The sequence below is a fragment of the Cupressus sempervirens genome, chromosome 5 (assembly GCF_028749045.1).
Source record: "Cupressus sempervirens isolate cs-2001-9-10 chromosome 5, ASM2874904v1, whole genome shotgun sequence".
NCBI lineage: Eukaryota > Viridiplantae > Streptophyta > Pinopsida > Cupressales > Cupressaceae > Cupressus > Cupressus sempervirens.
The window spans coordinates 528,798,477-529,375,192 of NC_143122.1; the positions used below are offsets into that span (position 1 = coordinate 528,798,477).

Here is a 576,716-nt window from a genome sequence, read left to right on the forward strand (position 1 = left end):
TGAATTAAGGATTAGAAAGCTACATTTTGTAATTTTTTAGCAGGTTTCTGTTTCAACAAAGTTCTCATTTTTAGCAGGTTTTCATTTTTGGAAAGTTCTATTTTTAGCAAGTTTCCATTTTTGGAAAGTTTCCATTTTTAATATGTTTCCATTTTTTGGAAAGTTTATGTTTTAACAAGTTTCTATTTTTGGAAAGTTTTCAATTTTAATAGGTTTTCATTTTTGAAAAGTTTGCAGTTTTAGCAAGTTTCCATTTTTGGAAATTTTTTGTTTTTAGCAAGTTTCCATTTTTAGAAATTCCCATTTTTAATAGTTTTCTATTTTTTGAAAGTTTCCATTTTTAATAGGTTTCCATTTTTGGAAAGATCTCATTTTTAGCAAGTTTTCATTTTTGGAAAGTTTCTATTGTAGTAGGTTTAATTTTTTGAAAGTTTCAATTTTTAGCAAGTATCCATTTTTGGTAACTTTCCATTTTTAGCAAGTTTCTATTTCAAGAAAATTTCCATATGTAACAAGTTTCTATTTCGAGAAAAATTTCATTTTTAGTAAGTTTTCATTTCAAGAAAGTTTTTCCAAAGATTAATAAATATAAAATTATTTTGGTAATAATTGATAATTATTATTATTAATAATTTCAATAAGTATTTTTTAATTTTTTAATTTACTTATTTAAAAATTTGATTTATTACTTTATTATTTAAATATAATTTTATTTTTTTAATTTAATTATCTAAAAATTTGATTTATTACTTTATTATTTAAATATAATTTTAAAGTAAATTAAAAATCAAAAAATAATTGGGAGAATTAATGTTTTTTTAATAAGCTAGGATGTGTTTATATGGTTTAGATATATGAAAATGATTTGTAATACTAGGAAAATTTTATTATCCAAAAACCATAGTAATTATCATACTTTGAAAAGACGAAAATTGGAACCCTAGTTACATACTAAATCTTGTGTTCTTTTTTAAAAACCATAGTGAAAATTGACCTTTATGACTTCAAACCTAAACAAACTATGAAAACAATTGTTAAAACATCTGATGAGATGTGTGTTGTATTTCATGTTGGGGTTCGGGTTTGACTTGACCAATCAGGTTGTTTACCAGAGGCTCGGGGGTTTTTGTTCTGTGAGGATGTTTTGTATATGATCTTCTATACTTGACCATGGTAATGTATCACGTGTTTCTATGATGAGTTATGATCAGCTTTTATTTGTGATTTCTAGTTGCTTGTATAGAACTAAGGTGATAATTGTGACTTTCTTTCTATAACTTTTGATTTTTCGATCGGTAATCTTTTGGTGCTTTCCAGTTGCTTGTATAGGACTGATGCAATTATTATGCTTTATCTTTTGGTGCTTTCCATTTTCTTGAATAAGACTGAGGTAAAAACTGTGATTTTATGAGTTATACTTTTATGAGCCTAGGATAGGTATCTATGTGTACATTGGGAAGTGGCTTGCAATAGAGGCCAAAGCCCAAAGTGGTTGCCTAGGTAACCCATTGAAAGTTGTTTTAATAAATGATAAAATTTCATTAAATGGTTTAAAATAAATTAAAAAGAGTTAGTGTGTGTTCCTTGCTCATATCTTAAGTGCTAGTACATGCTAGGATAGGAGTAGAGAGGATGTTTGGTTGCGACCTTACTTCATTGGTATGCCTTGTTTATATGATAGGATACTGGTGTCGCATAAAGACATTAGGGGGGCAAAGACTAGAGAGGCTGCCAGGATAACCTTAGAGTTGGCTCATGCAATGACACTTGCCCACTTACATAGTAGATTTCCTACATGTCTTTATTGCCTCTGGGATCAGATGATACTTGTGTATTGGTACCCTTTGAGATAGTTTTCTTTCAAGTGTTTTCTTGGCCTAGATGTTGGTTATGACTTGTGGTTTAATATCTATATGGGACTTCAGTTTATCTCCTCAGTGTAGTGTGAGTGGGCCATTTAGGTTCCATAAGGTTGGGTGGTAGTGCATTTTTCTTATAATTGGGATCCAACCATTGGATACCATTGTTGGATGTACCTGTGTAGTTATACCTTTCTTTCTAATCTTGTATTTCTATTGGATGATTATATTTTGTTGTATTGTACTTGATTATCAAAGATCTTATGAGATGATGTTTCTATTTATGATGTATATTCTTTGAGTTTTTCATACCCTATGATTTTTACAATGAATGATTATGCATTCTAGTTATGCCACATGGCATCATTTGTAATTGTATATTATTTAATTGGATTCGTACTTGTGGTTATTCTATGATGTAGATTTTGGTTATGTGTTAGATTTAATATTAATAAAACTTTTACATGTGATTCAACATCATCAGACCCTTAGGAGATGTAATTTATTTATGATGGTTGTATTTATGTGAGTTATTGCTTCCGATATTTTATCTCTTATTATTATTTTTTCTGCTATTTTATCTCTTGTTATTATTACTTCCTCTATATTATATCTATTGTTTATTATCTTTAAAAAATATGTATTTGGAAAACTTAATGAAACTTTAGGTTAATTTCTTTTGGGTTCCCTAGTGGGGCGTTATAATAGATCCTTTTAGTGTAGATACTCGGGTGAGAATAAACAAGGTAAAAAAATGTTGTGATTCAAGGAGATCTTGAGGGTTCACCAAGTGGACCTGAGGTTGGAGAAAATTTGAGGGTGAGATGAACTTTGTGTAATCAGGGAATTGATAAGGAACCTATCTTGAGGAGAAGACTTTTCAAGACCAGATGTAAGATGGCTAGAAAATTTTGCAAAATGATTATTGATAGTGGAAGTTCAAAAAATTTAGCATCAGAGGAGTTGGTTACAAAGTTGTAATTGTAGAGGTTGAGACATCGTAAACCCTATCATGTTTCATGGATCAAGGATGAACATAAGCTCTCAGTAAGTGAACAATGTGGTGAAATTGAAGATTGGAAATGACTTTGATGAAGTTTTGTGTGATGTTATGATGGATATCCTATGGCAATATTGTGGATATCCTATGCATGATGGAAGATTGAATCAGTATACTCTTTGGGTGAATGGAAAAATGCAAGTATTTTTGCCTTTGATTTAAAGTCTAGATGAGGTTAATTGTACTATTGTTTGAATTTGTGTAGTTAATGGGAAACAATTTAAAAGAGCATTGAAGAAGAACCAAGTGTATTTTGTTGTAATCCCTAAGGGACTGAGTTGTGGTGTTAGCAATTGACTGATAGCAAATAGCAATGAATGAGTGAGAGAAGCTAATGGAGAGCAAGCAATAGAAAAAACTTACAATGTTAATCAAGTGCCAACAAAAATATAAAGGTTTTTGAATGAGTAAAAGGAGATTATTGTTGAAGATATTATTGATGGTTTACCACCAGTAAGGAGTATAAGTCATTGTATGGACCTAATTCTTGAAGCTAGTTCACCAAACAAAGCACCATATAAATTGACACCTAGAAAAAATGAAGAGCTTAACAAAAAAGTGCAAGAGTTATTGCAAAAAGTTTTGATCAGAGAAAGTTTGATTCTAAGTGTTGTACATGTTGTAGATCTAAGAAGAATGGAGAATGGAGGCTATGTATTGATTCTAGAGCTATTAACAAGATAATAGTTAAATATAGGTTTCCTATGTCGAGGATGGATGATATAATGGATTGTTCAAGAGTGGAGCAAAGTATTTCACCAAGATTAAATATTTAGAGTGATTATCATTGGATCAAAATTGAAGAAGGTGATGAATGGAAGGCTTATTCTAGACAAAAAAGATGGTTTGTATGAATGGTTGGTTATGTATTTTGGTTTAACTGATGTACCTAGTACTTTCATGAGATTTATGAATGAAGTTCTCAAGTGATTCTTGGGTAAGGTTATGATTTTTTATTTAGATGATATTTTTATGTTTAGTAAGACTAAGGAAGAACATCTTGAGCATGTTAAACAAGTATTACAGAGATTGAAAGAGGAAAAGTTATTAATTAATATGAAAAAATATTCCTTTGTGCAAGAGGAGATTATGTATTTGGGATTTTTGATTTTAGTTGATAGTTTGAAAATGGATCCTCAGAAAGTGGTTAAAGCAATTTTGGAATGGCCTATGCCTGAGAATGTGGGTGAGGTAAGATCATTTCATGATTTGGCTAGTTTCTACTGAAATTTCATAAATCATGTCAGTTATGTTTGTAATATTATGATTGAAACAATGAGAGGAGATAAAAAGGATTTTAAGTGGACACATGGGGCTGATAAGAGTTTTCAGACTTTGTAAAAAAAGGTTACTAAGTTACCTATATTGGTTTTGCCTAATTTCAATAAGGTATTTCAAGTGGAATGTGATACAAGTGGCAATGCAATAGGAGATGTGTTGAGTCAAGAAGGTAAACCTATTGATTTCTTTAGTGAGGATTTGAATGATGCTAAAAGGAAGTATTTTGTTTATGATCAAGATTTTATGCTATTGGTCAAGCCTTGAAGAAGTGGAAACATTATTTGATTCCTAAGGAATTTGTGTTATATACTAATCATAAAGCTTTATAGTATTTGGGAAGTCAACATAAGTTGAATCAGAGACATATGAAGTGGGTTGAGTACTTGCAAAGTTTCACATTTGTGATCAAGCATAAAAGGGGAGTTACTAAGTTAATGATGCATTGAGAATACAATGTTCTTTGTTAACCGAGATGAACGTTGAAGTTCTTGGTTTTGATGAAATAAGGGAATTGTATGATACCAACCCTAGTGTGGAGAGAGTGTAGAGCACCAAACCTATCAGATCAAATGAGTACATTTGATGAGTACTTCATTCAAGAATGTATGTTTTGATTATGTAAAAAGAGGTTTTAAAGAACCTGAAACCTTATAAAAAGTATTAGATAGAAATACCTAAAGAGCCCACAAGGAATTGTGCATCAGTGCGGAAACTACAAAACAAACTAAGAAAGAATCCTTAAAACAACAGACAAGAAAGAATAGCAAAAAGCCAACAAAAATATGGCACCCAGACAACTACAAGGTCTTTATTATATCAGTGGCCTGCTTAGCAAGGATATTCATGTTCATTGCAAAGGTCTTCAGCTCTTCAACATCTTTGTCTTTTACCACCTTTTTCTTCTTAGAGTTAGCTCTGGTGTGTTTATTGGGGCCCTAATCCTTAGTCATATCCCTAGAACCATGAATACTCCCTTGATCCAGATTGGCTAGTAGAGAATTGATGGTGTCCATAATAGTCTTTAATATGGAACAATTGTAGTCAACCAATTTTTTAACAACCTTTTCCATGTTGTCAACTTTGCTACCCATAGCATCCATCTTTTTCTGCATATCCTTAATCAATTATTCATTAGCCCTATTCTTCATTTCTAGAGGTGGAACTCTCTTCATTAAATTTTTTACTTCTTCGGCATTAGCAATAACCTCTGAGAGAGTGTCTAGATGTTGACCAAGAGTCCTCTCCCCTCTAGTAGTCTTGCTAAGATATTCAAAATCCCTCCTGATATCCTGCATCTTCTCCTTCATGGTGGAAATATTTGTTTCCATCACCCTTGAATTACCCAAGGTCTCCTTCATAAACCCATGTTCCTCATAGTCCTTACTCCAGTTAAGGCAATCCACATCTATATCCATGGTATTTCTCTCACTATACACTTCCTTGATGCTAATGTCATCTTGCTTCCCTTGAATTTGACTTTTCTTACCCCTCCACATTCTTTGAATAAGAGTCTCATCATCAAAGAGAATGTTTAAGGCTCTTTTAGTCTTCTTCCTCTTAGTTTTAGTATCAATGTTTGTTTTAACTTTGAAGTTCTTCCCTATAATCTTCTCAGAATCCATGTCCTTCTCATAATTTACATCCTTCCCCTTACTTTTCTTAGCAGATGAGCTCCTAGGTGAGAGGTTTTTCCTTTTCTTGTCAATAATCACCACCTCATCATCCTTTGTTTCATCCTCGTAACCCTCATCCTAATCACTCTCTTCAGTATCACACTCTAGGTTTTTTTTACTAAAATGGAGCCTATCCACTTTTTTGGCTTTAAGGGTATTCATGATCAGCACCATTAAATCCTCATGGCAAGCATGATCCCCATCAGGGTTATTCTAAATAGCCAAAATGGTCTTATCCAAAGACTGTCGCAATTAAAAGAGGAAACTAATTCTAATACTATGCCTAAAATGATTGACTAGCATAAAATGGTGCCCAACAATCTTGGTGAAATGGCCATCAAGGGTAAGATATTCAATCACAACAAACATCACAAACTACCAAGGTCTAGAAATAGAGTGTGGATTAAAATAAGAATTCCCAATTTTCACTAACCTTTTTCTCTCCTTGGTCATCTCTATAAACTCATTGACAACTCAATCAAACATCTTCCTATCCATGTTGAAATTAATCTCATCCAGCTCAAGACTCGTGGCTTCCGCTATAATTTCCTTCGTTACTTCTATTGTCTAGTTTCCCACCAAGATACTACTATCCTTCCAAGTCTTGTTAAATTGATGGGTAATGGTTGGGTTACTACCCTTTAAATTCTCCATGAAGCCCATAAAATGCCCCTATTCGAGGATATCCCAAATGTCAAACTTCTTATTCCATTCCTTATAACTCGCAGGCTCAACCCTCTTTCTCTTACCGCCCATCTTCAAACTGCAGCAAATCCTAACAATCTTAAAAATCATAGGCAAAATGGAAGACTTTGTTTCAAAAAAATTGTAGAGAAAAATATTATGCCAAAAAACCGACAATTTGTGTGGTAATGAATGAGTTGTCTTATCAACTATAATCATTAACCACAAATCCTTCTTCCTATGCACCTCATTATTATTTCTTAATGCCTTTTTCATAATTGTTAAAACTCTTTTGCAAACTTCTAATTTTTTGTACTCTATCAACGAAAGGCTATCAGTAGGGATGTTATCTCCATAATTCCATATCAACTTAGTATGGCTTTTACATGCCACATTCACAACCCAGGCAGCCACAACATTAGTTTCTCTATAATTATGCATGATGACACAATCCACGAAGGAATTAATCAAGTAGATTGCTTTGCAAATAATATTATGGATGGTCCAAGAATGGTTATTAATATTATTAAGACAATTAATAATATTAAGGGAATCCCCTTCTAACCAATTTGTTTCCAAGTTCATGCTTTTTGCAAAAACTAGGTAGTAGTGAGCCACACTAGCTTATGCAACATGGTTGGATTGATCCCCAATAGGATTAGCCATAACCCCCATACTAGCTCCTTTGCCATTTTTGATAATGATACCACAGCCAAAAATCCCTAGGTTGCCCTTCGAAGCCCCATCAAAGTTAATCTTGAACCATCCCTAAGGTAGACAATCCCACCTAGCCAAATTTCTAAGGTCACTAACACATTGAGAGAGTCTAATCCCCTTCCAAGTTCCAATTTTGAATCACATTAGCTTCCCAAACATCTAGAGGCTCTTGATCTTTCCTCATTATCCTAATATTCTCAATCAACAAATGTTTAATCTTATGAAATAACTGATTGGAAGAAGTCTCCTTACCCTTGAAAATCCTATCATTTTGTTCCTTCCAAACACCCCAATAAACATACGGAAGGATGAAGTCCCATTAATTATAGAGAAAAGTAGTACAAGAAGGAATCTTCCAAGCTAAGAATAACTCTTAGATACTAAGGGGAAAGACCCACTGCACTTGCAAAAATATACAAATCATCTCCCATAACATTCTTGTATAAGGGAAATGAATGGTCAAATGATCTATTGGCTCTTCCTCTTCCTTACAAAGGTGACACCTGGTAACAAGACACATACCTTTTGATGAAGGACGACTCTAATACCACTGATGAAGGGCCACACCACCCTTACCAACTCACAACCAAGAATGCAACAATATAAAGACCAAGAAAATAAAATGCTTCCCAAAGAACTCTTTTATTATACTTGAAAATCCAATATCAATTACAATAACATTTTTGCAAGATCTCTCAAGATCCAATCCAAACCCAAGCTAGTCTAGATCCACACTCTGGTAGAAACCTCTAAGATCTCAACTTGTGCTCACAAGCCACCAAGCAACCTCCTTGTTTCTAAACCGCAGCCACTAGCTCTTCTCCAACCTTATCCAAGATCCAAGTGTAAACTGCCTCACATTCGACGCTCTGTTTACACTCACAACTCCACCATAATCCTGCTGTAAACTGCCTCACATTCGGCGCTTTTTGCATAGACTCAGGAAAACTCACTCTTCACTTCCTCCTTCTCTTTCACACCTTGAAGTCTTCACACCTTCCAACTTTCACACATTCAAGTTTTTCCTTCCAAAGCTTTCACCTTTCCAAGCTTCACCTTCCACAGCTTCTACTTCCCAAGCTACTCCTTCTCGAGCTTCTCCTTCTTGAGCTTCTACTCCTCGAGCTTCTCCTTCTCAAGCTTTTCCTTCTCAAGCTTCCACTTCTCAAGCTTGATTAGAAATGCTCATATGCCTTGCTTAAATAGGAACTTACCACCCAATGCATGACTTATCCACAACTTTCTAGAATTCCACCTACACAATATCCACAACCTTCTACAACTTCCATAACCTTCTACAATATCCACAACTTTCTACAATATTCATAACTTTCTATAATTCTACCCACACCTCGATAAATGGAATGACAACCATTTATTTTTTATTTTTTTCTATTATGCCACCTATGCACCTTGAAAATAGAAATACCCTTTTCCTTTCTTTTCTCCTTTTTTTCCCCTTTTTATTTTTTTAAAATTTCTCCTCTAATTTTCGTCACTTTCTCTCTCCTCCATATTTTTTTTTTAAAATTTTTTTTACAGTTTTTTTTTTCAATAATTTTCCCATGCAAGATGCTCCTGCATCAGACTCCCCTGGTAGCTAGAAAAGTGTGTCCCACACTTTGACACCAAAAAAGAAAGATCTACCACCATCTTCATCTTCACCAAAGGTTTCCACCTCAACGGGGACAAGAAAACCACCATGCAAATCTTCCACATCTACATTACTCTATCAAACACCAGAATCTCAACCATCCAATTAACATGCTCATTCCCAGGAACAAACTGAACATAATGCTTCAACAGAAAACTCTCATCCACATCAGCAACTAGTGAATTCATACCCATAGCAACAAACCCCACATCAACAGCCACATGTAGATCTCCATCAACACATGCCAAACTCTCTACACCAACAACCTCATTGCTCACAACAAGATGCTTTGCAAGATACAAGTCACCACCAACTACTGGATCATCCACGTCCGAGTGCTCCACAATCTCCATGTCAGACTTAACCATTTGATCATGAAAACCAACCTCTGTCCCAACATCAACAAGGTTAGGAATATCTTTAGAAACAACCTCTATTTGCTCTATAGGTTCTGCATCAGACTCCACAAACTAATCAGCAAAACCATCCTCTTCCACCTTGACCTTCTTAGCTTGATCAGCCAATCTAGCATCCAACCGAGAAATCATCTTAGAAAAATTCCTCTCCACTATATCATGGATTTTCACAATCATCTTAGGGTCCAATCCTCTCGAATCCATCTTCCAAGATCTTCGTAAACCCTCTGCAACAAATCATTCCCACGATCCTTGTGACAACCAAATTGTTTGCAAGTCAGATCGCAACCTGCCACCTTGCACAAATAATCAGGAACCACGTCACAAGTCTAAGACAATGAATTTTCAATCCACAAGCTCTCTACGATCATGCCTCAACAAGATCAAACTTTCATCTTTGCATCCATCGATCAAACTGCATGTCCTCCCAAGGTCCTGGTGCAAACTACCTCAGCTGCGGCAATCTGTTTACATGCTCAAGAACTCACTCTAATAAACTTCACCCAACCAAGGTCCTGCTACAAACTGCCTCACACTTCGACGATCTGCTTGTACACTCAGGAACTCCTGCTCTGATAAACTTCACCCAACCAAAGTCCTGGTACAAACTGCCTCACACTTCGGCGATCTGCTTGTACACTCAGGAACTCCTGCTCTGATACCACTTGATGAAGGATGACTCTAATACCACTGATGAAGGGCCACACCACCCTTACCAACTCACAACCAAGAATGCAACAATATAAAGACCAAGAAAATAAAATGCTTCCCAAAGAACTCTTTTATTATACTTGAAAATCCAATATCAATTACAATAACATTTTTGCAAGATCTCTCAAGATCCAATCCAAACCCAAGCTAGTCCAGATCCACACTCTGGTAGAAACCTCTAAGATCCCAACTTGTGTTCGCAAGCCACCAAGCAACCTCCTTGTTTCTAAACCGCAGCCACTAGCTCTTCTCCAACCTTATCCAAGATCCAAGTGTAAACTGCCTCACATTCGACGCTCTGTTTACACTCACAACTCCACCATAATCCTGTTGTAAACTGCCTCACATTCGGTGCTTTGTCCATAGACTCAGGAAAACTCACTCTTCACTTCCTCCTTCTCTTTCACACCTTGAAGTCTTCACACCTTCCAACTTTCACACATTCAAGCTTTTCCTTCCAAAGCTTTCTCCTTTCCAAGCTTCACCTTCCACAGCTTCTACTTCCCAAGCTACTCCTTCTCGAGCTTCTCCTTCTCGAGCTTCTACTCCTTGAGCTTCTCCTTCTCGAGCTTTTCCTTCTCAAGCTTCCACTTCTCAAGCTTGATTAGAAATGCTCATATGCCTTGCTTAAATAGGCACTTACCACCCAATGCATGACTTATCCACAACCTTCTAAAATTCCACCTACACAATATCCACAACCTTCTACAACTTCCATAACCTTCTACAATATCCACAACTTTCTACAATATTCATAACTTTCTAGAATTCTACCCACACCTCGATAAATGGAATGACAACCATTTATTTTTTATTTTTTTCTATTATGCCACCTATGCACCTCGAAAATAGAAATACCCTTTTCCTTTCTTTTCTCCTTTTTTTCCCCTTTTTATTTTTTTTTTAATTTCTCCTCTAATTTTTGTCACTTTCTCTCTCCTCCAGATTTTTTTTTTTTTAATTTTTTTTACAGTTTTTTTTTTTTCAATAATTTTCCCATGCAAGATGCTCCTGCATCAGACTCCCCCGATAGCTAGAAAAGTGTGTCCCACACTTTGACACCAAAAAAGAAAGATCTACCACCATCTTCATCTTCACCAAAGGTTTCCACCTCAATGGGGACAAGAAAACCACCATGCAAATCTTCCACATCTGCATTACTCTATCAAACACCAGAATCTCAACCATCCAATTAACATGCTCATTCCCAGGAACAAACTGAACATAATGCTTCAACAGAAAACTCTCATCCACATCAGCAACTAGTGAATTCATACCCATAGCAACAAACCCCACATCAACAGCCGCATGTAGATCTCCATCAACACATGCCAAACTCTCTACACCAGCAACCTCATTGCTCACAACAAGATGCTTTGCAAGATACAAGTCACCACCAACTATTGGATCATCCACGTCCGAGTGCTCCACAATCTCCATGTCAGACTTAACCATTTGATCATGAAAACCAACCTCTGTCCCAACATCAACAAGGTTAGGAATATCTTCAACAACAACCTCTATTTGCTCTACAGGTTCTGCATTAGACTCCACAAACTAATCAACAAAACCATCCTCTTCCACCTTGACCTTCTTAGCTTGATCAGCCAATCTAGCATCCAACCGAGAAATCATCTTAGAAAAATTCCTCTCCACTATATCATGGATTTTCACAATCATCTTAGGGTCCAATCCTCTCGAATCCATCTTCCAAGATCTTCGTAAACCCTCTGCAACAAATCATTCCCACGCTCCTTGTGACAACCAAATTGTTTGCAAGTCAGATCGCAACCTACCACCTTGCACAAACAATCAGGAACCACGTCACAAGTTTGAGACAATGAATTTGCAATCCACAAGCTCTCTATGATCATGCCTCAACAAGATCAAACTTTCATCTTTTCATCCATCGATCAAACTGCATGTCCTCCCAAGGTCCTGGTGCAAACTACCTCAGCTGCGGCGATCTGTTTACATGCTCAAGAACTTACTCTAATAAACTTCACCCAACCAAGGTCCTGGTACAAACTGCCTCACACGTCGACGATCGGCTTGTACACTCAAGAACTCCTGCTCTGATAAACTTCACCCAACCAAAGTCCTGGTACAAACTGCCTTACACTTCGGCGATCTGCTTGTACACTCAGGAACTCCTGCTCTGATACCACTTGATGAAGTATGACTCTAATGCCACTGATGAAGGGCCACACCACCCTTACCAACTCACAACCAAGAATGCAACAATATAAAGACCAAGAAAATAAAATGCTTCCCAAAGAACTCTTTTATTATACTTGAAAATCCAATATCAATTACAATAACATTTTTGCAAGATCTCTCAAGATCCAATCCAAATCCAAGCTAGTCCAGATCCACACTCTGGTAGAAACCTCTGAGATCTCAACTTGTTCTCACAAGCCACCAAGCAACCTCCTTGTTTCTAAACCGTAGCCACTAGCTCTTCTCCAACCTTATCCAAGATCCAAGTGTAAACTGCCTCACATTCGACGTTCTGTTTACACTCACAACTCCACCATAATCCTGCTGTAAACTGCCTCACATTCGGCGCTTTGTCCATAGACTCAGGAAAACTCACTCGTCACTTCCTCCTTCTCTTTCACACCTTGAAGTCTTCACACCTTCCAACTTTCACACATTCAAGCTTTTCCTTCCAAAGCTTTCACCTTTCCAAGCTTCACCTTCCATAGCTTCTACTTCCCAAGCTACTCCTTCTCGAGCTTCTCCTTCTCGAGCTTCTACTCCTCGAGCTTCTCCTTCTCAAGCTTTTCCTTCTCAAGCTTGATTAGAAATGCTCATATGCCTTGCTTAAATAGGCACTTACCACCCAATGCATGACTTATCCACAACCTTCTAGAATTCCACCTACACAATATCCACAACCTTCTACAACTTCCATAACCTTCTACAATATCCACAACTTTCTACAATATTCATAACTTTCTAGAATTCTACCCACACCTCGATAAATGGAATGACAACCATTTATTTTTTATTTTTTTCTATTATGCCACCTATGCACCTCGAAAATAGAAATACCCTTTTCCTTTCTTTTCTCCTTTTTTTCCCCTTTTTATTTTTTTTTAATTTTCTCCTCTAATTTTCGTCACTTTCTCTCCTCCAGATTTTTTTTTTAAAAATTTTTTTTTACAGTTTTCTTTTTTCAATAATTTTCCCATGCAAGATGCTCCTGCATCACCTTTCTTCATTAAATTATCAGTAGTAAGAATTTTACTCTACAATAAATTCCAAAAAAATATTTTAACTTTGGGAGTCAAGCCTTTGAACCAAGCTTTAGCCTAGAAAGGTGCATGATAATCTACAAAAGAATTTCCATATAGAGAAGAAACAGAAAAATTTCCATTTGGATTGTATTTCCAAATTAAAGAATCCTCTTCTTGGATTAAAAATACAACATTCAACAAATATTTAAGGTCATTAAGAGTCTCATCTACCCTAGAAAGGTTTACCCATTTATCTTCATGTAATGCCCCGCTCAGAGATCCTTGAAAACAAGGACGAAATAAAATTCATAATTTATTTATTTTAACACAAGTGTAATTGCACATGTCAACAACCTACATGGATCACAATGATTGCAACAAAAGATTGAAACACCATCCTGACAACCAACGAATCTCCAAATGCCACTACTGACCAAAAGACCAAAAATGAAAGAAACAAAATTGAATTCGAGTCGAACACATCTCGAATTCCAAATGTGATACCATAGGGTTGAATAACATTAAAAAGGGTATCCAAATCACCCCTTAGAAAGTTAGGACTAGACCAAAAAGTTCCCACTGCCTACCCACATAGGTTTTTACAAAACCCAAGCGATACTTTAATACAGCATTGAAAAGTATCACGTGACATTCCTAAAGAAGGAGGACAATACTTCTCTTGAAGGTGTACAATACTTTAAGGGTATCGTACGAAATTTCTTACAAGGAGGTGTGATACTGGAAGGTATCGCATGATATCTCTCCAAGAGGCATGCGATAGAATCAAGGAACGCACGATACAATTTCTACGAGCGTATGATACAATATTGTATCACACCATGCTGATAAATGGTCACCTGGGATACTTAAGAAACACTTAAGGAGGAAAATAGATAATAAAACCTTCACATCAGAGAGTACCAAATCCACTTTTGGAGACAAGAACACTCAAACTGAATATGAAATATGGAAAGAACAATATCTAACCATCTAACAAATAAGAGTAAAAGCACGAAAAGGAAACATCACAGTAACTAAAATAACATCAAAATAACTGAATTAATATCAAAATGAACAATGCAATCAAACTAAGTACGCAATTCCTCCCAACCATCGATGGCATCATAAGATCATCGTGGGCCCTAGCCATCCCCCGTGCATAACATCCCAAGCAACTGATCAAATCGTTGGTACTGTCATGATAGGGACATCACTACTAAAACATGCTAATAACAAAAGCATAAGGAAATCTAACATACTAGTAGTAAAGTAGAAGATAATCCTACAAAGTAGATAACATCACCTACAACATGCTAATCATCATAATACAAAATGTGATAAACTAACATCATCTAAACATGATAAACAACATCCCAATGAAAGCATAAATCACAAGAAGCATACTTTGGAACCCAAAGTACCAAGTGAACACATCTAGCAACAATCACACTAGAACAATAGACCATCTTTGTACACCATTCCCTAGCAGTGGTGAAGGTAGCTACGCCTCTCAACCACGTGGCACCCATTGGTCTGCACCCATCGTGATGATGGAGATAATGATCCAACCATAAACACACACAAAACAAACATTCATGGCCAACACACACACCAAGTAGTATGATGACTGAATCCAAGATAAAGATAATGCATAAATTGTAGGTCCTAGTCAAACATCTCAATGGGCTGCTATTTAGGGACTAACATCATGGAGAGTTGCTTGGCATCAAAAATCCCAAGCTCAGACTTGTGCAAATTCAATATCCCTCAACAGAAAGGCCCTAGCACCCCAAATATTTTATTATCTTAAGTTTATTACCACCCAGTATTTTATTTAATTATCACTTAATTAAAGCTTCCTTTGCCAACCCTCTGGGCACAATGATCACTAGGCTGCAAGGTAGAAGCCCCCTCCATATGCTACCCTACCCTACCCTTGCTCATCCAATGATGAGTGTCTGTAGGCATGCAAATTCCCAACCCATCCTAAATGATTACAACTTCTAAAAATACCACAGAAGATCGAGCCCCACAGGTCACCTGACAAATGTACTCGTGTGTGGCACACCACCATCCCAAAGATCAACACAAGGAGTGGATGAGAACACAAACAGAAAGCCAATCAGTCGAAAACATAATTGGGATGACAGATGCTACATGCATCCCAATGCAACATAAAGTGCAAAAGTGGTCAAATGGATATCCAAAGGGATGTCCACAACCCACCTTGTGCCAAGAAAACTCAAGAAAATAGGGTGGCATGCAAAATGAGGCAAAAACTCCAAATTTTGGAAAAAAAATTGAAATTATAACCCATTTGGCCTTTGGGTGCAAAAACCCTAAAAATTCAAAAATAATTAAAATCGGACACCATATGGGAAAATGGCCAACATAATGGCTCAAAAACCCAAACCCCCATTTCAAAAATAGGAAAAATGTTCATACCCAACGAACTAGGCAGAACCAGCAAATAGAAACAAAGGGGAATACCAGTTCTCTTCCTCCTAACATACTACTACAAGAAACGAAAGTTGAAATGGAGCGAAAATAATAAAATGAGAAAGACCTGACAAAAAAAGGGGCAAAAAATGAAACTCGTGCAGTAAAATAAATCATCTACCAAATCTACTGAAAATGATGGCAAAGCATAAGCTCCCCAAGCCAAATCCAATGAGACCAACCTCGTGAAGATCCCACACTCACAACTCCCAGAATGAACAAAACGAGAATCCTTCAAAAGAGGATTTCTAAAATAACTCTCAAATTTTCCAATTCCAAAAAGTGAGAAGTGACTAATGAATTCACTTTTCCAATACTTATTCATTTTTGAGTGAATAGTCAATTATGGAAATTAGGCAACTAGAGTAGTTAAACTCCAAATTAACCCAAATGAAAATAGGTTATTATTTGTAACAGAAATTTACCTAAGGCAAAGTTGCCAAAAATTAAATTCGAAAAGATTTAAAACACAAAAATCCAAAATTACAAAAAAATCACATAACATTTTCGCGATAATGCAAACTTCTAAATGCACAAACATGCTCACTGGTCTAGTCACGTAATGCAGATGAGTTCTGATTTACTAATCACCGAAAGGTTTTGATTTAAAACAACTAAATAAGAATATGCTGACCATACAAAGACAACACTGGCAAAATATGAATAACGGAATCACTAACTCCATGTGCCACTACTAGGGATATAATTATTGCACACTAAAATACACAATCAAGTGCAATTGCATATTATATCATAGTCAAAGCAACATGTATTGAAAATACTTATTTAATCCATTTACATCACTCACATTCGCAAAAAGCGTAAAAATACACGAATGAAGTAAATAACCATGGCATAAAATTCATCTCATAACATAACCAACAAATATGTCCAAATAAACCATATAACCAGATATCATCATAGATCTACTATCATCTGAAAAATAGCATCAACATGCAAATATGATAAACTAAACAGCATAGCAGTAATGCATCTATGATACCAAATCCAAGTATAACATCTGAACCTTGGGTCATCATAAGATACAAAAATAAGAGTATCAAGTATCTCTCAAATCAAAAATAGACAAGGTACAGACTGCAAACACAAGAGGTACTACACTTCAATCCAATAATCAGCAACAAAGGTCCTAAACATAATCTTGCATTGTTCCATATACCCATTCCAATTCTGGTCAGAGCACAAAGCATGATCCAAAATCCAAATATCTTCCCAAAAATGAATAGTCTTGTCATTTCCAACCTTCCATCTTACCCCTTTATTAATAATAGTCTTATATTTTTGAGCTTGCTTCCAAACCATAGAGCCCCCTTGAGTATCCTCACTGCCTAGGAAAATATTAAAGCCATGATTCTCCCTATTATATTTATCATTCCATATATCTTTCCATTCTCCATCTTTCTTATGAAATCTCCAAATAAGCTTGGCAAGTAAAAAAACATGCATGCTAATAATGTTTCTAAGACCCAAACCTCCTTTTTGATAGGCATAGAAACCTTATCCCAAGCTATCAAAGTTAATATTTTCTTCTTTTCCATACCAGACCATAAGAACTTTTTCTGTACTTTTTCAATAGGCCAAAGCATACTTCCTAGGAATCTTAAAAGACACTAAGAGCATATAATGGCATGTTATGTAAAGTAGATTTGAGAACCATGACCTTACCATCCTAGCTAACAAGAGAACCTTTCCAACCAGCTAACTTTGAGTGGAATTTTTCAATCAAAGAGCTCCAAAAGTAATCAAGTGGGTCCAGACAAAGAGGTAACCCAAGATAAGATCCTGGAAGGTTTCCAATCTCACACCCCATAATGTTTTTTATTTTGTTTTACATATTCTCATTAACATTAATGAAATAGATTGAGCTTTTAGTCTAATTAATACTTTTTTCTAGTAGCTTGCCCATAATCCTCAAGAGCCTTTTTTATATTTCTTACATTTTTTACAGACGCTTCTCCCATCACAATGGAATCATCTACAAATTGTTGATGTGAGCAAGTCAATTTCTTAGAAGAAGGTCTTAAACCCACAAAACCCCCTTTTTGGACCATTTTTTCCACAAATCTATCTAAACACTCAGCCATGAGGATGAAGAGAATTGGTGATAGTGGATCTCCTTATCTAAGACCATGAGAATCCTGAAAGAAAGGAGTTGGAGATCCATTAACCAAAATAGAGAATGTGGCAGAGGAAACGAACATAGTAACCAAATCCAAAAAGCTATTACTGAACCCAAAAGCTTTCAACCACACTTCAAAAAATCCCAGTCCACCCTATCATAAGCCTTGGATAAGTCCAACTTAAAAAGGAACCCTTCTTTCTTGTATTTGGTGAGGGAGTGAATAGTTTCATGCACTAAAATAATAGAATCCAAAATCTGTTATCTCGAAATTAGACTAGGAAAAAAGACAAAATCCTGAGAGTCCAAACTTTAGAAATGATCTTATAAAATGAGTTACAGAGACTTATAGGTCAAAATTGGTCCATGTTGTAAGACCTCATCTTTTTGGGGATCAAAGTGGAAAAGTGTCATTTAGCTCTTTAAGAAGTTTTCTAGATCCAAAGAATTATTTAACTCCATTAAACACATCCTCTTGAATGATATATCATTAAGTATGAAAAAAGAGGAAGGGTAAACCATCCAGACCAGGAGCCTTGTCTCCCTCAAAAGAAAAAATAGCATTAGTAATTTCATCATTGGAAGGGATGGCCATGAGGTTTTTATTCTAGATATTAGAAATGTAGTTAGGAACACAATTGAGAAACTCTTGTTATTTTTGCCTTATCCAGATTCTGCTCTCTCTCCAATAACCCAATAAAAAAATTCATAGCTTCTCTTTTGATAACCTCATCCTCATATGTAACAACACTTAGTCTGGAGATTTTATTCACCATTCTAGGTTTCAAAGTGGTCATATGGAAAAATTTAGTGTTCTTATCACCCTCTTTGGTATACACTTTTCTAGACTGATGTCTCCACTACATCTCTTCCTTGGTAATAATATCATACAGGTCCACCAATTTCAAGTCTTCCTCCTCCCAAGTCACATTATCATAACCCTTTGACTGAATGCTATCCTGAATCTCTTTTAGCTCCACCAAAATCCTGCTCTTATTATCAAAGATATTCCATCTTTTAATATTATCTTTAACATTTTTCAGCTTTGTAGAAACTTTAAACATCATTTTTCCCTCAACATGAATCCCCCACCATTCCTTATTAAGGTTTTCTAGTCTAGGATGTAAAGTCCACATCTTCTCAAAGTGGAAAGAATAGTTCTTTTTAATTGCTACCAAATTAGCCAGAAGAAAAATAGGATAATAGTAAGAACTCATTATCACATGTGCAGTTAGGGAACATTTATACCTTTGAAACCAATCATTACTAATAAGAGCTCTATCAATTTTATCTTGGATAAGGTCCTTACCCAACCTTCTATTGGTCCAATTGAAGTCCACTTCTTCTAAATCCATATCATGTAGTAAATGAGAATTAATAAACTCCATCAAGTCCATCATGTTGTCCAAATTGGTTTGGTTTCCCCCCTTCTCATTTTCTTTCAATGGGGTATTAAAATCCCCCAAAACAATCCATTCCTCCTCCACAAAATTCTTTCTTTGATTAGAAGGTTCAATCCAAAGATCTTTTCTACCCCATCTAGTATTAGGCGCATAAACATTAGTTTGCACCCAAGAAGTGTCATCCTTAGCATTAGAGAATCTAATATTAATCATATTCCTATTCTATGAAACAAGTTCCCCATGAATGTTATAATCATTCCAAAGAACACCCATGACCCCGAAGGCCCCATTAGCATCACCCTCTAAAATCTTACCATTTTTAAACAAAAATAGATTTTCTACTTTATCTTTAGGCATCTTCGTTTCCTGTAGTAGAGCAATATCAAGTTTATTCTCTCTAATCATTTTCCTAACCATATCTTGCTTATGAGGATTATTCAGTTCTCTGATATTCCATGAAATAATCCTCATTTCTTATGGAAGGATTTTGATTCTAAGCTAATCCTTTGACTACCATCTGTTATACTTTTTTTGGTCTCCAACAATCTCTTCTATTGGTTAGTTAGTCTCTCTAATGGGTTAGGGATTTGACTAACATCCCCAATTTTGAACCCCTTCCTAGTAGAGGTAAGGGATATTGCCCCACCTTTGTTACACCTTATGTCCCCTACATTGTTAAACTTTTCAAATGGAGTGAGGGAGTGAGAAGCATCCCCTAACTTGTAGCTCCTTATTTTTTTGCTTATCAAAGGATTTTCTTTATTCTTTTTAAAGTTGATCTCCTCCTTTTTCTTAGCTCTAATTTTCTTTTTAGACCCCACACCTATCTAGTATGCTCCAATACTTTCTTCCTCATCCATCAATTATTTTGAGATATTATCTTCATTCTCCCACTTGGGTGGGCTAACTTTCAAAGGTCCTTCCCTATGAGGAGAAAATTTTTTGTCCATGGTTCTTGGTCCTAGGATAACACAATCATGTGCCTCTTGATACTTTTTATCCTTACCAATGGAAATAGTCTTGCTACAATCCCTCGATTTTTCAACTTCTAGGATCTCCTTAGCCTCCATCACTTGTAATATTCTAATCTTATCATCCTCATATAGGATGCCCTCAATCTCTAGGTTGTTAATGGACAAAGTGGCCTCCTTTTTTAGAGACACCTTCTCAATCCCTTTCTCTAGCATCACCTTCTCAACATTTGTCTGAGCACAGACAATATCCTCTTTCATCCCCTTCCTAGCTCGTTGTTGTACCACAACCTTAGCATTCGTAGAGCATTTTTGGGCCCATTCTTTTTTGAATATTTTTGGGACACTAACCTTAGTTGGACATTTCTTCACCCAATGGCTTGATTTTTTACAATGGAAACAAGAAAAAAGAATGGTTTTGTATTCAAACTATTGCTGCCAAATACCCAATTTAGACTCGAGAGTAGTATCTTCTGGTATATCCACCCCTTGAGTGACCCCCATGAAAATTCTAGCATAAGTTAACCTCCTTCTTTAGACTATCACTGGGTCAATGGATAAGATTTCCCCAAAGGTATTAGAAATTACTCTAAAAACATCTTCAACCCAAAACTCCAAAGGCAAATTGGGAAGTTTGATCCAAACAGGGGCTTGAACCAATGATTCATCCTAGGGCTTGAGGTTTGGGGACCATTTTTGTATTATCATTATATGCTTCCCTCTAACCTACAGTCCATTGCATAAAATTTGTCTTCTATCTTCATCACAAGAGAAACAAAATAATAAGCATCCTTTTGACATTGCAGCAATATCAACGTGTCCCTTCAAAGCCCATTTCCTTTTAACAAAGGCTCTAACAATCTTAATATTCAATCTGGCTCCCAAGAACCTCCCCACAAGGGTATGATCCATTTTAGCAATATTAAAATCTATGATTTGGTCTAAGATTTATAGAATGAACGAACCTTGCTCAGAAATAGAAACATTCCTAATTGAAGGAAGGGAAGACTTACCTGCTGACTTGATCCCAAACAAACTAGTCCACTTTCTAGTAAGAAAATAGGTAGCAACCACAAACTTGGGTACCCCCTAGGTCCCGAGGTGTGACATCTCCATTGGCTTCCTTCCTAGGCTAACCTGCCTCCAACGTGATCTCCCCTTGACCTCCTAGTCTAGATGGGCCCAAATGGACTACCACCTTTCCCGCTCACCCCTCCTAAATCATCCACTCTAGCCATGTTTAAAAAAATAGACTAAACAAAAATTTTGTGCATTGGACCTATTGAAGAAGGTATGTTGTTCAAAGGAATTTAGTTATGTATACCAAGAAGTTCTATTATAGTTAATTTGATTAAGGAAAATCATTCTAGTAGTTTGGTTGGATATTTTAGAATTGATAAGACATTGAGTTTGCTTAAGGATAAGTATTATTGGCAATCGATGTATAAGGATGTCTAGAATTTTGTAAGGAGTTGTGGAATTTTTCAAGGTGCAAAAGGAATAAGTTAAAATACTAGATTGTATACACCTATTTTTGTTTTTGAGAAATATTAGAGCAACATCAGTATGGATTTTTTTCTTGGATTACCTATGACAACAAGAGGGTATGATTCCATTTTTTTTGTTGTGGATTAATTTTCATGAATGGCACATTTCATACCATGTAAGAAGACATCAAATGTTGTGCATGTTGTTGAGATTTTCTTTAAAGAGATTGTTTTTGTATAAAAAAGCAACCAAAATAAGGGGGTCATCCCTTATAATAGACTAACTAGCCAACAACTAGAAGATTACCACTAAAAAAAATTACCCCCTATTACTACTAATCCAAGCAAAAAAAACACCTCAAAGATCATTATAAAAAATTTTACCAAGCAACTTACTACTATTGTCTGAAATATTGTTTCTTAAACTAAAAAAGTTTATAAACAAAGGCAGAAATTCCTTAAAACAAACTAAGTTCAATAACCACCAAACTATTAAACACAAAAAACCAAGGGGAGCGATCCCTAATTAGGATTCTTCTCATCCTTCTCTTTAAGGAGGATGTTGGCTCAGTCCTCTGTTAGGAGATCAAATAGCATTCTGGAGCCTTCATGTGTCAAGTCCCCCTCCTGATTATCCTTCAGCAAGTACAAAGTAGTGGTCATCGTCTAGGTCACCTTGATGGTGAAATTGTTAATGTCATATTGGTTTCAATACACTTAAGTCATTTACAAGATAGAACTTAGTTCATGTTGAACAACTAATGCATGTCGAGCATAAGTTGTCAAATAGTATTTTTCGAGTGAGATATACAGCATGTGTCGAGTAACGAGTAAGTGTCAAGTCACTCAAGTGTTGAGAAGACAGTTGATGCTAAGTGATTCATATGTTGAGTGATCAATGGATGTTGAGTCATTCAGAGGCTAAGTTATAGTATAGAAGATATAATGGATCTCAAGCATTAGAGACTTCAAGTGTTGAGTAAAATAGTTTTGGACATAGTTGTTTGTAATGGCACAAATTTCTATGTAAACCATTTTTGAGTCAACTTAAGGATTATTTTTTTATTCTAAATGATAAGAACAAATATATATGAAGGATCCCTATTCAGTACATGTAACCAATTAGTTAACGGGATGGTTTAAGTAGTAAAAAGGGTGAATCACAATCATCAATTCATACCTAACCCTAAGTTGCCTAGGTCTTCTTAAGGAAGGAAAAGCCTAAATGTTATAGTGTGTGGAGAGAGAAGTGTGAATATGCAAAAAAATAATTCATGGTGGCTAAGGAGTTGTGAATTGAGTTATACATTATAGAATTAGTTAGAGGAGAATAGAGGAAAGAATTAGAGGACAGAAGTGACACATCGGATCAGAGAGGATCAAATACACATCAAGAAAGAGGTGATCTATTATCAAGTAGCAGAGTCTTAATTGTAGGATCATTATTGAGATATTCTAATATGTGAATCAGTTAAATCTCTTAACAGAGTATTCCTAACAAGCTATTGTAAATCCTTTATTAGGGTACTTACTTCATTGTAAGTTTTAAGTCCTTTAACAGGCACACTTCTAACAGGGTGTTGAAATCCTTTAATAGGGTAAGATCTAACCATCTTGTAAGCCTTTAATAGGGAAGACCTTTCACAGGGTGGATCATAGTTTATGATCAAACATTATAACCTTCATTGGATACACTTTACAATTGCAGTAGCAAAGATTTGTGGGTGTCATCCCCACCCCAGTTTTACCTTCTCAATGGAGGGTTTCTAGGTAACCAAATATCTTGTGTCATATATGTGTTGAATGTTTTTTTTTTTCATTCTATGGATGAATATATTTAGCTAGCTATTTTAGTTTACATGCAAGTTGTGAGATGGATGTATGGTAAATGATTTTATAATTTAATTTTTGAAGGATTGTTTCATCCCACCCCCCCACCCCCCTTCAAATTTTACTCTCCCTATTGTATTTCCAACAATTGATATCAAAGCCCATTTATCTAGAAGGGAAAGATTTGCAGCTTTGAGGAAAGATCATGAAGATGGAAGTCTACAAGTTGGGAAATACTATTAAGAATCAGAAGATTAAAATCCAGTTTGTCCTACATCAGCTGAATGAAGCAAGAGAGGAGTTGAAGAACTCATTAAAGAGAAGGAAAGAGATAGCTATTGAAGATAATAACACACATTACCAAGAGATTAACACTACTGAATTGTTTGTAGATGGAAACTCAAGTGAATTTGATGCAGCAGTTGCAAATCTGATGGAAAAGAATGGTGCCCTAACTGAAGAGGTTAGAAATATTAAGATAGAACAGAAGTCCAATAAATACTACTATGTGAGGTGACTGAGCAAGAAAAAAAAAGTTGAGGAAGACAAAGTCACGATTGAAGATGATAAAAGGATACTGACCATTAGACTAGAAGAGAAGATATCAAAGGTGAATAGGATTGCTCACGTGCAATTGGAAACATTGAATCAAATGGTGATTTCCAATCATGAATTGAATGGAAAGGATATTGAGATCACAACACTAAAGTTACAGAATGAACAACTAAGAAATGATTTGAAAATAGAAAAAGAATTTTTTGAAAGTTTCAACAGACCTAGTGAATCTATTAAGTATTTTGAGTAATTGATGAGATCTCCTAGATCGAATAGTGATACTACTAGATTGGATTACATTAGCACTGAAGAAGGATAATCATCCAAAAGTGGTGAACAAAGAAGCAACAAAGGTAAGAACTACAAACCTACTTGTCATAATTGTGGAAAGATAGGTCATACAACAAATGTTTGTAGGAGCAACAATGCAAATCAGAACCCTAAGAAGAAATTCATGGGTAACTATCATAAGTGCAATAATCAAGGACATCAGGCACATGAGTGCAAGACCAAGACATTAAGCACACAAAGATTTTAAGGTTACTACTACAACTATAAGAAGTACAGACATAGAGCATATGAGTGCAAATCAAATCCTAACGGGTCATTAAACAAGAAAGCCAAGGTAAACCATACTAATAGATCCTACAATTGGGATTACAATACAAGGCATAGTTGTCACTATTGTAAAAAGTATGGACATGTTGTTGAAAATTGCATTAAAACACATTTCAGAAGTGACTACAATAGATGGTTGAGTCAAACTACATGTTTTAGTTTTTTGGAGACTGGTCACATTAGCAAAAACTATCCAACAAGGTCAAAAGCACCTGGCAGTGAATTCAATAAAGGAAAAGGAAAGGTTGATGTTGAAGAATTCAAAGTGTAGATGAACAATACATGGAAGAAAAAGGAAGCTTGCAGCACATCAAGTTCAGATGGGATCACTTCATCCAATGGATCAAGTGATCATAGCACCCCCAACTAGGCAATCAAGAGGTGTATGTGGGACTAATATTTCAAAGTTCAATTATACATCAATTACAAGGATTTTTTGTGTAAAAATTTATATATGCATGAAATAAGATGCAAAGTATTGGTTAGGACTTAGAAGAAATCTATAAGTTTTAATGTTATTGTCAAGCATGAAAAGTTTCACTATTGCTATTGATTGAAAGTGTAGTTGTTGCCAAGCTATCAAAGGTGATAGTGTTGGTTAAGCTCACTATGGTTGCTGAGAATGGTAGAAATTACATGGAAGATGAGTGATTCAAAATTGCTATTGGAGCTGAACTTACAGTTGTGTAAGCACTGAACATTTTTTGTGAAGTTTCAATGGCTATATGGTCATTATTGACTCATTTACAATCATTCAAGTGTTTCCATACTAGATACAACTACTACTTCACACCAAACATAATATTTTTCAAGGTATTTATCATGTGTCAAGAGATTTTTTTTAATTTATGTAAACCCTAGATAGTTGTTCTGGTGCCTAGCTCTTCTGGTGTTGTGGTTAAGGTAAGGAAGTTTTAAATATTCAATTGATTAGAAATAAAATTAAACAACCACATTTATTGGGAAATTCCTGACATTTCATATAAAGGAGACCTGTCTAGTGTGTTATCTATGATAATATCATAAGTTTTAAATCATACAAGATATAAGGTGTTGCTACACTTGCAAGGTAGCAAGTATAGGAGACTTGGAAATTAGAGACTTATATGGAAAATTGTGTGAAAACAAAGTACTAAGAGAGAAAAATAGAATTGTGGAGAGAAAAGGGTTAACCCATGCCCTAGATTTTCCTAACATATTCAAGACAAAGTGGATAAACATAGTTCTTAACAAAATATATGACAACTTTGTATGGTTAGAAGACAGCCCTATAAAGATTACAAAGGGAATAATTCAAAGGGTAACAAGGTATCCTACCCTAGATAGAAAAATGACTATGAGGAGTGATGCAAAAGAGGCAGTTGAAAGAATATAGGGGCAGTGCAAAACAAGAGAGGGATGACCATAGGCACAATCACTAATCCCCTAATTGCATTTGTAGTTATAGTCATTGCACATAAATTCTTATAGTGTACCATGTATAGCTGTAGATTTAGGCTACAAGTTAGTAAAGAAGAACCATTCTTATGATTTTGTCAAGTTACAACTCCAATAGTTTTAGATTATAGTAAAAATAGGTTTTGAAGGGACCACAAAACCCTTTTACATCCTAACATGCTAACCAAAAGGAAAGAGCCCATAAACCTACTAAAAAGTAGCATCAAAATCAGGTTTTACAAGGACCTGAAACCACTAATAAAGTCTAGATAAAAAACCCAGGTTTTACAAGGACTTGGAAGTGACAAAATATATTAAAAAAACTAAAATCTAGAAACCAAGACCAAACACAGGAACCAGAAGAACCAGCCAGCAAACAGGACCTGGATAGGAACCCGACCAAAAAAGAAGACCCAAAAAACTATTGCAATTACATAATCAGCTTCACAGCCTCCTTACCAATCTTAGCCATATCTTGGATGGAGTTAGCATCCGAACAAGCAGCATCAATCAAAGCTTTTTTCCTTGAACTCTATCTTGTCCTCTTGCTTGGGCCCTTCGAAGATATGGTTCCTTCATTAACTCTTTTACCCAAAGTTGTCGCAGCTGCACAGATGCTTGAGGTAACTTGCTCCATTTTTGTTCCACTTTCCCTGATGAGCAGTCCAAGATTTTGCTCGTAGTCCTTTAGTTTTTTTGGGATATCTCCCATTTGCACCTCCATGTGTTGAATAATAGCTCGATCAGCCTCCTGGTTATGTTGCAATGTATCCACTTTCTTCTTCAACCCCATTATTTGATTATATAACCAGGAATCGACCCGAAGGAAAGAGTCAACTTTTTGTTTAGAAAAGTGGAGGAAGGAAAGAATGGTTTCCCTCTCTAAGGAGTCACCTGCATCATCAACAATGGTGTGTGGAACAGGGCCATCTTTATCAATATGAATCCCCCCGTCCAACGGTTCCATCTCACCAAGCTCCTCTTGAGTATGGTGGCTCTGTCCCACCTTATCATGTCCCTCAGTCTTCTTCAAAGGAGTGGAAGCTTTCCCCATGTTTTCGTCCTCACTCAAAATGGCTAAATCATAATTTTTTTTCTCTTTATCAGCTCCCCTAGACTCGAGATGAGTGTCCTCATTTTTAGACTTGCTCTGTTCTGAATTCACCTCCATAGTATATTCTTCTCTCCCCTCCTCATTATCATCTTTCGAATTCGGGTAACCATCCAGGTTAGAGCTAAACTCCCCAACATCCATCCCCTCCTCTTCCTCAAGGGCATCCTTATCATAGCCATTAGTGCTCTCCACCTCAGCGTCCTCTTCCTCAATATGTCTTCGAGAACTGGAGGGTTTTAGTTACAACTCCAATAGTTATCAGAAAACTTGGGAACCATAAGAAAGACAAAAAGTGCATAATGTAAATTTGGTTCAATACTTGTTTGCATATTTTTCTATGTGCAGAACACTTTTCCCTCATTTGGAAAAGTTTCTTGGAAGACCAAAAGGTCTATTGTAGTGCATATTGGAGAATACATAGAGAAACTTGGAGATAATTTTGAGACTATAATGACAACTTATTTTGAATACTTTAAGAAGTCAATGAAACAAAGATAGAGGATACCAGTATCACTAGTAGAGAAATATTTCAATGATTTTTATTTTCTAGTTGATGTTGATTTCACATATGTTTAAATTTTTGTTCCAAGGATGAGATGGCTCAGGCCATTGCCTTATGAAATTAATGTGGATGAGGCATCTATAGCCATCATTGCTTTAGTGGTAGAGGAAGTAGATAAGAATGCTACTACATTTGGAAATTTTGATGAAGCCAAGTCTAAAATCGCAATGGACTTGAAGATAGCTTCTGTGATGAGGAAGAAGAATAAGATTGTGAAAAACCTCAAGGAACAATTTGGTGAAGAGGTAAAAGGAGATGAAGAAGAAGAGGATAATGAAGATAATTAAGTTACACCTACCCAAGAACCACTTGCTCTCACACAAGGTCAAGGTGAGGACCAAGGAGAAGAAGAAGTAGAATTTGATGAAGGTGTTAAGGGAGAAGAACTCAATGAAGCACCTATTGCTACAAAAAAGAAGAAGAGAAAAGAAAAGAAGCCAGTAACAAGAAAACCAAAGCAAGTTGTGAAACCTTCACAAAAAAAGCCTACAATTCCTGTCACCAAGGCTAGCACAAGATCTACTGCTAAGAAGTCTCAAGAAGTTTAGAAGCCTAAAGGCAAGAGAGCTAGTATAGCTACTAAGGAAGATGAACCTGAGCAAAGATAAAGGAGGAAATATATTGTTCCAACTGAATCAAATGAGGAGAGGACCAAATCAAATGACAATAGCCAATTCAAAGTGGTAATTCATAGTCCCTCTTCTAATTTGGATAACTTGTGCGATAATATCAAGAACAATGTTGATTTATTAGGGTTCACACATGTTAAATTTGATAAACTTGGGAAGATAGAAATGAATAAAGTAGAATAATTTGTGTATGCCATGATGGAAACTTTTAAGAAAACTCCAATTGAGATTGCCAACTCTTTACCCAAAAGTCTATTTGACAGAGTTGAGCAAAGGTGGCCATATAGTCCCTCAACTTGAAGGAATATTAGAGAGACTACTCTAGTAAGAGTGATGCCAAAATTGGACAAGTTTTCCATGACAAAGGCCATTAATAAGTATAAGGGGATATTTTCTCCTAAGTATAGAGCCTTTAACATTTTAAGAACATTGAAGATATTGTCAAAAAGATCACGCAGCTATGGAAAGTGATATATGGGGTAGCAACACTTGAGTCAAACAAATGGACACCTATGGAAGTAGGTGAACACAAGGCAGAACAAGAGAAATTTGAGGTAACTAAAGATGAATTTGTAAGGGAAGGGCATAAGGAAGGCAATGTAAAAGAAGTAGATACAGAGGCTATAGCTGAGCAAGAGAAACAACAAGATTAGAATGTACCAAAGGTACATATGTTGAGTGCTAGTCCACCTCATATAAATAAAGAAGATCAAAAAATAGAAATAGTAAAGATCAAGAATATTTTTGACAGCTCCACTTAGAACATCAATCCCATAACAGAGGAGGATATGAAGAAGATATTGGTTGATTCCACCACCAAGGAAAAACTATGTAGCCATTCTGTATGGGTGAGTGTGGATGAGATTGAGAAGGAGGAATTGGCATCCACATGGGAGAAAACTCAAGAATTATCTACTATGCTCCCCCCCCCCCCCCCCCCCCCACCACCCCTCAATCTATAGAAGTGCAACCTACCATGCCTATGGTAGTATATCAAAGGAAGGACACATTGTCCTTACATGCTAGCAAATTGGTGCAAAATGTTTTTTTACATGTAGTTTTAATAGATGAGAAAGATGGGACACCAGTGCAAATAGGTCAAGAAGCCAGTCTTGCACCTACAACACAAGAAAAGGGTGATGAAGAGGTCACAGAAAAGGAGAAGGATAGGACTGAAGATTTAATCTCAACTATGAAACTAGGAGATGTGATAGTAATTCAGACACTAGTTACCCTATTAGATACTACTACTCCCATTCCTAGTCAAGCACTTCATAGGCCAAGTATAGAAGCTACACCCTTGCAGTCATCAAGGCCTAGTCCTAACACATCTAAGGTTGATGAGGTCACATCTTATGGTGATGTCAACTTAGATGAGGTGATTAAACTGCTAAAGTTTGATTTTGCATCAATCATCATAGAGAAAATGGGCATATTGCAGGATGCTTTAGCCTAAAAAAACACCAAGAACTACTCAGAAGGGAGCATAGGAAAAAACAAACACTTCATAACATCAAGGACATATTTCTTGATGCATTCAACCTACCTACACCTGATGAAGCCAAGCCAATCATTGAGAATTTGGAAAATATTGTCGAGAAGATCAATGATGAAGACCAAGACACAAATGTCAAATTGTTAGAATGTTCTAAGAAGAAGTTTCATGTCAAGGTCACTAAAAAGATATCAAGTGTCATTGCACTTAGTTAGGTTGAGTTAGAAACCAAAATTGATGGTGTGAAGAAGTGTTGGAGAACATTTTCTCTCTTTACACCAACTTGTGTGATGTACCCCTTTTCACACAAGAAGTGCAAAGACACATTGACAACCTAGAGGGATATTTGAAGTCAACAGGTAAAATCCTTCAACAATCTCTTGGTCAAAGTCAGTCTCATTTTAGACATTTTTTGTCCCCACAAGGTCAATTAGCAACATTGCAAGCTCAAGATGCCAACATCTGGGCTACACTAATCAGTATCTAGTCCACTTTGACCCCTCACATGGAGGTGTTACACAAGGAACTAGCCTTTGCAGAAACATTGATGAAGAAAGATCCCCATCTTTCTGCTCATGAAGGCCTAGTTAACCTTGTTTCTGAGATAGCTATTCAAATCAAATCTCTAGAGGTAGTGTGTGACAACTGGGATGCAACACTAAAGCTCATAATGAAGGTCCATAAATCATTTTTGCACAAACACACTATTCATGTACCACCCATGGCGTAAGTGTCAAAAAGGGAGAGAATGAGATAAAAGGGGAGAATGCATAAATTTTGGGGGAGACCAAACAAAGGGGGAATAAATATAGAGAAATAGAGCTAGCATAGTAATATTGAAAATCTACTCAATAGAACTATTCAGATTTAGAAAAGAACAATCAACTTAGGGGGAGTTATAGAATTTTGAGGTATGACTGATAAGTCACAAGTTTTGTGAAATTTTGAAGTTTTGAGATTTTGAATGTAAGATGAATATAGAATATATATTATTTTATTTATGCTCATAAGTTAAGGATATTCATGCATGACCAAGTACTTTTGCCACTCATGTCAAAGGGGGAGATTGTTAATCTCATATTGGTTTTGACATATGAGTGACAATACACTTAAGTCATTTATAAGATAGAACTTAGTTCATGCCAAAAAAGTAATGTATGTCGAGCATAAGTTTTCAGATAGTATATGCCAAGTGAGATATACAATATGTTTCAAGTAACTAGTAAGTGCCAAGTCACTCAATTTTTGAGCAGAGAGTTGATGTTGAGTCATTCAAATGCTGAGTGATCAATGGATGTCAAGTCATTGAGAGGCTAAGTTATAGCATTGAAGATATAGTGGATGTCGAGCATCAAAGACTTCAAATGTTGAGTAAAAAAAGTTTGGACATAGTTGTTTGTAATGGCACAAACTTCTATCTAAACCATTTTTTAGCAAACTTAAAGATTTTTTTGTGATTCTAAATGATAAGAATGAATCTATATGGAGTATCCCTATGCATTACATGCAACCAATCAGTTAAAGGGATGGTTTAAGTGGAAAAATGGGTGAATCACAATCCTTGATTCATACCTAACCCTAAGTCACTTAGGTATTAATACTTAAGGAAGGGAAACCCTAAACATTGTAGTGTATGGAGAGAGAAGTTTTCATATGCAAATAGAGTATTAATGGTGGCTAAGGAGTTATGAATTGAGTTATACATTGTAGAATCAATTAGAGGAGAACCAAGGAAAGGAATTAGAGGATAGAAGTGACACATCTAATCAGAGAGGATCAAGTACACATTTGGAAAGAGGTGATATGTTATCTAGGAGCAAAGTGCTAACCACAAGATCATTTTTGAGACATTCTAACAGGTGAATTAGTTAAATCTCTTAACAGAGTAGTCCTAAAAAGTTGTTGTAAATCTTTTAACAAGGTTCTTACATCATTGTAAGTTTTAAGTCCTTTAATTAGGCACACTTCTAACAAGGTGTTGAAATCCTTTAACAGGGTAAGTTCTAACAATCTTATAAGCCTTTAATAGGGAAGACCTTTCATAGGGTAGATCATAGTTTATGATCAAACATTGTAACCTTCATTGGATACAATTTACAACTACAGTAGTGAAGATTTTTGGGTTTCATCCCCACCCCAATTTTACCTTCTCATTGGAGGGTTTCTAGGTAACCAAATATCTTTTTCCATACATGTATTGAATGTTATTTGCTTTCATTCTATGGATGAATATGTTTAGCTAGCTATTTCAATTTACATGCAAATTGAGAGATGGATGTGTGGTGAATGATTTTATGGTTAAATTTTTGAAGGACTGATTCACCTCCTCTAGATTTTACTTTCCCTATTGTATTTCCTACAGAAATTTTCCAAAAAAATTAATCTTTCCTCCAAGGCATGCACTCTCTCCCTCAGCTCTTTGTCAGCCAACTTAAAAGTCTCCTCGGAGACCTCCTACTTTCCACTTAGATTAGCATCCACCATGTCCTTGTCAATTTCCTACAAAACTAGGGAGCTAGAGATAATTTTATCTTTAGGTTTTACCCTAGTAGGTGAAGGAACCATCATAGGGGAGGGGGCTCTTTCCATCATATCAAGGAATTGGTCATGTGTGAGGTCTACACACCCCATAGCAATTGAAGCTGAGACATGGGTCATCTCTTTGCTTCCCTTGGTCACACCACCCGAGCTGGACATTAAAGAGTATGAGACCTCCACCTCTTTCTCCTCCTCATTCCCCAAGACATAGTTCAAAGTCTTTTGTTTTATACTTTGTTTGGGGTGGGAAATCTCCTCAAAATCAAAATCCTCCTCCTCCTGTGAGGCAATGGACCTCAACTTCCTTTTAGCATTAGTTTTCAAAATTCTTCCAGATCTTCACCTTCCACCTCTCACCTCATCCTTCGAGTCCTCCAACTCCTCCTTCTCTTTCTCTATTTTCAATTTTTTACCAAGGGGAAATCTTCCTTTCCTCAAGAGACCCACTTGGTGAAGGTTGGGGGTGTTGGAAATAATCAAGACTAGCTAGGTTACTAAGAGGGGAGGGTGAATCAGTAACCTCAAAACTTTTAACAGTTCCAGCACTTAATCAGGATAATCCATTCACCATTAATTGATCTAATCTATTGCATGCATGAGAAACTAAAAGATAAACATTCATAGCACATGAATACAATATTTGGTGACTCGAAAACCTTCCAAATAGAAAGTAAAACTGGGTAGGGATGATACCCACAAAACTTCAGTACTGTAGTATAAAGTTGGCCTATTAAGGCTTACAATGATCACTTCTAATGATCTTCCCTATTAAGAGCAATTAGGATTGCTAGGTCCACCTTGTTAGAGGTTTTACAAACATACAATGAAGTATGCACTCTATTAAAAAATTTAGAGAAAAGACTATTAAGTCTACCCTATTAAAGGATTTGAATCTGATTCACCTGTTAGGATGAAATAGTAGAACTGACTTACAACTTGATTGCTGATTAGATCTTTGAAATGCTAATCACCTCTTGTGATAAATGTAACTTGACTACACCTTATAGACCTTTTTGAATACTCTGCTCTACTATTGATTTGCATTCACTCTTCTCAAAACATTATTTATCATCTTTTTTTAAGAATGATACAATACATTACATGTATACCATCCCAATTCTCATATTTACAAGGTCGGCCAAAACATAAGTTAACACAAATACAACTGAGTCAGCCCAAATGTAGAAACTCGGGTTCTAAAAGCTAACTTGGTGACCTTATCATACTTGGCATCTACTACATTACTTAGTATTGTCATGCATTTGGTCGAAGTAGAGGCTCAGTCCACACTAATCACTCAAAGTAGCTTCAAATTCAGTGAATATTGGAGACTCAGTAGATATAGTATAAGTCGTTAAGAACTTAATACTATTTTTACCTTGCTTGCACTCAGTAAACATTGCTCATCCCATCACTCAGTAGATACTAGTTTCATATCACAGTAACTGATGACTCGGTAAATACTGCAAAGCTCGATAACCACTATCTACTCAGTTTAAATTGTTGCACTGTTGAACTCACTTGGTAACCATTGGAATGCTTGATATGAACTATGAAACTTGGTAACCACTAAATTTCTTGGCAAACACTAGAGACTAAGTGATGAAATTGATAACCATATAGAATTATGAATAAGTTTTATCACTAATGACAAACATAACTTAATGCCAACAATCTCCCCCTTTGGCATTAGTGAAAAAAACACTTATTAGCCAAAAATATATGTATAGTGACATGCTGATTTTTTTATTTTCCAAAATTTGTCTTTGTAATTCTATTGTATATACATTTGCACATATCTCCCCCATACAGTATAATGCATAGTATCATACTATATATACAAGTCTCTCTTTATTATTATTTTTTGTACATATGTCTCTCCACAAATATCTTTTTCTCTCCCCCTTTTTGATAATAATGCCAAACATTTATTCACACCATACAATTCTAGACCTAACTGCCTGAATATATACCCTATCATAGTTAACTGTGAAACAAACATCGTCCTTATAGTCTTCAACTAGTTTAGGTTGAATTTAAAACCTATTATTCATTTTCTCCTTGAAAACTTCAAAATAGTTATCCATAATACTATCAAAATTCTCACCCATTTCCATAATAAACTCATTGATTTGATTCAAAATTGGAGTATCCTTTCTCCATAACACTAACCCTTTGCATGGGAAAAACTTTTGTACATAAAAGAACAAAAAAGTTAACAAAGAACCAAATTTACATGAATTATTCTTTGGTGTCCTGATACTTTCCATGTTCTTGTTAAGCTATTTTGACATCAAATCTGCCAAATCATACTCCAAATTCTTCTTCATAACTTTGTGAGCTAAGTCCACAGCCTCACATGGCACATTATTCAATTTGTTGGAGCTATATATCTTGTGCACAATGATATGAATACCAAACCTATGTTCCACATTAGATACATTGCTGATCTTTAGTCCTCTGCCATCCCACTTAACTAGGGTTTTCTTTTGTAGCTCATCCTGACCTAGGGTTTTGGTAACCTTAACCTTGTTGAGCATAGGGAGACCCATTATTCTGTGAATCATCTTCTTTGTTATCAAGAAGGGTTGTTCTAACCACAACTGACCATTGTGCACTCGGCTCAAAATATACCTAATCCACTTAATTTGGAAATTTCTTGGCAGGTGCGGAATGTGGGTCAAGCATTTCTCCTCTAAATGTTCATGCTGGGGTTTGAGGGTTCCATCCACACATAGTTCACCTAGGGCACTGCCCATTTCTAGGGTTCTAATTTCTTCTACAACACATTTGAAATGAGTATGAATATCATTTATGAGAAGTAAATTTGGCAGAATTTGAGACTGAGCTCCATTAGGGTTGAGTAATTCTGCAATTGTTGGCACTAGCTTGAAGTTTAGAGCCTTCCATTCAACACTATGCACCAACATCTCAGAACCTCTCTTTTTCTTGTTGTTGCTGGTGGTGGATGACATGATTTCTCAATAGACTAATAAAATCTCCTTTGAAAATTTCACTGCAAACTACGCTCGAGATCACCTAGATGCTCTATAAATCACTCTGCTCTAGATAAATTGAATTTGCGATGAAAATGAAGTCAAAATTCTGCCCTTTTGATGAAAAATTCTCCATTAATGCTCGATATGATGAGAGCCATAATGACATAGTGCTTGATAGGCTGTCATCCACTATTTGTCCAGATAACTCAGTAGAACCTTGTAACTCGGTGGCCAAACAAAACTTGTTGCTCTTGACCTCAGTTGGTATGATCTAGCCTCACTTGGTGAATACTAATGCTAAACTTTTTGTGATCCATCTGTATCTACAATATTGATTTGGATCTTTCCTTTCTTTCATTGGAATTTCTTAAGATGTGGCTTGAAGATATAGTTCTAGTTCTTCCTTAAGAACTTAATTGGAAATGGTGGAGTCACCCATTTCTTGAGTGACATGACCATCATTTAAACTGGTTTGCTTGGTAGATTTTGGAATCCACTACTATCTCATCTGCTTCCTAATGTTATCAGCTTTGGCTTTGTTTTCATCTTCAAATCTAACTATATTCATACAATTCTTAGCTATATGACCAAGCTCAGTACATGTATAACATCTCATTGTTGTATCCTTCTTTCTCAAATGATGCCTTGCATAGTTTATGCCAATCTGTCCATATTCTCCACAATAATGACATCTACACCAAGTATTGCAGTCCTAACCAAATATTACCTTTACAAATTGTTTAGCTGGATTGAATGGTTTAGATCTGAATTCAGATTCCTTGTGACCTTGTTTCTTACATTTGTGACATTTGCCTTCAAACTTCGGTTTCTCCTTGCATTCATTAGCTTTATGACCATGTTGACTACAATTGTAGTATTTTCCATTGAATTTTTTCTTTCCATTGCTCCAACATTTATTTGATGTATGAGCTATCTTACCATAGTGATTGCAAGTAAGCCTTTGATTCCTTTGAGTGCCTTGTTTGGAAGATTCACCTTCTTCTATGTATCCAAGTCTTGCTTTACCCTTTTGCCTATAAAGATTCTGCTCACTTTGTTGATTCAATTGATCCATGCCTGCTTGGGATTTCATTATTCTTTCATTCAGTTGCTTCTCTAAATTTAGATCAACTTTCAATCTTTCATTGATTTGTCTTTCAGTGCTTAAGTCATTTCTTAACCTTTCCTTTTCAGATCTCAGACTCATGATTTCCTCATTTGCATTGGAGAGCTGATTTATAAGACTTTCTTGCTAAAAGGATTGATTTTGAGTTTCATTATTCCTTGCCTCCAAGTCTTCACTTGCCTTATTCCTTTGTTCCAAGATTTCACATAATCTTATTGACTAAATTTCTTGTTCTCTTTTCAATTTTCTTACCTCTTCTTGCAAGCAGCCATTCTTTTCTAAGAGTTCTTTGATTGCCTCATTTGCTTCATCTGAATTGCTTGAAGGGAAAAAGTCTTCAATGTTTTTTTCAACATACTGGTGGTCATTAATCTATTTTGCAAGTTCCTTCCTTCTTTTCAAGGATTGGGAAAGATGCTATTTTTCTTCCTTGAGTTGAGCTATGGCCATCTCCAGATCTAGCTTCTCATTGTCAATAGCTTTGTCAAGTTTGAATATCTCCATTGTCCTTGATCTTTGCTCAAGCTATCAAACTTTATCTTGAGAACCACAATGCTCTGATACCAATTGTTGTAAATAATCAAGACTAGCTAGGTTACTGAGAGGGGAGGGGTGAATCAGTAACCTCAAAAATTTTAATAGATCTAGCACTTAATCAACATAATACATTCACCATTAATTGATCTAATCTATTGCATGCATGAGAAACTAAAATATAAACATTCATAGCACATGAACACAATATTTGGTGACCCAAAAACCTTCCAAATAGAAAGTAAAACTAGGGTGGGGATGATACCCACAAAACTTCAATACTACAGTATAAAGTTAGCATGTTAACACTTATAATGATCACTTCTAATGATATGCCCTATTAGGAGCAATTAGGACTGCTAGGTCCACATTGTTAGAGGTTTTACAAACATACAATGAAGTATGCACTATGTTAAAAGATTTAGAGAAAAGAATGTTAAGTCTACCCTATTAAAGGATTTGAATCTAATTCACCTGTTAGGATGAAATAGTAGATCTAACTTACAACTTGATTGTTGATTAGATCATTAAAATGTTGATCACCTCTTGTGATAAATGTAACTTGACTACACCTTATAGACCTTGCCGAATACTCTGCTATGTTGTTGATTTGCATTCACTCTTCTCAAAACATTACTTGTCATCTTTTTTAAGAATGATACAATACATTACATATATACCATCCCAATTCTCATATTTAAAAGGTCAGCCAAAACATATGTTAACACAAATTCAATTGAGTTGGCCCACATGTAGAAACTCGTGTTCTGAAAGCTGACTTGGTGACCTTTTGATACTTGGTATCCATTGCATTACTTGGCATCATCATGCATTCGGTAGAAGTAGAGGCTCAATCCATACTAATCACTCAAAGTAGCTTTGAGCTTGGTGAACACTGGAGACTCAATAGATATAGTGTAACTTGGTAAGAACTAAATACTATGTTTACCTTGCTTTCACTTAGTAAACACTACTCATCCCATGACTCGATAGATACTAGCTTCATATCACAGTAACTAATGACTTGATAAATACTGTGAAGCTCGGTAACCACTATGTGCTCAGTCTAAACCGGTGCACTGCTAAACTCACTTGGTAACCATTGGAATGCTCAGTATGAACTATGAAACCTAGTAACCACTAAATTGTTCAGAAACTACTAGAGACTAGGTGATGAACTCGGTAACCATACAAAATTATCAATAAGTGTTGTCACTAATGACAAACATAACTTAATGCCAATAGGGGGGTAGGGGCTCTAGGGTCAATAAGTCTTACTAGGATATGGTGGGGATGGGGGTTATGGAGAGCTAAGATATCAACCTCCACAATTCTAGGGGGTAATAGAGCTAGGTAGAATTGGTAAAGAAGAAACATCAACCCCTAATGGAAGATAGTATAATTAACCCCTTTTCATCTTCTCCTTAACATCAAAAACTATATCCACTAATTCATGTAATAGGAAGAATGGAATAGAAATATAATCATGATGACAGAAGTGATTAAGGAGAGAAAAATGATAATAGTAATAAACACCATACCTCCCTTCAAGGGTTAAATATTTCATCAATACCAAGCAAACTTCATTCCAACACTTTAGAAGTTTCTCATGTGAAAACCCTCCGCAATGGTGAATGGGTTCTTCGCCCTCTAGAAAGAAGTGATTTAAGCTAGCTTTATTAGCAACCCTAGTCACCTTCTACCACCTTCTCCCTTTCATTGCCAGGCCGATTGCCAAGGATATAATTTTCCTCATAAATCTGGAATGTGACACCATTTACAGTAACCTTCCTCTCCTCCCAAGAGTTAACAAATTGTTGAGAACATCTCTCATCAAAGTCATTCAGTGCCTCCATTAATGAGACCAATCCACCCTCTTTAAGCATGTTCCAAATTAGGGGTTTATAGGCACTATCCTCAATCATCATAGGCTCAATACATAGAAGATCTCCCTCCATATATGCAACCTTCACTAGAATTCTCTCTTCTTTCAAAACTCTTTACCATAGGTAAATATTAAAAATTCAATCACACTTATGTGAAAAAATGTTTTGTACTAAGTACTAATAAAGGCCTTTACTATCATGAATGCCCATGTCACATCTTCACTTAGTTATCATGTGCCAACTATTGTTAACTCAAATCCATTCTTTTCCATCATTCCCAAGAAATTAAAACCTTTTAAAATTTGAATTTTTACTTAGCACCAGGAATGAAGATATACACACGAAAGTCATAAAAAATACACCCATATCATTATTTGATATACTTTCCCTTTCGAACCATGTGAATTTATTATTATAAGTACATGTTTCATCATTCCTTTCCATATATTCATAGTGAGTCAACCCCATTTGTCCACTCATCACGAAGTTTTCATTAAGATACAAAAAATATCTCCAATTGTACTTAATCATAGGATAATATCCTTTCACTAAAAGTCTTAACGAATTTGGTAACACTCTAAAATCTCTCCAGCAATGTAGGTCATGCACTCTCAAACCTAACATCACAATCTCATCTACCACCCCATTACCCTCCCAAAAATATGCTTCATCTCAAATCTTTTCAGGATGAGTAATAAATGCCTTATATCTTCTATTACCCTTTTGATCGCCCATCCCTCTTTCATGTTTCCTTTCATTGTTTCTATAATAATTTTTGAATCACCTTCAATCTCCACATTCTCCCATCCCACATTGATAACCAATTTCAAGCCGCAAAAGAGCGCCATGGCTTTTGCAACATTATTTGAGATTTTCCCTAGATTACTAGCATAGGCTAGAAGCATTCTTCCCTTACTGTCTCTAACCATACCCCCTCCAGTCAAACCCTCCTTTCTCGCAACACCATCAAAATTAAGTTTAACCTAGTTCTCCTTAGGGGTCTCCATCTTGTTATTTTTCTAGCAAGTTACTTGGAATTGTAAACCTCCATGAATCCTTCTTCAAGATTTCAATTCCTTGCAATCTTTGTTTAGTCATATTGAGAGGAATCATTAGTTTCCTCCACTTGCAATTTTTCATATTCTATACTATCAACTTGAATATAATATATGTAACAATCTTCTCAGTTCTCTCTTCATTTTTGAAAGCCCTATTGTTTCTCTCCTTCCAAATGCCTCAATAGACATGGGGGGAATCACTTTCCACATTTGGATAAGGAGGGGACGGAGGAATGGGCATTTCCAATTCTCAAAAAATTGATCTATCCCCTTATTGAACACCCAAACCATTTCCAATTTTAGTAACAACCTACCCCATATGTTAATAGCATAGCTATAATCAAAGAATAGATGGGGGATATTCTATTCCTCACTTTTACAAAGGTCACATCTATTAGGTAATTGGAATCCCCTTTTCCTTAAGTTATCAATGGTAAGGATCTTCCCATGCATGGAGACCCACCAGAAAATATTGACCTTTGGGATTAGATGGCTAAGTCAGATTCTCCTCCCACATTTAGGCTCCATATCTTTCTAAAAAATTATCCTATAGGCAAAACCGGTGGAAAAATCCCCAGACATGGTCACCTTCAAATAAAGGTGCCATTCTAAGCCACCCCCAAGATTCAGTAACTTTTGAGGAGCTCTTCTAGTTCCTCCACCAAAACTCCACCATCTAGGTGACCCTTTTGCAATTGTGTCTTTTTCCAACTCCTACCACATCCAAAAAAATTCCTCAACATAATTCCTGCCTATAAGTGGAGGTAGTCACTAAGACTATCATACTTCATTTGGACCAGGGGTTTCCTAACTAGCAAAGTATCCTCCCAAAAATTAACTTTATTACCATCTCCCACCAGCTGCCTCACTCATTCCCTAAGTAAAATTATGTTCTTTGATATGTTACCCCAAATTATGGATCTTGTAGGAAGGTCATTTCTCCAAATCTAGTGAATAAAATTCAAATTTCTCAAATACTTATCTTTTAAGATCTTACACCAGTTAGCCTCATCCTTCATCAATTTCCAACAAACCTTAGTAAGAAGAGCATTGTTCAAGTTAAAGATCTTTCCAATACCTAAACCTCCTCTATGTTTTGGTCTACACATAGTATCCCAACTCACCAGACTTGGTTTGTTCTTCTCTCCACCCCCTAGCCAAAGGAAGTTTCTTTGGATTTTCTCCAGTTTCACCACCATAACTAAAGTGACTTTGAACAAGGAAAGGAAGTAGACTAGGATCCCTTGAAGGGATGAAATCAAAAGTTGTAGCTTACCTACACTACTCAAGGTTTTATCTTTCCACCCAATAAACTTCTTTTGCATCTTTTCCAAAATGGTATTCCAAAAGTGATTGCTTACCTCTTTGACAGTCAAAGGAATCCTAAGGTATGTATCAAGGAGGGAGGAAATATTGTAACCCAAGATATTTATCATCGTCCTTGAGATATTTGGCTTAGTGTTGAAGAAGATAACCTTACTTTTATCCAAATTAATTTGTGTCTCGTGTTAACTGCATATATCTCCAAGGCATGTTTCCAAGCTTTTCCTCCCACCACTAAAGAGTCCCTACTTGGGAAAGTACCATCCACAAACTATTGTATTAGTTTTGTCAATAGTGAGGTAGCAGGTTTACTGCCTTTGATATTCACTCCTTCCACCTTTCTCAAGAATTATCTTCCTAGACTTCCACAACCATGATGAACAGATAAGGTGAAATAGGGTCCCCTTGTCTTAGACCTCTTTCCCCACTAAAGTTTTCCCAAGGCAAACCATTCACCAACACCAAGTAATTTACAGTATCAACCATCGATCTAATCAATTTTATAACTCCCTGACTAAAACCAATTTTTAATGTGACTTCATATAGGAAACTCCAATTAATCTTGTCATACGCTTTGGAAATATCTAAGTTTAAAGCCATACCTGGATTATCACTCTTCTCCATAGAATGTAGCACCTCATGAGTAGTTATAGTAGCATCAAGTATCTAACAGCCTGGGACAAACCTATTCTGATTTTTTCCACTAAATCTATGTAGTAGAGACTTTAGGTGATTCGCCATTATCTTATTGAAGATCTTATAAGTGGTGTTACATAGGCTAATAGGTTTGAAATTAGAAAGAGCACTTGGGTCCTTAATTTTCAGGACCAGAACTATGAACATTTTATTAAGTTACTTGAGTAACTTCCTAGTCTAGAAGAAATTACAAGAAACTCTAATCAGATCAACCTTTATAATCTCCTAGAAGTGTTGAAAGAAGGTTTGGGGGGAACCATTAGGGCCCCAGGACTTGTAAGATTTCATAGAGAAAATAACTCTGTGAACTTCCTCCTTAGTGACCAACTATGTAAGCTCCTCATTATCCTCCATAGAGATCACATTGGGCATGGAGTCAATCAACCATTTCTTGTCCTCCCTACTAAAGGCCCTATGCTCCTCCTTATAAGAATTTTTGAAGTAATTGCTAGCCCAACTTTCAATCTCTTCCATTTTTGTTAACTTTATATTATTATCATCCATCACATCATCAATAGTGTTTCTTGTTTTATGGATGGAGGCTAAACTATGGGAAAAAAATTGTATTTATATCACCTAACTTTAGCCATAAAACTCTTGATATTTTCTTCCAAAAAGTTTCCTCTCTGATCATTGTGTCCTTCCACACCCTCCTACAGTTTTCTTCTTCCAGAATCATGTCTTTTGAAGCCAAGCTCTCCCCCATCAACTTTTGGAGCTCCTCTAGCTTCCCTTCCACCTCCTTGTCTATCTTAAAGATATCTCCAATGTACCTTGGTTACCATGGTCAAACATTCCTTCTCACATTATCAAGTTTGGTAAAGAGCTTGAACATTACAGTTCCTTCAACTCTTATACCTCACTGCTCCTCCACTCGAGAACAAAAGTATGGATGAGATTGCCACATTATTTCATATCTAAAAGGTCTTGAGACCTCCTACAACACCTCTTTCCAATTAAAAATGATAGGGGCATGATCCAAGACTATCCTAGGTAATCCCGTGAGAGTAGAAGAGGTTAGCCCATCCCAGCGAGCTAGGACAAGGAGTCTATCCAATTTGACTTGAATAAGGTCAATCCCCTTCTTATTATTCAACCAAGTAAAATTGACACCATGCATCTCCATATCCATCAAGCCATTTTTGTTTATGAACAAAGCCAAATACTTCATATTATCAATAAAATCTACTGCTCCTCCAGCCTTCTCAGAGGGATATAGTGGGGAATAAAAATCACCCATGTAGAAACTGTTCCTAGAATAGGATAGGAAATTAGAAAATTTCTCCTAGAGTCAACCTCTTCCTTGCCTTGAGTTTGGGGCATACATATTAATAACATTCCAGGTCTTGTCATCTTTCTTATGCTCTCTAATAAGGTAATTTTTAGAAGAATGTATGAAATTCCCTCTACCAACACTAGGGTTCCAAAAGGTAGCCACACCTCCTGACGCTCCTTTGCTTCACTATAACACAAATTGGCCCCTGACAAAATATAACTCGCAATACTTTCTAGGTTAGCCATGGTCATTTTAACTTCCTAAATCAGAAGGATATCAATCCTTCTATTAGATAGTTGTTGCTTAAGTGCAAACTGCTTCTAAGGGTTGTTCAACCCCGTCATATTCTAGGATAGAATAATCATTTTCTACCCTTGTTCATAGCTTCCAAGGTAGGTTTCCTTCCACTAGCCACCTTCCTTGTCATATGTTTCATTCTTCTATTTTGTTTCCTTGATTTCCCCACATCTAGCTTCAACTCATTTCCCCCTTCAAGTTTCTTTGAAACTTTGCATTAGCATGAAAGATAATGCTATGGGGGAGAATTATAGAACATTTTTATGATGTATTTATAATTGTGTTTGTCATTGATGATAGCATAGTAATAAGTTTGTAAAAGACTGACAGAGTAGGAGACTGTAATTTCTCTATTGAGGAAATTATATTACTTATCTGCTTATGCATAATTACCAACACATACTACATTGTGTATTTGCTACATGGGCAAGTGTGCAGAACCTGAATTGACAGTGTACAAAAGATATGATTGATTTATAAAGAATTGTATAGAAACAGAGTGTCAGGAAAGCAGTTCCTATTGCATGATTGCTATAGCCCATTAAAATTATAGTGAAGGGTTGTGTAGTGAGATAGAGATAGTTTACTGACTGTTGATGATGTTAGAGAGTGTGCATGTATGGAAGTTGCACGTGTGAAAGTTTGTGTATAACTATGAGCCAATGGCATTAATTAAATGTGTATTTAATTAATTAACATATGATAATGAAGTATGAGTCTCACTCAAGGATTTATTAATTAAGTGTGGTATAAAGGAAAGATGTTTTTTATATCTTAGAAATATAGAAGCAAAGAAGACTTACAAATTACTAAGTAGTAGAGAAAAGTGACATACTAATATGTATAAGTTATCTTTAAAAGTTACTATTACTAATCACAAAGTTCCAAATTTAATTGCATGATCTAAAGGTGAAGAAGTCCGATGTACAGGATAGAGGAAGAAGTAAAAGCCTATTACACATCTATTATTCTGAGAGTAATAGTACCGAGGTCAATTGGATAGTGGGTTCATTGATTTAATCCTGAAGCTATTTGGACAGTGGGTTCAATTGCTTTCCATAACTCCTAACAAGGTTGGCACAACTTCTAACAGGGTTGGAATTTCCTAATAGGGATTCAAAGTCTCCTAATAGGGACTCTTTGTACTAAATGTTGTAATAGACTCCTAATAGGGTCAATCCTCTAATAAGGAATATTCATATTAGTACATCATTTTGTGGGCATCATTCCCACCAAGGTTTCCCCTATGATCAAGGGTTTCCCTAGTCAACATATCTGGTGTAATTGTATACAAGCATCTCTTTATGGTTATTACATTAGTTGATTGATAAAGATTGTTTAAAAAGGGTAATTGTTTTAATTATAATATAACTAATTCACCCCCCCCCCCCCCCCCCCCTCTCAGTTATATTGGTGGACTATTATTTCTAACAATTGGTATCAGAAACTAAAGTCCTTGAAGAAAAAGTCTAACAACTTTGGGAGATCCACGGCGAACATGTTTAGAAAAGAAAGTTCAAGATTTGATGACACAAATTACGATAATTGGAAGGATAAAATGAATACTCATCTTTTTTGCATGGGTCAAAGATATTGGCTAGTAACCAAGGCATCTAAAAACATTGCAGAAGAAGACAATCTTGAAAGTTGTACTGAGGAATAAAGAGAAGTATTCATGTGCAACATAGGGGCAATAGAAGCAATATTGTCAGCTCTACCTGAAAGTGAGTATAGCTAGGTAAAACAACTCAAAACATCTCATGAAATTTGGAAAACCTTAGAAGTTAACTATGAGGGTGATACACATGCAAAAAAAGTTAGATTACAAAATCTATATTTCGCATTCCAAGATGCTAAAATGATAGAAGATGAATCTATAAGAAGCTATATTGGTAGAATATATGAGATTGTTGCAGGAATCACATCTCTTGGTGGAAAGAAATTTGATGATGAAGTAATACGGAAGATCTTGAAAAGTCTAACACCACCTTTCAAGATAATAACATAGATGATTTGGGTAATGTTACCTTGTACCACTAATTTCACCAAATAAACATTGCTTGGTAGATTGGAAGTTGAAGAATTCGATCTGAAACAATCTAGAGAGTTAAAAAAAAGTTGAGATAACATTTATTGCATTTAACATTCAACCTGTTCTAGCAGGGAACACAAAAGTGCAAGGAGACATTGCTAGCAGCAACAAGTCTATTGAGGAAAAGATCTAGGAAGGAGTGGCTCTTCTTGTGGAAAGAGAACAAGATGGTAATAATATCTTTAAATGTTAGACATGTAATGAATATGGTCATTATGCATCTAAGTGTCCCAAAAGAGAAAGAAAGTATAAGGGAAGATTTAAATCTAGAAGACCTAGAAGTTATTTATATGCTAATGAAGAAGAAGAGGAAAAAGAATATGAACAAAACAAAAGTGAAGATGAATTAGGATTCATAGCTATAAAGGAAGATGATCTTGACAGAGAAATCAGAGAAGAAAGCATGCCAATCTCACAATTTTAAAGGAAAGATTGAATTATTGATAGTGGTTGTTCACATCACATGACTGGTGATATGAGAAAATTTGTCAAATTTAGAAGCCATGATGGAGGAATTGTCATAGTAGGGAACAATGCAGCCTGCCACATTACAGGGATTGGATCTATCACACTAGATGGTAAAAAAAATACTGATGATGTTTATTTTGTTGATGGATTGAAACATAACTTGTTAAGTGTTGGACAGCTCACCAATTGCAATTTGGTAATGACACATGTATTATCAAGAACAAGGAAGGAAAACTACTTAGTACTGGCACAAGAACTAGAGGTAATGTATTTAAGCTGAACATACTCAAGGAAGAAAGTCTTGCATCCAACAAAAGAAAATTTGAAACACAATTTATAAAAATTATTGGTGAGTTATCAGATTTGTGTAAAGAACATAATATTGAATTTATAGATCTAAAATCCTTTTGCTACATACAAGGAAATAGCAACATAAGGAAAGACACATCTAGAACAAAAGGTGATACAAAGATAAAAGAAGGTATTGATTTGTTTACAAGGAAAGAAACTAAAGGTATGGAGTTCCTTGTCTGTTGGACATGTAAAGAGTTTAGTCATTTTTCAAGTAAATGTCCTAAGAGATTGAGAAAGTGAGAAAGAGTTTTCTTTTCAATAAAGATGAAGAATTCCTAAGTGATTGTGATAAAATTAGAAAAATAAAGCAGTAGAAGAGACAACTCTAGAGGCTAACCATGAAGATATGAAAGTCATCATTATCAATGACTTGCTGGAATAATGTGCAAACTGAAGAAGTAAGAGAATAATAGAGCACAGTACTTGAAATAAGAATTGAAGCAGCAACTCCTACCCCAAATAAGAATGTAATGAGAAATCATCCTATTGATCACATAATAGGAAGTAAAGAAAAAAGAGTAATGACAAGAAGTAGAATCAATGAAGAACTATGCCTAATATCTCAAGTAGAACCAAAAAGTGCAGATGAAGCAATCAAGGATGATACATTGGATGAAGTCAATGGAAGAAGAACTTCAATAGATAATAAAAAATGACACATGGGAATTGGTTCCTAGACCCAAGGACAAAAATGTGATTGGTACAAAATGGGTATTCAGAAATAAAATGAATGAAAAAGGAGAACTAATATGAAACAAAGCAAGGCTAGTATGCAAAGGCTACTCTTAGCAAGAAGGAATTGACTATGAGGAAACATATGCACTTGTAGCAAGAATGGAAGCAGTTAGAATGTTCCTGGCATATGTAGCAAATAAAAATTTCAAAGTATATCAAATGGATGTTAAGTCAACATTCTTGAATGGAGAACTTGAAGAAGAAGTCTACATTGAGTAGCTAGAAGGATTCCCTTTAACAAAAGAGAAATATATGGTTTGCAAATTAAAGAAATCCTTGTATGGATTTAAAAAAGCACCTAGAACCTAGTGTGCAAGGTTAGATAAATACTTAGCAAAGCTTGGATTTGCTAAAGGAATAGTAGATAGTAACTTGCACTTGAAAGAAATAGAAGATGGTTTGCTGATAATTATTGTATTTGTTGATGATATCATTTTTGGAGAAAATGATGAACCCAGTAACAAATTCTTAGAAGATATGAAGAATGAGTTTGAGATGAGCATCATAGGGGAAATGAAATTTTTCTTAGGATTGCAATTGTTCAAGGCAAAGAAGGAATCTTTATTTCTTAGACAAAGTAATTTAAAAAATTTGATGAAAAGATTTGGTCTAGAAAACCGTAAACCTGTTGGAACCCCTATTGTAATAGGTCACAAGTTATCAAGCAAGAATGTAACACCTACTATTGAACAAAAGAAGTACAGATCTACGATTGGAGGATTGTAGTATCTAACTCATAGTAGACCTAATATAGCAAATATGGTTGGAATTGTGACAAGATTTTAGGCTAATCCTAAAGAATATCACTATGTAGCAGTAAAAAGGGTATTTAGATATCTAAAGGGACATTTGATTATGGAATTTGATATGAAAGAAGTAATTAATTTACTCTTTGCACTTATACTGATGTTGATTGGGCTAGAGATAGGGATGATAGAAAAAGCACCAGTGGAGGAGCATTCTTTCTTGGTGGAAGATTGGTGCCTTGGCTTAGCAAGAAGCAAGATTGCACCTCACAAAGTACTGCAGAGGCAGAATATGTTGTAGCAGTGAACAATTGTAATCAAGCCATATAGATGAACCAGATGATGAAGGATATTGGAATTACATTAAAAGAACTTGTTATCATTTACTATGATAATACAAGCACAGTTAACATGTCTAAGAATCATGTTTTGCATTCTAAGACTAAGCACATCTCTATAAAGAATCATGTGTTGAAAGAGAAAGTTACAGAGAAAGAAATTAGATTGGAGTACATTAACACTAAGGAATAGATTATAGACATTTTCATAAAGGCCTTACCAAAGGATACATTTGAGTACCTAAGAGGTATGCTTGGGGTTATGCCCCTACCTATTTGAGAATAAAAGATACAAAAGTGCATCAGTCCAGGGTACATAGCATCATTATTAGATTGGACTAAATGTTGATGCTTCCTCAATGGGGGAGTTTCTGTAGTGAACAGAGTTAGCAAAGGACTCTTGATAATTGGTAATTAGTATACAATAGTGTCTTTAGACACTTGAGTTTTTTATGGATTTATATACGAAATTGTAAAGCAACAGACCAGCTTGTGTTCGTGTTGATTAGATGTTCAAGAAAATTGAACCATTTGTGTACTATCTTTGACATTTATGTCAATGGGGGAGAAGTACGGCATGAAAAACATTGTAATATGGGGGAGAAGTGTTGCAATTAAGGATTTACATGAAGCAAGATTTGATTGGTAAAGAGGATTTGAAAAGACTTTTTGGTATTCTTGGAACTAGATGTTTTTCATCTATGTTTCCATCAATGCCAAAGGGGGAGATTGTTAGCATGAATGTTGATGCTATGGGGGAGCATTGTAGAGCATTGTTATGATGTATTTATAACTGTATTCTTGATTGATGACAACATAGTAATAAGTTTGTAAAAGACTGACAGAGCAGCAAACTATTATTTATATATTATTACTTATATGCTTATGTGCAATTACCAGTACATACTACATAGTTTATTTGTTACATGGGCAAGTGTGCAGAACCTAAATTGACAGTGTATGGAAGATATGATTGATTTATAGAGAACCGTATAGAAAAAGAGTATCAAGAAATCAGTTCATATTGCATGATTGCTATAGCTCATTACAATTGTAGTGAAGGGTTATGCAGTGAAATGGACATAGTTTATTGAGTGTTGATGATGTTAGCGAGTGCACATGTGTGGAAGTTGCATGTGCGAAAGATTGTGTATAACTATGAGCCAACATCATTATTAAATGTGTATTTAATTAATTAATGTATAATAATGAAGTATGAGGCTGACTCAAGAATTTATTAATTAAGTGTGGTATAAAGGAAAGATGTTTTTTATATTTTAGAAATATGGAAGCGAAGAAGACTTACGAATTACCAAGCAACAAAGCAGAGTGACATACTAATGCATGTAAGTGACCTTGAGGGTTACTATTAATGATCATAGAGTTCCAAATCTGATTGCATGATCTAAAGGTGAAGAAGTATGATGTACTAGATAGAGGAAGAAGTAAAAGCCTATTACACATATATTATTCTAAACGGAATAGTACTAAGGTCAATTGGATAGTGGGTTCATTTGATCTGATCCTAAAGTTGTTTGGATAGTGGGTTCAGCTGCCTTTCACAACTCCTAATAGGGTTGGCAAAACTTCTAACAAGGTTGGAATCTCCTAATAGGGATTCAAAGTCTCCTAACAAGGATTCTTTGTACTAAATGTTGTAATAGACTCCTAACAGGGTCCATCCTCTAAAAAGGAATATTCATATTAGTACATCACTTTGTGGGCATCATTCCCACTGGGATTTTCCCTCTGATCAAGGGTTTCCCTAGTCAATATATTTCGTGTAATTGTGTATGAGCATCTCTTTATGGTTATTACATTGGTTAATTGATCAAGATTGTTTAAAGAGAACAATTGTTTTAATCGTCATATAACTAATTCACCTCCCTCCTCCCCTTAGTTATATTGGTGAACTATTATTTCTAACACTCTAGTCTTCCTTTTTAGATTTTTCCATTTCCCCTCCTCTTCCCCAATCAAGAAAGTAGAGGTAATGGGTTTTTCCATCAGCTTGGTAGTTGGGGGAACATTTTCACACCAGCTAAGCACACAAGCCACCTCTTTTTCTTTCAAGTATTTTCCCTTATCTTCTAAAATCTCTTTACATTTATCCTCCAATCCCCCACACACCTCCTCAATCACCATATTTCTCAAGGTGGTTCTTATAATATCATCAATAGCTTGTAGAAAGGGGAAAGGATCTCTGCCATCAATATCAACAATCTCACCTTCCTCCACCATTCCTGAAGACCTTTCTAGCTCTAGAATCTTCTCTGAGACCTTAGTTGGTTCTATCGCTCTAATATTTTCCCCATTAGAGGGCACCACAACAACCTCTTTAAGCCCCTCTAGAGGTGTTTCTTTCTTAATACCTTTCCTCCCATCTCTACCTCCTCCTTCTCCTTTGGTACATCCTCTATTTTCTTATCCCTCACTTTTTCTCATCTCCCTTCCTAGAAGGCATGTTATTCTTTTTATAGTCAACAAACAAATGTCCAAACATTGAAAAACTCTGGCAAAAAGACCTTGCATTCTCATAGATAATGGGTTGCACCTTCTTCCCCCACTTAAAGCTTAGCACAATGGACTCAGGTAGTGTAGCACCAATCACTACATTCACACTAAACCTCACAAAAACTAGTCTAGATTTCTGAAGGGTAACTATGGTCATTGCCACAAAGTGTCTAAAGGAATTTTCTATCGACTTCATGATCATTTCATCTAAAAAATCTAGAGGAAGTCTTGGGAGTTTGATCGAGACAAGAGCCAGCCTATTCAATTTCTTTTTTGGGTCCAAAGCAGGGTGTCATTTAGCCATTGTTAGACTATGCTTTCCACAGTACCAAGACCCAGCAAGAACCATTGTCATATCTTACGCCACCATAAATTTGAAGTAGAAGAGCCCCCAGACATCACTAAAATAACCACACACCCTTTCACCTTTCACTTCTAACTTACCCACTTCCTAACCATCTAAATCGATGGGTGGAAGGCCACAAAACCTTCCAACCAGGCACAGTTTCAAGTTGGCAGACACATTGTCGACCAAACTATCCAGAATAACAATTTCTAACCCCTCCTCTCCACTGATCACCATAAGGGCTTCTAGGGGAACATGATTCATCTTCTCTCCTTGAACTATGTCCTTCCAACCTTGAGTCACTATAGGGCTCATGAATTTCTCCTAGCAATCCACTAGAAGCATAGTAGACTCCATAGGGTCCTCACTAGAAGGACACTCAGGATCCACTCCACCTTGGAAACTCCTAGTTGAGGTTAGAACAAGTTGTAGATCTAGGAAAATCCCTAGGATCTGGCCTATCTCTTAAGGGCCAACCTCGCCGATGAAAATTCAAACACTAGGAGAATGGGAAAATGTGAAAAAATTTACAAAGAGAAAATTTAATGCAAACAATATTATAATTCAAAGAGATTGTTAGATTGCATGGATTAAAAAAAACTATTATTTCTAACAGAGATGGTAATTTTGTTGGTTATTTTTGGAGGACTTTAAGGAAGAAGATGGATATAAGCCAAGTAATTAGAATATGGTATTAGCACAAGTTAAGCTTCCATATAATAATTTTGCAAATAGGAGTATAGGAATAACACCTTTTGATATTGTTACTAGAATGTAACCTAAATGAGTACTAGATTGAGGAATGTTGTTGGTTAAGAGAAGAGAAGTGTTGAAGGGAAAGAATTTTTTGATTTTAAAAAGTCTTTTCATGAGGAAGTGAAGTTGAGATTGGAACAAAGTAATCAGAAGAGTAAGGATAACGTTGATAAGTCTAGGAGACATCATATTTTTGAAGTTGGTGATGAGGTGATGGTTCATTTGAAGAAAGGCAAATTTCCTATTGGAACATATAGTAAGTTGAAAATGAAGAAGTTTGGACCTTGTAAGATCTTGAGGAAGTTTGAAAGGGGCAATGCTTATGAAGTTGAGTTACCTAATGACATGGATATATCTCCTATATTCAATGTTGCTAATTTGTATAAGTATCATGAGTCAGATAATGAAGTTGTTGTACCTGATGATTATCCCAAGAAGTATATTAAAGAGGTTGAATAGATATTAGACCAAATATTTGGAAAAGGACATGAAGAGGAAATGATTACTATGAATATTTGGTGAAGTGGAAATATAGACCAGTTGAAGATGCTACATGGATTTCATGTTATGAGTTGGATTTAGATTAGGTTACGATATCTCAATTATTGAGGACAACCCTTTCTTTCAACCCTGATTGTCTAATGTAGGAGCATCCTCAGTTGTCTCAGTATCTTGCTCATCTTTGTTCATTCTGCTTATTGGAGCCAAGTGCTAGTTGTTTCCAAGTTCTTGTTGCTACTAAGTTATTCAGTATTGGTTGAGTTACTATAGTTTGTGAGTTACTATAGCTTTCGAGTTACTATAGATGTTGAGGCCCAATTACTATTAAGTGCTAGTTACTGCCAAGCTATCCAGTGTTGGATGAGTATTCCTTCATGTGCTGAGTGAGCCTAATATTTATTGATTCTCGATTCCTCCTTTGACCAAGTTTATCTATGATTGGTTCTTAGTTTGAGCCAACTTATGAAATTAATTTGGATCATAAATTTAATGTTTGGATCTCATCTTGAGATGTGTGTAGACTATTTTAAGGTTGACATTTCTATTATGTAATGATCTAGAATCTTTTTTAAGTTGTTTTGGAAAGCATAAATAAGGGTGTTTAGGTTTAGGTGAGGCAAAACTTAGAGAATTGAGAGAAAATGTTCCTGGAATAGCAATCTTGAAGCTAGATTGTGAATTTTGAAGTTGTATATTGTTGGTAGTAACCTAGAAGGCCTTACAGCTGGGCATGTATGAAAATAATTTGATGAATCAATAAATAACTTTTGAATTTCCCTCTCTCCTTGGTGTTGTTCTCTGTATTGTTTTCTTCCATTTTGTTATTCAGCAAGGTGATTGGATAGTTAGGTGTGCCTCTAGCCCTAGCTTTTCCTTCCTTCCTTGCGTCACCTTTTAATTTGGTCATTTCTTTAAGTTGTACATTGTTGTCACTTAACAAAATATAAATGGAAGTACCACCTTCCTCATAATTAACACTTCCTTCTCATAGTTATTCAATGTTATCCAGACTTGTCTTTGGTTATTTTGATAGTTCCTCTATTTCAAAAAATGTGATCTTCATCTTGCCTTTTAGATCTTATATCTATTCATTTGTATCTTATAATTCTTCTTCCAATCTCTTTTGATACCTTTAACCTTCCATTGTCCCAAATCTACTCTCAAAATTTTAAACTTTCCCACTAGAGAATCAATGAACTCTAATACCAATTTTTGGAACGATTCAGGTACTAGGGATGAATTAGTACTACAATCTAATCTACCAATTAAACCTTATATCCTTCAAACCTTAAAAAATATAATCATAAATCATTAACTTGTTGTACTAAAAATGTAGTCTACATATTGTTGAAGATAAAGTTAAAAACATCCACATATTACATAAACACACATAACTCATAACACCAAATTTTGGTCTAGCAAAAAACCCTTAGCTAGATGGAAAAACTGTGGTGGGGATGATATCCATTGTTCACCCAAAAATGGTCATCTAGACTATGAACCCCTTTTCAAGTATTTTTTCTTAATTTTTTTATTATTTATCTTTGATCAAATCATCAATTTCTCTATTTATTTGATTATAAACTATGGTTTGACCACCTTATCCTAAGTCTTTTACTTAGTTGAAATAAATTTCTCCCTTTAATTAAATAAAATCCCCAAATCGCACTTATTCTATTTGTGCACATAAAAACTATTTTTCTTATTTTAAAAAATAAAATAAAAGGCTTTTTGTCTCACATGAGGGGCACACTTTTCTATGTGAGAGGAATCTTTATTTTCAAATATCTTTAATCCTCCTCCGCACATATTTTGTCTCTAAAATTCAACTTTTGATCTTGCTTAGGTAATATCCTTGTGCACATGGATCACTCAAGATGCATCATCCACCCTTGATTATGCCTCTTTTGCCTCTTAATCTCAACCGCCCATTTTAGTTTAAAAAGAAGTTCTCTCCTCATTCTCTCAAGCTTACACTCTCATGATAACATTATGTTGCAAGTTTTTTTGGTGACTTTTGAGCTTTGAAGGACTTTAATAATTCTTTCACTTGCACTCTCATACTTTTATTCTTGTACTTGCACCATGTCATTCTTAGCTTTGTCTTTCTTTTATGCTCTAGATTACCTCACATATCCTAATTAGAAAGATTTTTAATACACTCAGTCCTCTTAACTTATCTTTCATCATGCATTTCATTTAGCTTAGATCTTTTATGAAAATTACATCCATTATTAATTATTGGATACTACCATCCTTTCTTTTGTCTTTGAATCTTTCATTATATGGTGCACCTTGTAAGGGTTTTCATAAGCTAAGTTCATTTGACAACCACCATCTCATAGATCTTGCATGTCATAGATAGGAAGCAATAAGATGCTTCTTGATATTCTCTTCATCATGGGTATTCTTGAGAATAATGGTTTATAGTAGTGTACCATATTTTTGGCATACACCCATAACTTACCACTGCAATAAAAAGATTGCCTTGTTAGGAGCTACAATATTATCATCCACTAAGTGAATCACCTTGCTAAGGATGACTTATGCCCTGTTAAAAGCATCTGCAATCCTATTATAGACTACTCTCTTACGAATTTCATCCCACCAATACCATGTTCACCTTGTTAGAGGATTTAAAATAGTTGAGTAAAGAATCTTCAACCCTATTAAGTACTATCAAGTTAGGGATTTCACAAAATTCTTGTTAACTTTTTAGAAATAAATCAACAAGGGTATGAGGTCTATAATTTCTTTCTCCAAAAGCTTGTTTCATCCTTTAATCTCTCCTTCAATTTAGTAAGTTTTTCATCTTTGTGATCGTTTCTTGATTCAACACTTAGTTCATCCACTCTTTTTCAACTTTTCAGCTACTTTTAATAACTGTACTTAATCTTTATTCATTTTGAATTTTCCTTTTGCCTTGCATGCCCTGATTAGGATTTCCTTGGCTTCCTCTTGAATCTTTCTAGATCTTAAACTTTGTATAATATATTTTTACTTTTTTCACTTCATTGTGATCTTCTTTGTCATTCCCAACTTAAACATCATTATTTCTCTCTATTAAACCTTCTTTAAATCCATTGCTTAAATCTTTTCACCAATCTATAAACCATTTCCTTTGATTCCTTGATCTATGTAGCACATTTTATCTTTTGTCTAGAGTCAATTTATCTCACTCCTTTTTTATTACACATTTGATTTATCAAAACTATTATTTCATTTATCTATTCATTCCATTTATTTTTTACCAATATTATCGCTTTTCCTTTATACGTATAATGCTTGTCTATTTATAGTTTGCTGATAGAGTTATATCGATTGCCTTTATTAATAGTGCATAGTGTGTCTATTTACTTTAGATCACCAATTGTGTATATCTATTTACATGTTGTCTTAACCTATTTACCTATTGGTCTATCTTCCCAATAGTGATATTTACCTTCTTAACAATTTTCCAACAATGACAAACATGTTCCAAATCCTTCATCAACAACCAATAAACTATTTATTTCATTCAATATAAAGAATTTTTTTAGCTACATTAATATCCTTGCAGACACTAAAAAAGAAACAAAACACATGTTAAAAAGTAATTCAAAGCAAGATGTAATCACATACCAATATAAAATAAGGTCATGTGCAACATTTAGAGGACACTAAAATTTGGTACATAAAAATATGTCAATAGTTATCTAAGATGGTAAGGTGAGATCTATGTCTATTAGGGATTGGAGAGGATAACTTTGTGTCTTTGTGTAGTGCAAGATCATGGAATGAATTGATAAGAGGAGGTCAACAAGTTGTCCATATGAGTATGGGATATATTAAAATAATTTGAAGTTCATGAATTAAGAAGGGAGTATGAAAGATACTTTTAGGAACAAAGATATTAAAACCACTACGAAAATTATGAATCAAGATTATTGACAAGGAAAAGCTTAAAGCTTGAAATAGAAATACTAAAAATGAGTATAAAACTCATTATGAGTGGATGAAGAAAACCTAAGGATAACATAGTCTATTTATGATACATGGGAAAAATGAGCACTTTTCTAAGGTGTCACAAGTAGTCATTGTAACCCTTCACTCAGGAACCCAAGAGAGATAAACCTAACATGTTAAAAAAATTACTAAACTTTTTTTTTAATTTAAACAATATAAAGATAATAATGTGGAAGAAATATACACATTCACATCAAGTACACATGACTAATTACAAATACATTTTCAATTTCTCAGGGGTTCCTTCACGATGAGTTACGTTAAGAAGTTTATATTAATTAGTTAAGTCTCAAATACAATGTTCATGATCATAAGGAAATTATAGATACATCATCTCATAAGAAAATGCATAAGTACAACTAATACAATGAAAGTACATCCAATGAATAACATCCATTGCACAAAGCGCAAGGTATATGAAAAATAGATATAAGTACATCGACTGCAAGATACATTATAATGCATAAATACATCAATTGAATAGAGGTCTCCAAGATAGAAATAAGTATGATAAAGTATGACCACGTTATTGAACATCCAACAGTTGACAATCTGAGGAGGGACCAAATGGTAAGATGACACTACCTCCTGACCACGTGGTCACCTAGTCAAGCTTTCACTCCCGTTGTGTAGGGAAGATAATGAATGATCTACAAATGGCTGATCAATTATAAAACATTCCTAGGAAAGGAATCCTAAAAGACAAAACTACCTCAAGAGTAACACATACTACTTAAGAAGAAAAAGATAATCCAAATATAATGAGTACTCAATCTAATACCAACTCTGCAATCAAATTAACATACATATACCAAGTATAAATCGAAAGCCAAAATAATGATAAAAGTTAACAAAATATATCCATCACAAGTCAAAATACACATACACAAGTATAGCCACCATGAATCATTAATCACCATCGATGAAAGTAATCAACAGTGTTAAATACATCCAACAATAAGTACACCACAATAGGTACATCACCAATAACAACAACACCAGAGCCAAATACAAAATCTTCAAAGGAGACTAAGGCTACATACTAGGGAGTTTCATCATATGGTCAAACTAACCGAGTTACCCTAGACTGGTCTCTCATTTGACTTTGGACCCTCAATCATTGAGTTACCCTAGACTAGTTACTCTGAACCCCAGACCCTCAATGTGACACATGTGGAACCAGAATTACCCTCTCAATACAATGAGGTAAACTAGTCATATTGTCATCCCATTCCCATCCTTAGTCTATGCAAGAACTCAAGGCATGGGTGAGGCAATATCTCTAACTTATCTTTTTAGCACACTTCCCAAAATATTAATTACTAGATTGCCACTTAATACATAACTTACAATAGGTTACCCTAGCATTGACCACTTTGGGTCTCAGGCCCCTACTGCAAGCCACTCCCAAAGACATGAACCCAAACAACCTCCTAAGAATATAATCAGATTTGTGTCCCATAATGATCAAACTCAATTCCTTAACAATCAATCCAAAAGATAAGTTGGTTCACCCAACTCAAGTAAACATAAATGCATCACGTAGAAAACTTCATAAATGCAACTTTTAATTAAAATTCAAGATCATCAAATATCTAGAATAAATAGACATCATAAATGAAATCACGAAAGGAAAAATCCTATGGTGTACATCTTAGTTGGTTAGCTAACCACTCACAGAAGAAAGAACCATCATGAAAAGAATAAAATATGACTACAAGTAAACACAAGAGAAAACACAAATATCCAAGTCACATAGTCAAAAGGATCAAAATAAAACATTTATTTTTGCGAGGTCAGTTGACCATAAAGGTGTGACTTATGCATCGTGTATTTACATGTTCTCAAAATCACTTAATGTCTCTAGGGCTAAATATCCAGTGTCAATTATAGGACAAAATCTAATAAAATTCTTACATTAGTATGTTTAAATATTCAAAAACCCTATATGAATTTTAATAATAATTAGATATAATTATCTCGAGAATAATATCCTACAAAACATGTTTAAATCTAAGCATAGCCTACACTAAAGTTAATATAACTATCTTTAACATTTAATGACCAAATCTCTTTAAATAAATTGCCACTATTCATTATTGCCAAACTATTTTTATAAACTAAATAGATAAGAAAACATATTTAAAAATTTGAACTCTAAATTAATCTTGAAAATATTCATTTTTTAATTTTAAATGAAATATAATTTAAAACAAATTATAAATTAAGTAAAATTAAAAAAATACAAATCCCCAAAATAGGGTCATACCATAACAGTACGTTGCCAAAGGGTAGTAATGCACTGCCATAAGCAGTCACATACTGCCCAAGGCAAGTCATGTGTTGTCCTTTTGGACAGTCATGTAGAGGGGGTATAACTCATCCTCCTTTAATATATAATTTTAAATTATTTATAAATAAAAAATAAAAATAATTTCTATATTAAAATTATTTTTATTTTTATTTTTTTAACTATTTATAGGTATAGGCCTGGAGGAATTTTTCCAACAAACCTTTTTTTCTTTTTTAAACAAATATGAAGATATTTAAATCAATTTGTAAAATTCAATCTAAATAAAATTCCAATCAAACCCTAGCCTCAAAATTCATTTTCTCTCTAACATTTTCTTCTGTACAAATGATTAAGAATCTAATTTCATTCATACAAATTTGAGAAATATAACCAAAAAGACAAACATGATTCAAGCACCCAATCAAACATGAAGCAAATAAATCTTTTCAAATGAAATGTTCAATCTCGGGTTTTCAAACCCTACCTCACATTGATGTTAACAATTTGGTAGCTAAGTAAAATTTTTCCTACAACCAAATACTTTGAGCCACCAATATTCCCTTCTTTTCGAAACCCCAAAGTTGCTCTCCAAAACTTGTGTGTGCAATAATGACCCAAAAACCCTCTAGCATAGTATTTTAATTCCCTTTTAGGGTTTCTATCTCCACAAGCTCTAAAATTATAATTATTTTATTTAATTCTCTTTTTTATAATTTTTATTTCTCCACTTTATTATTTAAAGAAAATCCATAAAAAGGCATTTATTTATTATTTAATTTATAAAGATAACGTAAGTGCATTATTAAAAGGTCACTAAATTTTAAATCTTAATTAAATAAATAATAATGCTACAAAATAATTAAAGTTTAGTATTTAATATTTAATTTTTAATTTTTAAATCCTTTTAATGTAGTTTTCTAAATTAGGACTTTAAAATAAGGATAAAAGCACAAACCTATACCAGCCTTTTATTAAGGAAAAGGCTAACACAAATATAACTATTCGCCTTCAATTACGTAAAACTGTTATTATTATTTAGAATTTGAAAATAAAGTAAACTAATGAAATGTGTAGAAATGGATGAAGTTTAGGATTATAATTTTTAATAATTATTTGGAATAAGAATTGATATATTTTTCTCATTTTTATAGATTATTTTTTAGTTGCTAAAAAATGTTGAAAATTAGGGGTCTAGATCCCACCACAAAATCGTATGAAAATAAACTTATTTCCCTTTGATCTCAAACTATGTTATAGATAACATATAGCTAGAACAATAAAAAAATTGGCATTAGACCTATATTTTCTCTTTTATAATGATTCAAATTTCAACTCACTTGAAATTGATAGTTTTCATTTCCCACCACATTTTTCAAACTAAATCTATTCTAACCAAAAGAAAAATTATACATCCTAAAAGAGGAATCTCTCCTCTAAAACATCAGATAATTTTTAATTTTTTTAATATGATTTAATTTTTTCTTTATTCAAATCGACATCTTTTTGAGTGTTAAAATATGTGCTTGTAAAAAAAAATTTAATTAGAATATATTATATCTAACTAAAACACTATAAAGTATGTATGAGAATATTCTTGACATTGAGATCTATAAAATGGTGTTTGCATGTTATTAAAAAGATATCATAAAAAATAGTAAGAGTTATTGAAATGTAGTTTTCTGAAATAATTTTATGTCTTTAGTAATTGGATACAAACTATTATAAAACATGCATTTGATAGACATTTCCAATTGGAAAAGTGTGAGATCGTATATAACTTAGCTAGAATGAATTTATCTAGATCATATGTTTGAGAAAAAATATCTTTTACATAGAAATACTCAAATTTAGTCATTCTGATAAGTCAACCTAAAAGGTGACACAACTTTGTGCTTTTACATTTAAATCTTTCAATTTAACTGAATATCCATATAATTCTAGTAATTCCAATAATGAAAATTTGTCTTATTTTAACATTTTTCCATTTTTAAATTAAATAACATTTAATGATTCAATACCAATGATCAATCCAAGAATTATACATAAGTATTCTATCAAGAAAATCACAAAGTCAAATCATATGAAATGTATAAGGAAAATCCACCACAAGCAAAACCAAACCACATACGCACAAAAGACTTGTGGGTTTAAAAGGGGTAGATAGTTAGTTACGAGTCCCCCTTGCAGGACATGTATTTAGGTTGTGGTTGTGACTAGACTTGATCATTATCTTCCTATTCTCACTATTTGAGTATTGTAATAGGGCACGCTCATCCTAGAAATTCATAGAAGTCGATGCCCAGTATCTGCATCAAGCATAAAAGATGCACATGTACATGTACATAAATATATCTCAACTAAACAAGCAATGGAAGAGATTGTTATGTCACATAAATCTTGACTAGTAGGTGACTATGACTGCCTCCCTTAACCACATCAGACATGTTAGACAAAAAAGTAAAATAGACATGTACACCATACACATGCAAGTATGGGGTAAGTACCATAATAAATCATGACTCAACTTATCAAATGCTCAAATATAATAATGCATCTCTACAATTACAAACATAATCATCATTAAAGACATCTCAACTAACATTTTTATGAAAGCAACCATGTTTACTAACTAGGAATCATCAAAGCATCATTAAAACATAAGTAGCCATAATCATTAATAACACGTGAAATATAATCATCTAAATAATCATCAGTGATAAATCGGTAATCCAAGCTATGAAATAATATCATATTACTATAAATAAAACATCTCTAAAACTAGCCAATGCATGAAATAGGCCTAAAAGAGTTTGGCAATCAAAACAGAAAAGCAAACTACAGTTGGGTATTACATTCACCCCCAATAAACTTAGGCTTACTCCTGGAAGCCCACTACAAGGACAAAAAACTCCAAAATAAAACTGAATGTGTGGGTTCTCTTGGACCATTCCCCACTATAGGAGGATGAGACCTTGTTGCAAGCATCCTTTGAGATCTTCTCACATCCCCAACTATAGGCTATGAAGTTGTAGGCCTTGGACTCCAGAACTAAGATGCACGCTTGTGACAATTTGTCACTTTATGAACACATTTCCCAAAAGAGTAGAAATCTTGATCAAATCCTCCCCAAGCTCCTAGTGCACATGAGAAATAAAAACTACTAACACTAGCATCTTGATTGTAACCCTGAGAAGCTTGATCTGATCTATTGCCCATACTACGCTACTAGTTGTGACAATTCCCTGACTATAAACTACCACTACTACCTGTTGTGGTCTCACGATGCACACCCCATTTTGAGTCAAAAAATGGGGACCCACTAGTTTCAAAATTCTCTATGAGGCATCTAGTCCAAAACCTTAGTCATTTTGGACTCTCCCCTAGGTCTAGGTCAAACCTCATTCTCTAATTGGGCAGTGTCAAGCAATTGAAGAAGCAAAAATCAAGATGCTGGACTTTATTGTGCTCAAAGTGCACACAAGCACACTTCACCCACTCTGGGGATGCACACATGAGCACCCTCAAAGTTGCACACCTTCAGAGGTGTGCACCTGTGGAGGTGCATTCAAGGCTTCACCCCGAAGCCTATATAACACTCAGCCCCCTCCTCTTTCTCTCACTTCTCTCACATCCTCCCTACAACTGCACCTTCACACTACTAAGACTTTTGCAACTAAGGTTCTCTACATCTCCACCATACACACCTAAGGTAAAAGACACCCCAATGAGGTGCATATGTGTGCACCAAAACACAAACAAAAAAATGAAGGCCCCCTTCTCAGCATCATGCGATGATGTGCATGTGCATAGTTGTGCACATGTGCACCTGGCCAAGGTGCACAAGTGTGCACTTAACCATTTAAAAGGGAAACAAAGTGCATACTAGTGCACCCTGCTCACATGTGTAGGTGCACTAGGTGTGCTAATGCACAAAATTGGCTATTTGGGGAGGATTCCCTATTTTTGTAGTTCTAACTTTTTTTTAACTAATTTTTTTCAATCGAGATCCTAATTGAGTCTCAATTTTGTCTTTTGACATCAGTAGACTAATTTTTGCCTATTTTGTGTAGATAAAATGACATCATCATCATCTTCCATGGATGAGAAATTGGAACCCAAACCCATTGCATTTAAATACCAAGGAGCACCCAAGAAATATAGATTCCAGGATAGGCATGCAAAGGTTCGAGATACAAAGCTCGATCACATTGACTAGAACACATTTTTGACAATATTCAACAAACCAAAGAAAAGATCACCAATGGTATCATCTTACATCCAAAGTGGGTTGGTGAATGCTACACCACACCCTACATCAATTCAATCCTCTGAACTAATCATGACACTAGTAGAACACTACGTGATAGAGCAAAATGTCATAATGAGTGTCACAAGAGAGATAGTCTTAGACCTCTGACCTTGCAACATAGAGAGATTGTTCCATCTTTCGAGGGTATACCAATACCTCCAAATACCCTATGATGGAGTAAATAGGTGGTATAGGGAAAATGAGAAAGAGGCAAAGGGTTTAGTTCATGAATTACTAAATCGCCCTTGTGTGTTTTTGAATAGTCTAAGGATACAAGAGTATGCTCTTGCCCTTATTAGTCCAATTAGAAATCCCAACCCTAAAAGCTTTACTAAGTCTTGTGAGTCTCTTTAGATGGCCTACCGCTAAGTAAAAAGTTCTCACGAGAATGGCCCAAGTGGGAAAAAGCAAACTTGTCTAATCTAACCCACAATAATTAATGAATTATTTGTCTAAATGGGTTAAGGTTATTCCTCTTCATCCTACTATGAATGACATTATCTACGATTTTATTCTTTAAAATATCATTTTTGATTTTGTATTCCTTTAACAATCATTTATGTTAATTGTCAAACATAACCATCAAATAAGGTTATTAAGTAAATTATTATAAATATTTTAAATAAACATTTTGAGGATTGGCATGTACAGTTAACTTATGCATTAAGGGCCTATAGAACAAGTGTGTACACTTTAACTAGAACTTCCCTTTATAATTTGATCCACAATGCCAATGTTATTATGCCTTTAAAGTTGGAAATTCTCTCTCTATGAATTTTCTTTAATAGTATAATTAATGGCGATACTTTTAGTTAAAATTATTTACAACCACTTGAGATGTTAGATGAACAATCAATAAAACACATTAAAGCATATCATAAATATCTCCAAAATAAGTAAAAATAAATAAAGTGATTGAATGTTCCTTCTTGGCTGAAGATATGACTCTCTAAGATAATCAACATAATGTCAATGCTCTACTTGGGGAAAAGGGAAAGTTTTGTCCTAATTAGCTTGGTCATTACATTATCATATAAGAGTATGTTGTAAGAGAAAACCAAACAGATTATGCTATAGGAACTAACATGGTTAATTATGCTACAGGAATAAACAAGGATGAAAGAATACTTCAAAATTATGCTATAGGAATACATAACAAGAAGATGCTATAGGAAGTACATAAACTATGGAGAAAGTTTATGTCATGTTCTAAGTGTGTTATAAATTTTGATGTTTTTGATAAAGTCCTACGATGTTGTAGCATAAATGGAGTAGTGATTTGATAGTATAGCCACTAAGGACAAAGTTGATTTTATTTTAAGCTGAGTCAATTGTATTTAAGTGTGTTTTGTGTGTGTTTGAATAATTAAGCCAACTAGGAAATCTATAGCTACAAGAACATTCAAACAACTAGAAAGTTGGCAGTAGATTCTGATGCCTAATTCCTCATGATTCAAAAATAGTTTTCTTTCCTTGATTTTGGGTTGATGTTTCATCTCCCAATTTGAGAAATGAGAAAGTATTGAAAAGGTAGATTGTGTTACAAGCTAGAATTGTCATTGCACCAAAAGATTGACTTGTCAATGCCATATACAACCACTAGACTTATAGAAAATAGGAGGCAATTAAGCCATGTCATGAATCTTGAAGTGGAATATTGGTAGTTAGTCCAACAATCCCCCCACCCCAGCATTACCTGAGGAGATTCAAACCTATGACCAAGCTCTAATACCACTTGTTACAAGCTAGAGTTGTCATTGCACCAAAAGATCGACCTGTCAATGCCCGATACAACCACTAGACTTATAGAACACAGGATGCAATTAAGCCATGTCATGAATCTCAAAGGGGAATGTTGGGAGTTAGTCCAATAGATTGTGTAATCAAAAAAATAATTTGGATACAGCAGAAGGAATACAAAGAGTTAGAGCTTTTCTGATTTTGTAAGTCTGCAATTTTGATGTGTGTGTTGTTTTTTCCTTATCTTTCATTTCTAAATCAATATTCTGAATTTTAAGAACATATTGATGATCTAAAGGCTAAAGTCCATTGAGTTCTGAATTCAAATTTATAACTTTTGGGTTTGGTAATTTATTACATAAAATTAGGTTTTTGAGTTGTTGAATGTAAAGACCTTCTATTTTGAGGGTCACATCTGTAGATGGGAGTCTTTTAGATTCTCTGCAATCTATTTCTAGGATTATGGAAGATTTATGTATCGTATATTTTTATTTTCTTCTATTTTTACTATTCTAGTTATTCTTGCTTGTACCTATGCAAAATGCAACTTGTGAATTCGATGAATATCCTCATGTATTCACCAATGTGTTGAAAATCACATAGTTGATATGTGATAAAGGGAAGATTTGGTTTGTATTCCAATTATATGTATCTTGAGTATTTCATGGTCAGCAGTCGGTTTGTGCTCGAATTTTAAATCTTGCATGCAGTATGGTAATATAAGTTGAAAACAAATCAATATTGTTTGATGATCATGTTATAGTCAGTGTGGGTCCTCAGTTTCACATTTAGAGGGTGACTAAACTATTTATATATTTAAATTACATTGTAGAAGAGTCGTGTCGATCTTTATTAAGTTGGTGTAGGAAACCAAATGTTGCTATAGGAGGTCAAACAAGTTCCTAAAGCATGTTAGTCTATTAATTGCTATTAAGAGAGTCAATTAGATAACAATTTGAGGTAAGTTAATAATTGATCATGAAGGTGTATGAACCCCTTGATGCATACTTAGTTGAATGATTCATTTCCTCCTAAGTTTAAGGTGAGGCTCTACATCATTTTTGGTATCAAAGCAAGAGTCCTCAGATTGTATGAAGTTATATGTTATATGTACCTTATCAAGAGTCCTTATGAGGGTTAAGCAAGATGGTGATTAATGTAGAGTTAGCTAAAAAGGTTGAGAAGCAAGAAGAGCTCTATCAAAAAGAGAATAGAGAAGTGAAGGGGATGTTGGCAAAATTAGAAAATAAGTTGGAACACATGAAAAATGTAGTTGAGAAGAAAGAAATGAAAGAAGAAGAGGAAGAAGAAGTCCCAAATGATGACGAGTATGAGTTATTTAAAACATAGAAGCCATTCATTAAAGCTTTGAAGGCTCTAGGAGGCAAATTAATTAAGTTACCTATATTTATAGGAAAAATGGATATTGAATTAGTTTTTGAATGGATTAAAGCTTTAGAGAATTACTTTGAATGTGAGAAGATTTCAAAATTACAGCAAGTCAAGTTGGGTAAGTCTAGGATGAAAGGAGCAACCCTTACATGGTGGAATTTTCTACAAGAAGAAAGAGTAGAGGAAGACAAGAAGAAGATTTTTTTATGGAAGAAGATGGTGTCTATGGTGAAAGAGACTTCTCTCCCTGAAAATTATGAAGTATAGTTACACCAAAAGAGATAGAATCTCAAACAAAGAGAGATGGATATCTGCATTTATACAAAGGAATTCCAAAAATTGATTCTAAGATCAAAATTGGCAAGTATCAAGGTAGCAAGATACCTAAATGCTCTAAGAATGAACATACAAGAGGATTGCAGTTGTTGAGTCCCAACACAGTAGCTAAGTGTTACCGACTATCTTTGAAAGTGGAGGAGAAAACTAAAAGAAGACAAGAGAATAGCAACAGAAGTAGAGGAAGACATTCATTCAAAGGAAGAGGCACATTTAGAGGAAGAAGGTCAAATTTTCAATCACAACTAGAGACAAAAAATGAAGTAACTAGGTTTGATAATTTCAAAGGTAGAAGACGAAATTTTAGAGGAAGATCACCAAGAAGAATGAATAGAACAATATGATGTTATAAATGTAACCAAGAAGATCACATGGCACATAAATGTCTAGCAAAGGCAAGCTCTGGTACTCATGGAGAAAGGAGAATACACCTTGCACAAGAAGTTGATTCACAAAATGATTTAGACACTTATGGTTATCCAAAGAGGGGAGAAGCCCTTATAATGAGAAGAATACTTCTAAAGATGCCTATAAAAGAAGAACCACCATAGAGGAAATCTATTTTTAGAACTACTTGCAAGTCTAGAGGATAAATTTGCAAGGTATTGGTAGACTTTGGTTCCACAAAAAAAATTGTAGCTCTTAAAATGGTGGAGAAGTTAAAATTACCAAGAACACCTCATTTGAATCCTTATAAAGTGTCTTGGTTGAATAAAGGACAACAAAATATATTGAAAGAACAAGCTTGGGTTGAATTTCATATTGGAGCATACAAAGAGAAATTTTTATTTGATATTGTTAATATGGATGGATGTCACTTAATTTTTGGTAGCCCATGGCTATACAATCTCAAGGAACAACATGATGGAGTAAAGAACACATACACCATTACAAAGATTGGAAAGGTGATTGAATGAATACCTCTAACTGACCCAAGTCAAGAAGAAGGAAAAGATACAAAAGCTAAGGTCATGGTAATGGGTAAGAAAGAATTACTGAAGGAAGTTAAAGGAAAGAAGTGTCCACTCTTGCATTGATTCCAGTATTCAAAGATAAATTACAAAAGGATGCTAAAAATTAGATTGAGAAAGAAAAATCAGAAATGAAAAGTTCAAACTTGAAGGTGGAAGTGGTAGAAAAGAGGACACAAAAGGTAGTGGAAGAAGTTAAACCAATTTTGGAAAAATATAAAAAAATCATAACTAATAAAATGTCAAGAAGTCTCCCACCTATGTGAGAAATCAGTCATTGCATTGATCTCATACTAGATTGAACATTACCAACAAGGTTGCATACAAGCTAACACCACAACATAATGAAGAAATGGTAAGAAAAATTGAAGAATTACTTCAAGCTACTTTGATTGGAAAGAGTCTAAGTCCATGTGTAGTACCTATAGTCCTAGAACCTAAGAAAGAGGAGACAAGGAGACTTTGCATAGATTTGAGAGCACTCAACAAAATCACCATAAGGTGTACATTTGCAATGATTAGGATAGAAGATTTACTTGATTGTTTGGGTAAAGAAAGATACTTTTTAAAAATTGAATTAAAAAGTGGATACTATCAAATAAGGATTAGGCCAAGAGATGAATGGAAAATAATGTTCAAAACAAATGAAGGATTATATGAATGAAAGGTAATGCCATTTGGATTGTCTAATGCTCCTAGTACATTTATGAGACTCATGAATGAAGTTCTCAAAGATTTTATAGGAAAGTTCTTAATAGTATATCTAAATGACATTTTAGTTTTCAACAACACAAAAAAGGAGCATTTGAAACATTTAGATTTGGTGTTAATGTGGCTACAAGAAGAAAAGCTTATGATTAATTTGGAGAAATGAAGTTTCATACAAGAGTTGATGTACATAAGATTTGTAATCTCAAAAGGAAAACTCAAGATGGATCAAGATAAGGTAATGTGATTCTTTCATGGCCAATTCCTAAGACTATTGCAGTAGTTAGAAGTTTTCATGGTTTACCCACTTTCTACATAAGCTTTATTTGTGCACCAATTTTGAATACTATAAAAGGAGTGACATAAATGTAAATTTGTCTAGACAACAGAAACTAGTGAAGCCTTTGAACTTCTTAAGAAGAAAGTAGCTCAACAACCAATCCTCACATTTTTTGATCTTAGTAACATTTTTCAAATAGAATGTGATGCAAGAAACATAGCAATCAGAAGTGTACTTAGTCAAGATGACAGACCTATAGACTTCTTTAGTGAGAAACTCAATGAAGCTAAATAGAAATATTCTTCATATGATTTGGAAATGTATGCCCTTTTCCAATCCCTTAAGAAATGGAGACATTGTTTTATGCCCAAAGAACTCATTGTATACACAAATAACTAGGCCCTTAGTTTCATAACCAATCAAGAGAAACTAAATCATAGACATATGGAATGGATGGAGACATTACAAGCTTTTAATTTTTTCTATAAAGCATAAAAAGGGAGTTACAAATTAAGTTGTTGATGCTTTATGTAGAAGAACTTTGAGTACATCAAAAATTTAGTTGGAAACTACTAGAGTTTCAAATTTGAAAGATATGTATGATAATGATGTTGATTTCAAAGAGATTTACCAAGCATGTACTAATATGGATGATAGGTACAATCATGAGTATGCAAATTTTATGATTCAAGACGGGTTACTATTCAAAGGAGGACAAATTTCCATACCAAAATGCTTAAAGAGAGATAACATTATACAAGAGAAACATAGTGGAGCATTATCCAGTCACTTTGGAGTAGATAAGACTTTAGAGTTGGTTCATAGACATCACTTTTGGGCAAAATTATAGAAAGATGTGAGAAAATTTGTGGAAGAATGCAACATTTGTTAGAAAAGCATAGGAAAAAGTACTAACACTAGATTATATCAGTCCCAACCCATTCCTTCAAGACCATGGGAAAGTATTAGTATGGATTTTGTTATGGGATTATCAAGAACTCAAAAGGGGTATGATAGTGTTTTTTTTTGTTGCAGACAAATTTAGTAAAAGTCACATTTCCTACCATGCAAATCTACCAAAGATGCTTCATACATAGCAGATCTATTCTTCAAAGAGACAGCTCAAACTCATGGATTACCATTAAATATTGTATCAGATAGAGATGGCAGATTTGTAGGTCATTTTTGGAGGACCCTTTGAAAAAAAACTTGGCACAAACTTATCTTTCTCATTTGCATATCATCCACAAACTAATAGTCAAACAAAAGTTGTTAACAGATCTTTAGGAAACTTGCTAAGATGTCTTACAAAACAACATGGAGAAAAATGGGATTCTATACTTGCTCAAGTTGAATTCCCATACAATGACACAGTGAATAGAAGTACAAGAAAATCTCCATTTTAGATTGTGTATAGTACACACCCAAGATGAATTCTTGAGCTTAGAGAACTTCCAAACACTTTTCCTAGTAGTTCACATGGTGAAGAATTTGTTGAAGCTATTAAAGAGGTCAAAGATCAAGTCAATTTATAGCTATAGAATTCAAATCAGAAATACAAAGAATTTTCTAATCAATAAAGAAGAGAAGTATAGTACAAGGTTGCAGTGTGGGCATATTTGAAGAAATAAAGATTACCTCAAACCAAGTAAACTAAATTATTACCTAAGAAGGTTTGTTCTTGTCGAATCTTAGAAAAGTATGGACACAATGGATACAAAATTCAGTTACCTCTAGAAATCGGCATTACACCCATATTTAATGTTTGTGATCTTATACCATACAAAAATTCATAAACACAACCAGAATATGAAGATTCAATAACAACAAATTTGCAGCAAGTACCCAAACTAGCACCACCTCAGCTAGAGAAGATACTAGATAAAAAAATAAAGAAGACTTGAAGGAGACAATACACTCAGTATTTAGTCAAATGGAAGAATAGACCAACAATAGAAGCTATTTTGATGGATGAGAAACAAATCAACAAACATGGTTCATCACTATAACACCTCATCTCAAGTGGACTTGAGATTCATTCTATAAGGTAGTATTTAATCGTTGACAATCGATTTGTGCTCGAGTTTTAAATCTCACATATAGTATGGTGATATAAGTTAGAACCAAATCAATATTGTTTGATGTTCATGTTGTGGTCAGGGTGGGTCCTCAGTTTCACATTTGGGGGGGTGATTGAACTATTTACGTATTTCAATTACATTGCAAAAGAGTTAGGTCAATCTCTATTAAGTCGGTGTAGGAAACTAAATGTTGCTATAGGAGGTCAAAGAAGTTCCTACCGCATGACAGTCTATTAGTTGGTATTAAGAGAGTCAGTTAGATAAAAATTTGAGGTAAGTTAATAATTGATCCTGAAGGTGTATGAACCCCTTGATGCATACTTAGTTGAGTGATTCATTTCCTCCTAAGTTTTCCAAGGTGAGGCTCTGCTCAATGTACACCTTGGGTGTATATATAATAGTTAAAATTGATCCATTTATGGATCCTATAAATTCTATCTACCTACATTGATATTATGCTTAGCATATTTTCTACTTTCTCTTCATTTCTCTCTTGTATTCTCTTGTGCTTGTATTTTCTTGTATACTTGAGTATAGCATACTGTAATGTCCCCTTTTTAGCATTTATAGCATGATGTTGTTGTTAGCCTATTTCCCCATGGTCCCATAGGCTAACTAGGATATTAAAGGGGCTTAGAGGCCATTTGGCCTAGATAGTTTCAGTTGCAAGTCTTTCTGTGGGGTTTTGAGGCAACTTTGGGCATACTTACTATTTATAGTAAGTCATCTTGGATATGGTCGGACATCTAGTGGCAGCGGTATGTCAATGGTAATTGTTTAAAATCAGCAAGAAGACTTGTTTATCATTGATAAGATTTGTTATGCATTGATAAAGCTATTTTATAAAGTTAAATTTAAATATTTAACTTTATTAATGCATAGACTATAGTTTGTGGGAAATATTTAAATTGAAAGAGTCCCCTTTATTTTATAACACATTGGAGACATAAGTTACATATAGGAAGTGATGTTTTATCCCACATTAAGAAAATGAAGGATTGAGCTCTTGTGAGAACACTATAAAAGAAAGGGAAGAGTTCTTTTTAGTATGCTTGGAAATATCAAAGAACTTGAGAAATTTTCTGAAGATTATGTCTCAATAGTTTGAAGGACGAAATCCCTTCAAGCTATAAATTTTGATGCCATTGAAAGATATGGTCTTGAGATTCAATAGGGTAGCAGTCTGAAAAAGCAGATACGAAAAAGCGAAACCGAAAAAGCAGGCTAAAAAAGCAGTCCGAAAAAGTGAAATCGAAAAAGCAGGCCGAAAAAGCAGTTCGAAAAAGAAAAGTAGAAGGGGCAACATTGAAGAAAATTATTACAGTCATCTACAACCAGGTTCCTTTATTAGTATTGCTTTTTTTAGGTGTTATAAGTTTCAGCTGTAAGTGTGCGTTATACCAACATTATCATTTTGTAATCCATGTAAATGCCAAAAGTCTTGGCCATATTTCATTAGCATTGTATTAGAAATTTCATTGCAAATTAAGAAGATAATAGTTGATGGTGTCATTTAAGCAATTCAATATCATTATTTATCAGCTAGTTAGTTTGCATACCAACTATTTGTAAAAATGCCAATTGGTTGTAGGTGTTCATTTCTCATGCTTAGATCATATATATGCAATGAATATTGTCAAAATTAGTAGCACACTCATGTTAGGCCCTTGTGTAAGTCCATTTGGAGTCTTCTAGCACAAGATTCTCATTGATGCAAATTGAAAAAAGAGTCATTTAAAGCCAGCTGAAATACTATATTAGTCATACGTCCCTTACATGTGAATTGTTTGACAAAATTCTTTGAGCCATCAATCAGCATTTTTGAGAGTAGATTTGAGGAGGGTTATTACACATACTCACATATTTTTCTTCATTCTTTACTATATATATATATATATATATATATATATATATATATATAATCTTTTCAACATTTAAGAGGAGTTATACATTTGTTCCCTATATAGAAAAATAAATCTCAAATATGCATATCAATTAAATTCTCTTCCACTGGGTGTTGACTCCTTGATCTCTCAAGTATTTAATGAGAGATAGATGGTGTATGTGATGTCATAGAGTGTGAATGGATTCTTGATGAGGTTATCTATGATCATCTCTCTATCATACCCCATAGAAGTTGTAGCTCCTTATCTACCTTTGTTAACCATCTCTCAATTTTATCCCAATTCTCTCTTCGTATCTCCATCCCTTGGGTGATAGATGAGAAAACACCCCTATGTCTTCTAGGATTTTTCTATCCCTCATGCATATGCTATGAGGTCATTAGTACCCTTGATGCTATCATAATTTCCCTAAGGGAATCAATCATAATTAATCTATATTCCTCAATGTCATATGTATTATATATCATCATATATCATACATCATATATATATATACCTTTAAATAATCTTAACATTTTCTATTTTTATTCCTGTTCATGTTTGGATCTCCCTCTTTTATCTAGGATTGGTAGGACTAGATAACATGGGCTTCAAAACCTAGGATGATGTTGGGGGCATGGACTAGCTTGATTCTCTCCACTTTTAGTGCCTCATGGGTCTCAATAGTGGTGGTTTTGTTATGAGGCCTCAATAGTAATGGTCACATGGTGATATTATCCATTCTTGGTGGGATCCTTCTTTATTGTGTCATCCATTTCTAGTACCTCATCCCCTCTACTTTGCATCTTCTCATCCTTTATCACCTCTTTTTTAGTGGTATATCATTATCTTCTCCATCATCACCACTAGATCCTTTATTATCATCATCATTGTTATTCTTATCCTCTAGTACTCCACAATATGCTCTATAAAAGGGAATCAGATCCCTAGTGGGGTAGTCTACTAGGAATACGAGTCCATCTCCCTAGATGTTCATGTATTTGAGGTACATCTACATCCTCTATTTTTGGTGGGAACTAAATATCTTAGCCTCCCTCTCTATATACCAGCTTTATATCATCTATTGTGGGTTGTGGCATAGTCATGGGTCTCTTTGTATACTTCTAATGATGAGATTACAGAGGCACCAATGGGGGAACACCTTAATCGAGACCAAAATGCTAAATAATTCTCTCTTAGTAGTAAGGAAACACTTTGTACCTTTTCATACCTTATGAGCCTATCTAGTACCTTTGTGTCACCTTCATGTACCTTCTCAATCTTCTTAGTCAAAAACTCATTGTATTGCTTCTTTATCTCCTCCAATTCAACAACCTTTTTCTTTGAATTCATCTGTTAGATCTAAATCCAAGAAATTGATATCAGTTTTAATTTTAGGCAAGTGATGGGCATATTTATCAAGGACCTATTTGATACAACTAATGATATCATTATATAAATAGAGCTTTCATTCAGTGGAATACAACTATGAGAATTTGATTTCAGTAGGGCTTTCTACTATTTTCTCAATTTCTAACACTATGTGCTTCAATTCCAACATATTTTCAAGATTCCTAGCTAGAACATACCAACTACTTAGTTCTTCTCTTGTCATTTTCAACTCATGGATTAGATATTTCCTTTTACTAATAACACTTATGTCTAGACTCTTGAGGAACTTAGATGTGTCACTATGTGTTCCCACATATGTTTTATTCATTGACCTAAGGCCTATATTTTATTAATTCCATCCTTGAATTTATCAAGGATTTTTGTGTCGTAACGAATTTGTGTAGAAGTAGAGGCTTCTCATCTGATACAACTTATGACATAGAAAACTACAAACACTTTATAGGGTTGAATGTTTTCTAAGTACTCTTATAAATCCTAGTTATTCTTATTTAATTCATGTCCCTTTTTATTTAGAGCTTGGACAAGGAAATTGGCATGGCAGACGTTATTATCCAAATTGGTAGGTACCATAGGTCCCATGTCAACATGTAAGACATTGTAGTCAACCTTTGTGATAGCATCCATATTTGTACCTCTAATGGGATTAGCTATATCTAGGACATCTTTTCCTATGGGCATCAATAACCATCTTGGAAATACTTCTAGCCCTTGTAGTCTTATTTAAACTCTATAAGAGTAGGGTGATAATGATGATGCATGCTCCCCTTAATACCACAAACACACAACATAAATAGAGAAATGAGAAAATTTTCACAAGAATAGGAAATGGGATTCTTATTATCTCCACAAATATGGAATTATAGATTTTTAAAAATATAATATGCAAAGCCACATGGGTACTTTCTTTACAATATTCTTCAAGACAGAGCCACAAACTACCACCCAAAATTGCCCCAAACATCCTATCATATAGACAATTTTCCAACACCAAGGAAGGTTCTAGACATTTAGCCCTAACCCCTAACTGACTCCCAAATAATTATTATTTTCATAAGGTTGGCCCAAATTCAAATTATGAATTATACACATCAACTAAAAACAAATTATGAATTGTACTTTTAGGTAGCTCAACTTTGGGAGGCCATATGTTTTGCATACAAGCTCTAATTTTTAACTATAACTACTTTTCAAAACCATCAGCTCCTTTTCTATAGTGATTAATTGAGTAAGTATCCATTAGTCAAGGTTTGACCTTGTTTCAAATCCATTTAGACCTTTAAACTTGAGCTCAATATAGATCCAAGAATTAGTGAATACATCCATGTTCTTAATATCATATACCGAAGGACAAGAATTCATTAAAATCATTTCCAAATATCTACATAATAAATTCAACAACAACAAAAAAATTGAATGTATTACTTTTTATCAAGTCTCTCGTACTAACAACATGCTTTCTTTCTATTTCAATAATTTTTAGTCCAATTTCAAGGTTGATTACTAAATAGAGGTTTGACCAATGTAAACTATTTTCTATAATTATTTTAATATTTTTTTATCCTAGTGTAGATGATAGGTGGAAGAGGTGCAAAAATAATGGCAAAAAACTCAGATAGAGAGTTATAATAAATAAACACTATAGATGATCTCAATTGTAATAAGGAAAGTTAGGCTAACTCTTACTCTCTAAATTTCTTCGATACCTCAAATGAACCTCAAACCTACTTCTGTAAATTGTAGTCCTATTCATTGGTAAAATATAGTATTAGCTCTTAGAAATATTTCTAAAATCGATGTTATTGCTTAGATTTGTTTTACATGCTTACCTAATTTTTCACTCCATACTTTCATTTATCACTTTAAAAAAAACTTGTCAATATAATATTGAAGGAAACTCTACATCATCACTCAAGTCCCCTTGAACCTAATGTATTAGACTTCCTTCCAATATATGATTTAATACAGCTATAATCTTCTTAGTTTGATCATATATCTTAGTGATTGCCTCTTTTATACCTATTTTCTTTTATTACACTTTCCAATACTATCCCAACATACTTGCCTAATGTGCCTACCTACACTTCACCTATCAGTACTACATCTATTCAAAATATCAACCCTTCACATGATAGCCTTGTAGGATTTCCTAATCCTAACATACCTTATCCTATGAGTGTTTCCAAACATTTCCCAACCATAATCTATACCTAGTTACAATGATTTCCCATTATCATTTTGTACAAAGTGTTTTTTCATTTGAATAATAACTTTTTTCCACAACCCAATCCAAATACAACAACTTTACTTATAGCATTTCTATCCCATTATCCCATGATCTAATTTATGTCATTATCTCTTAACACATAAAAATTACCTTGATTAGAGTCTCTTGACTGATATTAATATAATTTAAACTTTGTGTTTTGAATTATCCAATGATGATAGATTTATGGCTAAACTATTGGGTGGGATATTTAAAAATTCCTTACAATAGTTTTTTTCTTTGCCTTATTTTCCTTTTGACTCATTTAAAAAAAATTCTAATGATTTCATTCAACAATTTTAGAATAATATTGGTCATAAATCTTATTTAACCAAATCATTTCATTATCAACAAGGTCTTACATAAAAAGAAATTGACTTTATTGGAAAATTCAAACATTTTCCATACTCAAATTTCTTATCTTCTATCTAATATGGATGTGAAAAGAATTTTGATTTCTAATTTACAAAAAACAATTAGACATATGTTATTATTGTATGAGTTTCCTTATTTCACACAATTGTGTGTATTTGTTCATGATTATTAGCTTCAAATGAGCCTACTTGAGTCATCCATTCCAATGGATTTTGTTGATAAGAAGGATGTCCCTTAACAATCAATCTAAAAGTTTCAAAAGTTCATCAAAACTTTCATCAATATCAATCATTATTTCAGCAATGTTGATGTGTAAGTAGTAGCTACAGCATGAGGTGTCAATCTATTGTCATCTATTTTCAAATTATCTAATAATTTTATATTTCTTTTTGAATACTTGCATAATTTTATGTTGAATTGATTAGTGATGATATTTTCAAACTTCTATCAAACCTATTGTTCCTTCAAAACTAGTGCAAACTTCTAATGATCACAAATTCTTTTCACAATACCACTAACAACCATGACATGATACTTATAAATCTCATCATATAAGTGTATTATCAAATGCCTCATATTTTATACCTATTTATTAATGGTTTGAATGACAAAGGAATAAAATACATTTCATCCCCTACCCAAAACTTACAAATCTATATCAGTCCTTTACCTTCTCATTTTACCAACACCATTGACCAAACTGATTCATTCCCTTCTTCTTCCACCAAACATTTTATGTCATTCACCCTATCCACATAGAGGTTTATGCTATATGTAGTGTAAAAAAATGTGTTTTTAACCTCATTAAGAAATCAAAACTTTCACCTAAATCCAAACCCAATCCTAAAGCAAAAAAATGTATTATATATGATCCTAAGGAGACTATTTGTTGAGAATGAAAAATTCACCAACCTCAAGATTGATTAAAGTTTGTATATATACCTCCTCTCCTCTACAAGTATGTTTTTAAGCTAGGGGAAAACACAAACTAAATGATATGGAGAAATTTAAAGACAACTAGGCGTGAAATGCAAGAAAAATTAAATAACCATAATTAATAGATAGTAATATTATAGCTATTGGAATTGGAAAATTAAATTATATTAGTTAATTAACTAACTCTATGAGATCACTTCCTAAGTTGCACACATATTTTGAGGATGATAGAGCAAGTACGAGCCACAAAATGGTGTATGTATCTCTTGTACTGACAAAGTGTGCATGCAAAAATAGAAATCTAGAAAGTTAGTAGAAATTGAAAAAATAAAGTTCTAAGAGAATATGAAAGGTATGACTAGGCCATTAAAATAATGAGGGACTAAAGTTAGGATAAAGGAATGGTGTAAAAAAAAAAGGAAATTTGTCAATATTAACAAGCTACCTTTCTTCTCCTTCTAATACACCTGTAGAAACAAGGAAAAAGGAAAATGGTTGAGCACATAAGAAGACCTACCTTAGTTCTAGATCCCTTCTTTAGTGTTTCCATCTCCGTAATATCTAGGTAGATAAATTTTTAGCTAAAAATTTATTTTAAAAGATCAACAAATCAAATGGTAGTACTTCAATATATTGAAGATGAAGAATTGTATACTACCAAAATACAAAGGAAACTGAATGAAAGACTTCCCTTTAATGTTATGAAGCTAAGGATTGATAAAATGAAGGAATGAATGCAAATAAGAGCACCAATACAATGAATAATATGAAAACATAATAAGAAAGTATTGTGGATAAATTATAAAGTGGAAAATATAAATTTAAGATCAACTAAGTGTATAAACATTATGAAGAAGAGAAACAAACACTTGAAAATGGGATTATAATGCCCAAATTTGAATTTCGATATCAATGGAAAATGGAATTGGGCTTTAAATTACAAGGGCAATAGTTTTTGTGCATTTTTTTTAATGAGAACATGTCATGAAAACATCTTCATGGCATTGTAAGAATTTGGTATAGCTATGATACCATGAAGAATTTTCCCTAGGGAAAAATGAAGCCAAGATCAAGAAGCACAAGACTAGCACAATATGGATCAAATAATGTATGATCAAAATAATGATATGAGAATGAATATCTAATTATCTTTGGATATCAGACCATTCAATGATAGACAAATTGATGTACAAGTATACTAGGAGTGCTTTTATATAAAGGCCTCTAGAATGACTAGGAATCAGCAATATGATAAGCCTCATAACTAAGCACATGTCCATCAAGAGTGGATTATCCTCCATTGAGCACAGAAGTTAGTGCGATGATGAGAGGATAAGCCTACATATGTGTGTCATGTAAAATTATGTTTTAGACGCCATGTGCTTAATTAAGAGTGCAAATAACTATGTTGTCTACATGACAACTCAATTAATTATGCAAACTCCAGTGTTGTAGACACCATGTGCTAAATTAGAGTTGCTAACTGTTGTGTTGTCAACATGAAAACTCATATGAGTACGCATACTCCTAGGTGTCTAACCTAATAAATAATAATATAATGCATTTATCCTAAGTAAACTTAAGTAAAGTGTAAATAATAATTATTTACACTAACAAGAATGCACACATCCTAGGTTGTCTGAGCCATGTAGTCAATATTCTAAGCAGTTAGTGATGAGGACAACTAAATGTACACAAAGGATGATGTAGAAATTTGTATTTTAGCCTAAGGTAAGGGTGTGACATAGTGGACTATCTCTCACAAAAGTAGACTTAAAGATGAAAAAATTAAAAACAAAATCAAGAAAGACTTGTTATGTAGAGACAATATGATAATAAAATAAGACAATCAAATTAAAAAAATGACCCCCTTAGAATAGACCATATTACTTAAATAGAGGTGTGAAATATTCTAAGAGATATTGATAGTGTAGCATGTCAACATATGAGATTTTTATATGGAATGTCCCTTTGTGTTGGGTGATACATAATTTCCATAAATCTAAAGAAAGACAGGTGGACCTATTGAATTACCATAAGAACCAAGAAGAGTTTCATACAAACTCCAGAGGAATAATTCATTGTGACCAACTATTTATCAAGCTATTAGAATAACACTTGAAGGAAAAGAAAAATAAAATATTAGGCTCAACATGGAAGGGAAGTCTAAATGCCCCAACACTTTGCATTGTCCTCATATATTATAATTTGTGTTATGAAAAATAAAAGAATACGACAATACGCAAAAGAATAAAGTAACAATAGAATACAAATACTAGATAATGCATGCAAACATGTTATAATATAAAGATGTAGAAGTGAGTACTGCCTTCATCATCCACCAAAAAAACACTATCCTCCCAATATTGATCACATAGGGAGGGAGATTGATATTTTAGTAGCATGAGCACAATGGCATCCCCAAGTTCCCCATAGAGAGTTAGAGCCAAGAACGAGGCAACCTTAACATTCTTGTGTAGGAGCTCCACTAAGACGAGTGAGAGGAATTAGATGAAGATCATTGTCAACACGAGAATTACATCAATAGATTCAAACAATAAATTTCTATAGCCTAATAATCACCAAAATGTAGGTTAAAATATAGAATACACCCCACTAACCTCTACAAAAGGATCCGATATGAACTCATAATAAACTAGAGCTTGCTCCAATATAAGGACCAAAATAAAAAGAGGATTTGTTAGAGCAATCTTACAATGGAAAATATCCAATATAGAGCCCTACTTGAACTTCCTTGTGAAGGATGTATGTAAAACCCTCTCATTGACTATAAAAACATTAAGGACAACAGAAATTATAGGGTGATGATTAGGGAATTTAACTAACAATGGTTGGGTGCACACCACTATGGTAGATACCACAATGTGCAAAATATTCATGGGAACCAAAAATGGTGGGATAAGTAGGAAGAGAGGATATAATAGATGACTCCTCCAATGGACAGATGAATACTTCGACAATCTTGGCATAAGGACCAATGGTCACTCTTTGTACAAGGGGAAGTGAGATGAAGGAGGTCGCAAGGTGAAAGGTAGGAGAAATTGAGATGTGAGTTGGAGAAAAACTAGGATTGGATACAACAATAAAAATATTAGAAGATGTATGTTCTCCCTTTTTTATGACCTTATATGCCAAGCCCCTCTCTCAACAATTATTTTTATCTATATTCTCGCAAATAAAGCTAATTTTGATGCATATGTAGGCCAAGTAAAGAAGCTTATAAAAGTATAGTGATATCCTTTTCCATAGGAGTTATTATTTATGCCATTTGTGGTATAGAAGAGGGCTCCATTAATGGTGAAGAAGGTGTTAATATCCATTAACTCTTTTATGGGTGTTGTTAATCTTTTTTCCCTTTGGGGGTATGTGCATAAAGATGGGGGACCAAAAAGTTGTGACTTTTGGCTTTTCCCATCCAACTAATATTGTACACGCATGCACACACAATAGTGTATGCACATTATTTAAAAACCCAAATAAAAATGATAAACTTGTATTTCTTTCCTCATTTTCACTTCAACAATATGGTTTAGAGCTTTAATTTCCCTCCATAACCATATGTGCACATTTTCTTGCCAATTTCATCACTAAATCAAGCCCAAAATGTGTCCAAAATATTGAACCGATGGAAGAGATAATAATTCTTAGTTCTTTGATTGTTGAAATTTAAGTTACTTGTAAGTTTTCCATTGAAATTTTTTTTTCAATTTATTTAATATTTCATTACATTTTTTAGCTTGTATTTTTTTATTGCTAAGAAGGAATATTGTGGAAGTAAATAACCCTCCATAAAACCCTCCCCAAAATGCTCGACAAATACCTCAGAATGAATAGAATGAACCCCAACCACCTCCACCAATCCAAAGACCTCCTCCTAGTGCATTAAAGAATTTTTTCAATGAAATTATAATGCAGAAAATCAAATTAGAGTCATTGGTTTGGAGGCTTAAAAATTTGGTTCAAATGAATCCTAAAGGGGCACAACTTGCACAATCTCTTGAATCAATTTTGATACACATAGGCTCAAATAGTGGGCAACTTAATATATGGCATAGTAAGGGATAATTTAAAAAATTATTCCAATAAGTTGTCATATGAAGATGTTAAAAATAAAAAGATCACAAAAGATGAAATATGCAAATTATTTTTAAAACTAAGGGAAAATGGGACACATAGAACTATATCCAAAAGGTCCCCTATTCATTGGTGGATTAATGATGTCATAAAAAACAACTTTTGGCATATATGTTGGATGATATTTGATGCCACTCCATTTAACCATCATGAGGTTCCCATATTTCTTTAGGAAACTCTATTGCAATTTTATCCTTGAGGATGTCCTAAATCATTTCGATATGCTAGAGTCGTAGGGTTGAGGTGGTGGGTCATCATTTGATAGGCAGGAGGCATGTCATGACCCTAACATGTATAGGGTGCTTGATGGCTAGCCAAAGGTTGATCGTTTTAGTGTTCCTTTCATTGTGAAGAAACATGTAGAGGTGGACAACTTAGGAAGGATTAGTGCTCATACTCAAAATCCCATTCACTAAGTCACTCCTTTACTTGAAAGTGAGCATAGTCAATCTAGATGGGCCCATGTACCATTCATGTGGATCTTAGTGTTCATTTAGCACTATCATTGGAGATGAGGATAAGAATGTTGGCATGATGAGCAGTTATTATCTCAAGGCAACATTTGTCATTGATTCATAGGTAAATATATATAATGATATTAAACTAATTTGATCACATTTAATATATAAATGAATGAATATTAAATTAGCATCTATTGATTATGTTCAAAATCTAGGGCCAGGTTGTTGGTGGTACTGGTAATGATCCCCTAACCCCATTTTACTCTATGTAGATGACTCCACAAGTATGTATAGAATAAATGTTTTGAATTAATACATTTGATTGTTATGTTATTATATGAATGGTTGCCTCATGGGATATTATGCATGTGCATTAGTTCTCCATTGGACCATCAACATTCACATTAGACAATGAAAGTGGGCATCATACCATTTATGTAGAGGTACTTCTATTCGCATGTTGATTTATTTTATTTAATGTATTATGTTTATTTTAAGAAACAAATGAAGAATTAAAAGAGTTGGATTATTGTGATCAATATCCAAAGTCAAATTAGTCATGGAGGTGTTCACATGGTGTTACATGGATTTGTGACGACATCATTGTCTTAACATGTATATATGTATAATGTGTCATAATTGATATGCCAATAATAGTTACATTCTTAGATGAATGGTTTTCTAATAAATTTACATACATCTACATTAGGCTAATGTTGCATCTTCAACATTAACACCACACAGTGAATGAAACGGTGACACATTCACAATGGTACTATAATTTATTAATTGATGATGTTGTAAAATATTACATGTATTCAATAAAGTGTTTAATTGGGAAACTAAGATATTGAGAGGTGGGGTGAATCAGGATCTACAAAACTTTATCCTTTAAAACAGCTTTATTGTATTCACCATATTGACCATCTCATATCTAGCTTATGCATAACATAACTTGGAAAATCAAATGCTGAAATAAATCTAACTATGCATCACATCCATGAAATGTAAACACATAACACAAAATATTTTGGTAACCTAGAAACACTTCAAGTTGAAGGTAAAATTGGGGTGGGGATAACACCCACAAATCTTCACAACTGTAGTAACAAAGTTAACCTATTAGGACAATAATTTGATCATTTATGATGATCTACCCTATGAGGGGTCTACTCAGTTAAAAACTTTAAAACTATTAGGTCTTACAGATTTTACACTTACAATGAAGTAAGGAATCTGTTAAGAGATTTACAAAGGTTTGTTAAAACCACTTTGTTAACAGATTTACCCTGATTCAGTCTATCAAAACTAATTTTGTACCTGATCCTTCAGTCTACACTTACAATTATTAATAATGGATCTTCAAAGTCCTTCCAATCTCTAATTTGATATTGGATATAGCTTTTCTTAGTCCTTCATTAGGTCGCTAACTTTGCTCTTAACAACTTTTGCATGCAACATCCAAAACTTAACTCCTTCGCACAATTCACACTCTCTTATGCAATAACTCACTCTGTATATTAAAAATGGGGTTTGGATCTACCTATTTAAATACATTTGTAGAGTCTTCTAGACGCTTCCATTTTTGCCTCTTCATCTGATCGGTTGTTCATCCCTCATAGGGATCGATGATTCATGTTAGAACGTGTAACAACCTATATAAAAAACTCTACAATTATTACATGTCATGTCCATGTTGGTTTAAAATAGTTTACCTCAAAGTTTGTATCATTCTAGACTTTTATGTTCTCTTTGTGTTACTTGGCACACACTGTCTCTAATGCTCGGTCATAACTATTCTCCCTATTGTTGCTCTGCCTTAACTGTACTTGGCTCCTTCTATATAACTCAACATCTATGTACTCTCTATAGTTGGCATTTACTATACTCAACTTATACTAAAATAACTTAATGACCAAAGACTTTCTTAGATCCTATAGATCTTGGATTGTACATGATTATACACAAGGCTTTACATGAATTGGCATTTATAGAGTAACTCGATCATAGTGATGATCGACTAAATCTTCCTTATATATGACTAAGTGTTTAACACTAAAAGATAGTCTTCAAGTATAGATTGTTTTTATCTTTAGTTCTATCAAATCCAATCTTCACAAAATAATTATGCAACCTATCATATCATTCTCTAGGGGCTTATTTCAAACCATATAAAGCCTTGTGCAGTTTACAATAAATTTTCTTGATCTGCCTCACAATAGATGTATAATAATCATGCCTAAGGCCATACCTAGGAATAGTATATTCAATCTAACCACTATTTTCACCACCATGAGGTGCATTTAATTTTCAACCTAGGGATATATACTTGAAATGGTCAGCACGATATGTGCACTAGGTTTCTTAATGAGCCATTATGCTTATGTTGCAGGAAAGTAAAATGCAAGGAAAGAACCTACACTAGTGCTGCAAGAAACTAACACACTTAACTCTTCACTAAAATGAATACTAGAAATATAATTAAATACTAACTTATATTCCAACTCAATTCATCTACTATAATTGTTCTTACAAATGTTGCAAGAACACTCACAAACTATGATGCTACAGGAAGAAACTTATAACTTCTACCTACAATACTATAAATACTGAAAACAAATCTACACTACTCTAATCTAATCCACCTCCCAAGTGGGCCCCCTTGGTTGGCTTCTTCTAATCTACTAACATAGAATGTAAACCAAGAGCTATTTCATTATATTCCAAAAATTGCTTACATGAGAATGATATATAAAATTGTAAAAACAACTCACTGCAAGAGTCAACAGTTTCTTTTCATAAACTTTCTTCTAACCCCCTAACACTATTGATCTGATCCCTATAAATAGAGAATCGACACTTATTCTAAAATAGGAAAGCAAAAAAATTGACTACAAATATGCCAGAGAAAAAGAAGGAAAGATAACAATTCACAGTACGAGTAATAAAGTCTAGACAACCAATTTGACACAATAGTAAATGTAGAGAAAATATAGCAATTCTTCATAGCTCCTCCTTGGTAGCGGTTGTGTCTCTTGGTACCATTATGACTTCTTCCACCATGGTTGAACCTTAACATTTTCTCTTTAAATGTTGTCGACCATCTTCAACTTCCTTTGCTAACAAGTTAGTTATAATGTAGAGATATTTGCAAATAAGCACAATCAAAATAAATCCAAATATTAGAACACACATTCTGATGGTTATATGAAATACTACATTATATATATAATATTGACAAAATATGACATACTATCTACCCATAGGTTAATGGTTCTATTATGGACTTTAATCATCAATTTAGGTAAACATAAGTTCACAAATGTCTTGGTGGTATTAAAACAGAGTATTAAAATTATCATAAAATAGAGGCAATAATTAGCCTCATCAATTCTTTTTGGTAGGGTCAACAAATCCTTCTAGTTGTTTAATGTAAAATTCTTCTTCCAATATTTCATTCCAAAATGTAGATTTGACATCCATTTTGTACACTTTAAATCCTTTATAAGAATAATATGCAAGTAGTGTTCTAACTCCTTCTAGTCTTCAAACTAGGGAAAAATTTTCTACATAGTTAATTCCTTCTTCTTGTCCATACCATTTGCATACTAGTCTAGCCTTGTTCCTAGTGACTTCACCTTTTTTCATTCAACTTGTTTCTAAATACCCACTTTGTTCCAATAACATTTTTTTCCTTTGGTTTAATTATTAATGTCCAGGTTTTTTTTTTCCGTCTCTATCTACTTAGCTTCTCTATCTAGATTCTTTGTTACCAATGATTTGCTCAGGTGCATGGTGTCTTCTCACATACTTTTATAGTACAAGTTCTTTCCATCTCTCTTCTTGTATAGGTTCATCTTAAAAGATTATTTCAAGGTTATTTTTTATCTCTGCTTTAGGTTCTTCTTGCTCGGCATTGTCTTCCTAATGTTTGGTATCTTTTGCATGTAACTTGGCATCATTTTGTTGTTGCTGAGCACCAGCAATCTACTGCTTGGCACCTTGTCATTGCAATTCAACATTCAACTTTAAAACATTGCATGCATATAGAAATAACATGTAAAGCAAATGCATCTACATAAACACTTGACACCATATATGATTACCAAGAAACCCTCTAATGAGAAGGTAAAACTGGGGTGAGGATGACACCCACAATTCTTCACTACCGTAGTAATAAAGTTCACCTATTAAGGTATATGTTTTGACCATTCTCATAATCTGCCCTATGAAATGCCTACCCTATTAAAGGCTTACAAAGGATTGTTAGATCCTACCCTATTAAAGGATTTTAACACCCTATTAGAAGTGTGCCTGGCTAAAGGACTTTAGAACACTCACGTGGAATGTCACCATGTTAAAGGCTTTATACAATGGTTGTTAAACCAACCTTAAGTCCATAGGATTTTATTCTGTTGTAACAATTGTTAGAGAGTACAATAGAATGTTTGATCTGATACACTTACAATCTAATATTATTGATTTCATATCCTAATTCAGTTCATCTTGATCCTCTATGATCTGATATGAAAATGTTGTAACCTTGATCCTTTGTTTTGCTAATTGATTTTGCAATTTTGTCCTTCTTCTAAGTCACCTTCAACTTGATCAATTCACCCCTTTCACTTCCTTTAAATATTTGCTATCATTACCTCCTCAAGTGCATTCTCTCTTACACTCTATTAATTATGGGGCTTCATCTCCCTTTAAAAAACTTTGGTGGCTTAGGTTTAGGTATGAATCTACGATTGAGATTCATTCAACTTTCCTACTCAATTCCTTCCATTTTTTTGATTGGTTGCATGTTGATTACATATGGAATCAAATAGATTTGATGTTATCTTTAAAGCTTCAAGATCTATCTATATGTCGGCTCAAAAATGGTCTACATGGTTGTTTGTGCCATCACAAACAACTAGATCAATTATGTGTTACTCGACATTTAATAGTATTGATGCTCGGTACATACTAAAATTTTGTCTAGCTTGGCACTTAAACTTGCTTGACATCTATTGTTCACTTGGCACTTGAAACTTTCTCAACTCTATCTATCTACTTGGCACTTACTATTTACTCGGCACATGAGTGACTCAGCACTCATTGCAGTTAGGCATCTATATTATACTCAGCATGAACTTAGAAAATTTCTTAAGTATGTTGTCACTCAATTGTCAAAACCAATATGAGATCAACAATCTCCCCCTTTGACATGAGTGGAAAAAACACTTAACTATACATGATTAATCTAATCTCTTCAAGTATAATATACATTATGTTTGGTATATATACAAAACTTCAAAATTTGTTCAAAATTTTGTAAAGAACTATATACCTCAAAATTTTATAACTCCCCCTGAGTTAATGTGACTTTTCTGTATCCAAAATCTCTCTAAGTAGAGTGATTTGCCTCTATTGATACTCCTTATCTTTATTCTAAATTCTAATACTCTTTATTTGATGTGTCCTGTTATGCCCTATTTCCTGTTGTTTGCTCTCCCCTTTTCTGTTCTCTGTTTGTTTTGTAACTCCCCCTTTCACATGTCTCCCCTTGCATATATCTCCCCTTTGATATTTTATCTCCCCCTTTTTGACACTGATGTCAAAGGGTTTATAAAGAGTGTGTATTTATCCAAGAAGTTCTTGTTTACTTCCATTATAATCTTGAGAGCAGCATCCCAATTGTCTATTGCAACATCTAGGTACTTGATTTGGATTACTGTCTCAGTTGCAAGGCGAACTAAGCCATCTACTGTTGAAAGATTAGGATCTTTCTTTAATACATTTTTTGCATAGGCTAGTTCCTTTTGTATAATCTCCATGTGAGGGGTTAGAGAGGCTTGAATTTGAATTGATTTGGCTCTATTATTAGCCTCTTCTACTATTAGTACAACTAGTTCCTTCTGTGTGTGAAGCATTGTGTAAAAGTGCTTCTCACTTTGAGCTAGATCTTTTGGCAATTGCATGCGTGATACTTTCAGATTTCTTTCCAAGCTCATTATTCTTTGGCCGGTGTCTTGTGTAAAGAGTGTGGGGTCACACAATTTAGTGTACAGTGAGAATATATTCTCGAGTACCTTCTTCACTTTTTCTATCTTAGTATCCAACTCTACTTGTGACAGTGTTATCCCACCAGATATTTTCTCATTCACCTTTCCTTGAAACTTTTTCTCAGACCATTCCATGAGTTTTACATTTGTCTCTTGGTCTTCATTGGTCACCTATTCAATAATTTCTGATAGTTGTTCCAATATTGACTTAGTTTCATTAGGTGCCTGCAAGTTGAATGCATCTAGAAAGTTGTATTTTATCTCGATTAGTGCTTGCCTTTGCTTGTACTCTTTTTTGAGTATCTCTTGGTTTTTCTTTCTTTCCTACGCCTCTTGCATCTCATTGATCTAGTCTATAATCATGGTTGCATAGTCATACTTTGGAATGACTATTTCTTCATCTAATGTAGGGTCTATATAGTGAAGTACCTTGACAACCTTTGTGGAGCTCAAGCTTGGTGCTGAAATTTGGAGTGGCATTGCTTCAGTGCTCGACTTTTGAGGCATTCTTGTAGGAATCCCAGTAGTTGGTAGATTTACTAAAGTTTGAATTGCTTCTTGCTCCTTTTCCTTTGGAATCTCCTTCTCCTTCTCTATTCTTCCTTGATCAATCACTATTATTTGTGGTGCACCTTGTACTTGTGCAATAGGAATAGATACTTTCACCTGTCCTATTTGTTCCGTTGTTGGCTCCTTGGCAGTTTTAGCAACTTTAACTATGGTATCAACCTTAGCTGATGTATCTTGAGGTGCTTGCTCTTGAGGTTGTCCATTTGTAGCTATAGGGATGGTAGGGGATGTTTCTTGTGTGGCCACCTTGTCCCTAGTTAGGTTAACTACTACTTTTTGCAACTCATCTACACTGACCAATATTGGGTTGTCACACAACTTTGCTTGTAAGGTTGATTGGGCAAGGATCTACTTTAGATCCTCTGTAGTGAGTGGATTGATGTTCTAAATTGTGTTATCAAGAACATCCTTCACTTTGACTATTTCTACAAGTGTGTTGCTATCATGTGGAGGGCTTGATGGTGGCAATTGTGTGTGTCTTGCACACTCTGATTTGTTTGTTACTCTTCAATAGTTGTCATATTATCTTCTTTTTGTGTTCCCTCCTCCACTATGTTATCTGACTTTTCCTTCTTAGCTTCTCCTTCCTTATCATTGTCTTCCTTTTCTCCATTATTTCTTCCCTTGAAGGGATCTTCTTCTCCTTCCTTAACAATGGTTAGGCCATATATTAGCTTCCACATTTGAGTGGACTTCTTGACAACTCTTCATTCTTATTTTGAAAAATGCTAAAGGCTCTATATTTAGGTGCAAATTTGCTACTATGTTTTTTATTTTCCTTTGTTATTTGACCTTTAGACAAGTTTTTCATCACTTATGTCAATGTAGATTCCCTTATTTCCTTTTTCCATGTTTAGACTATAATGCCATTTATTCTCAATAGTGGAATATAAATCCTTAGGCATAGTAGTGTCAAACTCAAGTGGGGTATTCTTGAATTTTTCCATCGTGGCATACACTAACTCCTCAATTTTATTTTGATCTTCCCTACTTAATTTATTGAAATAAAAAAAATTCAAGCCAATCAAGTCTGCATTATCCCTAATATTTTCACAAATCTTATCAATATTGCACTTGGGTGCATGACTTACCACTCTAAACTGGTTGTTGTCATCTGATTCGGTCCTTTCTTCATCAGATTCATGTGGTGCAATATATTTCCTTCTTATCTTCTTTTGCACTTGACCTAGTTGCTCAGTAGCCTTCTTCTTCTCTTTCATTTGCTCTTTTTCCTTCTGAGTAGTGGCCCTTGTAGTTGCTCTTGTGGTTGGGGCAATAGGCTTGGTTGGGCTTGGCTTTGTAGCCTTTTTGCCCTTGTGCTGAGTTGCAAGTTGTTTCTGAGCTTTTCTCTTCTTGGGCTCTGGCTTAGTTGGTGCCTCCTTGGCTTGTTCCTCCTCAACACCTTCTTCTTCTTCAGCATCTTCTCCTATGCCTTGTGTCAAGGCAAGTGGCTCCTGACCCTATTCTCCTTCTTCATCATCATCTTCATCATCTTCCTCACCTTCAACTCCTCCAAATTTTTCTTTAAGGTTCTTAACCATTTTATCCTTTTTCTTTAGAGTTGAGGCAGTTTTCAACTCCATTTCCACCTTAGACTTCACAACATCAAAAGTGACAAAAGGTTTTGTTGCTTTGTCAATTTCTTCTACCAGCAATGTTGTGATGGATTTTGATGCATCATCAATGTTAATTTCATATCCTAATGGCCTGAGCCATCTAACTCTTAGTACTACAACCTGGATAAATGTGTAGTCAATATCTACTAGGAAGCAAAGGTCATTGTAATACCTTTCCACTAGGGAAACTAGGATTCTCAACCTTTGTTTCATGGTTTTCTTCCAACCTACCTTACCAAAAGAAGGAAACTCATTCTGAACATAGAAAAATATACATATCAAAATTGAACCAAATTTGCATTGAGCACCTTTGATCTCCTTATTGCTCCTAGGTTCTCCATGATTTGTTGCAACTATAGCTCAACCAAATCATAAGCGTGATCTTTCTTCACAATCTTGTACCCTACATCGACTACAATGCATGGTACACTATTTAGTTGGCTTGACTAATAAAATTTGTGGGATATGACCCTCACAAAAAATTCTAGAAGCAATTCTTTGATGGTTTCAATGGTCATGCCCCTTTTGTTCCATTTAGCCCCTGTATTCTTCTCAATAGCTTCCTTTGAGTCACTTCTTAGGGTTTTTAGGCCATTCTAGGGTTGGAAACCCTGTAACCCTGTGTATGATTATTTTTGACAACTTGATGGATCCTCCTTCTAACCATAAACATCCATCATGGATTCTTCTTAACACAATTCTTATCCATTCAGTCTTGAAGATGGTGGGAAAATCTAGGGCATGGGTTAAACCCTTCCTCTCAATGATTTGAAATTCTTCCTTTAACACTTCGTTCTCACACAATTTTCCATATGTCTATCAAATTTCCATATCTCCTATTACTCCACCCTTGCAGTTATAACACTTTCTGACATCTTGGACCATTACGACTTTAGGTGGAATAATGGATAGCACACGAGTAGGGTCATTTTTATATGCAACTTCTGAATTGGCCTAAAATATGGTTGCTTGACCTCATTACTAACCAACTAAACTTCAAAGGGTTCCTTGTGCTTGGGATTTATAGAACTAGAGGCCATTTCTACAAACTAGGGTTTAAACTTTAAAACAATGTAGCTCGGCACTTGAGAAATACCTTAGATTGATGAAATGGTGCTTTATGCAAAAGCTTCAATCTCTAGTTGCCAGTCGCTTCTATTCTCTACTTTCTTTTTCTCTATGTTCATAATGATGAATAATGATCCAAAAATTGACCTTATACCCTTCAATGCATAGCATTTAATGCTTAGTGCATATACAACTGTACACTTGACTTCTATGCAATTCTAGTTTACTCAGCTTTCATTGATTTTTCATCACTTGGCATTCACTAGAGTTACACTTATTCGGATTCAATAGGAATTTTCCTTTTACTCAGCAACCACTACTAACTTAGCTTCAACTATCTTTGGCAGACAACTCGACACACACTGAAATTCTACTTGGCAATTGAAGTGAACTTCTCACACTTTGGTAGTAAGATGAAAAACTTTGAAGATTTAACCTTGCATCTTTATTCATGCTAATTTGTCCTTTTTAACCTATCTTCGAATTGATGTATGATGAAACATTTAAATATCAATCCCACATACCTCTTCTTGCTTAGTTTGATGAAATGTGACCACTAAATCCTTCAAATGAAGTGATCCCTTCATTTGATGTGTTGCATCAATCTTTCTTCTTCCATGTCTTATTCATCTCTCTCCTGATGTGCTCAACATCTACCATGCCTTTTCCTTTGTTAGACTCTGAGTTAGGTGCCTTTGTCCTTGTTGGGCAATGCTTGCTGATACAACCAATCTTCAAACAACTAAAACACGTAGTTTGACTTAACCATCAGTTGTAGCTTCCATTAAAATGTGTTCTTATACAATTCTCAGGGATATGCCCATAATCTTGACAATAATGATAGCTATGTCTTATATTGTTGTCCCAATTGTAGGAATTCTCATTATTTCTTCCCTTGTTTAATGACCATGTGGACTTGGATCTGCATTCAAAGGCTTTGTGACCAAAATTTTGACAATTGTAGCAGTGTCCTCAAATATTTGTGCATGTATGACCCTTGTTCTACATTCATGTGCCTAATGACCTTGTTTGTTGCACTTGTAACAATATGTCATATTCTTTGGCTTGGCATTTTGACTAACATTCTTGTTCCTGCAAACATTAGTTGTATGTCCTTTCTTTCCACAGTGATGACAAGTGGGTTTGGAATTATTACTTTTGTCATTCCTTTGTTTAGCATTCTTGGATGATTCTCCAGCTTCAATGCTTGTGTAGCCCAATCCTAATGTGTCTTTATTGGATCTAAGGGATTTCAGTAGTTGCTCAAAGTACTTAATGGCTTCATTTGTCTTGTTGAAACTTTTTATAAACTCCTTCTTTCTTTTTAGGTCATTCTGCAACTACTCATTCTGTAACTTCAATGTAGTTACCTCAATGTCTTTGACATTCAACTCGTGATGGGCATTCATCATTTGACTTATGGTGTCCAACTGCATGTTTGAGATCTTGAATAGCTCTACTAATTTTTCTTCCAATCTATTTGACAAGAGTCTTTTGTCTTCTTCAATCATGGCCTTATCTTCTATAACTTTCTTTTTTTGCTTAGTCACCTCACAGATTGTGATTCTTGCTCCAACACAAGATTTTTTATCTCTTCACCTTGTGCTCTGTTCTTGTCCATGAGATCTACAATTGCTACATCAAATTCACAAGAGTAACCATCTGCAAATAACTTTGTGGTGTCAATCTCCTTGTATTGAGTGTCATTTTATGCTATGGCAATCTCTTTCCTTCTCTTTAGCGAATTGCTTAAGGCATCTCTAGCTTCATCCAGTTGTTGTAGTAAGAGGTGTATCTCAATCTCCTAATTCTCAATGGTCTTTCCCAACTTGTGGACATCATCTCAAGATCTTTTATGCAAGTTGTAAGGCTTCTCTTGATGAGAACTTTGCTCTGATACCAATTATTGGAAATACAAATGGGAATTGTATACTTCTGGGGGGGGGGTGAATCAGAAGTACTAAACTCTAACCAATAAAAATTTCAACTTTAAAACATAGCATGCATATAGAAATAACGTGTAAAGCAAATACATCCACATAAATACTTGACACCAAATATGATTACCCAGAAACCCTCCAATGAGAAGATAAAACTAGGGTGAGGATGACACCCACAATTCTTCACTACTGCAGTAATAAAGTTCACTTATTAAGGTTACATGTTTTGACCATTCTCATGGTCTACCCTATTAAAGGCTTACAAAGGATTGTTAGATCCTACCCTATTAAAGGATTTTAACACCCTATTAGAAGTGTTCTTGGCTAAAGGACTTTAAAACACTCACTTGGAATGTCACCCTGTTAAAGGCTTTATATAATGGCTATTAAACCAACCTAAGTCCATAGGATTTCATTCTGATGTAACAATTGTTAGAGAGTAAAATAGAATGTTTGATCTTATACACTCACAATCTAATATTTCTAATTTTAGATCCTAATTTAGTTCATCTTGATCCTCTCTAATCTAATATGAAAATAACATAAGCTTGATCCTCTGTTTTGCTAACTAATTTTGCAATTTGTTCCTTCTTCTAAGTCACCTTCAACTTGATCATTCACCCTTTTCACTTTCTTTAAATCTTTGCTAGCATTACCTCCTCACATGCATTCTCTCTTACACTGTATTAATTATGAGGCTTCATCTCCCTTTAAAAAGACTTTGGTGACTTAGGGTTAGGTATGAATCTATGATTGAGATTCATTCAATTTTCTCGCTCAATTCCTTCCATTTTTCTGATTGGTTTCATGTTGATTACATAGGGAATCAAATAGATTTGATCTTATTTTTAAAGCTTCAAGATCTATCTATATGTTGGCTCAAAAATAGTCTACATGGTTGTTTGTGCCATCACAAACAACTAGATCAATTCTATGTTACTTGGCACTTAATAATACCGATGCTTGATACATACTAAAATTTTGTCTAGCTCTGTACTTAAACTTTCTCGGCATCTATTGTTCACTTGGTACTTGAAACTGGCTTGGCTCTATCTATCTGCTCGTTAATTACTATTTACTCGGCACATGAGTGACTCGACACTCATTGTAACTTGGCATCTATATTATACTCACCATAAACTTAGAAAATTTCTTAAGTGCGTTGTCACTCAATTGTCAAAACCAATATGAGATCAACAATTGATTTGTAGCTTTGTTCTCTTTCTCAGGTAGGGTGCAAGGAGCATCTTCATTCACATATATGAAGTTTTTGTAGTCTTTAGGCTTTGTCTTGCATGCAACTTCATTCTTTTCTCCATATTCATCAACTTTCACATTTGCACTTTCCACGACTTTGTTAGTGTTAGAGTTCAAACACTTATAAGATTTTCTCTTAGTGGAATGTCCTAGGAATATGCCTTCATCATATTTAGCATCAAGTTTTCCATTTCTATTACCCTTTAGTATATAATGTTTGCTTCCAAATAATTTAAAATACTTTACATTAGGTGCATATCCATATGATAATTTAAAGGGTGTAACATTTATACCTTTCTTGACTTGCACTCTATTTAAAGTATAAATTGTTCAACTTATAGCTTCTCTCTAGTATATATGTGATACATTCTTCTCCATCATCAATGTTCTAGCGCAAGCCATAATTTATCTATTTCTCCTTTTAGCTATTCCATTTTAGGGAGGGTTCTAGGTGCTGACATCTGCCTTTTGATTCCTCTATCATTGCAAAATATATTGAATTTATTAGAGATGAATTATCCACCTCTATAAGATCTCAAGCACTTAAGACTCTTACTTGTTTCCTTTTTAACTCTGGCCAAATACCACTTAAACAACTGGAAAGCATCAAAATTTTCTTTAAGAAACATCGACATCATCATCCTAGAATAGTCATTAACAAATAGAAAGAAATATTTGTCTCCATGATAGATTTGCACTCCAATAGGTTCACAAAGGTCAATATGAACCAATTCCAAAATATCATTGGATGAGTATGTCTTTCTCTTGAAACTAGACTTTGTAATTTATCCCAAATGACATTGTTTACACATAGCATTATCATGTTTCTTGAATTTTGGAAAACCTCTTACTCTTTTTATCTTACTAATGCTTACTAAATTGTCAAATTCACATGACATAAACTCTTATATCATAACCATATGTTTTCATATTGTGTAACCAAACATGTCTCATCAAATAAATCTAAATAAAACAAGTTACATTTGTTTGATCACCACTTCCAATCAATAGCCAGTAGCATCAAATATCTTAGCCTTCTTGTGATGGAATTCAACCCTATATCTTGATTTTTTCAATTGTGAAACACTCAACAAGTTATAGTTAAGTCCTTCAACCCAATAAATATTATCACACTTGATCTTATCAATCAAATGTATTGATCTTTCACCTTATACAAGACATGATGCATCATTACAAAACTTAACACTACTACCCTTGTATGGTTCCATGGTTTCAAATTTACTTTTATTGCCAGTCATGTGATGTGAACAACTATTATCAATTACCCATCTATCACCTTTACTAACATATGAGATTAAGGTAGCTTTTTCATCCTTGTCAGAATCTTCTTTCATAGCAACATATACAACTTCTTCATCATTTAATTAAATTCATTATTAGTTTCTTTTTAGAAATACAACATGATTTCTTACCTTTATCTTTGTTGTCCTTGTTTCTCCTATTGTTTCAGCCATCTCTTATGCCTTTGTACTTTCTTTCCTTTCTTTCATCCTTGTCTTCTGTATTAAGATATCTTGCAACAATATGACCAACTTTGTTACATGAAAAAAATATTATAGGAAGTTTTCCTTTATGTTTTCTACTACCTCTTAGAAGTCTTCTAGCTATTAGTTCTTCAAGCTCATAATTAATTTTATCATCATAAAAATCACTATCACTTTTCACACATTTTCCTTTCTTGCTAAGAACTATTTGTGATTTAAAAGCATATTCAACAATAGTAGGGGTGAAATTATCAAAATTTGACATTTCAAAAGTAGTAAGCCTGCCAATCACACCTTCTAAAGTCAGATTATTACCAGAAGTACATCTCAATTCTTGTTTTGCAAAAACCCTAGTAGCATAAATAGGAAGTAGAGTTCTCAACGCCTTGCAAATCACAGTATCATCGTCAATATTTACATTTCCTCCTCTTATGATATTAACAACCTCTTTGCAATACTAGACAATATTCTCTACTTCCATCATTCTTATTTCATCAAACTTACCTCACAAACTTTTTGATTTTTCCCTCAAGTCACTTTTGTAATCTTTTATGCCATCAAACTCAACGTAGCTTACGGATGATGCAATCTCTAGCATAGCTTGGTTGTGTTCTTGCTTATCTTTTAACTGTTGAGCTGTCAGAGGAAGAACTATTATCTCCACATATGCATTATCCACAAATTGTATTGCACCATCTCCAAATCATGCTAGATGTAGCCTCATTAAACTTTGTCATACATGAAAGTTCTCTTTGTTCAACCTTGGCACCTCCTTTTTATACATCTTGATCTTTTAGCTTCAATTACCTTCAAACTATTATCTACAAGCACCAAAGCTTTGATACCAATTGTTAGAATATTTAGAATAATTAAGAGAGGGGGTGTGGTGGGGGGCGGGGTGTCTAAATCAGTTATCCAAGGCCCAAATGTACCACATGAATAAATTAACACTTCAACTACTACAAATCTAAGAATCCATTAGCTTGACCTCTATACAAATTATCAATAACATTAATCACCAATAGCATGTCACCAATATTTCACTCTTTCAAAGTGAGCTCTATTAGGATCCAACCTTGTTAAAGGTTACAAAATACACTATTAAATGTGATCTTGTTAAAGGATTCAATCACCCTGTTAGGAGTGGCCTTGTTAGATTACTTTAGAACATTCCATTAGAATGTCACCTTGATTAAATGTTTATTTATGAATTTTAGGTAAACCTTTATTAAATGATTTCAATACTAATACAATGATTAGAAATTAATAGCACTTTTAATCTAACTAATACAACTCACTTTGCAATTGTAGATCACAGTTCAACTCACATATTGACCATTGACTAGCCTTCATTATCACCTATGTCTTTGATTCACTTGGCAACCCTTAAATAATTCATTCTTCACCTATTCACACCTCTTCTCATCCTCTTGTTTAAGTTCACCAATCAGTAGCATCAACAAATGCTCCAACCCTTATTAGGTTAGCCCTTGTACCACTTTAAATAGATAATTTTTACCATTTGTCACTTAAATATCACCGTAGATATTAGGGTTTTGATTAGATTGAATACATATAATGAATCTATCCACCTTCTTGTTCATCCTCTTCTTTTCTAGAAACTTCTCTTTCAAATTACTCCATTGATCACTTACTAAACCCTTTCCTTACATCAAATGTTCTAAGTCATCCATCCTCATCTCCAACATGCTTTACATATTCTAAAAAATCAAATGTGTCAACTAGAAATCAAAATTTCCTCACAAACTATTAAATATTGTCCCTTGGCCAACACTATGTTCTCATGCTTGATCATCACTGGGTTACTCGATTGCTACTATCATTTTTGTTCAGGACATATATTGACTCTCAATCAATAGTGATATTTGGTTGACACTACTTCTTCTCGACACATATTGGTGCTTGACCAACACTAGCATTACTCAACCTATACTTCAAGCTCCTTAATCTTTTGCTCTTTTGCTTGGTCAAGTCTATGCATTTAGTCATTCTTTGATCAATTCTTCAAGGATTCAATGCAACTATCTTTTTCAATTGTAGCATGTTTAAACAATCACTTTATCTTGTCATAGTATAACCAATCCAATGCCCATTGTAGTTTCCTCTCATAACTCAACATTTTCCTCTAGGTGATTTTGTTATGTCTAGCTCTCACATCCTCTTCATCAATCATCTAGATATGGCACTCAAATCATATAGCAAATTGTCTTACCAATAAGGGTTGACATCAATGACAACATAACAATTATTCTAATTGTTGTTTTCAACAAAGAAGCTATTTTCTAGTACTGATAAACATGATGAGAAAATTATGGCACAAAGGCATGTAAGAGAGATATGACTAGAATTGGATACTTTAAAGGTCAACCATCCAAGTAAATTGGAATTAGTGAAGAATATAATGAGAAAAATCAAGTACCAAATCAGCCTGAGAAATCTAGAGATCAAAAGACGTAATTAAATGGAAGATGATTTGCATGTAATGAACTTGGATACATGAAGAAGGACTACATAGGTAAGTATTTTGAACCCTTTTCTCGTTATTGTTATAATTGCTTTGGTTATGGACATAGAGATAACAAATGTAGGAACCTAGAGTTGATAGTAGAATGCATGAAAGGACTAACCCTATAGCTGGTAAAACTTTGGGAGCAACCAATATTATCATAAATAGAGCAATGTGTTACAAGTGAAATAACTCTGGACATATTTCTAGTAATTGTAGACTACATACTAATCGACCTAGACCTAGATATGGAAATATAGTTATGGCATGTCAAATTTGCAATCACTTAGGACATAGAATAAGATTTTGTAGATTGAACATTTTTAACAATGTGAGAAACATCATATCACAAAATATGAGAACACCTAATCCTAGAAGGAACATGAACAATAGTGCAAGAAGGAATGAGAATATAAATGGAAATCAAGTAGAAATCATTGATAAGATATTTATTAGAGAAGGAACACCACCAAACACTAAAGTGTGAATTGAAAGGAAAAAGATACATGTGAGAGTAAGATGGAAATAGTACCAAGTATTGAACCCCCTACATCAACATGAACAATCAATTTTTAGAAGTCTAAACAATGGGTATTGCACTAGATATACTAAACAATGGGTATTGCACTAGATATTCTTTAGAACCCTAAATGGTGCAATTAAGTTCTTCACAGTTAGTAGCAGTTTGGAATGTATGTCTTGAGACTATGGTTAAGATCGCAAAACAAGATATGCACATATGAAAGGTCACAGAATAATTAAAGCTTACTAGATTAAAGAATAAATTTTGAATGTGTGCTCTTATGCACTTAATGAAGATTCATTTTTGAAAGGATTTAAGGGTTGAATTTGAGCCATTTGGTCACCAGTTGATCATTAAAAGAAAGCAGAGACTTAGTAGAGAGATTAAAATGAGATTTAGAGAATTTGGAAGCATTTGAAAGAGATTTATCAAGAAACCCTAATTTACAAAAGAAAGGTATTTATCAAATATATGAAGTTATTATTTGCAGTACATTTGAAATATAACTATAACTATGGAAACACCGGTTGTATGTGATGTTAGAGAGAGACCTGGGCATCAATTCAAGAATAGTCTTTTTATATTTTTGTGAGATGATTGACAAAAGCATTTTCTCAAATTCTGGATAGGCTTTTACATGTGGAATATGTTTGTGCATATATTCAATGTAAATTTGAGGTAATTGGGAATAATGACATTCGGAAAGATATGAGTGACGCTTACAACAATGACTTGACATTTAAGAAAGGGTATGAACATATAGGTTAATTGAACATAATGAAGCACATGTTTTATAAAGAATTTGAACAACTAGAGTGGACAGGGATTATTCTTAGAAAAATTCATGATAGAATGTGTGACTGTTAAAATGGGTCTCTAATTCAACCATACACTTCAACATGATCATTATTTGTTAGGAAAATCTCGAAATGAACATGAAATTATTCATCTGACATGCCTGCACAAGGTAATATGTTGTCTTCTAACTAGATGAGGCTTTATTATGCACTCTTAAAATCAAGAGTTCAGTAACCAGACCAGACTAGTACAAAGGATTTAAATAGAATATAAATGCAAGATTAATATATCTTTTTAAGGTTTTGTATGCAAAGATATGAATTAATCTAGATTATATTTGAATTAATCTAAGAAACAAGATAAACAAATTAATCTAAATGAATGCATTGTAATCTATATGATAAGCATGTGAAAGCAATGAAGTTATGAATGCAAAATATTTGAGTGCTCAATCCAACAACAGTTTGATACTCTTCACTTGCATCCTCCCCAAATGAGAGGTTGAGGGTCTCCTTTATAGAATCTTGAACCCAACCAACAGTCAAGATTGAACTGGATGTATGATTCATATTGGAGGAGATACTGAGTCTTCCATTTTTTATGGCGTTGAATGAGATGAATTTGGGGAGAATATTGGTTCATTCAAATATGACCTCATAATCAAATATTCTAATTAATTAAATAATTAGTTTCAACAATTATGATAAGGATATTTAATTCCATTTTTCATGTGAGATGAATTAGGACAGAATATTGATCTATTCAAATATGACCTCATAATCTAATATTCTAATTAATCAAATAACTAGTTTCAACAATTATGATGAGGATATTTAATTAAATCAATATATTTATTTACATGTTTATGTGTCTTAGCTAAAGGGGGTGAATTTTAATTAAATTAAAGTGCTAGGACTTGTAATTAAATTAATTTGACTAGAAGTTTAGTTTAGCCAATTTAGATCAAATTTAGATCAATATTTAGGAATTTTATATATATATATATATATATATATGACAGCTCTCTTTTGGTATCACTACAATGTGTCCTATTTTTCTTATCATGCGCATACATGAGATTTTGCCTAGATTATTTTGATTTATGCAAATGTGTATGATGTATGAAAGTGTAGCATCAATGAGATGTGATTTATGATGCAAATGTGATGGATGAGATGTAGATATATGATGTGTGTTTATTACATGATTTGATTATGTGGAAATGTAAATGAATGATATGATAATGCAAAATAGATATGTACTAACATCTCATGTAGGGTTCATCGTTGTTGCTCATGATAAGTGCTCCAACAAATTCGTAAAGATCGACCAGAGGATTGAAAAAATGTGGAGTCAAGATGAAATACGATACATGTAAGAAATCATTGACCTCTTAAGTTGAGGAATGCAATGAAAGAAGTAACTGAGATCATGTCATAATGCAATTTTAGTATGAAATATCTTATGCTAGATGCAATCCATAGGACTGGTTAGTGAACCTGTAAGATATAGTTTTCATCATAGAGCATTGTATTAAGGCCACTAAATGTTGTACAATCCTCAATAACATTACAATCATGAGAATATGAGTATGACATGAGTCTTAGTTTTGTCTAAATTAGATGTAAGCATTAAGGCACAAGAAGCCAGAATGACCTAAACATCTTTTCTTCTTAATTTAGCAAATAGAGCATAAATTCTAGGATGACCAAAATGTTTCTTGCATACAAGTACACTAGACACATGAGATATCCTTCTTATGTTAAGTAAATAGTAAGTATTTTTTCCACAATGACCCTTTCATTCATAACCTAAGATAGAAGTTTGCTAAGTATACTTGTAGTGACTCATTTATTCACTTCAGAGGACAAGTATCATTATTTTACTGTAGCATAGAGAATTCACCCAAACAATCAAGGAGAAGAACCAACCTCACTGAAGTGTCCATATAAAATGATTCAAGGTACACATGGCCATCCAACACAAAATAGAGGCTCTTATAGTGGACACCCCTTTGATATGGATCCTTCAAATCATTGGAACTAAACCATCAAATAGAAAACAAAGAAAAGATCATGCCCCTTGTCCTTGCATCTCTATTCAAATTAGACATCCTCTAGTTTCTCAAATGGGAATGACAAAGCGAAAGCAAACATGCAAAGAAAATCTCAACATAGCTCAAATAGTTTTATTGTTTCCAATTTAGTTTCAGTATCAGAGGATTGTTGTCAAATGTTGATGTTTAGAATGTATTGTTAAGAAATCTCTTCAATAGATAGACAATAATAGACAGAGACAGTTAAGACAACTAGTGACTAACATTAGAGAGATCTTCCTCAAGAGGAATCTCATTAGTATACTAAGCGACAATAGATAAACATAGTTAGGGAAACTAGTGACTGATGCAAAAGGAGATTATCTAGAACCATAGGGTGTTGCCCCTATACTATGAACAGTTTCAATCCATGTAGGTTTTAGTAGAATCTCAAAGATAATTGAGAGTGTATGCATGAGTGAAAGGAACAAACTAAAGCAGGAATGTGGAAGTATTGAAAGTAGGAAAGCAATTGTATAGGAGCTAGAAGATGCGCTACAAGATGTAACATTTTAAACAAGAGGCCCCTGTTTACTAGGTTTTCACCTTCTTGGTGGAAAGTCTATTTTTTCTACCATGTTGCTTGTTTTCTAGGTTTTCATCAATGACACTTTTCTTATTTTTCTTATTTTTTGTTCTTTTCTCTTTTTCAATGTTTTTGTATTTTTGTTTTATTTATTTTCAAATTTTTTGGTATTACCAAGGTGCCTATTGCTAGGTTTTCACCAAGATAATAGATTTTTTTAGGACTTTTGCAAATTTTAGACTTATTTTAGGATATTTAGATATGTACAAAGAGCTTCAAAAGTATATCAGTTGTAGAACCTTTTCAGATGAAGGGTGTTGATCATCTCCTTGAGCGATTCTCCTTTAGTAGTTCAGAGTTAATAATCACCTGATCCAAACATTGCAATGGAAATGTTTGGACCAAGCCCGTTGGGATCAAATTTTCTCTTTTGTACTCAATGTTGTTGGTTCTCAAGGTTTTCCCTCAAAATGAGGTCACCCACTTCAAAGTCTTGTGGTTTAACTTTTTTATTGAAGCTTTTGGATATCCACTTTTGGTAAGCCCATAAATGATCGAATGCCACTTGCTGACAATCATTCAATAATTCTACCTCTTGTAGCAAAGATATTTTATAGTCATCTTCAATAATGAGGCCCTTTAGAGAGACTCACAAAGTAAGAATCTCAACTTCAATTGGAAGCACATCATCCACTCCATATACTAAAGTAAAGGGTGTTGTTCCCTTAGGAGTTCTAATACTTGTTTTGTAAGCCCATAGAGCTAGATTGATTCGAAGGTGCCAGTCCCTTCCAAATTACTGTGCAATGCAGGATTTTGATAATAGCCTTATTGGATGCTTCTGCTTGTCCATTATCATAGGGGTAGTAGATAGAAGACCAACGTTGCACGATGTTGAACTTTGAACATAATTCTTTGAGATCTTTGTTTTGAATTGTCCTCCATTATCAGTAATGGTGGAGGATGGTACACCATACCTAGAGATGATGTAGTTAAGAATGAAAAAAGCTATATTTTTTTCCATTAGCCTCAACAAGAGGGACTACATCTACCTACTTTGTAAAGTGGTATGTAGTTTTTATGATGAATTTATGTTCATTCAAAGAAGATGGATGAATCTGACCCACCAAATCAAAGGCCCATTGTTGGAATGGCTAAAGTGTGGTGAAAGTAATTAGCTCCCTGAATGGAGCATGAATCAGATTTTCATGAAGTTGGCACTATTTGCAAGACTTGGCATGTTTGATTGCCTCTTTCTCCATTTTTGGCCAATAATAACTAGCTCTAATAAGTTTGTGATCCAGTTTCAAGCCATTTGAGTGTGTGATCCACAAATGCCTTCCTACACCTTAGTTAATGCATGTTTTGACTCTTCGAGTTCTAGACACCTAAGGAGTGTACTATCAAGACCTCTCTTAAACAAATCATTAGTGATGATGACATACCATGAAGCATTTTGGATAAGGTGGTGTTTCTCATTTTGGGTAAGAGTATCTAGAACAATATGGTCACATGAGTAGGATTATATGTGGTGGTAGCAAGATGAATCATGTCCTGTGATGGAATAGATCATTCAAGATTTAGGGGAGTAATAGGCAAGGTAGGATAATGTCTCCACCAAGAACTCGTGTTGATAGTCATTTTCTGGCATTTGTAACATACAAGCTAGAGTGGCCATTGCATTAACCACCTTGTTATCTACTCATGGAATCTATAGAAAAGTAACATGTGCAAAATATTTTTTCATATCATCAATCATTCTCTTATAAGGCATCATTTTTTTATTTTTTGTCTAATAGATATTGTTAACCTAATTGATCACCAACTGTGAGTCACCAAAGATGTTTAGTTCATCTATTCTCCATTCAATGATGATTTTCATCCCATTGATTAAGGCTTCATGTTCAACAATATTGTTTATACAAGGAAACAAAATCTTGTATGCATTAGTAAAGAATATTTATGTGGGGTGATGAATAAAAGTCTAGCACTAGATCCTTGTTGTGTGATTGATCCATCAAAGAACATAACCCATGTTTGGTGTGTCAGCGGTAGAATTGACTCATTAAGAAATTAAAAATTCAGTGATTGGTGACTTTGCAATAGTGCCTCTACTAGTTGATCTATGATCGCTCATCCTTTGATAGCTTTTCATTCTACATACCCAATGTCAAACTCACTTAGGATCATAACCCATTTTTCCTATCTTCCTATCATAGTAGCTTTGTTGAGAAAATACTTTAATGGATCAATATCTACAATCATTCTTGTAGTATAAGCGAGCATGTAGTGTCTCAGCTTTTGAGAATAAAAAATAACTACCAAGAAATATTTCTTGATAATGTTGTAATTCATCTTATACAAGATCAATGTATGATTTTGGTAGTAAATAGCTCACTCCTTATTATTCTTATCTTCTTGAGCTAGTAAATACCTAGAGACAAGTCTATTGTAGAGATGTACAAATGAGTGGCTTCCCATGAATGAGAGGCATAAGTATTGGTGGATTAGAAAAATATTGCTTGATCTGTGTTAAGCTTTGATCACAATCTATGTTCAAGTTGTATTTGACACCCTTATATAAAGTTTTAATGAAGAGTTGTGATTTATCTACTAATTGTGATATGAACTGATGAATAGACTGAAGTCCTCCTTGTAGGCCTCGTATTTGACTGATGTTGTGAGGTGGAGGCATCTCCATCATAGATTGAATTTTTTTTGGATCCACCTCGATACCTTTTGCAGACATAATGTAGCTGAGTAGTTTCCCTGATCTGACACCAAAGGCACACTTCTTAGGATTCAATCTAAAAACTAAATTTTTCCATGTGATCTAAAATAGGTCCCAAATCTTGTAAACAAGTGCTTATATGCATACTCTTGGCTAGAGTATCATCAACATAGTCTTCCATTACTTTATGCATCATGTCATGCAATATTGTTGTAACTGTATATTGATATGTTGCACCAACATTCTTTAAACCAAATGGCATTACATTCTAGCAAAAGGTCCCCGTGCACACTTGAGGCATACTTGCCTTAGTGAGAGCTTTGTCAAGAATCTACCTATGAGCAAGCACGATTTTAAGCAATTCAAGAATGGTTATTTGAGAATTAGTTCATTGCAGTTGTTCAAGTATGCTATTATTTGCAACTGTAGAGGATGTTACAAGTTTTGTGTTCTTACTAGTTGGACCAGTAGTAGGCTTGTCTTTATGTCGTCCAATTTTAGGAGTAGAAGGAACAGGGCCTTTGAGTAGAATATTATCATGGGAATGTGTACAACATTATAACATAACTGTGATTACTCTTGATTATATGCAAGAGATGTGGCACCTCTCAAACTGAATGGAGTCTTAAGTTTTGTATTGTCTATTTTTCTTTTGATTTTGATTACATCATCGTATTCAAAGTCTAAAGATTCAACCATGTTGATTACATTATCATCAGCGGTATATGTATAGTTGACCTTGTTATTATTTTTCGTTAGAACTTTCTCCCTTGTCATATGGAGGAAATGGTTTCTTAAAAGTTTTATGATTTTATTTTTTGTTATGACCTCCCACAATTGTCATCATCATCAATGAGGTCTTCAATATTATGTCTCAGATTAATATAGTTGTTTGTTTTATGACCTTCATTTTGATGGTATATACAGTACGTGTTCTCATTCCACCATGTAGGTCTTGGTTGTGGATCATATAGACGAGAATTTTCAAGTGGAGTAAGAATCTTATTTTGTTGAAAAGTTTTATAGACCACTTCAAGAGGTTCACCGAGAGGTGTGTATTCATGTTTGGGTCGAAAAACTCAAGATGAGTTTTTATCTTTGTTTCCAAATGTCTTGTTGTCTGTAGCAGATTGTTCAGTGGCTTTGGATGCATGCATTTTATATATGAGATTGAAAGCTACCTTAGGAGGTTCAGGAGTGATATTGTCCACCACTCTATCATGTACCACCTCTAAGTTTCTATTAACATACTTGGACTTGTCATTTCCAGAGTTGGACACTTGTTTGATGTCTTTTTGAAGAGTTTTAACCTTTCTTACCCATAAGTTCCTATATGTTAATGCCTTGTGTAGCCATGTTTTTAAAAGCATGTGGACCTTGAAGTTGTATTTTGTATCTAAAATCAATTAAGAGGTTATCCATGAATATATCAAGTTTCTTAGTTTCTGGTATCTTACATGAGTATTTAGTGTATAGTTATCTCCATCTTTGGAGGGATGTTAAGCAAGGTTCTTCAACTCTCTGTTTGAGGTTACATAGATCTCTTATGTTAACTAGATGTTGGATGTTATGTGAGTATTGTTGTATGAACATGTTGGTAATCTCATCAAAAAACTAGACTCTAGTAGGTAATTTGTGAGAACCACTCCATAGCTTGACCACCTAGACTTCGTGGGAACAAGGGCATGAGGTATGTTTAATTGTGTATAAACTCCATGGACAAGGCACCAAATTCCCATCAAGTGGTCTTTTGGATTAGACATACCCATTTACTTGTCATATTTAGATAGTTCAACTCTTAAAGGAAAATGAGACATGTACAAATCCTTGTCAAAAGGAAATGGACAAATAGCATATAATGTGTCTTGTTTAGATAGTTTGTCTTTTTATTTCATCATTTGTGCCAATTTATCTTGCATGACTTGGAGTAATTTTTGCAATGTAGAGGTTTCATATTCCTCTTCTTGTGTGACAATAGTTTCAAAGTTGTAATCTTGAGGTAGCTTTGCTCCTTCTTGAGCTAGTTTGAGGAAATGCTTCTCTTTCTCATCATTGAGTAATATTTCCATCATATTTTGGAAGTTTTTGTCTTTGGGACATTTTTCTATGTCTTCTAGGGGTATTTCTTTAGTATCCCCATAGTCATTTGTGTAGGTCTAAGGACTCTTGAACCTTTCAGTTCTTCAAAATTCATCCTTATTTCCTCTCCTACTACTTTCACTAGTTTCTTGATCTTGATTTGTCAACCTATTAGTATGAAAGATTTCAATCTATCTAGGACATAGAGGTGTCTTGAATATAAGTTCAATTATTTTGTTTAAAGATGCAGGTGTATTGTCAGTGTTTGGATGTTCTTGAAATAATAAATTCCTAATTTGTTGTAAGTTTATAGAAAAGACTTGTCTTACGTTAGGTGGACAAATAGGTGAAAGAGACCATAAGGATCCTTCATTGTACTCAAACTATATATATAGCTAGGAATGACCTCTACCATGATTCCTACCTCTATCTCTACCTTGTTTAGGTCGATGGGGAGGAAACATGTTTCCACTTCTAGTTGCAAAAATCATAGACAAGGATGTACGAAAAAAGTTTAGACAAAGAACATGCTTAGAAATTCATTCTCAAAGTAGGTAAGTAACAATAAACATGATGTATACCAAAGTACAAGTAGTTAGAGAAATGGCTAGAACAACCAAGAGATTGACTATTGTTACACAAGGTATGACAACATAATAGATCAAATGAAACAACAGAGTGACGAGACTTAGCTTGTACATGGATCACAAGTGTTCAACTAAGCTTCGAGTTTAAAATTGTTGCACACAAAGAAATGAATGTTATAATTCTTTAGAATAACTGAGAGTGGGGGGGGGGGGAATCAGTTATTCAAGGTCCAAATGCCATAATACCAATTTTTCCTTTTTCTCTACAAATCCTTAATGGTGCATAACTAAACTTATCATGCATGCAATTTAACTATTGAAACAACTAAGAAAAGTAGACATGCATCACACCATAACACTAAGAATTTGATAACCCAGAAACCCTCCAAGAATAAGAAGGTAAAACTGGGGTGGGGATGATACCCACAAAATAACTGCGTAATTGATTTTAATCACTTCTGATGGTCTGCCCTGTGAGAAGCCTGCCCTGTTAAAGGCTACAACACATTGTTCAATGCAACCTTGTTAGAGAATTTCACCAAACTGTTAGGAATGGGCCTGGTTAAAGGACTTCGGAACATTCACTTGGAATGTCACCCTGTTAAAGGATTTACAATATGGCTATGAAACCAACCTAAGTCCATAGGATTTATCTTAACTGTTACAATTGCTAGAAAGTAACAACAATGGCTTTGATCTGATACAACTTACACTATAACTTGCAGATTACAAGTCACACTTCAGTTCAATCCTTTGCTTGGCCTTTTAATCACTTCAGTTCTATTAGCTTATCTTCCTCTCAAGCTTTGTTTCCTTGAGTCTTCTTTACTCATTATACCAATGCAATCATATCTGTGGTCATCTAGCGAAATAGAGTATTCTTTGCTCTCTTTCTCCTTAGCACTTTTCTTCAACAACTCATGCTTTCATACTTTCTCACTACCACCACACTTCTGCTTCGTGACCTTATGACTTCTTAAATAGAAATCTAAAATATCTTTCCCGCTCAATTCTCCCTCTCCAATTTTAGGGTTTCAATGGATTAGGTAGGATGCAATGTATCTACCCTATATTTCTACCTTCTCTAGCATCTAGTTGTATTCGCTAAAAACCTTTTTACATGGTGTTCTATGCCACCAGCTCATCACTCTTATCTTCTATCTGGTTTACAAACTTCTAGGTAACAACCTTGTCGACTCAGATCTAGTGAATCTTCGATTTCAAAATAATGCAGCAACTCGGCATTATTGGTTTACTGATACTCGGCTTGTTCTGTGTTACTTGGCACTTCTATCCTACTCGGCATCTATATCTTTACTCGGCACTTGTTTTTTGCTCAACACTTGATATTTACTCGGCACACTCTAAAAGTGAACTTGCTCAGCTTCAACTAAGAATCTGTTCGGCACTAACTAAGCTTGCTCGACATTCTCTTATGAACTTAGTTAGGCTGTCAAAAATATCATAGCTAAACCCTTACATCTTTGATATGTTTTAATGTGTCTATTATATGTGTCTTAGAATATGTCAACAATACATTATTTCATCAATGACTTAGCTGATCCTTGTACTTCATTACAACATCATAACTTCAACCTTTCTCTAGGTACTCTAGTTACAGCTTATTGATTGCCGCCTCCTTGTCAATCAACCAATTGATAGTATTTGAATCATTAGAACAATTGTCATACCTGCAAGTAACAAGTTTGACATCAATGACAAAACAATGATTGAAAACATTCTTTACTAGTTCCATCATTCTTATTCAATCATTTCCAACAATGAATAGGTGTATTTAGGAAAAGACCATATTTAGACATAGTTTTGATGAGGAAGCTGAAAATAGCTCATTGGTTTTGACAATTTCTAATACACTTGCACAAGGAAATGACTCTAAGGTGAGTAAATGAACCTAGCAGACACCTTAGAGAAAATTTTAACAATTTAGAGACAAAATCTCGCGTGAGGATCCTAGCAGACCTGTGTAATGAAGTAATAGACCAGTGCAAGAAAAGGGAACAACAATTCCCAAGTTCTTGTCTCACGTAAAGTTTTGCAACAAACTGCATGAGGAAGTGACAAAGTGACAAATTTAACTAGTTTTGGATAATTTTGACAGTGTTTTTGCACAATCTCGCATGAGAAAACTAAGCTTCTTGTGTGAATAAGTACAAAGAGTGGCGCGAAAAAATGTTGACTGGAAGATCCTAAGCTCCTGACACATGCAAAATTTTGCAACAAACCAGGTGAATAAAGGACAAATTTCTCAATTTGGATCAAATTTTAAAGAGACTTTGATCACTTCTAATAGGTTTTAGAAAAATTGCAAACAACCTTTCTGATTTTCAGATTTGATTTGGACATCATTTTCAAATTGACATTGTTTGGGACTAATTTGCAAGTATGACTATTGGTTTTTTAGACTAGTTTGTAAACAAATAGACAAGAGGACACAAGCAATAGTCATAAACAATCCAACTAAGGAGAAAGAAACTCAAAGGGATGAGGAAGTCTTGACCTTTTATTTTGTACAATTTTTGGACAATTATTGACTTGAAAAAGACACTCTTTATCCCTATAATTAGAAATGGTAGAGGTTGCAAAATCTTTGTCTCAAATCTTATGTATATGTGTTCAACTCACACAATTGTGTCACACCACTAGAGAGTGCTTATGTTTTTGGTGTATTCCAAGGACTCGATAACATATATGTTCAAAGGTTACTCTTGAGGTAGGGGCCACTATCATATACCACCTTCCAATGTCTAGGTACATGCCTATGGTGAGGATCTACAAGAGAGATTCTTCCCCCTCCTTGTACAAAGATTATGACCCCTTTTGGAGGTGAACCAGGTAGCAACTAACTACAAAGTGTTTAATAGGCTTTTGTACACATTAATGCCCAATGGCCTCATGAATGAGGTTGAGGCCAGTAGCACACATTAACAGGTAAAAGTGCACACACTTGACTAGCAAGATCAGGGCGATGCCACCAAGTGCTACACACAAAGCCTCTTCTTGACATGCACTATCTAGAATCAAGAAGAAAAACTTAACATGACTTTAGAGTTTTTGACTCTACAAAGCTTCTTTATTATAGTGAGTTGGAATCACTGACATTAGGTATGTGCTCACTTAAGTCATTCCTAAAGGTTGGATCACTTTGGCAGGCCCTCTAAAGATTGACTCAGACTTGGTTTGGATTTAAGGGTCCAAGTTTATCATTTTCCCAAGGGAAAAAAAATTCCTTAAGGAAAAAGAACATAGTCCTCTACCTTTTAACCTCACCTAAACATGCATAAGACATTCATCACCGAGCTAGATTATCAATCCCAACTTGTCTTATTTCAAGTTTCTGATTTTCCCAAAGGGAAAAGAGCATTATTCCTTCATTAGAAGATTTTTTTGGGACAAACACTACCTTCCTTGCCTCCCTTGAGTACTATCTTCCAAAGGTTTCTAGGTTTCTAATTTACTCTTGGGCATCACTTCCAAGTAACAAAGAGCATAATCTCCTATTCCTTTGTCTAGAGCCCTTAGAAGATCACAAGGCCTATTTAAACTATATGAATTGAAAGCATGTAAAAATAAATAACATTTGAGTGGGTATGAATTATCTTGGACAAGAGGTTCTTTGACAAGCATCTTGCAATCAAACCATTAGCATGTTTTGTGTGTTCATTTCAAGGTATCTTCGACAATCGTCCTACAAACCACTGTGATGTTGTTCCAAAAATCACAAATCATAAAATAATTGATTCATAAATAGAGGTTAGAACAACAATATCAATGAAAATTTGTGTAAAATACAAATTTTGGATATTCTATTGTCAAGTTTTGTGCGAGATTTTGCACTAGATCTCATGAGTTAATGCTTTGTATGGTGCGAGATAATGATATCTCTAAGCGAGCATATATAGTTTTGTATGAGAAAGTGTGAAGAATGGCATGACCATTTAGAATTCTTCCATGAGAAAAGATATTTTCTCATGAGATTTCACTATATTATATGAAACATAATCCAAAATGTCGAAAATGAAGATAAATGAGGTCAAAGAATTCATTTTTTTGTCCCACAGTGGGTGCTATAAATGTGAGAGTTAAATATGGGCCTCTAATTCAATCACACACTTCAACATGATCATTGTTTCTTAGAATATTCATTTAGCCTGTCTCCACAAGGCAATCTGTTGCCTTCTAACTAGATGGGCTTTTACTATGCACTCTCAAAATTTAGAGTTTAGTAACTAGAACAAACTAGTATAAAGGATTTAAATGAGTGAAAATGCAAGATTAATCTATGTTTTTGAGATTTTGTAATCAAAGGCATGAATTAATCTAGATGATATTAGAATTAATCTAATAAATGAGATAAGCAAAATAATCTAAATGAATGCGTTGTAATTTATATGATAAGCATGTGAAAGAAATAAAGTTACAAATGCAAAATATTTGAGTGATCAATCCAACAATGGTTTGATACTCTTCACTTGCATCCTCCCCAAATGAGAGACTGAGAGTCTCTTTTATAGAATCTCGAACCCAATCAATGATCAAGATTGAACTAGATGTACGATTCATAGTGGAGGAGATATCAAGTCTTCCATTTTTTATGGAGTTAAATGAGATGAATTAGGGGAGGATATTGGTTCATTCAAATATGACCTCATAATCTAATAGTCTAATTAATTAAATAATCAGTTTCAACAATTATGATAGGGATATTTAATTAAATCAATATACTTAATTCCATTTCCAAGTGAGATGAATTAGGAAAGAATATTGATCCATTCAAATATGACCTCATAATATAATATTCTAATTAAATAAATAACTATTTTCAATAATTATGATAAGGATATTTAATTAAATCAATATATTTAATTCCATTTTCATGTGTATTAGCTAAAGAGGGTGGATTTTAATTAAATTAAAGTGCTAAGAGTTGTAATTAAATTAATTTGATTAGAAGGTTAATTTAGCTAATTTAGACCAATATTTAGGAATTAAGTAAAGTATGTGATTAATACATATTAGGGGTTTTCTTCATTTGACAATCAGTTCAAGTAAAGCTAATTAGAATCATAAATGCCTTGTACAATAGGACTTAATTGATCAAGAAATTGATGTTGTAAGATTGATGCACCAGAATTGGTTCAGAATGCCGATGTGCCAATTTTGGGGTATTATATAATGCTTTGGGTAGGATATATACCAATTATGATTTTAAAAAAACTTAATGGTTTGAGAAATGAGGGTAGTGTACCCATTTCTAGAAAGAAAGTAAAGAAATTAGTTGAGGATAATACATGATAAACTTGGGATGTAAGCAGTATGAGGCTAGACTTGATTACAAAGTCATAAGTGAGATTGATAAGTAAGATTATTGGATATAAGATGAACTATAGTTCAAGACCTAATTCTATATCCGTTGAATTCATCCACGCTACAAAGAAGATGATTGTGGAAAATGAGAAAGCAAATATGTGTGATATCATAAGAAAAAAATTGATTGATAACTTTGATAGGATAAAGAAAAGCAAATACACACCTTTCAGATTTGAACCATTGATAGTTCACTTAATCTTTCAAGTCATGCGAAGTTTTTGGGTATATCAAACTATGAGTGGAGCATTGATAAGTATATAATGGAATTAGTCACATATTACTTCAAAAAGTAACCTATTAACAAAATTACACTAGATATTTCTAGAATTATGAAGTCTTTTCAAACTGAAATGAAGAAGAGAGTATGAATCCCTGCATTAATAGTTGAAATATATAAAGATGACATTTTTTTATGTTGGAAATTGATTGTACTTGTATGGAGGCTGTAGAGCCTAGATATCTATTCAATTAACCTATGTGTAATGAAGTAATAGAAAAAATGTTGGATAATTATGCACATGCCATTGTAAAACTAGATAGAGAGGAAGAGTGCCCTAAATGGGGGACTTGTGAAGAAAAGTATACTTAGGTAAGAGATCAATTGTATAACAAAGATGTTAAGAAGAAAGTGGACACAGAATTGATCAAATGCTTAAAGACTCTAGTATGAATAGATAAGAGTTTCAAGAAGCTATGCAAACAACTATGGAAATGAAGATTAGTGGATAGTCATACATATCTCTAGTTAAGCCACTAAAAATCAATGCAACTCCAATAGTAACAACTTCAGTAACTACAACAAAAATACCATCAAAAGTTGAAGCTAAAATTACTCATGTACAATCTACTCTACAAGCACCTACAAGGAGGTCCATGAGAACTTCACCATCAGTTCTAACTGCTAAACCATCACTAACAATAATAGAACCACCTGTTATACTAAAGACTGAGATAAAGCAAGAGAAAGTTGAAGAGTTGCCTAGAAGGACTGAGAGGGTACAAAAAATGGCTAAAGGACCAGCCCTAAAAAGCATAAAATTATGATTGTTTATAAAGGAAGAAAGAATCAAGGAGAAGAAAAGGATGCAACTTCAGAAATGCCTAGAATGAGAGGACAAGTAGCCAAACAACAAGTTCAACCTGAGCCTAGTAGTGGTAAAAAGAAGAGAAAGTGGAAACTAGAGGTTGGCAAAATGAATCAAATGATTATGGAATATGGGAATTTGACAAATTGAAGAAGTATTATAACAACTATGATCCTAATTAGAAGAGGAATCTTGACATACCTATTATGAAATACATGTTGAAATTCAAGTAGTACCTTACCAGTATACATGACACTTTATCTAAAGAGATGTACAATAGACTGAGTAATTTAAGGTTAAGGGTTATTGAAGAAGATAAGAAGTTAATAGAGACCATCATTCATAAGTTTTGCATAATTGAACATGATGAGTAGATGGATAAAATTCTCAAAATTTTAGAGTCACTTTTGAAGAAAAATATAAGATCTGTATAATTCATAGGAGGATAGTATGAAGAGGTTAAGCTGAAACATAGGCAACAATAAAAAAGTAGTAAGTAAACTTGCTATTTTGAACACCACAACAACTGAGGACACACAAGGATAAGATATTATTATTTTGTCTATTGAGGATAATGCTACTCTAGATATGCTTGTGGATAACACTTCTATGACTATTGATGGAGTTCAAATCACTATTGACACTACTGAAGACCCCTTTAAATAAAATTATAATTTCATTGTCGAAAATTTGATAAGTGATAATGTTGAAGATTACACCAATGACGAGGCAAAAGAGAAAGATACAAAATGTCATTAAGAAGAGAAGGAAAGAGGTGGTTATCGTGACCTAGACATTCTACAAAAAGATGAAACATTTAAAGGAATTATATTGACTTGGCCTTATTCAAGTATATCTCTATTGGCGCGCAATTTTGAGAGCACAAACTCTAGTCTACATAGACAGAGACTACAGGATGGACAACAAAATATTATAATTATTGATTTATCAGTACCATCTGAACAACTAATAGAGCAACAAGAAGAGATGAAGGTAGAGTAAAAGGAAGAGGAAAGGATGAAAATGATCAAATGGATGAGCAACCATCATAGATAGAGGTAGAACATAGTTAAGGAACAAAGCAAAGAACAAAGGAGGATGACCAAAATAAACAAATAGAGGTCTTGCAAACTCCTATTGGCAAGGACACTCCAAGTACATCTAAGTCACCATTCAAGACACTATTTTTGAGTAGGTGATTAAAAGAGGCTTAAGGTTCCAATAAAATAAACCTCAATTGAGGTTTAATCTTGAATCCTTCAAGTTTCTTATACTTTTCCTTTCACCAATACAAGCCTCCAAGGCTTCTCCACCAACTTGCCTCCTAGGTATAGTTGATTTGATGAGGACTCAACTTCCTCCTTAGGCACTAGTCCAACTAGTCCTACTCATAGAACCCTAACCCCTGCTTAGGATCTTTAACTTTCTTGGAGGCTACTAAACTTGTAGATACTCCTCTTAGCCTTCTTGATCTCACTTGTTGCTTTTGGTCCCAATAAAACACTAAGAATGTCCTAACACTCCACTTAAGCTGGATAGATGTATTGTCTTTTAGGTCTAGTGACCATGTTTTGCCTCCACTTTTATATTTTCTCCAAACATTCCCCAATACCAAATTAGGAATATTGTAGCTATCTCCTAGCACACCAAGAATCTAAACTTGCAAGGTTCTATGACACTCGCAACCGTAATTAGTATCAAGACCTAGTTTTCAGCCTTAACATTAGGCCTCTGGTCCAATCAATAAACTAAAATCTCCCCAACACTTCAAACTCATCAACAAGCCTCCATTCCTCTTGCATATTCACTCTAACATCCTAGGGCTTTTGCGAAGGCACTAGTTTTTCTCAACATGATCATGGGTGTTTCCCTGCATTGTCATTTGTTAAACTGTCCAAGCTCACTGATTCCTAACAGTCAACCTAGGGCTTTACCATTTGACTTGGAATTCCTCCAAACAATTGCAAAACAAAAAGGAAACAAAATGTACATCTTCTAACCTTTCAAAATATAACCTACCCTGCTCATATACTTGAGCATGGGTAGTTACAACCACCAAAACTATTAAATGCATTTTCTTGCAAAAGTTGCTCAAGCAACTATTTGCGATTTTACAAATTTGGAGCAACTTTTGCTCATAAGACTTTGCGGCCAAATGGGCCTGTTAACCAAAACTGCCTTCCCACAAAAAATTGAATTTAAATGTCTAAGCATACCCTAACTTTCATATATTTTAAAATTCAAATATTAGGGCATGCAAGAATACTTTGGTTATGCACGTTATATCCTAAGTCCCAAGGTTAAGTCATGTTTTAATATTTATGTGGGGTTACAACTTTTCATGTCGTTAGATCTTCCTAGATCTATGGTCATCGCCCTTTTGCCTTATGAATTTTACAAGGAACTTATGGAAGGTGACAAAGTGACAAGTGGACACATAGCATGGTGGACCCTCCTTCCTTAGTTTTGACAGAGTGCATCGTACATCTTCCCAGCCATTAATCTTCCTGGGATCAACGATCCTCACTATGTCATTATGGAAAGTTGTGAGTATTTTAATTTATACAACGTATTGAGAGGTTGATGTGTGGCATGTGGGTCCTATCTTTCTTGTGGTCCACAGGTGAGGTGGATAGATTATCAGATGAGTTGGTGAAAGACAACATTTCTATTGGTCAGTTTCTGACATGAATTGGTGTGTTTTTGGAGCCATTAGATGGATTATGATCAAGTGGTTGTCATTTTGTTGCCAATGGAAGTTACATGAAGGATAACTATAGTGACATGGAAAGGTCTTGACACGTGTCCCTAGTGGGCTCCATTTCTTCAGATAACAAAGGGTGAAGGGTCAGAGCTATGATAATATGACCATGTTTCCATGCTACGATCTTATGATCCAACATAAGATCATGAAGTTAATTGTCAAAGCCGCTAATGTTACAATATTCAGCTATCATAACATCGTAGAAGCATATGGTTGCAAGAGATGGTGAGAAGGGCTATGATCTTACGATGTGCAGTTATTGTAAGATTGTAGGTGCAGCTGCTGAGGTCTTCTGAAGACACGAAGATAAGGGGTTTGTCATATCATCGTGGTGATCATAATATCGTAAGGAGACTTCAAGGGAGGCTCAATGTTAAGATAGGTTAATGATTGTAGGATCGTAGAACCTTGAGTTGACCACAATAAAGGTGTTTAACTTGTCCAAGATGGAAAAGAAAAGGGTCTTCACCCAATAGAATTGCAGGAAAGGTACATGATGAATGTTGAATAATATTGACATGTTGATACATCTATCTTGGCATGTTGATAACAAAGAAAAACAACTCTTAATGGTAGATCATTTTTTTGATCGTATGCAGATTGCTTTCAACATTTCCCATGCCTAGTAAATACAAAAGGAGCATGCACTTATCACCTGGTTATTCATCTACCCAATTGTGCATTAATGGGCTTTATTTCATGTCAAGATTAGGGTTCTTCCAGTTAGGGTTGATGGTTTCCATGACTCTAGAGGTGTATCAGATCCAATCTATCATCCAGATTCCATCCAATTGTCCTCTAACAATCTTAAATGCATGAATGAAATTGTAAAGCAATCGAAAGTTATTCATGAACTATAAAAGAAAGTTTTGTTGTTTTCTCAAGGGTTCTCTTTTTTTTTCTTCTAATTTTTGGAAAGCTCTCTCTTTTCAAAGTTCTAGAGCTCTTCTGTAATTTTTCCTATGCTCAATAGAGATCTTCTCTGTTGTATCCATTCTCTATCATCCAAGTGTGTGCATATCCTTATTTGCTTGCTGAATATTTTTGACAATTAGAATATCATATAATCATGTTCATACTTGGTGGCTGATTAGATCAAGTGAATCTATTGTATTCCTTCTCTGATTGTGTTATCTTTGGCTTATTATGATATAGGGATTAAAAAGGTGTAGATATGCACTCACTTAAGGGATATCCTTAAGGGCTTATAATGATATATTTTGAGAAAGCTGTTAAGTTTTAAGTGCATTCATCGAAAAAGAAGTAGATTCACATACTATTTGGTGCATCGCCCTCTAAATTAGATTAGGTAGATTTACTTACATGCATTCCTTTTCCCTTTTCCTCTTGAAGATCATTTTGGTGCATCCTAATAGTAAAGGAAGTCAACCTTCTTCGGAGACTCAATCTCAAGTTACAAAATTCCACACTTTTGAGATTGTTTCCATGTTACACGAGGTTGTCTAAGAAGTATTCCCTCATACTAGGGTGTAAGTTTTTGTGTCAATAGGGTCTACCTAAGGTCATCCTCTAGAATACCTAGGACCTATTTGGCTAATCAAAGACCCTACTTACTCATCCCTTCCCATATTTTCCCCACTCAGCAATTTTGGCTCAATGAGCAATATTTGAGAAATTAAGGCCTAGTGAACATTTGAGTTCTTACCATTAGAGTAGTTGTGTTCCTAGGAGATGTGAAAACTATTGAACACACATTCACACCTAACTACCCCTAATCACACCAAAAAATCAAGTTTAGGGAGGTACCCTACACTATACTCCCCTGGGGCAAAGAACTCAAGTCCCTTGAGTTAGCAGGCCTTCAATGGTGACCCCATGGTTTAGAATATCTGCTTCAGTCATCCAAGTGCCCTTAGCATCTGGTAGTCCTTTCCATTTACTAAGCAGTTCTTATAGGTACCCTTCCTGGTCTTCTTGATCACCTTGGAGTCTGTAATGCATTCCAATTGTAAAGGTTGGGGTATGGGTAAATCTTGTATCTAGTAAAACCCTTCCACATCTGTAAGAGTATGTTGATCCATAGCAACACGAGTGCTCTTATATGGAAACAAATCACATACATTGAAAATAGGAGATACGCCAATGTTTAGAGGAAGTTCTACTTCATAAGCATTAGTGCCATATTTGTGGAGGATTCTTAAAGGCCCTATCTCTTTCATTAGCAATTTATTTGGATGTCCTTTGGGTAGTCTCTCCTTTCTAAGGTAGGAAAGTAATAAATCCCCAACTTTAAACTGTAAATCCCTTCCTTTCTTATCTACCCTTGATTTATACTTGTCCACTTGGTTTTGTAATGTCTTACTCACTTGGTCATGTGGCTCCTTCATCTGTTTAGCAAATGACTCCCCTTGGGCACTCCTTTTGCTAGAAGGATAAGATCCCTTAACTCCAAGATCCCCCTAGGGTGGGCTCCATATACCACTTTAAATGGGCTCTTTCCAATGTTCCTATTAATGGAGTGATTATAAGAAAATCTGGCCTGTCCTATAACATGATCCCAAGATTGACCATAATGTTTGGTTAAACACCTCAATAGATTTCCCAAAGATCTATTCACGATCTCTATTTTCCCATCAGATTGAGGGTGGTAGGATAAAGAGAATTAAAAATTAGTCCCCAACATCTTCCAAAGGGTCCTCCAATAGTGGCCTATGAATGTAGTGTCTCTATCACTCACAATGTTAAGTGACAAACCATGAATCCTCAGTATTTCCCTGAAGAACAATCCTACAATATGTGAAGCATCATTTTTTTGCTTGCATGGGATGAAGTGTGCCATCTTGCTAAAATGATCTACAACCACAAATACATTGTCATGTCCTCTAGGTGTTCTAGGAAGCCCTAAAACAAAGTCCATACTTAAGCACTCCCATGGTCTCTATAGTATGGTAAGTGGTTGATATAACCTTGCATTACTACTATGTCCTTTATCTCTTTGAGACACATGACATTGCTTCACAAACTTCCTCGCATCAATTTGTAATCTAGGCCAATGATAATACCTATAAGTTTGCTCCAACGTTTTGTCTATTCCAAAATGGCCTCCCAAGCTACATTGATGCTTTTCCTTGAGGATATTATCCCTCATAGAACATTGAGGAATAAATAATAGATATCCCTTAAACAACACTCCTTCGTCCAACATCTACTCAATAATTAGTTTTCAAACCTTGTTGAAATTTCACACATACCTCATATGCTTCCTTGAAATCTTTGTCCTCCTTGTAGAGGTCACTAAGGTCCTTCGTCCTCGCACTTAGCAATTGAATATCTTGGATGGCTAGAACTCTTCTGTTAAGAGCATTGACAACCTTTTTGCTCACACCTTTCTTATGTTTGATTACAAAAGTGAATGCTTGCAAGTATTCCACCCATTTGAGATGTCTTTGATTCAATTTCTCTTGCCCATTCAGGAAACTAAGGGTATGGTTATCTGTATAGAGCACAAGCTCCTTTGAGGGGAGGTAATGCCTCCACTTCTTTAAGGCTTGCACCATTTCATATAATTCCAAATCATAGGTGAAGTACCTTTGTTTGGCTTCATTTAGCTTCTCTGAGAAGAAAGCCACAGGATGCTCTTCTTGGCTTAGAACTACCCCAATGACTAACTTACTAGCATCACATTCCACCACAAACACCTGATTGAAATCAGGAAACCTTAGAGTAGGAAATTCTTATATCCTCTTCTTCAACATTTCAAACCCCTTGTCCGATGCCTCTATCCATTTGAATTGGCACTTCATGCCCCCCTTAATGGTGTTCAATATAGGTGCACATATATGGTTAAAACCTCTGACAAACTTCCTATAGTAGGATGCTAGTCCATGGAAACTTTTAACATTCCCTATACACTTTGGGGTCGACCATTGTAGGATGGACTTGATCTTATTAGGATCCATCTTGATACATCCATTAGCAACAACAAAACTAAGGTACACTAGTTTAGTCTTTAGGAACTCACATTTGTCTTGATTGATTAATGACTTCTCTTGGTGTAGCCTCCTTAGTACCATCTCCAAGTGCTTCATATGCTCCTCCTTGGCCCTACTAAATATTAAACTGTCATCTAAATACACAATTACAAACTTACCAATAAATTTAGCTGACACCTCATTCATGAGTCTTAGGAAGGTACTTGGAGCATTAAATAGGCCAAATGGCATTACTAGCCACTCACACAACCCTTCATTTGTCTTGAAGGTTTTCTTCCACTCATCACCAAGCCTCATTCTAATTTGATGATATTGTGACTTTAAATCCACCTTGGAGAAGTAGCATGAGCCTCCTAGATTGTCCAATAGGTCCTCAACCCTTGGCACAGGAAACCTATATCTAATACTGATTTTATTTATTACTCTAGAGTTCATACACATCCTCCACTTGCCATATTTCTTAGGTGCAAGGACTATAGGGACTGCACAAGGAATTAAACTTTTCCTTATGAGCCCTTTCTCCAACAAATCTTGAATTTGTTTTGCTATTTCTGCATTTTGGCTTGGTGTCATTTTGTAGGCAGCCTTGTTAGGTAGGTTGGCCCCTGGTATTAGGTCTATTTGGTGACTTACTTCCTTCATTAGTGGCAGTGCACTAGGCATCCCACTATTTACTATCTCATGATATCTCTCCAACAAATACTGCACTTCTTGAGGCATACTAACCTTTGCTTTGGTCTCTTTCTTTGGCTTCATAATCATTGTACAACACACCCCTTTCTCCTTCTACATGACCTTTAAAAACTCTTTTCCACTCAATAACATAACACTACTCCCAACTCGCTTCTCTTCACTAGGTTCTACCAAAGGGTCCATTTGATACTTCCTACCCTATTTGGTTATAACATAATTATTCCTCTCATCATCATGGATGAGCTTTACATCATATTGCCATGGACACCCCAACAAGAGATGGCATGCATCCGTAGGCATCCAATCTCAAACTCCACTAAGCCCTTCTCATCCCCCATGAGTTTTTGACCTTTACTCAACCAAGACACCTTGTATGTGTACACTTGAAATGGTGCACTTCTCTAAATCCTTCTATCCGAGGTTCTCCATAGATTGGAAAGCTCGAATGCCGACTTAGAGCTCCCTAGTCATGGAGTGCAAGGGGCATACAAATGAGCATATAAGAGCTCTCAGTTGAGCTTTAGAAACGCAGCCCTTGCTAGTAAACCACAAAATGGGAGATTCTTTAGACAAGAGCAAGAGTGCTAGTGTCAAAGAACTCTTGGATCATGCAATGCAAAAATGAAACTATATTAGGATGAGATGCACAATGCAAGCTATACTTAAAATGAGATGAGAATGTTACAAATCCAACTATTAAGCTATGTGATCTAATTATTTGCAAAGAAAAAAACTATACTAACATGCAATATGATCTTAAGACTAATGTGGTGGAATGAGAGAATGAGACAAGAAATGAGAAGTTCTCCACAAAGCTCCAAAGAAACCTGTTAGAAAACCTGCAGCATGACAATATTCAAAAGATGGATCCCTTTTGAGGGGGAAAGCTCTCTCCCTTTTAAAGATATATGGATGGTAGAGATCAAGATGAAGATGGTGGATGATCAACGGTGGAATTCAAAAAGAGGAGTGATCCATGTGCACACACAAGTCAACCAATAGAATATAAGTTGACTTGTCATATAAGACAAAAGTCACAAAGCCTTTTCTTTTAATTGCAAAATAGAAAAAGGATTTTATGTGTGCACTTTAAGTGGGTTAGAAGAATGGGGTGTTTTATTTAATTAAAAGGGGACATGTTCTTTTAATCAAATAATGAACTTAGGATAGCATAGTCAAACTATAGGTTATAATCAAATAAATTGATTATTAGCAATTTGGTCTAGGTAAATGATTAAATTAATTTGGCCAAAATGCTAAAAGGGGGCTAATAGTCTAGATGACCATTTTTAGGTGATTACATTTTCCCCTCTTTGACTAATGCGTGATCGATCTGGGAACACATTAAGTCAAAGAAAATAGAAAGCCAAGTAGGCAGTGATAGATATAGATATCTGATTTCAAAGAATGAAATGCAGAAATAGATAGCAAGTCCTGAATGCACAGCCGAATAGTGGTAGTACTGACATTAGGAAGATGATGTTAGGATCCGAAAATAATTCTAACATCTAGCAAAGCGAATAGATCAAGAGCAAGTGATTAGGTCAAACAAATGCTCCTAAGAAATAGATAGCTATAACAATCAGCAATAGAGTATTTCTGCCCCCTCAGGATCAAAATGGAAATGAGGTAAGAGGAAGCAGAAACTAGCTAGACATGAGAAAATCAAGATATAGCAATGTCTGATATGACAAATAAATGATTAGAACCCAAGAATGACTATAAGAAACTAATGAAATGCCCCAGTTTGACTAGAGTTGACCTTGAAGGATATAGCATCAAAATTAGGTCAAATCTAGTAGAAAGATGATTTTAGACATGAAACAATGAATTGAAGTAGATATGAAGTATGGAAATGATGAAGACATGAAGAAATGAAGATGCCCTAGTGATGATTCGAAGATTAGACCTCAAAAGGTTAGCTAACTGCTTAGAAGAAAGTAGAATTTTAAAAGACAATTTTGACCATTAAGATGAACTCAGATTTTGATTTCGATCCCGAAAATGGATCCAGGACATCGAAATTAGCTAGGGGTGCAATTTTTGCGCAATTTCGAGGAGTTTTTAAAAATGAGGTCAAAATGAGGTTAGAGGGTATAAAAGGGGTCCAAGTGTCATTTTCACTATTCATTTGTCTTTTTGTGATTTGAGAGATTTTGTGTGGTCCACATAGCATCATGGCTCAGGCGAACATTCCTCTTCATTGACACTGTTTCGAGCGCAGTCGGTTGCACAACCGGCCAGAGCGATATGGGGCACCGGTAAGTGACTATCTTTTTGTTGCTTTTTAGAGCTTTTTGTGAGTTTTTCGCACGTTTTTAAGTTTTTTTGAAAAAAAGTCGCGCAATACTTTTTAAAGTATCGCATGGCTTCAGAAATATTATCGCGCGACACATTTTTTCGAAAAAAAGTGTTGCATCGTTCAGGAAAATGTATCACGCGAGCCACACCTAAATGTCGCACGACGTGGTGCGAAATGTCGCACTCCTATTTAAAAAAGTATCGCGCGACACTATTCCAAAAAAGTGTCGCACTCTCTTTGTAAAAAGTGTCGTACAGATTGTTTTGTTGTTTTTCTAAATGCGTTTTTTCGTCATGTGACTATTACTGATGATTGCTTGTTTTACCTTGACGGGAGCTATTCCCGACATTACAGATTAGAGCTCCCAGGGTGGTTGGTTTGTGCGTTGTGCAGCATTTGAGCGATGAGGAGCAGACTGCGCTAGTGGCTATGAGCTTGCGCTAGGTTGTACGGATGCCCCATATTCGGGCAAACCACGGTTTGTTGTTTGCGCTGGCAGAGAGGTGGCATAGCAAGAATAACACTTTTCACTTACCGACCGACGAGGCGTCGATTACCTTGGAGGATGTATATCGCATTCTGCGAGTGCCATGCCATGGCGAGCCGGTAAGTTACTTGGTTAGTAGTTTGTTGATTTAGCCATTTCAATGTTGGATGCTAGGTGTACTGATGTTAAGTTTTCATGATGGCACAGGTGTACTATGATACGACCCCGACAGAGGGGCGAGCGCGAGTGCAGGAGCTTTTCCAAGATGTGACCATTCTGGATCGTCACCTGAGTTGGGAGAGATTAATGACTAAGTATGGATATGATTATCCTTTGCCCAACTTGTTATGTTCTTTGGTAGCCCAGGCCCTGGTGACAGACCAAGGCCAGAAGGGCTTTCCACTAGGATGGGGTCGGCTGGTATATGATATGATCTCCCGACCACATAGGATGGCATGGGGGCCTGCGATATTGGCAGAGATGTACCACGAGCTTCATGAGATAGTATATCATGAGGGTGGATCATGGGCATGCGGAGTAGTGTTAGCGCAGATCTAGGCTTGGGAGCACATCGCTGTGATCCGACCACGGGTGCAACCACAAGAGCGTAGCCAGCCGTACATTTTTTGTTATAGAGGTTTCATCCCGCAGAGGCATAGTGGAGATGTGACCTATTACCGATGTGTGTTTGATGAGCTGATAGCATTCACATGGCGACCATACCGGGAGTGTCAGCGGTGGTCAGATTCATGGGAGTTAGATTACATGCGGTATAGCAGACCGCTGGTGGGTCAGAGCACAGACATTGTGGAGCAGTTTGTGATCAGTCACGTATGGCGGCAGTTTGTAGAGCGACAGGTGGTGTCAGTGGAGACTACTACCTATGCCCGAATGCACATAGATGAGGGATTGGGATGGTTGCCGATGCTGGACTATCATACAACAGTTTGGGATACCACAACACTAGTGGCGACTCCTTGGGATTATCGCCCAGATGTGGCAGATGCAGGGGCTAATCCAGGGTATCTTTGTGAGATGCAGAGACACCTATTCCCCCGATTCACACATCCAGATGCAGCACCTGCAGGAGTGGGAGGTGGAGGTGGCGGCAGAGGAGGAGGAGGCGGAGGAGGAGGGAGAGGGGGGAGGCAGATGGAGGGGGAGAGTTCCCGAGCAGGGCGGAGGAGGATGCGAGTGCAGGCGAGGCATGCGGCAGAGGAGTCCTCAGAGTCTGAGGAGGAGGAGGTGCCCTTGAGGAGACGGCGAGCGGTGAGGGTAGAGGCACCTGCAGAGCAGCCAGCAGGAGGAGAGGAGGAGGTGCCCTTGAGGAGGCGGCGAGCGGTGAGAGTAGAAGCACCTGCAAAGCAGCCAGCAGGAGGAGAGGAGCAAGGTGCGAGATCTGTGCTTTGGAGGCAGAGATGCAGGCACTTCGAGTGACTATTGCAGTACGGGATCAGCAGCTGATGGATGAGCGAGCATGAGCAGATGAGCTGCGCCGAGAGCGAGATGCTGCGAGACGAGAGGCAGCGCATCATAGCGCCCGAGCTGCATACTATTATGCCGCCTATAGGAGTGTGGTACCACCAGGATAGGGTCTTCTTGATTATTCAAAGCGAGCGGGTAGATCAGAGGGTACAGTGCAGGTACCAGATAGGAGACAAGCTCCTCCACCAGGGCCAGCACCAGCCGCAAAGGGTGGCAGTCAGACATGACATTATGTTTTGATTTGTACCTTATGTATTTTTGAGACATATATCTAGATTTTGGATCTCACATTTGTATATGTACCATGACACATTTGATATATATATGAGATACTGGGTTTATCGATATTCTTGTGTACTTGTCTCAAAATGTATGTTTCAGTTTTTTGTTTTCAGCTCATGTATGTGTATATGCTTATGTGTATTGTTTTTGATCTCTCATATGGGTGGTATAGATTTAAATGTTTTTGTGAAAATGTGACACTTGGATAGATCGTATGTGATGATTTTTTGGATTAACCCCTTGTGATGACAGGTTAGCAAAGAAATGTAGCGAAAGATTAAGAAGGTGAAAAGATAAGTAGAAGCAAAAGATAAAAGCAGCTAACTGATATGTCCATGAAAAAGATGAAGAGAGAGAGCTCTTCCCACATGTAGGAATGTGCAACCTAAAATGTAAGCTACTATGCAAATTGGTTTACCAGCAAGAAGCACATAACATTTAGACTCTTAATTTCATCATTGAGCATTTATTAGGGACATCATGAGATCATACAACCATCACTAGTATAACTATGAGGATATGAATACGATCGATATCATATAGGTATGTGGAAATCTAATCTAAGCATCAGAGACATGTAAGTCAAGATAACTACGCGATTAGATTCCCTAAGTTTAATTTAGCAAGATTACACCTGTATCAAGGCATAAGCGCCAGGATGAACCCTGAGTGCGGTCTTGCAAAACAATCAAGGATGATACATTTATAAGTCAAAGTGTTGAATAGGACAAGCATGAATGCTTACAACACTATAGACAAACAATGTATACCCACAAGCAGAAATCAAGAAGACATGCCCCATGCGCCCAGTCTTCTAGTCAATGACATCCTCGAAAGACTATTAGGGAGGGAACACATGGCAAAGAAATCATCATAGACAGCACACAAAGTAGATAAATATCAGCATAGCTCAGTCGTTTAAGTGTTAAAGTGTGTGTGTAAGTCACTTGGCCATTTTCTTCAAGACTTGATTCTGATAGTGAGAAATATCGCGACATCGGAGACCGTAGGTAACTATCTGAAAGGTGTTGAAAAACACTTGATGTCAAGTTGGGGGAAGTGTTGAGAAACACTATTTTGTGAGTTGTCCAAGAAATCCTAATGCATAAGAATACCTCAATAGGCTAAGCAGTTGTGCCCCCAAGACGAGGACAAGAAACAATTCCAAGCTAGGAAATGTGTAGCGAAATGGATGATTGAGATTGATAGACATAGGTGCAAGGGTTTCAAGTAGCGCCTGTTTCCAGGTTTTCACCACTTGACAGATTTTTTTAGGACTTTTTTTTTTTTTTTTTTTAGGACATTTTCTGATTTTTAAAGATTTTTTCAGGATCATAGATATATACAAGATAGTTGAGCAACAAGCCTCTAAGTATAGAACTTCTTCAAGTGTAGGATGTTGATAGGCTCTGCAAATTCTCCACCCTCTGAAGTAGACAACTGGTAAGCACCAGACCCAAATGCTGCTGTGATAATGTAAGGACCCAACCAGTTAGGTTCAAATTTCCCTTTCTATTCTCGATTTTGCTTATTTTTGGGATTCTCTCTAAGCACGAGTTCACCAACTTGGAACTCATGGGGGTGAACCTTTTTGTTATATTGTGTAGACATGCGCTTCTGATAAGCTCTCATGTGATCAAAAGCAGCCTTGCGCCGTTCATCCAAAGTCTCTAATTCCTATACTCTCATAGCTCTATGATCTTCATCGGTTATTAACCCATGTAAGGAGACGCGCAAAGAAGGTATCTCGACTTCTAACGGGAGAACAACCTCAAAGCCATAGACTAGAGAAAAGGGTGTAGCCCCTGTAGGAGTACAAATAGAGGTAATATAGGCCCAAAGTGCCGAATTTATTTGCAAGTGCCAATCTTTCCCAAACTTGTGAACTGTGCGGTGTAGGATTTTCAGCAGTGTTTTATTAGAGGCCTCAGCTTGGCCATTCCCTTGGGGATAGTAAATGGAGGACCAGTGTTGTTTAATTCGAAACTTTTTACATAGCTGTTTTAAGTCCTTATTCTTGAACTGCCCTCCATTATCCGTAACAATAGAGGATGGGATACCATATCGGCAAATGATGTGATTCAGTATAAACAGGGCAACATGTTTGCCTGTAGCAGCAGATAATGGTATAGCTTCAACCCATTTAGTGAAATACTCTGTTGCTGTGATGATGAATTTATGACTGCTAGATGAGCTTGGATGAATCTTTCCTACCAAGTCAAAGGCCCATTGCTGAAATGGCCAATATGTCACAGAAGGGATTAACTCTCGCCCGGGAGCATGTATCAAGTTGCCATGGAGCTGACATTTCTGACAGGACTTTGCATAGCGCACAGCATCAGCTTGCATGGTGGGCTAGTAATAACCCGTCCTAAGCAATTTTCGGGCAAGTGCAAGGCCATTAGAATGTGCCCCACAAATGCCATCGTGGACTTCGGCAAGTGCCTTCTCGAAGTCTTCTAGTTCTAAACACCTAAGCAACGTTCCGTCTAGACCCTTCCTATACAAGTCACCAGAGATCAAAGTGTAGTGTGAGGCATTACGAAGGAGTTGGCATTTTTGGTTGCGCGTGAGGGTTTCGGGAATAACCTAATCATGTAGGTAGGAGAAAATAGCTGCATAGCGAGAGGAATCGTGACCCACAACAGTGTAGATCAGCTGGTTATCTGAGGAATCATAGGCTGGATGACGCAATTCTTCCACCAGGAACTCAAATCGCGATTCATGTTCTTGTAATTGGAGGATAGATGCTAAGGTGGCCATAGCATCAGCAGCCTTGTTTTCTGCTCTAGGAATTTGTTGGAATGTTACAAATGTAAAATAATTCCTTAGAGCATCTATCAACTTTTTATAAGGTATCAACTTTTTATAAGGAATCAACTTGTCATCCTTTGTTTGATATTCATTATTCACTTGGTTCACAACCAGTTGAGAATCCCCATAGATGTGTAGCTCAGTTATTCGCCATTCAAGGGCCATTTTGATCCCATTTGTTAATGCTTCATACTCTGTAATATTGTTTGTACATGGGAACAATAATTTGTAGGACTTTGGGATCGTATAACCATGAGGGGAAACAAACAACACCCCTACTCCTGCTCCATTCTATGTATGGGATTCATCAAAAAACATCTTCCATGTTCTGTCAGTAATGTTCATGATTGAGGCATCTGGAAACTCAATTTGCATAGGTGCTACATCTTCAAGTGGGAAGTCAGCCAACTGGTCAGCTATGGCCTGTCCTTTGATTGCCTTACGTTCAACATACTGAATGTCAAATTTGAAAAGAATCATCATCCATTTAGCAAGGCGACCAGTAAGTGCAGCTTTACTTAATAAATATTTCAAAGGGTCTATCTTGGCAATCAAGTGAACTGTATGGGCCAACATATAATGCCAAAATTTTTGGGAGGCAAAAACTATAGCAAGGCATGCCTTCTCTATACTTGTATAATTTAGTTCATAAGCCACCAAAGTTTGACTGATATAGTATATGGCTCTTTCTTTACCCGTCTCATCACTTTGGGCTAAGAGTGCTCCTAGAGAAGAATCCGTAGCTAAAATGTATAGAATCAAAGGTTTTCCCAGAATGGGTGGCATCAAAACTAGCGGTTTTGCCAAATAGCCTTTGATTTGGTCTAAGCTTTGTTGACAGTCACTGTTCCAAATGTGGGTAGATCCTTTATGCAGATTTTTATTGAAAGGTTGAGTCTTATCAGCTAATTGAGAGATAAATCTTCTTATGGATTATAGTCGTCCTTAAAGACCTCTAAGCTGACTGATAGTCTTTGGTGGAGGCATATCCATGATAGCTTGGACCTTTTCAGGGTCAACCTCAATGCCTTTTGCTGAAATGATATAACCTAGCAATTTTCCAGAAGTGACACCAAAGGCACATTTTTTTGGATTCAACCTAAGTTGGAATTGTTCCATACGGTCCAATATCAAACTAAGGTCTTTGAGATGTGTGTCTTGTTTCTTTGATTTTGCCAATGTGTCATCAACATAGTCTTCCATGTTTTTATGCATCATATCATGAAAGATGGTTGTCATTGCTCTTTGATATGTAGCGCCAGCATTTTTGAGCCCAAAAGGCATGACATTCCAGCAAAAGGTACCCCATGCACATGTAAAGGCTGTCTTTTCTTGGTCTGTTGGAGCTATCTTTATTTGGTTGTACCCAGAAAATCCATTCATGAGCGAGTACATCTCATAACCCACAGTCATGTCCACTATCATATCGATGTTTGGTAGTGGAAAGTCATCCTTGGGGCACGCTTTATTGAGATCTCTAAAATCAGTACAAACTCGTATGGATTTGTCATGCTTGGAGATAGGTACAATGTTGGAAATCCACTTAGCATAATCAATGGCCCTAATGAAGTTTGCATTCAATAGTTTTTCTAACTCTGTCTTGACCAGTAGAGCCACATGTGGATGCATTTTTCTCAACTTCTATTTGACAGGCTTGACATCTGGTGAGATTGATAAGTGATGCATGATGAGATCTGTATCAAGCCCTGGCATGTCAGAGTATGTCCATGCGAAGTTGACCTTCTTGTCTTGAAAGAATTGAGCAAACTGTGTCTTTTCTTTGTCTGACAAAGATTGAGCTACATGGATAATCTGAGGACATTCCTTTGTTCCCAAGTTGATAGGCTGTGTAGGTTCGACTAGAACCGAAGATCTATCCTGGAAATAGCTTGGCAGACTACCAAGTACCTCATCCATAGGTGCCTCAGAGAGGTTTTCACCATTAGATACATCTTTATTTTTACTTTTTTAAGGGTCAGACACCGCCACAATGTGGTTTTCGTCGTCTGATCGCTTATTTTTTCTTTTAATTTTTTGACTGAAGTACTTGATATCCGATTCTGTCATGTTAACCGCGGGTTCTCTGGTGGAAGAAATGATAGGTTCAATTGCGTTTAGATAACAAGCGATCTCATAGTCATTTTGGAAAGACCGTATTTCAGGTCTTTGATTTTGGATAGACCAATCTATGAGATCCGGGTAAATTAGTGAGAGTGAGGGAGAAGTTTCAATGTGATTGATATGGAAGGAGTCATCTCTGGTGACCTGTGAAGTTGAGCCTATAGAAAATGTCGCAAAAGAGTCTAGCTCAGGAATAGTCCTAGAGGAACTAGCGTGATCCATTGAGACATGTTGTGAGTCAAACTCATCCGACCCCATACTAGACCATTCGACTACATCGGGTTGGGTTGCATAGGCATGAATGACATCCACCCCTAGCTCGCAAGATGCATCAGAGAGGCTTTCCCACTCATACTCATGAGAACTTGTACTTTGACCCCTATCTATGAGATGAGCAATATTCTGCCTAATTCGTCCTCTATTTATGTCCTCAGAAGTAGACCCTTCTTGTTCCTGTTGTTGGGAGGTAGAAGCTTCTTCATTATTAGCAGTAACTATTTCTTCTCCCCAAAGGAGGGAAGTGAGAGGAACAAAGTCTTCATCTTGTGCAGTAGTAGCAATTACGGGAGAGTCATCATCCTCCGATTCACTAGACATGAGTAATCTTCGATTACAGTTTGGTGTATTATTGTCTAGCCCAAAGCCTAGACCAGTGGTGTCTCGAGCATCATGACCTTGAGTGTGACTTAAAGGTTCAACTAGAGCGTTCTTACAACCAGTTAAGGACCCGTGGCCCTGGTAGCCCATTTTTGTCAGAAATTTATAGCCTTTTCCATATTTTTTGGGAGAAATAGGGGTAGTCATTGTAACCTCCTTGTCTTCCTCTTCTCTATAGATCCAATCCCTAATGGCTTGTTCTTCCTTTTCTATTTCCAGTGGTATGGAAGATTGCACAAAAGTGCCAAAAAGTGTCATAGTAGAAGCAAAAGACTTCTTTGCAATAGTTGGTTTCCCATAAGACCGAGGGGAAATTGGTAAGGCAACAATAGAGTCCAAAGTGTACTCGCCCATACCAAGGCTGATCATTTTCAGTTTTTGTTCACATTCTGTGAAAGATGGTGCTAGCTCATGAGAAGAGCGATTGTGCGGGACTAGTGTTTTGGCAGCAGATAATGTGTTGATAGACATGGAGTTGTCGCCGGGGACAACCACTTCAATACCATTAAAAGGGAACTTAATGCACTGATGGTATGTAGAGGGTACTGCTTGCATATTGTGAATCCATGGTCGTCCCAACAACAAGTTGTATGCAAGGGGTATGTCTAAGACTTGGAAAACAACATTCTTCTCAACTGGACCAACTCTGATTGGAAGTACAATTAGACCTTTAGAAGGCCTTTCAACCTCATCATAGGCCTTTATAGTGATCTGGCGCTTAGGATCGATGGCAAATTAAGACATGCCCAATTGTTGGATTACATTGAACGAAATGATATTTAACCCTGCATCATTGTCTATCAGGACTCGACGGACGCGAGTACGAAAGATTTGAACTTCGATATGAAGAGAAAGGTTATGGGGATGACTGAGAGCTCGGTCATCTTCTTCAGAAAAGGTGAGATAGTGAGGCGAGGAGATGTGGTTCACCATAGCTTGGAATTGTTTCGCATCAATATCTGTGGGAACATTGGTAGCATGTAAAGCTTTCTCAAGGATATCCCTGTGCAAAGGAGATAACTCTAGCAATTCGAAAATGGAGATTTGTGCTTGCATGCGTTGCAGTTGGCTAACAAGATCATAGTTGGAGATTTTGGAAGTAATTGGTTGTTTAGACGATGAAGCATTTTTAGGATCATTAGCAACTTTTAGGACAACCTTAGATTGCCCCCTAGTGATAGCGTTGAGTGGTTCACCTTGAGAAGATGAAGACTCAGCCACTCGGAGTACCACCCGGGGTCTAGTATCAGTATGATTTTGAGGAGTGGATCGTGTCCTTAAGACCACTCTTGGTTGTTCATCTTCAGCATCATAATTTGGCCGATTGTCATTGTTGGAGCTTGCCATACATACGTATTCAATGGGCTCAAGCATGCTTATAGCATTATCAGTGTCAGCGTAAGCATAACTGATTTTGGAGTCATGATTCTTTTTGGCAGCTACCCTTGAGGTCTCACCCTTTTCATATTCAGGTAATGGTTTTTGGAAAGCCTTATGATCAGTATTCTTAACAAGGCCATCTGTAACAACTTTGCCAACTTCGATGAGGTCTTGAATTACATCTTTGAGTTTGAAGCAATTCTCTGTGTTATGTCCCTTACTTCGGTGATAGCTGCAAGTATGATCTTCTCTCCACCATGGAGGTCTAATGGGTGGATCGTAAGGATGTGAGTTGTCTGGCAAGGTGACCAATTTTTTTGTAATTAAGGTTTTTAAAACCACTTCATAAGGTTCGACCATAGGTGTGTAAACACGTCGCTTCTTTGTAAATTTAGAGCCTTTGTCAAAGGTTTGTGGTTTCGAACCTTCTTGTTGCTTTGCTGCATAGATGGCATTGGAAAGGTTAAATACAGGTTCCTTAGTCTTAGGAGTGTCCACTACTCCGTCATTGACAACATACTTGTTTTTGTTCCAAGGTTTGCCTTTGTCTTTACTGTTTCCATTTTTAATTCTATCCTTGTTTATGGCAATATCACCTTTTTTGATAGCAACATCCTCAATGCGATATGCACTTTCTACCATGGCATTGAAGGATGTGAATAACTGTTTTCTTAGATCAAAGTATAATTTGGGTACAAGCATATTGACAAAAATGTCAATTTTTTCAGCCTCAGGCACTTGCTGAGGATACCAAGAGTATAAAGATCTCCATCGTTGGAGGTATATTGCAAAAGATTCTCCTAGTTTTTGTTTAATGTTGCATAAGTCTAGCACAGTCACAGGATGTTGAATGTTGTATGAATATTGCTGGATGAAACGTTACGCAAGTTCATCAAATCTTTTAAGAGGAGGACTCAATTTTGTGAACCACTCCATAGCTTGTCCTCTTAGACTTCTAGGGAACAAACGCATAAGAAAGGTGTCTTCATGCATAAAGTCCATGCTAATAGCATAGAAATGTCTCACATGGTCGTGAGGGTCACCATTTCCATCGTATTTGTCATACTTAGGAACCTCTATATCCTTAGGGAATGGTAGCATGTATAGACTCCTATCAAATGGAAGAGTGCAAATTGATTCAACAAATGATGTCTTAGGTGGCTCTTTTGAAGTTTGCAGTTGTGTAAATTGTTTCCTTAGTTCCTGTATTTCTTCCCTTAAGATTTTAGCCTCAGTGGGCTCTCGTTTTGGAATAATATGTTCAACATTAAAACCTTGAGGGAGTTTCCATCTCCTAGCTACCATGTATCAGAAGTATTGGTCTCCATTTTCCTCTAAAGCTCTAAGCATTAGTTTTTGGGCGAAGCCATCTTGTTGAAATTTGATCACATCTTCGCTAGTTACTTCTTCATCACTATCATGATGAGATGGTTTAGGTGAAGGACACGCGCCAGCGGCAGCTCTAGGAGTCCTTGGAGGCATGTGATTACCATCATTATTTTCAAAGGGATTTCGAGGACAAGTTCCTTTATATCCTTCATAGTGTGCCTGATTGTCAGTTTCAGCTTGTTGATTTTCTCTCTCCGTAGCGTATATAGCCTCCAAAGTCTTTTGGGTTTCACATGCTTGTTCTTCTAAGCGACGTTTAATTCCATCAGGATGCACCATAGTGACTATACCACTCGTATCCTCAGGTGTCTCAAAGAGTGTACCAAATGGATTTTCAAAACTATAAAGTGGGTTGTGCCGAACGCTAGCTGCTTGTGTTTGAGCAAATTCGAGATTCTTATCACAAAGTTGTTTGCGAGGACGTTTGGGTGGTGTTTCCAATTGCTTGAAAATGAAAGGCGTGTGGCTATCGTTACCAACTTGATATCTAGTTGTGACTGGCATGTAAAGAGTTGTCTTTGTTTAGTAGGACAAGAAGAGCGAGCCAAATTTGAAGCTTTTACGATCATGAATAGTCACTTGTCAAAATGTGATAGATGGCTTGTCAAACAGTGCTCAAGATCTTACAGCACGGGTGACTCGAGCCGAGCAGACGAGCGAGAAGCTCAATAGCAGATAGCTAGAATAAAATAATAGCTGAATTTTAACAAGTGATTCATCAAGACGTTTCAAGACTTACATTCGATGGACTAAACTCATCTTTTTGACCTAGGACAAATTCTTCACACACTGATACGTAGCCAAGATCAAGGGTGACCAGCATGACGCTCCTTAGGCCAAACAAATCCAACAGCAAACTCTGTTTTTGACCCAAAATGACTCTAGGCGATACTTTCTCAAAAGGAGGGCGACATAAGTTCAACAAATAATGTTGTGCGACAGAATTTCAGGAATAATGCGATACTTTTTTTCTAGGCGACAGATATTTATACCAAGTGCGACAGAACATCAGGCACAGTGCGACATAATTTACTACTGACGTGCGACATAATTTTTGAAAAAAATGTCGCACGATATTTCTCGTGAAAGCGTGCGACAGAGTGCTAGTTTTGTGTAAAAAAAAGTCAATTTTTTGGTTTGGAGTTCATTTCAATTTGTCAATCAGACAGTCGTTTCAATCAGACAGCGTTTCGTTTCAGCTTGTATCAGTAAACAGCAAGGTTTGCAAACAGTAAGTGTTGTAACATGTCTTCAAAACAATTGATCAAGGGTAAAAACAACCTTGTTAATACGCACTTGGGATATTAAAACAGCCTTCCTAACAACTTTTTATCGGAATGTTTATGTTGCAAGAACGTTAACACTGGTCAAAACATCGAAAACAATAGCCAAGCAATCTACCTTAGAGTCACGGTTCATTACTCAACAACTTAGCCCACACTTGATGCTCCTTCGCCTCACACCAAGTGGTTGCCCACAAGAGATATTGGCTTTGTCATGGAAGTGCCATAAGCACAACCAAGGGAACACATATGGTGAGTGTAAATCTTGGGGTGATCCGAGTAGTCCACTAGGATCGATCCTTGCACCAAGAAGTTGAGCGGCTAAAAAGGGTAGTTACTAACTTAGGGTTTTTAGATCGGGCTTCTGTTCATAGTGTCCCTCTTGCTCCCAATTATGGGACACCTCACCTTGCGATGAGTAACCGATCTCGCGATCACAAGAGTACCTTAAGCATTCTTGCCTAGTGATCTCCCTATGGTCGAAATCCCATAAGCGATCACACTAGGTGAAGACAAACACTACGTCTACCAAAGTTTTGTGTCCTTGGTAGCCTTGAGTTTATAGTGGGTTGGAAGAGCCAGGTAATCGGCTTGTCCCCACTTGGGTCATCCCTCTCAAGTTGTCCGAGAGTAGGCCCTCTAAAGGATTCTAACTATACAAAGTGGATCAACTTTCAGAAGTCAAGATTTCTAGTTCACCACAAGGGTGAAGAGCATACTCTCCTATTCCAATCGTTTTCTCCCGAACACGCCAGGAAGGTTCAGTTACCCCTTGCTTTTGAAACCAAATGGCAAGTCAAGATTTTTGATTCACCACAAGGGTGAAGAGCATACTCTCCTATTACCAAAAGACTCCAATCACAAGTTTTATGTGCCTATAAAAATGAACAATTATTCAATGTCGCACAAGGAAACAAAAAATCAAGCAAGTTTGGGTTTTTATGCTTTGGGCAGCCCTACAAACAACGTTAGTAGCCCTTGCGCATTTGAAGCTTTGACATGCGTTCTTTTTGTATGCAAGGTTTCAATATTGTCTTCATAAAGAGGGCAACCTACAATTACAACTCATTAGCCCATAAGTTAGCACAAAATAATCATAAAAACCGTGAATTAAACCTCTGTAAAACAGTTTAGAAATCTGCTTAAAGACGACAGCAAGCCAACTATGAAGAAATTTGATCAAATCCCTCAAGGAACAAGCAAAAAAAATGTCAGGCGATACTTTTTGCTGAACAAAAGTCGCGCGATACTTCGCAGTAAAGGAAGGTGACAATTTTACTTCAGCCGTGCGACAGAGTTCTGCACAGAGGGCGACAATATACAAGCTGCGAGCATGACACTATTTCCAAAAAAAGTGTCACACGATAGTACTGTGAACTGTCGCGCGATACTGGAAAAATGTCGCCCAACACTGCGACTGTAAAAAAAAAGAAAATACAGAGTAGTACGGAAAATGTAAGCGAAAATAAGAAAAGGTAGGGTGAAACGTATAGTCCTGCCCCACGGTGGGCGCCAAAAATGTACACTCGAAAAGGTGCACTTCTCTAAATCCTTCTATCTGAGGTTCTCCATAGATTGGAAAGCTCGAATGCCAACTTAGAGCTCCCTAGTCATGGAGTGCAAGGGGCATACAAATGAGCATATAAGAGCTCTCAGTTGAGCTTTAGAAATGCAGCCCTTGCTAGTAAACCACAAAATGGGAGATTCTTTAGACAAGAGCAAGAGTGCTAGTGTCAAAGAACTCTTGGATCATGCGATGCAAAAATGAAACTATATTAGGATGAGATGCACAATGCAAGCTATACTTAAAATGAGATGAGAATGTTACAAATCCAACTATTAAGCTATGTGATCTAATTATTTGCAAAGAAAAAAACTACACTAACACGCAATATGATCTTAAGACTAATATGGTGGAATGAGAGAATGAGACAAGAAATGAGAAGTTCTCCACAAAGCTCCAAAGAAACCTGTTAGAAAACTTGCAGTATGACAATATTCAAAAGATGGATCCCTTTTGAGGGGGAAAGCTCTCTCCCTTTTAAAGCTATATGGACGGTAGAGATCAAGATGAAGATGGTGGATGATCAACGGTGGAATTCAAAAAGGGGAGTGATCCATGTGCACACACAAGTCAACCAATAGAATATAAGTTGACTTGTCATATAAGACAAAAGTCACAAAGCCTTTTCTCTTAATTGCAAAATGGAAAAAGGACTTTATGTGTGCACTTTAAGTGGGTTAGAAGAATGGGGTGTTTTATTTAATTAAAAGGGGACATGTTCTTTTAATCAAATAATGAACTTAGGATAGCATAGTCAAACTATAGGTTATAATCAAATAAATTGATTATTAGCAATTTGGTCTAGGTAAATGATTAAATTAATTTAGCCAAAATGCTAAAAGGGGGCTAATAGTCTAGATGACCATTTTTAGGTGATTACAGTATGGTGTGGTATGGGGTACTCTTCTAAGTTTCAACTTATCCACCATTTCAATAGATACTATGTTTTCAATGGAGCCTGAATCTACTATTACCTTGAAAATCTTACCATGAAACCTACAAGTTATCCTAAATAAGCTTTTCCTTTGTGGTAGCTCAATCACACTTGGTACCTTCAACAAGGTCCTCCTCAAGATCAGATTTTCACAATCTACCACTAGCCCTACCTTAGAGAGAGGTGATGTGACACTTTGAGTGTCCTCTTCTTGCACTAATTGATTACTCCTTTCTCCCATGGATGAAGAAGAGGCCATCTCTGGACACCTACTCATTGTATGTCCCACTTGATTACAATTGTAACATCTACTAGTAAAAATAGTGCTGCCTCTACCATGTGACTAAAATTTGCCTCTTGGTGGGTCCCTTTCCTCTGAATCCACCACTTTGAGATGGCTCTCTATATTGGTTGTTCCCACTATTGTCAGCAAATGGTGTTTCATCAGTCCTATTAAGATTTTGTCCTCTCCCAAAGTTACCTCTGCCTCTGAACCCTTTGTTATTGCCTCTTCCTCTTTGGTATGATTCACTCCTCCGTTTGGCCTTTTCCTGTACTCTCAAGGCCATTTGGAAACATTTATGCATACTATCTAGAGCCATCATGGTGATCTCATCTTCGATCCCTTGCCTCAAGCCATTAAGATATGTTGCTCCCCTTTCCACCTCTTCCTCTTGTCTTATGTCCCTAAGGCTCAACCTATGAAACTCTTCAATGTAAGCACTTATTGTCATATCCCTCTGTCTCACATTTCACAACTTTTGATACATTTGAATCTCAAAGTCAGTGGGCGAGAATTGAGCTTTGATTCTGATCTTCATTCTCTCCCATGTCACTATCTTATTCTTGCTTGTTGCTATCCTATCATTCTGTATCATGTTCCACCAAACCAATGCTGATCCTTTGAGTTTAGCTTTGGCATAGCTGACCCTCTTCTCCTATTGTACCTCTTTGTACTCAAATTGGTTGTTAATGGCTTCTAAACCATCTAACAATTCATCCCCATTCAAACTACCACTTTAGTATGGAATATGCTCCATATTGTCCTTGTTAAGAGACTTGAAGGCTTCCAAAAACACCTTCTTGTCACGATCCACCTCCTCTTTATTGTCTATTGTCTCCTCTCCAAGGCTTTCATCTTCCTCATCACTTTCGTCTCCCCATTCTGTGACATTTTTCTTGCTTTTGGATTCTACCCAATTGGCTTTGGCCAGTAGGTCCTTGACCAAGTCCACTATGGCACCGTTTTTCATTGCCTTGGGTGGCATACTATCAGCTTCCTGACTTCCTTGACTTCCTTCCTCGTCAGACATGTACCAACCTAAAAGTTGTCTTTAATACCACTTTGATGTAGAGAGGTTTAAGGTTCCAATCAAACAAACCTGAATTAAGGTTCAATCTTGAATCCTCCGTGTTTATTATACTTGAGCTTTCACCAATACAAGCCTCCAAGGCTTCTCCACCAACTTGCATCCTAGGTATAGTTGATTTGATGAGGACTCAACTTCCTCCTTAGGCACTAGTCCAACAAGTCCTACTCATAGAACCCTAACCCCCACTTAGGATCTTAACCTTCCTTTGAGTCTATTGCCCTTATAGATACTCCCCTCAGCCTTCTTGATCTCAATTGCCACTTCTAGTCCCAACAAAACACTAAGAATGTCCTAACACTCCACTTAGGCTATACAGGCCTATTGTCTTTTAGGTCTAGTGACCCTATTTTGCCTCCATTCTTCTATTCTCTCCAAACACTCCCCAAAACCAACTTAGGAATTTGATGGCTATCTCTTAGCACACGAAGAATCCAAACTTGCAAGGTTTTATGACACCCACAACCCTAATTAGTATCAAGCCCTAGTTTTCAACCTTCGCATTAGGCCTCTGGTCTAGTCGGTAAACTGAAATCTCCCCAACACTTCAAACTCATCAACAAGCCTCCATTCCTCTTGCATATTCACTCTAACATCCTAGGGCTTCTTGAAAGGCATTGGTTTGCCTCAACATGATCATGGCTGTTGCCCTACATTTCTATTTGTCAAATTGTCTAGGCTCACTGATTCCCAACAATCAGCCTAGGGCTTTACCATTTGGCTTGGAATTCCTTCAAACAATTGCAAAAAAAAAAGGAAACAAAATGTACATCTTCTAACCTCTCAAAATATCACCTACCCTACTCATATACTTGAGCATGGGTAGTTACAACCACCAAAACTGATAAATGCATTTTCGTGCAAAAATTGCTCGAGCAACTTTTTGCAATTTTGCAACTTTAGTGCAACTTTTGCTCACAAGACTTTTTGGCCAAATGGGTCCACCTAGGGTCATCCTAGGACCTTAGATAGAATACTTAAGACCTACTTGGCTAATCAAAGACCCTACTTACTCATCCCCTCCCATATTTGCCCTAATGATAAATTTTGGCTCAATGAGTAATATTTGAGCAATTAAGGCCTAGTGAGCATTTGAGCTCTTACCACTGGGGTAGTTGTCTTCCTAGGACACGTGGAAGTTATTGAACACTCACTCACACCTAACAACCCCTAACCATACCAAAAACTCAAGTTTAGGGAGGTTCCCTACACTAGTATTTGTGGTAATGCACCTAGTTTCATGACTAATGACATGGATATGGACAAGTATATTCAGATAATTGCTTTCTCACTTTCCAAGATAGTAGAGAAATCTAGTACATTGAGAAAGTATGCTTAAAATATTTTAGAGAAGGCAATTGAGAAGTCATGACACACAATTGCATTTCCTACACATATCATAGAGAAAGATGTTGAAAAGAAAGCTAAGAAAGTGATTGAGGCATTTAATGATCACTTTTTCACACTTGAGGAGGCAACAAATATAAAGGTATAGTTTGAACATGATTCAAAGTTATTCAATATAGTACGTGACAATATTAGAAATGAATTGTTTGTATTGGATGTTTGTATCAAAGAAATGAGAAGATGCATATCAGAGGATAATGTTTTGTATGTGAAATGTGCTTTAGCACATAAGTATACCTAAGGCATTTCTAAAGCCATTAAGGAGAAGGAAGTTGAATTAGAAAGCATGGTTGAAGAATTGAAGAAACAAGATGGAAAGATCATTAAAATCGAGCAAAGAATTAGTAAGGCACACAATGAGTTGAGGTTGCTAGAAAATGATAGAGAAAAAATCCTTAAAATATTCAACTTACTAAAAACAACACTTGACTCTAAAAATTGATTTTGTGTAAAGGGAATTGGATACACTGTTAGAAGCAAAGGCATCCTATGAGATTTTTATTATTATCTAGATTTGAATGCAGCAGAGGTAACAACCTCTGGCTTGTGTGAATGACAAGCATTGCTGATGTTGTCAAAAGTTCTTGGGACACAAATTTGAAAATTTAAAGAAGAATTTTTCTTACTGTATGACACTTGTGAGCACACATTCAACTTGAAGAATCATAGGAAGATCTACAATTTTGTCATGTACATAGATTTTGACTCACCTTTTCCATTGATGTTTGAAGGGGGACTAATGAGCAAGAAAAATTGTAAGTATACATTACATATGGATAATCTAAGAGGGATCATAATCTAAGGGGGAGCACACCATATATGAGATGGAATAGTTTTGATCCACAAATTTTCCATATGTTGTCATCAATGCCAAAGGGGGAGATTGTTGGCAATTTGGCTAAGAGTCGTTGATAGGTTGTCATTTATGACAACATATTACCTATTTTGAGATGGAAGAATGTAATGTTAAGTTTGATGAATGCATACTTGGAAAGTTGATTAAGTATAATGTAGAGAAACAAGGAACAGTTAGAGAGTTTTGTTTGGCAAGCTTCACTGGAAGAACATAAAGTTATGTAGGCTAAGAGGAAGGCAGTATGAACATTAGAGAAAATATTTTTAAGGCCGTAGAAAGTAATGTTAAGTTTTGGGTGAGTTATAGGTAATTTACCAGAGATAGGTTTGATAGAGTGTAATAGGGAAACAATAGAGTATTAGCATTTTTCTTAAGAAATTATATTAGCTTGCCAAAATAATTACTTGATAGGGTAAGGATGACATCCTAGATGTTAACCCACATGTAGCTAAAGTAAGTTTAAAATTTTGGGTAACATGCAAGCATTGCAAGGCTGACCAGACCAAATATTTTGATATGAATGACTTATATTTTTGACTAGTAAAGTATGGCATTATATTATAATGTTATAATAAATAGACATGCACACTTTGTATGATTGGTATAGATGTGAAATTGATGTACGAAGAAAAACATAGTTGTTGTATGATTATTTTGTGAAGGGGAACTACATTGACTAATCGAACATTGAAGATACCAACAACAGTCAAAGGTCTTTTAGTATCTATTTATAGATAACTTGCACAATTGTATATGCATGTTTGGGCAATCGGGTCAACTTATACTCTTTTGTAATTGCAACTCCTAATAGGGTTGAGGCTTGTAATAGGGCCTAGTCCTCTAACAAGGACCAATACATTATACATATGTAATAGACTCCTAACAAGGTTGATATGTTTCACTAGATACTTTTGATTGGTGGATCATTTTGTGGATACAATCCCCACTGAGGTTTCCCCTTAGCCAAGGTTTCCCTAGTTAATAAACAATGGTGTTACGAGTTTCATTGTGTTATGCTTATGTTTACTTTTTAGTTTGATTATCTATGCTAGTTTAAAGATTGTTAATGATATCCATAGTTGGGCAAAAGTTTTAGGAACACTGATTCAATGCCCACCTCTCAGTATTTCCTATTTCTAACAGTTTAGAAACATTTGTGTGGAGCTCTTGACTAGATAGTTGAACAAATTATCCTAGGTCAAGCCCCTTAACAGGTTATATTAATAAGAACAAACAATATTGAAAATATTCACGTGCATACAAGTACCATATTATAGTGGTGCATCTCATTTCTTTAAACACCATTAAAATTGAGGTGTATTTGAATTAAAATTTGATTTCTCCATATGTACGCATGCATGTTCACCTTAAATGTCTTTATATATAATGTCCTAGTGATATGCCATGCAAATATCTACTAGAACTAACAATTATTGAGTAAAAGGGAGGAAGAAACTTAATTTAAAGTAGAATATTTAAGATTTATAAATCATTTGTACACTCATCTCATTAAAAATATTTAATTAAATAAATATCAAAGTGTAAAGACAAATTTAATATAATAATATAACCAGAATATTAATAGCACGGGACTTGGTAACATCATCAATCCCTTTGATTAAGCGGGATGAAAAAATTGGGGATAATCCGTGATAAGGCAAGGATGGGTTTAAGGGTGGCTTTGTAGAGACGGCAGGAATGCAGAGGCTGAAGACATGGAAACCATGGCGGTGAATAGAGCTCCTCGTTCCTGCTTTGCCAGCTCTAACGCCATTCTCAGACCATCTGCAGGATTCCCCCAATTCAGAAAGCAATGGCGAGGGAGAAGCATTCGCTTGCCCAGTGCAACGAGAAAAACCTTATTCAAACCTCTTTTCCGTTGCCAACCCATAACCAAAATTTACAGCGCTTGTCAAAGTTATGGAATCCCGGAAAATGAATGCCAAGATACAAAAAAAGAGAATTTGATAGCAATTTTAAAAGCCTCGCTCAAAGGTTTGCAGAGGCTTTACGAAAACAAGGCAGTTGTGGTGGAGGAGGTTATTGGGAGATTGATGGCCTTTACAGTGGTTTTAGTAGCCTTGGGTTTTATTCCTCTTCAGAGGCGCGCATTGGCGGCGCCTACAGCAGTGGCGACTTTGGAGAGTAATCATATCAAGAAAAACGGGGAGAACGATATGAGCTCCTACAAGCGAGAACTGGAAGAGGCGGTCGAGCTGATAGAGAATAGGTTGCAGGAGGTCCGGGGCAGTGACGACAAGGATAAGATACAGAGGCTTGAAGAGGCTATCCGCTTTCTAAGGGCCAAAACTCTCAGCGTGCGAAGCAACGTGTTGATTCACACAGATGCATCTGTTAGGCGGATGAAGACGTTAGAAGTACGCTTGGTCAAACAAGCCGAGCAGCTCGCAAAGTCTTTTGTCGATGCAAAGGAAGAACTTGATCGACGGGCAGATGAGAATATAAAAATCAAGAGTAAAAATAAGGTCAGGGATGCAGCAAACAAGTTCGCAGCTGTTTATTCCGAACTTATTAAACTCCAGGTAGATTTAGTGGCAAAGGAAACTGAGGGATTGCAGCTCGCCTTTGAACAAATTCCCGCCATCGAAGACAGGGTTAATCACCTAGTTCAGTCCAAGCCAAATTCCAGTTCTACTAGGTAGGTGCTTCCAGAGGAATTTTTGTTTCCTAGTTATTGGCACACGTTTAATTTTTTAAAATTCATCTATAAGCAAAATTTAAAAATCAATAGATTTGCCAACATCGACAAGTCTACTAATCTATTGACCTAGCTATTTTACTGTTTAAAAGATATTAAGATACCATTTTGGAGGTATCTATGCATTTGTCATATATGTTAGGTTGCTTTTCAAGACTGATAATTATCGGTGCTTTATGCAAATATGATTAAGATATTTATCCTACTTGATTAGATATTTTCTAATATTTATAAATGCATATAACATAATATCAACCCCTACCATTGAGCGTAATAAAGGTTTGATGTGTAAGTAGAAATAAGTGATTTTTATTAGCCACTCATTCCATTACAAACCCCTTTACATACATTATTACCTCTCCATATCAGAATTACTATCTTAACTTGTTTTTTAAGTAGAAAGATTCCTTGCTGCCTGACATACACTTGTCTCTATATGTTAATGTACATATACAAATACATCTTATGTGGTCATGTACACATACATACATACATGTCTTTATACACACATATGTCTAGACTCTATATATAAAGTTTTAGATTACGGTAAAAGCAGGTTTTGAAGGGATCTCCGAAACCCTTTAACAAAAAGCAGAAAGATAAAGCATTACAGCCCAACAGGAAAAAGAAACCTGCAACAAATTGTAGAACAGTTTCAAAATCAGGTTTTACAGGGACCTGAAACCACTCGAAAAGTCCAAAAACAAACTAAACCAGATTTTACAAGGACCTGGAACCACTAACAGTCTAAACGAGAAAAACCAAAAACCAGGACCAGAGACCCCAACCAGAAACCAGCACCAGATAGGAGCAAAACCAGAGAAACTGACCCAGAGCCACTATTGCAGCTCTAAGATCATTTTAGCAGCTTCCTTACCAATTGCTGCAGTCATTTTAGACTCTATATATAAAGTTACGTATCTATCTTTATATGTATATATAGATAAAAATGTAAGCGGATGACAATTTATACATACATGTGCGTGCATGTATACCACATTTTATAGATGCACTAGTTTTTATCCTAAATCACAAATTTTAAGTAAAACAAGTAGAATAGGATTTGTAGCATCATGTACCTAGTTGAGATATTGCACTTCGATAAGTAGGAGATATTCTCTACAACAAGTCAAATTGTAATATTGCTATCAGGATTCCACTTTGTAGTTTTTTGAGTCAAACTTATTGTCCCATGTTTCATGAGTGGTGGTTCACAAGAACCTATCTCTCATGAGAATGAATGCAACACTTAACACTCATTGAGCATTGAGGCTTCTTGGGAGGTCACCCATCTCAGTATTACTGCAGCTCAAGCACGCTTAACCACAGAGCTTCCTCCAAGATTAAGCCCACTTTTCTTGCAACCCCACTCCGAAAACCTTCAGCAAGTGTTGTGCCTTATGAACCATTCATTTGATGAGCTTACAGGGAGAGATCTTTACTTCCTAGACCTGTTCATTGAAACCTTCTACTGCACACAACATCAAAATGGTGGCCATATTCAATAGCAGCTTGGAGTCATATCAAGACATTCATTCTGGAAATGCCAACGTGGAATTGTTATTAGCAGAATAAGGTGCCCCATGTTGCAGAACTCCAGGTAATGAACTACATTCATATTGAAACATCGATTATATCTGTATGTGAATTGATTAAATCGAGGTACTTGTCTAGCAGTTGTCTATTTTGCTTTTCTATCTGCCTCGGGGCACTAAAATCTGTATGCGAGTGCTAGTTATGCTTGAGAAAAAAGGAGTTTAACTCATGGCTAGACATGTTTTGAGTGGTATGAAACTCTAAAGTGTATGATAGGAGGAGGCAATTGGGTAGAATACAATCGCAATCAAATAAATAACAGACACACTGGAAAAGATTCATGATAGTGCAATTGGCGGAAGAATATATTGAAACCCTTGAATATAGTACTTCTAAAAGACTATCAACAGTGGGAGTTAAGTCAATTCTTTCCTTAAGTTGGAGATCAATATATTAAATGGTCTGACTAAAGCACTTGAGACTCTTTTATGCGGAGGGTGAATGCAGAGGCATGCATTTGTGGGTGGCAAACATTACAGTCTGCAGCTAAGTTACCGATGCTAGTTCTAATGCTGATGCGGGGTTTTTTTTTGGGGATTTTGGATGCCTTTAAATATATATATATATATCTGTGTGTGTATGTATGTATGTATAGTATATACTATAATTTATGTATGCAAAGAAATGCAAGAAATATACAAAAATAAACCATTCCACAGCATGATACTTCACCATTGATAGTTGAAATTGAAATAATAGTAATGTCTAATTAATAAATTACTCAAGTTCAAGATTCCAATGTAATATGAATTACAAAATCAAAACATAGTTCATGGTTCAATGTTGATCAATCAAGAGTCGAGTCTCAAAATTCACAAATCAAATTCAGTCAATCAGAATCATAAGGATTCTAAAAAAAATCTACATTTTCATCATCTCCTTTTGCTGTAAGACTTGCAAGTTCATTTGAACCAAACATGGCTCCAGTTGTGCTAGATGCATGTGCCATGATGTTATCAACATCATCATCTGTCATCACAGTAGGATCCTTAAGTGTTGCATCCAAGTTTGCCACATTCAGGGGCTACATCCCAATGCTTGGTTGACCCTTCCTTGTATCCATCCTCCTTACGTTTAAACCAAGTCCTTAGCTTTCTTTGAGTCCAACCGGTTGCGCTTCACTAAATGGATATAGGAGTATGTACTCCAATTCCGTTCAGCACCAGAAGAACTTGCAACCTAGATAGTGCTCATAAAATTAAACATACAAATGAAAAACAAATTAAAGAATGTGAAACACTAAATTGTAGAATATAATTGTTAAATAAAAAATAAATGAAAACTTGTGAGACGATCTTGATTGCAAGAGGTTGTAAATTCTTGAATGTTTGACCATATATGTACCCCCACGTGATAGCTCCCATGCCATTTTGGTCCTTTATTGCATATGGAATAAGTTTGATCCGGAAGCAAATAAGCCAAATTCTAGCCTTACTTCTTTGTGCATTTCATCATTCGGGAAGAGTCTTGCAAATGCAGCGTAGCACTCAATAGCAACTTCTTCATCCACATATGGTGCAACTCTATTCGGCATAGTAAGTATTTCTTGGCTATAGTACGTTGGAATAAGGCATATGCAAGGAGGTGCAATGGGGTAGTCATCTTCTCCCAATGATGAAGAATGATTGTCTCCACTTTATTGCACAAGGCTTCACATTTTGTGGGGTTTGTCTCATGTGCTTATATGGAAAGCATTACCTTTTCTGCCATGGTGTCCATGCTGTCATACACATCCCCCAAGCAAGGTGCATCATATCAGCAAAGTGTAGCATAGTCATGATAGGCTCGGTGAAATCCAATACAAATTGCACGAGTCCTCTGATGCTCATCCAATACCATACCCCTGACCTTCAAAGCTCTCTCTGAATTTAAAGCCTTCCATACACCACATTGGTTACAAATAACCATTTTCTTGAATGCTTATCGCACCTTGAGGAGTTGTCTGATAACAACAGTATGAGATGCAAATCTGGTCCTAGCAACCTAAGCAAGTTGACAATATGACAGCAAATATAAAGCAAAGTTATAAACAAGAAATAATTTGATAAATGAACATGAATATAAAACTTATTCAAAATTAGATAAATAAATAAGTGAAACTAAGTAATTACAATTTTAAATTTACCTTCAACAACTCCAACTTGGAGAATGATGTGAATATGGATTGTGACATTTGGTGGTTTGTCACAAACATTTGTATCTTCTCTCCCTCTTGGTATATTTGCTTCACCCAATCTATTTGGGTGCCAATTTGTTGAATGACCAAGTTGAGAGAGTCTATGGTGCATGGTGTCCAAAAAATTTGGTCGTATCAAGACTCAACCAAAGCACTTGCACCTCTATAATTGTTGGCATTATATGTGACTGCTTGGACCACATTCTCACTGCCCACCATTTCTATTGTCTTAATGAGAATTCTAGAAATGAATTGTGAATCCTTAACTTGTTCCTTCACAATTAATCGCCCTAAAAAACATTGCCCCTTTGGGGGACATTGCAATTATTAATCAATAGTTGGTTTCTTGTGTCTTTCCATCCATCATACACAATAGTTATGCCGAAAGTTTCCCAAGATGTCCTAATTGGTTGAAGAGCTTTATCTATAGAAATCTTTTCTTCTTGCAAAAGAGTAGTACGCTCCTTTTCATACTCAGGGCTAATGTAATCAGCTCATTCTTTAAGGATGACTGCAATCATTTCCTTCCAATGTGGCGATCTTACCAGATTGAAAGGAAGACCACTGGCATAAAGACAACGTGCAATTGTTTCATCAACAAGCTCTGTTGCCTCCATTTTGAATGCTTGATCCAATGGATCTCTTTTGCGGGTAATAACTTCTACTTCTTCATCTTCCTCTGCCACTTCCAAGAATGGATGTTTGGAGGATGCAACTTGATCGGTGGGCACATTCACTTTGCTCTTTGTGGATGAAAGTTTATACAAACTTGTTTTTGATTTGCTCACTAAACAATCACCAAGTTCTTTTTCTTATATAAATCTGGCTAACTGTGCATTGCTCATCCTTTTTCCATCTTTGCTTCCCTTGCACAATGCTATTCTTTTACTGGTAGGGCCCATAAAATGAGCTTTGACTAGAGAATATGAGCTGTTGAATGGTTTACTATGACATACATTGTATTTCCAAATGTATGACCCACCTTCCAAAACTTGTGATAATATTGTGGTGTGTCTCCATAATGGAGATGCCACATAAATATTGAAGTTATCACTTCGTTCACCTTGCCCTGCTGCTGAACTTTTAACCACTAGTTGTGGTCATTCTTTGTAAGAACCCCAGTTGGTCTCTAACTGCTGAAATCGTTAATCACCTTTTTTTGTTTTACAATTTTATAGTTTTTTTGAAATTTCAGAGGCTTGTTTGAACAGAAAAACAAATACAATATAATTCTGGAATTCCGAAACAATGAAATGACTGCTACAATTTGTATTGAATTCGCTATAAAAAGATAAGCACAATGACTACTTATCTCCGATGAAAAAACTAACCAAAAGCAAGTGCCACAACAAATTAGAACCTGTTTTCTGATTCGTAAACTGCTGCTATAAGCTGGTATGCACTGGCAAGGTCGCAACTTGATGTAGCTGAAAAAAATGTTGATGAAGCTGCAAATTTTACTGTTCATGCACACTGTTCACACACACTATTCACAGCTGCAACTTTCTCTCCCTAGTTCAGTAAATAGATGAATACTGAAATACGTACTGTTGGAGCACAATCAGAACCTCTGTATGAGATTGTCTCTGAAATATCAAAGGTATTTTACTGGCTCAAATGATGAACACATAGAAGAACTACATTCGTCAATGGCACAGCTGTAATCCCTTCTCAGAGTTGAAAATCACACAATGAACAAATATATTTCCTCCTTCCAAGGATGAGCTCTTAAGTCTCCTTCATTCTGTCTTATGAGAGCTCGCACACCTTCCTAGCTAATGTGGGATAAAAGATCTACTCGCACCCCTTTTTAAATTTTCACTTAAAACCCAATAGTTGGCGCACCAATAATTCTTTTAAATTACTTGGCCCCATTTGTGATAACTTGACCCTTCACTTAAGTGATTTTAAAGATAAAATAAAATTATCTTATAACTTAATAATATAAGCTCAAACTATTAATATTTATCTAGCCAAACAAATATTAATATCTCTCTTATTACTCATCTGTTTTTACACACCGTCTGAACTGTAAACTGGCATGAGAATTTCGCATATGACCAACCCTTATTTCTAAAATAGTAGGGGTCCATCTTGGTCACCCATTGTCTTACTATAAATAGTAAGTTCTGCATGTGAGGTCCAAAAGATGTCAAACAAACACCAATCCTGCATAGCTCTGACCACTAAAGAAGAAGCTACCCTCGGATGACCCTCTACTAAACCTCCTTAGCCTACGAGGGTCTATTATAGGCCAATCTACTTAATTGACATAATGTCAACTAGAAGGGGACATCTCTTGCACAATAGAAACTATGAACCTAATAAGAAAATAAAAAAATTAACTTAGAAATGTTTAAATAAACTATGAATGTTAAATATACAAGTGCAAATATACAATACAAAAATACTAAAAAAAGATTGCTAAAATTGTTTCTTCATTTCTTTAAAAAAAATAGGAAATAAGTTGAAAAATTTCTTCCAAAACTTGAAAATTTCATGAACATCTAAACAAAATCACTAAAAAAGCTCATGAAATGGATCAAATGCTTACCTTAGATGTTAGACATCCTTTGTGGAAGCTCAGAAGACACCCTAAGAATGATCCTCTTCAAAAATAATGACCTTGCTTTCAAAATGCCACAATGAAGACCAAATGAGAAGAGAGCTCAGCTACAAACAAGATGAGAAGAATGAGAAATGAATGATCTCTTTTAGGGCCATTTTAGGGTTTCCAAGCAAATAGGAGAAAAAATACAATAAAAGAAACCAATTAAACACGTCTCATCAAGTCACTTAAGTGATTGGGCGCTCAAAATCGTTGGGTGCTCTCCGGATGAATTCAGATGCTCTTCAGATTCTCTTCGAATGCTCTCCCAAACATTCCACACACATCCGCAGGAAGGAATTAGGCTTCCTACTAGAACCCGTGAAACTTCCTAACACATTCACGCATCAACTTGCATCCACACCCGCATTTGGCCTTTTTCCAAGCGCATCAGTATTTTAGGTCTGCAGTTAGGAAAGATACATAATTGAAATACGTCCATGGAAGCATCAACATCTATAATATATTGGCACAATACTCATATAGTGAGATGGAAATATTTTTAGTGGCTCAAGTATCGTTAAAATTATCATATTGCTGTTTTGCATGGAAGAAGATAAATCAAATAGGAGGACATATGAAGGCAATGAAGACACAAAAATGTACAGATTTGAGATTATATTAAAACAACAATCTTATTGACTAAGGCCAATGGACTAAATGATTAATATTTCATAAAGGTAAAAAATGTGATCATCGAACACAATGATTTCCAAGAGAACCAAATACTAATGCAAATATGCATGGAGAAGGGAGAAGCATCACTAGCAATGAATGTAGAATGGAAGGATATGAGATGGAACGACTTGTTTAACAGATGGAAACAATAAAACGTATTTCTTAAGTAAAAGAATACTACCAATGATAGAGGTGACTTTATAAATGAAGAAAGTATAATTCATGTCTTATTTTTAGTGAAGCAAAGTTCGAGTCAAGCAAAGATCACAAGGATTCATAGAATGAAGAGATGTAGTGAAGGATATTTACGAGTTTGCCACATGGCAAACATGGAAGATATTAGGATTCTTCTTTAATGTTCTCGAAACAGTGATAGTATAATGTTTGGCAGATCACAGAAGAAAAGATACAATTTGTAAGTGAAGTGCAAGACTCTTTCAAAAGGATGATATAGTTGCAAGTATTGTGGACTTTGTGCATAAAGAAGCTTGATTCAAAGGCCACACAAACTATAGACACAATACTTGTTTGCATACAAAATGTGGCCAAATAGAAAAGACAATGAATTGTTCAACAAAATGCCTATGTGACATGTGTTAGGGACAGAGGATATACTTGACACTTGCGAGTGTTGAAGAGATGTCATATAGTTTTGTCATTGATGTCAATATATATTTTTTGATTCATGACAAACTCAACTTCTGTATATCGTAGGCTACTTAATTGTTTAGCATTGGCACTGGTTGATAGATTTGGATATGCAAGCTTACATTTGTGTAGAAGAATGAGTGTAGACATTATGTCTATGCATAGTGTGCTTTATGCGATTTTTTGTAAAAGTTATAGTTTGTTTTGTGAAGACTGGTAGTAGACCAGTATGCAGGAAAATGTGACAGAACTAGTTATAGTATTTTTGCTATATCTTATTGGTGAGCATGGATTAATGCTGGCGAGCATAGAAGATGGTAGAAGACTTGTGACTCATTTGGCTTATTCTAGAAATATTGCCAGTATGTAACGTGCGATGCATTTTACTAGCATCCGATTGTATTGTTGTAGTGTGTGAATTATCATTGGTAGTTGTTACATTCTCATTGTAATTTGTGTGACACTTCATGTAATGGTTGTATAGATGCTTATGAAGGTGTGTATGCCTTAGCATGGTCCTATATAAATAATTGTACATTTGGGAAGCTCTAATAGGCCGGCCTAATAAATGACTTGTAAAGGGTATAAAGGAAAGATATTTTTCTTGTTTGGGTTGCATGTATGGTAATGTATGGTATGTCTGGACAGATACGATGCAAGCCTTGATTTTGAATTATCAAAGCAGAGAAGAGATGTTGTTTGGATGATTAGTGGACTTCAAAGGAACTGTTTTGGCAAGTAAGTTGTAGATTAGTCAGTTCATGCTTATTGGATATGTTATCTTGAAAGATCTATCTTTCACTTTTGTTAGAGCATTTGGTTTGTGGGTCTACTTGTTCTTATCAACCTTTAGTAGGGTTAGAACCTTCTAGCAAGGGTTTGAGGTCTAATTATTGGTGTTTAGTTTTTTAAGTTTGGATTTAATTATATTTGCTCACAACTTATTCACCTTCCCACTCTTGGTTGTGTGTGGACTTTACTTCTTAACAATCTAATCTCAAATTGCACAATATGCACCATGTGCTGGTTCCGAAAACTGCAGATTGGAAATCCAAGAGCCTGCCACTTCTCTGATAGGATTCCGTAATCAGTTCTAGCCAATGAACGAGAATCACCTTAATTCCCTTGCACTTTACGCTCCACTATACCTAGGCGGGTAGACCTTCTCCTCGAACTTAATCACTTGGTTCAGAGCTTTTCTAAAGCAAATTTAAACTTTGGAGTTCTCCGGCTGGCAATGTCCTCAAACTCAATTAAAATAAAAATTGGATGCTGGATAATGGTTCGAATGTTTTGTACAATTGAATAATAATTAATTTGATGCTTGTAGGAAGGAAGTTATAGATTTTCTGACTTCAATAATAAAAAGACCAGTGCCTCTGCTCATCGAGGCAGTAGAGTCAACTTTAGTGAATTTTCACGTACAACTTTATAAAGTTCTTATGCACTTATACTAACAACAATTAAATAATCAAGATGCAATAGACCAAATATTATGCAATCTAAATCCAGTCTAGATTAAATTTTAACTCCTCTGAGAGACAAACTGGACATAGGTACGAAAACAATTTAATATTTTACAATATCTATGATGATCCTATTCAAGATGCTAAATGACCATGTCCACTTATCCAACATTTCAACTGTATACAGAATTCCGAAAAATAATTACAAAGGACGATTCATCTGCAGTTTAAATCTCCATGCCATTTAAAAATAAACAAAGGACCTTTTATTTTATTATTAAAATAAAATAATAGAATTTATTTTACAAAGTCATAATGAGCTCCGTATCCCTCCATACAAAATAATATAAAATACTTCTTGTGAATATTATTGTTTCGATCTTACTTCTTACAAATAACTTGTCCCTTATTTATATCTTAGATATAAGGAGACATGACTTTTAAAATGAAGAGTCATAAATTAATTACACTCTTTTATCTCTAATAATTATAATTCTATGGCTATTAGCTTTATGTCTAGTGTGACTTTTAACACAACTCTTCATAACTGATGATTATAATTTCCTCATTTTATGTATAATCACTGTATTTCATTTTATTTATCGGATATTATATATTCACAAATTTACTTGCACCCACGATATATGTTTTTCAAGCTCCGACGACTCCCCAATAGTCATTGTGTATGAAAAAGTGTTGTTGTGAATGAAAGGATGACTTCGATCAGGACGTTGGACCTTCCTTCTTGACGTTAATCTCCGTCGCTATGTGCATTTGGCCGCCAAGAAGTGAAGAGGGAGGTTGGTTGATGAGAAAGAGTTTAAAATAGTGAACCAATTGTTCTAGATGCTCCTCTACAGTGATGTCAAATACCTGCGGTCCTTTATCTGACAAATTTCCATATTCGAAAGTGTATGTATTTGAAAATATAAGATTATGATCCATAGGTGATGAATTGGTTCAAATTTCTCTATCATAATTCTGTGCTTTACTTTGACGTGAAGAAGAAATTATGTGTCGGATCTTGGGTGCCAGTCGTTGGAAATAATTGTCTTTTAAATTGCCGTTTCTGAAGTGAGAGGATGTCTATTTAGTTGCTCATTTTATGAAGTGCAAAGCCGCCAATTCCAACCTTAATCCAGTGACACTGATTGAAGACTTGGAAAATTTTACTCGGTCGCCACACACAACCATCTCCATTGTGGCTTTCATCTGTATACCGAATATCACCTGTGAATATAAACAAATGACATTGTCTCAAGGTTGGATCCTTCATTTGATTTCTTATTTGTTCTTGTAGTTGTGTGGATGTTTCAGGCATGCCTGAGAAGGCTACTCTTGGACTTAAACCTACCTACGAATCATTAGTTTTAATCATACACATGTGCAACTGTTCAATATATCTTGAGAAGGATTATGAAGTTTGGGAACTTGATAGAGTTCTCCTGTGCATTAGGTATATATGTGACTGTATTTAAAGTCAATACTATGTTTCATTGATATCAATGACCTTTTCCGTTCACAACCTCTTTCCTCTGCAAGTGCTGCTACAGGTGCAATGTGAATAGATCAAGATATACTCTCTCTCCACCTATGTTTGAATAGGATTGAAATCCCTGAATTGCTGGCGAAGCATGTCTCCATATCAAACTGGTTCACTGCATAATATCAATTTGGATATGTGTGTCTCTCAACTCTTGTCATGAGACTCAATAGATAATGATCGCCTTAGCTTGTATGTCTCGGAACATTATATGAGAAGTCATTGTGTTGGTATGTATCCACGATCGCCCTTCATCATGTCATTTCCTTAGAACAGTCAACACTTAATCAGTAACATCTTTCAAGATGTCCTATGTTTGGTCACTGATCTTCTGTTGTATAATATTGGGAAGTTCCTCATAGAAGCACTAATCTCCTTTATCTTGTCAATAGACAAAACACTCTCTTCTTGAAATTGCCTTATAAGAACATATTATATCCACTCATTGTGGAAGATGCATAATGAAAATTCTTTAGATCCTTAGCATTGATGTGCAATATGTTTACTCAAATGGAGGCCCAAAAAATAGGGTTCCATCACCATGTATGCAAAATATGGATTTGCAAAAAATGATTGTAAATTGTTTGACAAAATGCCTAGAAGGCATGTAGGGATGTGCACTAGGCATTTGAATCAGTTGTTGTGATGGGAACTTGCAATCTTTGAAAAATTTGCTGGAAGAAAAGTTCTAAATTCTCAACAACAACAGTGAAGCAGCCTGACTCACTTGTCATTGAAGTCATTGGAGATGATTCAGACTTGATTACATTCATGATTGGGACCATATGAGTAGGGTATGCTTTCGTATTAGAAGGAACCACTAGAGGATTTGCTTCAGTTGACTTTTGAGGATCTTTGTTTTATTGGTTTAGAGGGAGTAGACCATCTTGAGATGGTCTCTTGGGACAAGTTTGGAGTTGTGGAGAATGAACCCTCTCTGAGAGGAAGCCTCAACATCAATGATCTCTTGAGATGTACTTTAATGCATTTTTTCTTGAGAGGGAGAAATTTGAGGTATCCTTTGTAGTGCATTTTTCTTTGAGATGGAGAAATTTGAGTTGTCAGCCCTTGTAGTGCATTTTCTTTGAGACAAAGATATTTGAGGTGTCAACCCTTGTAGTGCATTTTCTCCGAGAAGGAGAAATTTGAGGTGTTAGCCCTTGTATTGCATTTTTCTTCAAGACAGAGAAATTTGAGGTGTTAGCCCTTGTATTGCATTTTTCTTCAAGACAGAAATTTGAGGTGTTTAGCCTTCGTAGTGCATTTTTCTTTTGAGATGGAGAAATTTGAGGTGTTGGCCCTTGTATTGCATTTGTCTTTGAAACGGAGAAATTTGAGGTGTTAGCCCTCATAGTGCATATTTTTTTGAGACGGAGAAATTTGAGGTGTCGGCCCTCGTAGTGCATTTTTCTTTGAGATGGAGAATTTGGGTGTCGACCCTCATATTGTATTCTTCTAAGAGACAAATGAATTTGAGGTGAAAGCTCTTGTTCCACCCGCTAGGAGTAGCCATGGTGGAGTTCATGTGAGAGACTCCATGACTCAATACTTATGTTGATTAACGATGACAACATCACGTTGAGTGCTTCTGTAATGAACACTTGTGCTCATTTGCATTTTCATTCATGGGAGTAAACATCATGGACCCACTTTTGAGGAGTAGCCATAGATAACACTATGGTTGTGATAATATAATTATTTTGATATAATTATTATTATATTGATAATAATTATATTATATTATAATAATTATATTATATTATAATAATAATATAATATAATTGTTTTTTGATGTATAAGGGCTGAAGTTGCAATTAATTATAATTATTTTTTAAGATTAATTAATATTATTTGTTAAGATCAAGTAGACTTGAACCCAAGACCTAGATGAGAAGCTCACAATTTCACCATTGTGTTGTAGGCTATTACCTAATATATAATAAAATATAATATAATTATATTGTAATATATAATAAACTAATTTTATTGTATTATAATATAATAATAATTATATTATATAATCATAATAATGGAAGAGTGGTGATCCTTGGTGAAGGGGCACCACCGATGAGTATAAGAGAGGAATATAAATTCCTCTCAAACATCTATCACACACACCATCTGTAAAAACAACTGTCATTTCTTCACCTTCATCTTCAAAATAATAATCAACAAGCTTCAAGAATGAAAGATAGTTGCTTGGGAGAAAAGTCGATGTCTTGGTCTCTTATATTTGTCAAACAAGTAATGTTTGCTTTGTGCTAAATTAGTTCATATTATGAATTTTGAAAGTGTTTTTTTCTGGTATTTTAAAAATGAGTTAAAAACCTTTTCTGTTGTGGTATGTGACAATTATGCCTGTGCTGGACCATGGATGAATCCAAGACCATCTTGACCTTGCCTAAACCCTAATTCATCTATTTAATATGATGCTCAAATATCCAAAGCATAGCTTCATGTCGTCATTAGGCTGTCTTGGGGACAAGTACATGTCCATGGAATGTTTAGCAGCAGGTCTCTTGTTTCAAGGATGTGTGACTAATTTGTGGTAGACTTGAGATGACCAAGAGATACTTCTTGGCTATTCCCTTGGTTATTCCTAGGTGTGGGGAACATGATAGAGGAATCATGTGTGATGAAAAGACTGTACTAATGTTTTTAATGATTTATTACCAAGAAAAGTTATGCATTGTAGGATGGTTTTCAAATTATTAAAAATAAGTACCTTTTTTTCTTTCATAATTTTCTGATTAATATGACTGATTTCAATTTTGACTTCATATGAAGAGCTGCTTGAGATGATACATCAACGTAATAGAAAGATTATTTATCAACCAGAACCAAGTCTTGTCAGCATCCACACTTTGATGAGTCCATGATACTCCAGGCCTTATTTTGGATTACCAAGAGGGAAATGAGCTTGATAGAGAAAATATATTGAGAGGAAGTGATATATAATTCAAGAAAATTATAAGTTGGGCCAACTGTTGTTTTGAAATCTTCAATCTAGAAATAAAGCAATTATTTTTGGTTTTTCAATATTTTTCTAAATTGTTTTTGTGTTAATTACTGAGAAATAAATAAAGCTCCATAACCCATTTATGTTCTTTGGGTTTTGTAGTGTTTTGTACGTCGAAAAGGATTTCGAGTATCAACTGATTTGATCCTTGTGTTTATCCATTTGTTATCTGTACTTTTGCCTTCATTTTTTTGAACTTCTATATTTATTGTTTTATACTTTTTAGTAGTTATATTTTTATACTTCCCAGTTTCTAAATGGTGCATGTCTTGTGTATCCAAAGGCATTTGGGTCTTTGGTTTGCAAAGGTTTTAATATTAAAAAACCTTACCCATATCTTTTGTTTGCACAAGTTGAGTACCAATGAAAGATATTTAGCAATAAATTGAAATGATAAGTGATGAAAAGCCAAGGATAAAAATCTTTTGCTGTCAGTATTTTTAATAACAATCTTCCCATTAGGTCGATTTACATATTAATTACAAGCTTAGGCTGTCTTTTTCACTGTATAAGTTTATACCCTTGTTGTGATCACTTAAGGACACTTTTAACATCCTTATTGTTGCTTCCATGCCAATGTTGATTACCCTTGGCTATTTTCTAGTCTTCCTACCAATCTCACTTGTCTTCGACCATTTGAAGTCTCAGAGGTGTTAGTCCCTAGGTTTTATAATTTTGTCAATAAATACCTTGGAAGGAGTTTCATTATGACAATTGGTACCTTCTCATATATGTGGCTATGATAAATGCTGGTGAACCTTAGGATCATCTATCTTGCTGCATTTTTATATGTATATTCTATTTGACTTTTATTTTTCATTGTGTTTGTGTGCTTAGTTGCAGTAGTAACGAGGATCCAGTGGTTTCATTGTGTAAGACAGATGTTTGAATCCAGAGGGGTTTGTGGTATGTACGTGGGGTCTCTGTGCTTCCTAGTATGCACATAGGACAATGGAAGGGAAGCAGGAGAAACCATATTAACATAAAGGCAACTTCAGTATAGACTGCAGTCTTATTTGCATCAGCAGAATATTGTTATATAGGAAAATTTGGAAGGGAAAAGCTTGAGCTTTGAAGTGCGATCAAGGTTGTTGATAATTTTCTAGTTTGCCTTGGCTAATCATGTGCACCATAATGTTATTCACTCATGTAATTAATTCCTTCCTCCGCCTTAATCATGTAATAAAGACTGCTATGTACACCTCAAAATTGACTTGGGGATTTTATGTGTGGCATATGTCTATAATTAGAGACTTACTGTGTGGACTATTGTATGCTAGTGCTGGTTTGGTTAGACATACACAATTGTTTTGTATTTGTAGTCTAATGTTTGCACAAGGCTTTTCCTCGTCAGATGTTATTAGCTGATAGGCTTTTCTTCTGGAGTTCACTCCAATCTGAATTTGTCTCACACCAGAAAGTTGTTGCCGGTTAATGGTTTGAAATCGCCAGTAAATGGTTTGTCTTAAAGTTTTTTTGTTTCACACATTTATAGTTGCATGTACCAAGCACCTCTCTGCAGATTGCTAGTAAATGGTTTGTTCTTTCGCACATTTGTCATTGCGCGAACTGAACACCTCTGACATTTCTCATTCATAACCACAACATGACGATTTTCAAGTAATGGGGTTTTTCGTTTTGGAAGATTCCTTTTTGGCTTTGATTTAAAAGGAATGGCTTGTTGCAGTTTCTTCGGTAGGGCCATTAATCCTTCACTATCCGCATAGAGGGGACATTTGGAAAAAGTAGGGCATGTTTTGATTCCAATGAAAGAATTCCTCGGGAAGGTACACAATCCCTTAAGAACGGGAAGAAACCAGAGACATAAATGCAGGGGACAGTGACATGAAGGAAGTCGCAGAGTGTTTCGATGACAAGCTCACTGGCTGCCAAGGTGTCTTGCAGAAATGACATGAAGCTTGATAGCAATTGTATTCAATCTACATATATTATATTTCATTATTCACTGCACTCTTCATCCATGTGTTATTTCTGTGCTCCTCTCTGCGTCATTTCCCTATAGTTCATGTGTGTTTGTCAAAGGCACATTTCTTGTGTAATACACGTTATTTCTATCAGTGCCTTTCAATCAATTCCTCCCCTGCGTCTATGTCTCTGGTTCACATGTTCTCTGGGTGATTGCAGATTTTTGTACAAACATTTGTGTACCCAGTTTCATAGTCAACTCTCTCCTCAAATGGAAACCTGTTGAAAGGAAACCATGCCAATTGTAAATAGAATTTTCCATCGTAAATGGGAAAATGTATTAGCAATTTTGCTAATTGTCTACGAGCCATAAATTTGATGAGGAAGAGATTAGTAGCCGACTTCATTTGGGTAAGATTTCTTCTCTCCTGCATTTGCATTACACATATTTTTTGCACAATCCCACAGAAAACCCCTTTGATGTTTGATAAAAAATATATGCAGGGGAACACATTATGCTTATTATATGAGTAAACCTTGAGCTGAATGGTTGTTTTTAAGCTGGTGAATTGCAATAAAATATGCACCTTGTTTTGTTTGTCTTGAACATGCCCTTTAATGTTCAAAGTTGTGCGAAGTGTTATCCGCAAATATGGTAGAAGAATTTGTAGGATGCCACGCAATATAATAACCAGTTACAATGTACCTCAGTCTGAGAGCCATAACTATGGTGGAAAACACTTGAAGTTGACTTCCAAGATCATGAATATTGATGAGACAAGCAACAGAGGAACAATTATAGATTCAGGGACCACTATCATTAGATGTTTGTTAAGTAAATATTTTATGGATTAAAGGGATTTTTGTATGACAGAGGGTCCAAATAATCGGGGTTTTTGTTAGAAGAATAGTTGAGAATCCGTTGAAAGGGGGCCTGACTAAGCTGGGACTGGCCAAGCTGATATCCATTTCAATCTGCTCCTTATTTTTCCCTAAGAAGCCTCTTTGCCTACAGAAGACTTGTTATTGTTATTAAATCCACCGACCATAGAAGCACTTTCTCTCATGGTGTACATGACGGATCCCCTGTTGAGCTTCACTCTGGGTAACACTTCGTGAATGAGCCCCAGTCCACGGCTGCCATTTTCACTACCGTAGATTACAAACCCCATGTTCAGATGCAGATTAAAAGCCACAAAAGTTTGCTCAATGCAGAGGCAGAACAACAACGAAAGAACAGAACAGACCAGAAAATGATCGCATAAATTTTGAATAATGGTTAAAGGTCCATCAACTAGAAATTTTTAATACAAAATTACAACTAAATCATTAAAATACCAAAGAAAGTATGCTATACTTATTTTAAAAACTTAAAAGGTTTTGGAGAAATATGAAGATGAGAGAACCTCCATTCTTTTAGCATTTACTTTTTTTATAAGTTGCAGGCATCCACTGTGTGTCCATAATTCCAGATGTAGTTAAATAACTATTTTTTTTAACCTTACCTTGAGATGTAATTAGTCAAACTAAAGTGCCTTGGCTTCCAATTTATTTCTCAAAGCTTCTCATTAATCAACTCATCCTACCTTTGTCATATTTTTCACGTATATGCGTCACAAAACATTAACAGGGAATCAACTTAATTTGGACACACACCTCATCATTTATAATATTGTGCTCAAATTATGAGTCTATGAACAACACTACCATAACACACCTTTTATTAAAAGCTACAGAACAAGAGAAGCAACTTTCAAATTGCTTTTTTGTAATTATAAATTTTAAAAAGGCAAAGTTTTTGTGTATTAGTATTGATATTGAAATCATTAGATAGTTGATTATCAAACTTTATTACAATGATATGTTGATATTTCATATTGCTATTACTTTATTTATTGCAGCGAGGAAATTGATTCATAATATATATACAATATTGCATTTCTATATCTTGTTTGTATTATACTAACAACAATGGTTTTGTAATAGTTTTGTAAGATGTGGAAATAGATTGAGCAATTCTTCCATCATCTCTATTTTCATGATAATTTTATCTTAGAAATATATTGCATTGGATGATTTTTTTAGTACTAATAAAATAATAATTGCATAAAGTAATTAAATAACTAAAGGCTGGAAAAATTTCCAAAGAAATTTTGAAGTATCAAAATACTATTAATATTTTATTTTAAAGAATTAAAAAAATCAATTGATTATTAATATTTTATTTTAAAGAATTAAAAAAATCAATTTACTTTTCATAAAATAAAAAATTGAAAGAAATAACTTAAACTATATATAATTTTAATAATTGAAAGCATCAATTACATTAATTAAGTTTCTTTAAAATAAAATATAAATAAAAATTATAATCAAATAACCATTTAATCATTTTTTAACTAACAAAACTAGAACAATTATTAGCTAAGTTGCTCTACCACTTTGCTAATATATATTTCAAATTCATTCAAATTCTGAATAGTTGATAGGTACAAATGTTTATGGTCTTATCTTCAAGAAATAATAGAGATTATTTTTTAAGATAGAATTATAAATAAGTAGAAATATTTTGTAATATTGTTTTCACAAATAAAAAAACATTGATTATCAAATTTGATGGTCTGTCATATAAACTTTCTAATATATCAATATATTATATAAAAAACTAATAATAATAATATAAAATATATCTTACAACTTCAATCCATACTTTAATATTAATATATTATATAAAGAATAATAATAATAATAATTAAAAGTATAAAGGAGGGGACCTTAAAAATGGGGGGCCACTTTCATAATCCTAGAAAAAATAGGCTCAAAATTTGACACCGATTTTCCTATTAAATGGCCCATATTTTTGTGGGTATAATTGTTGCTACTTGTTCTTAAAGTCTGTTGCAAACTCCAAACATCTATGTACTATTATTAACTATGGGTGATTTTCTTCTAATAAGTTAGCCAAAAGAATCACTTCCCACTCATGAGTTTATTGATGAAGTTTGGTAATTGGGATTTTTATTGATTAAAGTTTCCAAACTTACTTAGACCAAAGACTTTAGTTGTCTAAATTGTCACTTTTCCTTAATCTCATCTTGTTAAAAATCTGACGTTACCAAATGCAATTAGAATATTATTATAACTTTGTTTCATCCAATATGGATGCTACATTGTACAAGATTACAAGTTCTATTTATGCTCTCAAATCAAATACCAATTGGCGTACCCATTGCACCTCCTTTGGGTGCAAGTGCTAGTTTACTATCTTTGTGTAGTTCTGGTATAGAATCATTTGTTTTTTAATCTTGTGCTATTTAAACTTTTGTGGGCATCTCTTGTTTTGGTTTTTATATGTTGTCTAATCTGAAACAATGGTATCCAGTTCCCAAGGATGATTTTTTTCTCCATGTTTGTTCTGTTTCAGTAAATATGAAAGCTTTACTGCAGAATCAAGTGTGACACAGATCAGGAACAGTTTAGAAGAGGCAAGCAAGAAGACATGGGAACAGATAATATTGCCAGGTGCAGTTGGTCCAGAGGATCCTGAACTGCCTATTGACGGGGAAAAGCAGAAGACACTGAAACGCATAAAGAAAGAGTCACAAAAGTTAAGAGAGATGCAAGAAGAGCTAGAGAGTTTAGTCAGAAATCAGTTGAGGGGAGCTGCAGAAGAGAAACATCTGCTTGTTTTAACACCAGATGCTGATGTCGTGAAAGGTCTTCCTCCAGTGGAGTTCAAATGGATGTTTGATGATAAAGAGGTGCATGTTCCCAGAGCTGCAAGTTTTTATATGGCTCAAGGATGGAAAAAGTGGCGTGAAGAAGCTAAAGTGAAACTAAAAAAGAAATTGCTGGAAGATGTAGAGCTTGGTAAAAAATATGTTGCTGAAAGACAGGTGAGACACCTAATCAACCATTGCTTTCATTGTTTCTGGTTTGTTAAACAGTTAATATGGTAACCTTCATTTCTAATTAGAGTCTTGACAAAATCCTAAATTAAGAGCAGATATGCATGATGGTAGCACAGAATGATTGAATCAGCTGGTCAGCCATGGAATAAGTCCAATGATTTTTTTTTGGCATCGAGTCAAATTTAAAGAACTCTATATTTTTAAGTTTTTCCAACCATCAGTCATAGCAAGATTGTTAGCGTTAATGCGGGGTACAGCTTTGATTTGTAATTCATTTGATTTAGTTGTCATTATTGGTGTTGGATCTTTTGTAGGATTGATGATGATTTTCTTTTTAATCTCTGTATGTGTGATAAGTTGAATTTGCTTTAGATATTGTTGGAATATTTTCCAAGCATTTGTCTGCAAGCAATACCATTTTAATGCCAATTGATTTTAATAATTGTGGTAGTGGAATCTGTATGTTGAAATGTCTTTGAGTGCACTGAAAAGGGTTTTATATTATAGGAGATTGTCACAATCATCCTTAGCTAGGACACTGAAAACTGGGACACCCAACGACTTGTACATTCATTGTTTATTTTGCAAATTTGAGTGTTTGGAGGAGAGGGGTTTTGGTGGAGAGTAATAGTCTTTGGCAACCTTGTAGATCAATCAGAAGTGGATTCAAAGCAGATTAAAAGAGATTTTTCAAGCAAATTCAGATTCATGAGTAAGTTTTCTAAATTCTTTTTCGTTTTAGTGGGAAGGGGAATAGGGGGATGTAGGCTAGTTTCATATTTTACTTGACATTTGTATTTGCTTATCTTTATACAAAGACAATTTTCTATTTCTAGTTTGCTTTAGAGTTCGAAGTCTTTGATTATGGGTGCTAGCTATCAACATTCCTCGCGAGGATGTAATTTTGTTACATATTGCATTTATTATGTTGAAAGGCATATACAATGGCAGAAGCAAATCCCAACACATGAATATGCCAAGGAATATGCCATGTAAGGAAAAAAGATTGGATGGCATTTACAAATGAAGTTGAATATTAAAATTGAAATGAAAATATGAAATGCCATTTGGCATTCTAGAAAAAATGTTAGGTGGAAGTTATAAACGATATTTATTTTTGAAAATCAATTTCAAATAGCAAATGCCATTTCGCATTCATAAAAACTTTAAAAACTAATTAAAATACATAGTGCCATTTGACAATCATAATTATTAACAAATAGAAATAGAAAGTAAATTGACAAACGACAAATTTAAAATATTAAACTGAAAAGTCAAATTAGAATAGAAAATGTCAAATGATATTCACAAATTTTTTAAAATACAGATTTAAAATAAATTGCTAAATGACATTCTCAAATATAAAATAGATATAAATCAATATTAAATATGCCAAATGGCATTTTGCTTTTTCAATTTTTTTTAGAAATTTTTTTCTCTATACAAATAGTCACAAAAATGTGTATAGATAGATTTAATAATATATAGTTTTAAAATTTAATTATTCCAAGAGATTATGATTATAACTAAATTATTGTTTTTTATTTAATAAATATTAATTGTAAAGATATTAGTCTAGAAAGAAAAATAGAAAAAGAAAATAAGAAAATAGATACCTCTTATTTTTCTAAATTATAATTAATATGTTCTATATTCTCTTTATATTTTTCTATTAGAAATATCATTCTACTTAGAAAAGTAAAAATAATAACATAGAAACAATTTACATTTCTAATAATGACAATTTCTTGCTTTTTATTATTAATCATAGTTAATGAGTTCTTTTAAAGTAATATGAATAACATGCAGAATAAATTTTAGAGAAAAACAATTCAATATTGAATAAGCATTTTTATATGTAAGTTCATTAAAAAAAGGGATCATCAAATTTTTGAATATATATATATATATATATATTTGTTTTTTTTGATAGGTAATGGGCCAAATCCTAGATTAGTTTTGATTATTTGTCGAAGTTAATTATTATTGTGTTAAGATCGAGTAGAATCGAACCCAAGACCTCCCTCAAGGGAGGCTCACAAGTTACCGTTGTGCTATAGGCTCTTGCCTTGAAAATATTAATTTATAATCTATTTTATCTAATTATTTTTAATTAGTTTTCAAATATATAATGTTATATTTTTTCAATTAATGTTTTCTTTTTTTGATAGGTAATCGGCTGAAGCCTAGATTATTTATTATTCATTTTAGTATTATTGTTAGATTAATTATTATTATGTGTTAATCTCGAGGAGATTTGAACCCAAGACCTCCCCGATGAGAGGATTACAAATTACCGATGCATTGTAGGCTCTTGCCTTTTTCAATTAATTTTTTCAAATCACAACTTCACCCTTAATAGAGACTTAAACCCAAATAATAAATGTTCACGTTTGGAATTTCTGGTTCAGTACAAGTGCCATCAATCAACCCAACATCTCCACCAATAAAATAATCACCATCAAATGAAATATCAGAACTAGTATCATTAGGCTTATCTTCATCCTCGTGAAAAACTTGTTACCTTATGATATTGTTAAGGCACATAACTGCTATTGTAAAAATCAGAATTCCTACGGTACCTTTGTGGCATGTCTTCAACCTTTAGAAGCACTTCTTCATTGAGAATTCTGTAATCCTCACTTGCACTTTGAGCACCAACATTTGTTCTTTCTTCTCCATTAATTATATGAGGAGAATAGGTTGCATATTTATAAAAATGAGAAGGTGAGGTATTTCTGTCCCAAATCGGAATTTTAGGCTTCTCGTCTTTTACCAATTCTTGACCCTTTGCATGTTTTTCCCAAGTATTCAAAGTTGGTGGTGTCTCAAATGTTCCTTCTTGAACTGGTGTCGCAAGGCTGCAAGTTACTTCTTTGTGGGATTCGTCAACCTTTTGGATGTCCCTAGTATGTAAATTGCTGGTATCGTTGTCTCCCATCTCTTCCTTTAGGATTTCACCAATCCCCTCTGCTATTTGTTTGATCTCCATCTCCTTTGTACCTACTTCTTATCTTAGGTTGTGGATAATATAGACATTTGATTTTCTAATTTGTACAGAGAGAAATGAGCCATGCTAAGTTGGAAACAAAGATCATCAACCTCATTTTCTTTATTTCCCTCAAATTTGATAGCAACATCCCTATCCATTGAGAGCTGCAAGTAATCTGATTTTTCATCATTTCCAAAGCTTCTTTGATGACGTGCAGTTGAGAATTAGTAACACCACATGCAATTCCTTTTTGCTTCTCAGCAATTTGGGATTTCCACATAAGATCTTGTAATGTCCCCTTTTTGGGACATTAGGAAATTTAAAGAGATATTCATATAATATTAAAATTGACTATGAGAGCATGAATTGAAATTATAAAAGGTCAATTTAATATTATAAAGTGGGCTAAAAGTGACAAGGAGGGATAAGACGAAGAGACAGGAAGGGAGTTGAAGAGTCACAACTTTGAGGATTAAAAGGAGAGAGACTCATTCATTCATTCAGATATGCTTGGTTTATGATTCAGATTTTAGTTTTTCTCTTGCAAGAGTTATTCGGAAAGTTTCAGCTTTCGTCTAGTGTGAGGACGTAAACCCTCATGTTGGTAGATAGTGGACGCAAACCCATTGTCTATGGAGACGTCACATCAGGTGTCTTGCGTGTGCTTACAGGTTCTTTCTTAGTATTCCAATTTGATTGTAAAACTGTTTTTAAGATTGGACTTCTAAATGCTAGTTATTGTATTGCTGATGTATGATGCAATGATATATTTCAAGGTATTTTATGAGAAGTTTACTGGTTTATATTGTTGGTTTATAATGCAACTTCATATGTTCATGTTCTGAATTTTATTTTGAGAAAAAATCGGGTCAATATCTATTGTGGATATTTCAGATCTTTAATGATTTGTGAGAATTATCTGCCCTTGTTAACACTTGTACAAGCTTCTCTTTCATAACTTTGTCTTCTTTCTTCATATAAGTTCTTCCTTAATTCCTTACTAGTTTTGAAGTTCTTTCTAAAACAATGATTTCACTATTTGATCCAGTCTCTTCTTACAGGTTTTAAAAGACTCTTAATGACTCTCATATGTGAACAGTATTGAAATTGAGGCTTTGCTGGTTATCTTTCATTATGTTTATTAACATGAACACAGTCGCAACTTCATGGTTTTAGATAATAATGGAAATAACCACTCAAATTAATTGAAGACAATAATTTGAAAATAACATTGTTTTAGTTTTGAGTCAAAGTAACAACTAATTGATTAAGCCCATAGAAACAACTAAGTAAACTTCAAATCTGATGTAAGTCTCACAAAGAAGACTGGGGCTATGTCCAACTTCCGACTCTCTAAGGGGTTTCGTCCTTAAGAAGAACATAGTCACATTTAAGCAATCGATCAAGATTTGAATAATAACATATATTTGTGGTGACAATCCCAATGCAACTGCTTCCTTTTATAACCTTGAAGTGAGAGGAGATGCAAACAACTTAGCAATGTGGGATAAAAGCCTATTTTGTCTTTTAGTCACTTAAGTCCTTTGTCATAAAGTGACTTTAATTAATAAATTACTTTATCAAACAACTTAATAAAGCAATGTGACTTTAACCTTAGAAACTTCCATTTAAAATCTCCTCTACTGAAACCTAAACTCCTATGACTAGTTGACATCCTAAAACAAATGCCGTTAGCCTATTTGGATGGAAAGATAGACCAACTAGGCACCAATAAGGCTAGTGCGGAGAAGGGGACATTACAGAAATGGTTAGTACCATCCTCAAAGTGCCAACTGATTACATTAGCCTTGGGTTTGACAAGGTGCGTACTACTCTTTTGCAAAAAGAAAAGATTTCTATAGAAAAAGCTCTTCGACCAATTAGAACATCTTGGAAAACTTCTAGTATAACTATTGTGTTTAATGGATGGAAAGACATAAGAAACTGACCATTGATTAATGTGATTGCAATGTTTCCCAAAGGGGCAATATTTGAGGGCGATTGATTGTGAAGGACAAATTAAGGATTCACAATTCATTTATAGAATTCTCATTGAGCTAATAGAGATGGTGGATAGTGAGAATGTGGTCCAGATGGTCACAGAAAATGCTAAGAATTGTAGGGATGTAGGTGCTTTGGTTGAGTCTCAATACGGCCATATATTTTGGACACCATGCACCGTACACTCTCATCTTGGTCATCCAACAAATTTACACCCAGATAGATTGGGTGAAGCAAATATGCCAAGAGGGAGAGGAGATACAAATGATTGTGATAAACTACCACATGTCACAATCCATATTCAGATCCTTCTCCAAGTTCTAGTTGTTGAAGGTAAATTTAAAATTGTAATTAGTTAGTTTCGTTTAGTTTTTTATTTTGAATAAGTTTTTATTTTATATTCATCTTCAATTATCAAATTACTTTTTTATAACTTTGCTTTATATTTGCTGTCATATTGTCAACTTGCTTTGGTTGCTGACACTAGATTTGCTTCTCATACTGTTGTTATGAGACAACTCCTCAAGGTGCAATCAGCATTGAGCCAAAAGGTGATTTAGTATCCAATGGGGTGTATGGAAGGCTTCAAATTCAGAGAGAGCCTTGAAGATTAGGGGCATGGTCTTGGATGAGCATTGATGGGCTTGTTTGCAATTTGTATTGGATTTCACCAAGCCTATCATGACTATGCTACGCTTTGCTGATGCAGATGCACCTTGTTTGGGGGATGTGTATGATGGCATGGACACCATGGTAGAAAAGGTAAAGCTTTCCATACAAGCAATAAGGTGGAGGCAATCATTCATCATCGTTGGGAGAAGATGACTACCCCATTGCACCTCCTTGCATATGCCTTATCTCCAAGGTACTATAGCCAGGAAATACTTGCTATGCCGGATATAGTGGCACCATATGCGGATGAAGAAGTTGCTATTGCGTGCTACATTGCATTTGCAAGACTCTTCCCAGATGATGAAATGCAAAAAAAAAGTGAGGCTAGAATTTGGCTTATTTGCTTTAGGATCAAAACTTACTTCATATGCAATAAAGGACCAAAATGACATGGGAGCTATCACATGGTGGTACATATATGGTTAATCATTCAAGAATTTACAACCTCTTGCAAGATTCTCTCACAAGTAAGTTTTAAATTATTTTTGATTTAACAATTGTATTCAATAATTTAGTGTTTAACATTCTTTAATGTGATTTTTGTTTGTATGTTTAATTTTATGAACACTATCTAGGTTGCAAGTTCTTCTGCTGCTGAATGGAATTGGAGTACATACTCCTATATCCATTCAGTGAAACGCATCCGGGACTTGGTTTATATACATACCAACTTGCGTCTTTTGTCACGTAAGGATGATGGATACAAGGGTCAACCAAGCTTTGGGATGTAGCCCTTGAATGCGCAAACTTAGATGCAACACTTTAGGATCCTACTGTGATGACAGATGATGATGTTGATAACATCATGGCACATGCATCTAGCACAATTGGAACTATGTTTGGTTCAAATGAACTTGCAAGTCTTGCAGCAGAAGGAGATGATGAAAATGTAGGATTTTTTGAGAATTCTTATGATTCTGATTGACTGAATTTGATTTGTGAATCTTGAGCCTTGACTCTTGATTGGTCAACATTTGACCATGAACTGTGTTTTTATTTTGTAATTCGAATTGCATTGGAATTTGAATTTACTAATTAGACATTACTGTTCTTTAAGTTGAACTATCAATGGTGAAGTATCATTTTATGGAATGGTTTATTTTTTTACATTTCTCTCATTTCTTTGCTTACTTAAATTTTAGTATACATACATACATACATACATACATACATACATACATACATATATATATATATATATATATATATATATATATATATATATATATATATATATATATATATATATATATATATATATATATATATATAGTTTAAAAAATAAATATATATTTATATACGGACACACCAAAATGCATCCAAAATTCTCAAAAAGAAAATCTGCGTATCAGCACCCTGCGGCCGCATCAGCATCAGAACCAATGTTGGTAACTTAGGTTTAAAGTTATGGATGATGGGCTCAATAGATGCATAGCCTAAACAATCATTCGAAGGCTTGTGGCTCAAATAAATATCCTCAAGAAAAGTCCACCACTCACTCTATGAATATATCAAGATGAGAATATATCTTAACCAAATTTTCTTTTCAGAGCACATGCATTCACATACATTCATTGAACTTTTTGTCAAATATTAATCTCTTGCTTAAATTCTTTCAAAACTGCAAATACTTATTACTTCATTTGTATACCATTGTAATATCATGAACACATATTTTCCCTAAATTTCTCAAAAGATATCTCAGAAATTTGAACATATAATTTCACTCAATATATTTCAAATTAAATAGAAATATTAGAAAATACTCGGATGAAATATAGTCCCAGAAATGCATATTTCCAACTAAATCTTCGTAACAATGACAAATCCAATCTTAGTTACATAAATTACATCAAGATTGGATGTTAGAAATATGAACCCGAAACACAATGTGAAACACCCACACAATGTCTTGAACTAACAATGGGTTTCCATCCACTATCTCCAAGCTCGAGGATTTCTGTCCTTAAACCGGCTGAAAGTTGAGCTTCCGAATTCTCCTAGAGAAGAAATAAAAACATGCTGAAATGAATCTAGCATTCCTCTTTCAAAGCCCAATATAGCGACTCTTTAGTTTTCCCTGCCAGTCTCTTTGTCTTCTTTCTTCTGTCCCTTTTTGAAATTTCTTTTTAAAATAAAAATGATTTTCGTTAAGCTTAAAATAAGTTATTTTAATACTTTATGAAGTTGTCATTTAATTTTTTCTCGCTCCCCACCTCCCACGCCCCCACGCCCCGCCCTTGAAAGAAAGAGGGACACTATATGTCCCTTGATCTGGATAAAAACAAAAAAAAGCCTTGGAAAATCATTTCCCCATCCCCTCGTCCACTCATCTTGGGAACTCGTGGTAACATAGGTTATTTATATTCAAGTTTGAAGCTGCCAGAAGTAAAGAGGTGCAGAAATCTGGCCAATATAAAATAGTCTTTGGGTAAAGTAGTTGTTATTACTTTCTAATGTTTATGTATCCTACGAAACCCTTTGAGCACATATACCATAGTTTGCCTATTCAATTGCATTTGGTAGCCAGCAACGTTTGACATTTATGATTTTATCAACAGTTTTTAGATGTTAAATGGGTATGTGTGTTTCCTGTGTTGTATCTTTCTACTTTTGAATAAGGTTTTTTTAAGCATTGGTCCTGATTGTATGTTAGATAGAAGAGAATATGAGTTATAGATTTCTTAAGGCTACAACTTTTTTGGTAATCTTAATTTGATTTCCCCAAGAACTTTTTCTGTTGTAATGGTTTTATTATTCTTGAGTTTTGTAAGCACGCTTTAAATATTTGTGTTCTTAATTGGTTAGTATGTGGAGCTACTAATGGAGCTTCTAATCTTTAATTCTGAAAGGGGTAGGGTTGTACACCTCAAAACTCTATAAGGTAAATAGAAAAAGTGATCTTCTTGTGAGATGCTTGGTGGTGACCTTTAAGAATACTTTACATTTTACCTTGCATTATGTTGCTTGTAGTCCACATTAAGTGTTTTTGTTCTCGTGCACAATCTTAAATTTTTTTTTATCAAAATTATGATTCTGTTTTTCAATCCTTTCTTGTGGATATAGGAACGTATTCTATTGTATCGTGATAGAGTCATCTCACAAACATGTTATAATGAGAATGCAAAGAGATGGGAGATGCATCCTATAGCTGCTTCCTATGCAGTTACTAAACAGTTGGTAGCTCGGGTTCGTATTCGATTTGACTGGGCTGTGATGTTTATTGTTCTTAAGGGTGATGACAAAGAATACTGTGTTGATATTCAGGTGTGTATTTCTGACTCTATTGGTGTTTATTTGTATGCTTGCAAGTTTTATGTTGAAAACTTGAAACACTTGTCATTGACAATGATTAGTCTCTATTTATGTTTCTTTTCTAAGCTAACAGTACTTCTGGAAATTCCATAGATCGGAAAACCCTACAAGAGTTTGTAAAAGGTAGAAAGGTGTCTCTATTTATGTTTCTTTTCTAAGCTAAGAGTACTTCTGGAAATTCCATAGATTGGAAAACCCTATAAGAGTTTGTAAAAGGTAGAATGGTGTCCTATTTGGCTCCATTGGTTCATGATTAAATATTAAGAGGTCGCTGTTCATATTTTAGTTCTCTCTGGCTGTGTGCTAGGTTTGAATAGTTTTATTTGGTTTAATTAGTTGAGGTATTTTATCTGTATTTCCTGATTTTAGAGATCTGCTCATCATTTTTAGCTATTCTGTTGAAGGAACTTGATGTTTTATTTGAAGAATTTGGAGGATTTGATGGATTTTATTTCAAAGTGGTCACTTCTGCAATTCCAACCTCTGTCGAGTTTATGTGGATACCATTTAAGGAATGGAGTCCGTGGGTTTTAATTAGGGTTCCATTCAGAGCTCTCAGAAAACTTTACAGTCAATTATGGAATTTTGAATTAGTGTCTGCATCAAGGACTTGGTATTTAGGGAAGTTGACTCATATTTGTGATGATATCATGGTTCAGGAAGGCTTCAATTTCTTATATGCTCTGGTGAGTAACATGAAAACCTTCAAGTATTGTGATGTATTTTCCTTTATGTTATTCTCTGAGTTAAAGCAAGCTATATGTGCGCTGAGTTCAAACTGGTTTGAAATGGCATGTTCTAAGTTTGTGGATAAGTTTTACGACTCGGCATGGTTCTTGGAATGGCGAATAGAGACAGAAAAAAGGTTCAAACAAGCAACAGCAACAAAACGCATACAATTGAGCAGAGTCAAACGTGGACGTAAAGGGGCCTTCAGCAAATTCTTTTGGTGGTCCTTAAAAATTTATATTAGAGCTTTGTTTTATTTATATCCGCTTCTAATAATGTTAAGATATCTGCGTGAGAAATCTTCTGGAATTGTCCAACAGTTGTCAGATGTGATATCTGCACAGCCTCTATCTCATGAAAAAGCGATGCGTAGGGGACTGGTAATTATTTCTGTTCTCTTTGCTCTATTTTACTCATGTTTTCATTTTTCACATTTGGCTATGATGTAATTTGTGTTAGAAGTACAATTGTTTATTGTGTATTAAAATGGCCCTGCGTTCTATAAATCTGTGCCAAATAGTACAAGTAACTAACAGTTCCAGAATTGTAGTCTCTTTGACTTTATTTACTTGTTAATGTTATTATTGAGTAGCTACGGTGATTCATTCAAGGGAAACTAACTGACATGTGTGCTATTTATAAGATGATTAATGACTTAATTGCTGTGTGTTGATGCTTAACGTGTACAGAAACAGTCAGAATATAGCTCACCTTACTTTTATATGTCTAACTTCATAGTTTATTCCTGTCAACACTGTTGTCTGTCTCAAGACGTAAGCAGGCTGTAACGTAAAGATTGCATTCAATGGAGGCAGATATGACATTAATTGCATGAAGAAAGATAAGGAGAAAAGAGCTTCTTTTATGGGTGCCCTGAGGTGGAGAGACATTCATGTACTTTGACGGATCATATGAACCCAACTTGAACACACAGTATCTTTGTAAATCATTAAATTGAAATCTAGACCTTAAGAAAGAAGAAACTGAATCTGAACAGTCTGAAATCTTGAATGCCCATAGACTTGTTTTTCTTATATGTTTAATATCTGATAAGAGTGTAACTTCTAGAAATGATTGGTTGTTTGAAAACAGAAAAGAAACACATTTTTATATCTACTTGAATGTTAATTTGGGCCATACAGAGACAAAGAACTTTCTTGTGTTGGTATGAGGTTTTACTCATGCCAAGAAAGTTGCTGAGAACTCTATGGTTACTGTGCTTGGCTAAGAGACAATCTGCACAGACTCATGCAGTAAGACAAATCCTAGAAACTTTTATCTTTGGCTCTTTTTTGGATAATTGGATTTCTTACGTTAATTGTGTTAAATAATAAAAATATAGCCAACTGACATGAAAGCAAAATCCTTCAGCTAGAAGAAAACAGAAATATTATTTGAAATTACTATCGATAGCAATAGAATAATCTCGAAGCATTGTAACCATGTTACCTTGAGTTGATTTTTCTCCCTCATTTAGCTTAGATTATCATTATTGAAAACCAAACCAGACTTTTCAACCCGCCTTCCCCAACATGCACCCCACCCCTCCAGCTCCCCTAATGATTGTTAGATCCTCCATCAATCCTTTTAAATATTATTGAACCAGGCAAACCTGCTATTTGTACACCACAGTAACTCCACTTACTGTTCCTCTTATTCAATCAGTAGTCGTTTTGCAAAATGAATGTTTCTTCCTCATCAGCTCCTTGGACCGAAAAGGGCTATTACCAGATGTGGGAAGAAGGGAAAGAAAATAGTGAACACCTTTAACATAGTTACTTATGGTTGAATTTGTTTCATAAGATGTAAAAAATTAACGACGTCCGATGGAACATGTAATATAAAGGTTCTATGATTAGAATGGCAGTGTTATTGCACTAAAATATTTTATCTTACAGTTAACAGAGAAAAATATAGTCCCTTGGCTCTGATCAAGTTAATTTTATCAAGGACATATTCAATATGTTTATATAACCACATTCCCTCTCTTGCACAAACTTTATAAATTGCTTTCTGCTAATGATGTTCTTTTCAAATTGAATATTTAATTGCAAGATTCATAAATTATATGATAAGTAATCAATAATGATTTTATTATTTTTCTATTGACAAAAATAATAACCTTTCTTCTTCTCAGATAAATCGATTTCTTAAACTACGAGGCTCCCATGAAAAGAGTGATATTATGGTATGGGGTGATATAAGAGCCGCTTTCGACAGGATGAAGGTTTGAAGCAGTAAACATCTTCTGTTTTAGGATGCATTTTGAATTATTGCATTCATATAATGATTATTACTGGTGCCTGCATTTATTGTTAATTGAATCCCGTGTTCAGAGAATAAGGAACCCCCCTACAAAATTGAGGGACTTGGCCGGAATTGATGCTGTGAAAGATGAAATCATTGAGATCGTAGCTTTCTTGAAAAATCCAAAACATTTCCAAGAGATGGGAGCTAGAGCACCTCGGGTACACCATGTTTACTGTTCCTTAAGTCAACTATGCTCATGTTTTTCTTTAGGTGATCAATTTTTAGCACAATTAGACTAATGTATTTATTGCAAACAATGTTCTAGTTGTTTAAATGAAGATTTAGTACTGTGTCTATGCACATATATACTAAAAGTTGGCCATAGTGTATTGATTACACGAAGAAATGATGATTGAACATGTAAACATTTGACAAAAGTGTACAAGACACATAGATAAGATGAAGCACAGAAGATTTACCTGATTCACAAGGTTTGACATTCTGGTTTTAGTAGTGGCTTGTTTATTGATGCATAAAAATAATAAAAAGTCATTGAAAAATTCTTGTAAAAGAATTGGTACATTATTACTCATAGTGAAAAATGTGCTTATTCAGTGTACACTGATTTTGAGTCTTAGCGCCCACAGGAGAAATTCCCGTGTGGGAAAATTTCACCAAGCGCAGCTGTGTTCAACAGGTTATCATTATCACAAAAAATATAGAAGTCCAATGTTACAAGTTCACAAGGCTTTGTCATACAACTAACAACTCATCTTCCTTGATCTGGATCCAATAACCTGTTTCTGCTCTCTTCATGTGTGCTCGGTGAAATGAAATTTGACTCCAGATACCTCTATAACTCCGCTCCAAGACATTATTAACCAAGCCATATAGGAAAATTTACATTCAAATCTCTAAATGCCATACAATCTGAGTTGATGGTTCTTGTATGGTGTTGGGTATGTTGAAGTATGGTGTTGGGTATGTTGAAGTATGTATCTGCGAAATATGATGGTTATGACCACTATGGTCAAGAGACATTTGTGATAAAATTTAAGATAATATTATGTGAAAAGACGTGTCATATGTCATGCGAAGAGGCACTTGTATGGAAATATGAAGTGTTAATACTTGGAAATATGAAGGGTCTTATTTTTGGGATTTGAAGAGACTGTGTGCAAGATGAAGAGTCTAAATTCAATCTTTTGATGTGATTGCTTGGTGTATTGTAAAGATGTCAAGTGAAAGGCATGTACTTGAACATTTTTTATTATCAATAAAAGGGATCTTTGGCTGGTGTGGCTGGGTTTTCCCCTTAAAGTGGAAGGGTTTTTCCCAAGATAAATGTATTGCACCTTTTATGTATTGTTTATGCTCTTTTGTGTATTAGCAGGAAACGACTGAGTTTTATAGCCCGACGAGTTTTTGGTGAAACTAATCACCAATTTCAAAACTCCGTTGCACCCAAAAAATCATAATTACTCGCTGATTTTTTGGCAAGTTTGTATGAAAAACTCGCAATTTTCTGATTAAAACTCGTATGTGCGATTTTCTAGGATATTATTCTACAATCAGTTGTTTTCCATTTCATGGTGTAAGCTGCCTATATTGTAGATGGACTCCATGGAAGCAAAAATTAATACTGCCAAGAAATGTATCTACTTTTGGCTGCAATCATAAACTTTAGATAGTTAACCCACATGCAAGTAACTTCATCAATTGAAAGAAGTCAAGGACATCTTGAATGTTTTGTTTTGAAGGGAGTTATGATCAAACTATTGCAAATTTGTGCCTTGTTTCGTATCGTTGTTGTCATTTCTTTGTGATTGAAACATACAATTTCTTAAGTGGGACTTCAGAAAGTCAAAAGATAATTATAGAAACAATACAGGTTGAATCACTAAGCTTTTTTAGCATGTAGCCTCATCCCCATTGTGCTTTGGAAACATAAACTATTTAGTATTTACTTCTAGTTTGATTGATAGAAACTGTTTACTATTTTGCTTCCTGCCATCAGCATTCCGCATGAGAATGCAATTTTGTACCCACTACACATTTATATATATCTAAACTTTGCTTGTTTCTTTTGTGTTCTCTTTAATTAACTCATTTAATGCACTTTTTTAGTGAAATTTGCAAAAAAAATGTATTTTAAATTAAACTTTAGTGGTTTTTTTAGGTTCTCAAATTAAAAAAAAAAATTGGCCGATTTTTCCTCAAATAAACTTTTAGGGGCTTGGCGAGTTGTTGCTGAGTTAGAGTTTTCCAACTATAATTGTAAGGATAGTATGTGTGAGATATACATGTTGTAGGTTCAAGTTTAGTGCTAAGAGATTGCTGTTTATTGATGATTAAGAGTGAGCATACTTAGAGGAGATGATGGAGCCTTATTTTAGTCTCCATTTTTTATTTGTAAAGACAATAACAGAGATGGAGAGCATTGACATATGCTCTAGAAGATCAGGGGAATGACAATATTGTCAATACCAGCAGAGGTTTGGAACATTGCAACAGAATGTTTAAATACATAGAATGAAAAGGTTTCACTATTTTTGTAAAGATCACAAAAGATCTGACTTATTATGTAATATAGAGATGTCCATGGTAGCAGAAAAAGACTAAGGCACAAGATTTCAAAACCACAGAGACAACAATAGGAAATCAACAAGTATGCATAAATCATTTATTAGCACTGTAAGATATTTTGAGAGCAACTTCAAACAAAAATTCAATATTAATGAATATGAGTTAACATGAGTTTGAGAACGGGGATCTCCAGATGTTAAGATGGGACTCATAGCAATGATTAGAAGTTAGTTTACAATAAACTATGACACCTACTTCATTGATTCCATCATTCTTTTTGGCAAGGAGATCCCAACATATCGATGCTGTCAAAGAAGTCATAGCTTTCCAGATACTAAAATCTTCGTTCTTCTTTCCTGACTTATTATGTAATATAGAGATGTCCATGGTAGCAGAAAAAGACTAAGGCACAAGATTTCAAAACCACAGAGACAACAATAGGAAATCAACAAGTATGCATAAATCATTTATTAGCACTGTAAGATATTTTGAGAGCAACTTCAAACAAAAATTCAATATTAATGAATTTGAGTTAACATGAGTTTGAGAACGGGGATCTCCAAATGTTAAGATGGGACTCATAGCAATGATTAGAAGTTAGTTTACAATAAACTATGACACCTACTTCATTGATTCCATCATTCTTTTTGGCAAGGAGATCCCAACATATCGATGCTGTCAAAGAAGTCATAGCTTTCCAGATACTAAAATCTTCGTTCTTCCTTCCTACAGCCATAAAAAGTATAGTATGCACAGGTAATGATTTGTGCGATCACCATTTTAGTTTGGTAGACTATCGTTTGCAAACCTGTATGAATTAGAAAAGCAGTTCTCCAAACATTGACCTTGATGATAAATTTTGATGTCAGAATAATTATTGCAATCATAGTTTCACTCTTGCGATAGCTCATCAGGCTTTCACCGTTTTAATTCTGGTTGGCTCGATTCTTGATCTCAATTGTCTGTTGCCATATTAGAAGCATTGCAAGTCCTTGTGGAGAATACTTTAGAAGTGTTGCAAGTCCTTGTAGATATAGTTACAGTATTCTCCACAAGGACTTGCAACGCTTCTAATATGGCAACAGACAATTGAGATCAAGAATCGAGCCAACCAGAATTAAAACGGTGAAAGCCTGATGAGCTATCACAAGAGTGAAACTATGATTGCAATAATTATTCTGACATCAAAATTTATCATCAAGGTCAATGTTTGGAGAACTGCTTTTCTAATTCATATAGGTTTGCAAACGATAGTCTACCAAACTACAATGGTGATCGTACAAATCATTACTTATGCATACTATAGTTTTTATGGCTGTAGGAAGGAAGAACGAAGATTTTGGTATCTGGTATGGCTTATTTGACAGCATCGATATGTTGGAATCTCCTTGCCCAAAAGAATGATGGAATCAATGAAGTAGCGTCACAATTTATCGTAAACTAACTTCTAATCATTGCTATGAGTCCAAAAGGAATAATAAACCCCCTGTGTGCAAAAGATGACGGTCTTAATTCGGGTTGGTATCTTACTATGGAGAACTATTTGCATAGATTTCCGATTGATTACGAGTAGGGAACTTAACGGCTAGAAAAATGGCCTTGTCGACTTGAAAAGGTTTTGTTTTGGTAAAAGGGTGTTGCTGTTGAGAGTCTTCTTTGAAAGTGTAGATGAAAGACAAAGTTAGCGATAAACATAATGATATTGCCTAAAATGCTATAAGTTCATTCCATCTATTAAGGTCACCATAAAAGCTTTGATAGTATCGGTAAATGAAAATTAAAGTGGTGGATAAGAAAAAATTCTGAAAAGGCCTAATAATCAACTTAGTTTGCCTCTTATTATAAATTGTTAAAGACTTCAAAAGTGCGATCAAAATCTCACATAATAAAAGGATAATTAAAATGAAAAGTTGTGTTGTTAAGGAAGCATCTTTTTGAAAAGACATAACTCGTATTTGGGAGATATAAATAAAGCTTACTTCATTTGTAACAAGAGGCATGAAGACATTCTAAAAATAAGAAGTGAGAAGTTAGAGATAAAATGAGATAAAAGAGAAAATGGAATGAATATTTTGTCTTGGATATGTGGAAAATTTGTAATTGAACCACAAATGTTTTATATTTGTTTTTCAAATTTAATGTAAGAGCCCTATATTCCTCATCATTCTGAAAATTGAGGTGCAAGTGTTTAATTTAGATTTATCCCTTGTGATTATTGATTCAAAATCAATTGCTAATTAATATTGAAGAAGTTGGTTTCAATACGAGTCTTTGATTATTAGAATTTGCACAAGAAATGTTGTATATGTGAATTTTATCTAATTGGTTTTCCTAGGAAATTAAATTCAATTAGATTGGGGTTTGTGTTGCTAATAAAGGCTTCAATATATAAAATAGCAGATGGTATAGTCGTGTCTCTCAAGGTTGTATATAAGGATTTGGAGGAAACCTGACTTTGTTTACCCAAGTTTGGACAAGGGATTGATCTACATTTTATTTTGTGTCAGAGGATTGATGTCTAAATCTTTGAAGTTTAATCTTCTGCAATATTCGTAATTCATAAACACTTTTCCTTGCATTCAAATAATATTCATTTAACAAACAAATATCAAAGCACTCATACAAATTTCATTTTGAATAAGTTTTAAATATTTTGCCAACCTAAGAAATCCTAAAGCTTAAATTCGCTATATAAAAGCTTTGAACCAGGTGATTAGGTTTGAGGTGAAGGTTTACCTGCCCAGGTGTAGCGAAGTCTAAAGTGCAGGGGAATTGAAATCATTCCCGTTTGTTGGCCATAACTGATTGGGCAATCCAATCGGAGAATTGGCAAAGCTCCTAGATTTCCAATTTGTGGTTTTGGGAACCAACTGGAGAATTGACTATAGGTTGAGTTTGTGAGCATGGAAATTCTCAATTATAGTTTCATTATTCGATTATCTTTGTTTCTATTAAATTCAGAACTATTTTTTTCTTCGAGAGTACCCTTCGCATGCAGTTTTTTTTTTCAACGACATCTGTATGATTCTATTATGTTAGAGGTGATATTTTAGAAGTTTGTATTTTTTTACTAATCATATATGTTGTGTTTGGGAGCATTTGAGCAATGTTCACGTCGTGTTGGCCCGATATGCTCGATGTGCTCTTGCTTGGTCTTAAAAGCAAACACGTCAAATGATTAGACAAAGTCAAAATGGAGAGAGGCTTTGCCTATGTGTGACCATGGATATGGGCGGAGCCATTTTACTTTTGTTGATTGACTTATTATTATTTTTGAAGCCTCTTTATTATACGGATCGGTTGAGTAGAGTTAATTCTTGTGCAACTGTTTTCTTCCATTCCTGGTCGGTTCACATTATCAATTTTCATTTTCTTGTGGGGTGGTTTGGTTCTTCACAATAGAGCAGGTGTATAGGGTGAGATCTATTGAGTGGAAGCCATTTATGGTGCTGGCACTTGCAACGAGTATGGATAAAACATTGGTCGCAGTAGCACATGAAGATGCCTCCATTGAAATATGCAAGGTTGCTCCTAGCTCTGTTGGATGGTACTAGTAGCCAACTGACTCTTTGAGGAAGACAAGAGTATGTAATTTTATCAGTGGTTTGTTCTCTTGTTGTAAAGTTTCTGCAAATTCTTTGGACTGAATATAGATTTAATTCGACCTTCTCTATCTTCTTATAACTTGCTGTGAGTAACTTCAGATTATTGCCTTTAGCTGGATTAGAAATGTAAATCAGAATTTTGTCTTTTACTTCTGCAATTCATATGAGGGCAGTAATGACTAAGGAGCAGACTTGTATTGATCTTGTGTGCTCTTAGACTTCATCCTTATCCTCTATAAGTATAGGGATTAAGAGACATGTCCTTTCTAAGGACATGTCTCTTCCAAAAATCATTTGCTTAACCTCTAGAAGTCGGCGATTTTCTAGGAATAATTAGATATTAATCACAAACCGAACAATGGTGTTAGATTAGTATTAAACTAAACCTCTAAGGATAGATGCCGATCTTGCAAAGGAAATAATGCAAAGATTTAAACCTTTACTTATCATGCTAAATTAGATCTAATCGATCTGTTATCAGATTAGTATGTTTCGACAAGTTACAGATTTAACACTTCCTCTTAACTTGATAATCATACTGAGAGATATCATATCTAGCAACGTCAATAAAGATGACCAAGCAAGAATTGATACTCTATATCTATCTAGATCTCCTTAGCATGTGGTATCATAGAACACATGATACAATGTCATATTACTAAGCTTGTAGTATGACAAATCACTGCTCCTAGTGATATCAATATTGCAAAGAATACAATGTACAGGATAAAATTGAATTGTAATTTAATTTCTTCATTTATCCAAGTGACTCATAGACGCTGGTATTTCTATATCACAATATGGTCCTGAGTTTAAGACCTTCCGAAGTACAGGATAAACTCGTGGAATATTAAAATTCTTCCTTTATCCAAATTGTGTCTCATAGACATAGCAATGTGTACATCACAATATGATCTTGAACTCATCTAGATCTTACAGGAGAACTCTACTATTTAGCACATTATCTAAGATATCGCTATCTCTCATAATGTCTTTTATACAATTGTTCATTATCTCAGAGATCGTCACCTCTTAAATAATGAGTACAAATGGTGGAGTCTGTAACAGTCAATAGCCTGACAAATGAAATTATTTTATTAATAATTTGAAGAATACAAATGGATTACATTTCAACCATACCAAGTCTTCTCCTAAAGTGGTCTATCTTTACTCTAGATAGAGGTTTGGTGAGAATGTCTACTGTCTGATCTGCAGTGTAAATCTATTCTAATTTTACAGAATTCTTGTCTACCATATCTCTTACATAATGATAAGGAATTTCAATATGCTTGGACTTGTCATGAAAAACTGGATTCACTGAAAGCTTGATGGAACACTGATTATCACAATGAATAATCGTAGGATTCACGGCTTGTCCAAATAATCCCACAAATAACTTCCTTAGCCAGACTGCTTCTCGAGAGGCCATTGCGGTTGCAATGTATTCAACTTTTGTGGAGCTTTGAGCTACAGAAGACTGCTTTCTGCATATTCAAGATATCATTGCTGATCCTAAACTAAAACAACATCATGAAGTACTTTTCTTGTCTTTAACACTTCCACCCCAATTTGAGTTGATGAATCCATGTAAATCTAAGCCAACCTTCTCATATTTTAGTCCAAAATTAAGAGTGCCTTGTATCTCATAATGTGTTTAACTACAACTAGTTGAATCTCCTTTGGCTCACACATAAACTGGCTTAAGGCATTAACAACATAGCAAATATCAGGTCTTGTATATACTAAGTACATAAGGGACCCAATCATCTGTTTGTAGAGAGTAGAATCTATGGAAGGTGATTCTGCAGCTACTTCTTTAAGTTTATGTAGATTAGTCTCCATTGGAGAAGACATAGATTTGCAATTCCACATTCCAAATCTCTTCAAAATGTTTGATGTATACTTCCCTTAATTAAGTATGATACTGTTAGAATTTTGCTATACTTCCAACCCTAGGAAGTAATGAAGGAGTCCCAAGTCTTTCATCTCGAATTCTCTAATTAGATCTTTCTTACATTGATCTATAAGATGATCGTCGTCTGTTATTAATAAATCATCAACATATAGTATCAAAATTACCATATCATCTTTATCTCTTTTATAATATAAATTTGGATCGGCTTCATTCTTGGAGAATCCTAAGCCGGTGAGATACTTATCAATTCTTTCATACCAAGCCCTTGGAGCCTATTTAAGCCCATAGAGAGCATCATGAGTTTCAAATCCTTCATGTTGCTTCAGATATAATTCTTCTATAATCTTTCCATTTAGGAATGTTGTTTTTACATCCATCTGATGTACTTTCCATCCCTTCGATGCGACAATGGCTAAGATTGCTCTTACGGAGGTATATTTGGCAACAGGAGCAAAGGTTTCTTCATAATTAATCCCTTCTTTATGAGAAAATCCTCTGGCTACAAATCTAGCTTTATACTTCTCAATGCTATTGTCAACAGCATGCATTATTTTAAATATCCACTTGGAAGAAACACCAGATTTTCCTTTAGGTCTTGGAACAATTTCCCAAACATCATTCTTCATAATAGATTGGTATTCTTTAGTCATCACTTCTTTCCAAGCTGTATGTTTAATAGCATCAAAAGCATTGGTTGGTTTTGTTTTGGATAAATCACTCATGTTTGCTGTATAACTAGAGAATCTTTTAGATCTTTTGCTTTCTCTGACTGTTCCGGAAGGTGCAACAAAGTCTTGAGCTACTTTGATTGTTTTAATGGCCCAAAGTGGTCTTTTCTTTGAATTTTGAGTTTCTTCAAGATTCAAATTTTGAATTTCATCTTCAATTTCTTCTAAGTTCTCCCTCTGGGACCTAAATTCACTATTTCTTTTAGAAGTAGATAAAGGAGAAGGTTCTTCAGAACTTAGGGCTCTTTTGAATGTTAGATCTTCGTCAAAAATTACATCTCTACTAAGTTCAATACTTTTCTGTCCACGCATGAAAATCCTATATGGCTTAGATGCTTCGCTATACCCTACAAAAATACCTTTCCTCCCAGAGGGTTCCAACTTGGTTCTCTTTTGTTTTGGAACATGGATATATACAGGGCACACAAAAATCCTAAGATGACTTATATTGGGTTTAACCTTAGTAAATACTTCTTCAGGAGTTTTATCTCTAAGGTAAGAGTGAGGGCTTCTGTTTTGAATATAGACAGCAGTATAAGAGGCTTCTGCCTAGAGATAATATTCTAGATTTTGATCAAAAATCATAGCTCTAGCAGTTTCTATAATTGTTCGAAAATAAAAAATCATAGCTCTTCTGTAATTGTTCTATTCTTTCTTTCTGCTACCCCGTTTTGCTCTGGATTATAAGGAACGGTGTACTTCCTCTTAATCCCTGATTTCTGCCTAGAGAAAATTCAGTTAATGTTCTGAATTCTTTAAATCTCTTTAGGATTTCTTCTGATTCTTTGCATTTTAAGAAGTAAATCTGTGTTTTCCTAGAGAAGTCATCTATGAACAAAATATAATACCAGAATCCTCCAAGGGAAGGAACAGACATAGGTCCACATAAATCTAAATGAATTAATTCTAAAACAATATTCTTTTTCTAGTGCTATCATGAAATGGATGTTTGGTGTTCTTACCCAAAGCGCACCCTTTGCATATGCTTGAGTGGTCTTTATTTAGTTTAGATAATCCAGTAACCATCTTCTCCATAGTTGATAAGGTTTTGAAATTTAGATGCTCTAATCTTTTGTGCCATATTTCATTTATGTCTGTAGCTTTATGAATTAAGGCTTGAATAGGTCGACTAGATTTTGTATTCAATTCATACAAATATCCTTTTCTCTGACCAATCAACTTCGCTTTCTTGATTGAGGAGTTCTTTGCCCAAGTTAATATTGTGTCGTCCACGAATGCAACATTATGCCCATCATCTTCAAGCGCTGTAATTGAGTTTATATTTCTTTTAATTCCTCGTACGTAGAGTACACCTTTGAGAAGAAGCGAATTTCCTGATTTTAGTTTCAAGGTGCAATTTCCAATTCCTTCAATGGAATGTGTTGAATTACCACCAGTGATAACTTTACCGTTAACCTTTTTAGATAAAGTGTCTAGTGTTTCTTTGTATCCTGTTATATGTCTAGAAGATCCACTATCAATTACCCATGCTTTACTTGAAATTTCATTTGATAGTGAACAGTACAATACACGATTCTTAGAATTATAGGTATCTTCTTCCCTAGTAACATTTGTATAGTTTGCTTTTTGTTTAGAATTTTCAGGACAATTAGATCTGTAGTGTCCAAATTTTTCACATTTGAAACACTTTATTTTGGATAGATCTTTCTTGGGTTTTTCATTCTTTTGATTTCCCCTTTTCTTCTTGAAATTTTTCTTCTTGCCCTTATAAGAGTTTCTATTAAGAACATGAAGTTCCTCATCCTTTGTTTTTAGTTTCCCTCCTTTTTCATATTTTTGGATTTTTCTTGAAGACAATCGTTCTTAAGTCTGTTGAAGTTAGGAAGTATAACTCCGACACTTATTCCTTGTGAAAAAGTCTCCCATGAATCTGGTAATCCATCTATAGCCGTTAGTGTTAATTTTGTGTCACTAATAATGGTTCCTATAATTGACAGTTCATCTCTAATGCCGGCAACCCTCAGGAAGTAAGAATTTATTGATTCTCCTTTCTTTATCTGAATGTGATTTAGTTGCCTTTTCAGTGCGAGAACCCTAGTTGCATTGTTGACCTCATATGCATTTCGTAATGCATTCATCATATCAAATGCAGTTTGATGTTGTGTAAGCATGGGTACAATATCATTTTTTATTCCTAATATGATTTGAATGGCTTTTCTATTTCCTCTGCTCTAGATAGATTTATGAGGCTCAATTGGAGGTTGTTTGGATGCTCTATCAACAAATTGTTTTACATCATTCTCTTCAAGAATCATCATGATTCTGAATTTCCAGGCATCAATGTGTTCTTAACTTCTTTCCCATCAAACCTATCCTCGGGTCTAATTGTGTATGCCATTGAAGATAGGAGATAGTTGCTAGATATATATAAAGTCTGATTACTGAATTTGCAGAGCCTAGGTTCGATTACTAGAGCTTTGATACCATGTAAAGTTTCTGCAAATTCTTTGGACTGAATCTAGATTTAGTTCGACCTTCTCTATCTTCTTATAACTTGCTATGATTCACTTCAGATTATTGCCTTTAACTGGATTAGAAATGTAAATCAGAATTCTGTCTTTCACTTCTGCAATTCGTATGAGGGCATTAATGACTAAGGAGCAGACTTGTATTGATCTTGTGTGCTCTTAGACTTCATCCTTACCCTCTATAAGTATAGGGATTAAGAAGGACATGTGTCTTCCAAAAATCATTTGCTTAACCTCTAGAAGTTGGCGACTTTCTAGGAATAATTAGATATTAATCACAAACCAAACAATTGTGTTAGATTAGTATCAAACTAAACCTCTAAGGATAGACACTGATCTTGCAAAGGAAATAATGCATAGACTTAAACCTTTGCTTATCATGCTATATCAGATCTGATCGATCTGTTATCAGATCAGTATGATTTAACGAGTTACAGATTTAACACTTGTGCACATGGTCATGTTCTGGTCTGCGTTCCTTTGGTGAATATTTGTCTTTTTTTGTTTTTGAATAGTTTGTGCTTAAATTTCCAGCAATATAATATTATATGTGTAATCCTTAAGTTTGGATCTTTGCGATCTTTCATCACCATAATAGCTGCCAGTATGTTGAATCTCTGTTTCTTTTCATAATTTCATTACTGAGTGGATTGCATGTGTATGACAAAGTGAAGTTGTGATTAATAAACTGAGCGCAGATACAGAATTTTACCAATTGATTTGTAAACATATTTGCGAGGGGGCATGTTTGTCGTTAACTTATACAGGTGGATTGGGAGGAAGATTAGATAATGAGGAGATAAGTATCAGACTTTTGATAGTAAAATTCATATCGATATCACGAGCATTGGCTGTAGAGGCATAAGACAGTATCTCTTCTGTGTGTATATTTGTGCACATGTTGAGATTGGAATTCAAAGAGATAAGTATTCTATGATATTTATATATAGCTGGAAATAGAGTATACCTTTGCGTTGATATCTATGATAAATGGATCTTATGAATCTCTCTTGGTTGCATGATGCAATTGAGATGGTGAGAGATTATGCAACGTGTTTGCAGTCTTAATACCAAACTGGTGGCACATTATTAAAGAGAAAGATCATATTTAGAGAGACTATTCAACTACAGAGGGAGGTTACATGACAAATGGAAATGTCTAATCTTTTTCAAGTTTATGTGATTGAAAACAATTGGAATCAACTATCTTATTTTGGTAATCAAAGCTGTTCCCTGCTGAGAGGGAGTCATTGTTAAGAGAAAATCTCAGTTATTTACGCATTCTTCTCTGGGAGAAGTTTGAGGTGAAAGTCCTCATTCCACCCTTTGCAAGTAGGTATGGTGGACCACTCTCTACGAGTAGGCATGGTAGAAATTTATTCTTTTGTGGGAGAAGTTTAAGGTGAAAGCCCTCTTTTCACCCTCTGCAAGTAGGTATGGTGGACAACCCACTGCGAGTAGGCATGGTGTAAATGTATTCTTCTCTGGGAGAAGATTCGAGAGGAAAGTCTTTGTTCCACCCTCTGCGAGTAGGCATGGTGGAAGTCATGTGTGTGAATTCAATTTTATGTGCTTATGAAGTAACTATGATGAATTATGTTATGCTGAGATAACATGTGTTATGTGATTATCATCTTTGGTTGCAGCTATGTGTGCTTGCCTTGCTAAAGATCTCTCTCTTGCTAAGAGGGAGTGGTGACGGTTGTAGCTGCAATAGAGATTTTTCTTTGATTTTGTGAAATGGAAATATGATGGGTATGATTGTTATGGTCATCTTCAGCTAAAAGAGATATTTGTGATAAAATTTAAGATAAAATTTTGTAAAAAGATGTGTGATACATCATGCAAAGAGGCATGCGTATGGAAATATGAAGTGTTAAATACTCGGAAATATGAAGGGTCTTGTTTTGGGATTTGAAGAGACCTTCGTATACAAGATGATGAGTCTAAATTCAATCTAGTTATGTGATTTCTTGGTGTATTGTATCTCAAGTGAAAGGCTTGTACTTGAACATTTTTCATTATCAATAAAAGAGATCTTTTACTGGTTTCCCTTCAAGTGGAAGGGTTTTCCCAGGATAGATGTATTGAGTAATTTGTGTACTGTTTATGCTCTTTATTGCTGTTTTATGTTTATTTCTGGGCAAAAACATTAACAGGGTACAGGTTTTGCTGGTACTGAATTTTTTCCCCATGGGTTAAGTACAACGGGGCTGCTATAATTAAATACATGAGTGTAATACAACATTAGTTATATGTTATTATAATATTATTTCTAAATATAATTTATATTTATATAACATAGTAAACTCTATGAATAATATTAATATATTCTATAATCAGAATTTATAATACATATATGACATATCACAGATTTAGATATGTTGCAATAAACAATGATAGAGGAATGTATTAATAAAATATATAGCTTACCACTTTTGTCCTCTCCAACATGGTATCTATGGTTACTTTAACGTCCTCGAGGAATGGTTCATTAGTGTTAGCAAAGCGAAGCACGGACATGATTGGCTCAATGAATTCCAATACATGCTCCACATGACCGTACCAATCATCATCTAATATCATTGCTTTCATCTTTTGGGCCCTTACTGTATTGGACTACTTCCAAATGCCCCATTGGTTGCTAATTGCGATTTGTGGCAATGCCTCCTTTACCTCCTTAAGTTGTGTCAAGACAATTGTGTGAGAGGCAAAACGAGTTTCAGCCAACTAAGAACGTATCAATAGTAAGTAACACATTTAAAATATGTAAACAACACAAAAATAATTTTATTCAATCATGCAAAACATGAGATAATGATAAAATGATAAATAAAACTAAATACATTAAATTTTAAAACTTGCCTTAAATAGTTCTGATTTGGAGAAAGTTCTGAAAATTTCTTGTGACATATGGTGATTTGCCACAAATATCTGAATATCCTCACCCTCCTCATATTTGTTTTTCACCTAGTCTACTTGGTTGCCAATTGCTTGCATCACCAAATTAAGAGTGTATAGTGTATGGGGTCGAAAAGATGTGATCATATCTAGCCTCGACCAAAGCACTAGCTGCCCTGCAAACTTTTGCATTATCTGTAATTACTTGGACAACATTATCACTACCCACCACATCTATGGAATCAATGAGAATCCAGGAAATAAACTCTGCATCTTTTACTTCCCCCTCGTGGTCAACCACCTTCAAAAACATTTCCCCCTTGTGGGACACAACAATAACATTCATCAAAGAATGGTTTCTTACAATCTTTCCATCCATCACAGTCAATAGATACACCTATGAACCTAAGAATCTCTCATTCATTTTAATTGGGCCTCTACATTTTTTGTCTCTTTATGGAATAAGGTGGTGCACACCTTTTTAAATTCAGGACCCTGGTAACCAACAAGTGCATTATTTATTGCTATCACTTTATCCCTCTAATAGGGTGACCTCACAAGGTTGAATGGAAGACCATTCGCATAGAGGCAATGTGCTATTTTTTCGTCAGCAATATCTCTTGCCTCACTTTGAAATGCTTGATCTAGTGGGCCTCTCTTGCGGATGCTAACTTGTGGTACATCTACATCTTCTTCCTCCTCTCTAGAATGTATAGACAAGAAGGGATATCTAAATGCATGCTGAGTGGGTGGTGGTGCTGTTGTTTTTTTATTGGAACTATAACCACCTTGTTTTCCTTTTGCAACAGACCTATAAGCATCGTCTTGTTCTTTAATAAATGCTGCTATTTGTCTAAGTAGCAGCCCCTTCTTATCCTGCTTTGCTAGTCCCTCACACATATTAATTCCTTTACCCCTAGGGCCCATAAAATGTAGTTATACTCAGTAGCAGGAGCTTCTATATTCTATGTTGCAAAAATCACATTTCCATATAAACCCCCCACCTCCAGGACATTGAGAAATTCTTTGTCAATTTTAAATTTCCAAGACCCACCCATTGAGCTTTGACTACTCATTGTTGCAATGCAAAACAAAAGTGGAAGGAAAAACTTTTTCAAAAACTTGATTTTTTTAAACATTTCAAAAACTTGAAACAATCTATCTAAAAACTAAAGAAAAATGGTTGAAATGCATACCTTAAACACTTAAATCTTCTTTTTGGAAGGTATTTGCAACTTTGCAATTGATCTCCTTCCAATACATCACCTCACTTTAAACTTGCAAGACGGGGAGAGCCAAATGATAGAGCAAATGTGAAACAAAATTTGTTTGTAGCCTACTTATAGGGTTGTCTTAGGTTTATATGGAAAAAAGAAAAAAAGTAATTTAACATGTTTTTGGGCCCACTCTCTACCTTTTTGGCTGTGAGTCCCTAGAGGTTTGCACAAGATCTATCTAGGTTAGGGTTGGGTACCCTTGGGTCCGTGCGTGGTCCATATAGGGTTTGCGCTGATTCGTACTGACGCGAGGCCATAAGTCCAAGCGTGGCCTTGTGTGGACTGTACGGGCACCATTGTGTGAATCTGAACCGGATTCGCATCTGGACCCAATTCGAGGATCCAAGGTGCGAATGCGGTAACGTAGAGTAATTGTGATACATGAATGCAGGACAATGCTCAGATAAATATTCTTAATAGAATATGAGATATCTTAACTATTTGGAATTCATGATGTAGGTGGGTTTAAGGTGTAAGAGGAGGCTAAAAGTATCACGCAAGAAGGAAATAAGGGCACTTGCACATGTACGGAGGCTGCGACATGTACTTGCATTGTGTAAGGAGGTTAAATAAGCACTAGCATCGTATAATGAGGTTGGAAAAAACCCATACACCCTATAAGAAGGTTAGGAAGGCACTTGCATCTTTTAAGGAGGTTTGGAGAAGCACTTACATCATGTAAGGAGGCCAAGAGAGCACTTACTGTAATGTCCTCTTCTCCATGCTAGGCTTTACTGGCGCCTTGTTGGTCTATCTTCCCATCTGGATAGGCTAACGACATTGATCTTGAGGATGCCAGCTAGTCAGAAGAGTTTATTTGGCTTCTTTGGGGAACTATTTAAGTGGAGGAGCTTTTCTATAGTTAAGTGACTTTATTTTATAAAGTGGATTTATAAAGTTACTTTATGACTTAAAGTCATTTTATAACAAAAGTGACTAGAAGACGAAAATGGCTTTTATCCCACATTGCCTAGTTATCTGTACTTCCCCTCATATCGAGGTTAAAAAAGCAAATAGCTTCCTTGGGATTGAGACCAAGAAAATATGATATTGATCAAAATACAAACATGTTGCTTAAATGTGACTGTGCTTTCTTAAGGACAAAACCCCTTAAGAGGATTGAAGAAATTGGATGTAGCCCAAGTCTCTCTTGGGAGATTACACTAGGTATGATTATGGAGAATTCAGATTAATATATGGTTCCAACAGACCCACGTTTAGTAGGAAGTCAGTATGTAGTGATAGGTACGTACGAGTCCTTTTTGATTTGTTAGCTAGTGAATACGTATGACCAAGGGTTCAATATAGATGAGGAGGTGTGAAGTCACGTGGTAGCATAATAATAAGCTACATACTTATAAAGCCAATCGGGACACTCTTGAACAAGATAGTGGGAGATTGCAGCAGGTATCCGTGGTGGTGTTACGCCTACCTAAGACCAAGCAACGTCATTTTCAGTTGGATGCACCCACAACTTCATTCAACAGTCACACTTAGATTGGAGGATTAAACGTAGAGGTGAGAGGAGCTAGCAGAATATATTAGATAACATACTGTAGACCGTAAGTTTTACATTATCGGGTGTGCCTTGAGTAACTGCTGAAAGGGATTAAGGGGGAGGGGAACCGCCGATAGACCCATCCTCTATTAGAGTCGGTTCCAACAGGTAACACAAAGGCAACAACGACATCAGTGTGAAGGTTGCTTAATAAATCTTTGTCATAATAGAACTAACCGACTGGAAGTAGGTGGTCAACTGCACATACATTGTTACATTTAGGTTCCACTTTCAGTTCATGTTTGTAATTGTTCACCTAGTTAATGATTAACGTTAGATCTTAAGTGTGGATGTATGACTTCACCAAATATGTGTCAATAAATTTAATAGCAGATAAATCAAGCAATAGATTTGTGGCTTTTTTGGAAGTATCTTGTCATACCAGAATTGTTTTCTTCACAAGCATTCCCTTTATATTGAATTTAGTTGATTTTATTATTGTTCATCGGAATCGAGACATTATTGTGGTATCAGAGCCACAAGACCCTGCCAACTTGTGGGTAAATTATTGAAGTTGCAAGCTGATTAAAATAGGAAAAATGTTAGATAGGCATGAATAGGAAACCATATAATTTTAGTCACATTCGACCTAGACAGGCAGGGTCTTTAGACCAGATTGATATTGAGGACAGTTACTCAGTGGATGAGGAGCTAACCTTTGAGACAAGCATATAGGGTGAACAGGTTGAACAGGTACATGTCACTCAAATGGCTCACGGTGCGAATGAATAGGAACGGGAAGTGAGGGAAATTGTGTGGGCTATTAGAGATGGACAAAATAATATCGCTACTGCACTTCAATAGCTTACAGGTGCTATGCACTAGTTAGCTCCGACACACAGGAGAGCACCAAGTCCTCACAATAGAGGTGGTAGTGTGGCAAGATCACCCTAAGTTGCTAGAGCCCCCACATGGAACACTAATAGGCCTTCGATGCCCATTTTTGCTGAGAATAATGCCGAGGAGGAGGTAGCTCAACCTGCAGCAACAGGCTTACTTTTGGATATTGTTATGGCTATGTATGATGAATGAGATTTGTTCCTTGATCCAATTAAGTAGAATTTGTCCTTTGTTCAATACATGAATCAAAATGGGAGACAGAGAGACCCCATTAGGACAAGAAGCCTACGGCACAAAATAGGGACTTTAAGCACGCCATGAAAAAGTTATCCCTCCCCATTTTTTATGGCAGCAGTAAGACATCCGCTAGAGCTTGGATTCACAAGCTAGACACCTACCTGACACTTAAGCTTATGTCAGAGACAGAAGCCATTAAGATTCACCACAATGCATTTAGAGGGAGCAGCATATGATTGGTGGCATCATGGACTGGTCACCTAGGATCATGGTCTCATTACATCTTATGAGACTTTCAACTCTAAGCTGATCACTCGTTTTGACAGGAAGGACATTGAGGTCTACTATAGGGATTTGATGCAGTTTTGATAGGCTGGATCTCTAGATCACTTCATTGATGAGTTTTAGCAGATCTCGGTTGTGGTCCCAAATATGAGAGAACAATGTAAGGTAATGCTGTTCATTGAAGGCTTACAAGATAGATTTAGAGGTTTGGTGAAGGTCCTTAAACCAAAGACATTGGATGATGCTATTAAGGTCACACATGATTTGGACTCACCTTCTTCGATACTTCATTTTCCTAAGAAACCTAATAAGGGGTCTACTTTGATCCAGAAGAACAAAAATCAGAATACAACTTCACCCTCCAGACTGGACTTTGAGACACAGAATGAACTAAGGAGGAAGAAACTATGCTTCACTTGTAGGGAACCATGGACACTAGATCATAGATGCCTTGGCAAGGGAAAAATACACTATGTAGAGGTTCTTTCGAAAGAGGAGGAGGAGCAACAGGGAGGCAGCGATGTTGATGGAAGCAAGGAGGAAGGAAGTGAAGCGCAACCTTCTAAAGATAGGAAGAAGGAATCCACTCCGGGACAGTACCCTATCATAGCTTCCCTTTCTAGTGATCCGACAGGTCACCCCTTTTGCTTGAAGGGTGTAGTTAGAGGGCTGTGTATTGTGTGCCTTTTAGATATAGGTGCATCACATAATTTCATAAGCACACGTTGGGTATCAAAGAGAAGGTTACAGGTTGATGATATACCCGGGTTCGAAGTTAGGGTAGCAGGAGGTAATAGATTAAGGTGCACAGGAAAAGTGCCAGGGCTCTGGATTCACTTTGATGGCTTTCTTCTAGAGGCAAATTTTTATGTTGTTGATTGGGATGGATTAGATGCTATATTGGATAGGTAGTGGTTACAAACTATCGACAGGTATACAATTGATCACAGTAAGATGCAGTTGGAATTCTTATAGGATGGTTGACAAGTGATTCTCAAGGCTATGCCAGAGGATGAACCCAGATTGATTTCCGCTCACAAGATGGAGGCTGTTATGAGGCATGATGACATGGAGTGGGCATCGCACTGCTTCATTTCTTCTAAGGCTACATTAGGTCCAGGACAACAATTTCATGTTGACATTCATTCGGTACTTGATAAGCACAAGAGGGTTTTTGAAGACATACCCTCGGGCATTCCCTTATATATAGGGTTTGAGCATATCATTGAGTTAGAGAAGGGCGCCAAACCCATCATTACAACTCCTTATCATTAGCCTAGGCTTTATAAAGAGGAAATAGAAAGGATGATTAAGAAACTCTTTTGCTTCTTCGCTAGTTTTGGTGAAGAAGGATGGCACTCTTCGCATGTGTATTGATTACCGAGCTCTCAACAAGAGGACCATTAAGAATAGGTACCCTATTCCTTGCATTGATGAGTTATTAGACAAACTACATGGGGCAGTCTATTTTTTGAAGATAGATCTTAGATTTGGATACCATCAGATATGGGTTCGTGAGGAGGATGTGCATAAGACAGCTTTCCTATGCCACTACGAACACTATGAGTTCTTGGTTATGCCATTTGGGCTCACTAATGTGCTGGCCACATTTCAGTCATGTATTAACCATGTTTTCAGAAAACAATTGCACACGAGCGTGTTGGTATTCTTTGATGATATCCTAGTTTTTAGTAGAATTTGGGAGGAGTATTTGCAGCACCTATATGAGGTACTTGGCATTAAGAAAGAACATTAATTGTTTGCGAAGGAATTGAAGTGTGAGTTCGGTTTGACTGAGACTCTTTACCTTGGACATGTGATTGGTGCAGATGGGGTGAAGGTACACCGGGAGAATTAATCCTTGATTGGCCGCCTCCGAGGAACGTATCAGATTTGAGGGGCTTCCTCAGTCTTTGCTCTTATTACAGGAGGTTCGCTAGAGGCTTCTCTCAAATGACAACTCCCCTCATCGATCTCACACGGAAAGGGGCATTCAGGTGGACGGATAATGTAGAGGTGATCTTTGATAAGCTCAAGAAAGTGATGAACACATGCCCGGTTATGGCACTTCCTAACTTCTCTTGCCCTTTTGTCTTAGAGTGTGATGCTTTAGGGAGCGGAATTGGCGCAGTTCTGATGCAGGATAGGCATTTGATAGCTTATGAGAGTTGGAAGCTCAAGGACAGTAAGAGATTATACTCCACCTACGACAAGGAGATGCTAACCATTATGCATGCCTTAACCATGTTTATGCAGTACTTGGTGGGTGACAAATTCATGGTTAAGACGGACCACAACAACTTGTGTTATTTCTTAGAACAAAAGGATCTCAATGAAAGACAACAAAAGTGGGTTAGCAAGATTCAGGCCTATGATTTTGACATCGAGTATGTTAAGGGTAAGAATAATATAGTTGTTGATGCGCTTTCTAGGAGACCTTCAGTAGTAGAGTGTTGTGCCATTTCAAAGATATCGACAGATTGGAAGTCCTAGTTACTGGTTGATTATTCTAAGAATACTCAAGCTTGTCAGGTCATGGATGGGCAGCTCTAGGACAACAGGTACAATGTAATCAATGATGTGATTTTTTATAAGGATAGGATCTATCTTGTGCTAAAGTCTAAGCTCAAGGAAAAAATTATGGATACTCTTCATTATGCACCATCAGCCAGACCCTAGGTTTCCTCAAAACCTATAGGCAGGTCAGAGAAAGGTTTTCATGGAAGGGCCTCAAGGACGATGTCCTTCAGCATGTTAGAGAATGCTAGACTTGTCAGCAAAAAAAGTTGGAGCACGAGTTCCTAGCTAGATTATTATAGCCTCTCCCTATTCCAACACAAAAATGGGAGAGTATCTCCATGGACTTCATTACAAGATTGCTGAAAGTGCAGGGCAGAGATTCCATTTTTGTGGCTGTGGATAGATTGACTAAGTTTGCTCATTTCTATGCTATAGTAATGCATTGGTCGGGCTGTCAGGTAGCCAAGTTGTTTTTTCAAGAGGTTTTTCGTCTACATGGTCTACCTTGGACCATTGTGAGCAACAGGGATAGCAGATTTCTCAACACCTTTTGGTAGGAATTATTTAGATTGGCAGGTATGAAATTGACACCCAACACAAGCTACCTCCCACAAATAGACGGGTAGACTGAGATAGTAAACAAATGGGTGGAGGGTTATCTCCAGAACTATGTAGTGGGGCAATAGAGAACTTGGGTTAAATGGTTATATTTAGGGGAATACTGCTACAACTCCTACCACATGTCCATCCAGATGACACCATTTTAGGCTCTCTATGGCAGCGGACCTCTATCATTCATAGATCTAGCCTTACAAGACAATAGAGCACGATTAGTTGGAGATTGGATACAGGATTAGCAGGACATCCTCCGGTCTCTTCGGGAGAATATCCTACAGGCTTAGAATCAGCAGAAGATGTACGCTGATCGCCACCAGACAGAGTGAAGTTTTGAGTTGGGCGACATGGTTTACCTTCGTCTCCAACCTTACAGGTAGAGTTCCTTGAAGAAGAGTGGTTCAGAGAAGCTTCAGTCTAGATTTTATGGTCCCTATCGCATTGTCAGGAGGGTTACAGAGGTTGCTTATGAGCTGGACTTGCCAGGTGATGGTAGAATCCATAATGTTTTTCACGTGTTCTGCCTCAAGAAGACGATTGGTCAGCATGTAGTGCCTTCCTTTAGATTACCCCCACTTGATGAAGAAGGGAAATTGGTTTTGGTTCCAGCTAAGGTGATTGAGATTAGGGAGAGGAAGCTGCGTAATAGATCTATCAGGGAGTCCGTTGGATAGATTTGCCATATGAAGACTCCACTTGGGAGGGTGAATCAATCCTATAGCATTGAACACTGAGATTGCTCGAGGGCAAGCAATCTCAAGAAGGGAGGACTATAATGTCCCCTTCTCCACGCTAAGCCTTATCGACGCCTTGTTGGTCTATCTCTCCATCCGGATAGGCTAACGACATTGATCTTGAGGATGCCAGCCAGTCATAGGAGTTTATTTGGTTTCTCTGGGGAAATATTTAAGTGGAGGAGCTTTTCTATAGTTAAGTCACTTTATTTTAAAGTGAATTTATAAAGTTACTTTATGACTTAAAGTTTATTTTATATCAAAAGTAATTTAAGTTACTAGAAGATGAAAATGGCTTTTATCCCACATTGCCTAGTTATTTGTACTTCCCCTCATATCAATGTTATAAAAGCAATGAGCTTCCTTGGGATTGGGACCATGAAAATATGCTGTTGATCAAAATACAAACAGGTTGCTTGAATGTGACTGTGCTTTCTTAAGGACGAAACCCCTTAAGAGGATTGGAGAAACTGTACGTAGCTCCAATCTCTCTTGGGAGATTACACTAGGTATGAGTATGGAGAATTCAAATTAATATATGGTTCCAACAGACCCACGTTTAGCAGGAAGTCAGTATGCAGTGATAGCTACATATGAGTCTTTTTGATTTGTTAGCTAGTGAATACGTATGACCAAGGGTTTAGTATAGACAAGGAGGTGTGAAGTTGTGTGGTAGCAGAAGTAATAAGCTACGTACTTATAGGGCCAATTGGGACACTCTTGAACAAGATAGTGGGAGATCATGGTAGTTATCCATGGTGGTGTGACGACTAGCTGAGATCAAGCAACGTCATTTTCAGTTGGATGCACCCACAACTTCATTCAATAGTCACACCTAGATTGGAGGATTAAACGCAAAGGTAACAGGAGCTAGCCGAATATTTCAGATAACATACTGCGTACCGTAAGTTTCCCATTATCGGGTGTGCCTTGAGTAACTGCTGAAAGGGATTAAGGGGGAGCGGAACCACTGACAAACCCATACTCTATCAGAGTCGGTTCCAGTAGGTAATGTAGAGGCAACAGTGAGATCGGTGTGGAGGTTGCTTCAGAAGTCTTAGTCATAATAGAGCAAACTGATTGGAGGCGGGTGGTCAGCCGCACATACATTGTTACATTCAGGTTTGTAATTGTTCACCTAGTTAATGCTTAACGTTAGACCCTAAGTGTGGGTGTAGGACTTCACCAAATATTTGTCTCAATAAATTAAATAGCAGATAAATCGAGCATTAGATTTGTAGCTTTTTTGGAAGTATGTTGTGATACCAGAATTGTTTTCTTCAAAAGCATTCCCGTTATATTGAATTCAGTTGATTTTATTACTGTTCACCGGAACCAAAGCATTACACTTACATAGGACTGTAATATCCACCTCAATCCCAATTTCACTATGTGGCATATGCTTGTTAGGAGGAAAATACATTGATAGGGAAAGCAAGTATGCTTGATTAAGCAAGAGGAGTGCTCTAGTATACATTCATTCTTGGGCTTAGTTTAGAAATGGCTTTGGGCAGACCACTCTGCCTGTCCGGTGCGTGGGTGCAGAAGTAGATTAATTGTGCTGAAGCAGCAAGGAGAAGAGATTCAAAGGCATGGCTTCCCTAAACTCGAGATATCTATCCATCTTGCTCTTTCCCACCAGACCCTACTATGGCAATTGTTGGAACATAATACATATGAAATATCAGGAGATGCCCACTTTCTAGAATTGTTGCCTATCGAGTCTCTCCTTCAACCTTAAAGTGCTTACGTAATTTGGTTGATAGTTTATGATTATGATTTGATATAACCTTAACCATTGAATGGATATATAGATGTATATTTGTATATCCTGATTATACTATGATTGCAGGATTGAAATTTAGGATAACAGTATTCTTCTTAGTAAGATGTAACCCTAACCCTGATTTGCACAATTGTGATTTGAGGGCCAAAATTAGGGCAAATTAGAAAGGGGTCGGCACATTTTGCTATGAAGTTTATGTTGTAAAGCTTTCAGTTCTATGGTTCTTTTGTTTTTTCATTGTTTGCATTGGGGTTAGAATTGTTATTTCCTTATGCTGATGTTAGGGTCGAATACAATATGAACTGGATTCTGCTATTTGATTGTGTAGTGTAATCATATCTTGGAAGGTATACAGTTTTTTGTTATGCAGCTTTAGTTTCTAGCTTTCACTAGGTATTATCAAAACAATTGGAGATAATTATGAATTGGATGAAGTTTTTAAACAGTTGGGAATTACTGACTTGTATCTTTAGAACCTTTCACAAATATGAAACCTTTATTTAGAGTAAAAATAAAAAGTGATGTCTTAGTGAGAAATTACAAAAAACTATTAGTTTTATAAATTGGTGTCTTGCTGTTGGTGAAGCTTATGTTCATCTTGCATTTTGGATCCACTATGTTCAAATTATATATTTATCAATTCAATTCTCTATATGGGAATCAGCTTATGAGTTAGAAAGAAAAGTTCTGCACTTATTTCAGAAAGATGATAATACAACCAAGGATTGTGTATTTGGTCAAAGCTTTTAAAAAGATTAAAGGGTTTTGAAATGGGATTATTGTGGAAGAATATTTATAGAGTTGAGAAAGCTGTAGTCCTGTATGGATATATTTATACTGTCATATGAATTACCGTTCAATTGCATTCTACAGGGTATTCTTATTTTGGGTGATCATGAAACACCTAAACAACCATTAGTGCTGGCAATTGCTGCAGAAGCCAAAGTTCCATTAGTGGAAGTGAAAATTACTGACTTCATAGGTATTAGAGACAAAGTTGGCCAAGGTCCTGCAAGAGTTCGTGAGCTATTCCAAACTGCAAGGGAGTTGGTAAGTAAGCCATTTGTATTATGTAGTTGATAGAAATGTTAAATCGGGTTGAAATTATAATAATATGAGCACTTTCTATGCTGTATAATGGAAGATTATTTAATTTGAAATCTTTTTTTTACTAATTGCGAAGTATCATGATAATTTTTGCATTTTTTAGAAATTTTGTATATTTCCAGATACAGCAAAAGATTTGGTTTTTGATATGGTATGCTATCAATGAAATATTTTCCGAAGTATATAGTCAACAGTCTGTAATATGTATGATGAGCATATCATTTTGATCTTTACCATATTCTTGTTGGTGTGAAGATGCATGTACTTTGAACTAAGCATTAAGTAAATATAATCTCATTTCATCACCAGGGGACTATTGTTCAAAAACTTTGGAGAAATATGCATCTTTTAAATGAGTTGAGTTCACAAGTACTTGCTGAACAGCATGTGACATGCACTATATTTTTCTGCATTAATTACCAAATATCCTATGCTTCTTTTGCTTTTAAAATATTGTCCAGGCTAGCTTTATTAACTTGTACACATGCAATTAGTAAGTAGATCAGTTTGATGAGTATCCAGTTCATCAACATCACATTTTTTAGGTTTACCCGTTCATGGCTTTGCTGTGAATCTCCACAGATTTACATATGTATTTACATTTTATTAGAGTGGCTAATTCTATGAAATTCTTGGAGTAAAGAGAATTGAACTCGCAAATATGGAAAATAAATAGTATTAGAACACTCACAAGACTAAAGACATTAAAATTACATGAGACCAGGTTCTGCATTCAGTCCATCAATTTGAAATGCAATTTTGCAAGCCCACAAGGCAATGACACTCAACCACTCACCTACCTCTATTCTTCACTATTTCCCAACTTTGTTTTGTGATGACTTCTTCCTCTATGATTTGAAAACTAAACAGACAAATTCATCTTCCATGATTTGAAAACTGAACGGACAACTTCCTCCTGTATGATTTGAAATCTGAACTTATAACTCTAGATTTTCTTTTGAATTATTTCCAATTATCTTTGCTAACAAAATCTCTGTATGAGTCAGAATGTTCCAAATAATCAGCCTACAATATGGGTTAATCCACATATAATGTGGGGCACTTAGAACTTTAGATTCAACATCTGTTTATGATTCACAGGTTAGGTCCTGGACGAACCTGTATGTGATGAGCTCGTTTGCTCAAACTTGTTTCTGTGTTTGTCTATTTTGGGGAGTGGTTCACTCTTGGACTCACTGTCACAAAGGCATCAGGCTGCATTTGATCTGACATGAACTTATGTCTAAGAATTGTTACAGCAGCAAATAAAGACTTTTAAAATGTTCAATTAGCCATTCCAACACTTCCCTAGGTGCTTTTGAGGTCTTGATAATATTTTTGAAATATTTCTACAAATTTTCCTTTTTCAAACAAGCTTAGAGTAATTACATGAAAGTTGTATAGTGGCTGCAAAAATCTCTTATGGCCTTTCATTACAAAGAGTACAACATTGTAAATCAATTACCTGACAACCATAGTTCGCATACTCAAACTTGGCAGACCAAAAGTTTCTTCTCGCCTTAACTCATCAACTCAGGAACCTACTTGAACTTTCTTTAAAATTTAACATCCGTGATCAGGAACCTAGGAAAATATGCAATTTTATAGTGTTTTATGTCTATAAAAACTGAAAATAAATACAAAGATAGATTACAAAATTCTACAGCTAAAGCTGTCTAATAAAAAAATCAGAATCATTTGAAAACCCTCATAGATTGCGGATTTGTCCATTAATAATGTAAAATAAATAGAAATCCTTATAAATGGAAAATTTGACCTATGACAGCAATGAATAACCAGTAAATAAGCAGTGTTTTTGCAAAAACTAGATCAGAAATATGGTGCCCAATTACTATTCATTTTATGTAAAATTCATGAAGTACATGGCAAACTACATGGATTAGGTGGTGATTACTTCTGCTGCACCAATGTTTCAGAGGTGGAAATTAGGGTGTAGTAGACCAAATAGTAGACAATAGGTATGGTGAAAATTTTGTGGAGCAGCAACGGCAATTGATGCTTTACAACAGTTCTTAACAGTTTGGCAGTGGCCAGAAAATCATAAATTTCTGTAATTTTTTGATTATAGATGCTGATAAACAGCTGTGAGATGCAACATAATTTGCCACAACAATAGATCTTCAAACCTCGAAAAACATTGATAGCCTGAAGATATGACTGAATTTACTTGTGAACAGGAATCAAGTAAACCATGGATAGATTACTTGCAGAATTTTGAACAGGGCAAGTAAACAAAAGTTTTACTTGGCAGTCTTTGAATATGACTGGGAAATTCAAGATAAAAGCTCACCAGATTTCACGTGGTAGTGAGGTAAAATGCAAGATGATAGGCTCACAAGACAATGACAGACAATTAAATACCTTGCTCTCGTGTGGAAACATTTTTCTGTGATTTCTTCTGTTTTCTTTATGTTCTGAAACTGAATCTAAAATTATAAGTGTTCTTTAAACTCACCTCCAAAGATCTCTTTTAGCCAAGGTGTGATTAAACCACTAGATGGCACTAAATTAATCTACATTCCAAGCAGGATATTTAGCTTCAATTTCTGTCCCCTTCAGGATGGGCATGTTCTCCAACAACTTTATAAGATCGTTCATGTCCATATGTGTTACCTTGGTTGTTTGTTTTGATGATGGATGTGCTCATGAACATGCAATGTAAGTTCATTATCATCTGGCACCAACTTTTCTATCAGATCTGCTGTGGTTAAACTGAACGTTCACAATGTTGACATATGCCTTCCTACAGTGACCCTGGTGCTTTGCAGTTCTTGACAACGCGTTTAAAATATCTATACAATTCTCCCTTAACCAATCACACAGGACCCATGGTCTCTCATTACTTGAGAAAATATGCTCAAATAATTTTACAAATCTCTTAAGAGTCTGGTACTGGAGGTAGAAATCTATTATGACCTTATTATGTAGTGAATCACACAACATCATCATCCAATTTTGTTGGCTGTTTAAAATAGACCTACAATAACCTATTGAAAATAATTCTGGCCAGCCTGTGGCACTCAGTTTGACACTCTAACAAAACATAACCTTTTTGTATAAACATTGAGCATACCACTGTAAACAGTATGATGATCTAAGTAGAAATACAATTTTTTGGACATGCTCAAGATAAATGTTTCATTTCATTTGCCTATCTGCATTTCATCTGTCAGAAAAGAAAATGTATTATAATATTGGATGACTTTTTATGACATGGGATAACTTGATGAATTGAAAATTTGGATGGTTGTATGCTAGTTTGTGCATGCCTAATTGTTGGACATCTTTTCAGGCGCCTGTAATTATTTATATGGATGCTTTTGATTCTTTTGCTGCTGCTCGTGGAGAAAGCAATGAAGTGCTCCTAAAATTTCAGGATCTTAGAGATCAGGAGGCTATTATAAATCAATTATTAGTTGAACTTGATGGGTGAGAATTATCTTGTTCTTGTTTTTCTAAATGGTAGGATCTAATTTGGATGTAAGTATTAGCAGGCATCCTCGTTGTCTAATGCATGCTAAAACTGCAATAATACCTTTTTTCTATAGAATTTTAATATTTTGGCCAGGCTTTTGAATATTTTGGTGACTGAGGCATATAAACCTTGCAATCATGCTAGCTCAGAAAAGCATGACAACAACATTAATTATGAGGACATCTAACGTTGCTTACAAAGACATTCACTGGGTTGAATGCTCCAAAGTTGCCTTCGCAAGAAAATAGTTGGAAATTCCAACTGTGTGGTGAAAATAAAATCATGTCACTTTTACTTGTCTGAGTAATGGATACTTATTCTTTGTGATTGCAAAACATTATAGGCAAATTTGATGTCATGGTTAGAGTTTATATGTTTTAATATACTCTAATTCAAGGTTGCACGGGGATGGAGGTACTTAGGGTACTGGTACGGGTATGGGTACACCAATTTTTCAAAATAGGGGTACTTGGGCACGTCATTTTTTTATTAATATAATTTAATATTAAAAGAAAATCTGAAATTATGTGTCATGACAATGGTTTTTCAAAACAAGAGCAGTGATCAAGTTTGCAAATGTAATGCATTGCTGTCAGTCTCAGATTTGCAATATATTTGTAATAACAATATTTGATAAATGTTTAGATGCATAACAGAGAAGGCAGACTTTAAACATGAACACGAAGATCGTAAACCATATAACAGTGATATATTGCAAATAATAAACTTCTGACCTGAACAGTGAGAAAGTTTATTGTTAACCAATATTGTATCAAAGTTTTAAACTGGTTATGTATTGAATTAAGCTTGATAGACAACAACCTGATATGCAAACAAAAAATTGAAACAAAATCAGAAATCTTAATCAAGGTCCTTAAGTATGATGCTCTCCACTGAGTACCCGGTACTTGGGGTACGTGTACCCAGTAGTTGGGTATGTGGATATGCATCCCAGGGGTATGGGTATGCATACCCATGCAACCTTACTCTTATTGCATCCAAACCCCAAAATGGTGTATTGAGTGCTTCAATTTCAAATGGGGATATTTTGAAGATTAGGTGTGCTAGGACAAAAAAGTTCTTCAATAATTGTGATCTTTTAATTCAATTCAATTCAATTTAACAGAGTGAATTCTGAAATGATTTAATTCAACAGAGTGCAATGGGTTTACATCCAATTCATTTAGAAATCCCAAGGGTTTCCATCCTTAGGTTTCAGAACTGAAAGCCAGATGATTTCATGTCCTTTTGAAGAAATTTTAAAACTAAGCATATCTTGAATGAACCTCATTGTTCTTTTATAGCCCATTGTGGAGACTCTTGGCTTTCCCTCTGTATTGCCTCATGAATTTTTTTGTTGTTTGTCTTTTGTGATATCCAATTATTTTGATCAAATAAACATGTAAATAAGGGCAAGAAAAAAGAAATATACCTTATGTACATAATAGTTAGTCATCATTATTGCATAAGCATTTACCAATACAATTGATATGCATTCCAGTCATGAATATTGCCATCCCCATGAATCCATCCATTCGTGATGTGTCGTCACATGTATGTGCATACATACATACATGCATATGCACACATGCGCACACACACACACACATGCATACATACATGATCCACAGAATAGATGAACACATCCAAGATTGAAGCATACCATTATACCACAGCTTTGTATCACTGGTATATGAATACATACATGTTATGATGTTCTATGTGCATATCGGAACATTCTATCATCTATGGACATGCATTCATGCAACATCATATTTTTTTGGCATCATACTATTGGTCTGAATGGCATCATTGAGATCAGTGTTATTCATGCTCGGGTGTCACTGCTGACTCATGGGCTTGATTATACAGCCAACGGTACTCCAGGTTGATATCACATAATGATTTATGGTTGCTGTGAGTAAACCAATTAATTACTCATAATAATCATAAATGATTATTACGAGTAAATGATGTGTCTTAGTGATGGCTATATTCATTTACTATCGTTACTTGGCTTGCATTGATTATCATGTAAACCTGCAGTAACATATGATTATTCATAACATCATATTGGTTATCCATAACAATCATATTGGTTATCCATTAACAAATGGCATAAAATGATAATGAAGTTTGGCATCTTTATATCGTGCCTCTTCAGTATATAAATACTAGCCGATTGGCTATCCAAAGCATACATTGAAGAATTAATTTATAAACATATCTCCCTTTCTGGAATCTGCCCAGTAAAGAGTATAGATGGTTGCTAGTGCAAACTATATCAGTGCAACTATTATAATTGCAGATCAGAGATGACACCAATCAAAGCATATAGTATTACTGACATATCAGGGGTGGCTCCTATACAAAGTATTTGCATACTTCATTTCAGAGCATCTGAGAAAACATAGTTCTGCCTAGCATTTATCCTGTAACTTGCAGCATATACCAAATTGTATATCAGAGACGGCTCACAGAGTAATGTGCATACCTTATATTGCTAAATCAGAAACATCCAATATATATATATATATAATTCTATATTGCTTTCGAACTGCCAGGCACATCTAGCAGGCATTGTTATAATTGTGATAGGATTGAACTATCAGTTGTAGTCCATTGTGATATTTGGAGCTACCAGTCATATATATTTATCCCATTTACCATTGCCTTATTATTCATTGATTCATCTCTGTTGTTATATGCAATGAACCTCTATTTTACACCAATGTGAATTTGATGTAGAAACAATATATCTTAATAGCTTCGTAACAAGTTTCTTATATATTTCTCAAATCCTTATCCTTATTTATCAGCGTCTTTAATAAACAATGTTACTTATATTAATAAATAACATTAAGTATACTGAATACATTGTTAGTATTAATCACAACACATATATCATTATTCAATAAATAAATTATAAGAGTTAATTAGGACAGCCATTTATTATCTAAGCATAAATTTATTCGCTACTTGTTTAAGATTTCCATAATTTCAAACTAATAATTTAAAGAGGAACTGCTTGAATCAGCGACCAATACCTGCATCCAAGAGTCACAACACTAAGGACCTATGCATTAAATAAAGGTGGGCAAGGAAACATGGAGGGACATAATGAAAGGAAACGTTATAAGCACCAAATGGAAAGATATAATAAAAAGGAAAATATTCGCACTGAACAACCAATACATGGAAGGGAAATGAGGAAAAGATAAGCAAAGAATAGCGAGGCATACAAAAGTTAAACCAAAGCGATAATTTAATAATAAAGGCATTATACATTGACATTAAATGAAGAATCTCTTGTAGGTATCAATGATAAGAATGCACAGTTGGTTATTAGGTCCCACAGGACAACTAAGGTAAAGAAATGTATAATAATTTATGAATAACCGTTTCAATATTATTGGAACAATGTATATTATAATTTATGTGACCGTAAATATTGTATATAGAAATATATAACTATTTATTTATTCATTTAGATATAAATGCACATGTATAGAAAGCTCCTAAACGAATAATATTGATGATCATTTAAATGTATGTTCATTAGCGATACATGAAAGGATATTTTATAATGAGATCAATATAACATAATATTGACAAAGTGATTGATCTAGGTGTGCTAGTATAGTGGATTATAATCTTCATTTGTCTGACATGACTATGTTTTTTATAATCTCTATAATGTTAGTATGTGAAATCAATGTAATTTTCATTTGACCAACATGCCTAAAATTATCATAATCTCTATAATGCCAATATGTGAGATTGATATAATCTCCATATGACTAAAATTCCTGAGATTGATGTGCCAGAATATTCTGATGAGTAGACATGCATATGTGATAAGGCCTTAGATAGAGGATCTCTCGTCCAAGAAGAACCTTAAGGGGTGCAGTCTAGAGAAGACGGTGGAATGACTGAGGATAACTGATGGGGAAGCTTGGGATAGACTAGCTAGTCTATGCTCTTGATCCTCAACTGAATCTAACTGTTCTTCTAACACCTCTAATGGTCTCTAGGATTCCTTCACACTCAAGGATCCCCAACCTACCCAAACCTACCCACCAAGTCAAGAATTCAAACTCCTTAGCATTGCAAGTTTGTTCTCTAGCAATCAACTCTCTACAGGCTTATAAGGGTCATTTAGGGTTTTTCACCAACGCAAGCTCTAGCAGGGATTGTGAAAAGTTTTACAGAGGTTTTACAACCCATTCCACATGATCAAAATGATAGTCAAGTTGGGTTGATACCCAATTGAATAGTTCCTTCATAAACAGGGCTACTAGAGGAGCCCCAATTTGGCCTCCTTGCGGATTTCTAGGGCTTTTACCAACTTTTCCTTAAGGTTTCATAAAATCTGGTAATAAGAACAATTGTTGCCAATGACCAACCCTAAAGGATTTTTGGGGTCTTGAGCCACCAAAAAGCCGTACAGCAATTATGCTAAAACTAAGGGTTTTTGAGGGTTCCCTGCTGTCCTCACTTTTTAAACACCTTCCCAAGCTTATCAAAACTTCTCCTTCACAACATAACACCTCCTAATACTTCTCTTGAATCCCTCCAAAGGGCTTAGCTTAAAACCCAATCTTCTGCATTCTAGAGCCAATTTGCTGCTGTCCACTCCTAGCCAGATACTGCTGTATTCGCCTAGGGCAAGCTCAAATAAAATGCTCCACGTGCATGCAAGGGCCCTGCACTTTTGTACAAACAAAATGGGGTCTGCACTTCAAGATTCCAAGGTTCCATGGCTTTCCCACAGTGGAAACCAAAGATACAGCCCCTTATTTACATGGTATGCCAAAACTGGCAGAATCAGCCTATACAGAAAGAATTAATGAAAACACTTACAGAACTTGAAGAAGCCTAATCTAATGCATGCAAAAGAAAGAACAAACACTATAGACACTATTCCAATCCACAGAGCTCACGAACACTTCTCTATTGCCTTTGGAAATTAACAAAAACCAGTAAATGTCACTGTTTTTCAATGCACAGTCTGCTGTACTGTACTTTTGCCGTACAATGGTATTCTCCAACCCTTGTTTTAAGGTTTCTCATGCCTTTTATAGCCTTCCCATCAGTATTGGTGTTTGATTAGGGCTTGTAGCCTCTTAGGTAAGTTAGAAAAACGAAAATAAGAAAAATTGCTAAGCAACTTTTGAAAAGTTGCTAGCAACTTTTTAGCAACTTTTGCTCACACATTGCAAATAACTATTGCAGGTCCTCCTAAAGCACAAATGTGTTTGAAATCAAACCAAACACCTATTCCTAGGCTTCTAACAGACCAATGAACTTCCTATGCACTTATGGAGGTATTGTGCCACTAGAACTTCTAGGACCTAGACACACTAAATGAGATCTTTAGCTCTTATTCTAATTACATACTTCATATGAGAAGTTCAACACAACAAAAATGTGTTGGTGGGAGCCCTTTGAAGGGTGCTCCTATACCAATAAGATAGCTGAATCTGGAGACGTCTTGAGGGTTTGGGGTTAGGGTAGAGGATAGAATATCATAGTGAGACTTGTTATTGTTTAAGTCTGACATTTATTTTGCAAGTATTACTCATCCCAAGCTACCTTGAGTAGTGGGGACATTATATTGGCATTAGAACATAATCCTGCCATCTTCTGAAATAATTACACCAACCTATCAACACACCAGAGAGCTATGGAAAAACAACTAGCCCAAGAGTTGAGAAGCTTCATGGAACAAACCAACAAAAGGTTGTAAAGATCCAACGAAAAGTTTGAGAGCTCCAACAAAAAGTTACTCCAATCTATACACAAATTGAGTAATAACAATCATAGTGAAATAATCAATCCAAATTTAGGGAAGGATGCCCATTTTAATCATGCGGAAAATGAACTTTTGTCACAATAATCATTTCCTCACGACACCTTTCCTTCCTTCCTAGCAAAGACCCAATCATAGAAGAAGAGTGTTGATGTCAGTTTTGTACCACTACATAACATATAACAATTGAACACTTGATATGGGATATCAAACACTCAATTTCTCTCTTGAAAAGTTAATACTCATGAAGACATGAGAACAACTCCAATGTTCCTTACACCTATGGATATTAATTCAATTATATCGATGTGATTTGTTGGTAATAACATAGGCGGTCTTACGTTGTTCATTTGAGGATAACTTGGACTTTTGATGTGATAGTGATGATATTGTATGAGTGCCAGATGATGTTGATGGTGGTGATGATGGAGGGTCTAGTGCTAGATAATGTTGAGGGTTGCAACGATGGGGGGCAATAATGCTCTAATGACGTTCACCTTTCTAACTTTCTTAGAATGAAATTTGACTAATCAACTACTTGCTACTCTAGTCCCACTCCTATGAATGAAAAGATTAGCAAATGGACAGGGATCAAATCTGATGAAAGTTAACCAGTGGCTCTACCTCCATAGATGCAATGATTCAAGGGAAAAGGACTAGTTTACCACACAAGGCTTCCTAACAACCCGCTAGGATGCTAGTTGCCTAGTTATAGATCCCTATCAAACATCCACTAATATCACCATGCAACTATCCATCTACTCTCACTCTTACTTAACAACTTTCTTGAAATAAATTCTACTTTAACAACATCAAAGGAACTCTAATTCTAACTATTGGAAGTAGAAATCATGCAATAACACCAAATGTTCTTAATCACCATGCAAGTCACAACAATAATAAAGAGAGACAATTTTGGTATTATCTTAGCAACAATTTTCTTTGACCCTTTACAAATGAGAGCAAATGGCCTTATATCGAGGCCAAAATTACAACCAATGGTAGAGATAAAGAGGTAAAACCAATGATCCAGATTAGATCCTAGAAACCCTAATTAGGGTTGCCACCCCATTGACCAATGAGAAGACGCCACCTCATAAATGGACCAATGAAAAAAAAGAAAACTGTGTAATGTCCCCATTTGTTGCCAGCATCAGAATTTTAGAGATTAGCCTAATATTGGACCCTCGTAGGCAAATGAGTATGGTTAGAGGGTCTTCTGAGGATTGATTCATCTCCAACAATCAGGGATTTGTGAATTTGGCCCTCGTTCGATATTATTTGGACCAGTGTTCCAGGACTCTGCGAGTCCGAGGCAGAGGCAGGCTTTCTGAGGCAAATGGCCTCTAGACTCTAACTTGGCCGAGTCCTGGCAGAGTCCATGTGGACTTGCCGAGTCCAAGGACTCTGCCAAGTCCAGAGCCCAAGACTCTCCGATTTTTTTTTTTAAATTAAATTTTTTTTTTTTTTTTTTTAAAAAGACAGAGATTTTTGGAAGGTGTTTTTTTACACTGTATATGAATTCTGAAAATGATGTTGTGGTATGTCAGGAATCTATTAAGGATTGAATCTCAAATCTTAAATTGTCAACGTTATATTATGTTATTCAGTTTTTCCTTTCAAAAATTCATTGTTATACTTGTGTGATCTATGAAAAATTGTGTATGAGTGTTAAGTAGCTTCTAGTTATCTCAATTATTGTGTATTTGATGTTAATTGACTAAATGATGCATGAAAAAATCGTTAAATCCTTAAAAATCTTTTAATTTCATGGGTTGTTTGATTTTTCGAGTCCTTGTCAAGTCTTGGCTGAGTCTGGTCGCCGAGTCCGAGTCTGAGTCGGATTTTGACTTTCCGAGTCAGAGGCGAGTCCGAGTCCCGTAACATTGATTTGGACTTCATTTGCTATACTTACTATGTATAGTAAGTCAGGAGTAATAGAGATGGACCCTTTCTATTTTTAGAAAGTGTATTTGGTCACATGGGGAATTATGAGGAAAGATTCCTATTTCAGACAACATGGCAATTAGACAAGCATTTTAAGAGATATTAAAGTTCAAGTGACATAAGTGATTTATTTAAATATTTTAATGTTATTATAAAGTTATAAAGTAACTTATAATAATAAAGTCACTTAAGTATTATAAAGTGCAAATATAAAGTTACTTTATGACAAAAGTAACTTAAGTGACTAAAAGACGAAATTGGCTTTTTATCCCACATTGCCTAGTTGTTTGTGTCTTCCTTATTATCGAGGTTATAAAAGCGTGGAGCTGCATTGGGATTGACACCATGAAATATATCTATATCTTGAAGACAATCTCGGTTGCTTAAATGTGACTGGTTATTCTCGAGGATGAAGCCCCTTGAGATAGTTTGAGAAGTTGGACATAGCCCCTGCCTCTCATTGGATTATTTGCTCATGTAGGAAGTGGAGTTGCATTGCGATACGTTTCTTCTATATGGGATCCCGCTTCCACTAAGTAAGTAACAGTTGTGAAAGTTTGATAGGAATGGTATACTAGCATAGTTCGGACTTCAGTATTTAGCCCAACCAATTGATTATATAATCTGGGAATTATCCTTGCCGTTGTTTTGCAAAGTGCTGTTGTTGTATAGCAATTTTGCCATACTTCTCTACTGTGATATCTGTGACTGAGGAGTCATTTTATGCAAAGGAAATTGATTGTGTGAAAGACTTGATGATTGTGAATTTAATCTCTCATCTTACAATCTTAATTGGGGGAAATCTTTGGGCATTTTGTGGCTGCTACTACCTACCCGTGGCAGCAATTGAGGTTTGTGTGGAGTTGTTTATCATCCTTGAAGGGTGGCATTACATTCTAACACCCCTACATGCAAGGATGGAGCATATCAATTCATCTATTTGGGCCTATGATCTGCAATAGTGGTTGCTGTTAAGGATTCTGGGCGCATTTGGAGTGTTGTTGAAAGTCTGAAACTAATTGCAGACCTGCGTTGATACTGGAGAAGCCTGTCTCCATTTTCACAGGCCTACGAATTAAGTATTTGGGATCAGCATTTACATTGGGGTCTGCAACCTGACTTTATCAGGCCTATGTTTGACAGTTGGGCACTATTATGTCGTGTGATTCAGGTCTGGTATTTGCAATCTGCTTAGTCTGCATCAAATGCCTAGAATCTGAAGTCTTTAGAGGCGTTAGACTTCTCCTGTGACTGCTTGGCATCTTGTAACTATGTTTGGGCGCCTGGTTGCTTTTGATTACCATCATTTGGAGGCTACAATTATCATATTTAGGTTCACAGTTTAATCTAAATGATAATTGTTTAATGTTTAGTAGATGATGTGAGTTTTGGCAATGTTTGTTTTGCAGAGTATTGATATTTCAGTATTGTAGATGAAGCATTAATAGCAGTTTTGTATTTGTTCTGCTCTTGTAATCCTAATTCTTGGCATAGTATTTGCAAGGACTTAACAGTGGGATATTTTAATTCCATTGCATATATCTGAAAATCCATTTGCAAAGCCTACAAGATCACAATATAAATCAATGTCTAGTGTAAGAGTTGCATGTCAAATGTTTGGCCAAATGCCTAATTATTGATTATAAAAGAAGTTGGTGTTTGACGAAGTTATAACCGGTTGAGGTTATTACAAAGTAGCAACCAATGAGAAGGTACCAAAATGTTTGCCAATCAGAATCAAACACTTATCCTACCCAAGAAGAAGGAGAATTTGCCACTTGGGCTTACATCAAATGATCTTCTAATATAGTTCTACCCTTTTCTTTCATCTTTTTAGCCAAAGTGATGAACTTGTCTAGCTTGTCGTTGACTTCCTTCATGGGAGGGCAAGGTGTATGTTTCATCTTGAACTCAGCTGAATTCATCATGTTGCTTCCTGCTTGTAGTGTTTTCTCATGTTCCTTCTCATATTCTTTTGTGTATCTGATAAAGGCATTAAGGGAGGCAAGGGTGCCCAAATGTTTCTTCTTGATGGCAACCTTCCCTAACTCATCCAATCTTGATCCAAATTCTGTCTCATTGATGTTCTCCTCTTTGATATCTTCAAAATCAATCGCAGCCCTAACATCGCTCATCATGCTTTAAATGGAAGTGGCAACGCCTGGGCTGTGCTGTGTAATCTCGTTCTTTACCTCTTCAAGTATTTTCGATCTGATAGTCAAGGCAACAAACCAAAACTCCACCATACTCAATCCTCCTTCGTCTACCAACTTGGCTCTTTCCAAATATTTCTCCGGTAGCTTAATGAATGCTTGTAGCTTGGGAATGGCTAAGTCCTTGCCTGGAAGGAAATCCTTCCACTCACCCTCAAATGTTCTGAATTTATCTCTAATAGCTGCCAATAACCTGAATGTCGAGACAAAGGAAGGCAAGAAATTTTGCCCATCTTGGATTGTATCATGGATCCAATCTTTGACTTAGTGCAATTGAGCCGACATCTCTTCTATGTTGCCCTCGCTGTCTTGAGGAAGGGTTGCTTGGTGCAACTGTTGGATAGGCTAGCGATCTCTCCAATACTTGTTATCGGCCTCCAACTTTATGATCCTTTCATTTGCCTTCCTCAACTTTTCTTTGATTAAAACGATGCCTTCCTGGATCTCCTTACATTCCATGTCATCCGTGATTCTTCCCAAGTTATGCTCTACTATCTCATATTCCTGAGCCACAATCTCATCCAATGCCTTGTTAATCGTTGGTATAGCGATCTAAACCTTTTGGTGACCATCATTGTCTTTCCTGATTACCTTTGCCACCGTTTTTGCAATTTGTTTCTGGTTCTTGCTATCACCCTTTTCTAACTAATCCTTGGATGTCTTTAACTATTCAAACAGTCACTACCTCGCCTCTTGGCATAAGCATTTGCCTTAACCATAATGGTGCCGTGCATCTCCCTAAATTTAGATTAAGTTCGACTACCAAAGCATCACCAATATAGCCTCGGGTACCTAGCTTATTTCCTCAATATCAATTGGCCTATCTTCTTCTTCACTAGTGTTTGTCATATCTCCATGTTGGTTCTCTAAGAGAGGAGAGTACTCGGTGCTGTCACTGTAATCGCTTAATTCTAAATCAGAGCTCACCTCTACCGTGGCCCCTTGTCCACTTGTATTATCTTCTTGGCCTCTAGCCTCAATTATGCTCTCCCTTGATAGTGCTGCCTTCTGTTTCTTTGCTAGAGGTTCTTGATGTTCTTTTCGTTTCTCAACCTCCAAACCTCTCTTCTTGCTTCTAACTGTTCTTTTCTAGCTGGTTACTTCCTTCACCCTTCTATCCAACCGACTCCAATGGACCTTCTTTTCGTTTCATCTTCTCATAAGTAAGGTGTACCCTTTGGCTTTGTAATTTCCTTAACTTCTCATTGTACCACGACTCAGTCTGTAAATCAACTGTCCTTGTAACTGCCTCCAAGGAAGGATCCTGATGATCATCCCAATCCACTGGATTCAACTCCGTTCTATCCATTACATCATATCTTTTCTCAGCACATTTTCATCATCTTCCAGTCGATCGGGAATATCAAGGCCTCGCCATCTGATTGCCATCATCATGTTCATTGGCAATCTTGAGAAAGCTAACTTTCTCATGTGAAAGTATCCCGTGCATTGGCCCATAAATCTTCTATAGTCGGAACATGTTTGAATTTATTTCCATAAGATGCCTTGATAAGACCATTAGGATCAAATCCTTGCCTTGCTCTATACCATGCTAGATGATACCATTCTAATTCTCTCTTCGCAGCTGCAAAGGTGACAGGATTAGGGCAACTATCATTGCCAATTCCAAATGAGAAGGTAACGCCTATCTCACCTTTAAGTTTCGTCATTCTATCATAATACTCAAGTTGCCTAGCCAATTCCATCAAAACTACCTTGTCGGGTGGGTACCTTGGAAGTCTCTTGGGACATACTGTGCTTCCTGCTACTCTAATATAAGTGAATTGCAGAAATTGGATGAACCAACTCCCATACTTCTTGACTTTTGCTTCTGCCTCTGATGAAAGCCTCTTAGCAGGTGTCCCTTGTAATATCCTTACTGTCTTCATAGCAAAGGCGTCACAAAATGTCTTATAGTCTTTGTTGTTGTGCAAGTGAAGCTGTGGATAGCACTTGTGCACCAAACATTGCCCTGACCCATTGCCAATTACTCCTAAGGCCTTAAGTCCAGGGTTTTCATACAATCTCGCAATCAAATAGAACAAATAGGACCTCATGTAGAATTGTTTTTGATTTTGCATGGTCCTAAGTTATAATTCTAGATTTTTGCTTATGATCCTAGCCCAATCAAATCTTTTTTTTTTTCCTTTTTCAATTTCATCAATAAAGTACATCCAGTTTTCGAATTGCATACCTTGAGCTAAGCCCATGATTTGACTGAGAAGCACAATGAGATCACCATGCTTTGATTTGAAATCTGACATGGGGAGCCTTGATGACCTAGTGACTCCCTTCTTGCCCTCGTGTAGCCAATTCTGCTTTAGATGAATGAAATAAGCCTCCTAGTTGTCCTGGAATAACTTAGCCCCCTGATCCATCATTACTACCATCATGCCTTTGTATTGGGGGATACTAAATACTTCTTCGACCACTTGCCTGTCGATGTTGGCTAACACTCTCTTTCCTTCATAAAAAATGATGGACTTACTAACCAAATCAAATTGGGATGCACACTTGATTACCAATTTTGGACAAGGCAAGGTAGGAGGGAAGGCCGCCGCGTGTACAATTTCGCTTTTGTAAAATTTCTTTGCTATGGGGGATTGTCCTTCTTTTAATTTGTCGTTTAACTGTATCATGTTTACCGTGCTGATATTGGTATCACTTATTCGCCTCATTTTCGAGAAGAAGGTGCTCTTAAGCATCATGTCTTCCTTGTCTTTTTTTAGTTTTTGTTCCCTTTGGGTTCTTGCTTGCACTAATATCTACCATCTTAAACACTTATTTTTGCCCCTTCGTTCTAAGTGATATGGACTACCCTTATTGATCTCCAACATTCTTTCTATCGATGGCATCTAGCTTATTTTTGCCTCGCCAAGTGCTATCTCTACACTTATCAATCGCTAACCTTCAACCTAGGGATGAGATTACCACTTATTTCTGCCACTTCGTTACCTTAGAATGGACTACACTTATATCTCCCAACTTCAACCTAGGGTGGTCTAGCTTATTTCTGCCTCGCCAAGTGTCCTATCATGAAATTTACATTTATATCTCCAAACTTCAACCTATAAATGGAATGATGAAGTGGTGGATGATGAATGCAAGAAGAACATAAGGGAAATGAAACCAAGCAAGAACAAGAAGTGGAATCCACCTTTGAACCAATCTTCACTTTTGAAATGAGTAGAATTTTACCTTAATTTTGTCTTTTACCAATAACTGGGCCCCTTTTGGATTCGGATCAGACTATAGAAAATGTAAGCCTCTTTGCAAATAGTGATGCCCTAGCAAAATTAGAACTTTGACCTCTTTGCAACTGCCCAACTTTTGCCAAAAATCAGACTTTTGATCGTGTATTTCGTCCTTCGAGTAAAATCGCCTAGATCTGGTGCAAAAATTCGTAGGCCTTTGCAAGAAAAATTAGTCTTTGAAAAATCGCCAAACAAGAAGAAGTTTCAGCTCTGCCTCCAAGAAGAAAATCATCTATCAAGGAAGGAGAAGACTGCCAAAGAAAATCGCCCAAGATTGCAAGCTGCCCCTCCAAGAAAAGATCGCCAAGCATAGAAGAAAGCTGCTTCTCCAAAAATCACCAAACGAGAGAAGAAAGCTGAGATGGAATGAGGAAATGAGAGAGGGGGGAGCCCTCTTATACCACAATCTCCTTGCTACCTCAAGCTGACTGACTAGCCTTGTAGGAGAGGAAAATTAAATTAGTGTTTTATTAATGGCCCAACTTTAAATGCTATGCTAAAATTAATTTTGCCTATAATGAAATTTGCTCATTTAAATTGCCAGTTGTGACTAAAAATTGCAAAATAAAATTAGGAAAGCCTTGGAGATGTTAAAATTTTCATTTAATAACATTTTGGTAGTTAAAATATCATTAAAATTGGATTTAACCAGCTAAAATCGATTTTCAATTTTAAATTACCAATCTCTTTTAGTATTTTTAAAATCTTTAAGGTAATTTTAACCAATTTAGTGCAAAATTTTGCAATTAAGCCCACTTTCAATTTTCCAATGCAATTTTATATTTCAACTAAAATAAATCATTTTCTTTAGCATCCAGAATCGATTTTCCAATATAATTTCACTATTCAAAATTTTCCAAAACAATTAAATCTAAAAATTTTCATTTTGAAAATGCTCAAGATTATACAATTACATCCAATTTCCAAATTCTGTTTAAGTCCCATATTTTTTGCTAATTTATCTTGCCGAATATTGTTCTAACCATCTAAAATGTTGTCTTTGAAATTTGCTTGGCCCAAGGATAAAACTACAAGTTCTGAAAAATAAAGTTAAGATCGAGTGAAGAAAGAAATCCAACCACATCCCTCCTGGCTCGAAGGCGTCCAAAGCATAAAATTTCCAAATTAAAACTTTTGGACAACTCCGTAAAAATTTGCTAAGGTGATTGAAAAAGGGGGTCCCCAAAATTTTGGAGCGATGATATGAGAACCTCACAACAAAGAAGAATCCACGACAAATAGTGTGGAAGAAATTGCATACATTTTTGCAAGGATGGATCGAGATATCCAACAACTTATTTCCTTAAAGGAATATTATGAAACCAAAACCTTTACAAACAAAACTAGAAAGAAAGAACATGTTGACAAAGACCATAACAAGAAAATAATTATAAGTATCACTCCAAGCTTTAATGGGTTAGGGGAGGAAATTGCTCAATCATGGGTTCAAAACTTAGATACATATCTGTTCCTCATCCTCATGATCGAGGAAGGTGCGATTAAGCTCTCTATACTCCACTTTAATTTGATCAGCCCGCAAGTGGTGGCATCATGGTCTCACTTCTCTAGACCTCAAAAATTTTGCCACCCATAGTGAACTTACTCAAAGACTAATGAGAAGGTTCGACCAAAGAGGTCCTGAGTGGTAGTTCCAAGGGCTAACTCACCTCAAACAAGCAGGAATAGTAGAGGAATGTGTCAATCAATTTCGTGACTTATCAACGATGGTCTCGACTCTATTGCAAGGACAACTCACTCATATGTGCATAGAATGACTTAAGGGTTCCAATCAAAGCCTTGTAAACCCCTTGAATCCCAAAATTTGGAGAGAGCCATTGGAAAGGCAAAGAGGGTTGTCTTATGCACCTAAGGAAAAACACAAGAACTCCACATCTAAAACATCTTATCTGAATAAAGGACCAATAAGTGATCACCAAGAAAAACCATGCTGTGTGTGCAAAGAACCCTGGAGCAAGGAACATCGATGTCAAAAAAGTGAGGAGTTAGTCAAGAAAAATTTATGAATGTAAAGTACAACGAAAACATTGTCACCAATATAAAATAGGCCAAATAAATAAAATAAAGGAGACCTTTGATGATGAGAATTCTTGTAAAAGGACAAAGGTCACTAAACTAGAACATGTTATTGCCACTCGAGAATAGGCCCTTTGAATCAAATGATATTTCAGGGGTAAAATTGTAATTACCCCGATGGATATGGGAGTCTTCTATGACTTCAATAACAACATATAGAGGCTATTAAAATACTAAAGGACCAACAAATTCATGACGGAGGGGACTGTAATGAACCTTGATTGTACACCATTGTGAATTTGATGTAGAACGCAAACAATGTATCTTAATAGCTTGATATCAAGCTTCTTATATATGTCTCACATCCTTACCGTTATTTATCAATGTTTTTAATAAACCATGTTAATAATATTAATAAATAACATTATGTAATGTTCCCATTTGTTGCTAGCATCAAAATTTCAGGGATTTATGGATTTGGCCTTCCTTCGATATCATTTGGACTCGATTTGCCACACTATGTAGAGTAAGTTAGGAGTAATAGAGATGGACCCTTTCTATTTTTAGAAAGTGTATTTGGTCACATGGGGAATTATGAGGAGAGATTCTTATTTCAGACGACATGGCCATTAGACAAGTATTTCAAGAGATATTAAAGTTCAAGTGACTTAAGTGATTTATTTAAATATTCTGATGTTATTATAAAGTTATTAACTTATAATAATAAAGTCACTTTAATATTATAAAGTGCAAATATAAAGTTACTTCATGATTTAAAATCACTTTATGATAATAGTAACTTAAGTGATAGAAGACGAAATTGGCTTTTTATCCCACATTGCCTAGTTGTTTGTGTCTTCCCTCATATCGAGGTTATAAAAGTGTGGAGCTACATTGGGATTGACACCATGAAATATATCAATGTTCAAAGATAATTCCGGTTGCCTAAATGTGACTGTACTTACTTAAGGACAAAACCCCTTAAGATAAGTTGGGAAACTGGACATAGCCCCAGTCTTTCGTAGGTGGTTGTATCAGATTTAAGAATGGAAGATGCAGATCAGTAAGTGAGGCAGCAGATCCACATTTTGAGCAGGAAGTAAGATGCTTTGATAAGTATGTACGAATTTCTTGGAATGTATTAGCTGGAGAAAGTGTGTGATAGAAGTCCACTAAAATTTGAAGAGCTGGGAACCCATATGACAGCAAGGGTGTAGGCTACGTATTTGCAGAACTAACTGAATCATTTCTTGAAGTAAGTCAGCAGAGTTACAGCAGGAGACTGGGAGAAGTTTGGGCAAGAATCCATGGGAAGTGTGAGGGAGTCTTAGCTGAGGCACAAGGTGATGTTACCCCTGTGAGGGACTTCCGCAGACCTTCCTGTAATCACACCCAGATTACAAGGCTGAATGAAGAGGCAGCAGGAGTGAGTATGAGTTGACAAGACTGACTGGAGGCCGTAAGTTACATCAAGAGGTGCATAGTATTGGTTATCGCAGAGTTTAGGGTGGTCACCAGCCAAGCATTAACGCAGGGATACAGTGGCAGGGCTTGAGCGTTCCGGAAACCATAATCAGAAAGGGAAAGTCCCAGCCAAAGACATTAGCAACTGCACATCATCGTTCAGGTTCCATTGTTTTGTTTTATCTTGTCTTATAATCAATGCTTACGTAAAGACCTGTAGTATGGATGTATGGATTTTCTAATTGCTGCATTAAATTGGGTTGTGGATAACTATGGTTCTTGCATTTGGTAAAAAGGATACCACTAGCTGAGTTATTCTTCTCCAGCATTCTCTTATACTAAATTTAGCTATTCCTATAACTATTTTGTAAATTTTGGCAATAACCATTGAAGGGACACTATAGAATTATCAACATTTTCAGCACCCAGATTGCAAACTATTTGTGAAAATTCCATGAGTCAGGTTTTGATTTATTTTATCAGATTAAGAGGGGGGGATCTTACACATTGGTGTCCATATAGTTACAGAAAGGGGACATTACATCTTTTTATTTCTCCTCTTTTTTAATTTAATTTCAACTTAGGGAAACAATAATAAAATAACTTTGTTAAATTTTCATCTCACCATTAAAGTCACCGTAATACTTTATTAAATAATTAGACTCAGTTGTTAAATTTATTATTGACAATGTAAACTTTAATCATTTAATTAATCATTAATATCCAAATAAAAGGACATTAAATAATTTTCATATAACAAGGTTATGCCAAATTAGGTAATGACAAATAAATGTTTATGTGAGTTGGCATATAAGCTCAAATGAGTGTGTGTCATTGTCATGTCCCCAATTAGTTCTCTACTTAACTCCCCCCTAAATTTACCAACTATGTTTTGTCTTGCGCAGTTGGGAATGAAAAAATTGTAACTTTTTTGACTAGGAGGTTGCTAGTTCCTGTTGATTATAATACATGCCTTACTATGCATTCAAATTGGATTAAGTTAAAAAATAATTAATAATTCATTTTGCATTTGACAACTAACATACATTAGCCCCGACTCCTTAGTTTTATCCTAATCATCAACGCAACCCTAAGGAAGGTCGTGGAATTACTATGCTAGGGCACGCGAAACAATCTACATGTAGGCTCCCTCAAGCTTCTTACTTATCTTGGCACCTACATATCATGGCTTCGCCTCTCTCTACACAAATCCCCTATCCTCATAACAATATTAGCAAGTGATCAAGGAATTGACTTTGTATATTGTCTTATGGAGTGCGAATAAATATTAATAAAATACAACATAACTGATATATAACTATTGATCTCACATCAGTGGAAAGAGACATTATTCCCTTGGAGCAAACAATGATTATTAGATGCATGATTAGGAGAATCCAAAGTAGGGAAGAAATCAAGCATTGGATTAAGAATCATTGGGCAAATTATTTAATGATGCAGGAGCATCCAGAGGTATAAGGGCAATACTGTGTCACCCAAAAAAATGTACTTAGACTTAGTTTCTGTTTCATGTGTTTTCATTTTTGGGCACCCATTTAGTTCAAATAAAGGTTCCAACTCTCACAGTTCCACTATCAGTGTGCTAAAAAATCCCGAAAAAATAGGAGCATGTAATTGGGCCATCATTTTGGTGAACTAGAAGGTGTGAATTGGCCAGATGAATGTAATTGTAATTTAGAGCATTCCAGAAAAAGAATCAGATCAAAAGGCCCCACGGTTTGAAAGTTATTGCAGTTTTTCGGGTTTTGGAGACCTCCTAAGAATGCTTCAAAGTTAGGAGCGCTTCGAGAGCTTTCCGGAAATGTAAACAGTTCGTCAATCGGACCTACGGTTCAAAAGTTATGCCTCTCGGAAGTTCAGTTACCGTTTCTGGATTCTTCTAGATTTGCACTGACTTCTAACGTAGCTTCGAACCTTCTATTTGGTCGGTGGATGCCTACTAGCACTTTCTAGAATGTACTTCTAGTCCTTAACCCTCCGAGGTCTATTTAAGGAGATTTCTGGCATTGTAAAAGGCAGTTCGGAGTGGAGTTTGAGAGGAGGTACTGAAAGGGGAAATTATCTCCACAGTTATGCTATTGTAAGCCCTTAGGGCATGTTTTGAAGTTTATTTTCTCTGTACTGAATGTACTAGCTTATTTCTCAGTTAATATAATTTCCCCTTTTCTGTTGTGTCCATTCTGTGCTTGGGTTGTGTCCCCATCAAGTGGTATCAGAGCTGGTTTTCCTGAGTGTGTAGACAGAGTGCTGACTGTGAGGCAGTTTGCACCAGGACTGTGTTGTTGTGGGTTTGAGTTAAGAAGATGCCTCCACGAAGAGAGCGTGGCGGAAGGGCCAGAGCTAGTAATCCTGAGGAGGTTAGAGCCCTCCAAAGGCAGGTACAAGCATTGCAGGAGGAGCTCCGTAGAGGAACAATTGTGGCCGCAGGTGATGAAAGTGAAGATGACAAGGAAGGAGATGAAATTGGACCAGAAGGGGAATTTGACGGGGAAGTTCTGAATCATGCAGAGGAAAGGCTTTTTAGGGCCATTACAAAGTTTGGGAAAAGACCCACAATTGAAGTGGGTGTATTTTCAAGAAATCTGAAACTAGATGAGTTGATCGATTGGATCAATGAACTGGAAGAATACTTCGAGTATGAGGATATTAGGGACCCAGATAGGGTTAAGTTTGCAAAGGCCAAACTGAAAGGCCATGCCAAAATCCGGTGGCAAGAGGTTCAACTGGAAAGAAACAAAAGAGGAAAGGAGAAGATCACAAGATGGGATCACATGGTGGACAAATTGAAGAAGCTGTTCATTCCTATGGACTACAAGCTTGATTTGTTTAAGAAGATGCATGGGTTAAAGCAAACAGGAAGATCAGTCCAAGAATATACAAAGGAATTTTACTGACTCTTGATTAGAGCGGGGCATGCAGAAGCAAATAAGGAGAAGGTTGCTCGTTCTATCAGTGGGTTGCGACCTAGCATCCAGGAGGAATTAAGTCTGGTAAGAATGACCAGCGTTGAAGAGGCATACCAGTTTGCCCTACGAGTTGAAGAGAAGCTGAATAAAAGGTTTGAAGGAAGACAAAGAGGGCGCGGTCAAAGAGGAAGAGGAAGCGGTAGATCATCTGGAGGCCGCAATGAAACCCAAAAGAAAAATGAAGATGTGGGTACTAACAAGAACCAGAGGAATGAGGGTTTCAACCGCTCCCATGATCAAGACTTTGGAAATCAGAGAGGAAGAGGTAGAGGATGTGGACAAGGAAGAGGCGGCTTCCGTGGTACCTGTTTCCATTGCAATGAAGAAGGTCATTGTGCCTTTGAATGCCCTCAACAACAAGGAAGGACAGATAGGAGAGCTGAGGGCCAAGCTAGGGTTGCTCATGTGGATGAAGATGCACAATCATCACATTCAGAGGATGCAGAAAGATGAGAGACCTTGGTAAATGAAAGAGTCCTACTAAGTGGTGAGATTGAACCAGGACAACAGAGGAGTCTGTTCCGTACCAAATGCAAGTGTGAGGATAAATGTTGTGACATGATCATTGATGGTGGTAGCACTGATAACTTGGTATCAGAAGAGATGGTCTCTAAGCTGAAGCTCAAGAGGGAGAAACATCCCCAGCCCTATTGGATTGCTTGGGTAAAAGATGATCATAAGGTCCTGGTAAGTGAACAATGTTTAGTAAAATTCAAAATTGGGAGTTACCATGATGAAGTTCTCTGTGATGTTATTCCGATGGATGTTTGCCATCTATTGTTGGGTAGACCATGGCAATTTGATAGGCATGCAATACATGATGGTCATGCAAACAAACTCTCTAACAAAGGATGGAGTTCGCCACAAATTGAAGCCCATGAAAAAGGAAGGCGAAAAGGTATGCAGCAGTGCTAGGGTTTGTCTTGTTGATGGAAGGAAGTTTTTAGATGGCATGAAACATCAACATATGTGCTATGCTTTGATTCCTAGGAAAGATAAAGAAGGTAGTAGTGAAATACCACTTGAAGTTTCAGATTTACTAGGGGAGTTTGGAGATATTATCTCTAATAATGTTCTAGATGGATTGCCACCAGTAAGGCAAATCAGTCATCAGATAGATCTGATTCCTGGAGCTAGTTTGCCTAACAAGGCTGCTCACAGGATGACTCCTACTGAAACAGAGGAGCTAAATAGACAGGTTCAGGAGCTGTTGAGGAAGGGCTTGATTCGAGAGAGCCTGAGTCCATGTGCAGTACCTGCAGTACTCGCACCAAAGAAGGATGCAGAGTGGAGGATGTGTACAGATTCTCGAGCTATAAATAGGATAACCATCAAGTGCCGATTTCCTTTGCCAAGGATGGATGATCTTATGGACTGCTTGAGTGGAGCTCAGTACTTCACAAAGATAGATCTCAAGAGTGGCTATCATCAGATACGAATTCGAGAAGGAGATGAGTGGAAAACAACCTTCAAGACCAAGGAGGGTCTTTATGAGTGGTTAGTCATGTCCTTTGGATTGACGAACGCCCCAAGCACCTTCATGCGGCTCATGAATGAGGTACTTAAGAAGTTCTTGGAAAAATTTGTTATTGTTTATTTGGATGATATTTTAATTTTCAGCAAGACTTTGGAAGAACATTTATTGCATATTCGTAGTGTCCTTGAAAGGCTAAGGGAAGAGAAACTGTTAATTAATCTGAAGAAGTGTATCTTTGCAAAAAGGGAGTTAGTCTATTTGGGGTTTGTTATATCACCTGAAGGTCTCAAAATGGATCCAGAAAAGGTAGAAGCCATTTTGGAATGGCCTACTCCAAGGTCTTCTACAGAGGTAAGATCATTTCTTGGTCTGGTTAGTTTTTACAGGAAGTTTATTAAAAATTTCAGTGGCATATGTGCACCCCTAACTGATACAATAAGAGGGGATAGAAAAGAGTTCAAATGGACTGCAGTAGCTGCGAGAAGTTTTGAATTGCTGAAGAAGAAGGTGACAGAACAACCTGTGTTGGCAGTTCCAGATTTTAGAAAGGTTTTCCAGGTGGATTGTGATGCCAGTGGCAGTGTTATTGGGGCTGTATTAAGCCAAGAAGGTAAGCCTATTGCATATTTTAGTGAAAAATTGAATGATGCAAAGAAGAAGTATTCTGTTTATGATTAAGAATTCTATGCAATAGTTCAGGCCTTAAAGAAATGGAGGCATTATTTATTGCCAAAGGAATTTGTTTTGTATACTGATCATCAGGCATTACAGTACCTAAATAGCCAAGGTAAATTGAATCAGAGGCATATGAAGTGGGTAGAGTTCTTGCAGAGTTATACATTTGTGTTGAAGCATAGAAGTGGAAAATCTAATAGGGTTGCAGATGCACTAAGTAGGAGACAGTTGTTGCTTACAGTAATGCAGGTTGAAGTAGTTGGGTTTGATGAACTTCAGAATTTGTACCCCGAGCATCCTGATTTTGTTGAAGCATGGAAAGCTTGTAAAGAATCTGTTGCTGTAGATAGAACCAAGTGGTTAGACTATTTGATTTAGGATGGCATGTTGTTCAAAGGTAGTCAATTGTGCATTCCAAGGAGTTCCATGAGGGAAAATCTGATTAAGGAGAAACACAGTGGAGGGATGGCAGGACATTTTGGTCGAGATAAGACCATTGCCATTCTTAGAGAACATTATTTTTGGCCTCAAATTTCATAGGATGTGAAGAAGTTTGTACAAAGTTGCCAGGTTTGTCAAGTTGCCAAGGGGTTTAGTCACAATACTGGCCTATATCAGCCATTGCCTGTTCCATCAAGGCCATGGGAGGACATAAGTATGGATTTTGTTCTTGGATTGCCAAGGACACAAAGGGGTAATGACTCAGTATTTGTGGTGGTTGATAGGTTCTCCAAAATGGCACATTTCATTCCATACCACAAAACTCATGATGCTGTCCATATTGCAGACTTGTTTTTCAAAGAGGTGGTAAGACTACATGGTCTTCCAAGGAGCATAGTTTCTGACAGAGATACTAAATTTGTGGGGTATTTCTGGAGGACGTTATGGAAAAAGTTAAGAACCGACTTGAAATTCAGTTCCACGCATCACCCACAAACTGATGGCCAAACAGAAGTGGTAAATAGAAGTCTGGGCAATTTGCTGAGATGTTTAGTTGGGGATAAGCCCAAGGGATGGGATTTGATTCTACCACAAGCAGAGTTTGCTTACAATAACTCTATAAATAGGAGTACTGGAAAATCGCCATTCCAAATTGTATATGGGAATAGCCCAAGGACTGCACCAGAATTGAGGAAGATAGAGCAAGGGGAGAGGACAAGTGCTGAAGCTGAGGAATTTGTTGAACATATCAAGCGTCTACATGAGGAGGTTCAGGCACACATTACCAAGATGAATCAAGAGTATAAAGCTAGGGCTGATCAAAGGAGAAGACATAAGGAATTCCAAGTAGGGGATCTAGTCATGGTGCACTTACGAAAAGAAAAATTTCCAGCCGGTACTTACAACAAGCTGAAAATGAAGAAATTTGGCCCCCTGCAAAATTTTGAAGAAACATGACTCAGGAAATGCATATGAGGTGGAGCTGCCAGATGGTATTCACATTTCTCCCATTTTCAACATTGCAGATTTAATAGAGTATCATGATAATGGTGTAGATGAGGAGCTGGTGTTAGAGCCATGTCCAATTCCTGCTTGTAAGAAGGAGGAGATAGAAGACATTCTAGATCATCGTGTGGGTAGGAGTACCAGAAATAGGCAGTATGAAGAGTATTTGGTCAAATGGAAAGGATGACCGATTGAGGACTCAACTTGGATTTCAGCAGCTGAGGTTTCCCATTTGGGATTTCCTCTACCATTCATAAAGTGACAGGGTCACTTTTCAATCTACCCTGGGTGTATGATGCAGGAGCATCCAGAGGTATAAGGGCAATCCTGTGTCACCCAAAAAAATGTACTTAGACTTAGTTTTTGTTTCATGTGTTTTCATTTTTGGGCACCCATTTGGGTCAAATAAAGGTTCCAACTCTCACAGTTCCACTATCAGTGTGCTAGAAAATCTCGAAAAAATAGGAGCATGTAATTGGGCCATCATTTTGGTGAACTAGAAGGTGTGAATTGGCCAGATGAATGTAATTGTAATTTAGAGCATTCCAGAAAAAGAATCAGATCATATAAGGCCCCACGGTTTGAAAGTTATTGCAGTTTTTCGGGTTTTGGAGACCTCCTAAGAATGCTTCAAAGTCAGGTTAGGGGCATTAAATGACCTCGAAAAGGGCCGAGAGCTTTCCGGAAATGTAAACGGTTCGTCAATCAGAGCTACGGTTCAAAAATTATGCCTCCTGGAAGTTCGGTTACCGTTTCTGGATTCTTCTAGATTTGCACCGACTTCTAACGCAGCTTCTGGAACCTTCTATTTGGTCAGTGGATGCCTACTAGCACTTTCTAGTATGTACTCCTAGTCCTTAACCCTCCGGGGTCTATTTAAGGAGATTTCTGGCATTGTAAAAGGCAGTTCGGAGTGGAGTTTGAGAGGAGGTACTGAAAGGGGAAATTATCTCCACATTTATGCTATTCTAAGCCCTTAGGGCATGTTTTGAAGTTTATTTTCTCTGTACTGAATGTACTAGCTTATTTCTCAGTTAATATAATTTCCCCTTTTCTGTTGTGTCCATTTTGTGCTTGGGTTGTGTCCCCATCATTTAACCTAAATTTACTTCCAAAGCATTTCTTTCTGTTTGATTTTAACATTACAAATGGCAGACAGTATTCTATGAAGTGTGCCATGGAAACAAAAGGATTAGTTTCTTTACGCTAAAAAGTGGGAAGCCAACTTCAATCCCTGAAAGGCGAATTCAATTGAAGAACCAATATGGATTAGGTTATCGAGCCCACCATTCAAATATTGGTCAAAATAAACTCTCAAGAAGATTGGTGATTGTTCGTAACAAAACTAGTTTTAGATTTGGGAGATGGAGACTTGATTTTGTATGCCTAAATTAAATTTGTCTCAATTTGCCAATTCCAAAAAAATTCAAGCCAATGTCATCTGTTAGCCCATAGAAACAGGAAATTGAAATAGAACAACATAAGTCTTTTGCCTTCGATCCTGAAGCAAAAACACAGTACAAAGATGTGTTTGAAACCTATTGTGCAAAGTGGACTCGAAAGAAAGATTGAAGAACCGGTTAAAGCCAAAGAAAGATGGTGGAACTCAAAGGCAATCCATTGGATGTGAAATCGATAGTATGGAAGAAACACAAATACCTCAATTAATGGAAGAAAGAAATAAGGCAATGATCGTCTATAATCCTCTAGAAGATCTAGAAATTCATAATCAAAGCGAAGCCAATTTGCTGCAAGATATGGGGATAATGGACACAGTCAATACTTAACATTAATAATACATAATGGAGATAATGTTTGTTTGTCAAATCTCGTTTACATAGCAGCCAAGTTTTGGGCGATGCTGGTTAACAGACTCACAAACTACAAAATAAAAGAATCTAACTTGCCCATATAGAGAAACTCAAATAAATCAACATTTGGATAGATAGTATAACTTGTTTACAACTTGTTCCTCTATCTTAATCTGGTACAACTTCCACTCAGGATTTAGTTATCTTTTTTTGATATTTTTTGAATAAGAAAAATTGGGATTGCATTCAACTCAAAAGCAAGAAAGGTCAATGATGTTTATCCATCACCATGAAATAAACATGAAATTGATATGAGAACTTAAACAAGAATTTATCAAAACAAATTTCTTATTTTCTCTCAACACAGGCTGATCTCTTCTCTGATATCACCAAAATTGTGCCATCATGGATTCATAACTCACAATTGTAAATGTAAAGATCTGATGGAAACTAATGTGGATAAAATTCTAAATGAACTTAACATTAAACATTCACAGAGAAAACTCAAATTTGCACACAGACAAACCAATATTTGAGAACACCAGTAAATTGTTTCTTATATTATCAGAACTCCCCAAGAAAAACAAGTATCACAAACTCAAAGTATTATTTCTCTCAGAAGTTAGAGCCCTTACAATGTCGGTTTAATGCATATTTATGGACATCACAATTTTAGCTATTGTCTTGAGTAACTAGTTATTTTAAAGGTTTCAATTTTGAAAATAAGTCTTTTAGAATCCAACATCCCATTTAATTATAAGGGCTTTTAAAATGATAAACTTTAAAATGTTAAGTGTTGAAAATAACATAAAATACTTAAAACATATGAAACATTCAGAAGAGGCAATCAAGGCTATGTTGGTGGAGTCATAGTTGTTTGGACAAGTGGAGGTGGTTGGCAAGCTACAATTTGGTCCTTGAATTCTCAATATGACATTAAGACGAGCCAACATTACATGCTTTGGGTGACAATGGATTTTATTTTAATACCAATGCTTCCTTGCCTTGATTTTCCAAGGTTAGCTTGAATACACCATGTGGAGAGAGGAATCATCTTCATGCCTCCATGAATGATCCTACAAGTGCTATTGAGTCTTCCAATGATGGATCTCATGATTCAAGTAGTAGACATGATATTCTTTATACAGATATAGTAAATGCAAAGTTTGATTCAATCTATCACAACATGACGGAAGTCACAAAGATACATTTTACTCCTACATTTAGTACATATTGCTATCTCTATTATTATCTCATCTATGTAAATTACTATTTATCGAAGTATACATTTGGTGTCGTTGCCTTGAAATAAATTGGGTTAGTATTGTTAATGACATGACACTGAAATATAGATAAACAACAATAACTGAACATAAACAATACACAGAGGACACAAAACATTTATCCTGGGAAAACCCTCCCACTTGAAAGGAAAAACCCAGCCACAACTGATATATATATTTTATATTGATCAAGAAATGTTCATAGTACAAGGCTTTCACTTATTCATTACAATACATTGAGCAATCACATAAATAGATTACATTTGACTCTTCCTCTTACACACGAAGGTCTCTTCAATTTTCCAAGTATAGATCACTTTATATTTTCATATGCATGCCTTTTCACATGACATATGACACGTCTTTTTATATAATATTGACTTAAATATTTTCACAAATATCTTCTTTTAACCGAAGATGACCGTAACGGTCATAACAAACATGTTTCCATTTTATAAGAATAGGGATAAAGATCTCTATCGCAGTTAAAAACCTCAACACTCCCTCTTAGCAAGATTGAGATCTTTAACAAGGCAATCACTCATAACTGCAATGAAAGATGATGAATTCACATGACATAACACATGTTATCTGAGCATAACACGATTCACCATAGATAACTTCATAAGCGCATAAAATTAAAGTCATGAAGTCACACACATGGCTTTCACCATGCCTACTTGTAGAGGGTGATATACCTTCTTGCAGAGGGTGGCACGAGGGCTTTCACCTCAAACTTCTCCCAAAGAAGAATGCATTTCCACCATGCCTACTTGCAAAGGGTGGCATGAAAACTCTCACCTCAAACTTCTCCCAAAGAAGAATGCATTTCCACCATGCCTACTCGCAGAGGGTGGAATGAGGGCTTTTACCTCAAACTTCTCCCAAAGAAGAATGCATTTCCACCATGCTTACTTGAAGAAGGTGGAATGAGGGCTTTTATCTCAAACTTCTCCCAAAGAAGAATGCATTAATCATTGAGGGTGGTCCACCATACCTACTCGTAGAGGTGGAACAAGAGCTTTTACCTCAACCTTCTCCTTGAGAAGAATGCATTAATCACTGAGATTTTCTCTCAACAGAGACTCCCTCTAAGTAGGGATAACTTTGATTACCAAAATAAGATAGGTGAATCGAACTGATTCAATAACATAAGCTTGCAAAGGCTTAGACATCTCCTATGTCAGTAACCTTCCTTGGAAGCTGAAAAAAATTCCTTTGAATTTTCTGTATCATCAAGTAAATCTCATGACTACATGCAGCTTCCTTATGATCATGAATCTCTCAGAGTGTCATTTATGCATCGTCATGTATCAGTGCAGTGGCCTCAAAGGTTGCATCCATGAGATTCTTGCAAGGTCTGGTATCACCAGAATAAACAAGCTTCCACCCTTGCACGACTACACCAAATGCTTTTCAGCAATGAACAACAGGTGCATTGTATAAAATCTCTATCCCAGCTGCAGACAACATTTTCTTCAGCTTATTTAGTCCTGTGAGATTCAAGATGGCTAAACTACAAGATTGCTAATAAATGAATCTTCTTGCCTAGATCCCTGCTGCTCTTACAACCATCAACTCCATATGTGTGTTTGAATTGAATTCCCTTTGAGCATTGCCATTAATTCCAATTCTGATATTCTGGTACTTAATGGTAATCAAGGCACTTCTATAGAAGTACAAACTAGCGGTCCATTGACAAGCTGATATCCATTGTTGTCTGCTGACACAGAGATCAACAATCTTGAGAATCATTGAAAGAATGCATCCAAGAGGTATTATATCTTCATCCTGACTTATTTGAGCTAAATCTTCCTCCAAGAGCATTTCACTGAATATAATTGATTGAATTGAAGCAAAACTACAAGTAAATGATGTCTCCATTCACTCATATCTCAGTTTCTTCACATCCCTGCAAGGTGTCGAGCAACACCCGCCTAGTTCCCACAGAGGCACTCTACGACGCCTAAGACTCACCGCTTGCATCCTTGCTTTTAAAAATACTCATTATTAGATGACTTCTAGGAATGCCCCCATCTTTTTCGAGTAGTCAACTCCTTCAGCCTCCCTTCTCCAGCGATTATTAAATCAAAGTCTGCTCAACCCGTGAGGGCTCCTGTCCAATGCCAAGGCATAAAAATAAAATACCATATTACCATACATGGATAAAAAAATTCTGCCACTTACATTAAAACAAAACCTAATACAATAAATAGACTTATCTGTCCATTGCGATGCTATTTCTTTAACAACACCGAAGACATAGACATGGCAAGACGAGACTTGACTATGGTCATGAACTGCAGTAAGGAATCCATAAAACTATCGGAAGAAGTACTGAGAGAGTCGAAGTGACCAAGGTGTCAAGATGAGCATTTCATATTCACATGGCAGATAGCAAAATAACTTGCCAGAACCATGCATCTTGCAGATATGTCATCAAGAAGTCGAAGAGTCTTCACCTAAAAATATGTGAAGGCAACGGTTATCATAGACCGGAAAACACCAATATAATAATGTTAAACTGAGTTGAGTAATGGTAAGCGATGAGACATCTGCCGTTACAGCCATCCTCCTAGGCAAGAATCCTATGGAACAGCATCATCCTAACGAGTGATGTGAGAGGACACCAAAGGCACCGTCAAGTCCAAGAGGAGAATTGATACTTCATATCAAAGACGGTAAAGAAATGTCTGGATAACTTCTGCAAATAACATATGCGATACACAGTCTCTCATGCACAAAAAATGATGCGCACAGCCTCTGAATAAATTATATGAGACACGAACACTGAAGCATGAACTCAAATATTATATGATCCACACAGCCTACACAAGCTCCATTGATATCATAAGTCACGCACAGAGCTAAATCACTCAAACTTTCTAAATGAAGAGAGAAAATATACAAGAACTCTGCAAAATCCTGTAATCTGAACCGAAGCCTTCTTTTGTTCGTGGATGAAGAAATTGAAGTATTATGAATTCTTTGTATAGCAAACACCCAACAAGAATAAAGAAATCCCGTAAAAACACTTTAAACATCACCCAATGACAAATGATAAGAAAAGAATTGCCTGCATAGTATGATTTTGAATCCACGTTATGCCAAGATGGAGGTACACATAAATGTGAAGTATCGTTCTATGAACATAGAATACTGCCGGAAATATGCTATAGTAGATTACAGTCACAGCTATAACACAGAAATAAATGCTCCTGCAGCGTCCAAGATATCAAATATATTTAACAAGAAAATGAATTTCTTTAGACATAGCACATACTATACGAAGATAAAGAATTTATCAGAAATAAATGGCAACAAAAACAGGAATAATTGAGAAAAAACTTCTTCTCATATGTTCACAAACGATTTTAACAAATATTTCTACAAGATCCTGCTCTTTCTTGGACTTATGCTAATGCTCTTGCTATTTTAACCATACTATCTCTCCACAGACACAGATAATTTCATCCTGATGTCTCCACCATTGATGGTTTCCCAGATGGATTGCAAAAGAAAAATGATTATGCAATACTGCATTCAGAAACATAAGATTTAACAATCAAAAGACAGAGACAAGAAACCCTTCAATGCTGTTATCTGACCAAGCTCTGATACCATGTTAATGATATGACATTGAAATATAGAGAAACAACAGTAACAGAGCATAAACAATACACAGAGGACACAAAACATTTATCCTGGGAAAACCCTTCCACTTGAAGGGAAAAACCCAGCCACACCTACAATATATCTCTTTTATTGATCATGAAATGTTCATTGTACAAGGCTTTCACTTAATTCATTACAATACACCGAGCAATTACATAAATAGATTGCATTTGATTCTTTGTCTTACACACGAAGGTCTCCTCAAATTTCCAAATATACATCACTTAATATTTTCATATGCATGCCTTTTCACATGACATATGACATGTCTTTTTATATAATATTGACTTACATATATTCACAAATATCTTCTTCAGCCAACGGTGACCATAATGGTCATAACAAACATGTTTTCATTTTATAAGAACAACAATAAAGATCTCTATCACAGCTACAAACTTCAACAAGTATTGCATGATTCATGCCCTTGGATCTAAATAAAGGCAAGAAAAGGCCACAAGGTGGTCAAGACCAAGCGATCAGGTGGTCTTTAAGAATTATAGAGCAAGAGAGCGAAGAAGATTATGAGAAAAAGTTGATGAAACATAGCTTACTGATAAAGCAAGATGTGTTTGTACAAATGTTGTCCAAGGAGGAATACAAAGGAAATACTTGAATCGATAGACATATTGCATGACATTGGCAACCTATCCAAGGAGAATCCATCATTAAAGGATTTGAATAGAAGACCCTCAGATGGAGAGAGTACAACTACGAGTCACAACCTAAAAGTACTTTAGGTGTAGGGGATCTTGGAGGTGGATGTGTAGAGGACGCACATGGGGCCGAGAGGGCAGGGAAAGCATCAGTATGAAGTGGTCAGAATGGTCCATCCAAGTTTGATACATAAGGGAGCAAGTATGGGAGTAGTATAGTGACTGCTTTGATGAGTCCGAATGTTGATCGACGAAAGCTGCTGAAGTTCACATGAAATGGGTTAGAAAACTCTGCAAGGCATTGGAATACATGCGACACTATTTGGGTAGAAAATTGTTAGGTTGACAAGGACCATTGGATTAGATCATTTCTAACAACGCAATACGTTACAACCATTCTAGGTTAATAGAACTTGATACTTCATTCATAGCCTCATTGGATGTGCTTAGGTTGGTGTGTGAGGCTGAGTTTAGATTGGTCACAGATGACAATTAGATTGTTGCTTAAATTTATAGTACCAAACAAGGGAATAATGAGAGTTAATGAGAGTACAGTTCTAGGCTAAAGGAATTGTTGGGCAAGTAGGAGAATCACCCAGCTATCGGGTTGAAGAAGGGGCGTTTCGTTGAAGGGTTGTCCCTCCTTGTGCAAGATAGTGGTGCCTCCAGCTTTGTATGCTGATGCTTAAATTGATAGTGGTGCCTCCAGCTTTGTATGCTGATGCTTAAATTTAGGCAATGGACATTGAGAGTGAAAACTAACATGCTCCATGGAAGAGGAAGATGCTTGGTGATGATAGCACAAAGGGTAGTGGCAATGATGAATCAACAATTGTTTAGGTCCTTCAGCGAGGTACGATGTGAACGATGAAAAAATTGGAGGCTGAGAAAGGAACCAATAAAGGAAGTAATGAATTATAGTGTACAATGTCTTAGCTTTGACAGAATTATCATCTCATGTGCAATTATGATACTGTCCAAAATTCTTTTAGTTGGTAGAAAACCACCTAGATTCTCTGATATTATCTTTTGCAGGATAAAGTTTCTGATACATTTCAAATATGTAAATGGTCTCTGCTTAGAAGTTTCTTAAATCTGGGTTTTTTTTTGTGAAGGAAAAGCTTTAACTGTAGATTTCTGGAAAAAAATTGTGTATAAGTTTTTGGATCCAGAAACTTATACACAATCTTTTCCAGAAATCTACAGTTGAATCAATTATAAATCGTGGAAATCTCATATCTTTAGAGGAAAAACTTTTTTTCTTTAAGACTAGTTGTAACTGTTAAGACATACTCTTATCACGACTGATAGGACGAACTAGGTTAATCACTGCTTACACAACTTCCCTAACAATGTAGGATGATGTTTTCAGATTCATGGATAGCTCACTTATTATCCCTCTCAGAGAAGAAAATTAATTTTATGCACAATGTCCTTCACTAGGAAAGTTTCATGTCAAGTTTGTTTGAACATGGTGTGATTAAATGGTTTAATAGTTGTTCAACTTTGAATTCATCTCTGTATTTTATACGTCTCCACTTCTTACCTATTATTACATTTTGTTGGTGGCTTTTAAATCAAGAAGTTTTTAAATTTGGGTTAATGTCAAGTTTCCAGCTTTTGTTCTTAACCTTTATACATCTTTGCCTTTTGATCTCACTGCATTAGTACAGTTGAATTAGACATTTCTATACATATTTGTATTTTTGTGTCTAGAAGCATGGAGTACAAGGAAGGTGCAATAGCTGACTTAGTTCTGCTTTTCACTATATCTTGGCATCTCTACAATTTTTGAAAGAAAGAGTCAAGTTATTTAGCAATATTGAAGGATTCTCTTGTTTTTTATAATTATAAATTATGCTTGGAAAGTTTGAGATATTATGATGTATGTTCATGAGGCATCTACACATTGCAAATGTTAGGAATCAGAGGCGACTGATATGATATTAATGATCATTATTATTGGAACTTGACAAATATTATTCTCTAAGTCACTATGAAAAATATACTAGTCAACTTTCTCAATTGTAATTGCATGAGGCAAGAATCCTGAATATTGTGGTTGTTGATATTGCTAATATTCTTATGATAAAATGCTTGAGTTTTTAACTTTCATAGGAGAATCATTAATGGAATTAACATTTACAAAGAGCATTGTATCATAAATTTTGATCATTTTCTGAAGTTGTAGTATTTTGTATACTTAGATTTGAAACACAAGAGGGAGTTGTTTTCATTGCTTCAGCAGAAAGGCCTGATTCCATTGATGAAGCTTTACGTCGTCCAGGACGAATGGATAGAACGATTACTGTATCATTACCAAATGAAAATGAAAGGAGGACAATCTTACAATCTGCAGCAAAATGGACGACACACGGTGATTATATTGATTGGGAAAAGGTATCTGGTATTCTATATATCATCATAACCGTTCCTCTCGTACACTTTTGTTTGTTTTCTTTTGCTAGTCTACTGCAACTGTTTTCTAAAAAATATCAATGATATATATGAGTGATATGGAAATATACAAGTGCATGTGAATTGCTTCACAATGCTGTTAGAACTTTGGGAACAACGCTACTGGTACTGATTGTGGTATTAAAGAAATAAAAGATTATAAACTAGAAGCTGGAACTGTTTGTTCTTGTAGTATTACCACACGAGTATAGTATTTTTCTCAGCCTACAAATGGTCTCATATAAATTTACAAACTATGACTTCAGGAAGTCTATGTGAGCTATTTTCCTTTGTGGGATGGTCATATGTGGCAATGCATCTTAGAGATTAAAAGATGAGAGAAAAGTTTAGAACATTTGATCAAGATTTCAAGTAAAAAGGGGGAAAAAATGTAATTGTTGGTTTGAAATGAAATACTTTTTTGTGAGTTGCTTAAATTTACATTGTGTTTCAGGCATACATAATTTATAAAGCCTTCAAATTAAATTTTAATGGTAACTTTGTAAGTCTAGGAAGATGATTCAATATTGGTTGCTTTTCCTTGTTGACTCTAGTTAATGCTATAATACAGATTGTACTGGTTTATGAAATGCTTTTCTAGTACTGTTACACTTGTAAATGGTTACCAAGACATCTAATAGTTGGTGTAAATCAGGTAGATCTCTCCATAATTGGTATGCTTTTTACAAATTTGAAACATGCTTGTGGTTTCAAATTGAATACCATTGGCAAAAGAATAACAGTGTTTTGAGGATAAGTTCTCCAGGTTTTCTGAAGAGTGAAGATGTGTCATTGATGCACCAAATATATTAGTAGCTGGAAAATCAAAGGTGTTTGAAATCATTGAGGAAAGTAATATTGAGGACAAAAATACCAACAGGCCTTTAATTCCATGATAACAACTTATAGATGGTTTCACAACTGTAAGGTAGGAAAGAAAATACTGGTAAAATGATCACCAGTTACAAAGTTTGAGCATATTTCGTGACAACATTAGCATATTTAATCTATTTCAAGATTTGTAACATTACTGTTTAATATTCTGCCCCATTCGAGAAAGGGCATACAAGACTCTTGTGCATTGAAGAAAAATAACATGATATGTTGATGGATGATATTAACCAAGCACATCTACATGCATTTTTTCATGAATACGATGGATGATATCTTAGGATATTTTCCAGATTTATGAATATTGGTGAGATTGATTTCTTCCAGAAGAATGAAAACAAACAAAAAATCATGTCAACCTTCCAACTGGAAATGTCATATCATTGTTAGAGAACTGTCTGATTAACTTTGACTGATCACTATTCAGCTCCGTGATGATGTTATGATATCTAAAAATCGTAATTTTTTGATTTTATTTGTCAGCCCATTCTTGGTATAGGTTTTTGGCTGTTTTGTAAAGGATTTTTTTTCCTTGATAAATATTGCTATTTTTTGGTCAAAAAATAGGGTATCCGGGTACTTATTTTGTTTCTAGAATTATTTCTTCTTTTTCTTAACACTAACCCTAACACCAAACCAATTTATTCCTTGTAGTTGAAAAAATCTTTGTTTTGGTTTGCGAATTTATTACCTAGAATTGTTTTTGGTATTATTGTGGATTGTGCATCACACTGATGAGAAGAGACAGGGACCACTTGCGGTGCATGTAGAGGTTATTGAGATAGAAGAAGGGGACACTCAATAGGGGAACATCTCCCTATAAGAGGCAAGGGTGACTAGAGACATTGCACGAGAGGCCACTCAAGAGGAGGCTTACATTCGGGTTTCAAGACCTACAAACATGATGCACATGATGCACTGGCATCTATCCAATGATCTCTGCTAGAGCTGGAGGGGATGGCTACAACAACCTATGGGGTGGCATACCTGACTAACTAGTTGGATATAGGAACTATCATAGTGGAGGCAAAGAGGCTCCTCAATTTCATGCAAGGGGATTGTGAGATGGAATTTGCACAGAAGCTTACAACACAAGGATGGCCCCGAACAGAGATTGCATAAATGATGGGGTGGGGTAGACCCCATATCCCAGAAGGGCAGGCCGATATGGTGAGCATCCTATGCAACATGGAGCGGGCATTCCCAGAGACATTCCTTTAGCTTAAAAAGGCCACCTACTCAGTGTTGGTAATCAAAATCGTTGATTAGAAACCTACGAGCCTTGCCTGCTTGATGCTGGGATATCTAATCGATTTTGGCCAACTTGACAGGATCAATCAAATTGATTTAAATCCTTCGCGCTTTTGGCTTCGCTAAACCAAGGCCTGTACACTCGATCCTAGACAGCAAAACTTGGATCCAAGATGATTTACAACGGATAGATTATAACACAGAGATAAATTCCTCAAGTGGCAAGAATTTAAGGAAAGCTTCTGGATTGTGGCTAATGAGTATTATTCTTCGAATTTTGATTACTTTAATAGAATTGTGAGTTGCTGAAAGGAAGAAAAAAAAAACAAAAAAAACAAATTACTAAAATAAATGAGATCAAACTCTTAAAGGAAAGAGGCTAAAGTATTGCTAGCATATGAATTGAAATTTATGAGCAAATTAGTGATCAGTGCCAAATTTAATCGGGTAATAGAGTCAAATATATACTTCTCACATACAACTTTATGATACTAGTTATATTATATTTGTAAATGATTTAGTTATTACGATGCCTCAAATTGCTATGCTTTTCACGTATTTAGATCAGCCTATAATGTTTTTAACCCTTATGTGGACAAAATAGATCCAAATAAAGAAAATAACAGTATCTTACAATATTTGTATAAATCAGATCTAAATAGTAACAAACAATTTGATTCATCTATCATAATAATGAAAAAGAGTAAAATGACCACAAAGGACGAATCACATATATTTTAACTCTAAAACAAACAAAGATCTTACAGATTATATTGTAGGAAAAATTGGTATTGAAGACACTCTGATTATCAATGCTCCATTCAACACCACTTTGACCCCATACAATGTTGAAAGTTATGTCCAAAAATTTGAATTTCACCTGCTTAGTTCAAACTTCAGACTCTCTTTTTGATGAAAATTTAACAATATATGTGCTTTTAGATATGCAGAGCTTCTTTTTTTTTAAAGCAATATGAATGGTGTATTTGATTTTTTATTATCCATATTTATAGACACTCAAAGGTGTTCAGTTACTACCCAAACATTGCATCTCTTCAACATTAATAACTGACCATTTTTAAAGAAATAACATATCTGAATCAACACCGAATACAATTGGCAGTTTTATCATTGATATCTTAATTTTCTCCATCGGATCATTACACCTTTTTTATCCACTGTTTTGACAAGTCAATCCTAATGATTTAATTATGTTTTTGGCGTGGATCGCTGTCTCCTCCATCGCACAGCACACAGACCTGCCTTCATTCCTGACAAAACCGTTAATTCTCCAAATCGCTTTGACTACCTCCATCTCAGGATCATAATATTTCTGTATACAAGAGGCGTCAGATAGAGATCCTGCCGCGTATTCTCTTTATCTTCATTGGAATGATTTGAAACACCATGTTACTTTTTTTGACTTCAGACAACTCCTTCATCCACACGCACACCTGTCACAACATTCAAAACATTGTGATGCAGGAGGTTGTTTCTTTCAGCGCTCAGAATTCATCACTGTTGGCAATCAGGTTGAGCACTGGAATTTGTGGAACAAACAGGTAATATTTGGCAGACTTCTCCATAAAACATATCCAGCAGGTCGTTGAAACAGTAAGTAGGTGACAGCTAGTATGTGGGGCTGAGTGAGATGACCCTTCCTAGTATCATGTCAAATGGTCAATACACTTGCTTGGTTGGGTGGACAGTTGTTTCTTTCAGCGCTCAGAATTCATCACTGTTGGCAGTCGGGTTGAGCATTGGAATGTGTGGAATAGACAAGTAATATCTGGCAGACTTCTCCATAAAACAAATCTAGTAGGTCGTGGAACCAGTAAGTAGGCGATAGCCAGTACGTGGGGCTGAGTGAGCCGACCCTTCCTAGTATCACGTCAAACGGTCAATACACTTGCTTGGTCAGGTGGACAGTTACAAACATACTCTCGTGAAGAGATCCAATCTGGTTGCAGACAACAGTGAATGAGAGCCTTTATCTCTTGCCGAGACTGTGATTGTTGACATTCCTTTCCGCTGTGGATAGTTGGCGAAGGGAGATATGTTCGGATTAAGACTAGCGGATAGGGGGAAACAAATGGTTTCAGGTTGATTGCATACTCTCCACTGGTAATTGAGATTGCAGACTATTATTACAAACTAGAGTCACAAACTAGTGGTCACGTAATCCTTAGCAAACTCCCATAATATCCTTGGAATGTTATATATACAACGGACATTGCCAGACAGATACTAGAAAGCGTGTCCAACAGGAATAACCACGGGCTGAGAACATGAGTGTATTTGGGTGATATTCCGAAATCTGCAGTTGGTTGCAGTGTGGGTTTACTCTCTCCACTGTATTGAATCGGCTACTTTCCTCAGCGTGATTGGTACAAGAATACAGTAGCATACGGTAGGTTGGTCGAGTACAAGGGAGTGGTGCTGTGCTGAGTGCATGGTGCATTCATAAGCTCCTTCAGTGTATAATTCCATTTTGTTGAAGTTCGGATATCATTTCATAGCCACTGTATGAGTAATACAGTAATATGATGAGTAAATGTGCATAAATGCTAAAGGACTGTGATCCTAATGATAATTGTTTGACCAAATACCTTTTTGGGATTGAGATTATTACATTTGGGACACTATATTTGGAAAGGGATGCATTGCGTTGGGAGGTCAGGATATGTATAGCTGCCAATGTTGTTGCAACTTCCATCTAGTCATACTTCGATACACCTACCACGAGAATGCAAATATAAGAGATTAACAAGCCATATAGTCGGGGCAGTGTTGGATTTGGTTGCAGTTGGCATTTGGGATCGGACGAGAGCTTTGGAAGCCATTCTGGAGTCGCTCTAGTCTCACAGTGATATGAACTACAGCTTAGTACTATATGTTAATCGAATATTCATTCTAAAATCGTTTACAACAGTAGCATATCAGTATAGTGTGTTCAAGACTTGGTTTTCTTGATAACTGTTTGACAAAATACCCCAATTTTAAATCAGAACTCCGTGGTCAGAATTAGTAGAGTTTATTACAGTGGTAATATAATGTTTTGAAAGTCTGTATTCAGCTTCAAGATCCAGTTTAACTTGAATGTTTTGAGCCTAATGATAGAAATAGCTGAGAAACAACTGGTCTTGAAATTAACCACACAAATCAAAACAAGTGCAGTTTGCAAAAGTAAGCCTACAGGTAGAACATATGAAATAGGATTGGGTCCATCTCAGGGACATGAAAAGCTACATGGCAGAGGAAGTGGGATGAGACTTCCAACTCGATATTAAAACTGAAGTAAGGAGACTATACGATGATTATAACAAATTCCCATCAAAGCTTCAAAAAGAATTTCGTTTCATTGATTATGTGGACATTCAGCTAGAGCTGCAAAACAAGATAGGTATGATAAGAAGCAAATGCTATGATTTCGCTCGAGATCTCCTTGCAGAGGACAGTTACAAAAATTTGAATAGGGAAGATATCCATCAACTTGATAGTAGTACTAATAAGGAAGAGCAACCTTCGGATGATAATATGCAAAATACTAATAATGACACAAATATACTAATAGATAATTGGGAGACAAAAGTATCTTATGGAGCTATTTACACTAGTCCTTCTGATGAGCATGTTGATGGCCCATGTAGAAGAGTTGACCAAACTGCCAACTTTGGCAACTCTTGATCTTATTTAGAGGTGGAAAACACTAGCATCGTATTTGGTGACGTGGAAATTAACTTGGATGAATTTTATGGTGATACTAGGTTGGAAATTATGTCAAATATTGAGGAGGAGCAAATGGACCGCAATGTTGGTAGGATAGATGATCTAACACACGTTGAGTTAGAAGACATATCTGAAAATGTTGTTCCCCTAGGTGATGAAAAATCAGAAAATTCTATGGAGAACAACCCACTTGTGTTCGAAGGAGTTGGTCAAAAACCATTATCACTCCTTGACTTATTGGATATGCTTTTGGTCAAAGAGGACAAGCTTGTCCAAGTGTTGACAAGGATGGATGATTCTTCCAAATTGGTTGAGGATCTCATGTGGAAGACTGTGATAGAAGAGAGGCATGAGAATGTATGCGGTGTCACAAGTCCCCTCTTACATACTATTTTTGAAATGTTGAAAATGATAAAATATGATTACTTGTAATTATTAATGGAAAGAGATTTAGCCATAAGATTTGGAAAGGACAAGGAGAGTGAGGTAGATGAGCTATGCCTTCAATTGAGCTTAACGCATTACTCCATCCACAAAGCTGAAAATCAAATGAGGGGGCAGCCACTCATGAAGAAGATAACCGAGGTTCAAGGACACAAAAAATCACACAAATCATTGAGGAAATTCATAAAGTGGGTCAATGTGAAGGCAAACAATGTAATTCAATCACGTATTTCCCATTCGAGACTTTCTATGATGAGAAAAATTCTATGGATCAACAAGTTGACGAGTTTGGAAATTCTGATTTTTATGACAGCAGCTGTACATCTTCACATGAGCACATGGTTAGTGACACAATAAGTGAGGATAATTCAGAGATTTCAATTAATGGTGAACCTTCCTTTTATGAAGACTTTGACATGAGCAAGGGTACTTATGGTGGAGTAGGAAGTTCAGATTTATTCTTAGTATGCTCTGAGGGATTTTTCAGCTTACCTAGAGTTTTATCACCCACCTCTTATGAGATCGCCACAACTTTTTTGTTGATTGGTGATTTTACTTATTGGTATATTCCAACTATTAGTGGTTTGCCTGTGAACGTTAGTAGTATATTCGCCTTCATGGGTCAATGAGTTATTTGCAGATGAGTGGGGAGAACATAGATTACCCTACGTTCCACATGAGGTGTCTACGTTTTTTATTCAGCAGTATATTGAAGACAGTGTTAGCATTCCTGATGTTGGTGATTCACCAACCACTCTTTCCTTTACCCAGCCCCATGTTGATTGGGTGATCAGAAATCCATGTGTTAATAGTATCTTACATCTGGTGGATTATGCTGTGTTGTTACACAGTCACAGGATTATGATCTGTGTGTCTCAGCCCTCTGACACATCAGAGTTCTAGAGATTAGGATTACTTCGTTTTCACTAGGGTGATATGGTGGTGGAGTCAGATTGGCTGTATCTATCTTTGTCATCGATACAAATATTACAAGAGTTGGTTGGTGGTATCTCAGACAACGCACGAGTTCGCACTTGGGATCCAGGTGGAGCATCCCTATGTATATTGCTTTTTATCGGGGAGCTTGTTGGAGAGTATGGTTGCTATCATCTTGGGGTGGATATTCGTATATGATTGAGCTCTCATCTTCACTTGACAGTAAAGACTCACAGAGTCACTCATGGAGTGAGGCATTCATGCTGATTGAGGGTATTGGTACACAGGGCAGTAACACATGGCAGTTGGTGTCCCTTTATGGTGAGAATTGGGATCCTGGCATTCAATTATTTGGCACATTGATCCCTATTGTATTGTTTCACCATTTTGAGTTTGGGAACATGCATGCTGGGGTACATTGGTTGAGGAGTAGAACCTCTTTCTTGAGGTGAGTATGGGATCTTGGCATTTGATTTCTGCAGGTTTGAGCGGATTGCTTGAGGGCAAGCAATCTTTGAGAAGGGAGGCTTTGTAATGTCCCTTTTTTTGGGACATTATAATTCTCTGTTTGCTGGCTCACTTCGCCTAGGTTTTGGGGGCGAAAGGGTTCTTTATGGGGTTTAGTTTGAGATTTGGCCTAAACATTTCTAGTTTTAGACCCATCAGAGCAGTTTTGGCAGGTTGTCCGGATGCTTACTATTTTTAATAAGTGAACAGAGCTCAGAATACTTGGTATCTCAGTGTTCGTTTGGAAGTGTCTTGCCAAGAGCTTTCCAATGGGCTATTGCACGTGCTTATCCGAGTTTGTTTGGTCAGTTATTTTGATGCTTGATGATAATATGGTTTACTGACTAAGTGACTTTAAAAGTTCATTTAACTTGTCACTTTATTTAAAAAAAAGGTATTATGTTCACTTAAGTGACTAAAGGACAAAAAGGTGTTTTATCCCACATTACCTAAAAGGGTGTGCATCACATTGGGAAAAGGGATAAAGGTACAATAGGCTCAGCATGGGGAGTTATGAAGATTATAATATTTAAAATAAATATTAATCTGGGAGCTGGAAACAGTTACTGGTTATCTCTTTAGGGATGCAAACCCTTGAAGAAACATTTGGAGGTTGGACTCAAACCTAGCCTTCTTACAGGTTTAATCTACTTTTGCCAATCTCACTGTTATTTTTGTTTATAAGATTGGTTTGTTTGGATTGTTGCATGTTATTGTATTGCTGTTATATAATACAGTAACGTATTTGGTGGTTATTTGAGTTAACTCCTGGTTTATATTTGTTTATTTGAATATTGGAGGAAACCAAGCAAGCCTTTTTGAGTTTTTTTGTATGCATATCTGCTGGTTATGAAGTCGATTTAAGTTCTGGAATTTATTTCAAATACTGGTTTACTGTTCAGCTTAGTAAGTTTTATATCAAGGGCTTTTAATAAATATCCAGAAAGGGATAATCATCTACCTGCCTACTCTGCGTGTGAAACAATATTCCTTGTAGAGAGTAAACAATGAATATGGGATGAAGCTTCTGATTTGGGATCATATTGCTCGTTAACAATAGAGAAACATTAGCCACCCAGGCTTTTCCAACTTCGTTTGTGGGTTCTAGTTTAGGATGTAATCAAGGATTTGGATGATCATAATAGGGACCAAGACTATAAGAACTGAAGATAGAATCATACATATTTATCACACAAGATGTTATTTTCAGTTAGCCTTAAGCAATTTTATTTAGAGCCCAATAAGATATCAGATTAATTCATGGTGAATTTTGAAACATTGTCCTTTGAAATAGAATCCCATCAATAATATGAATTGGCATTTAGTGAAGGGAAAATACCATTAACTTGGGATGAGTTTATGAAAGGAATTATGCTTCACAAAGAGAAAATATTTTGACAAGGCATTTTGTTCTTGCAACTTATCATTTTAAGACAAAAATGACAAACTTAAAATTGTAATTCATGTCTCAAGTTGTTTACTAGAGCTTGTGTTTTGGTTGCATACAAATGGTTAGATCTTCACGGCTGAGGATAGAATGACAGAATTCAACATGAATTACAGGTTCATGGTGTATGACTTTTGGATGAAAGAATTTTGTTTTACATAATCTTGAGAAGAATCAGTAGCAAGCCATTCGATGTATTTTTCTATTTGAGAACTTTTTCTTTTGCAAATATTTATAATGAAAACGAGTAAATTATGTAAGTGGTAATAATTTTAAATTCTACCAAACACTTTTGAAGACTTAATCCCTACCTCAGGTAAATATATTCTCCTGTGTGACCTGGGCTCTGTTTTGGAGTTTTGCATATCTGATATCTGTACATGATCGTGAAGAAAAATGATCTGCAGGTCTGTGGAAATAGGCAATGACAGTTCATCTTTCCTGAATACATTTTCTGTTAGATTAGGTTCTAAATGTGGAATTTTAACAAGCATGGGTGAGAAAGAAAAATGTTATGTCATTTGAGTTACACATGTTTGTGTGTTAATTATGTTTTCTGCTAGCTGCATATCCTTCTGCTTTTCTGTAAAATTTTTTTGACTCCTTGAAAAGTACAACCTGCCATCCCTTTTTTATATGCTTGCTTGAGTTATTTAGAATTTTGAATGAAAGGGTTCTTCATTTTTATTAACAGTTTCAGTACATATACTGTATCATCTCAAAATTCATCCTAAATGCCTAGGTTTCTCATGCCCTCATTCTGACTGTTTTAGAGACTTGGGTAGCTGAGTGGTGATCTATGAAGATTGATGTATTGTACTTTTATTAAATTTCTAATAATCATAATGTAGTGGAAACATTTTGCAGGTTGCAGACAAAACATCTGGGTTAACTGTTTCACAAGTGGAGTTGGTTCCTCTTTCATTGCAATTCACTGCCCTTGCTGGAAGGACCGTTGATGAGGAGGAACTCTTCAGTATTTATGGGTGGCTTGTGGTTAGTAACATAATACCTATCTACCTTGCTTTGACACTTAGTTTTGCTATAGAAATTCCTAGCTGAAGCGGACAGCAGAACAAGACAACAAAGAGAGCAGAAAAGTGTTTATTTTTATTTTTTTGAAGTATAATGCAAAGTTAAGAAACATAAATTGAGTTTTTGGTCTTGGATACAATTGATACCATCTGTTTTTCATAAAATTAACTGACTATCCATACGTAGTTTCTAGTGTTGTTTCTTGGGATGAGCTAATATTAGTCTCATGGTTATGCTTGCAAGAGCTTTTATTGATCTCATATTTTATCGTCATATCAGCAAGAATATTTGTAAACAATTATAAATAAATATGAAAAAATGACAGACTTCAAAATTAGATGACTTTTTTTGCCTGCACAAAGTGGTGCATGCTATTTTAGATTAAAAAGAATAAGAGAATTACATAAATGTAGATCTGAGGCACCTCTTTTAACGAAGTCATCGATGATTAGCATCTCTTGCATGCAACTTGCCAAAGTTGATCATCTTTTGAAAGGCTGCAAATCTAGTCACATTGTGCTCATCTTAGTCCTACATAATGACATCTTCAATATATAGCTAAGACTTGTCTGTTTTACATCGTAAAGAGCTATGCGTCTCATGTCCTTTTTTGAGCTAAGGAAATAATTTAATAACTTAACTTACATTGTCGAAAAATTAACTACAACTTATATTCATAAAAAACAACATAATATGGTTTTTTATTTTATAAAAGTGATGCTATAAATGGACTGCAAAAAAGTAATGTATTTTGTATAGGCACTTCTAAATGCATTTTGGAAGGAAAACGTGTGTTTTTTTTTTGATGTTTATTCACTTGTAAGCTCTATATAAGGAGCTGAGAAATGTAGAGGGTTGTCAATTTTGTTGTCAGGGAATCATGAATTGTTAATACTTGTTAGTTAGTCGAAGGGGTAGGTAGTTGGGATGGTCGCAATGCTTGGTGTTGCAACCCTTCAACCCTTTTATATGTTATCTATTTACACTTGAGAGGAATGAGATCATATGATATGAGAGTAGCTATTGCTCTTTGTGTTAACTAATTTATACATGGTGTGGGCATTGTAGGCATTTGACGAAGCAATAAAGAAACCTATGTTCTTTGTTCATCTATTATATTGCTAGTTATTTTTGTAGGCGTCGATGCCTTACGGATCTAGGAGTGACAAAGAATAGTATATGGCGAAAGGAGGATAATGGGATAACCAAGAAACGGTGGTAGTATGAGTGAAAAATAGATGAAGGGAGGTAGAGGAATATGAAGAGAATAGAATAAGGCAACACGTCCTTAACCCTTACAAGAAAAATAATTAATTCCCGTTTGGGAGCCCAAACAACACAGACTGTCAAACAAAACCGTATTAATGTCGTAGAAACAAAAGTTTCCTAAATTCATAGGGGACAAGGAGGCTTCTGTATGACATTGCAGAATGTGTGAAACAATTTGGTCAGCCAATGGAGTGATCGCCCATGTCAAATGGACTTGAGAGTATCTAGCAACTTAACGCGGAGTATCCATGGACTGGTATTCCGAAATTGATAAAACAAAAGTAAGTACGCGGATGAGTTAGAGAAAGAATTTTAGGGCAGATTCTGATTGCTTCAGGACAACAATGAAATTGTGGTATTTATCTATAGTATGAAGGAAAGATAGAATGAGACTGTTCAGAACATATGGTCGACGACTAAAAGAATGGCTAGGGAAAATTGATAGCCAGCAAATAGACAACTCGAAGTAAAGGTGGTTAATAGGACTGAAATCCTCTCTTAGGAAGAAGATGAAAATTGTTTCTCCCACATGGTACTCAAATGCATACAACCAAGCCATGGACTTGGAAAGTGAAAAAATTACCTCAGAGAAACATAATAGGTCATGGGGTGATGACAACTCCTTAGATGAAAGCAATAGTGACGCATAGTCCAACAAGAAGGTATGAGCCCTTCAGAGAGATATGTATAGAATGATGGAGTTCAAGACAATAAAGGGGAGCAACAATAAGAATGGTGAGTGAGAGCTATGGAGCACAAATTACATGGAGGAGGGTTACGCAAAGGGCAATGCTTGAAGGAAGCATTCTATGACGTTTGCCAACTTGTAGGACATGCCACCAAGGAATGCCCATATAATATAAAAACATGGAGTCTACAAGTGCTTTTTACACAGAAGCAACCTTCTACGATTGCTTCCGCAAGCGCCTCCTAGTAGACAAACACCAACGCATCATTTGGCAGATATCGAAAGAATTGATGCAAAGGGAGAAGTAACAACAATATTAATAACCAAAGTCGGATCTAATATGATGCAAAGGGTCGACTGATGATTTAGTCACACCTATAATCTATGGGGGCACTTTTTCGATGGTTCCAAGGAGGAAGCCCCACAACATTTGTGAAGATGGTGTGCTCCAGTTGACCATGAGGATGACAATTGTTTGAAGCTTGGTGTTAATTAATCGAATATTGAGAAGAGTGACATAGATCCAGTGTTGGCAAATACTCAGGCACAGGCCAAGATGACGATGCACCCTAACCCTCGTGCAAAGGAGAGAGTACAAGAAACTAAGGTGGACATTGAAAAGGAAATGATGACCCAACAAAGGGAGACGGAGGAGCCGACAGACACTTCATCTTAGACAGAAAGAGAACAAAGAATTCTAAGGAAAATGCTACAAATGGAAGTACCAGTAAAGATCAAAGGCCTCCTTGAGGCCACATCGCAGTTAAGAACAACCTTGTTTAGCAACATGTCAGTACCAACCCATACAACATAGTGCATAGATGTTCCTATCAGCCCTTCAGTGTATCCAGTGTTACTCGCGGTAAACAGTGATCGACACCTAATGTTTACGAAAACCATTTTTGATAGACTGTCAAGGGTGAGCGTACTGTTGGAGGAGACATGGATGAAATTGGAGAAGCCAACATTGTACTCCGACTTTTAACTTGGTGGATGTGGATTAGCACATCAAGTTGATTGGAACATTAATGACGCAACAAGTGATAATTGGCAACCCTTTGTCACGGATTTTGTTGTAATTCCTTTGAAGAAGAAAGGATATGATTCCTTCTTGGGTTGAGGGTAGCCATTTACGACAAGGGTGAACTATATTTGGAAGAGGAACACTTTGTGAATAGAGAGCAGTGGAAGGAAATCAATCATCGACCTCAAAACCCAGATTGGGAGTGAGGAACTCACATCTCCCTCGGAGTTAGAGTCTAAAGGTGAAATGAGGGGCAAACGTAGGAAAGCACTAGATGGAGCTAAATGAAGAAGGCTTATTGGAACTTGAGGGACGCTTGGAAGATTAAAATGATTCCATGAGTGGATTTTTCCATTGGCAAATCAAAGATTGTGAGCTATTCCAATGCAACATATTGTAGGTAGAAGAGGAGTTAGAAAGGAACTTGTTTCCGTTAGAGTATGGGGAATAGAAGGAAGGGGAGGTCCAAGTGAATGAGACTTTGACACACAAGTTTGGCAAGAAGAGACCAAGGCAGTATAGAGAGGCCTTATTGTTAATTACAAACCTTAGAGATGAAGCAAATCCCAGAATCATACTGGCAGGGGATGACTGAAATTTAGTGCTGAATGCTTGCAACATTTAGAATTTTTATGCAATACAAGTATGTATTTGCGTGGACATACAAGGACCAGAAGGGAGTACCTCTAGAGTTGTATGTATATCACATTCCATTGGTGCCTTGACCCATGTTGGTATGAAAGATGCTTTACCGAATTAATAAGAATTATGTCGCAAAGGAATGAAGAGATAAAGCGAATGTTAGAGGTGGGCATCATCTTCAGGGTCTAGATGAATGAATGGGTATTACCCATCACCATATCACTCAAGGAGGGAAATCAGATCCACATTTGAGTGGACTTTAGGTGCTTGAACCCCGTCACCATAAAAGACCCCTTCCCCATACCATTCACAAACAATATCTTAGAGGAGGTAGCTGGACATGAAATGTGTTCTGTCATGTCCCCTTCTCCGAACTAGTGTTTTGGCGCTAGGTTAATCTATCTCCACAATCGGATAGATTAACGGCATTAGCTAACAGGATGCCTACCAGTCACATCGAAGATTTTATCTTATGTACTTCAATTATTTTATTAAAGTGTGTGGATAAAGTCATTTACTTTATAAAGTGACTTAAGTGACTCCAAGTCAAAATTATGTTTTATCCCACATTCCTTGCTTCATTGTTTTTCCCTCACATTGAGGTTATAAAATAAGGAGCTTGCATTGGGATTTGCACAGAAGAATTTATGAACTCAAATATTTTGAAGTTCTGGTTACTTGATGTGACTGGGCAAACTTTGAGGACAAAATCCCTCGAGTTGTTGAGGAAAATTGGACGTCACCCCAAATCCTCCTCTTGGAAAATTAACAATAGCAGGCAGAAATTGACAAGTTGAGATGAACTACAAGTAAGTGCACTCTAGTTTTTTCTACAATGGAATATAATAGGGCATTTACAGTATATCAGATTCAGCAGTGAGTAGTTGGCAAAGGAGATATGTTCAGACTTGAGGCCGTAGGTGGAAGAAGTTAATAGTTCTGATAGACTACATACCTTCAATGGATATTAAATGGTCGGATTGCCAGTACGGGTTGGGAGTATCCAGTGAGGGGTTGCGAATCCAAGGCAAGCTCACGTCAAAACTCTGGGAAGTGTTGAGCGGGCCATTTCTAGTTGGATGCAACAGACGTTTGCACCAAGACAACATGCGCTGAGGGTCACGGGGTGAGCTCGACACTATTCACGAAATCTTTAGACGATGCAGTAGGGTTATGCTCTCCACGGGTGAAAGTCGACTCTTACCTCGAGAGCTATACTCCCCACGTTTTGAGATCATATGGCTGTTGGTAATAGGTTGGACGGAAAACAAGAAGATAGACTGGGTTGTATGTGGGATGTAGATCAAAGTTCCAACAACATTGTCCTTGCACAAGTTGGACAGAAAACAAGAAGATTGACTAGATTGTATGCGAGAGCAGACCAAGTTCCAATAGCATTCTCCTTGCACGAGTCTGGGCACTCTTATAAATCTCTTGCATTATTTCACCTTGTCAACACGAGTGGGACTGTTATATAAATCTGAATGTGGCACGTACGTATACTTTCATAAATGTCTAGGCGTAGTTCTTAAAATTTAACTACAGTATTATTCCTTTTGTCAAGTTGAATACCACACCATGGCCATTATTTCATAAGATATGTACTATATGCATGAGTTCTGAGAATCTATGATTTCACTGCAATTGTTTGTCATAATACCTCAAGTTTCAAACTTAACTAATTATTCAGAACTAGTTGAGATTACTATAGTGGTGTCAGATCATAATTAGGTTACCTGAGAATTGTTTGACGAAATTTCTCTCAGCTATACATTCAACATTTTGAATTATAAAATTTAAGTTTAGATTATTACATGTTCATCCATGGATGGGTTTTCAGGGTATAACCAATTCTAAAATATGGAAGAGCATTAAACAAATACAACATTCGTGTTGGAAAATGGTGTTTATGCCTACAATTGGATGTCCTTCAATCGTTGTAACATACCAACAACTTTTCAAAGGATGATCCTGCACATCTTCGACAAGATGTTGGTGGAAAAATTCAAGTTGTTTTGGGTGATTAGTCCATCTAAAGCGGATAGGAGACACACCTAGTACTCCTTTAGGAGTATACAAAGAGGTGTTAAGAGGGGACGATTGGCACTAAATCAGAAGAAGTGGAGTTTCATGTTGTCGCAGGGGAAGTTGTTGGAACAAATCATCTATAAGGCTGGATTAAAAACAAACCCTGATTAGATGAGGGTGATTGTGGAGATGGAACTCCCAATATATGTCACTAGAGTGGGGTTGTTCCTTGGCTACATTGGGTATTAAAAAGATTTATCAAGAACTTTTCTCATTCCTCGTACCCATTGTACAAACTTGGTTGATGATGTAAGGAGAAGCCTTTGAAGAGTTGAAGACAAGTCTAGTACGTGTGCCTATCCTAGTATACCCTAATTGGGATAAGTAGTTCCATATCCACATGGAAGCCTCAAATTTTGCTGTAGGTAATACACAGGCTCAAGTTGTTAACCATGGGTTGGATCATCTCATCTACTTCACCAATAGATTGCTATTGTGGGCAGAAAATAACTATAGGACAATAGAGAAGGAGGTTCTCAAGATGATATAACTGTATATGCACTACATTTAGGCACTAGTTACTGGTGATCCCATTTACATTCTACATGGACTACTAGACACTAATGTACTTGGTAAACAAACCTATCATCCAAGGAAGCACCTGTAGTTGGCTACTCCTATTACAGGAATTCACTTTCACGATCATCGTGCAACCAGGGTTGTCCTACGTGATTGCGGACAAGCTAACGTGGATCAGATTTAGAGAGCCGCTGTGTGTTAATGACAATTTTTTTCGATGCCCACTTGTTTTACATCGCAATACTGCTAGCATGGCACATAAGCATTAGACAATATCTCTCGATGTTGCCGTTCATAAGGGACATGTCGTGAGGAGAAATAGTTAAGATTTCCCTCAGGAATAGAACATTTCAGTTGATAAATGTACTATACAAAATTGAATTGAACCAGCTGCTATGAAGATGTGCCATGGAAGAGGAAGTCCAAAGTGGTATAAGGGAAGCACATGAAGGTCCAACTAGTGGAGACATGGGACTAGACATAACGACATGCAAGGTGTTGCAGGCTTGTGGTGGCCCACATTGTACAATGACGCTAGATAGAAGGTCATAGGTTGTGATGCATGTTAGAGGGATGACAAAACCATTGAAGAGGAACTTCATGCCTTTGAACCCCTTGCACACCCAAGAATTGTTTGAACAATGGGGGTTGAATTTTATCTTACCCCTAAAGGCCAGCCATGATTGGAGGTTTCAATACATTATGATGGCAACATAATATTTAACTAAGTGGGTAGAATTGTAGGCTTAACTTGACAACTTGACACTGAGTACAACGAAATTTATCTACAAACGACAAAGTTAAATTTTTTTCATTCACTCTCTAGCCCTTGCTATTCCAAAGCCAATGAGTATACTGCAGCTACAACCAAGATTCTGGTGTCATTCTTTACAAATCGAGCTGAGTGGAGCAAGACAATTCGGGGGATAAGCTGCCTTCGCTATTGTGGGCCTACTACATGATCTAAGGTGACCACTAGCTAGACACCATTCCAATTGATATATGACCAAGAAACCAACGTACTTGCTGAGTTCATTTTACTGAGCGATCGGAATTAAATTGGGATACATGGAGGGATTAAGAGAAAGGTTGTACACACTAAACAAGCTTAATGAGCAACAAGTGATGGTATAGTGGGTGATAGAAGTAGCCCAACAACAACAAAAAGTGTGGCATGTTAACAGAGGAATGAGATTTACCCTAGGACAACTAGTGTTGAAGTACAAAGGGTAGAACGAGAAAAAACTTGGAAAGTTCAAAATGAGATAGATTGGTCCCTACAAAGTTTGTGACGTTGCAGAAAACAGAGAAGTCATAAACATTGGATGGACAAGGTTTCAAATGAAATGAACGGGTCAAAATTGAAGTTGTATTCTGAACATTATTGAAGGAGCAACCTAGTTGTCATGTCCCTATTTTAAGTAGAATTATATATTAAATGATAAATGATAATAAAATTATATATTAAAATTAATGTTAAAAGACAATAAAAATAAAAATAGTAACACATGTATAATCTACTATCAATAAAATAAGATTTAAAACAATAAAATAATATTACAATGAATGAATAAATATTTAAAATTAACTAGAAGAGAGAATATTGTAGAAAGTATGTTACCTTTCTAAATAGGATTTAATAATGAATAGTAATAAACAGAAAATAAATAATAACATTTAGAATAATATAAATTAACTAAATCTAATGAAAAGTCAAGAGATATGTAATAAAGAGATGTGACTCCTTTGAATTAATTTATAAAAGTGAGGAGAGTTAATTTAAAAGAAAATAGGGGAGACGAGGAGAAGATAGGAGTAAAAATAGGATTGCTAGAAGATGAAAAGAATGAGAAAAAAGAAAGGGACTTTTTTAAAAGTTTGAAATGATGAGAGGATGTGACTTCTCAAAAGGGTTGTGGTTATGAATGGTTGAAATACTTCAAAAATGCTGTAATTTTGAAATGTTGTGATTTTTTGAAAGGATTGTGATAATGAAGGGTTGCTTTTTGGAAGGACAGATGAAAAATAGAAGATTTACGAATTACAAGAATAAGAAACAAACAAAGAGAACCATCTCACAAGGAGGGTTAAGCTAATACATGGGCATTGAACATGATAAAATGAGGAACATATCAATAATGCCATCAAATATTAAGAATCAAATTAAATACTTATGTTATTAAATATGAGAATAGAATAAATAATATCTATTAATTGTAATGCCTGATATTATTATCATTTTTATGAATAACTATTTGTTTCCTATATCATTAATACATTGTATTTAAGGAGGGGAGTCTAGGAGGTGATCCAACAGAGGTTGAAGTAAATTCCAACCAATTGGATGTTCCCAAAATAGGATTGGGATTGGTGACCTAAGCACCTTAAGGCATTGTACCAAGAAAGGCTTAAAGGCTTAGATTTGTAAACTTTTGGGGAACACCAACTGAGGATTGGTGCCTAAGCAAGTTGATTACAACCAAAAGACTGTCTCTTAAACTCAAAAGTAATAATCAAGGTTACACCTAGATCCAATGAGTGCCAAGTGTTCCATTTATTATCATGAGAGATGGATTCATGTTGTAACACTTGGTGAAGGTTTTGCAAATGGGGTTGCAAGCTTTGGGTTTAACCACAGAGGAAACTTCGTAGTTAAGCGCGCTCAGGCTGGAGTAGTACTGGGATGGGTGACCTCACGGGAAGTCTCGGTGCTTCACGCTTGTGAGCATCACCTAGATCCAATGAGTGCCAAGTGTTCCATTTATTCTCATGAGAGATGGATTCATGTTGAAGCACTACTCATGAAACATGGGTCAATGAGTTTGACTCAAAATCACGGAGTTAAATCCTGATAGCAATAGCACAATTTGGCTTGTTGTGGAAATTATCTCCTACTTATCAATTGATGAGCTTAAGGGGCTTTCTAATGGATGGTTCATAAGGCACAACACTTGGTGAAGGTTTTGTAAATGGGGTTGCAAGCTTTGGGTTTAACCATGGAGGAAACTCCGTAGTTAAGCACGCTCAGGCTGGAGTAGTACTGGGATCGGTGACCTCTCGGGAAGTCCTAGTGCTTCACCCCTGTGAGCATCACCTAGATCCAATGAGTGCCAAGTGTTTCATTTATTCTCATGAGAGATGGATTCATGTTGAATCACTACTCATGAAACATGGGTCAATGAGTTTGACTCAAAATCACATAGTTAAATCTTGATAGCAATATCACAAGGTTACACCAACTGACTAATCATAAATGATATGATCTTTATTTGCAGGAATAGATTTTGTCACTCATATAAATTTAACGCATTCTATTAAACTTGAACAAATCATTAGGAATATGATGTTACCAAAGAGGGGCTTGTACAAATACAAGCTAATGGATCTTATCTCAATGGAGGGTATGGGTCAGGATTTGGAAGCCTTCAGAATGTGTTATTGGACTTGTAACTTTGAGGGAATCCATAGTTAGTGTTTAGGCAACTTGGATGGCATTTATACCCTCCATTCATAAACCAAATAATAATATCATTAGGACTTTGAACTATTGTTATGGATATATTCTTAAGACATATATATACATTATGATTGATTAAATAAGTATCAATCATGATTGACCCAAAAAGGGGACATTACATTAGTTCAGTTAAAAGGCTCATCAAGAGGTAAATTGTATTATTATGAAAAAAAAATGAACTCACTACCATATGGTTGAAACAACGTATGGGTGGCTGCTATCATCCCACGGTGGTCTCACATGTGGCGACTGTTTGTGGAGGACACTATGTGCTGAAGTATGACTGATGGTGGAAACACAATATCATACAATCAAGATGAAATAACATGAATTGCCATAAGATAGAATCAGGCAAATGAAAAACAAACTCATTGTACGGGGTCCAGCCTAAAAAAGGAGAATATTGGTTTGAGTGTTGATGAAACTACCATTGAGAGAAGGCAAAAGAATGTATATCTTAGGTGTCATACTTCTATTAAAGCATGGATACTGTGAAATACAATGCCGATGAAAGGCAATGAAATGATAAGGCAAAAAAAGAGAAGACTTCCTTCGGGGAACTAGAAGAAGAGTGTGTACAACCCTCTAGAAACAACAAATGAGTAGCACAACGAAGAGTGTGCATACAGTTACCATGAAAAGTGCAAGTGCCACTGCAGAGAAGAACAAAGTGCCTCTGGTAGACAACAATATTGCTGGTAAAGAATTCAGTACATATATAAAGAAGCCCATATATAAAGAAAGGAGTGCATACAACAAGAAGAGGGAAAGCTCTTTGCATCCACACACAACTTGAAGGAATAGAGCTACCTGCGATGGTCAAGTAGGACCTATTGTGGATATACAAGGAGTCTACGATGTAGAAACAAGTGCATACAAATATATAAGGAGTTGAGAATGATCCTTAGTAAGAATAAGTGTTGATGGTGATCCTGAGAAGATGAAATATCCCAAACCGAATATTTTCTCGATTTTTTTTTTTCAATCAATATATTCATACTTAAAGATAGGCAAATGTATTACAACACAACAATAGAAACTAGTAGGTTCTACAATAGATATTAACCCATTCTTTTTTGAAATAATATTCAGGATTCAAGTATATGAAAATGCATTACAAATCAACAGTATAAACTAGTAAATGCTCATAAAACTCCTTAAAACATGTTATTGCATTATACAACAGCAATACAATAACCAACAATCATAATCCAATCTTAAACACAGTTTTACAGTCAGATTGGAACACTAAGAGAAGAACTAGTAAGCGCATACGAGACAGCTGAAGTGACGTGTCCACAGACAATGGGTTTGCATCCACTGTGTGTCGGCACAACGGGCTATCTCCTCACATTGGCTGAAAGCTGAAGCTTTCCAAATACTCTCGCAAGAGAGAAACTGAAATCTGAATAATAAAACAAGTATATCCCAAGGAATTGTCTCATCTCCTTTTATCTTCATAGTTGTGACTCTTTGACCACCCTTCCTATTTCGTCTTATCTCTCCTTGTCCTTTCTGCCCACTTTATAATATTAAATTGACCTTTAATAATTTGAATTCACGCTCTCCAAGTCAAATTTTAATATTATATAAATATGTCTGATGTTACAAAAAGGGGACATTACAAATCTCCCCTCATTAAAATTGCTTGACCTCAAGCAATCGATACTAGGATCACATACGAATTTGCAGGTAGACCTGTAGCTCTATGTGAAAGTAAATCAGGACACACTGCAAAGCAAGGTGTCACTCTGCAACCTATCCATCAATTTGATCCTTGGGTCCCATATAAATCTATAAAATATTACTGCACCTGTAAACTGTACAACTCTTCTTATCCTTGCATCCAATCTTGAATTGAGCATAATTGTAACAAAATCCTCAATAAGCCATAGATACATGCTTTCAATACCTTGATCCCAAACCTTGTTGTCTTGACCAGTTGCTATGATGAAGTAGAAATGTATCAAGGGTCTATGTGTAACCTAGTGGATGGTGACGACCTGACCTAAATAGATGATGTAAGAAACGAGCTGCTTAATAGCTGAAACTAACAACACAGGTACATCAAAACCCATATTGTCGTCATAAATCTGGAGAACCCCCAAGTGCATAGGTGTTATGAGTAAGTATGATGCTAAAAAGCTAATCACTATGATTGAAACATAGCTCACATCAATACTCCACCAAGATCTGTTCAATGGCTGATGTAGGAAATCCATCCAACTCTTGTATGGGGTGAAATTAGAAACTAAGTTTGGATTGATCCAACGAAAAGCAATAGTAGTCAATTCACCATTCCCATCTTGTGACCCATATTAATTGCTAGGAACTATACCAGGACCCAATATCCAGAAATCAAAATCATAGTCTTAATGGCAATCAAGAGTGAGTCCCCTTGTTTATCACAAAAAGGGGATTATTGGAAGTCCAATTAGCAACAACTTCAAACAAAGGGTTGTTTGCAAGCTGAATGTGATTTAAAGTTTTGATACTTGATCGTTTGGGGCAGCCATCCAAGTCATACATTTGTTGAATGCTATCAAGTTCATTAATGACTTCTTGGAAAAACTACTACCTCACTTTACCCTCATGTTCCCGACAGTGATTCGTTACCCGATCTGATTTTCAGGATCTGATTTTTTGCTTCCTGAAGAGAAAATTGAGTTTCATCCAATGCCTCACGAGCATACTTAACTCTGTGTTGAGCTCCTTAATCTCATTCTTTTCTCTATTTGACTGATCAACATGTATTTCAACAACCTTAAAGAATGTAATCCTTGTCGGAAAGCAAATATAAATAATCTGATTTCATAGCTTCGAGAGCTGTTTTGACCACCTGCAAAACAACAACAGGCCAAACTCCTTCCACTTCCTTTTGAGCCTTCTTGTAGAGATCTTCAACCATCATAATGTACCGAAGATGCGACAATCAGGTCTTCACTAACCTTCAACTGGTTCTTTAAGGTGTGCATTTCATTATTGTCATGTTGAAGCGGTTCATCGTCTTGCAGTGTCATCTCAGACTCCTCTAAATTCGTGTCATGGGCATCAAAAATATATGGTTCATCATACAAAGATTCCAACTTGCTATTACCTCGTGTGCAATTGACCTGATCAACCTGCTTGTCAATGCTAACCTCTAAATCCCCAACGTAGAAATTAGCACCCTATGTAACATCCCCTATGTGATTGCAAGAAGGCTGCAAATCAATGGTAGGGGAGAGGACTTAGTACTTGAACGCGTTTCAATAGTTGTGATAGGAGTTGTTCACTTGATACCTACATTTATTGACTTAATGTCCAATTTTTTTGACAACATTGTACCAATACTTGTGACTTTAAAGTTGTTAGTACAATGCTAACTACTCAAAATTGAATAAAATGTACCCTTAGTTATAAAATTAACCAATGATGTGATGCCACATCAACTATTCAAGTATGGGTACCCTTTATGCACAACCATCGGTCTCAATTTTTTTTTGGACTGTTTTGGACAACTTGGCAAAAAACATGCTGATGTGGCATCATAACAGGTGACTGTGGACTTGAAACCTTAGTTATAAGTAGGTGACTCGTTAAGTAAGCCGCTGTAAAAAATTGGGAGTGATTTGAAATTTTTATGTAGGGTTTTGATAAGCGCAAAGTTAGGGTGTTCAGGTACTAGGTCCTCTCCCCTAGTTGACTGTTCTTTTTCAAGACCCTTTGTTCAATGATTTTGGTTTGCCGAGAATTCTTCATACACACCATTGCGTTGGTCCTTTGAAAGGAGATCTTGATCCAATTCCAAATACTTTCTTTTTGTCATATCAGTTTTATTTTGCTGCTCTAGATGAAAATCCATGTAATCATTGAATGATAAATCATTTTGAATTTGGGTAGGCAGTTCTTTATACTCTTCATAAATGTTGAGTATTTCTGCTCTTATATCGGATTTGTAATTTTGGGTTAACTGCTCTTGTAGTTTCATAGTACCTTTCAAGATTTTGTCCAAACCCTCTATTTTCCCAAATTGTCAAGATGGATGTTCTTTCAATAAAATAGAAAACTGATGTGCAAAGATTTTCAACAAGGCTGTTGTGGTAATGTGTTCAACATCTATAAGAATTCCCACTTGGTTTGACAAGATATTAATTTCTAATAGAGGAATTTTGACCAATAGTGGTGTGCATCCGACATATCAAGAATGTTGATGCTACTGTCATATTACCTCTCTGATTGTTAGCAAAGACTAATTTGCAATTCAGAACATAGAAAAAGCAATATGCTTAGTTTCACGTTATGACAGAATGCAAAACCTCTATTGGTATTTGGGTGTAAGTACAAGCTTTTCATTTCATGCCAAATGACTTCATCTGCCCGAACTACCTGAGCAAGTTAAACATGAATGGAGAAGATGATTGCCCGTGTGAATGGGATTGGTCACTTCTATGTCTAGATAGACTGCTCATAGCCATGAGTATCTCTAGCAACCACCCATCAGCCCTTACAAGGATATTTGCCATAGTTGTGGATACTTATCAGTTCGAACTGAGATCTCTACTTAGCCTGTTAACAACATTTCTGAATATCACTCGTACTGATCATTTCCACCAGTCTAGATGTGATACGACTCATGCTCAAAATACCTTCTGATTGTTATTTTCCTATCTTGGATTCTTCCCGCTGCTTGTTAGAATTCACATTTTACATTTCTTGCAATGCAATTGTAGCAAGAGCCTTTGCATTTGCAGTTACACCCCTAAGTGTTGTGTAGGGTACTATATGCAACTTTATTAATTCACCTTCATCGCAAAGGCCTGTTTCTTGCCCATGTAATGAATCTATAACCTCTTTTCCCACATGGGTCCTATACAATAATAAAGTGATCTCCTCATCACATTCGCCCTGAATGATGTGTCATGTGGAACATTCAAAAGCCAAGGAAATGAGTTCTACTGAATCACCAATGATATAAGTCTTGAATTTATTCTATTCACATGGAGAGGGAAACATCTTGTTGCTTGTTGAAGGATCCATAAAAGCAATAAGGTTAACAAGATCTTTCAAATTCATATGTATTCTAGTTTCTTCTTCAACCTATAGACTTCATGTAATCGGCTAACACTTGCTCATGCGACCTTCATAATTCCTGTAGCATATACGTGTTTGGAGAAGGGGCATTTGAAAACTTATAACAAAGTGTCCTTCTAGAGGTTACGAACTTTGTTGTACCCTTGTCTGCCATAAAATATGTTGTTTGGTGAAGACTGTCGGAAATGATATTGAACTAGATTTGTCCGCAAACCTTTGTGTTCAAATTCCTTCAAGACTGCCATAATGGTTCTTCAAGATATCTAATTGGTTGCTAATGTTTACGATATCGTGTTCATTACGATTCCTCAATTGGTCATACTCTTACACATTAAAAATTGTCGAGAGTTGCAATCGCTAGCACCAACTATTTGAATGGTAATGCTTCTTTGCCTTAGCGATTGACATTAACCATGTCGAATATTTTCTTTATTGTGGAGGATGACCATCGTTTCTTTATTTCCCAATAGGTGTCTTTAACTCCTTGCTCGATGTCTCTTACTCCCGGTTTGTTGGCACATAGTTGTTAAATACATGGGTTGCAGCGCCATGCCACATAGGATTATTAATAATCCAAACCTTATACATCTAAAATGACCTTAGAACCTGTTACATTCCAAATTTTGTCCCAATTTAAAATGTTCATATAGCCGTTAAGGTTCACATGAAGTCAGTTGATGGTTAAATTTGTTATAATCTTGCGAAATGGCAATATGTTTAGTCGTTATGATTTCATATGAAAATAACATGTTAGTTGATTATTTATCATGAATTCATGGAATTGAAAAGGTGGTTATCCGTTATGATTATTTATGATTAATAACTTGTTATCATAATATGATTTAACTGTGGAGAATTTCCTTGTAGGGAGCACGACAAACCATGGTTGAGGACTTAGCGACCGCATAACAGGATACACACATTAGACACACATGAGCTATTAAATAAAAATTTAAAATAATAACTTAATTAATGCATACTTCCAATGGTTTTTTGTTGACTTCTCCACCACATCATTATAATACATATTTATGTACATACACATAGATATAAATTAAAGGTGACATCATAGTATTATTTTATACAAGATTTTATCTATTTAATACGTACATTTAAATGCATGTACAAGAAGATAAAATAAATCCTTCCAAGATGAAACATGTATTTAGATATACATATTTAAAAGGTATGACCTTGGATAAACATTTAATATGTGCCATCTTAATAAAATATATTTACGTGCAAGTAAATAAATATGTTTATATTATTCTTTTGATTTGTAACCTCTCAAGTTCTTTTCCATATTTATTTATTTATTTTCTTTACTAGAAACCGAAATGCACACTTGTCATATTATATCGGTGTCCAAGAAGGCGAAACATTTCTTTAAGAGTTACGGCTTCTTGGAAGCCTTTGAGAAATCGAAGGCCTCCTTATATATTTGGAAGCCTTGAGAAACCGGGGCACATATTATGAATTGTATTCTTCTCCTTCACGAATTTAATTCTGAATTTTTGGCCACGTTATTTCCCTCTCTTTACCTCTGCTGAAAGTCAGGATTGTTAATCAGTCTGAGATTACATTCAAGATATTTTACGAGAAGGGATTGGTTGATAGCATCCAGCAAAAGCTCTTCTTTCTTACAAGCTAATCAAGTTATGTGGTCGGCATACCATTTCCGAGTGAAATATAGTATTCTTTTCTATATTACTGTGTGTGTATTTACAGCAATAAGGATTCTTTCCATAGGATGCCATATCTCATCTATATTATATAACATTGAATAGTTCCTTAAGAGAGTCCGAATTTCCCAAGCCGAGAGAAGGCAGGGGAAGAATATTGTCGCACACAATTTACCTCTACATATTTTTCCACGTTATTACTTTATGTTCTACACCCTTGTTGAAGGTCAAAAATCAGAAATATTCTAGAAATTGCATACGGATTGCTTCTGTGAGGGAACCGATTGTTTAACATCAAGCCAAGGCTGACGTTTCCATTAAATCAGACCAGGTTAAGTGGTCAATTTCTTTTCAAGTGATATATCTTCATCCTTTTATTCTTGCATTCGAAACTATAGCAAAAGAAGTATGTCAATGAGAAATCTGTATTGAATTATCAATGAGACTAATCTTTCCGTATTGAGTCAAGAACAATTGTTCATGGTAAGTCTAAACATCATTATTTTACTATTGTAAGACAAAATCAAATTGTACTTTTGCAAGTCTTAACATTATTTTCTCAAGTCATAAAATGTTTGATATACTAAAACATGTAATATTCATACACTACCTGAAGATCAGCAGAATGAGTTGGTTTACTTTGAGATTATACACTTGGGACTCACCCGGCTGTATGGCCAAGGAAGAGGTGAAGAGGTGAGAGAGAGAAATCTGCAATAACATGAAATAGAATCGGATGTGACATGACAATATATATTTATATTTTTTTAAAAGGAATCATTTAAAAGCTCATGCATGTCCAATTCATTCTTTGTTGTCAAGTTGACTGGTGTGATTAAGTATTAGGAATGCTTAGTGACTAACATGGTGTTCCATGTCTATTCTGGGTAGGGAGGGCCTTTTTAGTTAGAGAAAGTGTGGGGATAAGTTTAAGGTCCGTGGTTGGGTGGTTAAGTCCTTGACAATGTTTCCCCTCTCCACAAGATGTCAGGACGTGCATCAGACAAGGATAAATTTAGTAGTCAAACATTTATTGGTAATAGGTATCTTACTTTTGTGAAGTTTATTCAAGTAAAAAGATAAAATGGATTTGTTATATATCATTGTTTTAGATATTTTCCTTTATTGAAAGCAACCTTTCTCGTCAGTATGATTTGTAACTAGTTAGATCGGTTGACCTTCCAATTGAATATGGAATATATCTATAGGATTGTTATTTTGATTTTTCATTTATAAGAATAATGATTATGAGCATATGTTCTAATCCTATGTTATTGCCACAGTTAGCAATAGGAAGAAAAGAAAAGAAACAAAGGTATCTGACGCCTCAAATGATACAATGGTATTTGATGTCCAAAATGATATGGTGGTATCTGATGCCCTAAGTGATACAGTGGTATCTAACGCCCTAAATGATACAGTGGTATTTGATGCCCTAAATGATCCAATGGTAATTGATGCCCTAATTGATAGAGTGGTATGCAGTGCCCTAAATGATCCAATGGTAATTGATGCCCTAATTGATACAGTGGTATGTGATGCCCTAAATGATTCATTGGTAATCGATGCTCTAATTGATACAAGTGGTATTTAATGTTAATCACCATTTGATTTTGATATAGTGGTATTGGATGGTAATCGTCATTTGATCCTAAGTGGTATTTATGGACTAACCTAAGTGTATATAGAAGCATCCCTAGAGTGATTTCGGTTTCGAATTCTATAGTATGTAGATTTTAATTTCCATAGTAAATTCATTGATGGTGTTTTCAATTGTTAGTTATGGAATTTCGTTTAATTGATTGTAACCGTTAATCTCATTTACATGAACGCAATTGATATAACTATCTTCCTATGAAAATGAAGTAATAACTATATTTCTTTGATATGTTAGTTGTTAGTTAAGACCCGAGAAAAGTGGTTGTTACATATGGTATCAATGCGTTGGGTTTAACGTCGAAACCTTAGGCCCAACACAATTTTAGAAAAACAGAGAATGTAATGTTGAAAAAGAATTATGTTTACTCAAGCTGGAAAAATCACACCAGGGAATCATCCAGATAAGCTAGGGAAGGGCTGAGATGATGGTGTGATCCATATGAAATGAACAGATGGATAAACTTCAATATCATAAAGATGAATTAGAGCTAAGGAGATAACATGATTGGCAAGTCAAGCGGTGATGATTGAGCTAGTCATTTGCCCATCTAAATCCTTGGCCAAGGTAGATTAAAGGCATGCTTGCCTAAAATGGATCATTAAGAGGTTGGTAGTACCAATTGATAAAGAGAAGGGTTGGTGTAAGTGTATCCTCAACCTTGTCTGTTGTTGAGCAAACACTCTAACACTAAGATGCTCAGGTGGTAGGGCTAAAATGGTACATGTGCCTTATCCCAGGAGGGAGGGCCATTCTCTGTAGAGAATGAGAAGATTAAATTAGGTCCAAATGCCGAGGCTTGCACAATATGAACCAGTTACTATAACCTTGATGTGGTTTTATCTAAACCCTGATGATGGCTAAGTATTTCTTTTCAGTTGCATGTTTCCAGCATTATACTTTACGCAATTATATTCTTGTTCATGTGAAATGGTGGTAATATTTTGTATCTGTTTTGGACTCGCACTAAAAACAAAACAAAAGTGTGAACGAAGATTTTGAGAACTCTTTAAAAAATAATAATAATCCTTTCTAATGTTGATTAAATGACAAGAGGGCCATTTTGTGCTCCAATATGAAGTAAACACACTTGCATAACTGAAACTATCAATGATTATTTATAGATGTAAGCTTTTGTTTGACTTGAGTTTTTCCTTGAAACATTACACTGACAAGATGGGCATGAAAGCCTAGGTCACACAAATGAAAAAGATAAACTTCCAAAAATTTACAAGAAAATGATGAGCATGCTCAGATGAACTAGTCGATAAGAACGCTATGTAAATTTGATCGGATGCTTATGATCAATCCATGAACCAAGGATGGGTTGAGCAACCCAAAAAATATATATATATATATACATATATATATGTATATATATATATTTTCAGCATGAAAGGTAGAGTTCCATGGAAATGTAAGAGTTTTGTGGACTCAAAGTCTAAGTCACAATCGGAAAATGGTAGACAAAATATACAAACATTCAAGCTGCACCCCATGTCAGGAATTGCATGTGGGCATCTAGTCCAAGTGCTAGAAGATCAGAATACATATAGCGTGGTACCATGTTAAACATAACCTCTATGATTTTGATTGGATGTATAATGATCTTTCATAGTATATCATGTTTTTACTCTTTGAGACATTGTCATACATGTATAATACACATGCGATATTGACTTTATGATAAGGAAATAACAAGACATATTGAGCTGCTTTATATTATTTTAGAGATGAAGTATATGTTCTATCATGAGATGATTATTCTAATGAAATGTTATTGTGATAAGATGGGCATGAAGGCCGAGGTTACATAAATCGAAAAATATGGATGCACTAATCCTTTTCAGGTGATCTATGAAGGATGATCTACTCATAAATAATTACCACATGCCAGATGGTATGTATGAATGTTTTAAATTATATGACACAGAACGTGTCCATGAGATACTATCGCTCAGGCGGAGATGCCCAAGTGCTCTCCTCCAGATTTCTATATTTCAAGCTCCTTGCAGAACATGACACCAAACAATTTGCTTGACGTCCTCTCTCCTTTTGGCGTTACACAAAAAATTACTGATTGCTTCCTATATCCATTATGAGTGATCCTCAACGTCTTTAATCTTTCTTGTGACTAAAGCGATTGCACAAAATTAAACTTCAAGTTTAGGATGACGATATTAATAATCCTCACAAGCTTCCACATGCATATTACCAATTATTCTCTATTAACGGAGAGGCTAACACTTAAGCTTCCTTCAGTTTGCTTGTTCCTGTGATGTCCGACTATAATATCCAAGTTATTAGATATTAGCAGGATCAACTTCTACAATATCTTAGTTATTAATGGTATTAATGTCGTAATAAAGGCTCAGTGAAGGATTTGTTAGAGGAGGACCCCCTCTATCTAAGAAGTGGGAGTTCACCGGCAAAGCATTATGGGGGGTATGGTGGATCGAAGATGGGACACTGTACCCGACAGACAAACATTGCGAGCACCTTAGAATAGTGGGTATCGAGTGCGATAGCCCTAGTTGGGGGCCCCTGTCCATTATGCATGCACACACATTTGCACCCTTACAAATAGTAGGGGGCACTTGATAGTTGCTAGAATCACCCATAAAACAAAGAAAATGAAGGTGATTTGGGTAAAAAACGGTAACTGAGATACATAGGGCGATCAACTCATGATTGGGCCTTTCTACAGTCGGGGGGGGCTTGGAAGAAGAATTGTTGAGGTTGGCTTGCTCGCCCCTTACTCTATAATGGGCATCTAAGAGAAGTTGCATTCTTGATGTAGATTGGTCTATTGTTGAGCTTCCGCCACTTTGTGATATTAGAGGTGTGTGCAATTATTGTTGAAGTGAGGTATTCAGTTTGGTAGTGTGCACTTTCTTTTATGATAGCAGTACATGGAAAGCTTTCTCAATTGAGTGTACACATGTGATGTTGTGGATGTTAGATATCCTGTTGATTGGTGTTTGGGTTCATGTTGAGTTGTTTTACAACCTTGGGGTTAGAAATGTTTACACCAGTCTAGCACAACTCTTGGATAGAGTATCCTCTTTGAGGCAGATCTGGGATCCAGGCATTTGGTTCCAGCTTAAAAATGCAGATTGCTTGGGGGTAAGCAATCTTTGGGAAGGGAGGACTGTCATAACCCCCATTTAAGCTAGCAATTTTTGTTTTCATTAGCCCGTTTTGCCTTGGTCCTATGGGCGAAATAGGTTTTCCATATGATCAAAGCAATTTTTGGCCTAGGCGATTTCAGTTGCGGGGTAATAAGAGTTGCTTTATTGGGGTTTTTAGACATTATTTTTCGTAAGTTAGCAGGCTCAATATTCTTGGCATTGCAGGGTTGAATTAGGAGCGTCTTGTTGAGACCATTCCTATGAGCTGTCAAACATAGATATTTAAATCTGTTTGGTTAGAGATTTTAATGCTCGAAGATTCAACTAATTTATTATAAAGTAACTTTATAATTAAAGTTCATACTGATAATGTCACTTTATTATCTATGGGCACTATATTTCCTTAAGTTGGGGGAACAATATAATTTTAAAAAGGGAATGAAGAAACAGAAATGGGAATGTGAAGAGTGACTTATTTGTTCTTAAAATGAAAGATGGAGACAATTTCGAGCATACTTGGTTTGGAGAGTTATTCTTGTTGGTAGGTGAGCGAACGGAAAACCTCAAGCTTGGGTAGTGGACAAAAACCCATCATCGGTTGGAGACATCGCACAGGTGTTTCACATTATATTTTAGGTTCATCTTTTCTATTATCCAGTCTTGCTGAGTTTTCGTATCGACAATTGAATCTCTGACTTATGTTATTGAGGAACTTTAATGAAATATATGTATATCTGCTGGAGATTAAATGCAATAATATTTTTGGGACATTTTTTATTTGGTTGTTGTTTATTAGAGTTTTTGCTGGTAAACTCTCTAATATAATGCAATATATATTTGTTTTAAAATTTCTGATGTTCATTCAAGGGTCTTAAGAAAATATCCTGTTAGGGATATTACATCAGGTCTCATAAAGCATAACAAGTATATTTATTTTAAAACCGCAACTCATAATGACAGGTTAAATTAAAGTTATCAAGTAGTTCTTGTATAATCATGACTATTTAGTGTGCTTTTTCCTTTCATCATTCCTTGCAGATTTTGTGGTTATTGTTTGATATCATTTTACTATTTTTGGATATATCTGATACACTTCATGTAATGTCCCTATAACCTTTGATGAAGTCATAATTGTTATGTAATTTATCATTGTTTCCCTTCCAAAGGCTGAGAGTTTACTTGAGTCAACTAGATAGGCTTGGTCGTATGCTAAGAAATACATTATCTTGTGTTTTCCCTTCTTTGTCGTTGATTGAAGACTTCCAACAATTTGTTTCTATTCTCCCAAGCTCATACATCATTGAGCAGAGGAAGTTGAGGCTGCTGTATATCTAATACTCCATGTTCACTGATACTCTTTGGTTGAAACAAAACTGTTGTCCAGGCATCTCTATCACAAATGACTCATATTTTACACACACAGATACATAGACACACAGATATATATATATATATATCTTACACATTGTTCCGTGTTATGCAATTATCGATTCCTCACTGCTTATCCAATCTTGCCTATTACTTCCTACAAAGTCGTCTTGTCTGATTTCAGTGGTTTACATTATTGCATTGTGCAAACATGTTCTTCCGCTCCAATTCACAATTTTATGCTTTCTTTTTCTCTTCTCCCTACATAGTTATTGTGCTCTTACTTGCGCCCGAAAATAGGTATTGTTATATATAGTTCTAACTCTAATTGCCTATCTGGGATTATAATTACTGACTAAACCTCCATGCTTGTATGATTCTTCGTCTTCATGGTTGCCTGGACTCTTCCTCTCATATATACTACTGGAATCTTCTTGTCATTGCATGTATGCAAGATAAGTAATCATTGTCTATTTTATTCTTCCCTACTATTCCTTGTGTGAAAATTTATGTTATAAGAATTCTTATCCAAATGCTATTCCTTATTCCGTCTCCCATGGTCTTTGAATGGATTTTATATCATGTGTATATATGATGCAAGATCCAAATGTTGCATCCTGTCAAAGTCTAATAGACATGTCATTTTAAGATCGTATCTCTTTAAAATAACTTTACAATCTATGCAAAGTCTTTGGCTAGACTAATTGCATCCTTTGGCTTATTGCAACTAAACCTTTATTAAATGTTTGACCAAGTATTATTGTTTTTAACTGAAAATGCTTCTTTAATGGATAAAATAACAATTCTCTAATTGCCTTGCTTGATTATCGACATGGTGATTACTTCATTCTTAAACTTATTTCATAATCATTGATAGATTTAATATTACCAATATTACTCTTACCTTTATTGTACTCTTGTTATATTATTTTATTTAGTTAATTTATTCATTATTTATTCATCTTATAAGTATTATATTATTCTATTAATAATATAGTTTGATGTTATACTGTTGACACCACTTGAATCCCACTTCTTTTTAGATGGAAAACTTGATCGTTCATATTACTATATTGATATATTCTAGGCAATCACAATATGATAAATAATTCTATATAGTATCAATCAAATAATATTATAATGATATATTTAGATGATAATATTATATGTCTATAGAAAATAAGGTTTATTTATTTTTCTTTAATAATAATATTTTTCTTTATTTAATTAAACTTCTATTTAGTTTTACTATCTTTCTAATATAATAATATTTTCTTATTTAATTATTATAAAAATTCTATTTGAAGTGGGGACATGACAAAAGGAACCGAGCATTTTAATTTTATTTAGAAGTGTTAGACTTCAATGTATTTTATTATAGACATGGCTAGTGCTTCTTAGTGTAATTCAATATCTTTATTTATAATAGATATTGTTTAATTTCATTGCTAGAAGGATTTTCAATGCTTGATATTCAATCACTCCAAATCTTCCCTAATATGTACATTTACTTTGTAATACATATCCATGGGAGATAATCTTGCAAAGGTCAAGCTGCATTGATATATTTGCTCTTATCAACTATTTTTTGTCTAATTTAAATCTGTTTTGTTTTGTAGTGTTTTTCCTCCCATAATTTCTTCCTCGAAAAGAACTATTTTCTTAATATCGTTTCCTTACAAATGTGTTGATACTAACTTTTTGTTCTTTGACCCCAAGAAACAAGTCAAGATCTCTAAAATTATAGCTCTAAGAACCCTTGATTGCTTTTGCAACCAAGTTCTTTAATACAAACTATATGCTACTCATAGAGTCCTTTGTTATTTCTAAGTTTGGGCTCCACACTCTCATTAATTATGGAAATATGTTCATAAATCGACGTTCCTAGATTTTTAGTGGTGCAAGGGAAATTAACTAGGAAGTACTCATGAAAAGACTTGGAAAATACTTCGAATGCCTCATATGTCACATCAGGATCTCTCAAATTTATAAGTTGTAGGATTAATGAGGACTTGACTCATGATTTGGTGTTATGGTTTAATACAAACATGACATGGAAATGATGTGTGTAAGACATTATCCTACCCTGCACTAAAACTTACACATGTGAATGGACGAGGACAAAGTCAAACCTTAAAATATCTTTTGAGATCTTTGGACAAAGAATAGAGTGCAATTTCTTTACCAAGCAAGTTGTAATAGTCCTTTAGATGTTTTATAATGCCCCCATTTTTGTTAGGATTAGAGTTTGAGGGATTAGGCTATTATTGTGATCCTTGTAGGCTTATTATTGTGGAGAGGGTCTTTTGAGCCAAAGGGTCAGTTATGGTAGGGTCTTGTCTTCTTCACAATTCTGTATGTTCTAGTTTGGTCTTCGTTTGACTCAGATTGCACTTCGTTAGCTTAGACTCATGCATCTCCTATTAATGGAAAGATTGGTGACTCAGATTGCACTTTGTTAGCTCAGTCTCATGCACCTTCAGTATCATGAATGAGGTATTTTGTTTCTTTCTCATGAGTTTTGAAGGCTAGTTTAGGATTTAGTGTTGTCGAGTGAACTAGGGACAACTAGAGGTTTCCTAAACCCATTCAACTAATGTTATGATGTTATTATGGAATGTTTAGCCATTATAATTTGTTTCCTTCTCATGGTTTTGAAGGGTAGGTTAGGGTTTAGGGTTGTCAAGTGAAATATGGACAAATAGAGGTTTCGTAAATCCATTCAACTAATGTTATGATGTTCTTATGAAATGTTTAGTCATTATTATGTGTTTTCCTATGCTTGAATGAATTGTTTAGTCGTTATTATGTGTTTAGTGGGCCCAAAAATGTCACTAAGAAATCCTATGGATGATTTTTAAAAATAATCAAGTGATAACATAAAATAAACTTGGGTTATGGGAGGGAATAAATTAATAAAAAATAAATTATATAGCAAACCACATAGACCTATTGGAGTACCAGGGCCATGTGTGTCGCTAGGAAAGATACCATTAGGGTACCAGGGCCATGTGTGTTGCTAGGAAAGATCCCATTAGGGAACCAGGGCCATGTGTGTTGCTAGGAAAGATCCCATTGAGGTACCAGGGCCATGTGTGCCAGTTGGAAGGATTCCAACATTAAGGGCTATGTGATGACACTCACCTAGTTGTAAGCTAGAACCCTTGCCCTTGTAAATTGATGTTTATTCTCTTATATGGTTATCCTTTTTGTTGTGTATTTCTTCCAAGTTTGTGATATGGTCTTCTCATGTTTGCTAAGATGTGGATTGTTATCTTCTATGTGGTTTTCTCATTCTTATTATGTTTCTTTGTGTTTCAGAAGGGTGAATCCTAGCCTTAGATTGCCTTGGTACCTATGTGGATCATGGTCTTATCTCCTAGCTTGGAGGTGTTAGCCATTTATGGTTCCATGTGGTTGGGTGGTAAGATTTTTTTGAGGTACCTCTCATGTATTATGGATGACTCTATGTCGATGCTTGTTGAGTAGCTATTAAAGACCATTTCTTGAATTTTGAAGTCGTTATGCTGCATTTCCTTTCGAAGAATCTATGTAACGTGAACTCTTCATAGAAGTTATAACATATATGTATATGCATCACGAGTCAAAAACATACGTAAAGAGAATAAAGGTATCTAAAGAAGAAAAGAAGGGAGATGTGAACTGATTATTTTGTTTCAAAGCGATTAATGAAGTAATAATGATGTCATGGCATTGCATATTCCTTTATGTTTAAGTGATGATAGTAATAATATGTTATGATGAGTAAAATAACCACGTGCTTTTCTAAATAGTTAATGTGATCAAATGAATGTTAGAATCAAAACAATTGGTGAATGGAATATGGTCTGTAAATCATGAGTAGTTAAAGGCTTTAGTCTATTAAATGAATCTTTAAAACAGTTCAATATAAGTTAAGTTATTGCAATTGATTTTAAAGGCCTATAACATTAGCTTCTAAAATTGGAAATGTTAAAAGTAATAAACGTAGTTGTATAAATATTTCTTGGGGTTAATAAACACAATGATTAAGAAAGATTAAGTCTCTTACCCTAATTTATATAAGGATGACTATGTGCATTAACATAACTGAAGGTGACTAGATGTAAGATTTGAAAGTGATAGAATAAATTATAAACGCATATTGAGAGGAATCATGTACCAAGTAAGAAACCATAAGTAGATGTAAATTGATAGATTGTTTAAGTAATGAAAATGAAATGTTTATGAGGGAAATTATGTGAGTAACAATTAAGTCACTTACAAGTAGGAAATACTTGTTGAGTAGCTTATATAACTCTTGGATTTGGAAACTAAGAAATGTGATAAAGGACAATGCTAGGGAACCTATTAGGACTCTTGCGTCTAGAGTTAGGTAAACAAAGCAAGCAAAAGAAATTAAAAATAAAATAAAAAACTATCCACTAAAATTAATAGCATTTAGTCTTGTACTTTTGGGAAACCCGACGAGGCCTTACATTTGGTATCAAAGCCCTAGGTTTCCACATTGGGAATTTGGGGATTTGAATATGGCTAATGTATCACAGTAGTAGTGGGTAGAACATTTTAATGTTTACAAAATGTTTAGTACAAATGACCCATTTTAATGTTTAAAAAATAGTTAGTACAAATGAAAACCGCATTCTTCATTATTCATGATGAACTTATATTCTCAAACATTAATTTTTGGCATCCTAGAACTTAGTTAAGGTCTTTAGATAATTATGCCTCACTTCTTTTAAACCTGAAGAAAATCCAAGGCATCTTTAGTGTATCTTATGATTCTTATTGTATTAACATTGCTATGTTAACTGAGACTTCAAGTACTTGAGCTAACTTCATTACGAACATAGAATAGTTTTCTTTTGGAATTGATTTTACTATTAATTTAGGATACGATACCTTCTTGAATTCATCAGTTGTGAATGTTTATACTATAAGTATTTACACCTATTATAGGAGAAAATATGAGAATTCAGTTATACACTCTTCAAATGGGCTAAATAGGTAATCATCCGTTATAGTTTCATGCATTCTCTGAAGAAGAGCTATAGAATTAGGAGATGATAAGACTGTATGTAGGACTAAGTAAATTTCTAACTGCCCATGCCTTTACCTCAAAACCAACTAGTTTCAGCGGACTATGCATTTGTAAGTTAATATAGGCCAATGATATCTTGTTTTGGCTCTAGTAAAGGATTACACGAACAATAATGCTCAATGCTAAACATCTTAGGGAGTGTATATGGTCCTATCTTCGGTACAAAAGAAAAAGGTACTTGTGTTAGGTAATAACTCAACTCTTTTAGGCAATGAATCAAGAAAATTGGTAAATAATTCTCTGCAAAACAATAAGATTAAAATTATGCTCTCTCTCTCTCTCTCTCTCTCTCTCTCTCCCCCCCCCCCCCCCCCCGCCCCCCAGACTCTAAGGAAAGTTCTAAACTATTTTGGAGTAGTTTTTAATTGGGAAAGTCATTGAAGAGTTGGTTTTCTTTGCTACATTTTAGAAATTAGAAAATATGTCCCTTGTTGAAATAGTTCAAACAAAATTATAGAGAAAAGATAATATGTTCATCACCTAAGTTATAAGGGGATTAACAAAGAATAACTACTATAGAGTATAAGAAAGCAAATTGGTAAGGTAGAAGTTGTATTCAATTCTATTAGGTATGTAGGTCCTTAGGTAAAGTTTCTGCAAATTCTAAAGTGAAGCAAACTTAGATTGTCCCTTTCCTAGTCTGCTGTAGATAATCTTCAATAAATAGTCTTGTTTGAATGAAATAATATACTTCTGGAAATGCTTATAATTCCTGCAATTCTACTTAGGGCAGTATTGATTAAGGAACAAACTTCAATGTGTTGTGCGACCTTAAACTTCAATCACACCCACCTCTTACACCATAACCAAATGGTATGTCCCTTAAAGGGACATGACCCTATCTAGGTTGGCCCATAATACTCCCTCAAGATTGGCGCTTAGTAGGTTGTTTCAGTTTAACAAACAATAACAAAGTAGTTAATGTTCAATGACTACCAATAATTATTTACCAAGGATCACAGATCATGCCTATTGAAAGGTTGAAGTATTAATAGCCATCTAAATGGTATTTGAGAAGAGAGGATACTTGTGCGATCTGCATAGTAAGACCATATGAATATCAAAGTTATATTATTAACACTCCCTCCAAAGTTATATTATTAACACTCCCTCTTAACTTGATAATCATACTGAGAGATAACATATCTAACATCATCAATTACGATGAATAATCATAGAATGATACTCTATCTGTCTGAATCTTCTGAGCAAGTGGTATCATGTAACTTATGATGCTACATCATATAACCATCTTGTGATATGACTTATACTAGTGATGTGAATATTGCATGTAATGCAACACACACAGGATAAAATCCAAAAAATGATTAAATTCTTCATCTATCCAGGTTGTGACTCATAGGTACTAGCAATCTTATATCACAACTTTATCTTGAGTTAAGATCTACCAAAACATAGGATAAAGTCTGAAGAATAAATCCAAGTTGTGATTCATAGGTATAGAAATGTCTATGTCACAAATGATCTTGAACTCATCTAGATCTATTAGTAGTTCTCTACTGTTCAACACATTATCTAAGAGATTGTCATCTCTCATAATGTCTTTTATACAAGTACTCATTATCTCAGAGATCGTCACCTCTTAAATAATGAATACAAATGGTGGAGCCCATAGCAGTCAATATCTTGACAATAAAATTATTTTATTAATAATTTAAAGAATACAAAATTTAATAATTCAACCATACCAAGTCTTTTCTTGAAGTGATCTATCTTCACTCGAGAGAGAGGTTTGGTAAGAATATCTGCTGTCTGATCTGCAGTACAAATGTATTTTAATTTTACAGTATTCCTGTCTACCATATCTTGTACATAATGTTAAGGAATTTCAATATGCTTGGCCCTGTCATGAAAAACTAGATTCACAGAAAGCTTGATGGAACTCTGATTATCATAGTGAATAATCGTAGGATTCATGGCTTGACCAAATAGTCCAACAAGTAACTTCCTAAGCCAAACTGCTTCCCGAGAGGCCATCATTGCTGCAATGTATTCGTCTTCTGTGGAACCTATTACTGAATACTGTTTTTTGCATATCCATGACATCATTGCTGATCCTAAACTGAAACAACATCCTAAGTATTTTTCTATCCTTAACACTTCCACCCTAATCTGAATCTATGAATCCATGTAAATCCAAGTCAACTTTCTCATATTTGAGCCCAAGGTTAAGAGCTCCTTGTAAGTATTTCATAATGTGTTTGATTGAAACTAGTTGAATCTCCTTTGGCTCATACATAAACTGAAATAAGGCATTAACAACATAGCAAATATTAGGTCTTGTATTTAACAAGTACATAAGGGACCCAATTATCTTTCTATAGAGAGTAGAGTCTATAGAAGGTGATTCTGCTGCCGCTTCTTTATGTATATTAGTCTTTTTTGGAGAAGACATAGACTTACAGTTCCACATTCCAAATCTCTTCAAGATTTCTATTGTATACTTCCACTGATTAAGTATAATGCTATCTGAATTTTACCTTACTTCCAGTCCTAGGAAGTAATGAAGGAGTCCCAAATCTTTCACTTCAAATTCTCTAATTAGATCTCTCTTGCATTGATTTATAAGATGATCATCACTTGTTATTAGTAAATCATCAACATACAGTATCAAAATTACCATATCATGTTTATCCCTTTTATAATTTAGATTTGGATCGGCTTCATATTTGGAGAATCCTAAGCCGGTGAGATACTTATCAGTTCTTTCATATCGAGCTCTTGGAGCTTGTTTAAGCCCATAGAGAGCTTTCTTGAGCCTGCAAAAAAACTTTGGGATCATGAGTTTCAAATCCTTCAGGTTGCTCCAAATATACCTCTTTTGTAATCTTTCCATTCAGGAATGTTGTTTTCACATCAATCTAATGTACTTTCCATCCCTTCAATGCTGCAATAGCTAGAACTTCTCTTATAGAGGTGTATCTGGCAATAGGAGCAAAGGTTTCTTCATAATGCACCCCTTCTTTCTAAGAGAATCCCTTGGCTACAAATTTTTCAATGCTACTGTTAGCAACATGGTCTATTTTAAATATCCACTTGGAAGAGACAACAAATTTTCCTTCAGGTTTAGGAACAATTTCCCAAACATCATTCTTCATAATGGATTGGTATTCTTCCGTCCTAGCACCCTTCCAAGCTGTATGTTTAATAACATCTAAAACATTGGTTGGTTCTGACTTAGACAAATCATTCATGTTTGCTGTATAACTAGAAAATCTTTTGGGTCTTTTGCTTTCTCTGATTGTTCCGAATGGTGCAATGAAGCCTTGTGCTTCCTCTACTATCTTAATGGCCCAAAGTGGTTGTTTTTTAGAATTTTGAGTTTCTTTAAGATTAAGATTTTTAATTTCATCTTCAATTTCTTCAATGTTTTCCCTCTGAGACTCAGATTCAGTATTTCTTTTAGAACTAGGTAATCGAGAGGGTTCTTAAGAACTTAGGGCTCTTTTGAATGTTAAATCTCTTTCAAAAATTACATCCCTACTCAGTTCAATATTTTTCTGACCAGGTATGAAAATCCTATATGCTTTAGATTTTTCACTATACCCTACAAAAATACCTTTACTCTTGGAGGATTCTAACTTAGTTCTCTTTTTTTTTGGTACATCTATATATATTGGGTATCCAAAAATCCTAAGATGACTTTTATTAGGTTTAATCTTAGTAAAGACTTCTTCAGGATTTTTATCTCTTAGGTAGGAGTGAGGACTTCTGTTTTGAATATAAACAGCAGTACAAGAGGCTTTTGCCCAAAGATAATATTCTAGATTTTGATCAAATATCATAGCTCTTGCAGCTTCTATAATTGTTCTATTCTTCCTTTCTTGCAAGTTCTCTTGTGGGTTATAAGGAATGGTATACTCCCTCTTAATTCTTGTTTCTTTACAAAACATTTTAAACAAATCTGAGGTGTATTCCCCTGCATTATCAGTTTAAGAGTTCTAATTTTATGTCTTGATAAGTTTTCAGTTAAGGTTTTAAATTCTTTAAATCTCTTCAAAATTTGTTTTGATTCTTTGCATTTTAAGAAGTAAATCCAAGTTTTCCTAGAGTAGTCATCTATAAAAAGTATATAGTGCCAGAATCCTTCAAGAAAAGGAATGGACATAGATCCACATAAATCTGAGTGGATTAACTCTAGAACATTGTTAGTTTTTCTAGTGCTATCATCAAATGGACTTTTGGTGTTCTTACCCAGAGCGCATCCTTTGCATATGCTTGAGTGATCTTTTTTCAGTTTAGGTAAACTAGCAACCATGTTCTCCATAGTTGATAAGGTTTTGAAATTTAGATGTCCTAACCAGTGTTACGAGACTCGCTGAGTCATGCCAGGACTCTGCGAGTCTGAGGCAGAGTCCATGTTTCCGAAGCAATCTGCCTCTGGACTCGGACTCGGCCGAGTCCTGGTAGAGTCCACATGGACTCGCCGAGTCCAAGGACTCTGCGAGTCCTGGGCGAGTCCAGAGCCCAGGACTTTGATTTTTTTAATTTTTTTTAGTTTTTTAAAAAAAATTTAAAAAGATAGAGATTTCCGGAAGATGTTTTTTACAATGTATATGAATTCTGAAAATGATGTGGCATGTCAAGAATCTATTAAGGATTGAATCTTAAATCTTAAATCTTCAACTTTATATTATGTTATTCAATTTTTTCCTTCAAAAGTTCGTTATTATACTTGTATGATTTTTCGAGTCCTTGCCGAGTCCTGGCCGAGTCCGGTCGCCGAGTTCGAGTCCGAGTCGGATTTTGACTTTTCAAGTCAGAGGCGAGTCCGAGTCTTGTAACACTGGTCCTAACCTTTTGCACCATATTTCGTTTACATCAACAACTTCATGAATTAAGGCTTGAATAGGTCGATTAGGTTCTGAATTTAATTCGTACAAATTCCCTTTTCTTGGACCAATCAATTTTGCTTTCTTAAATGAGGAGTTCTTGACCTAGGTTATTACTTTACCGTCCCTGAATGCAACATTATGTCCATCATCTTCAAGTGCTGTAACTGAGATTAGATTCCTTTTTATTCTTGGTACATAGAGTACTCCTTTAAGAAGAAGAGAATTACTCAACTTTAGTTTCAAGGTGCAATTTCCAATTGCTTTGACATAATGTGCTGAATTATCACTAATGGTGACTTCGCCATTAGCCTTTTCTGATATAGAGTCTAGTGCTTCTTTGTATCCTGTAATATGTCGAGATGATCCAATATCAATCACTCATGCTTTACTTGAGACTTCATTTGATAGTGACGAATACAATACATGATTTTTAGGATTATAGTTATCTTCTTCCCTAGTTATGTTTGTACAATTCACTTTTTGTTTATAATTCTCCGGTCAATGAGATCTGTAGTGTCCAAACTTCTCACATTTGAGGCATTTTATTTTGGATAGATCTTTCTTAAGGTTGTCATTCTTTTGATTACCCCTTTTCTTCTTGCAATGCTTCTTTTTGCCTTTATAGGAATTTGTATTAAGAACACGAAGTTCTTCATCTTCCATTTTCAATTTTCCTCCTTTCTTAAGTTTTCTGGATTCTTCCTGAAGACAATCTCCCTTGAGTCTATTGAAGTCAAGAAGATTACCTCTGACACTTACTCCTTGTGCAAATGTTTCCCATGAATTTGATAATCCATCTATAGCCATCAGTCTTAGTTCTGTGTCATTAATGATGGTTCCTATACTTGCAAGTTCATCTCTTAGGCTGGCAACGCTTAGGAAGTAAGAATTCATCGATTCTCCCTTCTTTATTTGTATGGGATTTAATTGCCTTTTTAGTGCGAGAACTCTAGTTGCATTGTTAACCTCATATGCATTTAGTAATGCATTCATTATATGAAATGCTCTTTGATGTTTCGTTAGCATGGTTACTATATCATTTTTCTCTCCATCTAATATGATTTGAATGGCTTTCCTATTTCCGTTATTCTAGATAAATTTATGAGGTTTAATAGTAGGTTATTTGGATGCTGAATCAACATATTGTTTTACATCATTTTCTTCAAGAATCATCATGATTCTGAATTTCCAAGCATCAAAGTGTTCTTTCCCATCAAACTTGTGCTCAGGTCTGATTGTGTATGCCATTGAAGATAGGAGAATGATGCTAGATATACATCAAGTCTGATTATTTAATTTGCAGAGCCTAGGTTCGACTACCAGAGCTCTGATACCATGTAAAGTTTCTGCAAATTCTAAAGTGAATCAAACTTAGATTGTACCTTTCTTAGTCTGTTGTAGATAATCTTCAGTAAACAGTCTTGCTTGAATAAAATAATATAATTTTGGAAATGCTTATAATTTCTGCAATTCGTCTTAGGGCGGTATTCATTAAGGAGTAGACTTCAATGTGTTGTGTGTTCGTAAACTTCAATCACACCCACCTCTTATACCATAACCACAGAGTATGTCCCTTAAAGGGACATGACCCTATCTAGGTCAGCTCACAATACTCCCTCAAGATTGACACTTAGTGGGTTGTTTCAGTTTAACAAACAATAACAAAGTAATTAATGTTTAACAAATAATTATTTACCAAGGATCGCCAATCATGCGTATTGAAAGGTTGAAGTATTAATAGCCATCTAAATGGTATTTGAGAAGAGAAGATACTTGTGCAATCTGCACAGTCAGACCATTATGAATATCAAAGTTATATTATTAACACCTTATTCCTAAAAATGTTACAAGGTTTGGATTACTTTGCAATTCAACACTTGGATTAGGGGGCGGGAGGATTTATACAAATATAAAATTTAAGAATAAGTTACATTAAGTCACATTTGTTTAAATATTGTCAGGATGTTTGAGATAGGTTGCAGCCTCATCGAAGCTTAGATGCAAAATCTAGATTTTGGGGTTTTCTGAAAAATTCTAGACTCAGTCAATGTCCACACATTCAAGACTCTGACCCGGCATGACCTATCTTGGCTTTCTAAGGTCAAACTCAAGCCAAAACAAGGATTATCTAAAGGTTTTAAGTTTTTAACTCTTTTAATTCAAAATCCCTTTGATTTCAATTACATATTCCTTACATACTTGGCTACACTTTACATTTTACGAATATGATGGATTTATGATTTAAGTTTGTTATTTATGTATGTGAAGAAAAATAGCTTCTATTTGATGATTTTATAGTGTCTTATATTATACAAAAGGGTGCATGAAACAAGTTTTAAATTGGTAAAAATCTCTAAAATAGTCTAGATTTGGGGTTTTCTAAACAATTCTAGACTCAGTTAGTGTCCACGCCTTTCAGTTTCTAATGTGGCATAACCTATCTTGGCTTTCTAACATCAAACTCAAGCCAAAACAAGGATTGTCTAAAGGTTTTGAGTTTGTAATTCTTTTAATTCAAAATCCCTTTGATTTCAATTACATATTCCTTACATACTAGGCTACAATTTACATTTTACGAATATGATGGATTTATCATTTATGTTTCTTATTTATGTATGTGAAGAAAAATAGCTTCTATTTGATGATGTTACAGTGTCTTTACATTTTATTCTACAAAAGGGTGCATGAAAAAAGTTTTAAATTGGTAAAAATCTCTAAATTTCAAGGGTTTTTTCATTTTGCCAAGTCATAGCTGAGATGAATCAAGTTGGCCTTGTTAAGTCAATGTCGAGCCCGAGTTTAGGAAGTATGCTATGAAGTAGGTCTCGTAAACATTGTTCAATGAAAATGAAAATCTTATTGATGTCATAGGAGAAACATATTCTTATTGCAATTACATTCTTAGGATTCTGAATCTATGTATGTGTTGATGGGTTGAGTGATGATATATTCTGTTGTTCAACTAGGAACTTTCCAAAAATATTTTGAAGATGGTAACATGGCTGGTACTATTAACAGAATCCACCCGTGTTAGCCATTAAATATTTGGCATTTATGTGGAACATTTTGCCATCAGCTTTGCTAACTTGTTTAAGTATCGGGCCTGACATATTTCCCTCATGGAGTGCTCTCTCTAGTGGTAGTACAATCACAGAGGCCGTGTAGACGTTTATGTGTTGGTATAAGGAACTTTATTGATTGTGTAGCAATGACCCTGACTACTGGAATGTGTTTCCTAGCATACACGCAAATCATTAAAAAAATATAGATTCATCTCTTTCTGGCATTGAAGCTGTTCATTCAAGATTAGAATCTGGAAAATAGTCACGGGAATCAAGCGGCTTGAAAGCAGTTGACTGTATAAGTTCGACGCTATTGCTTAGTTGATCCTTTTGAAAGTTCTGAGTTCAAATTATATTTTACACACAGATTGGTGTATTCAAAGACAGGTTAGAGTCATGCTTTTGTATTCTTTGCAAGTTTATTCTATAGGTGTTAAAGTGCTTTGTAATTGTATATCTGTTTTAAAATTTACTGCCATATACAAATTTGGAGCCATCAGAGGATCGCTCTGTTAAAAGCTATGTTACCAATTACTTCTCTGGCAACCCAAAAGTCTAGACCAGTTCTCGCAAAAGTCTGGTCCTTGTCATATTCATGGAAAAGTCTGACCAAATTCTGTCAGATGAACTCAACACAAATTTTATCATTTTTATGGCAAATTGGCAAATCTGCAGCACGACCCAGGCCGAACTTGGCCAAAAAATAGATTTTTTAGATTTTTTAAAAGGTTTTCCAGGTCTTTTGTAGTCAATCCAACCCTCCAAACATAAAATAGACCATTGAAGAGGCCAAAAAGGTAAAACACTTGTCATTTATGCCAATATTTTATTATATTATTTTGGTATGTTGCTTTACTATTAGTGTAGTGGTGTATGAACTTATTTGTTGTTGCATATATACATACACATATATTTTAGAAAAACATGTTTTTGTACAAATAAACCCAATACAATTTGAAACCCACCCCACTGAAAAATCGTATGACTTTCAAACCCAAATTCGAACGAGCAACTTAGGTTAAAACCTGCGAGTGCCACATTCTAATGCATCACTCTTTGGAGTTGCTAATGTTTGAAAGTACGCCAGAAGTTAATGTTATTTCTTTTCTATTTCCAATCTGAATTATTCCAAATGGAACTCAATGCATAAATTAAAGTAAACAGTCAAGCATATCCTTCGAACCATGCAAGCATGGGAGATAATAGAATAGTAGGGCTTCATCAACTATGTCTCCATTGGCATGTTATGTATAGAATCTAGAATATAGTCTAGCCCTATAGTTCCCACCCACCCTTTCGAGCCAGATTCTATATGTAACATGTCTACCCCCATAGAATAGGAGGGCCACCCTACCGCCTCAATAAGAATTGTAGCTCAATTTTAGGCTCCTCGCCAGAGAATAGTAGACCACCCCCATTGCACCGAAAGAAAAAGGCGACATGCCTATGGCTGAGAAAAGTCTATCAATTCTGCATGCAGAAGTCTAGTGTTTGAAGATTGATTCATTTCCATTCACCCTACCCCGGTGCTTGCGATTGCTACGTTTACGCTCATGGGGTTTCTCGCCATGCATCTGTCAAAACTATGAGCTATAACTGCTTCTGGCCCTCTTTTCTATTGTCAAGTGCCTATTGCTTATTTAGGCATCCCTCACCATTTGAAAAAAAGAATCAAGTGTGCTCCGTGACCATACTCTGTAGCTTGTTTTTCCCTAGAGCTAACCTTTGGATCAGCTTATCATTGCCTTATTCTTGCCTTTGCCTCCCGCTCGGGGTGTGAAGTGCATGGTCAACACTTCTATCATTAGTCATTCCAAATCCTTGAGACCTTGCAGCGGTCTTACTCGACAATGTCACCCCTCCAGGATTACTTAGAGACACACTAAGATTCTTGGTCACCCTGGGCCTTACTCTTCTATTTTGGACTTCTTTACACCAAGGGAGGATCCCTAATACTTGCCTTAGTGTTGTTCTTGTTCCTGCTATTGTTTTAGTTCTTGCGTCTCTTTGACTTTGTTGTTTTCTTTTGCTCTGGTCTTTCCGGACACTGTTTGGTGATCTTGTTGTTGTTAGCCTCTTTGATTGTGCGCTTCTAGTCCCTTAGACACTTTTCGTGGTCTCTTGTTGGACATTAATACATTTATCTTATCTTGTCTTATCTGTGCCAACACGAGCCTGCCTTTGTTCGGAAAACTTCTCTCACCCCTAGGCATAGAAACATATCAATTTTTAAGAGCGGAAAGCTGCCTAAGGAAATCAACAGGCTTGTGGTTGCCACTTAATCCTACTAAACTATATGACTTTTGCATGCATTTGAAGACCTTTCAATGCTGCATCGCTTCACTACCTCCCCTTTATGTTCCTCCTACCTTGCAGGGATGATTACTCAATTCTGCATTCAAGCTAAGTCTTAAAGCAGATTGATTGCCTTTTGCTATGCTCTTTTATGACCAGAGATGGTGAAGCAACTATAGGATGGTACGTGCAATGGGCCCTACAATTCTATGGCCCGTAGGAGGTTGGGTTTGGTGGGAGGAGACGGGGTTAGTGCAGAGGGAACTATTATCGGTCCATACTATTCTATAGGCTAGTCGATGCTGCTTCTGCAATGGTCCATACCATACCATACTCAATACCAGCACATAAGAGTACCTTTGCGGGGGCATTGGATCCTACACTATAGAGATATTCCTTTGATTGAAGGAATTGGTTGCCCGCATGCATTCAAGCTGGAATAGTGCAAAAAGTGGTTAATCTCTGTAAGTTTCGTTCACATATGGAGTCTTCTGTGGGCAAATTATCAAATAAGCCACTATGAACCAGATATGTACCACTATTGATAATACAGATAGATTGAAACTACATTGCAAATGATACTGAAACACACACTAATTATATTTTTCTGTAGTGAATGTGTGCATTGATTCCAGTGGTGTCTATAAAGGCTCATGATAGAACTACCATACAGAAAACATTATTTTCAATCATCCAACCTACATTAACAAATTATTATAAGGTACTATTTTTGATCACAACCCCAATTTCAATTTTTTCATATATAATTTTCCTCGGTTTGTCTTAAAGTGTTAAGTGTTTCTTTGGTAGTATAGAAATGGTACTGTTTAATTTCTTTCTATGCTTGAGGACTTCTTGTTCTGAAGTTCTAGTCGACCTTTTTTTGGGCTTACTCTCTTGAGGCACAGCTGAATGAATTTTATTGAATGCTTGTACTTTCAATTTTTTGTAGAGTACAGTATGCTAGGGAATCAGAGTTCAAATGAGAGGAACAAATTGTAAAATTAGCGTGTTCTTTTAGTTATGTGGATCTACAAAGTCCTCTATAAATTTTTGGCATGTATCACACGGTGTCATGCTTAAAGCAGATTTGCTGTCTTCTGTGATGGTTTGCTAAGGGTAAGACCCTGTTGATCATGTGTGTGGTAACAGTTTCATCTTATAACTTTGTGAATGATATGAACAGTAAATCTAGCTTACTGAGAAAGGCACTTGCCTTTAGGACATTACTAATGGAGGAATGCACCCTTGCATTCTGTTTGGTTTTCAGTGTGTTTATGCCTGTAGTTTGTTTGATTAAGAAAATCATATTTGTGGATTTCTGGTTGAAAGTCTTTAATAAAATAAGGCAACTGTGGCCTTGTTCTCTTTTGATATTTTCAATTGGTTTAGAAAATAATTTCTGCCATGAAATGGACATGGGTTGAATTCCTGATATATTATTTATAAAGTGACTGTACATTTGAGGTCATCTTTGAAATTGATTCTTCACTGATTTCAGTGTTGAGGGTAATGACCTTGTCAAGTGGTTGAGGTGTTATGGATGTGCATATTTATCTTGTTGGATTGAATTGTTGTGTCTGTAAGATTTACTTAAACTGAGTAGACTGATTTGTGTTTTTAATAACTACTATAAGGGGCTGCATGCCTATGTGCAGTCTTTGAGCACTTGCACAAATTTTGTCATAGCCTATTTGATAGTGTGTACATACTAGAAAGGTTTTGGTTTAATTATAAATTTTTATTTCACCTTTTAAATATTTGCTTTCTTTCTAGTTTGTAGCATATGCCTTATATGTTAAATCGGTGTTCTGATGGTTTCTTAAAAAAACTGAATATGTGTTTTCCTGAACTCAGCTTTATTTTATATGATTGGCTCATCACTCTGTTTAATATAATTATAAGACTTAAGCTGATAGGGTTATCTGTTTATTTCTTATAATAGACCATAAATGGTATCATCCCAGCGTGGTTGAAGCAAAGTAAGTGGATAAAGAAGTTGAATGAAGCACTCGTAAATCGGCTAGGTTTGCAATTAACCAAAGAAGAGGTGCAGTCAGCAGTTGAATTAATGGAACCATATGACATGATAAACCCTGGACTGGAGCTTCAAAGCCCTCCAATTACTGTAAGGATATTTTTATTTCAATTTGTCTTTTATACTTTTGCAGCTATTATCTCCTTTCAAATTTATGAGGTTCTTATCTCATTTTGTAGTGTTATCTTTTTGTGTTAGTTCGATATATGTGGAATTTCTTTGTACTGGTATTAGGGTGTGGTTATTTCATAGTAAATTTAGAGAACCTGGAATTGTAAATTTTCAAGAGACATTTCAAAATCCTCATGAGTTATAATTAAATACTCTATGAATGCGCTATATTTAGAACAGAGTGTATTTGAAGCCTTTTAGGGATCTTCTTCATTAGTTTTTGATGGTAGAGGGGATCATAGTCAACGGAGTTATTAGGGTGGGGTTTGGGGAAGATTAAGTCAGTCACAATATGATTAGATGGCATTTTGTCAATGGTAGCCCATTTCTGTTTACTCATGAGGTCTATTTCTTTTTCTGGCTTTACTTTGTGATAGATAATGTGATGTTCCATTTCTAGAATAGGATTTAATAATAACTAATAAATATAAAATTAATGAACGAATAAATAATTAAAAACTAAATAAATGTATTATAATTAACTATATTACTAATATCATAATGAAAGAGTATAATAAAAATGATATTAGATTCCATCTAAAAAAATTGCGAACAATGGCTCTTCCCTTATTAGTGAAAAAGTGTCCTCGCAGACGGACAAAAAATCTAAATGATCATCAGAGATATTGAGGGGCTGGTAAAATCGATGTTCATGCACGCCCCAAAGACTTTCATCTTTGCTAATAGGTTTGCCCCTTTAGGGTGAAGGAATCAATTGCTCAAATGCTTTGAATAGCAGAGATTATTTCAATAAAACTAAATATGCTCATCCCATTTCTAGATCAAACCATAGTAGGGTTCCCATAATGATGCCTGCAGTGATCCGTCCTCCAACTGGCAGGAGGTCCATTACTAGAAGAAGCAAAAGACCATCCACACAAAACAAGGACAATGCCTTTGGGCAATTTTCATTACTTCAGCAGTGCCAAATTTCGCACTAGGAGCAAATTGCATTCCGTTGGGGTTGAGAACCAAACAAAATTCAAGGGAGCCATGAAAGCAGAGGATTCGAGGGCACGTTAGCACAAAATCATCTTCCTCTACTGAAAGCAATGCCCAAGCACCTTCAGGCGACTGCCACTGTAGAACAAATGGTTCCACACTCATCATCATTGATGAAATTTTCAATGATTTGTTGGAGTGATGCAATATGAATGGTGTCTTTGCTTATTGGGATGGTAGTTCTGAACCAATATTCGCGGTTGCAGATTGGATCAAGGTGGCCCTGGGACGCCAGGTAAGTACCACTATCCGTAGTGATAAGGTTCTATTTTTGGCCCGTGCAGTTATATAATTAACACATAAATTGACTAAAGCCAAGGATATATTTTTTGAGGGTTTCAATGTCTATTTTTTATAAATGGAAACCCAACTTTAACAGTGATGCACAAAATAATATGGATTTGTTCAAATGGGCGTGCACAAAAATTATTCCTGTGGAATTGATGCATTATAACATATTGAGGAAAATTGGGAACACAATGGGAACCCTGATTGGATGCGCAAAAAGAATCATGGCAGATACTGTGGTCAAATTTCTTATCAAAAATAATACTAAAAGTCTAAACCCTATCAAAATCATAATGATTCATTCTATTTACAACTTCAAGCCGGAACCCTACAAAGGATTAATCAGAGACATAGCTATGTTCAGATCCAATTCAGAGGATTTTATCGGTTCAGCCCATACCACTGACCTTTTCTTCTCGCTAGAACCCTTCATTGTTAACGACTTTACAGGTTGGTCAAGAACAACAGATTTAAAAAAGATATGCATTAGATGGATGATACAATCAGAAACAGAGAAGATACATAATACTACAAGGAAATAAAATTTTCAGACTTTAGAAGAAGATGAACTAGTTGAGATAGATAGAGCAAGTAAACGATTAGCTAGTATAATTCAGATACCTAATCAGGAAATAGGAGAGATGGTGGAAGAAAAACCAAGTCAAATTTAGATCATACTCAACTAGATGATAAGAACAACAACAATAGCAACCAGTGTGACATTACAACTGATTTGGAAGAATTGGAAAAGGATGTGGTGGTTATAGAAAAAGAACTTAAAGAAATCCCAAAAATCAATGCAAATATAAATAGACTAGAACAGTGTGAAAAATGTAAGTATCATAATCTATCAATTGAAGATATCGGAGAAAACATCAGGGCACATAATAGACTGGTAAAGGACATTATGCTGGTTCACAATGACATCTGTGACCAACTTGTCTCATGGAAGGATGCTTATAAATCTCATCTAAATTTGAAGGAGCAACAATTGACTAATGAACAGGAGATGTATAAGGAAGAAACATCTAGAGCAACTAAGATAACTGAAAACCAAACAACTAGTCAGGAGGAGACCTAACTAAGGCAAACAAAGATTTTAAGAACAGATAATCAGAATTTCCATAGCTGGTCTAACTAAGAAATCCTATCAGATACATAGGGCTCGACAAAGGTCACCCATTCAGATAAAGATCTAGAAGCATTAAAGAAAAAGGATGTACTACTATCATCCCAACATCAACAGAGGAAGATGTCAGAGGAGGCTTTATGTTCAAAGGACAAACACCATAACCAACAAGCAAGCAAATCATAACAATAGAAATGGAATTACAGACAAGACTTGATCTAGATACACTAGATATAATCCAGAGAACAGAGATAGGCCAGGCAAGCTGAATAGAAACTAAAGGGACAAAAAAGAGGAAATTACCTACAGAGTTGGGGCAAGGGATCAATTCAATCAACATAGGTAATGATACAATCATATTGGAGGAAACAGTTTTAGATAACCTAACAGATATTGGTAAAGATTATTAGTAGATCAAGAAGAGTTAAACAGAACTCAGATCAATCGAATGGAAAAGAGGAAATAGGTTGGATTTCCAAGAGACAGGTGAGCAAGAGAGGCAAAACTTTAACAACATCCTGATTGAAGTAGAGACTATGCTCAAGAGAACTGGAATAGAGATTAACCAGGTGAAGACAAGTCTAAACTAGGAAGAGTACGAGGTGCAAGGAATGGAATAGAGCTAGAAAGAGAACAATTCTCTAATGGATGTAAGGAGCCAGGTAGTGCAATTAGACCCCATAGCTCTGGACAAGGGTGATTGAGGCTTAAATAATAAGATCAGCAGCAGAATTATTCAAGAATTGTTGGAGAATTGGGAAGAAATACAGGAGGCCGAATCCATAGCAGCTAGTGTACAAAATGCATATAGCAAACTGGACCACTTAGGTATTGAGGCAAATTTAGAAGGTACAAAAAATCCAAAATGTGGAAAGCGGATAAAATAATGCGGTAAAATGTCTTTGGCTGAACTTAGAGCAGCTACAGGAAAGGCTGGTAACCAAAAAAAGATTAATGACATACTCCATTGAGGGAAGGGGAAGTTCCTTCCCATGTAGCAATGAAGTTGACTACATGAAATGTTAGGGTCTTGAATGCTCCTAACAAAAGTGTTTACTAAGTGCAACCCATCACTATTTGAATCGGACATAATTTAAATACAAGAGACCGAATTTATTAAAGAAGAGGAAGTGAAATTTAAGTGAAAATTGGGAACTTGGAAAGCTGAAATGGTAGAATTAGGAGGGGCTTCCGGAGGGATTGATATTCTCTTGGACCAAAGGAAGGTGCACCATTCACCGTAAGTCACCAAGAGTAATTGGGGGGAAGGGGGATGTGAGTAGTTTAAGAGGCAATGTACGTTTTATGTTGATTAACATCTATGGGCCCATGCTAACAGCAAACAAGAAAGTGTTGTTGAATGAGATTAGCAACTTATGGAGCTAGATCCCACATTGAATTAGATCTTGGGGGGAGATTTCAATGAAGGTCTCAAATCAGTTACGTAGTAATGTCAGATTTTAAAGTATGGTTCACAAAAGATAATCTGATAGATGTCCTATCTACTAATGGGATTTTCACATGGAACAAAAACAGATTAGGGTATTGTAACATAGCAGAAAGATTAGACAGGTTTATATTTATTTATTTTTTAATCACATCCAGTTATCCCTTAAACTCTTTCATACTGCTTAGCACAGGTTCTAATCATTACCCGATTAGGTTAGAAATAGGTGAACCACATAAACCGTCTAGGAATCTTTTCAAATGTGAGAAAATGTTGTTCTTAGATGATGATTTCCTAAAAAATATAAAACAGTGGTGGTAAGAGGAAAAAGTTGAAGATTCGAAGATTTTCTAATTTACAGCAAGATTAAAATTGTTAAAAGGAAAAATAATCAAATGGAACAAAAACCACTTTAACAATATATTTAAAGAAAAATTAGATAATGAAAAAGAATTGAAAAAGCTTAATGAAGAAATTATGAGGATAGGAGTGGAGAATGATAAATACAGTAAAGAGAAAGAACTTCTTGCTAAGCAGAAAAACATCTTAGCAAAAGAAGAGATGTGTTGGAAACATAAATCATGAGAGACCTGACTGTTAGAAGGAGATAGAAATAGATTTTTTTTTCACAATAGTACTATTAATAAAGAAATATTATTAGAATAGCGAATATGAAGGACAACATAGGAAATATTACTGAAATTCCAAGTAAAATAGCATAAGTCTTTGTAAGATACCAAAATGATATTCTTGACCACTTTGAACAGTCAAATTTAATAGCTCATAATAAGATGTTAGGTTACATCCCCAAATTAATAATATCAGAAGATACCAAAAGCCTAAATAAGAAATGTACAATAGATGAAGTTAAAGCAGCCCTATTTCAACTCAATCAGGACAAATTTTTGGGGCCGGATGGCTTTTAAGCCTTTTTCTTTCAAAAATGTTGGGATATACTAGGTTATGATCCATGGGAGGCTATCAGGGAACTAGAAATTCTGGATTGTGTTAATTGAAATTAATAACACCTCCTTAGCGTTAATTCCTAAGGACACTCATCATGAGAATCCATGGGACTTCAGGCCTATAGCTCTTTGTAATACAATATATAAAATCCTCCGCAAAGAAAGCAAACGGACTAAAGAAATCTTACCAAGCTTGTCTTGAAAGAACAGACAAGCTTCGTTCCCAACAGATCAATCTTTGATAATATAATTATAATCCAAGAATTAATACAATTTGTCCAAATTAATAAGGATGCACGCATGATAATGAATCTAGATATCCAAAAAGATTACGATAAAGTAAACTAGAGATTTCTTTGCAAAAACACTTGAAGCCTTTGGCTTCTCGCACCTGTGGATCAATTTGATATATAGCTGTATTTTAACACTTAAATTCCCCTTCTCATCAATGGTACCCTTGTAGGCTTCTTTAATATATTGAGAGGAATCAGGCAAGGGGATTCAATATCACCATTTCTTTTCATTATCATGGCAAAAGCCTTTGGTATAGCCATAAAAAGGGTAAGATTAGAGGAATCATAGTAATAGAGGAAGTCCCAGAAGTAATGTGTCAATAATTTGCCGATGGTACTATACTTTTAGGAGAGAGTACTTTGGATGAGGCCTGGAATTTTAGACTAATAATCAAAACCTATATGGAAGCGTCAAGCCAAAAAGTTAATGCTGAAAAGTTAGAGATTTTCTTCCTTAATACCCCCCCAACAACATAAGGAAATATATGCAACATTATGGAGTACAAGAAAGGGAATTTCCCTTGTAAATACCTTGGCATCCAAGTAGAAAAAGGTGTTAGAGAAGGTAAAACATGGAAACTCATTTCGGATAAACTAGATGAAAAAATGGAAGGCTAGAAAAGTAAATGGACAACTAAAGAAGGATGGACAACAATGATCTCATTTGTTTTATTTGCCTACCCAACATATCAAATGTCTTGTCTTCCACTACCTGAAGGCGTAAAAAGAGATTTAGACAAGAAAGTAATTTTTTTACCCAAAGGCGTAAAAATAGATTTAGACAGGAAACTAATTTTTATTTTTGGCAAGGCACAATAGAAAAAAAGAAACATGCTTTGATAAAATGGGATAGAATATGCCGACCTAAAGAACATGGAGGTCTAGGTATTAAGAATTGGAGTTGGCAAAATGAGGCTTTAGGTGCCAAACTCATATGAAGAATGTATCAAGAGCACAACAATAAATGGGTCAAAATTCTATATCATAAATACTTGAACAACCCAAATCCCATATCTCCGTTTCAAACAAAAAATCCACCCGAAGGCTCTAGAATATGGAATTTTATGATGAATTGTCGTCTGTTAATATGTAACAATCTCACTTGGGTCATTGCACATGGTTAGGATGCTTTATTTTGGGAGGATTCACGGGATGGGAGTTCTCCACTAGGTAGTTTGGACCTTCCAATTAATATCAAAAAATACACTTTCCAAGCTATGGGGGCAGTAAGTGATTACAAAATTAAAGTAACCGATTATCAAAACGAGGGTTGAAAGTGAAGATCTTTAGTAGACACTTCCTTATCAACTAAGGAAAAACAAATATTTGAACATTATTAAATACTAGACAGGTTAATCACAAAGACAGGAAGGATAGGCTCATATGGGGAGCCTTAGAGGGTCGAAATTATAGTGTCAGAAGTAGATATGATTAAAAAATAAACTCTCAACAATGGGAAAAGACTGACATCCCTCTTATTCTATGTTGGGATTTGGCTTGCCTCCCTAAAGCAAGAATCTTCCTTTGGGCAGCCCTCCAAAAGAAAATCCTCACAGCATATAGGTTAACTAAAATGGGATTTGAGAGTCCATCAAGATGTCCATTATGTGAAAATGATTATGAACTGCCTAACCATTTGTTGTTTAAATTTTCATATGCTAGGAATTGTTGACAATGGTTATGTTGGAAGCTCAATTGGCAAACAACATTTCCTGACAATTTCTTGTATCTCCTAAAAGGTTGGCCCAAATTTGGGAACTCAAGGGTGTATAGTAATTTATTTAAAATATCTCCATCTAGACTATTATGGGAGCTATGGAAGGAGACAAATTGAAGGATATTTCACAATGAAATTATGAACTTAACCAGTTTCCTCAACAAGCTGGAAGCAAGCATAATAGAGGTGACTAATAATAATCTCAGAAATACATATAAGGAAGAAGGATCTTTTGCCAAATGAGACATATAAATGCACAAGAACTGGTTTAATTAATCAACCCAACAATGATCTATTCAAAATCAAATAGATAAGCTAGGGCAGAATGTAAATGTGAACCTCCCCAAAAAGGTTTGGAAAAGCTTAATTTTGATGGGGACTCAAGGGGTAATGTAGGATTAGGATGTATTATTCGTTCTGACAAAGGTTCTTGTATTATAGAATGAGCCAAGCCTCTAGGGGTGATGTCCAACAACCTAGTGGAATCAGAAGCTCTGGTTGAAGGTTTATATCTTTTCTTGGAGAAGGGTATTAGTAAGCTAGTAATTGAAGGTGATTTTCAAATCATTTTAAATGTTTTAAGAAAACGAACAACTCCTAACTGGATTCTCAACTCTAAACTTGTATATACTTTAATGATAGTTGATCAATTTGAAGAAATAATCATTAAACATATTTATCTCGAAGGCAACAAAGAAGCAGATATGTTAGCCAATAAAAGTGCAGATGGAGAGGACACTCTTCTTAGATAATTGAGTTTAAGCAAGTTTAACCCAGTCCTTTGATCTACGTATGTAGTAATTGCATTTAACAAGTATGTCTAAGTTAGAGATAGGAATCTCTGCAATTTGATAGGATAAATTTATCTGAATGGTAGAACCTTGTTTCTCCTTCATTAGCCTTTTTCAATTTGTTTGTCCTCCCTTCTGTTCTTCCCTTATTTTGGATGTGATAGCTTTATCTTCCCTTAGATTTTTCTTAGGTCATTAGTCTTTCTTCGGTTCTTTTAATCTTCTGATTCCAGGCTATGCAATGTGTAGTATGTTGTTACATGATTGAAATCTAAGTAGATCCACTACAAAAACTTCAAATTTCGTATGACTTTCTTAACAAGGTAAGTATAGTTAATTCCAGACATAACTTGACAAAGGTTGATAAATCTTTTAAAAATGTAATAGTGTAATATTAATTAGAATTTCACTAGATATTTGTAAGTAAATTGCAATTAATTGAGGAAAGAGTCTTTAAAAAACTAAGAAATCAGTAAATTTTTCCCACTTATATGCTTCTTTCTAGTTATTCAATTTTTTTTTTGTTCCAATTTGCTCAAACTAACAATTGGTCTTAGCCTAAATTAAGATTTGCAGGTGCATAATCTATAATTTCAGATGAGTAAATCAGCATCAAGGAATTGGAAATATGAAAAGTTGGTTAACTTGCTGAATTATCATATAGAACTAAAATGTCAAAATGTATAAGTAGATCAAGAGAGAAAGTTGTAAATTAATGTATTCTGCAAGAGAATGAATGCCTTGTCAAAGCCCCCTTGACGTATAGGGGCAATTGTAATGAGTAGACTAGACAGTATTGTGCCAGGCTAGACTGGGGTTTTGTTCCCCATTCTTTTTTCCCCGATGCTTGCACTTGAATGGGGATAAAAAGATTGATGTAAAATTTTAAAATTAATTAATAAAATACGGGCAATTGCTTTTTATTGATAAAAAAATAAAATAAAAATAATGAAAGAGTATAATATGCTAATTATATATAATTTAATTTAATATTATATATTAATGAATGAATAATAATATAGTGAATGAATAGTATAATCAACCCTTAATATTAATAGTGTAATGTTATATGAATAAACATTCTTAATATTAATTATTAATTATATATATATATATATATATATATATATATATATATATATTAACGAATAATAATATTGAACCTTAATATTCTATCATTTCTTAATAGTAATATCAACATTGCTGTTCTACGTCGCTCACTATATTCTAAACCAGATTTGTTTAAATGAACATAGTAAGGGCCACTTAATACAGTCAGCAATTAATTGGGCAGGGGAAACAAGGCAAGGACACACACCTCTTAGCGTTTGCAAGGTATAAAGTCAGCAGAAATCATGTCCAAAGAAAGGGAATGAAAATATATTTTGTCTTGGGGATTGCATAAATGATAAATCTGCCAAGGAGAAATATATTCAGTCTTGGTGGATTGAGGGACATTGGAGTCACTAATCTGGTTAGACAAAGAGATCCAAAACTGATATAATAGTCTTTGACGATCACATAAATCTCTGAAGGAGAAATACGTTCAGTCTTAGTGGATATTAGCAATCTCCTATGAAAAATGAATCAGCACTGAGGGATATTGGAGTATCAGCATCTGCTTAAAAAAGAGATCCAAAACTGATATAAAGGAAGCATAAATGGTATTTATGAGTAAAGATATCACCATGTACTTTCCAGGGTAATAATTGCGATTAAATATGGTTATATTTAATGACTAGAATAATGATAATACCCAATGCTGATAAATTTAACTTGTATCATACATACATGTGTGTGTGTATTGAGATCATAAATGTATATATGTGTGTGTGTGTGTGTATTTATGTATGTATGTATGTCTATATATATGTATATGCATAAAAATATAAATGTCTATATATGTATGTGTATATATGTGTATGTCTATATATATGTATATATTAACACACACACACACACACACACACACGGATCATATTTAGTCTTAGTGGATCACAACAATCTGCAAAGAAAAATGGAAAGGGACATCGGAGTATCAGCAATTCGCTAAGAAAGAGAGATCGGAAACTATTATAATAGTCTTTGGCGATTGCATAAATCTGCCAAGGACAAATATATTCAGTCTTAGTGGATTGCAGCAATCGGCTATGAATAATGGATAGGCAGTGAGGGATATTGGAGTATCAGCAATATGCTAAGAAAAAGAGACCCAAAACTTATATAAAGGAAGCATAAACAAAATGTCTGCTGTTCATTTTGAGTAAAGATAACACCATGTAATACCTGGGTTAATAATTGTGATTAAATCTGGTTATATTTAATGGGGGGGCCCATCCACGTAGTAATAGTCACACATCGGAGGCATTAACACCTTGTTGATTTGTCTTGGCAGCCATTGTTCTCCTTATCTGTCCAAAACTGTGCATAAACCTTGTCCCTCCACTTTAGCGCAAACAATCCATCCTCACACCTCCTTCTCCCGACGTCTTTCTCCCACTACTGGTAGTAGAATCAAACACAGTGAGTATGAAAGCCGAGTGGTGACCCCAAGCTTGTAGGATATGGGACAGGTACACACAACTTATGCGGGTCTGGCATAGGTCAATGAGAACTCCGAGCCAACAAGAATTAGGTCCTAACTGTCAGCACGATCGCCAATTCGGTCCCCACATAACAGCCACTTGCACGTCCACCAAGGTGGGTCGTATTGGCTCCCAAAACCACAAATTGGAATTCCAAGAGCTTGCCAATTCTCTAACAGGATTCCACAATCAGTTTTGGCCAACGAATGAGAATACTTCCCCTGTACTTCAAGCCTCACCACACCTAGGCAAGTAAACCTTCACTTTAAACCCTGATCACTTGGGTTAAAGTTTTCTATGGCGAATTTAACTTTGTGAGTTATCTAGTTGGTAAAATCCTTGAACTCGATCAAAATAAAGTTGAATGCATGCTTTGATATGATCAAATGTTTATATAATAATTGAGTTGATGCTTGTAAGGAGGAAATATATAGATTATTGACTTCAGTTATAAATCCAGCAATTATACTTCAATGATTCAAAAGACCAATGCCTTTGCTTATCCGGGCAACATAGTCAACCACAATGAAGATTATGATGTACAACTTTATGAGACTATTTATTTAAAACATCATCATTTATTCCTATACTCCAAATGCAGAAGATAATTCTTGTATGCAATTCAACTCTAGTCTAAAAGCAATTTTAATTTCTTTGTCGGAAAGCCCAATTAGACAGAGATGAGGAAACACCTATATATTTCACGGCCATCCCTAATAATGAAACAAAGAATGTAATGAAAATTCCTGATCATACAAGAATCCTGATGTAGTACCCAAGTACCTATTCACAGTTTGCATTCTATAGAAGGAAAACATATTGAAAAATACAGATGCAACAAATATATTTTGAAACTCGCATATCTTCCATTAACCAACCTTCTTCTACATCGTTTTGTAGCCTCTTAAATTACTTGAAGCTCTCTAAATTCGAAAAAATACCAGAAAATTACTCTTTTTGGTAGATTTTAACAAATCTTCAATTTTGCCATTTTAGGTAACCTTCGAAATTAACTCCTAAAAAGTTGAAAATAAAATTGGACTCTCCTTAAGCTATGACAACTTGACCTGCCAACTAATCTTCGAATTTGGAAATGGCCATTAGAAGTTATTACAAAAAACAAACTCTAAAAAATAGACATATATTACGGCAATTGAGTTTTTGGGGTCTAAATGAATTTTCTGGGACCTGAAAAATAAATTTTTCTAAAGTCAATGGACTAGAGTTCAATTGTCGGTCCATCAAACGCCCCCTTACAAAACCACTATAAAAGTTTCAGAGAACCCAGGTCCAAGTCAAAAGTTATGACTCTTGGAAGTTGTTGCATTATTCTCCCCTTCTTGAAAGAAACATAGCTCCTACAAGTGGCTGTCTATGAATTGCTCCAATTTTGTCGGATATAAGTACATTACTGCCCACTCAGATAACCATGTACGCTCTGTTTCAGGTAACCCGTCCCACTGTATCAGGAATTTGTTATGCTGGGCATGCCTTGTGGAGGTAGTCTGCTTCTCAAGAATTTCGGAGATGTCAAGATTTGCTTATAAGTTAACCTCATAAGCATTATCATTGATCTTTTTGATGATTTTGTAAGACCCAATCTTTTTATACTTAAATTTATGATATGTGCCTGTAGGAAACCATTCACGCCTCAAGTAAACCATCACCAAGTCACTTGCAGCAAATATTTGTTGTCTCCAGGTAGCATCTGTAGCAATCTTGTAACTCGTATTACTATCCTGTAACTTTTGTTTGACATGTTGTTGGAGCTGGTGAAGGTGTTCGTCAAAAGCTACTCCATCATCACTAATTTTGTCTTCCAATGGAAGTGATACAAGATCTAGAACACCTTGAGGGTTTCAACCATAGACAATTTGAAACGGAGACTTGCCGGTTGATCTATTAACAGAACTCTTATAGGCAAATTCTGCTTGGGGCAATGCTAAGCCCCACTGTTCAGGCTTCTTAGCAACAATGTAGCGTAACAGATTTCCCAAACTCAGATTGACTACCTCTGTTTGTCCATCAGTTTGAGGATGATCGGCACTACTAAATTGTAACTTTGTTCCTAATTTCCTCCAGAGAGTCCTCCAAAAATGACTCAAGAACTTAGTATCTCTATCAAAGGTAATGGTCTTTGGAAGACCATGTAAACGGACAACTTTTGAGAAGAATAGTTCTGCTATTCTAGTTGCATCAATCGGCTTTTTACAAGCAATAAAGTGGACCATTTTTGAAAATCGATCAACAACCACAAAGATAGAATCATTACCTCGCTGAGTGTGTGGGAGACCCAATACAGAATCCATGCTCAAGTCAATCCATTGTTCGGTGGGTACTGGCAAAGGCATGTATAATCCTGTATTCTGTGAATGTGCTTTAGCCACTTGACAAATTCTGCATGTTGCCACATAGTTACTGACGTCCCTCTTTATCTTGGGCCAATAATATTAATCTTCAAATAAGTTTATTGTTTTGTCCTTTCCAAAGTGTCTAGCTAGTCGACCATTGTGAAATTCATTGATAATGTTTTGCTGTATAGATTCGTGTGGTATACATAGTTGTTTAGCTTTAAAGAGGTAATCATCTTGCATAAAATAGTCACCTTTCACGTGATCCAACTTACAACAAGATGAGAGGATGAAACCTTTAGTTGTTCTACAATTTCTCAGAAATCATCACCAATTTCATACAAGCCCTTAATAGCATCAAAACTAGTGATTTCTGTTTCCATTGTGGTTAATAGTGTGGTACGCCTACTCAATGCATCAACAACCTAATTTTGTTTTCCAGACTTATGTTTCAGAACAAACGTATATCCCTATAAGAAAGATACCCACTTGGCATGTTGACTATTCTACTTCTTTTATGTGTTGAGATATTTTAGAGCAATATGATTGGTAAATAGCACAAACTCATGTGGTACCAAATTGTGCCTCTAGTGTCTTAATGCTTGAAGAATTGCATAAAAGTCTAGGTCATAGGTAGAATAATTCTTTCTCACTTCATTCAATATCTCACTAAAGAAGGCTACATGCTTACCTGCTTGGCTAAGAACAACGCCTACCCCAACATGTGAAGCATCACACAATACTTCAAAAACTTTGTCAAGATTTGGAAGTGTCAATATAGGAGCTTCAGTTTCCTTTTTCTTCAAGAATTTAAAACTCTCCTCAATGTCTATTGTTCGTGTGAATTCCCTTCCTTTGGTATAGTTTGTTATGGGTGCTACAATACTGCTAAATTTTTGGATAAACTTTTAGTCGAAAGTTGCCAACCCATGAAAACTTCTTAGTCTTATTATACTAGAAGGATTGCGGCATTTTAGGATTGCTTTTACCTTTTTTGGATCCATCTGAACACCAACTTGAGAGATGACAAGGCCTAGAAAGGTCAAACTTGTTTGCATAAATCTACACTTCTTCAAGTTTGCAAAGAGCTTCTCCTTCCTTAATACACTCAAGATGATCCTCAGGTGTTGTAAGTGGTCTTCATTGCTTCTACTATAGATTAGGATATCATCAAAATAAACTACAACAAACTTACCAATGTAAGGTCGCAACACAATATTCATCAACCGCATAAATGTGCTAGGTGCATTAGAAAGCCCAAAAGGCATAACCATCCATTCATACATACCATCTCTTGTCTTAAATGTTGTCTTCCATTCATGCCCCTTTCGAATGCGGATCTGGTGGTAGCCACTTTGGGAATCAATATTGCTCAAGTACTTAGCACCCACTAATTCATCCATCATGTCCTCTATTCGAGGAATAGGAAATTGATACTTAACGGTAATATTAGTGATTGCTTTGCTATCAGTGCGCATGCTCCATGTGCCATGTTCCTTTGGAGTCAACAATGCAAGCACTGCACATGGACTCACGCTTTCTCTGATTAGGCCCTTTTGCATCAGTTCTGTCACTTGTTTATTCGACTTTGCATGTTGTGTTGGATTCAACCGAGAGGCTGCTTAATTAGGTAGAGTTTGTCCATAAATAAGATCAATATAATGTTCAATATCTCTTTTTTGTGGGAGACCATCAGGTAGTTCATCAGGAACAACATTGGCAAACTCTTCTAGCACCTTCATTGCCTTGAGCGTCATCAAGTTTTCATGTTCTTCCCCTCTTTTTAGTACTAGTGCATAACAACATCTTGTTACTTTCATTTCTTTGACAACTTTTGCAAACAACATGGTTTCATTCTTCTTTTCATCCTTAAGCGGCAAGAGAACCACTTTAGAGCCATCATTCCAAAATGTGTAAGTATTTTTCTCCCCATCATTTATGACCTTCCTATCATATTGCCATGGTTTTCCCAACAATATATGGCAAGCATCCATAGGGATAACATCACATCATATTTCATCCTTACAAAATTTTCCTATGGTAAATCTGACTAAACATCTTTTATCAACAGTTACTTTATTTCCTTTCTTAAACCATGCAATACAATAAGGACGAGGATGCTTTTCACATTGTAAATTCAATTTCTCTACCATTTCTCAAGACACCATATTCAAACAACTACCCCCATCAATAATAACTTGACATACCTTTCCACTAGAGGTCCATCTAGTTCTGAAGATGTTGGTCTGGAGCGATGAATCATCAGAGTTCTTTCCAGGAACTTCATCTTATTTTTGAATTATCATTGATCTTCTCATCATGAGGGTTTCTCCCACATCTAGTGAAAATTCTTGCTCCTCTTTTGTCTAAACCATGTTCACTCTAGGTTGTCTTCCTTGATTTATTTTTGGCGTGTTATAATTTGAGCATTCAAAGGCTTTATGTCCTTCTTCGCCACATCTGAAACATGTAAAGGGCCTTAACCTCGTCCTCGCTGAAACCCCCTTCCTCTTTCCGATTTTGTAGGATCTTGTTTGTAATTTGTATTTCTTTCAAATCCTTGGGAGGGTTGTCGACTATAATTAGAACCTCCTCGAAACGGTGTTGAGGAACCCCTTCTTCATCCTCTATTCCGCTGATTGTACCATCGATTTTGTTTTTCTTCAACCTTCATGGCCAGCTGGTAGGCTTCTTCCATATTGCTAATACGATGCATGCTCAACTCATCTTGAATAGGAAACTTTAGGCCATTGTATCAAGCAACCATTTGCTCATCATCTTCTTGATGCTCTATTCTCATGGATAACTTATGGAACTCATTTGTGCACTCTTGTACAGGGAACAAATTTTGCTTCAAATTCTGGAACTTACAAAAGAGGGTTTGTGAGTAATCGAAGGGTAAGAACTTTTCCCGTAGCTTTTTCATCATCTTGCTTAATGTTCTGATCTTTTCCTTTTGTTTTTCTGGTTCGTTCCTTTTGGAAGTGATCACACCATATCATTTTATGTCCTTTTAATTTTGTGCATGCAAACGTCATCTTCTTTTCCTCCTCCATAGGCTTCCATTCAAAAATTTCGTCATCTCATTTAGCCAGTCTATCAATTCTTCTAGCTTAAGACTACCAGCATGGTTTGAAACTCTGATCTTGATCCCTTCATTTTTACCCTCTAAAGCCCGAAGCACTCTATCTTCATAGCTTAGCTCTCCTAACTGTTCTTCTTCATTTTCTTCATTTTGATTAGCACCCGTTCGGTTTCCCTCTTTGTTTGATTCATTCTCTCCTTGTACTATTGGTATTCCTTGATTATCCATTCGCTCATTCAGTCATTCAATTTGCCTCTGCATATCCAACATTAATCTTTGGCATTGGAGTGACATCTCCTCTTCCTCTTCCTCTCCCAATCATCTTCCCGCTTTGATACGAAATGTAGTACCCAAGTACCTATTCACAATAATGCATTCTACAAAAGGAAAACATATAGAAAAATACAGATGCAATAAACATATTGTCAAATTGGCATATCTTCCATTAACCAACCTCCTTCTACATCGTTTTGCAGCTTCTTAAATAACTAAAAACTCTCGAAATTCGATTTTTTTTTTAATACCCTTTTTGGCAGATTTTAACAAATCTTCAATTTTCCCATTTTAGGTAACCTTCGAAATTAACTCCTAAAAAGCTGAAAATAAAACTGGACTTAACTTAAGCTATGACAACTTGACCTGCCAACTAATCTTTGAATTTGGAAATGTCCATGTGAAGTTATTACAAAAACCAAATTCTAAAAAACAGAGAAATATTACTGCAACTGATTTTTGTTGGGTCTAACTGGATTTTCTAGAATCTGAAAAATATTTTTTTTTGGACACAATGGAGCAGAGCTCAATTGTTGGGCCATCAAACTCCCCCTTACAAAACCACTGTAAAAATTTGAGAGAAAACCCAAGTTCGAGTAAAAAATTATGACTCGTGGAAGTTGATGCATCAAATCCAAACTGTAATTTAAATTTGTACGCCTTAAATAAACATGAACAAAAAGGCTTTTTATTTATTATTGAACAATAATATATAAATTCATATTGAAGTCATGCTTTAATATCCCCTTACGAGCCCTGAAGATATCTCCTCCAAATATGTCTTGTTTCTTATTTCTTCTTCTGTATTTATATCTTAATATTTTGAAAAGAATGTGACTTTTCAACCGTAGGAGTCACCTCCTTACATAAAAATAAAAATAAATCACACCACTTTGTAAATGATAATTAATCAGTTGTTTAGTTATTTTTAATACTTTCTGAATTAAATTATTGATTGGATATGTATCCCAGACATTTTGGAATATTTATCGTTCCTTTTTGTGTGGTCTTTGATAGTTTGCGTGAATGGACTTTTAATTATTGCATCTGCTTAGTACTTCAAACTAGTCAGAAATAGATCTCAGTTTGCTGTGCAAATCTCGAAATGGAAATCGTGGTCTTGAATTCTCTGAGTGCTACCTCGTCAAGGGCACAAGAATTGCTTTCTTCTTTTAATGCTGTGGATATCCTTTGAGAATAGTGGTGATGGTCGTAAAGTGATTTTGTTTCTCCCTCATGTGTCTTTTCTTCTTTGCTTGCTTTTGTATCTCTTCTTTTGTTTGGCCTTCCCTTATTTGATGACTTTACTGGTTCACCTCCTTTGAATGCCTCATGGAGTTAATATGAAATGTGGAAGAATAGACATGGTGTATCTTTGGTTTGTAGTACAAAATATGGAAGCCAGATTGATATGGAGTTTAGGAAGCAACTCTGCCTTGAACATAGATTTGGAAGAAGGATTGTTGTGAAGAAGGATTGTTGTGACATCCCTTTGCAAGGAAAATTAATATAATTTGATGATTTTAGATTGACCACTGAAGTATACAAACTACTGAATAAGTGCATATGTTGTACCGACCGTCATAGCCTCAAAATCCTTCATAACCTGATCATTCTCTTGCCTGTGATAAAATTGCCAGTTTTGCCAGGGGTGAAAGATTAGTGCTGTAGGTTATTCAGATTCACATAATGCTGCAGTTCAAACAGGAAGTAGAAATTGGGACTTGGTTATGCAACTTCTATTATCTTCCTACGGAGAGTCATCATTGATGATTGTGATATTTTGACCAGTGACGAATGGAATGCACTTTATAAGTTTCTTGATGAAGTTTGTTGGAATGCAGTTTGTTGCTTGTGATAGTAGCATAAAAGACCCTCATAAACAAGGACCCCATATTCAAAGAATGAAGTCAACTCCTGCTTCAGCAATTAGTGCTGAGGTTTTCCCACTAATACTCAAACAATGCAGAACTTTGCCACAAGTTGTCCTGCATTTTGTCACCACAAAATGTTGTTAATAACAAAAAACTTTTTCAAGCTAGTTTTGTGTCTCTCTAAGTTGAATTTGGTATTCAATTGCTCAATGTTGATTGAGCAATCAACTTCAATTCGGATATCAAATTGTTTTTTTGAAGGCTTTTGTCAAGTCTTTTTTGTTTTCCTTTCTGTTGAGCTTTGTTGGTTTTTAGTCCTTTTGTTTTGTTCATGTAATGGCTTTCGTTTTCCCCTTCGATTTGATCTAACCTAGGGCGTAATTGGAGTTGTCAGTCAAGAGTTATGGCCATTTTAGTGCCCAAAAGTGGACCTTTTTGATGGAACAATAGAAATCAAAATATCATGTTATATTTCTAATTTGACAATCACTTTTTTTGAAAAATATAACTTAAATTCATTTTATGTTATTTATCTTTTAAATTTTCAGTTAAAGTAACTATAGTGCACTTTATGTTATAAGTTGAGTTTACTTTTTGATTTTTCACTTACGTGACTATATTAACTATATAGTTCAATTTAATTTTTAGCATTTTAATCAAATGCTCTAGTAAATATTACTTTTTAAATGGTATTTACATGTTATGTTATTAATATGATATGTAAATATAATTTATGTCCCACTTAAGTAATATTTTAATGAATTTAAATTGACATGTGCTTATTAAAATCACTTAAAGTCATCAAAAGTGGACAAATTATATGTCATTACATGTAAAATCCATCAAAAGTGGACCTTTTCCATGTCTTTGCATGTAAATGTCATCAAAAGTGGACTTTTTTGATGCCATTGCATATAATCTCACTTGAAATATGCTATGACATCAAAAAGGTGAGTTTATAAGTTGAAATGTGTGATTGCATCAAAAACATGGACTTTAGCTTAAAATATGCAACCCTCCCCAAAAGGTCTGATTTTAACCAAACACATATTTTAAAACATGTTTTGCTTCCAAAAATGTCCAATTTTGGAATAGCACATGTAATGGGCCTCCAAGAACCCGATATTGGAGATTGTGAGAGATTTACTTGATGGTTTTGCATGAGATTTTTTCCAATTGGGTCGTTATTGCTTAGCAATGGATTTTCTAACATAAAAAATGGATTTATCTTGCTAAAAAATGTTTTTCCAATCTCCCTCCTAGGGAACGTTTTTGTAAAGATCTTAAAAAAACACCATTTTTGGCTCACGCTTTTGCCCAAAGAGGAATCGATTTGGCATTTTAAGTGTTTGTCATTGCATTGTAATACACATTTTCAACTTTAGAAGTCAAAACGTTTTTGTTTGATACATTGTTTTAAATCATGTTTTTGCTAAAAACGCTTGGATAATTGGGGGTTTTAATCCACTTTTATGTGTTTTGAAGTCACTTTTTTACGTTTGGATCCGTGTATTAGCATTTGGGGAAGTCATTTTTGCATTCACAAGTCAAAAATGACTCAAAAACATGCATTTTTTGTTCAAAAAACTCAAAAAAATGGCATTTCAGCGCATACATTTGGATGAAGAGGGGTTATTTTTTGAGTTTTAATGTGTGCTCTTGTCTTTGAAGGCCATGGTTTTGGCCTTGTCATGTCAAATTTGACCATTGAATGTCTATTACATGCAAGTATGAAAAAAGTCAAAAAGTTGTTTGAAAATCCGGATTTGAGGGAGAATTGGTCTTCAAGTCTATAAAATTTGCTATTTTGGCTCTCTGATCTCCAAGTAAGTGGACATTTTCAAACTTGCTCATCAATTCATGCTTACCTTGCTATCCCCATGCATATTATGGCTTGTTATTGCAAACTTGTCCATATATATGCCATGAAAAGTGCATTTGCCTTTAAAAATAATGAAAACTCTCATTTTCACACTTTTGAAATTTCCTTAAATTCCAAATTCGAATTTGCATGTTGAAGTGCTTTGCTTCTTGACATGTTTGAGTCACTTTCCAAACGTATGTTTTTCTTTTGAGTTTTTGTGTTTTGTGCTTGCTCTCCTTTTCTCCACTTTGGAGAAGTTACAGGTTCTTTACTAAGAACTTGTTGTTGCTTCACTTCATGCGAAAGCATCATCACGTTTCACTTTCATGTTCCATCTTCCATGTCACAACACTTCGCATCTCATCCGTCAAATGCAATTACATGTTTTCCATGTCATTCACCATCTGCACATGCATATAATCCCATTTTCTGCTTCCATTTTCAGTCATCTTACTTTCTGTATTCACTCGCACAACATGATTACGTGAAAAAGTCTTTTACATGTAATTATATCTTGAAAAGTCATTTTTTTGACTAAAAGCCACTTTTAAAAGTTCAAAAAATGTCACGTGCATGTATTCCCATGTACTTGGGCTTCAGTTTTTTGCCAAGACGACTATAAAGTTCACTTTGCCTCAAGTTACATTGCATTCATTCCTTCCATATGCACTTTCACCTCCATGAGAAAATACATGCTATTCCACTTCCTGTGTCAGTATGCATTTCATCTTATCCGTCATCTGCACTTACATATAGCTCATTCTCCATCCGCATTTGCATGTCATCTCACTATCCATTCCTCACTACATGTAATCCACTTTCCGTGTAATGACATTTTGAAATCTCAAGTCACTTTTTAAAAGTCAAAAGTTCTCATTTGCACACATTCCCATGCACCAAGCACTTTACTTTAAAGCAAAGAAAATTAAAGCTGCTGATGGAAAAGTATTCCGAGTTTACATCCGAACATCGTTAAGAGGGTTTTGAAAGAGTTAGAGAATCCAGAATGTACCAATCTACAACGGAGAATTCACAAAAACTTGAATGAGAAAAAGCTTGATCACATCAAGATTTCAAATGACAACGGACAATTCATCAAAGAGAGTCAGAGGTTATCAAAAGATGCAACACCATGATTCTCAAGGTGAATGTAGCAGTAGAAAGTATAGGAACTCCCGATCCTGTGATCATTCGGGATTGCATCGCCAAGTACAAGGCCTTTCAGGACATGAAAATGTGTAATTACATGTAATACGACTTACATGTGTAATTACATGTAATGCGAATTACACATGGAGATGTAGGTTACCCTATAATTTCTCTTCTAGTTAGACTAGGTCAAAGTTGTTTGAGCTGCTTCCACTTTTTACTTCATCCTTTTCTCAACTCTTGTGTCTATATTGAGTGTCCTCTCATTGTAAAAATTATCTTTTGTTGTATGCAAGAAAGCTCTACCACGTTTGTGCAAGCATAACTTTGATTCTATAGTACAAATTTGGGAGAAAATTGAATAAAAGAAGAAATTGGATTCAAAGCTTTGACTAGAAGCAATTGTGATAGAGCAAATTAGAAGCTTTGACTGTAATTTGTGCCTATTGTCTTTGTCGTCGGTAGATTTTGCATTCTGTAGCCGGCTAGGTTATGCCGTCGGAGATTTTGTATTTTGTAGCCGACAGGTAGATTAGGATTATAATGTAGCCAACGGACCCTGTCGGGAAGGTTCGGCGAGTAGTAATTGTACCCCGTTTGGGATCATTGTAAATGATCAGATCTTATCTTATGCAGTAAACATTTGGCGCCGTTGCCCTATGAACCTGGAAGGTGGAAGGAATGTAGATTAATGCCAAATCAGCTTAACAAGGATCAAAATAAGGTCAAGGGCATAGATGGAATCCGTACTGTGTAAGAAAATTTAATTTTGGCACAACAGGCCGAGCGCCGAAGGAGATTTCAGAAGATTGCCAACGGAAACAGGAGTGCCGAAGAATTGTTGGAGGAGACTCGACAACAGGTGGAATTGGTGGAGAAAGCAAGGGAAAAGTTTTTGAATTTGTATTCGCCGAGGGAAGAGAATCCAGATGGAAGAAAATCAATTCGCATAGCTTGGAGTGCCGAGGGAGCACGAGCGTGGAGTGAACTCTTCGTCCGGGATACACTTCCGCAAGGGACAACTTCAGAAGATCCTTCTTCACCAAGGTTCGCAACTGTTGAGTCCGCCTTTGTGAGATTGCAGACCTCTGGTGTAGGAGAACAGTCCATTGGTGTGGGAGAATAGTTTGTCGGTGTGGGATTGCAAACCACCGGTGTGGGAGAACAGTCCGTTGGTGTGGGAGAAATAGTCTGCCGGTGTGGGAGTGCAGACCGCCAGTGTGGGAGAACAGTCCGCTAGTGTGGGAGAATAGTTCGTCGGTGTGGGATTGCAGATCGCCGGTGTGGAAGTTCAAAGCCACGTTGTAGGAGTGAACAAAGCCAGTGTTGTAGGACCGAACAACACTCGTGCACAAAATCCAGTAGTGATGGCAGGACCAAAGGAAAAGTTGTCGAAATTCGATGGTGATGGTACGGCCAATCCAATTTGACACTGTAAAATATGTGAAATGATTTGGCAAGCAAATGGCATAACAGATACAAACGCATGGGTTTGATAGTTTTCGGCAACCCGACGGAGTGTTGCAATTGATTGGTTCGCCGATGTAGATCCCTAGAACTTAACCACTTGGGACAACCTTAAGAAGGAGTTTACTGCCGAATTTCAACTGTTGCGTGACGACAACGAAATTGTCATAGAGATATACAATACGAAGCAAGGGAACAATGAAACTGTCTGTGTCTATGCTAGGAAATTAAGAGATTTGATAAGTAAAATGGAAAATAAGCTGGTTGATGGACTGCAGAAAAGATGGTTCGTGGAAGGCCTACGTCCGAAGTTGCGGAAGAAAATGAAAATTGTGCCGCCGTCATCATATACAGAAGCATACAACAAAGCGATGAACTTGGAAAGCGAGTAGAGGATGAAAAATAAGAAGAATAGCTCCTTCAACTCAGATGACGACGCGTCCTCGGAAGAGGATAGCAGTGATGATGAAAATAGTAGCAAGAAGGTCCGCGCCCTACAAAAGGACATGATCCATATGATGAAGGAATTTAAAAACATGCAGAAGGAGACAAAGGGAAGCGAGCTGTGGTGCATGGAATGTAAGATGGAAGGTCATACTAAAGGGTCTACTCCAAAGAACCAGTTCTGCGATATTTGTCAGATCATGGGACATTCCACAAAAGAATGTCCCTTCAACATGAAAACCAGAGGACCTCAACAGGTGTTTCTAGCACAGGCAGTGTCCACGTCAAGAGGGAACGGAAATGCAAACATTGATGGTGCCACTTCGGGTGGGTACAGGAATAATAGTAGAGGGCAAAACAACAATAGCAATGTGAACAATAACATTAATAATGGCAACCGAAGTCGAATTCAGTATGATGCAAATAGATGGCCGATGGTTCAATGCCAAGCATGTAATTTGTGGGGTCATTTTGCGCGGGATTGTACAATGGCAAACACACCGAAATTGTTATGCAGATGGTGCGGACCCGATGATCATGAAGATTCCAAGTGCCCAAAATTCGGAGTAAACTTGATCATTGTTGGAACAGACGAAGAGGAGGTTCTAGCAATTACATGGAGGCAAGAAAAGGTGTACCCGGACCTGACGGAAGAAAAGAGGAAATTGGGGGAACTGTAGGTGCAAATTGAAAAGGCATCACAGGCGGAGACATCTCAGGTGAAGGACACCACCGGCACCTCAATAAGGAACTGCGCTGAGCAAAACATAATAAAGCAGATGATGCAAATGGAAATCCCAATCAAATTACGTGACCACCTCACAATGCCCAAGTTACAGATGGCCATTATGAATTCTACCCCACTTCTGAAAGCAATGGAGGAAACCGGAAGGGACAGTAGTGGAATGACGGCAATGGTCCCAATGCTTCTGGCACTCACAACAGGAAGGCATCCGGCGGTTGTTGAGATGGGGATTTTGGGAAATGTTCTGACAGTTGTTGATGGAGGGTCCGGCATGAATGTGTTACCGGAGGATACTTGGAAGAAGTTGGGAAAACCCACGTTGTGGCCACGTAAATTCTAGTTGCTCACGACAGACCAACACGGGATCAAACCGTTGGGAACCTTGAGGGCGCAACTGGTAACTATTGGAACGCAACCATTTTTATTGGACTTCGTGGTCATTCCATTGAAAAGAAAAGGATATGATGCTATTTTGGGACAGAATTGGTTGGTGCAAGCAAAAGTAAAACATGATTGGAAACGAAATACACTATCAATGGAGTGCAGAGGCAAAAGATTCATAATTGACCTGCACACACAAATGGTAGGTGAGGAGGCAGCATTGTCAGATTCAGAAAGTGAAGGCGAAAGTGACGACGAAGGAAAGAGGAGAATGGAACCAGATGGAGTATTGAGACTAGGAGGATCGAATGACGACGACCTAGACTCAGTGAATGGCCTTTTCCACTGGCAGATAGAAGACTACAAACTGTTTCTGAGTTGTAAAATGTTAAGGGTCGACGAAGGTGAGAAAAAAAAGAAAAATGAATGTTCGAAGGAATACAGAGAAGCAGAAGAAGGAAAGGTGGTTACGGTTGAAGCTGAGGGGAAGAACATACAGTCCAAATCCAGAAAAAAGAAAGATCCCATTGTCCGGTACATGGTGAACGAACCACATAGAAAGAAAAGAATACACAACACCATAAAATTAATTGAAGGGAGCCGATAGCAAGGAAATAATCTAGATGAGCGACGATCGCAAGCACAATGAGCCACGAAGGTGACATGGAACAGACACAAAGCGTGGCATGATAAACACCTGAAACTGAACAAGTTTCAGTTGGGGCAATTGGTACTGAAGTATGATGGGCGGAATGAAATTAAACTAGGAAAGTTTAAGGTCAGATGGGTCGGACCATACTGGATTCAGAAGGTAGGCAACAATGGAGCAATAAAATTGTGGACCTTGGATGGGCAACAAGTGCCTTAGATAGTCAACAGGTCGAAGCTGAAGATGTACCATGCAAGAAAGAGCTCGTCGTCGTTGCAAAATGACCTAGCCCGACCGTCTCCCTTGTCGTCGCAGGTTGGTGAGGTCGGGAGGGAAAATTGAGGAATTCTATTTTTTTGCAAAAAAAAAAAGAGTGAAAAATGTGAAAAAAAAAGAAAAATTGAAAAAAAAAAAAAAGAAAAAAAGAAAAAAGGAAAAAATGTGCCCGTGGGAACACCCTGCTGACTGTTGCTCCACGGGTTGGTTGTCCTGCGGACAACTTTCCACGAGTGGTCCTGTCGATGTTATCTCCGCGGGTGTTTTGTGTTCTCCTGCGGACTGAGCTTTTTTCCCGCGGGTGCCTTCTTCCTTGGCCACGGCTTCATGTGTATATTTGCCCGCGGGTTCTCTCGTTACCTTCACACCTTGGCTTTGATTTTTCTTCCATGTACAAGCTTGGAACTCATTGGTTTCATCTTCGGTGGAGACCTTTCATTCTTCCATGCCTGTGCCTTCTTCTCCCGTGGATAGTTTGTTCCCGCGGATGTCTTCTCTCCTGCGGTGCAATAGTTATGTCCCACGGGGTAGCAGTTGTGTGTTATATATTCGCGGATAGTTCGAGGGGTTGTGTTTTCTTCTCCCACGGCTCCATCTTCTTGTGGCTTATATGGTAACTCTCTCTCACCGATGCATTCTTTTGACGAGCGCAAGCAACAGGTGAATACGGGCAAGTGAATTCAAGTTAGTAATCTTTCAGCCGTGGTTAAAAGTTAACCGTCAAGAAAGGGAAGAGGCAACAGAAAGGAGAAAATTATAGGCATATTCTCCGCGGAAAGGCATAAGTGACAGGAACCCTACGTTAGAGAGAGGCAGAGTAGATATAAGAGGCACAACAGTGGACGAGCAAAAAAAAAAAAAAAAAAAATGACGACAGATTGAAACAATTCAGAATGAGTAACGCACGATGCCAAAGGGAAGAGAAATACATAATCAGGTAGAAAACATAAGCGGTTGTCAGAAAGAGTGTTGGATCAGAAGAAAATACAAAAATGGTGTTTCGTGTGGCTTCGGAAGTGCTAATTTGGTCTTGGCCCTGCCCCTCGACCCTGCTAGGGGTGTTGGCCCCTAGACCCCCAGTCATTGCGGATATCAGTCGTGGGAAGTTTGACTAGTTGATGAGACTTGGAATTACTGTAGACATGGAGTTGATGCATGGAGAGCTCGGGAGGAGTTGATCATCCAGTTGAAGACAGTACAATGGCACTTGGCTCAGTGTACCCAGAGTTGGAAGCAGAGAAAGCGGCATGGGTGGCTATCAAAGGAGGCAGTTTTGTGTTAGTAGAGGCTACAGATGCAATGTGGTTTGGAGACCAGTTTGGTGCAGGCATGGGATGAATATGGAACCGGTGTCACAGGAACAAATCTATCTTGTTAGTCAGTTAATGTATTCTGTTTTGTTAATCTGTCTCAGATATTTTGTAATTGTCGTCCGAAGACAACTTTTTCTTTTGGGGGGGATGATGTCGTCGGTAGATTTTGCATTCTGTAGTTGACTGAGTTATGTCGTCGGAGATTTTGTATTTTGTAGTCGGTGGGTAGATTTGGATTATTATGTAACCGTTGGACCCCTTCGAGAAGGTTCGGCGGGTAGTATTTATACCCTGTCTTGGATCATTGTAAATGATCGGATCTTATCTTATGCTTTGTATGTAACCTGTTGGCATATGCAAATAAAGTAGTACTGCGGTTGATGTTCTTATTCATTGTCTGTGTGCATCAATCAATTAATCTATGCGGTAAACAATCTTTGATTCATGTTATTATTGTGTGTTGAATATTAGAGCATAGTGATTTAAGAAGCAATCGGAGCTGAAGCTTTGACTAGGAGCGGTTGTGGCAATAAATAAACTAGGAGCTTTGACTATAGCTTGTATTACCATCTCAAATTCATGAAAAATAGTCAAAATCCTCTACTTTTGGAAGTCTTTGTTCCCCAATGGTAGAGGTTATTCTTATAGAATAGGTTAAACAGAACTTAGAGCCAAACTGGCACGCTTTTAGCTAGCCTTTGAGTTAGTGCTAGTTTATTGGTATCATTGTTTACAACTTTAGATACAAGTGTAGTTTGAGGTTTTATCTTGACCATTACTCACTTTGCAGATAAGTGGATTCTTTCCTAAAGCTAAGAGGAAAGAATATTGGTAACACCCCTTACAAAATCTTTCAACTTCTTGCTTACCTTGAGTTGATCCAAGGAACAGTGAGAAGGGGGAGCCTTCCCTTTAATGTAGGAGAGACTTTTTCTCACACGCTGTGGCTGGTCATCCTATTTTGCGACTGGATTTTACCCAAAATTGTCAGTTGCAAAATATCCATCTAGTAGGTCCTAGGAAGCAGAATAAATTGTATCCTTTTTAAATGACACAATCTTCCAATGTCTTTGATGCTTCAATCTGAGAATCAAATTGGTCTATGGGAGTTACTATATCTTCCAACTTTCCTTTCTTCAGCAAACCGCTATTCCTTTCAATATTTTATCAAGTCTCCACATTATCAATGGAGGCCCTGATTTTTTGCCAAAAATAGGGCTCCATCAGGCCCAACGAAGCATTAACACTTGCATTGAGTCAGTCAAGGATTTGACCCTTGGTTGCGCCATCAACAATGCAACCAATTTACTGCTACACCACAAGGCGATCCTTTCATTCATAATATTATTTTTTATCTATTAATATATAATATTGAATTATATCATTTTGATATTATATCAATTAATATATTATAGTCTCTCATTATTATATTAATAATATAGTTCATTTAATAAATAATTATATTTAAGTTAATTCAATAGATTGCTGTACCAGTCAAAGAGGTATATGCTACATAATAACATATCATATGACTTAAGATTGATATGTCCATGAACCTGAATTATAAATCTTCAAAAGGAATTCATCCATTTTGTTTATGTTAGTAGAACAAAAGGGATGTATAAGTCAGTCGGACCCAATTAATAGAGATAAACAGGTAAGGTATGAGTGATAAGGTTGGAGCTTAAACTGCTAACATTGGCTGTTTAGGTTCAAAGACAGCCCCACTTAAAGCACATGCGAGCTCTTTAATTTCAGCTGATAAGAACTATTTGAAGCATTCCTTTGTTTGTACATGAAAGAGCTGGTTGGATTTATTCAGTCACAAGAATGGCAGTTAATATGAGACACATATAAAAAGGAGCACTAGTCAGAGTAGGCAGGCTATAAAACAAATAGCTATGATAGAAGGTAGAAAAAATGACACCCACAGAACAAGATGTACATATCCATATGGTCCCAGTGCAGTAATTCACCAAATCTCAATAAGGGAAGCACATGGAGAAAAATAAGGCTAAAGCTTGCAAGTGGAGTTGTCACGTAGAAATAATGTCATGCAAACCTTGCTAAGATATTAACTTATAAAACATAAATAACTTTGATAGTTATCGGGCCTATTGGAAATGGTTTGTGAATACAAACAATTGTTAAGAGACATAGAATTTGGACAAACTATTCAGATAAACAACCTCATAATTGTCATTGCATTATAATAACCAGCAATACAATAACATAATATAATCAATTCTTAAAAGTATGCAATAGATTGGAAAAGAAAATTAGAAATGAAGCTATAACTCCATATATGAACTCGGTTGTGAATTCATCACAAATGTTGAACTGGGGTTTGTATCCAATCCAACAAGGGCCTAAAGGTTTCCATTCTCAGGCTCTGAACAAGAAAGCTGAAAGCTTCCCAAGCTTCTCCTAGATAAAACTGACATCCAAATCAATAGCCAAGCATACAAAATGAGTCTCCCTTCCTTCTTTTAATGCATCAAGCTATGACTCTTCAATTTTCCTTCTTTGTCTTTTGTCCTCTTCCCCTTTTGTCACATTTTATGCTTTTTTGATTAAAATGACCTTTTAAATAATTTGCACTCAACCTCAATTAAACCATCTTTTAATTATTTGATGAAGTGGACATGTAAATTCGTAATCTCCTAAAATGAGGGCATTACGATACTCTCTCCTTGCAATTTCTTGTCCTCCAGTAATCATGAAGCTATAAGTCAATACTAGGATTCTATATCAATCTGCAAGCCACTCTATAACTCATACTAGTATCTCTGAAATCGGGACATGCCATGTTATGGAGCCAAAATTAAGGATGCAACTCGTACGATCCTTGGATATGAAGCCAACCTGAAAAACTCTGCTGCCTTTGCCTATTACTTGACTTTGAGCACATCCAAGCCAAGCCTCAATAGTGAAGCAACCCGATATAATCTCGAAAATACAAAGCACTCATCCTATCAACTCCTGGATCCCAAATCGACCTATCAAATCAATCCTCGGAGTAGAACTAGATATTCATCAATCCACTATCCTCCTTTATCAGCCAACTGAACAAGTAGATCACTCCACCGATGCTAAAAGCATCTCCACTATGCATGAGGATCAGCTGATAGGACCACTTTGTGTCGCTGCTATAAGATATGATAGCATCAAGAATGGTGTTGGACAAAGTAACGAGATTCAACCCGGCTTTGACTTGGCAAGGGCAATTCAACTTGTGACCTAGCTCAGACTTGGTCATGATTTGGGAGTGACTCGGCGAGCCAGGGTATATTAATAGAAATACCTCATGGAAGTTCCTGAAATGTTCCAAATTCTCCCTAATAACATTAATTAATCCCTTTAGATGCCATGCACAAGTCTTACCCATTTGGATTGCATTAACAATTATTTTCAAGTCACCTTCCAAGTAGAAGCAATATATATTCATGATTCTTTCTAGTTTTACTATGAGCAAGACCACCTTGGCCTTTGCCACATTGTTAGTCCCAGCATTCATTTAGCAACAAAGGCCATGACATTACCTTTCCAATCCCTTGCAACTACCGCAATCCCTGATGGACCTAGGTTGCCTTTTGTTGCACCATCAAAATTGAATTTACACCAGCCCTCCTCCGGGTTCTTCCATTTTGTCTCTTTCAGCTGTGCTAGACCCAAGTCTTGCAACTTACCATAACACATAAACCTAATCTTTATTCCAGGCCAAGCAAAATGAATATTTTTGTCCCCTTTAGCGAAAGCAATAAGAGGCTTTATATGTGTTTTGGCCACACTCATGACTTCTTTAATGGAAGAATTAATCATATTCTGAATCCTAAAAACTGACTCTTTTACATCTTAAAGATTCTCTGATTTCTCGCTTTCCAAATTTCTCATATAACACTTGAAGTGCACATTACCCAGATCTTGGATAGAGCAAACTTCTTTCAGTCAATAGGCCATCCTCTGAAGACCCCCAAAATAGTGTTTTGGATAGGTCCAAACCAGCCTAGCTTAGCTTTCACCATATCCAGACACTCTTCTGAGAACTTACATTGGACCAACATTTGATCAAAATCTTCTTGGGCTTCCTCACAGAGCACACACCTAGTTGGGCCAATAACGCCAAACCTCTTCCTTCTTTCCCAAGCTAAAATTCTCCCATGTGTAGCTAATCAAGAAAAGGAGCCCGCCTTTGGTAGACAATCTCTATCCCAACATAATGTAGTAGGCCAATCCTCAAAGTTATCAACATTATCTAAAAGATTATAACCCAATTTGACAGAGTACAAACCACTTTTAGATGCACACTATACGAGTCTATCTAGTCTCCCAGTCACCTGCACATCTCTATTATGCACTAAATTCTGCATAAATGTAAATTCCTGCTCTGTCAGTCCAATGTTGTCTAAGTATTTCCGTTCCCATTGTAGACCTAAGATGGTGTTAGATCTTGTTCATTATGCTGTAAAATGAGTTAGAGCAAATTGGAAATGGTGTTTAATAGTCGTAATAAACTTGGGTGCATTTGAGACGAGACAAAATGATTTTAAAACAAAATATTTAAAAAAAAAGTTACTTGTGAATCCAAATTTGCATAAAAAATCTCTTTGAATCAACTTCAAATGCTCAAGAAATCAATCTAGAACATTGCAAATGACGACCTTTCTCCTCTAAAACCTTTCTAACCTCTCCAAATCTGCTCTGCCAAACAAAAAAAACAGTTTTGCCCTTTTGTTAGTCCGTCATAGTCTAATATTGGTTATGAATGATATTTTCTGGGCTTCTTACAATAACTTACCGACTTATCACTGAGACGCTGCAATTTTTTGTGCAATATTTAAGGGCGATAGCTAGAAATGTTTTGTTGAGGCTGAAAAATTATCATGATATTCTTACTGATTGGGAATATCTCTGTGAGATTTTAATCACTGGTTAAGAGCACTTGAGCTGGAGTAGTTTTGAGATCGATGACCTCCTAGGAAGTCCCAATCTTTACTTGTAAGAGCATCATCTAGATGTAATGAGCGCTTAATGTTCCATTCATCTTGATGAGAGTTGGGTTCTTGTGAATCACTACTCATGCAACATGGGTCAATGAGTTTGAGTCAAGAACTACATAATTGAATCCTGATGACAATATCGCAATTTGACTTGCTGTGGAAAATATGTTCTCAAAATTTTTAAGTTTCCTGTCTGGTCTAGTTTCAACAAAAGGACTTTGTTAGAGAGGTTCAAATGCGATAGGAAGCCTACACTTGGACAATCTGTTGAATGATGCTATTTTGTTTGGCAACAACACACAATTTGCAAGAACTTCATCAAAAATATCAAAAGCATTTGCAAAGGGTTTGAGAAAGGATTGCAGTTTATTTGTTTTGGTTCTTTGTGAGTGCATCATGTGTTAAAAATTGTCTAAGATGCATTGTAAGACTTGTAATAGAAACCCTTGTGAACAATTCTTGTGAAAAGTGAAAAACGTTAAAGAATATTTAAATTTTTTTTTATGTGTGTATAAGTTGTGCCCTTTATCCAATTGTATTAGAAGCAGATTTCATTTCTTTTTTTATAGTGAAGTGATGTTTGGTGAATTTTGAATCTTATGGGTGAAATTTGGCAAACCTTGTGACTTAGTGCATATGTATATATATTTTTATGTGTGTGTGCAAATGCCTGCTATCTTGTTTCCTTAGAGAGTATTAAATGTTAGTGTATTCTTCTTGTTCTAGCCTATTTCAGAAATGAAAAAAATTAAACTTGGAGTTGCTCATCCAGATTTTTTATATATCATATTTATCTTTTGAAATCTTTGGCATGCGATGCACTATTTTGGTCATATCACGATCCTTGCAAGTCTTTTGAATAGCTTGAAATGTCTTTTTTGGGAGATACAGAGATGTGCCTCAATATTGGATGTGTATAATGTGATTTGACATGTTTTGATTGTTGTGCATTTTAGTATATTACAATGTATTTGAATATGTTTTGATAGCTACGAACTTTGTTAAGCAATATGAAGAGGGTTACTTTGTATATTGATTATTTTTGACATGTGTTTTGATTTTTATCAAGTGGACAAGAGAGTTTAAGCTCCCACATGCTGTCTGGGCTTCTGGGCGAGGATTGTTGGCTTATCTTCTTCCCAACTTCCATTCAGTAGATCTATTATGGCTTGACCCAAGTTCTTGGAAGGTATGCTTCTTGATATTTGGATATCAGAATTTTATAAGAATTTTATTAGGTTATATATTCTTAGACATGTTGACATATTCATGATTTTTTAATTTATTAAATACTAAAAAATTGTTCTTATATTATTTGAGAGTGACAAAGGTTAGTAGTTATACATCCTAGTATTTTGTTTCAAGGTGTGAGTGCAGTTTATCTTTCACTGCTACATATTTTGATATATAGTATTATTAATTTAAGTGAGAAGTTAAAGATGATTAATGTACTTAGTTTGCAGTGTTTGACTGGTTCCTTGCTTTGCCAAAATTGTAATCAACATTTTCTTTCTTCTGTATTTGGTACTTTGATCTATACTCTTTGATATTTGGAAGAGGTACAAAACCCAACTTTGAATGTGACAGTCTTTGAATTTGTGATTGTACTTGTAAACCTTTCAGGGGAGAACCATTTAGTATTAGTTTTTCTTCGATATATTTCATGAACACTGCTATTGAAAGATATTTTAATTTTCCATTATATCAATTTTTGCTTCCTTATGTTAGTCTGAAGCTTTCATTAAAACAGTGTGTTTGAAACTGTAGACAGTTGTGCATGGTCATAAAGAGGTCAAATGCCAGTCCAAGTAATGTGGATTTTTTTAAATGTCATCATTAGGCTATGAGAAATACATATTAAACATGATAACACACACACCTAAGTTTGATGGAAGAGGGATATATTATAATTTGGACATTTAAACAATAAAAGTTCCTCTCAATGTGATGTTTAACTTGCTAGCCTTGGTGTGGGGATGGGTGCAAGTTTGAGTATGTTGGTACACCAGATTTTTCCTTGGGTATGAATATAGTTTCATATATGTACATATTAATTTATGTAAAAAAATTAAAAAATAGTAATGCTCATAATTGTCAATAATGTAATATTTAAATGCCTTATAATTTGCCAAAAGGAAATAGGATAATTAAATTAGTCGTCAATTGTCACAACAATCTTTATTCCATTATTTTATTATTACTTTCTATTGAGTGTCAAATTTAAAATATATTTCGGTTTCATTTGAACCACAATCGGAAAAAGGTGCAATCTAGAAGAGGACATAAGTAATAATGATAAAGGAGAATTTAATAGATAGATAATATTATTAAAAAAAAATAAAGAAATAAATTATATAGTATAATTATACTATAAATATATTTAATATGAAAACAATATCAACAACCAAGTGATATCAATAGATAACCAATGAGAAAATAGTGATACGACGGAACATGGTGTTTTCAACGCTGAGAGCGATATGAACAAATAGAAACTACCTTGTGAAAGAATCCATGTTAAATTATGATTTGGATTTTGAAAAAGCGCAATTAACATAAGAAAAGTAATTAGGTAAGACAAACAATAAGAGTATGACCTGTCAGAGATTCAATTGTTGATTCTTTATTGAAGAAACATGATAATTTGGAAGGGAAGATATAAATAGATCACTAGCATATCAGCAGTGGGGGAGAGAACATGTATCAACCATCGTGATTGGATACTAGAGAAAATGGCTCTCATATACAGAAACATTGGTTACAAAATATATGAAATTGAAATTGAAGTCGTTAAAGCTTTCTAGTACATGGTTTATGGTCTGGGTATTTGTATTTGAGGTTGAGATGATCTTCAACAGAGGGACTCTTCGGAGTTGTGATTTGCAGCAGAACACCTTTCACTGGTGAAATTAATTTTAAATGGTTGAATATTATCAAAACAACAATCATGTATTCATTTCATTTTGTTCATTCTTGATGATAATCACTTATGCACTAATATATATGGAGATATTGAACACCTAAAGAAGTTACTGTTTATACAAACGGAAGCTGAGAGTCTCTAGGGAAATAATCGAAATATATTCCAGATTACAGAGAGATAATTCACATTTTCATGTGACACAATCTAACTTCTTATTAGTGTAATCAGATTGCAGAGGCATAATTCATATTTTCATGTGATATCATCTTCATCATAAAAGAAAGGGAGATATTGATCTAGATTTATCTACGACAATTTAAATATGTGAGAACATGAAAGAGGTGGTAAGATTATTGAATAAGAAGCAAATAATATCCCACTCTTTCTGAAGTACAGAGAGCAATAACTGGTGTAAAAGATTAAAATTACTACTCATTCACTCAAGGAGGGCCAAATAGGAGACATTTCGATAAAAGAAATTGATCTAAGATACAAACCTGATATGAGAAATCAAATATTTTCTTACAACTCATCTTATTTAATTGAGTATTACATATTTTACTTCACCTTCCTCCTATTCCATTGTAAAATTGTGAATTTTGGACAAAGTATATGGATATTTGAAATAGGGACATTACACATTGCCACTCTCACTAGCCATGTTATATGCGGAAACTGCCTCATTTATAGAGACATCGGAAAGTTGCAACTAAATGTCTAAGTCATAACACATAGGAGTTAGATTCCAATTCTTTGTTACCTTGTTGTAATTAGGTCTCTTGTTTGACAAGAGATTCAAGTTGGAGTGGTCAAGGATAGAAGCCTATACTTTTTTTTACCCACTTTTTTTTGCGGTTTACTAAGTTGATAAAGGAATATGCAATCCAATTTCGCTTAGTTGAATAACTTTCAAATTGTTGAATTTGCATACAACATATGCAATTGCAAAACAAACATTTTAAACTCTAATATTTACGCACAAATGGAAGGTAGAAATAAAAATATAAAGATGCATAATTGAGATAGAAATGTTATTGCAAGAGGCTACAAATAAATAGAGCCTTAACCATCTATGTATCAGCATTCATGAACATCTTTTCTCTAGTTGTCTAGAAGAATGCAAACATCATGGTTCTTTGAAGACATGAGATTGGCAAACTGACTCAAGGCAGCACATTGATTATCTTTGTCTAAGAATATTCTTTTAAATGTAGTTTTGTGGCCACAAGAAATCTTTTCTTCCCTTCATGGTTCCACCCTCGGCAAATAAAATACATTTTCACTTTAATATTTTGGGGCAAAGATAAGTTTAGAAATGCAAGGGCTCAAATATCTTGTTCCAGTGGTCAACAATTATCCGTTTTTTAACATCCCCATTTTGGAACATTAGAAATTTACATGTCCAACTTATAAAATAATTAAAAAGTGACTTTTTGGAGCTGAATAAAAACTATTTTATAAGTCTTTTTAATTAAAAATGGGATCAAAGGGTGACGGAAGGAGAAGAAAATGAAGGACAAAATGAGGAATGTGAAGAGTCACTAGGAAGTTGCTTAAAAGAAGGAAGAGATCTTATTTTACAACATGCTTGGTTTATGGGATTTGATTTTTGATTTCTCTTGGAGAAAATTGAGGAAGGTTTAGCTTCTATTTAGGATCTCGAGGAAGGAAAACTTCAGGTTCTACTTGGGGAGTCGGATGCAAACCCAATTCATCTTTGAGGTGGATTAGAGACGGAGTTCACATTACGGATACTGATTCTTTGTAGCTTTTTCCATTCTGCCTGTTGTTACTATATTTAAGATTTGAATTTTAGTATGTCATTGTATTACTGGAAATTATATTGCAATAACAAATTATGACTCTTTTATATGAGCATTTGGTAGTTTATTTGCTGGTTTTATTTGCATAAATATCTGTTGCGTTGTGACAATTGTTTGTGAGAAAATTGTGGAAATAATATCTAGAGAAATATTACACTGGTATCAGAGCCATCTATCTTGCTAGCCTGTGAGTTTTTCAGAGTTTTTATCATAAGTTTAATCAGTTATAGAAATGAAGATATTTGCAGGTCTGAGATATTTTTCTTGTGATGAAAAATTACATCTATTTCATCAATGCCCTGGTGGGAAGTTGCATGAGAAACAAAAAATCAAAGAATTTCTAGTGGTAAAGATGCCATTTTCAGGTGACATCAATCTTCTTTGCTAATTATTAGTAATATCTAAATATTTCTTGTTGGAAGAGATTTTGAGATTTATGCATAGCCTTGAGGAAAGTTTGGTTGCAAGTGGTCCCTTTTACTTCAGACTTATAAACTTTCGCATTATTTGGGTCTGAGCAAGTATAAGATGTTTAATAATAACTAAGCCATGGTGAAGAGATATGTTAGTTCAGAAAATATTATCATTCTTGGAACTTGTTAGTTTGGAAAATATAGTTATTTTTACTTTCTTGGCACTTTAAATGATTCCATGTGGTTGTCGTGACAGATGGAACCAATACTTGTGAAGGTTGATGCATTGGTCATGGATAATATCCAACATAATGTGTTTAAGAGAGGATTGCACCTTTGATCTTTTGGTGAAAGACATTTAGCCACTCTTTGAAAAGATAAACATAAAAGAGCCTAAGGAGTTTTGTATTATTGAGCAGTAAAGAGTATGCTAAACAAAATCATAAATCTTGTTGGTTTTGTGTTTGGTAGAGACGAAACGGAAGTACATTTCTGCTATGAACCCAACAACAATTCTGGTGTTAGCTATGATGATTTTGTGAGTCAACAAGTATTCCCTTTTTCATGTAGACTCTATAGTCATTGCCAAAATCCAATATAGGCTGTGAGAACATTACAAAACCTGTGGGCAACAATTTCTTTCTTTTCCCTAGTTTCCGAGAGTTCGCGGACAATGTTTTGAGACAGCTCTAGTCAATCCCTCAAGTACTTATTCGACAAGTCGTCATCTTGCATTTGTGTGGATTTTGGTTTCAAGTAGCAGTGAAAGGAACTTTTACGGGCTCTCCTATTGCTGAACACTTAGTTTGGTCAAATATTTTAAGGCGGTGCTCCTATTGGTTAGCACCAAGGAGTTTAGAAGATCATATCATATGATAATTGAACTGGGCAAGTATTTCTAAATTTTTGCATAATCAAAGACATTCACTTTTATTACCGTCTTCCCCATTGGCCCATTGATGACAAAGTCAGCGCTATATAAGTAGCTTTATGTATATTAAGTGTAATATTTTATACTTTTGAGAAAATTGTTGACAGAGATATTGTGATTTCCTTGAGAAATAAGGCTATTCTAGAAATAAGGCTATTCTTTTTTGTAATTATATACATAGTGCACTGGTGTTTGAGACATTGCCTTTAAGTGGGTTTGATTTCTCCAATTTGAGATCTGCATCTGTATACCAAAGAGTTACCAAGACTGCATAGAGAAAGTTCTTGCCAATAATTCTTTGTTGTGTCTATTTGGGAGTGTAGAGAAAATGATTTAAGGGTAACAGTTTGACATTTAGGGGTTAGAAGGAAAGACATTGCTGTAGATGGATTGTTGTTCCAAAATTGGCAATGAGATGTAATGGATGTAATAACGACACGGTTTGGTAGAGAATATGGTAGAAGTAGTGTAATTTGAAAGAAAAGAAGGGTAATTTGAAAATTCTAATGATGTGGCAAAAGCATTAATGGGAATTTGAAAATTCTAATGACGTGCCAGAAGCATTAGTGGTGATGTCTTGTATAGAATTGGAGGCAAGCGGTATTTCCGTCTACATCATCCAACTTGAAAGGCACTAGCTACATCTGGAGAGATAACTACAAACATAAACAAGTCAGGAACTTGATCAGATGGATATTGATATAGGTTTTAAAAATGATATGGTGAGTTGTATGGTAGCCATCGTATTTGACTCAAAGCAGAAAGAAGACACAAACTTGAACTTTCTGCGATTTCCAAATTCACACTTGTTGGGTTTTAGTAACTGTTTTGGGAAACAACCCCTTTGTGGGCCTTTGCATTCAATAGTGCAACATTGTTGTTCCCCTTTCCTAATCGCTTTGATTTGAAGGCACGTGGTTTCTTAAAGTTTAAACACTAAACATCTAAAACCAACAAGCAAAGGACTATAGGTAGAGCCGTGGTTAGATATGAGGGCCACTCTCATCTATACAAAGTCATATATTCAAAGAAAAGTTAGAAAATTAATGTAGATATGATAGTGAACTGGTAGAGTTGCACCAATTTAGTCATCAGATGTTCCAAGTTGGGAAGATTGATGTAAATCCTGGTTCCAAGATGCTGTACATTTGGGTTACTCTACAATTAGAAGTCTAGATGCAAGGTTGAATAATTACTCTACATAGTGAATTGGAAGATTATGGAAACTGTTTAATTAGAAAAAGTTGCTTGATAGGGAGACAAAATCCCTTGCTTAAGGTAGTTAGGTTGCATCAAGAAGTAGAATTGGATAAAGGTTATTGATTCCAAATGTACCTACTCACCAAACCGAGATTTTCAAAGAATTCTAGATCATTCATTATATATCGGAAGTAGAAATTCTGAAGTGGTGTGCCTGGCTAGATTGCTATATCTGTTATAAAAAGGGCAATGTATTACAACTTGTGGACTCATGCATCGGAAATTCAGAAATTCAGAAAATTGGATTATGGAAAACCTAAAGCACGATGTTTTCTCAAGGGAATTTAATGATACTCTAAATGGTAATGAACTTCGGAATTACAAAAAGAAGAAACATGGAATGGTTTGTACATCATTGGATGACATTTGGAGTCATGCAATATATTGATTGTATCCTTTCAAACTTGGAAGAGCTGAATTCATTTCTAATCCATCTTCCCCAATTGTTCCTTCGGTTTGTAATTTGCTTCACCATTTCCTTCTTTCCTTGCTCGGTACTATGGATTTCTGCAACTATTTCATTTCCGTCTTGAAGCAGGAGAAACTTAATTTGAAAATATTTGCTTAAGTTGTCCTAGGTATTCATGTTTTCTTTGTCCATTTAGGAGTACCGATCAATAGAAGCTCCGCATAGGGTTGCTGGCAATTGTTGAACCCATTCATATTTGTTGGTTACTCCATTTGCTGATTAGATTGTTTCACACGTACGAAAGTGTCTTGACAGGGTCCTTCTCGTTTCCATTAAATTTTGGTAGTTTTTGTTTCTATGATGCCATTGTAATACTTATGTTACTTTCAGTTGGTTGCTCTCCCAAATTGGATGGGTTGGAGGCCGATGGGTTGTGTTGACTACCGTACCCTGTGCCCCTCCGACATTCTTGGTGACTCTGGTATCCTCGACATTCTTGTCTCTAACCTCTTCCCCTTTGTTCCTTCAGGCTTCTGTTGCCTCTGTGCGTGGTGAAAGGGTTAAGTTCCCAAATTGGTTCTTGGTCTCTTCTATAAAGTCTTCATTGTTCTTTTCCTAGCATTATTCCTCCTTATCAATCTCCTGGCTGTATTCCTCACTACCATACTCATTGGAGTATTCTTCCTCATTGCATTGTTCTCCTTCAGCTCCTCACCCATGACAACACCAAGTCGGTTTACTTCAGCCAACCCTTCTTCTGGTAGCTCTTCTGTGAGTCTCCTCAGTCACTGCCTTCATTCTGGTTGGTGTTGTAGGGTTAAGGCTGTCTGAATAGCCTCCCAATCATTTATATATTCTTTTCTAGCCTCACAATCATTTAAATATTCTTTTCTATTATTATCTTTGTTTAGCAAATAAGTCCTCTTGTGCATGAAATGTAACAAAACATAATGTATAAAAGAGCACCTAATGCTTTGAGTAAATTTATCAATTGTGTATAATATATGTTACTAATATGACAAAACTGTAACAACAATTGTAGCGTGCTCTTTTATTTCCATTTCTATTCAAAACGTTTAACTAGTGTGTTGCCTCCATCAGGTTTTGTCCTGTTCATTATCTTTGTTTCAACTATTTCTTTGGCGTTTGTTCTCTTGTGGGCTTGAAGGAGTTGTTGCTATTTGTTTTCACAGTTGACCTCGTCACGAGTATTCTTGGTGGCAAGGAAAGTTTGTGCCAACAGTTGAGGGAAATGGCACATTAACCAGTCGATTGCTTGACTCACTCCAAGGGCACTCTACACAATGTTTTTTGGCACCTCTTCATTTGCGACTTCCCTTCTGACGTGAGTTTCAATCGACGTCTGCGGTAACGTGAAAAAGTCTAATGTTAGTGCTCATCTGCCTTCAAAAAGTTATGGGTTTTCCTCCTCTTTCTCTTGGTTGCTACTTGCAATGTGGTCTTTAGGCTAGCCCATGGTTTTCCCTTTTGCTATCAACACTCCTTCACTTCAGTTTGTATTGACAACAACGCTAAATATCTATCACTATGGGTAAAATGAGTTAATATATAATATAGATATAGAAAAGAATGTAATACAATAGAAAACAATGCAATATGAGAGGGCTGCCAAGTTATTCATTAATGCCAAATAAGTTTTCATCCAAGTGTTGAGACTCTATAAGACACTATCTCCATACACAATGATCATGATGACCTATACTATCTAAGAGAGTGTAGATATAGACCCAAGGGGTTGCAATGTAAACTGTCGCTACCCATAACTGCCTACCTGTCAGTTATACTAACAGACATAACAACACTCAACAACATTGTTATAATGGTCACAAAGCCAAATAAAATACATAAATGTGACTGATTTTATTGTTTTTCTCATCAAATATGTGTATAACCTTCAAACATACTTTTTTCTCTTCCTAGATTGACTCACAAAAGACATATTTAACCTTCTCCATGCTTTCCAACCAACTATAACTGATTTCTTTCCATTCTAGGCATTCATCCTCCTTAATTTGGCATTTTGACAACATTTGCATAAATGACAGCTTTTGCAATTTTTTTCTAATTCACCTAAAGACTTACCTTTTCGACTTTTTAACATCAAAATAATCTTTTATAGGCCTCCTTACATCACAAGGGTGTGCAAAACACCAATTTAGATAATTTTGACACTGTTAAGCATTTGGTTGTAACAAAAGTTGTGTGACAACTTTTCACCAGATGACCTCATTGACTCCTGTGTTCCTCATTACATCTTGAAATGTATAGTTTGGCCTCATTACAATGACAGGATGATCTACAATGTCACAATTTATCAATTGACCATGTTGGAAAGCAGAGCTGTGTGCCTCTGCACTATACTTTTCCCTGAAAATGAAAATCAAGTCCCTTGAGTGAGAACTTGTAACAAAATTATGCGTTAGCTTCTCTGGTATCCAGATGTTATATTCATTTGGTATGGCTTTCCAATGTACAAGGCACTAGACACATTTACCAGCTCTGGAACTTGCACCAACATTATACTTAATGTTCACTCTTGGTCTTCCAATCCTCCTGTCCAAGTACTTGGACCTGTCAAAGGAAAATGGTTGCCTCTTGGATTCTTCTTCTCTGGTTTCCTGCACTTGGATGAATATAATAACAAACTCATTGACAAAAATAATGGAATTAGTGCCCACACCATTCATGAAATCTTTGTATTGTCTGTCAAATTGCTTTGGAGATGTCTGTCATTCCTTATTATCAACCTTATCATCAATCTGATCACTATTATTCCTTTCTATTGATTAATCAGCAACATTAGTTTCATCAAACTCCATGCATTCTCCTTCTTCTACCATCATCCTCTCAACTTCTTCAACTCCACCCTTACATTTCTATTCATTTTCAATGGCTGCATACCTGACCCATAAATCTTCTTCTTCACCATTGACTGCTGTCCTTGAATCTCCCTTATCTTCCTTTGTTTTTTCATTAGCCTTCTCCATCAGGGGTTCTTGTGTCTTCATATCTGGTTCAAATGCCTTCTCTTGTCTCCTTTTTTCAGCCTCTCTCTGAATAGGCCATGCCACTCTCTTATTAACATAGCGGGAGCCAACTTTGTTTCTGCATCTAAATCATTCTGTGTAATTCTTACATCCCCCTCTTAATCTCTTCTGCAATCTGCCAAAACTGTCATACCTCTTTTTCAATTTCTACTTGTCTCTTCTCTCCCCCTTTCCTCTTCCTCTCTCTCTTCTTGCTTCCTCTTTTCTAGTTTTTTCTTTTGTGAACCCTAACTGTCCATGTCCCTCTAAGCTTCACGAAAGCCCCTTTAACCTTTCTTTCACCATGCCTTAGCTTCACCTAGCTCTCTTCTCTTCCCTACCTAGTCTTTTGGCAACCAGGTTCTTCTCTCAACATGCACAAACACAAACTGACAACCACACAACCACAAAAATCATGTTTGCCCAGACTTTCTGACCTCTGATACCACTTTGATGTAGAGGTGATGCATAAACACAAGCCATTGTCAATCATACAACTGATCTCTTCACATTGTTTGCACATGACATGCTCATTTGGCACTTGAAGGCCATCAAATCAGCTTGAGACAGTTTCCCAACATCTCCCTTAACATTATGCATACTACTTGGCTTTCAACATTTCAAATGAACAAGGACTAATTAAAGAAATGATTCCCCAAGCAACATTCCATTGTGACTCTGACCAACTCAAAGTTACCCCTCATAGGGTTACCATGCTCCAACGAAACACAACACCAGCTTTGTATGTTACTCCATTGGACACCATTAATCCTGAAGACATCTAATACTATGTAAATAGGGTATGTTTCACACACTACAACTTTCGAAAGCCTTGGTTGGATCAATTTGTTCTCTTTCATGCAATTGCCCTCAAACGTTACTAGCCTCATTTTATACAAAACTGGTTATATCTTTATCTTCAATGCTGATATCAATGAAAGGAAAAAGTTTTTCAATCTGTCAGGAGACATAACACATATCGTAATTGATAATAAAACTCCTTTGGAACACGTGCTTCAAAAATATTTAATTAGGCCTCTTTCACAAAGCACTTAGTTGAATATTTGCTCCCAAACTCCAAATTTGCATTCCTGGGGGTGGAACAAGTTACAAACATCATAAATCCACAGGTTTATCATTGAGATCAATCGTTCTTTGTTTTCTTCACAAAGATGTTAGCCCGGCACTGTTAAAGATTGACAAATGCACTGTATGCCTCTCTAGGGCATCATGATATCATGAGAAAACTCCAAGATTAATGTCTGCAACCTTCACTCAACCAAATCACAGGGAATTCCAAGGGTTAAAAGGAGAGATGTACATTTTTTTATAATCACTCTATACCCTTGATGAGGGTTTCAGGCTGTCTATAAAGAAATTACAATAACTTTCAAAATACACCATGAAATTTGATGAAACTTGATCCAAATGAAAGATAACAATGTTTGCCAACATTGGACATCATTTACAGATCAAAAGGACATGACGCCCACCTGTACAAGCCACTGTTACAGTCACAAAGACAGAAAATAGAGAAATAAACCTGATATTATTGTTTTTCTTATCAAATCTCTATACAACCTTCGACCACACTTCTTTCTCTCCCTCTCTCCCAAAAATGACTCGTGCAAGGCATTTCTTATCTTCTCCATGCTTTGCAGCTGATTATAACTGATTTTTCCCATTCTAATTTTTCATTCTCAATTTTGTATTATGATTGTTGTCGGTAAAATGTATAGTGTAGCCGATGGGTAGAGTAGTATCTGAACGGGCGCATGACGCTTGAGTCACCCCTTTAGAAAGGTATATGTACACGTCCGAGATGGACTTTGGAAGGAGGAGTTATAATTGATAGATCATTGTAGTCATGGTAATCGGATTGTAATCTGCAAGTGCATACACGAATAAAGTACCTGTTCTGAATTGAATCGTGTTATACATGTGTTGAACTTCTTACCCTATGCGGTAAACATTTGGTGCCGTTGCCAGACATACCTGGAACGAACGAATGATATGAAGATTAATGCCGAATTTGCCAAACAAAGATCGAAATAAGGTGAAAGATAAGAATGAACTAAGTACAGCAAAAGAAATTTTAATTTTAACACAGCAAGCAGAACACAGACAGAGACTTCAGCAGATTGCCGAGGAGCACCGAAGGGGTGAAGAGGCACAGAAGGAGGGAGTGCACTCACCTAGTAGGCTGAGGAGTGCCAAGGAATTGCTGGAAGAAACTCGACAACGATTGAATTTGGTGGAGGAAACAAGGGAAGAATTCCTTAACCTGTATATGTCGAGGGGAGAGTGTCCAAACGGAAGGGAAGCAACTCGCACGGCTTGGAGTGTCGAGGGAGCACGAGCGTCGAGGGATCTCTTCGTTCTCGATACACCGGACGAATGGATACAGGCGGAGAACAGAACGTCACTTGAAGACTTTTCACCAAACAACGTAGTTGTTGGAAACAAGACTGTTATTCAGAACAGCGCAGAAGACCAAAACAGCGCGGGAGCACAGAATAGCGTGGGAGTCCAGAACAGTGAGGGAGCACAGAACAACGCGGGAGTCTAGAACAGTGCGGGAGCTCAGAACAACGCGGGTAAACAAGTACCTCATAATCAAAGGCAAGTAATGTTGGCTGGCCCTAAAGAAAAGTTACCCAAGTTTCACGGTGATGGTTCAGCAGACCCTATCAGACATTGTAAAACGTGTGAAACCATATGGACGGCAAATGGCGTGACGGATGAGGATGATTGGTAAGACAATTTCCAGCGATCCTACGGGGTGTGGCGATAGACTGGTTTTCTGACACTAGTCCTCAGAAACTTAATACATGGGAGAATGTTAAAAAAGAATTTATAGCAAAATTTAGATTGCTCCGAGATGATAATGAAATAGTGGCAGAAATCTATAGGACCAAACAAGGAAAGAATGAGACAGTCCGAACCTATGCCAGGCGACTGAAAGAATTGATCGAAAAGATGGAGAGTCAACTAGCGGATGGGTTGAAAAAATGGTGGTTCGTGGAGGGGCTATGGCCGGCTCTTAAAAAGAAAATGAAGATCGTACCACCGTCATCGTACACTGATGCATATACTCGTGCCATGGATTTAGAAAGCGAACAGAAGACGAGTAAGAAGAAGAAACATAAGTCCTCTAATTCAGATGATTCATCCTCGGAGAGTAGTAGTAGTGATGAGGAATCAAACAAGAAGGTGAAAGTGCTACAGAAAGACATGCTGCGGATGATGAAAGAATTCAAAAATTTGAAAAAGAATCCAGATATAGTAAAAGGAGAACTGTGGGGTACAGATTGCAAGGAGGACGACCATACGAAGGGTTCATGCCCGAAGAAGCAGTTTTGTGACATCTGCCAGGTGGCGGGGCATTCCCTGAAAGAGTGCCTGTTTAACTTGAAAACAAAAGGACACCAACAGGTGTTACTAACGCAGGAAGCGTCGAACAATAGCAACAACGTGGGCAATGATGCAACTTCAGGTGGATATCGATATAATAATAGAGGTGGAAGGGGTGGAAACAATAACAATAACAATGGAGGCCGAAGTGGAATACAATATGATGCGAGTGGACGGCCGATGATACAGTGCCAGGCATGTAATCTTTGGGGTCACTTCGCGAGGGACTGTACTACGAAAGAGACGCCGCAGCTACTGTGCAGATGGTGTGGTCTGGGGGACCATGAAGATTCAAAATGTCCAAAGTAAGGCGTAAATTTATTAAGTATTGAAACATTTGATAAAAACGTGTTGGCGATCACGCGGGAGCAGGTGAGGAAAGCAAAATATCCGAATGTGGAAGAAGAGAAGGAGAGGTTACAAAAAGCTCAAACAAAGATAGAGAAGCAGATGAAAGTGGAGAAGTTACAAGTAAAACTGTAAAAGACACTGCTGAAACTCCGAAGAGAAACTTGGCGGAACAAAACATGGTGAAACAAATAATGCAAACGGAGGTGCCAATTAAATTAAATGATCTTCTTCTCACCATGCCACAGTTGCGTACGACTATTATAAATATGACACCGTCCTCGAGAGTAACGGACGAAGCAAAGGATAGTACGGAAACAACCACAGCAGCAGCAACAAAACCGATGTTATTAGCACTTACGACAGGTAGACACCCAGCAGTAGTGGAGATGGGCATTTTGGGTACGGTGCTAACGGATACAATAGTAGATGGAGGATCGGGAGTGAATGTGATGCCGGAAGATATTTGGAAAAAAATTGGACAACCAACACTATGGCCACCCACCTTTCAGTTACTAATAGCAGATCAACATGGGAAAAAACCCTTGGGCACTCTGATGGCGCAGCCGGTAACAATTGGGACACAACCATTTTTACTGGATTTTGTAGTCATTCCATTAAAGAGAAGAGGGTACGACGCCATCCTGGGACAGGGGTGGTTGGTGCAAGCTAAGGTAAAACATGATTGGAAAAAGAATACTCTGTTAATGGAGAATGGAGGTAGGAGATTTATAATCGATTTGCATACATAGATGGTAGGAGAAGAAGCAGTGTCGTCCAACTCAGAAGGCGAAGGCAAGAATGATGACGAAGGGAAAAAAACGATGGAACCAGATGAAGAAGGGGTGCTAAGATTGGAAGGAGGGTCAACTAATGATGACTTAGATTCTGTGAATGGACTGCTACATTGGCAAATGGAAGATTATGAGGTCTTTCTGAGCTGCAATATTTTGAGTATCGAGGAAGGAAAAGAAGGCCATAAGTTTCCGAAGGAGTATAGTGAACTGAAGGAAGGAGAAGCGCAGGTGGATGAAACACCGGCCCATACGTTCAGTAAAGATAAACCGATAAAGTATGAAGAGCCAACAGTGAAAGCAATGAACTTAGGTGATGAGGAAAATCCGAAGAACATTTTTGTAGGAGACAATTGGAACTCAGTATTAAAGGTAGCAACATTCAGAATATTTATGGAGTACAAGGATGTTTTTGCTTGGACGTATAAAGACTTAAAAGGAGTACCACCAGAGCTATGTGTCCACCAGATACCATTAATTAAAGGTGCGGTACTCGTACGGAAGCAGCCGTACCGAAGGAATAAGAACTATGCAGCATGGGCCGTGGAAGTTGCACAAAATAGGTGGAAGGTATGGCGTCAGAAACGTTTAAAATTAAACAAATTTCAACTTGGTTAGTTAGTACTAAAGTATAATGGACGAAATGAAATAAGGCCTAGAAAATTTAAAGTTAAATGGGTTGGACCGTATAAGATATGGGAAGTTGGATATAACGGAGCAATTAAATTGTGGACACTGGACGGAAAAGAAATACTAGTTGCCGTAAATGGATCAAAGTTGAAAATATATAGGGAAAGGAAGGATGCTCCGTGCACAAGGGAATGAACGAAAAAAAGATATTTGTAAATAATGTAAATAATGTACATATGTATAATATTAAAGCCGAATATAGTTAAAAAATCAAGTGATAAACTTTAAAAGTATGAAGTGATAAAATGAAAGATGAAGCATAAAATGTATTGGAATTCTAGAGGAACAAAAGCCTGTAGTACGACTATAGAAAACATCATTAGATGAAAAGTATGCAGAAAATGGAGCAAAATAACAAAATGATAATAAAGGGCGGAAATTTTAATAAAGTGAGTTTAGAAAGAATTGAAAAAGAAGTCCTTAATGACCGTACGGCTTGACTCAAGCTTTGTAATGCAAAGTTAAAAATATATATAATACTATACTACCTTAAAGTAATAAAGTTGTAAATTATGAAAAGAAAGGACCGTACGACTGTTGATGCTTGGAGAAGACTAAGAAAAGACCGTACGGCCCCTAGGAGACTATAAAAGAAGACTGTACGGTCAGACCCAGCATAGAAGAGTGAAATGAAAGACCATACGGCCCTTGGAGACACAGGGAAGCTAAATGGAAGACCGTACGGCCTGAGAGAGACAGATGAGAGCTAAATGGAAGACCGTACGGCTTGAAAGAAAACACATTGTAAAAAGAAGACCGTATGTCAAAGGGGAATAAGCGATCCATGTGGGCCGTATGGTGTCACCATACGACCAGTAAGGAGCAAACGTACGGCCAAAAAAAAGAATAAGCAACGTACGACTGAGAAAAGAGCCTGAAACTTGAAGATGCACGCATGAGCCAAAGATAAAGACCGTGCGTTAACAACTAGTAGAAAGCAGGAAGCTCTAAATTAAGATCCGTACGGATGCATAGAAAGGAAGATACATAGCCGTACCAAAGAAAACCGTACAACACATCTGAAGGAGAATTAAAGGGAAGAGTTAAGTTGTTTCAGAATAACAAGGAAATAATACAGAGCAGAGAGGAAGCCAAGATGTACCATCATAGGAGGAGCCGATTCAGTAAGGAAGAGGAATTGCTGTGGCCTATTCACAAAACAAGTCTGTAGGAAAGAGGAAGTGGAAGAGCTAAAAAAAAATAAAAAAATAAAAAAAAAATAAAAATAACGACAGAGTGGAACAATTCGGAATGAGTAATGCATGATGCCAAAGGGAAGGGTAGACATAAGTAGTTGCCAGAAAGAGTGTGGAATCAGAAAAACATGACAAAAATGGTGTGTTCTGTGCAGTTTTGTGTGGGTTTCGGATTGCTAATTTGGTCTTGGCGGTGAGGGGCGCTGCCCCTCGACCTCGCCCTGTATTGCGACAAGGAGTGCACCTAGACCTCGCTGGGGGCGTTGCCCCCTAGACCCCCAATTGTTGCGGATATCAATCATGGGAACTGTGACCAGTTGATGAGACCTAGAGCTGCTGCTGTAGGCACGAGTGTTTGTGTGTCAGAGGAGGCACTTGGAGTAGGTGTTGGGCATGAGGCTGTCTTGGTGGATGTGTAGAGAGCTCGGGAGGAGCTGATCATCCAGTTGAAGGCAGTATGGCGACACTTGGCGCAGTGTAACCTGGAGTTGGAAACAGAGAAAGCAGCACGAGTGGCTATCAAGGTCAGCTAAGGAGATAGTATTGTGTTAGCAGAGGCTACAGATGCAACATAGGTTGGAGACCAGTTTGGTGCAGGCATAGGATGAATGTGAAAGTGATGCGACAGAAACAGATCTATCTTGTTGTAGTTAGTCAATTAATGTATTTTGTTGTTAATTTGTCTCAGATATTTTGTAATTTTAATTGTCGTCCGGAGACGACCTTTCTTTTGGGGGGGGATGATGTTGTCGGTAAAATGTATAGTGTAGCCGATGAGTAGAGTAGTATTCGAATGGGCGCGTGATGCTTGAGTCACCCCTTCGGAAAGGTATATGTACACGTCCGAGATGGACTTTGGAAGGAGGAGTTATAATCGATAGATCATTGTAGTCATTGTAATCGGATTGTAATCTGCAAGTGCATACATGAATAAAGTACCTGTTCTGAATTGAATCATGTTATAAATGTGTTGAACTTCTTACCCTATGCAGTAAACAATGACAACTTTTACATTTTTTTTAATAATTTTTCTTAAGACTTAACTATCAAAATGATTTTTTACACTTCTCCTTACATTATATGGGTGTTCGAAACACCAATTTAGACATCTTTTACAGTATTAGTCATTTGGTTGCAAGAAAACCTGCTTGACAACTTGAAATCTTTTCACCATATGACCTTATCAACTGCTGTGACCTTCATTACATCTTGGAAGGTCTAGTATGACCTCATTACAGTGCCAAGATAGCTTACAATGTCACAAGTCATCAATTGACCCTGTTTGACCAATAGGGCTAGGTGCCCATGCACCATTAACATATGTATTTTTGAAGAATCATTTAAACATGTGTACATATTCATATTTGATGAACTTGAGGAGTTATTGCCAAGCTTTCCCTTGAGCTTTTGCCAAGTCCTGATTTTTTCAAAGTTTTGGGCTTGTCAAGTTATTTTCAAGTTTGAGCATTTTAACTATGCACCACATTATCCATCCGATCTACAAAGCAGGTTGAGCTTCCAATCCCAACAGTTATAGTACCATAATGGTTAGTTATAATTTCTACAAACTCAATGCCATAATACTCTTTACTATGCTTTTCAGAGAATCAAACTAGTGGTGTATCCATGCTTGTTTCAAGCATGTTTCAGGCCAAATTCTCAAACCATAGACCCATATGTTGGTCCTTAGCGCTATTACGAAGGAGACTGTTCATCACTCCTTGAAGGTTTGTTGCTCCTTTGTGGATTTCCAAAAAGGGTTTGATTTTGTGCCAAGGACAATACCTTTTTAAAGACTTCTTGACATTGGTTTGTTTCAATATTTTTTGACTGCTATTATGAGACTTTGAGAGAGGGCCCTAGGTCATGTTAAGATTGCCTACGTATTCTTTGAGTTTATGAAGAGTACTATTGGTCTTAAGCAAGGTTGCCGCCTATCCCATATCTTGATTGGTATTTATATTGATGAATTGGAGGGACTTCTTTAGAAGCATTCCCATGTGGTGGATGGTTGCAATCTCCATTGGGTTCTAATCTAAGATTTTTCTTTGCTAATGATGTTCTTTTGGCCTCTTCTCTTGATGGTTTGCAAAGACAATTAGATAACCTTGAGGCTTTTTGTGACCTTAGGCATATGACTATTAATTTGGTGCAAATTAATGTCATGGTTTTCAAATGCCTTAAGCCTTCTCATTTTCACTTTTACTTGTGCAGAGTGGAGGATGGGATCTCTTATTCTTGCACTTGCTTGGGGGTTAAGTTGATTGGTCCTCATTTCAGTTTGAAACCTACCTTGCAACTATGTATCAAGAAGGGTTATGGTTCTTTTGCTATTCTTGAGAGGCAATGCTTTTGGGACCACATCCAAGATGAAACTTATGGACACTCTTATTAGGTCTATTGTTTTATGCTGCTTTGAGTTTTGGGGATCATCCCTTTTGGAGTCTGATTGGACTTTTGCAGAACATGTTTAGGTTGTTTGTCGACATTTCATTAGATACAAGTAGTCCATTCCTCATAATGTTTATTGTTTGTGATTTTATTGCTCAGCCTGTAAGGATTGGGGCCATCTTCGAACTTATGTGGTTTTCGCATTGCCTATAGGGCTTTGCTGACTCTAGGGAGGGGTACCACTAATATCCCTATCTCACTTTTATCTCCTCTGAGTCCATTAATGCATTTATTTCTTGAGGCTAGGCACATGGCTGGTTTGTTGAGGTGTTGACTCTTCTTGGGTCTATAGGGATTGAGATTGGTAGTCTCCCTCCCTTCCAGTACTCTTTTGATGTGCCTCATTTATCTTCTTCTGTCTAGATAGGACTTTAGCAATTGTATTATAACATATATTTATAGGCAGCTTGTTCATACTACTTGGGTTACCCTTCATAGGGGTCTTTGTGCAAAAATGGCATTCTATATGAGCACTTTATGGACTTGGGGGACAAACTCATCCTCTGTCAACAAATGGTTCCAACAACCTCAGTTGAGTTAGAGGAGTTGAGTGATAATCTCTGTATTTGTTTTTGGCTTTTGGTTTGAGCTCCAATAATCTTGGAGGGAGGGTCTATTTTTAGTAAGTTACCCTGTCAGGTTTATTCATGGTTTTTCTTCAACGCAACCTTGGAACACATCCTCACTCAAAAAGGCCAAGTTTCAGAAGTAGGGATGTCCTCGGGACAAGGGGATAGGTATTGGATGTCCCTGTCCCCAATTTCCCAGAAAAGCTGAGAGACATCCCAAAAACATGGGGACGTGTGGGTGACAAAAAGGGGACATATGGACGTCCCCTCTATGGAAGGGGACACCACAAACATCCTTTCTCTGTCTTGGGGACAGCCGTCCGTCCCCTTTGTTTTGTGCACCTCGAAAGTAAAACCAAAGCAAAATACATAATTTTTTATGTATACTTGGTTGTGTAGTGGGTCCCACCTCTCCCATACCCCTAAAAGGTAAAAAAAGACCACATAATGCTAGTTTTGACATTTGTTTTGTTTTGCATGTGAAGTTGGAGTTTATAGCATCAGGTTGGGGTTTTCATTTTGCAAGAAGAGGAGGTGATTTTTTTTGCTTCCAAGAGCTTGAGCAGGGATTTCAGCTTCCTCTATTGTGCACCGAGTATGCAAGTCTTTTTTCCTCCATTGCTTATTTTTTAAATAAATTTGTAGCTTGAAAGAGTCTGATTCTTATTTCATTTTTTCCATTGTTTCAACTCATTTAAATATTAAAACAAAGCACAATGAGCAGTAGTGGAAGTACCAGTTATAGTGGTGGTGTTGAGGAACATGTGGGTGGGGGTGATAGTGGTAGTAGTGGGACTGGGAAAGAAGCTGAGCCTAAAACTGATTTATTTAAATGCCCTTCCACCATCATGAAGGAATATGCAAAGGGTCCTTTCATTAGGAAAAAACCTCTTCTACAATTTGTCACACCTAGGCAACGAACTAAAAAGAATGCAAGAGGGACTAGGGTGTGGAATTTCCTTGTTTGTCTTGATGATTTTAGGGGAAGCTATACAAGGGAAAAGTCACACTTTTAGGTGTAGCATGCCATAGAATCAAAGCTCATCCTTAAATGACTGATGAGGAGAGATTAGAATGCCAAATTTCGATTCCAAGGCTTCTTTAGTCATTTTTGCAAGACGGGTGAATTATTATTATTATTCACCTAGATATGTTGAGGTTGCTATTTTTGCTGTTATTCTATGTTGGCCACCTTAGTGTCATAGCTCGTTAGAATTAGGTTGAAATTTTTAAAATCTTGGGCACAAGAAACAATGACCTTGCATGTCATAATATCATGATATCGTTGGAAAGGTCGATTTTGGGAGCCAAAAGGAAATTAATAAATTATATTATGTGCCTAAGTATAAAGCAAAAAGGCTTTTAAGTGAATGTGTAATGTTGAAGCTAAGTTGTGCAAATGAGATTATAAATATGGCTATCATTTTGAGAATTGACATCCAATGACTTATTAACCTCTTTGATATTTGGTGAGGGTTTGAGCTGGGAATTCTGGAAGTATTTTTGAATTGGAGTTTCAATTTGTTGCTGAAGTATAACAAATAGGATCTTTCCCTACTGTGTTTTCCTGTACCTGGAAAAGAGGATTTAATGCATATGGTGAATTGTTTAAGAGCTGGAATGCTAGCATACACCTGCGGTTTGGAGAGTGGTTTTAAATTGTGCTGAAGGGCTGTAATTTTGTGGTTCGGTAGATTGGCTAGCATTTTCTAAGGCTGCCATTTTCCATAGGGCAGCGATTGAAGCTTTTACAGACCTGCGATTGACTTTTAGTTGCTTGCGTTAAGTATATGAGGGGCTGCTACTGTGTAGATTGTTTTGTCATTATTATATCAGATTATGGGTTTGCTGCAAATCGTCCAAGTGCTGGAGGTTGACAGGTTCATTTGTCTATAATTGCCTTATAATGTTGCAGCAGTAGCATGTGGGAAAACTAATATGTATTGCAAGTAATTCAGCTGTGGTATTTATAAATGCTTGTTTATTAGGCTGGAAGATTGATTTATATTATGTTATTAATTATGGCATTGGTTCTTGGTGCAAAACAATAGTCTGCATTGGAAGTTGATTTGTACTGTGTTACTTGGACACACACACAAGCATGCACGCATTGCTTGCCAAGTGTTTAGCAAAATGTCAAACAACTGATTAGTGGATAAATTTACAGTTTGTCTCAGCTATAACCGGTAGGGGTTATTATAATTGCTATAGGAGATGCTTCCATTTGACTGCTTTGAGGACTTTTCCCAAATTTTCACTCTTGTTTGAAAAAGTAGAAAAGAAAGACGAGTTTGGGCCTCACATTTTAAGGAAAAGTAGTTTTTTAAAATTTTTTTGGAAGATTTTCCCAGTTAAATATCAAGTGATTGAATCATGTTATACTTCTGATTTTCCTAGTCAATCCTAATCCCAAGTAATGCTACTATTACATAAGCAGCATTGCAAATATGTTTGAGAGATTGTGGAGAAATCCTCATAGAGAAACTGATGTTGGGCCAAGGGATATAAGGTCCTCTATAGCATAGTTTGTGACTGGGATTTTAGTTTTCATGCTTGGATATTATAATCAAGGAGTTTTTTATACAGAAAATAATTTTAAAAAATCTATATATTTAAACATTGCTTCTTTAGGATTTTCATTTTTTGTTTGTTTTTTATTGAGGTTCTATTCCTTGTTAAAAAAGTTAGCTTCCGAGGATATAATGGCAACCATGGAAAGAAAGACGTCTCACACTCATCTCTGCTATATGTGGCATTAAGTTTCAAATGGTTTTCAAGAGCTTTTGGGCTTCTTTTTGAATCCTTTGTATCGGCTAACCTTCCCATCTCCAAAATGGTGATGTTTGTCAACATGTTAACTACATGAAGTTTGTGTCATTTATGTTTTTATAAAACTATGTCTTAACACTTAAGTTATTGATCATTTCTGAACTTTTAGATGTAGGTTAAAAAAATATTAGGAATTGCATGGACTGAATTGACTTAGGAATTATTTGATGGAATTTCTATTTTCTTTACATGTAGTTTACAATTTTCTTGGTTAAACTCTCTTCCTTATGTGTGTAGAATAGATGGAAAACCTGTAGCAAGTTGTCATTGATGGAATCTTAATTTTAACTATCTGCTTTAATTATAGGGTGTTGGATTTACAAAGTTAACAAGACAGGGAGAAGGGGACCTTGCAGATTTGCAAACAAAAAGCCGATCAAATTTAGAGAAGGAACTTGTTCTTTGTTTTGGTTCATATGTTGCTGCTAGGCTTCTGCTTCCATCTGAAGAAAGCAATAACTTGTCAAAAATGGAAATTGAAAAGGCAAGACAGGTAGAGACTTTTCAAAATCCATACTATATTTCCCCAGATGGAAAAAAGATTTGAAGGTTTTATCTTTAATCTATTTCTGTTTTACTGTTTGTGGTTGTCAGCACCATCTTTTTTGGAGAAACTGCAATTTGAAAACAACATATAAATACTAGTCTTCTCTGTGCCAAATTTTAACTTATTTATGATAACTGTATCCCTCTGCAGCTAGCGACACAGATGGTGCTTGAATATGGTTGGGGTCCGGATGACAACCATATGGTTTATTGGACTACAAATTTGGTGATTATTTTCTTCTTAAATAATGAATCTCCACCCCATACCCCACATCCCCTACACATTCACTGTCTTCTGTTTTCTTTGGTGATAATAACAATGCTGCATTTCTTTTGCCTGCTGCAGCTGTAGATACTTCTTTTGTTTTTCTGTTCTTCTCTCTTTTAGATTTATTGTGTCCATTGTATTTAAGTTTCATGTTTGAGTTACAGTCCATATTGACAAATCAAAGAATATTTACTATAAATTGCTTTAGGTATAAGACAGTTGACTTGAGCTTCAAGATTTTATTCAAATAGATATTTTCCAATTTTTTTCAAATAGATATTTTGTAATTTTTATCTCTGTGGCTCACTTATGTGATACAGAACAACAATAAAGCATAATTGCTAGAAAAGTGGGTTGGTCAAAACTATAACTGAAACAAGAATGGAATGTTACTTTTCCATGAGTTGGCTGATTGATTCATTTTTATTTCTATCCATGAAATAGACCTTGTAAAAATCTTCACAGAACCTCAGCATTTTATTTCCATCCATAAATGCTTATTAATCTGTTTTGATTTCAAATGTCAGAGTGGGATTTGCATATGGCATTTAGTGATTCTGAAAATATGAACGACTAGTTAGATAATAAATAGATCTAGAAAGTAAGAGTTGGTTTGGTTAGTGTAGTTTATATTATTTGTAACATTCAGTCAGGGCTCAGGAATGAGTTTTAAAGAAAGGACACAGGAAGTGAATTGTTTAATTCAAAAGTGAATATAATGACCAAAATCTTTGAAACTAGTAGAATACATTTCTTTTCTTATTTTGAAGCCAGTTGCGACATCCTTCTATCTTTGATCAATAAACAAAATTTAAATAAAGGGCAAGGAAAATAAAGTGTACCTATCTTGTATATAATTCTGCATCTGCATATTACTTAGTCAACTTCATCACATAAGAATCTCACTTATATGCCCATAAATGCATTCTGTTCATAATATACCATCATATACTCATGCATACATACATGCTTATGTATACGTACATATCTATACATCCATGCATGCATACATAAGAACATTCATGGGATTATATCCAGCTTCATATCATTGGTATACGTACATGCTACAATGTTTGTAAGTACCTAATCGAACATTTTATCATGTATGTCTTCAGCAAATGATCAAATATATCTTTGGAGAATGGCATCATTATCCATGAGTGTGTGTCACTGCCGGTCTATTGACAATTACAATAATAATTTATGATTACTATGATTAATATAATGATTACTCATTATAATCATGAAAGATTATAATGAGTAATGAGAATATCTAACAATGATTAGCTATCCTCCATCGATATTTGGCTGTTATATTCATGAAATATGATTATTCCCAAATTTTATTGTTATAGTTTATGATATGTCTATTCATGATAGTTGATCTATCATATTTGTTTACCATTACTTATGGCGGTAAATATTAACAGATGTTGACAGCGGTTCAACGGGCCTCTTGGTACTTATAAACATCGAAGCTGATCGGGTAATAGGGACATGTGTGAGATTTAATTTTTTATACAAGTAGTTCCCTTGTTAATTCTACTCGTACAGAGCTTTGGGTTGCTATTGCAACCTTTCATGTAAAGTGCAAGCATTTACTTAGCAAATCAGAAACGACACCATATATAGAGTATATTCATATTTGATATATCAAAGATGGCTCCAAAACAACAGATTGCATAATTCATATTGAAGAATATCAAATGTGGCATTATCTGCCAATTGACAATCATGTAATTACAGCATATATCACATTGTATATCAGAGACGACTCACAGGGTAGGTGCATATTCCATATTGCTAAATCTGAGACAGCCAATTATATTTTTGAAATATATGTATATACATATATAGATATATATATTGTTTGAATGGCCAAGTATTAATTGCAGTCATAGCATTGATTGATCCTTTATATTCCATTGTGGCATTTGGAATTACAGTTGTATTCATTGTTCATTGCATACTACTATTGTATCGTAATGCATTGTTCACTTCAAATATCATTATATATGTACTTGTTTTATAACTCATTAAAATGTTTTAACTATTTTAGCTTTTGGAATTACCAGACATATGTAGATTTTATTGATCTGCATTCATAACGCAATAGCCTTAGTTATATAGTTAAATTAGTTCACATAGTGTTAAAGAAACATAAAAAGTAAGAGAGACAGGTTTCCTGCCCAAAGGGGAATGAGCAAACACCTAATAACATATGGCAGAAGAAGGAAAGGACAAAAGGAAACAATAATGGATGAAGAAGGGAACGTGAGAAGCAAGGTAGACCACGTGATTCATGAACAAAGGGAGTTGTAGATTAATCTAATCTAACTGATTGATGTTCTCAAACAAATTACCATAACCCAAGCCCATGAGTATGAGAGGAGCTATGAAAAACAATCACATAATCATGCCCCAAAGAAACAAAGTTAAAGGCCCAGATTACCCAATTTCGCTCCACGAACTGATCAAACAGGAGAACTATTCTTTCCCCATATTCAAGACCAAATAAAGCAGGATTAGGAGGTGATATGCATAAGGAGATGTCCTTAAAGGAATATCTGAAGTTGAGAAAGAAATATATGCCTAGAAGAGGAAGCAAGGAAAGGCTTTCAGAATTAAAGAAAATGAGGAAAACTAAGTATATCCTATTTTGATAGAACCTTAGAATTGTCAGCAAGAGCTTGGTTGCAATAGTTCGACACTTATCTACAACTAAACCAAATGGAAGAAGGAGAAGCAATAAACTATGTGGCTCTACATTTGGATGGAGTGTGGCATATGAGTGGTGGCAGCATGTGATGATAACTTTGGGGTATTCCAGAATCGCTTCCTACCCAGAGTTCACTGAAAGGCTTATTGATAGGTTTGATAATAAGAATTCCAAATTACATTTCAAAGAACTCACCCAAGTCAAACACCGAGGCATTATTGAAGACTATATCACCAAACTCTAAAGGATATCAGTCCTAGTAACCTACATCTCTGTGAGAAGATTACAAAACCCATTAAGTTGATGGGTCTCAAAGCATTGAATCCCCTCCCTCTACCAACAGCTATCAAGAATGCTAGGAATATGTTTTTGGGTCTACTAAAAAAAATTCATTTCATGAAGAACCCCATTTTCCTAATGAAAATTACACTCCTCCCAACCAGTAAGTAAGTTTCTCATCCAAACTATAGACTAGATAACTTGACAAGAGCTCAGAAGGCAGAAATTGTGTTTCACTTGCAAAGAACCTTGGGTTTTAGGGCCTTGATGTAAGGAGAAGGGACAATCCATTACCAGTGACGAGGAAGGAAATTTAGACAGTGACACTGATTCAATGGATAAATCACTGAAGGAACTGAAAGGAGGAGGTACACAAGCCATCCTAGAGGGGCCCACCCCTAACATCTTTCAAATACATGGACAAATTGAAGGGAGGAACATAAAGGCACTCATAGGCAGCGACTCCTCACAAAACTTTATCAATCAGTCTTGGATACTAAAGCATGACTTACCTAGATTCCTATGCTACTCCATCAAGATCAAGTTGGCCAATGGTGGAATTGTATTCTGCAACACTATAATGCTCTCCCTCAAACTACAATGTGAAGAATACACATACTTGGTTCAACTTGACATCTTGGAATCAAGGAATACAGATCTCATAATGGGATTACCATGGATGAAGAACATTGGACCATTCAAACAGGAGATGGACCAGCAAACTATTAATTTTAAGGAAGGAGGAAGAAAACACATCCTTTACGGAGTCCATGCAACCATCTCCTATGAACAAACAGGCACAACCCGACAAAATCAAGAGACCTATACAACCCTAACAGAGCGAATTAGCTCAAGGATAGAAGTAATTTGTAAAACTGATGAGATATTGAGAATTTGTATCGACTACAAGAAGAAACTCATAGGAGCTAAAAAATCAAATGCTTGTGGGCAATCTGTTTTGAAGGAGGAGAGACTGTGATATCCCTCTATTTGTGATCAATAAACAAAATATAGATAAAGGGAGGAAAATAAAACAAACCTTGTCTTGTATATAATTCTGCTTCAGCATATTAGTTTGTTAAACTTCATCCCATAAGAATCTCACTCATATGTCCATAAATGCAATCAATTCATAATATACCATCACATACTCATGCATACATATATGCTTATTTAGACATACATACATACTTATGTGTACATCTGTGCATGCCTACATAAGTACATTCATGGTATTAATCCAGCTTTATATCATTGATATACATAAATGCCACAATGTTCATGAGTGCATAATCCTGCATGCTATTGTGTATGTTTGCAGAAATGATCACATATATCTTTTGAGAATGGCATCATTATCTATGATCAGGTGTCACTGCCGATCTATGAATAATTACAATAATAATTCATGATTAGTATGATTAATCTAATGATTACTAATGATGATTACTTATCCTCCATGGATACATGGCTATTATATTCATTACATAAGATTATTCCCAAAATTGCATTATTATTGTTAATTGTATGTTCAGTTCATGAAAGCTGATCAATCATAATTGTTTAACATTAATTATGGTGATAAATATTAACAAAGGTTGGCAGTGGTTCAATGCTTCTCTTGGCACTTGTAAATATCAAAACTGATCGGCTAAGAGAGACATGTACTGAATTTGATTTAATAAAACAAATTCCCTTGTGGATTCTACTTGTGAAAAGCTTACAGTTGCTATCACAACCATTCATATAAATTGCAAGCATTTACATACTAGACCAGGGACACCACCATATACAGAGCATATTCATATTTGATATCTCAGAAACGGTTCCACAACAAAAGATTGCACAATTCATATTAAAGAACATTAGAGATGGCATTATCTATGAATTGATCATCCTGTAATTGCAACATATATCCTGTGTTTAATTGATTAAACTGTCAGGATTAAGTGCATATGTGTTTGCAAGGTTAAGGTTTCACTGGGTCAAGTTGTAATGGGTTGTGGTAAAATTCCTAAAATTCCTAAGCACGTGAATATTTTGGCTAGTATGAAATGTGCTATAATAGCATATTTTATACGTAGGGGCTTCAAAAACTCATTTAAAAATTGACTTTCCATACATAAAATATGTGAAAACCTTATGAAATGAATATTTTCTTTTAAGATTGCACTTTATCCCTCTGAAAATATTATTTTCACTCCAAAATTGCACATTGTCCCTGTGAAAATATAATTTTAACCTCAAAATGGTCAAAGCCGCTATAAGGGGTGGGTTTGGACTCCAAAAATGATCAACATTCCTGTGATAGATGAATTTTCACTTGCAAAATTATGTATGTCCTTGAGGGAGCCAATTTTCACTTCTAGAGAGAAAGACAAGTGAAAAAAATAGGTTAAGTCAATTTTCTACCCCTAGAGAGCAAGGCAAGTGAAAAAATTAAGTGTTGAGCCTATTAGTCCTTATTGGAGTCGTTTTTCTCCTCCCGGATATAAAGAGGAAGGACAATTAGTGAAGAGACCTTATTCATATTTATTTTCCCCTAGACTCTACAATGTGGGGTGAAAATTGCACGAGGAGAAGGATTTTCCGTTTGTCCTTGTTAGTCTTTGTGGTTAATGAATCTCTTTTTTGCCCTTGTGCATATAGAATTTCCTAGTCCTTGAGAGGGTCATTTTTCTACTTTGGGGCCTTTTGTGAGTGAACGTAAGCATGGAGTCCAAGATTGTCTTTGCTCCTACGGGGCACATTTTCTCCCCTTTATGGACATGGATATAAGAAAAATGTGAGTCCTTGAGGCATTTGAATTTCCCCTTTGAGGGATAATTAAGGAGCTGAAAGAATTGTGTGGGATTTTAATTATTTATTTACCAACTGTTTTTTGAAAATGTTGATTAATGGAAGCCATGAAGTAATATTTCTGATAATCAATTCCCCTTAGGAGCTATGGTTAATAAAATAAGAGGAAATTTCGTGAAATGCAAAGGAAATGAATTGAAATTCAATGTGCATGACTCCTAAGAGGTAGAACAATTATCCCACATTGGCTGTGTGTGTGTGTGGGTGGTTGGGTGGGGAAGGTGGGTGGGGGATATCCAAACCAAAAACACCTTTAGAATACCAACCACAGTTGTAAATTAAATATACGAAAGGAGTCAATAAGCTTGGAGTCAAGGAACACGTGAAAACTAGTTGATAGGATGCTGCCAAGAAGTGTAAAGTCCAACAAAACACAGCTACAGTCATCATGGAATTGATCCAGTATTAAGATGGGGCTTTGAAGGTTGCAAAGAATGACATCCAAATTTCTTTTACAAGGCGAAGAAGTATGAATGCCAGCCAAATAGAAGTAGGGATGACTAAGGAAAGGAGGACTGCATTTACAGAAGTATGATTAAATGAAAACCCTTCAAAAGCTGTGATTTTGCAAGAAAAAATCAGAGACTATGCAAAGTAAAGTTATGAAGGTATTTGGAAGTTAAAGTTCTACAAAAATCAGAGAGAGAATAAATGTGATTGGAAAGGGCTGTAAGTGTTCATTTCCAGACATAAGTCTGAAAACTCCTGTAGGGCTCTTTTATTCTAATACAATCGGAGATAATACCAAACCTTCTGTTTCCCATTAAATTCTTTGGAGGCTGTTAGAAAGGGAAAAGTCTGAGTGCAAGAACCAAATTTGAGTGACTAAAGGGCTCACAAATAGTGTGGTAAAGCCTGAAACTTCTCCAAGAGGGATGTTTTTCCCTACAAAATGAAGAAAATTTCTAAAGTTTCCATTCATAGAAGAGTTCGTGGCCAAGTTTGTAAGGATCATTTCAAGAGATTTTGAGGAAAATCATCAAGAAAAGTTATGTTGCAGACCATGTCCCCAGAAAACCAGATTGACAACTTTTGGCAAAGGTGGGGTTTTGACATTTTAACCTTTAAATACCTTCATACTCTTGTCAAAGACATGTGGTTGATGATAGAGCTACATTTGTTACGAAATTTGGGTAGATTTCAATGTTTTAAAGACAATTTGCAGGGTTGTCCTCAGAAATCGGAACTACTGCATTAATGGTAAAATTCCTAGTTACCAGATTCGCGGGTCCTAGTCTTTAACTGGGTTCGGGTCACTACCCCATTCAGGTCCGTGATCCGGTCTGTGTGGATTCATGGATCCACAAATCCATGTGGATCTATTGGGTCAAGTGCGGACCCGTGGACCTGGGCACACTTGCGGGCCCATAAAATTTAAAATAAAGATTTTTTAATGGTTTTTTTCATTCTAACCCTAAAATGCCCCTTCTATTTGATATCTAATTCATTTATGGCTCATTTGATCTCTCATTCTTGCAAGTGTGAAGTGGAGTGATTGAATACTAAGGAGATTGATTGTGGAGTGCTAAATTCTTGCGTGAAGGTTGAAGGTATGTAATGGAACCATTTTCTTTAGTTTTTGCTTCATTGTTTCAAGTTTTTGTATAGTTTCAAATTTATTCCATGTTTTGTACAAGTGCTGAAGATTTTTTTTTTCTAAATTTTATGCGATATATTTAAAGTGCAAGAATGAGTAGTCAAAGCTTAGTGGGTGGGGAGGGTTCTCAACAATTCAAAATTGATAAAAGTTCTCCTTTATGGAGACACAATGCAAGGATTGCATATTGTAGTGGAGGTGTGGTTTTCATTTGGAAATTTAAGTTTTGCCAAGCACAATATAGAAGCTCCTACTCTAGATTTAAACTTCATTTTTTGAGCTCCAGGGGTAAAGGTATTAATATGTGTGAGGGGCTTGATAAGAAAGGGTTGCAGCTGGGCAAGTAGAAACATTTTTAAAAGAACATGAAAATGCTGTTAAGATAGTTTCAAAAGCAAAACAAAGTTCTAGAGGGAAAAAAATACTATTGACACCCACTCACCAAGCCTCTATACATCCTTTCTTGCCTATACCTTCTTCAGAGGATGATGAAGATGTACAAGAAGCCCAACTCCACACCCACAAGAGAGGCCCATTAGTTAAGGCTTTTCATAATGAGTTGAGAGATCTAGCTAACAAAAATGTTGGATGTTGCCTCTTTGCAAATGGTGTTCCATTCAATTTAGTTGGATCACCTTAATGGAGGGAGATGGTGGAGGGAATAAATATTGCACCTACTAGATACCGTGGCACAAATATGAAATGTTGCCTACCACCTTATTGGACAATGAGAGGAGAAATGTAGAGATTCGATTCAAACCCATAAAAGATTCTTGGGTTTATGCGTGTCTATTATGTTAGATGAATGGAAAGACTATAAAAATCATTCTTTAATAAATGTTACTGCTGTGTCCCCCAAAGGGGCAATGTTTTTTGAAGGCAGTTGATAGTGAGGGGCAAGTGAAAGATGCTGAATTAATTGCTCGCATTCTCATTGATTGCATATAGGTATTGGGTGGTGATAATATTGTCTATGTTGTCACAAGCAATGCAAATGCATGTACAGCTGCGGGTGCATTGGTAGAGGCTAGATATGATCACATCTTTTGGACACTGCGCACCGTCCATTCTCTCAATTTGGCGATTGGATGAAGCAAACATATGAAGAGGGTGAGGAGATTTAAATTTTTTATGGCAAACCAGCATATTGCACAAGCAATTATTAGAACTTTCTCCAAATTGTAGTTAGTGAAGGTAAATTTTATAATTTAATTTGTTTAGTTTACTTTATAAAATATCAATTTATGAATGTGTTGCTAACTTTCTATTAACATGTTTTTAGGTGGTTGAAACCTGCTTTCCATCACACAGTCGTCCTTAGATGACTTGTGAGGATGAGGAAGCATTGTTAGAAATGGTCATTAGCAACCAATGGGGCATTTGGAAACAATCCAATAAACAAGGGCCCCAAAAGGTCAAGGCAATGATATTGAATGATGATTGGTAGATTCGAGTGGAATACATATTAGAATTCATTGATCCTATCATGGCTTTGCTTAGGATTGTCAACATGGATCAAACATGCTTGGGGGACATATATGATGCCATAGAATCCATGTTGAAGAAAGTCAAAAGTTATAATACAAATGTCAATCCTCTATCCAAGTTTCTTATTATTAAGATATAACTGAATTTAAAAAGTTTTAACTTAGATAACTTACATGAAAAATTTATGTTATTTATATCCTAGGTCATTCAAAGGAGAGAGAATGACCATGTAGATACCTTATACAAAAAGGTGGAAACAATTGTTCTTAATTGTTGCAACAAGATGACCACTCCTTTGCATCTCCTAGCTTATGCTCTCACCCCCAGGTATTATAGCAGAAAGGTACTTGCTATTCCAAGAAGAATGACAATTTATAGAGATGCTGAGGTTGCTAGTGGATATAAGAGGGCATTCAATAGGATCGTCAAAGATCCAGAGGTGGGAGCAAATGTTAGGAGATAGTTTGGTTTATTAATCTTAGGGAAAAATTTAGATCTTGTTGTTGTGAATAATCAAAGAAGAATGGACGGTATTACATGGCGGTACCTCCATCTTGCAATGAAGATCCTATCACAAGTAATCTTTTTAACTTAAATCTCTAAGTATTTTTTATTTGTTTTGGCCACTTGCAATGTATTATTTCCACTTTTCAGTGAGCAAAAGTGGAGTACATACTCCTTTATCCACTTAGTGAAGTGTAATTGACAGGGCTCCAAAAAAGTAGAATGCTGGGTGTTTGTGAACAACAAGTTGCATCTTCTCTTACCTAAGGACCCAAAATACAAGAAGGGTGCTAAGAAGCTTTAGGATGTCACACCCGACTCTGCTGACTTGGATGTGACTATTAAGGAACTTCCTAAAACCACATTGTTTAATATAGATGATGTCGAGGATGACGTAGCACCCTCTACTGCTAGTGGAATTGGATATGGTTCCAATGATGAGGATGATGAAATACTTGTAGCCATTGAAGACCCCAGTGATCCACATTTTTTAGATAATCCATTTGATGACTGAGAACACTTTCATGATTATTGAATCATGTTTCAAACATTATTGAACTATAAGCTATAGCTATGTCTAAGTTTTGTGAATTTGATATGATGATTTTCTTGATGAATTATGATCTTTATCTTTGGCATTTGGGATTGATGTATGGTCAAGCATCATAGATTCATAGTACAATCTAGTTTTAGAATTATGTATATTTCAGTTAGTCTTATTTTTTGAATATATAATGCGCGCGCACACACACACACATATATGTATGTATATATATGTATATGTAATATGTATACATATCTTTGTATAGGGGTGTGTGTGTGTGTGTGTGTGTGTGTGTGTATTTGAGATTGAATAAGAATGACTATCACATAAAATGATGAAGATTGACTCAATTTTACTATCCCCTGCTCTTAAAGTCTATTTAATCAACACATATTATGTTTGGTGTATAATACTATTCCAATTCTCCATGTTTATATTTTGCATGTATTTATATACTTACTATTATTAAAGAATTTCCTTTATTATAATACTAATTTATATTTATATAAAAATGTAAATTCCAATTCATATATATATATATATATATATATATATATATATATATATATATAAATACTATATTTATCCGGGGAATAAATTTTTCATATATTAATAGTATTTATTCTTAATCATTTGTCCCATATATCATTCTTTTGGTTTTCTTATTATCTTCGGTCTTATTTATGGTGGTATTATTTCCTTCCTTTTCATAATGCAAAATATATGTTGCACGTGGTTTAGGAGGATAGTCTCCTTTTTCTTTTCCTATGGTATAAGGTTTTAAACAAGTTTATTAAAACATCATGTTTCTATGTAATAATTAAACATCCTTCCTTTGTTTTCACGTGAATGTGATTATAGTTTTATACATTTATTTTGTATCTTCTTGTTTCTCATGCTATTTCCGGTGATTTTCTTCCTTCTCTTGCTTTGCTTGCATTTTATGCATACTTTGTGCTATTAGTAATTGCTTATTGATGATTGTTTATATGTAAATTTATTTATTTATAATGAATTTTATATTTAGACATATTAAATTGAATCAACATTTATGTTCTATTATTTATCATGTATATTCAAAATATTAAATTTCTAATATATTCATTGATTTATCAATTTTGGTAAAATATACATATATTCTTAATTATTTATTTTATTAAAATATCATTCAATTATCTTATCTATAGATTTATTTGTCTAATAATTAGTTAGCTATCATATACCTATCCTTACAAATAGGACATTCAATTATGCTTTAATATTATTGGAGGGGATATTACAATGTATAGTATATATATGTGTGTGTGCATACACACACACACACACATACACACACACACGAATCCTCACGAATCATAATGCGAAAAAATCACGAATCCACAAACTTGATTTTGGAACCCAAATCCGTCCTTGAACCCAAATCAACAACCTATGTAAAATTTGATGTTTGCATTTTAGGGTCTAAATGAGTCAATTCAATCATGATTTTGAAGTCATAGCAATGTGATTATACCTATTTGCAGATTAGTCCTCAAACCTAGTCCTCATGAATTTGTTGAATTTCATGACTTTAGGGTTATGATTTTTTTAAGCTTGTAACAGAGAAAGGAATAATCTGTGCACTTAAACTGGCTTCAACTTGCCTTTAGACGTGTCTGTAGACATAGTTCCCAAATCTAATTTTCAAAGTTGTAGGTGATGGTTTCAAGGTCATCAAATCCAAAGTCAGTTGTAGAATCAAGGGATTAAGGGTCTAAAGTTAACATCAACCAAGGGAATAATTAACATTCCCAAGGGATTAAGTGAATAATTAATTTATCAACCAAATCATGTCTTTTTTCTTTTGCAAGAGTGATTACATGAGGCATTAATAAGGAAGAAGGACAAGGATGGAACAATGAAGGGAATCTTGAGTTAAAAAAAAAATCCCTATATTAATTGATCTTGCATTTAGGGACTGGGGTGTGCAAAATGGAGATTAAATTACTAGGACATTCACATGCACCTATGCAAGACAACTTCCCACTTTGATTAAATGCTTGAAGAATAATGACTATCTTATAGGAAGATCAACTTGTTCCTATTCACATCAATTTCTGATAAGGAACTAATAAGATTTAATTTAAGGACAAGTTGCTAGAGACTCCAAATTATTCCTATGAGTGATCAAGGCCAAAAGATTATGAGCTGAGGGAAAAAAAGGTACCAAGGATGTCCCAAACAATGGGAGAGGAAACCTTGCCACAAGAGGATGATCAAATTATGCAAAGCGGAAAGGTCTACCAATGAGAAAGATTGTCATTATAAATAATCGAAGGAAATTATAGTTTACAAGTCTATGATCAACATGGAGAGAAGGAAGTCGAGATATCAGGATTAAGTTCACTGATGAGTGCAATGGGAAGTATCCTCATCAGAATAAAGATGACTAGGAATCCTAAGCAATGAAGTGGTTTAGCTCAAGTAGATCAAATTTGAAGGACGTTCAACCACTCCAAGAGGATCGAGGACAAGTCTTATGAAAGACAAGGAAAATGAATTGAAGAAGATTTAATATACCAGGGAAGATGTGAGTGTGTTCAAGGGACTGGCTCATTCAATCACGCATTACAAAGTCAAGACATCTAGGAGAAAGAATTCAAAGAGCAATGAGGAATTCCCAAGGATGATGAAGTGGGACTAAAATAAAGATTGCCAAAGAAAGAGACATACATATTCTCGAGTATGATTTGTTGGATGACTAAGTGTCATCCTATTGGTTCTCTCACATTTGAATTTTCCCATTGGCCATGAGGTGGTGACTAATTGTCATTGGATGAGCATTTAATGTTGTAGAAGCCCTGATTAGGGTTTGTCATGGATTAATTTGGGCGTAATACAAAACAATTTGTCATGGGGAGATTGTATAAACTATCTTTCAAGTTTCATGGATGACATACCAAGTGCAAACGATATGAAATTAAGCTTAGAAATAAAAATGATAACAATAGTCAATGATCCTTTACAAACTATGCCTAGTTTCTATAAACTTCTTTGGTAGGGTGATTGGGAAATCAAGTGCTTGGACTTGGGGATGGGATTGGGTGGGCAAAATGCATATAATACATGAAAAATTAGTTAGAAAAGAATATACGAGTGCTGTGATGTTTTCATTCCATCACCTATTGTAAATGGGAATCCCTCTTTTCATTTAATAACAAGGTTTAGAATTTCTTAGGGGACTTTAAGATCAGTATTTTTCAAGTTTTGTAGCCTCAACGATAATTTTTGAAGATGGCAACAAGTTTGAGCTTGAAGTCACGGTTTGGGTTTTGAGTGCAAGAAGTCCTTGGCAGAAATCCTTTGATTAGTGGATCTTCACCATGGAAATTCCTTTGTTGAAAGAATATTTGCCTACCTAAGGATATCTCCTTTTGGGTAAGTTGAGTGGTTCTAAAAGTGAATTGAGTGGAGAAAGACAATAGAATGAATGGAGATGGAGGTGAGAATTGAGTTTTTTAATCAAGGTGGACTGCTGTGTGGTTGAAGAAATCCTCTATTTTGAAGAATTATGTCCCATGGAATTCTATTATTTCCAAACTTTGTGTTCTCAAGACATGGTTAAGATCAGATTACTAGGCATGAAATTGGAAAAATTAGCCAAGTTTTGTAGAGAAATCCAGTTTTCTTTGGTGTTGTAATGTGTCAAAGGGAGGGTTAGACTACTGGTATTTGGCAGAAATCCTCAAACTTGAGGAATTATGCCACATAATTCTTCATAAACCTTAATTTCCGCCCCATCTTTGGGAGCAGAAAGAACTTGTTTGGAGTTAATGATTTGAAGTGATATGGAGTTGGAAGGAAAGAAAATGCTTTATAAGGGTGAGTTTGGGAGTCTTATAACTCAGGTAGTGAAGGCCAATATAAAAACCTGTGGTGGAGTTCCTATGATCTCATGAATTCCGCCCAAGTAATCCCCTAATCTTAAAATATCTGCCACATTTATAATGACCAAATTTGAACCAAAATAGATGATTGAGGGTTGCAAGACCTTAATAAGGGAAAATAATGCCAATACGTTTCTTTTTGTTGTAATGATTTGAGATAGGACCAAGGTTGGTACAAATCCTCTAATTAGAGGAATTCTGCCAATTTCATTTCTCTAAGATCATAATCTCTTCTTCCCTTAGATTGACCAAATGAGATCTTAGATGATGACCAAATGCCGTAGAACAAAAATGAGAAGTATCTATTGAGGTGGTATCAAAAGACAAATTTCTTTGGGCTTGTATCATCAAGGTGGTAAAATCCATGTTAGCTCTAAACATGAAGTGTCCACCCTCTTTCATAGGTTAGCTCCTTTCCAATTCCCAAGTAATCAAGAAAGTTTGAAGGGTAAAAAAGAAGAAAGTTGTAAAATAAGGAGGAATTCAATCAAAGTGGCTCAATTCAGCCTTAGTGGAAATTCCTCTAACTTTGGAATTTATACTCATGATTATTCCATCCTATAAGGCGTTTTCAAGTTTAGTTCGAATTTCACCCTGTCAAAGTGAATTGGGCTCTATTAATGTCCCCTTTTTATGTTACATGAACATTATGTGAATTGATTAATGCATGGATATGCATGATTTAGGCTATTGAATTGTGAATGCTAGTTAATGAAATACACATATGATTGGTGATTCCAAATGCTATGGTAATTGAAATGCAGAAAAAAATTATGATGCAAGTAGGATGCGAAGTACAGATGTAATGATAGTGTAAGTGAACCATGAATTACAATGCAATATTGTTATGTCCCCATTTAAAAATAGGATTTTAATGATATAATAGGATATTAATTATAAGCAAACCAAGGATGAGATTTGGTTTGTTATCAAAGATGGAGAAGAACTCCAAGGTGATCGAGACATGAAAGAGGATATCAAAATGTACAAGGAGGGCAATTTGGAAAATCAAGATATTGGTGGTCCATAAACCCGCCATCTACACCAACTAAGATTTTGTGTTGAAGGAACGTTGGGTTGAAGCTCATTTGGAACAACTCAAGAGACATGGACAAGAAGAAGAAGCTACAAGGCAAAAAGAACAAAGAAATCTGGAGAAGATGAAGCAATTGAGAGTGGGATCCATCAGAAAGAGAGTAAAAAATGATTTCTCTTCAACAAGCAAGGGTATTTATCATGTTGAAAAGGATAATTTTGCTGATGTGGCAGCCCTATCTTCAATCAATAAAAACATGCTAAGTGTCATATGGAGACAATTTGCTGAGATGGTGTCTAGGTTCATTGAATGTGAAGGAAGATAAGGATAGGGAGCATATTTCCCAAAATGATGGGGTGTTGTTTGCAATGGGCTTGCTTCTCATGGATCCACGTGTCATTCATCTTTATCTAGTTATAGATTTTAATTTTTCATTAGCCCATGGGGACATTGTAATTTTCTAATTGGCCCACAAGGAGGAGCTTAATTGTAATTGGGTGAGCATTTAATATTTGTAGGAGGCGGTTATGAAGCCCTAATTGGGGATTAGGTGGACTCATCTGGGCTCTTGATTTCAAATCAATCTTAGCCATTCATTGTAATTGGGGCTACTATATAAACCTCGCTCCCTCTCATTTGTAAAGCAAGACTTTTTGGAGAGTTGTTGCTATATAATACGAGATTTGTTCTACTTCTCATTTTTGTGCCTTGCAAGTTGAAATGTTGTGATCAAGTTTGTATTAGTGCATGATTAATCATATATCCTCACTTAGTTTAGGATTTTGTCCATACATACCACTTGGGGAACAAATAGCTATACCACTTTATTGTAATAACTAATACCATTAAATACCATTGTATTGTTTAGGGCATAAAATACCACTGTATCATTTAGGGCATCAAATATTGTTGTATCATTTAGGGTGTCAAATTGTAATATCCCCTTCCAAATATTTTTACCTAAACCCTTGATATTAAGTGTAGATTAAAAAAACGAACAAAAAACCAATACTAGATACAATTTGCAGAACTTTAATAGATTTATAACCAGTAGATTTCAATACAAGAAAACTTAGAAAAGTTCCTTTATTTCCTCCAATATTCAAAAATACATATATGCACTATGAATTAACACTAATAACCACCAAATATGTTACTGTATTATACAACAGCAATACAATAACACTCAACAATCTAGAAAATGCAATCTTATAAATAGATATAACAGTCAGATTGGCAATATAGATGAAACCTGTGAGAAGGCTAGGTTTGTGTCCAACCTTCAAATACTTCTTCAAGGGTTTGCGTCTCAGAAGAAATAACCAACAACTGTTTCCAGCTCCCAGATTAATATTTGCTTGAATATTATAATCTTCATATATCCTCACGTGTGAAGCTTGTTGTACCTTTATTACTTTTCCCAATGTGATGCACACTTTTTTAAGCAATGTGGGATAAAACACCTTTTTGTCATTTAGTCACTTAAGTGAACATAGTAACTTTTAAAAATAAAGTGACGAGTTAAATGACTTTAATAGTCACTTAGTCAGGAAACCATATAACCATCAAGCATATAAATAGCTGACCAAATGAATTTAGATAATCACATGCAATAGCTCGTTGGAAAGCTCTCGGTGAGACGCTTCCAAAGCAACACTGAGGTACCGAATATATTGTGCTTTGTTTACTTATTAAAAATACTAAGTATCTGGACAACCTGCTAAAATTGCTTTGATGGGTCTTGTTACCCATTTTGCTTCCCGCCAAAATTTGAACTTCGAATGCAAACCCACCCAATGGTCACCTTCCATCTTTTATATTATTTTAATGACTTGGAAATACGAGAAATAAAACATTTAAAACCTATGGTATTTCCTATTTTGTTTCCACCGGCTTGCAACTTTCCACGCCGTCAGATCTTGCCCAAATCCACGGTAAGCGCTTTCCCGCATTTTCCAAATGCACGACCTTTACGTAATGCGGGGAAGCCCTTTAATGATGCGTGGCAGGTGGGTCCGTCTCCTTTGGAGCCGCCACAAACAAGGTGGTAGGGTGAGCTGGCATTTTGATGGCACCCACTTTCCTGCATTCTGAGCTTCATCAGACTTTCTGACAATGCGAGCAAGCGCCTTGGTGATGCGTGTCTGGATGACATCACGGTGGGTATTCGTAGAGGTTCAGAACACACGTGTTACGAGCACCGTCAAATTTCCCGAGATCAACGATTGACGCATGCCCGCAAGATGAAGAGGCAAGGAGATTAAGGAATGCGGGCATGCGCCCTGCTAACACCTGTCACACAACCTCTCATGTCCCCAGTTCCACCTCCCGCCGTCCGATGTGATCAGATCAACGACTGGCGCATACCCGCAATATGGAGTTACGAGGAAATTAAACAATGTGGGTATGCGCCCTTGCAACACGTGGCTTGGTGTGATATCATGGGCCCACTTTCTCAGGAGGTATTGACAGCTCGCCCTCTGTGGCAATTGTCAGGTGAGTCAGAGTACGAAAAGGGTATCTCGTTAGTTGGTTTCCCTAACTAGGTATGCAGTCACGTAAATCTCTAATCGCCATAGATTCAAATCAAATCAACGGCTGGCGCATACCCGCAATATGAAGCTGCGAGGAGATTAGGTAATGCGGGCAAGCGCCTTGTTGCCATGTGTCCTTGTGGGGCCAGGCTTGTCTCATAAGGCTGCAAGGTGATGCCAGTTGGGGTCGGACCAGGATGAGTCAGATGCCAAGTGTTTCGTGGGTCCAGAATTTTGAAGGGCAAGCACAGTATTATAGGGATCTTTCACGATCGTTGATCTCGTGGAGATCAACGATCAACGCTTTCCCGCATTATGAAGATACGAGGACTTTAAACATTGCGGGGAAGCACCTAAATGACACGTGTCTTAGTGGGCCCGGTGGAGGCAGTAATAGTTAGAGGTTGGCGGTTATGTGACTGTTGTGGTCAAGGTTCTGAGGAGGTTGCGCAGTTAGTAAAGAAGACATGGTCAAACTTGGGAAGACTTTGTGAGGTGGCAAAACAAAAGAGGATCATTGGTCCATCTGGCTCATCCTGGTGACGAGGTTATGTTGACCTGCTGATCTTGCTGATTCATGAGCTAGAAATAGGGGAAATCAAGTTTTCCTACGCGATCTAATCCTTGTGAAGAATTCCAACCACCCTCGAATGAATGCTAATCCAAGGAGAACACTCCACCACCTCTGATTTGATCCATCTACTTGGTCAGACTATTTAATGGTGCCGTTTCTGTCTTCTCAGGGCCCTATTCCAACAAGATTAGATATCATTGCATCTGGATCTGTACTCAGATCGGATTTCCTTTAGATCTCCATGATTATTCTCCGTAGAATTTAATGGTAGTGTGTAATGTCCCCATTTTAGCATTCATAGCATGATGTTGTCGTTGGCCTATTTCCCCACTGTCCTGTAGGCTAACCAGGACATTAAAGGGACTTAGATGCCATTTGGCCTAGATAGTTTTAGTTGTAAGTCTTTCTGATGGGTTCGGAGGCAACTTTGGGCACACTTACTATTTATAGTAAGTCATCTTGGACATGGTCGGACATCCAGTGGCAGCTATATATCGATGGTAATTGTTTAAAATCGACAAGAAGACTTGTTTATCATTGATAAGATTTGTTATGCATTGATAAAGCTATTTTATAAAGTTAAATTTAAATATTTAACTCTATTAATGCATAGACTATAGTTTGTGGAAATATTTAAATTAAAAGAACCCTTTATTTTATAACACATTGGAGGCATAAGTTACATAAAGGGAGTGATGTTTTATCACACATTGAGAAAACGAAGGATTGAGCTCTTGTGAGAATACTATAAAAGAAATGGAAGAGCTTCTTTTAAGTATGGTTGGAAATATCAAAGAAATTGGAAAATTTTCTGGAGATTATGTCTCAATAGTTTGAAGGACGAAATCCCTTCAAGCTGAAAATTTTGACGCCATTGAAAGATATGGTTTTGAGATTCAACATGGTAGCAGGCCGAAAAAGCGGATATAAAAAAGTAGTTCGAAAAAGCGGAACCGAAAAAGTAGGCTGAAAAAGCAGTCCAAAAAAGTAGAACCGAAAAAGCAGGCTGAAAAAGCAGTCCGTAAAAGCAATTCAAAAAGCAGATCCGAAAAAGCAGTTCGAAAAAGCAAATCAGAAAAGCAAAGCAGAAGGGGCAACATTGAAAAAAATTATTACAGCCATCTACAACCAAGTTCCATTGTTAGTATTGTTTTTAGGGTATTATAAGTTTCAGCTGTAAGTGTGCATTATACCAGCATTATCATTTTGTAATCCATGTAAATGCCAAAAGTCTTGGCCATATTTCATGAGCATTGTATTTGAAATTTCATTGCAATTAAGGAGATTATAGTTGCTGGTGTGATTTAAGCAATTCAATATCATTTATGAGCTAGTTAGTTTGCATACTAACTGTTTGTAAAAATGCCAGTTGGCTGTAGTTATTCATTTCTCATGCTTAGAACATATATATGCACTGAATATTGTCAAAATTAGCAGCACACTCATGTTAGGTCATTGTGTAGTCCATTTGGAGTCTTCTAGCACAAGATTCTCATTGATGCAAATTGAAGAAAGAGTCATTTAAAGCTAGCTAAAATACTATATCAAATAAATGAAAGACATAAATAACAATGCATCAAATAAACCTATCTCTTGCATATAGATATTCTTCATGTTCATTTGGATGATCAACTGATTTAACTGGTTACCAATTACATCAACGGCAAAAAATGCTTTCATCAAAGGAATTAATTGATTCAGTGATATAAATCAATCCATCATAACTTCTACTTGCAAAAACATCATAAAAGTAAAATACCTGTTACTAGCAAATGTTGGAATGCATAACTCACCTTTGTCTTGTGCATGTCTTGGCATCTTGTGGAAAGGGGAAACATTGTCAGGGGCTTAACCTCCCAATAGCGGACCCTCAAAATATCCCCGCATAATCTCATCCGAGAAAAGCCCTCCCTACTGAGAATAGACAAGGAGCAGCTTGACCATCCACTGAGCATCCTGGTACTTAATTCCACCCCTCGACTTGACAACCGAGTATATGAATTGGACAACATGAGCTTACTTGGACATTCTTAGAGTTTAGTTATATATATTTTCATGCTTTAATAGTTCTGATTTCTATTCTTCCCTTTGCAGGGATTTCCTCCACCTCTTCACCCCTTTCATGGCCATCCAGTTGAGGTGAGTACCAGGCATTTGATGATTTATGGAAATCTTCCATTTGCAGTTCATGGCTGACAGTCAACCGATACATAGAGGAAAATTAATTACTGGCATTTAGCCATCTTGAGACTCGGGACATAGATTTGTATTATCAGATTAAGGGAAAGAATTACTGTTAAAAATGCGAGACATACTTCTCTAGATCGATTTGTATCAATTCACCATAGACATTGGTTGAAGAAAATAAAGAAAGTCGGCAGACATGCTCTGTCATTATAAATTAGTTTGCATCACAGATATGCTTGAGGAAAAACAATGGCATAATTTAAGAAACCAATACTTGCATCATGGTTCTGGTATCTAAATGACATGAAAAAAAGTATTTACATAGCTTGATTATCGTAAATCAAATATTGGGCAGTCCATACTAGTAGGCTTCAAAGGTCTGAACTGTGATCTCTGTATAATCGCAATGCTTGGTGTAACAGTCTGTGATGGGAGTTGAATGGAAAAAAGGTGCCGCCTGGAAAGAACAAAGCCGTATGGAAAGAATTGCAGTTCATAAGGTAAAGAAAAAATGAGTCTCGACTTGGTGAAATAGACATATAAAGCTTGAAGCCGTGGGCGAAGGTGGTAGTTTAAAACAAGACCATCTATTTTTTGGTTTATCGATACAATAATACAAGGAGCGACAAGTGTATTTGACACCTCACAGAGAGTTACAAATTTGAAATATTAAAGTATTTACATAGCTTGATTATTGCAAATCAAATATCGGGTAGTCTCGACTAGCAAGTTTCCAAGGTCTGAATTGTGATATTTGTATAATCACAATGCTTGCCGTAACACTCTTTGATGGGAGCCGAATGGGAAAAGGTGTCGCTTGGAAAGAACAAAGCCGTATGGAAAGAATTGTAGTTCATAAGGAAAGGTAGAGAAAAAATGAGTCCTGACTTGGCAAAATAGACATATAAAGCTTGAATTCATGGCCCAAGGTGGTAGTTTAAAACAAGACCATCAGTTTTTTGTTTCACCAATACAATAATACAAGGAGCGACAAGTTTATTCGATGCCTCACATAAAGAGTTACAAATTTGAAATATTAAAGAGCTCCTTTGGAATGTTTATTAAAAGAAATATCAATAAATAAATAAATAAATAAATAAATATATATATATATATATATATATATATATATATATATACATACATATTTGTTATTTTCAAAATGATGTCATCACGCTATATTTATGTCCAAGGTCGTGCTTATTAAAATACGTATATCTATATATGTGCGTAATTTGGAGAATTATGATTTATCTTAAGCTCATATCCTCTCGATATATTTATGCATGAATATATTTATACATATGTTAATAGAGACGAGCTTGGAGATTTAATATCATGGTAGTTTCATACCTTTATACACACACACACATATATATAATGATGAAGAAACTAAAAGCACCAACATAGAACAACAAAGGTAATGGTTTTGAACATGAATTTTGTTAAAAATGGCTATATATATTTATATGTTTGACCAAGTAGCTCATGGCATTTGTCCAATGTACACTCTTGCTTTCCTAGTCGTTTACTCTTAGCCATGATAATTCAAGATTCATACCTATTTGCCCAATGATGGTGGTGCCCCTATGCCCAATTCTTTTATGACAATGCTGCCACCCCTTTGACATGCTCCCTACAAGAAGATTCTCCACAATTAAATCATATTACCATAACAAGTTATTAATCATAAATAATCATAATGACTAGCTGCTTTTTCAATTCTTGTGATTTCATGATAAATAACCAACTTTCCAAAATAGCATTAAAATATCATCATGTTAACTAGCATGCCAAACTCATAAGAGATTATAACGATTAACCATCTTACCATTTCACATGATTGTAACTAATTTCACTTGTAAACAAACCTCACATGATACATTAGCGATAATATGAACATTTTAAATGAAGCCAAAAATTGGTATATAACATACCCTCCCCCTTGTGATTCATTGTTCTCGATGAATTTTGAAATTTTACTGAACACTATAAAGGAGCATTTAAAATTGGGATGTAACATACCCTCCGCCTTGTTTCATTGTCCTCAATAGTCTCTGCAATTTCAAACACAAAGAATATTCGAAATACAATGTGTATATAGAGCATCATGAATCATTTCATTTCAAAATTGAATCAAGGTCCAATATTCCTTTACCTCAATGCCTCCAGAAAACAAATGGTTGCATGATATAATAAAATAAAAAATGAAACACACTCACCTAAGTTTACTTTACCGTACTTATGGCCACATCAGCATCACTTGAGTTGATCATGTTTTAGGATATTCTATTTTATATTTCTGTCATACTCGTGCATACACTCACAATATCTTTAGTTCAATTCTCATATTGATATCTCATGTAAGAGAATTTCGTGCGTTCAATAATTGAGAGTAAGATAAGCATTCAAAATTGTAATTTGCTCAACTAAAATGTTTTAGATGTTAACTTGATCACATAATTTAAATCACTCATACATACCAGCTAGCATATGGTACTCATTAATGAGTAGGTCATCCTTGTAAACTCACAAGTCACCTAAAAAAGGTTAGCAAATCCATGTTTTCCATTTATGTAACCTTGGCCTTCATGCCCATCACAATAACATTTCATCAGAATAATCATCTCATGATAGAAATATACTTCATCTCTAAAACAATATAAAACAGCTCAGTATGTCTTGTTATTTCATTACCATATAAAATCAATATCGCATGTGTATCATACATGTATAACAGTGTGTTAAAAGGTTAAAAACATGATATACTATGAAAGATCATCATACATCCAACCAAGATCATAGAAGTTATGTTCAACATGGTACCACACTATATGTATCCCAATCTCCTAGCACTTGGACCACATGCCTACACGCAATTCTGGAGACGGGTGCAACCTCGATGCTTGTATCTTTTGTCCACCATATTCTGATTGTGGCTTAGACTATAAGTCCACAAAACCCTTACATTTTCATTGACCTCTACCTTTCATGCGGAAATTTGTTAGCTTAACCCATCATTGGGTCATGAATTAATCACAAGCATCTGAAACAAATTTACATAGGGTTCTTATCGAGTAGCTCATTTGAGCGTGCTTGACAATTGCCTATAAATATTTCGAAATTTATCTTTCCCAAATGTGTGACTGAGGATTTCATGCCCATTTTGTCGTTGTGATGTTTCAAGGAAAAACTTAACCCAAACAAAAGTTACATCTATAAATAGACATTGATAGTTTTAGTTATGCAAGTGTGCTAATTGCATACTGGAGCACAAAATTGCCTTCTTGTCATTTAATCAACATTAGAAAGGATTATCATTTTCAAGTTAAAGAATTCTCAAAATCATGGTTCACAATTTTATTTTCCCTTTAGCTCATTTTCAAAAATGGATAACAGAATATGAATTACCATTTGATATGAACAGAGATGTAATTGCATAAAATATAATGCTGGCAACATGCAATTGAAAAAGAAATATCTAGTCACCATCAAGGTTTAGATAACATTGCATCAAGTTTGTAGTAATTGGTTTGTATTGTGTAAGCCTCGACACTTGGACCTAGTTAAATCTTCTCATTCTCTACTGAGAATGGCCCTCCCTCTTGGGAAAAGGCACATGTACCATTTTGCTCTTGCCATCTGAGCATCCTAGTGTTAGAGTGTTTGCTTAGCAATAGACAAGGTTGAGGATACAGCTACACCAACCTTTTCCCTGTCAATTGACACCACCAACCTCTTAGTGATCCATTTAGGCAAGCATGCCTTTAATCTACCTTTGCCAAGGATTTAGATGAGTTTCTAATACCTGATTACCACCGCTCAACTTGCCAATCATGTTATTTTCCTTAGTCCCAATTCATTTTTATGATTTTGCAAATTTATTCATCTATTTATTTCATATGGACTACATCATCATCTCAATCCTTCCTAGCTATTTTGGATAATTTCTCAGTGTGATTTTTCTAGCTTGCATTGTAAAACATTTAGTTATGTGATATAAATCTCATTGTACATTACATTCTCCATTCCTCTAAAACAATGTTAGGCCCAAGGTTTAGTGTCAAACCCAGAGCTTTGATGCCATATGTAACAACCACTTTTCTCGGGTCTTCACTAACAACTAGCATATTGAAGAAATACAGTTATTACTTAATATTCATAGGAAGACAGTTATATTTGCTATGTTCATCTTAATGAGATTAATGGTTACAATCAATTAAATGGAAATTTCATAACTAACAATTGAAGACACCATCAATGAATTTAATAAGGAACTCATACCGTAGAATTCAAAACCGAAATCCATCTAGGGATGCTTCTGCAAAACCTAGGTTTGTCCATACATACCACTTGCGGAACAAATAGCTTTACCGCTTTATCATAATATCAAATACCATCAAATACCATTGTATCATTTAGGGCATCAAATACCACTATATCATTTAGAGCGTCAAATACTACTGTATCATTTAGGGTGTCAAATACCACTGCATCATTTAGGGCATCAAATACCACTGTATCGTTTAGGGCATCAAATACCATTGTATCATTATGGCCATCAAATATATTATATCATTCCCTTTCTTTCTATTGCTAACTATGACAATAACATATAATTAGAAGATACATTCATTTTCATAATTCACATAAATGAAAGACAAAAATAACAATCCATTTGATAAACCTATCTCTTGCATATAGATATACTTTATGTTCAGTTGGAAGATCAACCGATCTAATTGGTTACCAATTACATCGACAACAAAAATTGCTTTCATCAAAGGAATTAACTGATTCAATGATATAAATCAATCCATCATATCTTCTAGTAGCGAAAACATCATAAAAGTAAAAGACCTGTTACTAACAAATGTTTGAATGCATAGCTCATCTTTGTTTGGTGCATGTCTTGGCATCTTGTGGAGAGAGGAAACATTGTGAGGGGCTTAACCTCCCAACCATGGACCCTCAAAATATCCCCATATAATCTCATCTGAGAAAGGTCCTCCCTACCGAGAATTGACATGGAGCACCTTGCCATCCATTGAGCATCCTTGTACTTAATTCCACCACTTCACTTAAGAACTGAGTATATAAATTGGACAACATGAGCTTACATGGACATTTTTAGAGTTTAATTATTTATTTTATCATGCTTTAACAGTTCTAATTTCTGTTCTTCCCTTTGCAGGGATTTCCTCCACCTCTTCACCCCTTTCATGGCCATCTAGCTGAGGTGAGTCCTAGGCATTTGATCATTAATGGAAATTTTCCATTTGTAGTTGATGGCTGTCACTCAGCCAATACACAGAAGAAAATTAATTACTAGCATTTAGCTGTCTTGAGACTCAAGACATAGATTTGTATCATTGGATTAAAGGAAAGAATTACTATTGAAAGTATGAGACATACTTCTCTGGATCAATTTGTATCAGTTTGCCATAGACATTGGTTAAAGAAAATAAAGAAACTTGACATACATGCTCTGTCATTATACATCAATTTGCATCGTGGATATGCTTGAGGAAAAACAATGGCATAATTTAAGAAACCAGTACTTGCATCATGGTTCTGGTATCTAAATGACAAGAACAAAAATATTTACATAGACTGATTAGTGCAAATAAAATATCGTGTAGTCTTGATTGGCAGGCTTCCAAGGTCTGGACTATGATCTCGGTATAATCACAATGCTTGGTGTAACACTTTGTGATGGAAGCCGAATGGAAAAAGGTGCCGACTAGAAAGAACAAAGCTGTATGGAAAGAACTGCAGTTTGTAAGGAAAGGTAAAGAAAAGATGAGTTCCGACTTGATGAAATAGACATATAAAGCTTGAAGCCGCAGCCCAATGTGGCAGCTTAAAACAAGAGCATCGGTTTCTTGGTTTACTGATACAATAATACAAGGAGTGCCAAGTGTATTCAACGCCTCACATAGATGGTTACAAATTTGAAATATTAAAGAGCTCCTTGGAAAAAATTATTAAAACAAATCTCTCTCTCTCTCTCTCTCTCTCTCTCTCTATATATATATATATATGTCATCACGCTATCATTATGTCCAAGGTTGTGCTTATTAAAATACGTATATCTATATACGTGCATAATTCGGAGAAATATGATTTATTTTAAGCTCATATCGACTCGATACATATATGCATGTATATATTTATACATAATTTAATAGAGACCAGCTTGGATATTTAATATCATGGTGGCATCATACCTTATACATATATGCATATATATATATATGTATGTATGTATGTATGTATGCAATGATGAAGAAACTGAACACACCAACATAGAACGACAAAGGTAATGGTTTTGAACATGAATTTTGTTAAAAATAGCTATATATTTTTATATGTTTGACCAAGTAGCTCCTGGTATTTTTCCAACATACACTCTTGCTCGCCTAGTCGTTTACCCTTAGCAATGGTGATTCAAGATTCATACCTATTTGCCCAGTGATGGTGATGCCCCTGTGCCCAATTCTTTTCTGACAATGCTTCCACCCCTTTGATGTGCTCCCTACAAGGAGATTCTCCGCAATTGAATTATATTACCATAATAAGTTATTAATCATAAACAATCATAACAGCTAATTGCCTTTTCTATTCTTGTGAATTCATGATAAATAACCAACTTTCCAAAATAGCATTAAAATATCATCATAATGGTTAACTAGCGTGCCAACTTCATAAGAGATTATAATGATTAACCATCTTACAATTTCACATGATTGTAACTTATTTCACTTGTCAACAGACTGCACATGATACCTGTGTTGTTACATAAACTTTTCAAATGCAACCAAAAATTGGGATGTAACATATCCTTCCAAATTTTTCACCGAACACAATTGCAAACCAATTATATAGAGCCTGTTACTTGTTGCTTTTTCCTTCTACACATCCCTTAGTTGTTCATGATAAGATAAGATAATAATATAAACTTCCAACAAAAGGGTCCAAGGGACTAGAAGTGTACAACAAGGGGAAAGAAACCAAGCAGAAGCACCAAACAATGCCCAAAAAGAGGAAACAAGAAAGTAAAGAAGGGAACAATAGATGAGAGAAGGATTATGTATCCTTTCTCAGTAAAAAGAAATCCAACACTGAAGGATAATGTCTAGAACGACGAAGGGTTTGAGCACATCTCTAAAAAACACTAGAGATAAGGTGCCATTGTCCGATGAATCCGCAACGTAGTCTAATGGATTTGGTATGCCCAAAGATTGGTGTAGGAAGTGTTTGCTTCATGCCCTTGGAGTGGGACATGGGTGGCAAAAAGTTGGTGATGAGCTGATCCGAGGCCTAACTTTGAGGAAACATGAGCTGCAAAGTGTGGTCATGGAGCTATGAGGTCCTTTAGAGGTAAATCACTAAACATCGGTGATCGAAATATTTGAAAAGGGCTGAAAGTGATTTGTAGTCTCTAAATAAGCAATGGAACCTGCCTCTGATCTCATAATATATGGGACATCTGAAGATGAAATGGGTCTTAGTCTCTGTCTTAGACAAGTTTCAAAAGTGAAAATTCGGTTGTCTCCATTAAGTTCTTTTGAAATCCATCTATTATTTCTTTTGATGCCTTTAATACTTTCCCCAACAGTTATTGTACAGACCTCACCATCTGATACTTGTTTCTATGTGGCCGAGTCTCAATGGTTTTTGTAGCCAACATTATATTCCCAAAATATATTTACGGCAAAGTATGTACATTCATCAACGAAGCAATACATTACCACTAGCATAATAGTTCCATTTAACATGAAAACTCAATGAGATAAATCGCCAAAAAATTAATCAACTATGTTCTTGACCCAAAAATATAATCACAAACTAAATTATCATATTCTTGAATACTCTAAAGCTGTTTCAAAACAAAACAAAGTTCGTCTCTACTCTCACAAGCATTACAATGATGTGAGTTACACGCTTTCCCTCAACAAAACAATTATTTGGGTTGCAATTTTCCTCTTTCTTGTTTTCTAATTTCTAACATTACACCATGCATTTTTAACTTCCTTTCTTTGCGTAGACTTTATATCTTTCTTTACCTCCATAGATAGTTAATGCTTAGTAACACTCACAAAAGCTTGCATTTAGCAATACCTGATGATTCTCTTTCTATAGCAGTTGTGTCAGCTTAACCATTCTCCTAACACATTCTTCAACACTTGTGGACACCTATTACCCCTAATCTTCTTCATTGGACACTACTCTGGATGTTGCCATCTTTTCCCAGAACACCATCTTATAAGAATTACTTTTATTCCTCTACCCAAATGTGTTACCAATTCCTAACTCTATTGTTAGCTTCCGTCATTCATCATTCCCTCTATTGCTACAATAGTTTAGCATATATGAGTCACTAGAAAGTTTCGACATCCACTCCCTTCCAGAAGCAAATTTTCTTTGCCTTACTTAGCTTCTTTGTATTGATGTTTTGGCTGTTGACAGTTACTTGGCTCCATCCTGAACATCTCCTTGCATGCTATACACAATATTCATAACGACAATTCCTCTCTAGTAGGTATATGCTGAAGCATTCACGCTAATGACGCTTGCTCTATTGCAAAGGAAATTTCTCTCTAACAAAATTGTAACTAAATGATATTCGCGGTACCACAAAGATAAATAAGATTAATGTTTTCTATAGATTCCAACTTTGCTCCCAACTTAGATAGGCAATAAAATGTTAAAGCCAATGAATATTCTTGTAAATTTCTTTGAAATCCCAAGTTCCATCTCTATCTTATGGTACGAGGAATTATTTTCATTGATCACCAATGAGAATAATGTTTTGATTGAACACCAATGACTATAGTTTAGTAATTATTTATGGTACTTATTTTTTGCACCAAAGTGCACTAGAGCTCGGACAAAATATTTCAAAGGACTTGATTGAATCGACTAGTCAGACCACAATAAATGTAGTCATCTAATATTTTGGCTCTAAGGGCCTATTCACTTTATAATTGTCGTCGATAGATTTTGCATTCTGTCGCCGACTTGGTTATGCCGTCGGAGATTTTGTATTTTGTAGCTGACGGACTCCTTCAGGAAGGTTCGGCGGAAAGTATTTATACCCCGTTTGGGATCATTGTAAAGCATCTTATGCTTTGTATTCAATCTCTTGGCATATGTGAATGATAAAGGAAGTACTATTGTTGCTGTTCTTGTTCATTGTTTGTGTGCATTAAATCATTTAATCTATGCGGTAAACATTTGGCACTGTTGCCCCATGAACCTGTAAGGTGGGTGGAATGAAGATTAAAGTCAAATCAGCTTAACAAGGATCGAAATAAGATGAAGGGAAAAGATGGAATCTGTACTGCCTAAGAAAATTTAATTCTGGGACAGCAAGCCAAACACAGAAGGAGGTTCCAGAAGATTGCTGACGGACACAAAAGCGCGGAAGAATTGTTGGAGACTCGACAGGGGGTGGAGTTGGTGGAAGAAGCAAGGGAGGAGTTTTTGAATTTGTATTCACTGAGGGAAGAGAATCCAGATGAAAGAGAATCGACTCGCATGGCTCGGAGTGCTGAGGGAGCACAAGCGTGGAGTGAACTCTTCGTCCGGGATACACTTCCACAAGGGACAACTTCAGAAGATCCTTCTTCACCAAGGTTTGTAGCTATTGAGACCGCCGGTGTCGGAGAGCAGACTACTGGTATCGGAGAGCAGATCGCTAGTGTGGGAGTGCAAACTGCCGGTGCGGGAGTGCAGACCATCGGTGTGGGATTGCAGATCGTCGGTGTAGGAGTGCACATCACCAATGTGGGAGTGCTGTGAGAGTGCAAATCGTCGGTGCGGGAGTGCACACCACCAGTGTGGGAGTACAAAGCCACGCTGTGGGAGTGAACATTGCCAGTGTTGCAGGACCGAACACCTCCTGTGCACAACACCCAGTAGTGATGGCAAGACCAAAGGAAAAGCTACCGAAGTTTGATGGCGATGGTACGACCGATCCAATCTGACACTGTAAAACATGCGAAACGATTTGGAGGGAAAATGCCATAACCGATACAAACGAATGGGTCTAACAATTTTTGGCAACCCTATGGGGTGTTGCAATTGACTAGTTTGCCGATGCAGATCCCCAAAATTTAACCCCTTGGGACAACGTTAAGAAGAGTTTACTGCTGAATTTCAACTGTTGCGCAACGACAATGAAATTGTCGCAGAGATATACAATACATAACAAGGGAAGAATGAAACAATCCAAGTCTATGCCAGGAAGTTGAAAGACTTGATCAACAAAATGGAGAATAAGCCGGTTGATGGATTACAGAAAAGGTGGTTCACTAAAGGCCTACACTCGAAGTTGCGAAAGAAAATGAAGATCGTGCCGCCGTTGTCATACACTGAAGCATACAATTGGGCGATGAACCTGGAAATTGAGTAGAAAACAAAGAAGAAGAAGAAGAGTAGCTCATCTGAGTCAGATGATGATGCATCTTCGGAAGAAGGAAGCAACGATGACGAAAGCAGCAGCAAGAAGGTCCGAGCTCTCCAGAAGGACATGATCTAGATGATGAAGGAATTTAAGAACATGTAGAAAGAAACAAAGGGAAGCAAACTATGGTGCATGGAATGTAAGGCAAAAGGTCACACAAAGGGCTCCTGTCCAAAGAACCAGTTCTGCGAAATTTGTCAGATCATGGGACATTCCATAAAAGAATGCCTCTTCAATATGAAAACTAGAGGACCTTAACAAGTACTCCTGACACAGGCAGCTTCCACGTTGGGAGGGAATGGAAACACAAACATTGATGGTGCCACTTTGGGTGGGTACAAAAATAATAGCAGAGGGGAAAACAACAACAATTCAAACAATAATAACAATGGTAGCCGAAGTCGAATTCAATACGATGCAAACGACTGACTGATGGTTCAATGCTGAGCATGTAATTTTTGGGGCCACTTTGCCGGGGATTGTACCATGGCAAACACACCAAAATCATTATGCAGATGGTGTGGACCCGGTTATCATGATGATGCCAAGTGCTCGAAGTCAGGCGTGAATCTGATTATCGTCGGGACGAACGAAGAGAACGTGCTGGCAATCACGCAAAAACAAGCAAGACTACTCCTTGACCCCGCGGAAGAAAAGAAGAGGCTAGAAGAAGTACAGAAGGAAATTGAGAAAGCAACACACGCGGAGACATCTCAATTGAAGGACACCATGGGCACCTCACCAAGGAACTGCGCCGAATAGAACATTGTATGACAGATACTACAAACGGAGGTACTCATCAAAATCAATGATCTGTTGATCACAATGCCTCAGCTCAGATCAGCATTCACAAATATTGTGCCAGCGGCTAAGTTATCAGGAGAACTAGGAAGAGGGAAGGAAATTGTCGCCGGTGGAGAAGACTCAATGTTGCTAGTACTTGCATCTGGCAACATCCAGCGGTCGTTGAGATGGGGATTCTCGGAAGTGTGTTGATGGACACAATTGTCGACAGTGGATCGGGTGTGAACGTCTTACCCAAGGATACCTAGAGGCAGTTGGGACAATCGACACTGTGGCCACCTGCATTTCAAAGCTGACAGTAGACCAACATGGCATAAAACCTCTCGACGTTCTGATGGCGCAACCGGTAACAATTGGCACAAAACCATTTCTGCTTGACTTTGTTGTGATTCCGCTGAAGAGAAAAGGATACGACGCCATTTTGGGCTGCGGATGGCTTATTCAAGCCAGAGTTCAAGACGATTGGAAAAGAAACACTTTATCATTGGAAAGCAAAGGGAGAAAATTTGTCATTGATTTGCACACTCAGATGGTGGGAGAAGAAGCTTTGTCATCAGATTTTGAAGAGGAAGATGAAGGGAGGCAGTGTATGGAACCAGATCAGGAGGGAGTCTTGCGGTTGGAAGGAGGTTATAGGGTAGCAGACAGGGTCGCAGAGAAGAGATCTCTGGTAGTTGAGAGGGAGGCTAGAGGCTAGAGAGAAGTTAGCGGCAGACTTGGCCAGCCAGTAGGTAGCATGGGCAATTGAGCGGGCAACTCTGTTGAGGGATAAGGAAGTGGCTGTGCAGGATAAGGATGCAATAGAACAGGAGTTGCAGTTAGCCAGGACACAGGCCATAGATGCGGCGCTTCTTCTGAAGGAGGTCGTAGAGGTTAATTCACAGATTCAGAAGGATTTGCGAATCCAGACAGATCAAGTGTATGAGTTGCGTCGCCAACAACACTCTTCAGGGGCACCATCTTCTCTCTAGTATTTTTTGTTTGTTGTATGTGGGTTGTCTCCTATTTTGTTAGTCGTCAGGAGACGACTTTTCTTTTGGGGGGGATGCTGTCGTCAGTAGATTTTGCATTTTGTAGCCGACTTGGTTATGTCGTTAGAGATTTTGTATTTTGTAGCCAACAAGTAGATTAGGATTATTTTGTAGTTGACGGACCCCTTCGGGAAGGTGCGGTGGAAAGTATTTATACCCCGTCTGGGATCATTGTAAAACCTCTTATGCTTTGTATGTAATCTCTTGGCATATGCGACTGATAAAGGAAGTATTGCTGTTGCTGTTCTTGTTCATTGTTTGTGTGCATTAATCATGTAATCTATGCGGTAAATAATAATGACATTTATAACAAGCAGTTTCCAATAATCTGGTTCAGAAATTTTCTTTGCATGTTGTGTTTGGAAGTTGCATGTCTTTGAAAAATATTTGTTTCTTCCAATTCAACTAGTATCCAAATAACCACTAAGACTCTAAAGTGACGCATTGCAAAAATATAATTTTATTCAATGACTTCAGAATTGATCTCAACAATAATACAATAAACTCATTTAGCAACAAGCTGCATGAAATGTCACAATTGAATACACCAATTGTGAAAAGAAACCTCTAACTGTACGCAATAGGATGGCAACTTTGATGTTCCGATACCAATGTAATATCCTACCCGGATACCCCTTTTCAGTTTTTCCTCAAATAAATTTCAGAGTTATAAAGAAGAATATATCCAATAATAACCAACAATATTAATCAGTAAATAACCAATAAATACTCTAAAACTGTTGTTGCATTATAATATTCAGCAATACAACAACAATCCATTTGTAAAAACAACAATAACTGTCAAATTGGATAACTAGAAATGAACCTGAAATACAATTGTGAACACTGTCATGAATTCACCACAGATGAGTTGGGGCTAATCCAATCCACCAAGAAGAACCAAAGGGTATGCAACCTCGGATTCTAAATAGAAGTTGAAGCTTCCTTAATTTCTTTAAGATAAATCTGAAAACAAATCAATATCCAAGCATGTTAAAAATGAATGAGACTTCCTCTTTTGATACTCTAGAAGGACTCTTCAAATTCCCATTCTGTCTTTCATCTTATCTCCCCTTTGTCAGCTTTCCCCTTTTTAATTAAAAGAAACTTTTTCTAACAGCTTTGATTTAACTCCAAAGTCACTTCTAATTAATGTTATAAGTTGGACATGTAATTTTCTAGTATCCCCAATATAGGGGCATTACAACAAAAGGTTGATATATCCCGTGTATAAATGGCTAGACAAGGAAGATATTATGGCCGAAATATTCTGTTGCTGTCAACATATGCATATGTGATAAGGGCCTTGGACAAAGGTTACATTTTCTAGGAAAAAACTTAGAGTAAGCACTCTAGAGAAGACAAAGAAATAATCGAGGATGGTATTAGAATCAATGAGATATTGTTTAGGACCCAAAGATCCCCAATAGGTTTATTAATCCTAATCTTGAGATGTCTAAAAAAATTGGGGTTAAGATTGAGGGTATAATAGTATATCTAGACTTCTTGTTGTCTAATTAAGACATTTATATCATAGGTAATATTTGTCCCAAGCTAACCTTAATAGTGAGGGACATCACAAATCTACACTTGTGATGATAATGAATTATGTAGTGGAAATAGAAATTAGTTATGTATACAATTGTAGCTCCAATGCCACAATGAAATACAAGAACTCGATCAATGCTACGACTTTAGTAATTACTTGTCAATTTGAACAATATATATTCTGATACATATGGAAATGGATTATTTTTGATTTAGCAATATGGAATATGCACATTATCCTATGAGAAATCTTTGTTATACAATATGAAATATGTTGCAACTACAGGATGATCACATGACAGATAATTTGGTCTCTGATACGCTTAGTATAGATTATGCAATTTGTTGTTTTGGAGCCATCTTTGATTTAGCGAATGTGTTTATGCTCTCTGTATGGTGTTGTCTTTGGTTTGCAATAATAATGCTTGTACTCTATGAGGGTCGTATCAACAACCAACTTCTTGAACAAGTGGAATCGATGAGGGAACTAGTTTATAAAATCAAATCCCCATCATGCCTTTGATAGCCAACCCACTAGGATATATTGAAGTAGTATTGAATAGGAACGATCTATTGTTGCCAACCTTCATTGTAATTATTGCCATTTGTTAATGATTGACAAAGGCAACTAACATATTTATTATGAACTGCAAACAATGTGATGATATGGATAATCGTTTGTCTTTGCAAATAAACATAACAACGATGTATCTTTGGTGACTGAACAATCATCGCCAAAAATAAGAATTTACTCATAATTGTTGTGTGGATATTTTGCAACCGTCAGTTTGTGCACATTTAGACACAACATAGGATAACTAGCCACAATGTGTGAGACAAAGTCTCTCCTACCTTAAAGGGAAGGCTCCCCCTTCTCACTGTTGCTTGGATCAACTCAAGGTAAGCAAGAAGTTGGGAGATTTTGTAATAGGTGTTACCAATATTCTTTCCTCTTATCTTTTAGGAAAGAATCCACTTACCTATAGAGCGAGGAATGGGAAAGATGAAATCTATAAACTAAACCTCTATCTAATAGTTGGAAACAGTGATTTCAATAAACCAACACCAACTCAAAGGCTGGTTGAAAGCGTACTAGTTTGGCTCTAAGTCCTATTTTAGTCTATTCTATAAGAAAACCTCTACCATTGGGGTGCAAAGACTTCCAAATTAGGGTAATTCTAACTATTATCGAGAATTTGAGACTGTAATATAAGCTACAGTAAAAGCTTCTAATCTATGTATTGCCACAATTGCCCCTAGTCAAAACTTCAACTCTGATTGCTTCTTAACTCATTATGCTCTATTATTAAACACCAAATAATAAGATGAATCAAAGACAATAGGCAGAAATTATAGTCAAAGCTTCTAATTTTCTCTATCACAATTGCTCCCAATCAAAGTTATGTCCCAATTATTTCTTTGTCTTCAATTTTCTTCCAAATTGGTATTACACAATCAATGTAATGCTTGCACAATTTTGTTAGAGTTCTCTTGCATAAAAATAAAGATGATTTTTACAATGAGGGGGCTCTTCTTATATAGGAAAAGAAATGAGAGACGAGAAAAAAGTGAGAGCAACTCAATTACTTTGACTTGGTAAAATAGGTGAGAAGAACTATTGGATTACATGTCATAATGCAATTGCATCACATGCAATTCATCTTCTACAACTACAAAGATGAAATGCTAAAAACTACAAAGAAAAAGGCAGAACAAGTTGAATCATCCCTTAGGATTGTCAAGTCAATTCTTTACTTGGCAATACAATCATGAACCATAGGAAGATCTGGAATATTCATTCTCTTTGAAATGGCTTTAACCCTAATTGCATTAGCCTGTGATGTTTTTACAACTTTGTGATTTGCTACAAGAGAATCCCATGAGTGCTTTGCCACAAGCTCGTATGTAGCAAACTTGTTCAACGTATGTGATAAAAAATCTCGTGAATCAAAATCAGCATTCACTCTATTGGTGTACGTCGAAGTCATCTCCTCTTTAGTGAAAAATTACCATCTTCAGTAAGGACCTTCTACCCATTTGTCTCAGATCACTCATGATCTCCATTTTTACTACCTGACAACCTTCTAAGGTTCTCTATATTTTTTTCAAAAGATTTTCCACCACCTGCTCCTTATGACCCACGAGTCCTTGATATTTGTTGAATATATTGAGGGATGGGATGATGTCGCATTTGAGCAAGACATCCCAATCACAGTTTGCCATTTGATCCCAGATACCCAAATCTTCTCTCAAGGTATTGGTCTCATGGTTTAAGGAAGCGATCATGTCATGGAGTCACTCCTCAACACCTCTAATACGTTCAAGGATTTTGAGCGCATCTTTGATCTACGAAACTCCTTCTGAGATATCCTCTTTGAGCCAAGCCTTTGCTGCCTTGACTCTCTGATTCACCTGAGCTGTTTGAAATGTGATGACCATGGGTGTGACGATTGTTGGCAAATGATCTCGTGAAGATGAGCATTCTCTTGTTTCAGCTGATTTTTCTTTTCCCAGAGCTTGTGATTACATTTTTTCAATTCGAGAGTGAATCTTGGGCATCTTGTAAACACTTCAGTTGTGATTGTTTACCAAGTTCAAGTTTGGTGAACTTGTAATCTGAGTGACTAAGCTCCTCAACTAGTTTATGCACCAAGGGCTCTGCAATCTTAGCATATTGAGCATCTCATTATCAACAACGATTTTTGAGATGACCTTTGGGTTCAGGAGTTTACATTTATCATTAATTGGAGGGAGATCATTTGGGGGTAGTACAACCTTCTTCTTTTTCATGGTGATAATTCCCAACCATGGTGGTAGATTGAAACCTTCATTTGTTGAAACTGGAACATTGGCTGTAATAGACATTTATCTTAAGTGTATTTCTATTGTCATAGTACATGCTTTAGTTTACATAGTTGGAACAATGTGTGTCCTTTGAGATGACTCTTTCATGAACATCTCAAACCCTGCAACTGTTGTATCAAGTTGGGAAATTTGACCTTTTGTGAGAGTTGGAAAATCATCAAATACAATTACTAAGTTCTCACATTGCTGTGCTATGAGGATAGGAAGAGCTACATAAGAGATGGGGAGTGTTGACATGTGATGGAATTGGTAGGCATGAATACAATGGAGAATGAATCAACATTGTTGTTGACGACATCCAAAAACGATTCCTTTTGAGTAGATGGCTCTTGGTTGTTTGGGAGTTGTGGGTAAGATATGATCATCTTTCCCTCTTCCTCTTTGTCTTCTTTAGCCAATTCATGCGCTTGTAGGGGTGTTTGAGAAGAACCTGTTGGTTCCCTAAACCGCAAATTGGAATTCTACGAGCCTTGCTTGCTTGATGCTGGGATATCCAACCGGTTAAGGCCAACTTGACGGGATTGATCGATGCAATCCAAATCCCCTACGGTTTTAGCTTTGCAAAACCAAGGCAGGTATATGTGATCTTGGACGAAGCATTTAGATCCAAGACACTTATAGCAGATTGATTAGAATGTGAATGTATTGAAAGCTTCCAAAATGGCAAGAATTATCGAAAACTTCAAACTCGCGATTTATGAATGAAAAATAAAAGTAAATGATTATATGAGTGTGATAATGTTTTAAATAAAGAATGAATGCAACAAATGACTATATTAATTCCTTAATGGAAAGAAACGAAACAGTTGCCAGCATATGGATTATGAATCAGGAGTAAGAAACTAGTGCTTAATTAAATGGGCAATCAGAGTCAATATTATAAGTTGAAATGTACAACTTTATAAAGTTCAATATAGTTAAACTATAAATAATGTTTAACAATTTAGACGCAACAGATCAATTATATGAACACAATTATAATTAGTCTAGGATGCACTTTAACTCTTGCGGAGACAAACTAGACATAAATACAGAAACAATAAAATATTTCACAATATCTATGTTTATCAAGTTTAAAATGCAATAATGACCCAATCCACTTATCCGAATTTTAAAATATTTAGAGAAAATAAATAAAAATATTTATAAAGGACACAACTTAATAATAATTTAAAACTTCAAAATTTAAAATAAATAATTATGCCAGAAATAACATCACAATAAAGACATTCCTTACAGATGATCCATCTATTGCGAATGTATCCGGATCACACAAAATCCATCCAATAATTCAAATCCACGGGCATTGTTCAAGAATTCATTCCTTCACCAGTGGAGAAATAAAATATATTATAGAGCATGTATATGTAAAATTTATAAATATGAATATGAATAGTCTATTGTTTCTCTTACATCACTTATTTATAGAGGATGAAGGGGCATTATTAACCATCACACCCTTTTATACAAATAACTAACCTATGTAAAATACTTAATATAATTTATTTTTCCAAAATAGAACTGGTGGTGCCTATAGTTTCCATCGCACATTCTCCTATAGCCTCATCTTGTGGTATTATCCCTCCAAGTGCATAGTTTTTAACTCAAGAGTGCCGGAAATACATGGATGGCACAACTTCAGTATATATATCATTGCGTTGTTGAAATTTCATTCATTTCACCGGAGGTATTGTTGACGAATCTTCCTTTTTCCTTCCGCACAAGTTGACTCCTAAAATCAGTCACGAGCCCTGTTTGCTTTCCAGTTATAATCTTCTACAAACGATGATGTGGTATCACTCAAAATCTCATAACTCAGTGTATTCGGCAGATCATTTCAAGACTTTGCTTATTTTCACACACTGGCCAAGCGGTATGACTGGAACAATATAACCATTTGGGTCTGCTATGTTCAAATTTGCTCCATACTGTTCGCACTTTGCATTTAGGCCGACACTTCATCTTTGTGTGTTTATTTATACCTGCAAGACACAAAGCATCATTTAGATACATATCATCAAATAATGATAGGTAAAACTCCTTGCTTGGAAGATTTCACAGTATACAACAACTTAAAATATGGCAGCGTGCATTTGCTTGATGACTACTTCATTGGGGTTCATGATATGCCCACACTGTACTATGATATGATATCTCTGATATATCCTCAAGACGTTGTCGGGTGGTCTTAAGTGCTGGAGATTTCCATCTTCGTTTTATATGCATATATATAAAATCTCAACCTTCACAGTAGTCCCTTATGGAGATAGGTTCAAGTTGTCCTTTTAATGTAATCATAGGAGTAAATCGCATGTGCTGTAGATTGCTAGTCTTCAATATCATTGCCATCTAGACCATTGAAGTCTATCATGGATGTGTTCGATTTCATTTTGACCCATTTGTTACTCCAGAAAAATCTTATTTGCTGAGTACCAACGTCTGAAACCTGTAAGATCCTGACTGTCCATCTGCATACACTTTATATCAAACTTGCAACAAATCCACTTCATCTGATACAAATGTTTTCTACTGTCACAATTATCATAATTTCATCACAATTATCGTAATTTCATGGAGTGGGACAATTATCTGAAACAGGAGTTGTGGAAATTCTAAGTATTGTAGAATTGCCTTCAATGCTGTTCTGTACTATATTTTTCTATTATCTGTTTGAACTCGTATACTTGTTCCTTCAATATGATGAACGCACATCTTTCACGCAATTAGTAATAGACCTGTTCGCTGCATAAGGCTTGTATCAATATAAGGTTTGGAAACATCTGTGCATCTTGGAATCAAAATGTTGCAGAGAAAATGAATAATCCTCGGCTGGGCACAACATCATCAGAAAGTTCATCATGATATGTCTGATATCAAGGCACTTTGAATAGTTTTGAAATGTGACATTTGTGCTTATATGAAACTTCCTGTTCCATATTCGTCTGATCATAACCTTTAACTGTTATAAAGCATATTGTTTGCATATTAGTAGTGGGTAAGATCTGTAAATTCTCTCTTTGCCATGGTGCGTAGGACTCTAAAATTTGCCAAAATTTTAGAGTTCCATAAGAGCCCGAGGGTATATTTGAACCTTTTTCTCCTTTGAGCTTAAACTTGAGAGTTTTAACTAGCCTCTAGGAGGATGAACCATCTTTTTTCTTGATCTCCACTTGAGATTTTCTTCCAACCGGCCCAAAGTGATTACAATCTATCTGAACCTTCAGATGTACTCTCTTGAGGCCCTTGCTTTTTAACCACTTGTTAGTATTCAACAAAATAGGTTGGAATGTATGCAAGACTAATGTTCCTTCCTTTTCTTGCCACTGAATAGGAAAGGGGCCAAGCTTGTCAAGTTGAGCATTGTGATATTTTGGATATAGGATCATGCCATCATCCTCAATCTCAAACCCTTCTGGAATCTCAACCATGTTAAGGTTGATGATGTCCTATAACGTAAGCCTGCAATAGACCATCTTGATGATGTCTATGTCAATGCGCAAGTCAATCCATACATCCTACATGCGATGAACATGGGTGAATGTCCTTTTGATCTTGAATGCATCCCTCAGTAGTCAAAGTCAGCTCTAACTTTGAACTTCCTCAAGGCAATGAGCTGAAGTTCTACTTTCATTCTCCTTGAAAATAACCAACTCTCAGATAGGTGAAATTTGGAAATTGCAAGAAAATGCACCCAAACTGATTTACCTTTTCCTAGGCCTCATTTGATCTACTCTTTTGGTTGCTAAATACCCAAATAGCGTATCTCTTACCCTCCTATAATAATGCGCTCTTTGTGTTAGTGTGATTTGATCATAGTAGTTCTAGATGGGAACTGGAGAATGATCTCCCTTAGTGGAAAGTTGTGAGAACATCCCCATGTCCGCAACAATGTAGACCAAGTATGAATTTATGTAGAATGGTGATGATGTTCCCACATAAATTAATTGTTCTCACAATGTTGTGCTTATGAGCCCTCCCCAATAGATGGGTTTGTTTTTTGGAAACTAGAAGATGAACTTATACATCCATGGTTCAAAGTTACTCAATTCTTTGAGACCATAGATTCTGCTAAGGAGAGTTATCAAATCATTAACTTCTGTGGAGAAGTCTGATATGTGTATTGTTCTCGACCATCTAGAGGAATTGGGTCTCTTATTCTCTAACCAATTATGATTGGTTCCTTTGATAATCTAATTTTCTCTTCTTCCATAGTTACAGAGTCATTTCTTTAGACAAATCCACACATTTTGAAGTTGGAGGAACTTTGAAGACTTGCTCAATAACATATGGATCCAGGCTGAAAAGTAACTTGCTCAATAACATTTGGATCCAAGCTGAAAAGTACCTTACCATCTGCATCCTTAACTGTTTTTGATTTAAGGCTGAAACGATGCACACATCCCAAAATGAACTCATGGAAGCTATAAGGAAAGTGGATACCAGATGAATGTTACTTCTCTTGATATGTTGCGTACTCTTGTTGGTAGGAGCTTCGATCCTCTACAAAAAATTGGCCATGTCAACATGACATCAAGAGTAGATGAAACAAGTGATGCAGTTCTATGAGCCAACTCCTTATCATATTGATATTTTTCATCTTTCCTTTGGCTTTTGGTGGCACAGACAAATCTGATGCTGCAACATGGAAATTCCATAGAGTAAATACACTATTTGAAGGAATTGAATCCATGAACGCATTGGACTTTGGTTTGCAATGGCAGATTTATAAAGACTAGGTGTTCGAAGTATTGATTAGATACTTATGGAACACATGTGATGGCTGGAAATGAATGGAACAACATGTATTTGGACAAACAAGGCCAAAATCAGATTTTGAAGGATGGACTACATGTGAGCAAAGCTGGGGCTTTTGTTTGAATGGCCAAGAATACAAGTTGGGTGTATATGGATATGTGCAAAATAACAACTTTGGTATTAAAAGGGTGACCTTTTACCAAAATCGATTTCTCTAGAGGTAATTACATGTAATAAAAATGAATCATCTTCACTTGAGATAAACCTGTAATTGGGTTTGGAGGATGTAATTGCATGTGTTGGAGAATGGAGTTTGGAAAATGGATCAAGTGTGGATTGGCATGGAAGATGAAAGCATGTGTATGGACTTGTATTCTTGGGTGGAAATCCTTAACTTGTTTCCAAAAAGGAAATCAAAGCAAGAAACAAACAAGAAAGAAAAACTTAAAACAAAACAAAAACTTACCTCTTGCTATTGATTCAAACATGACAAACTTTAAAATCTTTCTTTACATGCAATTTTCGTTTTTGAAGTTTGGAAGATTTTTCGCATTTGCAATAAGAGGATTTGAAACTTATTTAAAGACAAAATGCAAAAGACAAGGGCTGCATTTGAACATATGGATAAAATTGAGCCAAAGAATGCAACATTGTAGCAAAACAAGTAAGAAATACAAACAAATTTGAATCCTTCTACTTACTTGGAGCTCAATGAGCCAAAAAATGGAGGAAAGAGAAGTTTGGATGAACAAGTTTTCTCCAAAATCGGATTCTCCAAGTGCAAACACATCCAACAACCAAGAGCCTTTGAAAAACTCAAAAGTTCCAATGCAAATCATGGTCTCCAAGGGCAAACACGTGTGCATGAAAGACCAAGATGTTATTGTAACCTTTTTCGTTCTAACATTTTTGGTGCAAATTAGTTTTGGAAGGCCCGATAGCATGGGCATTTTTGCTTCAAGATGCCAAAACATGATTGCAAAAGTCATCTATATGCTAATGTTTTTGGAAGTGCATGTATTTGGGAATTTTTAATGCAAATCATGCCCTAGAAAGCTAGACGCATTAGACATTTTTCGTATTAAGGAAGAAAAACATGGACTATAAATGCATTTAAAAGCTTAAATATACCCTTGAGATGAAAACACGAGTTTAAAATGCTTGCATTTGTGAGTCTTGATGCAAAATGCACTATCCCAGCGCTTTAACATGTGAGATTTTGGAGGAATGTAAGCTCTCAATGGCAAATGAGACTCTTGGGATGCAAACACATGTTTTATTTTGCTTTCCAACTCCAACGTTTTTGACTTATGAGCAAAATTAGGCACTTGGGATGCAAACACATGAAGCAAATGCATATGCAAAGTGAATTTATAGTGCAATCACACTCTTGGAGAGCCTTTACATGTGACGTTTTGGCTGGAAAATGCATTTTACATGCAAATCACATTCTGGAAAGCCTTTTTCATGTTTTAAAATGTGCTTTTGTATTTGTCCTAGTCAAGCATTTACCTTCAAAGAGAAAGTCGCTCCCTAGAAGTGCAAATGCATGTTTTATTTTTGGCCTTCAAATGCAAATCACACTCTCCAAGTGTGTTTGCATGTTTAAAATATGTTTTGACTTTCATGCATTTGGGTTGGATAAGCCAAAATCGAACTCTACAAATACTTTTGCATATTTTGGTCATTTGCATTTGCATGCAAGAGGAAAATTGCATTCTCTAGATGCATTTGCATGTGACATATTTCAAGAAAAGACGTGTTATTGAGTTGCATAACTTTAATTTTCTTTTTAGCACACGCCTAATTGATTATTGAGAAAAGATCACTTAAAGGGGCCAAATAGAATATTTACTCTATAGAGTTTACATATAATATGTAAATGTTTATTTAAAAGTGACTTTTTACTTAGATGTTTTAAATAAAATGTTAAAGTAAATCTCAATATTAAGTTAGACTATATAGTGTACTATAGTCACTTGAGTGAAAAATCAAAAAGCAACTTCACATCAAAATATAACATAAAGTGCACTATAATTACTTTAGTGATAGATTTAAGTCATAAAGTAATTGAAAACATAACATAAAGTGAATTTAAGTGATATTTTTCAAAAAGTGCAACTCAACATATATTATATCCATTTTTTAAGTATGCAGTTGAGCTTGGAGAGTCCACTTAATCTTTTGACTAACAAGCCTATTTAAGCCGTAAGATATATTGAATTGAAGGGAAAACCAAAAGTAAGAGATTGAGCGAAACAAAAAGATTAAAGAAAACTAAAAATTCACTCGAAAGTGCAAATAAGGACTTTGAAGGCTTCAAAAATCAAGCTTAGGCTAATAAAATGATAAAAACAAAAAGGATCTGATGAAAGCCTTTAGTGAAAGGGTTCATTGCATGAATTGAGAATGATTGGCTGATCAATGTTGGCCAATTAAATAGTGAATTATCTTAGAGATATGCAAAACGTAGTTGAAAACGTTTCATAATGTTACCTCTATTTCGTGATGAGAAAATGGAGGACAACAATAGTAATCACAAATAATTACTACAAGTAATCATTTAGATTATTCATAGTAAACATAAATCATTATTATCATTTCCATGAATGACACCTGATCATGGATAGTACTGATTTTAATGATGCTATTTTCATTAAATATTTGATACAAAGATATGTGTAATGCTGCATAGATGCATATCAATACATAATAATATACTCTAATATGTATTTCAGAACATCGTAACTTGTATGTATATAAATAAGTGGTATGAAGATTGTGGTATAAGGGTATGGATGTGTTCATGTATGATTTGGACCTTGTATGCAAGTAGACATATGTATGTATGTATCCATCCATATGTGTGCATTTCTTCATATGTATGAATGTTTGCATATGTATATACTATATACGAAGATGTGTATGTGATGATACATCATAAATGGATGCATTTATGGAAACATGAATGAAATGCTTATGTAATGAGGACTAACTATAATGCAATGTGCAGAAATATATGCTATACAGTGTATGTTTTATTTCCCTTGTCCTATTTACATTTTTGTTTATTGATCAAAATAATGGGATATCACTGACTACCCTTCTTTAGAAATGCTTGTCCACAAACATTTGATTTTTCCACTCTTATGGGTTTCTTTTTATAGTTGATGCAGATCTGTGGTGTTTTATTACTTTTCAGAATTATTTTGAGCCTTGGGTGAATCCTACTTCTTGAGGGTGGTAAGGGAACCTTGAATTGTGCTTGAGGAGGTGTGATAATCTTTGCTTGCAATTTGTTTAGAACGTGTTTCTTTCTCCCTTGTTTGAAACTAATCATTTGTTTATTCATACCCTGCTTGAAGGGGGGTATACTCTTCATCCAAGCTAGTCCGAGTATGAGAGCAATATTTCCTAATTCTATAATGTATAATTGAGCCGAATAAATGTAGTCTTCAAGATGCTTTTATTAGGGGAGAATTATGGTGCTGCATGGCACAATCCTTTACTTTTGTGGATTACTTTGATCCTTGGGTTAGTTTTGCTTCTTGAGGGTTGTAGGGAATCCTTGAGTTGTGCTTGAGGTGTGATAATCTTGGCTTGGAGTTCGTGGAGAATGTACTTCTTTCTCCCTTCTTTGAATTTAACTGTTTCTTTATTCATATCTTTCTTGAAGTGTCCTATAATCCTCATCCAAGGCAGCCTAAGTATGTGTTCACCATTCTCTAATTCTATAATGTGGAATTGAGCTGAATAGGTGTAGTCTCCAAGATGTAGTTTGAGGGAGAGAGTTACAGTACTGCAAGGCACGATTTCTCCATTGACGATGTTGCATAGGAGTTTAGGTAGATCATACTTTTAAAACCATACTTGACTGATAAAGTTATGCGAAGAACCATTTTCTATGAGTACTCTTATACTTTTTCCATCAATCTGCCGTAGTATTTGCGAAGTATTTGGAGAAGGTTCTTGTATGTTAGCTAGTGTACCCTCTTCATTTGTATCTTCCTTTTCCAAATTTTGTAGCATCTATTGCTTTTTGAACTCTTTGTTAGTGTGGAAGAAGGAATTGTGATACCATGTGTTCTTTTAATTTAAAGAGTTGATTTTTTGTGAACTTGTAGTTCTTGTTTCTTCTATTTACTTGGTAATGCTTGGTAATGTTCTTATGATATAGATGTGAAGATATCTCATCTTAGGTCATTTCATCTCCTCATCTTCTTCTAGTTGTTCTTGTCTTCTTTTGTGGCTGATATAAATCTGTTTTGATAGAAAAGATGGTATTAGTCTTGTGTATTTTTCCTTTGAGGGGATACTTGGGTCCATCATTCTCTTTGAAGTTTGTATTTTTCTTGGAGCATGATCCCTCCAAGAAAACCTTACCACATGGTTTCTCAATGTCTTTGTAGATCTTGTTGATGCTCTCTTCCTAATGAGGTAGTGAGTTTGTTTGACATTGGACTGTCTTTGGACCATTCTTCATCCCTAACTTGAAGCATTCTTTTAGGGTTAGTTCTTCCCTCAAATTACTACTGTCCTAATCTTTTTGATTTGTTCTTGTAGGGTTAGAAAATTTGTTTTTTGAGCATAATGAGTGAATGGTGAAATGCTAAGTCAGCCGTTCATGTTTATTTATTGGGAAGTAGAATTGGTGAAGGTCGGAATGTTGGGTTGGAAATTTGTGCTTACTGATTGGGAGGTTTGGATGAGTGCCTTTTGATTGGTTGATCCATTGAGTCCTACTTCCCTTTTTGGCTATCTAAGAATCGATCGAGTGTTTTTAATCCACTCCTTGATCTTTGTCCATCGACTTTTGTTATCCTCTCTTTCTTCTCGGGTATGTTAATAGGGGTTTTCTTGTTCAGTGATGGTTAGGATATGTGGCTCTGATACCAATTGTAATGTCCATGTTTTAATGTTTCTTGGACCCTATGTGAAATAATGAATGCAAAGACAAATATATAACTTAGGCTATTATGAACTCTATATATATATATATATATATATATATATATATATATATATATGATGTAAAGTATAGATGCAATGATATTGGAAGTGGACAATGAATTACGATGCAACAATATTATGTGGTGTACACTTGTAATGAACGAAGGAAGAAAATCCAAACTCTTTGAAAGTGAACGCGCATTGATATTAGACTTTGTCACATTGCTACAAGCGTCGATTGAAACTCACACCAGGAGGGAAGCCACAAAAAAGGAAGTGCCGAAAAGTGTTGGGTGGAGTCCCCTGGGAGCTAGCCCTGCAATGGATTGGTTGATGTGCCATCTTGCTTGACTATCAGCGCAAACCTTCCTTTGCTCTCCATAAGCATTGTGAGGAGGCCAACTGTGAAAAAGAAGGCAACAAATTCTCCAAGCTTTCAAAGAGAACCAACGCAAATAGCCAACTTGAAGAGGAGGAACGAGATGAAACCTATTGGAGGGAATACAATAATTAAACATTCTGAAGAGAAATAAAAATAAAAGGGAGCACTAGAGATGTTATGATTATATCATGTTGCTGACATGCATTGTACACAATCGATGAATTAATAAAGTATTGGGTGTTCTTATATTTATCACGTGTTGTTTCATTTTAATGCACAAAAAGAGGAATTCATGCCAAACTTGCTAAATAAGGATAAAAATGGAAAATAGTACATAAACGATTGTGAAGCTATTCAAAGGGCTTCATCACCACTACAACAGGTGGAACAAAGGAGATAATTGAGGAAACTTGATGTAGAAGGGTTGGTAGACGAAAACCAAACTGGTGTCACAAAAGGCAAATAAGACGAGGGAGAACACCGGCAAGAGTACTATGGGAAACTTAAACTTGATCCTTAGTATAAGACTCTTAGGCATGATAAATATATTACTAAATTCACATCTTTAGAAAACTGGTTTCTCTTATAGTTTTTAGTCCCTTCCCATACATAGGTAGGGAACTAATGTTCCTGGTGGCTCCTCCGAAATAATTTTTATAATCAAAATATATGAACTTTGAAAGGTTAAAAATCATTTTATTTATTAATTACTTCTTAATCAGTAATTTCTATTTAATGATTGGTCAATAGCAATTTTCCTAGGGGTTAAATTGAATTTCTGACAAAAAAAATCATAAAAATAAAATCTTTGGAATGTTCAAAGTTCTAGTACTCTTCAGTCTCCTTCCAACAGGTGGCAATGGGAGCCTTGGAGCCTCATGTCATGCAGACCCTGGCCTTCATGCCAAGCAGCGTTGAACTATTTGCCTTGTTTCACATGCTCCATCTTCAAGCTCCAACTCCACCCTATGGCTTCCCATTCACGTTGATTCATTATCGAAACACTTATTAGTGAAGCAACTACAACCTCATTTACAGCTTAAAGAACAATCCACACAACAATGCTAACAACAATGTGGCATTTGCTAAGAGGTTCAATCCATTTTGCAAGCAGTAGAGAAAGTCTAAGGATGTCTTTCACGGCATGAGTTTTCACTAGCTTTTGAGGCGGTGATGATTTTTTAAAATTTGTTTTCGATGTGCTGAAAAAATAGTCTTTGCATGGATTTAAAAGAAAATTAATAAATTTGTTTGAGTTTCTATTTTAAATTTTTGAATATTTTACATGGATTTAAGTTCAATGAGTACTAATACTTCTACAATTTTCAAAATATTTATTTATTTAAATTTATTTTACATGGAGATAATTACATGAAAATTTTAAATATCACAAATCATAAATTAAAAGTTTTTCTTCTTGTGTCAAAAAATGTATTTAAAAAAATATAAATATTTTCACAAAGGCAATATGAAGATATAAAGCAATTCTTATATATCTTATGTAAGTTATGATTTTTTATTGTCATTTTAAATATTTTTTGTTTAGAGTTTATACATAACTTTTTTTAAAACTACTTACTATTTCAATTGTTTTAGTTAAATTTAAAGACATTTTATATTTCTCCAAAATTGTATTATTATTTATGTATTTTTTTTTTTGAATTCTTATATTTCATATATTTCTATTGTTAGAAGGATGCTTTTTTTAGAATCAAAATTTATATAAAATTTATATTTTGTATATTATATTTGGTTTGTTTCAAATTCTAATATTTTCTTCAAAATAATTAGTTATGAACTTATTAAAAACTAGTATTATTTTTTATATTTAATACTAAATTAAGATCAGTAAATTAATATTTTATATTATTTAGAAAAAAATCAGTTTTATATCTTATACCTACCTTAAAATTATATATGTTTAATAGATGTATTAGATTTTTTTTTAAATAATAAATTTATTCATCTACAAAAATTTATAGTGACATAACATTTTTGTTAACCATCCCTTTAACTAGTTTTTGTTGTACAAGTGACAAGGCTACTCCTACAAATTAAATTGTTAACATCTGGCAATGAGATGACTCTACTCCATAATCATTGCAACTTATTTAGTATCAAAATGTCGTAGAATGTAAAAATTCCAATCTGTAGAACTATATTGTATTTCTATAGTTATCAAAACTCTAACTTGACACATCTATCTAAGCCAACAAATACTCAATCCACACACTTAAAAACTGAATCCATCACAATTTGTAGAGTAAGATGGCATATTTTATTCCATTTTTAAGAAAACAAGTCATCAACTTCTCTTTTCCAAAAGGCAAGGACTCTAGCTCCACCAGAGCTCTTGTTCATGCTTAGATCAGGTATATGTAAACCCTCTTTCTGCATTATGCAACCACAAATATATTTAGATCATCTAATATAGGTCATGTTAGTTGTTATCCAATTTCCAATAATTATTAATTATTTTTGTGAGCTATTTATTCTTCAATTTTACACAATAATAGACTCAAATCATATTGATTTCTCAAATGTGCATATACAATCATTAATTGATAATTGTCAATAAAACATATGTGGAAATTAGACATTAAACCTATCATAATCAAAGAAGATGCATATATCTAAATATAAGAATATTACCAATGAAATAGTGTCAACAACATTGTTTACCATCGTAATTCAACTACTACAATGTATATTCAACAAAAAGGGTTACATTCGAACTTAATGATGTGCGGCCTTACAGATTCGATATGATAAGGACAACAATTTTGTTGTGGGAGATCTTATCGAATCTGTAAGGCCCACACCATTTAGTTCTAGTTCTATGCAACCGTAATTGTTGAATTTACATTGTAGTAGTATAATTAAAATGGAAATACAGTAATATATATATAGTTTGTTGTATGAGGTTAGCTCATAACCTATGGGTGTCCCATAAATTTGACCACAAAGTACACAATAACCTGATCCCCCGCAGCAAGATGGCTATCATTTCTTATCATATCAAATCTGTACAACCCCACATCATTAAGTTCTAATGCACCCCTAATTGTTGATCATATATATATATATATGTATGTATGTATGTATGTATGTATGTATGTATGTAGATACATATATATGCACACACATACACACATATATAGTTTGTTGTATGAGGTTAGCTCATAACCTATCGTTGTCCCATCAAGTCCACCACAAAGTGCATAATAATTTGATTCCCCACAGCAAGATGGCTATCTTTTCTTATCATATCGAATTTGTACAACCCCATATCATTAAGTTCTAATGCACCTGTAATTGTTGAATATACATTGTAGTAGTTAAATTAAAATGTCGATACAGTGGTGTGTTTATATATATATGTATGTGTGTGTGTGTCTATAAATATATATACTCTCTCTCTCTCTCTCTCTCTCTCTCTCTCTCTCTCTCTCTATATATATATATATATATATATATATATATCTCTGTGTGTGTGTGTGTGTGTCCTTAAACCAATGACTAAAGGTTCTGGACAATAAAGCTGAATCAAGTAAATATAAGCAGCAATAGTATATTAATTAAAGGATAGCAATTCATTTTAATAAGAAGCTCCTGTTATGAGGTGTGATTATCTTTAAGAAGATGTTATAGCATTACAATTGCAATTTGTTTTATTCAATATAGCCATTGGGATTAATGTGAGTTCTTTGAGTTTGAGGCTATCCGACAACTTCAGCAGTTGTGTTATGAAATCAATTAGACTCAAATCATGAGTCGAGGGCAACTAAAGATTACGGAGAAAAAAAATGCGTTGAACTATATATTATTACAATAATAGATAAGTCGTCTATTACTAGTTAATGGCTATCAATTGTAAATATCTAATAAGCTTTAGTTTGCTTTTGTTTTTTGCTTTCTCTAGAATAGAATGTTTCCATTCTTTACGATCATTTCCTAAGGAAACATCGTCTCATTCTTTTGTATAAATTGACAGTCTAGTCTTTGTTAATAACAAACAAGTATTTACCAATTACTTTCATAATAAGGTATCAGAGTTAATACTTAAATTTTTTCGGAAAATTTTATAATTTCTTTTTGAAATTATTTGTTTAAATTTTTTAAAAATTATTTTTGTCGATTTTCAATAAAATCCGCCTAGGGTTTTTTGCCTAAAGAAATTTGAAATCTCGAGCTAGGGTTTTCTCCTCTAAAAATCACAATTTTGCAACTCACATCTGAAAATCGTGGTCATTTTTAATCTGTAAAAATCGTAGGTTCTGCGCTCGCGATTGGTCGAAATTTCACTCTGCAACCCATGGCAAATTGTGGTCGTTCTACTTGCTCGTGACTAGTCCAAATTTCACCTGCAACTCATGTTTGACATTTTTTGCAGCTCACATCTGGATTTGTGCAAATTGAGTCTGTTCTGGAGCCGTTCGGCCCACATTGGTGCGTTTGTCGGAAGGATTCTTGGGTCAAATCTGCCATTATTCGGAGGCCAAACTCAACTCTCTAGCCTCATCTCTACTTGTCAATCAGGATCGGTGCAAAAATCGACCATTATTCTCCATGAAATCGCCATTTTTCTGCAGTCAAAGCTTTCATTGGCTGCCGACTGAATTTTCAGCTTGAAACCCTAATTTTGGGGTTCAAATTCTTTTGATTGGGTTTTTCAAGAGCTCAACTTGGTTGTCTATTTTTTTGGCTGCCTCGATTTTCGGCCCAGCGGATCCAGAAATCGACAACATATTCCTTTTGGGTTTTTCGAGCTCTCTTCTGTGTCACTCTCCAATTCTTCTGGGTCTTCTAACTTTTTGCCTCAAAGAACGTGTCCTCACAAATTTTCACAGTGATTTTATTGAAAAATGTGCCATGGCATTTCTAACAAATATTTTGCTTGAGCATAACTGCAAATTCAACTGTCATAATTATGGCACTTGGATGCAGTGGATCATCGCAATTTTTTAATATCGGAACACCAATCAACTTGTTTTGTGTGTTACAAAGCGTTCGACTTCTCTAGGTCCTTATCAAGATTCATGGAATTTGAATAATCGAGAGGCAATGATGCATCTCAAATTATCCATGGCTAATGATCAACTTTTTCAGATTCCATCTGGCAAGACAAGTGCCAAAATTTGGACACATCTGAATGGTGTTCATGAGACTTCTGACAGAAGCAGATCCTTCTTTCTGAAAAACACATTGTTTTCTATTGTCATGGATGAGCACAGCTCGCTTCAGGCACATCTGAATCAAATTCAGGAAATCCATGATCAGTTACTTGTCATCGCTCACAAGAAGGAGGAAGAGGATATTGTGGTTATCACTCTTTGGAGTTTACCAAAATCCTATGAGCATTTTATCGAGACTCAACATCACATCTTCTGGTGTTGATTTTAAGTTCATTGATCTCTGCACACTGCTGATTCAACAAGATTGGTGGAAACAACAGTTCGATAGCAGCTGCAGTTGCATATCCACAGAGCAAACCTTTGCTGCGAAATCCTTTTAGAAGGATAAAGGCAAGTTTCATCAGCCATCTTAGTAGAAGTCTTCTGCTCTAGCATCAAAGAGTTCCAGAAAGAAGAACATTCAATGCAACTACTACCACAAGTTTGGACACATGAAGGTTGTATGTCAGAAATGCGTAGCTGCACAGTCTAAGCAATCAGGGTTACAGCCCAAAGCGAACAGTTCAGAGCACATTGAGTAGGTAGAATCTGCCTTTTACGCCTTCATGGCTAAAGATCTGCAGATCATGTGAAGTTGTCTGCCTGGTTCATTGATTCAGGTGCCTCTCGTCATTTCACTCACCACAGAGGCTGGTTTACTGACTACTAGCCTTATTTAGACTCTGTTATTTTTGGTGGTGAAGAAGAGTACACGGTTGTCGGTAAAGGCAACATTCAGCTATAGTTTGCTGGGAGGAATCGCATATTCCTTGATGTGTACCACGTTCCAGGGACGGAACTAAATCTACTCTCAGTCAGTTAGTTGTTGCGACATTCTCCACACTTGGTAGTCACCTTTAGTTCACATAAGTGCACTATCACTGATCAGGCGACTAAGTCTACTGTTGCAGTGGGTCTTGAGGATCATGGTCTTTTCAGACTTATTGATTTTGGTGATTCTCTGGACTTAGCTATGGCTGCTCGGCAATCTTTTGTTAGCACACTTTGGCATCAGCGATATGGGCACTTAAATGTGCATTATCTCTCACAGCTTGCTCGGGATGAGCTTGTTCTTGGTTTGCCGGAGATTCAGACTCAACACGTTGGAGTTTGTGACGCATGCCAGGCTAGGAAGCAACATCGCACACCTTTCACCAATGGCGATTCATGGCGAGCTTCTTAGGCACTTTAGCTTGTTCATGCCAATATCCTGTGGCCCTATGGTCACTCTTTCTGTTCTTGGGTCTAGGTATTTTTTGTTGTTTGTTGATGATTTCAGTAGAAAAATGTGGGTGTATTTCCTTAAAAAGAAATCAGACGCATTTCTTGTATTTCAGAACTTTAAACCTTTAGTTGAAAAAGAGTTTGGGAAATCTATTATTACTTTTAGATCAAACAATGGGGGACAATTTTGTTCTAATGTTTTCTCCAGCTTCTTGGATACACATGGCATCAAACACCAGTTAACGACACCCCACATGCCACAACAAAATAGTGTAGTTGAACATCAAAATAGGACAATCATCGAGATGGCTCGATCCATGCTCGAACATAGACATTTTTCGAAGCAGTTTTGGGCAAAAGTAGTTAACACTGCAGTTTATTTGTTGAACTGGTCACCCATAGTGGCGGTCAAAGGTAAAACTCTGGAAGATGCCTAGTTAGGTTGCAAGCCCAGAATTAGTCACCTAAAGGTTTTTAGTTCCCTTGCTTTTGTTTGGATCCTTGATGCATCAACCACCAAGTTGGATGCCAAGAGTCAGAAACTCATGCTTGCTAGATATAACAATCTTCACAAAGCCTACCGCTTGATTGATGTTGAGACATCTCGTCTCATCTATAGTCAAGATGTAGTCTTTGATGAGCAATGAGTACCATTCATGCTTGTTTCTCCTATTCTTAATCCAACGGACCAGCCTATGCAGGCTCATGATTTGGGAGTTCGGCTTTCATTAGGTCCACCTAATTGGAGGGCTCCAGTAGCTCCTGCAGCTCCAGTTATACTAGTGATACCTGTACAGACACCTCCGGTTTCTCCTATAGGATCACCTTGCTTTGTAGATGCTCCACCTGATTTTGATTTAGATTCTTCTGATGAGGATCTTGCTGATCAAGCATCTCCTGGTACTAATGTTGGTCATTCTCCTATCTGGTTTAAGTGGTGGGCTAAGACACTTGCTAATCTTCATGATGATGAGATCATTGATGGGAGAACTGCTCGAAAAAAGAGCAAAACTACAGATTATGGAGAAGAAAAATGCGTTGAACTAAATATAAGCAGAGACAATGTATTAGTTAAAGAACAACGATTCATGTTAATAAGAAGCACTTGTTGTGAGATGCGATTATTTTTAAGAAGATGCTATAGCATTATTGTTGCAATTTTTTGTACTCAATATAGCCACTGGGATTAGTGTGAGTTCTTCAAGTTTGTGGCTACCCGCCAACGTCAGCAATTTTGTTATGAAATCAATCAAACTCAACTCACAAGTCAAAGAGAGGTCATGGGGCGGCCCGTCATTCATCACAGGAGTATTGCCTATGAATAGAGAAAAAACATATAGATCAAGAATCAACAGCGGTAAGTGGCACTTTGTATGTTAAAGGAAAACTAACTTTATTAATGAATGAAGCAGTGATCAAGCAGATTATTAATTAAAAAGAAGGTTAAGATTACAGTGAGTCATTATGTTGTGATTTCATAAGAGATAATATGCACTGATTGTCCTATCAACAACATGCCACAAAAATTATATGATGAAGATTATTGGATACAACTTTATGGCATAGCTTCTTTAATGAAGCAATTTCATAATATTGGTGATTACTTTTAGTTTTGTCTGGTGTTTCATTGCCAAAACTAATACATTAGAAGGAAAAAGCTATGAAAAGACAAAAACTAAAAAATGCAGTGATACACATAGCATTAATATCACAAAAGGTGGTTGACTCTCTTATTAATACAAAGCAGCATTTTGTTTAATAAAATGTAATCATCATGAAGTCAGCAATTCATAAAAAAGAAAGGTGACAATTGACAAGGAATATATTAATTTGTTTTGAAGGGGAATATTTATGGGAAGATGTGTCTTCAATCCAAAGAGTGAGACTGTTGGAAGTAAAGGCATATATATGGAGATTAAAAAGGGAGTAATGGAGATATGTGAGTGAAAGAAGATAAAAAGCTTACGCACTTGGATTTTCAAATGTAAACAAAAGAATATTAGAGGGAAGAGTATAAAGTGGATAATGACATATTTTTTATAAGGAAAGTTTGATGAAGAATATATTCAAGTATGTGTAGCAATCAAAGAGAGTAAATCATACTTACTCTACAGATCTGCACATGATGGTAATTGAGAAGGGGATATTTAGTAGATTTGTAAGAATAGTATATGCAAGTATAAAGAAGAAAAGTATATAAAGGAGATTGCATAAAATTTGTGAGGGATAGGATTTGTAAGAATTCATTATAATAGTTTGTCATTCATTGAAGAAAACATAACCTGTAGAAGGAAGTACAAGTAGAAGAAATTGATTCACCCATCATTTGTTGTAGAAGCAACATTGACATGGTGGAAATTTGTACTTGTGAAAGTTGGTTCTTCATTATTGGTGGGATTGATTCATGTCAGTTAAGTTGGTGTTTCATAATTGGTTTAGGGGTTTGTGCCTACAAATTCAGGACTTGTAGTAGGATCTTGGGTTGGTGTCTCTGGTAGGTCGGTGTCTACAAGCATTATAACAGAAGAATTATATAAAAGCATTGATATGTGTGTATTCTGCCATTAATGTTTCCATGTAAAGAATTGTTTGATTGTGTTCTTATGTGTAGGATTGTTGAAATTTAGTAAATAATAATATTGTTATGGATAAAGTTTAAATGGGTAAGAATAGTTGTTATACTGATTCACTCTGCCCTTTTAGTATAATCCTGTGCTCTTAATAACTAACCCAAAATATGGTCTTTTTTAAGATAAAGCTAAGATGGAATGAGATCTAGACCAATTAATGGTAGGAATATGCCTTGTTCCTGGACATGCTATTATATGTGCTACGCCAACAAGTTGTGGATTGCCTCTCTATATGAATTTAGGAATTGCCATTGCACAATAAACATAGTACTCCAAAATACTAACTTTCATACTACTCTAGGCCAACCAATTGGATTGTGGGTATTTTGTGTTCCCTCACATCTTCGATTTTGTGATAATGGTGTTATGTATATTGGATTTTCTGGTTTTCTTGGAATTATTATTATATGTTTTGCAATTGTATTAGAGGCTCTTTTTTTCTCAATTTTCTTTGTATAATATTTAAATAATCACTATATAACATGAATTTTGATTAATACCTCCCAAATACTGGCACCTTATGTGCTGATTGAATGCACTACGAATATGTATACTGAAAAGAGCACTGAAAGTTTCTAATCAATTGATTCTGCATATTTTATAATGTTGTAATTTTTCTTGGTATTTCTGTATGTCCCTCTACCCTTTCATTGGTTAACAGTGATTACAGATTACTAACCTGTTCCATACAATTACCCATCCCACTGAAAAAAAAAAATTAGCTCAGATAAATGTGAGTCTTTTCCCAATATGTTATTTCAAAAGTGTCTCCTAACCAGATTGTTTCTACAAGGGCAGTTAATGCTCATTATTATGTTTCCCAATTGGATTGCTATAGTCAGTTTTATTGAATCCCATTTATATTATTGTTTACATAATATAGTTTTGTATCAACTTGACTGAGAGTGAAATTTGTAATGAAGTCTTATGAATGGTTATTTTGATTTTTATAAAATTGTTTTTTCAGCATATCAGATGAATAACTTGCAAAGATATCTTTTCTTTGTGGCTCATATTCTGCATAAAAGTAAATAGTGCAATTTTCTTGAAAGTGTACTGTTTGTACTGATACTCTTCTATCAATTGGATTGTCTTATTTTTTCTGCAGGAATATAGAGGTAACCTAGATCTAGGCAAGGACCATAAAATTGATCTTGAGACAAAAACTGAGAAGGTATATTTAAAATACGATTTAATTAATCTGTTTGTGCTATACCAGTTTATTTGTTCTGAATTTTTTATAGGCATATCGTGTTCAAATTCTTGAACTCAAAGATGAATGTAATATCCCCTATTCTCCAATAAGAATTCAATAAATAATAATTAAGTAATAAAATTTGACTAAATAATTAATATCTAAATTAATAGAATGATATAAAATTATTCATATTTCTAGCATAATAAATAAATATATTATAATATTAGTATTTGACCTCATATTACATTCTTATAATGTAAATAAATTTTATCAAATATTATATTGAAATATATAATAATTTAATAACATAATATATAAATATATCAAATTAAAATTTATATGTATATCTCAAGTTAAAATTACTAAGCATAAATACTCGATAGACCAAATCATATATATATAATAATAATATAAAATAAAACACATTTAAATTAAAACATGATATAAACACTGATTTAAGAAGAGTCGTGGCCAAGAGACACAACACGACACATCCTGCTTCTATATATGAAAGAGGGCAGATATATTAAAAAGAAAAAGGATAGGAAGGTAGCGGAAGGTATGATGGGAAAAATTGTCATATTGAATCAAATCGAGAACAACAGCCTCCAATATTAATAGAGAACTATTGCAGACGAGTGATAAGTATTAACGCAGAATAGGAGAAGAGAACAGGAAGGACGAACAAGCCAAGCAATCAGCAAATTGGAAGGAAGACAAGCAATGGGCCAGAGCAGAAGCCATCAATCAATATATTATATTTACATAGTTTTTAGCATGGGTATATTATATCGGACAGGGGAACATGATATGGAGAACACGTAGACATTGAAATGCAGTCAGCAAAGAATGGCGTCTATCACAGTTGGCAGGAGTATCCAATCAAACTATAGAATGAAGCAGAGGACACAATCGATGACGTTGTGTGACAACCTTCCAACCCAGCAGCCACGGTAATTAGACATGGTAAAGAAAGAAAGAGAAGACAAGATTGTCTGTTAGGAGCATCACATGATCGAATGGGGTAGAGTTGGAGTAATATATCAAGGAGTATGTACAATCATACAAATAGACATGTTAGGAGATTTATCCATATGCCAGAACCAGCCTTACATGGATGGAGGGATTTAATAATAGAGTGAAACTTAATGTCAAACTTTAGCATACACAAAAGATAAATACAGACCAGCAGATAGAGCATTTGATCTTGGATGAAAATGTATTCTCATTACAGATAAGAGACTTTAACACTAACATTCAAACTCATCCCCATGGCACAAAGTTCATTGATTATTGTTCTATAATGGGAATCCAATGGTGATGTTAGGAAAGACATCAAAGTAAATAGAAAGGGAGCCTCTTCATATTGCTCGAGGGGCAACCCGATAATCCCTGAATAAGGACCATCGTTATATAATATATGTGCTTCAGATTAGGAAGAACATTAGTGGAGAGGAATCATTCATGAATCGATACAAATAATTCAGTGAATAAATCATAAGAGATATTGTGGTCTTGGAGCCACCATTGTCTCAGCAATGTTTAAAGGAAGCAACTATTTCTTGAATTTAAAGAATTAATGATGATAACAGTGAGAACTACTGTTATCATTAGAAGCCAATCAGCCTCAAGTGTAGAAACCAGCAGTGGTTTTGGGTCTGACCAATCAAATGACTTGTATCTAATAGATGGCAACGATGACAGTGAAGCATATAAGTTAGTAAATAGTTTCCAGAATGATCTATATGGAGCAGCAATATATATGCTTAATAACAACATATATAAATAGTGGGACCTGCAAGAAATTTTTTTTTGTCAACTTCAATATATTTAAATTATTCCAAACTATCTGGATAGGGAACATTATAATGAAGGTGAAATACTCTAGTAGGTGAAATCTCAATTTTGTAAACTATGTTGGTATATGAGCTCTTTCTAAGAAACTGTGGTTCTTACTATTTATCATGTCATGCTAATATCAAATTTTTATGTCCATTGTTTCACATACCAGTTATTCAACATGGCTTGTGATAAAGCTGCAGAACTACTTCTGAAGAACAAAAGAGCATTAAATGCTTTAGTGGAGAATTTGCTTGAACATAATGTTGTGGACAAACAGGTATGTTATAAATTTTAGACCTTTGTATATCGAGACAAATCAATTTTTTGTGCTTACCCTGAGTGTTTACCAAGCAATGTTTCCTGCCATTTTAGGAATTGAATTTTTTAAATAGTTCTAGAAAGCTTGTTTCCTTTTAATATTTCTTTCCAATGTGCGTTTTAAATTTTATGTAACCATCTTGTGAATAGCAATTAAATCTTTATTTCCAACATCATATGTAAATCTATGAGATACTAGTTTCCTTTGAATATTTCTTTCCAAGTCTGATTTAAAATATCATGTATGTATGTTCTTGAATATCAATTAAATCTTTCAAATAGTAATGATGTTCTTCATTGGATTAAAATTTGGTCATTAATGATCTAAACTGCCTAGGGCAATGTTTGCCATCTCGCAAAGCTGATGATATCCAACAAGGTTAATTTAAAGAAAACCTTTCGCCAAATATAATTGGCCATTTTTCTTAAGTTTGTTGCAAAGCCTTGGGAGATGATAAGAGTGAGTGTTTGGATTTGAACAATCCCAAGTTCCATAATAGGTGAGGCATGAAACTACTTATTTTAGAGTGCCTCCCTTGTCCCTACAAGTAGTCTCCATATCTCTTCCTTGCCCAATACACAAAATGGAACAAATTACATGCTGCAATGACATTGTAGTTTGGAAAGATGCTTACAACATTGGAAAACATCCATTTTTCTGTCCATGCTTTTGATTTTTCTGAATTCGTTAGAAACAATATACTTTGAGGCAATCCCCACCTATTTTTTTCTACACATAATTAATGGATGTTAGTATCAATTGGCCATGAAGTTAACCTGAAGATTGAAATTACACATTATATCATAAATTTTTAGGTTCTTGCTTGGATTCCTAGTGGATATGCTCTCCTTATTCATCCATGATGAGTTAATAAATCTCCTTTCTCGAAAAGTAGACTTAGAACCTTAAACATCTTTGTTTCACAAGAAGTGCATTGGAGTGCTATTCACATGCCCATAGAAAGGATCAAAGCAAGTCACTCTTTTCTCCTTTGCAAATTGAGTAAATGATCAATCGATGGATGAAGTGGAATCTTGAACATCTTTGGTTCACAAGAAGTGCATTGGAGTGCTATTCATATGCCCATATAAAGGATGAAAGCAACTCACTCTTTTCTCCTTTGCAAATTGACTAAATGATCTAACGATGGATGAAGTGACAATGCCTTTACCATTCAATTGTGGTAAAGATTATTGTTAGTGTTGTTCTCCCCATAATATTGATATTTTTTCACGTTTATCTTTGCCATTTCTTGGTGGCTTCTAGTTCACACTAATTTACTAGTTCAGATGCAGGCACTTGGGATTTCTTTAATTATTTGATAGTATGATGCTTCATCTTTGATTAATGCCAAATGCCAAATATAAATATTAATTGCCCATTAATACTTCACAAATATTTAAATATGAAATATCATATATGTCTATGTTAATGATTCCAGTGAATGTCATTGCAATGACAAAATGTAGTTCATGATTCTTGAATCATCAAAAGGATTATTAAAGAAATCATCATCTATTGGATCTTCATTTTGAGTTGTTGCAAGCTCAAGATCATTTCAACCCAAAGTAGTTCGACACCAATTACTTCCATAACCTGTACAATTTTCTGTGTTATCCATAATTATGCAGACTACATTCTCGTTTCTCACCATCTCTATATACCCAATGATGATTCTGGAAATGAAGTCTGCATCTTTCACTCGCATTTCACAATCTACTACCCTCAAAATCATTATTCCTTTGAAAGACATTGTAATAACATTTATTAATGGATAACTTTTGCCATCTTTCTGTCCATCGGAAACAATAGAATCTTGTATATTCCTTATGAATATTTTTCCACTTTCACACACAAATATTCTCAGAAAATACAAACAACTAATTCATGCAATCACTTCTAGTTTTAACCAGAAAAAGATCATAAATTTCCAGATTTAAATGTACCCAAAAATGTTATTGCATTTCAAATTTCGGTAGTACAAATGAATAATCAGCAGCAATATGATTTTTCTAAATGAATTATACCATCAAATGCTTTAGTAGAATAACAATCAGCTCAAATCGGATACCTGAGATACCTGATATGATAGCTGCCATAGACAATGGGTTTTCCTCCACTGACTTCCAGCTAGAGGGTTTTCGTCCTCAAAGTTGGCTAAAACTGATCTTCCAAATCTTCAATAGAAAAAATCAGAAATCTAATCCAAATACAAGCATGCCAAATGAGTCTCCATTCCTTCCTTTAATGCATCCACCTGTAACTCTTCAACTTCCCTTTCTTGTGTATTGCCTTCTTGCCATTTTGTGTCTTATTAACGTTCTTTTTATTATAAATTGACTTTTAATAATTCTGCACGAAGTCCCCGTAAGTCATTTTTTATATTTTATTGGATTGGCCTATTAATTCTCTAATGTCCTAGAAAAGGGGGCATTACAATTCTCCCTCGTTGAGATTGCTTGTCCTCAAGCAATCAATACTAGGATCCCATATCAATTTGCAAGCCACTCTATAGCTCATACCTATTAAGTTTGTAGTTATAGTCAGATTGATTTGATTATGAGATTCATTGTTGTTGGCAAATCATCATTTAGTTATATATATATATATATATATAATATTATTGTTAATATGTTATTTATATCTAATGATGATTAAGCACAAGAAACATGTCTCTTCATTAGACATGTCTCTTCGTCTCATATTTAGAAGTTATGCAATATGCATTTGGAAAACAATCAATTACAATGGCAATCGTTAGTACATTTGTAGAAATCTAAAAAGTTAACATGTTATCAGAGCAGGCTGCAAATGTGAAAAAGATTGAGGCGAGCAGAAGAGAGTGAGATGAATGAAGAAATAAAAGTAAGAAGTCCATACATATGCAATGATATATATATATATATATATATATATCATGTCTACTCATGTCTTACTTCAAAGTTCAATCATTCAATATTCTCCCGAAATGGCAGAAAATAAGAGGCAAGACTCAAGTAGCGTTAACATTGTATTACACAATGCAGATACTGTCAAGGAAATAAGATAAAGCGTCAAGGGAGATAAAGGATTATGGGAGACACTTCACAATGTCTCGTGATATTATTTCACTATAGACCACAAATATTGTCTAGCAATAATACACTAATTGTATTAGTTGAATAGCCATGCAAGAGGTAAAATTGGTCAAAAAGGAGGAAATGAACTGGATTAGGGGTAAGCCAGAGCATGGATTGTAAAAATATTACAGTCAGGTCAGGAATGAACAGTAACCATCAGCCATGAGATAAATCCATTAGCGATGACAAGAATAGTCAAAAGAGTGCAAAATGGATGGAGGCAATGCTTAACATGTTTTCAAACAACTTATCATTCTCTTCTGCGCACACCCAATCGAGATGTTAATATGAAATCCACGGAACAACTTTGACATGTTATTTCATTTCATGATAACGTAGATCGGATCTTGAGATTATATGATAAGAGATTGAATGGTTTGGTACAAAGCATGATAATGGATCTCATGCATGAGCGGAGTGGATCGTTGTGCATTATTTTTAACCTACTCAAAAAACCATTGATCCAATTTTTACCATTGTTGATTTACTTTGAATATTATTAGAACTGTGCCAACCGCTCAAGAATCTATCTGATCTGAGTGAAAAAAAGACAAAGAATAAAACAACAGGGTGGCTTCCCTTGGTTAGACCCCCTTATCCACATCATTTAAATTTAGAAGAATATACATTTTTGACTACCTCAAGGAGTAACATTAGGGTTAATTCTCGGGTATTGAGTAGAGATCAAAGTATATATTGAAAGATTAAGAAAGAATAATATAGTGATGTGGGCATAAAGACTGACCATATAATTGATCATGATGGGAAGAAGCTTAATAAAATTGTGTAACAATCATACATAGCCATCAATCTTTACCTCAAAGTAATGCGCTACTTTTAATGAATTTGACTTGAACAAATCAAGTCATTCATTTTTTTTTGTTCCTCATTTTGATATGACGAGCCTTTGAAAACAAATAATCCTAATAACTTTGACATAAAATATTTGGATGATAAGATATGAAACGGTTGTACACTTCGAATACTATTGTGGAAGGTTATAATTTGATGATTGTTTAGTATCGCTCAAATTTTTGGTTGTTTACTCCAATTTAATTTTTCTCCAAGCAACTCCTGACCCTTTGATGTTCAACACATATATCTTCTGTGATCAATTTTCATCACCTACTCCCTTTCACACATCGCTGACAATCATCCCTTAAATTATGTGACACAATATACATTTTATATAGTGTATGCGCACGTCTATGTCAACATACCAATCCCAACTGGATGTGTTTTTTGCCACAAAGATATTCTGTGCAGTATGATTGCTTAAAACTTTGTCATATTGCTGATCATTCTAACTCAATCTATAGGAAGAAGATGTAAAAGACTTGCATAAACTAACAAAATAAAGGAGAGATCCTTATAAGATACATTCAAGGTCAATAAATACCTTGACTCACTACTGACATGGAGAGAGGTGCACTCATAAAGGCAACCGCACCGTGTACCAAGCAAGGTTTAAAATGGAAGCATGGTAGACATAAGTGAGCATCGAGTGGAATGCTAAAAAGGACATTAATTTATTTGACGGGACCTCCCTCAATGTTCAATCAAGGTTTGGCATAATTGAAATGAAGAAAACAAATCGTAATTAAGTCAATGTTGGGAAGAAATCATAAAATCAAGACTATTAAATATATTTGATATTTAATGAAATAGATATGAGATCTTACGTACCTACTATGAGAAAAGGTAAAAGGTAAGTTTGTTTTATTTAGTTGAATGATTATAAATTTAAATAACATGGTTATAAAATTCTACTAATATTCTTGATAATATTATTATGCAAGAAATTCTTAATATTATTATCAGAATATAAAAAGGATTAAAATTCATAATAATATTGAATATAAAATGTTATTTTGAATAATAAGATTAAAAAAGATAGTAATATTGTTTTCAAAATAGAGATGATAATATTTGTTAATATCTTTTCATTATTAAAGCTAAATATTATTATTATCCTTAAGTATTATAATAGTCTCTCTCTTATTTTTATCAATAAGAGTTGTTTGCTTTGAGTTTTTTTCTTCCGAGAATGTTCTTGCAGGAAAGGAAGGATTAATATCAAGCTCCAAGGGAGCTTAACACTCCATCATTAGCATTATTGGATGAGGAGCTCAGGAGATTGAGATTCAGAGGGAACTTGACATTTTATTAAAGGCAACCTTGAAAGAGAGGGAGCAGATAGAGGATATGGTTTTGTCAAACTTCAGTGATCTCAATCATATTGATTCAGAGGGAGCAAACCATGTTGTGATGGAATCTTCAGTGATCAATAAATTGTAACAATAGGACTGTAATTCATGCAGCTATGTGATTTCAATGGGCCCACCCCTTGTGTACATCATAAGAAAGTGGTGACTTCAATTGAACCATCTACGATAAATGATAAATGAAACTTGACATATGAGTTATGGAGTCATTCAAGTGGCACAATCATACTCAATCAAGATATTGGCATATTGTGGACAAATTTGTGTTCTCTTATACTATTAAGCTAAAATTAATGTTTGGACCTTCAATGGACGAAAAGAGCAAGTTGGAACTTAGAAAGGAGTTGTCATATTTGATACTAAATTCTTCAACAATACAAGAATGAGTGGAAATTATACATTGTGGGGGGGATAATAGTCAATGTTCCATTCCTACTTGATCCTTATTTAGAGGGGAGATGTTCCATTCTCAAATAGCCTAAAAAGACAACTTCTGAATCTTCATGTACTAATAAGTATTCTTATCTTTTACATTTATCTACTCTTTGTAGTCTCTCTTTTATTTGTAATTCTATACATACTATAAGGGTTATTTGCCTTGATCTTTTCCTTTGTGTTTGAGGATTTTTTTACAGGAAAAGAAAGTTTGTACTTCACATATGCTACAAATATCGTGCAAATTCAATTTAATGATAGTAGCTCCAAAGACCCTAATGATAAAGATGGATATAGTGAGGCTCTTGAAGCAAACATCTTTAATGATTGGTATAATGAGATTCTTCTACATTAAGAGAGAGTATGAAACTTCTTCTAAGTCAATGCGCGAGCTTAGAAGTTTAATACTCAAAGGGAGTCTAGAAAAACATGTGTATGACTGCATGATGTTTATGGGCCTACACCTACGTATATCATGAGAAAGTAATGACTTATCACTAGAAAATCAGAAAATTGATAAGAGAGTTTCTGAGGAAGTAACTAGAGGACCTGACTTCCCAGGATCGATGTTCAGAGGGAGAAATTTTGAGATGACATCCTTTGTGGATGATATCTTATCTATGAGGAGAAGTTCTAAGAGAAATTCTTTATATTATGCTCTCCTCTATGAGAGAGTATGGAGTGAAAACCCTTTGTTTCAGCCTCTAGTAGCAACAATGGTGGGTTCAATCTCTGACTTGGTTCATGGTGTATATAATGTGAGTTACTACATGATGCTATTGTGATTATGTCACAAAAGATGACAATCTTTCATTGATGTACATATTTAGATGGGGGTTATTGAAAGGTGATGATCTTATCAATAATTGGACCTGTTATCATAACAGACTACCTTAAGTTGTTGTCCTAGTGTGCTGAAAGTTATGATAACGAACAAAAGGTAACTATTGTAAGGTGATGATCTTATCAATAGTAGACCTATCTCCTAACACCAAAATGTGTTAGAGCAAGTGTTATCGTGGTTATTAGGCCGGATTTTGTCGCACACATTGATATCCATCATGGTTATTAGGCCGGATTTTGCTGGACACCTTAAAAATCATTTTTTATGCTTCTTTAGGCCGGATCTTGTTTGACACCATAACTTAAATCTATCATAGACCACACTTAAGGTGGCATTTAATTTTGTATTATATTTGCTTCAATTCCCTCTATACTAAAGAGTGAGTGTTGAGGAACCATAGTGAACTAAAGTAAATTCCATATGTTAAATATGCTAATGTGTGTGTGTGTGTGTGTGTGTTGATGGATTCATGTTGATATCCTTAATATGTCATTCTAGGAATATCTCTTCATATACTCAAGAGCATAATGTGTTATATATCAATCCTCCCTAACTAAGAGGTAATGTTAAGTTTGTAGTTACAGTCAGATGGATTCGATCATGAGATTCATTGTTGTTGGTAAATCATCATTTAATTATTTATTATATATATACTTATTATATTATATATATATATATATATTATATATTATAGCTATATGGTTATATATTATATATTATTGTTAATATGTTATTTATATCTAATGATGATTAACCACAAGAAACATGTCTCTTCCTCTCATATTTATAAGTCATTCAATATGCATTAGGAAAATAATCAATTACAATGGCAATTGTTAGTACATTTGCAGAGATCTAAAAAGTTAACAATACTTGTCACTCGGAAATAAGAACATGTCATGTTTTTTGAAACTAAATATAAGGATGCAACTCATCTATCAGTAAGATCCTTAGATCCCATGTCAACCTTTAAAAGACAGCTACACCTATCTGTTGTGTTACTCTGACCAGAACTACACCAAGCTTCAAAGTTCCAAAGTAACAAGAATCAGAATCGAATTGGAATTGGCAAGGCCGAATCAAATCGTGAATTGGAATCAAATCGGCCATGAATCGACAAATTTAAAAAACCCTTGAAATTTAGTAACTTATTTCATAAACCCTTTATCACTGATTTGATTCACTAATTCACAAGAAATCATTTGACTTGAATCGAATAGCCAAATCGCGTAAATTGCCGCGATTCTCATAACTATGCCTCAAACTATGTAGTGGCTCGTCATAATCCACAAATTGTAAAGCCTTCATCCTGTCAAGTCTTGGATCCCAAACCAACCTAGCAACATGATCTTGGGAGGAGAAATAGTGGTCCATCTGTTTGCTATCCTCCTATATCATCAAACCACACAAGTATATCATTCTACCAATGCCAAAAATAGCCCGACTATGCATGAAGATCAACCTATTAAACCACCAAATGTCACTGCTATAGGATATACTAACATTAAGATTGATGTTGTAGGCTTCCTCATTTCAATGTATATGCAAGAAATCTAATCCATGTGCAAAATCTAACCCAATGTCATGCCTCCACAAATCCCCATGCAACTCAATATATCCTTGAGTTTAGGCCAAATTTGAAAATGTAATTATGGACCAAATATGGCAACTACTAGTAACTGGAGTAGGCATAAATATAAAGTTACCAATCAATAAAGTAACAGCTGCAATATCATGAAATTTTTTAGATGGAATATAGAAGTCTTCTTTATGAATTGAGGACAACTCTATTTCTAGTTCACCACAAGTGTTATTGATCAAATCTATAGCTCCATCAATGAAATGATGACCACCACATGAAGTTTCAGAACTAGTATCACTTAATTCATCTTTTTCCTCAAGACATTGTGGAGGTATATGATTGCTGATATGAAAATCAGAATTCTCATAGTTGACTTCTTGTTGGTCCTTAAGGCTTTCTTTCACATAGAGTGTCTCATACAGATAAGGTGAAGTGTAGATACTATATTCACCTTCATTCTGACTAAGGGTATGGATCCCTTGTACAATTTGTATGGTCTCCTTGGTCTTAGGATCATGATCATCATCCTTGTGAGTGGCATTCATAGAAATATGATTTTCAGCCTGGCGTAATGAGTAGTGTGCCATACTCAATTATAGACAAGCTCATCTTCGTTTTCATCATCATAAACTACTTCAGTATAGTGAACTTTACCTTTCCCAAGATATCTACAATCTAGTGACCAAGGTTCATTGCATGTGAAGCATAAATTCCCATTCCTTGACTCAAAGTCTGCCTTTAGTGGAGTACCCTTGTTCTGATTTGAAGATTTCAGATTCGTCCTGAGCCCTTTAAAAGACTTTTTGGGAGGATGAACCACTGAAGATGAGTATTCACTTCATCCTGAGCCCTTTAAAAGACTTTTTGGGAGGATGAACCATTGAAGATGAGTATTCACCTTCATTTTGACCAAGGGTATGGATTTCTTGTACAATTTGTATGATCTCCTTTGTCTTACGATCATGATCATCATCCTTGTGAGTGACATTCGTAGAAATATGATTTTCAGCCTACTGTAATGAGTAGTGTGCCATATTCAATTGTAGACAAGCTGATCTTTATTTTCATCATCAGAAACTACTTCAGTATAGTGAACTTTACCTTTCCCAAGATATCTATGATCCAGTGACCAAGGTTCATTGCATGTGAAGCATAAATTCCCCCTTAGCTCATTCCTTGACTCAAAGTTTGCCTTTAATGGAGTACCCTTGTTCCGATTTGAAGATTTCGGATTTGTCCTGAGCCCTTTGAAAGACTTTTTGGGAGGATGAACCACTGAAGATGAGCTATCTAAATCAAGTGCCATCTTGATTGTATCTTGAAGAGTACTTGGTTTCAGCACTTTGACAAATCCCTTGATTCAAATCTTCCTCAAACAACATCACCTTCCTGTTTTCAGACATGTTACGGAGCATGATAGATATCCATTGCAATTCATCAATATAGGTGTCCAAAGCACCACTATGCTTGAGCTGAGCTAACTCCGTGTTGTAGACTTCTATTCCTTCCTGTCAAATTTGCTTATCAACTTGTTACTATTATCCTCATATGAATTAATCATGCCATGAGCTTGATTGACTAAGCCATGGTGCCACCAATTGTAAACTGGTCCATCCAAATGCATAGTAGCAAACTTAATTGCATCAATTTCAGAGATGGACTTTAGTGTAAGAAACATATCTTGCTTATGAATCCATGCTCTGGCTGTAGTTTTTCCGGTGCCCTCAAACACTGGTAAGGTAGGCTCATTCATAGCATGCTTCAAGTCCCTGTCTAGGGCCCCTGGCTTCCTATCCTTCCTTGCTCTGACCATTTTGCTTCTCTATCCCATATACTGAACAAGGCTTAAGACTGCCTTAACAGTACCTGGAAACAAATCCCTTTCAACATATGTAGCCATGACGTCATCCAAAATATCTCCAACAGTTCGAGCATTGCCAACTTCAATCTCATCATTATGTTCAGGAAACACGAGCACTAAAGGTTTATCCGTGGTATGAGTAGGTGCTCCCATGCATCGAGATGTTCCCACTACACTACCACCCTTGCTACGATGGTTCTGTGGTATTGCCCGATGTTCATTGCTCTATTGCTTGTGTAAGTTGTTGCAGTACACCAGCAATGTGATTTTGCCCTTCTCTAAGAACTCTCAAGGTTACTCTTGCTTCTCTATCTGCTTCTTTCGGCAGGTCCAAAATTTGTGGGGATTGCCAAACTCTACGTGGTTCTCTACCATATACATATGCATTCAAAGCAAGTGCCCACTAGACAGAAGGTTCATTGCTCTGATACCATTGACATATCCTGATATCCCTAATAATATTTCCCAAAGTCTTATGACATTAATATCTCAAATTCCTGCTTTGTAGTCTATCCTTGCAAAGTTGTATTAAATCTTGACTATATCCATTCATAGCTATTTGCAGTTCACGAACATAGGTTTGGGACAATATAAACATGCATCAAGAAATACACTAACAATATGAAATTTATTTCCAAAGATAATAACAGTGAACTAACAATCAACAATTCTTATTCTTGTTTCTGCAATCTTATGCGAACAAAGATAACATTCAGACTAGTTTGGAACTCTTTCAGCCATCGACTGCACTCCAATAACCTCTAATATTGTCCTGAATTCCAATATTTGTGGGGGTCAGGAAACTCTACGTGGTTCTCTATTATACTGATGCATTCAAAGCAAGTGGCCACTAGGCAGAAAGTTCGTTGCTCTAATACCACTGACACATCCTTGATAGTATTTCCCAAAGTCTTATGACATTAATATCTTTAAGTCCTGCTTGGTAGTCTTTCCTTGAATATTTATATTAAATCTTGACTATATCCATTCATAGCTATTTGCAGTTCAGGAACATAGGTTTGGGACAATATAATCATGCATCAAGAAATACACTAACAGTATGAAATTTGTTTCCAAATATAATAACAGTGAACTAACAATCAACAATTGTTATTCTTGTTTCTGCAATCTTGTGCAAGCAAAGATAACATTCAGACTGGTTTGGAACTCTTTCAGCCATCAACTGCACTCCAATAACCTGTAATATTGTCCTGCCTTCCAAAATTTGTGGGCGTTGCCAAAATCTACGTGGTTCTCTATTATATTGATGCATTCAAGGCAAGTGCCCACTAGGCAGAATGTTCATTGCTCTGATACCACTGACATATCCCTAATAGTATTTCCCAAAGTCTTATGACATTAATATCTCTAATTCCTGCTTGGTAGTCTATCCTTGCAGATTTATATTAAATTTGGCCTATATCCATTCATAGCTATTTACATTTCACGAACATAGGTTTGGGACAATATAAACATGCATCAAGAAATACACTAACAGTATGAAATTTATTTCCAAAGATAATAACAGTGAACTAACAATCAACAATCAACAATTCTTATTCTTGTTTCTGCAATCTTATGCAAACAAAGATAACATTCAAACTGGTTTGAAACTCTTCCAGCCATCGAATGCACTCCAATAACCTCTAATATTGTCCTCCCTTCCAAAATTTGTTGGGGTCGCCAAACTCTACGTGGTTCTCTATTATATTGATGTATTCAAAGCAAGTACCCACTAGGCAGAAGGTTTGTTGCGCTGATACCACTGACATATCCCTTTAATTCCTGCTTGGTAGTCTATCCTTGCAGATTTATATTAAATCTTGACCATATCCATTCATAGCTATTTGCAGTTCAGGAACATAGGTTTGGGACAATATAAACATGCATCAAGAAATACAGTATCAGTATGAAATTTATTTCCAAACATAATAACCGTGAACTAACAATCAACAATTCTTATTCTTGTTTCTGCAATCTTATGCAAACAAAGATAACATTTTGACTGGTTTGGAACTTTTTGAGTCATCAACTGCACTCCAATAACCTGTAATATTGTCCTGCCTTCTGAAATTTGTGGGGGTTGCCAAACCCTACGTGGTTCTCTATTATATTGATGCATTCAAAGCAAGTGCTCGCTAGGCAGAAGGTTCATTGCTTTGATACCGCTGACATATCCCTAATAGTATTGCCCAAAGTCTTATGAGATTCATATCTCTAATCCCTGCTTGGTAGTCTAAGCTTGCAGATTTATATTAAATCTTGACTATATCCATTCATAGCTATTTGTAGTTCAAGAACATAGGTTTGGGACAATATAAACATGCATCAAGAATTACACTAACAGTATGAAATTTATTTCCAAAGATAATAACAGTGAACTAACAATCAACAATTCTTATTCTTGTTTCTGCAATCTTATGCAAACAATGATAACATTCAGACTGAAATATCCCCAATGGATATTTACCCGATTTCTTTCTCAAAATAATATCTAGAAAATAAACATATGAAGTTACAATATAAACCAATAATATAAAACCGTAGATTCTGATAAAATACTTGAAATATTCTATTGCATTATACATCAGCAATACAATAATCAGCATTCAAAAGTCCAATCTTAAACACAGATTTACAGGCAGATTAGAATATTAAGAAAGAACTTGTAAGCACACGTGAGACACCTAATGTGACGTCTCCACTGACAATGGGTTTGCGTCCACTGTCTACCGGCACGAAGGTTTACGTTCTCCTGCTGGGTGAAAGCTGAAGCTTTCCGAATAACTCTCGCAAGAGAGAAACTGAAATCTAAATCATAAACCAAGCATGATCCGAATGAATGAGTCTTTCTCCTTTTAATCCTCAAGGTTGTCACTCTTCAACTCCCTTCCTGTCCTTTCATCTTATCCCTCCTTGTCACCTTTAGCCCACTTTATAATATTAAATTGACCTTTTATAATTTTAAATTCACACTCTCATAGTCAATTTTAATATTATATGAATGTCTTTAAATTTTCTTATGTCCCAAAAAGGGGACACTACAAATCTTCCCTCCTCGAGATTGCTTGTCCTCAAGCAATCAGTACTAGGATCCCATATGAATCTGCTGGTAGCTTTGTAGCCCAATTCGAAAACAAATCTTGCCACATTGTGAAGCAAGCTGTCAAAATGCAACCTTTCCATCAACCAGATTCTTGGATCCCATGTTAATCTATAAAGTCCTGTTGCATTTGTAGGTCGTACAACTTTGATTATCATTGCATCTAGTCTCAGACTGTGTAGGAATACAACAAATATCCTCAAAATGCCATAGATACATATAGTCAACACTTGGATCCCAAACCATCCCATGTGCATGTTCAATCAAAACAACCTGACGTGTGCTACCATCATATACAAGAAGATTCCCACTTTGACTGAAAATCTTATTTGCATTGAGATCACAAGCACCACGGTAGTCAAATAATTGTGGGAACTCAATTGTGTACCAACTCCTCAAAACATTACGAACCATGGGAATGTTCCCTCCCGAGTCCCACAAACAAAAGGGCCATCCATCTTCCCAACTATCTATAGTATGTTGTTGCTTTGTGCCCATGGTGGAGTACTCCAACTACTCAACTGCCACAATGCTGCCCCTCTCTCTATTTGTATTCTAGCTATACTGCTCGCCACCTCTCTATCCCAGGGTGATTTGTAATCAGTGTCATGTCTTTCTTTCAAGGCAGCAACCTTTTGGTTGCAACAATTGTCAATCCAAAACTCCTGACCAAAATCAATGAGCGTACCATCATCAGATTCGAATAACGGGTTCTCCATTATCCAGTCAACATCTACTTCAAACAAAGGGTTATCTACAAGCTGAATGTGATTTGAAGTTTGGTACTTGGTCTTTTGGGACAACTATCCAAGTCATAAGTCTATTGAATGCTATCAAGTTCATTAATTACTTCTTGGAAGAATTCTTGCTTCTTTTTACTTTCATGTTCTCGAGAATGATTTCTGATCCTAACCTGAATTTTTGCTTTCTGAAAAGCGATTTGTGTATCCTCCAATGCTTTATGAGCATACTTAAACTCCCTATTGAGCTCCAAAATCTCGTTATTTCCTTTATTCAACTAATCAACATATACTCTAACAACCTTAATAATATAATCCTTGTTTGAAAGAAAACATAAATAATCTAATTTCATAAATTCAAGGGCTGTTTTGACTACTAGCAAATCAGCAACAAGCCAATCTCCTTCCACTCCCCTTTGAGCCTTCCTATAAAGATCCTCAATCATCCTGTGAGTACTGTCATAATGTACCAAGGATGCACAACCATGTTTCAATAACCTTTAGTTGGTTCTTTAAGGCACGCATTTCATTATTGTCATGTTGAAGTGGCTCATCGTCTTGAAGTGTCATCTTGGATTGTTCCTCTAAATTTATATCATGTGTATAAGAAACATATGGTTCATCACATAAAGACTCCAACATGCTATTACTTCGAGTACAACCAGCCTCATCAACATGTTTGTCAAAGCTAACCTCCAAATCACCAATGTAGAAACTTGTATGTTTCTTATCCACAGATGAAATTATTTTGTCTACATCAAGGTCACCGGGAGACGGGGAGACTTGGAGGTCTCTAGTACTCATGCTGGTACCAGTACGACAATTTTTGAAAAATAGGAGGGGGGTACTTGGAGACAGCAAATGTTTTTTTAATAGTTGAAAAAGTCTAATACAAAATACAAAATAATAATACTATAAAACCAAAGGACTAAAGTAAATAATAATAGTAATGTCACATTGATATAGAGTCAAATATTTCAAAACTCACATAATCACATTACCGTATCTCATGGTAATACTTGTTTCCTGAATAGTGCATATGATCATCATCATATTAGATTGATAATCACAAATATTATCATTACATTTTCAAATTTTAAATTTTAAATGTATAGTTTGAAGCTAAATTGCCAATATGCAATCAAAAATGAACAAATTTAGTATACTAAACCAACCAAAAATTTATCTAGTACTAGTATGTTGATGGTACTATCATCTACTCCACAAGGTTGTGATCATCCATTGTGATCATCCATCTCAAGGTCTTTAGCTATCATGGTCTCAAAATCATTTAAATTGTCATTAGTCTTAATAGTTGCATTAAGAAACATTAAAATGAGGGCTAAAATAATTTAATAATATATTTTACATTTATTTTTTATCAGGAGACTTCACTTTTTGGATTAGGAGACTAGGAGACTTTAGGAGACTTCATTGAGGTCTCTGGAGATGTGAAAAGTCTATGAGATGTGTCTTCATCTCCAAGACATGTCTTTTAGGGGAGAGACGGGTCTCCAAGTAACCATGATCTACATTCTTCCTTGTGCTGGTCTGAATTTCTTTTGCCTCCTCTTCGTTATCACAATTCTCACAAATAGGATTGAGTGTACTAGTCTCCTCAAGTGTCAAGAAAATTTGTTCCCACCTCATAGAAATTCCTTTAACTTGTAAACCCTTCAAGTTCTTCACTATCAATTGCAAAACTTTCTTCATCACCACATCATTGTAGGCTGTTGTAGTAGATGTTATTCGCATGATCTCATTGAGACAAGAAGCAACCACAAGGTTAACCTGTTTATCTGGATGCTCCATAAACCTAGATTGGACCAAGGTCACCATTGAAGGTTGTAAAGCCCAATTTAAGAGTCTACAATCTGCTTGCTCTGCATTGGTCATAAAAGTGTCTATCTCTTCCAATTTGGAGAGAATGTCATTTGAGGATTTCATGTGTTCTAGTTGCAACCCAATGATGTATAACCGACCCAAACATTTTTCTTTCTGCAAGTTTCTCAGTTGTTTGCCATTAAAGGTGTTTTGAGAAAACCCTATGTTTCATATTCTCCATTTTCGAGAAGATTTGTTGGGAGCAGCTATGTAAGGCTGATATTTTGTATTTCTGACTTTTGAGATTGATCACTAAAGGTACTGCCCTGTTTGCCTCTAAAATTTCCTTCCCTGTGAAGAAAATGAAACAGTTTTCCTTAGCTCTAAAGTTGTGAATGTTTATCTATTGACACAATCTTGACTTTACTTTGCAACAATTTAGAAAATATTAACACCATGAACTAAAAGATTGTCATAGTCACCAACAAATACCATAGGTTCTACAATAAAAGTTTCTAAGTTAAAATAATTGGATATTCCAATCGTCTCCTATCGTAAATAGCTTGCTAGCCGTTCTTGGTAAAGATAATCATAAGTTCAAAGAGTTGAGATTTGGCATAGGAGATGATCCTCGTTACTACGCAACTTGAAGCTGAAGATTTTGAAGGATCTACTGCCTATATTTCTTTGTACAAATTATTGCTTGTGTCCTTTGTGATGCTTGAAAGATACTCATAAAGGAAATCATCCTAACTAAAATGCACATCTCCAAGGTTCCTCCTTGCACTCACAATTGTTCGGTTGTTTCCAGAGAGATATGATTATTGATTTGAATGAATACTATCAGATTGGTGCAATCTGGAATCAACTTTAGATATATTTCTTCGTACTCAATAACTCTTGCCCAAATTCATCCCCAACAATGGCCAGTGGTTTTCTAAACCAATACCAACTGTTGCTAATCAACTCAGGAGTTATTGCGATTTCTTTCCTCAATAGCAAATAAATTGTTTGAATATGTGCACAACTCTGAGGATGTCGTCCAAGACGAATTGGCTAGATTGTGAAAGAACTCCACTAATCACAAGTTTTCACAATCAGGAGTATAACAGAATCATCGCGGGCAATTTAAAATCATCCATTAATAAGGTTTGAGCCCCCCCTCCGCCCACCCCCCCAAAAAAATTATTAACACGATGCAATTTGCTAATTGTAGGTGTTATATTTGCCTTTTTCCAATTAAAAGGATTCTTTAACCAAGGAAATGACAACTGGAAACAATGTCTTCGAGTGTTATTCAACCCAAACTTTATAATTTTGAATGTGTTGGTTCCAACTTAGGACAATATTCATAGTGCTTCATTTTATTTTTCTCCCTCCACCAGAATATTCCAAGACTATTCCAAGACTATAGTCGGGTTTGGTTTAATACGACAAAATATTAATACTCTAGTAAAAGTAATGATTCCCTTAACGCATCTTTACCCATTATTTGTGCTTCTTGCAATATGAGAACCTGATGCCCCATATACAAAGCAAATGTTTGCCTTCTGCAAATTTGTAATGACAAAGTGTTTTCTTCTAGTGACGTTTCTTTTGCATACAACAATGGTTACCAAACATTCAGTTTCCAAATATTCTTATTGTTAGAGCTGTTACGCTTCTTTCTATTCATGTTTGTTCCCCAATTCGCATGGAATGCAAGATGTTGTTACGAATAGAATGGTAGTATTTTTTTCACGACACCCATGGTAATGGTTTCTCTATTCGACTTTGGTGTTAGCACTGGTACACTTCTCGACTCGTGACTCTGATTGTAGTAACCACAAGTATTCCTTCTATTTGTGTTTAGCAACTAAAATTGTCCTCTATTATACCTTCGGCAAAACTTGGCTACTGTTACTCCAAAATTTAGCAATTCATACAAATGCTTTCCTAGCCTTGTTGCTTCCTTAATCTTGTTGATAAAGAGCCAAAAAAATTCCAATAATTATTTGGTTCTAGAATCACTCATCTACAATTTAGACATGCATTAGTTCCAACTTCTTAGAATCTCCTCTTGCACAAGCTCAGTTATTCAAATTCGTCACCCATAACTACTCATGACCAACACCATTGTTTTCATCTTTACCAAGGACCAATTTGACAATGGTTTTGTTAAGCAGTCATCTATCCTTCTCCACTCGAAATGTATCTCTTCTTGTATATTATTGATGGTTTTAAGAATTATGGCAATTCACAGGGATGGCAAAAAAATATTATTCTTGATAAAACTTATTCACAAAAACTACAATAAATACCTTTCAGACCACTCCCATTACAATAGCACCTCTCCAATTTGAGCCACTACTATTCACCGTAGCCTCCATAATCTACTTCCTCAAATGTAATCGAAACTTCGAGTGTTCGGGAAATATTTTCTTGGTTAAATACATGTTCTCCACCAAATATTTCTTCACAAATACATATCATAAATCATTGTTGCCAAATATTATATTTGCAACTGGTGAGTAAATATACGCTTTTGAATAATCGGGAATCACATTAATCATTTTCTCCTGAAATATATCCTAATAATAATCTTGATTATTTGTATCGGCACCTCTAATGTGAACTATTATCCCTGCATGCTAAGAATATAACCCCTCCCCAGTTATATATTGTTAACTTTCCGAATCTTCTTGGTTGTAGCTTCCAATTGTGATAATGCAGATAGGCATCTCTAATTCCTCACAACTGCATCTTTCAAGAACACCATACCATTGATATTTTCTTTGCTAATGCACAAACCCTTCAAATGGGCAGATGAGAAGCTCCACAGACTGAATAGAGAGCATCAAAATTCCTCTTTCAATACAATGGTTTGCAGTGTTACTTTTACCCAATAAAGTTTTCAAATTTTATTGAGTGTTTGAAAATTTTCTCCCTAACTTCAAAATAAAATGCCAAACTATGAAAGTTCTGCCATTCCCAACGAATCTTGAACAAACCACAAATTTGTCTTCCCAGGTCTAGATGTCCAGAAAATTAATATCCTATCAGACCAAATAAAATATCCCTGAAATATCCCCAATAGATATTTGCCCAATTTCTTTCTCAAAATAATATTCAAAACATAAACATATGAAGTTGCAATATAAACCAATAATTTAAAACCATAGATTCTCATAAAATACTTGAAATATGCTATTGCATTATACATCAGCAATACAATAACCAGCATTCAAAAGTCCAATCTTAAACATAGAGTTACAGTCAGATTGGAATACTAAGAAAGAACCTGTAAGCACACGCGAGACACCTAATGTGAGGTTTCCACGGACAATGGGTTTGTGTCCATTGTCTACCTGCACGAGGGTTTAGGTCCTGCTGGATGAAAGCTGAAGCTTTCCAAATAACTCTCACAAGAGAGAAACTGAAATCTGAATCATAAACCAAGCATGATCCGAATGAATGAGTCTTTCTCCTTCCAATCCTCAAGGGTGTGACTCTTTGACTCCCTTCCTGTCCTTCATCTTATCCCTCCTTGTCACCTTTAGCCCACCTTATATTATTAAATTGACCTTGTATAATTTTAATTCACGCTCTCATAGTCAATTTTAATATTAGATGAATATGTCTTTAAATTTCCTTATGTCCCCAAAAGGGGACATTACACAAACTTAATAAGAAGATATGGAGGAAGTTGATAGTTATCCCTGAGTGGGTTACAACGAATTTATACTACAAAATGGCCTCCCTTAGTACTCATAGTTGAATGACTTGAACTGGGCACCCTGCCTGATTTCCAGTAGTTCTCCCAATGCTTGCTTGCTACCAACCTATTGAATTTGCTACCTTGAATGGTGCATGTGCAAGTTTTGGCTACCCCTCTGTAATATTCACACACCAACCCGAATGGGCATCCAATAAGCACTGTGAACGGATGATCGTCCAGCCCACTCTTCAGAACATGTGCACTCCTTTGACAGATGATCACAGTAAACAGAATTTGAAGGGGCTACGTCCTTAACTTTGTTGAGTCTTATCAAGTGTTAGCTCCTGTAGGAATCAGACTATTCTTCTTTCTTACCTTCCAGCAATGTGTTCACCGAAACAGTTTTGCCTGTGAAAAGCGTTCAGGCACCCTTGAATCGTTCACTGACCAAAATACGATGCCAATATGTATGTGATGATCCTGTGTTGTTGCAACCAATTCCTCTCAGGCGTTCAAGTCCATTGTTGCATCCTATATTCTTCATTTTTCTCAAATGGTGCTGCCTTCAAACAACTCCTCAGAGAATTTTGTCTATAGGAACAACTCAGTCACATCGACCAGCCATGAGTTTTCTGAAAACTGTTTTTTTGGAAACTTCTTTTGATGCTTGCTTTCGACACCCACAACCAACACAAGAAGTTTGTATTACCATTCCCGCAGAACCATTACAAAATCCTAGACATGCATGGAGTGAATAATAGGAGCACTTGAGAGAATCTACCTGGTGGCAAAGTTGGTCATTATGTCTCAGCATGCTGTCCACCTGATCTTGACCGGTCGTGTCACCATTACTCAACTTTAACAACCCGAGCATATCACACCTCAGTCCGACATGGTGCCCAGCTTGGAGAGAAAGTGTCCATTAATTGTTGAGTTGGAACCACCAAAACACTCCCTTGGTGTTGCCATTAAAGCTTATCGGGATTTAGTAATAGGTTAGTGTTGTCCAAATTGACTGTCGGGTTGGGGGACATGACAGAAGCTGTGCAGCAGGCTGCTACATTTTGCCTATAAGTGCACTGTTCAGTGGTTCAGGTGTCTTCTTTTTATCTGGCATTCATGGAAACTATTTCTCCTTGCATTTTGGCATGGATGGTGGATAGAGGAATGTTTTATAGCATGATGGTAGCACCGCAGAAGAGGTTGGACCACTGGGCTCATTGTGAGCCTCATAAATTCCATGACTGTAGGCCTCTAAAAAATCCAGTGATTCCAAAATGGAAATGATCTGCATGTTTGGACTTCTCTTTAACTGTAGTGCAATTTAAAAATGTAAAGGGCCCTTTGTTTTGTGTATGCATGCAAAATTGATGGCCACCAGAAGCTTAGGGTTTGTGCTGTTTGTGAGACTCCAACAGGTTTATTTATTTATTTTAAAACTGTTATGCCACGTTTTTGCCCTTGCTGGAGGTCTCCTAAAGTTGTTATTTGTTTTTTATGGATTGTATTTAACCAGTGGTTAATGAATGGGGTCCATCTGGAATTTTGTTGGACAGAGTCATTTTAATTCCATCTAAAACGACTGATGTGCAGCTAAATATTCACACTGTTTTTTTCAACGTTTTAAAAATGCTATAAGTGGCAACTGAAAGGACAGAGGGTAAGGGAGAAAGAGAAGAGGGCACTCTGTTGTTTCTGCTTTGCTTCATTAATTGTGCTTTATGTACAGCTTTTCAAAATTCCTTGATTCACCTTCTGGTCTCTCTCTTCTCCACTATATCACCACATTCTCTAAATGAATGATCTCCTGACCATCGACTAAGTCATTCGCTGAGGGCACCATTGGGTCTTCTTCCACATCATATAACATGGATGGTTAATACAACTAGATGTATTCACAGTCGATTGCTTAGTGTAGCCTGATGGAGGAGGCATATCCTTTTAGAATGCATTCTCTATAACTCCCTTATTGAGTTATGTTCAACACAATTCTAGTCATGCCTTGCGTTCCGATTCAATAAAGACCTCTCTAGTTGCTCACGAGACTAAAATATAGAGAGACAAGATATAAATGTTAACACCAGATTTATCCATCATGGATCTATGCTAACTCATCAGATTTTTGGTGGAACTTAGTGTTGATGCATAGAGATGGATCATTAAATTGTAGATATCTCTCTATCATGGCTGACCTATTATAGTACTCTACTTTTCAAGGGAATAGATTGGAGGTGAAGGAAGATAAATGATGTGAAAATGCAAATAGTGTTTGATTATCCTAGTTATCTTTGAAGTCAAAATATATGCTTCGAGCTTTCATTTTTTGCATCTGTTTGGAATTTCATTATCCCATTCAGCAGATAATTAATGAATATTTCTAAAACTGGGCATGATTTCTATTAATCATACTTGTTTGTAATTGTTTCTCAAGATTTGTTTTGTCTGAACTATTATTGCTAGTGGATTCTATTATCTGTATGCCAATTCATCTCTTTTGTATATAATACATGAGTCTTTTTATTCTCGTACAAATAATGTAGATAATACAATTGTGAAGTTTGTCTTGGATTTGAATGTTTTCATATGAAAGATGTACTGATATTACTCATATCTAGTGCCAATTTTCATTTGTAATTCTTTCAGAGCATTTTAAAAATTATGGAAGAGAATGGAGCAGTTCAGGAGCCAGATACATTTACACTTATAACCTACCAAAAGTATGAGGTATGTGTTTGTATTCCTAGATCTTGTTTTGTAATAGAATATGCTCTTTCTTTTTTTTCTTTTTGGTATTCCATATCATTTATTGAATAAAATAAACTACTGAAGAAGTAGTTTTGGTGATTATCCATATTCTTTGACAATATATAGTATTCTATTTACAAAACCTTGGTGTCTTAAAAAGCAAAAAACCGAAGAAAAGCAAATAAACCCAACAAGCAACAATCATACTGTTATGTAAAGAGAAGTCGTATTGCAAGTGAATAATTTCCAACAAGGTAGCAATCTTTGAGGACTGTTGTGAAGTTGAGATGCTCTTATTTTTGTGTTTCAGGAAAAATTCCTATATAGATATATTCAGCAATAACTGAAAAGTTGAAAATTAGAAGATGAAATGGCTTCCAAAAGAATTTGAAAAACCATGTGACAAGTGTACCCCTAAAAGGTGAAGAGAATTTTCGAGGAGATGGAACTCATGGAAATGAATACTTTGGTTTCCAATTTTGTTTCCAGTGAGAATTTTGAAGCTTTTTGTATATTGCATTTGTTGGGCTCTTTGAACAACCTTATTTAGAAAACCTAATGTCCCCAATGAAAAAGGAATCATTTAGAGGAAATGCAAACTTTTCAAAGAGTCATGGTTTTGGATTATCATAATACCCTCCTTGAATGGTTAATCTATCCACAACACCAAGTTGTCCTCTGAATTTGACAAACTTATCAGGACCAAGAGGCTTGGTGAGAATGTCTGCAGTCTGATTTGTGGTATGAATATTGCAAGTCTATTGTTCCGTCTTCAACCAGTTGTCGTATGCAGTGATAGTGAACATCCACATGCTTGGTCCGTTCATGGAAAACTGAATTTTTTGCTAACAGAAAACCTTTGAGCAGCCATAGCTAAGTCCCAAGAGTCACCAAAATTAGTAAGTCAAAAAACACCATGATCCTCAAGACTCACTGCAACAATAGAGTGAGTCGCCCTATCGATGATGGTACACTGATGTCAACTAAAGGTGACATCCAACTATGGAGAGTGTCACAACAACTGACTGACTGAGAGTAGATTTAGTTCCATCCCTGGAGCGTAGTACACATCAAGGAAAATGAGATTTCCCCTAGCAGATTGAATTTGAATGTTGCCTTTGCCAGCAATGGTATAATCTTCTCTGCCACCAAAAGTAACAGAATCTGAATAAAGTTGGTAGCCAGTGAACTTATCTCTGTGGTGGGTGAAATGACGAGAGGCATCTGAATCAATGTACAAGGCAGACGACTTTACATGATCTGCAGGTCTTTTAGCCATGAAGGCATAAAAGGAAGATTTTGTTTGCTCAGTGTGCTTTGCAATGTTTGCTTTGGGCTATGAGCCTAATTGCTTAGATTGGGCAACTAAGTGTTTCCGACATTCAACTTTCATGTGACCAAACTTGTGGCAGTAGTTGCATTGAATGTTCTTCTTTTGGGAACCTTTTGAAGCTGGAGCAGAGGACTTTTGTTGAGAAGACTATTGAGACTTGCCTTTATCCTTCTGAAAGGATTTAGTGGCAAAGGCTTGCTCTCTTGTGGAGGTAGAGCCGGAATTGCTACCGAACTGTTGTTTCCACCGATCTTGTTGAAGCAGAATTGTGCAGAGATCCATGAACTTCAGATCAGCACCAAAAGACATGATGTTGAGAGTCTCGATAAAATGTTCGTAGGACTTCGGTAAACTCTGGAGAGTGATAACCACACTGTCCTTTTCCTCCATTTTGCGACCAATGGCAAGCAATTGATCACGGATTTCCTAAATCCTATTCAAGTGAACTTGGAGCAATATTCATTAATCCATGATAATAGAAAACAAAGTGTTCTTCAAGAAGAAAGTTGTTCTTTTGTTAGAAGTCTATTAAAGATTTTTGAGATGTGCCCATATCTCGACAATTGTCTTGCTGAATGGAATCTGAGAGAGCTGATCATCAGTTATAGATAATTTGAGAAGCATCACCGCTTCCCGATTATTTAAATCCCATGTATCTTGATCAACACCAAAGGTAGTCGAATGTTGTGTAACACCTAGAACAATCTGATCAATATTCCAATATTCAAAAATTGCTATTATCCGTTGCTTGCAAGTGCGATAATTCCGACCATTGAATTTGGAATTGCTCTCAAGCAGAATATTAGTCAATGATACCATAGCAAATTTTTCAATGAAAAAGCGGGGAAATTTGTGAATGCATGTTCTTCGAGGCAAAAAAAAGGAAAGCCCAAAAAATTTGAAAGGTGAGACCCAAGAGAGAGCTCAAAAACCCAAAAAGAATATGTTATTGGTTTCTGGATCCATAGGCACAAAAATTGAGGCACCCAAAAAAATCAGACAACCCAGTTGAGCTATTGAAAAATCCATCAAGGATTTGTAGTCTGAAATAAAAATTCAGGCCCAAAAATTTGGGTTTTGAACAGAAAAGTCCTTGGCTGAAAAAAGCTTGATATCATTGGCGAATTTGCAGCAAAAACAGTCTCTTGGCGCAAATCTGTTACTAAGGGTTTTAAGAAACCCTTGACGTCAATCTCAACCCTAGATGTGCAGAAAAAATGGACGAAAATGTGCACAAAAATGTCTCATTTTTCAAAAACGGCCACAAAAACATGAATATTGATGGTCAATATTCTCAAACAAACCCTAGTTCAAAGCAAATATTTTAAATAAATAATTTTGAGAATAGGGTCTAATAATTTAAGAAAAAAATAATGATTTTTGAAAAAAAATTTAAAAGTGGCTATGATACCATATTACAAAGTAATTTGTAAAATACTTGTTGATTATTAACAGTAAAGGTCAATATATACAAAAGAATAAAGCGATGTTTTCTTAGGAAATGATCGTAAATAATAGAAATATTCTATTCTAGCTAAAAGAAAGCTAAAGAAAACTAACAGATAACTACACCTAACTAATATTAGAAACATTCTAATATTTACAATAGATTACAAACAAATAACCATTAACTAGTAAGGACATAATAGTAAGGACATAAGATGTCTCATTGCTTCTAGTTTTCATTTTTGATACTCATAATATCTTTTCAAACCAAATTTCTTTTTCCACTTATATGGAAAAATGCATCTGAAATTGCTTTTGTTGGTTGTGAAGATATATAAGAGTAAATGCAGCGAAAGCGAAAAGAGATGCAAGACACTAGTGGTTACACCTCTTGCATAACTCTCAATTTTGAAAAATCTCGTATTGATTGGATGTTGCCTTTTCTTGAGTTGGAAAATCTTGGGATATCTTTTTGCCTTAATGTGATTTTGAAATTTCAATCTTTGGCAATAAGTTAATGCAACCTGTTCAGATTTTCTCAAACAACATGCAGCTGATTTCCTTAATATGTTTTTCAAAATAACACACTAAATGTTATGGATAATCATGTGATGCCTGCATCTTTAGGATAATATCATAATAACAAAGTACTTTTGTGTCAAGGAGTGGCAACCCTTGAGCACCTATAGATTGACAGTAGGAAATAAAAGTAAATTTAGCAGAAAATTAACATAAGTAGTTAATAATAAGATATACAGAAAACCATGAATTCTTCTGAATAGGAAATACCAGTTGCCTTGGCTTGCATGAACATCAAACATACAAAATCGTCCTTGTTGGATTCACATAAACTGGCATACAAGCAACACAAAAATAATTGTGATTATCACTCTTCTCAAGGTGCTTGATGCCAACAACCTAGTTGGCCTAAACCAATTTGAAATAAGTCACACCAAAGCATTCCTGCATTGGTAAGGGATGTAATGTGGACCATCCCACTCGATAGAACACACCTCATGCACCACAACACACGACCCCATCTCTGTAATAACCCTCCACGGTTATAGCTTGAAAAACATATATTTTCTTTCTCAATTCAATAGATTGACATTCATCAAACATGTGGTATGCAATACTAATATCCCTGAAATAATCTTCAGATATAATTTCCTCAATTATAATTACCAAACCAAAATAATTAATGGACAAGGTAATGTTGTGAATGAATATGGCCAAATTGAATCTAATTTCAAGAAATGATTCTGAACACGCATAATCCCTGAGGAATTTATTACAAATGTTTTATAATTGCAGTTCTAAACAGTGCCAACCCCTAATAGGAAAACTTGCAAATGGTATTCAGCTGTTACACTATATAGAACCATTTATTCTAACAGAATAATCTTCAAATCAACAATTAATATCTAGCAACACAACTGACAGCATGCCTGGACAGATTGTATACTGTAAATGAATTCTTCTCCTCCAAGTAACTCACCCGCTGGCCTTGGTATTGAAACCAAAGCCCCCAGCAGCTAATCACAGGGCTTATAAACTGAATGCAGGCCTCAATATATGCAACTCAGGCTCCCAGAAATGTCCCACAGGTTCAGATTGGAATGCTGCAGGGCTATGGAATTGAAGCATAGGCCCTGGGAATGTATGCAGGCCTTCTACAATGCAATTGCTGGTCCTCTTTTGCAACCGCAGCCTATGTATGAGTGAACACAGGCCTTCCAGTTTAACTTGCAGACTTATTAACTTGGACACGGGTGTATTGGCACCTACAGTAGATAATTAAGATGCCAATAGAAATGATTATAAATGCCAAATAACAATTCTGCAGCATCTAGTAGCAAGTAATCTCCAATGCCACAGTCAGGTGGGTGTCCAGAATGCAAGTGATCAACACTAATGTGCAGATGTTTCCTTCCAAACACCAAGTGCTGCCAATACCAGTAAATCGCAGCCTCAGACAAAATTCCTACCAATCATAAACTTAGGTGCCCAGAATCAATAACAACAATTCCACAATTTGTCTTTCAAGCAACAGCGGGTACAGTAATGAAAGGCATTTACAACAATGCACACATACGCAGGCCAGCCGCTTCTATTTGCAAATGGTAATGCAACCTAAACCCCAAACAACATCTCCCAGCCACAGATAACCATAGTACAGGAGACTCGGCAAATATAAATTGAAATCACTATACCTCAGCAGTGATTCAAAATACCTCTCAGCTTCAAATCTTAATACATCAGCAAGGACACAGAAAACAACCTCAGAAAATGTCACAAAGATAACAAAACAAATAACCAATCGGATATACAGATGCTTTTTCTTTCACAATGAGCTCATATTTATAATCTCCAAATGGCCTTTTGTTTTGAAATGTAACTTCACTTACAAAGCTTCTCCAACACAACATCACTTTATAACATTTAATAATAATAAAGTGTCATTATAATAATTAAAAAATATGAGCTCACACAATAAATAGCCCCATCTGCTGCAGGTGATTACCGACTGCCATCACCACCATCTGCACTGCCAAATGTGGCAACTGCCCAAATACTAAAAACAGTAAATCCACCACTGAGACCTCAAATCACCTTGGCAACTCAGGAGGGTCGCTATGATGAACTGATTCAATCAAACACAGAGACTTGCCAAAAATGGGGACATTACAATTTTCAAGATTGATGCCACCAACGGATATGGTCAACACATTACACAGGTAATTGTTGGGACTAAACCACAATGAGCACACTCCAAATGGGATGGAACCCATACAAATGTTCCACTATATGTTACACATGAGAAGAAACCATCACCGACATGCATCAGGAAAAACATTCAAAGCACATCCTTCAGTAAACACTTATACCAATTCACCAAGGATATCGGTACACACATTAACCAATACAACAAAACAACCAAATCATAAATGAACCACAACTATGCATCAGGTATGTTGACATCAATGACAACAATAAGAATAGCATTGACTTCATATTCTAAAAATCTCCCCCTTTTTGCCTTTGATGGCATCATTGATCAATAACAAAGAAAACTGCTCACAATTAAAAGATATCGTTATCAAAGTTGTTTGTTCTTATGTTCTTTGTTCCTCTATTCTTTTCTCCCTTTGACAACAATGACAAAGGGCCTAAAGTACCCTTATCCACCTGCTTCGTTAGAGAGAAAGTTGCCAAGCATTGATCTGGAAAAGAACAAGCATGCAATTCACTCGACTAATGCACACACTAGTGCATTTATTGGATACTAGGAAGGGGCAGAACATCCAACTTCTCCCTAAGATACTCATAAGCATTCTTACACAAAGGTTTTGTAATTTCTAGGCACACACTCAAGCTTCACTTCCTTGTCCAACACTTACTCTCAAGAAACAATATCTGATGGATATGCTTTGTTTGGAATGTTGCACTAGATTCTTTGAAATATTTATAGCAATGATATTATCACACATAAGTGAAATTGGATCATCAAAACTTAAAGCAATATCCTTCAATGTTTGTTTTGTCGATAATAGCTTACTACAACATGAGGATGCTGCAAATTATTTGCAAATCATGGACATCTCAAACTTTTTTTTGCATCTCCTCTGTAAATCTCTTGCTCAAGTTATCTTTTCCTCCAAAAATAATTTCATCGACATAAACGAGAACGATCAAAATTTGATTTAAATAAGTCTTGCAGTACAAGTTACCATCTATAGAACATTTCTAGAATCCTTGTTTAATTATATACTTGTCCAATCACCCATATTAGGCTCTTGGTGCCCACTTCAATCCATACAATGCTTTCTTCAATCTGCACGTTGCATATAGATTCCCTTTTGATCTAAAGTCTCCCAGTTGTTCATTGGAAACTTATCCCTTCGGTTCTCCATTCAGGAATGCTTACTTAACATCAATCTGATAAACTTTCCAATCTTCATATGCTACAAAAGCTAAAAATATCTAAATTGCCTCCATCTAGGGAACGGCAACATAGGTCTCGTCAAAATAAATACCTTCAATTTGAGTGTAACCCTTGCTTTCTAACCTTCCTTGTTCCTTGTTACTTTCGCATTTTCATCCAACTTGTTTTGGTAGACCCACGTTCTACCAATCACATTCTTATCAGTTGATCTAGGCAAAGTTCCCAAGTCTGATTCTTTTCAATCTGATCAAGCTCTTTCCTAATTGCTCTAACCCAATTTTGATCATTACATGCTTATTCTATAGATTTACGCTCATTTTTGAAAGTAAGCACAACAAAACATGCTCTTTTGTTGCTCTACTCCAAAGGGCAAAATTGATAGGGTATTTCAGAAATTTTCAAAAGCATTTCCATTTAGCGTCTTGATAACAAAGCACGATTTTGCAATTATATACAAGGCTGAAAAAAGAGTTTGTTCATCCATGACAACTAACAGATGGGGCAAAATTTTGTTGTAGTTGAGTTTTCATTTCTTTCATGTTCATTGCGTCTTCTAGAATGTGGAGTCATTGTAAATTCACCACCAAATGTAGTCAACTTGCATTAGAGAAATGTGCTATTGCAAATAGACCACTGCTTCATCCCATGTTTTAGCGAATTCTATTTAGTTTATAGTTTTTTCCTTTAATTTTTTGTCACAATTTCTGTTGTATTTTATTTCTTTTCAATATAAATATTTGATATTGAAAATAAAATATTTTGATATGTAGTATTAAATTACCAAATTTTGATATTTTTAATAGATTTTTAACTTACAAATTTATGAATAATTTTTAAATTTATTTTATTTACATTTAAATTTGAAATGATTTTACAATAGTATTTATAATTTGTATGTTTTTAGAAATTAAGTGATTTATTTTTTATAAATGTTAAATTATGTTTCTATTTCTATAGATATGTTACTCATAATTTAAAACTTAAAATTATCTAAATTGAATTTAATGCTGATTTTTGTTTATTTCTACCCTTGTTGAACTTCAGAAGAATTTTAAGTTGCTGAATTCAAACTCGAACTCGATCCTTGTGACTTAGTTTATCACTGATAATTTGATTCTCAAAATGATTTTTCTATACATACCTTGGTGTCTTAGTTGTAGATGTCAGAACCTGCCTTGTGTCTTCCTCTTCTTTTCATTTGTCTTCTGTATTAGATTCATATTTAATGTGTTTTTATTCAAGAGTCTTATGAAATTTTTTATCAACCTTCATAGTCACACTTCCGACAATCTTTTAGTTTGTTGTTGTAACATTGGTACACTTTTCTCTTTATAGATTACCCCAAAGATATACCTTCATCAACTATGTTGTTGAATTTACCAGGATTTGCACCTCTCAAAATTTAGCATCTGCTTCCAGAAATCTTGAAATATTACTCTATAGGTCCTCTTACATCTCATAGCTCATATGATATCTTGGCATACTTCATCAAGTACAAAACTCTATTAAGTGTATACGTACAACTTAACTCAAATAAACTTTCTTTTTTCCTCATAATCCTTGTTGCTTCCTAAATTGTCCGATTCATCCTTTTGAGTACACCATTCTTCTATCGTGTAATGGAAATTCTATTAATACCATGTTTCTCATAGAAATTGTCAAACTCATTAGAAATAAATTCTCCTCCTTTATTAGATCTCAAGATCTCTATCTTTCTACCACATTCATTCTCATCTCTTTCTTAAAAATCTTGATCTTCTGAAATGCTTCTGATTTTGCTCTTAGAAATGCAACCCAAGATCTAGAATAATCATCAACAAATACCTTGTAAGCTCCATGTTCTTGTAGGATCATATAGTGACAAGTAGGAGATACTTTCCATAGCAAGTGAAATTGTGATATTGCTATCAAGATTCAATTGTGTAGTTTTTTGAGTCAATGAGTTTGATTTAAAAACCTACACAGTTGAATCTTGATAGCATTATCACAAGGACCATATATGTTGATGTGCACAAGATCTAGCAAGTAGGTAGATGAATAATCTTTTGGCATTAAGTATTCTCTTCACTGCTTTCCTTTTTGAAATCCTTTAGGTCTGCATAATCTAGGTAAGTCTCTTACTACACATGATAAACTTATTCTTACCAAATTGTGAAAATTGATTTGACACATCCTCCAATGCCAAAGACAACGATCATTAATTTGAGATGGTAAGCATCCTTCTATAGCTCCTTCAAGTTGGTACATATTCCTTCCTGCCCTTTTGCCAACTGCAATTACAAGTCCATATCCCTTTTGAATCTCATATCCTTCATTCTTGAATGCAACATCATAGCCATTGTCACACATCTTTCCAACACTTAAAAGATTGTGACAAGCCCTTCACATAATAAACATTGTTAGTGTTATGCTTTTCTCGTCAAAAGTAACTGAACCTCTATCGACAATATAGGTTATCAGCACCAAATCTAACAAGAGCACCCATCATAGCTGTCAAGTGTAACAAATGTACTTTTATCACCAGCTATATGATAAGAACATCAACTATCAATCAACATCCATTATTGCTCCTTCTATGTAATGTCCCCTTTCTATAGTGGGATTTAATGATAATAAAAATAAAAATATAAGAGTAAATAATAAAATAACAAATAAAATGAATAATTACATTGATCAAATAATATATAATAATACATTGTAATATACAATTGTCTAAAATATAATAATAAAAGAATATTCTTAGTAATAGATGAATATAATATTAGAATAAATGAATGATATTAAAATGATAAATTAATAATATTAGAAATAATAATGAGAATAATTGAATATAATACGCTTGGAAACTATGGAATGTGTATAATCCCTACCAGTATATATTGTTACTGTTAATTGTTCTAATCACTATAATATAATATCACATGAACAGAGTAATAGAAATTTATAATAATACAATTTTTTATTAAATATAATATAATATTTTTATTTTAATCATATAACCTAAATACTAAAATAATTATAAAATAATATTTATTATAATTTAACATAAACAAATAAATAATTTTGTATTATTAATTAATTAAAATAACAAAATTGAAGTCGTGACCAAGAAGAAATAGTCCCAACTACTTCCCACAAGCTAGTTAATAGGCATAGTGAGTAGAGCAGGAACACATATATGGAAGGCAAGTAAAAAGAAGAGAAGGTATCAACAATGGAAGACAAATCATCATTTGCTTGAATCAACAATTGGATGAACAGCAGAGAAGACAAATCATCATTTGCTTGAATCAACAATTGGATGAACAGCAGAGAATCACTAAATAGGCATCAAAAGGGAGAAAAAGGAGGGTAGATATCCCACTCAGCAAGAAAGAAAAACAAATTAACATTCTCAGTCTGATCCATGACAAGAAGGAATCATGAAAGGTTATGGTCTAGCAATCAAGAAGGAGAGAAGATACTTTAATATAACCACCAATAGTTTGGGAAGAAGTCACTGTTAGGAGGATTAAAATGGATAGAGTAGACACAAAATTAATATTCTATCAATAAGCTATACAAAGCGGAAGATGTAGGCAGTGTATAAAACATGATATATATTATCCAATGCAAAGTAATACAAGACAAGCCATGCAAGAAGAAATAGGGTAGGAAGCATAGACAACGAACATACAAGACATGCTAAGGACGATGAAGATACCAAGAGATTGATGATGTCCTAATTCAATGGTAGCATGGGAAATACTAGTCTTCTAACCAAGGTAATATTAACAAGAAGAAGTTGTGCAACTGTCAATGATCATAAAGAAACCAATGAACATAGTTGATGAGAAGAAGGCATCAACGAATTAGGGAGAGGTAATTTGCAATTGAGGATTTCAGCGTATGGGTAGAAGAATTCCAATCAGCTATTAATATTGCCCATTCAAATAAAGAATTGTTATAATACCTGGGGCATGCGATCTGATAAAGGAGTTAAATCTGGAACATGCTCAAGCTAATATGACCATACTACTCTAATTTACATGGGTAAATTGATAAGGGATACAATGTTTTGGTTTGGAAATCCTGGAGTACCTCTTATATCTGCTCAATGGCTGAAATATAGATATGTAGATATAGAGAGAGAGTTGAGTCACAAAAATAAGATTAGATATATTATCTATTCAAGCGCTGAAGCACATATGGATATATATGGGGATGAAGATCAAAGACGAGGATAGAGATATTATAGTAGTTGGAGTATATATATAGACAAAAGAAACTTTTGAGAGAATTGAAACAAGATGCAACTCATTATAATATTAATTGTGGGTAAGAATTATTGTTAAATAATAACATAGTAAAGTATCAAGGAAAAAGAAACCTTAGATCGTCTATTATTTAGAAGAATGAAATCATTCGGCACTGGTTAAATAGCTGAAAAAATGCATCAGCTAATAGCTATATCACCTAATTTAGTAGTGCAAATTAAAAACTAATTTATTAAAAGCATTCTCAATACTAAAAATGGTAAACACTTATGATAGGACGAAGGTTATCACCAAGAAAGGAAACAAACCAAGAATGGTAAGCTCCTTATGACATAACCCTTTGATGAAGTGGATTTGTCCCTGATAGGAGGGGATGTATGCTCATGTTGTGCTCAAGCTTCCAAAGGATGGGGGGTTTCACCAAATGAATGTATGGATGAGGGTTTCAAGCAATGGAGGTATGGAGAGATTTCAACATTATGATGGTATTTTGGTAGTTGTCAAGCTCTCAAAATAGCATTATAACATTGCATGAAAAGTGGATGATTTTATGAAGAGAGAGGGTTCCATTTATAGGCCAAGAGGTAGAGAGATGGATGGTCAAGATGCAAGGATGATAAGATGGTGAGGGAGGGTCAAGATGCACTGAAAAGGAAGCACATGGATTGTGCTTGTTTAGCATCAAAAGGGAGGTGACACTTGTAAGAGGATGTAAGAGTCATCAAGGGAGGTGGAAGAGATATTTTGAGGATGTGAGAGTTGTAATTGAGTTTGTTGACTTTGGCTAGGGTTAGCAAGTCTTAACCCTTGCTTAAAGTTGTGGACATGTTTAGGAGGGGGATTAAAATTAGCTTAGAAGGGGGGTAAGGGGGTAAGTGAGGTTAGTATGGGTGAATGGGTTGGATTAGGGGTTAGGATAGGATTTAGGAAGGCTTTTAGGATTTTAGATATTTTATTAAATGATTTATTTAATAAAATGGGGGTATGGGATTAAATTGAATAGATTTGAGGATTTATTCAATTTAATAGAGGAATAGGGATTTAATTGATAAATTGATTTTAGGTGATCATTTGATTTTATCAATTGGACTATAGTTAATTTAATTAATTAATTAACTAAGGGATGACGATTAATTAATTAAATAGCAAATATTTAATCAATAATGTCCTAGGAGAAGACTAAATATGACTATCTATTGATGTAATCGTATTTAGGTGTCTACAATAGCCATTGCCATTAACTCCGTTAATTATTTTTCCAATAAAACGTACTTTGCATGTCTGACAATTTCCATCTCCCAATGCACAGGTGGACAATCTTGACAATCATACAAAGGGGTCGGACTTATTTCTTTTGGGGTGTATTAGTTTTATTTATTTTTTATTTTTATTTTTATTTTTTTAAAATTTTTTTTTTTTTTTTTTTTAATTTTAGTTTTTTTTTTCCCTCCTTTTATTGAAACAAAGCAAGTTTACAAAGAATAACAGCTACACGAGGTAGTTGGAAGAGAGATTAATACACGAGGTAGCTATTTTTATTTGTACTTAGATTCATTCATTTAGTTTATGGAAAATTAATATGCTTTTTTAATTAAAAATAATAAAAACAAGATCACTATAAAATTAATAAATAGTTGTTAGAAATACATTTACATAAAATAAAATATAAATTTTAGATTTTTATTGTTATTTTAAATTTTGAACTTGTTAAATTTATTAAATTAATATCTTCGTATAACAAATAAAACTTAAATTTTCAAATATAATAAATAGGAATTTAATTAATTTGTTGATTAAATTTGTAAAAAATAATTTTTTTTGTTTTCCAACATCTATTATAAATTATAGTTTAAATAAAAAATATATATTATTTGAATACTATTTGTAATATTATTTTAAGTGTATTTCTTTTGCTATTGTTGATTTAAGTTTTTAAAAATTAAAATTATATGTAAATTTTATTAATTTCTTATCAATGTAAAATTAATAAATTAAAAAAAAATATATACATAATTATTTATTAATTGGTTATTTTTAAAATTTGTCATATAATCACTATTTTATATAGTATAATGCATATTTTTAATTTATAAATTCATAAATCTAATTTTAATCTATCTTATTGACCATAGAACTTTGGGTCTTATACACAAATTTATATATCAAAAATAATGGTTATTCACTAGTTTATGATAAGGTATACTGTTTATAAAAAATAGTTTTACTCTTTAGACATACAAGTGAAATTTCTTTTACTATTCAAAAAATATTAATATGATTTTAAATACAATTTAAATAAATATATATCAATTAATGTAAATAGACAACTTTATGATATTTTGACCAAAGAACAATAATATTTACACTCTATAATTAGAATTTTTGTCATTCACCCTTAAAAGTCTTATAAAAATAGCACAAATAAAAAGTTCACTTATATTTAATGTTCATCAAACCTTTAATATACAACTCCTCCACACTATTAATATAAAAATATATATTATTATTTTCTTATATATACTTATATCATATAAAATGTATTCAAGAATGAGTGATGGAAGCATTTTTTAATTCCTCATTTTAGATGCTCAACCCCTTCTATCGAGATGAATAACCATTAATGAATAAATCATAATTACAATATTAATATATTTTAAACTTAAAATAAATATAATTAGTTAATAATTTTAAACTATAGACAAGTACTAAGCTACTACATAGCACTTGTTGAATTCTATGTTTATAAAGATTTTTATCTTTATTAAAATTGTCTATAGAATATTAATTTTTAAATGAAAATTTATTATAAAATTTTAATAATTATAAAGTGAAAAATAATTAAATGATAATCATTAATTAGGAATTTCATAAAGTCAATATCACAAAAAGTTATGATATTCAAATTCTATGTTGATAAATGACTTCACTAAAGTCTATATTTATAAAGATTTTTATGTTTATCAAAGTTATTTAACAAATATTAGTATTTTAAATGAAAATTTTTTTATTTGTTTTTTAAATTATAAGGAAAGAAATAATAATACTTAAATATAATTAGAAATTAGAAATTTAATGAAATAATATAGATAAATTATATTATTTATATTTATAAATGACTTTAATAATTTTTTATGTATACTATTCAAATCAATAAATTCTTTTCCTTTTACTATTGAAATCATAAATTTTATTTTAAATTAATTTATAATAAATATTTTGAAAAATAAATAAATATCTAATTTTTAATTCAAAATTCAAACACTAATATTATATTTATAAATTTAACTATAAATTATTTTACATTTGAAAATAAAAATAATAACAAAGTTTTCCCAACATATAAATATATTTCTAATAAATATTTACTATTTTAACTTTTAGGAAAGGGCATTAGATTTTTATAAAATTAAATAAATTCATTTTCAATTAATTTTCTTTTTATTAACCATCTTTACTCATAAAAATTATTGTCAAGACTGTCCGACTGTCCGCCTACGCGTTGGGAGATGGACACTATCAGATATGCAAAGTACATTTTATTGGAAATATTATTAACGGAGTTAATAGCAGTGGCTATTAGCTGGTGCATTTTTTCGACTATTTAGCCAGTGCCAAATCATTCTTTCCAACTGCATAAGAAGTAGCAAGATAAGATCACACAAACTCCATTATAACTGTATTAAATCATTTCAATGAGTAGTTATAGTCCCTAGTTCCGACATGGGACAATAGATTCTAACATACAAAACAGTCTCAACATTATCATCAACTTTTGGGCAAATGCTAGATATACCAATTTCTGATTTTCTTCTTCAACATTGAACAAAGAATCTTTTGTTTTTTTCCTCGTCGTCCAAAATACTAACATCTTCATTAACATAGTAAGCTTTCTTATTGAATATCTTAAATTTCTGTCTAGAACCTTTCTCGGGATGACTTGTAGCCAAATGATGAAATATCCCTCCTTTATTATAAAGTTTAATATTAAGTTAAATAGAATTGAAAATACAAAATATTAAATAATTAAAAATAATAATAAATATGTAAATAAACATAATTAATTAACTATATTATTAACATATATTGTATTGATCTTTGATATAAAATTACTCATTCATTCATATGATTGTTTAGAGAAGGTTGACTAACTATTTAATAATTATCCCTAAACAATTAACTAAATAAACTAATAGCTAAAACAAATAAATTAAGGCAAACACCGCTATGTTTCATGCGGGTGACATATCAAAAGACATGACTCTTTCAATAAGAAGACCATATATATACATCGCTTTGGAATGAGGGAATAAGAAATAAACAAACATATGAAGGGATCAACCCATATTATGGAATGCAATAAATCTGAATCATATATATATTAAATTTGATATACGTGTTTATAGGAGGCACTTGCCATTGGTCAAACTCCTTATCTACGTCATACAAATTAATATCCAATCATTTATAGAGTGGCCTGTGTGGGGAAATATATCAATAATGTGACATGGACGACACATCAGACAAGACCCATCGTGGGTGTTATCACGTGTGTTTTTTTAGCATAAGGGAATAAGAAGAGCCAATCACATAAGATCTCATAGCAGGAAAAGAATAATAGTATAGGGCAAAAACAATATACAAAGTGTAGCAACGAAGGAACTTCTCCAATCAGCAGTACGAATGGTAACATAGTTTATCATCGGGTTGAAAGGAGAATGGGCATGCGTGGACCAAAGAGTAGATTAAAAAAGAAGATAAAAACACCTATAAAGAAAGGATCTTCAGTTAATGGTTATCAAAGGCATTGATTCAACCCCGCACTACAATACCAATCAATAACTGCCATCTCGGCAAGACACTTTCCATGTTGATATTTACAAACATGATGACACATTAGCACCTTGACCCATTATTATTCAATGCTAACGACAAGTGGGATAAGACTATCAGGAAGGAACACTCTTTGATTGTATTTAATGAATCATGGCCCAAGGATAGAAGCCAATTGGATTATCAAAGTTATAAAAGACTCTGTCCCCACCAACCAAAGAAGTTCGAGTACATTTGAGGCACAAATGTCTATCAATTACTAAGGAAGGTATGAATGTTTTTTTGTGAATAAATTATTTAGGAGAGGATATTACATTTAAAGCATGTATGTTTTATTAAGGAAGGCATGAATGTTTATTTGGTGAATAACCATTATTTATGTTTAAGGTATATGTATAAATATGATGTACTAGGAAAAATGATTAGTTGTTAAGATCAAGAGAATTCTTTTGGGAAGAGAGTGATTTTAATAGCTTAAGATCAAGAGAGATCCATTAGGAAGAGAGTGATCTTAATATGACTAAGTCTAAAATATTTTGTAGATGCTAACATATGCATATGTGACAAGGGTCCTGGATAGAGAATGCTTCTTCTACGAAAAACCTTAAAGGGAGCACTTCAAAGAAGATAGAAAAGTAATCGGGGACCTAAGGGTCCTCAAGCGGGCTATCTATCCTGATATGGAGACGTCTTTAAGGTTAGGGTTAAGATAGAGAGTAGAATATAATATAGTTAGGTTTATTATTAGTTAAATTCTAACATCCAATTAGTACGAAGTGTTCCATTTATTCTCATGAGAGATGGATTCGTGTTGAATCACTACTCATGAAATATGGGTCAACAAGTTTGACTCAAAAACTACACAGTTAAATCTTGATAGCAATATCACAATTTGATTTGCTGTGGAAATTATCTCCTACTTATCGATTGATGAGCTTAAGAAGCTTTCTAATAAATGGTTCATAAGGCACAACACTTGGTGAAGGTTTTGCAAATGGGGTTGTAAGTAGAGTGGGTTTAACCAAGAAGGAAACTTCATAGTGGAGCGCACTTAGGCTGGAGTGGTACTAGGATAGGTGACCTCTCGAGAAGTCCCGGTGCTTCACCTCTATGAGCATCACCTAGATCCAATGAGTGCTAAGTGTTCCATTTGTTCTCATGAGAGATGGATTTGTGTTGAATCAATTTCATGAAATATGGGTCAATGAGTTTGACTCAAAAACTACATAGTTAAATCCTGATAGCAATATCACAATTTGACTTGTGGAAATTATCTCCTACTTATCAATAAAGAGAACTGTCGACATGAATAAAAAAGCCAACAGCTGCCAACATAATAATGATGCCATGTCATCAATTTCAGTTAGAAGCTTTTTATTACAGCTTCTAATCTTCAACAAAGCCACCACTATCAAATTATGACTATTTAGGTAAAAGGGACATGTGTGTCAAAAGAAAACAACAGACACCTTTAAATTTGCAAGATATCGTTAGCCAAACATGCCCATTTCATACTGTCCTGTACATACAAGTTCACAACATAGAAAACTGCATTTCAAACTGATCTATTAAAAATACCAAAACGAGGTCCCCGAAGGCTAAAACTTTGCACATTGCTATAGTAAGATACCATCATCATAAAACAACACCTAAACCCTAATAACTAATAGGTTGCAGAATATAACAACCTCAAAATGGTTGCTTGGAGACATATCATTGAGGATGCAGAAAACTTGAATAAATTGCTTTCGGATTGCATTTTGAAAACATGTCAAATGAACACTTCATGATCTGAAGTCTTGGACGTAGGTTCATTTACATACAAACAATACAAGGCTGCAACTGACATGTTCTGATAGTCAACTGGTCAAATTATAGTAATCCTCAAAGTTGGCCTTCTGGGAACTTTGATATTTCACACTCCGTAGAAATGAATAAATTGATTTTGGAATGGGCTGGGCAAACTAGGGAAATAAATTCATCAGGGTCTAGAAAAGCACAAAATGGATATTTGTCATGTCTATAATGCAAGGAAACACTTATGTTGCAATGGTCATCAATAGGGCATGAAAACCAGGTCCTCAAAGTAATTTTCTGAACAGGTACACAATGCAGGTTGAACAAACCTCTTGAAAAAGGTGCTTCACAAAACCATGAAATTTACATGTAAGGGGCTACAAACGGATATATGAGCTAAATGGAAAGAGGGGAGCATATATTCAAAGTGGTCTCTCATTAAAAATAATAGCATTCAAATATTCAATGTCAGAGTAGGGCTTCTCCAAAAAGTTCACAAAGGTGTTTTCTCCTACCTAGGAAAAATTTAAGCATGGTATGCTCAAAAAAATTGAGAGTACCAATAGCTCCTATAGAATTCTGATTTTCAGCCTCGTATAATGACTATTGAGTCATGCTTAGTTGTAGACAAAGCTCATCCATTTCTTTTTCCTTGACTTCTACAAACTTGATAGAAAGATTCCTAACCATTAACAGATTCAAGTAATCTGATTTCATCCTTTCAAAGGCTTTTTTGTTTGTGCATAATTGAGTACTGTTGACTCCACTCGCAACTCCCCTTTGTCTCTCCTCAATTTGAGTTTCCCAAGTAAGATCCTCAATGCACTTGTGAGATTCATCTGTCCTTGTTGGTGACCAATAATTTGTTCTTCAAATCTTGCAATGCTGAAGAATCTTGTTCATTTAAGGCTGTTACCCATACATTTTACAGAGAGTTTTAATTATATTAATTAATCGGAAAGAGAGAGATTAGTTCTCAAGTAAAACTAAACTTTCTCTCTGCCCGTACTTTTCTCTCTCCACGTTCTCAAAGTTTTAGAGAGAAGTACGGGTTTGGGTTTGGGTTTTCTCATTCAATTTTTCTCTCTCCACGTACTAGCCATACTTTCTCTCCACGTACTACAACTTTTTAACCTAATCCTAACCCAAACTTCCCAACCCAAAACCTACCTGTTAAAATAACTACTGGCTGGAAATAAAGTTCACAAGTCAATCAAGATGAGTTTAAAGGTAACAGCAAGAAAAGCAAGACCAAGTTGGAGGAACACGAACTGTGATTTCAAAAAGTGCCATACTATTTTATATACCATCTTAGAAATACATTGCTCAGCCACTCTCAGAAACAAATTTATTATCACAGGCACCATTCAAAACAAAGCAAGTGGCTTGAGAATGCAAGGCTTCGGCATACTTCTTCTTCTCAATGGATTCCACCATAGTATTTATATGTGAAAGGTAATTTTTTGCACTTTGGTTCTCAGCTGGACAGGAGAGCATGGGATAGTCGCACAGAGAGCATTACAACAGACGCAGCTCATACAGCTTCACCACGGGTTTCACTATTCTATCAACCTCCATTTGAAAAGTTCCTTTCGCATAGAGTTTACAAAAGCCATCAAGGATGATCTGCGGCCTTAAAGACATAGACCAGCACGCAAATTGTTTGAAGGTAATACCATATAATCAGCGGAGTCATCACCATTCTTCATACACCATACAAGTGTGCGGTTTCATTCAAAGTTGATAGTAGTAAAATGGTATCTATGACGAGATATTATTAATCTTTTCCCACTCTTATACAAGAAGTTTGGTCTTAGACGTGCAGCTCCAAGTCTCTAAGAAATATGCTAAGTATTTGATGCACGTATTCCAATCTGCAGTATTATTGCATGTTGATAGAGAAATGTGCACACAAACTGTTTGTCAAAATTTCCCAACGACAATTGGCTCCCAGATTGTTATTGTTACAATGAGGTGATAGGTAAATATTTGAAGAGACATTGAGACCTCTCAATGTGACTGCAGAAATAGGGACATAAATCAGAGAACTCAAGCTGTATGCTTAGTTGGAATCGTGGTGAAGACATGTCTTGGGAAGAATAGCCATTTTGTTAATATAGCCACCTTAAGAAAGGTCATTGAGCAACATCTATCGTAGTTAATAGCATCAATATGCCAGCAGTGAGACAATATCTGACTTTGAAAGTGAAGTAAATATGTAAACTTTGAAAGAAGGTGCCAACTCAATATACAGAAAGCTCGAAGACGTGGACACACACAAAGTTGGTGGAATCATAAATCAAGGGTATGATGAAGACATTATTATTCCAATGATCAATGCTAGTCAGTTTCACAGAGTGCAAATGGGGTTTTCAAAATTTAAAAAGTTTTAAAAGCATTTTCAAGAAACCAGGACAAAAATCGATGTCACCGAGGGAGAATCGTTTATTGCAATTAACAGGAGGCTGCTCGTATAGTTGGAGTTGGTATTTACGTTGCCCAACACTCAACAACCGTGCTTTTTCCCAAGCTTGAATTCAAATTACATTGCATTTATGTGGACTAAGAAGTATTGCAACGAGCAGGTCCAGCTATCAAAATGGCTTCTTCTGTGGCATTTTTGTCTTCCACAGCCTTTCCACTATTCGTCCCTGTATCGCCTTGTGAGGAGAGCCATGTACTGGCTTTTTATTCAAATACTAATGCATATCATGAAGTAGAAAGAGCTTCACATCATCCTTTGGCTTCTAGAAACTACATGAAATATGGAGAACTTGTTAAATGCATATATGTGGATAGAGAACCCCTCTTGTGGATATTTTATTGAAAGAAGAATATCATGAGTTGATTAAAAGTGAATACCGCACACAAAAGCAAAGAAAGTTTTGAATGTCATTAGTATGGAACTAATGTCAATTATGATTTGTATGACAAAATGCATAAGCTCGATGTTGGTTTTTGCTCAGAAGATTGAAAGTGAGAGAAGTCACTAGGTTGTGATAATCATTCAAGGGAATTCTACATAGCTCGAAGAGATTGAGTAGCCACTTAAATCATTATTTTACAAATCAGCATGCCAGAAAAATATATTGTTCTAGCTCAAGCACTCTTGATGATGATTGTGGTAATAGCAATTATATGGTTGTTCGTGGGTGTGGGAATCCTTATTTTAATTCATCTCTATATAGTTGAAAGGAATTTTAGAAGAACATTTAGGTAAAAAGTGAAGTTCCTTTAATTTCCCCTACTTATTCCATTATTTATGGTTAGACATGAAAAGTTGGAGTTGTAAAAGTTGGAATTGATTAGGAACTTTCTTAGAATAACCCGAACTCTAACTTTTTTAGTAGTTACAAACCCGAAAAGTTGGTTAATCTAGATTGGCTATAAATTCCTGAAAATCAATGTAATAAGGGACTTTTTGGACTTGGATTCAGGGAACACTGATGCTCTAATAACAAAGCAATTTTTGGAAGGTGTATACAATTGTTGTTTTTTGTAATCAGTTATTTCTTACTTTCTTGGTGCAAAGAAATAAAGGAAGTACATTTGGGCGTTCTCTTTCTAAAGAGTCTGAATTGTTGAGGTGTTGATTCATTTATGAGTATTTTCATGGTATGGTGTGAGTATTCATGAATGGTCGAATTAGCATTGTGTTGGTGAAAGTTCTCAAGCGTAGTCCTTGATTGTTCTCATTAATAGTTACATCATTCTTTTTAAACATTGAAGGCGTGTGGTGCATTCGCTATCAATGGTTTTCCTTTTTATTTTCTAAGTTCTATTCATCTTTATTGAAAAAGCACAAATTTTATCTTACGAGGGAGCTGCCCCTCTAAACGCAAAGGAAGGCCGGATATCAAGGGCCTATCCAACTGTTGGAGATATCGATTTGCCACAAACTCCATTGGCCCAAATCGTACATTTTCAAGGTGACAAATCTGTTTACCAACAAAGGTATACAAGCTATCATACATTAAATTTTCAGATTGTGTATTGACTGTGGAAACATTATCAAACTCAATTATCTGTCATGTCCCTTTTTTTCCTCTAATCGAATTTAATAATAAATATAGTAAAATAATAATAAAATTGATAAAGAATACTTTACTTTGAGAAATTAAACATTATAATATATTATTATTATATTATGATAATAACAATAAATATGATTTTAATAATTAATAATGATTAAATAGTAAAATACTATTTAATGAAGAACAATATTAATAGATAAATCAATAATACCAATTGATATATATTGATAATATAATAAAAAAAATTATAACATAATATTCATATAATATATTAAAGTAATAATAGAATGAAATTATAATATAAGTAATAAATAATAATCATTAGTAATATATAAATAAATGATAATGCAAACTACAAACTTATTGAAAATAGAAAATTAAATTAAAATTTAGCAACTAAGAATTCGGGACCAAATCGAAGGGTCGCGGCCTCCATTTCCCATCCTGAACGGATATATAGATGAATTACTGGATTACTTCCTCGGCTCAAATAGGGGGGCAAAGGGGCAGTTGGAGAACAGGCAAAGCGATAGATACGGCACCAATGTAGGCAGGCCCATACACAGAATAATAGTGTGAAAAGACACATCAAACTTATATTGAAACCTATTCTGTATATATCTACTGGTGCCATCTATAGGAGACTTGACAGCATATCTGTTCTTGTTCGCAAATAATGATTAAGGAGAATTCGCAGCAATTGAGAATTACATGCCAGTATATTTCCAGCTTTTATTAAACTAGCCAAAGATACACGTGGCTGAAGGATTGTTGTTGATTCAAGTCGAACATGACAAAAATAATAAAATAAATTCTTCATACAAACGAGTCCACCTTGAAACAGTGGAAGGCAGGCTAGAGACATAAGTACTGGACACAGGAGTTTCAATTCTGTAGATTCAAAAGTTTAGCGCTGGATATTTTCTTACAGACTTCATCTTCAAGAGCAGGTCAACAGTTGTAGCAAACAAAAGTGTCTGAAGATCATTTCATACACTGCTGAATTGTAAGATTAAAAGATAATAAATTACTGAAAGTGAGAACCAAGTTACTCAATACAGCGTTTCAAAATCTGGTTAGCAGTGTTCTGATTTGAAATATTCTTCTGGATTATAGAGAGAGTGCAAAACACTCGTGATTGTTTTCAGAATGGAATCAATTTGCAGAGATTAGATTCTTATTATTTTTGGCACTTCAGACTGAAGTTAGTTCGCAGAGTTATAATCGGAATGGTCTTGCTATATCAGAATCTCATTTTATTCATATTCGTAAGAGGAAATCAGAGAATTGTAATTGTTGCAATCCTTGTAATTACTGAGTTGGTGTTGAAGTCATTGGCCAGTGAGCTGATTACAGTTGAAGGAGAAGTGAAGGCAATCATTCCCTATTTCTAACACATCGGAATGGGAACATTACACTATCTTACTAGATAATGGTATGCACTCTTTATAAAGCTTTAATGGGGTAGTGTTATGATCATATATGGATCTATGTTCCCCCGAGTATCCGGTTCGGGGAATGGTGCAACGAGTTTCCGAGACTGCAAATTTTTTTTGGCGATTTTGGGGATGGGGAGGGGGCTATATATATATATATATATGGAAATTTTAAAATATACATGTCATTCATATGAAACTAAGCACAAAGCATGTCATTTAAACATTATAGAACCATAACATACAACATTTGAATGCCATCTAGGAAATAATATCCGATTTCAAAACAATATCATAATGATAAACATGATAAATCTGAAAATCTAAATTTAAATATGCCCAAAGCTATATGCCCAAAGGCTAGAGGGCTGCCATAAAGTAATAAGTATTAATGTATCATAATCATGTTCATGTTCAACATAAAAACAAAACATAGAAAAATGAAGCAAACTGCTGCTCCTATTATGCCTCTTCTTGCAAAATGAAAACTCTAGCCAGCTGCAACACAAAATGAAAACCAAACAAATGACAAAACAACTAAAATGTGGTGTCTTTAAACCTTTTAGGGCATTTGGAGTGGTGAGACCCACTTGGGAGACCTAGTTAGGAGCCTTAAAATTATTTTTTGATGTTCACTTTTTAATTTTTTTGCATTAAAAAAAAAAAAATTGTTTTTGAAAACAAATAATTTGTTTTTAAAAAAAAAAAATTTGGGGATGGCTGGCTGTACCCGGTACGGTCAGTGGACATTTAGGTGTCCCTTTTCTGTATTGGGGACGGCCAGCTGTACCCCTTTTTTCCCAGTTGTCCCCGAGTTTTGGGGATGTCCCCTAGTAATTTGCATTTTTTGGGGACAGCTGGGGGACATCCCCTTATCTGTCCCCCCGTCCCTAGGACATCCTTGTCTCGAAAACAAGGGTATTTTGGCTAGGGATGCGTCCCTGGGGAACATAGATATGGATTCATCAAATAAGATCGTCTATGTACTTAAGGGATTCATCTGCCCATGTTAATACTTGCTTATCTCTTTCACATGTCATCAGTAATCAATCCTTAAAATGTTGCAATGCTTAAGGATTTTGTTCAAATTCATTTAAGGTACATGAGCTATCACATATTAAATTTTGATTGTTTATCAACTTGTAATATCCCCTATTCTAGCCATTTACATCTGACACATCGTTAGCCTTTTCCATCATGGTTATGGGCTAACTAGGTCTTTGCCAAGGATCACTAGGAGTTTGACACATGCTTCTTCACTTTCAAGCAAGTTAGAGTCGAGATATCAAGGGTTTCTGATGCTTACTATTTATAGTATGTCAATTGGGGTCCGTATTTGCAGGTTTGCAGTATGGGACTTCGAGCTTTTTGATGAGAGCTTTTCGGCAAGCTTTTCTGAAGATTAGCTTGTTTTAATAAAGTGACATTAAAAATAATTGGGAATTAATAAGTCACTTTAGCTTATAAAGTTATATTGTTTTCTTAGGTGGGAAAAAGACAATTAGATGGGAAAGAGAGAATAAAAATTGAAGAGATAGGCAAGGGAATATGAAGTCATTCCCTTTTGCTTAAAAGGGGAAGAAAGAGCTCATCTTCAGCATGCTTGGATATTGATTTTGTTTGAGATTCCACTTGGAGAAATTAAGGTAGCTTCTGCTTCTATTCTGGATTTGAGGACACAAAGCCTCTGATTCTTCTTGGTGGATTGGACGTAGCCCTGTTTCATCATATGTGGTGAATTTGCGATGGAGTTCACAGTTGCATTTTAAGTTCATTTCTGATTATCCAATCTGACTGCAATCACTGTTTATATGATTGGATTATTATTGTAGCGCTGATTTATAATGCAATAATTAATTCTGAAATATTTTCTGGTTATTGGTTGCTGTGGTGGTTATTTTACTGGTTATTTTCCGGTCTTCATTGAATGATTTATCTGTTTATTTTCTGAAATTTCTTTCAGGAAAAATTAGAGAGAATGTCTGACTGGGATATTACACAACCATGGAAACATAATCAAACTCAACTATCTCACTAGATGATGGCATGCACTCTTCACAAATTATGATCATATATGAATTCATCCAATAAGATTTTCTCCTCATGTTATATCAATAATGATCTGTAAATCACCAAAAAAGAGTGTTGAATACCCCTTACCTCTATCAATCAACTCTTCCTTTATGTTATCGACCTTAATTGATCAGAAGCCATTATCCTTTGTGCTTTCTTCATGCTCAATAATGGATGTATTTAAAGCTGTAGTTTTAACCTTTTCCTCGGGAGTTTTGGCACTACTTTAATTTGCAGCTTTTCCCTCATTACCACTTAGTTGTAGTATATCTTCTTCCTCAATAATTCAACAAATGGGTTCATCTGTCCAGGCCTCCTAACATGTGAAACAAATCTTCTCATTCCTTGTTTTGGTCCTTACTTTTTTTTTGGAAAATCCTGCAACTTATAAGCCCATTGAGATGAGTTCATCTTTAGTCATTTATTTGCTGAACCTTTCAATTTTATCCTCAACCAATCTTTTGGAAAACCCATATGCAAGAGGTGATACAACCTGTTCATCCATCCAAATAGTTGATTAGTCTGATTGCAACCACTTGCATATATTATCATCCTCATCTAAGATTAAGGACGTAACAGTTTGCATACAATCCCTCACATTTTCTAGATGATGCTTCCTGATTTTAGTTAAGAAACATTGAAAAATTGAAGAATCAATTTATCACATTGTAGATCCAACATAATGATGAATGATCTTGTTCTTCCCATAATTTCTAAAACCTTAGCCCTTTTACCAAATGTAGGGGCTTTGACATCATGTAATCCATGTTAGCTCTCTGCAATTAGCTGTAGAACGATCTTCAAATGTCATCATCATAGGGTATAACAAGAGTCGTTCTTTTGGTTTTACTGTGACAAGAAGCAACTGCAAGTCTCATCTCTACACAAGAATGTTCCAATTACCTATGTTGGGCCAAATCAAGCACTCAGGGCCACAAGGCCCAAATCAAAAGTCTCTGATTTGACTGGACTACATTGGACAATATGAATCTAATTCATCTAATTTCAAAATAACACCATTAGGAAATTTCATTGATTCCAATTGTAAACCAATTTTATAGAGCCAACATAGATTCCAATTGTAAACCATTTTTATAGAGCCAGCATAGATTTCAATTGTGAACCAATTATATAAAGCCAGTTTCCTATTTTCTTTTCTTCGTGCAAGTTCCTTAGTTTTCAATTAATTTAAAAATAGGTTTTGAAGGGACCTGAAACCCTTTCCAATAATAGAACAAAAAGATGTTTAAACAGAGCCCCAAAACACAAGGCTGCCCCAAACAAGCAGACACCCAGAAAGATGTTGGGCCAAATCAAGCACTCAGGGCCACAAGGCCCAAATCAAAAGTCTCTGATTTGACTGGACTACATTGGACAATATGAATCTAATTCATCTAATTTCAAAATAACACCATTAGGAAATTTCATTGATTCCAATTGTAAACCAATTTTATAGAGCCAACATAGATTCCAATTGTAAACCATTTTTATAGAGCCAGCATAGATTTCAATTGTGAACCAATTATATAAAGCCAGTTTCCTATTTTCTTTTCTTCGTGCAAGTTCCTTAGTTTTCAATTAATTTAAAAATAGGTTTTGAAGGGACCTGAAACCCTTTACAATAATAGAACAAAAAGATGTTTAAACAGAGCCCCAAAACACAAGGCTGCCCCAAACAAGCAGACACCCAGAACAATGGCAGTTTAGAAAAATAAACAATAAGCCCAAATTGCCCCTAATCGGTTTTAAAACCAAGGCCCCACAACCTGCAAACCAGAAGGAAAAACTATGTTCTTTTTCTGGCCCCCCCTTCTTCTAGAAGAGAAGAAATGAAGAGATTTTTTATGTGATGTTTTAACGAGGATCCAGCCTTCCGCCAAAGCTGCCTTATCTTGCCATGCCTGATAATTTAGAACGGAAGCAGGGTAAGGACCAGCACCTCGTGAGCCAGAAAGAACATTCCAGAAAGGACCGGAGTTGGTACCCTCCATTGAAGGAACCAATTATGTATTACCCCTGACAGAACCTCTTCCAGCATCATGTTGGACAGTGCCAGAAACAGCAGTACCACCAGCATTGTGCTTTTCCTAGCCAGCAGACACAGAACTAGCCATTCTGCACTGAACAGACCCAGCAGACACAACATTTTAAGCAGCGTTATCCACCTCCGCAATCATTTACTCCAAGCCAGCAGGATTAGTAGCCTCTGCCATATGAACAGGAGGAACCACACACCCATCCAGGAATGAATCCCCTAGTTGATCAACGTTGAATGTATTATTAATTTTTTAATGAGAAGGAGTACTTTTCTGATTTGCCATTGATTTCATTTTGGTTTTCTAAACTATTAGATTCTACCCCTGTTCTGCCCCAATCTTTATGCCTTGAACTTTGAGGCATTTCTTTTGTCAAACAGTTTACTGTAATAACCACTACTAATTTCCCCAACTTTAGACTTCGCAAATAAATAATTGTAACAACAGTCGGCATGAAAATATAAGTTTTCAATAACTCTTATTATCGAGCAAAATTAAAACAGTAGTACTAACATCAATTATACTCATTTAAATGTATAACTTTCAATTCTGAAAATATCATATAACAAGTATAATTTCAACCAGCAGGGATTAAACTTAAGTTCTGACGTTAATTAGCAGGGCAATCTTTCCAACAATGCAGACTTGAACCATCCTACCTTGAAAATCCAATACAGAAGCAACAACTAATAAACTCCAGTTGAATGTGATATGTAGAAAAACTGCTTCAAGCATGTATGCCAGTTCTGAAACTTTGAGACAGTGCCTAAACTTCCAATTAGCAACAATAATATACAAAAGGCTCTTGTTTGCTAAGAATAGTTCCTCTGTCCACTCTTGAAATGCCAATCCGCCTATGACAGTATGAATTGAAGACCATGCTCTTGGATGTTGCCCTTGGATTTTCAGTACTCTTGGATGTTGCCCCTGGATATTAGCTCTGTTTATAAATCTGTGCTGAATATTTTTCACTCTCATTATCGTCAACCAACTTCAGCCACTACACCTTGAGACTTGTCACATCACAGGAAAGTGGGCCAAAACATATACAAAAAGTACTGAAATGCTTAATTCCTCTGGATTTTATTATCTTTTTTGCTGATTTCTTTTTAAATGCATCTGTAATCCCTTGAACATAAAGATATGCTCACAAAATTATATTTAATTGAACCTGGGAGTTGGTAAAGGGAAAATTTGGGAAAGTTCAAGAATGAATTTCTAATTGCTATGATAAATGCATCCACAATCCCTTGAACATAAACATATGCCCACAAAATCATATTTATTGAACCTTGATTGTTGTAAAGGAAAAATGGGAAAGTAGAATGAATTTATATCTGCTATGGTATCATTATGTATTTGGGGGAATACCTTCTAATGTTACCTGTTGTACCATCCATTTTCAATGTACAGGTTGCGAAAAGTTCTTGATATAACATCCTTTCAATGATCTTCTTTTCTGGGACTAAGTACCTTGAATATTGATATGTGAACAGATTTCTATGACTACAAATGGCACTGGCAGATTGTCTGAAACATCACGGTCTGCAACTTCAGGATTTTGAGGCCTGCCATCTTGTAGCTTATATCCAATTCTGTGACTTGACAAATTGTACACCGACTACTATCAGTGTTCAGAAATATTGCAACATGATCATTCAATGTGCAAATTCTATTTGATAATCTTTAAACATTTTTTATTTTAATGGCCGCAGCCCTTATATGCAAGCAATTTTGAAATGAAATAATCACATTTTGTCATTTCTTTCCACGGTATTTACTGATGAGGTGTACGCAGGCTACCTTGCATGGTTTGTTTATCCTTTTCTTGGTGTTAATTGACATTATCATATGTACTAATTATATATGTTTTGACATTATTCTGTAATGGTAAAATGGCATACGCATGGCAATGCTCATTTAAATTTGTGTCTATTCTGAGAGTGTCTTAATGCAATACATGTTTAACGCATGGTTCAATTTTGTTATCAAACACTGCTTTACAACATATTCTCCATAAATGTAATGAAATAGTTTTTCGAACTCGAGCAATATCATTATTTTAAAGGCCAATTCCAAGTAAGGCCTCTTTCCTGCTGAGATTATGATAAAAAATAACAGCCAGAAATTGAAATACAGAGCTCCATAACTTCTTAACAAATTGGCATTCCCAAAACTGTCTCATGTATTTAGATTTTTGGCAAAAAGGACAATTGATGGATTGAACCATAATACATTTCAACCTACCACCAATCAACAACTTGCAATGTAATATTTTCCAAGCCATTAATTGTGCTTCTGCATTTGTTCTTGACTTCCAGATGTGGGTAAAGAATTTTGCCCAAATTTTTTCCTTAAATTTACAATTCTATTTACTGCTCAGGCAAGATCTCATGGGAAGAATAGGAAGTAGCTGCCAATATTTCCCTTTTAGAGGAAAAACAAGGATACATTGAAAACCATAGCCAAGATTTGATGAAGTTGCATTGAAATGGGATATAAAGTTCCATAGATTATTCCAGAGGCACCAACAATTCAACAAAGATAAGAAAACATCTGTATTTATTATTCAAATTAAATTGGGGTTTATTGATGTCCCATGGCAACCTATGTAGAATATTGAAGTCCTTAAGATCTCCCACCTTGATGCCTTTTTAGGACAGCAAATAGGATTGTTTAGGAAAACTCAAAGTTAAATGCTTACCATTATATCAAACATGTTTGTTTGACCAAATACATAAAGTGGAAAAGCTTGAAGCCATGTTGGAGAGAGGCATCTCTACATCTTGAAAGGCAACCTAGTTTTTTTTCATGCTTTCCAAATTGTTTGGAGACCAAGTGAGGCCTTAATGGGGAAAAAGGAGCATGAAGTAACTTATCTAACCAGCCCATAGCCTTCCATTTGCTTTTAACCATAGCAACATTAATCTATTCCGGACAAGGATTTTCTAAGACTTTCTAAGATTCTTCCCCTTGAATGGTTCTTATAATCCATTTAGCTGCTAAGCAGATGCTTTTGAGTCTTTGGATAATTACTTACAAGTTTTCATGATTTGGTTGAATGCAATGAGACCAAGAGGTGGAACAAAAACATCTAATGATTATAATGAAGTCCGCATAGCCATTGTTAAAATGTATAATAAATATGAGTGGCAAGAAAAAATATTATTTTCAACTTGAATTCTTCCATATATAAGAGACAAATTTAGTACCCCAAATGAAGAGTTTAGTTTTAACTCTATTGAGATATCAACTCCACATGGTAGAGAGTAACTCCAAAACCAAATGGTATCCCAAGATGCCTCATAATTTCACCATGCTTGATCTGTTTCCATTCTCATGCAATCTAGTGGGAAATATGTCCATTCTAAATCATCATTTTTTCATGAGCAAAGCTTAGAATCAAGCAAATACAATATATTTTCTAAACATCCATAGTGTTAGAGATACATTTTTCAAAATTATGCAAGAATAGTAAGCTACCATCAGTGAAATGTGAATTAGTAATAGAATTTCGAGGTATAGATATGCCTAAAATCATATTCATATTGCTTGCACCTTGTAACATATGCCCCAATGCATTAGTTGTAAGCACCTAAGGATAGTGGACTAAGGGTCATTCTTTGAAATAAAGGAGTGGTTAAATTTTATTCACACCAAAGGAAATACAAAAGGGCATCAAACAAGGCTTTAAAGAGCTACCAAGTGGTCAAAATGATGTGACAAACCCAAAGGTAATTAGCTCTTATCTCAGTATTCCAATTTAGCATGTGATTAGTAGCTCATTTAGCTAGACAATCCACTACACCATTCCACTTCTTGGAAATGTGAGTGAATGTAACGAAATCCAAAGAGGAGCACAAATCAAGAATTTGATTAACAACCAAAGCTAACTACCAACATACATTCTTAGGACATTGTCGAGCCAATATATGCACCACCACTTGCAAATCCATCTCACAAATGGTCATTTTTCATCCAAGAACACAAGTATGCTTTGCAACATAAAAAATAGTAGTAGCCTTCATCAAATGGTTAATATGATGACTTTTATAAATAGAAAACATAAATTGATAGATCACCAAACTATACCTACCAACTCCACTAGTGTCAGTAGTGTTGGTGTTTTGAAATGTTATGCTTCAAATTATCTTGATGAGAACATGATACATCTAGGGGCAGCTACTTCACATCTACAACACACCCTTCCTGACATCGAGTCAACTATAAGGCTAGACCTTTCTACTTCAAGCTCTGCAAAACCTAGGCGAGTGCACCTCAAATTCATTAATATGGTACCAATTGTTCAAAAGCATACACTTGAATCTAACAAAGCAGATAAAACCTTTATTTCTCCTATACTCATGCAATGACAAAGATATGCAGTCGCCAATTACAAATCCTATGAAATCCACAAGTTAAGTGAGGGCATCCTTTCAGCTCTTAAACAGAAAGGGAAATGGATGATTATAAATTTGATTTTAGCAGATATCCAAATGTGCAACTGTAAGAACAAGTTGGTCCTGTAGTTGATCAATGTCTTATCTATTGGGCAGTTATAGAAATCACATATGCACGTTTATGATGTCAGTGACATATTACATACATCAAGATATCAGAGCTATCCTATCACTTTGTGAATCAAATATCAGTGTTCATAAAGACCTCATTCTTATGAAATATCCTTCTCAAATAACTAGCAACCTTGTCAAATATATCAAGCATTTATTTGGTTTATTTCAAACAGCAAAACATATGAAACATACAACCTTAAGGGGATGCAAAAGAGTTCAAGTTCATTTTCTGCAAACCACAAAACATTGCAAATTACAAAGATAGGAGACGAGAATCAAAGTGAAACTAAGAAGTTTGTTGTTCATTGTATTCATTTCTTTGAAACTATACATTCAAGATGCATGTAAAATGACCCATAAAACTATTGAATAGATCATAACTATATATATTAGCTTCACTGTTGTTCATATGAAAGAGAAAGTTGAAGAATGGTGGAATCATAGCTTTGGATCCAAAGTTATGGCATCATGGACTAATTGCAACCAACATGGTATCACAACAATGAGAAAATTTCTCCAAAACTAGAACCCCTACAATGAGAGAAAGAAAAAGAGATAGGAAAGGGGAAAGAAGCCAGATATGGTCTGGAAATGACATGTGTCCACTTGAATATTTATTCCTTATTGTTGCAAAACATCTCTCGTCTCTTTACAACCAAAATTAGAAAGAAATCTCATCATTATATCTCAACAAATTCAAAATATCTCTTCCTAATGATGAAAAACTCTTGTTTTGATAAAATGTAAGATAGGCATCTAAAATGTTGATAAAACCTTCACTAAACCAACTTGATAAATCATATCTGAATTGCCTTAACTGAATGAGGTTGAAAAATATGCACATGGTACAAAACCCTAAATAACTCAAACCATTGGCTTCCTCTAGAAAAAAAATACCTCAAATACGAAAAGTTCATTCTCTCTAGGTTCCAATGGTATATGACAATCATATATTTTCTTACTGGAGATGCCCAGAGGATCAAATTGAAAAATAGGCTCCTAGATTGACTTTCAAGTCTTTTCTTATTTCAAATATTTAAAATATTTCCTAAAGTTTAAACTTTAGAATATAATCCTTCTTTATTTAAAAACCTTTTGTACGTGCTTTTGAGAAAAAAACCTTTTTAAAAATATCTTTGGACTTTTTGAAATTTCCCCTTTTATTTTCCATTCAGGTCAACTCAAGCTTGATCGGGCTTGACACGTGTCAACTTGTGATTGCTCGATCATTTGCTCCATCACCTACCAGCAGGCACCATGTGGCATCCTTTGATTGGTCTACTAGTCTACCACATGGCAGTCTCCTATTGGACCCCCTCTTGTACGATCACTGCCACATCATCTGCTTGTTGGCCCCCTGCCACATTACTGTCACATGGCACCTCTTGCTTGCTCGATCTCTGCCCTTACTACATCATCGTCAATCGGCCCTGCTACCACGTGGCAAAAAGGTGCTTTCTTGCATTCTCTATCTTTTGCACATCTTCACAATGTGAGGAAGCACTTGTCGTTGGATTGTGCCATGTGGCGTGATCTTAAGCATTGATTTTGCAACTACCATATCATCTCTTCTTGGAATGTGTGCCAAGTGTCATGCTATGATTCGTTGAGCTAGATGCCACATGTTAACTTATGGTTCTTTCTAGTCTGCCATGTCATCAGCTCGGTTCATGTGTTTTTTTCAAAATTTTGTTGATGTCGCTACAAATTGCCTTGGTTGTCTAGGTGGGCCCATGCGTGAAAGCTAGCACTCCAAAAACCAAGTCTCTTAAGACACTATCATACTTAGTGCTTAGGTATATAAAAAACAAAATATTTCTCAACCTAAGCAATATGGGATAAAACGATTTGAACTATTTGCTCTTGAAATGAAAACCTTTTGCCCTTCACCTTCTCTTCTAAGCTTGAAATGACTGAAACAGTTGCTCAGCTTCTTCACACAATTAATGCTTCAACCATAGAAAATACTGGTGCATTTTGGTCTCTTTATAAGTTTGGTCCTCCTCATGTGTCTTGTCACTTCTGTACGTGTCACTTCTCTCCACCTCAACCCATGGCTTCGACATCTTCTATCTAATGAGTTGGTTGCCTTTGCTAAAAGTGCTTCTTATAACTAATCACCCTCCTACTCACGCTATCTTTGCCATTGGTCTGGAAGAAAAAACTATGGTTGATCTACAGTCCGTTCATTTGACCATTGATTTGCCTTCTATGTAGTTGTTTATTTCTCTATGAAGCTTTATCTTCCTCCTCAGTGTTGATTGTAGCTTCTGCATCTCCAACTGCTACACTCGCAGCTTGTTTGTGTGTGTTCATCTTTGTCTTCATAATTAGAACTCACTACCGGGTCATTATCTGAAGTGTATACTCTGCTTATTCATCTGATGTAGAGAGACTATCACTTTTGTTCCTTCCTCCATTTATCTCTTTCTCTTCCTCTAAGCGATCCTTCTTCTCCTACTCCTCCAAGAGTGTTGGCGATATACTCCCCATCATTCTCGCATGATTCTAAATTAGCACTTGGAAAATGGCGTTGGCCTTGTGATAAATTAGGTTGAATTGCTAAAAAAATTGTATGCTTGGTGGGCAACTTTCCACATTCATCTTCATCACTTGATCTGAAAGGAAAGTCTCTAAGTGGTAACCAAATGTAACGCAATACACCTCAAATTCAGTGAATAATGCTGAGAAGAAAATGTGGAGACATCTCATTTTCATTTTTTGTCTACTTGTGAACAAATTTTAAACTTATGGAGCTCTAAAACTTTGGCAACACTCAAATCCAGAGCTTTTATGCACACAGGAGAGACCCCAACCTTTCAATTACATGCCCCACACAAACCATTCCATCATTGTTCATTCTAGTGTCTTTGCATATCTACAACATGAATCCCTCTAGTCTTCATAAGATTCATTAGCTAACCATTTCCTTTATCTTTTATCTGCATGTCTCCTCCAATGGCACTACATTTTGAAAAATGATGAGTGGGCATTGAGTAGACCAGGCTTCAATAGCAGAAGGATGCCCAAACAACACTTTAAGATTGTTATTTATAGTTCAAACTTAATCACATTTATTGTATATACAATCTCCATATATTCATTTGATCTCGAGAAAAATCACGTGTTCACATTAAAACTCACAATGATGACAACCATCATAACCCTTCCATTTAGAATTTTTTTAATCTCCAATATGTATTATCAAACTGGCAAAAATAGTCGGGCCCCAGAGTGGGTCCAGCTAAAAAAAATTGTTTTGAAACACATGACCTCTCAATTTGGCTTACTGAACCCATCATACTGATTGAAATCAAATTCTACTGCTAAACAATCATCTAAAACTCATTTTACCATTTATCTACAAACTACCAATTTTGTGTCAAGGGTACCTCTGATTGGCCTTAAAAACTGACTAAAAACTAACAACCGGGCCCTAAGATCTAACATATTGCTTCTTTGTTCCACATTCTTGTACCCTGTTAGATCTCATGTCATGACAATACCCAGGTCAAAAGATATTGACTATCAAATTTGCCTTCTCAGAACTGCCTGCAAGCAAACATGTTAGAAAACCATAAAATGCATTTGGTTTTAGCCTTGAAAACAGGTAAAACTGACACTTGGGAGCTTGAAAACTAGGGCATTAGTTCACCATCACGAGGAGTGTATAAATCTATGATTAGGACTCATGACAAATAATAGGGCGAATTTGGTGAATGGTCAAAGTGGGATGTTTGGATTTGCAAGACTGAGAATACTAGTAGAATATCAATTTTTGCAAATGGAATGGACCTGGGAAAGTGTGCAAATGGATTCATCAAGACTTGCAAACTGGCACACTTTAAAAAAAAAATTCAGATTAGAACATTACAATACAATTCATTTAGTTCAGGTAATCACAGATTCAAATTTATGACATCCTGAACAAGGGTACCAATCAATGTGCATTTCTTGACACCAGTAAAACTTTACAAATTGCATATGGAATCACATTCAAAAATTGATCAAATAGATTTTTCATAAGCTCAAATCTTAAATATAACAAGTCTCTGACCTCTAGAACACAAAGCAAAAGGAATTTTCTCATTTCGGTCAATTGGGTCAAAATTACAACTAGTGAAACAGGGCCTCCCAGAATTTTCAACAATTTACATCAACATGACAACAGTAAAAACCGAATTTGAGGATTCAAAACCTAGTCAAAACATATCAAAATGACTTGAAATCTGAAATATAAGTTCTTTGATATGATTACTAAACATTCCCAAAGCAACTAGTCATGAAACATTACTAAGTGTGAGATATTCAATTGCAAACTAGGCTACCTATCGTTGTTTGACAAGCAAAAATGTAGATTTGAACATTGCTCAAAACAGAACTTTGCAGAATAACTCATAATGACAATTTATTTTCATGGGATGCATGGATATATTGAATTCAAAGTGTTAGAAACATTAAACACCTCTCAGGCCTCAAAAGGATAGTCGGGAACACATGCATTAAATGTGCTTATAGGGCTCAATTTTTAGGATGGTACTCAAAATCAAGGCTTCAATTTTTGGTCCCAACAAGTAGGACTCAGGTTCAGCCAATAAGAGCTATCTGTGTTGACTTTTAGAATTCCCTATGAAAGTGAACTCCTTCTCGCCACTTTATTAATTTTCTAAAGAGGGTGTCATCCTTTAGTCACCAAGAGTGGGCTTTAAGGAGTAGTAATATGAAGATGGTTATAATAAATAACACTAGGATCCACAACTTAAGATCAATCATATTTAGCTGAAATAATTATCGATTATATTAAAAATAGGTTCCAAAGGGGCCTGAAACCCTTTACAACATTAGAGTATAAAGATATTCAACGGAAGCCCCAAGATAAAACGCCACAGATAGACATTGAGTAGTAACCTAAGACAAAACAAAACAATAGCGTAGAGAACATTGTTATTCAAGACCAATAGAATAGGAAAATAAACATAAATCCCAAATTTCCTAATGGGACTAAAAATCAAGAACTTGCAACTTGTATGAAAAAAAAAAAAAAAAACTAGGGTTTTCCTTTGCCCCCCTCTTCTTGGAGTCCAGTGTCATGTCAAAACAAGGGGACTTCTTATGGTGTTTTCTAATAACTAGGATTTGCCCCTCCACCATAGAAACCTTATCTTGTCATTCTTGAGAAACCAAAGTGTGAGACCCTAAGATAGGAATCTGACAAGAACCAACAAGATAGATCTAGACAAAACTAGTAATAGGGATCTCAACCGGAGGGATGACATCATCATTTAGTTGGACGAAACCAACAACGACATCATTCTTGACAGTGTTAGTGATAGTAATTTTCTTAGCACAACCAATGCTTGGCTCCTCAAGGATATTAGTTACGACTTCACCATCTAAAGTAGAGAATCCATAAAATTTAATTCCCCTAGCTTGCAAAGAAGAATCAGAAAATGGATTGACCAACACAGAGCTAGCTAGAGTAGTAGCAACAAAACTACTAGGAGCTTTACCAGTAGACACCATATAAATAGTTCCAACAGAAGAGACACTTGCAAAATCATCTTTGAAAGACACAATACTAGCGGACCCAACAGGCATAATTCTAGCAGAAATGAGACCAGCAGTAGGGATGACTTAAAGAAACCTAACATAAATGACACCACCAATAGGGATACTTTAAGAAACCCCCTCCTAAGAAAATTTATAAAATTGTGGTTAATCTAACATTATTACTAGGGAATGTTGCAAATAGAGTATGGCTCTTGCTCACATCCCTGTTGCCGCTCACATTCCTATTCCTGCCCAAGGACGATTTCAAAATGGGTCTACTCCTTCCGTAGGGTCCTCTGTTGTTCCTATGTCTACTCTTATCGTGGGTTCCTCTGATGCTCCTATGGATGTTGTCGAGCTGAGTGTGGAGGGTGTGGTGTGGCCTTCTTCTGGTGCACCCATTTCTCCATCTTCCACCCCTCTTCCTTCAGGTGCTCATCTAGGTGTTGTAGGGTCTCCTGGGCTGGCCTCTCCTATGTCTTCTAGGGGTAGGACTTTTGCTATCGTGGTTGCCTTTAAAGCTGGCCTACATGGTGTTGTCCCTCATGCCGGTCTTTTTTCTGGGCCTTCTCGTCCCTATGAAGTTTCCCCTATAAGTGTCTCAAACCCTATAAGGGTTTTTTTAGACCCAAAAATAGTTGATGATATTTTCAATACAGCAGAAGAGTTCTCTTCTCTTGTTGCTATTTTTTTCTTTCAGGGTTTTTAGCCCTCTCTTGCTAATCTTCATGCTTGGATCTCCAAGCATTGGGAACCAATTGTAGACCATAGTGTCCACATCTTTCTGAATGCTAAAGGATTCTTCATAGTAAAGTTTGAAAGTGCTAAAGATAGGAAGACTATTTATGTTTGATAATAGTTTTTCATGGCAAGACAAATATCCACTTATGGCTAAATCATGGCATATGGATTTTGATCCGCTTACAAAATCCTTTAATAAGGTTCCTATCTGGGTCTGGCTTTCGAATCTCCCGATGCATCTCTGGCTAGATTCTATTTTCGAGACTATTGAGGATGCTATTGGTGATTTTTTATATGTGGACTTAGACACTTCTGATGTTCTCCATTCGACATGTGGACGAATTCTTGTAGAGATGGATGTTTCAAAGTGCCTTCCAGAGAAAATTTGTTTGGACTCCTTGAGGGGCTCCTGGATCCAAATGTTGGATTACGAAGGCGACCACCTTCCTGGTGGTCAAGGGCCCTCTTATGAGCACTATACGGTGCTCAAGTCCATGGATGAGCCCCTTGAACCTGTGGATGACTCTCCCCCTATGGACAATCCCCCTGCTAATGAATATTCAATGCCAATGTTAGTGGAGGAAGTTTAAACTTCTGATCTGGACCCTATTCCCTCTCCTGCCCTTGCCCCTATATCAGATGCTCTTCTTGGTCCTATTGGGGGCCAGTCCTCTATGGGCTCTCCTAGGGAGAAAGTTGTTGCTTCTGCTTCCCCTGGTTTCCACTGTTCAGTTTCTTCTGGGGATTAGATTGCTGAGGCAGCAAAGCTAGAGGATGGTTGGACTATGGTAAAAAGAAAGAAATCTAAGCCCTTTTCTCCTTTAGAAATGAATCTCCAGTCGTGCAAGGGAGGTTCTAAATCAAAGGGCAAATCGTGAGCTCCCTTGTAGTGACTAGTTCTTTGGAGGTTGATCTCTCAGTTTGGTTTTTAGCCTCCTAGCTAGATGATTGGTTTTGGCTAGTGATAGGCTTTTTTGTCACCGTGGTTACCCTTTGTTTGCAGTGTGATCGGTTTCTCTTTTGTCTATTGTACTTTTGCATCCATGCTTATTGAAAATCTTTAGATCTGTACAAGGTTTCAGGCACCCTTCAAAACCTGTTTTTCTTAATCAAAAACATTATTACTATGAAATTTTTTAATTTTTATTAGCAAAATTTATTGTAAATGGATGGGAAACTTTAATTTTATTGGTGGTTTCATTCTAACAGTAGTAAAATTTAATAAAAACGAGGTGATTAATGCATGAATTTGGGGCAAAAGAAAATTCTTTCTAATGGAAAAAATATATAATGTATGATGCAATTTTTCCCATTTGATGAAAAAATATATAATGTATGAGGTGATTTTCTTTTGTTTTATGGAAAATATATATAATCCATTCGCAAATCTGTTGCTTTTTAATGTAAAAGAAATTAATTGTATTGGCAAACAACCACTTTTTATACTTGCTTTCTGTAATGGTAGCAAATGTCAAAGGCTAATTGATCAAAGATATCATTGTGGACAATGTTGTTGATTAGTGTGATGTGCATCTAATATGTCTATTGTTTGATGATTATATATGAATGTTTTATTTTAAACTGAATGTCTTGAATGAAAATTTGATCTTCAAGTCTGTTTAATAGTGATACTTCTCCCTCCACCTAGTTCTACTTGCAGTGGACATTAAATAGATGTTTTGTCACTATCAGTGACATTCTCTGTTCCATTTGCCCCACACGCATCACTTCTTTTCTGATAGTGAAGAAATTACAATCCTACATTTATATATACATATCTATGTACACACACACACACACACACATATGTATCCATATAGATATACATGTATATGCATGTATGTATGTATGTATGTATGTATGTATTGTTGATCACATTTATTTAACACTCCCTCTTAGCTAGCGAGGACAAAGTGAATACATATAAGTTCTCCTTATTTAAAAGTGATATCATTTAGATATACTTAAGAAAATCTAGTCTCATGATATTCTTTGCAGTTATGGTGTGTACATAGATATCAAGTCTCATGATATCTACAATAAGAGATCATGCTATATCCATAGATATTATGTCACATAATATCCTCCATGAGTTTGAACATGTTGATCTTCAATAGATATCAAGTCACATGATATCTATCAACATATTCTTTTAACTATCATGATTTATCCATGAATATCAAGTCAAGTGATATTCATCGTGATAGTAATCTAATAATTATAAAGTCGTCACCTTATATTATTAGAATCAACATTTCATTATAAAAGATTTTCACCTTTTGATAATGCACATAGAGTAGGCCCATAAATCATAGTCACACATATGACATAAGAGTTTAAACTTTAAATATCTTTATTAAAATAATACAAATTTACAAAGTTGAGACTTAATCTCATAAACTTACATTTCAACCATACCAAGTTTCTTTCTAAAATGATCAACCTTCACTTTAGGAAGAGCCTTGGTGAGAATGTCAGTTGTTGATCACCTATATCAATATATTCCAATTAAATGGTTCTTCTTTCCACCATGTCTCTTACGTAGTGGTAAGAAATTTCTATATGTTTGGATCTATCATGAAATATTGGATTCATAGATAATTTGATACAACTTTGGTCATCACAGTGAATAGTGGTAGCTTTCATAGGCTCAAAAAATAAGTTAGAAAACAACTTTCAAAGCCACATTGCTTCTCTAGCTCCCATTGTTGCCACAATATACTCTGCCTCAATAGAACTCTAAGCAACTAAAGCTTTCTTTCTACAAATCTATGAGATCATAGCTAAACCTAAGCTGAAACAACATCTTGATGTGCTCTTCTTGTCTTTTACACTTTTGACCCAATCAGAATCAGTATATCCATGTAACTCAAAGCTAGCATTCTCATATTCAAGGTCATACCCAATAGTATCTTGAAGACACCTTAATATATGCTTCAAAGAAACAAGATGAATTTCATGAGATTCACACATGAACTAACTTGATGCATTCACAACATAGTGAATATTAGGTTGAGTATTCACAAAAATACATCAGAGATCCAATTACTTGTCTGTAAAAAGTGGGATCAACTAGTTTAGATTCAACATTTTCTTCCTTTAGCTTGTGTAAGTTGGTTTCCATAAGTGTTGACATAGGTCGATAGTTCCACATCCAAATCTTTTCAGGATATTGACAGTATACTTCTTTTGATGTAGAAAGATATTCCCAGACTTCTAACAAACTTCCAAACCAAGGAAGTAATGAAGAGTCCCTAAGTCTTTCATTTCAAATTCAGAAGCTAAATCTTTCTTACATTGATTAATGAGATGTTCTTCTCCTGTAATCAAAAGATCATCAACATAAAGAACTAGAATCAACATATCACCTTTAGTTACTTTAAAGTAAATATTTGGATCAGCAATATTCTTGGTGAATCCAAGACTTAGAAAATATTTATCAATCCTTTCATACTAGGCTTAAGGAGCCTTTTTGAGTCCATATAGAGCCTTTTCAATTTACATACACAAGAGGCAGCATCATGAGTCGCAAATCCTTATGGTTGTTCCAAGTATACTTCTTCCTTAATTGTTCCATTTAGAAAACTAGTTTTTACATCCATTTGATGGATTTTCCAACCTTTAGCTGCTGCAATGGCTATTACAGCTCTAATTAAGGTATACCTAGCAACTGGTGCAAAAGTTTCTTCAAAGTCGATTCCTTCCTTTTAATAAAACCCTCTAGCCACAAAATGAGCTTTATGTTTTTCAATGCTATCATCTGTAGCATACTTAACTTTAAAGAACCATTTGGAAAAAATGATAGATTTTCCTTGAAGTTGAAGTGCTTATGAAGCATTAGAAGGTTCAGAGTTTGGACTCTCACACATGAATGCATTATATGTTAATTTTCAAGGTCTTTTGTCTTCTCTGAAAGTCCCTGAAGGTGCTACAAATTCATCTCCTTCCTATATAATTTTCCTTGCACAAAGTGGACTTTTAGAATTATCAAGACTCTCTTCTTGAGTTTCAAGAAGGATCTCAGTTTCATTTGAAGTCTCTTCAGGATACTCCCTCTGAATCTCGGGAGTAGGACCCTCTTCTCGAGAACAGGATAAGTCATATGTATCTAGTTCATTGAAGTTATGGCTCTTTTGAAAGCAATATCTTCTTCAAAGATGTTAGCTCTTCTGAGTTTTATTTGTTTTTGTCAAAGTATGTAGATTTTGTACCTTTTTACTATTTCACTAAAACCAATAAGAATTCATTTTCTTCCAACAGGTTCTAACTTTGTCCTTTTCTGGTTAGGTACATGAACATACATAGGACATCCAAATATCCTTGAATGACTAATGTCAAGTTTCATTCATGAAAATGCTTCTTCAGGATTTTTGAAGTCCAAGTGTGAGTGATGACATCTATTCTGAATATAGATTGTTGTATTAGATACTTTAGCCCAAAATGACATGCTCAATTTTTTATCATTTATCAAGATTTTAGCAACTTTTACAATAGTTATATTTTTACTTTCAGCAACTCCATTTTGTTGAGTATTGTAGGAAACTATGAACTCCCTCTTAATCCCAACAAATATGCATAATTCTTTAAATATTTCAGAAGTGTATTATTTCCCATTATCTATTCTTAGAGCTTTAATTTTCTTTTCTAAGGAGTTTTCAGTGATGGTTTTGAATTCTTTAAATTTAGAAAGAATCTTTTTAGATTCTTTGCACTTAAGGAAGTATATACATGTCTTCCTTGAAAAATCATCAACAAATGTCACATAGTACAAAAAACCTCCTATGGATGGTGTAGCCATGGGTCCACATAGGTCAGAATGCACTAGTTCAAACACATCTTTGGTTTTGCTCAAACTATGAGGAAATGACTTTTTAATGTTTTTTCCTAAGGCACAACCTTTGCAGGATTCTTTGTGAATATATATGACTTAATTTGGGCATTCATGTTACCAACTTCTCCATAGATGTTAGAGCATGAAAGTCGATATGACCTAATCTTCTATGCTATATTTCATTTGAATATGAAGTCTCATGAACAAGTGCAAGATTTGTCTTAGTGCAAAGGTCATATAATAGCCGTTGTCGTATTCCTATTATTAGAGCCTTCTTTATAGTTGAATTCTTAGGCCATGCTAGTACCTTATCTTCCATGAATAAATTCTATAACCATCTTCAAGTGTACATACAAATATTAAATTCCTTTTAATACTTGGTGCATAAAGAACTCCAGAAAGCTAAATAGAATTTCCCAATTTCAATTTGATGGTGCAGGTCCTAATTCCTTTTACAGAAGGTGCAAAATCATCACCAATTGTAACATTTTCATCTATTTATATTTGCATGCTTTCTAGGTTATCTTGGTATCAAGTGATGTGTCTTGAAGATCCACTGTCGAATCTAAGTGTTGGACTTGGTTTTATTCGGCTAAACAATGTTGAATAGAGGGCATATTTCTCAAAATCTTGACCTTCATTTGATTTATCAGTTTTGGCAAATGACGCTTGAGTTTTAGATCAATTAGGATAATTTAGAGCATAATGTCCATATTGATCACATCTAAAACATTGAATTTCAAACAAGTATTTCATCTATTTTGATTGTCCTTTTCCATGAAAGTTTCTTTTCTTTGTTTTCTTCTTCTTCTTCCCTTCTTATGAGAGTTGGTGTTAAGAACATAAATGTCTTCATCTAAGGTTTTATGTTTTCCTTAAATCATTAATCTTGATTCTTCTTGAAAACAATCAGATCTCAATCAATCTAGTTTTGGAATTTTAAATCTTGCACTTATACCTTGTAAAAAGGACTCCCAAGAATTTGGTAGACCTCCTAACACTATTAGTGATAACTCTTGGTTGTCAATCTCATAACTAACAAAAGATAATTGATCTCTCAATTCTGTGATTCTCATGAAGAAGGTGTTCATGGTTTCTCCTTTATTCATGCTAATATTATTCATTTGTTTGTTAAGAGCAAGTTTTCTGCCCGTGTTATTTACTATGAATGCATTTTCAAGAGCTTTATACATGCGATATGTTGTAGCATGTTTTGCCACAATAGGCACTATGTGATCTCGAACAACATTCATGATTATCTTCATGGATTTCTTATTATTTTTGATCCATTGAGTTTTCTTTGGATCATCTTTAGGTTATTTTTTTCTTCTCTTACAAAGATTCTAGTTTGTTTTCTTTTAATAGCATCATTATGCGAAGTTTCTAGGATTCGAAGTTATCAGCACTTATAAGGTGGTGTTTGAATCTTAACATGTTTTTCATTTTGAAGAGTAATGAGAGATTGCAAATTAATGTGAAATCTGATCTCTTAAACTTAATGAGATCTCTCCTTAACAAGGCTCTAATACCATGTAAGGTTTCTTAGCATATTTGAAATTCGGTGTTGATTGATGCACAAATTTTACTGCAAGTATGAACACTCATGTCAAAGAACAGATTTGCTCCAGAATTTGTATATGTTAGTACAGAAATAACATAGATAATAATATGTTCTTGAACTTGAAATGTAAATTGATCCTTTGATGTGATTGCATTAATTGATTATGATGCCTTGTTATTCAGGTAGATCAAGTATACATATCACACAAAGGGATGTGAAGGTGAATGGGCATGTCTCTGAATGGAGACGTGAACATTCACAATCACACTGGTTCGCTGATGGTTTAACAAATCTGATTCATGTATAGACCTAACACAAGTCTTAATCATGTATTACTGATCATAATGAATTGCAACCCGATATAATATAGATCAATAGTGATCTAAAATCAAAGGAATCAAAATAAGTTTCGATCATGCCTTAAATGATCTTAGACAATATATATGACCATCGGTTTCAACTGTGTATTGTTTCATATAGTGCAATTACACACACACACACACAAAATAGTATATGTATCATACTGGTGTATGTATATATTGTTAGACCAAAGCTACATGTTTTAACATTGGGAAATCCTTCAATAAAAATAGGTTATCAAACTATTCTGGCTAGAGATCAACAATCATTAGCCCAAAAAGTCTTTTCATTGTTTGAATAATTGTGTCCCACCTCATTTTAGTACTTTTACATGGCTAACATTGAGACATCGCATCTTAACCAGTGATAGATTATATAAGTTAAAGATACTTTTATCCTTTTAAGTGTGTTTTGTGTGGAGATGAGCTTGAATCTACTGATCATTTGTTGCTATTGTGTCCATTTGCATATAGTTTTTGGAACTTTATTATGAATAAGTTACATTGTTATTTTCCTCTACCTTCTTCATTATGGGATTCGTTGCAATCATGGCCTACATTGTATCATGATTCTTTGTATGCAGACCTATGGATTCTTATCCCTACAACTATTATTTGGTCAATTTGGTGGGAAAGGAATAAACGTAATTTTTGCAATGCTTATTCTTCTTTAGAGGATGTTTAAAATTGCATTGTCTATGTAGCATATGAGTCATTGAGTGCTAAAATGCATAGTTCCACTTCTGTAATCTTCAAGTTTTCTTCATGAGATGACATGACTTTGAAAGAATGGTCAGGTCTTTGTCTTCCAATGTATAGATTGCATTCTCTTCCCCTGAAGGTTAATAGGAAAGAGATTTGATGGTGCAAACCTAATGCCCCATTCTTTAAGCTAAATTTTGATGGGGCTCCTCGGGAAATATCAAAATTTCAAAGGTTGATATTTGTGTTAGAAATTTTCATTGATATGATATGATATGATAGATTTTAATGACATCCACGAGAATAAAGTAGTCTATGGGACCCATGCAATTACCCTCTCGAGTTAGGAGCAGAACTAGTTAGTTGTAAAGTTTTGGTTAACTTGTCTCTGCTTCTCTGAAGTTTGGTAATCAAATCCGCTGCTCTCTTCACTTGATCTTCCTCGAATAAATAGTTGAAGTCCTTGTTCTGCAGTATTTTTGTATAACCAGATCTGATGTCATTGTAAGCTAGGCAGTCTTTGACAAAGTGCTGCTCTGTCTCAACTATTCCCATATTACAAAATAAACATGTTCTGTCTGCCCACTCTTCCTTTGGAACTTGCAACCGACCAATTTCACATCGCAACTGATGTGAACTAGTTCGAAGTTGTGCCATCAACATTTTTTCTTTCTAGTTAATAGGTGCTCTTATATAGGCCTTTTCATCATGACTAGAAGTGGGATTAAATTCTTTAATGTAATAAGATTTTTTCTGCCCTATGCCTCTTGTCCACAGAATATTGCGAAATTTTTCATTGACAAACTTTTTTATTTCTATAATGTTATTTGGGCAAGTTTGGATGTTGATATCCCATTTTCGCATCCATTTGTCATTTTGCTTCATCCATGTGCTTTTCCACCTCACAAGTTTTTCCTCTATGATCAACTTGGGCCAACGATGTGTTTCCAGCCCTTGGGTTTTCTTTAAGTAGCTTATCATCCGGACCAAAGCAACGGCTTCTAATGGAAAGGAACCCACCTCCACCAAAAGGATCTCATACGGAACTGTGGTCTTGACTTTAAGATTGCATGTGATGAAGTGTTTTTGAATTCTTTCTACTTGCCGCTATTTCTGTTCGGACATACTACCTCCCCACACTTCACATCCGTATAGAATAACCGGAGTGACCAGCAAACCAAAAAGAGTTTTCATGGTCGTCCAATCCCATAATTCTATGTTCCTACACTTTTTTTGTAAAGAGTATAACGCCTTCCAGCCCCCTTGGATCCTTTTTGATCTGCAAGTATCCCAATTGATTTTGTTATGAAAATCGATGCCCAAGTATTTGTACTCTTCCACAATCTCAAGTGGTCTATTTTCAAATAGAAACTCGTCTTGTATGCTCCTATTCTTCTTCAACAAGAAGATCATAATTTTGGTTTTGCTAGTGTTAACTTGCATTCCTGCTTCATGACAAAAAATTTCTAGTGCTGTCAAGTGCTCTTTCAAACCTTTAGCTTTTCTAGCAAGAATTATGAGATCATCTGCATATAAGAGCAATCTTATCACAAAGTGGGCCAGCTGCACCCCCTCACCATTGGTCTTGTTTATCCACTCTTCTAACTTGTCAATATAGAGCCTGAACAATGTTGGAGATAGTGGACACCCTTGCTTAACCCCGATGTTGCTATCAAAATTTTCTGATAGCCATTTTGTCATTCTGATTTTAGCTTTGACCTGCTCATATAATCTGTAAACCGCTGACCTAAGTTCTTTAGGAACTTCCAACTCTTCCATTCTATCCCATAATTTATTACGTGGAACTGTGTCGAATGCTTTTTTAAAGTCCACGAAACAACAAAAAGCCTCGTTCCCTGGAGTGTCCCAAACTTTCTCAATCAAGTGTCTAAGAGTGATGCCATGATCTATAATAGAGTGTTTTGGTCTAAAGCCTACTTGCCCTATTGCACGTTTGCCTTCCGTTTTAGCCCAGTTGCTGATTTTCTATTCTACCAAGCTGCCAAATAACTTGCCAAATAGTGGATTGATCATGATGGTTCGATAATTAGAAGGATTATTTTTATCTCCACTTTTGTGGAGTGGGATCACCACACTTCTTGTCCATTTTACAGGGAAACCTTCTCTATTGACACTGTTGAAAATTTTAGTGATGTGTGGTGTGAGGGTTTTAGCACCCCATTTTAAGTATTCAGCTTGAAGCCCATCTATATCTTGTGCTTTACCGGCAGCTAACCTCCTTATGCCCTGGATAATATCCTTTTCGCTGAATAACTCCCCTGTAGTCTCTGTTTCCATGGTTCTACGTTCTCCTAGATCACACTCGTAGAGAGTCTTGGCATATTCCAACCATTTGGTTCCTGTTATGTTGTTCTCTATCTGAGTTTTTCTCTGCTAAAGTTCTTTCCAAAACTTTCTGGGGTTGTTTTTACCAAGATTAATCAACTCGATTCTTCTCTTGTTTACATACTCTCCTTTCTTCTTTTTGATCAGCTGATCATACTCCTTTCTACTTTCTTTATTTATGTTCTTTTTTCAATTTTTTTTTGTTGTTTTGCATTCCTCATCAAACCACGGATTGGCCAAAAAAGTGTTCTTGGCTTCTCTTGTGGCCCTAGATCTTTTACACTCCTTGAGTGCTTTAATGATAGTAAGAACAAGATTATCCTTGTCCATGAAATGATGTTTATCAGACTCAGGATGGTTTCCTGGAAACCTAGACAGCCGCAAAAGAGATTTTTGGAAGGTAGCATGGTTTTCTTGTGTCATTAAAACTTTGCCAATTGGAATCATCTTCCTCTTTTGTAAAGGTTTTGGGACAATATGTTGATCTTTAAAGTGAGTGGCCACCCTTATCAAGATGGGGTTATGATCAGATTTTAGCTCCATGGGGTAGTCCTCTATCTCAAAGTTAATTATCTTTGCGACATATTCTTGCGAGCATATTACATAGTCAACAACACTTTGTCCATTGTATCTTTTGCATGTGATTCCACCTGATTTAGGCCACTTTTCCAAACCATTACATATGACCATCTTATATAGGCAGCATAAACCTAGTAATTTCGCACCAAAATGATTAATCTTTCCCATGCTATCCTGTGAAGATCTTTCCCATTTTTGTGTCCCTTCTTCTTCAAGCCAAATTGGGTCTCTTCTTTCATTGTAACTCTCCTTAAGATTGAGAGTTTGGTTGTTTGTTGTTCTAGCATTGAAATCCCCTATTATCATTATTTCCCCTAGAGAGCTAAAGGCTGCTATGTCTTTTTTGAGTGCAGTGAATGGGTCTTCTCAATCCAATCTATGCTTTTTATACATTTTTGAGCCTTTTGGGGCAAAGTAACAAACAACCACCCTTGTAGAAATTTGATTCTTTGTTATTTTAATCCAAATATATTGCTTGTTTACATCTTCTTTCTCTAAGTTTACAAATCTGTTCCAAGTTTCTTTTATTAGAACGGTAATGCCTCCATGCCCCTTACCATTATCTATCTTCTCATTCCACAATGATACCTTCTTATACCCTTCAAAATCTGGAACCCTACATCCATCATGCTCATGCGTCTCAATAAGCTTATGTCATTATCTTTAGCTATCGGCCCTGACCCAGGTCCTCTTCTCCAAGGATAACCTCTATAGTTCTAGCTAACTATAGTTAAATGTTCCTGGGTGGGCCCGAGTTCCTATTTATTGCGTGTGATTTTGTCGCTGATTTGGGCTTTGCCATTTTGTAGCCACGCCCACTTGCCGTTATCTCTTGTTGTTTTCACTTTTTCCCATTCTTGCCTCCTTTCTTCTTGCTGAGTTACGGTGAGGTCATCATCGAGATATATGTGTGTGCCTCTAAGAAACTTCCTCTTGCTGAAAATGTTGTTTTTATCTCCTGTATTCCTCATTGTCACTCTAACATGTCTGTCTTTGCCTCCTCTAATCCATTTTCTGATTCTTTTTGCTTGTATGGTTGTTCCATGCCAGTCTAATTGGTCTTTAAAGAAGTCTTTAACTAAATCCGTTGTTTTCTCCTGTTCTCCATAGTCTTGTACCCCTTTGATGACGATATTTGTTACTTTCTCGTTTCTTTCTTTTTCCTCTCTACTCTGTCTTCGAACTTTCTTTTCTATGTTGTCAATAGGAGTGTTTGCTGGTCCCTTTACTATGTTAGCCCATGATCTAACTTCTTCAATTTGTTCTCTGAGTCGATTCTCTTTTATTTCCATATTGGCCATGGCATCTTGTATATTTTTCATTTGCGGATTTTTATCTCCTTCTGTAGCCTCTCCTTCTCCCGTAGTACTTGCTGCTATCCTCTTTTCTCCTACTTCTTTCTTTAACAATATTAATTCATACTCTCCTTTTTCCATATTAAATTGCAATTTTTGAATTTGTTCTCTAAGTGACTTGACCTCCGCTGCCAATTTTCAGTTATCCTCAGTAACTCTTTTCATTGTGATACTTTCTATCTGGCTCCTCTCTTCAAGTGCCCACACCCTTTCTTTCATAGCTACCAAATCGTTCACAAAGATGTCTGGATACCACGTCATAGGTGTCCTTGTGGGGGCTGTAATTATTTGGCAGCCCATCTTCCACTATGTCTATCACCTGAGAATTATTTGTCTTCTCTTTACCGTTAATATCTCTAATATTATCAAACCGCTTAATTGTTTCAGAGATTTCAGTCGACCTCAAATTTATTTCTCCCTCCCTTGAGCTGTCTGAGGTATGTGGAATTGGTTTCAGAAGTAAAGCTGCTAACTTCCCTCTTTTTGCATTTTTAAACTTTCGTATCTTTCTCCGCCTAATTATTCTTTTATATTGCTTGGCATTCACATAGGTGTAGTTTCCTCCTGTGGGTGTTCCACTGGCTTGTGAGAAGCTCAAAGTGTTTGTGGGTAAATTACCATTTGTCCCTCCAAGATTGAATGAACTCGCGTGTTCGGCTGAGGGTTCTGGAAGAATGAGGAAGCTCCCTTGATTCCACTTGATGATGCTGCTGTGCATTAAACTATCCCCGTATGTCAGGACCAAGCCACTGTTACCAGAGATGTCATTTTGTTTCGTAGCTTCTCCCAGATTAGTTTGTTGTTCTACTGTTACAGGTGCCTTGACTATCAAATTTCTACCACCCTGTTACTGACAGATCTTGTGTTTTACAAGGTGGACCCACCTAGTTCTGGTTGTGCCTCTATTATCTTTGGTTGATCAATCAATGATACTTGTACAAGTGTCTTCGCTGCAGGTGTTTCTATGATTTCCTCGTTTGTTCCTTCCATGGGGACCATATCGTACCCACTGGTGCCTTGATATAGATTCTTTATGTAGTTTTACCATTGTAAATTTACCAAAGCCAGGAGAAATAATACAGGAAGCCTGAATAGGTGTAGACTGAAATGTAAGAGGTAAGAATAAGGGAAAAGGCGTACCTGGGATCTACCTCTGGAAGCTCACAAATATGAACCCACTAGTAATAGCAAAGCCTTTAGCACTGGATGACTAGGCCCACTGGTTGCCAAAATTGCCGACCAAACCAAGTCTGCCCCTGCATTGATTGCCGCTGTTGTCGGCCCTACCTTGGCTGCTGCACGCTCCACCTTCACTTTTTATCATAAAATAGTCTCCGGCAGACAAAAGGTAAATCACTGTTGACAAGGTAAATCCGTCAACACCGATCCAAGGTTCGACTCTCCCCCGAGATCTGAGCCTCGATTTCACTGAGACGTGAAACCCACATGAATTTGTATCTCCCTTTTTGACTTTCTGCACCGATTTGGCACTGTGGGCCCTGCTCTGACTCTATCTGCGAGCCCTGGTTTATTCTATTCCTCGTTGTGATGTTGTTGCTAGAGAACCTGCATGCGCTGCGCTAAAAACAAAATGTTGGTCAGACCCTCCCTACGGTCAAACCCTCCCTGCAGAGCCACCTCTCTTCCTGGGAGCACCGCGCTGGACCAGTGCATTATCCATAGCCAATTCTTGCAACCATTAGAGGACGGTGGGGAATAGGGACCAACGAGAACAATGAGGTGTAGGAATGAACCATGCATTGTGAACTTATTATTGCTAGATCTATCTTAATTCTTCTTGGTACCAACAACCAAGTTGAAGCTTTCATTTTTCTTTATGGTATTCAGTTGGCTTTCTCACATAAGATGTTAGACCTGGACATTGAGGGTGATTTTCTAATTCTTATTTAGGCGCTCCAAAAGAGGTCTTGTCATAACTGGATGCTCAACTATATTCTTAAGCTAGTTTGCCAATCTTTTAATAAATTGAATAGCTATGTGATCACGCATACATACAGGGAAGTGAACACTGCTATTGGTGACTGCTTAGCTAATATGGCTATTGATTATGGTGATGCTACTATTTTCCCAAAATCATATTGTTATGCTCTGTTTCCAAACAATATTAAATTGGCTTGAATGGAGGCTTGTGATATGCTTAAAGATCGACTGACTTCAGTGTGTCATGCTTGGCTTGACATGGATTGTACAGTTACTTGATTTTCTGCACTCTGAGAGGTCCTCCATGGGGTTCATTCAACATGTCATCTACTCTCCTAACCTGGACTCTTCTTTTTTATTGCCAATATCAGCTTGTCATGTTTTTCGTGCTTGAAATATTAGATGTATTGCCATTTATGGCGTCCACTCGTGTTGAGATCATCCCATATATGTAAATTATTTAATGCAGTAAATGAATGAAAGTACCTTGCTTTCTTTTTGCACGGGATTGCAAAGCTCTCCTTTGCCGCTCATTTACTTCTTGATTTGATCAAAGGATTGACAAGGTTTTTCTTTAAAATTTAGTCAATGGTGCAATTTTTAGTGAGGAAAGCTGTTTATTTTTTAAATGGCCCTGACTAATCTAGAGACAAAATGCACCAAAGACAAAAACAAATTTAAAAAATGTCAAATGTGATTTTGTTCAGATACACAAAAACACAGCAAATTTTTTCAAAAATTTTGTTGGTTTCAATCACAACATTTACAGATCATGAAGATCAAATGCTCAAAATTTCAAAAAAAATTCATTGTGTTCTCATTTGTTTGAAATTTAATCAATAGTACAATTTGTAAATGAAAAATTTAATCAATAGTACAATTTGTAGAAAAGATAGCCGCTTGCATTTTAAATGGATTCAGATTCTTCTTTTGAAAAAGTTGATTAACCCAGAGTTCGTTCTTGTGAAGGTTGTGTTGGGTGTCCAGATCGTCTAATGGAGCATGGGCCATATAATTTGCATGTTGTTTTCACTGTTTTACAAGATTCGGACCCCATTATCTATGATTTATTGGTGAAAGATTTGAGCGAATCTTTGTCATGTGTGTCATAGAGCAGTTAGGACTATCATAGGCGAGGAAGTTCAAGCCCGTGCTCTCTTTCCTTGGCAAATGCTGTCTATTTTTCCCTCAAAAGTGTATGATGATTGATCTCACTCATAATCCAGAGCATGTTGTCTCCTGTAGCTCAAAATGTTTTCTACCTGGTATTTTTCAGTTGATGTCATCAGGGAAGCCCTTTTAAGGTATAATTTGTTGCTGGGTGAGGGATTTGTGGGAGGTCTATTTTCTCAAATTCGGGATAAAGTGACAGCCATTTTTACTCTCCTCTTCTAGCATCATGAATATCATGCTGTTCTACCAACTCCACCTGCTCTTATGCCGAATTTGAATAGGGCTCCTCCTGCTACGGGTAATTAGTTCTGCTTCCTGCTCCTAATGTTGTTCCTTTTAATATGGTGGTGTCGGCACAAGAAGATTTCCCTGTTGGACAAAATGATAGTTGATCGTGGTGAGGATGTTGACTCTGGTTTTCAAGCTTTACTTCCTCACATGCCAATGCTCGAACATCTGATGGACACATTGAGGACTAATCTGTAATCAGTTGGAATTGTGCTTCAATCGCTCACTGTTTGGTCAATTTTTTGAGGGTGTTGCCATGATAATAGTTTTTTGTTTTGGGTATATTGTTATGTGGTCCCCGTGTTGGTTTTTTGGTGGCATTCCAGTATGGGTATTCTCTATATATTTTTCTATAGATATGTGGTTTCTTTGAGATGTTGTAATGAAAGTTGGACTGGTTTCTCCTAGTGGTTATGGTAGCTGGTTTGCCAAGTTTGATATATTTTCAGTCATCTTCTAGGGTCTGCTATATATAGCGCCATTTGGTATTGTTACGCACTTCTTATTATTAATAAATATGTATAGGCCTCTGACCTTTCGTTTTAAAAAATTATCATTCCTACTCTATGATAATGTAATATTATAATTACAATCAATCAAATTTATTTTCTCATAATTATTATCCTAAAAAATTATGTTCTATTATACCTCATTAAATTATGTTTAATATTATAGTTACAATTTAATTAGAATGAAAGAAAATGCTCGTCACTGCATAACACTTTTTTTCAAAATTAATAATTAATGAATAATGATTTGAATTTGAACATACACAATACTTTTCATATTATATATTTCATTTGACACATATCATATTAGGTTTAAATACTCCTCCCAAAACATGGCATGTATCATATTTAATTTAAATTAATTATAATCAAGGGGACCATACTCTATTAAATAACTTTTAAATAACTTGATACTAAGGTCTAACAACCATTAGATAACAATACATCACTGGCGTACCGTGTATTTTAGGCCATGAGGGAAATAAAAATCAAAGTTTGTATAGCACTTTCAAAATTGTGGAACAAAAAATGATTCAAAGTGGCACATGATTCTTTTTACGATTTTTAAATTTGATGTTGACAGTCACTTGCAATATGATCCACTAAACATAATTGGTACAAAGCTTACACAAAATGAGAACTTTGCAACCAAATGTCAACATGAGAGTAGGTCATTGATTGAAAATTTTAAAAATATGGACTCATAAGAAGAGATCAAAAAAGAGATGGAGAAATGCACTGGTGAAAACAATATTTCAGTACATGAATTGTTAGCAAAAATGATAACATTGCATACACAAAAAAGAAAAGTGCAGCTGCACAGTCTAGGGCATCCTACATTTTCTAGCAGAACATGGATTGTCCAACTAAAAAATCTATTCGACATGACATATCTGAAGACTGTGAAGATGACCATTTCCCTCCCAAGAAAAATTATTGATTTTTAGGAAATGAGGAATAATTTTGGCAAGCCAAAGACCTTTGTAGATCTTTATGTTATGGAAGAGGATGAATCATCAAAACATGGTGGTAAACTAGTCCTTGGAGGTGAATCATCAAGTTCATAAAAAAAAGTAGATCTAGAACCATTGGAGTTGGACCTTCATTTGTCCTATCTTTAGTTCCAACTTTGCCTATTCCAAACACTCAGATTCAATCTAAACCAAGTGTCACTACCCCAAGTGGGGAGGGCATGGGTAGTTCTAGTGGTCCAAAAATGACATTACTATTAGACTTCAAGAATATAGGGGATCTTAGTCAACAAGGTAGTGTAAAGAAGAAAAGGTTTATGGCAATAATGCCAATAGTGAGTCCATTAATTTTCATTGCTAATCCAATCACAACAATAATTGATAGTTTTAATCTAATGGTGAGTGTGACAATTTCTACTAATACAATTCCTTTAGGACAAAACCCTCAGGATAGGTAAAAAACTCCACTTGCTCATGGCAGTTGAATAGGATTACTACTGAGCGAGCTTGTTGCTAGTTCTCATAGTGCAGTTATCAAAACCTCAGGCATATGTGGAGGCAAGTACATCATTGCAAGTGCTCTTTCTCTTTTTCAGCATCATATTGTGTTGGCCAACCAATATTTTTATTAAAATGATTTTGTAATAAATTTTGAACAAACCAAAAATGGGAATAGACAAAATAATAGACATTAAAGAGGGATGTAATTGTCAAAACTCGTAATGCAAAACTTGCATCGAGTAGGTTTTTTTCACTTATGACCAAAATAAAGAAATGATGGAGTTCGTGGTTTTTATACCCCCAAAAAGAGATAATAATCCATCATAGAGTTAGATAGATCCATCCAAATTTCAGTACCCTATCAATAGATTTTTCCAAAGTAAAATGTGGAAGTGCAGAAAAAAAAGACCAATGATGTGGTCTCTAGTTCACTACTCTCTCTCTCTCTCTCTCTCTCTCTCTCTCTCTCTCTCTCCATATATATATATATATATATATATATATATATGGAGAGAGAGAGAGAGAGAGGGGCAGGCTTGAGTAGGCAACTGAAAAGTTAAAAAAAGACTTTGAAAATGAAAAGGCAAAGGAGAAAGCATCATATAATAGGTGCAAAGAATTAGAGAAAAGGATTAAAAAATGCTTCCTTTGAAGAAGCAAGTGCACAAAAAGAAAATATGGAGGCATGAATGAAAATTTCAAGAGAACAATTGGAAGAAAGCACTAAAAGACTTAGTGATGTAAATATCAAGGCAAAAGTAGAACACACAAAGTTGAGGGAAATTTTGGAAGAAAGAAATAAAAAACTTGAGGATGAAAAACCTATTCACTAAGTTTATTAAAAAAGTGGAGTTTGCAACACTTGAAAACACCAACTTAATAAGGAATTGGAGAATGAGAGAGAAAAAGAAAAAGAAATGGAAAGAGAAAGCAAAGGAAATAAAGAAACATGGTAAAAACCAATTGTTACAATTGGTGGAATTGCTACGCGAGGCAAATAAAAAATTCATGACCTACGAAAAATAGCTTGAATGACTCAAGTGACAAAATTGAAAATACTATCAAGAAAATCAATAAAAATATTTGGGAGGAAATTAAGGCAAATGGTGATAGGTTGTGAAAATGCTTTGAATTGATTGAAAGTGTTAGAGTTGTTTATGGGAATATTAAAGAGAAGATTGAGAAGAATAAAAATCTTTTATAGATGGAGAACACTGCAAGACATATTTTACACCAAATCAACACAAACAATGATAGGTATTTGGCAAGTAATGAAATTTGTGACTGTGTTCGTTCAATAATAAAGACTAACTATCATGCAAAAATGTCAAAAAATAAGGGAATGAGAGGAATATTTGAACTCATCTGAGAGAAAGATCACCAAGATGAATGAATGAGAAAAAAAATTGGCAAGTCTTCATTTGTCGACTCCTTGTCCTACTAACTCATCAATGAAATTCATTACAAGGGAAGCTTACCTAAAAAAGTTGGAGGACACAATAAGATCTAAAGTAGTAATGTTTCCTCAAGACACAACTCCTAAAGGCATTGAAAATTTTATCAAACCATTGGAAAATCTGAACACACTATTGGATGCACCATTGCTTTCAAGTAAATCTTCCAAATATGGATCTCTGCTAGAGTTGCAATTCATTTATTATAAGATAACAAATGTTGAACTTCTAGCCGGAGAAGAATAGAACAACCTAAAATTGTTGGCAGAATCATTCCCTAATAGATCAATCATAGTATGTGAAAGTACTTTTAATCATCTCTATAATCTATATTTTATTTCTAGAATGATTTGAAAATTGTAGAAAAATACATGCATGAGTTGCGCACCTTTGCATCAATTGTGGTAGCCAATGCTCTCAATAGTTTGACAAATTGAGACTTTTCTATTGGTCAAAATTGAGAGAACTGACTGATCTCAATTGCGTAAACTAACTTTGATCTATGAATATATTTATGCCAATCCTTTTTGGCAAATTTGATAGGAAGCTTATAATGTATACAAAATAAGCATGGGTAATAAAAACATGGTTTATGTTTTCAAGGTGATTATGGTCTTTCCAGTATATTTTCATGAGTAATGTAGTTGAAAAAAATGGGATTAGTTTGTAACAAACATCCCCAAAATGTAGGGCAATTTTGTTCCCTCCTCTAAATAAAACCTTATAAAACCATGTGAAAATTTAGTGTATCCCAAAATTTCTGTTTAGAAGTTGTAGGCAAATGTTTTGAATTTTTTCATGCACAAAAAATAAATCTGTTTGGCTATATCACATATAAAATGGAGTCAATTTTATAAATAGTTGGGTGATGGGCCCAGGGGTGTGGCCCATTTTTATAAACTTTGGGTGACGTGCCCCTCCCCATAGGTTGAAATAATTTGCCAAATATGAGTATGTTAATGTGTGAAATTTTCTAATTGGTGAATATCTACCACTAAAGTTAACCTTGACTAGTAGTAGTGAGTATCACTCCAATAGGAGAATTAGACATAATGATTTGGGAAAATCTCTTCTCAACAACAGTGTAATGTTTAGAAGATGCACTCTTCCACCATGAAGAAAAGTCTTTTTTGTCTTATCCCTCTCTAATTTGTATTGATTCATGAAATGACCTATTTTAAAGAACTTCCTACATCTAAAGGGGATCCCTTCACAGTCCAAAGTTTGAATTCGAAAAGCCTTAGAATTCTCTAACTTAATCTTTTTTAGTATTCCCTTAGAGATGTCAATCTCTACTAGGATTTCTGAATAAGTAGAGCACATAATGTTAGATGACTCATCATCCACCATCAAGAAATATCTAAGAGCCTTTCCCACCTCTTCCAACATGGAGTCAACCCAAAGATGAACATGTAGGTAGAGAAGCCTCACTCATATCAAAAAAATGTTAAAGGTTTCTTAAGAGGGGGAAAAATTAGGGTACTATAGTTTTACCATCTATGGAAACTGGTCAAACCATAGCCAAAATAGTTTCTCTCCAAGAATGTATAATTTTCCACTATAGGTAGTGAGCTTCCAACAACACATTTTGAAGTATTTAACGATTCATTTCAAACCATGCTAGATAATTAGAAAAGGGCCAAGAGTCCAAGAATCTTGAAGAAGATAAGTCTTGACAAGAGCCTTACACCATGGAATGAAGATATCATACAAAGAAGGAACATGCAAAAAATATTGATTCCAAATATTCCACCAAAAGGGCCAAATATGTTTAGTGAGGAAGCACTGGAAAAGGGGAGGAGAGGTCATTTTTTCACTAGTATAAAACAAAACACATTGTAAAGGGCCCTAAAAGCCACATTTATAAATATTATCCCAAGTAAGACACTAATTCTAGACCACCAACTAGATGAAAAAATTGCACTTGGGCCAAGGCAAGTTATACCAAACATATTTCCACAAGGAACTTGAATGTTCCCAAAAATATGTTGCACTAACTTAGCATAACCTACAAAAGAAAAAAACTATTCAAATAAATCATTGCTAACCCAAGCAAGAACATCATTTTTTTCCAAAAGTAGGGCACTGCTTAGACACAAGAATTTGAGCCAACTCTTGTCTATCAATCTTAGATCCTCCAAACGGCCATTCAGAAGGGAGTTTCCTATGGTAACAAACTATAAAACCACTATAATGGGAAATCCTACAATGTTTAATTGTATCTTAGCCAACCATAATAAAAATATCATAAAAAGGGCTTGAAGGTGGGGGCAAGTAGAAAGAATAGGAAGATGGTCATCCTAAGAGTCCATCCAAAAATGAGATTGAGATCCAAAATGAAAAATCCAAATGTGCCTTGTTGAACCAACTAAGCCACACATTTCAAGGTATTCCAAATCATATAAACTCTACCCAACAGAGGAGAGCAGAGAACATCAAGCTCATTAACTCTAGAAAGATACTAAGAGGTGAGATTAATACAAGCCCATAATTGATTGGCTAGTGCACCAATGCCAATAAAACTTAGCAATAAGAACTTTCCCATTTAAAGTAGCAAATCACAAACCAAGGCCACCTTCCTTATTAGGTTTGCACATAGTTTCCCACATAGTAAGGCTTATTTTTGAAGTCAACATGTTCCCGTTCCAAAGAAATTGACTAGAGAGGGTATCAAATTCTCAAAAAAATACATCGAAGTGGCTTGGACATAACATTTGTAAATATGAAGGTCTTGAATAATTGACTTGAAAATACTTAAGTGAGTGGCAAAAGATATTTGATGACGAGTCCAATGATTAACCCTATGCTACATCTCTCATGAAAAGTCTTCCAAGAGGACCTAGGATGTTGACCAATAGTAAGAGGAATGCCCAAATAAACAAATGGAAGAAGCCCTATCTGAAACCATAAAATGCCAACAGTATGCCTTTGAATATATGGAGGGGTTTTGAAGAAGATGATGAAAAAATTATGCTCATAAATATTTTAGCATGAAGCAACAAGATAGGTATCCATGGCATGCTTGAAAGATTCGACTTCACAAAGATGAGCCAAACTCATAAGGTATGTGTCATCCATAAGCTAGAGACGTGAGAGTGGTGGAAAATCATTACCTCGTTTCCAACCATGAATCAAGCCTTGAGAAACATGATATTTAAGGAAATTTTAGTCTATAATTTTATTTTCTTTGGATATGGATCCTATCTTATTCACACTCCCTATTCAAAAACTAAGTTTCCTACCTCTTCCTTTGTGTCAGTGTGCCCTGGCATCTCTGTAGGTCTTGATGGGGGAGTTTTTTCTATTTCTCATGTTGGATTCTTTTATGTTCCCTTTGGGCCTTTTTGGGCTAGGGGGGGAGTCATTATCTACAGTTTCTCCTACTATTGTGGGGTCTAATATTGCTCCTACTTTGGGGTCATTGTCACAAACTTCTTTTGTCTTTGGCTCTTCACATATGGTTTCTAGTGTTCATGGTTGGGGGTCTATGTCCTGTCCTTGCCAATTCATTTTCATTGGGTTTGGGTGGTTCATATTTTGGATCCACTAAGGTGGGAAGAGTATTGTGCCCAAACTTTAACTAATGGTGAGGATATAATCAAGATTTAGCCAAAAACTCCCCCCTTTCCTTTTTGTTGCTTTGTTTTCATGGATTTGGATGAATGAACTATTTCTAATATTGATCAACAAACTAATGCTCCGTTCAATGATGTGATTATTTGTAAATTTAGGGTTCCTATCCCACTCTCCTCAGTTTGAATCATGCTTGGATTATAAAGCATTGGAAACCTCATATGTAAGATAATTTTTCAACATGTCCACTTTCTAATGCTTTTTCATTTCCAAATTTTATAATCTAGAGGATATGAGGATTTTCCTCTATGAGAGCTTCTTTACTTGGTAAAATCAATATCCTTTGATGTTAACTTGGCATCTATATTTTAACCCTTCTTTTGAACCTTTATGTAGAATGCCCATTTGGGTCCATCTTCCTAATCTCCCACTTCATTTATTGGTGTATTCAAATTTTGAATCTGTGGGTGATGGGTTACTAGATCTTTTAATAGGAGATTTTGTCTCCTTTGACATTTTTCATTTGACCTATGCTCATATCCTTGTTGATGTTAATGTTTCTAAAGGTCTTCCTATGAAGATGCATCTTTATTCTTCAAAGGTCTTGGATTCATCCCCTCGATTATGATCGTATTCCTTTTAGATGCATAAATTGTTTCAAGACTTGCTAGTTGGAAACTAAATGTGATTATGAAAGAGCTAAAGCTAAGATTACTTCATGGTGGATAAGGCTCTCAAATGAGCATTACATTGTTATTAAAAATCCATCTATTAGGGTAAATGATCCTTCTAGAACTATCTCTAATGATATTGATGTTGTTGTTGATGCCTCTACTAGTGGTGTTGATAGTGATCCCTCTTCTTCTATGGTTATGGGTGATGGTTCTATTGGTCATACAATGGGGCACAATCCCTCTCATCTACTATTGGGTCTATTGGTCTCCCTTTTTTTCCTACATCCACTATTGTCTCCAGTGGTCTTCCTTATGTTGGTGTTGTCTCTATTCAACTAAATTTTGTTGGTTCTCTTCCTTCTATTGGAATTAGTGTTTCTATTTATACACAACCTATTATCCCTTCTATGGGGTTGTGTGCCTCTACATCTAGTGTTAATCTTTCTTCATCCCCTGATTCTTTTCATCTCGATACCCCTGTCTTGGTTGGGTTTAGCTACTCTCTAGATTTGTGATCATGGTAATCTAAGGCTGCCAAGCTTTAGGATGGATGGATTACAATAAAAGGAAAACATTCAAATGAGTCATCTCCTTCCTTTTTTATGAGCCTAATACCTAATAAAAGGGATCAAAGGAGAAGTCTTAGTTTTGTTGGTTCCTCATTTTGGGAAGCCTATAGCTTTTTGCTTTCATCTCTTTGTGGTTGGCATCACTATCTTGAGGGGGTAAGCATGTTTCCCTTCTCCCTCTTCATTGGCTTTGTTTTGTTTCATGTGAGTCCAGTTTCTTCTAGTAGAGCTTAATTCTTATATTCTCTAGTTGGGTTTCAGACTACCTAATTTTTAAACATATTTTGTAAAGGGTTTTAGGGGCCCTTCAAAACCTATTGTCACTTAATCAAACACATGAAATTTAAGGAAACAACCCAAACCCTCAGCCAAAATACTCAACAAAGGGAAAGAGGATCCCTTGATGAAGATCTTGGGAAGTACCAAAAGGCTCTAAAGATTCTCCATTATCAATAACCAAAAAGGAAGAAGAGGCAATACAACTCATATTCTGACTCACCCATTTTGCACTAAAACTAAAGGGTAAGAGATTTTTCTAAAGAATATTCTATTTGACTCTATCGTAATCCTTGTCCATATCCAATTTAATGAGCATAGATCTCTCCTTTGATGTTTCCTTGGAGTGAATAACCTCATAAGCCACAACCACCCTATCCAACATCTATTTTCCAACCATAAAACCCCTTGTTCCTTAGAGATCATAATAGGAAGATACATTTTTAGCCTTTCTATGATTAATTTAGTGATAATCTTATACACCACACTACAAAGAGTAATGGATTGAGAATACTCAATTTTTTCTACACCTTCCATTTTGGATGAGAGTCAAGAAGGTAAAATTGAAGGCATAAAGCACCTATTTACAAGAAAGAGATTCTCTGACAACCTCCAAAAGGTCCACATTAATAATATCCAAAACCTCATGAAAAAATTCTATATGGAAGTTTTCAAGGCTCAAAGCTTTACCTTTGTTCATCCCAAAAACAACATCTTCCACTTATAGTAGTTGAATCAGATGGATGGGAGAAAGATTAATTGCATTGTTGACAAGAGAAGGAATATAGGATAGGATAAAATTCTCATCATCCACAACAAGAGGGAAATCATAAGGAAAAATAGTAGAAAAAAACTAACAATCATCATGAGTCATAGCCAACAAAGAGGACATTTAATGACACTTTGAATTAATAAGAGAGGAAAGATATCCCTTATGATAATGAGCCTAGACAAAATGTTGAAAGAAAGAAGTATTTCTATCCCCTTCTTGCATCCAATCAATTTGGGCCTTCTATTTCCAATAAATTTCCTCACACCATTCACATTCCTCCACATAGTCAAGAGAAATCCTCTTTCTAAAATGCACCTTACTGAAACAAGTTGCATTTCATATTTTTAGGTGATGCTTAACATATTTAAGTTTCTTAATAAATACAAGCATAGTTATGCCATAAGTAGGGCCACCCTCCATCCACCCCTTAGCCACTAAGTCATGCAAGGATCAACCTTCGTATTATTGATAATGATTCAAGAACAAGTATCTTGAAACAACATTTGAGCATGAGTTTGAAGTTTAGGACCAAAACCTAATCTTTTGAGCATACTCAAAATAAATTTCCACTAAATTCTACCATAAGCATTATAAAAATCAAGTTTGATAATAACAATGTTTTGGTTGGTTTGTTGGGGCCAGTGACAAGTTTCCCAAGCTAAAATCATATTATCAAGAATATATTTTTTATAATAAAACCATATCGTACAATATCTTGCACCATTGGTTTAATTATATTGTTAAGATCCTTTGAAATGATTTTATAGAAAGTATTGAGAAGTGTGATAGGATGCCAACCAGAGTTAGAGTCTCAATAACATATCATGGGACATCTTATTTTCAATAAAATTTTCAAAATAAAATTGTGGCTACTTAGTCATATTCTCTAACGGAACATCTTCCTCATAGTTGATCCAATTATGTTTGTCTTGATTGACAACTCTACACAATCAGTATTGGCATCTCTCCAAGGTTTTGTTTGTCTCTATTGTTAGTCTCTTTATCTCTTGGATCTAAAGTAAATTCCAATTCAAAATTTTGTATAGCTCTATTGTTAATCTTTCTAGCTCTTGGACTTGTAGATAATTCAAGTTAAAGATATGTTCGTCATTAATGTTTATTTATTAGGAAGTGTCAACTAAGAATAATCATGTGGATATGATTTAATTGTAGAGACAAGGCTAGTTGGTAGTCCATTGGGTTTATTTTATTTAGGAATTTGAACAATGACATGTAATGAGTTGTTAATTATTCATTTTTTTCAAACATTATAAAGATTTCATGAGATCGAACTCTTAACAAGGTTTTTTTCTCATATAGATTATGTTGAGATTATGTGTGTTGTGCACATTGCATAATATTGTTATAAAATAAATAAATATTAATTTAATTTTTAATTTTTCACCTAGGAGCACCTAGATGGTCACACAATAATGGAGAGATTCCCATGGATTATATTAAAGAGTTGTATTATAACATTGTGATAATACTTAATGTAATTAATTAATATTGCTGAAAATTAAATTAAATATCCAATATTAAATGTGGGTCAATGGAGGTTTGGTAGCACATGGTTTTATTTAATACCACTTGGTGGTTTTGTGGGAGCTTGCTACTATAAAATCAACCGCAAGGGTAGAGGCAAGGCAAGAAAGGGAAAGTTAAGCAAGACAAGGCGAGATATGTTAGCCAAGGAAGCATTTGTGAAGGTTGGAAGCATGACATGTGATATGTGGATTAATGATTGTTCACATATATTTCTTGGTCGTGGCTACACATTTGAAGGCTTTCATAGTTGTATTGCAATCATGTTTTGTTGAATAATACATGGTGATGGATGCATTTGGAGGCTAGGTTTTCTCTCAATGACGGTTATCCAATTGGTCTCATGATGATATGGTTATCAATGTTTGATTTGGATATGTATGATGACTTGTTGGATCTACAAGTTATGTAGTGTTGTAAACACTCTATACTTACAAGTTGCATTTATGGATTTTATATGATTTTTCTTTGCCCATTGATATTTCATTATTGATGCATATTCATAGTTTTGGAATAGATTTCAGGTTATATATGCCCTTTGTCACATAATTTTCTTATTTTTCTTCATGTAGAATGGATGAGATGTTGTTATCAGGTATAGTCATGGTGGAGAATTGTGGTTGACTATTTTATGTTGACAATTTGGACTCTTTAAGAGTAAGATGCTCTATTCATGGAAGTGATCACGGTTCCATAGATTTTGGCATGACATGATTGGATATACAAGTATTTTCTTGATGTTTATTAGTTTACATTTTTGATTTGGCTATGGTAGTATGTCTTCTTGGTTGAGGATCAAGATTATCTAATTTCTTTTTAGGACCTCATGATGTGCACTTTGATTTCTTTTATAGTTTAATTCCTTAGTTGATTATCATGGTTAGAGGATTTTTTTTTGTCATGATGTCATGGATAGCTTGGATAGACATCTCAATGCGAACTTGTGATAGTGATGAGGTTGTAATGCAAGACTAGTTCCTAGTTTGGTTTGTATCTTCTTTCTTTGGAGATCTTGGTTTCACTTGGTATTGACACTTTGGTTGTGTGTGGACTTCAAGGATGTTCATGTAGAAAATGGATTTTATTATGCCATGGATGACTCAACTAAGTGTGATTTATTGGTATTGATATACTTATTGATTGTTTACAGATGTTGGAGGATGTCTTAGATTCTGTTGTTGTAGAAGCGTCTTTGACATTTTCATGGTGGACTCATTGGTGGTGGTTATCTTCATGGTGTGTGGAGATGGTTGCATCTTGATGACTCATGGCGTTCTTGTTAAAGGTGTGGTTTATGCTTTCATTTGACATTTTATCCTTGGTATTAGGTTTATTTCATTATTATGTCATGGTATACTCTTGATAAGAATTTAGATTTTTGATATGTTATGGTATATTCATATGGAGCATGTTGTCTCTTGCATTGAGATGGTTTAGATCATGTTTTCACATTTATGTTCCTAAGGCCATGGTTGGAACTTTGACAATGATATTTGTTTAGTTTCTTGGTATTGAGTACATTAATCATTTGTTGGATACTTCATGATATTTCTATATTGCATGCAGAGTTGACATAGATTTATTGGTTACAGGTGCTCATGGATACTTAGAGACGATGGTGATGTTGATTTTCACTTGGATTAGAGATCTATTTATTGGGATGGTTATTTGGTTTCAATAGAAATTTTGATGGGCATTCACCTAATATGAAATTGAGAGGAGATTGTTCTTAGATTATTCTTGGTTAGAGACTTGGATATCTTGATGAACATTCTCATTCCCCACTCTTGCTCTAGTCAGTTGTTTAACTACTTGAGAGGTATAGCCCATTATTTCTCTTATGTGGATTTTGTTTATGCCTGTCTTTCATTGATATGGATTTGAGCTATGGTACACAAGTTAGTTTTAGCAGGTTCTTTTAAGAGATGGATTACCTTTTTTTATCTCCTTTTGCATATGGTGTTGTGTTAGTTGAGTTTGGGATATGGTTTTATATTGGGTATATTCCTTGGATTAGGAATGGTTATTCCTTTGTTTAGGAATGGTTTATGAGTTTGATCTTCATGTGGGAGGCTTATATCTATGATTAGTTATACGGTATGATTTGGGTTTCAGTGTGGCTTCTTTGTTGGGGTTTTATGAAGGATATCTTACTTGGCATAGTTTACATCTAGAGGTGTGTGTAGGCCATGATACATGTTAAGATCTGCATGGTTTCTCTTTGGTCTTAGTCATCTTCTTGGATGTTCAATTTCACTTAAATTAGATTTGAGATTGGTTGGAGATTTTAATCACTAGTTTATGTTCATATATGTCATGTGAGAGATTTTAATCACTAGTTTATGTTCATATATGTCATGTGATAGATCACATGGTTGTCCCTTTATCTCTTTCCTTTCTTGGTTGTGGAGAAATTGGGAGAGCATTGGAGACTTGTTATGAGAGTTTTTCTTAAAAGTTATTGGTTTATGTTTCGTGGATTTCATTGATACTACATGGATTCACTTCTATGAGATGTTGTGAGTGGATTGGTTATAGATTTGAAATTATCTTTTGAAATCAGAGCTTCTTGATGTAAATGTGGCATGTATTTCTCTTGAGACTTGTGATTGCAAGTTACAAGGTGGATATGTTGATGTTGTGAAAATCACTTGGTATACCTAGGTATGGATAGTTAAATAGATTGTCACTTGTTGTGAGTGATATTTTAGTTATGGATTTTGATAGCTATAGATATATGTGTACACTCGAAAGTGTCCCACTCTAAACCTTTCTATCCAAACGATTCCATGAGTTCAGAATGCTTGGATGCTGGCTTAGAGCTCCCTATCCACAAAGTGCAAGAGAGTGTATTTCAAGTTCAAGAGCTCTCAGATGAGCCTTAGAGATACTCTTCTTGCTAGTAAACCATGCAATGGGAGGTTCCAAAGATAAGATGCAAGAATGCAAATGTCCCAAGGAGTTCCTCAAGAATGCAATGCAAATGAAGATTAAGCTAGAATGAGATGCAAAGTGGAGCTATGCTAAAATATGTATGAGAGTGTTACAATACCATTATTAAGCTATGTAAGATTAAGCTACATGTAAAAATGAAAGCTAAGCTAAGCTAGAATGCCATGATGCCATGGATGAGAGAATGTAGACAAGAAATAGAAGTTCTCCACAAAGCTCCAAAGAAACCTGTTAGAAAACCTGCAGCATAACAATATTCAAAATGAGGATGGATTGAGGGGGAAAGCTCTCTCCCTTTTAAAGATTTATGGATGGTAGAGATCAAGATGGAGATGGTGGATGATCAACGGTGGAATTTGAAAAGAGGAGTGATCCATGTGCACACACAAGTCAACCAATAGAATATAAGTTGACTTTTCATATAAGACAAAAGTCACAAGGCCTTTTCTTTTAATTGCAAAATAGAAAAAGGACTTTATGTGTGCACTTTAAGTGGGTTAGAAGAATGGGGTCTTTTATTTAATTAAAAGGGGACATGTTCTTTTAATCAAATAATGAACTTAGGATAGCATAGTCAAACTATAGGTTATAATCAAATAAATTGATTATTAGCAATTTGGTCTAGGTAAATGATTAAATTAATTTAGCCAAAATGCTGAGAAGGGGGCTAATAGTCTAGATGACTATTTTTAGGTGATTAGATTTGCCCCTCTTTGACTAATGTGTGATCAATCTGGGAACACATTATGTCAAAAAAAATCGAAGCCAAGTAGGCGATGATAGATATAGATGTCTAATTCCGAAGAGTGAAATGCAGAAATAGATATCAAGTCCTGAATGCACAGCCTAATAGCAATAGTACTGAACACTAGGAAGATGATGTTAGGATCTGAAAAGAATTCTAACACCTAGCAAAGTGGATAGATCGAGAGCAAGTGATAAGGTCAAACAAATGCTCCTAAGAAATAGATAGTTGTAACAATCAGCAATAGAGTATTTCTGCCCCCTCGGGATTGAAATCGAAATGAGGTAAGGGGACATAGAAACAAGCTAGATATGAGAAAATCGAGAATATAGCAATGTCCAAGATGATAGATAGATGATTAGAGCCCAAGAATGACTATAAAAAAAACTGATAAAATGCCCCAGTTTGACTAGAGTTGACCTTGAAGGATATAGCATAGAAATTAGGTCAAATCTAGTAGAAAGATGATTTAGACATGAAACAGTGAATTGAAGTAGATATGAAGTATGGAAATGATGAAGACATGAAGAAATGAAGATGCCCCAGTGATGATTTAGAGATTAGACCTCAAAAGGTCAGCTAACTGCTTAGAAGAAAGTAGAATTTTAAAAGACAATTTTGACCATCAAGATGAACTCGAATTTGGATTTCGATCCCGAAAATGAATCTAGTACATCAAAATTATTTAAGAGGTCAAAACTTTATATAATGTGATGATAAGATAGAAAAGAGATGAAGCAATAGATTAAGAAGGGAAAAGACATGAACAAGAAGAAAGTAAAGAAATATATGAAAGGAGTTAGCCGATATGTCCACAAAAAGATGAAGAGAGAGCTCTCCCCATATGCAAGAATGCAAGACTAATATAGAAAATGAACCTAAAATGCAAGCTAATACGCAAAGTGGTTCACTAGCAAGAAGTGCATAACATTTAGACTCTTAATTTCATCATTGAGCATTTATTAGAGACATCATGAGATCATACAACCATCACTAGTATAACTATGAGGATATGAATATGATCGATATCAGATAGGTATGTGGAAATCCAATCTAAGCATTAGAGACATGTAAGTCAAGATAACTACGCAATTCGATTCCCTAAGTTTAATTTAGCAAGATTAACCTGTATCAAGGCATAAGCGCCAAGATAACCCCGAGTGTGGTCTTGCAAAATAGTCAAGGATGATACATTTGTAAGTCAAAGTGTTGAATAAGACAAGCACGAATGCTTACAACACTATAGAAAAACAAAGTATACCCACAAGCAGAAATCAAGAAGACATGCCCTATGCCCCCAGTCTTCTAGTCAATGACATCCTCAAAAGACTATTAGGGAGGGAACACATGGCAAAAAAATCATCATAGACAGCACACAAAGTAGATAAAGATTAGCATAGCTCAGTTGTTTAAGTGTTAAAGTGTGTGTGTGTGTGTGTGTGTAAGTCACTTGGCCATTTCTTCAAGACTTGATTCTGATAGTGAGAAATATCATGACATCAGAGACCGTAGGTAAACTATTTGAAAAGTGTTGAAAAACACTTGATGTCAAGGTGGGGGAAGTGTTCAGAAACACTATTTTGTGAGTTGTCAAAGAAACCCTAATGCACAAGAATAACTCAATAGGCTAAGTAGTTGTGCCCCCAAGACAAGGACAAGAAACAATTCCAAGCTAGAAAATGTGTAGCGAAATAGGTGATTGAGACTAATAGACATAGGTGCAAGGGTTTCAAGTAGTGCCTGTTTCTAGGTTTTCACCACTTGACAAATTTTTTTCAAGACTTTTTTCAATTTTTTTGTATTTTTCAATTTTTCAATTTTTTTGGTGATACATCAAAGCACCTATTGCTAGTTTTTTACTAAGATGATCATTTTTTCATGACATTTTTTCATTTTTAAGATTTTTTCAGCATCATATATGATTTTTTGGAATTTTTAGAATAATTTAGAGATCACTAGTTCTCAAGCAAGATCACATCATTTTCTACCAATGTCTAGCAAGGTATAGGACATGATGGAGAAACAAGCCGATGGATAAGCAAAGATGCATAAGAAAGGAATGTGAAGCAATTGAAAGTGATCCTCAAGGACTGACTCATCAAGAGTACCCAAGCTAGGGAAAGAGGTGAAATAGTCATATGAAGCATGTTTTGGATAAGCAATGGAAGTAACGAGAAAGATAGCATGTAGAATAAGAAGTGAAGCCAACAAGTGAGATAGCATATAAGATAAGCGATGGAAGCCAATGAGTAAGATAGCATGTAGGATAAGCAGTGGAAGCCAATGAGAGAGATAGCATGAAGCATGTAGTCCAAAAGAGTAGCCATGTCAAGAGACCTATGAGAACCATGTTTCATTTATTATGATCAAGACCAAGGGGTCAACTAGATAGTATAGCAATGGGATAGAGAAATAAGAATAAATCTCAAGATAGAGGCTATGAGTGAATGGGAGAGCACAATAGAAACTCTCATGGATAAGATAGCCAATATGCAAAGATAGCTCAACATTGTCAAGATCAAAGAGAAAAGAAGGGATAGATGGATGATGGAAGAATTACACATGATGCCTGTTTGCCAAATTTTCATCATGGTACTTATCCAAGGTGCCAAATGAAGTAGTTTTCACCATAGGATAAATTTATTTCTCTTTACTTTTGCTACCAAGGTGCCACAAGAAGTGGTTTTCACCAAGGCACCTTTTCATTTTTTCTTTTTCTTTTTTCTTTTTCTTTTTTGAATTTTTAGAAAGAGCTCAAGCTTTGTCAATTTAGATAGTTCTCTTATAGGAAAGATAAGCCATGATAAGACAAGACCATAGGAAGGTATGCTCAAAGATGTTGATAGGGTGATGAAAGAGAAATGGTAGTAGGAAGAGTATATGGAGGATAAGAGTTCATGTATAGAAAGTTAGTGTAAGCTTTAGAGGATTTCATGAGGGTAGTTCAAATATTGTACAAGATCAACATTGACACACACTTTGAAGGGTATTGGAATGATGGAGGAATCATGGATGAAATAGCTTGAGATTTAGATCTATGAGAAGGTAGAAAAGATTTGGAAAAAAGTGGAGTGGAAAAAAGTGGAGTGGAAGGCTTTGGAATATTTTTAGGAAGATTTTTGGAAGAAGATGGAATGGAAGCCTTTGGAAGCTTGAATGTCAACTTTGAAGTATTTTCAATATTCAAGTCTTTTAAAAGAGACTTGGGAATCCACATAGCTTTAGATTTTCCTCGTTCTTTGGGTGCTTGAGAGTGCATTTCTTCAATGATGGATTTAGGAACCCACATTTTCTTTGATTTAGCTCTCTTAATAGTGGACCTTTGCGGTCTCTTTTGTGCATTCTCCTTCTTAGCATTCACATGTCGATTAGATGGGACATAGTGATCTTTCTTTCTCAATGGAATCTTATGTTTATTCTCACTTCCAAAGGACTTGGGATTTATGGATGAATAAAGCTGATATGACTGGTTTAGGTGGATAGATGGGTGATAAGTCATCAAGGATGAGTGTCTTTGTTGATCTTGAGGTATTATAGGAGAGCTAGGGAATGAGCTATGAGTGAATGTAGGAGATGGAGGAATATAAGGCCCCAATATGGATGGAAGGTTTGAATGCTTTAGCTTAGATGGATAAGGACCAAGGATAGATTTAGAAGATGCAAAGGGATAGTGGGAAGGGATATCAACATCTTTAGAATGAGAAACATGGTCAAAGCCATCAATAGACTCATAAGTACCTTTGATAGGAACAACATTTTTAATAGAAGCACTTGAAGCTTGAGCACAATTTTGAAGTGGATGTGGAGAAGTAGAACATGAGGGGATGCTTTGATCCTGACAAGTAGCTTTGGATAGCATAGGAAGAGAACTTTTCTCATAATTTTCAATAAGCTCAAGGGAGATAATGGAAGTGGTATCTTCATCATACTTAGGAGGTGGATAAGATATAGGATATGGAGGGGAAAAATCTTGAAAGAGATGAAAGGGTGCTTGATCTTGATCTTTCTTGACATTTATAGCTTTTTCTTTTTGAGAGTCCTCTTGACATGGAGCCACTTCTAAGGACAAGGGAGAATGAAGAGTGAATGGAGTAGTGCTTAGATTAGGCATTGTAGTGCATGAAGGTTGAGGATGTTTAGGATTAGTAGCATGGAAAAGGTTTGTAGCCAAGTGAAGGTTAGCTTGAGTTTCTTTTAGAGATAGCCCTTGAGGATACACATAGTCAATGTGGAAAGCATTAGGTTCTTTATTTGATGGAGGCATGTTGGAAAGATTTGAAGTGTTGGGAGATGCACAAGTGTTGGAAGAAGTGGAAGATCTAATGGAGCCACTACTAGACATAGGTTCATTAATGTAATCTTGCTCAAGAAAAGTATCCTCATCACATGAATCATTAGAGGTATCAATAATTCCATTATCAATAAGACCTTGGATTTTATGTTTTAGCTCAATGCAATCTGAAGTACTATGCTCATTATGTTGATGATAAGCACAATAGATATCCAAGAATGGGTTTCCATATGAGCTAGACTTTGGTAACATGATGATCTTATTGCTAAGAAGTTTTTGCAAAGTGTCATCATAAGAATCTTCCAAGGGAGCAAAAGTTCTATTAGAAGCATGTCTAGGATCTTCTTGTTGTTTCTCAAGTGAATAGAATGCATTCATGTCTTCATCATTATCTTGGTCAAAGATAGGTCCGTCATGAAATTTTGGAATAGGCTCAAAGTAGGTATCACTTGCTTGTCCTCTAAAGAGGTCTTTAGATCTAGAAGATGAAGACATTTGATGTCTTGAAGTAGAGCATATAGACCTAGAAGAAGAGGATGACCTCAAATAAGATGACTCACATGCATGTAAATACCTTAAGGAAGATTCATGTAATGATGCAATCTTCTCCTCTAACCTTTTCTCAAGTTTAGACTTCATTTTTGTCATGCGCTTAGAGAAATGAAGGTAAGAAAGATCATTTGTCTCTTCTAGTTCTTTGTATTGTGCATATAGATCTTGAAACTCTTTAGTGACATGGAGGATATCATGATCATCTAGATTTGGTTGAATTTTGGTAGCACAAGGTTTAGATCCCATAGTTTTAGATGCAAAGCCAAGCATAAAATAGTCTAGAAGATAACTTGATGTTGAAACTATAGGAGGTAGAGTGTTCACTTGCCAAGATATTAGAGAGAGATTAAAGTGAATTGTCAAACAATATGTCCAATAAACTTACGACATGAATGACTCAAGTCAATAGCTAGGCAAGATGCCCAAATAGCCAAATAGATAGAGCAAGCAGGGTGACAAGTGAACAACTCTCCAACCCAAGAGTGTAGTCAAGAAATCAAGGCAACCATTTCAGCAAAAATATAACTAGCAAGTGGACATAGACCATGAAGATAGAAAGACCAAGAACACCAAGACCAAAGAGTCACTTTAAGCATGTTCAAGAACTAGAGACATAGCAAATCAAAGTCAAAATGATGAGACTCCCCTTAGCAAGCAACACAAGAAAAATGTTAAGACTTGATGCTTTGACTTGGTTGACAAAGTTTGACAATAGTTGATACCATAGCAAGTTTGATTTTCAAAAGAAATTTCTTTCCAAGTAAGATAGTGACACATGGAGTATTCTTCAAACAATCAAGCAAGGGACAAAGCAATCTATTGCATCAATTTGTAACATATTGCAATCAACTTGTTTGATGCAGGGCATTCCTTTTTTTATTTAGATAACCTTTGATAGGGGTATCACCCCTAGTTTACCTCTTAGATACTCATGAGCATCCTTAGGTAATTCTTTCGTGAAGATATTGTCAATTTTTTCTTTTGTGTTAACATATTCCATCTTCACCTCTTTATCTTGAACTAATTCTCTCAAATAATGATACTTGATTACAATGTTCTTAGTCTTTGTGTGCATCATAGGATTCTTTGATATATTTATAGCACTTGCATTATCACAATTAAGTTTCACTGGTATAGTGATCTCTTCCTTCATACCTTTGAGTAGTTGTTTGATACATACAATGTTTGTACAATTTATGGCAGCAACAACATATTCAACTTCAACAGTAGATTGTGAAGTGCAATTTTATTTCTTGCTAGTCCATATAACCAGCCTGTTGCCTAAGAAAAATGCTCCTACACTAGTGCTCTTTTTGTCATAAATGTTTCCAACCCAATCAACATCAATATAGGCTCTTGATTCAAATTTCTCATTTTCTTGTAGTATGGACCATATTCCTCTATTCATCTTAGATATCTCATTATCTCTTTACATCCATCAAATGATTCTCCCTAGGATTAGCAGAGAATATTACAACTATCCATACAATAATGCAATATCAGGTCTACTATGTACCACATATTGTAATTTTTCAATCATAGACATTTACAATATTTGATTCACCTTAGTTAAACCATCATTCTTTGACAATTTATGGTCTATCACCATAAGTGTACTTACTGGTTTGGAATCCTCCAATCCAAAAGTTTCTAGTATCTCCTTGACATACTTTGACTAAGTGATGTATATACCATGTTTCATCTAATGTACTTGCAAACCCACAAAGAACTTGATCTCTCCAAACATAGATATTTCAAATTCTTGCTTCATAAGCCTTACATAAAGCATTTTGACCTCCAGATATGATATCATCAACAAAAAATTTAGATAACAAAATACCTTTTCCTTTCTTTGTCTTCATGTATAGTTTGTTGTTATCATTGGTCCTTTCAAATCCAATCTTCACAAGATAATTATGAAGTCTCTCATACCATGTTCTTGGTGCTTGTTTCAAACTATATAGAGCTTTGTATAGTCTACATACTATGTTATTATTGTTAACATCAAAAAAAAAGTTTGACTATTCGATGTAGACGTCTTCCTCCAATATACCATTCAGAAATTTAGATTTAACATCCATTTGATAAACTTTGAAATCTTTGTGTACAGAATAAGCAAGCAAAGTTCTCACTCCTTCCAGTCTAGAAATAGAAGAAAATGTTTCTCCATAGTCAATCCCTTCTTCTTATGCATACCTTTTGTAGACTAATCTTGCCTTGTTGCTTGTGACTTCACCATTTTCATCTAGTTTATTTCTAAATACCCACTTGGTGTCAATCACATTTTTGTATTCTAGTCTATAAACTAGAGTCCATGTCTTATTTTTCTCAATTTGTTCAATCTCTTCTTCCATGGCTTTACTCTAATCCACATCTTCTAAGGAATCTTTGACTAATTTAGGCTCTTTTATGATTAGCAAGCATGTATCATTTTTCAACTTGTTTCTTGTCATTGGTCTAGCATCTTTATCTCCAATTATTTGTGTAGCAGGATGATGTCTCTTGACATATTTTGACAATCTTGGTTCAACTCTAGTTTCTTCATTTGATATGTCTACTTCAGTGTCACTATGTACATCTCTTTCAGATATTCTAACATATCTCTCATATACACTAATTTTAGAATTAGAATGTGCCTCAACTTCATTCTATAACTCAACATCTAAATGTAGCTCAGTTCTTGAATGCAACTCAACATTCATATTATGTGACTAAGCAATCACTAAAACTTGTTGTTGGTTTGTAGCTTGATTTGTAGCATCTTCTTTAGTAGGCATACCTTCATAAAAGTATACAAATGATTTGTATTCTTTTGGTTATTTTATAGGTTTAGCCTCATGAACTTCTATATATTTATCAAAATTTACATTTGCACTTTCCACAACTTTGTTAGTGTTCACTATTAGTATTTAAGCACTTATAAGCTTTACTTCTTATGGAATAACCTAAGAATATACCTTCTTCACTTTTGCATCTACTTTACCATTCTTGGAATCTTGGAGAATAAAGAACTTGCTTTCAAATACCTTAAAATATTTTACATTAGGCGAGTATCCATACCATAGTTCAAAAGGTGTTGAATGAGTACCTTTCTTGACTTAGACATAGTTCAAGGTGTAGACAACTATACTTACAACTTATCTCTAGTATTTCAAAGCAACATTTTTCTCTATCATGAGTGTCTTAGCATAGTATATTATAGACCTATTCCTCCTTTCAAAAATTCCATTTTATGGAGGGGTTCTGAGAGCATATGTTTGTCTTTTGATTCCTTTGTCATTACAAAACATCTCAAACTCATTTGATGTAAATTCTCCTCCTTTGTCAAATCTCAAACATTTTAGACTTTTACTTGTTTCCTTCTCAACTCTTGCTGAATACCACTTAAACATTTGAAAAGGATTAGATTTTTATTTTAGAAACATAACTATAATCATTCTAAAATAATCATCAATAAGTAACATAATGTACTTATCTCCTTTTCCGCACTTCAATTGGTCCACATAAGTCAATATGAATAATCTCTAGTATTCTTTTATAGGTATGAGTTTTACTCTTAAAATTTGACTTTGTCATCTTGCCTAACAAACATTGTTTGCACATTATATTATCAGGCTTCTTCAACTTTGGCAAGCCTCTAACTTTTCTCATGTTACTGATACTGATCAAGTTATCAAAATTAACATGACACAACCTTTTATTCCATAAGCACACATCATCAAATTTTACAATTAGACAAGTAGCATCCTCTATATCAAGATAGAATAGATTACTCCTAGTTTTATCACCCTTTCCAATTAGTTTTCCATCAGTATCATATATCTTAGCAACCGTGTTTTCAAACTTGACCTTACATCTTGAATTATTCAATTGTGACACACTCAACATATTATAGTTAAGTCCTTCAACATAGTAAGCATTGTCAAATAGAATCTTTTCTATGAGTTTGATAGAATCATTTCCTTTTATTAAACTTGGTGCATCATTACCAAATCTTACACTATTTCCATCATAACAATTCAAGGTAATAAACTTATTTTTATCTCTAGCCATATGATGTGAACACCCATTGTTAATGATCCATCTGTCATTCTTGTTCACACAAGAAACAACTATAGTTCCCTCATCTTCATTGAATTCGTCTTTCATTGCAACATACACCACTTCATCATCATGTTCATTAGATTCATCTTTTTTTCCCTCTTTATTGATGTAGTAAGAATTCTTGCCTTTATATTTGTAATCTTTATTGTTTTCATCTCTTTTACATTTGTGCTTGTCACCACCTCTACAATTTTTCTTCTTTGGACATCTAGCAACAATATGACCAACTTCATTGCAATTATAAAAATGATAGGTAATTTACCTTTAACTTTCCTTTACCTCTATGGAATCTCTTTGCCAGTAGTGCTTCAAGTTGTTCACACATACTTTGTCTTTTTCTTCTTCTTCTTCTCATCAAGCTCTTTCAATGACATCTTAGCTTTGAAAGTAGATTCAATATTTTTAGGTTTGTAATTATCAAATTTAGATAACTCAAAAATAGTAAGTCTACCTACTAGACCTTCAAGAGATAGAGTATTCCCTGACATACATCTTAGTTCTTGTATTGCAAAAACTCTAATAACATATATAGGCAGTAGTGTTCTTAAATCTTTGCTTAGTACAATATCATCATCTATTGTACCAGTAGCTCCTCTTATTTCTTTAACAACATCTTTTATCCTTGAGCAATATTTTCACCTTCTTGCATTCTCATATTGTCAAACTTAGCTCTAAGACTTTCAGCTTTGGCTCTTAGAACATTCTTGTCTCCTCCATAGATGGTGGTTAAAGCATCCCACATTTTCTTTGCTAGTCTATCAAGACCTTTGATATCATCAAATTCAGCATAGCTTAGGGCAGAGGCAATCTCTAGCATTGCTTGGTTGTGTTCTTTCTTCTTTTTCATATCCTCAGCAGTTAGGGCTCCAACAAGATCAACATGCTCAGTGGTAATGGTAGATTTTGCATGATCTCCAAGTCCTCTAAAGTTTAGCTTCATCAAAATTTTCCATGTAAGGAAGTTGTCTCTATTAAGCTTGGGTACATCTCTTTTTGACATTTTGAACTTTGTGCTTCTAGTACCTTCAAACTAGTCCTTATAAGAAGATAGCTTTGATATCAATTGTTGGAATTATCTTGAATAACTGAGAGGGGGAGGGGGTGGATTAGTTATCCAAGGTCCAAATGTATAAATAAAACTTTTCATAGCTTAGTGAGCCCATAAAACATTTATCATTATGCATGCATCCATAAGATTTATGCAATCACTTAAAACTTGTAGGTTACTATCAAATCAATTTGCAAAAATGTAAACATGAAACATAATAGATTTAGCAACACATTTGACACAATGATTTACATGGAAACTCAATTTGGGAAAACCACCAATAACATGCTACTTTTTTTCGCTCTTTTGAAGTGATGCTCTATTAAAGGTTACAATATACACTATTAAATATGACGCTATTAAAGTATTTTAATCACCCTATTAGGAGTGAGCCTTGTTAGAGAAATTTAGACCATTCACTTAGAATGTCATTTAGTTAAAGGATTTACAAATGACTATTAGGTCAACCTTAATCCAAAGGATTTACCCTAAACTAATACAATTATTAGAGAGTAACAGTAAGGCTTTGATTTGAAAACAACTTACAACTCCATTTGTAGATTATAGATCTTTGTTTTAGTCCTCCATTCTACTTGGCTTTCACAAATTTTAGCTCGGATATCTTGTTCACCCTTCAAAAATTCATACCCTTAATCCTTCTTGCTTAACATGCCAATGTAGATTCTTCACTTAGGTTACTTGATGAAGTAATACCCTTGACTCCTTGTCTTCCTTAGGTTCTTGCATATGACAACCCTTGCTTCTGACCAGCCATCCCTATAAATAGAGAATTAATATCTTTTGTTGTCCATTCTCTGTTGTCCAATTTAGGGTTAGGATAGATTAGGTAGGATTAAATGAATCTACCCCTCATTCCATATCACTTTTAGAAAATTCTCCTTCAATCCTCTTTGAATTTGCCTCATAATAGTTTACCATGGATTCTGTGCCACCAACTCATCAATCGTATCTTCCACCTAGTTTACACAATCCAAGAAAATAAACTTTTCAGCTTAGATTCATCAAATTCATAATCTTTCTAATAATGTTGTCACTCAATATTAACTTGTTTATGATGCTCGACACATACTTCATTGCTCGACATCCTCGAAAAAATCACTCGGCATGAACTAAAGTTTATTGGTGCTCGACATCAACTAAACTATACTCAGCATCCATTATTTTACTCTGCATACACTAAAATGAACTTTTACTCGGCTCCAACTAATTTTCTTCTCAGCTTGCACTAACTTTTCTTGGCACCTCGTATCCATTCGGTCAAGCTTGGTAGGAAAACTTTGTTTAACTTGTTCTTCTAAACTTGCTTAGTGAAATCAACCTTTGTAAACTTAAGTAGATTATCAATGCACTATGTTATCACTATCTTAGCTGATTCTTGTACTCTTTTATATCATAACTCAACCTTCCCTCTAGGTGCTTTTGTTACATCTTTTTGATCAATTTCTCTTCATCAATCAAACAAGTGATAGTACTTAAATCATATAAGCAATTGTCTTACCAGCAAAAAGCAGGTTTGAAATTAGTTAAAAAATAATGATTGAAACACATTTATCATACTTGTATCAATCTATTTTTAACAATCTCCCTCTTTCAACACTATTTATATCTACTAGCTCTTTTGTCTATATGTTGTTTTCTTTAATCTTTTTTATTGACTCCATTTTACTTTCAATATCTTTTAACATCTCAAACCCAATTATGACCCTATCATTTAGATTGCACCATCTCAATGGTATTTTATATATTTTTCCATGTAGTGCTTCAATTGATTTCACTCCTAAGGAAAATAGAAATAAGTTTTTATTAGTGAATGTTATCAACAAAAAAAATTCTTCTAATTTTGATTGTACATGCATAGAAGGTTTTCCACTATCTAATTTATTAATTATGTGTGTCCTTTTATATTAGTATGGTATGATGTACTAAAGTTCAATTGTATGCTCAAGATCAACCATAGAGTTAGAACCTTGAAATGAAATTAAAACCTCAATCTAATATGGTTTTGTTAAGAATTTCATGCAACCTAATTTCTTCTTCAAGATGTTTTACCATTGTATAAGTATCATTAGTTGCATTCCCAAATATGAAATGAAATCAAGTTGGTGATCTTTTCTATCACCACTATTATTAAATTATGCTTAGAGGGTGTCATAAATAACCCTTTCACAATATATGGTAATGAGTTTCTATTTGTGTTTTGGCTTATCATCATAGTATAATAATCTTGTTTGGTGATTTGATCATACTTATCCAATGCCTTACTAAGGAACCTAAGAGGAAAACACTATTCTAATCCAAATGAATGTGCAATATTTTTCAAGAAACTAATACATGTTGGCTAAACATATTATTTAATGGGACATTAATTACATTGATCATTTACAAAGTAAAAAATGGAAGCAAAAGTAGTGATGCATTAATGTTTTTCTCAATGAATTCAACACCAGTCCTCTACTTAACCTAGGCCCCCAAGGTCACTACTTTAGAAACATTATATTACATAACTAATCATCTATTTCATTAATGAATCATGAATTGAAATCACTAACAATATACAAAAAATTATTTCTTGACCATAATTACTTATTTCTAGACTCATTTTAGAGAACCAATTAAACCAAGTGTTCTTGGTTCTTTCTTTCACCAATCAACCATTAACATGTGATATGAAGTTAGCCACGTTGGCTTATTTACATTAGATCACAATATTAATTCCAATCATTAACATTTATTACTAACTCCAAGTTTTATCTGTGCTTTCATACAAAATGCTCATTTATTAAGCCACTAAGCATATCATTATCTCTAGCTATAAACACATTGTCATCCATAACCTACACAGTATCTTGATCCAATCAACATATTGTTATTAATTTTTTTGATTAAGGAAAACAAGCTTTAAAAGGGCCCTAAAACCTTGAACATAGATAAAATAGTCAACAGTAAATTGTTCAAGGCTACTGAGAGCCAGAAAGCAAAAGAAAAGACATCTCCCTAAAAAGAAATACACAAGAAAAAGCCAAGGAGAGACACCAAAAATCTAGGGTAGCCCAAAAAAGGCTAGGGGCTTTAGAAAATCTCTAAGCATTTCAACAGTGTTGATCTCGAGCTCGAACAACTTGCCAGCTGCCTCTTTCATCTCCACAAGCTCCTGTTCAAGGGTCAGAGTATCTTTTTTCCTAGTGCTAGATCTAGTTCGTTTCTTGGCTCCTTCATCAAGAGTCATGTCCTTAAGGTTGATATCTAGATTTTTCTCCCTACATATATTCTGGTCATCCACATAGTGAATGAACTTTTTGATATTCTCATTGTCCTTGAGAATGTTAATGTTTTTCTCAAATATGCCTTGCATAGTCTTGTCCATCTCAAGGGTTCTGGTATTCACTGCATCCACTCTTTTATCCATACTTTTCTCATCCTCACTAACTCTATTCTTAAGGCTATATGTCTCTCTTTCCAGAGTGCTCAATCTATGTTTAAGGTCAAGGATTTCATGGTATATCCACTTAGTGATTTAGTAGCTATCCACCACATAGTTTTTCACATTGTTCAAAACATCCATATCAATGTTCTCCTTGGTTATGTCACTGAGGATAACCAAGGCTAGATCAATAAGCTCCTCCAATTGGATTCTTCCCTCTTCATTTTCTTTGACCTAAGTTCTAATAATTTCCCTTTTAATACCCAAATTTTTTGAGGCATGGTTAGAGTTCCTCCATACCACCTTCCTATCCTTCCCTATAACTAAGCATCTGGAGGTGCTAGTGCCCACATCATCGAAGCCTTGTTCTGGTTCCAACTCTAGCCTATCAATGGGATCCTCCTCCACCTTCTCCCTTTCCTCCCCATGTATATCCTTGTTGTCATTCAAGCCTTCCTTCACTCCTTGCCTTCCACCTCCCTAATATTCTCCTTAGCTTCTACACTTTCACCTCCCATGTTCATCCCTTCATCTCATTCATTGTAACCCTGATCCATAGAGGTATCAATATCCTTTGTGGGTTCAGGGAGCACTTTCTTCTCATTACTATTAGTAGTGAGGGTTTTTTTTCCCAAACTCCACTGTAGGGTCTTAGAGTCCTTAGAATCCATGTACATTTTGAGACTTTCCTCTGGATTTGAAGCTGAGTAAATCTCCTCAGACTCATCAGAGTCCCCTTTAATTTTCTTTCCCTCTTTCCTATATTTGACATGTTTACTGATAGTCCTAACTTTAAAATATTCATATAATAATAGCAGGAGCCCCTCATGAAGTTTTGGGTTCCTTGTTTTCTTTTCTTGATACTTATTAATATTCGCATTCATGGAAGAATAGAGGTAGAAGGGAATAGAGATTTTTTCCCTGTACCTAAAATGGTTGAGCGACACAAAATGATATGTACAAATGCGGTCAAACTTGATGTTGAGGATGATGTATTTGATGATGGCCCAAAGCACGAATCTCCATAGAGGCTTGATTGATCTCAGGAGGTAGTGGGTGCCTTTCTTCACCAACTCCTATTTTTCCTCTTGATTTTTTGTGAACTCTACAACCGCTTGCCTAGAAACCTTTTGGTCTTTGTAGAATTTCTTACCAATAATAGGGTTGTTGGTGACATGGGAGATGATTTCTTCCATGACCAAGAACTCCACCCCATCAATTTCAACCATGCCCTTGTTCCAATTTGTTACCATGCTTTTGGTAATCGAGGGCTTCTATCCATGAAGGCACTCAATATAGCTTATGATTTCACCCTTCTTTAGGATGTTCTAGACCTTAGTTCTTCTCTACCACTTCTGAGCCACATCCTCTAACTCCTTTTTGTAACATTCCCCCACCATGGTGTTCTCCTTGCCTTTGTCTTTGTAACCAAAAGCCTTCTAAACCTACAAGTTTTTGACTCCCCTCATTTTCTTGCCACTTTTATCCTCCTTAAGAATTTGCTTCCCTTTCACAGTACTAAACACAGGTTGATGAATTTTGTAGATATGGAAAGTACAATAGATATCATACTTCCACACCTTCACTCTACCATTTTAAGTTCACACATGTTTGTACTGATCTTAGCCTACAAACAACTAACTTTCATTATCGTATTTAATTATTCCCAATCTACCCAGTATATGATCCCTCTCAATGATTTCATTAACTTCTAACAGGATGTCATATCCATTCGTCCACTTGGCCACCTCATTATGCTTAACACCCCAATTTTCCAACCTATCTACCATAATGTTGGCCTCACAACACTCATGTGCCACATAGGTTTTTTCAAAAGTTTGGAGGTCTTGGATGCATTCCCCTATGATATTGGTTGTCATCCACATCATCTTATTCCTACCATTGAGACAATCAATAATATATTTTTCAAGTCCCCTTCCAACCAAAGAAAATTAACTCCCATTTCCTTAGCTAACTTGATAGTCTGATGAGCCACAATGGCCTTAGTATAATGATTGGTTTGGCTCCTGATAGGGGCAAAAAAGGCCACAATACCCTTTCCATGTTCATTTCTTATGATGCCTCCACCCTAGCTCTTCCCAGGCTGCCTTTGGTAGCCCCATCAAAATTGGCCTTGAACCAGACCTCAGGCAGGAGAGACCAATTGCATCACTCTCTTTTATCTTGAACCTTAGAATTAAGAGTGGGGATGGGACCCTTAAGATTTGTGAAATTTTCCAACAAAACATTTAAACATTTGTGGAAAACCACCTTCACATTCAACTCTTGTCCCTAAAGATGTGGTTGTTCCTCTCCTTCCAAACGCCCCAGCAAACATGGGGTAAGGTCCAAAGCCATAAAGTCTTGGAGTCCTTAACATCCAACCCAGATTGCCATTGAACAAAGAGCTCTAGTATGTTGGAGGGGAAACACCAAGATAGATTGATAAAAGATAGGAGAAGAGACCAAATAGATAAAATGAAAGGGCAATGTAGGAACAAATGATCAACACTCTCACTGTTATTTTTACATAAAATACACCTATTGGGCATCAGGTTTCCTCTTTTGGTGAGGTTGCCCACATTGAGGATGCAGTTTTGGAGAAGGGTCCGGAGGAAGAAGTTAATTTTTGGAATAAGGCTAGGGAACCAGGCTTTATCCCAGACTGAGGTTTGGTCTTGTAAATGTAGAGACTCATAGCCTAGGGCCACAGAATAAAGATCATTCACTATTTCACCCCAAACAATAGAATCTTGATTGTGAGATAAAGGAATATGTTTGATTAGGTCCATCAGTAGCTTAAGGTCCTCTAAAACCTCAAATAGGTTAATCCATCTATTGTGGAATCTGTAGTCACTCACCTTGCTCCCATATCTTTTAGTGCAGACATTGGCCAATCTATTAAAATCCTCAATCTCCCATAGGGGACCAGAGCTAAGCTAATCATCTAGCCAAAAGTTGATATCTTCACCATTGCCCACAAATCACTTGGCTTTACCAAAAGCTAAGTTCTAAGATCCCATCAGACCATTCAAGATGAAGGAGCCACAAGGGTGAGTCTCTCTATTGATGAACTATTTAAGATTAAGGTTGTTAGCATATTTAGACAATAAAATATCTCTCCATTCACCAATGTTGTTGAAAATTCTCCAAATATGTTTAGCTTGGAGGGTAGTGTTAAATTGTTTCAACTTGTGGATCACCAACTCACCATGCTTCTTAGATTTGCAAATAGAGTCCTAGGCCACCAATAGGTATTTTTTTCTATCATCAAGCCCCAACCACATGAAGTTCCTTTGAATTGCTTCAAGGTGGATAGCCATCTTAGAAGGAATAGAAAAAAGGATAAGGGCATAAGTGGGTAAGTTTTGAAGAGTAGATTTAATCAAAATAACTTTGCCCGCTTGGCTCAAAGTAATGTCTTTCCATCCAGCAAGCTTCATGTTGAATCTGTCCACAAGATTGTCCCAAGTACAATTAGGAGGCTTAAGCCCCATGGAAAGCCCTAAATAAGTAGATGGGAGCTTACTAGCCTCACACCCCAAGATATTAGCAATCTTCTTCTCTCTTCTAGCTGGGTTTTTGAAGAAAAAGACCAAGCTTTTGTCCCAATTAATAAGTTGGCTAGAGGCCCAAGAGTAAGTATCCAAGATTTTTTTTACAAATCTAGCTTCCTTCATAGAGGATTCACCCCCCATAATAGTATCATCAACAAACTGTTGGTGAGTAAAAACAGAATGGCCAGAGGAAGGTTTCAGACCCACCAAATCTCCTCTTCTCCTATTGGAGTGAATGAGCCTACCAAGGCCTTCAGCAAAAATGATAAAGAGGATGGGGGATAAAGGATCTCCCTAGTAGAGACCCCTAGAAGGTTTAAAAAAATTAGAGGGGTTTATTAATTATCAAATTAATGCTTATCCTTAATTCCAATCATTAACGTTCTTTAAATTTATTTATTACTAACTCCAAATATTACCTTTAATTTTATATGAAATGATCATTTATTAAGCCACTAACAATATTATGTTTTCTAGCTATAAACACATTATTATCCATAAAATTAACATTGTTTCGGGATCTTTTTGATAGACATACTATTCTTTGAAGGCACTTTTTCACCTAGGAAAATTATTTCCCTTTGATAATGAAACTCTAGTATGAGGATTTCAATCGCTCTTTAGAATCTTTTAGAAAGATGCCAATGTGGGTCAGGCTTTCCTTTCCTCCCCTTCATCTATAGGTTGATTCTCTTCTTAGAGAAGTGGGTTTAGCTATTGGATATTTTTTTATGTTAGTGTTAGTTCATGATTTTTCAGAGTTGCCATTTTTATTCTTTATTTTTTGTTCACTCTTGTTTTCAAATGTTTATGTTGAACCATCAATTCTGCCAAGAGTCAAATGTAATTTGAGGTATGATGACATTTTCATCAATCATTCACAAACCTCACCCTTTAAATTCCTTCTTCCCCCAACTAATTGTTGACCGAGTTCAACCCTCAGGTTTCCTTTGTAAATATTTTAGTTAAGACAATCGTCAAGTGATCTATTTTTCTTTGGTAGTTCTTGAATTATTTGTACCCTTTGAACTAAGTTCAAAAGATTCAATTAATTCATCACTTCAAACTATTTTCAGTCTTCATGTAATATGGTTGATGGGCCCTATTTTTTCACACCATGGAGTCCTATTCTTAAAAGATACACTATAGCTAGATACTTTTTGGGGTTTGACACGAATTGTGTGCGACAGAAGATCTACAAGGATTAAAAAGGTACAAAGCAATATTTCTCCTCTGGTGAAATATGCCCTTTCTAAGAGTAGAAGTAATATAGAAATTCTTGTTGGGTCAAGTGAATCCATTCAAGTTGATAGCGAGCCTGAAAAATATTTTGGTGGTGTCCTAATTGATAACCTTCAATGGGTTCATATGACAATAGGGACTTCTCCACAAAAGGATGGAGAACTTGAAAACTCTAGTTAAAGACAAGGAGCTTCAAAAGGCTTCAAATTTCACACCCAATTGGCTAGTGGCCTTAGTTAATGAGAAAAGGAGCTTAGTCCCAATTTTCTTCCCCATTGATGACACTGTGAGTAAATACACTGCCAAAGCCCCAAAGTCTAAAAGGACTAAAAGTTCAGCCAAGATAGTGTTTGACCAAGACACAGGTAATAAAATTGCTGAAGTGGAGACTTATAACATGAAATATGACACTAGTACATTGGACCTAAGTAACTTTGAGATTACTCATAACAATCTAGGGGTGATTAACCAAGAAACAAAGGAAGATTGGGTGGAATCATCCACAAAACAAATTATTCTACAATCACAAAAGGATGGTGTTGCGAAGAGACTGAAAGTAGAAATCCATACGATGGCAGAGTACATTAGATCATTAAAAGGGAAAAGTGTTATGACTGATAGTTCATCATAGCTCACATTTGATCCCAGTGCACCTGAAAATCAATAGCTAATGGATGATCTAAAGAAGGGGAAGGCCATAATCTCTGTCATTCATAATTGGATTGATTGTATGGTAAATATGCTTACTAAGTGTGTATGAGACCTACATAAGATATCTACTCTTGCTGAAGTAGTGATTGGTGAGGCTTGTATGTAGATGACAGTATAGAAAGCAGAATATGGAAGATTTTCCACTATGGTTACACAGCTAGTAGAGATAGAGGAATATGGTCCTGAGAAATTCCTAAAGGAAAATCCATTGCAGATGGTTGATGCAGTGTTGATCTGCATATTGCAGAAGAGCATAGCTTGGTGGGTCTCTAATTATGGTTTGACCATTTCTTGTGTTTAGTCTTTTGAGAAGGAATTCAAAATAATTTAAGATGGTGTGAATAGGGACATGCAGAGTATCAGTTCAATCTCCCTGGCACCTTTTAAAGAAGGAGATTCAGATATAGAAACAATGGTTAAGCAATATGAAGAAGCACTATATGTGATTAAAAATGGAGTTGACTTGATCATGGTAGATCTTACTAAGCTTGTTAAAGTTGAAACTATGGTTAGCATGTGTAGCCAACAACAATGTCACTAGAATGAAATAGGATAGGGATGCATGGAAGGATCACTTGCAACACATAAAGATCTCAAATAAGAATGTCATGTTAGAATTCATGAGTTGTATAGAGTCTAGAAAGTGGTGGAAGGACATCCTGCTCAAGATGATGATGAGAAAGAAGAAGAGCCACAAAAGAAACATGATGACAATTCTCTCTAGAGAATCTTTACTTTATGCTCTTTTTATTTCCAAGTTTTAAATTAGTTACTTCAAGGGTTTGCATACTTGTTAAAGACTTGGTTATTTTAACTATTTTTAAATTGCTTGAGAATCGAGTTTTGATGGAGATTCTTGGACATCACTTTATTTAAACTAGAAACTCAATAGTGTTAGGAGTTGGCAGTTTTTGATGGATATCATACTATTAACTTTAATCTAATTTATAATAGCTATACAAAAGTTTTAAGTTTTCCAACATTGTACCTAAACATGATTGTTCTTTTTGCAATGGAAAAGATCTACTTATGGATTTTTCACTGTTCATTTAGTATTGAATCTATATCGAATTGTTGAAATCGCTTTCTGATGTTGGATAATATATGGTGTATATGTTAGATAAGTTTTATGTTTTGTATGTCTTTCTAAGAAGTGATTGATAGAGAAATTGTGCATTCTCTCCTTTTATTCTTTCTTGTTTAATTAGTTGTTGGTTATCTAATTATCCCTCTATCCAAGAATAGATGGGAATCCTTACTAATTTCTAGTTAAAAGTAATTCTCATTTAGAGGGAAGTTTTGATTGAATATCTAATAAGGGAGTTGGACCTTACCAAAATTCAAAGAGGAATTAAAGAAGTTAAGATTCCTCAAGTGTTGGGAAATGTATTTGTCTTGCAAATTTGGGCATAGAAGTTCTTAATTATTTCTTTTTATCAAAAGAGAAATCTATATACCAACATATTGTTGGTGACTCTACTAGGGAGTTGAGTAGAGAAGATCTAGTATTTCACTTTTTTAAAAGTTGATATCATGCTCCAATATGGTACTCCCACATTATGATATTTTTCTTGTTCTTCAACCCAATCTTGGCTTTAATGACACCTAGGAAGATATCATGTCTGATTTGAATGTAGTAGCTTGGAAGGAAAAGACAAGCAACCAGCAATACTTACAAGTTGCCAGAACCCCAGAAAGGGAGGAGGAAATTGGTGAGAAACTAAGAGGAGTTCCTGTGATTCAAGAAGCTATTGTAGTAAATAGATTGGCTCAAAGGCTAGTGAGAAATTGAATAAGAAAAGCCAAGAAAGTTGACTAAAAAGAGATTCACAAGAACAAATAAAGAGAGATATTTAACTAATGATGACTTTGAAGCTTTAAGGTTGATTGATTTCAAACTTGATCACACTCTCAAAAGAAAGAAGAAAGTCTAGTTAGTTAGTAGGCCTATGTCACCACCACCAACACAACCTTCCTAGGATCTACAAGCCTTGATATCCTTGGTACTATTACTCCCTCTATTTTAAATATCCAACCTTTGACTATCATCTTTCCAATTATGGCTTTCTAGGACCAACAAAATGGACCTCTCCAACCTGGAGTGAACCTTGGAGCCATGCCCAAGGGTGCTAAAGACTTATTGCCCAAATTTAGTGCAGATGGAAAAGTTCTAGCCAAAGATCATTTAAGCTCTTTTAAAGTAGCTTGCAGAATTGTTGATGTCCCTACTAAAGATGTTGTTGTATGACTCTTCATCCAACCTTTACTGATTTTGTTGTTGATTGGTTTAATCACCTCCTGCATGCCTCTATAACCAGTTGATATACCATGACCTATGCATTTGAAACATGTTTCAAAACCCCTAGTGATGGAAACTCTCTTCTTATCCAATTGTCACAACTTAAGAAGGAAATGCATGAGCCTATGAGAGAATTTGTGGCTAAATATAAAAAACTTCTAGAAAGAATTCATGTAGCTTCAAGACCCAACACTAAAAATTAGAAAGGATTATTCATGGGAGTGATGCTCCTTGATATTTCTTTTCATATGAAAAGGAATGTACAAGCTGATTTGGTTGTTGCCCAAAGATTAGCCATTGAATTAGAGGATGACTTGATAATCACAAAAAAATGGAGAAGCGATGTACAAACTTCAAACCATCAAGCCTCTATAAGTACAGATCCTATGGTCCAAAGGTTAGTTAATGGCATTATCACCTTAAAGTGACAACAAGGAAGGCCTAGCATTTATCCAAACCAATATTAGAATCAACCTAGACAAAAAAATTTCCTCATGCAACAAGGAAGAGGTGTGTATTAGCTACCTAGTCCACAAAATAAGTTGCAGGTTAAAGCCCCTCCTGGTAAGGAGTAATGTGTTCTTTTCATCTTACTATGGATCATGATGGTAAATCATGTACAAACTGGTTAAGGCACTTGCAAATGAAAGAAACTAAAGGTGAACATGGAATTGTTACTTAAGTAGAATCATATCCATTTGAAATAAGTAACTCACAGACATTTTTCTAGAATATGAGTCTAATTTAGATCAAAGTGGAGATGTTCTATTAGCCACAAATAATCCTTCATGTTTTATATTGATAAGAGGTCAAAGGGCATCCAAATTTACTCCTAGAGCAACCTCAAGTTCACAATGTATGAAAGTAAAAGATTCATGTTAACCTACCAAGAATCCTCCCAAAGGTACTAAAAATTTTCCTCCTAGAAAGAGTATTATAAATTCAAGTTCTTCTGCTTCCTTTGATATAGTTCAATTTTTTAAATCTTATACTATTACTATATCTATTGTTGATTACTTAAAATCTAATCTTAAGGAATTAGATAGACTAGTTGAGTTTATAAAAGGTGAACCATGTAATAATTCACAACTCATTAGAGAAACTCCTAATTTTGTCGAGACACTTATCTTAACTAATGAACATACCCTAGAGAAAACTATAGATCTTGAGAGTCCAATGATCCTTGATATAGACAAGAAATATAGGAAACCTAATTCTTTTTATATCTCCCTATTACTTAATGGAAGGAAACTAAATAATTGCATCATTGAATCTGGTGTGATAATATAATGTCGTGTTTTGTTACCAAAGCCTTAGGACTGACTCTTACCAGGAATTATGGGAAATTCTATTATATGGATGGTAAATAGGTATCTCTAATAAGTTAGGTGAGGGATGTACAAGAAGTCTTAGTGGCATACCCAAACAAGAGGTTGAAACTAACTATCTTAGTGGTTGAGATACTGGCGAGTTATAGGATTTTACTCAGTCAAACTTTTTGCAGAGATATGGGCAGTGAAATAAAGATGGACTGGTCTAAAGTAGTTAATCTTGTTGGTAACAAGAAGGTCCATATAAATCTAGAGGAGAAAAATAAATCCATAGTTTTTCCTTCTGACGATCCAAAATCTCACGTTTGTATCAAGAATGCCAGTTTGGTAATTACTTTATTCAATCTAAAGAAGAGATAGATCACTTGGAGGAAGAAGAAATGTGAAACATGGAGTTTGATGAAAGGTCCTCTAGTTCTATTTTAGGAGCTAGTGTTGTCCTATTTTCCCCTAAAGGAGACATGTCAACACATTCTTTCAAGTTATATTTTCCTAACACCAATAATACTTCAGATTGCAAAGCCCTTCTTTTAGGATTGCATGAAGCAAAGTTGAAAAGAATAAAATCACTCACTATGAAAGGAGATGTTGAACTAATTATTAAACAAGTTCGAGGTCTTTATGTTGTGAAGAATGATTGGCTGAATTAGTATCAAAACCTGGTGTAAAATAATATTGAGCTCTTTGATGCATTCAATATCAAAGCAATCCCTAGAAGTGAGAAATCCTAAGCAGATTCTTTAGTAGTATCAACTTCATTACTCCTCCCACATCTAGAATTTGATCAGAAGCAATACACAATTGAGATGTTTTACCATCCTAGTGTGCTTGAAAATGTAAATCATTGGCAAGTATTTGACAATGATAAATAGATTGAATAGTTCATGACCTGTGCAGGATGTTTTGTTGATTCTTATTTCAAAGGTCCTTTGAAAATACTAAGTGAAGATCAGTCACATCTCTCTAATGAATAGGACGTAGTTCAATTAAAAGGAAATAGAATCCCACATGGGTTAGTTTCTCTTGAAAATATTTTTTCACGAAAGAGTGAAGGTTTTTATACCAAAAAAGGGGCCAAACCTTGAACTAAATAGAGAATATGATAAGATCAATGTCGGAAGTAGTAATGATCAAAAATTGATTTCTATTGGGAAAACATGTTCTTCAAAACAAAAAGATAAACTCAAATAATTATTAACTAATTTTAAGGATTATTTCTTGGATTTATGATGATTTGAAAAATATCAGGAATGGAGAGTACAAACATTCTATTCTGTTGAAGCCAGAAGTTGTCCCCTTCAGGGAAAAGTTGAGAAGTTACAACACTAAAGTGTCTGAAGCTATTTTTAGAGAGGTAGAATATATGCTCAAAGTGAAAATAATTTATCCCATCCACCACTCCACTTGGGTAGCTATTATTAATTCGATGTGGAAGAAAAAAGGAGAAATAAGGATCTATGTGGACTTTCGCAACCTGGATCAGGCTAGCCTCAAAGATAACTTTGCACTTCCCATAATGGAACATTTGCTTCAAAAATTTGTAGGAGTGGAAATAATGTCAATGCTTGATAGTTTTTTTAGGTTGCAACCAAATTAGTGTATCAGAGGTAAATCAACACAAAACAACTTCAATAACTCCTTGGGGCACATTTTCTTATAATAGAATACCTTTTGGCCTCATCAATGCTAGTGCCATATTTCAACAAGCCATGAATTCCTCTTTTAAAGACCTGATAGACAAAATCATTGTGATCTATCTTGATGACCTAACAACATTATCTAAAAAGTGAAAAGATCACTTTAAAGATTTACTTACTGTGCTTTAGATGTGCAGGGAATGAATCCTAAAAAGTTAGTTCTCTTTGTTGAAGAAGGGAAATTGCTAAGACACATTGTGTTGAAGAAGGTTGTGTCAAAGAAGGGAATTTAGATAGACCCTAATAGGGTAAGGCTATTCAACAATTGAGTCTTCTAGTGAATAGAAGTGGAGTCAAATCTTTTTTTTGGCCAAGTTAACTTTCTTTGAGCTTTTGTGCCAGTTTTTTCTAAACTTACCAAAGACATAATAAAGACGATGAGTGACAAAAGAAGTCCTTAGGTGGAATGGAGAAGGGAAGAAAGAATTCAAGGACATTAAGAGATTTATTTCTCTAGCTCCTACCTTAGTGACTTCCAATTTTAAAAAGGACTTCATCATTTATTGTTATGCATCTGAGCATAAGTTGTCAGGTATCCTAACACAAAAAGATAGTCAAGGTATGGAATCCCCTATTGCATTCATGAGTGTACCTTTGAAAAAGCATGAATTGAAGTATCTACTCATTGAAAAGAAAGCCTTTTTGGTCATGAAGGTAGTTAAGCAGTTTACGTATTACATCCTACATTCTCATTCTATTGTTTATGTTCCTTAAATTGTTGTGAAAAGTATTTTAACTCAACAAGATGTGGGATTAAATAAAAGCACTACTTGGGTGGTTAAACTACAAGAATATGACATTAATATAAAACCAACAAACTTGGTAAGAGGAAAGGGCTCATGCAAGTTGATTTCTAAAAACATTGCCATTACAGTTGAGGAAGAAGAATCACCACAAGTATTGTTGGTAAGTCTCACTGACTCATGGTTTTCTAAAGTAGCATATTACCTAGCACATGGATATTATCCTAAAGGAATGACTCCTAGGGAGAGAAGAGATTTGAGATTAAAGGTTGTGAATTATGTAATTGCTCAAGTTGTGTTGTATAAAAGAGGTATAGATGGGACTTACCTAAGATGCATTGATGAAGCTCAGTAAAAGAAATTGCTCAAGTTGTTTCATAAAGAAGTATGTGGAGGTCATTTATCCTCTTCTATTATGACTTATTAAATTCTTAGAAATTTCTTTTATTGGCTTGAGATGTTCCAAGATGCTTATTTTTATGTCAAGGATTGTGAAAAATGCAAATTATTCACAAGAAAGCTTCAATTAGCAGCATTACCTCTTAGACTAATGGTTACCGATGAACCTTTTAAACAATGGGGCATTGATTTCATTAGACCCATAAATCTGATGTCTAGTGTGGGGCATACGCATATCCTAGTGGCAATTGACTATTTCACTAAGTGGGTCAAGAATATTCCTACCAAGAAAGAAAACACTCAAGTAACTTATGAATTTCTTATGAATCATATCTTGGTAAGGTTTAGAGTGCCTAAAAAGATAGTTTCTAATAATTCTTCCTCTTTTTTTTTAAGGAAATCACTATGTTCTGCTATGAAAATGGAGCCACCCTAGCACATGCTTCAGATTATTTCCCATAGGGTAATGGTCAAGTTGAGTCAAGTAATAAAAAATTTGTCTCCTTCATGAAGAAATTGGTATGCAGTAATGTAGGGATTGGCACAAGAAACTATATGAAACACTATGGGTAGACAAGACTTCTCCTAAGAGGGCAATAGGTATTTCTCCATTTGAACTAGTGTATGGAATTAATGCACAAGTCTCTTTTCCTTTAAATCTTGTTGCTGCAAAATCACAAACGATAATAGAAGATTCCTTCTTCCAATCATCCCTGGAGAAGAGGATTATGTACTTGACAAAACTAGAAGAAGGAATAAAATGGTGGATAGAATCACATAACATCAAATGAAGGTGAAAAAGATTTTTTATTAGAATACAAGGCCAAGGAAGTTTATGCTTGGTGATGAAGTCCTTTTATGGGATAAATGAAATGAGAAGAAAGGGAGTCATGGAAAATTTGAATTGTTATAGAGAGGTCCTTTCAAGGTGCTTGAACTGATTGGACCTAATATTGTGAAGTTGTCATATCTAGATTGTGAGAGCCTGCCTTATACCTAAAATGGATAGGATTTGAAATTATTCAAGTATTGAAGATGGTCTTTCTTTTTTTACATATTTAGCCTAGGTTCCTATTTTCTATTTCCTTTTTTTCTTTTTGTTTTTCTCACTTTGGGTCTGCTTTCTTGAGTTTCTGAGTTCTCTAGTTTTCAGTTGAAAACTAATCCCCAGACAGAGTTAATGTTAGTTTGTGATTTTTCAAAGTCACCATTTTTACTCTTTATTTTTTGTTCACTCTTATTTTTAGTTGTTTATGTTGAACCATCGGTTCTGCCAAGAGTCAAATGTAATTTGAGCTATGATAACATTTTCATCAATCATTCACAAACCTCACCCTTTCAATTCCTTCTTCCCCCAAGCTAATTTTTGACCAAGTTCAACCCCCGGGTTTCTTTTGTAGACATTTTGGTTAATAAATTTTTTGAGTGATATGTCTTTCTTTGGTAATTCTTGAACCATTTGTACCCTTTGTACCCTTTGAACTAAGTTTAAAAGGTCCAATTAGTTCATCGCCTCAAACTATTTTTGGTCTTCATGCAATATGGTTGATGGGCTGTAACTTTTCATACCACAGAGTCCTATTGTTAAAAGATGTGCTATAGTTGGATACCCTTTTTGGGTTTGACATGGATCATGTGTGATGTCATTAATCATGGATGGTTAATAAATCAAAGTAAGGTAAATAGGAGATCTACAAGGATTAAAAAGGTGCAAAGTAGGAATCCTCCTCTAGTAAAAAAGGCTCATTGTAAGAGAAGAAGTAATATGGAAACTCTTGTTGGGTCAAGCAAAGCCATTCAGGTTGATAGTGAGCCTAACAAAGATTCTGGTGGCATCTTGATTCATAACCTTCAGTAGGTTCAAATGATAATAGGAACTTCTCTATAGAGGATGGAGAACTCGAACTCCACTTAAAGAAAAGGAACTTCAAAAGGCTTCAGATTCCACACCCCATTATCTAGTGGCCTTGGTTAATAAGAAAAGGAGCTTAGTCCTTGTTTTCTTTCCCATTGATGATATTGTGAATAAATACATTGCCAGATCTCTAAAGTCTAAAAGGACTAAAAGTTCAACTAGGATAGTGTTTGACCAGGACACAGGTAATAGCATTGCTAAAGTGATGACTTATAACCTGAAAGATGATACTAGTACATTGACTTGAGTAACTTTGAGATTACTCATACCAATTTGGAGGTGATTAACTAAGAAACAAAGGAACATTGAGTGTAATCATCCACACAACAAATTATTCTACAATCACAGAAGGATGGTGGTGTTGAGAAGAAGAGACTAAAAGAAGAAATCCATACGATGGCAAAGTACATTAGATCATTAAAAGGGAAAAGTGTTATGACTTATAGTTCATATTGGCTCACATTTGATCCCAATGCACCTAAAAATCAACAACTTATGGATGATCTAAAGAAGGGGAAGGCCATAATCTCTGTCATTCATAATTGGATTGATTGTGTGGTAAATATGCTTACTAAGTGTGTACAAGACCTACATAAGATATTTACTCTTGCTAAAGAAGTGATGGGTGAGGCTCATACCTAGATGATGGTATGGAAAGTAGAATTTGAAAGATTGCCTTCTATGGTTACACAACTAGCAAACATGGAGGAATATGATCCTAAGAAATTCTTTAAGGAAAATTCATTTCAGATGGTTGATGTAGGGCTAATCTACATATTGTGGAAGAACACAGCTTGGCAGGTTTCTAATTATGGTTCAACCATTTCCTATGTTCAATTTTTTGAGAAGGAATTAAAAATACATCAAGATGGTGTGAATACGGACCTACAAATAGTTAGTTCAATCTCCTTGGCACCTTTCAAAGAAGGAGGTTCATATATAGAAACAATGGTTAAGCAGTATGAAGAATCACTATATGCAAATTAAAATAGAGTTGATTTGACCATGGTAGATCTTACTAAGCTTGCTAAAGTTGAAACTATGGTTAGCATGTGTAGGAAACAACTTCAAAAATACCTGGATAGTGTCACTAGAATGAAATAGGATAGGGACATGTGGAAGAATTTCTTATAGAGCATAAAGAGCCTAAACAAGAATGCCATATCAAAATTCATTGGTGCATATATGGTCTAGAAACTAGCACAAGGACCTCCTACTCAAGATGACGATGTGGAAGAAGAAGAGCCACTAAAGAAACATGATGATGATTCTCTCTAGAATATCTTTACTTTATGCTCTTTTTATTTTCAATTTTTAAATCAATTACTTCAAGGCTCTGCGTACCTATTAAAGACTTGGTTATTTTAATTATTTTTAAACTGTTCGAGAATCAGGTTTTGATGGAGATTCTTAGATATCACTTTATTCAAACTAGAAAATTAGTAGTGTTAGGGGTTGGTAATTTTTTATGGATATTGTACTATGAACTTTAATCTAAGTTTTAATAGCTATGCAAATGTTTTAAGCTTTCTAGCATTGTACCCAAACTGGATTGTTCTTTTTGAAATGGGAAAGATCTAATTATTTGAAGATTATATGCTTTGGATTGTTCGTTGTTGATTTAGTATTGAATCAATATCAAATATTTGAAATCTCTTTCTGATGTTGGATAATATATGGTGTATAGGTTAGATAAGTTATTTGTTTTGTATGTCTTTCTGAGAAGTGATTGATAGAGAAACTGTGTGTTCCCTCCTTATTCTTTCTTATTTATTTAGTTGTTATTTATCTAATTATGCCTCTATCCGAGAATAGATGGGAAGCCTTACTAATTTTTGGTTAAAAGTAATTCTCATTTAAATGGAAGTTTTGATTGAATATCTAATAAGGGATTTGAACCTTACCAAAATTCAGAGAGGAATTAAAGAAGTTTAGATCCGTCAACTGATGAGACATGTATTTGTCTTACAAATTTGGGCATAGCAGTTCTTAATTATTTCTTTTTATTAACAGAAACACTTGTATACCAACAATTAGATGTGGAGTGTAATGCCCCTCGAAGGGGAACCCAAAAGAATAGGCCAATGTTGATAAGTTTGATGAGTACATTTTTTTTTTAGCATCCTTTTCCTATTAAACTCATTAATCATCGATGTGAAATCCTATTCTAGTTCCCTCAACATTCATTTTTTACTACTTTAGTTATTCCATTCATTAGTGTTATTGTTATAAAGGTTATGTAATTCTTAAATATAAATACAAATGTCATAGCATCATTATAATTGATTGATCTAAGCTTATGATAAGGACAATCAAGAACATAAACTATAACAAGATAGATATTCAATATGAATAAGCATGATTTACATCAAGAAAATGATAACATAATTAATCACCATCATGCATATATACCAAGATAAATTTTATAAAAGAGATACAGTTTTCATACATTTACTTTTCAAGAACCAAACCTTTTTCTTATTTACACAACCCTTATACATGTCTTTGCTTAAAATGTATCAATCTAAACCCCTTTTCCATGATTTTTCAAATTACATAATTTATATTAACAAAAGTAACATGAACATCCTTAAGAATCATTAAGCATCATCCAAGCATATCTCCAAAAAGAAATTCAATGCAAGCCACGAACAAGCCTCTTGTTTTGCCACCCAACCACATGCAACCATAAGGAACCAGCCCTCAAGCTAGGAGACAAAACCATGATCCACCTAGGCTCTAAGGTAGTCTAAGTCTTATACCCAAAATCAAGTACAAGGGTAACATAAGGGCACACAAAAACACAAATGATGCAAGTGGAATTTGTGCTTGCCTCAAATTGGTCCAGTGACCTCTCTAAGGGAATGTTTTAACCTTCTAAAGGTTGGAGTTTTTAGAGCCTTCCCAAGGCTTCCAAGAATGATTTCCTAACCTCCCAACATTAAACTCACCCAACCAAGAACTCTTCCTATTCCCTTGTAATTCCTCCAAAGGACATTATCCTTCCAAGCACCCTTACTCTCACTATTATAGGATCTTCACTAAATTAGAGAAATAAATTCTCAAATAGACTTCTAAAACCCTGTTTCATAATTCCCCTCAATGGATTTCAGCCATTATTGGCTCCTTAACTCTCGTTTGGTTGAACTATTCAAACTAGTTAGTAGACTAAATCAACAAAAACTGATTTTTTCCTCTTTTCTCAAAATCAACTTGAACAAGACACTTTTTTTTTTACTTTTTTGAGCACCCATTTGGAAATTTTAAACAATATCTCATTTTAGCATCTAAGTTTTACCAATTTCTTATCTAACTCTAAAAACCCTCCCAAAAGCTTATTTTCCTTGCTATTTCTAAGTTTTCTGATTGGATTCACATGCCAATACTTCCATGTGGATTTAAATTTTTTAAATATCCTCTATTACCCTTCCTCCTAGTTTTCCACATGTTCGCACCCTATACAAGCAGTCATAGGGACGTGAATCTCTATTGGAATTGTTGTTTTCATGTTCTGTTTCAATGGCTCACCAACTATGATCATCCATGATTTCAATACAAAAGCTTCCAAGTTTGGTTTTGGTGCTTCAAAAGTTAGTAAATTATATAATAAAAAAGTCTTTCTTTTTCTAATAGGCCATGGAAGGTTGTGACTATGGATAAGCAAGACTAATCCATGAATGGATTGAAAACGCTTACTAAAAAAAAGAAAAGCCACAATGGAAAGTATCTACAAACACTATTTACTTTTGTTGTTCTAAAAAGAAAAGAAGGAAGGAAATAACATGTACAATTCTGCAATGAAAGAACCTAATCCATGTACATAGTCTATAATAAAAAATACTCAAAAAATATGTACAACACACTCAAACAAGGCAAAACTTGCCAAAAACTTTTTCAAACTTGATTGAAAAGTTCTTGGAATTTCTTGGAACCTCTTTACATTAGTATTTTCATACTTTATAACTTATAAACAATAATTTCCTAACTATCTTCATGCTCTCCTTTCTCGAGTTAATAACATTTGTCTAAAACTTATAAAGTAGCTAAGTTGCAACTTGCCATTTTTAGTGTATTTTGAGCAATTTTCATGGTTTTGCCCAAACCATTGTAAATATTCACCAAATGACTTCAAATTTAAACCATGGATATATTTTGATTATAAATGGTGTTCCAAGCCCTTGGTCAACCTCTTTTACTAGGTGTTGACCATATTTGACCAACCAAAGAACCTAGGCCTAGAAGGCACAAATCACTATGTAAACAAACTATTAGAGTTCCAAAATTGTTCAAAGGTCACCTTAGGCTCACCTTGACTAGGTGTGCTTCCTCAAGGGAATTATTACAACACACACACACACACACCAAAAAAAAAAAAAAAAACCTTAAGTAAACTCACCTATTGTCTTTAGGTTCTCTTGCACCAATAAAGCCCAAAATGAAATCACAAAGAAAATGGAAAACCATAAGCATAAGTAAAGTGAGGGATTCAACCACATCTAGGTGAGTGTCATCATACATTCCCACAATTTTGTGATCATTCCCTTGAGCCAAGGACACCTTGCTGCACAAAATTTCATTTCCTTGAGTACTCCAATAGGATATGCATGGCCTAGTAATGTTGGGATCCTTCCCTTGAGTTGATAACCATGTTCTAAAAATATTCTTCCCTCTCTAAGTACTCCAATAATACTCAAACATAATATTTATTGATGTGTGAAACTCATTCCCAACACATTCATTATATAACGTTATCACTTATTATCCAACTCACTTATAGAGCCATCATGCATAGGGCACTAGTCTCTAAGCATAGGATCCTTCAGCAACTACTTCTAGGCCCTAACACCTATGTTGAGCTACTTACCTAGGGTTTTCTACCTTACTCCAAAATTCAACATACAAGCCATATTGAGTTACACAAGTCAAGGCATCTCAGAAAATTCATGTAATAGAAAAAAAGATAATAGGATTAACCAATAGTAAAAACTAACCATAGGATATCGAACAATAAGCCATGTTGACACAAAATTCTACACCCTTGCTTCAGGTATGACCCATAAGTGACCTTATGTAATATGGAAACAACCTCCAAGTGTGGACTTGCACTCTAAGGTTGAATCTCTAGAGAAGGCTCACTTCCTCACTATTAGGGTGCACCTAAACTACAAATTGAGAGGAAAAGGGAGAAGGAGAGCGAGAATTAAGAATAAGGGGAAAGGGGGGGTGATTCACTAGATTGATTGTTGATCTACTTTCTCCAATAATTGCACTAAAATCCAATAGATCCTACAAGACATACCACTATCTATATTCTTTCAACCTTAACACCATAAAATAAGCCAACAAATTAACATAACCATGCAAGGAATACAATAGATTCACTTAAAATATTAGTTAATTGAAATGAACACAATCATAACGTGCTACAATTTTCAAAATACATCTAAGAAAAGGAGGCATAATAGATTACACAAATTTAATTCTTTGAGAATGGACGAAACAATAATAATCTCTATTGAATAAGAGGCAAAATCATTTACAAAGAATAAATCTGCAAAGATCAGAGAAAATAGATCTCCAGAATAACAAAAAATTGCCTTTATAGGGTGCAAGAATAACCCATATACAACCTTGAGTTCAAATTCCAACAATCATGGAGTTGAGGTGCAGACGAGAGCAATAACTGAGAATCAAAAAGAAAACCTAATCATGAGGTGCAATTGCATGCTGGAAGTGACAGGAAGAGACCAAAATAAGTGCACACAACTACAAGAGATCAAATCATTGAAATTTGATCATTTTATGCATTAAAGAGTCATGGAGTGCAATGGCATTGTTCCAATCAAGGCCCAATAAGTAGTTGGGCATTAAAGAACTAACCCTAATGGTGTGCCATGGACAAACAAATCTGTTGGGAAGGATAACATACAGAGTTGACCATGGGGAAGAATTTGATTTTCCCAAAATTGAATGATGGTCATCAATGAAGATCTCGCTTGGGAAGGATAATCGAGATGTTACAAGAATCTCCCCAATGAGAGATTAAGTCATAGCCATTGATGAAGATCATCTCTATTTCTAGCATATGGCTAAGATATAGTGAATAGATTCCTCCCAATGAAGTAAATGGATAGCACGAAAGGTGGGGACACTCACCACATGGTGCAGTTCCAAACTTTGAAGCCTAGTGGAGACACCTTGGAATGAGGAAACACTAGACAGGCAACACTTGGTAGCATCTCACATCCTCATGAAATGAGAAGACCATCTTGCAAAAACCTATGGGCCATTTATATGTTTTTCTATTTGACAAAATGGATGATGGTCTTTTAATCTTTTGTTGAATCTTTGTCATCAATCTACATAATGCATGTTGTGTAAAAAAAAATCACTAGAGATGGGACCCTCCACCACATGGTGCAATTCTAGACTTTGGGGCCTTGTCAAAACATTGCAGTGTGAAGAAACTATGGAATGGAGATGTGTGGCAGTATCTCATACTTTCACAAAGATGGGAAAATAGCTCACAAAAAAAAGGAGGTAGTAGATCTCATAGCCAGTTAGCTTGACCAAGAGAAAACTAAGCTAAATCAATCAAAGAACAATTGAATTAACTCAATCAAGAAGGGACTGAGCTAACATGAAATGTTAGCTACCAACCTTAGTATGATAACCCACTATAAAGAAAATATCCCATTAAAGGTCTCTTTGATCAGATATCAATGATGGGATAAATGGGGGGAAAAAATGACCAACATTCTTGGTGACTTAGAGGGGATGCTTTCTTGCTAAGCATGGATTAGTGGCCTTAAGGAATCTATTGGGCATGGAGTTAGCAAAGAGAATGACACATCATCCTACCTGCAACTTCACAATATTCTACAACAACAAAAAAAAGCTATGGGGAGCTCCGAACAACTCATAAATGACTATGCACATGCACTTCTTGGAAAGAAAGAAACCTACTCTAATATGCACATAAAACCTGTAACCCCCTCTAGAAGTAAGGTTTAAGGTGGATCTTGTTGATTTGGATTGGAAGAACTTCACCATCAGGCCTGGATAGCTAAAAAACATTGGCCTCTTTATAGTTGGTGATAATATATGGGCCACTCCACATAGCATTGAATTTGGAGTGCCTACCTAGTTTATCCCTATCAACATCCCATTTGAGGACAAGGTCTCCTTCCTTTAAGATTCTAACCATAGCCTTCTTGTCATAGCTCCTTTTGACCTATTGTTGATGTGCCTCAAGCATATGCATAGCTTGCTATTTTTTTTCTTCCAATTCCATTACTTCAACCAGCCTAACTGTCATAGTGTCATTTTGAACTAGCTCCAATTGGTGGGCTAGTTTAAGAGAGGGGAACTCAAGTGAAATAGGAAGCCTTGCTTCCTATCCATATAACAAAATGAAGGGTGAGTTTCCAATTGTTTTCTTTGGTGTAATTCTATTAGCCCAAAGGGAAATCCTCAACTTGGTATGCCACCACCTCTGATTTTCTTCAACTTTCCTCTTTATTATTTTGATGAGGTTCTTGTTGGAGGACTCATCCAAGACATTCCCTTTAGGATAGTAATTTGAAGAAGTGCTCAAATATATTCCATGTTCAACAACCCAAGAGCATATATGAATTCCAACAAAAGACTTAAAATTATCTAATATGATAGTTGAAGGAACACCATATTTTCTCACTATTCCATCAAGGAACTCAACCACTGAAGCCTCTATTGCATCTCTCAAAACTTAGTGATCTTAATTTCAATGTCATAATCCATGACCCTAGTGATCCATCTAGCTCTCTTTTCATTGATATCCTTTACACTTGCATGTGGAGCCAAGAGCTAGACTTTGTTATGGGATAAAAAATGTGTAAACTTTTTTAGAGCCCTTCCAATAGTAAGAACTTGCTCTCTACATAGCTATGTCTACTTTCATAGTCTTTAAGTCCTTCACTAAAGGAAGCAATGGGCTACTCTAAATTATCTTCATTTAATTATGTTTAAACAAATGATATACTTGATTCTCCTCCAAGAGAATATAGGATAAAATCCCTATCAAAGTTGGGATTGACCAGAATGGGAGCTAACATAATTGATCTCTTGATTTCCTCAAAATTTTCATTTCCTTCCTTGGTCCAAGTAGACATAATATTCTTCTTCAACATGGTTTTAAGAGGATTTATCATAGAAGCAAGATGAAGGATGAACCTTCTCATGAAGTTGATCCCACCAAGAAAAATCTTCAATCCTTTCTTGTGGCTGGGAAGTGGGAGAAAGAATTGTTACCACCCTTTCCAAATCTATCATTAGTCCATCTCTTGACACAATGTTTCCCAAGAGTTGTCCTTGATTAGTGATGAAAACACATTTTTTTGGATTTAGAGATACACAAAGCTCTCTACATTTGATTAACACCTAACTTAGATGATCAAAGTGATCTATTGCATGATTTGAATAGATAGGTATATCATTAAGATATATTAGCACAAGATTTTCCAACACACTCTTAAAATCCACCTCCATTTCTTATTTGAATGTAGCACCTACTTTGGTTAGTCCAAATGGAATTTTACAATAGGCATAAGGACCCCATTTACTAGTGAAGGTTGTCTTGTATAGGTTTGACTCCTGGACTAAAACTTGGTTATAGCTTGAAAAATAATCTAAGAAAGAAAATCTCTCTGAACCACTACCTTGGATAGAATTTGTTCCATAGAAGGAAGGGGATGATGATCCTTAAGAGAAGCCTTATTAAGGTCCCTAAAATCTACACATAATTTTATTTCTCCATTCTTCTTTCTAACGGGAACAAGATTGGACAACTCTTTTCTCATTAAGGGTTCAATCTTGGGATTAACTGGTCTTTGCTTTTGTTTAACAGACTTTGCATCATGGTTTAAATTTATGGTGTGTTGAAATAAGCATGGGTAAAAACCCTTTAAATCTTCAAATGTCCAAGCAATAAAATCACTAAATTCTTGACATAAACTAATGAAAACCTCTTGTTTAGCCTCAAAGCATACTTTTCCCAATATAAGAGTCTTTCCATCAACAATGGTGATAGGTATATAGTCATCCCTCCTTGCAGTCAAATTCAAGCCTTTGCTTCTTACTTGATCATTAGAATTAAATATGTCCTCTAAAGTGACCAAACCTTTAGGCAAATTTTTGAATTAATATTCACAATCTGATCTCCATAGTAACTTTTAATCTTAGAGTGATTTTTAGTAGAAAACTCTATTTCATTTTGCAAAATATTAACAATTTGCAAATTAGAATCAAATACTTACCAATTCGTGCAATTGTTTGCGATGACAGACCTTACAACTAGTCTAATATGTTGTTCCTTTACATTACCAACATGGGTCTATCATAGTTAGCACCAATTTTTGCAAGTATATTAGCATGTTTGTTTTTATTTCTAGGAACACTCTGAATATTAAATGCCTAGAAGCCCTCAAGTAGATCCCAAACTCTATGCTTGTATGATTTAAGAATGTTGTTCTTTGTGAAATTCTAATTTCTAATTTGATTCACAATCAACTTGTTATCCCCAAATACTTTCAAGAGTTCTATACCTCTTCTTTGTACAAGTTGGAGACCTTGAATCAAGGCTTCATACTTAGCCACATTATTAGTGCAACTAAATTGGAATCTATATGAAAAGTATTATTTCTCCAAACTAGGGGAAACAAGCATTACACTAGCACCTAAACCATTCTTATTCCTTGATCAAAGAACATATTCCACAATCTATTTGTATCTTCTTGTGCTTTCATGAGATTCGGAATAGGGGAACCCTCCTCATATATACAATAAGTTCTAATGCATGTCTCTTCAACTTCTTGTATTGGGTCAATTTGGAAAGCATTAGCCCATTCATCTAAAAGATAATTAGGAATCTTTGTTAAGAGAGTAGCATGTTCATGACTTATGCATTCCTCATCATCTTCATGGATTGTGTAATTCATATTTATTGGGCTAGAGTATAAGTCTCTATGTGATTAAGGGTCCATGGTTCTACCTTTATGGAAGCCCTTGTTCCATATCTAGTTCTAAAGAATATGTAGGACTAATCAGACACAATATAGCCACCAATTTGTGTAGTGAAGTCCCTAGATAGGAAAATAGAAAAGTGTGGAGGAAACTCAACAATTGATATGTCTTGTATAATAGTACAACCAGGACATGCATGTAATTCCATCTTTACACCTCTTAACACTTTTCCTATTTGAATAGAACTACCATCCAATTGAACAACTCCCTTAGACATTGGTTCATATTTAATACCAATAAGATTAGATACAAACTTTGGCATAAATGAGCTGCTAGCTTTGGAGTCTCTCATACAATTGTGAACTAATTTATCTCCTATAATCAAAGAGAGATAAAAACGGGGAGGTTTATGTTAGAGTAAATAATTAATATCTAATTATTTATTCTATTGCTTAAGCTTACTTAGGTCATGCATTTATTCAATATTTCATATTTAATGCATGTAGTGGTTAGTTGTTGACAACTCGGGAGTTTTCTCCTTTTTTAGCATATTCCACTTTTTGTGGATATGTGCTGAGTTGTCATTTTTGTCCTCTACCTCCTTCCAGCTTGTTCTACAAGCTTCCATGAGCTCTTTATATTCGGGCTCTCTCTCATTGTAAAATATCGGGATCATCATATCATTTCTTATTGTAAATACATTTCTTCTTGTGTTTGCATTATGATGGCTCTCATGTCCGTTTAGGGTTTTGCCCATGCTCCATGCTTTTCCCCTTCTTGGCTTCTCTTTGACAGGTTCGCATGCAGGTGATCTTGGCATCTTCGGAGTTGGCTTTCCTCAACTCCAACATGGTATCAGAGCCTTCCTGCTGCTGCTTCGTTAAAGAAATTTTGAAGCCGTGATTTGAAGTCACAAACCCTAGTTTGTTTGTGCAATTTTTCTTCAAATCAGGGGATCAGCAAATTTTTGGAGCACTTTCAGCCCAAACGGACATCACCATTGGATCCGGAAGGCCGTTTGCAGTCAGGATTCATATAAAGCTTTTCGTTTTTGGAGACAGGGCAACTTTGGCGATTTTTTGAGGCTTCCAGGGCCGCTGCCGTACGGATCGTACGGACGCAGAGCGAAAATTTTTTTAAAAAACGCGTTTCCGGGTGCACCGCCGCCGCGCCACCGCGGGGCCGCAAGCGCGCCACCCGCGCGCCGCTCGCAGCGATCGCAGCAGGCAGCGCCACCCGCGCTCCGCCGCGGCTCCTCCCGGCTCCGCCGCTGCCCGGCCGCCGCTCATCCGCCGCCCTCCGCCGGCGGCTCCTCCCAGCTCCGCCGCCCTGCGGCCACCTCAGCCGGCGGCTCCTCCCAGCTCCGCCGCCCTGCGGCCGCCTCCGCCCGCCGTCAGCTCCGCCAGATCTGCAGCACAGTCAGCAATTTTCTGCCATTCTGCGCGTGACACGTGGCACGGGCGCCACGTGGCACATTGCCACGTGGCCCCTGCCACGTCATCAACCGTACATGCCACGTGGCGATGCCACGTGGCACCCTTTTTTTCTGTGACGGGGGTTTGGCCGTCAATTTTAAACCAGCAGTTTGCTGACATCAGCATGACGTCATCGGCATCCTAGACCTTGCATGCACCTCTCCTGATTTGCTTTTGGACCTACTTGTGGTTTTTTGGCCATAACTCTTGCATACGGAAGTATTTTTCCGATCCGAAAGAAGCGCCGAAAAGCTGGTTTTGAGACGGAGATTTTGGTGCAGGTATTTTTAGGTTTTGATGCTTTTTTATTGCTCATTTTTCTGTTAAAGTCCGAAGTCCTATTTTTGACTCCGGCATGCATATCTTTTGCGTCCCATGTCTGTTTTTGGAAAACTTTATATTTCTGGAAAGCTGGTTCTGTGTACTTTTCATAACTGTTGTCTTTTTTCCTTACTTTTGGCCTCTTCTCTTTCTATCATAGTTTTGGCATTTTTGCTCTATGGTTGATATTTTGAGTGTTTTAGGCCCGAGGATCGTTTTCCTGGCATGGTTTGCTTTCTTTTCGGCTGTACTTTCTTTTGGTTCAGCTCTTTTTCAGTTCTGATCATTGTAGCTATCTTTTTGAAGCACTTTTTTTATTTCGCACTGAGATAAATTGTCACTTTTGTATTTCTGGGAGTCATGAACGTTGTTTTGAGTCAGGTGTACTTGCACTATTTCATAAAGCACCATGGGGGGGATTATTTGTTTGCTATTTTAGGCATTCTCCCTTTGTCAAGTGAGTGTCCCTTCCACGACATTAGTCCATGCAGAGTCAGTTAGACCGTGTCTTTATCGGTGTCTGTACTTCTTTCCCTCTCTCCTCGTTCTTGGTTCTTTTGCAGAAGATTTTGGCTCACCTTCTCAGTTGCCTGTCATCACACCCCGTCTGCATTAAGGGGGGATTATGCTGTGTTCTAATGCATCCGTGGTTCGATGGTTCGATAGTGTGAACTATGTATTCAGTGGTTGATCCTACATACAAGGCGATTGCAGTGGCTGGCTACCTATGCATTTCGGTGAGATGGATCATCTACCATATAGACATGCTCGGCTCGTGCCTTCTTCTTCCATGGAGGTTTCTTCAGATCAGCAGTTTGACAGATTTGCGACTTCTTCATGCTTCAGTGATGCTGCTTCTTCATGATCATTCCTTGTTCCTGTTTTAGGGGACAATTTACCTAGTTGGAGACTTCTTCAGCTCTTCACTGGGTTCTTACCTCTTTTTAGGGGAGGGTTTTTCCCATGTGGTTTTCTCTCTTTCCCCATTTACAGAGGTTGCATTTTTCTTGCATTGTACTTGGGTACCTAAAATGGCCTCGTTGTCGGGACCCATTTTGCATTCATCTTAGCTTTGTGAGCTTAAGGCATTTCCCTAAGTTGCACTTAAGGGGGGTGTTAGAGTAAATAATTAATATCTAATTATTTATTCTATTGCTTAAGCTTACTTAGGTCATGCATTTATTTAATATTTCATATTTAATGCATGTAGTGGTTAGTTGTTGACAACTCGGGAGTTTTCTCCTTTTTTAGCATATTCCACTTTTTGTGGATATGTGCTGAGTTGTCATTTTTGTCCTCTACCTCCTTCCAGCTTGTTCTACAAGCTTCCATGAGCTCTTTATATTCGGGCTCTCTCTCATTGTAAAATATCGGGATCATCATATCATTTCTTATTGTAAATACATTTCTTCTTGTGTTTGCATTATGATGGCTCTCATGTCCGTTTAGGGTTTTGCCCATGCTCCATGCTTTTCCCCTTCTTGGCTTCTCTTTGACAGGTTCGCATGCAGGTGATCTTGGCGTCTTCGGAGTTGGCTTTCCTCAACTCCAACAGTTTATTCCTCTTACTTGTTTCTTTTTCCCCATTATAGGTTGCACAAAGCTTGCTACTCCATGCATGGTAGCTGGTCCATACTGCACTGTAACAATCTTTAATTCATGTTTTAGTAATTGCAATTGAGATGGTATTGCAAGAACATCCCATATAGGAACATTGATAGTGGTCCTCTTCATTTGATCTATAATGTTGAGAGGAGTTTATGTTGACTTGGTTGGAACCTTAGTGACCAAAAGTTCTAGTATATGAATGGGAGCAACATGTGGCTCTTTAGTCTTCTTGCTATTCTAATTTTGAAATGAAGCAACAACATTACATTAAACATTTGTACTTCTGGCATGTGGAATAGTCTTCAAAGTTGTAGCTTGATTTGATGAAGAGGATGGAGCATCCTCTATAGCTCTCCTTTTTCTCCTAGTGTTATGAGCAATGCCATCATTGCCATCATGATTTACATGACAATAATCTTCAAGCAGATAATTCATGAAAGTGTAGCTCCCTTGCTGTGGAGATTAGAAACCAGTAGTGGGCTAATTAGGATCATATTGTTACTCTAAGGTTTTCTCTTGTGTATCCAAGGCCTGAGAAGATTCTACTCTATGGCATATACATTGTTCATATGAAAAGTTACAAGTTTAACAATATTCTTGTTCTTGAGCTGAATTATTTTGATCAACGACTGTCCTTACTAGATTTTTACTTGCATTTGCAGAAGTTGCATTACCCATGAGTCTATTTTGGTTGTATGGAGCTTGACCGTGATTTTTTTGCCAATTGAATGAATTAGTCTGATAATTGGGCTAAAAAGGCATGTTACCTTAATCTTTTTGTCTCTCCAAAGTCATCAATTTTTTATTCACTTTTTGTATCATTGTATTTTGATATTGAAATGTTTTATCCATATCAGAATTATGATCCTTAATTTTATCTATATTTGAATTTTGATCACGCAATTTTTTATCCATATTTTGCATCATAGCCTACTTCATGGCCTTAATTTCATCTATCCCATTTGAAGATGTGGAAGCTACAAGAACAACAACAAGAGGCCAACTTGTGGTCGTAGTTGGGATGGGGGCCATTATAGGTTGGTGTATAGGCATATCTGTGAATAGAGACATTGGAGGCCTTTGAGCTAGCTTTCCTCTTTGAATTAGAGTATTCTTTACCCTTATAGCAATTTCATATGTACTTGGTAAAGTATCTCCTCCCATGGTTTGTAATGTAGTGGCAATGTCACTATTAAAAGCTTTAAGATAATGCATGAAAGCATTACTAGGGTTTACTTCAACAGGAGTTCTATCCCATGTTTTTTTGGAATCTATAATTGAAATCTATCATAAACTCGTGAGTTTCTCTCTTGATTGTTGTTAGCTTCTCTAAAAGTGATAGGTGGTCACTTTTATCTTCAAAATGTTTGCACAATCTTTCTCCTAACTCATCCTAGTTATTAATAGAGTTATGTGTTAATCCTCTATACCATTATAAATCATTTCCCTTTAATGATGAAGATAAAAGTCTAACAACAACATCATCCTTTGTAATACTGTGTATATTACAAATATTTGAAACTTCATAAATATGCTCTATGGGGAAATAGAAGTTTCACTAGTAAAATTTGGTAGACTTTTAAGAGCATATACTAGGATATCATGTCTCTAGGATAAGATGAGAGGACTCCCTCCATTGAAGGTACAAAACACTTGATTTCTAGCCATGTGTAATAATGGTCTATTCAAATGAAATGATGGTGCCCTAGGCTATGACCTATCAACTAGAGGAGTAGAAAGAGATCTAGATGGTGTATGTGCTACTTATGAACTCCTAGCTGGTGATAGAGAGAGTTTATTTCTTTTTCTTCTAGAATTTGAAAATGAAATCTTAGTAAACTGAAAAATTACCTCTAGATGATGCCCTTGTTTGAACCTTGGGCATGAATTACAACAATTTTGGTCTAAAAACCAAGATATAGAGATGGAGTTGCTAAGTGCTTGAATGTGAGCCTCTTGAAGGTTGAAATGCTAGGAGAAGCACTATCTTCTTAGCATTAAAGTTGAAGTCCTTATTTTGATGCCAACAAACCAGTATACTTCTAGTAAGCTTGAAAGTAGCCCCAGTAAGCATGCCAAAAACTATTGAAACAAAAAATTTCACCCTTGCTTGAGGTATGACCCACAAGAGACCTTGTGTAACATGAAAACAACCTCTATGTTTGGGAATTGCACTCTGAGGTTGAATCTCTAGAGAACATCGACTTCCCCACTATCAGGGTGTACCTAAACTACAACTTGAGAGGAAAAGGGAGAAGGAGAACTATAATTAAATATGCACAAAGGGAAAGGGGGGTGATGTACTAGATATATTGTTGATCTACTTCTTCTAATAACTACGATAAAATCCAATAGACCCTACAACACATACCAATATATGAATTCTTTCAACCTTAACACCATAAAATAAGCCAAGAAATCAACATAACCATGCAAGGAATACAATAGATTCACTTAACAAATTAGTCAATTGAAATGAACACAATCATAAGGTGTTGCAATTGTCAAAATAAATCCAACAAAATGAGGCATATCATATTACACAAATTTAATTAGCTAAGAATGGATGAAACAACAGTAATCTCTATTGAATAAGAGGCAAAATCATTTATAGAGAATAAATCTACAAAATATTAGAGAAAAGACATCCCTAGAATAACAACATAACTTTCCTTTATAGGGTGCATGCATAACCCATATACAACCTTGAGTTCAAACTCTAGCAATCATGGAATTGAAATGCAAAGGAGAGCAATAACTAAGAATCTAAAAGAAAATTTGATCATGACGTGCAATTGCACACTGGAAGTGACAAGATGAGACCAAAATAAGTGCACTCACCTGCAAGAGATCAAATCACTAAAATTTGATCATTTCATGCATTAAAGAGACATGGAGTGCAATGACATTGTGCCAATTAAGGCCCAAGAAGTAGCTAGGCATTGAAGAACTGATGGTGTGCCATTGAGAAACAAATCCATCAAGAAGGATAACATGCAGAGTTGACCACAGGGGGGAATTTGATTTTCCCAAAATTGAATGATGGCCATTAATGAAGATCCTCCCCTTGAGAAGGGCAACCAAGATATTGTGAGAATCTCCCCAATGAGAGATTAAGTCACAAATGTTGATGAAGATCATCTCTATTTCTAGTGAACAATTGAGATATAGCAAAGAGATCCCTCCCAACGAAGGAAACTAATAGCATGAAAGGTGGGGACCCTCACCATGTGGCATAGTTCTAGACATTGGAGCCTTGTAGAGACACTGCAGAGTGAGGAAATGCTAGACAAGTGACACTTGGCAGCATCTCAACCCTTGCAAAGTGAGAAGACCATCTCACAAAAACCTATGGGCCATTGATGTGTTTCTCCATTTCATAGGACAAGTGGTGATCTTTTAATCTTTTGTTGAATCTCCATCATCGATCTTCACAATGCATGTTGTGCTAAAAATAATCACCAGAGATGAGACCCTCCACCACATGGCACAATTTTGGACTTCAGGGCCTTGCCAAAATATTACAATGTGAAGAAATTTTGGAATATAGACATGTGGTAGCATCTCACACTTTCATGAAGATGGGAAGATAGCTTGTGAAAAAATGAGAAGCATTAGATCTTGTAGCCAATTAGCTTGACCAAGAGGAAACTAAGCTAACTCAATCAAAAGAACAAACTATAGCTCAATAAAAGAGCAATCAAGTTAACTTGGTCAAGAAGGGATCAAGCTATCATGAAATGTTAGCTACCAACCTTAGCATGATGACCCACTACAAAAGATAATTTCCCATTAAAGATCTCTTTAATTGTATCTCAGTGATGGGCTGAATGGGGGGCAAAAATGGCCAAAAAGCCACAAAATCAAGAAAATGGTAAAACCATGCGTCTATTTCTTATAATCATGAATCCATTCAATGTTTGCACACATTTTTTCAATATAACCATGCATCCATTAATGTTTATACACATTTATTCATTATAACCGCACATTCATTCAATGTTGATGTGCATTTGCTCATTACAACCACACATTCATTCAATGTTGACACACATATGTCAAGAAGAATCATTTTTTTCAATATAACTACACATGCATCAAGTAAAATTGTGCATTTGTTCAATATAACTATGTATTTATTAGGGAGAGGTGCATTTGTATTGATAGGTGGACATAAGGGGTTAAATATAGGGCTACACATGAGTTATGTGTAGTCTTCCTCTACATTCATTCTAGAGAACTCAAAAAATATATAAGTAATGCTATGATTTGAATTCCAAAGTCTAAAAGGATGGAGAGGTGCTTTCCAAAACATTTTGGGTAATATCCCAGACTAGAAACCCTACAACCAGTTTGATCTGAGGATTCAAATCTAGTATCCTTTCCCATTAAATTTTATTATACAAGCAAAGATGAATCACATACATCAAATTGCATAGAGATATACAAAATATAATACAACAAAATATTTCACATAAATACATTTCTTTCTTCATATCATATTGTAAATAATTTCTTGGTAAGAGATGTTGTGATGATGGCCTACTTATTTTCCCAATGCTAGTTTATGAAGAAGTCTTTATGTATCCTCAATTTCCCCAGGCCTCCTTGACTCCTACCAGGTCAGATGTTTGTTCTTCCTTAAGCTTCATTGATTTTCTTTAGGTGCAATATTTTCTTATAATTTTTTTTTAAAATATTTTTCATAGCCCATTTTTTGTAGTTTTTGCATTTGATAATTTCCTTATTTGTAAGGGAGGAAATATCATTTCCAAATGGTTATTCTTATTGTAGAGAACACCCTCCATAAGGTATGATCAATCTTTAATTGTTAATAATAATTTTATTGCATTTACAATACCAAGTAATCATCATGTTAACTAGGTTGCAACAAAGTCTCTACTCAAGGGATTCTATGGCACATCGATTAAGTCTCTGTGATCTTTCTTAGGAGGTCAAGGGTTCCAATATTGTGACCTTTTACTATATCTAGACTATAACTTGGTCTTGCTAAATTATAGGTTAAAATACATTTTGATTTTATGTTTCATGAAGAGCTATGTGGGTGAGTTGGCAAAGGGTGATATTGAAAGGTGGAAGGTTCTATATTCCAAACTCTAAAACATGTTAATCTCTCTATTAATAATTTTAATTATTTCCTCTTTAATTATTTTTTAATAAAATATTTCAATATAATTATGTAAGAAACCACATCCAACCTCTAACACACACACACACACACACACACACACACACACATTTATTCAGGTATATAGGTGTACACACATATATATAAAAAAATGAAAGAGGAAATAAATAAAATTATTAAAAGAGGGATTGAATTGTTTTAGAGCTTGAAACCTAGAACCTTCCACCTTTCAATCTTACCCTTTGCCAAATCACCTACATAGCTCTTCATGAAACATAAAATAAAAATTGATTTTAACCTATGACTTAGCAAGACCAAGTTATAGTCTATATATAGTAAAAGATCACAAGAATGGAACCCTTGATCTCCTAGGAAAGATCATAAAGACTTAACCGATGTTCCTTAGAATCCCTTGAGTGGGGACTTTTTTGTAGTCTAGTTAACACAATGATTACTTAGAGTTTTAAATACAATAAAAATTAGTATTATTAATTAAAGGTTGATCATACCTAATGGAGGGTGTTGGCTACAATGGGGATAATCATTCAAAATGGCATTTCCTCCCCTATAAATAAGGAAATTATCAAAGGAAAAAATATGAAAAATATATTTTAAAAAAATTATAAGAAAATATTTCATCTAAAGGAAATCAAAGAAGCTTAAGGAAGGATGAACATAGACTTTGTAGGAGTCAAGGAGGCCTAGGGAAATTGAGGATACATAGAGATTTCTCCACAAACTAGCACACGGAAAATAAGTAGGCCACCATCACACCATCTCTTACAATGAAATTGTTTACGATAAGATAGTAATAAAGAAATATGTTGTAGTATCATATTTTGTAGATCTCTATGCAATCTGATGTATGTGTTTTAGCTTCACTTGTATACTAAAATTTTATGGATGCTAGGATTTGAATCCTTGGATTGTGCTAGTTGTAGAATTTCCAATCTGGGAGCTTAGCCTAGATGTTTTTAGAAAGCACCTCTCCATATTTCCTGACCTTGAAATTCAAATCATAACATGTTTTATATTTTTTTGAGTTCTCTAGAATGAATGAGTAGGAAGACTACACATATGTGCATTTATACTAAGCATATGTGCAGCCTTGTATTTAACCTCATTTGTCCACCTATCAATACAAATGCACCCCTCCTTGATAAATACATAGTTATATTGAACAAATGTGCAATAATTCTTGACGTATTCATGGTTGTATTGAATAAATGTTTAGTTATGCTTGATGTATGTGCATCACCATTGAATGGATGTGCAGTTATATTGAAAAATGTATATCATCATTGAATGGATGTGTGATTATAAGAAATAAATGCACAATTTTACCATTTTCTTGGTTTTGTGGCTCACTCTTCAATATCTTGTGGTTAGTTTTCACTATTGGTTGACCCTATTGTCTTTCTTTCTATTACATGATTTTTCTGAGATAACTTGACTTGTGTAACTATGCATGGCTTGTATATTGGATTTTGGACTAGGGTAGGAAACCCTAGGTGAGTGGCTCATCATAAGTGTTGGGGCCTAGACGTGGTTGTCAAAGGATCCTATGCCTAGACATCAATGCCCTGTGTAGGCTAGCTCTATAAGTGAGTTGGATAATAAGTGATACCATAATAAAATGAATGGATTGGTCATGGTTTTCACACACTAAAAAATATCAATTTTGAGTAATGTTGGAGTACTTGGAGAGGGAACAATCTATGCAAAATATGGTCCATGACTCAAGGGAAGGATCCCAAAATTACTAGGCCATGCATATCCTATTGGAGTACTCGAGGAAAGGACATTTTGTGCAAAAAGATGGTCCTTGTCTTAGGGGAATGATCCTAACATTGTGGAAATGTATGATGACCCTCACCTAGATGTTGTTAAATCCCTCACTTTGCTTATGCCTCTGGTTGTTCATTTTCTTTGTGATTTCATTTTGGACTTTATGGTTTTGTATGGCCTTATGTTACCCTTGAACATGATTTTGGGTATAAGATTTAGACTACCTTAGAGCCTAAGTGGATCATGGTTTTGTCTCCTACCTTGGGGAAGTGGTTCCTTATGGTTCATGGCTTGCATTGATGTGAGTCATCTGAATGAAGCATCTCGTTTTAAGGCAATGAACTTATTTATGTTATTGATTAATTGTAATTATGTAAAGATGGGTCCAATTAATACCCCATTGATCACATTTTTACGAACAAAACATTTTGTGTTTGTTTGACTACCTTAACCAAATAAATGAATTGAAAATAAAAAATGTCATGTTCTTATCATAATAATGCCAATTGTGTTGAGTGATTATCAATTTTATTATATGAATCATTGAATTCTATATCTTTAACAATAATTCCATTGAATGCTTTTTAAGTCAAATTTGGTCAAATTTAGGGTTGGGAATTGATGTTAGAATCTTTAGGGTTCTAGTTTATCATGTTTTCTCATCAATGATCAGTTAATTTTTGTTGTGTGGATAGATCTTGTACTACAATCTTTATTCTTGCAACATTAGTGATCTTATTCTTATACATGATGTTTTCATATGCCATATTTTATTCCTATATGTATATTGATGTAAATTGTACCCTCTTTGTGAAGAACTGTTGTAATTATTTCAATGGAAATATAATTATAATGAAGATATTTTGTATGTGGTTTAGGGTAGATGATGTTGTATATGTAATATGATGTTGTAAATTAAATTAGGGAATGTTAAATTAGAAGATAATATAATGTTAATTTTAAAAAAATTATCAATGCATTAATGACTATACATTAACTTATATGTTTATAATCAAGTAATTGTAGGATTAGATTAGTGATATTATTAGAAATATATAATAATGGAAATCATAAATTAGGAGGAATGCTACTGTATGTGCATTTATTGATGTAAATATTATTATTAAAATACTTTAATGATTTAGATATATTGCTAATAAAAATTAATTACTCATAGGATCAATTTTTTTTTATTAATTGAAAATAGGATTTGAAGGGGCCCTAAAACCCTTTACAAAATAGGTTTTAAAACAAAGGGACCTAAAATCACCCTAAAAAAGATATGCAATAAGATCTATAAGAAGAAACAATACACATGAAATAAGACAACCTGAGAAGGAGGGAGAAAAGAAGTATACTCACTCCCTTAAAATAGAAATGACATCCAAGAAAAGATGAAACAAGAAAACTATAGGCTATCCAAAACAAGGAACAAACAAAAACTAAAGATTTTCCTTTGATCCCCTCTTTTGGGATATCAAGGTCATGACAAAACAAAGAGATGACTTTGTTGAATTTTTTAATTTTAATTAATACATCCTTCTTCAACATTGGAAGCCTCATATTTCCAATAGTATGGGTCTAGAGAACAACCAAGCCTTGCTAAGATAGGGGCATCATGCCTTAAAGAAGTAAGGATAGAAAATTAGACCAACACCTAGCACAATTTCTCTTTCCACAATAGCAAGGATAGAAAGAACCTTTAGAACAAAAAGACCATGTGAAGTCTATGCAACACTATCATTAATAGGAATAATAACCTCAAGTACTAATGAAACAACAATAAAAGTCAAATCACTTGTTACAAGGACAACCAACCCATTTGCAACACCTAAAATAGTCAAGAAAACAACATGCTTCAAGGAAGAAGAAATAATAGCATGTGTGAAGGGAGGAAACTCATCTTCATCTCATTCCACACCATTGGAATGAAGTCCATCTAAAATAGGGGAGCTCTTATAAACCATATAATGATGAAAGGCAACACCCTTCTACTACGAGGAAGGATTTTTCTGTTTGTTTTTCCCAACTCCACAATTTACAGAAATGTGACCTATCAAGAAGCTTTTTCTACATATGAAAGGGATTCCTTCATAGTCTAAAGTCTCAATCCAAAGCCTATAGAATAATTGAGATGGATCTCAACTAAATTCCCCTTAGAAGTTTCAATATCAACTAAAATACTAGTGAAGGTGGAATGGAGGATATCAAAAGACTCCTTGTAATGTCCTTCCAAGGGGAATCCAAAAGAATAGGCCAATGTTGATAAGTTTGATGAGTACATTTTTTTTAGCATTCTTTTGCTATTAAACTCATTGATCATCAATGTGAAATCCTATTCTAGTTCCCTTAACATTCATTCTTTACTACTTGATTTATTCCATTCATTAGTGTTATTGTCATAAAGGTTATGTAATTCTTAAATATAAATACAAATGCCATAGCATCATTATAATTGACTAATCTAATCTAACAATGAGGAAAATCAAGAACAAAAACTATAACAAGATAGATATTTAGTATAAATAAGCACAATTTAAATAAAACAAATGATAACATGAGCAATCACAATCATACATATATACCAAGTCAAATTTGACAAAAGAGATACAGTTTTGGTACATCTACTTTTCAAGAACCAAACCTCTTTCTTATTTACCCAACCTTATACATGTCTTTCCTTAAAATGTATCAATCTAAATCCTTTTTTCATGATTCATCAAATTACATCAAATTAAATTACCTATATTAATACAAGTAACATGAACATCCTTAATAATTTTTAAGTATCACCCAAGCATATCTCCAAGAAGAACTCCAATGCAAGCCATGAACAAGCCTCTTGTTTTGCCCCTTCGAATCCTTTTTTCACTTAATAAAAAATAATTGATCCTATGAGTAATTAATTTTTATTAGCAATCTATCTAAACCATTAAAGTATTTTAATAATAATATTTACATCAATAAATGCACATACACTAGCATTCCTCCTAATCTATGATTTCCATTATTGTCTATTCCTAACAATATCACTAATCTAATCCTACAATTACTTGATTATAAACATATAAATGTATGTATAGTCATTAATGTATCGATAAATAAATTTTAATTAACATTATATTATCTTCTAATTTAACATTCCCTAATTTACTTTACAACATCATATTATATCTACAACATCATCTACCCTAAACCACATACAAAAGATCTTCATTATAATTATATTTCCATTGAAATAATTACAATAATTCTCCACAAAGAGGGTACAATTTACATCAATATACATATAGGAATACAATATGGCATATGAAAACATCATGTAAAAGAATAAGATCACTAATGTTGCAAGAATGAAGATTCTAGTACAAGATCTATCCACACAACAAAAATTAATCGATCATTGATGAGAAAACATGATAAACTAGAACCCTAAGGATTCTAATGTTAGTTCCCAACCCTAAATTTGACCAATTTTGACTTAAAAAGAATCCAATGGAATTGTTGTTAAGGATATAGAATTAAATGATTCATACAATAAAATTGATAATCACTCAACACAATTGGGATTATTATGATAAGAACATGACATTTTTTACTCTCAATTCATTTACTTGGTTAAGGCAATCAAACAAGCACAAAATGTTTTTTTTGTAAAAATGTGATCAATGGGGTATTAATTGGACCCATATTTACATAAGTATGATTAATCAATAACATAAATAGGTTCATTACCTTAAAAGGAGATGCTTCATTCAAATGACTCACATTCCTAATAACTTTTTCCAAATTGTGTTCTCATCTTGTTTTTCCTATAAAAAATGTCTATTGGACCTTTAGCTATTGTTTTTTCATTCACTTGAGCTATGTTATTTATTTCAATGTTATTGGATTTAGTTGGGGCTTTGTAATTTTGGATTTTGTCATTTTTTGGTGCTTTAATGTCTGTTGGGTCATCATTGCTTTTAGTTAGAGTGTTTTCATTTGGTGGAGCTTCAACTAGGGTCTTGTTATCTACTAGAGCTTTGATGTCTACTAATAGTTGTTGGGATTGATTGGGGCTTTGTCTTCTATGGATACAATTGTTTTGTTTTGTGGTGCTTCACACTCTACTAGTTTTTTATGGATTTTATCTTGAGTTTTGTTGTCTAATGGAGCTTCAGTTGGGATTTTGTCATCTATAGAGGCTCCTCTATCTACTATATCTTGACTATCATATATGAATTTCAGATCCTTTTTATTTTTTGGTCAGTCCTTGGGTGAGATTTATTTTTCTAGAGATTTTTTGTGTACTAGGCACTTGTATTATGTTGGAGCTTCTCAATCTATTGGAACCTTGTTGCCTACTAGTAAGGTGGCAATCAGATCTTTGGCCCCTTCTTCTAGTTGGACTAAGAATGATGGTGGATCAAGCTTTAAATCAAAGGGACCTTTCCCTTTTGTAAACCCTATCTAGATCTCTTTGTATGAGTTTTTGATGAAATAAATTGAGATTACCTCCTCTAATTGTCTAATCGTGTGGTGATTTCTTAGTTCAAGGGTTTGTGGGCAATTATTCCTGATTTGCATAGGTGGATCTCACCTCATTGGGAGCTTACTATTTATAGTATTGTTCACATCTTTCCTATCGCCAAGATATTTTTTATAGATAAGTTTAATATTTCTAATGAAAGAAAGTTCATTTTGTGCATTCATTATTTCACTTGTGAGGATTGATTTTAATTGATGGTAAAACTATGATATCTCAATTTTTCCCCCTCTTTTGAAAACTTTAGCAAGTTTTTTATTATGATGAGGATCTCTTATCTTTCTCTTCATATTTGGGTTGATTCCTTATTGGAAGACCTAGGAAAGGCTCTTGGAGATATATTTTTTTGGAAATGAAGAGAATAACTAAGAGGGGATGGGTGAATTAGTTACCACAAAAATAATTCCATGTCCCTAGATGTCAAATCAAACTCTTCAATGGTAATGAAATACTTTGTCTAGCTTGGTTAAAACTAAGTACTTTATGTAACTTGGTTAACAAAGAATTCTTATGAATATTAATCTATTTTAACCTTTAGTAACATAGTTACAGAAACATAGAGTATAAAGAAAATAACATGAACATAGATGACACCAAGATTTAACCTGGAAACCCAATTTTGGAAAACCACCATGTAACTAGTCAAAATATTTTTCACTCTTCTGAAGTAAGCCCTGTCAGGAGCCAACCCTATCAAAGGTTGCAATACATACTATTTTTATTAAGTAAAAATAGGTTTTAAAGGACCTAAAACCTTTTACATAGGAACAAGATAACAAAAGCTTAAAAAACCCAGAAGAATTGTGCATCAACACCTAAGAGCAAAACTAGCTAAAATAAGTAGCCAAAAACAATCAATAGGAAAAGATAGTAAAAAGAAAGAAAAAAGATCGCACAAAACTAGCTATGGGATATTTAGTAAATACATTGTCTAGTCTGCAAGGATATTCATGTTTTTTGCAGAGGCCTTTAGATCATCCATTTCTTTGGCTTCAACAACCTCTATCTTTTTTGAGTTGTTCCAAGTGCACTTGCTAGGTCCATGGTCATCTTTCACTTCCTTGGGGCCTTGACCTTTCCGATATTCAAATTTATTTAGGAGAGTATTAATGTTGTCTACCACAATCTTCAGAATAGAACAATTTTGATCAGCCAATATCTTAATAGTCTTCTCCATATTAACCACTCTATTATCTAAACCATCCAACTTTTTCTAGAAATGTCTAATCAATTGATCCAAAGCTTTTTTCTTGACTTATAGGGGTGGAACATGTTTCATAAGATTCTTAACCCCTTAAAAATTGCCAAACACCTCAGAAATTCTATCAATATGTTGTCCCAGAGTTCTCTCCCCTATAGTATTTTTGCTAAGTTGGTCAAATTCTCTCACAATGTCCTACATCTGCTATTGCAAACTACTGATGTCCTTCTTCATAAGCCCTAGATTACCAAAGATCCCTTTCAAAAACCCCTAGTCATCTTTGAACTTGTTATGAGTAAGGTCATCTTCATCCCCTCCTAAATTGTCTCTTTCATAATCAGTCTCCTCAAGCCCTTTAACATCCACCTTCCCTTGAGAAAGTGCATTCTTCCCTTTTTGCTCCATCTGCTTAATTAGAAGTTCATCATCAATATTTATGCTTGAAACCATATCCATGTTCTTCTCCTTGTTTCTAGAAACCCTACTAGCAATGCAACTTTTCCCATTACTCTCTTCCAAATCCTCTTTAGAATTTGTATCCATCTCAAAATCAACTTCCTTAATTTTACTTTTCTTCCTAGACGAGCTTCCAGGATCAAGATTTTTCCTCTTCTTAAGCTCTATCTCTACAACCTCATCCTCTATATCCTTGTTAAAGCCCTCATCCTATTCACTCCCCTCAATCTCATACTCTAGAGTTTTCTTACTGTAATGGGGTCTATCCACTTTTTTGGATTTGAGGAGGTTCATAACTAACATCATTAAACCCTTATGACAAGCATGGTCCCCCTCAAGATCATTTTGAATAGCTAATATTGTATATTTTCTAAGGTAGAAGGGAAGATTAAGCCTAACCCTATGCCTAAAATGGTTTACCAACATAAAATGGTACCCAAATAACTTAGTAAAGTGTCCATCAAAAGTTAAGTATTCAATAACAACAAACATGAAAAATTTCCAAGGGAGAGATATGGAGCCAAGGCTAAAATAAGAATTACCAATTTTAACCAATCTATTATGCTCTTTAGCCATGTCTGCAAATTCTTCCACTACCTAATCTAAAAACTTACTATCCCTATAAAAATTGATTCCCTCTATGTCAAGGCCCATAGCTTTTGCAATGATGTCCTTAGTAACCTCCATTCTTTGATTACCCACCAAAATTCTCCCATCCTTCTAGGTCTTAAAAAATGGTTAGGTAATAAAAGGGTTGCTACCTTTAAGCTTCTCCATAAAACTCGTGAACTTCCCCTATTCCAAAATTTCCCAAATCTATGTCTTCTTCTTCAATTCCTAACTAGCTAGTTTGACCCTCTTTCTCCTTCCTCCCATCTTCATCAAATTGTTGCAGATTATCACTATCTTAGAATAAATATCTAAAAAGAAAAGCTTGATATTGATATGATAGCAAAGGAAATTGATAAATAAACATGCTCACAATCTATGTGGCAATGAATGAAAAGTCCTTGCCAATATAATCATAATTTGCCACACCCCAAATCTACCCAAATCATAATTAATCCTTTTTTTTTATATTTTTCATTAATAAAACCTTTTTGCCTACTTCTCACCTTGTCATACTTAATCAAGGATAACCCCTCAATAGGGATTTTATCATCTTGATTCCAAATCAACTTTTCATCACTTTTGCATGCCATGTTTGCCGCCCAATTAACAAGATGGTTAGTTTCTCTATAGTTATAAGTGATAAAGAAATTCTCAAATGAATTAATTAGACAAATGGCATTACAAATAATATTATAAATTTTTCAAGAAGGGTTTTTAATTTTATTAAGATAATTAATAATATTGAGGGAGTCCCCCTCGAGCCAAATCTTGTCCAAATTCATACTCTTAGCATAACTAAGACCATAGAGAGCCACACTAGCTTCTATCACATGATTCATTTGTTACCTAGTAGGAATGGCCATCACACCCAAATTGTCCCTATTTATATTTTTGGTGAGGACACTACAACCCACCATCCCTAGGTTTCCCTTCGAGGCTCCATCAAAATCAATCTTACACAAACCCTAAGGAGGGCAATCCCACCTAGCAAAAATCCTAAGGTTATTACTATTTTGAAAAAAACTTAACCCTTCCAAATTCTATTTATGAATCACTTTTTCTTCCCATTCATTTTGAGGTTGATGCCCTTTCCCAACAGTCTTAATATTTTTTTCACTAGATGCTTAATCTTATAGAACAATTGGACATAAGTAGTCTCCTTACCCTTGAGCACCCTATCATTTCTTTCCTTCCACACATCCTAGCAAAGAAAAGCGAGAATGAAATCCCATAGCTTCATGCTCAACATATTATGGGAGGGAGACTTCCATCCTAGAAAGAACACTTGAATAGTAGTGGGGGAGACCCAAACCAAATCTAGAAAACCACATATCCTTTCTCATAACCTTTTAGTATAAGAATAGTGAATAGGTAGATGAATTAACTGACTCTTTCACTTCCTTACAAAGATAGCACTTGCTGACAATATTTTTACCTCTCTTCATCAAATTATTAGTGGTTAGAATTTCATCCTACAAAAGTATCTAGAAAAATATTAAACTTAGGGATCATTCCTTTAAACCAAGCTTTAGCCCAAAAAGGCACCTGATATTTCTCAAAAGCATTGACATACAAAGAAGAAACAAAAAATCGCATTGGGGTTATATATCCATATTAAAGCATCCTCCTCTTGAACTAAAAATATATCTTTCAAGATTCTATTGAGATCATTAAGATTGTTACCCACTCTATTGAGGTTAACCCATTTTTCCTCTTCCCAATAATCAACAACGAAAATTCCAAATAGCTTATTGCATTGGTCCATAAATCTATTCCACCTTTGATCATAACTAAGGGTATGATCAAAAATCCAGATATTATCCCAAAAATGAATAGTCCTACCATTTCTATCCTTCCATCTAGCCCCTTTATTTATAATATGCTTATTTTTCTAAACATGTTTCCAAATTACAAAACCCCCTTGGAAAACCTCATTACTAAGGAAGAGGTTAAACCCTTGATTCTCCTTATTATATTTATCATTCCAAACATCTCTCCATTCTCCCTCTTCTTGATGCCATCTCCAAATAAGCTTAGCAAGTAGAGAATCATTCATAGATATCACACTTCAGAGGCCTATTCCTCCTTTTTTGATTGGAATGCAAACTTTATTCCAAGCAACTAAAGCCATTCTTTTCTTCTTTTCCATACCTGTCCATAAAAATTGTTTCTAAATTTTCTCAATGAGCAAAGAAAAATTCCTAGGAATCTTAAAAATACTCAAAGCATACAAAGTCAAATTCTATAAAGTGGATTTAAGAACAATAACCTTACCATCCTAGCTAAGGAGGGATCTTTTCTAGCCAACTAATTTTGAGCGGATTTTGTCAATCAAAGAACTCCAGAAAGTCTCAAGAGGGTCTAGACAGAGGGGTAAGCCAAGATAAGAGTCCAGAAGGGTACCGGTTTCACAACCAATGATTCTTTTAATTTTATTTTGTCTATTCTCATTAACATTGATAAAATAAATAACACTCTTATTCTAGTTTATTATTTGACTAGAAGCCTACCCATAATCCTCAAGAGATTTATTAATGTTTCTAGCATTTCTCATAGAAGCTTCTCCCATAACAATAGATTCATCCAAAAAAATTTGATGAGAGCAAGTTAGATTCTTAGAAGAAGGTCTGAGTCCAACAAATTCCCCAAAAGTAAACATTTTTTCCACATATCTACCTAAACATTCTACCATGAGAGTGAATAGGATAAGAGATAGTGGATCTCCTTACCTTAACCCATGGGAGACCCAGAAGAAAGGTGTCGGAGAACCATTAACAAGAACAAATAAGGTGGCAAAGGAAACCAACAAAAGGACCATCTCCAAAAAAACTTATTAAACCCAAAAGCTTCCAACCCACATTTCAAAAACTTCCAATCCACCCTATCATAGGCTTTTGATAAGTCAAGCTTAAGAAGGAACCCCTCTTTCTTAGATTTATTAAGGGAATGGATATTTTCATGCACCGTAATGATAGAATCCAAAATTTTCCTACCAAGAACAAACCCATTCTATTGTCCAGAAATTAGATTAGGAAAAATATATAAAATTCTGAGAGTAAGAACTTTGGAGATAACCATGTAAAAAGAGTTATAAAGAATTATTGGTCTAAAATGATCCATACAGTTAGCCCCAGGTTTTTGGGAATCAGAGCCAAAAATATACCATTCAATTCTTTCAAGAGTTTTCTAGACCCAGAGAACTCTTTCAAGCCATTAAAAATATCCTCTTGAATGATATGCCAATACTTATAAAAAAAGAGGAAGGGGAACCCATCCAATCTAGGATCTTTGTCTCCTTCAAAGGAAAAGACAACATTAGTAATTTGTTCATTGTTGGGGATAATAGTAATTTTTTTATTCTATTCATCAAAAATTCATTTTGGGATACAATCCAGAAACATCTTTTTTGCGTCTTTATCCAAATTGGGATCACCCTCTAGTAAGTTACTAAAAAAGTTCATCGCTTCCCTTTTAATGGCTTCATCATCATCAGTAGGAACCCCATGAAAATTAAGCCAAGATATCGTATTAACCATTCTATGCTTCAAATTAGTCATATGAAAATATTTAGTATTCTGATCCCCCTCACTCAAAAACACTTTTCTAGACCATTATCTCCAATATATCTCCTCCTTAGTAATTATATAATGAATTTTAATCATGTTCAACTTTTTCTCCTCCCTAGACACATTCGCATAGCCCTTAGCCTAAACATTTTCTTGAATCTCTTTTGGTTCCTCAAGGATCCTCCTTTTGCTATCGAAGATGTTCCCAAAGGTTTCCTTATTCCATCTTTTGATATTTTTAAAACATTTCTCAACTTTATAGTGACTTTACACATAGTTGTTCCCTCCAAATGAATGTCCCACCATTCTTTAATAAGGTCTTCCAACCTAGGATGGAGAGTCCACATCTTCTCAAATCTAAAGGCATAGATCTTCTTACTAGTACTAGGGTCAGCCAAAAGAAAAATGGGTTAATGATCTAAACCCACTCTCACTTGTGCAAAGAGGAAGAATTTATACTTTAAAAACTAGTCAATACTAATAAGGGCTCTATCCAACCTTACTTGGATTAGGCCCTTCCCTAACCTTTTTTTAGTCCAAGTATAATCCACCCCATGCAAGTCCATGTCATGCAAAATATGACTATTAATAAACTCCATCGACTCCAATCTGCTATCCAAATTGGTCTGACTACCTCCCATCTTCCCATTTTCTTTCAAAGGTGTATTGAAATCAACCATAATAATCCAATTTTCATCCACAAAATTCTATATTTGATTAGATAGAGCATCCCAAAGTGCTTTCCTCCCCCATTTAGAATTAGGGGCATAAAACCCAAGAAGTGTCATCCTTTGCATTAGAGAATCTAATATTCATCATATTTCTATTTTGAGAGATAAGTTCTCCATAAATATATCTATCATTCCAAAAAAACCATTCCACCTAAGGCCCCATTAAAGTCATCCCCAAGTACCTTACCACTTTTAAACACCAAAAGACCTTCAACTTTCTCTTTTAACATTTTTTTTCTTGTAGAAGAACCATATCCATCTTATTATCCCTAATCAAATTCTTCACCATATCTTTCTTGTGAGGATTATTTAATCCTCTAATATTCCATGATATAAACCTCATTTCTTGTGGAAATATTTTGAATTTAAGATAGTCCTCTTACTTTCGTTCACTATACTTATGCTTGTCACCACAATTATTTTTTGCACATTAGAAGGTCTTCCTATAGATGTAGGGGTTAGTCCAACATCCCCAGATTTGATAACCTTCCTAGCTTGAGTAAAAGGTAGACAACTATCTCTAGCTTTTCTACTCTTGATATCTCCTTTTTTAGTACTCTTTCTAGTTGGGGTGTTGAGATGTGTAATATCCCCTATCTTATTGCCCCTCATTTTCTTGATTACCAAATCATTCTCTTTGATCTTTTTAAAAGAGGTCTCCTCCTCCTTCTTTTTTAACCTTAAGATCTTCTTAGCCCCCATTGCAGTCTAGACTGCTTTAGAATCTTCCTCCTTAACCATCAAGGCTTTAGAAATATCTTTAGCATTGCCCCACTTTTGGTTGCCATCTATAGATAATACTTTTGTAAGAGGTTTATTCTTGACATGAGTATCCTTCCCAAGAATAATACAATCCTAAGTTTCATAAGAGTCAAATTCCTTACTATTAGTAGAGGATATATTACAATCTTCTAATACCTCTTTAATCTAAATCTCACCATCCTCCACTTCACTCCCATTAATGATCCTACCCTCATCCACAAGGTTATCCTCTAGCACTGAAGCTACAACCTCCTCAACCTGAATGTGATCCAGAGGTGCTTGTTCTTGATTATTCGTCTCTTGAATAGTAGCCAACTATGAAGTTACTACTTGATCATAGACCATGGACTCCAAAGTCACATTTACATTTCTCAAACCCTATTGAAGAGGCCCTTCTACAAAACTAATTTTCTCAACACCCACCATATCCTTAGTTCCTTTGCGAACCCATATTTTCTTAGATTTTTTTTAGGAGAAAATTATAGTGGGGCATTTCTTTGCCTAGTGCCCCAACTTTTTACAATGAAAGTAGGCAAAGGGGATAGATTCATACTCAATCTTATGCTATCATACTCCTAGTTTGGATTTGAGTGAAATAACCTCAGGCATATCAACTCCTTGAAAAACCCCTACATAGATTCTGGCATAGGTTAATCTCCTTCTAGCAACTATAACTGGGTCCATGGACAAAGGTTCACCAAAGGTGTTAGCAATACCTTGAAAAATGTCCTCCATCCAAAAATCCAAAGGGATACATGGAAGTCTTATCCAAATAGGAGCTTGAACCATTGACTCATCTTGAGAGTTTAGATTTGGGGACCATTTTTCTAGTATCAAAGTATGCTTACTGACAACCCATGAACCATTGCATAAGATTTTTCTTTTATCTTCCTCACATGAGAAGCTAAAAGATAAGCATCCTTTAGACATGGCCTCAGTGTCTACCTCTCCTTTCAAAGCCCATTTCCTTCTAACAAAGGCACAAACCACCTCTATATTTGGTCTGGCTCCTAAAAACCTCCCCACAAGAGTCAAATCCATTCTAGAAATATTCCTCTCAATAATTTGATCTGGTATCTCCAAAATAATCATACCTAGTTTAGATGGAGAAATATTCTTAACTGGAGGAAAGAGGACTTACTTGTCATGTTGATACCAAACAAACTTGACCACTTTTAGGTAGGAATATTTGTAGAGACCACATGTCTGGGACCCCCCCAAGTCCCCCATTGTCCCACCTCCATTGAGATCCATCCCATTTGCAGCATCCAAAGTCTTATCTCCTTGATCTCCTTCACTAGATGGACCTATACCATTGCCATTCCCATTTGGAATTTGAACTCCTTTACCACTCACCACACCTAACCCTCCAACTCCAGCCATCTTTTCAACAATAGTAAGACATACTATTAAGTATGACCCTATTAGAGGATTTAGATCACCCTATTAGTAGTGGTTTGGTTAGAGGTCTTCAAACATGTCAATCTGGTAATGTTGCCTTGTTAAAGGATTTACATTATGAATTTTTTAGATTAAGGTAGAAATAGGTTTTGAGGGGACCCAAAACCCCTTACAACTAGAAAAAAAAAGATAAAACAATAAAAGTTCCCAAGGTTTTACAAGGACTTGGAACCTAAAGTTCACAAACACATCAAAATACTAGGTTTTACAAGGACATGGAACCTACAAATTAATGAGAAAAGTTCAAAACTGGGTTTTACAAGGACTTGGAACCTAACAAAGTATTAGATAGACAAAAGATGAAAACAAAATAAAAACATGAAAACCAAGACCAGCAACCCAACCAGTAACCAGAGCCCAAAACTAAGCTAAATCTTTGATCACCTTAGCTAATTCCTTACCAATTACCAAATTACCATGAAAGATATCCTCCACAACCAAACCCAGTACAACAACAACAACTTTCTTTGTACTTTTCCTAGTTCTCTTACTAGGGCCACTAGATAGCTTAACTACAATAGGGGATATGATTTCCCCATTAGTTCTTTTACTAATGTTCAAAGTAGTTACACATAAACTTGAGGTTACCATGTCCATCCTTTGACTGCTATCCTTAACTAGTTGACATAATTGCATTTCATAAGCCTTTAACTTCTTAGGGACATTACCAACTTGATTCTCCAACTGAATTCTCTTAGTTTTTTCTTTATCTAGTTCATTTTGGAGCTCTCCTATTTTTTTATTGGGTATAATGATCTCATTATAGAGCCAAGAATCAACCTAGAGAGAGGCATCAACTTTCAATTTAGCTTTATAGAGGAAGGATAGCTTCACCATGTTATTGTCATCTTTATTGGCCTCATCATCACATATTTTCTTTGAATTAATAGTCACATCCTAGGTACCATCAAGTTTTAACTAATTGTCTTTGTTTAAGTGCTCTTGAGCAATATTATCCTTCTAGTTCTCCTTGTAGTCATTCTACTCTTTCATAACAAGGGTGTTATCCTCAACATTCTTTTCATTTTTTGAGTCCACCAAGAGCTTAACCTCATTAATATCAATCTGGGTATGTCCTTCACTTTGAGTTGTGATATTTTTATTCTTATTCTAGCCCAAGGGTTCTAAATGCAACTTAGTCACCATTTTCCCCTCATTGCTCCTTTCCCCATCATCTTTAACTAAAGAAACTCCTCGACTACCATAATACCCATCCAACTTGGAGTTCAGATCACTAGTTTTCATTTCTCCCTCTGTTGGAAATATTCAAGACTATGCTAGGTTATTGAGAGGGGAATGGTGAATCAGTAACCTCTAAAACTCTATCAAATTTAGCACTTTATAACAATATACCAATTATCATTTAATGATATAATTGTATGCATGAGAAACTAAAAATATAAAACATTTGAACACAATAATTTGGTGACCCAGAAACCTTCCAAATAGAAAGTAAAACTAGGGTCGGAATGATACCCACAAAACTTCAATACTATAGCATAAAGTTGGCCTGTTAAGGCTTACATTGATCACTTCTAAAGATCTACCCTATTAGGAGAAATTATGACTGCTAGGTACACTTTGTTGAAGGATTTACAAACACACAATAAAGTATGCACTCTATTAAGAGATTTAAGAAAGATTGTTAAGTCTACATTGTTAAAGGATTTAGAATGATTCACTTGTTAGAATGAAATAGTCGACCTCTAACTTAAAACTGATTTGCTAATAGAAATTCTTTGAAGTATTGATCACCTTTTATGATGGATATGTCCCTGCTACTCCTTTACTAATATGGCCTTCAATATATACTTTATCTGCTACTTGATCACATTTGCATTCTTACATGTTCAATATCTTGCATACTATGTTGGATATGATATAATGCGTTACATATATACACCAATCCAATTTAGAAAATTACAAAGTTGGCCAATATACAAGTTAACACCAATATTACAAAATCGTCCCATATGAAGACACTCAGGTTCTAAAGACTGACTTGGTGAAGTTTTGATACTCAGTGTCCACTATCATTACTCGACATCGTCATGCACTTGGTAAAAGTAGAAGCTTGGTCCATACTAATCACCTCAAATTAGTCTTTAACTTGGTATGCACTGGTGACTTAGTAGATACTATGTAACTTGACACAAATTGAATCACTCAGTAAACACTAGTCATCATACAGCTTGGTTAACACTAGCTTTATATTCCATGAACTATAAACTTGGTAGAAACTACAAAGCTCAATAACCACTAGAGTGCTTGAGTTGAAATACTAAACTTCACACTACTTTATTCTACTTGGTTTGAATTGTTTCACTTCACACTAACTGAATTCCCTTGGTAACCACTAGACTACTTGAAAGAAACTAGAATTAGTCTAGAAGACTCGGTAGCAACTGTAGAACTTGGTGGCTACTAAATTACATGGAAAATATTGTAGACTATTTAATGAGCTTGGTAGTCATACAAAATTTTAATAAATGTTGTCACTAATAACAAAATTGATTGATATGTCAATAATCTCTCCCTTTGGCATTAGTGACAAAAACACTTATTAGCCAAAACTTATGTACATCACTATGTGATACTAGCTTGAAAGGGTATATTGTTTTGTGATTATACAGTATACTATACAACATATCTTCAAAATTCTCCTCTTCTATATACATTTTCTTCCTTTGCATGATTCTCCCCCTTTTTGACAATATTGCCATAGATTTATTCAAAACTTATTTACATGGAGACACCAATATGAGATAGAAACTCATAATGTACCTTAAAAATAAGTTCCAAAGTTTTATCCCAATTCTCTTGCAAACTCTTGCATGTATGGAGAACAATTTGAACTTCTGTAGAGAGTTCTATCGTGTGATCTAAAATAGAGAAGTTATTGTCATGGATCAAGGTTTTTGAGTAAACAATGTGTTTGTGCATTGTATCCATGATAGGAAGGATCATATTCTAAATATCTATCAATGTAGACCAGATCCTTACTTCTTCTTTCAAAAACTTTGCCTGCATGTCTAACAAAAATATGATCTTCATAAGATATGTAGAGCTTGAACTAGAGTCAAGTTGTAGTTGTTGTGCACTGGCTTTCAGATCCTCATCAATCTTTGTCAGTTTTCTCTTTATCTCCTTTGTGAACTTGGTAACATCACATGATGTCACATTAGTGCAAGAGGTTTCAAGATTGGTCAAAATTGAGGAAAGCTCAACTTGTTGAATGGAAATTTGCTAAGCAATGTGCTCAAGCACTTTATTATCAAATTTCTTTTTAGCTTTCTCAATTAAATTATCTTGACCACTAGAGTCCTCATTAAACTTTTGGACTGCCTCTTCTAATTGCAATAAAATAGGTAGATGATTATCAACCGCAATACCTATAGCCTTAGGATAAAATATTCTTAGCATCATCAATAATTGTATATTCTCTATCTCTCTTCTCTCTCAATCTCTTCTGCTTTGCCTTCTTTTGGAGGAGTTGACCAGTTATATGCATTTGATCCATAGTGAGATTATCAAAGTCCCATTTGGGAATTTCTATTTTCTCATCTAGGTCTATATCCTCTTCTATCTCCTTTCCTCTACTCAAAAATCTTGTACTTAGTTGAACCTTGGGTTCAACTGTCTTTGTACTTAATGCCTTTGAATCTGGGATGGAAACAATAGTGGATATACTAGGACTTGCTATGAAAATTGATATAGTACTAATTGATGGAATACTAATAGGAATGCTTGCTAAATCCAAAACTAAAGAAGTCACAACTGAAGTATCCATTACTAAAGTAGACAAAATTATAGAATTCAAAACTGAAGTACTTACTGCTAAAGAGCTCAAAATTGTAGAAGCCACTAAACTCATTGCTAATGATTGCAACTTGGGAGCTAAGGAAGAGGGAGGTTGTAGCTTGGTAGATGAAGTGGTAGTCACTTCTATCATTGATGTGCTAAGCTATGTTAGGGTGAAGAGTGATTGAATGTTTGAAGTACCTATAGTTGTTACAATCAAACTTGCTAAAGTTGTCTCTGAGCTTAATGTAGCACTTGGTTTGCTTGGAGAGTGAGGAAGTGAGGCAATGACTACAGCTACTATCTTCATAGGGTCAATCTCCTTATCATCTTTTTTATCTTCCTCGGTAGCTTCTTCCTCTTTATCTTCTTCAACTTCCTCATTGTCAAAATGTGTGGGCTTAGTGTAAGCTTCTTCTTCCTCATCATCACTATCATCATCCTTAACTTCTACTGGGAAGTCACTTTGTTTATGCAAATGATAAACATTCTTCCACATTCTTGTGGCATTCTTAACCACATGCTCTATATCCTTGATCAAAATTAAACAAGTATTAAATCTAAGAGTCGTCTTATCTTCATTTTTCTTCAATGCTAGGTAACAACTACCTTAGGATTTGTGCATAGATATATTTTTTTGTTTGCATAGAAAAGTCCCATCTTGCCTTTATTTTCTCTAATAATTCATTAGAGATTTGGGAGGCTATCTGATATGGTGAATGCTTCCATTTTCCCATTTTGGTAACATGAGTTCTTCAACCTATTTCTTTTCTACCTCTAATCTTGTTTCATACTTCAAGGATTTGAAATTTTTTATACCTGTACCTTCTTCCAATTATTTCAATTTTTCTTGGAAGGTGGGAGGAGGTTTGCTAAAGATAATTTCACTACCTTTCTTCTTGGACCTCCTTGTAAAAACTACAGTGGATGGCTTAGGTGGCTTGGTGATGATCACCTTGCCTTTCTTCTTCAAGAGTTCTTCTTCCTTTTCAAACTCATCCTCTATCTCTTCATCTATGTCTTCTCCTCTTCCCTCAATTAACATTAGAGATGTGCTTGATTTTAGTTTTGCTATCCTCCTCTTACCTTTGTTAACCACTTGAGGGAGCTTTATCTCCAACTCTATCCTTGCCTTTGCCTCATCATATGTTCCAAAGTGTAATGCCTTTGAATCAAAAGGTTCATTAATTAGAGCTTCAATAATTTCCTTTGTCTCATCAATATTTACCTCATAGGGAAGAGGTTTTACCCATACAATTCTAGGTTTTACTGCCTAAACGTAGACTCTATCACAGTCTACCATGAAACAAACATCATCTTTGTAATCTTCTACCAATTTCTTAGGTATTTTGAATCTATTATTTATTTTCTCTTTGAAAAATTCAAAGTAATTATCCATAATACTAACAAAATTCTCTCCCATTTCTATAATGTATTCAATAATTTGATATAGTATAGGCACATCTTTCCTCCATACTATCGCACCTTTGGAAGGGAAGAAGTTTTGAACATAGAAGAACAAACAAGTCAACATAGAGCCAAATTTGTAGGGTTTTTTCTTGGAAGTCTAAATACTTTCCATGTTTTTGTTGAATTACTTCAACAATAGGTCTGCCAAGTCATAAGACAAATTATTCTTCACAACTTTGTAGGCTAAGCCCATAGCTTCACATGATACACTATTGAGGCAGCTTGAACTATATATCTTGTGAGCTATCACATGTATCCCAAATTTCAATTCTACATCAGTTACACTCCTAATTTTCATGTCTGTGCCATCCCACTCAGTTAGGGTTTTCCTTTCTAGCTCAACCCAACCTAGGGTATTGGTGGTTTTGGCTTTAGTGAGCATGGAAAGGCCAGTGATGTGATGAATCATTTTCTTGGTGATTAAAATTGGTTTCTCAAGCCATATCTGACCATTATGCACCTGGCTTAGAATGTATCTGATCCATTTAATTTGAAAACCTCAAGGCATGTGAGGAATGTGGGTCAAACCTTTGTCTTCCAAATGTTTATGCTCAGGTTTGAGAACATCATTAATACACAATTCACCTAGGGCATCATCCATTTCTAGGGTTCTAATTTCCTAAATAGAACACTTGAAATGAGTCCAAATATTGTTGATAAAGAGTACCTTAGGTGGGATTTACGATTGAGCTTTGCTTGGGTCAAGGGTTTCTGTGATCGCAGGCACAAGTTTGAAGTTTGGTGCTTTCCACTTGACTCCTTGAACCAACATCTTAGACCCTTTCTTTGCTTTGTTGCTACTACTACTGGATGCCATAATTACTCAATAAATTATCAAAATCCTTTGAACACCTTGCTGCAAATTTTCTTGAAGTCACTTGATCGCACCAGAATTCTCTTTCTTTGCAATAGCACTTAGATTTCACGGTGAAAAATGAATTTGATTTCATGCTTTTTGTTAAAACTTTTCCATTAATGCTCGATACAAAGGTAGCTAGGTTGACATCATTCTTGACATTATGCTCAATAATATGCATGATAGCCTGTCATCCACTATTATTCATGACATGGTAATCATGTGTGACTTGTTACTCCTGACCTTGCTCGATATCACCCAAACTTACTCGATAGAGAAGGTAACTTGGTGATAACTGATACCGATCTTTCTTAGTGGTACTTTTGTATCTTCAATACTAATTTGGATCTTTGTCACCTTTCAATTGGAACTAGTTGAATGTGATCTTGATAGCACAGTTCCAATTATTCTTTCAAAATCTAGTTGAAAATGGTGGAATCACCCACTTCTTGATTGACATGACCATCATTACTTGAACTAGCTTCCTTGATGGATTTAGGAATCCATTTTTGCCTCATCTTCTTTTGAATGTTATCTACTTTTTCTTTCTTTTTATCTTCAACTCTACTTGTATTCATGTAATTCTTGGCTAAATGATTAAGTTTGGTACAAATGAAACATCTTATGGTGGTATTTCTCTTCCTTGTGTAATGTTTAACACAGTTCATGCCAATGTGTCCATATTCTCCATAATAATGGCATTTACACCAAGTGTTGTAGTCCCAATCAAATATTGCTTTCATAGTTTTCTCTACTAGATTAAATGACTTAGTTCTGCAATTTGATACCTTGTGACCTTGTTTCTTGCATTTGTGATAATTGCCCTCAAATTTTGCTTTCTCTTTACATTCATTAGCCCTATGACCACGCTGATTGCAATTGTAGCATTTCCATTAAATTTTTCTTTACCATTACTCCAACATTTTTTTGATGTATGACCTATCTTACCATAGTGATTACAAGTAGGTCTTTGATTCCTTTGAGCACCTTGTTCAAAGGATTCATCTTCTTCTTTGTATCCAATTCCTACTTTACCTTTTTTCCTATAGAGATTCTGCTCATTCAATTGATTTAGTTGATTAACGTCTACTTGCGATTTCATCATTCTTTTATTGATTTTATTTTCAATGTTTAGGTCATTTTTCAATCTTTCACTAAGTTTCTTTTCAAATCTCAACTCATTTCTTATTCTTTCATAGATTTGTCTTTCTAAATCTAGATCATTTCTTAATCTTTCATTGATCTATCTTTGGCTCATGATTTTCTCATTTGCATTGGAGATTTGATCCATAAGATTTGCATGCTGAAGAGATTGGTTTTGGATTTCATTGTTTCTTCCATCCATTTATTCTTTCATCTTGTTCCTCTATTCCAAGATTTCATATAGCCTTACTAACTAAATCTCTTGTTCTCTTTTGAGCTTTCTTACTTTTTCTTGCAAGGAACCATTCTTCTCTAGGAGTTCTTTGATTGCATTATTTGCTTCATCTGAATTTCTTGAAGGGAAAAAGTCTTCAATTCTTTCTTCAATGTACTAATGATCATTCATCTGATTTGCAAGTTCCTTTCTTCTATTTAGAGATTGGGAAAGTTGCTCCTTAGCTTCCTTGAGTTGTGCAATGGCCATTTCTAGATCCAACTTTTCATTGAAAATTGCCTTATCAAGTTTGAATATCTCCATATCTTTGATCTTTACTCAAGCTATTAAACTTTCTCATGAGAACCACAAAGCTCTTATACTAATTGTTGGAAATATTCAAGACTATGCTAGGTTACTAAGAGGAGAGGGGTGAATCAATAACCTCTAAAACTTTATCAATTTAGCACTTTATAACAATATACCAATTATCATTTGTTGATTTAATTATATGCATGAGAAACTGAAAACATAAAACATTTGAACACAATAAGTTGGTGACCCAGAAACCTTCCAAATAGAAAGTAAAACTAGGGTGGGGATGATACTCACAAAACTTCAATACTACAACATAAAGTTGGCCTGTTAAGGCTTACATTGATCACTTTTGATGATTTTCCCTATTAGGAGCAATTAGGACTACTAGGTCCACCTTGTTAAAGGATTCACAAACACGCAATAAAGTATGCACTCTGTTAAGAGATTTAAGAAAGACTATTAAGTCTACCTTGTTAAAGGATTTAGACTAATTCACCTATTAGAATGAAGCAGTTGATCTCTAACTTACAATTAATTTGCTAATAGAGATTCTTTGAAGTACTGATCACCATTTGTGATGGATATGTCTCTACTGCTCCTTTTCTAATATGGCCTTCAATATATACTTTATCTGTTGCTTGATCACATTCACATTCTTACATGTTCAATATCTTGCATACTACATTGGATATGATACAATACATTACATATGTATACCAATCCAACTTACAAAATTACAAAATTGGTCAATATACAAGTTAACTCCAATATTACAAAATTGGCCCATATGAAGACACTTGGGTTCTAAAGACTAACTTGGTAAAGTTTTGATACTCGGTGTCCACTATCATTACTCAGCATTGTCATGCACTCGGTAGAAGTAAAAGCTCAGTCCATACTAATCACCTCAAAGTAGTCTTGAACTTGGTCTGCACTAGTGTCTTGGTAGATATTGTGTAACTTGACACAAACTAAATCACTCGGTAAACACTAATCATCATTCAACTCAATTAACACTAGCTTTATATTCTATGAATTATAAACTCAATAGAAATTGCAAAGCTCGATAACTACTAGAGTACTCAGGTTGAACTGCTAGACTTCACACTACCTAATTTTGCTTGGTTTGAACTGTTGCACTTCACACTAACTGAATTCCCTTGGTAACCAATAGAAAGCTTGAAAGAAACTGGAATTAGTCTAGAAGACTCGGTAGCAACTGTAGAACTCGGTGGCTACTAAATTACATGGCAAATACTATAGACTGTTTAATGAGCTCTTTAGTCATACAAAATCTAAATAAGTGTTTTCACTAATAACAAACTTGACTGATATGTCAACACCCTTGTCTTCATCATTTCTCTCAAAATCCATAGCTTCCTTATTAACTTTTCAAGTGTTATCATCCTTAATCTCCTTCTTTTTACCCTTAAAATATCACTACAACCCTCCTTAGTTTTCATGTTATAGCTTTTAATTTTTTTAGTACTTGTTTTGTCAAGAGGCTCTTTTCCAAGAGATTTCCTTCTCTTTTCTACTAAAGTTGAAAGAATCACTGCATTTTTTTTACAATAATTCTCAATTAACAAAATAAGACCTTCATGGAGAATAGTTCTAGTCTCTTTCTTTCTATGGGCCTGGAGGTGTTATTCAACAAAGAAAACTTCAAGTAAAATGAAAAGGACAACCTATCCTTATACCTAAAATGTTTCAAAAAACATGAAATGGAATTTATGAACCCTTTTTCAATCTTCCATCTAGAATAAAATACTAATGAACACAAGATAAGACATCTTGCCATATTACCTTAATGTGATCTAGGTCATAGAATTCCTTGTCCTTCACAAGAATTTTTTCCTCCTCTTCATTTTTGGGAAATTTCTTGAATCCCACATTTGATATACTAGTTTCCTTCTTGAATTTCAGACCCTCCATGGGAAGACCAATAATCTCAGCAATGAACTCCTTTGTAAATTCCACTTTAACCCCATGAAAAGTAACCCTCTCCGTAGACCAATTATTGAAGAAGTAATTAGTTATGTGAGGTTTAAAGCCATGAAACTTCTCAATATATGCAGCCACCTTATCCTTTTGGAGTATATCCCACACTGAATGTTTAGCTTTTCATTCTTTACAACTAGAAGGCTCCTACTTCCTTGAAAAAATTGATAACAATCATAGAAGATGAGTTATATTTTAACTCAAAGAATATTTTCTTCCTGAATACGTGCCTTGTCCTATTGGTAATTATGAAAAAGTACTCCCTCAAGAAAATATAATACTCCATATGAAAGCCACCACTTGCCATATTAATCCTCAAAATATCACATAATCTTTCCTTCAATTACATTAGTCATGTCATAATTAATGATGGCAATTAGTTGTCTTTCCTTGCTAAGATTGTCTCTCCATGTTAGCTTATCATCCACATTCACTGCTTTATTAGCAATCTAGCCAATCGCTTTATTGCCCTCTTGGTAATTATGAGATATAATAAAATTATCAAATTTCTTAATTAGATTTTAAATTTCTAGAATACTCCCTTCATTACCATATTCTTATTATTCAACGTACTAATTATATTTAAGGAATCCCCTTCCAGCCATAGTTTCTGATAACTAGTTTCCACTACCATTCTAATAGTGTAAAGAGTAGCTATAGCCTCCACTTTATGGCTTGTTGAATGACCAATAGGGATCACCACTCTTCTACAATGGTCCATCAAGACTCCACCACACCCAACTCTTCTAGGATTCCCTTTAGCTAACCCATCAAAGTTAGCTTTCAACCATCCCATAGGAGGGGAACTCTATATAACACCCTCTATATGCTCATTGTCTTTCATTTTACTTCCTATTATTTTCATAGGGTTACATATGTTCACATAATCAATTTTTTATTCTAAGATATAAAGTTTTCTTTGATAGCTCTAATAATGTTTTGGCCCACCACCCACTCAGGAGTTTCTTTGTTTCTAAAAATTATATTGTTCCTTTCTTTCCAAATACCCCAAGATAGATGAGGAAGATAAATGCTCCATAGAAAGAAAATATCAAAGCTTTTGACAGGACATTTCCAATTTTGAAAACATTCAACAAGATTACTAGGCTAAACACACAATATATTCTAGTACTGGAGGAGGGATACCTAAACATCCTAGCTGAAACTACAATCGATGAAAAGGTGGTTAATATCTTCAATTTCCTACACAAACTGCATCTATTCACCATATAAATACCCCTTTTTTGGAGATTATCCAGAATTAGAATCTTATTTTGAAGGGTAGTCCAAAAGAAAATATTAATTTTAGGAATAATTCCTTTCATCCAAGCTTTGGCCCATAGGGGGGGATTGTCCTTTATATCAGATCTAAACATAGAAGATACCTTGATATTACCACTAGATTCTATCTCCCAAGCCATAGTATCCTCCATGTTAGGATAAATATTACAGGAGTCAAGATAAATTTGAATATTGTTAAAACTATGGCAAATCTCAACAATATTTACCCAACCAATATTTCTCCAGTAGTTACACACAAAAACTCCAAAAACATGTTTATGTCTTTCTATAGGAGTGTTTTCATTAAATTCATCCAGTAATGGATGATCAAATAACCAAACATATTCCTAAAACCTAACCTTTCTTCCATCACTAACTTTCCACTTACAACCTTTATTCACAATATGTTTAGTACCTTGACCCACACCCCAAATGGAAGAGGAATTAGAGATATTTGGGTAGGATAGAAAATCAGATATTGATGGAACAATATAAAGATACTTATATTTCCATATGGAACTCCATTCCTTATCATCTTGGTACACTCTCCATCCTTGCTTAGCCAGAATTGATTTATTCATACTTCTAATTGATCTAATACCTAGACCACCTTCAATCTTAGGTTTACAAACCTTTTCCCACACTATCAGACCCACTCTCTTTCTGTCTTTAGTACCTAACCATAAAAATTTTCTCTAAATTTTATCAATAGAATCTACAAATTTAGCTAGATTTTTGAAATGGCTAAGAGCATAGGTAGGGAGACTTTGAAGATAAGCCTTCAATAAAGTCACTTTTCCTACTTGACTCAACATATTTCCTTTCCATCCTACTAATTTCCTATTAAATTTCTACACTAGATCCTCCCAAAAAGATTCTAATGGACTAAACCCCAATGTGACACCAAGGTAAGTACTAGGAAAGGATCCTATAGTACAACCCAAAATGTTTGCAATTTTTTGTTGCCTGTGAACAAGAGTATTAATAAAAAATATAGAAATCTTATCCTAGTTGACCAATTGCCCTATGACTATAGAATATAAGTTAAGAGCCTTTTTAAGACTCCTTGCCTCCCTTAAATCAACCTTAAACATGAAAATGGTATCATCCAAAAATTGTTCAAGTTCAAAAAATAGAGGATGGGAAGTTAACCTTACATTTGAATTTCCCCTTTCAAAACAAACCTGCCAATATACCTACTAAGACAATCAACCATTATAGTGAAAAGAATAGGAGATATAGGATCACCTTGTTTCAATCCCCTTGAAGGTTTGAAAAAGTTAGAAGAGCTCCCATTAACTAAGAAATCCAAAGAAGAGGTAGTAACAAGTTGCATTATAATCTTAAGACTTTGTTCACTAAAACTAAAGGTCAGTAAAACCTTTTGGAGAAAACTCTAATCAACTATATCATATGCTTTCTCTATGTCCATTGTCATAAAAAACCCTAAGAGTTAGATAGAGATAAATAATGAATTTTTTCATGAGCAACAATAATAGAATTCATAATTTTACTTCTAGGAATGAAGCCATCTATTGATCAAAAATTAAATTAAGAAGGATAGTCAACAAACCCAGGGTTAGAAATTTAGAAATAATTTTTTAGATTGAATTACATAGGCTAATAGGTCTGAAATGTTTAGAGGAATCAACACCCTACTTCTTTGGAATTAGACAAAGAAAAGTAGAATTGATCTCCTTTAGCATTCACTTAGCCCCAAATAATTACTTCACTATATCACATACATCTTTAGCAACAACTTCATAAAGTTTTTGGAAGAAAGATATTGGAAAACCATCTGGACTAGGAGATTTCTCTCCTTCAAAGGAATAGACAGCTTTATAAATTTCATCCCATCATTTTTTTATGCTCATTATTAATAACTTGAGGAATAGTTTCAAGGAGCACCATTTGTCTAGAGTCATCAACATCTCGGTCAATAAAGAGGAGGGATGAGAAATAGGAAACCATCTCTCTTGAAATTTCATTTTCATTAGTGATTTTCTCCCTTCCACTAGTAGGGCTAGAAATTTGATTCTTAGCCATATGTTTCATAGTAGTACGATGAAACTTTTCGTGTCTTGATCACCTTCTTTGAGCCAAATAGACCTTGATCTCTACCTCCAAAAGGTTTCTTCTTTAGAAATAATATCATGGTAATTTTCCAACTTTTCATTCTCTTCCTTTAAGAACTCCTTTGAGTAACCATTAGACTAAATTCTATCTTAGATAATTTGTAGCTCCACTTTTACAATAGATTTATAATATGATTGTTAATTCAACTGTATTAGAATATTTCTTCACCGCTACAATGGTTAGAAGGTAATGGTAATTTGACCTAATTAATGAAGCAACTTATTTTATAGATTCAAATCTCTATTCTAGCTTGATCTCTAGATCCTTACTGATTAAAATATTCTTTGTAGCTTATCTTTCACACTTTCCTACTCTACATTTCCCTTTGATCACATCTCCATATTATTCCACATTCTTCTCTTACACATATTATCCTTACTACTTGACCTTTCTTATATATCATAAGCTTTGTCAAGTTAGCTTGAATACCTTTTCAAATAACAATTAAACATCCAAATAGCTAGCCTTAATTAATTAATTATTAGACAAGTGTATTCTTCTATCACTCACTCAATACTAAGATTGATCAATCAGTTAACACTAGAAGTCCTTTGATATATGACCACTTGGTTGACACTGTAAGATGGATATCCTTCATTGCCTAGCTACTTGATTAACACTAACTATCCTTTATTGCCTGCCTGTCTGGTCAGTACGTAATATATTTGGTTAATATTGCAAGTTCTTCATTGCTCAATTAATACTGACATTTGTGTAACATCAATGACAACATACAATTTGAAGAATAGTTTTCAACAATATCCCTCTTTGGCATTGATGGAAACACAATATGTCAACATAAAATGATAAAAGTATGAGAAATTGGATAATATCCTTAGTTTCATCTTGATTCTCATCCATACCAACTCCTATCTTGGCTGCTTCTAAATGAGTTTTCCCTCTTACATCTATCATCACTTTGTTGTGTACTTTTGTTATTTTCTCCCTTTTTTTGTATATTCTCATCATCTGAATACTTTTCTTCTAAGATACAAAAATATCCCTCTTTGATACTAAACTCTCCCTTGTTGACACTAAACTCTCCCTCTTTGACATCAAATGCCAAAGGATACATACTTTGAAGTTACTATATGTACCTTTTGCACTGATTCATATACAATATGTTTTGCATTTCACACCTAAAGTGTGAGAATCTGCATCAACTTGATAGATCTTCAATCAAGATTGGTTGATGCATCACTATCTTGTGCTTTAGTGAGCATCAGATACGAGAATAACCCCTAGTGTACCTCTTAGATATATAAATATATCATTGGGTAATGCCTTGGTAAATATGTCTACTATCTACTCCTTGGTGTTCACATATTCCAATCTCACCTCTTTGTCTTGAACCAATTCCCTTAGGTAATGATACATGATTGCAATGTGTTTTTTCTTTGTGTGCATCACAAGATTTTTAGATATATTCATTGCACTTGTGTTATCACAATAGATAACCACTAGTTCTTTGATTTCTTCCTTCATTCTTGAAAATAATTGCTTGATCCATATAATGTTAGAACAATTAACTATTGCAACAACATACTTTGCCTCTATTATTGATTGATAAATATAATTATGCTTCTTTCTTGTCCAAGATACTAATCTCTTTCCAAGAAAGAATGCTCCTCCACTGGTTTTTTTCTTTCATCAATGCTTCCTACCCCAATCAACATTAGTAAAGGTTCTTGAATCAAGGTTTCCTCCTTTCGGATACCATAAACCATATTCTTCAATTTATTTTAGGTGCCTCAAAATAATTTGTATTGTCACCATGTGATTTTATTTAGGATTTCCATAAAACCTTGCAACTATGCCAGCTGCCAATGCAATATCAGGTTTGGTGTGTACCACATAGTAAGTTGTGTGTTTGTTCTAGGTGAGATTGTGTAAGATTTTTAAATTTTTGTTAGCATCAATTTTTTGGATCATACTCCATGATCCATCATCAGGATGTTAATGAGACAGCTCATTAACATCTTGATGAGTGTACCACATAGTAAGTTGTGTGTTTGAGCTTCTAGGTGAGATTCTGTAAGATTTTTTAATTTTTTTAGCATCAATGTTTTGGATCATACTCCATGATCCATCATCAAGATGTTAATGAGAGAGCTCATTAATATATTGATGATGGATCATGGAGTATGATCTCAAACGTTGATGCAAAAAAAAAAAAAAAAATCTTATACAATCTCACCTAGAAGCTCGAACACAAAATATCATGGATTCTAGAAATCTATTATAGTTAACACATAGTAAGTTTCTCAATCTTTTATCTATATGTAGTTTGATTTGCCTCCTTTGAATCATCATTCTTTGAAATTTTATGTCTAGTAGACATAGGTGTTCTAGCTAGTTCAGAATCTTCCATTCTAGATGCTTTCAATGTTTCCATAATGTACTTTGACTAGTGATGAATATGTTACCCTTCATTTGATGAACTTGTCGACCAACAAAGAATTTTATATCTCCAAACATAAACATTTCAAATTATTGCTTCATTTCTTCAGAAAATAATTTTCATAACATCTCTTGTCCTCCAAATATGATATCATCCACAAATATTTCTACTAGCAATATCTTGTCTTGTGATCCTTACTTTATATACAAATTACTATTATCGTTTGTCTTTTCAAAACCAATTCTTACTAGATATCCATGTAGCCTTTTGTACCATGCCCCAGGAGCTTGCTTCAATCCATATAGATCTTTGTGTAGTTTATATGCCATGTCTCTTATGCTTGGATTAATGAAACCTTCAGGTTGTTTAATGTAGACTTCTTCTTCTAGGATTCCATTTAAGAAAACTGATGTTACATCCATCTGATATACTTTGAATCCCTTTTGTGTAGCATACTTAGAAGTATTTTGACTCCTTCAAGTATTACAATAGGGGAAAATATTTTGCCATAGTCAACACCTTCTTCTTGTGCATATTCTTTGCATACTAGCCTTGCCTTGTTCCCTGTCACTTCCCCTTTCTCATTTAACTTATTTCTAAATATCCATTTTGTGTCAATCACATTCTTATCCTTAGGTCTAGGTATAAGAGATCAGGTATTATTCATTTCTATTTTCTCAATTTCTTCATTCATTGCCTCTATCCAACCTTCATTTTCTAAAACATCTTTCACATATCAAGGTTCAAATTCACTAAATAAGAATGTACCTTTTAATTTTTTCCTTGTTAGTCTGTCATATGTCTCTCCTCCAATTATTTATTCAAGTGCATGATGTCTTCTAAAATATTTTGCAAGTCTTGGTTCTTTCTTTCTTATTTATGAACTTGGTTCACTTGGTTCTCCATGGTCTTCTTCCTTTTTCTCAAGCTCCTTTGACTAATCTAACTATAACTCAGGTTGTGCTAATTGTGACTCAAGTTGCACTACCTATGACTTGGGTTTCACTATCTATGGCTGTAACTCAAGTTGCACTATCTATGACTCGATAGGTGCATCTTGTTGTTTCTCAAATCCAATTAATTAGGGTAAAGTCTCAGGTTTCTCCTCATAATAAAAAAACTTTATGTATTCTTCAAGATCCTTATTGCTATGTTCTTCACTTCTTTCTACAAACTCATCAATCTTCACATGTACACTTTCTATAACTTTGTTAGTAGCAAGATTCAAACATTTGTATGCCTTACTTTTATTATTCTTGCTTATGGTAACCAATTAATCAAAGTTAACATGACACATCCTTTTATGCCATAGCCAACTTTCTTCTATTTGAGCCAAAAAAACATGTGCTTTTAGTGAGATCTAGGTAAAACAAGTTACCTTTTTTCAAATTTTCAATCCTAAGTAGGTTTCCTTTACCATCCAATATTACATTATACCTTATATCCTATATTGTTCAGCTATTCCACATTGAGTAGATTATGTCTTAATCCTTCAATCTAGTAGGCATTTTCACATTTGACTCCTTCAGTTAATGCTATGAATCCTTTTCCTTTTACATAACATGGTTCATTGTTTGCAAACCTAACACTTCCACCATCATAGTGTTATAAATATTCAAACTTAGTTTTGTCACCAATCATATGATGAGAACAACTACTATCTATGATCCATGTATCATTTTTTCTAACAAGAGAAATAATTGCCATCTTTCCATTTTTCTCATTATCAAATTCATCCTTAATAGAAATATAAACTTCTTCTTCTTTATTATTGTCGTTGTCAAAATCTTTAGCAATGTAAACAATTTCTTACCTTTGTCTTTGTAGTCCTTGTAGTTCTTGAAGTCTTTCTTGCCTTTAAACCAATTATTACTTTTCTCATCTTTATCTTCTTTGTTTGGACATCTTGTAGCAATATGATGAACCTCTTCACGTGAGAAAGAAATTAATAGAATTTTGCCTCTGAATTTTCCTTTCCCTTTTGATACTATTTTTGCAAGCAAGGTTTCAATGACTTCAAGGTCTTCATCCATTTCACCTTCTTCTTCACTATCAACCTATATGCCTTTTGAATGTCCTCCTTTTCTACCAAGAGTTGGTTTGTTTTTGAATGCAAATTTGAAGTTTCTAGAATTAGGATCATACTTATCAAAGTTATCCAATTTAAAAGAAGCCAGTCTTCCAACAAGTGCATCGAAGGTTATATCATTTTTAGGATTTCATCTCATCTCTTGAATTGTTGAAGCTTTAATTGCATAAATAGGAAGAAGATTTCTTAGTACCTTGATGACCATTGTCTCATCAATTATTGTTCCTCTTGTAGCTCTAATTGCACTCACACTTTGATTCTTTCACTATATTGGATAATGTTTTCACCTTCTTTCATGTTTATTTGATCAAACTTGCCTCTTTGCACATTTTTATCACCTCCATAGATATTCTGCAGTTTTTCCCACATTTCAAATACAATAAGGCAATCTTTAACCTCATCAAACTTAGAATAGTTGAGATAATAAGCTATTCATTATATTATGATCATTTTCCTCATAGTCGTAGGTTTAGGCGATGACACCTCTTTTTTTTTCCAAGTAGAACAGACCAGTATCTCTAATGTTTGAAAGGGGTAGCTTCAGCAGTTTCTACCATGCTGAAATTTTTTCTCTGTTAAGCTTGGGAATCTCCCTTCTGTATGACATCTTGATCTTAGCTTAGGTCCTTGAAACCTTTCCTACAAGCATCAAATATTCTGATACCAATTGTTGGGAATGACAAGAGTAACTAAGAGGGGAGGGGTGAATTAGTTACCACAAAAACAATTCCCTATCCTTAGATGTCAAATCAAACTCTTCACTAACATGAAATACTTTATCTAGCTTGGTTAAAACTAATTACTTGTTGTAACTTGGTTAACAAAGAAGTCTTATGAATATTAATCTATTTTAACCTTTAGTAACTTAGTTGCAAAAACATAAACAATAAAGAAAATAACATGAACACAGATGACACCAAGATTTAATGTTGAAACCCAATTTGGGAAAACCACCATGCAACTAGTCACAATATTTTTCACTCTTCTAAAGTGAGCCCTATTAGGAGCTAACATTGTTAAAGGTTACTATACATATTGTTAAGAATAACCACGCTAGAGGATTTAGATAACCTTGTTAGGAGTGGTCTAGTTAGAGGTCTTCAAACACTTCAATCTTGAAATGCCACCTTATTAAAGGATTTATAATATGATTGTTAAGTAAACTCTTCTAGGAGATTTTTTCCACTGCTACAATGGTTAGAAGGTAACAATAGTTTGACTTGATTAATGAAGCAACTTATTTTGCATATTTAGATCTCTATTTTGGCTTGATCTCTGTAACGCCCTGCTCGGGAACCCAAGAGAAATAAACCTAACATGTTACAATGTTTACTGAACTATTTTTTTTTTTTTTTAAGTTTAAACAACATCAAGATAACATTAATGCGGAAGCAATAAGAACATACACATCAAATACACATTTGCAATTACAGATACAGTTTCAATTCCTCAAGGGTTCCTTTACGTTGAGTCACATTTAATAATTTTAAATTAATTAGTTTAAGTTCCAAGTACAATGTCTCCAGATCATAGATACATAATCGCATAAGCAAATGCATAAGTATAAACAATACAATGAAAGTACATCCAATTAATAACATCCACTGCACATGTTGCAGGATATGTGAGAATAGATACAATACATCAGAATACATGATAACATATATACATCATTTGAAAAGAAGTCTCTGAGATAAGAAATAAGAATGATAAAGGTACATCTTCTGCAACAAAAATCCAATAGCTGGCAATATGAAGGGAGACCCAAATGGTAAGAAGACACTACCTCCCGACCGCGTGGTTACCTAGTCAGGCTTCCACTCCCACCATGCAGGGAAGATAATGAACGATCTACAAACAGCTATCAAACATAAAACATTCCTAGGCAAGGTACCCCTAATAGCCAAAAGGTAACACAAGCTACTCAAGAAGATAAAATAATCCAAAAGTAAGAACTCTCAATCCAATACTAACTCCACATAACCAACATCATACACGAACCAAGTTTAAACCAAATACCAAGATCATAAGATAAAGTCAACAAAAGATATCCTCCTCAAGTCAATAACCACATGTCAAAAGTACATCATCCTTGAATCACCAATCATCCTCAATGAAAGTAATAACCACAATAAACACATCCAACAATAAATACACCACCAGAGGTACACATAATCTACAGAGGAGACTCAGGCTACATACTAGGGAGTGTCATCACATGGCTGCTTGAGTTACCCTGGACTGATCTCTTAAAAGACCCCAGACCCTCAAGCGTTGAGTTACCCTAGACTGGTTACTCTGAACCCCGGACCCTCAACATCACACATGTGGAAACTAGAAAGCTCTCTTAAGAAGATGAGGCACTCATCCCATTCCCATCCTTAGTCGATACAAGCACTCAAGGCATGGGTGGATCAAATATCTCTAACTTATCTTTTTAGTGTGTTTTCCCCCCATAAATTTTACTTACTAGATTATCACTTATTACATAACTTGCATTAGGTTACCCTGGCACTGACCACTTTGGGTCCCGGACCCCTATGCAAGCCACTCCCAAGTCACATACCTAGACAACCTCTCCTAAGCACATAAAAACATAGTTGTGTCCCATACCACAACACTCATAAAGATCAAACTTGGTTCCTTAATAGGAAACCTGATAATAAGATGGTTCTCCCATCCAAGAACACATAAATGCTCCACCAAGTAAACCTCATAAACATAATTTTCAATTCGAATCACAAAACACATCATGACATCCAGCCATGTAGATGGTATTAAAGAAATCTGACAAAGCCTCTTGTGTACATCCTAGACTGGTCAAACTAGGTCAACCCCAAAATCCACAAGATAAAGACAATACATAGAAAACAGTACAATTTCATAGTTTGGGTTTGATTTGAAAAGACACAATAGGGTTATAGGTAAAGTTTTAGTTTATGTTTTAATGTACGTTTCAAGTTATAAGATTCTTAGTTTATTCCATCCAATAACTCATCTGTTATTCACTTCAAATATATATAAAGTTATCCTCATTATAAAAATCAATTTCTAAAAAGAATAATCAAAGGATAGTCATTTATTTAAAATAATATTTAATTATCATCAATTAAAACCATTAATAATTCAATAACTATATAATCCATTAATTAATTAATCTTAATTAAAATTGTATTTAATTAAATAATTAAAAATTATTTAATTAATCTTCCTAATAAATCCATAATCTCTATTTCACCCAATTCACCATTAATTAAATTTAATCAAACTGATTTTTGATTAAAAATTAATTAAATAAATTTCGACTAAATATTTATATCAATCTCTCAAGTTGTAAATAAAAATGGTCATTAATTTTATTAATTAAAAGTTAACCATACTAAATGCATTATTATTTAAATTAATAATGATTATTAAAATTCATAAATATAATACTAAAATCTTATTAATAAATATTATTAATTAATAATAATATTAAAACTTTTTTTTATAAAATATTAATTTAAACAATAATTAAAAATTAATATTATAAAAATATTAACAAAGGTCATAATTCAAAACTTTATATAAAACTAAACACTTTCCAAAAAATATGGGTCGGCATAATAAGCCACAGGCCTTTAATTCAGCTATGCGGTCTGTACTGCGTGCGGCAGTATACAGAAAGGTACACCCTCATCACAGGCAGGTACACTATGAAATGTAGGTACCCTACAATTTATGCAGGTACCCACATGACGTCGGTGGAGGCAAGTAAGTGGGTAAGTTATTTGTTAATTTATTTTTTTTTAATTTATTTTTTTTTCATTTAAAATTTAATACGAATTTTATTAAAACAAATTTAAAATTATTAAATATAAAGATAAGAATTGTTTTATAATATTATAATTTTTATTTGTTAAAATCCATTATATTCATTTCAACAAATTCCACAATTTATATATATAATCTTTACATTATTAACCTGATATGGAAACTAAGTTTAATCATGCAAATTTTCTAATTCCAAACCTTCTTTTTTTTTAAATCTCAAATCCTCCCCAGATTAAATTTCTAACTTCCAATTTTAATTCAAACCCAAATCTCGATTTAATACTAAATTCTTTCAATTGTAGAAACAAGGTTTTCTAAATAGTTGTTTCAACCCGGGATTCACAGATGAAATCGAATAGTAAAAGATCCAGAACGAAGGATGGCAAGATCCAGACAACAAAATTTGAGAAACAATTTTCAACAAGCACGAAGAAGACAGAGATCCAAAAGTATTTCTACAATGGTTCACAAACCCTACCTTGATCTGATGCTAACAATCTGGTGAAACCCTTGCTAATCTAAGCCCTTCAAAGCTTTCAAAGATTTCTTTGTTTCCCTTCCAAAAGTGTGTTCCCTAAAACCTGTGTGTGCAATAATGACCCGAAAACCCTCTAATATAGAATCTAATTAACTTTTAGGGTTTCTGTCACCACCACTTCTAAAATTATAATTATTTTATTTAATTAATACTTTAACACAATTAATTCGCTTTTAATTAAAATATTATTTTATTATTCCTTCATGCACTTTAAGTGAATTATTAAATTACTTGATTTAATCTTTCCACTAGACTTCACTTTTAAAAATTAATTTATTAACTTTTTAAATCTAATGTACACATTATTAAAATATCTTTATTCAAGTTCACATGTTTTTATCTTTTTAATTAATTTTCTATATTTTAAACTCATTCATGCGAACTTAAATCGTTTTCATAAATTAATATCTTTTCACTTCTTAATTAATTTTTGAACGTTTAATTTGATAAATATTTATTAACTTAAATAACAATAATATTTAGC

The 576,716-nt window shown here is 35.3% G+C and overlaps 1 protein-coding gene across 2 annotated transcripts; it reads left to right on the forward strand.

Annotated features, from left to right (window-relative positions):
• The first annotated feature begins 143,890 nt into the window (after positions 1 to 143,890).
• EMB2458 (FtsH extracellular protease family) lies at positions 143,891 to 454,567 on the forward strand. 2 transcript variants are annotated; one of them, XM_089831678.1, is made up of 19 exons: positions 143,891 to 144,963; positions 164,105 to 164,576; positions 173,323 to 173,523; positions 173,976 to 174,257; positions 174,375 to 174,680; positions 176,438 to 176,527; positions 176,637 to 176,768; positions 201,500 to 201,676; positions 205,047 to 205,183; positions 238,171 to 238,363; positions 248,493 to 248,621; positions 288,578 to 288,760; positions 320,999 to 321,118; positions 343,334 to 343,519; positions 343,724 to 343,798; positions 401,030 to 401,095; positions 403,131 to 403,238; positions 425,354 to 425,434; positions 454,139 to 454,567. In XM_089831678.1, exons 1-19 carry the CDS (start codon positions 144,020 to 144,022, stop codon positions 454,205 to 454,207), a joined length of 3,951 nt encoding a protein of 1,316 aa, XP_089687804.1. In that variant the 5' UTR covers positions 143,891 to 144,019; the 3' UTR covers positions 454,208 to 454,567. The 2 variants fall into 2 exon arrangements, with proteins under 2 accessions (XP_089687804.1, XP_089687805.1); XM_089831679.1 differs by having other exon boundaries at positions 143,911 to 144,963; positions 454,056 to 454,567.
• Positions 454,568 to 576,716: the final 122,149 nt, after the last annotated feature.

What these genes read in the sequence shown, in the direction of transcription:
- EMB2458 (XM_089831678.1), top strand. Translation starts at nt 144,020, where the DNA reads ATGGAAACCATGGCGGTGAATAGAGCTCCTCGTTCCTGCTTTGCCAGC. An exon ending in TCAATTTCTTATATGCTCTG is followed by an intron (nt 174,258 to 174,374) that starts GTGAGTAACATG and finishes GCATGTTCTAAG; the next exon opens with TTTGTGGATAAGTTTTACGA. An exon ending in CCGCTTTCGACAGGATGAAG is followed by an intron (nt 176,528 to 176,636) that starts GTTTGAAGCAGT and finishes TCCCGTGTTCAG; the next exon opens with AGAATAAGGAACCCCCCTAC.